The sequence below is a fragment of the Hypanus sabinus genome, chromosome 1 (assembly GCF_030144855.1).
Source record: "Hypanus sabinus isolate sHypSab1 chromosome 1, sHypSab1.hap1, whole genome shotgun sequence".
NCBI classification, from domain to species: domain Eukaryota; kingdom Metazoa; phylum Chordata; class Chondrichthyes; order Myliobatiformes; family Dasyatidae; genus Hypanus; species Hypanus sabinus.
In genome coordinates, this window is record NC_082706.1 from 182,061,856 (window position 1) to 182,638,571 (window position 576,716).

The window sequence follows — 576,716 nt, forward strand, 5'->3', positions numbered from 1 at the left end:
CATGGACACACTTAACAAACTCTGCCTCATCTAAACCCTTGGAACTAATCAAGTGCCAATCAATATTAGGGAAGTTAAAGTCACCCATGATAACAACCCTGTTATTTTTGCACCTTTCCAAAATCCAAGATCATTTAATGTCATTTCTTTTACACAATGGTAAGAACAACAAAATAATTGTTACACCAGATCAGATGCAGTACACAAAACAAAGGTAATAATAATAATAATAATAATGCAAGTAATTGTTCAACTTTTTTCTAAATATAAAAACATAAACTTTGGACTAGATAAGTGCAGAACATTAAACATGAAGAAAGTTGCAATAGAACTAGTAGAATTTAAAACAGAGCAGCAGGGTATAACACAATCGATGCACGAATGTGAAATGCTTTCATATCTGGGATGCCAACAAGCCAAATAAAAGAAAACTTTTGAAAGAATTTACTTCAAGGCTTAAGAAAATTTGCCAAACAAAGCTCAATTATAAAGATATAACAAAGCAATAAGTACTTTCTCTATACTCATGTTAAAATATTCTTTTGGCACAATATTTTGGTCGGGAACCGAACTAGAAAATTTACAAGAAAGGTAAGAACTGAAATGACAAATTTTAAAAACACTATGTACACTTGAACACACTTAGATTAACACTACCTGTCACAGAAGGATGAAAAAGAATAATAGACATAAGAATATTGTCAAATAAAACTTCTGAGGATATATTTTCGTTAGCCAAAACAGAATTCAGCACTCCATGTGAGTATATGCAATTCTGATAAAGGAGTAAACACCACTAAACTTAATTGTAAGCACAACCTGGAAAAATGAAAAAATATAACTACAGAAGAAAAAGTTAACCAATAGAAGAGCATGACCCTCCTTGGAAGACACCCCCATATATGAGCAGGCTGGATGACAAGGAAGCACCCTGCCTGGCTCACAGCAGGAAATCTCTTCCCAGAGACAGAAGGGTTCGTGGTGGTAAGACTGGACCAGGTGATTAACACAAAAAGTATATAATAAAAAACAAATTCAAGATGAGCAATCAGAAACAATCCAACACACAAGAACCTGCAGCACTTTAATTCAATCTGATCACTTACACAGGCACAATCAAGTGGCAAACGTCATTCACCAAAATCTTGCTTTAAAGTACAAATTCATAAGGAAAGCATTCTTTACTATAAATACAAGCCTGATCCAGTTTTAGAGACAGAGTCTTACAAATAATATTACAACCAATCCATTATTGCAGATAAGACAGTCCATAATAACCATCCAGATGCACTATTATAGAATAAACAAGCAAGTAACTTACTTACTAGACATAGCCATTTCAAGCACACAACATGCAGGAAACAATAAGTGAAAAACATCAGAAATATGCTGAATGAAAAGAGGAAATTGAAAGACAATGGCACATGAACAGGGTATACATTGCCCGAATGGTAATATCTACAACTGGTATCACCCAAAGGCACTACATAGCACTATTTGTGTAAATACCAATTAGGCCTACACAGCAATATTTATGTAAATCTCAGAAGGCCACAATATTAAACACCACTGGAGTAGGGCGACAGTTCCTAGCAATTGATAAAGGAGTGTGCTTGGCTTTGCTCATACCTCAGGTTTTATCAGCTTGAGATGACAAAAAATATAATACTGATAAATATAAGCACATAATAAATATAAATAGCTTATGTACTGTACACTGATTGTACGTCCATAAAATAATGCTATGCTGTACATAAGGTGACTTATGAGAAATAATAAAGTAGTGGTGGAGTTGGTGGGTGGAGGTGTCGATCAGCCTTACCGCTTGGAGAAAGCACACAACTGTTTTTGATTCTGGTGGTCCTCATGTGGATGCTAATGAGAGTGAGACAAACAGTTCATGAGCAGAGTGTGTTTGATCTTTCATTATGTTACTGGCCCTTTTACAACACCTTTCTGTATACGTCCTTGATGGGGGGGGGGGTGGGAGGGTGACCAGTGTTGTATTGGACAGTTTTGACTACCTATTGTAGGGCCTTCCTGTCCACTGCAGTACAGCTTTTGTTCCAAGCAGTGATGCAGCTTATCCTGATGCTCTCTACTGCGCATCTGTAGAATGACGTGAGTATGGATGTGCGAAGTCCACCTCTCTTCAATCTCCTCAGAATGAAGAGGCATTGCTGAGCCTTTTTGAGTGTGTAGGATATGTTCTGGGGCCAAGAGAGGCTGTGTGTGATGAGCACTCCCAGGAGTTGAAACTGTTTGGAATTTTCCACGGCTGTGACGCCGATGTAAAAAACCGGGGGGGGGGGGGGGGGTGAGCGTGAGTTCTCCTGAAATTAACAACTATATCCTTTGTCTTGTTGACATTAAACAAGAGGTTAATTGCTGGCACCAGGCCTCAAGCTCTTCAACCTCCTCTCTGAAAGCCAGCTCATCTTTGCTGGTGATGAGCACCACCTCTGTCGTGTCATCGGCGAATTTGACGATGTGATTGCTCAGATGTTTGGTCGTGCAGTCATGTGTGAGCAGACTGTACAGCCATAAGCTCAGGCCCAGCTGCCTTACAGGGACTGATTCTCTGCAGAGTGCTGCTGTAACAGACAGTAGCTACTCACCTGGGAGGTTGTGTGGCTGGCGTCGTGTCGCATGCCTTGCAATGTGCATAAAAGTTGTACACTACAATCTTAAACAGTCTTATAAACCAGCTCAGGCCAGCTTCCACCCTACAACCCCGCCCCATTCCCACCCCCCAAAAAGAGAAATGAAAGGCTGATTGAAAAACCCAGACTCGCTCAGACTTACTTCAGGAAAAGACACAAATGAGCAGTGGATTTTGAAAGAAGTTTTCATAGAAAACACATAGAATCACTTCTTCAAGTACAATGTCACTGTTGAACCATTCACATTTGAAATTAATGCCTTTATTTTTCAAGTGATTTATGGAGGTCACATTGTGATCCAGCATTTACAAGCTATAATAAGGAAAGCTATTTGTGATGCTGGTGACTACTATGAAAAGCAATAGCAGGTGTTAACAATTTTATTATTTCAAAGCTTTAAATCTGGATCAATACCAGAAGCAACAATGAACACATGCGTCGTCAGAAATAGCTCCCAGAGAAATTGTAAACCAACCTAACAGCTGTGCACTTTAAGATTATTTTCCCCTCATTTTAATTTAATAAATGTACAACAAAATCTCTCTATTAATTATACTACACAACATTTATTAACTTAAAGGCCATGAACATATCTATATGCTTATGTCAGAAACTTGTGAATTCCAACCCTCACTTTGGAACTACACACGTGATCCAGACTAATATTCAATGCAGAACCGGGCAGTGCATTGTTTAATACCTTGTACTTTAAAGAAGATACTTATTGAGGCCCCAATCACCTTAATAAATATTGCAATCCCTTGCTTAGAATTACAGTTTACAGTGGAATCCAAGTTAAAACATGGTAAATCAGAACTAAGGTCATATGAATCAGAAGAAAATAAAAATGCCTATTTATAACAGCAGTTCATCACAACAGGAAGTTCCAAAGTACTTGCGGCACATTTGCAATCTAATCATTGTTTTAATGTGGGGAAAGCAGCTGCCAATTCGTGCACAATAAAGTCAATAGGTTGATAATGACCAGTTAAACCTCTTCTCCGGTGTTCATCAAAGTCTATCCTCTGGCCAGGAACTTTCAGGAAGTGCACTGTGAAATGAACTGTCAAAAAAAATTAATTTCTCAAAATATATTTTAATAGTTTTGCCAATTTTGTCTATTGCTTAATTTGCAAAACAAAATTCAAGTTCAAAAGATTAATCATATACCAATACAATATCTAAATTTACTAAACTGTCTTTTGTAATGTTCTAGTCTGCAGAGAACCTGCAGTGAATAGCAGAACACTTGTCAACACATCCTACACTTCTATGCCTGCATGGCACAATGGTTAAGCCAAAAACTCTCCTGGTAGCTACCCATTTCAGATTGACTTCCATTCACGTTATAAATGTGTGGCCTTCTCCACTGCCATGCTGAGGCCAACACCTCATATTCTGTTAAAGTAGCCTCTGACCTGATGGCATGAACATTGATTCCTCTGCTTTCTGGTAATTCTGACCAATCTCCCCGTCACTGTTTTTTCATTCCCTATTCTGGTTCCCCTCTCAGATCCCTTTTCTGTTCAGCTGACCATAACCTCCATCATGTCACATTCCATCCCTTGCTCCCATGGCCCACTGCCCTTTCTTATCAGACTCCTTCTTCTCCAAAAGAACAATTCGCAGATGCTGGAAATCCAAGCAACACACACAAAATGCTAAGGGACCTCAGCAGGCAAGGCAGCATCTATGGAAAAGAGTAAACAATCAACATTTCAGGCCAAGACCCTTCATCAGGACTGGAAAAAAAGATAAAAAGTTAGACCAAGAAGGTGGGGGGGGGGTAGTGGCAAGGAGAGATGATAGGGGGTAGGACTCACAGGTGAAGTGTCACCTCACCTACAAGGACTGTTTGAGGCCCTGAATGGTAGGGAGGAGGTGCAGAGATAGGGATGTTCCCCTTGCAAGGATAAGTACCAGGAGGGAGATCAGTGGGGAAGGATGAATGGACAAGGGAGTCATGTAGGGAGCAATCCCTGTGGAAAGGGGAAAGGGTGGGGGGAGTGGAAGATATGCTTGGTGGTAGGATCCCTTTGGAGATGGCAGGAGTTACAAAGAATTATGTGCTGGATATGGAGGCTGGTAGGGTAGCAGGTGAGGACAAGAGAAGCCCTATCCCTGGTGAGGTGGGGGGAGGATGGGGTGAGAGCAGTTGTGCATGAAATGGAGAAGCTCCTTTCTTTGAAGAAGGAGGACATCTCATTAGTTCTGGAATGAAGCGCCTCATCCTGAGAGTAGATGTGGCTGAGAAAGAGGAACTGAGAGAAAGGGATGGCATTTTTACAAGTGACAGGGTGGGAAGGTGTGTAGACCACGTAGCTGTGAGAATCAGTGGGTTTAGAAAAGAGATCAGTAGATAAACTGTCTCCAAATATAGAGACAGAGTTTGAGAAAGGCGAGGGAGGTATCAGAAATGAACCAGGCAAATTTGAGGGCAGGGTGGAAGGAGGTATCGTCAATGTAGTCATTGATGTGGCTTGGGAAAAGTTTGGGAGTGATACTGGTGCAGGCTTGGAACATAGACTGTTTTTTAGCCTTTTACACCTTCCACCTATACCTTCACAGCTTTTTATTTTAACCATCCTCTTCCACCTACTTGGTTTCATTTATCATATGTCAGCTTGTCCTGCTTCCCCTCCTCCCACCTTCTTATTCCACCTTCTGCTCCCTTTTTTTCCAGTCTTGATGAAGCATCTCAGTCCAAAATGCTAATTCCCTCCATAGATGCTGCCTGACTTGCTGAATTCTTCTAGCAGAGTCAGAGTAGGAGAGCTTTGGCACAACGGGACTTAGGCAATAACAGGTCGAGGTGAAGTAGGTTGCCTGTCTAGCATAGAGACAGGAATACGTGCGTGAGGCCAGTGTTCTGTACTGGGTGTCAGATGTGGGAAGTGCCAGAGACTCCCAGCCTCCCAGATGGCCACATCTGCGCCAGGTGTGTCAAGCAGCAGCTCCTTAGGGACTAGGTTAGGGAACTGGAGATGCAGCTCGATGACCTTCATCTGGTCAGGGAGAGCGAGGAGGTGATAGAGAGAAGCTATAGGCAAGTAGTCACACTAGGGCCTCAGGAAACAGTCAGGAGAGGGTAGGGCAAGAGTCAAATACAAGAGAGTACCGCTGTGGCTGTCCCCTTTAACAATAAGTACCCTTGTTTAAGTATTGTTGGAGGAGAAACAACCTAACTGGGGGAAGTAACACTGGTCGTGCCTCTGGCATAGAGTCCTGCCCTGTGGCTCAGAAAGGTAGGGAAAGAAAGAGGATGGCAGCAGTGATAGCGGATTCTATAGTTAGGAGTTCAGACAGGCAATTCTGTGGATGCAGGAAAGGTGGATGGTAGTTTGCCTCCCAGGTGTCAGAGTCCAGGATGTTTCTGATCGTGTCCACAATATCCTGAAGTGGGAAGGAGAACAGCCAGAGGTCATGGTACATATTGGTACCAATAACATAGGTAGGAAAAGGGAGGAGGTCCTGAAAGCAGACTACCGGGAGTGAGTTAGGAAGGAAGTTGAGAACCAGGACCTCAAAGGTAATAATCTCCGGATTACTGCCTGTGCCATGTGACAGTGAGTATAGGAATAGAATGAGGTGGAGGATAAATGTGTGGCTGAGGGAATGGAGCACGGGGCAGGGATTCAGATTTCTGGATCATTGGGACCTCTTTTGGGGCAGGTGTGACCTCTACAAAAAGGACAGGTTGCACTTGAATCCCAGGGGGACCAATATCCTGGCTGGGGAGGGGGGGGTTGCTATGACTATTGGGGAGAGTTTAAACTAGAATTGTTGTGGGGTGGGAACCAAACTGAAGAGACAGTGGAAGGGGCGGTTGGCTCACAAATAGAGAAAGCTTGGAGACAGTGCGAGAGGGAGGATAGGCAGGTGATAGAGAAGGGATGCACTCAGACCGATGGTTTGAGATGTGTCTATTTTAATGCAAGGAGTACGATGAACAAAGCAGATGAGCTTAGAGTGTGGATCAGTACTTGGAGCTATGATGTTGTGGCCATTACAGAGACTTGGATGGCTCAGGGGCAGGAATGGTTACTTAGAGTGCCAGGCTTTAGATGTTTCAGAAAGGACAGGGAGGGAGGCAAAAGAAGTGAAGGCATGGCACTGCTGATCAGAGATAGTGTAATGGTTGCAGAAAAAGAGGAAGTCAGTCATGGGAATTGACTACTGTGGGCGGAAGGTAGAAACAGGAAGGGGTCAATAACTCTACTGGGTGTTTTTTATAGACCACCCAATAGTAACAGGGACATTGAGGATCAGATAGGGAGACAGATTCTGGAAAGGTGTAATAATAACAGTGTTGTCGTGGTGGGAGATTTCAATTTCCCAAATATTAATTGGCATCTCCCTAGAGCAAGGGGTTTAGATGGGGTGGAGTTTGTTAGATATGTTCAGGAAGGTTTCCTGACACAATATGCAGATAAGCCTACAAGTGGAGAGGGTGTACTTGATCTGGTATTGGGAAATTAACCTGGTCAGGTGTCAGATCTCTCAGTGGGAAAGCATTTTGGAAATAGTGATCACAATTCTATCTCCTTTACCATAACATTGGAGGGGGATGGGAACAGACAAGTTAGGGAAGTGTTTAATTGGAGTAAGAGGGAATATGAGGCTATCAAGCAGGAACTTGGAAGCATAAATTGGGAACAAATGTTCTCAGGGAAATGTACGGCAGAAATGTGGCAAATGTTCAGGGGATATTTGCATGATGTTCTGTATAGGTACGTTCCAATGAGACAAGGAAAGGATGGTAAGGTACAGGAACCATAGTGTACAAAGGCTGTTGTAAATCTAGTCAAGAAGAAAAGAAAAGCTTACAAAAAGTTTTTAAAAAACTAGGTAATGATAGAGATCTAGAAGACTATAAAGCTAGCAGGAAGGAGCTTAAGAATGAAGTTCTGAGAGCCAGAAGGGGCCATGAGAAGGCCTTGGGGGACAGGAATAAGGAAAACTCCAAGGCTCTCTACAAGTATGTGAAGAGCAAGAGGATAAGACATGAGAGAATAGGACCAATCAAGTGCGACAGTGGAAAAGTGTGTATGGAACCAGAGGAGATTGCAGAAGTACTTAATCAATACTTTACTTCAGTATTCACTGTGGAAAAGGATCTTGGTGATTGTAGGGATGACTTGCAGTGGCCTGAAAAGCTTCAGCATGTAGATATTAAGGAAGAGGATGAGCTGGAGCTTTTGGAAAGCATCAAGTTTGATAAGTCACCGGGTCCAGACCAGGCTACTGTGGGAGGCAAGGGAGTAGATTGCTGAGCCCAAGGTAATGGATCTTTGCATCATCAATGTGGATGGGAGAGGTTCCAGAGGATTGGAGGGTTGCCAATGTTATGTCCTTATTCAAGAAAGGGAGTAGAGATAGCCCAAGTAATTATAGACCAGTGAGTCTTACTTCAGTGGTTTGTAAGTTGAAGGAAAAGATCCTGAGAGGCAGGATTTATGAACATTTAGAGAGGCATAATATGATTAGGAATAGTCAGCACGGCTTTGTCAAAGGCAGGTCGTGCCTTACAAGCCTGATTGAATTTTTTGAGGATGTGAAGGTAGAGCAGTAGATGTAGTATATATGGATTTCAGCAAGGCATTTAATAAGGTAACCCATGCAAGGCTTATTGAGAAAGTAAAGAGGCATGGGATCCAAGAGGACATTGCTTTATGGATCCAGAACTGGCTTCCCACAGAAGGCAAAGAGTGGTTGTGGACGGGTCATATTCTGCATGGAGGCCGGTGACCAGTGGAGTGCCTCAGGGATCTGTTCTGGGACCCCATCTCTTTGTTATTTTTATAAATGACCTGGATGAGGAAATGGAGGGATGCATTAGTAAATTTGCTGATGACACAAGGTTTAGAGTGTTGTGGATAGTGTGGAGGGCTGTCAGAGGTTACAGCTAGACATCGTTAGAATGCAAAACTGGGCTGAGAAGTGGCATATGGAGTTCAACCCAGATAAGTGTGAAGTGGTTCATTTTGGTAGGTCAAATATGATGGCAGAATATAGTATTAATGGCAAGACTCTTGAAGTGTGGGGGATCAGAAGGATCTTGTGATCCAATTCCATAGGACATTCAAAGCACGTTGACTGTGTGGTTAAGAAGGCATACAGTGTATTGGCTTTCATCCGCCGTGGGATTGAGTTCAAGAAACAAGAGGTAATGTTACAGCTATATAGGACCCTGGTCAGACCCCACTTGGAGTACTGTGCTCTGTTCTGGTAGCCTCACTACAGGAAGGATGTGGAAACCATAGAAAGGGTGCAGAGGAGATTTACAAGGAGGTTGCTTGGATTGGGGAGCATGCCTTACAAGAATAGGTTGAGTGAACTCAGCCTTTTCTACTTGGAGCGACAGAGGATGAGAGGTGACTTGATAGAGTTGTACAAGATGATGAGACGCATTGATTACGTGGCTAGTCAGAGTCTTTTTCCCAGGGATGAAATGGCTAACACAAGAAGGCACAGTTTTAAGGTGCTTGGAAGCAGGTACAGAGGAGATGTCAAGGGTACGATTTTAACTCAGAGTGTGGTGAGTGCTTGGAATGGGCTGCCGGGATGGTGGTGGAGGTGGATCTGATAGGGCCTTTTAAGAGACTCCTGGATAGGTACATGGAGCTTAGAAAAATAGAGGGCTGTGGGTAACCCTATGTAATTTCTAAAGTAAGGATATGTTTGGCACAGCATTGTGGGCTGAAGGGCCTGTATTGTGCTGTAGGTTTATGTTTCTATGTCTATTTCATGTCAGTTGTGACAAATATGTAGGCTCAGATTTTGCATTTGGACATATAAATCTAGCGACCCCAAACTTTGCACAGAAAATTGACCTGCAGATCAATATAATGTGGTACAACAATCGGCCACAATCTTTTAGCAGCAGGTCTTCTACCAAATCTTTGCCAAGTGCAGCACTCTACTGAGATTAGGAATCAATACAGGCACTGGATTCAAAATTCATCTCAGTCAACTTTGCTGAGTTCTCCTTAGCTTGAGTTGTATTTGCACGGGGAGGCAATTCTACAGATGAGCAAAACAAAAGGTCTGTCATAATCATACTCATTAAGTCATATTCCCAGACTCATCTATCACAGTTATGGAGTCATAGAGCACAGCAGTACAGAAAAAGTGCCTGCAGCCATTTAGTCCATGCCAACCTGTTATTCTTCCTAGTCCCATTAATCCACACCTGGACCATAGCCCTCCATATCTGTGTGTGAAGAAGATCCTCCTCACGTTCCACTGAAATATTTCGTCTTTCACCCTTAACCTATGACCTCTACTTCTAGTCACACCCAACCTCAGTGGAAAGTAGCCTGCTTGAATTCACCCTGTCTATAACCAACATAATTTTTTACCCCTCTGATGAAACTCCTCTCATTCTCCTATGCTCCAGGGAACAAAGTTCTAACCTATTCAAACTTTTCCTTAACTCAGGTCCTCAAGTCCCGACAACATCCTTGTAGATTTCCTTTGTAGTTCTTGGGTAAGTCCCACCAAAATGACATAAGTGCTAGTGATTTATGATTGAAAGGGTGTAGCACTAGTAATCTTCCCATTTTGGTGCTGGACCTTATGAAGCTTTAAAGCATTATTGAGGAAGATACAAAGATAGGTGAATGGGCAGATAGTGTTGAGGAAGCTGCAAGTCTGCAGAATGATTTAGACATATTTGGAGAATAGACAAAGAAGTGACAGATAGAATATAGTGTAGGGAAGTGTATGGTGATGCAATTCTGTAGAAGGAATAAATGTGTAAACTACTTTCTAAATGGGAGCATATTCAGACAGTAGAGATGCAGAATTCTCTAAAGCTTAAACTTGCAGGTTAAGTCAATGATATGGAAAGCAAATGCAATGTTGGAATCCATTTTAAGAGAGCTTGAACATAAAAGCAAGGGTGTAATGTTGAGGCATTGGTCAGACAGCACTTGGAGTATAGTGAGCACCTCTGAACACATTATCTAAGAAAGGATGTGCTGGCATTCGATAGGGTCCAGAGGAGGTTCATGAGAAAGATCCCAGGAATGAAACATTAACATATGAGTATTTGATGGCTCCGGGCCTGTACTAACTAGAATTTAAAAATATGGTGGGGGGGTGGTATCTCATTGAAATCTATCAAATATTGAAAGCTCTTGTTAAAGTGGACGTGGAGAGGTTGTTTCCTACAGTTGTGGGGGGGGCGGGGTGGGTCTAAGATCAGAGGCCACAGCCTCAGAATAAAAGTATGTCCCTTTAGAACAGAGGTGAAGAGAAATTTCTTTTGCCAGATGGTGGTGTATCTGTAGAATTCAATGCCAAATCATTGGGTGTATTTAAAGCAAAGTTGATAGGTTCTGGATTAGTAAGAGTGACAAAGGTTAAGGGGAGAAGGCAGGAGAATGGATTTAAGAGGGATAATAAATCAGTCATGATGGAAAGCCAGAGCAGCCAGAGGTTGAACGACATAATTCTGCCACCATATCTATGGTCTTGATGGTCATTATGCTGATGGTCATTAAGTATATCAGCAGCTGTATCACACTTTAAGCAAAAGTGCTTTGAGTGTCATCATGACCACAGAATATACTCTGAGTGAGCTCCATTAGAACAATGCAACAATGTATACCATGTCAAGGAAGATTCAGAAGTGTCATCAATGACAAAGTCAAAGAATCTCCAGACTGATCCTGCACAATATAGTAAGAGAATAATAGAACATTACAGCACAGCATAGCACAGGCCCTTCAGCCCATGATGTTGTGCTGCACTTTTACCTACTCTAAGATCAATCTAATCCTTGTCTCCTTCATAGCCCTCCTTTTTTCTATTATTCATGGACCTATCTAAGAGTTCTTTAAATGACCCTAACGCTTCCACCTCTATCAGCACTTTTGCAGCACGTTCCATACACCCACCATTCTCTATGTGAAAAGGTCTTTTCTACCTCCCTATACTTTCCTCCAATCACCTTAAAATTAAGCCCCCTCCTATTAGCCATTTCCACCCTGGGAAAAAAATCTCTGGCTATCCACTGATCAATGCCTCTTATCATCTTGTTCACCTTTATAAGGTTATCCCTCATCCTTCTTCTCTCCAGAGGGATGAGAGAAATACTAGAGAAATTCAGCTGGTCAGGCAACAGCAATGGTGAGAAATAAACTGTCAAGGTTTTGAGCCAACACCCTTCTTCAATTCTGATGCTACCTGATGGGGTGAATTCTATTAGTATTTTGTGTGTCTTGCTCAAGACTTCTGGCATCTCCTGTGTCACCTGGAACTAGGACCCAAAACTTCATAGCGCCTACCACCCTGGTAATGATACAGTGCAGGATTAAATACAGTAGAGTGCTAAACAATGAAAACAAGTACAATTAAGTGACCGGTCAATGGATTGACTTAAAATTGTGCAGCCTTATTACATTCAACTGAGTCTCAGAGTCATGAAACATGGAAACACGTCCTTTGGCCTGCAAGGTCTGCACTGATCAATGGGCGTCCATTTCCATTAATCCCATTTTATTCCCCTTGCTTTCTCATCAACGGCCCCTGATTTCCACAAGATACCTACACAACAGAAGAATATACAGTGGCCAATTAATCACTAATCCCACATACCTTTGGATGATTCAGACCAAACCTGCATGGCCATAGGAACAATGTGCAAACTCATAGCTCAGTAAGTCTTAGTTGAAGAAGGGTGGCTGGAACTGTGAGGCAACAGCTATACTACTATATAATTACTAATTGTGGGGCAAACTTAACAAAGCAGGGATGGAGGCAGAGGCCAGAGCAAGACTGAAGATTAAGCTAGAGTATGTGCAGAAAAGGTTCAGGAAGATGTTGTGACTTCTGTACCTATTGTCTATTGTCTATTGACCTCTCAGAACTTGAGTTATAAGGAAAGACTAGGTAGTAGGGATTCAATTTCCTGGAGCAAAGTTGGCTGATGGATGACCTTACAGTGGTTTATAAAATCATGAAAGGAATAAATAAGATGGATTGGCACAATGTTTCCCTCCATGACAGGGAAATCTAAAACTAGTGAGCATAAGTTGAAAGCGAAAGAAGAAAGATTTGAAGGGGAGCCCAGAGACAGGCTAGCCCATGCAGCTGGTGGTAAATATATGCAATGAGCTACAAGGGAAAGTGTTGGAGGTGTGTAAAATTACAATACTCAGAAGATATTCAGACAGGTAATGGATAGGAAAGATTTACAGGTATATAATCTTGAAGTCCCTCCAGACAACTCTGTATAGCTACAACATTGGCCTCTATTCAGGGATATAGAAAATTGCCCAAGTAACATTTCTCCAATCTGGCTAACTATTACCCTGTTAAACTAAGAACACCCAGCAACTCTCTTCCTTTTTGAGGATAAAAGAAAAAAAATTAACTGATTTCTTAAAATTTCTCAAGTAGACAAAGTGTAATTAAAATCATAGATTGGATTAATTAGAATCACAAGTGTGTTGTGTGTTTTAAAAAGTCAGAAGGCAAATACAGTTGCCGAGGTGAGAAACTCCATGGAATAGAAGCAATGGTGGGCAATAATGGCTGATAGCACATTACTGGGAAAAGAAGGATGAATCTCTGCCACCTGTCTAATTCGAACAGGCATCTATTTTCAATATAGAATTCTCCTCTAAATCACAGTCTTTACTTTATGTATTGTGGTGACAACATAATTAATTAACTCACTAAGCTCAAGAAAAGCCAGCTTCTGCAGCAACCAGCAATTTAAAAAATTACAGCAGTAAGAGCAAATGCCAAGCAAATATAGAAACAGTTCTCAAACTCCTGAATGCCAAGAATGAATAATGGGATAATGAATCATGAGGAATCTGAATTAAGAAAGAACAAGAAACATATCTGCTGTTATAGAAAGCACAGTTACAAGTGGCGACTAACATAATCGTTCATTTTAACCTAAAGCTAGAAATAACAAGAATAAATTTAGGCTTCAGGCAACCATGTAAGGGTTTAATTTTAATTGCATTACTGCTCCTCCCAAGTATAGTGGGTGCAGGAAGAATACAGAGGCGGCATATCAGAGATATTACTGAACCAGTAATGTTGGTGTCTCACTTAACCATACAGGCACCTAGGTTCAAAATCAATTATGATACATGTACGTAATTTAAATTCAGTTAATAAATTGACAAAACAACCAGATTCTTATACACCAGACTTCCAACTTTCATTGCATTTTGATCCTTCTCCCCCTTTCTGCTGACCTGTTTCTCTCTTTACTGTTTTTATTTTCCAGAATCGGGTTTTGAACAATATTTACTAAGTGCCCAAGATTTCCATTGCCACTTCAACTACGTTGCCTCCCAATCCACTTCCTATAAGGATTTTCCTCTATTCATTCTTTTTAAATCTTTCAAAATTGTTCCTTCTATAACTGCACCTTACATATGTCTTCCATTTTCCTCAGCTGAAGACTCCCCTCAAATCTGATTGGCTGCTTTTTTGATCATTCATACCAATTGCCATCTTTCTATTCTCAACCCTTCCCTTCAGGGCTTTGTGTCATTCCTCAGTATGCACTGTTCAGAATTCCTGCCACTTCCTGAGTAATGCAACTACTAAATTTACCTTCCCCACTCTGAACAGACAGTCCAACTCAGCATCAAGTTCCATGTCTTAACCAACATTTTCCTGCCCCAGTATCTGGCTAAAAGCTGGTTCATCAACATAGAACACAGAAACATAGAAAACCTACAGCACAATACAGACCTTTCGGCCCACAAAGTTGTACTGAACATGTCCCTACCTCAGAAATTACTAGGCTTACCTTTAGCCCTCTGTTTTACTAAGCTCCATGTACCTATCTAAAAGTCTCTTAAAAGACCCTACCATATCCACCTCCACCACCATTGTCAGCAGCCCATTCCACACACTCACCACTCTCTGAGTAAAAAACTTAGCACTGACATCACCTCTGTACTTATTCCCCAGCACCTTAAACCTGGGTCCTCCTGTGGCAACCATTTCAGCCCTAGGAAAAAGCCTCTGACTATCCACACGATCAATGCCTCTCATCATCTTATACACCTCTATCAGGCTACCTCTCATCCTCCGTCGCTCGAAGGAGAAAAGGCCAAGTTCACTCAGCCTGTTCTCATAAGGCATGCTCCCCAATCCAGGCAACATCCTTGTAAATTTCCTCTGCACCCTTTCTATGGCTTCCTCATCCTTCCTGTAGTGAGGGGACCAGAATTGAGCACAGTACTCCAAGTGGGATCTGACCAGGGTCCTATATAGCTGTAACATTACCTCTCGGATCCTAAATTCAATTCCATGATTGATGAAGGCCAATATACCGTATGCCTTCTTATCCACAGAGTCAACCTGCACAGCTGCTTTGAGCGTCCTATGGACTCGGACCCCAAGATCCCCCGATCCTCCACACTGCCAAGAGTCTTACAATTAATACTATATTCCGCCATTGTATTTGACCTACCAAAATGAACCACTTCACATTTATCTGAGTTGAACTCCATCTGCCACTTCTCAGCCCAGTTTTGCATCCTATCAATGTCCCACTGACAGCCCTCCACACTATCCACAACACCTCCAACCTTTGTGTCATCAGCAAACTTACTAACCCGTCCCTCCACTTCCTCATCCAGGTCATTTATAAAAATCACCAAGAGTAAGGATCCCAGAACAGATCCCTTAGGCACCCCACTGGTGACCGACCTCCATGCAGAATATGACCCATCCACAACCACTTTTTGCCTTCTGTGGGCAACCCAGTTCTGGATCCACAAAGCAATGTCCTCTTGGATCCCATGCCTCTTTACTTTCTCAATAAGCCTTGCATGGGGTACCTTATCAAATTCCTTAGTGATATCACAACATCTACTACTCTTCCTTCATCAATGTGTTTAGTCATATCCTCAAAATATTCGATCAGGCTCATAAGGCATGACCTGCCCTTGACAAAGCCATGCTGCCTACTCCTAATCGTATTACGCCTCTCCAAATGTTCATAAATCCTGCCTCTCAGGATCTTCTCCATCAACTTACCAACCACTGAGGTAAGGCTCACTGGTCTATAATTTCCTGGGCTATCTCTACTCCCTTTCTTGAATAAAGGAACACCATCTGCAACCCTCCAATCCTCTGAAACCTCTCCTGTCACCATTCATGATGTAAAGATCATCGCCAGAGGCTCAGCAATTTCCTCTCACAGTAGCCTGGGGTACATCTCAGCCGGTCCTGGCGACATATCTAATTTGATGCTTTCCAAAAGCTGCAGCATATCCTCTTTCTTAACATCTACATGCTCAAACTTTTCAGTCTGCTGCAAGTCATCACTACATTCGCCAAGATCCTTTTCCATTGTGAATACTGAAATAAAACATTCATTAAGTACCTCTGCTACTTCCTCCGGTTCCGTACACACTTCCCCACTGTCACACTTGATAGGTCCTATTCTTTCATGCCTTATCCTCTTTCTCTTCACACACTTGTAGAATACCTTGGGGTTTTCCTTTAATCTTGCCCAGCAAGGCCTTCTCATGGCCCCCTCTGGCTCTCCTAATTTCCTTCTTAAGCTCCTTCCTATTAGCCTTATAATCTTCTAGATCTTTAACATTACCTAGCTTTCTGAACCTTTTGTAAGCTTTTCTTTTCTCCTTAACTAGATTTATTACAGCCTTCATACACCATAGTTCCTGTACTGTGTAACTTTTCACTTTGATAAAAAAAAATCACAAGAAATATTTGTCTTGTCTCACTGCGCAGATGTGGAAAAGCAATTAAATTCACTTTTATTCATTGCCCCAATTTTCTCTACCTTACCATCTCTCAGCTTCTAATGCTGATTGAAGGGCAATATAAACTCAATTAACCACTCTCCATTATTTGCGGAAATGCATTCCAAGCTAAATATTGAGTTTAAACATCTTAAATAATGGTTGTTATCTCCATTTACACCTCCTCTTTACATGTCCTATCACCATTTGTCCTTGCTTTGCAACACAGTCCCTTGACCATTTAAGGTATACCTATTATGAATCTCCTTACTGTATATACTGACAATGCAATAGTATGCTAAATTGGAGATAAATAAGTAATTGCCCTGTCAATAAAAATTCAGTGATCACAGTGACATAGTGGTTATATTCAGGTATTCATGTACTGTAATTTACATGCAACTATATTGCATCCAAAGCATTTTTCTGTAGCAGTAATCCTGCCTTTTTAAAAAAGGTAATCCCTCTCTGCTTTAAGTAGACTTTGTCAAGCCAAGTACATGCTTTTCCCCACCTCTAACTTATAGATTGACACAATTATACCATTACCACATGCCTGATATCTCCAGTGATCCCAGTTCAATTCTACCTTCAATGTTACCCCTGCAGAGTTTGCACATGCTCCCTATGATACATAGGTTTTCTCCAGGCTCTCCAGCTTCCTCCCACATGCAGGGTGGGCTGCTTGGTAGATTAATTGGCTAACATAAAAGATAACAAAGTCTGTATTTGTTGTAGGATTGGAGAAGTTATGGGCCAATGAGACTGAGGGAGAATAGCTGCAAGGAAATAAGTAAGGGAAGGAGGTTGGTGGGGTTGCTTTAACAGCACAGACTCAAGGGGTCATATGGCCTCCAACACTATAAGAAAATACAAGGAATTTTTTTTTAAAGAGTCTGTCATAGAACACTACAGCACAGAAACAGGCCCCTCAGTCCATCTAGTCTATGCCAAATCATTAATCTGCCCATACCCATCAACCTGCACCTGGACCATAGCCCTCCATTCCTCTTGCATCCACATATCTATCCAAGATTCTCCTAAATTTCAAAATCGTGCCGGCATCCACAACTTGCACTGTCAGCTCATTCCACACTCTCACCACTCCCTGAGTGAAGTTCCTCCTCATGCTCCCCTTAAACATTTCACCTTTCATCCTAACCCATGACCTCTAGTTGTAGTCTCATCCAACCTCAGTGGAAAAAGCCTTGTTGTATTTATCCTATCTGTACCCCTCATAAATTTTTATATCCCCATCAAATCTCCTGTCAATCTTCTGTATTCTAAGGATTAAAGTCCTAAATTATTCAATCTTTTCCTACAACTCAGGTCCTCAGGTCTTCAAGTCCTGGCAACACACTTGTAAATTTTCTCTGCACTCTTTCAATCTTATTTAGATCTTTCCTGTAGGTAAGTGGACAAAACTGCACACAATATTCCAAACAAGGCCTTAGAATGTTTCATACAATTTCAACCTAACATCCAAAGTCTTGTACCCAACACATTGATTTATAAAGGCCAATGTGCCAAAAGCTTTCTTTGCGAGCCTATCTATCTGTGGCTTCAAGGAATTATGGATCTGTACTTCAGATCCCTCTGTTCTACTGCACTCATCAATGCCCTATCATTCATCGTGGTCCTCCCAAAGTGCAACACCTCATACTTGTCTGCATTAATTTCTATCTGCCATTTCTCAGCCCATTTTTCCAGCTGGTCTGAGGGAACACATTGTCACCCCCTGGGATTTATCCATACTAATTTGACTGAAGACAGCAAACACATCTTCCTCTGTAATCTGTTCAGGCTCTATGACCTAATTGCTGCTTTGCCTCACTTCTATAGGTGCTGTGTCTTCTCCCGAGTAAACACAGATGTCAAAAATTTTGCAACAGTCTGAGATCACTCTACAAATTTGCTCCTCTAAATCCTGCAGACTGTTGGCTGGTCTATAATATAACCCCATCAACAAAGTCATATCTTTCTTATTCCTCAGTTTTACCAATAAAGCCTCCAGTGAGCTCTCCAGTCTGTCCTGACTGAGGACTTCCATGGCATTTTCCTGACTTCTAATGATGCCCCCCCCTTTTAAACCCTGCTGCTCTAATTTGTCTAAAATAATGGAACATTGAGCTGCCAGTTCTGCAACCAAGAGTCACTAAAGTATCATAATTCCACGTGCTGATCTATGCCCTAAGCTCATTCAACTTTCCTACAATACTCATTGCATTGAAGTATATGCAGCTCTGAACATTAGCTCCTCCATGCTCGACCTTTTGATTCCTGACTTTATACGTAGGCTTAACAATATCTTTCTCCACAACCACTCCACTATCTGTTCTGGCACTCTGGTTCAAACTCCCCTGTACAGCACAAGCAAACCTTACCACTAGGATAATAGTCCCCCTCCAGTTCAGATGTAAACCATCCCATCCATACACATCCCACCTTCCCTGGAAGAGATCCCAATAATTCAAAATCTGAAGCACTCCTGCATGCCAGGCTCAGGGACATTTTGGACTGAGTCCACAGAATTGGTATCAGTAGCAATCTTGAGATCACAACCCTGTCCTTTAATTTGGCACCCAACTCCCATGAACTCATTTTGCAGAACTTCCTCCTACCTGTATCATTTGCACCGACATAGACCTCAACTTCTAGCTATTCACCCTCCCACTTAAGAATGGAAATGTGGGATTGAGTTTAGGAGTCGAGAGGTAATGTTGCAGCTATATAGGACCCTAGTCAAATCCCATTTGGAGTATCGTGCTCAGTTCTGGTTGCCTCACTACAGGAAGGCTGTGGAAACCATAGAAAGGGTGCAGAGGAAATTTACAAGAATTTTGCTTGGATTGGAGAGCATGTCTTATGAGAATAGGTTGAATGAACTCAGCCTTTTCTCCTTGAACCGACAGAGGATGAGAGGTGACCTGATAAAGGTGTATAAGATGATAAGAGGCATTGATCGTGTGGATAGTCAGAGGCTTTTTCCCAGGGCTGAAATGGCTAACACGAGAGGGCACAGTTTTAAGATGCTTGGAAGTAGGTATAGAGGAGATGTTAGGGATAAGTAGTGAGTGCATGCTGGCGACAGTGGTGCAGGCGGATATGATAGAGTCTTTTAAGAGACTCCTGGATAGGTACATGGAGCTTAGAAACACAGAGGGCTGTGGGTAACCCTAAGTAATTCCTAAAGTAAGAACATGTTCGGCACAGCTCTGTGGGCTGAAGGGCCTGTAGTGTGCTATAGGCTTTCTATGTTTCTCATGCTGTAGACACAATCTGAAATGTCCCTGAACCTGGCATGTAGGAAGCAACACACCATCCTGGAATCTTGTTCCCATCAAAAGAACCTTCTTTTGTTCCCCTAACCAACGGATCCCCTATTACTACAGCTCACCTCTTTTTTCACCTTCCCTACGAGCCACAGAGCCAGACTCAGTATCAGAGACAGAGACCTGACCGCTGTGGCTTTCCTTTGCTAGGTCATCCTAAACATTATCCAAATTGGTATACCTTTTGTTGAGGGGAATGGACACAGTGGTATCTGCAGTAGCTACCTATTGCCTTTTCCCCTCCTGATAGTCACTCATTTACCTGTGTCCTGCACCTTGGATGTAACTATCTCCTTGTATGTCCTGTCAATCAACCCTTCAGCTTCCCAAATGAGCCAAAGTTCATCCATACTGTCTCCAGCTCCTTACCACAGTCTCTTAGAAGCTGCAAGTGGATGTAGGTGTAGGGATCAGGGACACTGGAGGTCTCCCTGCCTTCCCATGTCTTGCAAGAGAAGCATTCCACTATCCTGCCGGGCATTTCCACTGCTCTAAATGTGTAATAAGAAAGAAAGGGAGAATAAATAATGAAAGACAAACCTACTAGAGACCTACACCTCTCCATGATGATCACATCCTCAACACCCCACTCTAACACTGGCCCATTCACACAATGGCTGCTCAGCTTAAACCTAACTTCTCTTAATTGGACATTGCCAAATGTCTAATTATACGCAATCCAATGTCTCCGTGGAAACTGTGGCATGCAAAATGTGCAGAGTGCACCCATTCACTTCTTTTAAACTCTCTCTCAGTCTACACGATCCATGTCTCCTCAGGAACTCTGGGATGCAAGATGAAATTTAGATCTCTGATTTGTCCATTTATGGTGAAAGTTGTTGTCCTTAAAAACTTACTTTTTCTATTCATTGTGGATTTCAGGAAGGGTAAGACAAAGGAACATATACCAATCCTCAGAGGGATCAGAAGTGGAGAGAGTGAACAGTTTCAAGTTCCTGGGTGTCAAGATCTCTGAGCACCTAACCTTGTCCCAACATACCAATGCAACTATAAAGAAGGCAAGACAGCAACTGTACTTCATTAGGAGTTTGAAGAGATTTGCAATGTCAACAAAAACACTCAAAAACTTCTACAGATGTACCATGGAGAGCATTCTGACAAGCTGCATCACCGTCTGGTATGGCGGGGTTGCTACAGCACAGGATTGAAAGAAGCTGCAGAGGGTTGTAAATTTAGGTGGCTCCATCTGGATACTAGGCTAGAAAGTATCTGGGACATTGGTATGCCCTTTTCTCACTGTTACCATCAGGTAGGAGGTACAGAAGCCTGAAGGCACCCATTCAGCAATTCAGGAACAGTTTCTTCCCCTCTGCCATCTGATTCTTGTGAACATATTAAACCTATGAACTCTACCTCACTTTTTTAATATATATTATTTGTTTTTGCACAGTTTTTTATCTATTCAATATATGTATACTGTAATTAATTTACTTATTATTTTTATTATGCATTACATTGAACTGCTGCTGCTAAGTTAACCAATTTCATAACACATGCTGCTAATAATAAACCTGATTCTGATTTTGACTCACTGACCTGAGTACTTGAAATATTTTTGTACCTATTTCACCATTTCGCCAGTCAAGGGATATGGGAGAAGGCAGGAACGGGGTACTGATTGTGGATGATCAGCCATGATCACATTGAATGGCGGTGCTGGCTCGAATGGCCGAATGGCCTACTCCTGCACCTATTGTCTTTTGCCATTTCTGTCTATCATTTGTATTCCATTTGATCCCCATTCGAGCACCACAGCAAACTTAAAAATTAACCATCAAATCCAGCACATTCCATTGTTCTAATACATATCACATTTATTGTTTCCTTTTGTCTTTACAGTCTCAGTTCTAACTTCCTCTATGAAAATTCTTTAATAAAATCACTATTTCTTATTTCAAATTTAAATCACTTTTCCAGGTCAAATACCTTCTGCTTTGATTTATTTCACTTCTCACAGAATATAATTATATTTGATTATTTTGCAACTGTTGTAAAACTAATTATTAGTACCTAATGGTTTTGAAAGATTATTTGCAAATCAAATATATTTTACTCAAATAGTTAATTCCACTCATATGAAGGTTCTATAAATTGCAGGGTAACATGTTCACTCATTTACATTCTGCTTTCCCTAAACAGGTATCCAAGAGCAGAATCTTGATTTTAACTCCATCTCAGACATTAATGAATGGCTAGCAGCATTACAATCTCAAGCTTTACCTCAGAGATAATTTCGAAACAGGCCTCATGTTAACACAGCTGTAAGGCCAACATTGCTGATCAGGTGGCGCTAATGCTTTCAAGAAGTCTCACGATGCAGCAGATGAGAAAACAGCTTTCATTCTGGGAATTGCATGAATAATACTACTTTTCACATGGTCTTTTGGAAAAACTGAATGAAATTGATTGGGTTTCTTATGGTCTTGGACCTCTGCCTTAGTCTTCACTTGCCAGGAAAATCACTGTGACAACACAAGCTTGGCCTACATATGCAAAAAAGGATTCTAGAATTTTCAACTTGGTCATCAGCTATGCAAATCAACTTATAATTGTTGCCTTCCAGAGGGTCCAGAAGTAAAAGTCTGAATAGAAACAAGAAGGCACAATGTAAAGTTTCTTTTTCAAGAACCAGAATTTCTTTGCACCATTATTTCTTGAGCATAAATAGTGGTGCAAAGTGGAGTGGATTAGGTTTCCATGATAAATACGGTCAGAAGCTTATTTAATGTGCAAATGACCACATTGTTTGACGACAGTTTTTTTTACTTTCAGACAGACATCAGGGAATGCAAGTGCCCAAGAAGAACATGATGAACTGCCTCAGTAACTATCGTTCAGGAGCATTTACGTCCACAGTGGTGAAGTGTTTTAAGAGGTTGGTGATGAATCATATCAACTCCAGTCTGAGAAACAAATTAAATCTGCTCCAATCTGCCATGCGGAGCAACAGGTTCATAACAGATGCCATCTCATTGGCTCTTCACTGACCCTGGAATATCTGGACAGCAAAGGTGCATACATCAGATGTTCTTTATTGACTCAGCATTCCATACCATCACTCCCTCAAAACTAATCAATAAACATCTTGACTTTACCATCAGGGCCTGACGTCTTGCAACACAACAAAACAACAACCTTTTAGTCACTTCAAAACCACAGAGCAGACTATTGACTTCAAGAGAAGGAAATCAGAAGTCCATGAGCCAGTCATCATCGGAAGATCAGAGGTGGAGAGGATCAGCAATTTTAAAATCCTATGGCATCAAAGGTTTGAAGATTACAGGGAGTGAGGTCGAAGAGGGGAGAAAAGGATCAGCTATGATTGAATGGTGGAACAGACTCATTGGGCCAAATGGCTCAATTCTGCTTCTATGACTTATGGTTTTATGGCCAAGAATGAAAAGTTAATAGCTGGCTACTAAAGGCTCATGACTTTCAATCAATAATACATGAAGAGTTAAAATTGAATTAAGATAGATGAAACAGTTCTCTCAAGACAATATCTTCATTTTCTTACATCGTGCACAAAGTGCTAAGGAACCACAAGGATAAGAAGACTTTGACGGGAATTATATACAGACCCCCAAACAATAGTAAGGATGTGGTTTACAAGTTACAACAGGAGATAGAAAATGCATGCCAAAAGGGCAATGTTACAATTGTCAAGGGCAGGATTTCAATATGCAGGTAGTGTGGGAAAATCAGGTTTGTGCAGAATTCCAAGTGAGGTAATTTATAGAATGCCTATGACATAGCCTTTTAAAGCAGCTCGTGGTTGAGCCCAGCAGGCATGAGCTATTCTGGATTGGGTGTTGTGTAATGAACCGGAATTGATTAGAGAGCTTAAGGTAACATAACCATCAGGGACAAGTGACCATAATATGATCAAATTCACCCTGAAATTTGAGAAGGAGAAGCTAAAGTCAGATGTATCAGTATTACAGTGGAGTAAAGGAAATTACAGAGGCATGCGAGAAGACTTGGCCAGAATTGATTGGAAAAGAGCACTGACAGGAATGACGGCAGAAGAGCAATGGCTGGAATTTTTGGAAGCAATTCAAAAGGCACAGGATATATACATCCCAAAGAGGAAGAAATATTCTAAAGGCAAAATGACACAACCGTGGCTAATAAGGGAAGTCGAAGCCAACATAAAAGTCAAGGAGAGGGCATATAATAGAGCAAAGATTAGAGGGAAATAAGGGGATTGGGAAGCTTTTAACTACTAACAGAAGACAACTAAAAAAGTCATTATGAAGGTAAAGGTGGAATACTAAAGTAATCTAGCCAGTCAATAATATTAAAAGAAGATACCAAAAGTTTCTTCAGGGACATAAACTGTAAAAAGAAGCACGAGTGAATATTGGACCACTGGAAATCGATGCTGGAGAGATAATAACGGGGGATAAGGAAAAGGCGGATAAATGGAAGAAGTATTTTGAACCTGTTTTCACTGTGGAAAACACTAGCAGGATGGTGGAACTTCCAGATGTCAAGGACCATTAAGTGTGTGAAGATACAATTACTAGCGAGAAGGTTCTTGGGAAACTGAAAGGTCTGAAGGTAGATAAGTCATTTTGATCAGATGGTGTACACCTCAGAGTTCTGAAAAAGGTGGCTGAAGAGATTGTGGAGGCATTAGTAATGACAATCACTAACAATCACTAGATTCTGGAATGATTCCAGAAGACTGGAAAATCTCAAATGTCACTCCACTCTTCAAGAAGGGATAGAGGCAGAAGGAAGGAAACTATATGCCAGTTAGTCTGAACTCAATGGTTGGAAAGATGTTGGAGTTGATTATTAAGGATGATGTCTCAGGGTATGTGGTAGTTCATGATCTTAGCCTGACCTCAATTGCTGGGAAGTTGTTAGAGTCAATTGTTAAGGATGAGGTGATGGATTACTTGGTGACACAGGACTGATAGGACAGCATCAGCATGGTTTCCTTCAGGGAAAATCCTGCCTGACGAACCTGTTGGAATTCTTTGAAGAGATTACAAGTAGGATAGATAAAGGGGAGGCAGTGGATGTTGTATATTTGGACTTTCAGAAGCCCGTTGACAAGGTGCCACACATGAGGCTGCTTACTAAGTTAAGAGCCCGTGGTATTACAGAGAAGTTACGAGGATTGTTAGAGCAATGGCTGATTGGAAGAAGGCAGCGAGTGGGAATAAAAGGATCTTTGTCTGGTTGGCTGCCAGTGACTAGTGGTGTTCCACAGGGGTTGGTGTTGGGACCACTTCTTTTTATACTATATATAAATAATTTAAATGATGAAATAAGATTATTTTGTTGCCAAGTTTGCAGATGATACAGAGATTGGTGAAGGGGCAGGTAGTGTTGAGAAAGCAGGTAGGATGCAGAAGGACTTAGACAGATTAGGAGAATGGGCAAGAAAGTGGCAAATAAATACAATGTTGGAAAATGCATGGTCATGGACTTTGGCAGTAGAAATAAATGTGTGGACTATTTTCTAAATGGGGAGAAAATCCAGGAATCTGAGATGCAGAGGAACTTGTGAGTCCTTGTGCAGAACACCCAAAGGTTAACTTGCAGGTTGAGTCAGTGGTGAGGAAGGCAAAAGCAATGTTAACATTCATTTCAGGACATCTAGAATACAAGAGCAGGGATGTGATGCTGAGGCTTTATAAGGCACTGGTGTGGCCTCACCTTGATTATTGTGTATAGTTTTGGGCTATTCATCTTAGAAGGGATGTGCTTTGGAGAGAGTCCAGAGGAGGTTCACAAGGATGATTCCAGGAATGAAAGGGTTATCATACATTTGATGGCTCTGGGTCTGTACTTGCTGGAATTTAGAAGGATTTGGGGAAATCTCATTGAAACCCTTTGAAAGGCCTAAACAGAGTGGATGTGGAAAGGATATTTCCCATGGTGGGATAATCTAGGACAAGAGGGCACAGCCTCGGGGGGGGGGGGAGGGGGGGGCATTCAGAACAGAGAAGTGAAGAAATTTCTTCTGCCAGAGGGTGGTGAATTTGTGGAATTTATTGTCACATGCAGCTGTGGAGGCCAGGTTGTTGGGTCTATCTAAGGCAGAGATTGATAGGTTTTTGATTGGACATAGCATCAAAGAGGACAGGAAATGGGGTTGAGAAGGAGAAAAAATAGGGATCAGACATGATTGAATGGCGGAGCAGAATCGATTGGCCAAATGGTCGAATTCTGCTCCGATGTCTATTGGTTTTATATTCTTATGACAAAATAGGCCACAGTCAGCATGGTTTACTCAAGGGAAAATCTTGCCTGACAAATCTGTTGGAAGTTTTTGAAGAAATAACAAGCAGAGCAGACAAAGGAGAATCAGTTGGTGTTGTATACTTGGATTTTCAGAAGGCCTTTGACAAACTGTCACATGTGAGGCTGCTTAAGAAACTATAAGCCAATGGTATTACAGAAAAGTTTCTAGCATGCATAAAGCAGTGGCTGATTGGCAGGAGGCAGAGTGACGATAATGGGAGCCATTTCTGGTTGGCTGCCAGAGACCAGTGGTGTTCCACGGGCGTCCGCGCTAGGACCAGTGGCGCTCCACGGGGTCCGCGTTGGGACCAGTGGTGTTCCACGGGCGTCTGTGTTGGGACCAGTGGTGTTCCACGGGCGTCTGTGTTGGGACCAGTGGTGTTCCACAGGGGTCTGTGTTGGGACCAGTGGTGTTCCACAGGGGTCTGTGTTGGGACCAGTGGTGTTCCACAGGCGTCTGTGTTGGGACCAGTGGTGTTCCATAGGGGTCTGTGTTGGGACCAGTGGTGTTCCACAGGCATCTGTGTTGGGACCAGTGGTGTTCCACAGGCGTCTGTGTTGGGACCAGTGGTGTTCCACAGGCATCTGTGTTGGGACCAGTGGTGTTCCACAGGCATCTGTGTTGGGACCAGTGATGTTCCACGGGGGTCTGGGTTGGGACCAGTGGTGTTCCACGGGCGTCTGTGTTGGGACCAGTGGTGTTCCACAGGGGTCTGTGTTGGGACCAGTGGTGTTCCACGGGGGTCTGCGTTGGGACCGGTGGCGCTCCACAGGGGTCTGCATTGGGACCGGTGTTGCTCCAAGGGGGTCTGCGTTGCGACAGGTGTTGCTCCATGGGCATCTGTATTGGGACCAGTGGTGTTCCAGAGGGGTCTGTATTGGGACCAGTGGTGTTCCAGAGGGGTCTGTATTGGGACCAGTGGTGTTCCACGGGGGTCTGGGTTGGGACCAGTGGTGTTCCATAGACGTCTGTATTGGGACCAGTGGTGTTCCACAGGGGTCTGGGTTGGGACCAGTGGTGTTCCACAGGCGTCTGTGTTGGGACCAGTGGTGTTCCATAGGGGTCTGGGTTGGGACCAGTGGTGTTCCACAGGCATCTGTATTGGGACCAGTGGTGTTCCACAGGGGTCTGGGTTGGGACCAGTGGTGTTCCACAGGCGTCTGTGTTGGGACCAGTGGTGTTCCACAGGCGTCTGTGTTGGGACCAGTGGTGTTACACTGGGGTCTGCGTTGGGACCAGTGGTGCTCCACGGGCATCTGTGTTGGGACCGGTGGTGTTCCACAGGCGTCTGTGTTGGGACCAGTGGTGTTCCACAGGCGTCTGTGTTGGGACTAGTGGTGTTCCACAGGCGTCTGTGTTGGGACCAGTGGTGTTACACTGGGGTCTGCGTTGGGACCAGTGGTGCTCCACGGGCATCTGTGTTGGGACCGGTGGTGTTCCACGGGTGTCTGTGTTGGGACCGGTGGTGTTCCATAGGGGTCTGTGTTGGGACCAGTGGTGTTCCACAGGCGTCTGTGTTGGGACCAGTGGTGTTACACAGGGGTCTGCGTTGGGACCAGTGGTGCTCCATAGGGGTCTGTGTTGGGACGAGTGGTGTTCCATAGGGGTCTGTGTTGGGACCAGTGGTGCTCCATGGGGGTCTGCGTTGGGACCAGTGGCGCTCCACGGGGGTCTGCGTTGGGACCGGTGGCACTCCACGGGGGTCTGCGTTGGGACCGGTGGCGCTCCACAGGGGTCTGCATTGGGACCGGTGTTGCTCCATGGGCATCTGTATTGGGACCTGTGGTGTTCCACAGGGGTCTGCATTGGGACCGGTGTTGCTCCATGGGCATCTGTATTGGGACCTGTGGTGTTCCAGAGGGGTCTGTATTGGGACCGGTGTTGCTCCATGGGCATCTGTATTGGGACCTGTGGTGTTCCACAGGGGTCTGCATTGGGACCGGTGTTGCTCCATGGGCATCTGTATTGGGACAAGTGGTGTTCCACGGGGGTCTGGGTTGGGACCAGTGGTGTTCCATAGACGTCTGTGTTGGGACCAGTGGTGTTCCACTGGGGTCTAGGTTGGGACCAGTGGTGTTCCATAGACGTCTGTGTTGGGACCAGTGGTGTTCCACGGGGGTCTGTGTTGGGACCAGTGGTGTTCCACAGGCGTCTGTGTTGGGACCAGTGGTGTTCCACAGGCATCTGTGTTGGGACCAGTGGTGTTCCACAGGCATCTGTGTTGGGACCAGTGGTGTTCCACAGGCGTCTGTGTTGGGACCAGTGGTGTTCCACAGGCGTCTGTGTTGGGACCAGTGGTGTTCCACAGGCATCTGTGTTGGGACCAGTGGTGTTCCACAGGCATCTGTGTTGGGACTAGTGGTGTTCCACAGGGGTCTGTGTTGGGACCAGTGGTGTTCCACAGGGGTCTGTGTTGGGACCAGTGGTGTTCCACAGGCGTCTGTGTTGGGACCAGTGGTGTTCCACAGGCATCTGTGTTGGGACCAGTGGTGTTCCACAGGCGTCTGTGTTGGGACCAGTGGTGTTCCACAGCCGTCTGTGTTGGGACCAGTGGTGTTCCATAGGAGTCTGTGTTGGGACTAGTGGTGTTCCACAGGCGTCTGTGTTGGGACCAGTGGTGTTCCACAGGCGTCTGTGTTGGGACCAGTGGTGTTCCACAGGCATCTGTGTTGGGACCAGTGGTGTTCTACAGGGGTCTGTGTTGGGACCAGTGGTGTTCCACAGGCGTCTGTGTTGGGACCAGTGGTGTTCCATAGGAGTCTGTGTTGGGACTAGTGGTGTTCCACAGGCGTCTGTGTTGGGACTAGTGGTGTTCCACAGGCGTCTGTGTTGGGACCAGTGGTGTTCCACAGCCATCTGTGTTGGGACCAGTGGTGTTCCACAGGGATCTGTGTTGGGTCCAGTGGTGTTCCATAGGAGTCTGTGTTGGGACTGGTGGTGTTCCACGGGGGTCTGGGTTGGGACCAGTGGTGTTCCATAGACGTCTGTGTTGGGACCAGTGGTGTTCCACAGGCATCTGTGTTGGGACCAGTGGTGTTCCATAGACGTCTGTGTTGGGACCAGTGGTGTTCCACGGGGGTCTGTGTTGGGACCAGTGGTGTTCCACGGGGGTCTGTGTTGGGACCAGTGGTGTTCCATAGACGTCTGTGTTGGGACCAGTGGTGTTCCACGGGGGTCTGTGTTGGGACCAGTGGTGTTCCACAGGCATCTGTGTTGGGACTAGTGGTGTTCCACAGGCGTCTGTGTTGGGACCAGTGGTGTTCCACAGGGGTCTGTGTTGGGACCAGTGGTGTTCCACAGGCGTCTGTGTTGGGACCAGTGGTGTTCCACAGGCATCTGTGTTGGGACCAGTGGTGTTCCACAGGCATCTGTGTTGGAACCAGTGGTGTTCCACAGGCGTCTGTGTTGGGACCAGTGGTGTTCCACAGGCGTCTGTGTTGGGACCAGTGGTGTTCCACAGGCATCTGTGTTGGGACCAGTGGTGTTCCACAGGCATCTGTGTTGGGACTAGTGGTGTTCCACAGGGGTCTGTGTTGGGACCATGGTGTTCTACAGGGGTCTGTGTTGGGACCAGTGGTGTTCCACAGGCGTCTGTGTTGGGACCAGTGGTGTTCCACAGGCATCTGTGTTGGGACCAGTGGTGTTCCACAGGCGTCTGTGTTGGGACCAGTGGTGTTCCACAGCCGTCTGTGTTGGGACCAGTGGTGTTCCACAGGCATCTGTGTTGGGACCAGTGGTGTTCCACAGGCGTCTGTGTTGGGACCAGTGGTGTTCCACAGCCGTCTGTGTTGGGACCAGTGGTGTTCCACAGGCATCTGTGTTGGGACTAGTGGTGTTCCACAGGGGTCTGTGTTGGGACCAGTGGTGTTCCACAGGCGTCTGTGTTGGGACTAGTGGTGTTCCACAGGCGTCTGTGTTGGGACCAGTGGTGTTCCATAGGAGTCTGTTTTGGGACTAGTGGTGTTCCACAGGCGTCTGTGTTGGGACTAGTGGTGTTCCACAGGCGTCTGTGTTGGGACCAGTGGTGTTCCACAGGCATCTGTGTTGGGACTAGTGGTGTTCCACAGGCGTCTGTGTTGGGACCAGTGTTGTTCCACAGGCGTCTGTGTTGGGACCAGTGGTGTTCCACAGGCGTCTGTGTTGGGACTAGTGGTGTTCCACAGGCGTCTGTGTTGGGACTAGTGGTGTTACACTGGGGTCTGCGTTGGGACCAGTGGTGCTCCACGGGCCTCTGTGTTGGGACCGGTGGTGTTCCATAGGGGTCTGTGTTGGGACTAGTGGTGTTCCACAGGCGTCTGTGTTGGGACCAGTGTTGTTCCACAGGCGTCTGTGTTGGGACCAGTGGTGTTCCACAGGCGTCTGTGTTGGGACTAGTGGTGTTCCACAGGCGTCTGTGTTGGGACTAGTGGTGTTACACTGGGGTCTGCGTTGGGACCAGTGGTGCTCCACGGGCATCTGTGTTGGGACCGGTGGTGTTCCATAGGGGTCTGTGTTGGGACTAGTGGTGTTCCATAGGGGTCTGTATTGTGACCAGTTTTGTTTCATAGGGGTCTGTGTTGGGACCAGTGGTGTTCCACAGGGGTCTGTGTTGGGACCAGTGGTGTTCCACAGGGGTCTGTGTTGGGACCAGTGGTGTTCCACAGGGGTCTGTGTTGGGACCAGTGGTGTTCCAGAGGGGTCTGTGTTGGGACCAGTGGTGCTCCATGGGGGTCTGCATTGGGACCAGTGGTGCTCCACAGGGGTCTGCGTTGGGACCGGTGGCGCTCCATGGGCATCTGTATTGGGACCTGTGGTGTTCCAGAGGGGTCTGTATTGGGACAAGTGGTGTTCCACAGGGGTCTGTATTGTGACCAGTGGTGTTTCATAGGGGTCTGTGTTGGGACCAGTGGTGTTCCACAGGGGTCTGTGTTGGGACCAGTGGTGTTCCAGAGGGGTCTGTGTTGGGACCAGTGGTGTTCCAGAGGGGTCTGTATTGGGACAAGTGGTGTTCCACAGGGGTCTGTATTGTGACCAGTGGTGTTTCATAGGGGTCTGTGTTGGGACCAGTGGTGTTCCACAGGGGTCTGTGTTGCACCAGTGATATTCCACGGGGGTCTGTGGTAGGACCAGTGGTGTTCCAGAGGGGTCTGTGTTGGGACCAGTGGTGTTCCACAGGGGTCTGTGTTGGGACCAGTGGTGTTCCATGGGCATCTGTGTTGGGACCAGTGGTGTTCCACAGGGGTCTGTGTTGGGACCAGTGGTGTTCCACAGGGGTCTGTGTTGGGACCAGTGGTGTTCCACAGGGGTCTGTGTTGGGACCAGTGGTGTTCCACGTGTGTCTGTGTAGGGACCAGTGGTGTTCCATAGGGGTCTGTGTTGGGACCAGTGGTGTTCCACAGGGGTCTGTGTTGGGACCAGTGGTGTTCCACAGGGGTCTGTGTGCACCAGTGATATTCCACGGGGGTCTGTGGTGGGACCAGTGGTGTTCCAGAGGGGTCTGTGGTGGGACCAGTGGTGTTCCAGAGGGGTCTGTGTTGGGACCAGTGGTGTTCCAGAGGGGTCTGCGTTGGGACCAGTGGCGCTCCATGGGCGTCTGTGTTGGGACCAGTGGTGTTCCACGGGTGTCTGTGTTGGGACCAGTGGTGTTCCACAGGGGTCTGTGTTGGGACCAGTGGTGTTCCACGGGTGTCTGTGTTGGGACCAGTGGTGTTCCACGGGGGTCTGTGTTGGGACCAGTGGTGTTCCATAGGAGTCTGTGTTGGGACTAGTGGTGTTCCATAGGGGTCTGTGTTGGGACTAGTGGTGTTCCATAGGGGTCTGTGTTGGGACCAGTGGTGTTCCATAGGGGTCTGTGTTGGGACCAGTGGTGTTCCAGAGGGGTCTGTGTTGGGACCAGTGGTGTTCCACGGGGGTCTGTGTTGGGACCAGTGGTGTTCCACAGGGGTCTGTGTTGGGACTAGTGGTGTTACACTGGGGTCTGCGTTGGGACCAGTGGTGCTCCACGGGCATCTGTGTTGGGACCGGTGGTGTTCCATAGGGGTCTGTGTTGGGACTAGTGGTGTTCCACAGGCGTCTGTGTTGGGACCAGTGTTGTTCCACAGGCGTCTGTGTTGGGACTAGTGGTGTTCCATAGGGGTCTGTATTGTGACCAGTTTTGTTTCATAGGGGTCTGTGTTGGGACCAGTGGTGTTCCACAGGGGTCTGTGTTGGGACCAGTGGTGTTCCACAGGGGTCTGTGTTGGGACCAGTGGTGTTCCACAGGGGTCTGTGTTGGGACCAGTGGTGTTCCAGAGGGGTCTGTGTTGGGACTAGTGGTGTTCCATAGGGGTCTGTGTTGGGACCAGTGGTGCTCCATGGGGGTCTGCATTGGGACCAGTGGTGCTCCACAGGGGTCTGCGTTGGGACCGGTGGCGCTCCACGGGGGTCTGCGTTGGGACCGGTGGCGCTCCATGGGCATCTGTATTGGGACCTGTGGTGTTCCAGAGGGGTCTGTATTGGGACAAGTGGTGTTCCACAGGGGTCTGTATTGTGACCAGTGGTGTTTCATAGGGGTCTGTGTTGGGACCAGTGGTGTTCCACAGGGGTCTGTGTTGGGACCAGTGGTGTTCCAGAGGGGTCTGTGTTGGGACCAGTGGTGTTCCAGAGGGGTCTGTATTGGGACAAGTGGTGTTCCACAGGGGTCTGTATTGTGACCAGTGGTGTTTCATAGGGGTCTGTGTTGGGACCAGTGGTGTTCCACAGGGGTCTGTGTTGCACCAGTGATATTCCACGGGGGTCTGTGGTAGGACCAGTGGTGTTCCAGAGGGGTCTGTGTTGGGACCAGTGGTGTTCCACAGGGGTCTGTGTTGGGACCAGTGGTGTTCCATGGGCATCTGTGTTGGGACCAGTGGTGTTCCACAGGGGTCTGTGTTGGGACCAGTGGTGTTCCACAGGGGTCTGTGTTGGGACCAGTGGTGTTCCACAGGGGTCTGTGTTGGGACCAGTGGTGTTCCACGTGTGTCTGTGTAGGGACCAGTGGTTTTCCATAGGGGTCTGTGTTGGGACCAGTGGTGTTCCACAGGGGTCTGTGTTGGGACCAGTGGTGTTCCACAGGGGTCTGTGTGCACCAGTGATATTCCACGGGGGTCTGTGGTGGGACCAGTGGTGTTCCAGAGGGGTCTGTGGTGGGACCAGTGGTGTTCCAGAGGGGTCTGTGTTGGGACCAGTGGTGTTCCAGAGGGGTCTGCGTTGGGACCAGTGGCGCTCCATGGGCGTCTGTGTTGGGACCAGTGGTGTTCCACGGGTGTCTGTGTTGGGACCAGTGGTGTTCCACAGGGGTCTGTGTTGGGACCAGTGGTGTTCCACGGGTGTCTGTGTTGGGACCAGTGGTGTTCCACGGGGGTCTGTGTTGGGACCAGTGGTGTTCCATAGGAGTCTGTGTTGGGACTAGTGGTGTTCCATAGGGGTCTGTGTTGGGACTAGTGGTGTTCCATAGGGGTCTGTGTTGGGACCAGTGGTGTTCCATAGGGGTCTGTGTTGGGACCAGTGGTGTTCCAGAGGGGTCTGTGTTGGGACCAGTGGTGTTCCACGGGGGTCTGTGTTGGGACCAGTGGTGTTCCATAGGGGTCTGTGTTGGGACCAGTGGTGTTCCACGGGGGTCTGGGTTGGGACCAGTGGTGTTCCACGGGCATCTGTGTTGGGACCAGTGTTGTTCCACGGGGGTCTGTGTTGGGACCAGTGGTGTTCCATAGGGGTCTGTGTTGGGATTAGTGGTGTTCCATAGGAGTCTGTGTTGGGACCAGTGGTGTTCCAGAGGGGTCTGTGTTGGGACCAGTGGTGTTCCATAGGGGTCTGTGTTGGGACCAGTGGTGTTCCATAGGAGTCTGTGTTGGGACTAGTGGTGTTCCATAGGGGTCTGTGTTGGGACCAGTGGTGTTCAATGGGTGTCTGTGTTGGGACCAGTGGTGTTCCACAGGGGTCTGTGTTGAGACCAGTGGTGTTCCACGGGGGTCTGTGTTGGGACCAGTGTTGTTCCACAGGCGTCTGTGTTGGGACCAGTGGTGTTCCACGGGGGTCTGTGTTGGGACCAGTGGTGTTCCATAGGGGTCTGTGTTGGGATTAGTGGTGTTCCATAGGAGTCTGTGTTGGGACCAGTGGTGTTCCACGGGGGTCTGTGTTGGGACCAGTGGTGTTCCATAGGGGTCTGTGTTGGGATTAGTGGTGTTCCATAGGAGTCTGTGTTGGGACCAGTGGTGTTCCATAGGGGTCTGTGTTGGGACCAGTGGTGTTCCACGGGCGTCTGTGTTGGGACCAGTGGTGTTCCACGGGGGTCTGTGTTGGGACCAGTGGTGTTCCATAGGGGTCTGTGTTGGGATTTGTGGTGTTCCATAGGAGTCTGTGTTGGGACCAGTGGTGTTCCACGGGGGTCTGTGTTGGGACCAGTGGTGTTCCACGGGGGTCTGTGTTGGGACCAGTGGTGTTCCATAGGGGTCTGTGTTGGGATTAGTGGTGTTCCACGGGGGTCTGTGTTGGGACCAGTGGTGTTCCATAGGGGTCTGTGTTGGGATTAGTGGTGTTCCATAGGAGTCTGTGTTGGGACCAGTGGTGTTCCATAGGGGTCTGTGTTGGGACCAGTGGTGTTCCACGGGCGTCTGTGTTGGGACCAGTGGTGTTCCACGGGGGTCTGTGTTAGGACCAGTGGTGTTCCATAGGGGTCTGTGTTGGGATTTGTGGTGATCCATAGGAGTCTGTGTTGGGACCAGTGGTGTTCCACGGGGGTCTGTGTTGGGACCAGTGGTGTTCCATAGTGGTCTGGGTTGGGACCAGTGGTGTTCCACGGGCGTCTGTGTTGGGACCAGTGGTGTTCCACGGGGGTCTGTGTTGGGACCAGTGGTGTTCCATAGGGGTCTGTGTTGGGACCAGTGGTGTTCCATAGGAGTCTGTGTTGGGACCAGTGGTGTTCCACGGGGGTCTGGGTTGGGACCAGTGGTGTTCCACGGGGGTCTGTGTTGGGACCAGTGGTGTTCCACGGGGGTCTGTGTTGGGACCAGTGGTGTTCCATAGGGGTCTGTGTTGGGACCAGTGGTGTTCCATAGGGGTCTGTGTTGGGATTAGTGGTGTTCCATAGGAGTCTGTGTTGGGACCAGTGGTGTTCCAGAGGGGTCTGTGTTGGGACCAGTGGTGTTCCATAGGGGTCTGTGTTGGGACTAGTGGTGTTCCATAGGAGTCTGTGTTGGGACCAGTGGTGTTCGATAGGCTCTGTGTTGGGACTAGTGGTGTTCCATAGGGGTCTGTGTTGGGACTGGTGGTGTTCCATAGGGGTCTGTGTTGGGACCAGTGGTGTTCGATAGGCTCTGTGTTGGAACTAGTGGTGTTCCATAGGGGTCTGTGTTGGTGCTAGTGATCTGCCTCCGAGGTCTGTGTTGGGACCGATTCTTTTTACATTATATGTCAGTGATACTGACGACTGACTTGGTGGCTCCATGCCAGGTTTGCAGACAATACAAAGATAAATGGAGGAGCAGGTTGTTCTGAGGAAATAGGGAGGCTATAGAAATACAGGCAGATTAGGAGACTGGTCAAAGAATTGGCACATAGAATAGTGTCAGGAGTTGTATGGTCATGCACTATGGTAGAAGAATTGAAAGGGTTGACTATTTTCTAAACAGAGAGAAAATACAAAAGCCTGAGATGCAAATGAATTAAGGAGTCCTCGTGCAGGATTCCCTAAAGGTTAATTTGCAAAGTCTTTATGTATAAACAAGGCAGAGGTTCATAGATTCTTCATTGGTCAGGGCATGAAGGGATATGAGGGGAAGGCAGGAGACTGCGACAAGAGGAAAAATTGATCAGCCTTGATGAAAGGGCATAGTTGATGGGCCAAATGGCCTAATTCTTCTCCTGTATCTTATGGCTTATGGCCAAAAGTTATACACTACCAAGTAGCAACTGCTTTATTTAATTTTAATCTTTAATATTAGCTTCTGTTGCTGTTCAAAAAAAACCAAATTCCAAAACATTTTTTTTGTTGTAGTTCCTTCAACTCCTTCTCAGTGCTCCATTAGAAAAATACTCATTACCTCCTATTGGGGTTTTCTAGTTAAAATAAGAACAAGATCAAAAAATCTACAGATTAATCCACATATTTTTCATTAATGTCAAAAAGAAAAAATATTCATAGTTTGTTTTAATGGCTTTTTCCAAAAATCACAATGTTTTGGATCATAAGACAACTCAGCAATCCTTTTATGGAATGCTGGTGAGGCTAATAAACCTTACATAGAAAGGCATGTGCTGCATTCACTGATGGATCAAAGGACCCTCTGAGAGGAAAAAAAAACATTTTGCACTCAAACTGCAATTATCCTTGTGAACTCCAAATGGTTAAATAGAGAAATAAAATTCAAAGTAAAAAATGCAGCTATGGAAAATTACTACAACAGACTTTGGACCTATTCTGTTCTCTGTTATATTAAGATTGCTAAATTGACCTCAGTGGTAACTTCCATCAAATGAAGAATAATTCACATTTCACATCAGAAAAGTACAATGATAAACCTATTCAGCTAAGACATATTTTTCACACCAAAATCTATCAGCAGAGACTTGTGTGACAAAATAACAGTGAAGAAACATGGGTACAGACAGCTAGTCGGTAAGCAATAGCTGACTAATCAGAAATTGATCTTGTTCTGACAATTCATCTGTACTAGTGCACAAAGGAGATAATGGATGGGAGTATGAACTTGGGAGCCACAGTCATTAGGAGATGTTGACCTAATCAACTGATTTCTCTTTGAGCAAGGTATTTTTTGTGTAAAGATGTAATATACAGCCTGAATAAAGTTAACTGATTCCATCAATCTGTCTTATTGGCAATCAAAATGCAAAAATCAGAAATGTAAAAAGAAAATCTTTCTATAGATTGCGGTGATTATGAAAGGACAATGAATAATCATTTGAAATGCTCTTAAATGGTATAAAATCATATCTGGGCAGATAAAATTGTATGGTGTAAAGAAAATAAATGCAGATGAACATGTAGATTCATAAACCCAGCCCAATAAAATCAGAAGGCTCTATAAGGTGGGAGAAAGATGAAAAAATGTTGTTTTTGGGGCTGAATCAGGAGACAGCAATTAATGGTGCATTAATTATGGAGGTAAAAGAAAACATTGGAAAAGGATATGGCATCAATCAATTCCTGAAGGAATTAGAAGAAAGATGAGAGGGAGCAGTGATTAAATAAAAACACAAAAATACAACTGCAGTTGCTGTGGATCAAAGAATACGTACACAACGCTGGAAGAACTCAGCAGGTCAGGCAGCATCTGTGAGAAAAGAGTAGCCAATGGGTCTCAGCTGCCTGACCTGCTGAGTTCTTCCAGCGTCGTGTACATATTCAGTGATTAAATAAAAGTTTGAAATTATTGTTCAGAATTTGCTATATTCAAGTTTATTGTCATTTCAATGGTGTACATGTATACCACCAAACAAAAGAACATTCCCCCAGACCAAAGGGAGCAACACGGTATGTCTAACTCACACACAACAGTAGGCAGAAAAAGAAAGAACTGCAGAGAAAGAAATAACGTAATGGTTGCTTTCAGGGTTTTATGAAACAAAATGTGTGATCGTGGGGAAAAGGAAAAAAAATTACAAGCAGATAAATAGCAAGTTGTTGTACTGAAATGTGGGTCTGTCAGCATAAGAAAATGCTACATTCTACTTCTTGCGAAGAAGTACATGAATTTTGAGGGCCCCGAATGCTGATCCATCAGATGTCAAGGCCCATCAATCAGATGAAGGAATGGCATAGGGGCTCCAAAACCCCAAGCAAGTCAAAGGGAAGCTAATCTGAGCAGTTTTATTAATCCATATCCTTACAGGCAAATTTTTGAAAGTAGGATTACATTGTGGTTTCCACAAGTACAACGAAGAGGTGCTAAAGAACTACATTTGTGGAAGAGTCTGAGATTTATGGAGCTTGTTTGCAGCTACAGGTAGGTGAGTGAAATTTCTGGATTGCTGCCTGTACCACATGCCGGTGAGGATAGAAACAGGATGATTTAGCAGATAAATGCATGGCAGAGAAGTGGGTGCAGGGGGCAGGGCTTCAGGTTCTTGAATCATTGGGATCTCTTCTGGGGGAGGTATAACCTGTTCAAAAGTGATGGGTTTCACCAGAACCCGAGGAGGACCAAAGTTCTGGTGGGGAGGTTTGTTAGAGCTATTGGGGAGGGTTTAAATCAACTTGGCAGAGGGGTGGGAAGCAGAATGAAGAGACTCAGGATAGGACAGAAAGTGAAAAAGTAAATATAGCGTGCAGTCGGATTGTCAGGAAAGGCAGGCAGGTGATGGGACTTAGTTGCAGCCAACAGGCTGAGGATCAAAACATTGGGGATGCAGAATCAGAAAAGATTGCAAATACGGTACTCAATGTGTTGTATCTAAATGCGTGTAGTATAAGAAATAAGGTGGATGATCTAGTTGCAATATTACAGATTGCCAGGTGTGATGTTGTGGCCATCAATGAATCATGGCTGAAGGGTGGCTGTAGTTAGGAGCTGAATGTCCAAGGTTTAAAACTATCTCAAGAGGATAGGAAGGTAGGCAGAGGGGGTGGTGTAGTTCTACTGATAAGGAATGGCATGAAATTAGTGGAAAGATGTGACGTAGGATCAGAAGATGTGAATGCTTGTGCATTGAGTTCAAAAACTGCAAGGGTAAAAGGACGCAGATGGCAGTTATAAACAGGTCTCCCAACAGTGGCTGAGAGGTGGACCACAGGTTACAATATAAATAGAAAAGGTGAATCTAAAGGGCAATGTTACGGTAGCCATGGGAGATTTTAACAGGAAGGTTGATTGGGAAAATCAGGTTGGTAATGGATTTCAAGACAGTGAGTTTGTTGAATGCCTAAGAGATAGCTTTTTAGAGCAGTTTGTCATTGAGCCTATTAGGGGATCAGCTATACTGGATTGGTTGTTACGTGATGAAGCGGAGGTGATTAGGGAGATTAAGGTAAAACATAGAAACATAGAAAATAGGTGCAGGAGTAAGCTATTCGGCGCTTCGAGCCTGCACCACCATTCAGTATGATCATGGCTGATCATCCAACTCAGAACCCTGTACCTGCTTTCTCTCCATACCCCCGATCCCTTTAGCCACAAGGGCCATATCTAACTCCCTCTTAAATATAGCCAATGAACTGGCCTCAACTGTTTCCTGTGGCAGAGAATTCCACAGATTCACTACCCTCCGTGTGAAGAAGTTTTTCCTCATCTCAGTCCTTCCTTAAACTGAGACCCCTCATTCTGGATTTCCCCAACATCGGAAACAATCTTCCTGCATCTAGCCTGTCCAATCCCTTTAGAATTTTATATATTTCAATAAAATCCCCCCTCAATCTTCTAAATTCCAGTGAGTATAAGCCTAGTCGATCCAGTCTGTCTTCATATGAAAGACCTGCCATCACAGGAATCAATCATAAGAACCCTTATGAACCAGTGATCACAATATGATGTGTTCAACTTGAAATTTGATAGGGAGAAAGTAAAGTCTGATTTGATAGGGAGAGAGTAAAGCAGTATTTCAGTGGAGTAAGGGAAATTACAGTGGTATGAGAGAGGAGTTGGCCAAAGTAAATTGGAAGGAGATGCTGGTAGGGATGACAGCAGAGCAGCAATGGCTTGCATTTCTGGGGAAAATGAGGAAGGTGCAGGACATGTGTATTCCAAAAATGAAAAAATACTCGAATGGTAAAATAGTGCACCCATGGCTGACAAAGGAAGTCGCAGCTATGGTAAAAGCAAATGAAAGGGCATACAACAAAGCAAAAATTAGTGGGAAGATAGAGGATTGGGAAGTTTTTAAAAAATCTACAGAGAGCAACTAAAAAAATCATTAGAAGGGAAAAGATGAAATATGAAAACAAGCTAGCAAATAATATTAAAGTGTATAGTAAAAGTTTTTTCAAGTATGTTAAAAATTAAAAGAGGCGTGAGAGTGGATATAGAACCACTAGAAAATGAGGCAGGAGAAATTATAATGGGGGACAAGGAGATGGCTGATTGACTAAATGAGTACCTTGCTTCAGTCTTCACTGTGGAAGACACGAACAGTATACCTGATGTTGTAGAGTGCGAAGGAAGGGAATTAGGTGCAGTTACTGTTACAAGAGAAAAGGTGCTCAAAAAGCTGAAAGACCTAAAGGTACTTAAGTCACCCGGACCAGAGGAACTGCACCCTAGGGTTCTGAAAGAAGTAGCATTGGAGATTGCAGTGGCACTAGAAATTATCTTTCAAAGATCATTGGACTCAGGCACAGGGCCAGAGGACTTGAAAATTGTAAATGTTACTCCATTCTTTAAGAAAGCAGGTCAGCAGCAGAAAGGAAATTATAGACCAGTTAGCCTTACCTCAGTGAGTGGAAAGATGTTAAGAGTCAATTGTTAAATATGAGGTGATGGAGCATTGGTGACACAGGACAAGATAGGACAAAGTCAGTATGGTTTCCTTCAGGGAAAATCCTGCCTTAATAACCTGTTGGAATTCTTTGAGGAGATTACAAGTTAAATAGATAAAGGGGATGCAATGGATGTTGTATATTTGGACTTTCAGAAGCCCTTTGACAAGGTGTCACACGTGAGGCTGCTTACCAAGTTAAGAGCCCGTGGTATTACAGGGAAGTTACTAGCATCGTTGAAGAATTGGCTGACTGGAAGAAGGCAGTGAATGAGAATAAAAGTATCTTTGTCTAGTTGGCTGCCAGTGACTAGTAGTGTTCCACAGGGGTCAGTAATCTGACCACTTCTTTTTATGCTATATATAAATGATTTAGATGATGGAATAGATGGCTTTGTTGCTAAGTTTGCAGATGAGACGAAGATTTGTGGAGGGGCAGGTAGTGTTGAGGAAGCAGGTAGGATGCAGAAGGACTTCGACAAATTAGGAGAATGGGCAAGAAAGTGGCAAATAAATACAATGTTGGAAAATGCATGGTCATGCACTTTGGCAGTAGAAATAAGTGTGTGGACTATTTTCTAAATGTGGAGAAAATCCAGGAATCTAAGATGCAGAGGGACTTGGGAGTCCTGGTGCAGAACATCCTGAAGGTTAACTTACAGGTTGAGTCGGTGGTGAGGAAGGCAAATGCCATGTTAACATGCATTTCAAGAGGTCTATAACATAAGAGCAAGGGTGTGATACCGAGGCTTTATAAGGCACTGGTGAGGCCTCCACCTTGAGAACTGTGAACAGTTTTGGGCCCCTCATCTTAGAAAAGATGTGCTGGCATTGGAGAGGGTCCAGAGGAGGTTCACAAGGATGATTCCAGGAATGAAAGGGTTATCATACAAGGAACATTTGTTGGCTCTGGGTCTGTACCTGCTGACATTCAGGAGGATAAGGGGGAGATCTTATTGAAACATTTTGAATGTTGAAAGGCCTAGACAGAGTAGATGTGGAAAGGATGTTTCCCATCGTGGGATAGTCTAGGACAAGAGGGCACAGCCTCAGGACAGGGGGGCACCCTTTCAAAACAGAGATGCGGAGAAATTTCTTTAGCCAAACGGTGGTGAATTTATGGAATTTGTTGCCACATGCAGTTGTGGAGGCCAGGTTATTGGGCAGAGATTGATAGGTTTTTGATTGGACATGGCATCAGAGGTTACAGGAAGAAGGCATGTAACTGGGTTTGAGGAGGAGCTAAAAGGATCGCCCATGATTGAATGGCAGAGCAGTCTCAATGGGCCAGGTGGCCTAATTCTGCTCCTATGTTTTATAGAAACGTAGAAAACCTACAGCACGATAAGGCTGTGCCAAACATGTACTTACTTTAGAAATTACCTAGGGTTGCCCATAGCTCACTATTTCTCTAAGTTCCATGAACCTATCCAAGATTTTCTTAAAAGACCCTATCATATCTGCCTCCACCACCGTTGTCGATGGCACATTCCACACACTCACCACTCTGTGTAAGAAACTTACCCCTGACATCTCCTCTGTACCTACTTCTGAGCACCTTAAAACTGTGCTCTCACGTGTTAGCCATTTCAGCCCTGGTAAAAAGCCTCTGACTATCCACACAATCAATGCCTCTCATCAATTTACGTACCTCTATCAGGTCACTTCTCATCCTCCACAGTTCGAAGGAGAAGAGGCCGAGTTCACTCAACCCATTCTCATAAGGCATGCTCCCCAATCCAGGCAACATCCTTGTAAATCTCCTCTGGACCCTTTCTATGGTTTCCATGTCCTTCCTGTAGCAATGTGACCAGAACTGAGCACAGCACTCCAAGTGGGGTCTGACCAGGATCCTATATAGCTGTAACATTAATTCTTGGCTCTTAAACTCAATCCCACAGTTGATAAAGGCTAATGCACCATATGTCTTCTTAACCGCAGAGTCAACCTGTGCAGCAACTTTGAGTTTCCTATGGACTTGGACCCCAGGATCCCTCTGATCCTCCACAATGCTAAGAGTCTTACCATTAATACTACATTCTGCCATCATATTTGACCTACCAAAATGAACCACCTCCCACTTATCTGGGTTGAACTCCATCTGCCACTTCTCAGCCCAGTTTTGCATTCGATCAATGTCCCGCTGTAACCTCTGACAACCCTCCACACTACCCACAACACCCCCAACCTTTGTGTCATCAGCAAACTTACTAACCCACCCCTCCACTTCCTCATCCAGGTCTTTTATAAAAATCGTGAAAAGGGGTCACAAAACAGATCCGAGGCACAGCACTGGTCACTGAACTCCATTCAGAATATGACCCGTCTACAAGCACTCTTTGCCTTCTGTGAGCAGGCCAATTCTGGATCCACAAAGCAAGGTCCCTTTGGATCCCATGCCTCCTTACTTTCTCAATACTTTCTCATGGGGTACTTTATCAAATGCCTTACTGGAATCCATATACACTACATCTACCGTTTTACCTTCATCAATGTCTTTAGTCACATCCTCAGGCTCATAAGGCACAACCTGCCTTTGACAAAGCCATGCTGACTATTTCTAACCATATTATGCCAAATGTTCATAAATCCTGCTTCTCAGGATCTTCTCCATCAACTTACCAACCACTGAAGTAATACTCACTGGTCTATAATTTCCTGGGCTATCTCTACTTCTTTTCTTAAATAAGGGAACAACATCTGCAACCCTCCAATCCTCCGGAACCTTCCTGTCCCCATTGACGATGCAAAGATCATTGCCAGAGGCTCAGCAATCTCCTCCCTCATCTCCGACAACAGCCAGGGGAACATCTCATATGGCCCTGGAGACTTATCCAACTTGATGCTTTTCAAAAGACTAAAGCACATCCTTTTTCTTAATGTCTATATTCTCAAGCTTTTCACTGTGCTGTAAGTCATCCCTACAATCACCCAAGATTCTTTTCTGTAGTGAATACTAAAGCAAAGTATTCATTAAGTATCTCTGCTATTTCCTCTGGTTCCATACACACTTTTCCACTGTCACACTTGATTGGTCCTATTCTCTCATGTCTTATCCTCGTGGTCTTATGAAATTCCTTAAGGAGTTTAAAGAGGCAGATAATCCAAGCAATATGGTTAAGTATTTTAAGTGTGCATTTTACATATGCCATTGTGTTACAAGATTTGCAGAGGTTGGAGTAAAACATCACCTTGCACTTCACACAACAAACTGGAAGAAGTCCATATTCATATTTGCATTAAGTATAGGGCCGTGCAGTCCAACCGCGCAGCCCTAATTTCTTGAGAGTAAGCAAAAGGAAATATTAATACTGTCATTTAATAAAGCAGGCTTAGATTCTATTTCAAAATGTTAATTGTTTGAGAAACTGCAGCAGAAAATTAGAATACAGTTCAGAACATATGATAAGGTTACAGGGAAAAGAAATTAAAGCAGATTAAGGAGCAAAGATGGCTGTTAAGTAGATCTGTTAAAAATAGCATTAGAGATCTAATTTACAGAAAGTAATTCTGCTATATAAAAAGATTTATAAGGTAGAAATAATCTAGGAGGTTATTAGACTAGGTAAATTATAAGAAATAGAAGCAACTGTAAAAAAAAACAACCACAAAACAAAAATATGCAAAACATTTTGCTGAAAACATCTGATCAATAAAGAATTTCTCAAATATTTTTTCACATTTAAAATGGGTGAAATGAAAAATATCTGGTAGACTATCTACACTTTAACTTCTAGTCTACATTTTGTATGAAAATAGATGTTTCTGTGAAAAAAAGCCACAATTCTGCTCAGCTGCAAGAAAATAAGTTAAATAATTTTTTAGGATGCAAGTATTCCTAAAATAGACAAAAATGCCTAGTTGCACCCTCAAACATAAAATAAAATAAATTTAAAATCCAATATGTCTTAGACTAAACTCAACAAAACTTGCTGATCTGAATTTGATAATGTTCACTTTGTATTATTTCAGTAAAGAAAAGTCCAATACAAACAGCTTTACTTAATCTATTGTTTAATGCATTGCTGACCTGGTGCTTCAAAAATGAGCACCTCTTTATTTAGATTTTTAGAACAGATTTAACAAAGCTCAAGATCAATAACTGTCATATGGAATAGTTCGGCTGAATCTTTGTTTCAAATTAGGATGAAAAGAGAACATTTTTTAACTGGATAGAAAGTATACGAGCTTGGGATTATTGTTGATCTTAGTATCAATACGAACAAACCTTAAGATCAAGTGTTCTCTATTGTACCGCCATTGACCCATATTCAACTTTTAGAGGCATCCAGCATCAGCCTTCAAGAGCATCATTCTTCTGAGAGTTGAAAAAAACTGAGCTTCTGCCTGCAAATTCTAACCTATTCCAGGTAATGTCACACATTTAAGTACTGAATTTAATTAATAAACATTCCAGCCTGCATTTTGTTAATCACTTCCCCATTTTCCTGTTGCCTCATTAGACATCTGACCTGTGCTGTCCTCTATAAAATATCTTAAATTTGACTTCAGTAGACTTGCTTTGTAATTCTCAGACAGCAGCAAATCATCACTCACAGCTCACAATCCATCTATATCCTATTGCACAATCCTTAACACCACTCCTTAATTTTGTATCTTGCTAATAATAACTGTACAACTAAATGGCATATGATCACTGTACCCTATAGAATCTTTAAATGGGAGATTCCTTATTAATTCTTTCTCACAAAACCAAATCTAAAATAGCCCATTCTGGGATAGGCATATTACTCTAAAAAACAATCCCTGATGCAATCCACAGATTCTGTTTCTACAATACCCTTGTTGGTTTACTTCTGAAATTTAAAATCTCCCATGAAAATTGCATTTCTCTTCAAAGATGCCTTTCACTTTTCCCCAGTTATGCTTTGACCCATTTGGGCATCTACGTATATACTACTACCACCAGGGTCTTCCTTATTGTGCTATTCATAATTTCAACCCAAAGTGATTCCAAATCACTACCCACTATCATGACTCGGAATCAATCTGGTTCCTTCCTTCATTAATGCTGCCCCACATCTCTTCCCCTCACATTTGCTCCCCCTGAATGATCGACTTGGAACATTGATCACCCAGTCTTGGTCACTAGGCCACCACATTTCTGTTAGATCATACTCAAGTGTTGGTATCTGTGCTTTCAACTCTGCTGTTTTGCTGAAGAGAGCTACATGCACTCAAATAAACATTAAGCCTTGATATTTTATAGTTATTTTAAACTCTAGATTTGTTCCATTCTGCATGCTTTCATTTATATCGTCTACACTAGCCAGTCACAATATGGCTGTTAGATTCCTCCTTACAATCCTGTGACACTACTCTCTTACTTACTTCTGATTTGTAAACCTGTCATTCTTGGAGCCCTCTCCCACCTACCCCTTCACCCTCACCCCCTCCCCACTGAATCAGTCCTTTCATTTCCTTCTGACTTATTAAATGTCCTGTTCTTGGAGTCCCTCCCCCTCCAACTGTATCAGTCTTTACCTGACCAGCCCATTTGTGACTACAGTCCACAACAATACTGCCCTCTGAAGTGACTAAGCAAGCCACCCATTCTAAAAAAACCATTACAAATTTCAATTAAAAGAAACTGGAGTATTAACCATGTGTCAACAACCTTGGAAACCAGATTGGCACACCAAGCCCTGTTGACCCTGCAGTTTTCATTAGCAGTTCGGGATGTATGGAAAAGTTGAAGCCAGTGTGCCAGATGCTTCCATGAACAACCCTAATAGGTAAATAAGACCATGACAATGGGAGCAAAATTAGGCCTTTTGGCCCATTGAGTTTGCTCTGCCATTCAATCATGGTTGATCCATTTTTCCCCTTCGTAAACCCACTCCCAGCCTTCTCCCTGTAACCTTTGATTCCATATCCAATCAAGAACCTTTCGAACTCTGCCTTAAATACACCCAATGACCTGGCCTCCACAGCTGCCTGTGGAAAGAAATTCCACAAATTCACCACCCTCTGGTTAAAGAAATTACTCTGCATCATTTTTTTAAAAAGAAAGGCAGAGAACCTATTGAAATGGGCGCCCCTCTATCCTGAGTCTGTGCCCTTTTCTCCTAGACTCCCCCACCATGAGAAATATCCTTTCCACATCTATTCTATCTAGGCCTTACAAGATTCAAAACGTTTCAATGAGATCACCCTTACAGACCCAAAAATATCAAACATTCCTCATATGATAGCCCTTTCATTCCCAAAATCATCCTTGTGAACCTCCTCTGAACCTTCTCCAATGCAAGTACAACTTTTCTGAGATGGGGAACCCAAAACTGTTCACAATACAAGGTGAGGCCTCACCAGTGCCTTATAAAGCCTCAGCATCACATCCCTGCTCTTGTACTCTAAATCTCTTGAAATGAATGCTAACATTGCATTTGCCTTCCTCACAACCGACTCAACCTGCAAGTTTTTGCACAAAAACACCCAAGTCCCTCTGCATCTCAGAATTTTAGATTTTCTCCCCATTTAGAAAAAGTCTACACATTTATTTCTACTACCAAAGTGCATAACAACGAATCTTCCAACATTGTATTTAATTTGCCACTTCCTTGCCCATTCTCCTAATCTGTCTAAGTCCTTCTAAGCCTAGCTGTTTCCTCAACACTACCTGCCCCTCCACCAAACTTCATATCATCTGCATAGCTGGCTTTGTTGCCATCATCTGGCAACAAAGCCATCTATTCCATCATCTAAATCATTGATATACAGCATAAAAAGAAGCGGTCCTAACACTGACCCTCCGGAACACCACTAGTCACTGCAACAATCAGAAAAAGAATCTTTTATTCCCACTCATTGCCTCCTACCTATCAGCCAATGCTCTAACCATGCCAATAATTTCCCTGTTATACCATGGGCTACAATAATCACGGTTTTATTATTTCATACATTATTATTAAAAATTGCACATTATTGCACATTGGTAAATTATTGTGTACATTGCCATTCTGTACTTTATTAGTTATTATATTTATTATTATTGCTAAGTATGTTTTTAAATGTTGCTGCTGTAACAAAATAATTTCTCACTCAGGATCAAAAAGTAATTATCATTATTATTATTGCTAACTTGGTAAGCAGCCTCATGGGTGGCACCTTGTCAAAGGCCTTCTGAAAGTCCAAATATACAACATCCACTGCATTCCCTTTATCTATCCTACTTGTAATCTCCTCAAAGAATTCCAACAGGTTCATCAGGCAAGATTTTACCTTAAGGAAACCATGCTGACTTTGTCCTATCTTGTCCTGTGTCACAATTACTCCATAACTTAACAATTGACTCTAACATCTTCCCAGCCACTGAGGTCAGGCTATGTGATTGATAATTTCCTTTCTGTTGCCTACCTCATTTCTTAAAGAGTGGAGTGACATTTGCGATTTTCCAGTCCTCTGGCACCATGACATAGTCCAATGATTATTACTAATCATTACTAATGACTCCACGATCTCTAGTTGCCTCTTTCAGAACCCTGGGGTGCAGTTCATCTGGTCCAAGTGACTTATGTACCCTTAGGTCTTTCAGCTTTTTGAGCACCTTCTCCCTTGAATTAGTAACTGCCATCACTTCTCTTCCTTTACACCCTTCAACATCTGGCACACCGCTAGTGTCTTCCACTGTGAAGAGTGATGCAAAATAGTCATTTAGTTCATCTGCCAACTCCTTGCCCATTTTCTAGCAGTCTTATACAAACTCCATTCTCTCTTTTATGTTTTTATATACTTGAAAAAGCTTTTACTCTTCACTCTGATATTGTTTGCTAGCTTGCTTTCATATTTCATCTTTTCCCCCAATGATTCTTTTAGTTGCTCTCTGTAGGTTTTAAAAAAATTCCCAATCCTCTATCTTACTGCTAGTTTTTGCTTTGTTGTATGCCCTCTCCTTTGCTTTTACATTAGCTTTGACTTCCCTTGTCAGCCACGATTGTACTATTTTGCCATTTGAGTATTTCTTTGATTTTGGAATATATCTATCTTGCACCTTCCTCATTTTTCCCAGAAACTCGCACCATCATCTCTGCCAGCAGCTCCTTCCAATTTACTTGGTCAATTCTTCTCTCATAATCCATAAAGCCATAAGTGGTAAGTCCAAAGTAAAATCCATAAGTGGTATGGAGTTGGAGAAGGTAAACCAGGAGTACTTAAAACAAACCTACAAGCCTTATAAAATATCTAAGCATATTCAAGAGAGCTTGTAAATTATGGCCCACCATTCACCCCTCAACTGATGAATAGCTAGGATTGAAGGTACTCTGGATTGGATATTTAATGGCTTGCAAGCAATACTACTGACTAAATAGCCTAAATCCTGAAAGGCACTGCTGCCATATTAAGCTTTCTTCTGTTAAAACAACTAACAAAAGAGGTAATTCCATTTTGTCTAAAGATTGTCTATCAATTACAGATGCCTCCTAAAATAATATTGTCAGGATTTCTCATCATGCATTCATAGATTGCATAATGTTCCTCCTCCTCAATGAAAATTGTTCAACTGTGTCAGAAGTAAATGGAATAAATTCAGCACTAGACTGAACATCTTAGAATTAATCAGCCTTGATGTGATGAGGACCATCAGCAGCAGAAATATATGGAATTATGATCCTAAAGCTTATAGATTGCCACACTTTACCATAATTATCAAATCTGGAAAATAGAACTTGTTCCATCAAGACAGTAGAAGAGTACGATTGAGGTAACACATGGCCTCTATAAAATGAAGCTATCTTATGAAGCTACAATACGTCTACATAAATGCTAAATGTGGAGTCTGCACGCTGCAGAACGCTAAGTGAAGATGGTCAAATTTTTACAATCCCACAACATGCAGTCATGAATTGTGATCCCTCAGTTAAAAAGAAAATAATGCCAGAGCCTAGCAAGCAAGTACACAAGACTGAAGACAAGTAATATAATCTTGCTGGGTTTTCTCTTGAGGTCTGCCTTCTGGTAGAAACCACTTTTCAGTTAATTCAATTCACTTCACTTGACATCAAGAAATAATTGACTGTGCTCAAAACAGTGAAATCTATGAGCTTCAATAATAATTCAGCAATAATACTGTTTGGCATTTGTGCTTGAGTTTCAGAACTAACCATATTCTTAACAAGTTTCTGTAGTCAAACTAGAAATTATCTGCATGCTGAGAAATATACTGAACTTACTCAGGTAGAGAGCAACAGTCCTCACTAAGTTTCCCTATTGTGCTGCTGTGATTGTTGCACATGCAATGCCTTAAGGAATCCAAATGGAAAAGCCTCTCAGAATCTGTAACACCCAGAATTCACAAAAAACAAACTCAACTAAATCATCATTCGACATCACATTTAGGTACATCTTCAATCAAAACTGAAATATAATAATTAATTACCCTTGTGCATATTCTAGTGCTCATTTTATCCTTGATTGTTCTATTGCACATATGATGTGTTCGTCTAGCACCCATGATCAAATAAACAGAAAGTTGCCACCTTGAAGTGATTGATGTTATTAATGCCTCTGAAGGTTAACCCTGAGTGGCTGTGTCAAGATGAATAGACTCAATACACTTCATCCAGCAAGATGAATAGGCCTTGAATTATACAATCTTACAATAAGCAGCACCTGCAGTTTGGAATATTTCCACCTTACAGGCATTTAGAAAGACACTAACCCAAGTGAGAAAGGTGGCAGAGAAAGACTGATGATTAGTGTACAATGGAAATAAAGATTCAGCTAATGAAAGCTGTTTGATAGTTAGGTCTGCAGGTGTAAGAATGGAGCAGGCTGTCACTTGCATACTTAGCCTCCATACAGAATCTTGAGCAACCAAGCAGTTTCAATCTTCCCCACCATGTATCTTGGCAATTCAAAGTAGATTTTCAGATAGACTTAGCAGTGCCCTGGAACTTGGCTAAATGTTAAGGCAATAAACATCATAAGACCGTAAGATATAGGAGCAGAATTAGGTCATTTCGGCCCATCAAGTCTGCTCTGCTATTTCATCATGGCTGATCCAATTTTCCTCTCAGCCCTAATCTCCTGCCTTCTCCCATATCCCTTCACGCCCAGACTAATCAAGAATCTATCAACCTTTGCCTTAAAAATACATGAAGATTTGGCCCCCACAGGTGCCTGTGACAAAAAATTCCACAGATTCACCACTCTCTGGCTAAAGAAATAGCCCCTCATCTCTGTTTAGAAAGGGCGCCTCTCTACTCTGAGGCTGTGCCCTCTGGTCTTAGACTCTCCCACCATAGGAAACACTCTCTCCACATCCACTCTATCAAGGCATATCATTCAATAGGTTTCCCTGAGATTGCCCCTTATTCTTCTGAATTCTAGTGAATACTTACCCAGAGCCATCAGGCACTCTTTAAATGACAAGCCATTCAATCCTGGAATCATTTTCGTAAACCTCCTTTGAACCCTCTCCAGTTTCAGCACACCCTTTCTAAGCTAAGGGGCCAAAAACTGCTCACAATACTCTGAGTGAGGCCTCACCAGTGCTTTATAGTTTCAACATTACATCCTTGCTTATATATTCTAGTCCTCTTGAAATGAATGCTAACAATGCTTTTGCCTTCCTCACCACAGAATCAACCAGCAAATAAATCTTTAGGGAATCCTGCACAAGGATTCCCAAGTCCCTTTGCACCTCAGTTTTTTGTATTTCCTCTCCATTTAGAGAAAATGAATTAATTTCTTCTTCCAAAGTGCATGACCATACACTTCCCAACACTGTATTCCATCTACAATTTCTTTACCCTTTCTCCTATCCAAGTCCTTCTGTAGATTACTTCCTCAAACTACCTGCCCCTCCACCTATCTTCACATCGTCTGCAAACTTAGCAACAAAGCCATCAATTCCATCATCCAAATCATTGACATATAACGTAAAATGTATCAATCCCAACACAGACCCCTGTGGAACACTAATGACTGGCAGCCAGTCAGAACAGGCTCCCTTTATTGGCACTCTTTGCCTCCTGCCAATCAGCCACTGCTTTATCCATGCTAAAATCTTTTCTGTAATACCATAGGCCCGTAGCTTGTTAAGCAGCCATATGCATGGCACTTTATTAAAGGCCTTCTGAAAATCCAAGTACACATCAACCGATTCTCCTCTGTCTATCCTGCTTGTTACGTCTTCAAAGAATTCCAACAGATTTGTCAGGGAAGATTTTCCCTTGATGAAACCATGCTGACTATAGCCTACTTTATCATATGCCTCCAAGTACTCTGAGACTGCGTCACTAATAATTGACTCCAACACCTTTCCAACCACTGAGGTCAGACTAACTGGCCTGTAGTTTCCTTTCTTCTGCCTCTCCCTTCTTGAAGAGTGAAGTGACATTTGCAATTTTCCAGTTTAGTGATTCTTGAAAGATCATTATTAATGCCTCCACTATCTCTTCAGACACCTCTTTCATAACTCGGGTGTACACCATCTGGTCCAGGTGACTTATTTTCCTTCAGACCTTTCAGTTTCCCCAGGATCTTCTCTGTAGTCATGGTAACTTCAAACACTTTATGCCCCTGACATCTGGAACTTCCACCATTCTGCCAGTGTCTTCAACAGTGAAGGCTGATGCAAAGTACTTATTCAGGTCATCCGCAAATTCGTTGTTCCCCATTACCTTTCCAGCAACATCTTCCAGCAGTCCGATATCCATTCTCGCCTATTTTCTTTACACTTTATGTATCTGAAAAAACTCACAATAAGCATTGTTCCTCCTGCTGCTCTTCCCCTGTCCATTGTAAAGACTGTGGTCCAATGTGAAACAATTATAAACCATGCAACTAATGATTATAAGCACCATCTTAAGCTGTCCAGGATATGAGGCACTATCTTAGAATGCTACTTGCATCCTATTACATTTCTATGGCAGCATGGTAGATATGGGCCAGCTCTTCTGCCTTTAGTTTGCTGACAGGGTCATGAGCTAATTCTGAATTCTATAGCTTTGTCAGATACTAGTCAGCCAGCTACCTGATAGTAAAAGACAAACAGCAGATAATAAAACGGTCTTAACTGCCAGTCAGAAACCAGCATACACCTGGAAAATCTATTTCCTATGGTTAAAAGAGAAAGCAACTCTGAAAGAGTAGAATTTTTCTATTTGCAATAATTCCAGGTTGCTGATGAGAAACGCAGTCACTGAGACGAATGGAGATTATGTCATTTTGAACCTTAAAACAGGTTGCCATGTGTACAACTCCTTGTGCTCCCTCAGCTTGCTTTCTACTGTTAATGGGCTATGATGTTTATAGCCTCGGTTAATATTTGATACAAGAGTAGATGACACAGTGGAAGATAAAAACTCTTGCAGCCTGTAGCATAAAATTTAGGGAATACTACCAATCAGACAAATTGGCACAAAATATAGCTTATCATTTTATTGCATTACTGCCGCTTGGTTTCTCTTGAAGTTACTGCTAAAAACTCTGTTAAGACCTTGTGCAATGCTAGTTGAATCCATACAGATTTTTTCTTTTTGTTTTCCAGAGCTCATAAATAAACTGTATCTCAAACTGAAGACCAAGGAGAGACACCCGAGGTTGCAAGTCTGGATGGGCAGAAAGGTGAAAAGATTGTTGTTCAACAAAAATTATGCATGGATATTTAGAAGCCCAGTACTTAAGGGTGTTAACTAGGGTGATCATGAATTTGGTACATCAGAAAAGCAGGTTAGATGTGGGTACCACAGGGTAAGGCTTAGTGAGATCCCACAGTCCAATTAAAACATTGTTGTTAGACCATAAGATGCAGGAGCACCATTAGGCCAATTGGCCCATTGAATAGGTCAAATATGATGGCAGAATATGGTATTAATGGTAAGACACTTGGCAGTGTGGAGGATCAGAGGGATCTTGGGGTTGTAGTCCATAAGACGCTCAAAGCAGCTGTGCAGGTTGACTCTGTGGTTAAGAAGGCGTATGGTGTATTGGCCTTCATCAATCGTGGAATTGAATTTAGGAGCCGGGAGGTAATGTTGCAGTTGGTCAGACCTAACTTGGTTGCCTCAATACAGGAAGGATGTGGAAGCCATAGAAAGGGTGCTGAGGAGATTTACAAGCATGTTGCCTGGATTGGGGAGCATGCCTTATCAGAATAGGTTGAGTGAACTCCTTGGAGCGATGGAATATGAGAGGTGACCTGATAGAGGTGTATAAGATGAAGAGAGGCATTGATCATGTGGATAGTCAGAGGCTTTTTTCCCAGGGCTGAAATGGTTGCCACAAGAGGACACAGGTTTAAGGTGCTGAGGAGTAGGTACAGAGAAAATGTCAGGGGTAAGGTTTTTTACTCAGGGAGTGGTGAGTGAATGGAATGGGCTGCCGGCAACGGTGATGGAGGTGGATACGATAGGGTCTTTTAAGAGACTTTTGGACAGGTACATGGAACTTAGAAAAATAGACAGCTATAGGTAAGCCTAGTAATTTCTGAGGGACATGTTCAGCACAACTTTCTGGGGTGAAGGGTCTGTATTGTGCTGTAGGTTTTCTATGTTTCTAAGAATCTGTTTCACAACTTCATCATGGCTGATGCATTTCCTTCTCAGCCCCAGTCTCCTGCCTTCTCCCAGTAACCCTTCATGTCCTGATTAATCAAGAAACTATCAACCTCTGCCTTAAATATACCCAATGACTTGGCCTCCACAGCCGCCGTGGCAATCCATTCCACTGATTCACCACTCTCTGGCAGGGAAATTCGTTATTCAAAACGGACGTCCCTCTATTCTGAGGTTGTGTCCTCTGGTCCTGGACTCCCCCACTACAGAAAACTACTCTATCGTGGTATTTCAACATTCAATAGGTTTCAATGAGGTTACTGTTCGTTCTTCTGAATTCCAGTGAGTTGAAGCCTGGAGCCATCAAACTCTCCTCATAGGACACGCCTTTTAATCCTGGAATCATTTTTGTGAACCCTCTCCAATGTCAGCACATCCTTTCTTAGATAAGGGGCCCAAAACTGCTCACAATACTCCAAGTGAGACCTCAGCAATGCCTTATAAAGCCTCAACATCCTTGCCTTTATATTCTAGCCCTCCCAAAATGAATGATAACATTGCATTTACCTTCCTGACCATCAACCTGCAAAGTAACCTTCAGGGGAAACTTGCACAAGGAGCCCCTTCACACCTCAGACTTTTTAATCTTCTCTCCATTTACAACAGGGGTTCCCAACCTAGGTTCACAGACCCCTCGGTTAATGGTAGGGGGTCCATGGCAATAATAAAAGTTATGAACCCCTGAATTCAAAAATAATCTATGTTTTAAATTCTTCTACCAATTTGCATGACTGTACATCTTCCAACACTATTCCACCCGCCACTTCTTTGTTCATTCTCCTAATCTGTTTAAGTCCTTTTACAGCTTCTCTGCCCCTCTACCTATCTTCATATTGTTTGCAAACTTGGTCACAAAGCTATAAATTCCATCATCCAAATCACTGGCAAATAATTTAACAAGAAGTGGTCCCAACACAGACCCTGTGGAACACCACTAGGTTCCCAGCAGCCACCAGAAAGGCTCCCCCTATTCTCACTCTTTTTCTCCTGTAAATCAACCGATGGTCTCTCCATGCTAGTATCTTTCCTCTAAGAAAAGTTGTCAGGAAGATACTCCCACAAGAGCAGTCTAATTATCTCTGTAATTTTCTAAATGGCATGGTGAAGATACTGAAATCACTTTATAGATAACTCTGAAAGAAACTGCATAGGATGTTTAAGTCTGAGTCACACTAGGAAGTGCCGAATCAAATTAGTATGTCATAAAATGATCCAGAAATAGTCACCATCTCATACTTTAGTGAGATGTTCTTCATCTCTTAAGCCACCCATGAATGCAGTACAGGTGTAACACTTTTCAAATGCAGGCAAAACTGAGCAAAACCACATCAATTGAAAGAGAATAAAATTTAACAAAGGTTCATCTAAATTGAAGAAAAAAACGTGCAAAGATAATAAAAGGGAAGATCTGGGACAGAAAAGGTAAAAGCAAACTTAAAACAACAAACCAACAACCTGTAAGAATGAGGCAGAATGACCCGGCCTGATTACTCTGCAAATGTCGTATGATGCAAACCACAGCTGGGGTATACCAGTATATGATAAAAGACATTATAACATAAACACCATGCTAATTTAAATAGTTTATAATTTATCCACCCTGCTCGGCGACCGTGCGACGCGGCCGATCGTGCAGGGTCAGCTCAGAACCAGCGCGTCCGCCACCGCCGACGCCCGCTGAGAGCGCTCGCTGCCTCGACGCTCTCGGTCCTGTGCCACGCGAGCCACATGGTCTCGCTTCGCCGCCGCACGGGACCGGGAGCCAGCCAGCGTGCCGGCCGGCCGCGGGAGCAGGAGGAAAGGCGGCGCATGTGCGTCCCCCGGGGCAGCAGAGCGAGCGAGCGAGCGAGCGGCGGTTTACCGACACCCGGCTCGTGCGGAGACCGAGAGCCACGGCGGGGCGCCAGCCCGCCAGCCCGTCTGTCAAGAGGCGGCGCCGCCCTGACGTTGTTCTGCCAGCCGAACGGATAATGCTGAATGAAAGTGACTGGCCAGCGTCGGAGATTAATGCACACCCGCTACTCGCATGTTGTTTTCTGTGGAGGTTCGATAATGGAAGGACCTGTGTGAGAAGACCTGTACGGGTTTATTTTGTTCTGTGTATTTATTTATTGTTTTGGATTTATTCTAGCTGGAAACTCCTTTAATTGACTGATTTAGTATTTGTTATTTTTTAAATCGCTCTCTTTTTTTTTGCTAATAGTCGAGTTGCCATGGCAGAAAAGATCCCAACGGCATCCCGATCCACATCTTCCCTTCCCCCGGAGCCCATGGAGATAATCAGGAGAAAGACTTGTTCCAGAAGGGTTAAAATCAACGTTGGTGGACTTAACCACGAAGTCTTATGGAGGACATTGGAAAGGTTACCCCGGACTCGTCTGGGGAAACTGAGGGATTGCAACACCCACGAATCCCTGTTGGAGACCTGCGATGATTATAACCTCGATGAAAACGAGTACTTTTTTGATCGTCACCCTGGGGCTTTCACGTCGATTTTGAATTTCTACCGAACTGGGAAACTGCACATGATGGAAGAGATGTGCGCCCTGTCCTTCGGCCAGGAACTCGACTACTGGGGTATTGACGAGATCTACTTGGAGTCCTGCTGCCAAGCCAGGTACCACCAGAAAAAGGAGCAGATGAACGAGGAGCTGAGGCGGGAGGCTGAAACCATGAGGGAACGGGAAGGCGAGGAGTTTGACAACTCGTGCTGTCCCAACAAAAGGAAGAAGTTGTGGGATCTGCTGGAAAAGCCCGGTTCCTCTGTGGCCGCGAAGGTAAGATGCTGATGGGATTCCCCAGGAAGACGCGGTCACCAGCAGGTTTGCAGGCAGATTACAGATAAGTCTAGAATGAACTAAAGCACAGTTTACTTCACTCTTTTTAATCGAGAAGTATTTTTTCTTTGCTCATTTTAAAGGTTATAAACTTCTCAGCCGTTTTCCATTTCGTACCAGCAAAAGTGATGGTACAAGCGAACGGTAGGAACAGCGGGGAAGTCTGTTGTCATGGTGATTTGAAGGCTTGTAAATACTACTTGAGCTGTTGCAATATTTAATATTTTAAATGGAAACTACGCAGTTTTTTAGTGGAAGGTGAGAAAAGTTAAAGTATGCCGAAATGATTCGTGTGATTATTTTGATTACTGCACGAAACATGATATGTTTATATAATTGTGTGGTTTACAATTCAACTCATCCGTCTGTATCTTTCATTAACATTGCGCTAGAACTTCAGTACACTTGTAAGTACGTTGCAGTGCTAATTTCAGAACCTGATGTAATTACGAACCGGATTGATAGAATGAAGACGAGAAGATTAAACGTTTGTTTTACCGTGGAGTTTGTCATCCTTGCTTAAGGACGAAATCGGGAGAATTATGAATTGCCCCTCGTCCTCAGAAAGCCGTTTTATTATCTGTTTTCATTCTGTAATTCCATATGTCTGTTTATTTTGTTTCTTATACCGTGGTCTATTCCCTGTGTAAAAGCAAACAACAATTTTCTTAGCTGATCATTCGTATTAACACACTGTATGTACACAGCGTCTGAATAATCAGTTGTTTGGCGATCTTGGTACAATTCAACATTCATTATATGCTCGCTAAAATGGGCAGATACACCTTTCCTTATTGAACAAAGAAAGAATTGGATGGCTAATGAAAGTTAGCCATTCAACTAACTTGAGTTGTTTAATTCTGGAAATAAAGAGCACTGACTAATTTGCTGCTGTGGTTAGGTGTACTTTCTTCGCTTGATTTAAAAGCTGGCAATGGAGTGAAGGGTGGGTGGTTTGAAAGTAGCGAGGGATGAAATCACAGGGGAAACCACTGATAACATTTTATATAATGATGATATAACTTTGCCTTAATTTCTCTATATAAAGTTTGCCAGTGGTTTCTCACATTTGCACTGTTAAGTTATCCTTACCCCCGTTCTGTCGTTGATATTGCATTCTTCCTTCTCTACAATACTGTACATTACACTAGTGTCTGCCAGCAGTGGGTTCAAGATGTGATTTACATTTGATAATTCTCATATCATGTTACTTGCTTGATAATATGTCATGGCCAACAGAAGGTGGCTAAGAGCAATTTGCCGGCAGTTTTTTTTTTCATGTTTTGGCAGCACAGATGGTGAATTCTGCTTTGACAAAACACACATGCAAAAACTGGCTAATTTTGTAAGGTACCAAGAAGGCCCACCTTACTGCCTGAAAACATGTATTGCTACCCCCATTGGATTTATAATCCATATAGTTCTGGCTCAAGTGGAAAGTCCCACTCAATGATTCAAAAATACAGGTTGGCAGTCTACAACTACGGTTATTTTGCAGCTAATATTTCTAACCAATTGTTTTTGAAAGGGGTTTCCCTTGTTTATGTCATGGACTCATACCACTAACCAAGTGATCCTTGGACCCCAGGTGGGGAGCCCCTGATTGTATTGCACATTTTCTACCCAGGTTATGTTGTCAATTGCTCATTCATGCAGATCGCAATAATGTTGATCAATAAGATAGTGTGGAACATAAGAAATAATAAGAGGAATATGTCATATAATCTATGAGCTCCATAATTTGGACGCATTAACGTTGATCATGTGCCTCCAATAATTTTTCCAATTATTCCTCATATCCTCTGATTTCCATTAGTGTCAAAACTCATACTAACTTTTGAAATAGGCTCAATTAGTTTGCATTGCCTGTTAAGGCAGAGAATTCCATATATTTTTTCTGCATATAGTAATTTCTTCTTTTCTCAGTTCTAAATGATAAAGCCTTTTATCCTGATATTTTATCCTCTTGTTCTGCAGGCAGAAGAAACAACAGTCTCTCCTAAAATTTTGTATGCCAGAATAATTCTCATTTCTCTAACCTCCAACAAATATAAGCCAGTTGTAAATATATGCCACACTGACACCAGAACAAATGCTGTCTTTCTCAAATACGAAGATCAAAAGTATATATTATTCAAGTATGGTCTTACCAATATTCTGCACACTTTCTACTGTGGTCCAATTGTCTTGAAAAAAGAGCCATATTCAATTTTTAATTTAATTTTCAATTAATGCCTGTTGTACCTGCATGTTTACTTTGTGTTTTATGAACCATCATGTCAAAATCTCTATGTTACTGTATTTACTAATTTTTTCCACCATTTCAGATCATCGTTTTTCTTTTCTTTTTCATGCATTAGCTTCCAGAGGAAACCACATAGCCACAGGGAGAACATACAAACACCTCAAATATAGTACATGATCATGATCAAACCCAGACAGGAGCAGTTAGGCAGCTGTGCAGTAGTAGCATTATCTAAAATAATCTTAAACATATTAATAATATCTTATGAGCCTCAGCTTCCCCATATTAAATAATATTCCATTCCTCAATTAAACGGGTATTCATCTTTTCATTTTGCTGTCTTTTTGTGGCACTGCTTTGTAATATTTCAGGTCCTCGATGTTGAACAAAGTACTCAGTGCATTCCAGAATTAAAGTAGCTTTATCTAATCACCACACAGTTGATTTTTGAAATATCTAATAATATCTCCAAGTCCCCTGTGATAATTTTATTATTCTTATGCTATTTAGTTTATTTCTCTAATATCATGGCATTATATGTGGTATTAGTATTTGTCATTCAGCTGTCCTCCTTCCTCTCCAACCTAGACACCGTTGTTTGTTCTACAAATGCCCTTCCCTGATTTGTTGCTGCATCTACAAACTTATCAGGTCAGCTCCATCTTCAAATTACTTAAATACTTTGACAGGACAAAAAATATGAAAACTAGTAAGGCTAACTGTTTATCGAGCTTGCTCTGCCATTCAGTAAAATTGTGCCTGATTTTGAATTTTGCCTGCTTTTCCCCCTATTTCCTTGTCATTTGATTCCCTTCAATGTAGAAAAAGAATGATGTCAACCTTTAAATTTTTACTCACTGAAACCTGCAGCCGAAGAAATTTCTGTCCATCTGTGTCATAAATGGTTGAACCCTTTTCCTGAGAAAAATCCATGATGCTAGATTCTTCAGCTTGAAGAAACAATTTTTGAGCATTTATCTTAACAATTCCCTTAGAATAGTATGCGTTGTAATGAAATTACTTTCTAAACTCTGGTGAATATAGGCTAGTGTTACTCAATCTCTTCTACAATTCCTTCACCTCAGGAATTAATCTACACCATTTGCAAGACATGTATACCCTCTTTTGGGTATGGAGACCAAAATTTGCCAATTAATGTGATACAACAGGTCTACAGCGGATGAAATCTCACTGGCTCCCCATGAAGCCTTTGACTACCTGGACAGCAATACCTAAGTCAGGCTGCTGTTTATTGTTTACAGCACAGCATTCATCACTATCATCCCAGCAGTACTAATCAAAAAGCACCAAAGCCTGAGCCTCTGTAGCTCTGTTGATTTCCTCATCAGGAGATCACAGTCAGTGTGGATCAAAAATAACATCTCCTTGCTGACGTTCAAAACTGGAGCACCTCAAGGCTGTGTGCTTAGGCCATTGCTCTACATCCATGGCTGTGTGGTTAGGCACAGCTGAAACGCTGTCTATAAATTTACTGATGACACAACTGTTATTGGCAGAATCTCAGCTGGTGACAAGGAGGTGTACGGGAGAGAGAGAGAGATCGGCTGGTGAGCGTGTCCCAACAACAACCTTGCACTCAGTGTTAATAAGACCAAGAAATTTGTTGTGGACTTTAGGAAGGGGAAGTCAAAGGAGCACACCAGTTCTCATTAAGGGATCAGCAGTGGAAAGGACGAGCTGTTTCAGGTTCCTGGGTGTCAATCAACATCTTTGAAGATCTATCCTAAGCCTAACATATTGATGCAATTGTAAGATGGCACATCAGTGGTTATACTTCATTAGGAGTTTGAGGAGATTTGGTGTGTCACCAAAGACTCTAATAAATTTGTACAGATGTGCCGTGGAGAGCATTCTAACTGGTTACATTACTGTCTGGTATGAAGGAACACTGTACAAGATTGAAAAAAACTGCTGAAGGTTACAAACTTAGCCAACTCCATGAAGGGCACTAACCTGAGCATCAAGAACATCTTTAAAAGGTGATGCCTCTGAAAGGTAGCATCAGTCATGAAGGACCCCCGTTACCCAGGACATGGTCTTTTTTTATTACCACCATCAGAGAGGAGGTACAGGAGCCTAAAAGCTCACAACTGAACATTTTCTGAATGGACAATGAACATGAAGATTATCTCGTTCTTTTTGCTCTCTTTTTCTGCTAATTATTTAATTTAATTTGTAGATAGATAGAGGGCCTAAGACTTTTGCACATGGAATGGAGAGCAAGTTCGTAAATCTGACGGGAGCGAAGAATGTTTGGATTGACGAAGGTAGAGCATCGAGGGAGTGGTGTGGGACAGATGGCAGAGCAGGAGTGAGGGGCTGACATTGGTGTAGACACTCCCAGCCCTGAGACACCAGATAGGGTCACTTAATTCCAAACAATTGGTTTATTGATCATTACAGAATATCTCCCTGGTGTTTCCCAATCCCTCCCCTCTGACTTCTCCTTTTTCCAATCACGATTCCCCTTTCCCTGCCCACTTTCCATTCTCCCTCCACAGCAGAGACCCATATTAGAATCAGGTTTATCATCACACACATATGTCATTAAATTTGTTTTTTTTTGCAGCAGCAGTGCAATGCAATACATAAAATTACAACAGTTCTATGCAAAAGTCCCAGCTATATATGTATGCATGCATGCATGTTTGTGTGTGTGTGTGTGTGTATACACACACAATGTATATACGTAATTAGTAGTTTTTTATGTATTGCACTGTACTGCAGCCACAGATCAAATTACATGACATATGTCAGTGATATTAAACCTGATTCTTATTCTCATTCTGATTCTAATCCATGTTTGATCTAATGAAAGCAAAGTAAGATTGAATTTCACGCCTCTTGCAGTGAAGTCAAATATGGCTTTCAAATTATATTGTGTACCTGCATGTTCACTTTCTGCGCTTCATGAAACAGTGAATCCAACATTTCTAGCTTCTCATAATCTGAGGGAATGAGTTCAATCATTTCTTTTTCTCAACAAATTGTGTACTTTTTTTTACCCACTGTATATCCTTTTGTGACAGCTTTCATCTCTCCTAACTAGCTCTGTATCATGAGCAAATCTAAATAATTTTTTAAGGTCTGAAACATTGAGGGCTGTTATTTATCTTCATGTTTTATTTTGTTCATTAACTTGTGTATTTGTGGTAATACATTATTCTCTACCCTCTGAGAATTTACTTGTGCAAGAACTTTTTGTGTAGAATATTATAAAATAACTTCTGAAAATCCAAATATTTAAAATCAATAGATTGCTTATCAACCATACAAGCTAAGGTCCTATTACACTGTTATATTTATCACATGTGAATTCCTTTTCATAAAATATATTGACATATATCGAGGTGATGGAAGAGATTGCTGAGCCTCTGGCTAGGATCTTTATGTCCTCCTTGTCCACCGGAATGGTACCAGAGGATTGGAGGGAGGCAAATGTTGTCTCCTTGTTCAAAAAAGGTAGTTGGGATAGTCTGGGTAATTATAGACCAGTGAGCCTTACATCTGTGGTGGGAACGCTGTTTGAAAAGATTCTTAGAGATAGGATCTGTGGGCATTTAGAGAATCATGGTCTGATCAGGGACAGTCAGCATGGCTTTGTGAAGGGAAGATTGTCTAACAAATCTGATAGAGTTCTTTGAGGAGGTGATCAGGCATATAGATGAGGGTAGTGCAGTGGATGTGATCTATATGGATTTTAGTAAGGCATTTGACACGGTTCCACATGGTAGGCTTATTCAGAAAGTCAGAAGGCATGGGATCCAGGGAAGTTTGGCCAGTTGGATTCAGAATTGACTTGCCTGCAGTAGGCAAAGGGTTGTGGTGGAGGGAGTACATTCAGATTGGAGGGTTGTGACTAGTGGTGTCCCACAAGGATCTGTTCTGGGACCTCTACTTTTTGTGATTTTTGTTAACAACCTGGATGTGGGGGTAGAAGGGTGGGTTGGCAAGTTTGCAGACAACACAAAGGTTGGTGGTATTGTAGCTAGTGTAAAGGATTGTCGAAGATTGCAGAGGGACATTGGTAGGATGCAGAAGTGGGCTGAGAAGTAGCAGATGGCGTTCAACCCGCAGAAGTGTGAGGTGGTACGCTTTGGAAGGACAAACTCCAAGGCAGAGTACAAAGTAAATGGCAGGATATTTGGTAGTGTGGAGGAGCAGAGGGATCTGGGGGTACATGTCCACAGATCCCTGAAAGTTGCCTCACAGGTAGATAGGGTAGTTAAGAAAGCTTATGGGGTGTTAGCTTTCATAAGTCGAGGGATAGAGTTTAAGAGTCGCGATGTAATGATGCAGCTCTATAAAACTCTGGTTAGGCCACACTTGGAGTATTGTGTCCAGTTCTGGTCACCTCAGTATAGGAAGGATGTGGAAGCATTGGAAAGGGTACAGAGGAGATTTACCAGGATGCTGCCAGGTTTAGAGAGTATGGATTATGATCAGAGATTAAGAGAGCTAGGGCTTTACTCTTTGGAGAGAAGGAGGATGAGAGGAGACATGATAGAGGTGTACAAGATATTAAGAGGAAAAGATTGAGTTGATAGCCAGCGCCTCTTCCCCAGGACACCACTGCTCAGTACAAGAGGACATGGCTTTAAGGTAAGGGGAGGGAAGTTCAAGGGGGCTATTAGAGGAAGGTTTTTCACTCAGAGAGTGGTTGGTGCATGGAATGTACTGCCTGAGTCAGTGGTAGAGGCAGATACACTAGTGAAGTTTAAGAGACTACTAGACAGGTATATGGAGGAATTTAAGGTGGGGGTTTATATGGGAGGCAGGGTTTGAGGGTTGGCACAACATTGTGGGCCAAAGGGTCTGTAATGTGCTGTACTATTCTATGTTCTGTGTTCTATGTTTATTATCTAAATATATTGGACTGCATTGTGCTGAAACCAATCTTTTTAGACCATAAGACCATAAGATATAGGAGCAGAATTAGCCTATCTGGCCCATCGAGTCTGCTCTGTCATTTCATCATGGCTGATCCAATCTTCCTTTCAGCCGCAAACTCCTGCCATCTCCCCATATCACCTCATGCCCTGACCAATCAAGAATCGGTCAACCTCTGCCTTAAATCTACATCAAGACTTGGCCTCCACAGCTGCCTGTGGCAAAGAATTCCACAAATTCACCACTCTGGTGAAATAAATTCCTCCTATATCTGTTTTAAAAGGATGCCCATCTTTTCTGAGGCTATGTCCTCTGGTCTTCGACTCTACAACCATAGAAAACATCCTCTCCACATCCATTCTATCAAGGCCTTTCACCATTTGATAGGTTTCCATGAGGTCACCATTCATTCTTCTGAATTCCAGCAAATACAGGCCCAGCACCATCAAATGCTCTTCAAATGACAAGCCATTCAATCCTGGAATCATTTTCATGAACCTCCTTTGAACCCTCTCCTGATTCAGCACATCCTTTCCAAGAAAAGGGGCCAAAAACTGTTCATAATGCTCCAAGTGAGATATCACCAGTGCTTTATAAAGTCTGAACATTACATCCTTGCTTTTGTATTCTAGTCCTCTTAAAATGAATGCTAACATTGCATTTGCCTTCCTCAACACAAACTCAACCTGCAAATTAACCTTTGGGGAATCCTGCACAAAGACTCTCCAGTCCCTTTCACCTCAGTTTTTTGTATTTTGTCTCCATTTAGAAAATATTCACCCTTTTCAATTTTTCTACCAAAGTGCACAACCACACACTTCCCAACACAGTATTCCATCTGCCATTTCTTTGCCCATTCTCCTAATCTGTCTAAGTCCTTCTGGAGCCACTCTACTTCTTCAAAATACCTGCCACTCCACCTATCTCTTCATATCATTTGCAAACTCTCCAACAAAGCTATCAATTCCATCACCCAAATCATTGACACATAACAAAATTAATCAGTCCCAACTCAGACCCCTGTGGAACACTACTAGTCACTGGCAGCCAGCGAGAATAGGCTCCCTTTATTGGCACTCCTTGCCTCCTGCCAATCAGCCACTGCTTTATCCATGTTAGAATCTTTTCTATAATACCATTGGCTCATTAAGCAGCCTCATATGTGGCTTCTTATCAAAGGCCTTCCGAAAATCCAAGTACACAACATCAATTGATTCTTCTTTGTCTATCCTGTTTCTCTGCACTTGTCTACCATTGCAATCTTACAGTTGCAGTTATCACCTATGGTGCCTGTGTAATTTATTTTACTGAAGGCCCTCAATCCTTGGATATATCACAAGACATCCATGGCAACCAGGTGGCAGAACCTAATGAACTGTTTGTACAATCAAACTAATTGACTTTTGCAACTAAATACTATCAAAAGTTTATTATGTTTGAAATATTATTTACAGGAGCTGGTCATCAGCTTCAATTACCTTTCCCTGATCTAATTACCCTTGACAAGTGATGATGAGCTGTTGCCTTGAACCAATGGGCAAAGACATGCTTACAAGGCTGCTGAGTGAAGAGCTCCAGCATCTGCACCAATGAGAATATATTTCCAATAGTGTGGTATGTGGCCAAGTAAGTTGTGTTGTTCCCATGTGCTTGTTCCTATCTATCTTGATGGTCGAGCTTGCACGTTTTGGCAGTGCAATAAAGGTAGCCTAGATAAGTAACTGTAATGTATTTCATGTGTGATAATCTCTTAAACCACTCTGTATTTGTTTTGACAGCATCGTCGTTTTACAGAATCTTTTTACATATGTCTAAGACTTTTGCACAGCACTGTACATGGCTGGTTCAGATGAGTTTCTGTTTAATTGAGTTAGAGATAAACCATTGAATAACAAGGGAAGATGATAGGATTGATATTGGTGATAATTGTTACTGACATTTTCATGGTATGAATGTTACTTGCCAAATTTCAGCCCATGCCTGAATGTTGTCCAGGTCTTGCTGAATACAGGCAGTTTCATTTGCTGAGGAATAGAACATGGAATTGAAAATAGCACAATCATCAGCAAATAGCCCCACTTCTGACATTCTGGAAAAAAAAGAAGGTACTGTAATCAAGTTAAGTTGGGAGAGGTGTGACTCCAAACCAATGGAGTTATTTACTCTTCTTATCTATAGATTTTTGTCTCATCTCATAACTGCATTTAGTTTTGTGGTCCATATTTGGAGCCACTGTAATTGGTCCCATCAAAATCCGAACTGGTGATTAGCGAGTAGTTTATAGGAGAGAGAATAAATGCTATCAAATAGCGTTGTCTATAACAGCTTCCATCACTGTGGTTGAGAGCAGACTGGACAATAAGTATCTGGATTAGATTTGCCCTGCTTTTTGTGAACAAGACAAAGCCAGACAATTTTCTGTTCAGCTAGGTAGTTGCCAAGTTTTTAACCACATAGCTAGACATGTGGTTAGTTCTGGAGGGCAGTTGTTCACTACTATAGATGGGATGCTGTCTGTTACCTAGCCTTGCTGCATCCAATGTTTTGGGCTGAAGATGGTCACCTGTGATGCTGGAGAATTTAGGAGGAACATGATTGTAAATGCTTCACACTCACATGATGGCCCTGGATTTGTTGAAGATCCAAATGAATCTGGAATTTCCTCCTCCCATTGTCTATTTAAAGGCCACCACCATTTTAGAATGTGTGATAGAATAACAGAGCTTTGATCTTGTCCATTGATGTGAGGTTGTTCAATTCTGTTTATTACAAACTAATTTTGTTTTTTTTACATTCACTTACTGAAATATGCCTTTTGACTATGTGTTTTACATCCTGTGTTTTTGCTCATTTTTTGTTGGTGTTTACACATACTTTTTGCATATGGTGGTGGGATGGGATGTTGATTTTTTTTCTTTAAACGAGTTCCATGGTTCTTTTTTTTTGTGACTGTCTATGGAGAAGATGAATCTCAGAGTTGTATATTGTAAACTACATAAATTGATATAAATATATCCTGAATCCTTTGAATTTAAGCTTCATTAGGCTTTCACATCAAAATTTTTAGGTATGAATAGTATTACTTCTGACACAGATGTATTGAATATCAGAGACAGAGCAGAGGATGTGATGCATTGAATTGCCATTATGTACGTTGAAGTTTGATCTAGCCCATTATGAATTTCTCAGTGTTAAATTCCACATTCTTGATCATGGATTCCAGTGCCATGTTGACAGTTGATTTAGTTAATTGGTCTATACCTCTCTAATTTCTCTCCCATGTACAAACAAAGTTAGGCTATTTAGCACCTTATTTGCATCAACTTTCAATGTTAGTGCCACCTTCTTGCACTACCATATAATCCTTGATTCCTTTAATGTGTATAGGTGTGTTGATATTTTAATGATTACAGGCTCAGCCTACTTAATCTTCCTCTATTATACATATTCTTTCTTAAGTAGGAAGTCCGGTCTGGGGTACAATATTGTTGCTGCCACGCAAGGACTCTATTTACCTTTGGAAGACTTTGGCATAAGTCTTTCAGAACAGGAGCCTTCAACCCTCCACAAAGGTCGCTGTATACCAAGCAGTCTGTGTCACCATCCTCCTTTATGGCTGTGAAGCTTGGGTAACCTACAGCCGTCACATCAAGTCCTTGGAGCACTTCCACATAAGCTGCCTTCAGTGCATCCTGGAATCACCTGGCATGAGTGGGTGCTTCACACTGAAATACATGTAAAGACCAGCTGCAGAAGTTCTGAGGCCATGACCACCCAGTGTCAGCTGCAGTGGCTGGGGCACGTGATAAGGATGCCCCCATGTTGGCTACCCCACAGAGTGTTATACGGCCAGCTTCATAATGGTCGACGCTCAGCTGGAGGGCCGAAGAAGCACTATAAGGATCAGATGAAGAATGCTTTAAGGAAGTGCAAGATCAGACCCGAGGACACGAAGGGTGTTGCTACTGACCGTAACACTTGACGGCAGCTATTCATATTCTGGAGGTGGAAAGAACAACCAGAAGACAGCAGAAGAGTGCCAGAAGAAATGCAGCCATGGTTGCCATCACTACCACCACCACTACCACATACAGTATACATGTCCCACCTGCAATAGAACTTGTGGGTTCAGGATAGGACTGTATAGTCATCAAAGATCTCACCATTAAAGAAGTGGATGTCGTCATCGGATTCCGATGGACAACCGAAGCAGAAGATTTAATCAGAACAAGATGTCTTTACCCTCATGCTCAGATCATCATGGAATAAAGGCCAATATACTGTTTGCCTTCCTAGTTGCTTACTTCATCTGCATGCTAACGTTCAATGATTTATGTACAAGGAACATTGAGGTCTCTCCCTATACAGGTTTCCACCACTATCCAAAGGTAGAGTGTTCCTCTGAAATGGTTCGTAAGTCAGAATGTCGTAAAATGAAGAAGCAGTTACCATTTATTTATATGGGAAAAATTCATGAGCATTTGCAGACCCAAAAAATAACCTACCAACCATGCCAAATAACACACAAAACCTAAAATAACAGTAACATATAATAAAAGCTGGAATGATCTGATAAATACATGGCTTGTATATAGTAGGAATACTTTTCTGCAATCATTGCAGCCCTGTCCACCGTAGCGAAAATCTCATGCAAGCACTCTTGGCGGAAACACCCGGCGTAAGCGCTCTCGGCAGAAGCACTCTTTCCAGTAACCCTTAAGCTATGAAGCTGCCAAATCATATCAAATAACACATAAAAATACACAGCCTATATAAAGTAGAAATAATGTATGTACAATGTAGTTTCACTTACCGGAATCGGGAAGACAGCGAAAACACTGATGATGGTGTATTAGGCTGAGTCATCGGAGGTTGGGATGGTGGGAGGCAGGGGTGTCATCTCAGTGTCATCTGTTTTCATCAGGGCAGGCAGGTCACCTTCTATGTCTGCCTGCCTTGATGTCGAAGGTCAAGGTTCGTCATCTGCTGTGGCTGATGTGGAAGGCTTGAAAAACAACAGTATGCTTGACTGCTTAGCCTCATGCATTTTTCTATCATACAGTGCTTTGTAAGCACTCAAAACATCCTGTAAATATGCCCTAAACCTCCATTCCCTTTAAAAATTAAAGTCATACTTTCCTGCAATCATTGCAGCGTTGTCAATTGCAGCGAAAATATCATGCAATTGCTTCACGTTCAGTTCCTGGACACCTTCCCTTTCGGGCAGTTCACCACTGCGTTTGGCTTCAATATTATCCTTTCCCCTTGCAATTGCATCAGCTCTTCATCTGTCATTTCTTGGTCATGGGATGCCAAAACCTCTTCAACATCATCTTGTCAACTTCCACAAACCCAGCCTCCTTAGCCAAACTCACTATTTCTTTACTTTGTTCACCATGATTGAAACACTTAATTATATCTAGTTTTATGCTAAGTGTAACACCCTTACGAGCTCTTTTAGGCTTTTCTGATACCCTAGAACTCATCTTGCTAACAGATGTACAAAATAAATTGACATAAATCACAGATGCTCACAGGCACTTGTTAAGCAATGCCAACTAGAATGCAGTTCTGGGGAGGAGCTTGGCTGCTCGGCGCACGCGCTGCCTTTTTTCACACGCTGCCTTTTATCGTGCGCTCCCTATTTTCGTAACAGTGAAAACACTTTCTGTTAGTGAAAACAGGTAACTAATGTAGGTCTTTTGTAACAGCGAGGTGTCATAAAATGAATGTTCGAAAAACGGGGGACACCTGAATTTGAAAAATACATTGTCTTCTTATTTGCCGAAGTGGATGACCTCTTATTTTCCCATATAATATTCCGTCTTCCATGCCCTTCATATACTCAACAAACTAACATCCTCCATCCTCCAGTCTTTCTCCACGTTTATGAAAAATGTTTCTATTATTTACAAGTATTTAATATTCTAATTTTATTTTATATTTTAATCACTGGCCAACTTCTTGACCGCCACTCCTGTACACATAGGTAATGGTAAAAGACACGGTCTATTGTCTGGTAATTTTGACATCATAAAGGGTGATTACAGGACTACAGGTGTTGTATTTTAGTACGTGCAGTATATGGAATAAGATAGATGAACTTGCAGCACAGTTGCAGATTGGCAGGTGTGATGTTGCAGGCATCATTGAATCATGGCTGAAAGATTATAGCTGGGACCTTAATATCCAGGGATACACACTGTATCAAAAGGTTAGGCAGGAAGGCAAAGGAGTGGCATTGTTCTGTTGGTAAAAAAATGAAATCAAATCTTTAGAAAGAAGTGACATAAGCTCAGAAGGTGTTGGATCATTGTGGATAGAGGTAAAGAACTGCAAGGGTAAAAAGACCCTAATGGGAGTTGTTCACAGACCCCCAAAGAGTAGTAAAGATGGGGCCTACAAATTACAAGGGAAGATAGAAGATGCATGCCAAAAGGTTACAATAGTCATGATGAAATTCACCTTTAAATTTGAGAAGGAGAAGCTAAAATCAGATGTACCAGTATTACAGTGGAGTAAAGGGAATTACAGAGACATGAGAGAGGAATTGGCCAGAATTGATTGGAAAAGAACATTGGCAAAGATAACGGCAGAGCAACAATGGCTGGAATTTCTGGAAGCAATTCGGAAGGCACAAAATATATACATCGCAAAGAGAAAGAAGTATTCTAATGGAAAGATGATACAACCCGTGGTTAACAAGGGAAGTCAAAGCCAACATAAAAACAAAAGAGAGGGCATATAATAGAGTAGAAATTAGTATGAAGTTAGAAGATTGGGAAGCATTTAAAAAAACAACAGAAGGCTACTAAAAAGCCATTAAGAATGTAAAGATGGAATATAAAAGTAAGCTAGCCTATAATGTTAAAGATGATGCCAAAAGTTTCTTCAGATGTATAAAGTGTAAAAGGGAGGTAAGTGTTGATATTGGACCATTGGAAAATGATGCTGGATATGGACAACAAAATGGCAGACAAACAAATATTTTGCATCAGACTTCACTGTGGAAAACACTAGCAATTTGGTGGAAGTTCCAGGTGTCAGAGGTCATAATGTGTGAAGTTTCCATAAATAGAGAGAAGATCCTTGAGAAACTGAAAGGTTTGAGGGTAGATAAATCACTTTGATCTGATGGTGTACACCCCAGAGTTCTGAAAGAGGTGGCTGAAGAGATCGTGGAAGCATTAGTAATGATCTTTCAAGAATCACTAGATTCTCGAATGGTTTCAGGAGACTGGAAAATTACAAATGTCACTCCAAGAAGGGAGAGAGGCAGAAGAAAGGAAACTATAGGCCAGTTAGTCTGACTTCAATGGTTGGGTAGATATTGGAGTCAATTATTAAAGATGAGGTCTCAGGGTACTTGGAGGCACGTAATAAATTAGGCCATAGTCAGCACGGATTCCTCAAGGGAATATCTTGCTGACAAATCTGTTGGATTTCTTTGAAGAAGTAACAAGCAGGATAGACAAAGGAGATTCAGTTGGTGTTCGTACTTGGATTTTAAGAAGACCATTGACAAGGTGCCACACATGAGTCTGGTTAACAAGCTATGAACCCGTGGTTTTACTCAAGAGATTCTAGCATGGATAAAGCAGTGGCTGATAGGCAGGAAGCAAAGAGTGGGAATAAAGTGACCAGGCTGCCAGCGACTAGTGATTTTTCAAAAGCGTCTGTGTTGGGTCCGATTTTTTTTACATTATATGTCAATGGTTTAGATGATGTAATTGATGGCTTTATTGCAAAGTTTGAGAATGATATGAAGGTGGGTGGAGGAGCAGGTAATTTTGAGGAAGTAGGGAGGTTACAGAAGGACTTAGACAGTTTAGGAGAATAAGCAAAGAAATTGCAGATGGAATACAGTGTTAAGTATATGGTCATTCACTTTGGTAGATGAAATGAAAGGGTTGACTATTTTCTAAATGGAGAGAAAATACAAAAAACAGAGGTATAAAGGGACTTGGAAACCCTTGTGTAAGATTCCCTAAAGGTTAGTTTGCAGTTGAGTCTGTGATGAGGAAGGCAAATGCAATATTAGCATTCATTTCAAGAGGACTAGAATATAAAAGCAAGTATGTATTGTTGAGACTTTATAAAGCACTGGTAAGGTCTAACTTAGAGTACTGTGTGCAGTATTTGCCTCCTTATTTTAGAAAGGATGTGCTGAAACTGGAGAATCATAAAAATGATTCCAGGATTGAAATGGCTTGTCATTTGAAGAGCACTGGATGGCTCTGGGTCTGTATTCGCTAGAATTCGGAAGAATGAGTGGTGGCTTCATTGAAACCTATCGAATGGTGAAAGGACTTGATAGAGTGGATGTGGAGAGGATGTTTCTTATGGTTGGAGTATCTTAAGACCAGAGGACACAGCCTCAGAATAGAGGGGTGTCCTATTAGAGTGGAGATGAGAAGTAATTGCTTTAGCCAGAGAGTGGTGAATCTGTTGAATTCTTTGCCACAGTCAGCTGTCGAGGCCAAGCCTTTATGTATATTTAAGGCAGAGGTTGACAGATTCTTGATTGGTCAGGGCATGAAGGGATACGGGGAGAAGGCAGGAGATATGGGCTGAGAGGAAAATTGGATCAGGCATGATGAAATAGCAGAGCAGACTTGATGGGCCAACAGGCCTGATTCTGTTCCTATATCTTATGTCTAATTTTGCTGCTTTGCCATTAGATGCAACTTTTTTATGGTTTTGCTATGACTGTCACTCCTTTTCCATGTCTTTTTTTTAACCTTTTGATCTGTATTCAGTGTATTATGAACTTATGTAGTTTGATTATTACATATTTGCCTCCTCGAAGAATTTGGAGTGAAAATACAGCAGAAAATTGACTGCATAAGAATCCATTCAGATAATCTAATACAAAATGGATGACTAGTGTTGTGGTTACAGGATGTAAAAGTTCCAAGATAAGTTGCATCAGGTGTAGTTTTTCCTAATTTCATGTCCACCTTACTGTATGATCTTTTTGTATGTTATAACAGTTCACAATTGTTTGCCGTCTTGTGTTCAAAGATATTCTTGTAGCAATTATTATCAAATAATATGGTAATTTAAGCTGAAATAAAAGAACCTTTCTCCATTCACTTTGAAGCACACCTATTCTTTCATTTGGTGACTATAACTTGTCAGATGTCTCACACTAGCACACCTCTACATTACTGGTACTGTATTATTGATTTTGTAAATTATATTTAAAGCAATAAAGACGCAAAACAAAAATCTAAAGCTGAAAAGCTGCTTTAAAGAATCTAAGTAAAGAAGATAGGAAAATAGGGAAATAAACTTCAGATGAGAATAACTAAATTAATGTGGGGTAAAATGAAAACAAAAGATAGTAGATTGCATAGAAAGAGTACTTATGTTTGGTATCTGACTTTTGAGAATGTAATAAAGTTAATGGTCCAGTAATATTCAATTGTATACCGTGGACAGAAGGAATCTGCTGTTGGAAAAAAAACATGATAGAGTTTGTCTTTAAGGTGTATTTTCTGGTACAAGAATGTTTGTATTAAATACGTACAAAAGTAACCTTAAGAATCTGAAGCAAAATTCACATGTCAGCCTTTCAGTTTCAATGCACTAAAACAAAATGGAGTAGGCAGGGTATAACATTGCCACACTTCAAGAACTATGTAATCTGCCTGTATGAAAATTTTTGTAGGAGATTTACATCACCGGTTCTCACAGATTAAAGTACGGTTCCATTCCTAAGAACTGTTCCTATTCATAATGCAGAAACAGCAATTTCCCGCATGGCTGAGGATGCTCAGCAGCAACCAGCAAATAGAAACATAGAAACATAGAAAATAGTTGCAGGGTAGGCCATTCGGCCCTTCGAGCCTGCACCGACATTCAGTATGATCATGGCTGATCATCCAACTCAGAACCCTGTACCTGCTTTCTCTCCATACCCCCGATCCCTTTAGCCACAAAGGCCATATCTAACTTCCTTTTAAATATAGCCAGTGAACCGGCCTCAACTGTTTCCTGTGGCAGAGATCTATTCTGCTCTTCTCTCAAATGCTTGTTTTTATGTACAGGCTATACATACGTCTAACATTGTAAGCAGGAGAGGACCTGTATTCAGAAAGCATGAATTCATTATTATAAACAATTGTCTGACATTAACTGACTTATTAAATAAAATCTGATGGTATCCACATTTATTTGGAACATAAATGTATACAAAATATGTATAACATATATATTTTCTGTGTGCTGACATTGGTGATTGAAAAACTAATTGATGATGGTGATTTTATGTATTGATCAAAATTTCAACACACAATATATCTTCCTCTTAGTTGCCATTTTTAAAGGAAAATACATTATGTGCAATTAATAACATCATACTAATAGAAACAAATCTTGAAATATGTAACCAGTAGAGAATTAGAAAGTATTCTGAAGTGGAAAATGTGGTCTTGGAAAGGAAGATGGCTAATAAACTAGTTTCTCCTGGGCATTCATTGTGATGGTTTCTTAAGGTTCCTGATGAAATTATTAAGCATTTTTCAACTAAATGGGTTTCATGCTCAAAAGTCAATCAGATTGATGAGTGTAACTTCTATTTGACTGGATAACTCTCTGACAGAGACTGAGAGGCATGGAAGTCAGAATCCTTATCCTAATTCAAGTCCAGAGGGGATTTTTGTATGATGTAATGAGGTGATATCTGATGATAGGAAGATTGTAGGTGTCATGATTCTCCTGGCTCACAAGTGGGGATATTAAGACACTAATGCTATTGTCACATCATTCATCTCTCAGGTTGTCCAATGCCTGGGAAATGCAGCCACTCATGCTGAAATATGCAAGATCAAGGTCGTTCATGGTAAGCTATCCAAATATTTAAGATGCATAGGATTCATAGTTGTTTGGATTCAGAATTGGCTTGCCCATTAGTAGACAGGGATACTAGTGGAAGGATGTTATTCCGGCTGGAGGCCAGTGGTATTCTGCAGTGATCAGAGTTGGGGCCTTTGTTGGATATGATATGATATGATATATAGAAATAACGGAAATGAAAATGTAGGTAGGTAGCTTAGTGAATTTGCAGATGTTGGTGGAAATACGGACAGTGTAGATGTATCTCAAAGAACACAGGAGTTTAGTTCAAGCAAGTGTGAGGAGTGGCACTTTGCAAGGTCAAATGTAAGGAAAGGTATACAGATGGTGGCAAGATCCCTATCACCATTGATGTACAGAAGAATCTTGGGGTCTAAGGCCATAGCTCTCTGAAAGCAGCCACACCAATCGATTGGATAGTAAAGAAAGCATACAGAATGCTTACTTTCAACGAATGGGGCACTGAGTATCAGACTAAGGAAGTCTTGTTGAAGTTCTGTAAATTGTTGTTTTGGCTGCTCTTGGAGTATTGTGTGCAATCCTTGCCAGCCCATTACAGGAAGGATGTGGAAGTTTTGGAAAGGGTCCAAGAGAAGCTGCTTAGAGGCTATGAGTTGTAAGCGAAGATTAGACAAACTAAGGTTGTTTCCTCTGGAGTGTCCGAGGCTGGGGTTTATGAATAGGTGATAGAAGTTTGTGAAATTATGAGAGTCATCAATAGTGCCACCATCATTATGTGCCGTGTCTTATGATGTGGGCAATCATGGTCATTTGACCATGATAGTTCTTGGCAAACTTTTCTACAGAAGTGGTTTGCCATTGTTTTCTTCTGTACAGTATCTTTACAAGGCATGTTTAAAAGGCCAAGGAATAGAATTATGTTCTGTAACTCCAAAAAAGTGGAGGCCATGAGTGAGCAAAGTGACAGGAGCCAGGAAATGCATATCTTCTTCGATTTACTTTAGTGAGACATGCACGTAGTGGTGTAATGATGTATGCAATTCATGTACTTTTACATATAATCCATAATTAATTATGTAAAAATCAAGTATGTTTAATGAAATGATGTATTTACAGTATTATTCAAGTATTACTGAAATATTAAATGCACTATATTCCTCCCTGCTAAGCTATAAACTCCAACTCAATATAGAATGCATCTTAACTCAAATATGTAAGGTATTGCTCACTAGTCATCTTATATACAGAGTATACTATATAATATAACTACTATATAGACATCCACAGCATAGTAAATTTTAAATTGTCCCATTCATCCCTAAAGATGTAATCAGTGTGGAGGATTCTTACTCTTGTGGGATTATGTCTTTCCTGACAAAGGGTTCACTCTGCTTGGCAGCTGAGACTTGAAGCTGTGAAAAAAAATCTCAGGTTCTAGGGCCTCATCTGTGGTCATTGTAGGAGTTGACTCTGGGACTGCAGGAAGTAGTTCTGACAGCATTGGGCACCTTTCTTCTGGAAGTGTTGGCATCCAAACAGTACATGACAAGCTGCTCAATTTGCTGATCTATCTCAAACCACAAGACAAAGCTTCAAGCCACCACTTTAATTTTGACCATGCCTGGATGACCGGCATTTAGGTCCTCCAACACTTTAGCTCTCAGCTTGGATGGTACAACAACTCTCAATCCCCACATAAAACAACCTCTGCCAGGGGTAAGTTCATCCTGGCATGGGTAAAAATGGGGGGGGGGGGGTGGAACTGGAATTTCTGCTCCACATTGAGGCCATTTTGGGTTGCCATGTAGACCTGACAGAGTGTGGGATCTTTTCTGCTTTCCCTTTGGATGATCTCTGACAATTATAGGGAGACTTTTGATTTGCATTAGGGAGAAAATGTCTTTTGTAAGTTTTTCTAGGTATTTCCTTTTCCAAGGGTAAATGGAACAATCCACAAGTAGTCATCCAGTTGAATTCAGTCCTGTAATTGTGCCCTCCAAGAAACAGGGCTCATCTCTGCATTAGTGCTGCTGCTGTTAGCAAAACGCCGTTCTGTAGATTGAAAATGGACACCAGTAGTTGATGATCAATAATGAAGGTAAACTGTCTCCCATTCAAGTACTGGTTGAAACGTTTTACACTCTAAACCAGACTCAAGGCCTTTCTGGCCATAAATTTTTCTACAGCAGAAAGGAACGTGAAGCAAATGCTATGGGGTGTTCACTTCCGTGACTCATAACTTGTGAAATGATTTCACCTATACCATAAGGCAAGGTGTCACAGGCAAGCTTCACTGGACGCTGTGGATCATAACGTGTGAGTATAGTGTCTGATGTCATAATTTCCTTTGCCACCTCACACTGCTTGGTCCATTGCCATTTCTTCCTGATCTGTACAAGTGAGTTCAAAGATGGAGCACAGTAGCCAGCAATTTGTTATAGTAACTGACAAATCATAAAAAAAACCACAACTGTGACATGTCCTTTGCCCTTGGGGCATCCACCACTGCTTGAAGTTTCTCAGCACATTTGTGTAATCTTGTGCATCAATGGTGTGGCCACAGTAAGTGATGTTTGATTGAAAGAGTTCACAATTGCTGTGACGTACTCCGAGCCCATAATCTTCTAATCTTTTTAACACTGTCTTGAAATTTTTGGAGATGATCCTTGTTATCCTTACTGATGTCATCCAGGTAACACTGAGTGCCTGGGCAGCCTTGCAGCACCTGTCCATAGCTTTCTGCCAGAGAGCAGATGCTATTCCAAAAAATAAGCCTATTATACTGATAAAGCCCCTTGTGAGTGTTTATATTGGGAAGCACTTTAGACTCTACTTCCAACTCCATCTGTAGGTAGGCCTCAGTTAAGTCCACTTTGCTGAAATATTTCCCTCTAGATATCCTTTATCCTGGGCAGAGGATATGGATCTACTTTCAGTATTGTGTTGATGGTGACTTTAAAATCACCACAGATCCTGACAGGACTGTAGGGTAATGTAAAGGGTGGAAACATATGCATAATTCACAACCACCGACATTGAATTGATAATCCCTTTAAGAGGTTGGTCTGATGTGATGATGTAATGATGTTTTTTTTTAATCATACTTTATGTTTTGTGGTTGGTTGACGCTGAAGTGAGTTGTTACAGTTACCCTGAAACTTAAAAGTCCTCTGTCGTTTTACTTACGAAAACCTGCATTGGTGACCCTGATCCTCTGGGACAATTCCAGAGTTATTCAACCTGTCGACCTATGCAGTCACTTTGAAACTGCTGGAGTTTTGGGAGCAAAATGGTTTGTACAAGCCGAGGCCCAATTCACATCGTGAGAAATCTCCACGGACGACACCAAATATTGTTACGTAGTAATGTTGCTTACAAGTTCCACGGCGACCACAGTAGTGAGTCTGATTAAACACCTGCCTGAACGTGATAAGCATGGCAAACTGAAGACTCGCCTATTACAGATTTTTGGACTATCGTAGTCTGTGCATGTCAAACAGTTGCTCTCCTTGCTCAGCCTGGGGAATGCTAGGCCATTAGAACTAATGGACCACATGCTGTTTCTCCTGGGAAATCACCATCTTTGTTTTATTTTTAAAGAACTCTTCATGTAGCAACTGTCTGATCAAGTCTGCATAGCCCTTGCTAACACACCGGTAAATTACTATAGGGAACTTGCTAAAATAACTGCTAGTCTACACTCAGCCAGGCAGAGGTGCATATGTACTCCCCTTTCCCTGCCTCGATAAACCCAGGCAGCAGGGCCTTCAACACACACATGCCCACAGTTGTGAAACAGACAGTTCCATGCTTTTACCATGCTCGTTTTGGTATGAACTCCAGGAAGTGCCAACTGCTTTTAGCTGTTGAGGTCATACACATTGGTGCTGACTATGCTGGTATGGTAGCGGAACAGGCTACTGATCCAAGGGGCCAGGCTTACCAAACAACAGTCACAGGCCTGTGGTTGGCTGACATTAAGTTCAGTGAAGCTGGGGTTTCTATCCTGTGTGATGTTTCAACCGATTGCCCTCACCTCAGACTGCACGCATATTGGAGGCATACTCTTTTTAACTCCATTAATGGCTTCTTGCATCCAGGCCAGAAGGCCTTACAGAAACTGGTTGCACTAAAGTTTGTGTGGCACAGCCTTTAGAAAAGACATGTGTGATTAGAGTGTAGCTTGTGTTCAGTGTCAGTAGGCAAAATTTAACCATGTTCAGGAACTATTGACATTTTTGAGATCCCTGAGCAATGGTTTGGCCATGTCAAAGTGGACTTGGTTGGTCCTCTTCTCCCCTTCTGCAGTTTCAGGTACTTCCTTACCATGGTGGACTGTACCAACAGGTGCCAGAGGATGCCCTCCAGCATTGACAATGGCCACAGGTGTGGTTCAAGCGTTCATCAGCACCTGAATTGCTTGGTTTGACACCTTATCTGATATTTCCTCCTGACTCTGGTCCCCAATTCAGATGGCCTAGAACCTTGCCATTAGACTACCTCACACCAAGGCGTATCACCAATGGCCTATGCGAGCTGTTTCATCGCTCCTTAAAGGCTGCTCAGAGGGATTCTTGATGGATAAGTGTTGATGTAATTGTCCCTTTTGGGACCTGCTGGGGTTCAGAATGGCTCCAAAGGAGAACTTGCAATGGTCCATGGCTGAGTTGGTATATGGGCAGTTGTTATAAGTGCCAAGTGATTTTATTCCTGATGCCCCAACCACCTGGTCAGCCTCTCAGCTGCATTCTGCCCTCCTCAGTAAACTCAATTCCTTTGCACCTATTTGTATCTCCCATCATGGCTTACAGCACTCTTAGGTTCCAGTGGACAGTGCTGATGAAGGGCCTCGGTCCAAAACATCGACTGTTTATTCTTTTCCATAGATGCTGCCTGACCTGCTGAGTTCCTCCAGCATTTTGTGTGTGTTGCTTGAACTTCCAGCATCTATGGATTTTCTCATGTCTTAGTTAATTTGCTATTCACTTCCAGTGTAAACCATTTTGCTTGTCGCTTGTTACTTATCACGTTATAAATCTCAGGCTACCCAGTCCTGTGTCACTCTCATCATTATCAGATTTTCATCAACAAAGATTCAAAGCATACACATTCAAGGCACACCTCTGCCATCAAATTTCTGAGTGCTCCATGGATCAATAAACACCACCTTATTATTCCTTTGCATTATTTGCACTATTTATTTATATAGTAACATTATATCTTTGCACTGTATTGCTGCCATAAAATAACACATTTCATGTCATATAAGAGTATGATAATAAACCTGATTCTGATGCTAATTCTGAGAGAAGTAAATGCACACAATGCTTTTCCCAACGAGTGTGGATCAAAGCTAGAAGGAATAGGAGGAGAAAGATTTAAAAGGGACCTGAAGGGCAAATTCGTCTTACAGAAGAAGGTGCTGCTGGAGGAAGTAGTTGAGGCAGGCACAATAACATTTATAAGACATTTGGACAGAAAAGTAGAGAACTACGTGGGCCAAAGGTGGGCAAATAGAATTGGCTTAGATGGGCATCTAGGTCAACATGGGTCAAAAGGTTTGTTTCCATGGTGTGTTACCTTATAACTATAACTTTGCTGTAAATCTAAAGAAAATGGATCATGCTAATTTTGCATATAAGACCAATGAAGTGAGTATGCTTTGTTCAGTTCTATGGTTGATTTATCTATTTATATTTAATTTATAGAATTATTTACAGCTGGAATAATGCAGAGTACCATTATATAATGGATAAAACCAAGCACATAACAGGCATCAGCAACTCTCCTTAAAATATAGCAGTTTCAACCCATTTTACTACCATACAATATTGGCTTTGAAATGATGGGCATTTATTGGATTTAAGATCACCCAGCAATGGATTACAAATTGAATCATATATTCTGATGGTTCAGATTTGTTATTATTATTTCTGTAATCCTTTTGTATCAGATGGGGAAAAGCATATAATAAGCATTGTTTTCTGACAAAATACATATTTCTTCAAGTTTCTAAAATCCAGGCTAGCTCTGCATTTAAAGTGCATAAACACTCAGCTGTGCTGCAAAATCCTTGCTGCCACCATGTCCTGAGTAGAATTTGATTAGTGTGATACTGACACAGTTGCAATTTCAAATTAGGTATCGCTTGTTGGCAGTACAGGGGAAACAAATCTTATTTGAAGCACCTGTCAGCTGTCCAATTTGTGAGCATTTTGCATTTAAATTATGATAATGATTCATTGCAAAAGCTGTACTACATCTGATTTATCACATTTTTGTTATAGGAAGCAACATTTTGAAATATAGATTTTTTTCAGCAACCAAAGTTTGCTGGAGGGGGCAATATTTGATGCTCCTTTAAGACTTTTTCTTTTATCCTGCAGGTTAACACATTTTTGCACTTTGAATGGCAGAAAGTTTATGCTAATTAGCAACCACTGAAGTCAGTGAGCATCTGTGACCTTTGTGAAATAGAGGACCAGATGTCTACCTCATTAAGATTAAGAAAGAAACAAGAACAGTAGAATTAAGTAAGGTAAATTAGTGACAATTCACATACAAAAATATATATAATAAGGCCAAGAAGAATTAGTGTTTGAATTTATGAATATCTATGCACAGTTTATCATTGTTACCATACACAGAGGCCTATTATTTCAGTTAACACACTCAAAATGCTGGAGGAACTCAGCAGGTTAGGTCTCTTTTCCATAGATGATCATGATCAGTATGATCATGCAGCCATATCATACTGAATGGGGGTGCTGGCTCGAAGGGCCGAATGGCCTACTCCTGCACCTATTTTCTATGTTTCTATGTTTGTTTTCTCTTGTTTGTGTGTTTGTATTCTGGGGTGTCAAGGTTGAATGTTATTACCAGAGCATAAAGAGAATGTTTGTGCTGCCTGCAATGTTACAGAATACAACTTTTTGTATGCACAAGAATTTCTATGTCCATTTTAATTTTTTTAATCATCTGGTAGTAAAATTATTCATTATTTTGCGTTGGCCTTTTGTAAAAGACACACAAAAACCAATAGTAGATCATGGATGGGTTTTAGGGAGGGAGGAAATTAAAATAACTTTTCACAGACAAAATATTAGGGAAATGAATGTGGCTAAAACAAATAGATCCCTTGGATTATTTAAGTTTTTAAAATGAAAAGCTGTAAATGTAGTGGTTGCAATCTGCCAAAGTTCCTGATATTTTGGAAATACCCAGAGGATTGGACAAATGAAAATATAAAACCAGGTGGAGAAAGGAAGGGGATGCAGAACAGAAAACTCAAGCCCAACATCCATCAATCATTAAGAAAATTTTCAAATTCATGATGAGCACTGCTTTCTTTGTTTGCATCAGTGGTAAAGATAGAAATGACAGTATATTCTGTTTTCTGTTCAGACATGTCAATGTAAGATGAATTTAAAACATCTGATGGACATTTCATAAAAATCAAGCAAAGCCCCAAGAATGTTAAGGCCTTTTAAAAAATATTCTAGTAGTCAAGCTGTATTAGTACTGTTTTATAAAAGAGAAATCCTATTTGACAGATTTGTTAGGGTTTTTTAGGTATAACAAACACACGAGCTAAAGGAAAACAGAAAATGTATTGCATTTTCAAAAGACATTTGATAAAGAGCATCATAAAGGCTACTATACAAGAAAAGAGTGCATGGAGTGAGGGTAATATCCTGACGTGGGTAAATAAACAGCATCTTCATAAATCTCCTCTGCATTCTTTCCAGCTTAATGACATCTTCACTGCCTCTTGTAGAAAAGAGGAAGTGAAGATAACTGAGCTATTCCCTGATTTGCAATTGGTAACTAGTGGGGTGCCAAAAGATTTTGAACTGGCTTTCAGCATTGGCTAATAATACAAAGGTAGGTGGGTTAGCAAGTTGTAAGGAGACAAAGAGTCTGCAAATTATTATTTAAAAAGCAAGAAATGGAAATATGTTTCTTTGCAGAAGGATCTATGGGTCCCATTAAATGAAACAGTAAAAGTTAGTGTGGATATACAGAAAATAATTTGGGTAAAAGAATATCTTTGATGCAAGGGGTATAGAATATAAAAGTAGGCACGTTTTAGTGAAGTTTTACTGAGTATTAATGGGACTGCACTTGGTAATTCTGTGTAAGCTTTGGTCTCCTTCTTTGAGAAACAATGTGCTTGCCTAGAGACAGTGCAGGGAAGATGAATTCAGGGATGAAGGGGTTGACATAGGAGCAAATGTCAAGTTGAAAGCATTAAAGATAATGATTGACAACATTTTAACAAGCTTTGAAGAATATCCAAACCAGAAAAAAAGATGCTGGATTTGCAGATACTCTGTAATTAATGTGATTTATGGTTTTAAACTGAGATTGCCAAGCTGATCAACTCATTCCATTCATGCTGTCAAAATTGTGGCAGATAAAACCTATTAAAGATATGGCAGATATAGTTTACATCCAACATCACATATTTATACTCATTCAAAGCTTCCTAATGCAAGGGCTATAACGATATTGGACCTGGATCCTGCCTTGTTGAGTTTTCACCATATTTGTCTGCTCCAATGGCATCTTTCCTACTGCAGAATGACTGAACCTGACCACAATTCCAAATGTATGTTGTATAACTTCAGTAGAACATTCAAAATATCTATGATCAATGTCTTGGCTGATGAAGGTGAGCAAACCTACAACATTGTTCACCCCCCTGTAAACCTGTGATGCTACCTTCAGGTAACATGTAACTGTACTCCCAGATCCCTGTGTTCAACACTCCTCAAAGTGTGACTCTTTACTCTAATGGTCCTACTCAAAATGCAACATCACACATTTATCCCAATTAAAGTCCATTTGCTATTCCCTAGTTCTCTTACCCTACTGATCCCTCAGTAATTCATTATAACAATCTGGTAAAGAGACAACTGACAACATGCTGTCCTCTTCACAAATGCCAATATATATACAGAATTTTGAAAATCTGATGAATATTTCAGAAAATCTAACAAAACCCCCAAAGTCTAATATAACATAAAATGACACATGACAGCCACAGTTTAAATAAAATGACTAAAGCTATTCTTCTGAGGAAAATAACTGTTATTACTTCAAAACTTGTGTTGGCACGTGGCCTAGTGAGCAAGGTATCAGACTAGTAACCTGAAGGTCACTGGTTCGAGCCTCAGCTGAGGCAGCGTGTTTGTGTCCTTGAGCAAGGCACTTAACAACACATTGCTCTGCGACGTCACCGGTGCCAAGCTGCATGGGTCCTAGTGCCCTTCCCTTGGACAACATCGGTGGCGTGGAGAGGGGAAGGCCTGCAGCTTGGGCAACTACTGGTCTCCCATACAACCCTGCCTAGGCCTGCGCCCTGGAAACTCCAGGTGCAGATCCATGGTCTCTTGAGACCGACGTATGCCACCACCACCACTTCAAAACTACAAAATGATTGTCTTCTAAAAGAACTGGTAAATAGATATCTTCAAAAATGTTAACTATTTTCAGGTATCTGTGGCCACTGTAGCTGACCTCTATACAAAGTTGATAATTATGAATATACTCCACTACCCACCCGTTTTCTGTAACTGCCCCAGATTTATGTGTTTGGTATATCTCAAAGCACTCTACACTGGCTGCTTGAAATTTTGACTTGCCAGTGATAGACAAAAAAAATCTTGCTAATATTTCTACACTTTTTAAAAATCTTATACATAGTTTAAAGTTTCAATAAAAGCAAAATTCTTATCCTTGACAAGTATATAGAGTCCCCCCCCCCCAAGAAGTTTTCATGTTTTATTGTTTTACAACATTGAATCCCTGAAGCAGGGACCCAATTGCAAACCAAGTACTGTGCGCAAATCCAGAGAGGCAACAAAGTCAGCATCAATGTTCAGGCAGAGATCAAAAATTCCAGAGAAATCTAAAAACCAGAATCGGGAAACAGGCAGAGTCGACAACAAAGATATTGCCTCCTGAATACCTTTAGGTGTATCTTATGTATCTTGGGCTACTGATCATGAAAATCACAATGAAATTTCCCTTTCACATGCCATTTTTTAATAAACTTAAGTTTATTATTTCAATTCTTAATCCAAGTCAATTAAAATATTGCCTACAATGTAAGCTGTAAAATTTCCTATCTTGTCTAGGCATGCTTGGGCATGCTTAGGTGACGCACTGCTGCAAGGCAGGACAGGTTTTAGCAATAATTATTGGGTTGAGGACTGTAAGGATGGAATTTGCTATCACCAGGCACAACAGTTTCTATGAAGGATTTTGATATTTGAGACAGATGCTTCCCAGACAGACAGACCGACAGACATACTTTATTGATCCCGAGGGGAAATTGGGTAAGTGATGCCAAGATTAAGGAAAACAGTTTTGTTGGTCCACAAATCAAACAGGTCATCAATGACAGGCAATTTGAAGAATCCCTAGTGGGACCAGAGAAAATCATATGGAAGGCATTCAAGGAAGTTGTTGAAATTTTTCTCGGCAGCTACAGAGCACCAAACTACATGCAGCTAGTTGAAAGCATGCTTCAAGCATATAAAAACATGAAATGCAACATGTCACTAAAGATTCATTTTCTGCATTCCCATTTAGACTTCTTTCCTGCAAATCTTGGTGCTGTTAGTGATGAGTATGGTGAAAGGTTTCACCAGGACATTGCAGTCATGGAGAAATGATACCAAGGCAACTGGAATCCATCAATGCTGGCAAATTATTGTTGGATACTTAAGCAAGAAGCCTCAGACACTGAGTACAAATGAAAATCATTAACAAACTATTTTTAACTTAGTTGAACTGTTGCAAAGCATCAGCACCATTATGCAATTAAACACATTATATTCAATAAAAAGTTAATTTGTTGTTTCTCCAAATTCCTATGTGATACAAGTAATCTGAAATTATATTTGTGTTTATCTTCAAGCAGTCTATCATAAACACTCACTGGTGCAATCTGGCAACAAACAGGTGAAAACACAGGACTAAAATACACTGAGCAATAAACAGAGAGGCAGATGATAGGTGGAACACAATGAGACACAAGTGGCAGCAAAACAGGTAATAATGAGAAATGGGAGAAAGGTGGAATACTCAGAAATACAGGGGCCTGAGTAGAGCAGAAGCAGGGACAGAAACACGTGGGGCATGAAAATAAACAAGAAAACATGGCAGTACAAAACCACATAATGAAGGCTAGGGGGAAACACACAAAAAGACAGAGTTCAACTGGAGATACTGACAGAATCACAGTGGATTTAAGGATTTAGTTTGTTTTTTTGACACTGATCAACAGAAAAGACTTCCCTGTCCCAGTGAAAACAAATTTCTATAAATTGGTCTAAATTTATTACAATTATTAAACATTAAATAATTGATTGAATAATTGCTCACCTCCTTCATGTCAGTATTTAGTAGATGCAACTTTGGCAGCAGTTATAACTTTGAGTTTGTGTAAGTAGGTCTCCATCAACTTTACACATCAGGACACTACAATTTTTCCCTATTCTTCTTTACTAAACTGCTCAAGCTCTGTCAAATTACATGGGGATCATGAGTTAACAGACTTTTTCAAGTCCAGCCACAAATTCTGAATTGGATTGAGATCTGGACTCTGAGTTGGCCACTCCAGGACATTAACTTTGTTATTTTTAAGACATTCCAGTGTAGCTTTGACTTTATCCTTGGGGTCATTGTCTTGCTGGAAAAGAAATCTCCCACATCGCTGTTCTCTTGCAGATTGTATCAGGTTTTCCTCCCTGTATTATGCTGCATTCGTTTTACCTTCTACCTTCACAAGCCTTCCAGTACCAGCAGCAGTGAGACATCCCCACAGCATGAAGCAGCCCCCATCATGCTTCACGGTAGGGATGTGTTTTTGAAAGTGTGCGGTGTTCGGCGTAAGCTAAACATAGCGTTTAGTCTGATGGCCAAAATACTCAATTTTGTTTTCATCAGACTATAGAACCGTCTTCCAGCTGACTTCAGAGTCTCCCACATGCCTTCTGGCAAACTCTAGCTGAGATTTCATGTGTTTTTTTCCAACAGTGGCTTTCTCTTTGCTACTGTCAAAGAACACTGAGGCTGCCTATAAGAAGGGGCAGAGCCGTCTCTATTTCCTGAGGAGACTGAGGTCCTTTAACACCTGCCGGACAATGCTGAGGATGTTCTATAAGTCTGTGGTGGCCAGTGCCGTCATGTTTGCTGTTGTGTGCTGGGGCAGCAGGCTGAGGGTAGCAGACACCAACAGAATCAACAAACTCATTCGTAAGGCCAGTGATGTCGTGGGGGTGGAACTGGATGCTCTGACAGTGGTGTCTGAAAAGAGGATGCAGTCCAAGTTGCATGCCATCTTGGACAATGACTCCCATCCACTCCATAATGTACTGGTTAGGCACAGGAGTACATTCAGCCAGAGACTCATGCCACCGAGATGTAACACTGAGCGGCATAGGAAGTCATTCCTACCTGTGGCCATCAAACTTTACAACTCCTCCCTCAGAGTGTCAGACACCCTGAGCCAATAGGCTGGTCCTGGACTTATTTCCACTTGGCATGATTAACTTATTATTATTTAATTATTTATGGGTTTATATTGCTATATCTCTTCACTATTCTTGGTGCGGCTGTAATAAAATCCAATTTCCCTCAGGATCAATAAAGTATGTCTGTCTGTCTGTCCCATAAAGCTGCAACTGGTAAAGCACCCAAGCAACAGTTGTTGTATGCACAGTTTCTCCCATCTCAGCCACTGAAGCTTGTAGCTCCTCCAGAGCTGACATAGGTCCATTGATGGCCTCCTTCACTAATCCCCTTCTTGCACAGTCACTCAGTTTTTGAGGACAGCCTGCTCTAGGCAGATTTTCAGCTGTGCCATATTCTTTCCATTTCTTGATTATTGACTTAACTATACTCCAAGGGATATTCAGCAACTTGGAAATTTTCTTCTTTTCATCTCCTGACTTGTACATTACAATAACCTTTTCTTTTTTCTTGGAATTTTCTTTTGTCTTCAAGGTGTAGTTTTTGCCAGGATACTGACTCACCAGCAATTGGACCTTCCAGATACAGGAGTATTTTTACTACAATAAATTGAAATACCTTGCAAACCATTATTTTGTGTTTTATATTTCTAATTAATTTAGATCACTTTGTAGTGATCTGTTTTCATTTGACACGAAAGAGTTTTTCTGTTCATCAATGTCAAAAAAAGCAAATTAAATCCACTGTGATTCAATGCTGTAAAACAATAAAACATGAAAACTTCCAAAAGGAGTGAATACTTTTTATAGACACTGTATTTGGGTGTTGCAGTGCCACTTTGGTTCCAAAGTTTTTTGTACTGTGTCATGTAACACCATGGTCCTGAAAAACGCTGTCTCATTTTTACTATGTACTGTACCAGCAGTTATGGTGGAAATGACAAAAAAGTGACTTGACGACTTGAAAATGACATGTGATGTGCACCTACATATTTGTGGGGTAGGTTATGCGAGATAGAAGACTGACAAATTTATTTGCATGTGCTTAATTCATTTTGGCAAAAATATGCAAAGAAAGTAGATCATAGTATCAGCCTATTTACAATATTGATTTTTTACCCGCATTGCATTATGGATCTCACACTGGATCTAATATCATCTTTTAAACTTCACACAACTGAACATATTCTCAGTGGCCACTTTATTAGTACACCTGCTTGTTAATGCAAATATCTAGTCAGCCAATCATGTGGCAGCAACTCAATCCATAAAAGCACACAACATGATGAAGTAGTCTATTTGTTGGTCAGACCAAACATCAGAATGCAAAAAAAAATGTGATCTCAGTGATTTTGACCATGCAATTGTAACACTTACCCAACAGGCTGGTATATGTCTAGGGGAAAAGGAGATCCAGCCACACACCAATCTCACCGCCCATACATGCAGGTGCTGTGAAAATCGAGTTTATGCCTCGCGCCCGCCCACAGTATCAAACCTACAACAAATACCGTTATGAAAAACACTTTAAAGAGTTTACTAAAATTAAAAGAGTATTAGGCAATACAATATATATGCAAGGGAAAAAAAACAAAAAGGCGCCAACTTATAAAAGTTCAGTCAGTTTAGTGCACATCGTTGGAGCTCAAACTTCAAACCATTCAACCCCTTGTCGCTTGCCTCCGACCTCCACGTCTTCGCACCTAAGACCACGCCCAGTGGTCTTCCGAGCAGTGCAGCACACGTCCACCTTCCTCGATGTCTTCCTCCCGCATGCTACCAAAAGCCCGCGAGAAACCCCTCCCCCAAGTTCCCACCCTCACAAGACAAAATAACATTCCCCATTGGTTAACAAATGAATACAATTACCATATCAACAAGTATAAAGCAAAACAACTGCGAGAGAAACACTTATCAAAGAAGCATTCCTACTCTTAACAAACCAAAAAACCCATTTTGAGTAACATACACAGGACCTTGTACATTCTCTCCCCACCAGCAAATGTCATGCCTTCATGGCATTACCAGAGTTCCCCAATGCTTCTTGCAACACACAAAACCCAACCCAGGTGCAGAAAACAGTGACATAACTACCCAAAACAGTAGAAATCACACTCGGTTCTCCTGACACCACATATGTCAACCGCTCCGGGGGTCGCCTAATTTTCTGAGATCTCCATACTCCTTGTGCCCCACTGGGCTCCCTCTTCACCTGCAAACCCCCTGTCTCGGACTCCCCAGGTCTACCTGACAGACCCTCACCCCCTTCTTCATGGGGGTCCTCCCTCACCTGAAATCTCTCCAGCTCACTCTCGGGTTCCACCCTCTCTCCCCCCATTGTTGGCTGCCTCTCCATCTGACCCTCAAGACCTTCTCTCCTCTCACCCAACTCAGTATGGGAAGGGCCAGGAGCCTCCTCTTCTGGTACTGGAGCGCCAGCGAATGGGAACAGGGCCCACTCATCTGAGTCGTCCTCGTCTGAATCGGTAGCCATTCCCGGGTGAGGGACCCGTCCCCGCTCTTCAGCAGTGGGCTCTTCCCTTTCTCCGCGCCCTCACAGAGTCCTTGTACTAGGCGCAACCTCCCTCTCGGGCTCCTTATGCACCTGCATCACTTGACCCAAGGGCAGCAGGTGATTCCGATGGAGTACCTTGATAGTCCCTTTCCCATCCTCAGGTTTCACCCGGTAAACTGGCAGGTTCGGCATTTGGCTCTCTATTACATAGGGGCTGGCCACCATCGATCGGCCAGCTTGTGCTTACCAAGGAGTCCCAAATTCTGTAAAAGGACCCGGTTGCCCGGCAATAATTGGACAAACTTCACCTTTCGCTCATACCGCATCTTATTTCTCTGGTTTTGTTTGGTAGCCGCCGCCTTGGCCAACTCGTACACCCGCTGTAACTCCCTCTTCATGTCGGACACATACTTTAGATAGGACTTCCCGGGTAATTCACCCACTTCACCCCCAAAACACAAGTCAATTGGCAACCTCGCTTCCTGCCCGAACGTCAGATAATAGGGCGAGTACCCTGTAGCATCATTGCGAGTACAATTGTAACAGTGAACCAATTGTCCAATATGACGAATCCACCTGCTTTTCTGCCCAATCTCCAGCGTCCCAAGCATATCCAACAGGGTCCTGTTGAACCTCTCTGGCTGAGGATCTCCCTGTGTGTGATAAGGGGTAGTCCTGGATTTCTCAACCCCAAGCATAGTCAGTAATTCATGGATAAGGTGGCTCTCAAAGTCCCACCCCTGATCACTATGGATTCACCTGGGAAGGCCGTAATGAACAAAATACACCTTCGCCACCTTCGCCACTGTCGTCGCCTTCTGATCCTTAGTGGGAAATGCCTGAGCATAGCAAGTGTAATGATCGGTGATGACCAAGACATTCGCGGTGTTGCTGGTGTCAGGCTCAATCAACAGGAAATCCATACATACCAGGTCCAGAGGTCCCACACTCTGCAAGTGCGACAGTGGAGCCGCCGACGCTGGCAGGGTCTTCCTCTGGATGCAACGACTGCATCCCCTACAGTATTCTTCGACATCCCCCCTCATCCGGGGCCAGTAGAACCGGTCTTTGAGTAATCCATAGGTCTTTTCCACCCCAAGTGTCCAGAATCATCATGTAAGGCTTGGAGTACAGCCTGTCGATACTCCTCCGGCAAGACCAGTTGCCAACCGCGGGGTTGGTCCGGAGGCGCCATTACCCGGTACAAGATTTGGTTCTTTAACTTTAACTGAGACCACTCCTTCAATAACAAAGGCACGAATGGGTGTTTCGCCTTCTCAGCCAACGCCACATCCCCCTTCTCGACACTGTGCCAATGCCCGGGTCATTTTGCTGAGCAGCTGCCACTTCCCCTGGACTCAGTTCCGGCAACTGTTTAGTCCGCAGTACGGTCAGGTCACAGTAAGCTAGGGGTATGGCATCGTCAAAAACCCCCAAGTGGTCCACAGCTCTTTCCATCCTCCCTCTCCCCTCGGCCTTCATGGTGATAGCAAACTGACACATCGCCTTCACTCCAGGGGCAGGGACACTCTCCCACTCCTCGTCCTTCTCCTGTCCCCCCGGCTCCCGACGTGACAAAGCATTCGCATCGACTTTCTTGCTTCTGGGGCAGTACCTCAGGCTGAAATCATATACAGACAAGGCCGCCAGCCACTGATGTCCTGTGGCATCCAGCTTCGCCGAAGTCAAAATATAAGTGAGGGGATTGTTATCCGTTCTCACCTCAAACTTGGCTCCGTACAGGTAATCGCCCAGCTTGTTCACCACCGCCCACTTCAGCGCCAGGAACTCCAACTTGTGACTGGGATAGTTTCTCTCAGATGGCGTCAAGCTTCGGCTGACAAAGGCTACCAGCCGCAATGCTTTGCCATACTCCTGGTACAGAACAGCCCCTAGACCCTCTCGGCTGGCATCCGTGTGCAGCACATAGGGCTTCTGGGGATTGGCAAAAGCCAACACCGGGGCCTGGGTCAGTGCCCTTTTCAAAGATCGGAACACCTCTTCACATCGATCATCCCATCTTGAGCCAAAAGGTTCCGCCAGGTTCCAGTATCCTCCAGTATCCTGTCTCTGGTCCCCTTTCCTTTTCTTTCCCACCGGGGGATAGCCACACAACAGCTGAGTCAACGGATGACACACTTTTGTGGATCCTTTCACAAATCGGCGGTAATACCCACAGAACCCCAAAAATGAGCACAGAGCGCCCACTTTCTGGGGTCTCGGCCAGGTGGTCACGGCCTCTATCTTGGTTGGATCAGTAGCCACTCCCTCTTGCGAAATGATATGGCCACCATAGCTAACCGACGGCCTGCAGAACTGGCATTTGTCTAGGGAAAGCTTCAACCCTTCTTCATTAAGCGGCCCAACACCTTCAACAGCCTCTCCTCATGTTCCTCCAAAGTCAATCCGAACACTATCAAATCATCCAGGTACACCAGCACCTCTAACAGATTCATATCCCCCACAGTTCTCTCCATGGGCCTCTGGAAGGCGGCTGGGGCTCCCGATATGCCTTGGGGCATTCGTTCGAACTGAAAGAACCCCAGCGGGCAGATAAAAGCGGTCTTCTCTTTATCGGCCGCACTCATCGGGATCTGGAATACCCACTTCTTAAATCCAGCACACTGAACCACTTCGCACAGCTCAGGCAGGACAACGCATCCTCGACTCTTGGGACAGTATATTGATCAGGGACAGTTCGCCGATTCAAAGTCCTATAATCAACACACATGTGCACTCGCCCATTCTTCTTCCGTGCCACCACTATTGGGGACGCATAAGGACTTCGAGACTCAGCTATGATTCCGGCCTCCTTCAACTTGCACAAGTGCTGCCGCACGTCCTCAACATCTGCCGGAGCCAGCTGCCGGGATCTCTCTCGGAACGGGGTGTCTTCCGTCACCTGGATGGTGTGGTGAGTGCTTTTGGAGCAGCCAACATCAAACTCGCCCCGAGAAAAAACAGCTTCCATCTTCAGCATCTTCTCCACTAGCCTGCGTTTCCACTCCGGCGACACTGGGGAATCCCCAAAGTTAAAGGCTTCAGCGGTCAGCTCCCTTCGATGCTCCGATCCCTCCCCGTTAGGGGTCCTCACTGGTGCGCTAGACACAGATGTGCCAGCGGCATTCCCCTCTTAAAGGTGATTTCTCTTGCCGTGGTGTTCCTGACGCTTATAGCTATACGCCTCGCATGTACCACCCCTGGTCTCTGCACTTAGGGCCTCACCAGCGCCCCCGCCGGAAATCGTGTCTCCCCTTCAAGATCGTCCGGGGCGTCTACTAGCAGGGCTTCGCCCTTCGGCACTCCTGGGTATCTGGGGGTCCCCATCACTAGTGCTACCTCCCCTGGTCGGATCACCTTGGGCCTCGCCTGCGTACACCACACAGTCCCTCGTTTACACTCCAGGTCCAGCCCTTGGGAGGCAACCCCTTCTTCGAACACCGCTCGAAACACTGGATGCACCGAGAGGTTCTCCAGAAAGTCTTCCCCCCCTTTCTCCTTACAAGCTCCCAGGAGCCGTCGCACAACGGGGGAGTTAGTCCCCACCAGGAGGGCAGCACCACCGGTTTCCACCGGGTCAGGACACACCAACACCAACGTCTCAATAGCTTCAGACACTCCCACATGGCCCTCTGAGAACTCCAATCTCACCGATAGGTACCCATCGTTCGGGTAGTCACCCTCGCTCACACCCCAAATCTGCAGGGCGTCAAATGGGGTTACGGGCAAATGCTTTAGATATTGATTGTAGAAAGACCGGTACAATAAGGTCACCTGCGATCCCGTATCATGGACGGCTTTTGCGTAAACTCCCTCTATCCATAGATCCACACTGGCACGGGGTCCTATCAGCCCATCCAGAATAGAGGCATGAGCACCCGGTGGTCTTCCAGCTGATCTCTGGGAACGTGTTCCTCCAGAGGCTTCAGTCCGTTCCCTCACTGAGCCTCTCCTAAGTTTCCCTGACACCTCTCCCTTCTTAGTCGCAGGGGGGCTTGTCCTCCGTGGGACTCCTTGTCTCTCACAATCCCACATAAAGTGTCCCTCCTCTCCACAGCTATAGCACACCCTCGGCCTTCCACAGTCCTGCCTGAAATGCCCCTCTTTCCCACAGTTAAAGCACACACTGCCTGCTGCCCCTCCTCTCCCAGGACGGCTCCCGCTCCCAACCCACTGCACTGATCGCCCCCAGGAGTGGGTTCCTCCCCTGTCCCTCCCCTCCGGAGGGGGTTCCCTACTCCCCGGGGGGTTGTCAATCCTCCAGCCAGCCACCACTTCCTGTATCGCTGAAGATCGCTCCCGTAGGCCCGTGCCCCCTTTCCGCCCCAACGCTCTCTCTTCCTCCCGCACCTCTCTAATCAGTTGCCCGAACGATGGAGGGGGGCCTTTCCTATAAGCCTGCCAGATAATCCACGCCATCTTGTCCTCCTCCAGAGAGCCACTGAATATCTGACTCATCCTCACACTAGCCACGTCAGGCGCCTTCACTACCCCCCGGCGCCGCAACCCCATAAGCATCCCTTCCATCCAAAATATGTACTTGGAGAGCTTTTCCCCTCTCCGTTGTTCCAGGCGTTGGAACTCTGCTAAAAGCAGCCAGGGTTCCCATGACAACCCAAACGTTCCCTCCAAAACTTCTAGGCATTCCTCCACTGAGGCCCCAGACTTCTCAGCTTTCAACTCCAGGACTATTTTGGCTGCTAAACCCCTCAAACTTCCCACCAATCGCTGCCTCTTCTCCTCCTCCGAGCCTGGCCACTCCTCTAACATCAAAGATGTATGCTCGATCCAGGTCTCATAGTCCACCTCCCCGTCCGGAGTAGGCTTAGCTCCGGAGAACACCCCCAGCTTCACCCATGGCCTCTCAGCCACTCCCACCAGGGAATTAAGTGCAGCTGCCAGCTCCGAGGCTTCTACCCTACCTTTACTAGTGCCAGGCACCTCTCTGGGGTCCACCTCTAGCTCTAGCTCTAGCTCCTCAGCCTCATCCTTGGAGAGGGTGTGGAGCCCCCACGGCCCCGCATCCCCTGGAACACTGACCGTCGCCGGCAGTTCCAACGTCCTGACATCAGCACTCGTACGAACCAACACCCAGCTAGACTCTACCTCTTTACTACACCGTCTAGCTACCAATTCTACCTGCCCAATACCCTTCACCGAACTTAAGCCCCGCACTATTGCGTCTCCTGAAACTTGAAAATTCAATCCGCTCACTGCACAGGCATACTGCGCCGGTACACCTTCAAATTTGCACCAGCTAACAATCTTATCTCTGTCCACCTCCACTCTGCTGCCTGCGCGATTCCACAGCCCCTGACAATCCAATCCGGGACGAGCACCCCACAAATGTAACACTTACCCAACAGGCTGGTATATGTCTAGGGGAAAAGGAGATCCAGCCACACACCAATCCCACCACCCGTACACGCAGGTGCTGTGAGAATCGAGTTTATGCCTCGCGCCCGCCCACAGTATCAAACCCACAACGAATACCATTATGAAATACACTTTCAAGAGTTTACTAAAATTAAGAGTGTTAGGCAATACAATATATATGCAAAGTAAACAAACAAAAAGGTGCCAACTTATCAAAGTTCAGTCAGTTTAGTGCACATCGTTGGAGCTCAAACATCGAACCATTCGACCCCTCGTCGCTTGCCTCCGACCTCCACGTCTTCGCACCTGGGACCATGCCTGGTGGTCTTCCGAGCAGTGCAGCGCACGTCCACCTTCCTCAACGTCTTCCTCCCGCACTCTCCCAAAAAGCCCGCGAAAACCCCTCCCCCAAGTTCCCAGCCTCACAAGACAAAATAACATTCCCCATTGGTTAACAAATGAATATAATTACCATATCAACAAGTATAAAGCAAAACAACTGTGAGAGAAACACTTATCAAAGAAGCATTCCTACTCTTAACAAACCAAAAAACCCATTTTGAGTAACATACACAGGACATTGTACACAATGATTGTTGGTGCCAGATGGGGTTGTTTGAGTATCTCAGAAACTGTGATTCTCCTGGTATTTTCATGTACCACAGTCTCTAGAGTTTACAGGAAATGGTGTGAAAAACAAAGAAAAAAAAATCCAGTGAAACACACACAACATGCTGGGGGAACTCAATAGGTCAGGCAGCATCTATGAAAATGAATTAACAGTAAATGTTTCACACCCAGACCCTTCCTCAGGACTAAAAAGGAAGGGGAGGATACCAGAATAAAAAAGTGGGGGAAGGGGAAGACGGCTAGCTATAAGGTAATAGGTGAATCCAGGTGGGTGGGAATGGTAAAAGGCTGGGGAAAAAGGAATCTGATAAGAGAAGAGAGTGGACCATAGGAGAAAGGGAAGGAGAAGGGGACATGGGGAAGTAATAGGCAGGTGAGAAGAGGTATAAGGCCAGAGTGGGGAATAGAAGATGAGGAGAGGGGGAAGGACATTTTTTTTTACCGGAAATAGAAATCGATATTCATACCATCAGGTAACATCTAGTGAGCAGGAATTCTGAGGGCGAAAATGCTTTGTTAATGAGAGAGGTCAGAGGAGAATAGCCAGACTGGTTCAAGCTGACAGGAAGGTGACAATAACTCAAATAACCACATGTTGCAACAGTAGTGTGCAGAAGTACATCTCTGAATGCACACATGTTGAACTTTGAAGTGTATGAGTTTAAGCAGCAGAAAACAATGACATACACTCAGAGGCCATTTTATTAGATACAGAAGGTACCTGAAATGGCTATGGAGTGAATTTTCCAGAGCATGAAAGACAACTTATCAGAAATATTTAAATGAATAATCTCTACTTTTAAGTCAGTAGTTGTTGATTTTCCCTTGAATAATATTACAAGTTCTTGGTGATTTTCAGAGTTCTGTAAGATTTCAAAAGTCATAACACCAAGATGAGGATGAACATGAGGACCCAGATGAAGAAGGGTGATAAGGGTGACAATCTAAACTCTCATTTGGTGGAAACATTATGTAAAGCTGGTGCGAGGAAAGGCAATTTCTGAACTTATGTCATAAATTTAGCATCCTTTTTAGGCTAATAAGCGTAGGGTTTTGCAGTATACTTGTTCTCACTCATAAACTTGGAGACTCATTTGAAAGCTTGTAGCATCTCAGAAACATTCATAAATAGAATAGCTTTCAGTCATGTACAGGAACATTTATTGTATACTGGAGCAATGCATGATTTATTAATGATTTCAAGGAAATGGCCTTTTGGCAAGTAGGTCTTTCCATTTACAATCTTTCCAGATAGTCATCAAAAGGTCCACTTAAGGGTATTTGCAGTTAAATATATGATTAGTTTGTTTTATCTTCATCTTTAAGAGGTGCACTCTGAATTACTGTATAATATACTGTAAAAAAGGTAAATAAATTTGGAATTGTTAAATTTGATTATTTACTTGACTAACTGATAGCTAAAATTCTGAATTTACAATTGGAAAATTGATGACTAATTAACTAAACTAAATCAAAGATTCAAAAAAAGATACAAAGGTCCATTTATTATCAAAGCAGGTATCCATACACAACTACAAAGAATAAGAATAGAAAGAAAGAATAAGAAAATTTAGGAAGGACAACAAAATTCAAGGGGCGTATAGCCCGATGGGAGTTCAGGGAGCTGGGTTAAGCACAATAGGCAGTGATTTAAACAGAGAGAGGAGAAATGGGCTAAAAATTCTATACCTGAATGCACGAGGTGTCAGAAATAAGGCAGATGAGCTGAAGCTCAGGTGCGAATGGGTAACTATGATGTTGTTGGGATAATGGAGACATGGCTGCAGGGAGATCAGACCTGGGAAATGAATGTACAAGGGTATACGTGCTATCGTAGGGACAGAAATGTGGGCAGAGGGGGTGGGGTGGCCTTTGCAAGGGGGGATATAGGATCAGGAGAAGTAGAGTCTGTGTGGATAGAACTGAGGAACAGTAAGGGCAAAAAGACCCTAATGGGTGTTGTCTACAGGCCACCAAACAGTAGCATGGATATTGGTTGCAAGTTGAATAGGGAGTTAACATCGGCATGTGGCAAAGGTAATGTCGCAGTAGTTATGGGGGATTTCAACATGCAGGTGAATTGGGAGAATCAGGTTGGTGCTGGACCCCAGGATAAGGAGTTTGTAGCGTGCCTACGGGATGCATTCTTGGAACAGCTTGTACGAGAGCCGACCCGGGACAATGCTATTCTGGATTTAGTCTTGTGTAATGAACAGGATTTGATAAGCGATCTGAAGTAAAGGAGCCATTAGGAGGTAGTGACCACAATATAAGTTTTTGTCTGCGATTTGAGAAGGATAAGGGCAGATCGGAGGTGTCAGTGTTGCAGTTGAACAGGGGAGACTATGGAGCCATGAGGGAAGAGCTGGCCAAAGTTAACTGGATGGATATCCTAGCACGGGGGTCGGCAACCCGCGGCTCCGGAGCCACATGTGGGTCTTTTACGTCTGTGCTGCGGCTCCCTGTTGCTTTGGGAAATAATTGGTTGTGGCGACCCTTTTCCTGGCACATCCGAACCGACTCACAATGAGATAGCCTACGGGGGTTTGCGAGCACCGAGCTTTGGAGCCTCTGCGCCATGGGGGGGGGGGGGCAGGTTGAGGGAGGCTTAAAAGTGAGGCTGAAGATTTTGAATAAAGTTTTTTCCTTCGACTGCAGTTACCGACTCCGTGTCGTAATTTTAGCGCTGCGTGTAGCACACTGCTACATGGTCAGTATTTAATTAAAATGTATTTTATGTTAGTTTGTTAGTTTTTGAAATGTAAATCTAAATTTGAAGATTATGGTGATCTTGTACAACCTAGTTAAGACGTTGTGGCGACCCATTTCCTGACACATCCGAACCGGCTCACAATTAGCCAGCGTTCAGGCTAAGGGAGATAGCCTACGGGGGTTTGTGAGTACGTGTCTTTTGCAGCATCCGCGCCCATGGGGGGCGGGTTGAGGGAGGCTTAAAAGCAAGGCTGTTTAGTTCGAATAAAGCTATCTTTGACTGCAGTTTACTGACTGCGTGTAGCACACCGCTACAACGTGTTTTTATCGCTGGCTGTCCAGAGGGGAGGTGCTGAAACGCTTTGTCGCGTGTCTGGAAGAAGTGAAAACTTTCCTGGGCAGCAAAGGGCTCAACTTTCCTGAGCTGGAACAGCCAGAGTGGCTGGAAAAGCTACACTTCATGGTAGACATGACAGCGCACCTGAACACGCTAAACACAGCTCTTCAACGGGGTAAGGACGTACAGCCCTGCACATGTTGGAGGATGTTTTGGCATTCGAGCGCAAGTTGACAGTGCTTGCCAGAGATTTACAGAAAGGCACATTGTCTCACTTCCCCAATTTGAGAGAGTTCAAACAAGGTCACGACATGATAAATTCGGGGTATTTACATTCTGCAATCATCGCAATGCAAACATCGTTTGGGAAATGCTTCTGTGAGTTCAGAGAGGAAAAAAACACATTATCCTTCCCGGTCACTCCCCTAAGCATCGATCCATCCCTACTGAATACGACTGCATTGTCAGGTGTGAGTCAACCTGAACAAGTATGATAAATATTTTAATTGCCTATTATTTTACGTATATTCATATGTTTTCATTGTTCAGTGAAATAGTCCTTTTATTTTTCAGGTTGACAGCTGGCTGACGTTATTTTTGGTTTGCTGCTGGCGGCAAATTTAAGTTTGGCATTTTTCATAAATACAAGAAGGACTCAAATAGACGTTGAGTATTTTACTTAAAAGTAACCTTCTACCCAACGTCTTTTTTTCGGAGTTCAAAATGTTTTTGTTGCATGCAGAAATGTAATTTCGTTTTCTCTGCAGGAGTTCATCAATTTCATAAATGCAACACATTATAGTTTGTTTATACATAGCATAAAGGCAAAACAAAACGTTGTATGCAGTGTTATTTCATTTTAAATGTCAAACGGGTTTTGCGGCTCCCAGTGTTTTCTTTTCTGTGGGAAACGGGTCCAAGTGGCTCTTTCAGTGGTAAAGGTTGCTGACCCCTGTCCTAGCAGAAAAGACAGTGGAACAGCAATGGCAGGTATTCTTGGGAATAATGCACAAGGTGCAAAATCAGTTCATCAACCGGTGAAGGAAGGATTCAAAGGGGGGAAAGGGGCCACAGTGGTTGACAAAGGAAGTCAGAGATTGCATAGCATTAAAAAAAAGGAAGTATGACAGAGCTAAGGTGATGGGAGGGCAGATGATTGTGAAAATTTTAAGGAACAACAGAACTTAACTAAAAAGGCAATATGGGGAGAAAAAATGAGGTACGAACCCAAGGTAGCCAGGAATATAAAGGAGGATAGCAAAAGCTTTTTTAAGTATGTGAAGAGAAAGAAGATAGTTAAGAACAATGTTGGACCCTTGAAGAATGAATTGGGTGAAATTGTTATGGGAAACAGAGAAATGGCAGAAGAATTTAATAAGTACTTTAGATCTGTCTTTGCTAGGGAAGACACAAGCAATCTCCCAGATGTATGGATGGGCCAAGGTCATAGGGTAACAGAGGAAATGAAACAGATTGACATTAGGAAGGAAATGGTGATGAGTAGACTGATGGAACTGAAGGCTGACAAATCCCCAGATCCAGATGGTCTGCATCCTAGGCTACTAAAGGAGGTGGCCCTGGAAATTGCGGATGCATTAGTAATCATTTTCCAATGTTCCTTAGATTCAGCATCAGTTCCTGAGGAATGTAGAATGGCTAATGTTATCCCACTTTTTAAGAAAGGAGGGAGGAAGAAAACAGAGAACTATCGTCCTGTCAGCCTAACATCAGTAGTGGGGAAGATGCTAGAGTCCATTATTAAAGATGAAATACTGGGATATCTAGATAGCAGTGATAGGATTGGGCTGAGCCAGCATGGATTTACCAAGGGCAAATCATGCTTGACTAATCTATTAGAGTTTTTCGAGGATGTAACCAGGAAGTTAGACAAGAGAGATCCAGTGGATGTAGTGTACCTTGATTTTCAAAGGCATTTGATAAGGTACCACATAGGATATTGGTGGGTAACATCAGAGCTCATGGCACTGGGGGGAAGATATTGACATGGATAGAAAACTGGTTGGCAGATAGAAAGCAATGGGTAACAGTGAATGGGTGTTTCTCGGAATGGCAGGTGGTGACTAGTGGGGTGCCACAGGGCTCGGTATTGGGACCACAGCTGTTTAAGATTTACATAAATGATTTGGATGAAGGCATTGAGAATAACATCAAGTTTGCTGATGATACTAAGCTGGGTGGCAGTGTAACATGTGATGAGGATGTTAGGAGAATTCAGGGTGACTTGGATAGGCTGAGTGAGTGGGCAGATACTTGGTAGATGACGTTTAATGTGAATAAGTGTGAGGTTATCCACTTTGGGAGTAAGAACAGGAAGGCAGATTATTATCTGAACAGTGTAGAGTTAGGTAAGGGAGAAATACAAAGAGATCTAGGAGTACTTGTTCATCAGTCACTGAAGGTGAATGAGCAAGTGCAGCAGGCAGTGAAGAAGGCTAATGGAATGTTGGCCTTTATTACAAAGGGAATTGAGTACAAGAGCAAGGAAATCCTCTTGCATTTGTACAGGGCCCTGGTGAGACCACACCTGGAGTATTGTGTACAGTTTTGGTCTCCAGGGTTAAGGAAGGACATCCTGGCTATAGAGGAAGTGCAGCATTGATTCACGAGGTTAATTCCTGGGATGTCTGGACTGTCTTACTCAGAGAGGTTAGAGAGACTGGGCTTTTACACGCTGGAATTAAGGAGATTGAGAGGGGATCTGATTGCAACATATATGATTATTAAGGGTTTGGACAAGATAGAGGCAGGAAATATGCTTCAGATGCTGGGAGAGTCCAGTACCAGAGGGCATGGTTTGAGAATAAGGGGTAGGTCATTTAGGACAGAGTTAAGGAAAAGCTTCTTCACCCAGGGAGTTGTGGGGATCTGGATTGCACTGCCTCGGAAGGCAGTGGAGGCCAATTCTCTGGATGCATTCAAGAAGGAGCTAGATAGATATCTTATGGATAGAGGAATCAAGAGATATGGGGACAGGGCAGGAACCGGGTATTGATAGTAGATGATCAGCCATAATCTCAGAATGGCGCTGCAGGCTTGAAGGGCCGAATGGTCTACTTCTGCACCTACTGTCTATTGTCTACAAGGGATGTAAAAGACCTTAGAAGGCATCCAGAAAAATTTGATGAGAGACTATATTTACAAGGACAGATCAGAGACTCTGAGGCTGTTTTCTTTTGAGGAGAGAAGGATAAGAGGAGAGTTGATAGAGGTATATAAAATCATAACTGGTCTGAACAGAGAGATCATGGGAGCCTGTTCCCTTTCACGAAGAAGTAGACGCCACCAATATAAAATGAAGAGGAAGAGAATAAAGAGTGATATGATGATTTTCTTTTTTTTATGGTTTATGGATGGAACCTGGAATGCTCTGCATGTACATCTCAGGTTCCAATGTCTTCCTGAAGAAGGAATTAGATAAATATATGATGAAGAAAAATGTGCAAGACAGCAAAGAATGGGCCAGAATTACAACTACAAGATTGGCCTAATAGAGAGATATAAAAGCATAATGGTCCAAGTGGCCTGCTTTTGTAATGTAGCCATTCTGTGATTCAACAAGGCTGAGCAGGTGATGCTTACAGTTGTATTATATAGTTCCAACAGAGATCACTATGGTCCATAGATGTATATCTATATTGAGTGTCTGTAGCTCAATAAACACAGTTCAGTGTTGGTAAGTAGTCGTCCAAGCTTTGCTCATTTTATTACATTGCTAAAGAGAGCACTTTGCTACTTACACTTCTCGGGTCTAGTACTACTGACCTTAGTCCAATAGTTCAGTAGTTTAATTTAGTTCCATTTAATATCAGAGAATATATACAATATACAACCTGAAATTCTTGTTCTTCGCGAATGTCCATGAAAACAAGAGAGTCCCAAAGAATGAGTGAAGTAAAAACAATGGAACCCAAAAGCCCCCTCTGCTCCCCCCTTCCACACACAAGCAGTAGCAAAGCTTCGACTCTACCGCTCTCCCACTTGCTTCAGCAAAAAAAAAGCATCAACACCCTCCACCCCCCCCAAGCAAGCAATAGCAATCGTATTGTATCATTCCTTCAATAAAAATATATTTTTTAAAAACTGTTCACCTGACAATTTGACATACCACAGACTCTCTCCCTAATAAAAGGACAGAAAGGTGTCCTCATTTGACAGTAAGAGGGGAGACATAAACAAAACAACTGGCTGATTTATGGTGTCAAAGCCTGCCGTGTCGCTTTTTTTCCTGAATTCTCTGACTTTAGAATTGGCAACAAACTCTCTCCCACCAATGAGAAAAAGAGAGAGCACACGATTTGCTGAGTACTGAGTCCCCGACAGTGGATTTGCTGTTCCCAATGTACTATTTTCTCCCGCAATACTTCATTCAGTGGCACCAGCATAGAACTAGTTCATCCCCAGGGCTGCAAAGCCTTGGAACCCAAATATGCACTCATCTTCTTTGCTGTATCCTTTGGATATCAAAAAAGTGGCCACAAAGTACCAATATTTGAGTGTAGTTTTAGGTCAGGGTCTTTAACTGAAACTCATCCATCTTGAAAAGGAAAAAAAGAGAAATATTGAAGATAGAACTTAAGATGTTTCTGCAGATGAGCTTGAAGAAGTCGATATTGTTACACCTGTGGCCCACTCCTTTTTGAGAATTGCAGGATCGCTATTGATTCGGGTCAGGAGACCCAGGAAATGAAAGAGAGACAGGCAGATTCCGCAATGTTTGGAATGTGTCCTGGGCCTCCGAGAGACAAAGCCACGGTTAACGGCCATTATCGCTTGGAGACGGAATTGTGTATTGAGTACTGTATGATTCATCGAAGCCCCCAGGCAATGAACCGAGGGGGGTTGGTGGAGGGATTGCATCATCCCAACCTGATTGACATCTGAGACCCTGTGAGTCAGGATAAAAGAAGGTCTGGGGAACAGCCCCTAAAAACGCACCAGAAGAAATGTTAGAACTCCTGTAACAGCGTAACAGTGAAAGCCAGTGGAAAAGCCCACATGCGTCCTTTTCTATTTGCCTCAGAATTGATGGGCCTTTACCACGGAAGCATGGCTTTAGCTAACAACGAAGGGGAAATCAGCCCCCAACGACTCTCAAAGGATTGACATCATAAAAGGAATGGGCAAGTTAAACCTCCGTCTTTCTCTCCAACCAAAAGCTGCAGCTTAAATGAACTTGAGTGACTTTTATATTTCCATTGGACAATACATTATCCCCTAGACAACAATAGAGCTATTTCTTATTGATTATTATTATACCCATACTTTTAGATTTGGTATTGACGAAGTATATTATCTGTATGTTTGCATCGATGTTATTTTTGTGTATTTTTATCAATAAACACTGTTAAAAATAGTACCATCAGACTTCAACAGACCTCTATATCTTTGCTGGTAAGTGACCCAGTTACGGGGTACCTAACAATATTGATTGCCTTTATTGATTGATAGGGATAGTAGAGTGGAACATGTATGGGGAATGGATCTAGAAAGTAACTCTGAAGAGCCCTTAAACCATCTCCTCATTCAATTAGTTGAAATATTTGCAGTCTTTGTGAATGAGAGTAGAGACAGCAGGGAGTATGATGAAACTATCCAAGGTGCTATGATAGTAGGAGTGTTCAAATTAGTGAGAAAGAAGAAATAATAGTGATAGAAGTTTGTTTATATTTGGGGACAGTGTGCTGCAGCTATGCTAGTGTCACGGTTAAGGGCATTCCTTGAGAATTGGAGAGAAATACTCAAAGTTAAGAAAGAGGGGATCAGTTGTGGTTCTTGTCGGTGGTGTAGGTGGCAACAATGTTGATAGAACTAAGTAAGTTCTGCCAAAGGAATATGAGCAGTTAATGTCTAAATTAAAAAGTAGAAATATAAATGCAATAATCTCTGGTTTGCTATCTGAGGCACATGCAAAAAAGCAGAAGGTCAACAAGGTTAGAAAGTTAAATATGTAGATCGAAGAAGAAAGGAGTTTCAAATCATGGGGCTTGGTACCAGCACTGGAAAATGGTGGGTGGGGGGGTAAGAACTGTGGTCTTGAGAGAAAGACCACAATCAGTTGGTGTTGGCAGCAACATCTCCAGCTCCATCACACATAGCTCGAGTGCCCCTTGGGCTATGTGCTCAGCCCACTGTTGTTCATGCTGCTGACACATGACTGTATTGTTAAATACAGTTGAAATAGAATCCTCAAGTTCACTGACAACAGAACAGTGGATGGCCTTATCAACAATGACTACGAGATAATGTGCAGATAGGAGGTAGCTGATAGATAGGTGTGTGCATAACAACTTGAGTCTCAATGTGGACAAGATTAACGAGATGTATGTGGACTTTATGAAAATGCAGTCTGACCACTCCACACTGCACATAAACAGCTCCTCTATGGAGAGAATTAGGAGCACCAAGTTTCTGGCAGTGCACATCATGGATGATCTCACCTGGTTCCTCAAATCCACATCTTTAGTCAATTATGCACAGCTGTGTCTCTACTTCCTAAGGAGATAGAGATAAGTAAGACCCCCCCCCCCCCAAGTCTAATGAAATGAGAGTGCCCATACCAACTGCATCACCATCTCATATGGGATTTGCAAGGCATCTGAGCACAAGACCCTACAAAGGATTGTGAGGGCTGCTGAGAAGATAATCAGGGTCTGTCTTCTGTCCATTCGAGATGTTTATCAGGAGCACTGCATGTACATGTAACTTAGTATTGATAATGATCTCTCCTATCCATCTAACAATCACTCTGACTGTTGACCATCAGGCAGGAGGTACTGTAGCTTTAGGTCAAGGACTGTTAGGGTAGGAAACAGCATGTTCCCCCAGGCTGTGAGACTACTGAACTCCTTACCACCACCCAGGTCTCACCACATATAAAGTGTAGCATGTACTGTATGTTTTTTAACATGTGTCATAAATGCACCTTATTATTTGTTAACTTATTTGTGGTAATATTATATGTAGTGTGTGAGTCATATGTATTGTGCTATGAACCTTAGTCCATTGTTTCATTTGGCGACATACATACTGGAATTGGAATCAAGTTTAATATTACTGGCATATGTACGGTTGAATGACAATAAAATTGAACTTAAACTTGCAATGGAACAGTTATTCCTTGGATCATGTAAGACTGATGTCCTAGTAAGTTGAATAATCTGGTCCGTGAATGTCTTTGAACTAGATAATTGTGGTTAGTGATTGGAGATGGTGGAGGTGAAGATTTGAGTGAAAGGAAGTTTTTACAAATCAATGTTTGGTGTGTTCTAGGAAGGAGTAAGGACAAAGATGGTAAGTTAAGGGAACCTTGCATGAACTAAGAGGTCCCAAATTTTGATAGAAAGAAAAGGCAGCATATGTAAGTCAGACCGGGCCCTTGTAGAATATAAACTTTGCAAGAAAGTTAAGAAGGCCAAAAGGAGCCATAAAATGTCCTTGATAAGCAGGATCAAGGAAAATCCTGAGGTATTTTATACCTACATTAAGAGAAAGAGGATAACTAAAGGGACAGTAGGTCCACTCAAGAATAAAGGAGGAAACTTATATTGGGTGTCAGAGCAGGTGGTTGAGGACAGTCCCTGCTTAGGTACAGTCAGCATGGTTTTATGTGGAGCAGGGCTTCCCTTATAAATTTAATTGTTTTTTTTTGAGCAGGTGACAAAGGTGCAAGTTGAGGGTACAGAATAGACATTATATGCATGGACTTTAGTAAAGCCTCTGGTAATTGGTTCAGAAGATGATGACATATGAGATCAAGGGTGAATTGCAAATTTTGCTTTGGAGCTAGCTTGCCTGTAGAAGTATAAGGCTGTTATTCTGGCTGGAGGACTCCAGCAATCTGTACTGGAACCTCTGTTGTTTGTGATATATGTCAATGATTTGGATGAAAATGTAGGCAGGTGGATTAGGAAATTCACTTATGACACTAAGATTAATGGAGTTGTGGGTACCGTAAAGGACTGTCAAAAAGTACAAACACGAGGAAATCTGCAGATGCTGGAAATTCAAACAACACAAACAAAATGCTGGTGGAACACAGCAGGCGAGGCAGCATCTATAAGGAGAAGCACTGTTGACGTTTTGGGCCGAGACCCTTCGTCAGGACTAGCTGAAGAGAAAGATACTAAGAGATTTGAAAGTAGTGGGGAGAGGGGGAAATGCAAAATGATAGGAGAAGACCGGAGGGGGTGGGATAAAGCTAAGAGCTGGAAAGGTGATTGGTGAAAGTGATACAGAGCTGGAGAAGGGAAAGGATCATGGGTTGGGAGACACCTGTGAGTCAGTTGGTGTGGTATACTGCGTCCGGTGCTCCCAGTGTGGTCTTTTATATATTGGTGAGATCGAACATAGACTGGGAGACCGTTTCGCTAAACACCTACGCTCGGTCCGCCAAAGAAAGCAGGATCCAGTGGCCACACATTTTAATTCCACATCCCATTCCCATTCTGATATGTCTATCCATGGCCTCCTCTACTATCAAGATGAAGCCACACTCAGGTTAGAGGAACAACACCTTATATACCGGCAGGGTAGCCTCCAACCTGATGGCATGACATTGACTTCTCTAACTTCCGTTAATGCCGTTCCTCCCCTTCTTACTCCATCCCTGACATATTTCGTTGTTTGTTTTTTTTCTCTCTTTCTCTGCTCATCGCTCTGCCTGTTCTGCATCTCCCTCTGTTGCTCCCCCTCCCCCTTTCTTTCTCCCTAGGTCTCCCATCCCATGATCCTTTCCCTTCTCCAGCTCTGTATCACTTTCGCCAATCACCTTTCCAGCTCTTAGCTTCATCCCACCCCCTCCGGTCTTCTCCTATCATTTTGCTTTTCCCCCTCCCCCCTACTACTTTCAAATCTCTTAGTACCTTTCCCTTCAGTTAGTCCTACTGAAGGGTCTCGGCCCGAAACGTCAACAGTGCTTCTCCTTATAGATGCTGCCTGGCCTGCTGTGTTCCACCAGTAAAAGTACAGCAGGATATAGATCAGTTACAGATATAATCAGAGAAGTGGCAGATGAACTTCTCTGGGTTGCTGCTGGCAGTGGTGGAGGCGAAAATGATAGGGTCTTTTAAGAGACTCCTGGATAGATACATGGAGCTTAGAAACATAGAGATATATGGCTAAGCCTAAGTTGTTCTAAGGTAAGGATATGTTTGGCACAGCTTTGTGGGCTGAAGGGCCTGTACTGTGCTGTAGGCTTTCTATGTTTCTATAGAGTTTAATCCGGGCAAGTGCAAGGTGTTGCCCTCTGGGGAGTCAAATGAAAGGCCCATTAATAGCATTGGAGTACAAAATGATTTTGGGGCCCAAGTTTATTGAAAGTTGGTCAGCCAGTAGACAAGGTGGTAAAGAAGGAGTAGTTAACTGCAAATGGAATCCATCCATACCCTCAACTTCTGCTCACAATTAAGGATCCTCAACAACTTAATGGTTTGGTGGTCATTGTCAGGCAAGAGAGTTAGCAATGCAAAATTTCTAGTATTTGAGTTTGAATAACATTGCAGTTCAGAAGAGAATAGTCTGAATATGCATCTAAAGTTTAGCATAAATTGATTTTCCTCAGAAATGGGGACACGGGTGTCTGTTTCTTTGGGTTTTAGCTGAATAACCAGGTTGTTCATATAGTAGAATGGTAAAATGAAGGAAAAGGAAGTGGAGAGGAAGGGCTCAGTAGGTTACACTACCCACCAATAATTATAATAATTTTATTTATATAGCACCTTTCATACATTAAAATGCAGACTCAAAGTACTTTATAAAGATTATAAAGATAAATCAATATAGTCATCAAAATACGAGACAAAATAAAAGATCATATAAAGATGTTATATAGAATAAAATGTAATCAAATATACCAAATTATATAAATGTAATAAACATAACAGACATTAAGTAATCCTATAAGTAGGCCAAATTAAAAAAAAAGATTTTTAGAAGTGATTTGAAATATATCTCAATTGGCAGAGAATTCCAGATTTTTGGTGCATAATAACAAAAGGCTACATCACCAGTTCTTATATGCTTGGCTCTAGGATCACTAGGCAAATGAGTATTTGCGGATCTAAGATTATGATTAGGGATGTAAGGGGATAGAGACTACAAAATATACAGAGGAGCTAGATTATTCCAAGCCTTATATACAATTAAGAGTATTTTAAAATTGATCCTAAGGACACAGGCAGCTGGTGTAGTGATGCCAAAACCAGTGAAGTGTGCTCAGATTTTATATTTTTGTTTTAAGATTCTTCCTGCCTCATTTTGAACAAGGTGCAGCCAATTTACATCTTTCTTAGGCAGTCCTGCAAAGAGTGCATTACAGTAGCCTAATCGGCTAAAACAAAAACCTGTATCAATTTTTCTACATCTTGAGATGCTATAAGAAATCAAACTCAAACAATGCTCCTTAAATGCACTAATGCTGTCTTAATGGTTAGTATGTGATTTGAAAATCAGCTCAGAGTAAATAATTAATGCCTAAATTCTTTACTTTTACCTTGATTTGTAAGGCCAAAGTTATTTCTATGATACACTCTTCTTTTATTGCTACCAATAACTAAACTTCCTGTATTTTTCCTTACTTCGTTTGAGGAAATTCGAATTCATCCGTTCTGTAATGCTAGTAAGACACCAAACCAGAGGTTTTAGAGCCTCAGGGTCACCTGGCATAATAGACAAATATAGTCTGCATAGCTGTGGTGACTCACTTTGTGCTGTGAAATAGTCTGACCTAATGCAACTAAGGATTTTTAGGGAGCATTATACTACACCCTCTTCTGTGAAGGTTGATGTGTAAGGAAACAGCTTCCTGACACAGCTGCTCAAAGACATCCGTTCACACCATCTTTATGTCATACCCTTCTTGTGATTGTGCATTTGTGCTAATTATCAGTATATGTCCTTGGCATTACCCAATTCCAACTCTATTTCAGGTCATCTGCTGCCAAATTCAACATCTATGACTTGGTTTCCTCTACTTTTAACTATTTCAAAACACCGTGGCCAATCTGCTTCATTCTATCCTCCACTGGAAGCATTAAAATACATATCCTATCTTGCATTAATTTCCCTTCAGCCCTCACTCATTTGTTTGTAGACCTGAATTGGACTTTGTTAACCTGTGCTTCAGTTTTAAAATTTCCAAGTGTGTTCACTTCCCTACACAGTGACCTTCACCGAAAGAAGTCACATTAATGAATTCAGCATATGTAAGTGTTCCTTATGTCCTACTTCAGACAAGATAGATATATTGTGTATTGAAATTCCAGCTTGTTCTCCTCTGCTAATACCCTCCAGTACTTGTTTACCTCATCCTTAAAGAAATAGGTAAAATGTTACAGGGCTTTTTTCCAGACAACTTTAATAAATATACAAAAAATAAGGTATCTTAAATGTTGGTTAAGTTCTGATTATATAACAATAGTTTAAAACCTTTTTTGCATTTTGGATTTTTTATTTTTTTTGTAAATAATGTAGCTATTGAGGTAAGGTTTTAAGTATGCTTGGAAATTGTGTTACATTAATGTGTTTTGTGATATCCTCACTGGCTGTACTATTTCATAATTCAGTTATATTGTTATATTAGGATGACTTGGTAAATTTATGTTGTTATATAACTGGCTTACAAAAGTACTAGTATTATTCATTCTGAATTGATGACATTTCCAAGCTTTACTGGATCATTAAATGGAGAATTGAAATAACAAAAGGAAATTTGTTCCACAGAAATAGAGCTTCATCTCCTTGAGGTACACATCAGCCTTTTGGCATTGCTCATCTCCAATTCCAAAGCCTAAATGCATTGTAAACAAATAAATCTCCTGTGCATTATATAGAATAATATTATGAATCACTCATTTTCTGGCTAAACTGCTCTCATTTCTGTAACATATCATTGCAATTGAAATAAAACATTTTCTTTGGCAGTTATCATATAAATAATGTTTGAAATATAAAAATCAATCAGGGCTAAACTGGCCTTTGTAGCACAATGCTTTTCAGGTTCCTAATTCCAACCTTATTTTTATTTCTAAGAACACATTTGTTGTTATAACTGATATAAATGGGCAAATTGGATATGTTTACAAACTAGATGAGTTAAATCCCCCATCAGTGGTGATTGGACACACAACCAAATTTTACCAAGACAATTTGGTTTCTTCTTATGTCTATCGAACTTTCCATTGAAGGATACAACTTAAAGCTTGCAAGTTACCCTCAACCAGCATCTGAGCTATGCATGGTCTATATTGAAAAGCAGATAAATTATAAGTATTTCCGTGATCTGCCCTTTGCCATAAACCACACTTCTGGGATTTTGTAGTACAACACCACTTCACCTTGTTAGCTTTGGGCTAGATAATTTTGGTACAGTGTCAATTTATGGCTTCCACATTATCCATTTCTCCTCTGCCTCCACAAGAAACCGCTTAGACTCTCTAAAGCCTATGCTGTATCCACAGTCATAGTTTGCAAGTCCTTAAGTGTGGTAGCAGCAACAGTGCTGGATGTCATTATTGACAAGAAAAAAAGTTCTGCTTGACTTTTGCATTAGTTTGTAGTGGTGTGACAATGTACAAAGTGTCTGGCATCGTCTGCCTTTTCTTTCTTCTTATTTAGCCATATTTCTCTAGATATCTGAAGACCCTATTCCAGCAAGGATATGCAAATTGTTCAAGCTGTTTACATTATTGGGATTAAAGCAAGCAATGATGATTCTACATCTATCATTCACCACAAGGTTTATGTCATTTTTTTCTTCAACAAATCATTCCTATATTGTGCAGATGAATTCAACATTGAAATATCGTGGAAGAGGACAGAGGTTCGAAATGTGAACTGGCGTGCCCCCATTTAGAATTTTCAAACTTCTGGGTGTTATTGTTTCAGCTACTACTTTATGTTTCATCTTTCCAGTTTGACTCTTGTAACTTTGAGTTACGCTAAGTAAATTATTATTTATGTATGTGATTTCCCAGGTGGATGGGCTGCCTCGTGGCTTAAGTTGTTTTAAGTTGATAAGCTGCATAGTTTTCAGGGAATCTTGATAAAATGGAGGGGGAAGGTGCAGAGCCCCTGATTTTAAACACTATATGTCAATGTGGATAAAGCTACATGTAACTGGATGGGTTCATTAATTATTTGTATTAATATTTAAGAGCAAAGATAATAATTCTGCCTGGATTAGAGGACATGTGCTATAACGAGAGGTTGGACAGACTTGGGTTGTGTTCTCTGGATGGGTGGAGGCTGAGGGGAGATCTGATAGAGGTTTATAAGATTATGAGGCATACCTGTAGATAGAGCAGACAGACAATATTCTTGAAGTGTTTCATTCCAGAGAGCATGCATTTAAGGTGAGAGAAGGGATCATTTTAAAGAACATCAAGAAAGATACAAAAGGTCCAGGTATGATCTCCAGAAATCCACCTCATGGGAGAAGTGGCAATTCCAGACTAAACTTGAATTAATGAATGATGCTCAACAACTGTGACAAGGCTTGAATGATGTCACCTTTTACAAAGTGAAATCAAGCGATATAGATGACAATGGAACTTCACTTCCAGGTGAACTCAATGCCTCCTGTGCTTGCTTTGACTGTTAAAACATGGAGGAACCATCATAACCTCCCATAGCTCCTGATGACCCTGTGATTTGTCTCTGAAGCCGACATGAGAGCATCATTCAGGAGGGTGAATCCACGGAAAGCATCCAGTCCAGATGGAGTAGCTAGCCAAATGCTAAAGACCTGTGTTGATCAACTGGCTGGAATGTTCATAGAGATTTGTAACCTCACACTTCAGCAGTCTGAGGTACCCACCTGTTTTAAGAAGGTTCAGTTATACCAGTGCTTAACAAGAATATGGTAACCTGCCTCAGTGACTATCATCCAGTGGTACTTACTGTCCATCCACAGGGTGATGAAGTGTTTTGAAAAGTTGGTAATGAAGCAACTCCTGCCTGAGAAGTGACTTGGATCCGCTCCAATTTACGTACTGGCACAACAGGTCTACAGCAGATATCATTTCATTGGCTTTCACTCAACTCTGCAATGCTTTGACAGCAAACGTGCATACATCAGGATGCTGTTTATTGACTACAATTCAACATTCAATACTATCATCCCCACAAAACTAATCAATAAGCTTCAAGACTTGGCTTCAATACATCCTTGTGTAATTGAATCCTCAATTTCCTCACTTGCATGCCCCAGTCATTTCAGATTAGCAACATCTCCACAATTTCACCAATGCAGGTGCACCACAGGTTGTATGCTTAGACCCCTGCTCTACTCGCACAGTCCCAATGCCATCTTTAAGTTTGCTGACAACACCACTATGAGAGTTTGAATCAAAGGTGGTGACGAATCAGCATATAGGAGAAAGATTAAAAATCTGGCTGAATGATGCCACAACAACAACATTTTACTCAATTGTCAGTAAGACCAAGGAGTTTATTATTGACTTTAGGAGGAGGAAACCAGAGCCAGTCTTTATCAGTAGATCAGAAATGGAGTGGGTCAGCAACTTTAAATTTCTCGGTGTTATCATTTCAGAGGACCTGTCCTGGGCCCAACACGTAAGTGCAATTATGAAGAAAGACCGGCAGCGCCTCTACTTCTGTGGAAGGTTGTAAAGGTTTGGCATGACATCTAGAAATTTGACTAACTTCTTTAGATGTGTGGTGGAGAGTGTGTTGACTGGCTGTATCACAGTCTGATATGGATAGAGCCTAGACTATTATGGGTAAAGCCCTCCTCACCATTGAGCACATCTACGTGGAGCACTGTTGTAGGAAAGCAGCATCCATTATCAGAGTCCCCCACCATCCAGGTCATGCATTCTTCTTGCTACAGCCATCCAGAAGAAGGTGCAGAAGCCTGAGGACTTACACCACCAGGTTCAGGAACAGTTATTACCCCTCAACCATCAGGCTTCTGAACCACAATGGATAATTTCACTCAATTTCACTTGCCCCATCATTGAACTGTTCTCACAGCCTGTGAATTCACTTTCAAGGACTCTTCATTTCATGCTCTCGAAAAGTATTGCTTGCTTATTTATTTGTTTGTTTGTACGTTTATTTATTATTTCTATTTTTCCTATTTTCGTAGTTTGTTGTCTTTTGCATACTGACTGTCCGCTCTGTTGGTGTGCTCTTTCATTGATGCTATTATGCTTATTGGAGTTATTGAGTATGCCCCTAGAAAATGAATCTTAGGGTTGTATATGGTGACATAAATGTACTTTGATAATACATGTGTTTTAAACTTTGAACTTTGAGAATTGAGAGACATGTTTTATATACACAGAGGGTTGTGAGGGCCTGAAATACATTATCCAGGGTGGTGGCAAAAATTCTTTTTTCCTCAAGTCTCATTTTTAATTTGGTTACCATTCTATTGAACATTAACAATTTGGGGAGAAGAAGCCCTCAAAATTTGGGCAGCTATGGAAAAAGCAGGAGAGGGCAGTTATAAAGTAGGCATATTCTGTTGAAGACTTTGGCAGGGGCACACCTCATATGCATACCCGTCAGTGCACAATGCTGCATGGACTTACGTTCTCTCAGGAAGTGATGACAAAGATTGTGTTCAGAAACGCAGACATTGATCTGTGTCTGGATTCTGTCCCTATGATAGTCAAGGTAAGAGTGGCTGTATTGAATTTTTAGAAATCTGGCTTGTTTCTGATTGAAAGTGTAAAAATTAGCTATGTCCTATGGTTATGAAAGCTCTTTTCTTGAGAAAAGAATATTTTGCTTCTTGGGTATGGACCAGCCAATGGCACATGGGAGAACTTGCTGACATTGTAGACATGTCTGTTCCACAAAAAGGTACATATCTATGATATGTTGGAAGCTCCAGCATACAATATGCTATTCTATTCTAATTGTATATTACTGCTAGAATATTTAAGTGCATCAGTAACCAAATGTTTCTTACAATGAAAGAATGACACCTGGGAAGCTCGTATTCTTGTGACAAATAGTGTTTAATTCCAAACACCACATCAAACAAACAGCCATGCAGCCACCTGGAATATTGATGAATTCTAAACCAAATGTTTCAAGAGTAATACTGTTCTCGTGGTTTTCTGATTATTCAGAAAGGTTCCTGCACTGCAAGGTGCCTTGCTGCATTCCTTAAAACTTGATTACCATGTGGAACTTGTCCAGAGTTGCAGTGCATAAGAGATGGATGAGAAGAAGTAGAAGAGAATAAGGAAAAGGAGGAAATTCACCAGCTTTAAGTTTCCAAGATGAACTTGAGCAAGATCATTAGAGTGCTGGTTATAATTTACATCAAAACTTGGATTATAGTCAAATAGGCTTTAAGACAACCTTAGTCCCACACAGTGTTAGCAATAATTATTTCAATCAAGAGAGAGTTTTACTAACCACCTCCCCTTGAATTCACCAGCATTATCACAGCCAAATTTTCCACCATCTGTATTCCAGGGATCATGCATTGTTCAGAACCTAAACCAGCAAATACTTACAGTGACAAAACAACATAAAAGAAGCTTGGTATTCTTCAGTGAGGGCACAACTCTTGATTCCACAAATCTTTGTCATCATCTAGAAGAGAAAATACAGGAGAGCAATATAAAATTGGATACAGCTGTTTGGATACCAACAAATCTCAAAAAGTTTAACATATTAAAGACAAAACATCACAACATTCAACAACATGAATATTTATTTCCTCCACTTTCCTCCCCACTCCTCCAATGCATTGTAGCTCCATCAACTAACAATATAGCATCAGCTCACCAAAGCTTTTTTTTGACAGCATCTCCCAAATTCTTGGTCTTTGCCACCTTTAGGGATAAGGGCAACAATTAGCTCAATACTGGCTTAGTATTTTACCCTGTTGATATTGTTAAATCCTTACTTAATATTGGTGTGGGAGTACTTCACTAGAAGCATCGGTTCAAAATAGCAGCTCTTCAGTACTAATTGAGGGTGATCATTAAATATTGACTGCCTGCAGTAGCCATGTGTTAATTGGTGAATTTTTAAAATCTCAATTCTGCTGTTGTATCAACTTTGCCTTCCCACTGTTGATAATTATCTCAGAATCTGCTGCACCATAATTGATAAATGCAACCAACCCAAATCATTAAAAAATAATATCTATTTATTCAGTCAAGATCAGAATCATACAATTACATATGCAGAACATCCTCCTAATGTGTAGATTTCAAGATTGTCTAATGCCATTTCCTGTACACAATATAAAAGGAGAACACAGTAATTGGTAATCCAGGTCTGATGCAGCACAAAAAGACACAAAAGGTAAGACCATAACAATACTTTTTTAAAAAACAATAAATATAAATACATAAGATAGGTCATATACACAGATTGATTGTATGTCCATAAAGTGATGCCATGTACAGGAGTGTTTGTACATAAGTTGACTGACAGGAGGGTGGGTTAGTGGGTGGAGGTGTTAATTAGCCTTACCGCTTGGGGAAGGTAACTGATTTTGAATCTGGTGGATGCTGCGTAGCCTCCTCACATACAGAATTGGGACAAACAGTCCATGAACAGGATGGGTGGGATCCTTCAAGATGAAATCCAATGAACATTTTCCTGCCTTTTGGTCAAAACAGGGTTTTCCTAAAGGCTGTGATTAGGCTGGTGTAGGGTTGCTCAACTACAGAAGAGGAATGGACTCGAAAAACACTGAAATGAAGACCATTCCAAATAGCTTACAAAAAAACGGCAAAGCTTGGGTTATTCAAGTTCAGTTTTTATCTGGATTGGTGTTGATGGAGTTGTTTTTAAGCTGAGAATGAGTTCAGCCAAGGTGAATAAGTATGTTGATAACAGGGTAACTGGCTGGCTTCAATTCAGTGAAGAAGTGGAGTAGCCTTAATCAAGCCTGAACCAGGATGAGCACATAGAAGGATTGTACGTCCAAGGTAAAGACAAACTATCTGGTGCCAGGCAATTGGAAACTAGAAATAGTGGAGGGTCATGGGTGACAATAGAAAAAGACTGGCCCAGGGCAAATGGATGCAGTGAAGAGATATGTTTGTGGGCCAAGGTAGGCCAAAATAATGGTTTCTCTGGTTGGATCTGTATGTAAGTCCTGAGCAGAAGGTAAAATCAGACTGTGTGAGGCTGGGGTACTATGAGGTGAAAACATTCTACTGTTCCCTTATCATCAATGGATTGAAATGCTGGATAATCTGTCAACACATTGAGAATATCATTATAGAGAAGATTGCAGTTGCTCAATAAGATTGCACTCCACCATCTTTTCATGGCCAAATGGGGATGGGCGATAAACAATGGTACAGCCAGTGATATCTGCACCCTGTAACATGAAGCATATGAACATTAGGTGGTTGGTGGAGATTGATTGCAGATGAAGAATGGGATTGTATTATATAGAACTGAGCGAGGGGGTTGAGATGTGGTTTTTGACAAAGAACCGGATCTCTTCACTCAGAATATCTCCACCCAGTGTGCCTACATCTCTGTGGTTAAGAGTCTTCTTGTAGGGCTGCAAGCATTTCCTTTATGCTTCATTCCTGATGTTCACTGGGAGTTGTAATAAAAATAGAAACAGCAATAATCTCTCAATGTTACAAAAAAAAAGGAGCTGGGTGTTGATTAAAGAAGGAATGGAGACAGGCTAACCCCTATTTGATATCAGTGGATTTGGGGTTGAGAAGGTGAACAGCTTTAAGTTCCTCGGCATCCACATCACCGAGGACCTCATGTGGTCTGTACATACCAGCTGTGTTGTGAAAAAGGCACAACAACACCTCTTTCACCTCAGATGGTTGAGGAAGTTTGGTATGTGCCCCCAAATTCTAAGAATTTTGTACAGGGGCACAATTGAGGGCATCCTGACAAGCTGCATCTCTGCTTGGTATGGGAACTGCACCTCCCTTAATCGCAGGATTCTGCAGAGAGTGGTGCGGACAGCCCAGTGCATCTGTAGTTGTGAACTTCCTATGATTCAGGACATTTACAAGGACAGGTGTGTAAAAAGGGCCCAAAGGATCATTGGGGACCCAAGCCATCCCATTCGCAATCTATTCCAGCTACTACCATCTGGGAAATGGTACTGTAGCATAAAAGCCATGACCAACAGGCTCTGGGATAGCTTCTTCCACCAGGCCATAAGACTGATTAACTCACACTAATTTGCCTGTTATGTTGACTGTTTTATTTATTATAAATTATTATAAATTACTATGATCGTACATTGCATATTTAGACGGAGACGTAACTTAAAGATTCTTACTCCTCATATATGTGAAGGATGTAAGAAATAAAGTCAATTCAATTCAATTCCATTCCATTCAATTCAATACTGCATTATTAGAAACCTAGAGGATATCCTGGTTGCTGTCAGTAGAAAAACGTCCTATCTTATCTGCCATTAAATCTAGAATCACATAAAAAAGGCAGCATTCAGGCTCTCAGCTTGGCCAGTTCATTAATTATTTCAAACCCGTTGAATGACTTTCACCAGCAATGGTAGAAAAAACCACCCCTTCAAGGTATCCAAGCATGCTCTCATTTAGTATTAGTTAGCTTTAACTGGTGGTACTACTCAAAAGCATGCTGATATATGAGTAGACTGGTTAATGATAGCAGAATGTTAAATTGTGATAATGAGGCATGAAAATTAGATGCAATGGACCAATTGGGTGAGTATAAATCATGTATTAAGATGACAATATAAATTTCCTAACATTTTTCAAGTTAACCCCTTTGGAGAGACCAGAAAGTCTGCATAAGCACAGGTGCACAGAAGACATTGTATATTTGTAAAAATATTAAGAATTAATTAAAAGTAAAGCCTGTTCACTCTGTTACCTGTTTTTAACTCTGTGCCAGACTTTAAGGATCTGTACACCTCACTGATGGATTGAATAGGGGTACATATGCAGATTTTGTGGGTAAAAACAGTAAATGCTGACAAAGGTCAAGTACCATAAGACCATAATATATAGGAGCAGAATTAGGCCATTCAAGCCATCAAAGTCTGCTCTGCCAATCCATTTTGGCTGATTTATTCTCTCCCAGCTCCATTTTCTTGCTTCTTCCCATAGCCTTTGACACCTTTGGTGCCATGGTAGCATCAAGCTAACAGCTCGGGGTATCTCAGTTCAGAGTTCAATCCCAGTATCCTCTTTAAAGGGACTCTGTACGTCCTCCTTGTGGTATATGTGGGTTTTCTCCAGGTCTTCCAGTTTCCTCCCACAGTCCAAACATGTACCAGGTAGATCAATTGGTCATTGTAAATTGTTCCTTGATCAGGTTAGGGTTAAATCAGGGTTGTTGGGGGGTTGCTAGGTGGTGCATCTGGAAGGGCCTACTCCACGCTGTATCTCTAAGTACAGTAAATAAAATATTTTTTAAAAAAGGAGCAATCTACCTCCACTTTAAAAACACCTGATGACTTTTCATCCACAGCTGTCCGTAGCAAAGAATTCCACAGATTTGCCACCCTCTGGCTAATGAAATTCCTCCTCATCTGTGTTCTAAAGAAAGGTCCTTCTATTCTGAGGCTGTACCCTCTGGCCCTAGACTCCCCAACTAGAGGAATCATCCTCTCTACACCCACTCTACCTATATTCAGAAAAAGAAACAGTGCTAATGCTTCACCTTAATATCCTGTCATCATTCTGATTCTAGTAGTTCTCTTTTTTTATGTCATACTTTCAATATCTACTTATTTTACATTTTACCTTTCATGGACAGATATACAGAACAAATTCATTAGTCTTCAGCATTTCTTAAACCAGGAGCATTAAAAATAAATTGGTAATATCACTTCCAGTTACCATCAAATGGACATTTGGAGCTCATTTTCAATACAGATTTTAGCTAGCTGCCACTGTTTCTATTTTTTGTAACTTCCAAGCATTGAGTCATATGTGAGGTCATTACTGAATCAGTGTTATGCTGGATGACTATGATTAATTTTAACACTTGCAATTATCATATTGTTATTTTGTTGAAGCTAAATATTTGATTTTTTATTCTGTTTCTGCTCTAGTATTACTTGGTATTATAATATAATTGTGTAGAATTACTTAGAATCTCCTACTGAAACAGATCCTCACCCCAGTTGGTCTGTACTGGCACTTATGTTTCACACAAACCTCCTCTCACCCTTCCGCACCCAATTTTATCAGCATATGCTTCCATTCCATTCTGTTGCATATGATTTCCCATTAAGTACATCATTGCTATTCATCTTTTTAACTCTGTGATAGCAATCCAGTGGATTTTGCCAAGCTTTGATGCAGAGGTGGAGTTATCTTATTGTAAGTGTCTGTGTGTGTGTGTGTGTGTGTGTGTGTGTGTGTGTGTGTGTGTGTGTGTGTGTGTGTGTGTAGTAGTGCAATAGTTCTTCTGTTTCATTAGAGAAAATTACTATATACAGTAGTGTAATGAACTAGAAATTTTACAGTTGTCTTAATCATTAAGGTCTGTTTTAAACACAAGCAAGGTGATGTGGGTTTAGGTTGGGCTTGAATGTTACTCGGCCAAAAAATCTGTTTCCATGCAGTATCATTCCATGAATGTAAGACTATAAAAATTTATTTCAGAATGGAAATGCTTATTGAATCAGAAATTATACATGTGACATTAATGTTAATTAGGATGTTGCAAGAGCAAGATCTACAAAGATCTATAAAGGAGAAATATCAGGATACTTTAGATAATTTTTACTGGACTACAATTTAATTAATTCATAGGGTTATAGATTAATACTGCTTGGAGATAGACTCTTTAACCTAAATTGCCTATGTTGACCAATATGCCCATCTAAGCCAGTCGCATTTGCCCACATTTGGCTGATATCCCCTATCCATGTGCATATTCAAATATCTTTATAGTGTTGTTATAGTACGCACCTCTGGCAGTTCAATGCATGTATACATCTCCCTTTGTGAAGCACAGTAGTTGCCACTCAGGTTCCTGTTAAATGTTTTCCCCTCTCACCTTAAACTTATACCCTCTAATTTCTTGGCTTCCTTTTCCTGGGAAAAGTATTGCATTCAACCTATCTATGACTCTCATAATTTTATACACTTCAGTAAGATCCCCCCTCAGTTTCCTATGATCCAGGAAATAAAATGCTAGCCAACACAACCAACTTCTCCCTATAACTCAGACCCTTGAGAGTAGCAACATTCTGGTAAGTCTTCTTTGTAATCTTTCCAACTTAATAACTGACAATTCACCTAAATAAAAAAAAAACATGTCTTTGTTAATGGTCTTAGAAGGTTCATAAATTTATAGGAAAAATCAGCTAAGAATAAATAATTTCAAAATTATTCAGATTCAGAACTGGCTTGCCCATGGAAGATAGAGCATAGTGGTCAAAGAGACTTGTGCTGAAGGTTTGTATTAGTGGTATTCTTCAGAGTTCTGTACTGGGACCTCTGCTGTTTGTGATCTCTGTAAATGACCTGGATGAAAATGTTAATGGGTGGTTTAGTAAATGTGTGGATAATATAAATATTAGTACAGATGACTGGCAAAGGATACAGCGGAATACAGATCAATTGTACAAAGTAGATATGTGCAGAGAAATGGCAGCTGGAGTTTAACCCAGCCAATGTGAAGTGTTGCAACTTGGTACATAGGTCAAATCAAGTCAAGTTAAGTCAAGTTTATTGTCATTTCAACTATAAGCTGCTGGTACAGTACACAGTAAAAACAAAACAACTTTCCTCCAGGACCCTGGTTTAGAGACAGCAAAGATAAGCAGTGGGATCTTGGGTCCACGTTCCTGATTCTCTGAAAGTGACTACACAGTTTCATAGGGTGCTTAAGAGGGCATAAGACCGTAAGATATAGGAGTGGAATTAGGACATTTGGCCCATCAAGTCTGCTCTGCCATTTCATCATGGTTGTTCCATTTTCCCTCTCAGCCCCAGTCTCCTGCCTTCTTCACATATCTTTTCATGCTCTGCCTAATTGAGAATCTATGAACCTCTGCCTTAAATATACCCAATGACTTGATCTTCCCAGCCACCTGTGGCAAAGAATTCCACAGATTCACCACTCTCTGGCTAGAGAAATTCCTCCTCATTTCCATTCTAAAAGGGCACCCCTCTATTTTGAGGCTGTGTCCTCTGGTCTTAGATTCTCCCAACATAGGAAACATCCTCTGTACGTCAATTTTGTTGAGGATTTTCAGCATTCGATATGTTTCAATTAGGTCATCCCCTCATTCTCCTAAATCCCAGTGAGTAGAGGCCTAGAACCATCAAACACTCTTCCTATGACAAGCCTTTCAATCGCAGAACTACTTCTGTGAACCTCTTTTGAATCTTCTCCAATGTCAGCACATCCTTTTATAGATCCTTTCATAGGACCTAAACTGCTCAGTATACTTCAAGTAAGGCCTCACCAGTGCCTTAACATTATAAAGCCTCAACATTATACTCTTGCTTTTACAGTATATTCTAGTCCTCTCAAAATTAATACTAACATTGCCTTTGCCTTCCTCACCTCTGACAACCTGCAATTTGATCTTTAGGGAAGATTTAACTTTTAACCAATTGTAACTTTTAGGCACAAGGACTTCCAAGATCCTTTGCACCTCAGATTTTTGAATTTTCACACCATTTATAAAGTAGTCGACACTTTCATTTCTTCTACCAAAATACATAACCGTACACTTCCTGACACTGTATTCCATCTGCCACCTCTTTACCCATTCTCCTAATCTAAGTCCTTCTGTAGTCTCTCTTCTTCCTCAAAACTATCTGCTCCTCCACTTATCTTTGTATCATCCTCAAACTTAGCCACAAAGCCATCAATTCTGTCATCTCAAGTCATTGACATGTAACTTTAAAAAAGCAGACCCAACACAGACACCTGTGGAACACCACTAGTCATTGGCAGCCTATCAGAAAAGGCTCTCTTTATTCCCATTCTTTGCCTCCTGCCTATCACCCATTGCTTTATCTATGCTAGTATTTTCCTTGTAGTACTTGTTAAGCAGTTTCATGCACAGCCTCTTGCAAAGGGTTTCTGAAAATCCAAGTACCCAACATCTACCAATTCTCCTTTGTCTGTCCTACTTGTTATTTCTTCAAAGGATTCCAACAGATTTGTCAAGCAAAATTTTCCATTAAGGAAACTAGACTGACTACAACCTATTTTATCATATGTCTCCAAATACTACAAAACCACATCCTTAACAATCCAATACCTTCCCAACCACAGGTCAGACTAAACTGGTCTTTAGTTTCCTTCTTTCCCTCCTTGAAGAGTGGAGTGACATTTTCAACTTTTCATTCCTCTGTAACCATGCCAAAATCAATTGGTTCTTGAAAGATCACTATTAATGCCTCCACAATCTCTTAAGCCATCTCTTTCAGAACTCTGAGGTGTATACCATCTGGTCTAGGTGACTTGTCTATCTTCAGACTTTTACATTTCCCAAGAACATTCTCTCTAGTAATGGCAACATCACACACTTCTTCCCCCTGACACACTCAAACTTCCAGCATACTGCTAGTGTCTTCCACAGTGAAGACGGATGCAAAATACTTTTTCAATATGTCCACCATTTCTTTGACCCCCATGAATACCCCTCCAGCAACAATTTTCAGTCATCCAATGTCTACTCTCACCTACATTTTATGTATCTGAAGAATTTTTTGGTATCCTTTTTAATATTATTGGCTAACTTATCTTCGTATTCCATTTTTTTCCTTCTTTATGACTTTTTAGTTGCCTTATGTTGGTTTATAAAAGCTTTAAAATCCTCTAACTTCCCACTAACATTTGCTGTATTGTATCCCCTCTCTTTGGCTTTTGTGTTGGCTTTGACATCTCTTGTCAGCCACAGTTGTGTCATCCAGCCTTTAGAATACTTCTTTCTTTTGGGATGTATATATCTGGTGCCTTTCAAATTGCTTCCAGAAATTTCAGAAATTACTACTCTGCCAATATCCGTGTCAGTGCTCTTTTCCAATCAATTTTGGCCAGCTTCTCTCTCATGCCTCTGCTATTCTCTTTACTACATTCTAATACTGATATATCTGGCTTTGGCTTCTCCTCAGATTGCAGGGTGAATATCATATTATGATCACTTGTCCCTAAGACTTCCTTTACCTAAACTGTGTAATCAATTCCAGTTTATTGCACAGCACCCATTCCAGAATAGCTGATTCCTAGTGGGCTCAATAAGCTGCTCTAAAAGGGCACCTCTAGGGCATTCTGCAAATTCCCCCTCTTAGGATCCAACCCCAACCTGATTTTTCCAATGTACCTGCATATTGAAATCTCCATTACTATCGTAAACATTGCCCTTTTGGCGTGCATTTTCTATCTCCCATTGTAATTTGTACACCACATCTTTACTACTATTCAGGGGTCTATAGGTAACTCCAATCAAGATTGTTTTACCCATGCAATTCCTTAGCTCTATCCACAATGAATCAACACCTTCCAATCCAATGTCACCTTTTTCATTTTGAAATCAAGATCATTTTGAATTTAAATGATTTGATTTCATTTTTTTACCAACAGAGCCATGCCACCCCCTCTGCCCACCTACTTGTCCTTTCGATACAATATGTATCCTTAGACGTTAAGCTCCCCGCTATAATCTTCTTTCAGCCACAATTCAGTGATGCTCCCAGTGCCTTGCATGCCAATCTGTAACTGTGCTACTATGTGAGCCAGTGAGTCTGACATCAGTAGTGAGAAAGTTATTGGAAGTTATTCTAAGAGACTGGATATATAAGCATTTGGATAGACAGGGACTAATTAGGGATAGTCAGCATGGCTTTGTGCATAGTAAGTCATGTCTAAACAATCTTATTGGAGTTATTTGAGGAAATTACCAGGAAAGTTGTTGAAGTCAAAGCAGTGGCTGTTGCCTAAATGGACTTTAGAAAGGCCTTGACAAGGTCCCACATGGGAAGCTGGTCTAGAAGGTTCATTTGCATGACATTTGAAATGAGGTAGTAAATTGGATTAGACATTGACTTTGTGGAAAAAGCATGAGTATGATTGTAGATGGTTGCCTCTCTTACTGGAGGCCTTTGACTAGTGGTGTGCCGCAAGGATCAGTGCTGGGTTTGTTGTTGTTCATCATCTGTATGAATAATCCAGATGATAATGTGGTTAAATGGATCAGCAAATTTATAGATGACACCAAGATCAATGTAATGGACAGCGAAGAGGACTGCCAAAGCAGTTTATGGACCAACTGGAAAATTAGGCTGGAAAATGGGAGATGAATTTAAAGCTGGCAAATATGTAGTGTTGCACTTTGGATGGATCAACCAGGATGGGTCTTATACAGTGAGCAGAAGGGCACTGAGGTGTGCAGAAGAACAGAGGAATCTGGGAATACATGTCCATAATTCACTAAAAGTGGCGTCACAGATCAGATCATAAAGAAACCTCTTGGCACATTGACCTTCATAAATCAATGTTACTGTATTGAGTTTAGGAGTTGAGATGTTATGGTGAAATTGTTTAGGGTGCTGCTAAGGCATAATTTGGAGTATTGCGTTCAGTTTTGGTCATTATTCCCTAGAATGTAGAAGATTGTGGGGAGATTTGACAGTGGTATACAAAATTATGCGGGGATAGATAGGCTTTATCCTCTGAGGTTAGTCTCAGAACTAGAACTGGAGCTCATGGGTTAAGGGTGAAAGGTGAAATGTTTAAAGGAAACTTGAGGGGGAACTTCACTGAGAAGATGGTGAGAATGTGGAACGAACAAGTGGTGGATGCAGGGTCGATTTCAAAATTTAAGAGAAATTTTGATAGGAGGATGGGAGGGATATGGAAGGAAGATGAAGGGCTATGGACCATGCAGTTCGATGGGTCCTGGCCGATGAATGTTTGGCACAGACTAGATGGGCTGTAGAGTCTGTTTTTGGGCTATAATGTTCTATGTCTCTAAGGCTTTTACATAAGCACATGAATGTGAGGGAAATGGAAGGATATAGGCATTGTGGAGGTATAAGGGATTAGTTTAGTTGGCCATTTAATCATTAATTTTCTCATGTTTATGATTACTAATTTATTTGGATCAGCCAGCATTGTGGGCCAAAGCTCCTGCTCTTGTGCTATGCTGTTCTGTATTTTCGTCTACATCTCTGTCTATTGGTGATCTCTGTAAAAGTAACAAATTGTGTTGAGGATACTTATAATTACACAAAAATATTGCTATTTCTCAAAGTTGCAAAGAATTATGCAACACAGAAAGAGGATCTATGAGACAATCATTAAGCACCAAATTACACTAAAACCTACTAATAATACCATTTTTACTCTCCACACTTTCTCATCAATTCCCCTGAGATTCTACCAGTCATCTAAATAACAGAGGCAAAATACCATGGCCAGTTAAATACAAACTATCACCTCTTTGGAATGTGTAAGGCAATGAGAGCGTCTGGTCTCAAGGAGAATGTGCAAACCCACATATACCACACCAGAGGTTAGGAGTGAACCAGGATCACTGGAGCTGTGAGAAAGTAGCTCTACCAGATGTGTTACTGTGCCACATATCCAGTTATTTCAAAGATGAATTTATTTTAAATTTATAATGATGGAAACAACAGTAGAGCAAAAATTAACTCTAACTAACATTTATTTTTAACTGCAAAACTGAGCTCATGAATTCTGATACTACTAACAGTGGAAAGAGTAAATGTTAACAAAAATATCAAGCTTAGCTTGTAAATTATAGATAGAAAGATACCAGGGGAGCATCAATTTCCAGTTTTGTTGGCTTAGAATAAGTAACATTGCCATCTTCACTTCAGAGAGACATAAGAGTCTACAGGTCACAATGTAGGGATTTGACACAAAGTATCAACAAGTTCTTTCCCCCCCCCCCCCACTGTTGAGGCTGTCTCCATTGGTCAGGGCCAACCATGGATGTTGCATCTTAATTGTCTACGTGCCATCAGTCAGTACACCAGCCAGTGCAAGCCAGGACAGTACGATATGGAGAGCAAGTGGTTGCCCTTGCAGCAGGCTCCCCCTCCCCACTCAGCTGATGAATCCAAAAGACAGTAAAACTGATAGAGTTTGGCATCAGTTACATTGCAGGAGTTGCCAGTCAGTGTTGAACTCAATGTAGGGCTGCCTTAGGGACTCCAGCTCCATATTTTTTCCTCAGGGCTTACTCACAAAGATTTCCCCAAGAGTGGGAATAGCCACAAGGCAGTGGAAGTTAGAGATCAGAGTTCTCCTTCTTCTAGATGAGCTGCCAAACATGACTGATGAGCCCCATCTGCCCCGTTTTCCCCACAGATACTGCTGTTCATGTGGCTGATCCATGTGTGCTTCTGGTCAGTGGTGTTTTCCAAGATATTGATGATATTGGGAATTCAGCAATGTCACTGCTGCTTAATGAATATTTAAACTCCTAATAGGGGTAGTCATTACTTTTTCTTTGACCTCTGAAAAGCTTTTCATGCTGTGTGCAGTATGACTCCAGCCAGTGGTGAATTTTCTATCTGAATGCAATTGACTTTAGTTTTTAATCAGGCTGCCTGGATGACACATTTAGTCAAGTTTTGCCTTGATGCCAAGGGCAATTGCTCATACCATCCATCTAGAATCATCTCTTTTGGGCATAGATTTGGAAATCTTACAAGATGAAATCAGGCCATTTGTGCCAACTCGTCCACACTGGCCAGTGGTCATCCATATTAACCCCATCACCCGGTACTTGTTCTACAGCCCTAAATGCTTAAGCAATTCAACTGTTCATCTGGTCACTTTTTAAAGGCTCACAGCAGTCCATTTTCAGTGACTGTCTCAGATGTTTGGACTAAGGCTGTATGAGGTGAGAGCTGAATGACCCTGGTGAAACACAAGCCAAACATCTCCAGGTGCCACTTGAATGCTATGTCAATGGCACCTTCCATTACATTACTGATAATTGGCAGTAGGTTAATAGGTTGATAGTTGCCTGGGTTGGTTATATCCTGCTTTTTAGGACAGGATGTTCGAGGACATTTTTTTTTATTGGTGTGTATCAATGTTGCAATTATTCTACAATGGTTTGCTTAGATGTGCTACTGGTTCAGTCGTGTTAATTCTTGAACACCATAGCTGGAATATTGTCTACTCTCATAGCTTCTGCATAATCCATAGCTTCCCAGCTCTTTCTTGATTTCATGTGGATTGAAGCAGATTAGCTGGGGATAGTTTTTCAGATCACAGGAGGAGCTCAATATGGATTACTCATTCAGTGTTTCATGCTGAAAATTATTTTACTCTTGTCTTTGTCATAAGTTTTACTATCAGTGAAGAATAGTCTTATAAGTCTTGCATTTATTCATTCATAGGATATGAATCTTGCTGATAATGTCTATTGTCTTTATTGCCTATTCCTGGACTGAGGAAGCAGAAGTGGACAGTAGGTTTCCTTCTCTAAAGAATATTAGTAAGCCAGTAAGATTTTAATATAATACAGTAGTTTCGTGGTCACTGTAATATAATTAGTTGAATTTGAATTCCCCACTTGCTGTGGCAAGATTTGAATGTATGCTTATTTTCACCATTCATGGACAGGACTCAGTTCTGTTTTGATTCTCCTCATAGTCAGACAGCTTGTACAAAAGGGATTGTTAATATGCATTCTTTTATTTGATATCGCATATTATAAATGTAAGTGTGTCTCCATGATGACTGAAATGGTTTGAGATGTTGGGGAAACATAAGTATTTCATGAATTGTTGAGGTTTTCTGTGAACTTTTACTTGATTGTTTTGAGTATGTTAATATTGTCTTATAGAAAGGAATTTTCTGAAATAGCTGCTATTTTGAAATTAAAAACCTACTTTGTCAAACCTTAAATTAAGTCATTCACAAATGCTATAAACAGGTGGATTTGGGGAGATTAAAGGCAAGGGAAATTAAAGATTATCTTTGATGTAACAGATCACATGATACATGTAATCTCTTCTTCTACTCATTTTACCTAATCTTATAAGACATTGTGTCAGGTAAATAAGAATTATGCAATGTCCAGCAGGAAATCTTCATATCTTGTTTACTGTAAGGACAGAGTTTTCTGTGTCTGTGGCAATGTAGAAAACATAGCACTCAATATTTTACACACCAGTATTCTGTAAACACCAACATAGTTGCAACCAGATATGTTCTTGTTCTATTCACGGATGAATAAAACTAATGAACAGACAAAAAGCTTCATATCAATTCATTCACAATTATTATAATAATCTGTGTCTCTTTGCACAGTATATTTCAGGATTAATGAAATTTATTGATATCCCAAATGTATATATTCACTCATTCTCGAGATGCTATATTTTTTTGCAGTTAGTACCTACAAAAGGATTATGAAGTTGACCAAAAAGAGGTTTGTAGTTGGTCAATGGTGACTTACATAGCAGAAGCTGTGTTGTACATTTTTCTTAGTGCAAGCTGTAAAAATTCATCCCATTTGCAGCAACTTTGCTGAGCTGTGCACAGGGCAGGTCAACATAACATGAAGAACCTATCCCAACTGCAGTAAAGGCTGCCATGGAGATGAGGTAATATGGGTGAATGGTGGATCGAGGGGGGATACATACTAATCGTTAGTTCTTGAGGCCACCCTACATGATCCACTCTCCAATGCATTCCTGAGCCACAAGTGACCCCATGCCACAGCATAATGCAGGATGTTCAGAGATGCAGATATTGCAGAATTAGGCTCTGATGTATAAATTGAAAAACTTAAAGAACAATGGGTACCAGGAAAAATGATTGAGAAAAAAATTAACAACTGACATATGCTCCTAGCAGATACTTGAATCAATACAGCAGTGGGATGCTAGAGAGCTTTAACTTAGGTTTCTCCAACCCTAAATGTGCTCCCTCTTTTGAGTTTAGCAAAGCTGGCAGGTTGCACCTTTGAGCTGTAGTTTATCTCAGTAAAGATGGAAAGTACTTTGCATGTAAATAGTGGTGTTTTACACACAACTGATGCCAGGAAAATGGCAGGTCCACTAATGTGGATAATGTAAGGAAAAGACCAGTCTAACTTCTTAATGAATGAAATGTCACCCAGAAGTTATTGCAAAGTGATGTAATCCAGGCTAAGTTAATCTAATGTCATTTCTCTATAAAAAGTAGTGATAATTGATCCAATTTTTAAATATTGAAAATATCCCTTATTCTGGTCTAATCCTTTAAGGAAATTGTTTGACTGTTTAGTATTGTCTACTAGATTTCTAACATCTATTTAATGAGTTATAAAGGAAATGATGTGATATTGTCCAACTAAATTAATATAAAAGCTCTCCAGAAGCCCAAAATTACAAATAGAATGTGATGTTATCACAGAATCATAGCGAGTTTGAGCACCAAAACAGGCCCTTTGGCCCAACATGGTCATGCTGATTCAGAAGCCTGTCTACACTCATCTGATTTTGCTACATTTGTCACATATCTCTTGTTTTCTTTCCTTTCAAAGTCCAGCACTGCGATTGCACCTGAATCTGCTACTTCCCCTGACAGTTTGTTCTACATAGTCAGTATCTTCTGTGTGAACATTTGCTCCTCAGATCAGGTTCAAAGTTCAAAGTAAATTTATTATCGAAGTACATACATGTCACCATATTACAACCATGACATTCATTTTTTGTGGGCATTCACAGTAAATACAAATAAACACAATGGAATCAATGAAAGACCACACACAAGATGAACAAACAATCCATGTGCAAAAGACAACAAACTGTGCAAATGCAAAAAGGAAAATAAATAAATAAATAAATAGATAGATAGATAGATAAATAAATAAATGGTAAATCTTGAGAACATGAGATGAAGAGTTCTTGAAAGTGATTCCATAGAGTGTGGGAACAATTCAGTGTTGGGGTAAGTGAAATTGCATGATATTATCACCTCTGGTTGAAAAGTCTGATAGTTGAGGGGTAATAACTTTCTAAACCTGCTAGTGTGGGTCCTGAGGCTCCTAAACCTCCTACTTGATGGCAGCAGTGAGAAGAGAGCATGGCATGGATGGTGGGCGGTACATGATGATGGATGTGCTCAAGAAATGGAGAGGATCAGCAACTTTAAATTTCTCAGTGTTATGATTTGAAACAATCTGTCCTATATCCAGCACATAACTGTCATTGCAAAGAAAGCACAGCAGCACCTTTTCATAGATTTGGAATGTCACTTACAACCTTGACAAATTTCTATAGATGTGCAGTGAAAAGTATATTAAGTAGTTGCATCATGGCCTTCAATGGAAAAAACAATATACATGCTAAGACTTTTGCACAGTACTGTATGAACTTGCACCCCAAAGCTCTTCTGTGTATGAGCACTTCTAAGGACCCCTTTGTTTTGTATCTGGTTAGTACTGTATTAGACAAACTAAAATGGATTACCATACACATGACTGGATTAAATTCCATTTGCAATGGACTGCCTAATTTTCCTGCTGATATATGTCCCTCTCTTGTTCTTAGGCAATTTACTTATCAAACTACTTACTAAACTTCTCATCCATAACAGTGCCTATAAAAAGTATTCAAACCTCATGTTTTATTATTGTTTTACAACATCGAATCACAGTAGATTCAATTTGGCTTTTTTGATACTGATCAACAGAAAATGACTCTTTTGTGTCAAAGTGAAAACAGATCTCTACAAAGTGATCTAAATTAATTACACATATAAAACACAAAGTAATTAATTTCATAAGTATTCATTAATATGATACACCAACTCATTACTGTTGCAGCCAATTGGTTTTAAAGTCACATAATTAGTTCAATGGAGATCACTCTGTGCAGTTAAGGTGTTTCAATTGATTGTAGTAACAATACACCTGTATCTGGAAGCTCCAACTGCTGGTGAGTCAGTATCCTAGCAAAAACCACACCATGAAGACAAATGAACACTGTAAACAACTCTGTGAAAAAGTTAATTGAAAAGCACAAGTCAGGGGATGGATACAAGAACATTTCCAAGTCACTGGATATCCCTTGGAGTACAGTTAAGTCCATCATCAAGAAATGGAAAGAATATGGCTGATGCACCATCAATAACTCTGAGACGTGGGTTAAGGTAGGCTTTTATTGGCTGGAAGAAATCACAAGCAGCAAGTGACCACCACACAACATCCTGGAGACTGAGGAAGGGTCTGTGCCTCCAATCGCCTTTATACTGGTGTCTGTGGGAGGAGCCACAGGAGCAGTCAGTGGGGGCGGGGGGGGGGGGGCATGTCCAGACAGGTATATGTAGTTCACCACAATGGCACAGCTATAAATTTGTTCAGAGCAGGTCATCCTCAAAAACTGAGTGACCATGCAAGAGGGGAACTAGTGAGGGAGGCCACCAAGAGACCTATGACAACTCTGGAGGAGATACAATCTTTGGTTGCTGAGATGGGAAAGACTGTGCATACAGCAACTGTTGCTCAAGTGCTTCACCAGCCACAGCTTTATGGGAAAGTGGCAAAGAAAAAGCCACTGTTGAAAAAAACTCATATGAAATCTTGGCCAGAGTTTGCCAGAAGGCATGTGGAAGACTGAAGTCAGCTGGAAGAAGGTTCAAAGGTTCTTTGGAAGGTTCTATTGAGCATTTTGGCCATCAGACTAAATACTATGTTTGGGCTTAAGCCAAACACCACACATCATCAAAAACACGCCATCCCTACATGGTGTTGACTGCAAATGCTGTGGGGATACTTCACTGCAGTAGGTCCTGGAAGGCCTGTGAAGGTAGAAGGTGAAATGAATGCAACAAAATACAGGGGAATCCTTGAGGAAAACCTGATGCAGTCTGCAAAAATACCACGACTTGGGGGAATATTTTTTTTTCCAGCAAGACAATGATCCCAAGCATAAAGCCAAAGCTGCACAGGAATGGCTTAAAAATGGCAAAGATAATGTCCTGGAGAGCTCAAATCAGAGTCCAGACCTCAATCCAATTGAGAATTTGTGGCTGGACTGGAAAAGGGTTGTTCACTCATGATCCCCAAACAATCTGACAGAGCTTGAACAGTTTTGTAAAGAAGAATGGGGAAAATTGCAGTGTCCAGATGTGCAAAGCTGATACAGAGACCTATCCACACAGACATAAGGCTGTAATTGCTGCCAAAAGCACATTTACTAAATACAAACTTGAAGGGGGTAAATACTTATGTAATCAATTATTTTGTGTTTTACATTTGTAATTAATTTAGATCACTTTGTAGAGAGCTGTTTTTGCTTTAACATGAGTCTTTTTCTGATGGATCACTGTCAATAAAAAAAGCCAAATTAAATCCACTTTGATTCAATGTGGTAAAACAATAAAACATGGAAACTTCTAAGGGGGTTGAATACTTTTTATAGGCCCTATATATGACAAACAACAATGATCCCAGCACTGATTCCCAACAGTACACCATCGGTTATAGAATTCTATTTGAAAAAACAATCCTCCACCATTACCCACTGCCTTCTACTGCCAAGGAATTTTTCATCCAATTTGCTAAAATATTATATGCTTTAACTTTCAGAACTAGCCCACTACTGTTCAGGTACTTGAGGAAATCCTGACATGCGTCCTCCCTGAGTTATGACAGGTATCTGTTCTTGAGAACTGTTCATAACCTGAACAGTTACCAAGTCATAAGTGCATCCAACTTGACAATACATTTAAATAAAAACATAGGCCAACCAAAGGCCACGAGTACTTAAACCTGTTTATATCCTCTTGTGCAGGTTCATTTGAAATCCCAGCATTTAAAGAAAGATGCAGAACACCTGCAGACTCACTGAGAAAATATGTGCTTAGGCAAAGTGAATCTGATCAGAAATTATGCTGTAGGTGGGTGCTCAGAATATTTCTGAATAAACCTGAAACTAAAATGAGGAAATTCTCTGTAAGCATCTTGACGGTAGAGCTCCCTTTCACTGCTCTGAAGACCAATTGGAGCATGACTCCACCCTCTGGAACAAATGTCCTCAATGAATTTGGTCATTTACCTATTTAAACTGAAGGGCTCAGAAATGTGGCTGCAATGTGAAAGCATGTGTGTGGTGGCCAGAACTCCCATCCTGACAGAGCTGTACTTCAATCAGGAAATCTAGGCCAGAATATATTTAAGCAGGCACTGCTGGCTAATACTGTTGAGAAGCTTGACGTCAACACTAATATATTCGAGTTGATGTCAGTTTTATTATAGGTCCTACAGTAGTAACCAAATATGTTGAAAAGATGTGTGTACATTTTCAAGGAGTGGTCATTCAGAATCAAAACCAATTCTCAGTTTTCAAGAACTGTCTCTTATAGAAAATGTTTTATGCTTAAAGCAGAGTGCGTGTATTATCAAAACTTTATCATACATAATTGGCATACTTCCAGAATATTATTACCAAATCAAAACCTTTTATGTAGAAGTAAAATACAAGTCTTTTTTAATGTTAAATTTGAGGAACCTTGCTGACTTCCAAGTATTTAAAAAGACCAAATTACCAAATTACTCATTTTAAAAATAGGAACACTTCCAGGATCTTACCTACAGGAATGCAGTTTCTATCAAATGCTGTCAGTTACAAATAGCTTAAATATGGAATAAACAGAGAGACCAAATGATTTTTAGTGACTTATAGCAACTGCGCAAATTATGTTTTTCCATGTTTTAAAGCTATTTACAAAATACATAGCTTTATAAATTTATATAAGTTTGAGTTTGATTCCCCATTCAAGTTCTGGCTACTCTTGGTTCTCTTACTTCATTCCTTCAGGTCTTTACTTCATCCAGCACTAACTTTATAGATGTTGTTAGGGCACCATTAGTGGGTGTTCAGAAGGATGCTGGAGTCTAGTACTGTATATTTCATCCATAAGGAAGAGAATCACAATCACAATCAGAAACAGGTTTATTATCACCAGCATGTGATGTAAAATTTGTTAACTTAGCAGCAGCAGTTCAATGCAATACATAATCTAGCAGAGAAAAAAAAGTAATAAATAAAAATAATACTAATAATAAATAAACAGGTAAATGAATTACGTATTTGGAATAGATAAAAAAATGTAATAAAAGCAGAAATACTGTGTATTTAAAAAAAAAGTAGTGTCCAAAGATTCAATGTCCATTTAGGAATCAGATGGCAGAGGGGAAGAAGCTGTCCCTGAATCACTGAGTGTGTGCCTTCAGGCTTCTGTACCTCCTACCTGATGATAACAGTGAGAAAAGGTGCTGTAATGCCATGCAAGTCCTTAATAATGGACGATGCTTTTCTAAGGCACTTCTCCCTGCAGATGTCCAGGGTACTTTGTAGGCTAAGATGGAGCTGACTAGATCAACAACCTTCTGCCGCTTCTTTCGGTCCTGTGCAATAGCCCCTCCATACCAGACAGTGATGCAGCCTGTCAGAATGCTCTCCAAAGTACAACTATAGAAGTTTTCGAGTATACTTGTTGATGTGCCAAATCTCTTCAAACTCCTAATAAAGTATAGCGGCTGTCTTGCCTTCTTTATAACTACATCAAAACGTTGGGACCAGGTTAGATCCTCAGATATCTTGACTCTGAGGAACTTGAAGCTGCACACTCTCTCCAATTCTGATCCCTCTATGAGGATTAGTATGTATTCTTTCATCTTACCCTTCCTGAAGTCCACAGTCAGCTCTTTCGTCTTACTGACATTGAGTGCCAGCTTGTTGCTGCAGCACCACTCCACTGGTTGGCATATCTCACTCCTGTACACCCTCTCATCACCACCTGAGATTCTACCAACAATGGTTGTATTGTCAGCAAATTTATAGATGGTATTTGAGCTATGCCTAGCCACACAGTAATATGTATATAGAGAGTAGAGCAGTGGGCTAAGCACACAGCCCTGAGGTGCGCCAGTGTTGATCATCAACGAGGAGGATATGTTATCACCAGTCCGCACAGGTTGTGGTCTTCTGGATAAGGAATCAAGGATCCAATTGCAGAGGGAGGTACAGAGGCCCAGACTCTGCAACTTCTCAATCAGGATTGTGGGAATGATGGAACTAAATGCTGAGCTATAGTTGATGAGTACACAAATAAGTCATAAAGTTGCCCCATCCCTTGAAAATTAACACGTTCTTCTTCCTGTACAGCCTATTAGAAATTACAGTACTGTATAGTACACTATAGAGGACATTTTAAACAATTCCACACATTTTTTACATTGACTTACCTGTATACATAATTGAGTACTTCAGATCAATAAAACAAAATGAGATGCTGTATGTCTAACTCACAACAAAGTATGCGATTCAATTAATTATTAGCTTTTATAACATTTTTTAAAGTTTTTTATGGTTGCTGAACTTTTGTTTCTTTATTTGCTTTATAGAATTGATTTTATTATGGAAGATATTGTGTGAGCACCAGGTTGATTAGCTCATAATGACCAATTAACTGCTTACTGATTCCAATAAATATCCCACTTTTTGTAATTAAAGGAGGTGTACCATGCACTTTGATTTCTGCATAAGTTACAAGATGAGTGCTGTTCCTGTAGTTACCTATGCCAATAAAGCTAATAAAAGTACTTGGTTGCCATGCGATTATGCATAGAAATTAATGGACATTATGAAATTGCTGAATTTATGACATTAATATTTCCATTACACTTACAGAATGTTCATAATTAATGTAGTTGAAAAATTCTGAGTTAATGATGTATGTTCTGATATAGTACTTGGAATTCAGAAAAGAAACAATATCTGCCATCTCTATCCAGTAGTAAGTGAATTTACCTTGAGGATTCCAAACCCATTAATGTTTTGGAAGTATCTGTGTGCCAGGATGACTTCCCCTGACATCTCCTCTGTACCTACTTGCAAGCACCTTAAAACTGTGCCCTCACGTGCTAGCCATTTCAACCTGGGGAAAAGCCTCTGACTATCCACATGATCAATGCCTTTCATTACCTTATACACCTCTATCAGGTCACCTCTCATCCTCCACCACTCCAAGCATAAAAGATCGAGTTTACTCAACCTATTCTCATAAGGCATGCTCCCCAATCCAGGCACCATCCTTGCAAACCTCTTCTGCACCCTTTCTATATTTTCCACGTCCTTCCTGTAATGACGTGACTAGTTGAGTATAGTACTCCAAGTGGGGTTTGACCAGAGTCCATTATAGCTGCAACATTAACTCTCGGCTCTTAAACTCAATCCCACAGTTGATGAAGGCCAATGCACCATATGCCTTCTTAACCACAGAGTCAACTTGCACAGCAGCTTTGAGTGTCCTATGGGCTCAGACCCCAAGATCCCTCTGATCCTCCACACTGCCAAGAGTCTTACCATTAATACTATATTCTGCCATCATATTTGACCTATTTGTGTTGGCGCATGGCCTAGTGGGCAAGGCACCAGACTAGTAACCTGAAGGTCACTGGTTCGAGCCTCAGCTGAGGCAGCGTGTTTGTGTCCTTGAGCAAGGCACTTAACAGCACATTGCTCTGCGACGTCACCGGTGCCAAGCTGCATGGGTCCTAGTGCCCTTCCCTTGGACAACATTGGTGGCACGGAGAGGGGAAGGCCTGCAGTTTGGGGAACTGCCGGTCTCCCATACAACCCTGCCCAAGCCTGCGCCCTGGAAACTCCAGGCGCAGATCCATGGTCTCTCGAGACCGACGGATGCCATCACCATTTGACCTACCAAAATGAACCACTTCACACTTCTCTGGGTTGAACTCCATCTGCCACTTCTCAGCCCAGTTTTGCATCCTATCGATGTCCCGCTGTAACCTCTGACAGCCCTCCACACTATCCACAATGCCCCCAACCTTTGTGTCATCAGCAAATTTACTAGCCCATCCCTCCACTTCCTCATCCAGGTCATTTATAAATATCATGAAGAGAAGGGGTCTCAGAACAGATCCCTGATGCGCAGCACTGGTCACTGACCTCCATGCAGAATATGACCCATCTACAACCACTCTTTGCCTTTGAGGGCAAGCCATTTCTGGATCCACAAAGCAAAGTCCCCTTGGATCCCATGCCTCCATACTTTCTTAATAAGCCTCACATGGTGTACCTTGTCAAATGCCTTGCTGAGATCCATATACACTACATCTACTGGTCTACCTTTATCAACTTGTTTAGTCACATCCTTAAAAAATTCAACCAGGCTCATAAGGTCAGCCTGCCTTTGACAAAGCCATGCTGACTATTCCTAATCATATCATGCCTCTCCAAATGTTCATAAATCTGGCCTCTCAGGATCTTTTCCATCAACTTACCAACTACTATATATTATACATAATTTGAAACATGACATGGCTACAGTTGCATTGTAGATTTAAGGTATAGCAAATAGGATGGGCAAATGGGAATGAGTAGATGTACTTCATGCAGATTTTCAGAAAGATTTCACTAAGATATCACATTAAATGTTAGGCCATAAGTTAACTCCATAAGTGGTTGGGCATATTATGTTTTCAAGGAAACTGGAATAGCTAACTTGCAGAAAACAAAAATTCAGGAAAAATGAGTAATTTTTGGATTTGCAAATGGTTATGGTTGGGTGCTGCAGGAATCAGTACTGAACCCAACCTGTTTAAAATGTGTTTTAATGACTTGGTGCCATTCTCAAAGTCACTTCATTTTCTAGATCATGACATCCTGTCAACTTTTAAGCAGTTTGCAGAACAAATACAATGTTGTATGAATGAGAATTTATCTTGTTCAATAAAAGTAGTTTTCTTCAGGATCCATTGTTCTGCAACTGCATTTGGTTCATTGTCTTTGACCTCCTTGATCACAATTAAATCTTAAGTATGCAGAATAGTACCTAGGTACTACATCTATGGATCCTTAGCATCTATATTAGACAAGCTTATGCCAAAAAGCATTTCTATATATGTATATAAATGTTAGGAGAATAATTTTAGATTTCCTTATTGAAGTATATTTTGGCTGGTTAATTTAATGTATTAGTAACTATGTATTTTTCCTAGGGATCTGCTTAATAGAATTTTGCATTAAAAATGATATACAGATTTCTTTAAACCTTTCAAATGATTACAATTTAATTTTCTTTCTACTAATAATGATACAAATATTATTTTCTCTGAGTGTGTCTGCATGTGTGTTTATGTGTGTGTATATACTTAGCTCTGTGCCTCACTCTGTCAAGACAATGCAGTAGCTGGTGTGTAACTGCCTCCCCACTTATTCAAGCAATTGAAGTGTAGGTCCAGTAACTTGGAACAGATGTAGAAGCAAGACATTTTTGACCCTGACAAACTAACGAAGAGAAAGAAGAGCATGTAAGCTCATCCTTTCTGGGCATGCGTCTATGCAGCTTGAACATTATTCTATCCTCCAGAGATACCCATACACACCCAATAATGCAGTTATAAATACATCAAGTTGGAGATTGTGACCAGAAGACCTCAGCTTCGCAGAACTCATTCGTAACTAAGTATAAATCATGATTTCAAAGTATAAGACATGATCATTCACTTCAGCCTGTCTCCAGGGTCTAAATGACAAGATTTTCCTTCTGACCTGATATGGTTTTTTGATGCTAAATGCAAATATCTCATTCATTGTGGATTCTGAAATTTATACAATTTGTTTGTAATTGCTTTTAAGAGAATGTCTTTTCTTGCCATCAAATTTTAGCCTATTTCTTAAGTAGAAATCAAAACATGAAAATGTTGGATATACTTTGATAGATAGATAGATAGATAGATAGATAGATAGATACTTTATTCATCCCCAAGGGGAAATTCAACATTTTTCCAGTGTCCCATACACTTATTGTAGCAAAACTAATTACATACAGTATTTAACTCAGTATAAATATGATAAATATATTTAAAAAAATCACCCTCCCAAAAAGCATTAATAAATAGCTTTTAAAAAGTTCTTAAATAGTTTACTAAAGTGCATTGAGTGGTAACTTAAGCTCAGTCCTAACCCCGGCACTTTAACATGTCTTGCCCCTGGTGGTTGAATTGTAGAGCCGAATGGCGTTGGGGAGTAATGATCTCTTCATCCTGTCTGAGGAGCATTGCATTGACAGCAATCTGCCACTGAAGCTGCTTCTCCATCTCTGGATGGTGCTGTGCAGAGGATGTTCAGGGTTTTCCATGATTGACCGTAGTCTACTCAGAGAAGACTGTCACCAATGTCATACTCTCCAGTTCTGTGCCCACGACAGAGCCCGCCTTCCTTACCAGCTTATTAAGACGTGAGGCGGCCCTCTTCTTAATGCTGCCTCCCCAGCATGCCACCACAAAGAAGAGGGTGATAGCTGATAGCTTTGATAGCTGATAACCATCAATTAATTGAACATACTTTGTTACTTACATCCTTCATATACATGAGGAGTAAAAACCTTTACATCTCCATCTAAATGTGCAATGTGCAATTTATAGTAATTTATGATAAATAGTATGTACAACAGGATAGTCAATATAACAGAAATATAGTTGTGTCAGCATGAGTTCAGCAGTCTAATAGCCTGGTGGAAGAAGCTGTCCCAGAACCTGTTGGTGCTGGCTTTTATGCTGTGGTACCGTTTCCCAGATGGTAGCAGCTGCAACAGTTTGTGGTTGGGGTGACTGGGTCCCCACTGATCCTTCGGGCCCTTTTTACACACCTGTCTTTGTAAATGTCCTGAACAGTGAAAAGTTCACATCTATGGATGCGCGGGGCTGTCGGCACCATACTCTGCAGAGTCCTGCAATTGAGGGAAGTCAAGTTCCTGGACCAGGGCAGTGATGCAGCCAGTCAGAGTGCTCTCAATTATGCTCCTATGGAAGATTCTTAGGATTTGGGGGACCACAACAAAGCTCTTCAACCGTCTGAGCTGAAAGAGGTGCTGTTGTGCCTTTTTCACCACACGGCCTGTATGTACAGACCATGTGAGATCCTCAGTGATATTTATGCTGAGGAACTTAAAGCTGTTCACCCTCTCAATCCCAGATACATTGATGTCAATGGGAGCTAGCCTATCTCCATTCCTCCTGTTGTCCACAACTAGCTCCTTTGCCTTTGTGACATTGAGGGAGAGGTTGTTTTCTTGACGCCACTATGTCAGGGTGATGACTTCTTCTCTGTAGGCTGTCTCATTATTATTTGAGATTAGGCCAATCAGTGTGGTGTTGTCAGAAAATTTAATTAGCAGATTGGAACTTCAGATGACAACCCAGTCATGGGTATACAGAGAGTAAATGAGGGGGCTTAGGACACAGCACTGAGGGGCACCTGTGTTGAGGGTCAGAGGGACAGGGGTGAGTAAGTCCACTCTTACCACCTGCCGGCGATCTGACAGGAAGTCCAGGATCCAGTTACACTAGGCAGGGTGAAGGCCGAGGTCTCTGAGCTTCTTGTCAAGCCTGGAGGGAATGTAATGGATTGTAATATACTGGGTTAAGAGAAAAAAAGGTTTTCTATTTTCTATTTTAGCATTCTCATTTCTGAAGCAGCTGGGGCCTTCATTACCCATTAGGGGAAGTCCCACTTTGGCCGAATTTTCCATAATAGGCGATTTTAAGTACAGTTTTTGAAACTTACTTTCTCCTGAAGTTTCTGCTTTTATTTGTATACTACCAATAAAAAATCTACCATGAACCAATACAACAAGGTAATTTTGTCTTCTCTAAGTCTCTCACAAGGCTATTCCTCAGTCTGCAGTGTTTTAGTTTTCAGTGTCATGTTCCCTGTACCTTGATACGTTCCATATCAAATCATGCTACCATTTGGAAAGTCTTTTTACCTTCAGAGCATCAAACTTAAAATTTGCTTGACACATTCATATTTCTCAGTGACAATAGACAATAGGTGCAGAAGTAGACCATACGGCCCTTCGAGCCTGCGCCGCCATTTTGAGATCATGGCTGATCATCTACTATCAATACCCACTTCCTGCCGTCCCCATATCCCTTGATCCCCCTATCCATAAGATACCTATCTAGCTCCTTCTTGAAAGCATCCAGAGAATTGGCCTCCACTACCTTCCGAGGCAGTGCATTCCAGACCCCCACAACTCTCTGGGAGAAGTTTTTCCCTAACTCTGTTTCTTATTCAGTTCTACAGGCCCCATGCACACAAATTCCTTGCTGCTACTTTTGTGAATTTCTGTCATTCACATCATGGTTTCAAAGACTTCATCCTTCTGCTACCCCCTTTCTAAACTCCTCTGCTTACCTTTTATTGCATCTTGAAATACTTATTAAAGTGTATTTATTTGTTTATTCTTTTTGACCATTCTTCTAATCTTCAGACCTAATACAAATTTTATTAATTATCTTCCATTTTAATACAATTTTATGGCAATAATCTATTGATGCAGGTTGTTGTTAGCGCCTCTTTATATTTTTTAAGCATTTTTAAGCATTTTTTATCAGAAATAAAATGTAGTTTTTCAGTTAATTTGTCCTGCATCTTTAGCAGTGAGCGTATGATCTTCCAGTGAAATTTAGAAACTTTGACCTAGTTAAAATACGTAAGCACTTAATTTCAATTGACACTTAAACTCTGTTTACCCAAGAATTAATCTTGTACAAATGATATTGAAGTAAATCCTGGGATTTCAAGTTTGAGAATTAATTGTGTTTCATTTTTGCTTTTGCATTAAATTCTACTATGGTGTTTCAAACCACTTCTTTATGTTACTGATAATCCAGTTTCTTAATTTAATCTGCTCAGTTTATGCCTAATCCATCAACTGGAATTATCCAAGACTCTCAGCAGCTGTGCATCCTTGTGAATTGGAATGAAATAGACAATAGACAGTAGGTTCAGGATTAGGCCATTCGGCCCTTCTAGCCAGCACCTCTATTCACTGTGATCATGGCTGATCATACACAATCAGTAACCCGTTCCTGCCCTCTTCCCATATCCCTTGACCCCACTATCTATAAGAGCTCTATCTAACTCTCTCTTGAATGCATCCAGAGACTTGGCCTCCACTGCCTTCTGGGGCAGAGCATTCCACATGTCCACCACTCTCTGGGTGAAAAAGTTTTTCCTCATCTCTGTTCTAAATGGCCTACCCCTTATTCTTAAACTGTGGCCTCTAGTTCTGGACTTACCCATCAGCGGGAACATGCTTCCTGCCTCTGGTGTGTCCAATCCCTTAATAATCTTATATGTTTCAATCAGATCCCCTCTCATCCTTCTAAATTCCAGTGTATACAAGCCCAGTCGCTCCAATCTTTCAACATATGACAGTCCCGCCTTTCTGGGAATTAACCTTATGAACCTATGCTGCATTCCCTCAATAGCAAGAACGTCCTTCCTCAAATTTGGAGAACAAAACTGCACACAATACTCCAGGTGGGGTCTCACCAGGGCCCTGTACAGCTGCAGAAGGACCTCTTTACACCTATATTCAATTCCTCTTGTTATAAAAGCCAGCATGCCATTAGCTTTCTTCACTGCCTGCTGTACCTACATGCTTGCTTTCTTTGACTGATGTACAAGAACACCTAGATCTCGTTGTACTTCCCCTTTTCCTAACTTGATTCCATTTAGATAGTAATCTGCCTTCCTGTTAATAAGAATGATTGGTTTCAAATTTTGTCCTGTGCAGAAGATAACCATATCAAAATACTATGGCTATAAACAGAAATTATGAGGTATAAAATTCAGAAGAAAAGTATATATAGGATGTGGAAACCATAGAAAGGGTGCAGAGGAGATTTACAAGCATGTTGCCTGGATTAGGGAGCATGGCTTATGAAAACAGGTTGAGTGAACTCAGTTTTTTCTCCTTGGAGCGACGGAGGATGAGAGGTGACCTGATAGAGGTGTATAAGATGATGAGAGGCATTGATTATGTGGATAGTCAGAGGCTTTTTCCCAGGGCTGAAATGATTGCCTCAAGAGGACATAGGTTTAAGGTGCTGGGGAGTAGGTACAGAGGAGATATCAGGGGTAAGTTTTTTATTGTGTGGGGAAACTAGCGCACCTGGAGAAAACCCACTCATTCCACAGGCTCCTTGCAGAAGATGCCGGAAGTGAACTCCAAACCCCCTCTCCCCAAGCTGTAATGCCATGCTTATCACGACGCTACCATGGTGAATTGTCATTTTTAAGATCAATGAAAGTAGAAATCTTGGTGATTTCATACTTTAAACATTGTACCTGCTTTTATCATTTGAGAAAAAAATATATGGTTGAAGACCAATAGAACATGAAAATATCCCTCAAAAATGAGCATTCAATTATGGAGAATGGTGTTAAGACACTTTGCACAGTGATTTCTTTCCATTGTGTAGCTAAATTTCAAGCCCAGTGCCTTCACCAAGCCTCTGATAATGATAATCCTCTCATTGAATGCAATCTCATGCTATTAAATACTGTCTGTTCTTTAACCTTGTTCAAAGTTATTTCCCTAATTAACTTAATAGAAGAAGTCTTTACTTTTATGTATTCTATGTCTCACAAGACTGTAGTAAAATTATTCCTTGCTGTAAACAGGGAAAACTTTTTGCAAAATTGTGGTAGCTAATTTTTTAGTTATTGTTTTCAAAATCTGGGTCAAATGTCTAGGCCAGCCATATTAACTATTCTTAAATGCCTCTGTGAATTTATTGATGGGCTGGAATCTTGAACTATTAGACTTCTTTTGATAAGGAACTCCCTCAAAACCATTAAGAAAGGGATTCTACAATTTTGACCCAAGAACTATGAAAGAACAGGAAGTAATGAAGGGAATGTGCTGATGGTGGTTAACTATTTACCTGATGCCATTAGATTCTTTGCTATTATAGTTCACAGGTTTGGGAGAAGATGTCTTAGTAGCCAAGTTTAGAATGACATTACATTTTATAAATAGTATTTATTTAGCCACCATGTATCAGTGGCAGTTGAATGAATGTTTAGGGTGCAGACTGTGTGACACTCAAGCAGGCTGGTTACTCCCATTACCATTAAGCTGCAAATATCCAAATATGAAGAGTAATCTATCACGTCCCTGATTTACACCTTGTAGAGGCAGAAAAGGTTTCAAATGTCAACAGGTGAGTCACCTGCTGAACTATTCCCAGCCTCTGGCTTGCTGTTCTAGCTAAAGTATCACGTGGCAAGTCAAAAACAAGAGAAAATCTGCTGTTGCAGGCTGAGTTCGTAGTCGGTAATGACCCTCCAGGGTGTTGACTGAGGACTCAGTGGTGGCAGCTGCTTTCACACCCTCTTGTTGTCATTGGTCATTGCCTGGCAACTTTATTGTGCAGAAGATTCTTTCTATTTGCTAAGTGGTTGTAAATGGAATTGAAGGGAATTGATCAGCAGACATCTCCATTTTGTCCTGATGAAGCAGACATATTTCAGCTCAGGCAATGCCTTGAAAAATTCCTGCAATGGTAACCTCAAAAGAACATAATCTTTTTTTTATGCAAGGTATGACTTCACCCATTAGAGTTTTTTTTTCCTTTTAAAATGCATTCCAGTTTACCAAGGCTCAGTCGAATGTTGTATTGGCGTTAAAATCAGTCAGTTCAGTGTTACATCACACCTGGAATTAACTGCTTTGGTTAGTGTTTAAACCAAGATTGTGATGACATCTGTATCCTTGCGGTCATGGCAAAATCTAAACCAGACATCTGTGAACAGGTTATCAGTGAGTAAGCTGCTTCATAGTGCTGTCAGTACTTTGCTGAAGACTGGTCGTACACTGTGTGATAATAAGTTTGGTAAGATTTGTCCTACTTTTGTGATAATTTACTTTATTCACGACCCAGCTTCTCAGGTCACCCTCCACCCACCCACCTTCCTGCTCACCTGCTTTTATTTCCTTTTTTTTAATTTAGAGATATAGCATGGAATTAGGTCCTTTTGGGCCAACAAGCCTGCACCATCCATGTGACCCATTAACCTACTAATTTGTATGTCTTTAGAATATGGCAGGATACCAGACCACCCATTAATCTTCTAATTTGTACGTCTTTAAAATATGGGAGGATACCTAGCACCAACACAGGTCACTGGGGGAATGTACAGATTTCTTACAGATAGTGGACAGAATTGAACCCAAGTCACAGGAGCTGAAGTAGTTTACACTAGCTATTATGCAACCATGCCACACTTGCCACACTTGCCGTTTCACCTATCAACTAACAGCTTGTACAACTCCCCACCAACATTTTATTCTGGTTTCCTACCGCTTCTTTTCCAGTCTTTTCCAGCCCAAATGATCAACTGTTTATTTCCTTCCATAGGTGCTACCTGACCTGCTGATTTCCTCTAGTATTGTGTGTGTGTTGCTCTGGATTTCCAATATCTGCAGAATTTCTGTGTTTATGATATCCAGGTATTGGTGGAGTCTGGCACATTAGATATTGTTTGCTGAATACAACTACAGTATGTCATAATATCAGAATTAGAATCAGGTTTATTAACGCTCACATAAAGTGTTTAGTGATCTTCTTGTTTTGCAGTAGCAAAATCAGTAAAAGACCACACCAACTTGGGCATTCAACCAGTGTGCAAAAGACAAAATCTGTGCAAATACAGAAAGAATAATAATAATGATGATAATAAATAAATAATGTATATCGAGAACATAAGATGAAGAGCCCTTGAAAGTGAGTCCAAAGGTTGTGGGAATGTTTCAATTATGAAGTGAAGCTGAGTAAAGTTATCTCCTCTGATTCTAGAGCCTGATGGTTGAGGGGTAATAACTATTCCTGAACCTAGTGGTATGACTCCTGAGGCTTCTGTACCTTCACTCATATGTCAGCAGTGAGAACAGAAAATGTCCTAGGTGGTGGGCGAAGGTGGGGGTGGGGGTTCATGATGATGGATGCCGCTTTCTGTGACAACTTTTCATGTAGATGTGCTCAGTGGTGTGGAGGACTTTACCTGTGATGAAATGAGCTGCATCCACTACTTTTTGTAGGATTTTTTGTTTAATAACATTGAAGAATTTAAAGTTGCTGACCCTCTCCATCTCTTATCCTCTGATGAAGACTGACTCATGAACCTATAGCTTCTGCCTCCTGAAACCAAGCTGCTTGATCTTGCTGGCATTGAGTAAGAGGTTGTTGTTATGGCACCACTGTCAAATTATCAGTCTCCTTCCTATATGCTGATTCATCACCAGCTTTGATTTGCTCTTTTATGCATTTTCTTTGAGGAATAGAGAGCATGCCAGTAGGGCTAGTACTTTGCTGTGGGTGTCAGATGTGAGAATTCTGTGAATATTCCAGTATCTCAGATGGCCACGTCTAGGCCAGGTGCACCAAGATGCAGCTCCTGAGAGACCATGTTAGTGATCTGGAGCTGTGACTTGATAACCTACAGCTCATTAGGGAAAGTGAACAAGAGATAGATAGGAGCTACATTAGATATTAGATATTAGCCTCAGGTCACCCTGAGGCTGCAGGAGTTAGATAAGTGGGTGACTGTCAGGGAAGGGAAGAGAAGAGCTCAGATGGTAGAGAGCACCCCTGTGGCCATCCCCCTCAGTAATTGTCTCATTTTGGATGTTGTTGGGAGGGGGGAGTGACCTGACAGACGATGACCACAGCGATCGGTTCTCTGGCATTGAACCTGGTTCCGTGGTGCAGACGGGAAAGAGGAAGATGAAGAATGCAGCAGACATAGAGAATTCCATAGTGAGGGGAACAGACAGGAGGTTCTGTCATCCTGATAGGGATACCCGCATGGTGTGTTGCCTTCCAGGTGCCAGGGTACAGGATGTCTCGGATCGCGTGCGTATTCTGATGGGACAGGGTGTACAGCCAGAAGTCTTGGTACATGTTGGTAGAAAAAGGGAGGAAGTCCTGAAGAGAGAATTCAGGGAGTTAGGTAGGAAGCTGAAAAGCAGGACCCCCAGGTAGTAATCTCAGGAATGCTGCCTGTGCCATGTGCTAATGAATGCAAGAATAGTATGATCAGGAATATTAAAGCATGGCTGAGAGTCTGGTGTAGGGTGCAGGACTTCAGATTCCTGGATCATTGGGACCTCTTCTGGGGGGAGGTACGACCTGTACAAAAAGGAGGGGTTACACCTGAACTCAAATGATTCCAATATCCTAGCAAGCAGGTTTAATAGAACTGTTCGGGAGAGTTTAATCTAATTTGGCAAGGGGTTGGGAACCAGAGTGATAGGGTTGAGGAAGGGGAAAGCAGAAATAAATCGAAGATAGTGTGCAGCAGAGATGATAGAAAGGACAGGCAGGAGATGAGGTATAATCTCAGCCAGTGGGTTGAGTTACAGAGCAATAGAGGTGTGGTACAATTAAAACAGAAAGCAGCAAATACTGGACTGAAAGTGTTATATTTGAATGCATGCAGCATAAGAAACAAAAAGGACAATCTTGAAATTCAGTTACAGATTGACAAGTACAACGTTGTGGCCATCTCTGAAACTTGGCTAAAAGATTGCTGCCATTGGGAGCTGAACGTCCAAGGATATATGGTGTATCAGAAAGATAGATTAGTAGGCAGAGGGGGTGGTGGGGCTCTGTGTATAAGAAAGATATGAAATCATTAGAAAGAGTTGAGATAGGACTGGAAGGTATAGGGTCTCTATGGGTTAACTTAAGAAATGGCAAGGGTAAAAGGACCCTAATGGCAGTTGTATACAGGCCTCCAAACAGCAGCCAGGATGTGGATTACAAATTACAGCAGGAGATAGAAAAGGCATGTCAGAAGGGCAATGCCATTATAATCGTTGGGGATTTTAACATGAAAGTGGATTGGGAAAACCAGGTCAGTACTGGACCTGAAGAGAGAATTTGTAGAATGTCTAAGGGATGGCTTTTTAGAACAGCCTGTTGTTGAGCCCACTAGGGGATCAGCTGTGCTGGATTGGGTGTTGTGCAATGATCCAGAGGTGATAAGAGAGCTTAAGGTTAAGGAACCCTTAGGGAACTGTGATTACAATATGATCCAGTTCAGTTTGAAATTTGAGAAGGAAAAACTAAAATCCAATGTGCCGGTTTTTCAGTGGAATAAAGGAAACTACAATGGCATGAAAGGGGAACTAGCCAAAATTGACTGGAAAGGGATACTAGCAGGAAGGACAGCAGAGCAGCAAATGGCTAGAGTTTTTGAGAAATAAGAAGAAATTTTCGAGTGCAAGAAGGACATTACTGTGGCTGACAAGTGAAGTCAGAGCCAAAGTAAAAGCAGAAGAGAGGGCATACAAGGAAGCCACAGCTAGTGGGAAGATGGAGGATTGGGAAACTTTTAAAAACTTGCAGAAGGAAACTAAGAAGGTAAAGATGAATTAAGAAAGGAAGCAGGTGACTAATATCAAAGAAGATACCAAAAGCTTTTTTCAATATATAAAGGGTAAAAGAGAGTTGAGGGTAGATGTAGGAACAATAGAAAATGATGCTAGAGATATTGTAATGAGAGATACAGAGATGGCAAAGAAACTGAATGTGTATTTTGCATCAGTCTTCACAGTGGAAGACATCTGCAGTACAGGCAGTCCCCAGGTTACGAACGAGTTCTGTTCCTGAGTCCGTCTTTAAATCGGATTTGTACATAAATCGGAACAGGTACATCTGGTATTATTTAGTGTCAGTTAGTCAAGCTTTTTTCTTAGTATATAGTATATATTTTACCTTTCTATGCATATAAAACACTTAAGAAATGTATGTATTTCAATAACTAAACCACTGCATTGCTTAGTAATGTAGCTTTCATTGGGGCAGGGCCTTTCACATGCTCCATTATTCTCACTTTATTCTTTACCTGTATCCTTTAAAATTGTTCCAATAGTTGACCGACTGGAGCCTAATGCTTTTCCAATGACTGATGGCATTTTACCTCTTTCCGATCGCTTTATTATTTCCACTTCATTTTCAATCATGATTGTTTTCCATCAACGGAACAAAAAACTGCAAATTAAGCAGCAGCCACGGGTCCTCTGCTCCCCTGGGTCCTAAAGTCTACCCACAATGAGACAGGTTAAATGGGACAAGTGGGGGGCGGTGCTGACTGGAAAAGGGCGGGTCAGGGTGAATCTTGCTAAGAAATATTTAAGTCAAATACAAAGTTACACACTCAACACAGTGTTAACAGCAACGACTTAAAATGGCGGATGGCGTCATGATCCGACTTAAAATTGCAGACAGTGTTCTCCTCCCTCCATTCGTAAGTACAAGATGTTTGTAAGTCGGACATTCGTAACTCAGGGACTGCCTGTATACTGGACATTCAAGAGTGTCAGGGAAGTGAAGTATGTGCAGTGAAAATTACAACTGAGAAGGTGCTCAGGAAGTTTAATGGTGTGAGGGCGGATAAATCTCCTGGACCTGATGGAATGCACCTTTGGGTTCTGAAGGAAGTCGCTGGAGATGTTGCAGAGTCACTGACAATGATCTTTGAAGAATCGATAGATTCTGGCATTGTACCCAATGAATAGAAAATTGCAAATGTTACTCTGCTATTTAAGAAGGGTGGGAGGCAGCAGAAAGGAAACTATAGACCTCTTAGCCTGACATCAGTGCTTGGGAAGTTGTTGGAATAGATTGTTAAGGATGAGATTACGGAGTACCTGGAGGCACATATCAAGATAGGCCAAAGCCGGCATGGTTTCCTGAAAGGAAAATCCTGCCCGACTAACCTACTGCAATTTTTTGAGGAAATTACAAGCAGGGTACACAAAGGAAATGCAGTAGATGTGGTGTACCTGGATTTTCAGAAGGCCTTTGACAAGGTGCTGCACATGAGGCTGCTTAAGAGGCCATGGAATTACAGCGAAGTTACTAGAGTGGGTGGAGCATTGGCTGGTCAGCAGAAAACAGGAATAAAAGGATCGTATTCTGGCTGCCCGTCAGTTACCAGTGGAGTTCCATAGGGGTCCGTGTCAGGACTGCTGCTTTTTACGATGTATGTCAATGATTTGGACTATAGTATTAATGGATTTGTGGCTAAATTTGCCGAAGATGCAAAGGTATGTGGAGGAGTGGGTGGTGGTGGCATCCATCGGTCTCGAGAGACCATGGATCTGCGACTGGAGTTTCCAGGGCGCAGGCCTAGGCAGGGTTGTATGGGAGACCGGCAGTTGCCCAAGCTGCAGGCCTTCCCCTCTCCATGCCACTGATGTTGTCCAAGGGAAGGGCACTAGGACCCATGCAGCTTGGCACCGGTGACGTCGCAGAGCAATGTGTTGTTAAGTGCCTCAGCTGAGGCTCGAACCAGTGACCTTCAGGTTACTAGTCTGATGCCTTGCCCACTAGGCCACGTTCCAACACTAGAGGAGCGGGTAGTGTTGAGGAAACAGAGAGCCTGCAGAGGGAGTTTGATAGTTTAAGAGAATGGGCAAAGAAGTGGCAAATAAAATACAATATTGGAAAGCGTATGGTCATGCACTTTGGTGGAAGAAATAAATGGGCAGACTATTATTTAGATGGGGAAAGAATTCAAAATGCAAAGGACTTGGGAGTCCTTGTGCAAGATACCCTGAAGGTTGACCTCCAGGTTGAGTCGGTGATGAAGAAGGCAAATGCAATGTTTGCATTAATTTCTAGAGGTATAGAATAGAAGAGCAGGGATGTGATGTTGAGGCTCTATAAGGCACTCATGAGGCCACACTTGGAGTATTGTGTGCAGTTTTGGGCTCCTTGTTTTAGAAAGGATATACTGACTTTGGGAAGGATTCAGAGAAGATTCACAAGAATAATTCCAAGAATGAAATGGTTACCATATGAGGAAAGTCTGGCGGCTCTTGGACTGTATTCCCTGGAGTTCAAGAGAATGAGGGAGTCTCATAGAAGCATTCTGAATGTTAAAAGGCCTGAACAGATTAGAAATGGCAAACACGAGGAAATCTGCAGATGCTGGAAATTCAAACAACACACACAAAATGCAAAAAATGGCAAAGTTGTTTCCATGGTAGGGGAGTCTAGGATAAGAGGGCATGGCTTAAGGTTTGAAGGACGCCCATGTACAACAGAGATGCGGAGAAATTACTTTCGTCAGAAGGTGGTAAATCTGTGGAATTTGTTGCCACAAGAGGTTGTGGAGGCCAAGTCATTGGGTATATTTCACACAGAGATAAATAGGATTAGCCAGGCTATCAACGGGTATGGGGAGAAGGCCGGGGAGTGGGAATGACTGGAAGAATTTGATCAGCTTATGATTGAATGGTGGAGCAGACTCAATGGGCTGAATGGCCTACTTCTGCTCCTATATCTTATGGTCTTATGGCCCTACAACAGTGGTGTCAACATCAAACTAGAATATGGCATTGCAGCTGTGCCTCACCACACAGTCATAAGTGTAGAGTGAATAGAGCTAAGCATTCAGCCTTGTGATGCACCTGTGTTGATGTTGATCATGGAGGAGATGGTTTTGCCAGTCAGAATTGACTATGGTCTGTAAGTGAGGTAATTACGAATCCAATTGCACAAGGAGCTATTAAGGCCAAGCTCTTGAAACTTATTGATTAGTTTTGAAGGGATGATTGTATTGAATGCTGAGCGAGAGCTGATAAAGAGCTTCCTAACATAAACATCTTTGCCGTCCAGATGTTGTAGGGTTGAGTGAAGAGCTAGTGAGATAGCTGTGTATCCAGGAGGCAAATTGGAGTGGATCCAAGTCACTTCTCAAGCAGAAGTTAATATGTTTGATCATCAATCTTTCAAAATACTTTATCACTGTGGATGTAAGTGCTACTGGATGGTAGTCATCGAGGCAGGGTACCATATTCTTTTTAGACACCAGTGTAATTGAAGCCTGCTTGAAACTGGTAGGTACCTCAAACTGCCAAAACAAGAAATTAAAAATTTCAGTGAAAACTCCAGCCGGTTGATTAGCACAGGTTTTTAGTTCTTGGCCAAGTACCCCTTCTGGGCTAGATGCTTTTCATGAGTTCACCCTCCTGAAGGCTGCTTGGACGTCATTTTCAGAGTCTGAAATCTCAGGACCATCGGGGCTGTGGGAAATCGTGTAGTTCCTCCAAGTTTTGATGGTCAAAGTGAGCATAGAAGGCATCGAGCTCATCTGGAAGCAAGGGCCTGTTGTTGCCTATGATGCTTGAATCAACTTTATAAGGGGTAGTATTACTCAAACCCAGCCACAATTGTCAACCACACTTTGGTGATTAAAGCTTAGACCAGAATTGCCACTTCACCTGTGTGATGGCTTTCTAGAGATCATGCCTGGACTGTCTGTAACTTTCTTGGTCATCAGAATTGAATGCCTCTGATCTGGTCCTCAGATCAGAAACTGAATGATTTTGTGGGGACACATTCATCTACAGCTGTTTTAATAAAGTCTACTTTTGTCCACTTAAGTGTGCCATACCTGATTGGTCCGCCAAGTTCTTCAGGCATTAATGAAATCTGTAGATCATTAAGTTGATTTAAAAGTACATTGCCTAGAGGGAAACAACATGCTGCAGATTGCAGTAAGAGTAATTCAAAAAAGGTATATTGTACACATCCCTCAGAATGTCACCACAACATCTCCATCTTCTGATTCATTGATTACACATTGTCTGTGTATTCAATGAATCATCTATCCCAATTTGGCCGCAGTCCTCAAATATTTGAGAGGGGTAACTTTATCTATTCCTCAGTTAGCAGCACACATAGGCGAGATGGCTACAGTCTAGACTCTTGAACCACAGATTTGTTGGGTGACTTCCGTCTTTGTTGGAATTACAGTTGAAATCATTGCCTTTTCCTGTTGACATATACTGGCATGCAGCTGCCATCCAGTAGTCCCTTGGTGAAGGTGGATTCTTGCCTCCACAAAGGAATCTTTCATCCTCCTGTTTAATCTTTTCCAATTGTTCTGTATAGTTGATCAATATGACCAACATCACAGCAACTTCCAATGCGTACTCTACATAGTCTTATAAAGTCCTTGGAAAACAGGTTTTGGTTATGTGATTTTGTAATATTTATGTGAAATTGTACATGAGTTACCATTTACTCCAACCAGTTCACAGGATCACTCATACCTCACCGATAAAATTCATGCCTCAATTTCATCTGTGCACTTTGAAAGGTTCCAGCATTTGAGCTGGTAAATGGGAATGATCAGCATATAGATCACACTGTTATTACTTTAGTACCTAAAATAAAATCAGTCAATCCATGGTAGGACATGACCACGTAATCTACATATCAACAATAACAAAATCTACCTTAAGCAATATATGCTATCATCATTTACAAATCAATAGAATTCTATTGACTATTATTAATCTATGTTTTGTGATAGTATAGATATTCCACATGGGACACTAATTTTGCTCAGTTAAAATACAAATTAGTAATTAATCAAATAAAGAGTTATAAGCAAACTAAAGTTATGAGGAAGAACAGTTAATTTGTTAATAGGCTTAATGAGTGTGAAGGGCACAGCAGCTGGAAATTATTCAAACCAAATAGTTCACTGTAGATCAGATCAATGAGATTAAAGGTTGTATTAAACACAGGAGATTCATCAGATGCTGGAAATTAGGAGTAACGCACAAAATGCTGGAAGAACTCAGCAGGTCAGGCAGCATCTATGGAAAGGGATAAACAGTCACTGTTTTGGGTTGAGACCCTTCATCAGGACTGGAAAGAAAGGGGGAAGAAGTAAGAATAAGAAAGTGGGGGGAGTGGAGTGACTACAAGCTGATGATAGATGAAGCTGGATAAGGGGAAGATAGGTTGATGGAGAAGAAGGGGAAATGAAATGACAAGATGGGAGGTGATAGGTGGAAAAGATGAAGAATAAGGAATCTGATTAGAGAGGTGGGTGTACCATGGGACACCTATCACCTTCCAGTTTGTGCTTCTTCTCCATCCCTCACCTTCTTATTGTGTCTTCTTGTCCCTTCCTTTCTAGTCTCCCTTAATCCAAAATTTCAACTGTTTAATCCTTTCCGTAGATGCTGTCTGAATTTCTGAACTCCTCCAACATTTTGTGTGTGATAAAGGTTTGTTTTACTGCTGTCACTGAGGACAACCACCTACTGCTCAGAAGACAAGGAAATAAAGGGGAACAAGATAGTGAGTAGAAGAGAAAGAACAACAATATTATCTAAACAAACATGAACATTTTGCAGAACATACAAAAAAACACAGTACTTTCATTACCCATTGTTTCTCATTTTCAGTTAATATAATTTGAGTCAGCTTATTAATGCACCAAATGCAGTGGAAAACAAAATAATAAAATACATTACTGCTTATCAGAATTCATAAAGAATGTGCTGTCCATAAGTGTGCCAGCTAATGAGTAACAAAAAAAGATCTTTCACTTTACTAGTATCTAGTTTCCAAACTAATAACAGTTGAGCTGCAGGATTTACATGGTTAGAGGGAATGATAGATTTTACACTCATTCATAGATTTTGTACATCTATTAGTCCAGTGTTCACCATTCATATTACTTATTGCTAAACACATTTATTTTCTGGAATTTTGCTTGAAAGCACATCTCCCTTGTTACAACTCATAAAGAAGCTCGATTGTGCATATGAACAGGTAAAGAAATACTGAGACTCTTTAACTAATTTGTCTGAAGAATCCTTACTGAAACATATAGGAGTAAAAATTAATTTTGTTGTTTAATCTAGGAAATATAATGCAGGAAGTATATATTAAATTTAAATCATGCACAGAAAATAAAATAAACATTAGGAAAAGCAGGATTGAAAGAGATCAAGGTAATGGATGCCAATCTGTCCATAAAATATTTTCTAACAGCAGATGCAATGAGTCTCCACATCTGTAAAATTAGAATTTCAAGGCTACAGAGATTGTTTGATAGTAGTTCAAGTTCAATTTTTTTTTCCTGAATGTAACAGTCCTAGCATTTAGCTTTTGTTTTGAAACACTAATAGAAAGTCCCTCAAGTTTATGCATTATTGCATTTTTAATGCCATGTCTAGCGGTGAGAATTTTGATAGTGGACCTGTGAAGTACAAAGGTATATGTGACAGTTGCTTCAGATATTTTAACTATACTGCATTGAATTGTAAGGTTTCCCTGTTCCATCAATGAGTGTTAGCTTCACTGTTACTAACTATCCAAACGCCAAGCAATTACATACCTCATGTCTATTTATCCCTTAAAACTAAATTTATATTTATCCACAAGGTCAGTTATAATTCTGTTTTATATTTTACTGCAAGACAATGCGTAAATTATATGTTCCAATTTCTTCCAGAGACCTTCATACAGAAATGTTGCCTTTAAACAGCTTATAATCTTTAACATGAGTAAGTCTCAAGATGCTGGAAAACCAAAAAAACACACACAAAATGCTGGAGGAACTCAGGAGGTCATGCAGCATCTATGGAAATGAATCATTTATGGAAATTAATAAACAGTTGACATTACTGGCTGAGATCCTACTTCAGGATTGAAGAACAAAGACAAAGGTCTCGCTCTAAGTAAGAACTGGAATTAGATTATAAATAAGGTTGAACAATGGAAACCCGATTGGATGAGAACTAGCCAATTAGGAAGGACAGGCAATGGGGGTATAAATACCATCGGACTAGATATGCACAGGCATCATCCCTGATGAAGATGGCAGTTTGTTATCAAGCGTCAGTTAAAATTGATACCTATATCTGGCTAGAAGCCCAAGAAGAGTTTATTTAATAACATACATATTACATTACATTAGAGCTTTTTTATTTTAAGATGTTATCTTGAATCTTGGCATAATTAAAATATTGGGAACTAGTGACGTGGTATATTTGGTTATCAGTTTGTTTGTGTACCATATATATAGAAATAGTTTAAAAGGTCTTCTAAATTTTGTATTGTTGCATGTGTGCTGCTTAAATATGCAACATCATAGTTACAGGTTTCTTCATGCAGTTCCCATCATTTGAAGAACTTCAGAAATCTAATTGTCATCATCAGATTTGATGGACAACTTAGCAATTATCCACAGTTAGTTCACAAACATGAGAAAATCTGCAAATACTGGAAATCCAAGCAACCCATACAGAATGCTGGAGGAACTCAGCAGGCTAGGCAGCACCGAAATGTCGACTGTACTTTTTTCCATAGATGATGCCTGGCCTGCTGAGTTCCTCCAGCATTTTGTGTGTATTGATTTACAGTTAGTTTCTAGTGCACCTGCCTATTAACATTACACACACTGCATGTTCGCTCTGCATTTGCATGTTTTCACTATCCAACCAACACTAACTGTGTTGTTCATTAGTTGGATATATAAGCAGGGAGGCCAGCGTCATGAGGAGATAGCTCCTGCTAAAGTATTCGTATAGTTCTGGGAGTTGTATAGCATGGCAATAGGTCACCCACCATGTTATTTAGTAATCCATAAAATAAACAACTCCCTGTCCTACTGTCAAGACCTTAGTAGTGGCAGGATATTCATTAGTCTCACAACCTGAAGAAAGAAACTTGTTACCCAGTGTGACAGACCTAGTACTGAAGCTCCTGGTACCTCCTTTCTGATGTAGTGGATCAGAAATTATGGGATAGGTGGTAGAGATCCTCATCAATGTTTCAGTCCCACTGTATTAAAAGGTCCCGGTAAATGTCAGAATAGGGGAGAGGGTGATCCTCTTGGCATGTTTCACTATCCTCTGTAGGATCTTGTGGTCTGATTCCTTGCAGCTTCTATACCATGATGCAGCCAGACAGGACATTCAATAGTACTCCCTTAGAAATTTGTTAGAATGGGGGTGGAGAACTTTGAATGCTGCAGTATCCTGTGAAACACACAGCCCTTTGGGGCACCAGTGCTCAGGATGATGAGATGTTGCTGCCAACTCAGACTGACTGGGGCCTTTCCATCAAGAAGTTACAGAAAGACATGTTGAGTCCCAATGGGGACAGTTTACTCACCAGTCTCAGGGGGTGATTGTGTTAAATGCCAAACTGAAGTCAATGAATAACATCCTGGTGTATGAAGCATCATTTTCTAAGTGGAACAGGATGGAGTGAATGGCCAAGGCTATGGCATCATCAGTGGACCGGTTTGAGCAATAGCCGGACTTGAAAAGGTTCAATGTAGCTGAAAGGTGAGATTGTACATGATTCATTACCAGCTACTCAAATCACTACATGATTGTTGAGGTCAATGCCTCAACAATGGTAATCGTTCAGGCCAGTTATTGTCGCTCTCTTGGGCACTAGAATGATTGTGGCTTCCTTGAAGCTTGCAGGGGCAATAGACTGGTGTAAAGAGATGATAAGATGTCCATTAAGACTTTTGCTAGCTGGGCCACAACTGTATATAATATGCTTATTTGACTTACCATAATGCATTGTTTTGCACTGGATTGAACTTCATCTGCCATTGCTCTGCTCAGCTTTCCAGCAGTGACATTAAAAAAAATGTTTTCATGGTGTCTTCAAAACCACAAATTTTCACTTCATCTGCCAAATGATTTGATCTTCCACATTCATATCCAAGTTATTAATATTACCATTCCACCACTGCCTTTCTACCAGTATGCTTACTCTGAATTTGAGTTGCTCCAGGAACTGCAAGTTCAATTACATTTGCCCTCAACAGAAAATTGGGCCAGCACAGTGTTCCAAAAGCTAATTAACTAGGCATTAATGGAATCCACAGACGTAATTAGTTCCCTTTTGTATGCCTTTATGGATTAGATTATTTTTTTATATACCAGCTTTTGTTTGTTTCATTTTGGCTGAGCAGCTGTTGTGGTGATCAGTGGGAGGCGAGGTCATGTGTGAGACTGAATGAGGAAATGTGCCTACAGTTCTAGTATAACACTTGATTTAATTTTTCACTGACAGTGCAGATGGAAAGGACCTGTCTAATTTGTCTTGTCTTTTCTTCCTCCTCTATCTCCCACTATTTAAGGAGGGGAAGAGAAAACTACTGAATTGTTAGCCTTGAGTAAGGGATTGTTAGGATCTGTTATAAAGGAAGTAATATCCAAGCATTATAAATTTAAAAGAGACATGAAAGGTAAGCTTTTTGCACAAGAGGTGGTTGATGCATGAAATGAGTTGTGACATTTGGATGGATTCAAGGATAGAAAAGATATTTAGAAAGATATGGGTCAGATGCAGGAAAATGGGACTAGCTCAGGAGGCACCTTGATCAGCATGGACAAGTTAGGCTGAAGAGCTATGATTCAAAGAGTATTGAGTACAAGAGTAGAGACGTCTTTTGCATAAATTCTTTGATTATTATGTGCAAGCTTGGTTTATTTGCCTGATAAAGGATTCATGCTTTTAAACAAATTGTAATGAAAGTTCACTAGGCAGGTCCTTGGGATGGTTGATCTGTCATATGAGAGTTGGAGTAGGCTTGGTCGCAGGTCTTTAGAGTTTAGAAAAGTAAGAGGTAACCTCACTGATTCAAAAAAGTTTTAGGGACCTCAACAGTGTAAATGCAGAAGGATAGTTTCCTGACTAAGATGGTAAAACAAGGAGTCACAATCTTAAGCTAAGCAGTAAAATAACCAGATTTTTCCCCCTTCAGAGGGCTTTGCAAACCTCTGACATGGGGAATGCAGAGGCTTAGTTAATGATTACTATCAAGTTGAGATTGACATATTCCAGAAAATCCATGAACTCAAACAATGAGAAGATATTTCAGAAGGAATGTTGTTGAGGAACAAGATCAGTCATAATATTGAATGGCAGAGCAGGCTTCCGAATCTAAGTGGCCTACTCCTGCTCCTTTTCCTTATGTTCTTATGTTTCCCCAACTCTACATGCTACTGTTCTATTATTCAGCTGGTGGCAAGGCCAACCTTTACTCTCCCAACCCCATCATTGTATGACAGTATTGTATCTTATGCAATGCAGAGTTAACACAAGTAATACTTGACTTACTGTGGGTTTCACAACCCCTATAGACTGGTCCAAACTGTTGAAGCATTCATTCAGTTGTCTGTACTATTACATTTCCTGTGGGTGTCTTGCTGTCACTCATTGTACACATGGGCTTAGGAACAGATAACCCTTGGCACTAAGTAATCAACTGTTGTGAAGTGGTCATCTCTCAAGTGTAAGTGGCAGAGTAGACTGCCACAGAATGAGGGCATCATCCTGGCCATTAACCAGCATGATTCATTATTTGTGGTCATGTGCACAATGGGATGATGAAGAAATAGGATCTCTTTCAGTTGTGGTACGGGGAGAATTGTCAAACAGTGTCCATGAAGTGTTCCGTATGTGTAGTCAGTGATGTTCTGGGGAAGTCCGCAATCCTGGCAAAGCTGCAGGCTCACTCTGTCTTCTGATCTTTAGCAAGGGAGGATAAAGCATTGTTGTTTAATCAAAAGCCTCAGTGACCTTGCCGACACATCAGTGGATGACAAGCTGCAAGATACTTTAAATATTTCAAGCTCCAACACAGAACTTGCCAATACATAAAAATTAATTGACAGTCATGGGAAAAGTGGTTTTTGTTCTGCTCAGATTACCAGTCTGGGCACAGCAGGTGGTAGATTTCACCTTATCCTATCTGAAGGTATGGTTCACATTATTTAGTTGCCAGAATTGACTAATAAAAAGGTAAAAGTATTAAGTTCCCTGAGCCTGCTCCACTATTTGATAGGTCATAGTAGATCATTTACCCCAAATCTTGTTTTTATCACTTCATTCCCTTATTGTTGATTATTGTAATATCTAGAAATTGATGAGTGCAATCATTGACTGAACCACTACATCCCTCCAGGACAGGCCAAGATTTCCAAAGATTCATCATCCTCCAATTGAAGAAATTTCTGCACGTTTCAGTCCAAAATAGCCTAGTCTTTCATTTCAGTCTGTGACTGAGAAAAGTTATCTTGTATATATCCTGTGGAGCCTTTTAAGAATTTAGTACGTCATAATGAGGTCATCTGTCACATGTATAAACTCTGAAGAATAAAAGCCTAGCCTAATCATTCTCTCCTCACATGACAGACCATCATCCCAGTAATCATGGCACAGTGGCACAGCTAGCAGAGCCATTGTCTCCCTGCCAAATACCAAAATTATAACCTCATATTTAGAACATAGAACAAAATAGTATAGAACAGGAACAGGATCTTCAACCCACCATGTCCACAGCAGTCATGATGCTAATCGAACTAATCCCAGCAATGAAAGAATATCCCTTTATTCCTTGGCTGTTCTTGTGTCCATCTAAAAACCTCTTAACTGTTCCGATTGTATCTGCTGCTACCAACTCTCCAGCAGTGTGTTCCAGGCATCTGCCACTTATTGCTAACTTCCCTCACATTTTTTTCCTTTAGACTTCACCCTCTTACTAAACTATGCTCTCAAGTATTTGACATTTCCACCATGGGGCAGTAACTTTCTATCCTGTCTGTGCGTCTTATATATATTTCTATATATGCTCCTTGGCCTCTGACATATCAGTGAAAACAGTCCTAGTTTATCCAACCTGAACTTGTAGCTTAAACACTCCAATCAAGTCAATATCCTAATTGATATCTTCAGCACCCTCTCCAAAGCTTCCATGTCATTTTATAGTATGGCAATCAGAAATACATATAGTACTCTAAATGTGGCCTAAACTAAAGTTTTATACAGCTGCAACATGACTTGCCAACATTTATATTCATCACCCTGACTGATGGAGGTAAGCATGTCATAAGCCACCTTTATTCTCCTGTCCACTTGTGGTGATATCTTAAAGGTGTTCTTGCACCTCAACATCTCTCGCTACATCAATACTCATAAAAAATTCTTAATTTATTCAATGTTTTTCTCCTGTATTTGACCTCACAAAATGCATCACTTCACACTCCATGTACCATTTCTCTGCCCAATTTTCCACTGATCCACATCCTGCTATATTCGTTGACAAACTTTCTCACTATCCATCTCTCTACCAATTTTCATGCTCTCTGCAAACTTACTAATCAGACCACCTATATATTCATCCAAATAATTTAAAGATATTCCAAACAACGGAAGGCCCAGCATTGATCCTTGCAGCACTATACAGACTACAAGTCAGTAAAATACCCCTCTACTACTACTCTCTGTATCTATGTCCAAGCCATTTTTGCATCCAACTTACCAACATACTGTGGATTCCATATAACTTAATTTTCTGGACCAACACTCCGTGACAATGCATGTCACATGGACAACATCTACAGTCTACCATCTTCAATCATCTTCATCACCTCCTCAAAAATCTGAATTAAATTTGTGAGATCTTCCCCATCCAGCCATTCCCTAAAAAGTCCATGCCTTCCCAAATGCAAAAGAGGCCTACACCTAATTTCTTTTCCAGTAATTCCCCTGCATCTGATGTAAGTTCACCAGCCTAAAATTTGCTGGATAATCCCTTGCCTTTCTTTAACAAAGGAACAACATTGTTATTCTCTGGTCTCATGGGACCTCACAAGTGACAAAGAAGAGTATCAAGATCTCTGTCAAGTCCCTTCCTTCAGTATCATGGGATAGATTCCATCAAGTTCTGGAGACTTATTCACCTTAATGCTTCTCAGGACATCCAACACCTGCTGTATTCTCACAAATTTTGACATAGCCTTCCCTTACATCATCCATTTCCTTTTTGGTAAATACCAATCCAAAGTATCCATTTCAGACCTCACTGACTTTCTCTAACTCCATGCATCAATCCCCTCATCCTTCTGAAACCTTTCTGCATCCTCAGCACTACTGATGTTTCAATTTAATTTCATGTGACTAACATACTAGTTTTGCGCCCTTAGCCAAACTGTTGTAATAAGTCATGAATAGTGAGTAGTGATTCAAGAACTGAATCTCCACAACTTGTAGTTTTCTAGCTCAGGAACTGTTTATTCATAATTCTTTTGTTTTCTGTCTGTTAGCCAATTCACAGTCCATACAAGCTATAACCTCTGTCCTTTAATCATTCTGAAAATCCATTGGTTTCCACCCAACTTCTCTGGTACATACATCATCAAAGAAGTCTACTTGATTTGACCATTGTGATTTCCCTTTCATCAGGTGCTTATTGATTCTGCTCATTAATATCTCTATTTTCTTAGTGCTTTAAATCACATCACTTTCTATCATCAATTTCTTCAGATTTATCAGTTAATAGATTCATGAATTTCACTAATAATACTAATCTTTATTTCTTTACTAATATTACTTTGATTTCCCTTTTTGTACAACACCATTGAATCACCAGCAGTTATGGAAAATGTTTTTATGACTTCTTCCATGAAGATAGATACAAAATATTTGTTTCATTATTTTTCTATTTAAATATAATATTTACAGTTTTTTTGCCCCTTCCCTAATCCCTATGATGAAATTCTCTAGTTATACTTTATTTTTGAACCCATCGAAAACCCTAATTTCTTTTTGAGTTTCTTGTCAGTTTATTCTCTTATTCTGTTTCTTTACCAAATTTTTGATTATGTTTTATTAATTTATAAACCAGACTCTGTCTTGCTGCATTATCTGGAAACCTCATAAACCATTTTTTTCATTGTAGCTGCACCTCACTGTACTTGAATACATGATGATAAACTCATCTTGACTTTTCCTTAGAATTAATTGGCCTCTAATTCCTCCTGTAATCAATGTTCAAAAATTCAAAGTAAGTTTAATATCAAACTACTTACAGCGTCACCATAAGATTCAGTTTCTTGCTGGCATTCACAGTAAATACAGAAACACATACCAAATCAATGAAAAAAACGCACACAAGACGGATAGACAACTAATGTGCAAAAAGCAACAAACTCTGCAAATGCAAAAAGACAAAATAAACAAACAAAATAATAACAATAATAAATAAGCAATAAATATAAAGAACATGAGATAAAAAGTTCTTGAATGCGAGGCCCTAGATTGTGGGAACAGTTCAGTGTTCGGTTGAGTGAAGTTAACCCCTCTGGTTCAGGAGCCTGATGTTTGAAGGATAATAACTGCTCCTGAACTGGGTGGTGAGGGTACTGAGGCTCCTATACTTCCTTCTGATGGCAGCAGTGAGAAGAGAGCGTGACCTGAACAGTGGAGATTGTTCATCATGGATGTTGCTTTTCTGTGAGAGCAGTCCTTGCAGACATCCTTAATGATGGGGAGGGCTTTACCCATGAGGGACTGGGCTCTGTCCACTATTTTTTGTAGGCTTTTCCGTTCAAGAATATTGGTGTTTCTGTACCTGATCATGATGCAACTGCCGAGCATCTATAGGAGTTTGTCAGAGTTTTAGGTGGCATGCTGAATTTCACTATCAATTCTTTAACTGCGAGACATAATCTATTCATTGTCATGCCTTTATGTATTTTACCATTCTATCATCGCAAACCTCCTGCTTACATTTGTATAGTTTCCTTTTTTTTGGGATTGAAAACCCTAGTTTCAGACAGATCTACATGTTTTTCTCAAATAGTTTCATTTTGTAATATATTAATAATATATTTCCTCTACATCTCTTTCCATTACGGTTGTTAATAACCTCTTTTCTCTCTGTATAATACCAGATTTAAAATGGCCTGTTCCCTAGTTAGTTTTTCAATATACTGATCCTCAAATTGATCTTGTAAAAATTCATCCTATGCATTACTCTATGATTACTGAATTATTCTTGTTATGGACATCTGTATGTTAATTCATTATATCATGCCCCACATCACAAATAGTAATCATAGATATAAACTACTCCCACCAGGGGTGCAGAGTGAGGCAAGAATTGGAAAATAGAGATTGCTGTGCAGCAGAGCTAGGTCTAAAGAAAGTGGATTGGACATGCAGCTAGAGCCAGATACTAGGAATGTGAACCCTAGTCTGTGCATGGGGTTAGATGTCAAGAACATGGGTCAGGTATGTAGCCATAACTTGCAGTTGGTACATTGCAGCCAGAATCAAGAAACAGAGTGTGGCCAAGCTCAGTTAGAGGTGGCCAGATGAAAAGTGAGGAGGGAGGCAGTTGATTCCTCTGTCAGAGCCTACACATGAGTCCATGCCCATGAGAATGCTGAATGCCAGCTATTTATGTCCCTATCTTTACGAGCATTAATACTCTGTTCTTCAGACATCTCAGAACTCAGTGATTAAAGCTGTGATCAATTTACACTGCTTATTACTTTTGCAGGACGTTTTGAGTAGAAAAGCTGGCACCCTCACCCCTATGTGGCATTGAAAACCAATCGGTGCTTAGAATATGTGTACACTACATCTGTTGGTTTAATGGCAGTTATAATGACCACACTGGATAATGACACCAACTCATAGAAGCTCCAGTGTGTTCCCTCCTATCAAAATGGAAATGTTCAAAGTTTTGTATGGAAAAACTTTGTGTCTTATCGGGGAGAAACATAGAAAACATACAGCACGATACAGGCCCTTTGGCCCACAAAGCTGTGCCGAACATGTCCTTACCTTGGAACTACCATAGTCCCTCTATTTTTCTAAGCTTCATGTAGCCATCCAGGAGTCTCTTAAAAGACCCTATCATTTCCACCTCCACCACTGCTGCCGGCAGCCCATTCCATGCACTTATCACTCTCTGCATTAAAAAAACTTACCCACTTCAGCCCTGGGGAAAAGCCTCTGACCATCCACACAATCAATGCCTCATTATATTGTAAACCTTTATCAGGTCATCTCTCATCCTCTGTTGCTCCAAGGAGAAAAGGACGAGTGCATTCAACCTACTCTCATAAGGCATGCTCCCCAATCCAGGCAACATCCTTGTAAATCTCCTCTGCCAGGCCAGGGAGTGGGGCAGAGGAGGGAAACAAAGGATTAACCATGATTAACTGGTGAATCAGACTCGGTGGGCTAAATGGCATAATTCTACTCCTATGTCTTATGGTCTTTAGAGTATTCAGTAATATTCAGCTGAATTGAAAAAATAGACCAAAGGTGAATCCTTCCCCAAAACTCTCAGTCCAGAGAATTAATATGGCCATAACTGCACATGCACCTGTTTTAAAACATTCATAATGATTAAAGGAAGATTTTACCAACTGAATTTTTAAGGTATCAAGGATATCAAGGATTCTTCATCTGGCTGGAAGCTTGCTTGAAGAGAAGTGAGAAGTAATACATATTTTAAAAAGATGAAGCAACTTAAGAAGCAAAGTATTTTGTTGCCAAAATTGCTTAAATTCAGCTGCATGGCTAGTTCTCAAATTTAGCTGTGTAGATGCCCTTGCTGAGAACAGAAAACTCTGAGAAGTGGCTGCACTATTAGTTCTCTAGTTGCCATCACTGTAAAAGTGTAACAGACTTAGTATTTTAAGGAAGGTAAGGGTTTAATAAATTAATTAGGTTGGCCATTTATAATGACCCTTCAAGTAGGTATTGGTGGGAATAAGTTATAAATTCATTTGCAATGTTTCTAACTTCTAATGAAATTATCAGTTGTAATTTAGATTAAGTGACCAGTAATAGTTGTATTTCCTTTCAGGACACCATCTTAGCCAATCACAGTCTTAAAATTCTAGAACTACATAAAAATTGACTGATCAACTTCATTCCATAGTACCTTTGCTATATAAACTAATTAAGGCTTTAGTGGAGATAATTGCCTATACGTTAATAAGATCTTACAAATTAAGCTAATATCACACAACATGGGTATCCCTGACCATTTGCCTTAGTACAGTTAATGCATGACTTTCATGCAACCATGTGGGGGCACAATTATGATGTTTTGCTCATCCAGGTAAGGTAAGATGAGTAATTTTACAAATCTGACCATCTGTTGAAACTAATGGGGGCTCACTAATATCACACCTGGAGTTATTAAAAAGGTGACTGCTGAATCTAACCACCACAATAATTTCTTAGGGAAGCACTAATGGTAACATTGAAATCTCAAGCCTAGTAGTAAACAGCTTTTTTCACAGATGGCAAGGTATTAATGGAAGAGGCTTGGGAAATGTTCTGCATGCTAGGTAGCACTAGAAACCACTAAGGAAAGGAATGAAGCATCAGTGGGAAGTGGTGGTCATAGCAATGAACGTTTTAAGTGATGCTGCCAAAAATCCAGTTCCACAAGATCTGTAATAACACTGTATGCATGGTCAAGGTCAATGGAAAACGCAATACATCCCACCTGTCAACAGATTACTTTTGTACTTCAAAGTTCAAAGTAAATTTATTATCAGTGTACATATATATCACCATATACAACCCTGATATCCCTATTCTTGCTGGCAATCACAGGAAATACAAGAAACGTAATAGAATTAATGAAAGACTAAACCCAACAGGTGACCAACAACCAATGTGCAAAAAAAAACCGAACTATTCAAATACAAAAAGAGAGAGAAAATATAATAGATAAGCAATAAATATTGAGAGCACAAATAGTGAGTAGGGTTCAGTGATGAGGCAAGTGAAGTTATCCCCTCTGGATCAAGAGCTTGATGGTTGAGGAGTAATAACTGTTCTTGAACCTGGTGGTATGGTTCCTGATGGCAGCAGTGAAAAGAGTGCATGGTATGGATGGTGGAGGTCCTTGATGGATGCTGCTTTCCTGGGACAGTGCTTCATGTAGATGTGCTCAATGGTGGGGAGGGCTTTACCTGTGACGAACAGGGCCACGTCCACTACTTTTTGCAGGCTTTTCCATACAAAGGCATTGGTATTTCCCTACCAGACCATGATGCAACCAGTCAATATATTCTTCACCATGCATTTATAGATGTATGTCAGAGTTTTAGATGACATGCTGAATTTTCACAAACTTCAAAAAAAGTAGAGGCACTGCTGTATTTTCTTCATAATGGCCCTTCCATGCTGGACCCAGCATAGATCCTATGAAATAATAACACTGAGGAATTTAAAGTTGCTAACCCTCTCCATCTCTGATTCCCCCAATGAGGACTGGCTCATGGATCTCTGGTTTCCACCTCTGAAGTCAATAATCAGCCCCTTGCTGACATTGAGGGAGAAGTTGTTGCTGTGGCACCACTCAGCCAAATTTTCATTCTCCCGCCTATGTGTGGATTCGTCACTACCCTTGATTCAGCCCACAGCAGTGATTTTGTCAGCGAAATTAAATATGGAATTGGAACTGTGCTTAGCCTTATAGTCATAAATATAAAGTGAGTAGATCAGTGGGCTAGCCTTCTGGTGCACCTGTGCTGAGGAAATCGAAGGTCCAGTTGCACAAGTAGATATTCAGTCCTAGGACTTGAAGCTTATCGAATACTTTTGAGGGGATATAGTATTGAACACTTCTACACCTGAAGTATACTTCTACATCAATCATGCATTTCTCTGACCGTCATTCCTAAACAGCCATTCAAACATGCAGTCAGTAATACTCTGGCCATTCTCTTCCAAGAGAAGGTAATTCTTAAATTCTTGGGCATTTGAAATAGAGATCATAGAGATGATGGTATTCTCATCCCTTCCTTCAGCCTTCTGCCTACACTATTTGCCCTTATATCAAAATTGACCTTGCCTTATATCATTCACGTGATTTAAATGTGGTTCTTTTCTACCATCCCCCTCCCCTCACCATGACCATACCCTTGTGTCTTTCTCATTCCAGATAATTGTACCACCTAGGCAGACCCTGGCAGTGAAGCCACTTCAGTCAGAGGAGAAACAAGACATCATGTCACTGCATCTTTCACTCCATCTACCACTTCAAATCCTAGCACTACATGCATCGTAAAGGGTAGTTCAGAAGTGGAACCTGCACTTGGTGAGTCAACAGGCATGTGTGGACAGAAGAAAAGGGTAGCTTATGAGTCAACATTCAAAAGTTGTGATTGCATATCGGATCTAACCTGGAAGTCACAGAATGAGGATTATGATGGAAAACATGACTGATGAAGGTTGATGACCATGCACATCAAAACGCCTAGGGTACTTGTCTGACTTGCATAAAATCTGCATCAAACATCCATGGCTTTGTGGGAGTCAACTTCAACTTCACACATGTACTTTTTGGACACTGAACTCCATCTTTTTCAGCATGGATGATGTCAGGAACTCCAATTCAATATGACAGTGGTGCAGGTCACAGCCTCCACTGTAGTAGAAGGGAAGCCACTCAGTATTTTGGGTTTGTAATGCTGCTGGAGATGGAAGGATGTTGGGGAAGGTGGAGATTGACTGGTGGTAGTGGTGGTGGGGAGAAATTGGTATGTGAACACTTTGGAACAAATTGGAGACCAGCAGTCTGGATGAAGGGGGGATTTTTAAAAATGTGTTTTAAGGCAGGAGGGTATTAGGAGACTAATAGATTAGAGGATAAAATGTGGAGTGCAGGTATAAATTGGGAGACCAGAAATCTGAATGGTAGTGAAGATAGAAGTCTGACAATTTGAACAATGAATCGGGATGAATGGCTAGAGGTGAGGGATGAGGGAAGTTCAGGATGGTGAAGATTGGATTCAGAGGAGGCTGGAGATTAGGAGACCAGCAGTTTGAATGCTAGGGATTAGAAATAAAATAGCATGGTAATTTGGTAATAATATGGTGGCCAGGCTGGTGGGTTGTGGCAGGGAAGTTAGGAAACTAACTATTTGAGTGGTAGATACAATAGAGAGAGGGACAAAAGGGAAAAGGCAATTCATTTGGAGGAGATCATCAATCCTTGTTTAAATTAGAGGTGGAAGACTTAGTATTTTGGCTTCAAACTCAGATGATAGAGAAGTTGAGGCAATAAGTCAGGAGATTCAGACTCTGGAACGGGCAATCTAAGGGTCATAGGATAGCGCTTAGGGCTTGTAACTGCAGGTAATTGAGGACCTTGGGAGGGAGATTGGTGGAGGAGCTAGGGATCCATACAACATTTAGTGAACTACAGGGATTGTGGATTCAGTGGTGAAATAGATTCGATAAGCAGTTAACGTACTTAGTAGGTGCCCCAGGTGAAAGGTTGTTGTCCCTGGAATCACAAACAATAGTTTCTCCCAAGACAGTATAGTCAAAATCCCTTCAGCATGTTTTTTTTTCTCAGAAATATATTAATTATTCAATTGTATAACACTATAAAACTTGAGCAACACAAAAAATGCTGGAGGAACTCTGCAAGTCAGGCAGCATCTATGAATGAACACATAACATTTTGGGCTGAAACTCTTCTAGGATCTCAGCTTGAAATGCTTACTGTTTATTCCCCGCATAGATGTTGCCTGACTTGCTGAGTTCATCCAACATTTTGTGTGTATTGCTCAAGAGTTCCAGAATCTGCCGAATATTTTGAGTCACTGTAAAACATGCTATGCAATTGAATTTCTAAGAAAAAGAGTATTGTATATTTTTGTCAGCATTCAATTATGGAAGTAAATTGAAAGGTTTCTAGTATGTATTTGATTCTGCTTTCAGAGAAAAGTATGGAGCATTATCTAATGTCTTCGGAAGAGCTTGATTAACTTACCCAAGCCAATGAGATTTGTTTGTCCGTTGGATGCAGGTCATTGATATATTTACTGCTTTAAAAAAGTAAGTTTAGGTCAGGTTGGAACATATCTTCTCAATTTGGGTCAGCATGATTCACTTAGTATTATTACATGGCCTCAGTTCTTGTTCAATATTTTGTGCCTCAGAAGAAACAATTTGTTAGTATGTTGGAGGTTCATATATTTGTTGCAGTAGTTGGGTTGGTGCTTTAAAAAAATACATTTTAGTCAATTTTGGGTTGTTTTGCAATTTTATACCCAACCTGACCTCTGCTTTTTGTTGGTGTACAGAACTCTGTACCCTGATTTTGGGAGTCTCATACATCATTGCAACACCCACAGTCTCCACATGAATTATTAGCTGATTATGGTTATTTTCTTCACATTGGCAATCTTTGAAGATGTTTAAGAACACTTGGAAAATGATAGCTAGTGAGGTACTCCCAAAAGTTGTCATCATGCATTTTCTTCTGAACCGGAAGACGTTCATGGAGATTATGATGGCCGTACCTGGGGCATTGCCTGATTTGTATAAAATCTGCATCGATTGTTCATGGGAATGGTGGTAATCTAATCCAAATTTGTATTTGACCTTTGTAGATCCTGTCTAGCATGGAAACAACACATCATTGCCAAATGCACAGATCATTGTTTTCACTGAAGTACAGGAGAGAGCCACTTTCATGATGTAAAGGATTATTGACAGGCACTCGTATGGTGCAGTATTAACTTAGCACTTCGGAACAGATTGTCTCCTTTTTTATTCCCTTGTGAGTGGAGTGGTGTTGATCTCATGACTTTATGAGGTATAAGACAGAATCAGACTCAAGTTTATTATCATTGATGTATGTTGTGAAATCTGTTGTTTCATGGCAGCAGCACAGTACAAGACATTAAAATTACTACAAGTTATAAATAACTAAATAGTGTGATAGAAGAATAACAAGGTAGTGTTCGTAGGTTCATGGATCATTCAGAAATCTGATGGCAAAGGCTAAGTTGTCCCTAAGATGCTACATCAGGCTCCTAAACCTTCACCACAATGGTAGTAATAAAAAGAGGGCATATCCCAAAATGTGAGAGTCCTAGAAGTCCTTCTTGGGGAACTCCTTTTGAAGATAACCTCAGTGGTGGAGAGGGTTGTGTCCACAGTGGAGCTGGTTGAGTCCATAATCCTTTGCAGCCTCTTGCAACCATGCATATTGGAGCCTCCACACTGGATGGTTATGCAACCAGTCAGAATGCTTTTCACTGATAGACATTTACTAGGATCTTTAGCAATATACCAAGTTTCCTTAAACTCTTGAGGAAATATAGCCACTGGTGTACCTTCTTTGTGATGCCAAAATATTCCTTCCTCTCTTTATTGCCATTGACTTCCCTTTTCCTTCTGTTCACTCCTTTCTTTTGTTATTGTACAGCAAACAAGAGCAGGACCCCCTTGACAGCAACATTGTAGAGGATCAAATAGTCAACAACAACGTATGACAATAGACAATAGACAGTAGGTGCAGGAGTAGGCCATTCGGCCCTTCTAGCCAGCACCACCATTCACTGTGATCATGGCTGATCATACACAATCAGTTCTGGACTCACCCTTCCTGCCTCCAGTGTGTCCAATTCCTTAATAATCTTATATGTTTCAATCAGATCCCCTTTCATCCTTCTAAATTCCAGTGTATACAAGCCCAGTCGCTCCAATCTTTCAACATATGACAGTCCCACCATTCCGAGAATTAACCTTGTGAACCTACGCTGCACTTCCTCAATAGCAAGAATGTCCTTCCTCAACTTTGGAGACCAAAACTGCACACAATACTCCAGGTGGGGTCTCACCAGGGCCCTGTACAGCTGCAGAAGGACCTCTTTACTCCTATACTCAATTCCTCTTGTTATAAAAGCCAGCATGCCATTAGCTTTCTTCACTGCCTGCTGTACCTGCATGTTTGCTTTCATTGACTGATGTACAAGAACACCTAGATCTTGTTGTACTTCCCCTTTTCCTAATTTGACTCCATTTATATAGTAATCTGCCTTCCTGTTCTTGCCACCAAAGTGGATAACCTCACATTTATCCACATTAAACTGCATCTGCCATACATTTGCCCACTCACCCAACCTGTTCAAGTCACCCTGCATTCTCATGTCTGGATGCATTCTCATGTCATGATGCCATGAATGGACAACACTGAAACACATCACTGAGTTCTCTAGATAATGAAATCTCATTCTGACGAACCCTCTGACACCTGTGCTGATCTCCATGTGGCTCAGACAGGAATGAGGAACCAAAGATAGAAGGGTTAATCTTTTTTCCCCAAGAGCGTTCCACACCCAAATGATGCCATGGATGAAATATAGACTAGACTACCTGAGAAAGAGTGAGATTCCTAGATAAATGCCAAGAGCCAGGAGAATTTTTTTCCTAACTCTGGAAACCTGTACAACAATATTGCCTGCTGTTTGATACTCAAAGAAATACATTCCCTTTTCTGCGCATAGAGAACATTAGCAAATAGACTTTAAAATGTAGCATAGCTACTTATGAACTTGACTTATTCAGATACTGAGTTCAGAGTGACTATTTTCAAAGTGAACGTCATCTCCAAATGGAGAGCAATTTAGGTAGAGGTGGAGATTATTGCAAATGCAGGTAGATGGCTAGAGCTCTGCTTATTGAAAGTGACAAGTTTGCCTCTACTCCCTTGTAATTCCCTGGACTCTGGATGCATTGTTCCTTGGACAGCAAGAAGTAGGAAAGAGGCTCACAAAAGACTCCTGTACTCCTAACTAGAACCCTCCTACTTCTGCCTCCGATGGGCAGTTCAGCCTTATGATTCTTGTACTCCAGTTAAGATGGAGCACAATGCTATCGTGACTGAAGCTCTCATAATATACAATGATAACAGAGAGCCTTAACCTCAGCACTTACTTATGCTCACTCCAAGATTTGTAATTGCAAGCCTATTGAATGAAAGTCAATCTCTGATAAGCTAGCCATTAATTGGTGAATGGTTTATGTTGTGGAAGTGTTTGTGGTTCTGAAGAAGGGTCTCAGCCTGTAACGTTGACTGTTCATTTCCATGGATGCTGCCAGACCTGCTGAGCTCCTCCAGCATTTTGTGTGTTGCTTTGGATTTCCAACATCTGCTGCATTTCTTGTGTTTATGTTTTACTGTTCAGACTTGCATTGTGTGCATGGTCCACAAAACAACTCGACAAGGGAGATGTCATTTGAATGCTGCAAGCAGACTGACAATAGCAGAATATTTTGTATGTGCTTTGTATGTGTATGTATAATTGGAAGTCTCATTATATGCTATGTATATTGCAAAGCCAAAATCACAATTCACAATCAATTATTTAGTAGATTAATAAATGTGCTACCCAATTGAAATTCTGTCAATGTTTCTGTAACCTTCATTATCACTCTTCCACCTGTGTTGCAACATCTGTTATGATGTTTAACAGTTAGTTATTCCCTGACCAGCTTTTTAATTTCCTGTTTAATGTCCTGTTTCTTATGTCTGTATTATTCCCATAACAAATTACTTTTCATTTTACCATGCACATTGTCAGTTCTACAATATAAGTGCTACATTAGAACAAAATGATGCTTAGTTGTCTTCATCTGCTTTATTTTCACTCTATTCTTATCTGTTACTAAATCTTAGTCCAAATAGAGTGGACAGTGAACATAAACACTGTGGAATAGTACTTCTAAATTTATAGCAACTCTTCCGATAGGTTAAAAAAAAAGTGGTCCTATAATTTTGTGTTGGAGTTTTACCCTCTATTACAAGGTAAATTCATTGAATGCACCCATTGCACAACAATTGAATTTTAATTTAAAGGCCTTCCCTATGGCCTCTTGAACTTGGGTTGATTCCATGAAAGGAGTTGAAGGCTAGACATACCTTTCTCAGATATTAATTACAAGTGTTTTCACCTGATTATTCTTTTTTTTCCTGAGGATTTTACTTTGTGCACAATTAATACAGATTCTGGACGATAGAAGAAATCTTTATTTGCCAAAGTAGGGATCAATTTAAGTGCATATTTATATGATCGGTTTGTAAAAAGAGGCTGAATAATCCAGGCTCATAAGGATTACAACATAAATTTTAAAACATACTTTGTTGAACAGTGCATAGTTCGTATTGTTTATTGAAGGTCGGCATTGAGTAAGCCCTTCTGGCCCTTCAAGCCATGCTGCCCAGCAATCCCCTGAGTTAATCCTAGCCTATTCATGGGACAATTTACGATGACCAGTTAACCTATTCATGTCTTTGGACTGTAGGAGAAAATGCACGCTGTCACATTGAGAACGAACGAGCTCCTTACAGGCAGTGACGGGAATAGAACCCATTCTACTGGTACTGTAAAGCATTATGTTAACCACCACACTATTGTGCTGCCCCACTCTCATGTTCTCATGAAATCTACTCTAGGCCGTGGCATTCTCCAAATCCAACTGAGATTGGTATATCAGGACAGGCTGAATATTTTAAGAGCAGCCATGGGCAGATATCCATATACAGGCAGTCCCTGAGTTAATCTAGTCCCAGAGACTAGATTATATGGAAGTTCATGAGAATGATTCCAGGATTGAATGGCTTGTCATATGAACAGCGTTTGATGGCTCTGGCCCTGTATTCACTAGATTTCAGAAGAATGTGAGGTGACCTCGTTAAAACCTATCAAATGGTGGAAAGCCTTGGTAGAGTGGATATGGTGAGGATGTTTGCTGTGGTGGGAGAGTCTAAGACAAGAAGACATTGTCTCAGAATAGAGGGCATCCTTTTAGACCTGAATGAGGTGGAATTTCCTTCACCATAGAATGATGAATCTGTGGAATTCTTTGCTACAGACAGCTGTAGAGGCCAAGTCTTTATGTATATTCAGGGCAGAGATTGATAGATACTTGATTGGTCAGGGCATGACAGGATATGGGGAGAAGGCAAAAGATTGGGGCCAAGAGGAAAACTGGATCAGCCATTATTAAAATCCAGAGCAGACTCAATGGGCCAACTGGCTTAATTTTGCTCCTATATCTTATGATCTTCCTTTCCTGAGAACTGTCCATTAGCCTCTTTCTCCATAAGTCAGAAATTTCTGTTGCTATAGTAACCCACATAACATCATTCTGCACACACATTTTATAATTCTCTCATTTGGTAAATGGTAAATTGGTTTATTATTGTCACGTGTACAATGAGTACTAAGGTACAGTGAAAAAAATTGTCTTGATGTCATCTACACAGATCATTTCATTACAACAGTGTATTGAGATAGTACAAGGGAAAATAATAACAGAATGCAGAATAGAGTGTTTCATTAAATAATCATCTTAACAGTACACATAATTAAACTAACAATATCCAGCCATTAGTGAACGCAAGGTTCCTTAAGGTTGTCATATCCAGAACAAGTACTGAGGTTCAGCTCCCACTAATTAATAAATGCTCCCAATGGCGTGCATTTCAAATAACCTCTGACAACATGTGTCCTTCATGTATGACTTAGTTGCTAAGCCCAGTGGAACCATTTCTACTGACTGAAGAAGGGGCAAGGGCGGGTGACTATAACCTTAAAACCGGTTGCTTCGGTCAGATAGAGCTCATCAGCCTGGTTGGCAGCTCATCTAGGGGAAGAAAAGCTCTGATTCAACCTCCATTGCCTTGCAGCTATACCCATAGCTGCATACCCTAACTCTGTGGAAAAATCCAGAACTGGAGTCCTTAAGGTAGTCCTACATTCAGTCCAATACTGACTATTAATTCCTGCGACGCTGCTGGTGTCAAACTGTATTAGTTTCAGCCATTCCTTTGACATCATGAGCTGAGTTGAGAGGGGGTGGCTGCTGCATTGGCAACAGCTTGCTCTCCATATCGTGCTGCCCTTGCTTGCATACTAGCTTAGGTAGACAGCTAGGACGCTACATCCGTGGTCAATAACTTGAAAAATGTTTTTAAATGAATGGGAGTATTAATGTTGAGTTCGCTTTATGTCAGGACATTCATAACCCAGGGAGCCCCTGTATCACATTGGCCTAATCTGAATAGGTATAGAGAATAATGTCTCAGATGGAATATAAGGTGTTCCTCCTAAAATCTGAGTGTGGCCTCATTGCAACAGTAGGGGAGGCCATGAATTGACATGTCGGCATGGGAATGGGAAGTGAATTAAAATGGGTGGCTACTGGGAGATCCCACATATTCCGGCAGACGCAGTGTAGGTGCTTGGTGAAGTGGTCTCGTTGGATCTCACCAATATATGAGAGGCTATACTGGGAGCACCAGATACAGTAGATGACACCAATAGACTCACAGGTGAAGTGTTACCTCACCTGCAAGGACTGTTTGGAGCCTTGAATGGTAGTGAGGGAGGAAGTGCTTGCAAGGATAAGTGCCAGGAGGGAGATCTCTGGGGAGGAGCAAACGGACGAGGGAGTCACATAGGGAGTGATCCCTACGGAAAGTGGGGGGGAGGGAAAGTTGTGCTTGGTGGGGGGATGCCATTGGAGATGGCAGAATTGTGCGCTGGACACGAAGGCTGGTGGGCTGGTAGGTGAGGACAAGAGGAACCCTATCCCTGGTAGAGTGGCGGGAGGATGGGGTGAGGGCAGACATGCGTGAAATGGAAGAAATGGTTCCACTGGGCTTAGCAACTAAGTCATACATGAAGGACACATGTTGTGATGGTGGAGGAAGGGAAGCATTTTTCTTTGAGAAGGAAGACATCTCCTTCATTCTGGAATGAAAAGCCTCATCCTGAGACCAGATGCAGCGGAGGAGTAACTGAAAGAGGGGGATGGCATTTTTACAAGTAACAAGATGGTGTAGTGGTGTAGGTGTAGTCCAGGTAGCTGTGAGAGTCAGTAGACTTCAATAAGTAAGCTGGCTCCAGAGACAGACACTGAGAAATCGTGAAAGTGGACATAGTTGTCATAAATAGATCAGGTAGATTTGAGGGCAGGGTGGAAATTGGAGGGAAAGTTGATGAGCTCGACATGGGTGCAGGAAGCAGCACCAATGCAGTTGTCAATGTAGCTTAAGAAAAGAGGGGAGTGACACTAGTGCAGACTTGGAACATTGACTGTTCAACTTAGCTGACAAAAAGGCAGGCATGGCTGGGACCCATGCAAATACCCATAGCTACACCTTTTGTTTGAAGGAAGTGGGAAGTCCCAAAGGAGAAATTATTGAGAGCCAGGACAAGTTCTGCCAGTTGGGGGAGACTGGTGGTGGAGGGGAACTGGTTGGGTCTGGTCCAGAAAGAAATGAAGAGCTTTGGGGCCTTCCTGATGGGGGATGGAGGTGTATAGGGACTGAGCATACACAGTGAAAGTAAGATACTCGGGGCCAAGGAAATCATTTGAAAAGAACCTGTGAAGTGTTACAGATGACGGTAAGAAGGGACTGAACTGGGAGGATATAACTGAATCAAAGTAGGCAGATATAGGTTCAGTGGGGCAAGAACAAGCTGAAACAGTGGGTCTACCTGGACAGGCAGGTTTGTGGATCTTGGGTAGGAGGTAGAAACGAGAGGAGCTATTTTAACTTTTTGCATTATTTCATTAGCTTTCTTTAATTTTCCACAGTATTTTAACTTTCCCACATCAGGGAATGCTGATTATAATGCAAATGAAAAATAGGTATTCTTTTTACAAAAACAATATTTTGGAATTTGGTTAATAGTCCAACATTAAATATGGTAAGTGCAGTATATTAGAGAATTTAGTCAGACAGTAACCAGATAAACAGCTTGTTTATTAAAAGCGAATTCCATGCATGCTTACCATTTCCTAATTTTTGTAGCATGTAACTTGTGAGATAATAGACACAGATGAGATGAACTTAGATTTTTTCCATCAGTAATACCTTTGTTTCTATAGCATGCTCTCCATATTTTTGTAATTTATTATTACTGTATATCAGAAATTTGATAGTTATTTTTCCCCTGGCTGTAAAGGGCTTTGAACCTCAGGCTAAAATTCTTCATAATGCAGGAATTTGGAGTGTTTAGATTTGATATAAGAAGTTTATTGAAAAATAGTGAATGCATCCTTAAAACATAATCAAATTTTCTCATGGTTCATTTTCACACCAGCTGCACGATAAATTCTTCAAAATATCCCTTTGAAGTTAACAAATTGTTTTGGTATGGTTGATGGAAATTGCTCAGCAGTTTGGTCTTTAGCAATTGGCTCCAATCCAATATTGTACTGAATTGCACAATGGTGATTGGATTGACACATCTGTAAAATTTCTGTTCATGAAATATACATTTAGTTTGCCCTCTTTCTTTTTGAAATTGAAATACCTATTTAAATTTAAAAATATTTTCTGACTTTCTGTTGTGGGAGTGATTAAATACTGTACTACAAGCTGTATAGATTTCTTTTTAGTCAAGAACAGATTATTTAATAAATTGCTATCTTTGTAAACCCAGCAATCGAAAGTAATGAAATTACATTTTACAGACATTCCTGGGCTTTTTTCCACTGAGGTTTGGTGAGACCAGAACTAGAAGTCATGAGTTAAGGATGAAAGACCATAACACAATAAGACACAGGAGCAGAAATAGGTCATTCGGCCCATCAAGTCTGCTCCGCATTCCAGCATGAATGATTTATTATCCCTCTCAATCCCATTCTCCTGTCTTCTTCCTGTAACCCTTGATGCCCTGATTAGTCAAAAACCCATCAACCTCCATTTTAATTACACTCAATGCCTTGGCTTCCACAGCCAACCATGGCAATGAATTCCATGGATTCACCTCCCTCTGGCTAAAGAAATTCTTCCTTATCTCCGTTCTTAAGCATTCTGCTGCTGTGCCTTGGGTTATAGACTCATCTACTATAAGAAACATCCTCTCCACATCCACTCTATCTAGGCCGTTCAATATTCAATAGGCTTCAATAAGATCCCCCCCCCCATCGTTCTTGTAAACTCTAGCAAGTACAGACCCTGAGCAAAGAGACAGTCCTCATATGTAACACTTTCATTCCTGAAATTATTTTCATATACCTCCTCTGGATCCTTTCCAATGTCAGCATATCTTTTCTAAGATAAGAGGCCCAAAACTGCTCACAATTTCCAAGCATGGTCTGAGCAATGCCAGAGAAAACTTCAGCATTACATCCTTGCTTTTATATTCTAGTCTAGTGGTCGCCAACCAGTCAATCGCGATCGACCTGTTGATCTTTGAGACTTTCCCAGTAGATCCCAAAAATAAATGAAAAATAAATACACAAATACTGTTGTAATGTGAGCATTATAAAAATAAGTAATACTAATTAGGATAATGGTAATATAGCAATACTCCCGCTATGGAAAGCTGTTTGTTAAGAAAGGTTGTTTCTGGGGTTACTTCCATTCTTTCTGCTCGGTGCACATGTGTGTACAGCCCCTTTGCCATGCACCTCGGTTCAGTGAAAACCTCTGTGTTAAATATTGGTTTTGCCATCCCAGATAAAGTTGTTCTTTTGGGCATGAAGTTGTCGAGTAGTCCTTTTTCAAAGTAAAGTTACTACAAATATATTATGCCTGATAAACCTTTTGATGCAGAAGCAAATTTTACCCCTAGAGTGCATATGTGAGTTGTTTTTAACCCAGATTTAGTTGCTTTCCCTGATTATTGTGTTTCTCTTTATCCATGGTCCAGCATCGTGCATCACATGTGTGCTGTCATCATGTGACTGTTGTGTTTTTTCCAGCGTAGCTTGTGCTGCATCAAAGTGACCAATTAGATTAGATAAGATACTGTTGCAAACATCAACATATGGCACTCACTGGTGATATCCTGCAAGGTAGCTAGCTAGCATGACGGAGGCTCCACAAAAGAAGGCGAGAACGTACAAATTCCATCCAGAATGGTACCTTAGTGAAAGACAAGTGTGTATGTATGTTGCACCACCAAACACAAGCACTGACTAAAAGAGGAAATCTGGAGCAGCACCGCCACACCAACCACCAGAAATTTAAAGACACTTTCCCCCCAGAGAGCGCAATCTGTGCCAGGAAAGTTGAGCTGAAATCGGGGTTGAAGACCCAGCAATTGTTTTTCACAAAACATGTTGCTCAAAATAAGGCTGCTATTGAAGTATCATTTCATGTAAGTCACCTTTTGGCTTAACACAAGAAGCCTTTTACAGATGGCAATTTATTCAAGGAAGCAATGGCCATTACCATAGAGACTGTTTTTAATGACTTTAAAAACAAAAATGACATCAGAACTGCAATATGTAATATACCGCTTGGCCCTGCAACAGTGACAAGGAGGGTAGGGTCACTGTCAGAAGACATGGATTGACAAGTGTTAAAGGACTTGTCACTCTGTTAATATTTTTCACTACAGTTCGATGAATCCCTGGATGTAATGCAAACAGCTCAGCTTGTTGTATTTGTCAGAATGGCTTTCCAGGATTTTACAACAAAGGAGGACTTCCTCACTCTTTTGCACTTAAAGGAGAGAATGAGAGGTGAGGATATTTACAATGAGTTTAAAAAGTAAGTTGACATCCCCATTCATAAACTGGTGGCGATTACTACTGAAGGGGCCCCAGTAATGTGCGGTGTACGCATTGGTTTTATAGCACTGTGCCACAATGACCCTGATTTTCCTGACTTCCTGGATTATCACTGTGTGATTCATCAGCAGGCCTTGGCTGGGAAGGTCGTGGACTTCTGTCATGTAATGACACTGGTGGTCAAACTGATAAACTTGATTCGAACAAAAGCACTTCAGCACCGCTTATTCAAGGTTTTATTGGATGAGCTATTGAAAGACAGCTATGGCCTGTTTGATATGCCAGTTACAGTGTTTTCTTGGTTGAATTAATTTGAAAGTTTGGCAAAAGCATTTTATGTAATTCAAGTACAATTAGCCCAAATAAAAGGCCTCAAGTTGGAAGTACAATCTGAGCTGTTTTTTCTCTAAACGATTGAGTAGGTAGATCTTGCCTTTTACTAAGGCCGAGGTAGGGGATCTTGGGCTTAAAAAGGTTGGTGACCACTATTCTAATCCTATCGAAATGAATGTGAACATTCCATTTGGGAAGTCAAATAGGGGTAGGATTGGATGCAAAGAAATGTTGATAAATAGAGAGTTGATGGGTTCCCTGAAAGTGGCAACAGCGATAGATAGACTGGGAAAGAAGATACATGACATGGTTTCCTTCCTAGGTTGGAACATAGAATTAGAAGTTAGGATGTTATGTTGCCACTTTACAAAACACTGGAGAATTGTGTGAAGTTATGGTCACTGCTGTAGGAAGAATATGGTTGCACAGGAGACAATACAAATGAGATTCATCAAGATGTTGCCTGCATTGGACTTACATGAAAGATTGGATAGACTAGATTTGTTTTCCCTAGATTGAAGGAGAACTGGGGAGTAAACTGATTGAGATTTTGAGAGATGCGGATAGGGCAGATAGAATATTTATTTCATGATAGGCATATAAAATATAAGACAGCACGGATGTGTGATGAGAGGAAAGAATTTTAAAGGAGATTTAAGATAAAGACTTTTTTTGATAGAGATCTGTTGATATCTGGAACTTGCTGCCAAAGGAAGTGTTAGAGTCAGATACAATCACTATGTTTAAGAGACATTTAGACAAGCAACTAAATAGGTAGGGCATAGAAGGATACGGACATAATGTGAAAAGATGGGATAAATATAGGTGGGAGAAAGGTTGGCTTGGATATGGTGGGTTGAAGGGTCCATTTCTGTACTGTACCACTCCATGGATCTAATGCTAATACATACAATGACATGCAGGTAAAATAAGCAGAAACCAATGTAGAGCACAAATATAGGCATTCTGCCCTTCTGGCGTCTGGTGGGAAATTTGACTCCAGACTTTCTACTCTGATTCTCAATAGTAGAATGATTCCAGCATAAAAACCTTTTGAAAGATAACAATAGTTGAACACCTAATTTTCATCTTTTCTGTAATTTTCAGCCTTACTGGTGTGAGATTTACTCATGTTTCCTTGTAGGACATAAGCTTTTATCAGTGCTATTTACCCAGAAACCACATTATTTTAGGAGTCAAACTGCATTGTTTGCCAGGCTGCACTATAGCACTCACTGCAGGCATACTTTAGGAGTTAAAACTGAGTCATTTCATCGTCTTTTTCGGTTATTAAAACCTACTTCCAATGGGTATTTGTCTGCATCTAATATTTCTCTAGCTGGATGGTATGTTGAGACACCATAGTGGAGCCTCACAAAGAACAGAGAAATAAAAGAGTTCATTTCCAATTGCCTTATATAATCAAAGGTTTGCCATGTTATGCGCTCCGACATGCTCTTCTACATACCACTGTTGTAATGCATGGTTATTTCAGTCACCGTCACCTTCCTGTCAGCTTGAACCAATCTGACCATTTTCCTCTGACCTCTGTCATTAACAAGCCACTTATTCCCTCAGAACTGGTGTTTACTGGATGTTTTTATTGGTTTTCATGCCATTCTCTGTAAACTCTAGAGAAAGTTGTGTGTAAAACTAAGCAGTTTCTGAGATACTCAAACCACACCATCTGACACCAACAATCATTTCAAGGTCAAAGTCACTTAGATCACATTTCTTCCCCACTCTGATGTTCAACGCAGCTCAGGGCATTATGGAGTTTATATTTCAATCCCAGTGTCATCTGTAAGTAGTTTGTATGCTCTCCCCATGAATGTTTTGTTTTCCTCCCTCAGTCCAAAGGTGTACTGGCTGGTAGGTGAGTGTAAGCTGTCCTGTGATTAGTGTTAAATAGGTGGTGTGGCTTGCTGGGCTGGAAGGGCCTATTTCATGCTGTATCTCTGCACAAATAAGTAAAATAAACAACTGAACTTCTTGACCATGCTTGCATGCTTTTATGCATTGAATTAATTCCAGATGATTGGATGATTAGATATTTGCATTAATGAGCAGGTAAACAAGTGTACCTGTTAAAGTGGTCTCAAATGTAAGTGACCCCAAGGAGTAATGTTTGTGTGGCTATGCTTCACCCTAACATTTTTATTGAATTCCATGGCTTCTTATATCCTCACAGTACAACTTCGCATATGTGACCTGTTTATTCTCACGTCACAGTTGAGGCCACTGTCAATTTCAGCTTTCTAGTCCCATAATCATTCTATTGTTGCAGATCTATGCCACACCACAATGTTTGCTACTAATACCTATGTGATTGAGGATTCTCCATCTCATTCTCAAGGGGTAAAGAATTTCCTTACTTATCATTCAGCTCACAGGAGAAGGCAAGTCAGGCACATTAAGTTGTTGCAGTGCTGGCTTCTCCAATGTTCAGAATTTAGTAGATAACATTTATGCTTTATTACTTCTACTGAGGACACCTATCTGTATCCCAAAGGGAGGGCTTGTTCTCCTTGGGCTCCCAGCATCATGAATGTGCCTCACGTGAGTAATGCTACCCACCAACCAGACCTTGACAGCACTCTTCCTCCCCCTTCATCATTGCAACTGTGACGAGAACACAAAAAATCCTACCTGCTCCGCCATTCAATAAGATCCATTGGTGTGATGTATTACACATTATCTGAGGCTGATAGCTCAGTTATGGGACTAGGACTTTTAAGAGGGGTTTCAATCATCTTTGACCATTCTTATAAGGCTTTGCAGTGCTCAATATCCTCAAGGTCCACGACCTTCTTTTCTCTAGCATTGACTGTTATGTTTTGTACCTCCAAAGCATTAAACTATTTTAAAGGAAAGCAAGAGATGCAAGTCTTAGTTTGGTTTATTTTTAAGCAAGGCGCATACATATCACGTGGTAGCATCATTGTGGTGAACTACATATACCTGTCTGGACACGCCCCCCCCCCCCCCCCCCCGCTGACTGCTCCTGTGGCTCCTCCCTCAGTCTCCAGGATGTTGTGTGGTGGTCACTTGCTGCTTGTGCTTTCTTCTAGCCAATAAAAGCCTACCTTGACTCACGTCTCCGAGAGTTATTGATGGTGCATCAATCATGACGGATGTATTTCATGTATTTTTACATATAACCCATATTGAATTACTTAAACAAACAAAGAATGCTTAATGAACAACATATTTACAAGATTACTCAAATATTACTGATGTATTAAATACACAACATTGACTAGCAGGATATTTGCTACCTCTGCATTTTATAGTATGAATCTTAGCCTCCCATAGACTCAAGTTATCTCTCCAACTTTCTAGCTTCTCCAACATGGGCTGGAAAATGTCATGAATAGTGGTAACAATTAAAGGCAGCCATATCTCTTAAATAGATAGGATAGGATGAGGAAAGGTGTTGCATTGCAGCTGCAGTAGGTGTGGAACACACACTGATCTAAAAACTTTTAAACAATTGCACAGCATGGCAAAGAATGGAGAAACCAATAAACAGCACAGTTACCATTAGCTACACAAAGCAATCATCAATCATACAAAATTGAGGTGCTGTCTGTTTTGCACTCCACCAGAGCAATATTGCTGCCCATTTTGAAAGATAATTTAGTCCTTGTACAATTTTCAAATGGTTACTTAGTAGATAAAAATATATTGGAAAACAGTGTTTAACACATGGTGTTTTCAGATCATATTGCATGCAGGACTCCCATGGCAACGAATAATCACAGCAAACCAGAAGCTTGTTAGCCCAAAATAAACTGTGCATGAATCATCAGCATTATATTCTTTTTCATTACACTGTACTTTCTTGGTCTTTGACCATTTTGGGCTGAAGATGTTCAGATATTTCATAAGTAATCTGTGTTTTTTCATAGGAAACAAGAGAAAATCAGCAGATGCTGAAAATCCGAGCAAAACACACAAAACCAAGGTTTCAGCCCGAAATGGCGACTGTTCTCCTTTCCTAGATGCTACCTGGCTTGCTGAATTCCTCCAGTATTTTGTGTGTGTTTCTTCATCAGAAATTTGTAATGATATTAGAAGGATCCTCAAAAGAGTAAATTTCATGTATTTGCATTCCCAGTGCATATTAATGTGATATATTCAGCAATTTCAACATGCATAATTGTCAGAAGTAGTCTCTATCCATTACCCAAGTGGTGCTGACAGAATTATTCAGCTTCACTTCTGGTATTTCTTGAGTTTTGCTTCACAATGCATCAAGACTCTAAGTGCTAGAAAGGAGTTTTTGTGCACAATAATGATAACTCTTTAGTTGTTGCAGCTTACATCAAATTGATTTGCTCTCACCGTGAGATAGCCACGATCATTCAAGATCGACCATTGAAACTGGTACTGCTTTGATTTGCTCATTAGCTTTCTCAAGAAAATTATCTGCTATCATTCAAGAACTGGCTTTATGTAACTTCTGACACAAAACTGCTGCAAAACCACCTGCTTAATTTTCATGGAGACATATGAATAGTACACATAAAAGTTCACAACCATATCTGCAATTATACCCAGACTTTCACATTTCACAGGTAGTGAAAAGAATCACTTCCTCTGACTTCACAAGGTCCTCTATGATTATCTGAACAACATAAGTGACATCAGCTTTATTTTAGACTTGAACTCACTTGTGATCATGTGCAGTATCTTTCAGCAAAATCTCTTAGGCAATGCAGCTGTTTAATTTCTTCTTACAGAAACATCTGCATGATGCTAAGCTAAGGCACATCATTAGTGATGTTACATGGAGTCATCAGGTATTTTGGGTCTTTCAACATCATACACCCTTGCCCAGGTGACTCGACTGGGGTCGATCAGACCCACGGATCTGCCCTCTTTATCCAGAGCCATCTTGACGCTTTCTCTGCTGCATCTGTGGTGGTAGAAATGGCTCTCCTTATACTTTGCAGAGCGACTGGCCTGCAAAGCCACAACACCCAACCTCCACAGGCCAACACTTTGCTCTCCAGCTTCTTTGGCAGTTGTTTTTCAGATCTTCATACTTGGCTCTTTTCCACTCGTAGGCCTCCTCCATACGTTCTTCCATGGCACAGTAAGCTCAAGCATAAGAACATGCTTCGATGAGTTGGACCACAACACAGTTTTAGGCTGCAGTGTAGTCTCTATGATGTGGGGAGGAAACTGCAGCTGCTTTCCCAGGTCTGCTTTTAGCTTCTAGTCCTGCGCAGTGAAGAGCAACCTGGTTGCTTTCTGGTGTTGTGTTGTCTGATATGTTGCCATTGATAGTATTATTTAAATTTTGGATTTCTAATATGTATAATTGACCAAATTTTACTGGAGCGTGTTTAGACTTGAAGTTGTAAGCTGAAAATGTTCCACAATGTGAAACAGGACTAGTGAGAAATGCAATGCTGTTTCTTCTCAATCAGATAGGTTGAAGTAAATGAAGAACTAAGAAATAAGGAGTTATGGAATTATGCAACAAGGGAAATTACTTAGGCCAACTCATCTAAGCTGATCATGTTTCCACCAGCTTAATCCCATTTGCCTATGTTTGGCCGATATCCCTCTAAGTTTTTCTTTTCCTAAAGTGGAGAAAGAATAGATTAGTAAAAAGAGAGAAATGGAAGTAAAGAAAAATTGCAGCAAAGAATAAAACCTAAATAAATGAAATAATCACATTTGTAGTAGTGATTTTCCTACTCAATATATGATGAACTTTATTTATAATTTCTGCTTCAATATGCACACTTAGTTCATTTCCGTTCTGAGACAGAAAGCAAATATTCTTTCTCCAATATTAACACTGGAACAACTCAATCTTCAGCCTTCAAGTAATCGAGTTCAACTGTGAGGCAGCACCTCTCATGAAGTAAGATTTGACAATAAATACCATCATGTAGATTTAGGCTCAGTATTGTTTTGACTGGAAAATCTGGGGCAATGTACTTTAATTTATTGATTATCAAGTTCAAACTGAAGCTCTATCCCACATTCAAGAGCAACTAACTTTCATAGACATCTTTTAATGATTGTAGTTTAAAAATAAACTGTGTACTCACTTTCACAATCGTTCTAGGATGGAACCTTAAATTACTCAGCCTGATGGTTAAAAATTGGCAGGTAAAGTATTTTCATTAAGAAATTGTAATCACCAGTACTTTTCCTACTGAAGCGCAAAACTAAATATACACATATATTTTGATTATTAAAAAAGTATTATTTTTATGCTTCATGACATTGTTATGTTCAGTGCTACAGTTGGAATCACATTTTGAATAACTTCATTTGTCAAGGGGCTGTACTGCATCATGTCAGAAATTGATTACAGTACTGAAAAGGAATCAAGGCTGATTGCATTTTATTTAATTGCTATTCCAAAAATGCTTGCAATTGTGTGTTATTAATTAGATCAAAAAGTAATAAAGGGAATGGAAAAACAAATTTTTCATTAATTATGTTTATTTTACCACTGATTATGTTTATTTTAACCACTGATTAATCTATAGAAATCTGCAAGTGCAATAAGTTGCAGCCATTGGAGTATGAAGTGCAGTACTGTATTAGCTCAGAAATTACCAGGTTTAGTGGACCCAAATTATTGTTCACAGTAATGCGATTTGTTGCGCAAATACGCGGAAATCTGCAGATGCTGGAAATTCAAGCAACACACACAAAATGCTGGTGGAACGCAGCAGGCCAAAATGTCGACTGTACTTCTTCCTATAGATGCTGCCTTGAGTGCTGCATTCCACCAACATTTTGAATGCAATTTGTTAGATTTGTTAGAAAAGGCTGGTTTAATTGCTTATTTTAAAAAATCCCTACAATTCATTCAAGTCCTTTTTCAGTGTCAACAACTTATTGGTGGTGCATTGTGGCAATTCTCACAATTTGATACTTTTGGTAGAGACAAGTAAAGTCTGCCATAAAGCTGCAAATCAGTGCCTCTATCCACAGTTGCTTCCTGACCTGCAGAATGTTTCCAGCATTTTCTGTTTTTATTTTATATTTCCATCTCCAGTTTCATTTTTAATTTTAAGTGAATGTACTTCTCCCCACAATTTCCCCTTCCTCAGTGTCTGCATTTAAATTAGGATATTAAATTACTGTCTGTGGGATGAGTTGAAGTGTAACATAGGGGCAAAATCAAAAAGAGTGATGAATATTGGACAGAAGGTTTTATATTTGAATGCACACAGTATACAGAAAAAGGTGGATGATCTTGTAGCACAGTTAGAGATTGGTAGGTAAGATGTTGTGGGCATTGCTGACACATGGTTGAAAGAAGATCATAGTTAGGAGCTTAACATCCAAGGATATGCATTGTATCAAAAGGACGGGGAGATAGGCAACTGGGGTGGGATGGCTCTGTTGGTAAAAAAAAAATGAAATCAAGAAAGAGGAGATGTAGAATCTGAAGAATGCTTGTGGGTAGAGTTAAGAAACTGCAAGGTAAAACACCTTGATACCCTGATGGGAGTTATATACAGGTCCCCAGAACGGGAGCCAAGTTGTGGGATATAAATTACAACAGGAGATAGAAAAGGAATGTAATGAAGCAATGTTATGATAGTCATGAGGGAATTTCAATATGCAAATAGATTGGGAAAATCAGGTGAATCCCAAGAGAGAGAATTTGTGGAATGCCTATGAGATGGCTTTTAGAGCAGCTTGTGTTCAAGGTCAATCAGAGAAAGGCAGTTCTGGATTGGATGTTGTAATATGAATGAGATTTGATTGGGGAGTTTAGGAGGCATTGGCCATAATATGATAGAATTCACTCTGCAGTTTAAGAAGGAAAAGGTAAAGTCAAATGGATCAGTATAACAGTGGAGTAAAAAGAATTACAGAGGCATGAATGAGGAGCTGGCCAGAGTTTATTGGAAGGAGACACTATCAAGGATGATGATGGAACAGCACAGTTGAAGCAAAAAGAAGGATTTCCTGGTAGTCAACCATTTTAATTTCAATCTCCATTCCCATTTTATCATGTTAGTCTATGGCCTCCTCTACTGCCACAATGAGGCCATCCTCAGGTCAGAGGAGCAATACCTCATCTGGTAGCAAATTTATGGCATGAAAACCAATTCTGCTAACTTCCAGTATTTTATCCCCCATCCTCTTCACTCTTCTTCTATTCCACACTCTGGCTCGCCACTTACCTCCAAATTTCTCGCCACCTGGCTATCACGTCCCACTCCTCCTTCCCTTTCTCCCATTCTCCTCTCCTTTCAGATTCCTGCCAGATAATGAAATTCTTCAATCTATTTAACATTAGACCGATAACTCATTGGTCTAATATTACATAGATTGAAGAATGTGATATCTGAAATATTTAAAATAATATTTGCTGAGACAGAATCTGTAAATGAAGGGAACATATTGGAAATGGGTGGTACTGTAATAAATAAAACTTTTGAGATGAAATTATTATCCTTGTGATAGCATAAAATTCTCAATAGAAAATCTCTATCCCTATCATGTAGGGCAGTTTTTGAATTTTATTTCTTATGTTTATTTTTACCATTTGTGACTAATATCGCGGAAGCTTTCATTAATTTAATAATTTAATTTTTATTTTAATAATTTAATTTAATTTATAATTCTATTATAGCTAGGTATGACAGGTAACATTTCACAAATAAATATTAATCTGTTGCATGGTAAGTTCACCTTATTTTGCTAATATTTGAATGAGACAAGACATAGAAGCTTCTGATTGTATTCTCAAGTGGATAGAAAAAACATCTCATGGCATGGTTTTGAAGAACGGGATATTTTCCAGTTCTACATGGCAACCAGAATTGAACAGAATACTTAAAGTGTATCCTAACCAATCATTTGTACAAATGTAAAAATATATCCCAACTACCGGATTCATTGTGTTAGCTAATGAGGGGAAGTATATCATGCACCTTCACCATGAGAGGAGAGGGCAAGAATCAGACTGTGGCAGGATGGCATTCAGGTAACTTGTGACAGGTTGGTTAGTGTCCGGTAGTGGTAATTAAGCCTGAGCTTGTAAATAGTGTGAAAATTGGGTCTTACCTTGAGAAGCCTACAGTTCCTTTCACTTCCAACCTTCCAAATTAATAGAAATCCCACACAGCCACATTAAATTTTGAATCAGATTTTAAGTTAGATTACAGGAGATGTAATGCATTAATCTCCCTGTTCATTTTTCTTGTTCCTATTTTCTCCAATACTTCAACTTCCATCATGTGGATATTAGTAAGAAGGACAATGTTCCTAGCACAACAATGTCATTAAATTGATTTTATTTACCTCTGTTTTAAAACTTATTAAGCTTATTAACTTCTATTCAGATATTTTATTTCTATCAGCTTCACTTGAGAGATGCAGAGTTGTTTACTGATTCCCTTTTATCAATGTTATAGTAGAGCTCCATATTGGATCTATATGACTGGTCACCAGTTTAGATAGTTGTGTTGCCTTTTTGGTTGCCTTCCTGGCAGGAAATTGGTGTTTGGTCTGCAGGTCCTGAAACGCAATCATATAAGGCCATAAGACATAGGAGCAGAATTAGACCACTAGGTACATCATGTCTACTCTGCTATTCCATCATGGTTGATTTATTATCCTTTTCAACTCCATTCTTCTACTTTATTCATGTAACCATTGACACCCTGACTAATTAAGAACCTATCAACCTCTGCTTTAAATATACTCAATGACTTGGCCTCCACAGCCATCCATGGTAATGAGTTCCAGAGTCTCATGGCTAAAGAATCTCATTCTTATCTCTGTTCTAAATGGATGTCCCTCTATTCTGAGGCTGTGCCTTCTGGTCCGAGAGTCACCCACTTAAGGAAACATCCTCTCCACATCCACTGTATATGGGCTTTTAAATATTCAATTGGTTTCCACAAGAATTCCCTTCTATCTTCTAAACTCGAGCGAGTACGTCCACAGCCATTAAACATTCATCATATGTTAAGCCTTTTATTCCCAAAATCATTCTTGAGAACCTCCTCTTGAATCCTCTCCAATGCCCCCTAATATTTTCTTAGATAAAGGGCCCAAAACTGTTCACAATACTCCCAAATGCAGTCTAATCAATCCCATATAAAACTTCAGTATTATATGGCATAAGTATTTTAGTAAGTATTTTTCATCACTCTTCATTGTAGAAGACACTAGTAATATGCTAGAAATTTGAGAGTGTCAGGGAAGAAGTGAGTGTAGTTGCTATTACTAAGGAGAAGGTGCAGCCCTTGACACAGCATTATAATCTTGCTCCATATATTCTAGTCCCCTTAAAATGAATTTGCCTTCCTTGCCACCAACTCAACCTGCAAGTTAACCTGTAGGGAATCCTGCACAAGGATTCCCAAGTCCCTTTGCACCTTTCATAAGATATAGGAGAAGAATTAAAGTATGAACATCAAGTATGTTTGCCATTTCATCATGGCTGATCCATTTTTCCTCAACCCCAATCCTGCCTTCTCCCCCTATCCCTTCGTGCCCTGACCAATCAAGAATCTAAAAAACCTCTTAAATATACATAAAGACTTGACCTTCAGAGCTGCCTGTGGCAACGAATTCCATAGATTCACCACTCTCTGGCTAAAGAAATTCCACTTCATCTCTGTTCTAAAAGGACGCCCCTCTATTCTGAGGCTGTGTCCTCAGGTCTTAGACTCTTCAACCATAGGAAACATCCTTTCCATATCCACTCTATCAAGACCTTTCACCGTTTCATAGTTTTCAATTATATCAACCCTCATTCTTCGAAATTCCTGTGAATACAAGCCCAGAGCTATCAAACATTCTTCCACCAGTTTCTTCTGCCTCCCTTCCTTCATAAACAGTGGAATGACATTTGCAATTTCCAGTCCTCCGCAGCCATTCCAGAAGCTAGTGATTCTCAAAAGATCATTACTTATGCCTCCATAATCATTTCAGCTACCTCTTTCAAAACCCTGGGTTGTATTCCATCTGGCTCAGGTGACATCTACCCTCAGAACTTTCAGCTTCTCAAGCACCTTCTCCTTAGTAATGGTAACTACACTGACTTTTTTCCCTGAGGCTCTCAAATTTCTGGTATACTACTAGTGTCTTCTACAGTGAAGACTGATGCAAACTACTTATTAAGTCTATCTGCCATTTCTTTGTCGTCTTAATTAGGAGAGTGGGCAAAGAAGTGGCAGATGGAATGTACTGTCAGGAAGTGTGTTGTCATGCACTTTGGTAGAAGAAATGAAAGAATTGACTGTTTTCTAAATGGAGAGAAACTACAAAAATCTGAGGCACAAAGGGATTTGGGAGTCCTTCTGCAGGTTTCCCTAAATGTTAATTTGTGGGTTGATTCAGTGGTGAACAAGGCAAATGCAACGTTAGCTTCCATTTCAAAAGGACTAGAATATAAAAGCAAGGATGCAGTGTTGAGACTGTATAAAACACTGGTGGGGCCTCAAAGAGTATTGTGAGCCGTTTTGGGCCCCTTATCTTAGAAAGGATGTGCTGAAACGAGAGGGTTCACAGGAGGTTCACAAAAATAAATACTAGGATTGAATGGCTTGTCATATGAAGACTGTTTGCTGGCTCTGGGCCTGTATTCACTGGAATTTGACCAAATTGAAACCTATCGAATGGTGAAAAGCATTGATAGAGTGGATGTGGAGAGGAGGTTTCTTACAGTGGAAATGCCTGAGTCCTGAGGACACTGAATCAGGATAGAAAGATGTCCTTTTGGGATGGAGATGAGGAGGAATTTTTTAGCCAGAGAGTGGTAAATCTGTGGAATTCATTGCCACATGCAGTTGTGGAGTGGCCAAGTCTTTATGTATAGTTAAGACAGAGGTTGATAGGTTTTTAATTGGTCAGGGTGTGAATGGATACGGGGGGAAAGAAGGAGGTAGGGGCTGAGAGGGAAAATGGATCAGCCATGATGAAATGGTGGAGCAGACACAATGGGCTAAGTAACCTAATTCTGCTCCTTTATCTTATGATCTTATCTTCTGGTCTTATATTTAATTGTTTCCCTCTTATGGCTTTTTTAGCTGCCCTCTGTTGGTTTTTAAAAGCTTTCCAATCCAGTAGTTTCCCATTAATTTTTGCTATATTGTATGCCCTCTCTTTTGCTTTTATGCTGTCCTTGACTTTACTGGTCACCATGGTTGCCTCATCCTCCCTTTAGAATACTTTAGAATTGCCCCAGAGCTCCAGCCATTGTTGTTCTGAGATCATCCTTGCTATTGTCTCCTTCCAGTTAACTTTGTCCAGCTCCTCTCTCATGCTTCTGTAATTCCTTTTATTCCACTGTTATTTGACTTTATCTTCTCCCTCTCAAACTACAGGGTGAATTCTATCATATTAAGATGACTGACTCCTAAGAGTTCCTTTGCCTTAGGCTCCCTAATCAAATCTGGTTCATTACACAACACCGAATCCAGAATTGCCTTTCCCCTAGTGGACTCAACTACAAGCTGCTCTAAAAAGACATCTTGTAGACATTCTACAAATTCCCTGTCTTGTGATCCAATGCCAATCTGATTTTATTAACCTGCCTGCATATTGAAATCCCCCATGATTATTGTAACATCGCCCTTTTTACATGGCTTTTCTATCTTCTTTTTACATCTTCTGATCCTATGTAGCCTCTTTCTAGGGATTTGATTTCATTTCTTACTGACTGAGCTACCCCAACCCCCCCTGCCTACCTGCCTGCCCTTTCAATATAAGTTGTATAATATGTTAAGCACCCATCAATGATCTTCTTTCATCCATGTCTCAGTGAATAGTGGAGAAGAGTTACCGGGCTGAATGGCCTAGTTCTGTACCTATGCCTGATGGTCTTATTGAGCCATGCCTGCACTGAGCTCAGTTGATCCTTGCTACAGAGGAATTTAATATGGGAATGGAAACTTCAGCTGATAAATTAAGGGGTTTCGCTACTATCTTGTTTAATTTCTGTGGAAAGTTAATGAACTATTTGAAGTATAATATCCAAGATAAATCATCCTTTTGCATACATGTGTCTTGTAGCCTTCCTATCCTTTTCATTCAAGTGTCTTGGTTTCTGTCATAACCCATTTGTAATAAGCAATCCCACAGAAAAAAAAATTAAAAAGCTAGAAAGCACACTTTTGCCACTCATGCCCTAATGCATTTTGATGACATGGACAGCTGTGTTAACCTTTGCCTAAAGTCAAATAGTCTTCTGTAAAACTGCAGAAAGATAGTTTTCTGCTGAAAAAATCTCTCATTTAGTCATTCCACTCATTTTCCATGCTGTATAAGCTATCTTAATAATAATGCAGTTTCCTTCAGCAACAGGAATGTTTCCTATTCCCTGAACAAATCTCAAGCACACATTTTTAGTGCAACTTAAAGCATGCACCAAATTTAGTGTGCATTAGGCGGTGCATCAAACACAGGCTTTAAATATGTGGACTGTATGGGGGATGGGGGCGTAGGCAGTTGGTAACATTCATCTTCATGCAAAACTTGTATACTAGTTCAAGCAGATTCAGTGAAGTTCAGCAGCAGGCAATCATCTACTGCCTCTGCCCAAGGTGTCATCAATGACGTGCAAGTTTGCTTTGGAGCAATTGAGGTTAATTTATTGAAGGAGATATTCATCCTGGTGAGTGAAATGTTAATAAAGTTTTGACTGGAGCCTTACCTATATATTATAGGCAGCACTGGTGAGGCTGATGAGAGAATCCTTCAAGCAGAACACCTGGTATATGAAGGAGGAAATGGAAAAGATTTCTCAACTAAGAGCTCTACCTACTGCATTTTTAGGAAGCAATTCTTCTTTGTGCACCTAAGTAGGGAGCAATAATTGAATGAATGTACTTCATAGAGAATCTACTTCTTGCTACGTTGCTACTAGCTACATGTAGGACCACAATTGCTTATTGATTGTATCACCAACAAATCATCCTTCACAATTACAGCTACTTTTGTCAATATTCTACCACCAAACATTCTTCCCCTCTCCTTCAGCATTCCAAAAAGACTGTTCCTTTTGCAAATCACAGGTTTACACTCCATCTACTAGCCAATCCTCTTCTCGTTGGTCTTTGCTATGCAGCTGCAGGCAATCAGTGAGATAAGTTCTCTTTTATCTCATCTTTCCCCACCATTCAGACACCACGACAGGACCATCACCTTCAGTGCACCAGCACATTCTTTGGTTATGTAAAGGAAAGCATGTTTGAATTCCAAGACTTCAGATCTAGTGCAAGATTCCAGGTCTGAGTCATGGACCACCAACAGCAGACACCTCTGAGCATTGTAGTAACATTGTTTTTCTGAAAGCAATTCAACACCAGCTTCAGGAAAATATCCCCATACTGGCATCCCAATCACTCTTAGTCACCTCTGCTCCTATATTTTATGGACTTATTATCTGACAGGCAGGATATTTGTGCTCAACACTGGCCTCCCAAAGTAAATATTCCAGGTGTTGCCAGGACAAGAGATTATAAGGCAAACTGAGGAAATTATTCTAAGTTGTCGAAGTCTTCTTGAAATTTATAGCACCATCACTGAATAGTGGAGATCCTTGGCTGATGACTTGGTCAAAAAAGGAAAAAAATGTTCAGGTAGGCACCTAAAACCTCAAGTCTTTGCTTCAAGAATGCATGTGGGCTCAGGATAAATGGTGGAATGAGTGCATCACCGTCTTCACCATCTGAACCATCAGGCACCTCCCACCCACCTGTAGCAGAATCCACAGCTCATATATTTGCCTCATTAACTACCTCATAACAGGAGTGAAAGCAAGATATATTCACCCCAGGGGACTGTCTGGAGAATATTCAGTCAAAGAGAGACAATTAAGTACTTAAGGTGGACCTTCCTTTAGGTGGATACTCAGCCAAGTCCTCCAGAGGCCGGAGCAGGTCTTGCATGTTTGATGAACATCTACTTCTGCATGTATATGCATGGGCAAAATTGTAGGCTTTGGATGCCACTGTGAATAGACACGCTTCTCCAGGAAGGGAATAAAGAAAGAAAAAGAAGGATTTTTTTATCCAGCTTTAATTCCAGATGGTCTAATTGAAATCAAATAATGTATCAACAGTTTCCAAATAAATCTTTTATATTGCAAGAATCTAGTTTACTAGACTATCTTAGAGGAAGTAAAATTTCTTTTCTAGCATCGTTGTCTGATTTCCATGTTTAGAAAAGTGTTGACGCTCTTTTTAGAAAAGTACTTAGACCTGAATTTTCCATCAACCAGCTTGGAAAATGGTGCATAGATATGAACAAAGTGAAAAAAATGAAATATTGTCAATGCAAAAGCAATTGGATAAAAACTTAAAAGCTTGAACAAATAGATTCAGTAATTTCAAATATTCTCTTCCCACAAGATTTTTTAAAAATTCCTTATCAGATTAGACATTTTAAGCTAAATTGCTATAATCCGGTATATTTTACACGGCAAAGAATTACAGAGACAAAAATCCTTTGCAGAATCCCGAACCACCTCCTCTGTTTCTAAAAAATGTGATGTTCTTTCGAGAGCATATTACCTAAATTAGATAAATAAAAGAGTAGAGCCACTGTCAGAAAGCATCTCCATTTATTTATTAGTAACAAAAAGAGCCCTTATAACTTCTTTAACAGCAGAAGGATTATCATACAGTGCCATTAGCTGGAAATTAAAATACCAAACTGAATTAAACTAAAGCTAATGCATTTGTGGCTTTACATAATGTCTTAATCCATGGGAAGGATGTGTTATATATTATAATAAATATCTATCATTATAGCCTTTGGTTTTATTAGTCTATGCATGAAATTAATATACAATTTTCAGAGAAAATGTTTTACTAATGTTTAGATTCTTTAACACAAGAGAATGTGCAGATGCTGGGAATCCAAAGTAACACACACAAAACACTGGAGGAACTCAACAGATCAGGCAGCATCAATAGAGAGGAATAGGGAGTCAACATTTTGGGTCAGGACACTTCAGATTCTATATTTTGTTGTGTAGTATGGAAGGAAAAAGAAAAGTGGTTGTCATCGCTTGAGGTCAATCATCCGGAACAGTTGACATTCGTACAGGAGTTCCTCAGGGCAATGTCATGGATCCAGTCATTTTCAAGTGTTTCACCTTCCTTCTACCATGTTATTTGCTGATGATTGAATGATATTCAATTTCTTAACAACCGAAGCCATCCACATCCGCATGCATCAAGACCCAGAGAACATTCTGACGTAATCTCTTATGTAGCATTTAATGTTCACATCGCAGAAGTGCCTGTAAGTGACAATATCCAACAGGAGAGAGTCAAACTACCAATCCTTGATACTCAATAACATTTTCAGTGTTGAGTTCACCACCATCCTCATCCTTGGCGTTTTTGCCTTTGAGCTATTTTTGAAGTGTCGTCACAGTGTCGGCTAATTTATTCACTGTGAGATAGTTATTTTCCAGAACATTGGGCATAGTTCCCCTTTCCTTAAGATAGTACTTTTATTCCAGTTGAGAGAGCAGATAGGACTTCATCCAAAGAGTCTCATCCAAAGAACAATAGCTTCAAATTTTAAAATAACCCTTTATTAATTTTATCCCCATATCTAAGAAAGGATGTGCTGACATTGGAGAGGGTTCAAAAGAGGTTCGCAAAATGATACCAGGATTGAAAGGCTTGTCATATGAAGAGTGTTCAATGACCCTGGGCCTGTACTATCTGCAATTCAGGAGAATGGGGGTGACCTCATTGAAACCTATTGAATGATGAAGGGCCTCAATAGAGTGGATGTGGAGAAGATGTTTCCTGTGGTGGGGGAATCTAAGACCAGAGGTGTTTTTTGGTTGGCTGCCAATGACTAGTGGTGCTCCATTAGTGGTGAAATCTGTGGAATGCATTGCTGCAGGTCATTGGGTATACGTATTTAAGGCAGAGGTTGCTAGTTTTTTGATTAGTCAGGATGTGAGAGGTTACAGGGAGATGGCAGAAGAAAGGTGCTGGGAGGGAAAATGGATCAGCCATGATAATATGGCAGAGCAGACTTGATGGGCTGAATGGCATAATTCTGCTCCTATATCTTATGGTCTTATGTGGTCTTTACTGCTGCATTGGAGTGACAGCCCAAATGTCCTTGGATGAGTTTCTGGAATCAAATTTAAAATAACGTCTGATGTTGTATATTTTACCCTATTTTCACAAAGGGATGAGAGATATAATGAATGTTACACTCAACTTATCCTAGAATGCTGTACTGTAATCTTGCATATTGAATGATTGTCATATTGGGACACTAGTTATTTAGTGACACTGTCAGTAGAGGGAAGGGAAAATGTCAAATAGTGGAGAGCACCCCTGTGGCTGTTCCCCTTAACAATGAGTATTCTATTTTGTTTACTGTTTGGGGGAGGGATTGACCTTCCTGGGGAAAGCAACAGTGGCCGTGCCTCTGGCACTGAGTCTGTCCCTGTGGCTCAGAAGGGCAGGGGACTGAAAAGAATGGCAGCTGTAACAGAGGATTCTATAGTCAGGTAGAGAGATAGGCATTCCATGGATGCAAAAATGAAACACAGATGGTAGCTTGCCTCCCAGGTGCCAGGGTTCATAATGTTTCTGATCGCGTCTGCAATATCCTGAAAAGAGAGCGTGAGCAGCCAGAAGTCATGGTACATAATGGCACCAACAACATTGGTAGAAAAAAGGAGGAGGTCCTGAAAACAGAATACAAGGGGTTAGGAAGGAAGTCAAGAAGCAGGACCTCAAAGATGCAATCTCGAGAGTGCTGCCTTGCCATTCAACAGTGAGGAAAGGAATAGAATAAGGTGGTGGATAAATGCATGGCTGAAGAATTAGAGCAGGGGGTAAGGATTCAGATTTCTGGATTATTGGGACCTCTTCTGGGGTGTGTGTGTGAACTGTACAAAAAGGACGGGTTTCACTTGAGTTGGAAAGGGACCAGTAGCCTTGCAGACAGGTTTACTAGAGCTGTTGGGAGTGGTTTAAACTAAAATGGCGGGGGGGGGGAGGGAGCGGGAACCAGTATGATAGAGGTGATAGAGCTGAGGATGAGCCAGCAGGTTTACAAGTAGACAATGGGTGTAATATGAATGTAAGGAAGGACAAGACAATGATTGGGTACAAATGCAGACAGAGCAAAGTGTTAAATTGTACCACAGAGACAAAATTCAAAAGGGCAAAGAATGTAGGACTGAAGGTGCTGTATTTAAAGATGTGTAGCATTCAGAATAAGGTGAATGAACTTGTGGCACAATTAGAGATCAGTCAGTATGATGTTGTGTGCATCACTGAGTCATGGCTGAAAGAAGGCCATAGTTGGGAGTTTAACATCAAAGGATATACTTGGTATCGAAAGGACAGGCAGAAAGGCAAAGGTGGTGGTGTCGCTCTGTTGGTAAGAAATGGAATTACATCTTTAGATAGAGGTGGCATAGGGTCAGAGAATGTGATGGAGTTAAGAAATTGCAAGGGTAAATAAAATCCTTTATGGGAATCATATATAGGCCTCCAAATAGTAGCCAAGATGTGGGGTTGAGATTGCAAAGGGAGCTGGAAAAGGTGTGTAATAAGGGTAATGTCACAATTGTAATGGGAGACTTCAATATGCAAGGGGATTGGGAAAATCAGGTTGGTGTCAAATCGCAAGATAGGGAATTTGTTGAATACCTACAAGATCACTTTTTAGAACAGCTTGTGCTTGAGTCTACTCAGGGAAAGATAGGGTGTTGTGTAATAACCTAGATCTTATCAGAGAGCTTAATGTAAAGGAACTCTTAGGAGGGAATGATCACAATATGGTTGAATTCATACTGCAATTTGAGAGAAAGAAGCACAAATCACATGTATCGGTATCGCAATGGAATAAAAGGAATTATAGACGCATTAGAGAGGAGCTTGCCCAGGTGGATTGGAGGATGATACCAAAGGGGATGACAGCAGAGCAGAGGTGGGTTAAGTTCCTGGGAATAATTCACAAGGTGCAGGATAGATACGTTCCATAGAAGTTGTTCTCAAATGGCAGGGGTAGACAACAGAGGCTGACAAGGGAAGATGAGGCTGCATAAAAGCCAAGAAAAGGGCATGTAAGGTAGCAAAAGTGAATGGGAAGTTGGATGATTGGGAAGCTTTTAAAATCCAACAAAAGAGAACTAAAAAAGCTATTAGTCAAGCCAAGTCAACTTTTATTGTCATTTCGACCATAACTGTTGGTACGGTGCATAGTAAAAATTAGACAACATTTTTCAGGACCATGGTTTACATGATACAGTACAAAAAACTAGATTGAACTACATAATAAACACAGAGAAAGCTATACTAGACTACAGACCTACACTGGACTGCATAAAGTGCACAAAAACAGTGCAGGCATTACAATAAATAATAAACAGGACAGTAGGGCAAGGTGTCAGTCCAGGCTTCGGGTATTGAGGAGTCTGACAGCTTGGGGGAATAAACTGTTATATAGTCTGGTCGTGAGAGCCCGAATGCTTCGGAGCCTTTTCCCAGATGACAGGAGGGAGAAGAGATTGTATGAGGGGTGCATGGGGTCCTTCATAATGCTGTTTCCTTTGCGGATGCAGCATGTAGTGTAAATGTCCATGATGGCGGGAAGAGAGACCCCGATGATCTTCTCAGCTGACCTCACTATCCACTGCAGGGTCTTATGATCCAAGATGGTGCAATTTCCGAACCAGGCAGTGATGCAGCTGCTCAGGATGCTCTCAATACAACCCCTGTAGAATGTGATGAGGATGGGAGGTTGGGAGATGGACTTTCCTCAGCCTTTGCAAAAAGTAGAGACGCTGCTGGGCTTTCTTTGCTCTGCTGGTGTTGAGGGACCAGGTGAGATTCTCCGTCAGGTGAACACCAAGAAACTTGGTGCTTTTTACGATCTCTACCGAGGAGCCGTCAATGTTCAGCGGGGAGTGGTCGCTCCATGCCCTGCTGAGGTTAACAACCATCTGTTTTGTTTAGTTCGCATTCAGAGACAGGTTGTTGACTCTGCACCAGTCAGTTAGCCGCTTCACCTCCTCTCTGTAAGCTGACTCGTTGTTCTTGCTGATGAGACCCACCATGGTCATGTCATCAGCAAACATGATGATGTGGTTCGAGCTGTGTGTTGCAGCACAGTCGTGGGTCAGCAGAGTGAACAGCAGTGGACTGAGCACACAGCCCTGGGGAGCCCCCGTGCTCAGTGTGATGGTGTTGGAGATGCTGCTCCCGATCTGGACTGACTGAGGTCTCCCAGTCAGGAAGTCTAGGATCCAGTTGCAGAGGGAGGTGTTCAGGCCCAGTAGGCTCAGCTTTCTAATCAGTTTCTGAGGGATGATTGTGTTGAATGCTGAACTGAAGTCTATGAACAGCATCCGAACGTATCCAGGTGGGTTAGGGCCAGGTGGAGGGTGGTGGCAATGGTGTCATCTGTTGAGCAGTTGGGATGGTATGCAAACTGCAGGGGGTCCAGTGAGGGGGTCAGCAGGGTCTTGACATGCCTCATGACGAGCCTCTCGAAACACTTCATGATGATGGATGATGATGATTAGAAGGAAAATGATGAAATATGCAGGCAAACTAGCCAATAAGATAAAGCAGGATATTAAAAATATTTTCAGTTATATAAAATTGAGTGGTGACCAATTTTATCTTTTGTGTTTCTGGAAAGCAGAAATTAAGTACCATTCACTCAACATTGCATTCAGACCCTGTTATGTTAAATTTAGTTTGGTGTGGTTACCTGCTTGTTTGGGGAATACTTCCTTCGGCTATTCCTAAACTGATACAATTTATATACAAGGAAACAGATCCAATCTTTTATAAAGGAAAATAAGGAGGCTACAAATACTCTATAAACAGGTCCACTGAGTGGACAAGCTATGGCAAATGGAATGAAATTGTCCATTCTGAAAGGAAACCTAAACACAAATAGTAAATAGTGAAACTTTGTGGAGTTCTGAGGTGCAGAGGAATGGATGTGTCCTTGTATATGATTTGCCAAAGGCTAAAATGCAGGTACTGCATTAATTAGGAAAGCTAACAGATGTTTCACTTATTGCTGGGAGAACTGAATACATAAGTATGTTTCAGTTAGATAGGGTATTGAGTACATCACACAAGGAGCACTGTGTCTTATTTAAAAAAGGATACATTGGAAGTGGTTCAGACAGGGTTTACTAGACTAATATGTGGGTAGGCTGTCTGTGTGAAAAGGCCTGATGTGGACAGGCTTAGATCTGCTGGGTTTTGAAGAAATAGCAACACACATGCAAAATGCTGCAGGAACCCAACAGGCCAGGCAGCATCTATGGAAAAAAGTACAGTCAACGTTTTGGGCCTAAACCCTTTGGCATGGCTGGAGAGAAAAAGCTGAGGAGTTGATTTAAAAGGTAGGGGGAGGAGAGAGAGAACCACCAGGTGACTAGTGAAACCTGGAGGGGGGGGGTGAAGTAAAGAGCTGGGAAGTTGATTGGTGAAGGAGACTGAAGACCATGGGAGAAAGGTAAAGGAAGAAGGAACACCAGAGGAGGCCATGCATGGGCAAGGAGATAAGGTGAGAGAGAGAGAAAAGGGGATGGGAAATGGAAGGGGGCATTACCCGAAGTTTGAGAAATCAATGTTCAAGCCATCAGGATGGAGGCTACCCAAGCAGAATATAAGGTGCCGTTCCTCCAACGTAAGTGTAGCTTCATCATGACAGTGGAGGAGGCCGTGGATCGGCATATTGGATTGGGAAGTGGAATTAAAATGGGTGGCCACTGGGAGGTCCCGCTTGTTCTGGTGAACAGAGCGTGGCTGCTTGGCGAAGCAGTTTCCCAATCGATGTTGGGTCTCACCAATGTACAGGAGGCCACGCTGGGGTTAGCAAACGCAGTAAATGACCCCAACAGACAAACGGGGAAGTATCGCCTCGCCTGGAAGGAATGTTTAGGATGTTGGATGGTAGTGAGGGAGGAGGTGTAGGGGCAGGTGTAGCACTTATTCTGCTTGCAAGGATAAGTGCCAGGAGGGAGATCAGTGGAGAGGGACAAATGGACAAGGGAGTTGCGTAAGGAGCAATCCCTGTGGAAAGCAGAAAGTGGGGAAGAAAGAAAGATGTGCTTGATGGTGGGATCCCGTTGGAGGTGGCAGACATTTCAGAGAATTATGTGCTGGACGCAGAGGCTGGTGGCGTGGTAGGTGAGGACAAGAGGAACCCTGTCCCTGGTAGGGTGTCGGGACGATGGGGTAAAACCAGACATGTGAAATGGAAGAGATGTGGTTGGGGGCAGCATTGATGGTGAAGGAAGGGAAGCCCCTTTCTTTGAAAAAGGAGGACATCTCCTTCGTTCTTGAATGAAAAGCCTCATGCTGAGAGCATATGGGGTGGAGACAGAGGAATTGAGTAAAGGGGATGGCATTTTTACAAGTAGTAGTGTGGAACAAGGTGTAGTCCAGGTAGCTGTGAGAGTCATGGGTTAGTAACAGATCTAAGCTGTCTCCAGAGATAGAGACAATGAAATCGAGAAAGGGAAGGGAAATGTCAAAAATGGACCAGGCGAATTTGAGGGTAGGGTCAAAGTTGGGAGGCAAAGTGTATGAAGTCAACGAGTTCAGCACAGGTGCAGGAAGCAACACCAATACAGTCATCGATAAGCATAGGAGAAGTGTGAGAACATCATCATTGTAGGCTTGGAACATAGACTGCTCCTTGTAGCTTACAAACAGGCAGACATAGCTGGGACCCATGCAAGTGCTCATGGCTACCCCTTTTGTTTGAAGGAAGTGGAAGGAGCCAAAAGAGAAATTATTGAGAGTGAGGACAAGTTCTGCTAGGCGGAGAATTGTGGTGGCAGCAGGGAACTGATTAGTTCTGGTGTCAAGAAAAAACTGAGAGTTTTGAGGTCTTCCTGGTGGGGGATGGGGGTGTATAGAGACTGGTCATCCATAGTAAAAATAAGATGATGGGGGCCAGGGAACTTAAAATCCTTGAAAAGATCAAGATCATGTGAGGTGTCACGGATGTAGGTAGGTAGGAAAGGATTGGATTGGGGGGATAAAACAGAGTCAATGTATACCGATATGAATTCAGTAGGGCAGGAACAAGCTGAAACAATGGGTCTGATAGGCAACTTGAGTATCAGAAGTTCGAGGACAGATCAGCTATAGCCTCATTGAATGCTGGAGAAAAGTGTGAGAGACTAAATGGACAATTACTGAAGTTATGTTTCCAATACTTAGATGATTAGAGTTATATTTTGATTTAAAAATGTTTCAAATCCTTATAGTATTGAATAATATTGTTTAACTAAATTGAACTGAAATCACTTGAGAAGAGGATTAAATCACAAATATGTAAACAGGGAAGTGAAATAAATTTAGAGAAAAATAGTTAATAGAAGGATTATCATTCCGATCTTGTCTGATTATTACAGGTTTGTATGTTAGGTTACTGTTATGGAAAAGAAATAATGCTGCAGACTCATTGCTGACTTTAGAGTTGAGTATAAACATTATTCCCTTTCAATTTTATGTAATTGTTTTTGGGGGACATTACTAACCGGCTGGACATCAACTAATTTTATTCTGCATGTTGAGAAATGTCCAATTTTCCTACCACAAACACATTTCACAGACCTAGTTCAATTTCTCACAGCAAGTATTCAGTCATTGTTGATAAACTAACATGACATTTCCGAGAAATGTTTAAAACAGTGCTGAAAAAGTGAACCCGTAGGAGTGAAAGAAAGAGAATAAGGAAGAGCATAATGTTATTAGTCATGTAAGTAAAAATAAAAGTGTTTAAAGGCAGTGCCACAGTAATTAAAGTGACAGGCTTCATAATTTTCAAACTTGGGAGCTTTATCCACCACATTCACAGGGTAAAGTTAATTTTTTTAAAGTAGCTCTGGATAATGCTAAGACAACAGAAAGAGTGGTTGAAGTCAACACAGTTTGTGGTGTATATTTGAACTTTCAAAGAGCATATAGTAAAGTAACATGCATTAAACATTAGCAACATGAATGAATGCATATCACTTCAGATTTGAGAAAGACAGACTGTGACACTTCTCACTAGCATATGCTGCTTTGATGTACAATAATGAATTGCACTTGAAGACGTTGGATAATAATAGTCTCCAAGAAGATGCAGGGAAATAACTGGACTAGGCAGATGAAATCCATCAGGGTGTTATGATTTATCTACTTTGACAAATGCTAAACCACTAATACTTTCTATCTAAGTATGATTATCTTACACAATATTTCACACTCTTCTTCCTTGACTTAGCTGGATAGTCTGCACTGGTGGTGTAGAGGCATCTGCACCTGAATTTGGAACAAGAGGTCCTGGGTTCAAATTCAGCCAGCTCCTTGCACAAGTTCCACCTTTCCTGGGTTGAGCATCAAGCTAGCAACTTGACCTCATCAAACAGACAAATACTAAAGAAGTGGCAAGGTTGCCACCCGATGTGCCAAATAGGCGTAGGGAGGAACTTTTACCTGGATGTGCTCTTGCACTTTTATATAAATATCAAACATATTTGGATTGTCTATGTATTAAGCAGACATTTCTCATGAAGGACCTGCCTACAATGACATCAAAGAACCTGGCATGCTGGAATTGAGTCAGATATATTTAGACCATAAGATATAGGAACAGAATTAGGCCCATTGGGTCTGCCCCACCATTCAATCATGGCTGATCCTTTTTTTCTATCTCCTCCTCAACCCCAGTTCTCGGCCTTCTCCCCGTAACTTTAGATGCTGTGTCCAATCAAGAACCTATCCATCTCTGCCTTAAGTATACCCAATGAGCTGGCCTCCACAGCTGCATGTGGCAACAAATTCCACAAATTCAACACCCTTTGGCTAAAGAAATTTCTCTGCATCTCTGTTTTGAAAGGACACCCCTCTATCCTGAGGCTGTCCCATGATGGGAAATATCTTTTCCACATCTACTCTGTCTAGGCCTTTCAACATTCAAAAGGTTTCAATGTGATCCCCCCCTCATCCTTCTGAATTCCAGAGAGTACAGACCCAGGGCCATCAAACATTCCTCATATGATAATCCTTTCATTCCTGGAATCATCCTTGTGAACCCTTTCTGGACCCTTTCCAATGCTAGCATATCTTTTCTAAGATGAGCGGCCTAAGATGAACTGTTCACATTACTCAAGGTGAGGCCTCACCAGTGCCTTATAAAACCTCAGCATCACATCCTTGTTCTTGTTTTCTAGACCTCTTAAAATGAATGTTAATGTGACATTTGCCTTCCTCACCACCACGCAACCTGCAAGTTAACCTTCAGGGTGTTCTGCGCAAGGACTCCCGAGTCCCTTTGCATCTCAGCGTCCTGGATTTTCTCCCCATTTAGAAAATAGTCCCCACATTTATTTCTACTACCAAAGTGCAAAACCATGCATTTTCTAACATTGTATTTCATTTGCCACTTCCTTGCCCATCCTCCTAATCTGTCTAAGTCCTTCTGCAACCTACCTGTTTCCTCAACACTACCTGCCCCTCCACCAATCTTCGTATCATCTGGAAACTTGGCAACAAAGCCACCTATTCCATCATCTACATCATTTATGTATGGCATAAGAAGAAGTGGTCCCAACACCAACCCCTGTGGAACAGCACTAGTCATTGGCAGCCAACCAGAAAAGGATCCTTTTGTTCCCACTTGCTGCCGCCTACCAATCAGCCAATGCTCTAACCATATTAGTAACTTTCCTGTAATACCATGGGCACTTAACACGTTAGACAAGCCTCATCTTGTCAAAGGCCCGCTGAAAGACGAAATGTACAACATTCACTGCATCCCCTTTATCTATCCTACTTGTAATCGCCTCAAAGAATTCCAACAGGTTCATCAAGTAGGATTTTCCCTGAAGGAAACCATGCTGACTTTGTACTATCTTGTCCTGTGTCACCAAGTACTCCATCACCAATCTTCCCAACCACTGAGATCTGGCTAACTGGTCTATAATTTCCTTTCTGCTACCTTCCTGCTTTCTTAAAGAGTGGAGTAACATTTGCAATTTTCCAGTCCTCTGGCACCATGCCAGAGTCCAGTGAATTTTGAAAGATCAGTTTTAATACCACCACACTCTCTAATGCTACCTCTTTCAGAACCTAGGGTGCAGTTCCTCTGGTCTGAGTGACTTATATAGCTTTAAGTCTTTCAGCTTTTTTTAAGCACCTTCTCTCTTGTAGCAGTAACTGCAGCCACTTCTCTTCCATCACACACTACAACTTTAGGCATACTGCTAGTGTCTTCCACAGTGAAAACTGACACAAAATACTCATTTAGTTCATCATTACTATTTTTCCTGCCTCATTTTCTAGCAGTCCAATAACCATTCTCATTCCTCTTTTATTCTTAACATACTTGAAAAAACTTTTACCATCCACTTTAATATTATTTGCTTGCTTGCTTTCATATTTCATCTTTCCCCTTCTAATGATTTTATTAGTTGCTCACTGTAGGTTTTTAAAAAATTCCCAATCCTCTGTCTTCCCACTTAACAACCCACAAGGATTCAACATTTTCTGATCCTATGTCACATCTTTTGTGCATTTTTGGGCAAAGGGAAATAGAAGTACTGTTTGTTATCAATAACCTTGCATCATAATTGAGAAAGTAATCAATAAGACAAGTTTGAGGTGACATAAGAAGTTAGGGGAAGAAGAAAGAATGAAATGAAAGGTCTGGGGATCTGGAGAGATTGTGCAATACTCATGAGAGAGGTACTTGCTGAAAGATGGTGGTAAAAGCAAGCAAATAGCAAAAGATTTGTAGGGTAGAAATAAAGATAGGATGGGAAGAATCAAATCTGGAGTTACAGGAGGAGAGATAGAAAAGCAAAATCAATGCTAGAAACAAAACATAAGAATGAAAAAGTTAATTATCTGAAACTGTTGAATTTAGTGTAGAGTGGAGAACATTAATCAGATTAATTAATTTTTCTTAATCAGAAGATTAGCTTATACTAATCTTTATTGGAATATGGTAAGAGACCAATGGAAAGGAAAACTGTATGGAAGTTTGATAGGGAATTAAAGGAACTTTTATTTGGAAGGTCAGGGTCATTCTTTTGTACTTAATGGAAGTATTCTCCATTTCGCAGAAGAAACCACAGAGTTAGTATTGAATACAGTGTACTGAATTGGAAGATGTACAAGTAAATTGCTGCCTCACCTTCGAAGAGTGATGGGGTCTAGGCTGATAGAAGTAATGCAGTTTGCAAGAGCAGACTTTATATCTCAGAACAGGAAGGTGCTGTGAAAATTGAAAACAATTTCTTGCCAGGCTGTTGCCTGAAACATATTCAGTTTCTGTACCCATTGTTGTCCAAGGCCTATGTGTCATGTTTTGTAACTACAAATTATAAAACAAATTGAAAATAAAATACAAGGAAACCAGGAAAACATGTTCTTTTCATTTTTACTTTTAGAAGGACATGCATATATGTCATGGTGGTGTGATGACATATGCCATTCATGTACAGTAGTTTTACATTTAACCCATAATGATTTATGTAAAAAAGATGGCACCAGCAAACAATGACTCCTTGGGCGACATCTTTCAAATAGTCAATCTCTTTAATTATTTCACTTTCTCCACATCTTTTGCTTGTTCTTATTGTCTTGATTGTGCTACGGAATCTCTTGGAGCCTGTGACATGCGGTGTCTGGAGAGCTGCCTCATGAAGAAGACCGGAGACAGGAACTCGAAGAGGACTGCGGACATGAGCTGACTCATGGAAAAGATCAGAAGCAATGCACTGGCTCATGAATAACTCCATTTCAAAGCGTCTACAAAGGCTTAAACATCGAGAAAAATGTGGAGGGGGTCAGCAATCACTCTCCTCGAGGGTGATGATGGTGGCGGCATTTGGACCCAGTGTGGCAGTTGCTCTTCTCAGAAGGACTGATTTTGTATGGCTGCTCTTCTCAAATGCTGGCAGGAAGATGTTTTCAATATTCTGAGATTTATGTGATTATTGGACTATGCTCTTTATGGTCTCTTTCAGTTTCTCAGTGTTTTCCTTCTTGTGCCCACTTTGCGATTATGTTAGATTTTGTGAAAGGGAGGAGATGGGGATTTAGGTCTGATCTTCTTGTTGGTGTTTTTCTGTGTGGGCGATCTGTTAGTTTTTGTGTGAGAGAGAAGGGGGGTTGGAGATTTGAAGCTGTTGTCACTGTTCTTTTCTCGAGGGAAAGGGGTGTTTTTGGGTTTCGCAAGTTTTGTTTCTTTCTCTTTTTCATGCCAGCAGGGGGTAGTTGATGTCCTTTCTTTCAACAACACCCATGCTTTTTCCTGTATTTCATGGTTATGTAATACAACTAATATTACCTACAGTATAGTAAAGTTTAAATTGCCCCATTCAAATCTATAAAGATTACTTAATCTTCTGGAATAATGTCTTTCCTGATCAGGGAGGTCTCTCTGCTTGGCAGGTGAGACTTATGGCTGTGAAAACAATCTCAGGTTCTGGGGCCTCCTCCTTGGTTGTTGTAGGAGTTGATTCTGGGACTGCTGGAAGTGGTTCTGACAGCTCTGGAGTCCTTTCTTCTGGACATGTTGGCATTTCAAACAGTTATTGGCAAGCTGCTCAATCTGCTGATCTATCCCAGGCCACCAGACAAAGTTTTCAGCCAATGCTTTCATTTCAGCTATGCCTAGATGACCGGCCTGTAGCTCCTGCAACACTTTAGCTCTCAGCTTAGATAGTACAACAACTCTCAATCCCCACAAAAGGCAACCTCCATCAAAGGCAAGTTTATTCCAGCACTGGTAAAAATGGGGAAACGGAATTCCGCTGCACATTATAGCCATTTCTAGTTGCATTGCAGACCTGCAAAAGTGTGGAGTCTTTTCTAGTTTCCCTTTGGATGACCTCTTCCATAATTGGAAGACTTCCATTTTGCACTGGGGAGAATATGGCAAGGAGTGTGCACTTTTATACATTTTTCAAGTGCTTCCTTTTCCAATGGTAAACAGGACAATCTGTTAGCTTTTCCAAGATTAGTTCTCCTCATTTAATTTTGTACTTGTGTCCTCTGAGAAGCAGAGTCCATCACTGAATTCATATGGCTTTTGTTAGTGGAACACCCATCTGTGGTTTGAAAATGGACACTCGTGGTTGATGATCAGTGATGAGGGTAAACTCTCTCCCATTAAAGTACTGGTTAAAACACTTTATACTCCAAACCAGACTCAAGGTCTTTCTGTCAATCCGTGTGTAATTTTTCTCTGCAGCGGTAAGGAACCGTAATGGAAAGACCATGGGGTGTTCACTTCCATCACTCTTGGCATGTGACATGACTGTACCTATAATTTTAGGGGAGGTGTCACAGGAAAGCTTCACTGGATGATCTGGATCATAATGTGTCGCCTTTTCTCTTTTAGAAAGCCACTCCACACTGCTTTGTCCATTGCCATTTCCTCCAAATATAGAGTAATGAACTCAAGGGGTGGACACAGTAGCCAGGTTGGCAGGAAACTGTTATAATAGTCCTAAAAGGGACTACAACAGTGAGATATGCTTTGGCTTTGGGGCATCCACCACTGCTTAAATTTTCTGAGCACACTTGTGTAATTTCTATGCATCAGTGGTGTAACCACAGTAAGTGTTACTAGGTTTAAAGAATTCACACTTGTTGTATCATGCTCTGAGCCCACATTCTTCTAATCTTTTTAACACCATCTTGAGTTATTCTAGATGTTCAGTGTCATCGTTACTGGTAATAATGATGTCATCTTGGTAACACTGAGCACCTGGGCAGCCTTGCAGCACCTGGTCCAAAGCTTTCTGTCAGAGTGCAGGTACAGATGTTATTCCAAGGATAAGCATATTATGGCAATAAAGCCCTTTGTGAGTGTTTATGGTAAGAAGCACTTTGGATTCTTTCTCCCATCTCCATCTGCAAGTAGGCCTCAGCTAAGTCCACTTTGCAGAAGTGTTTTCCTCCAGAAAGGTTTACAGAGGTATCTTGGATCCTGCGTAGAGGATATTTATCTAACTTCAGTACCCAGATGATGGTGATCTTAAAATCACCACATGTTCCAACAGACCCATTTTTGTTAGCTACTGGGACCACTAGCATTGCCCAAGAGCTCCACTCAACCTTAGAAAGAATTCCTTTGCCTCTACGTGATCTAGTTCACTAGCTACTTTATCACAAATGGTATAAAGAACCAGATGGCCTTTGTAAAACTTGGGTGTGGCATTTTCATTTAACTCTATTTTACCCTTAATATGTTTTTGAGTGCTATCTGTGGACACAGCTGTGACATCATCCAGTGCCTTTCCTAAGTTTGCTTTCAGTTTACTCTATTGCAGGGGACGTGGCATGCAAATGGTGGATGGATCGCTCATCAAGTTGTGTACTTTTCATTTTTCCTTTTAGAGAAGTGCGTGCAAAGGACATGGTGGCATGATGACATATGCCATTCATGTACCCTTACATATAACCCATAATTATGCAAGCAACGAAGAATGCTTAATCAAACAAAATATTTACAATATTACTCAAATATTTCTGAAATATTAAATGTACAACACTATGTACTGCTAGTAATCTTCTCCAACAGTATACCAGGTTGCTATCAATGCACACTCCTTCTCTTCCATCTCTCGTTCAGCCATTTTCCACATAACATCACCTCTGCAGCAATATTATAGAACCCAAAATCACAGCGGCACAGCCAAATGTTGTTGATAGCACAACATTTATTTGGATTTCTCAACTTGCATATAGTGACTGACATATAAATCTTTTTTTAAGAAAAAAAAAGAAAACTAGACCTACATTATTGCATTGTGATTCTCTAGCAATCTTTAAAAAAAAAGCATGGTCACACACGATCTCTTCATCCAATCCTTTTACCAAGACTTCAGTGAACACCTTTAATAACATTGCCCCATTAATAACAGATATTGTCCATTTCAGGAATGAGGTCCATGTGGCTGTTCGTAATATTAGGTGGAGTTTACAGTACTTCACCCATGCTAGTTTAGGGGAGAGATTGTGTCAGGGAGACTAAACTAGCATCAAAGCTTGGATGAAAGCTGAGCAATCATAAAGGAGCAGAGTGAAAGAGATACGTCAGTGCAGTAGGGCAAGAGAGCAGCGTTGTCCAGGACTGGCTAGATGACAATGGAAAATATTTAACCACTTAGTAACAGAGAGATATCAGCAAAGTGGAAGGCATGATCGGGCTCAAAGATAGGGAAGAGATCAGTCACAGTGGAATCTATGATCAGCCATCTCTGTGGAAGCTGATCAATGCTGCCAGTTAGTCTGACCTCGGTGGTTATGAAGATGTCGGATTCGATGGGGTGTCAGGGTACTTGAGGCACATGATAGAATAAGCAGTAATCAGCACGGTTGTCTGACAAACCTGGTGAAATTCTTTGAAGAAATAACAAGCAGGATAGACAAAGGAGAAGTGGTTGATGTTACGTACTTGGATTTTCAGAAGACCTTTGACACGATGCCACACATGAGGCTGCTTAACAAGCTATGAGCCCATGATGTTACAGGAAAGATTCTAACACGGATAAAGCAGTGGCTGATTGGCAGGAGGAAAAGAGAGAGACTAGAGGGAGCATTTTCTGGTTGGCTGCTAGTGACTAGTGGTGTTCCACAAGGGTCTCTGACAGGCCCGATTATTTTTACACTACATTTCAATGATTTGGATGATGGAATTGATGGCTTTGTTACAAAGTTTGCAGATAACATGAAGATAGGTGGAGGGGTAGGTAATTTTGAGAAAGTAGAGAGGCTACAGAAGAATTTAGACATTAGGAGAATGGGCAAAGAAGTGGCAGATGGAAGACAATGTCAAGAAGTGTATGGTCATGCACTTTAGTAAAAGAAATGAAAGTGTTAGCTATTTTATAAATGGAGAGAGAATGCAAAAAGCTGAGGCACAAATGGACTTGGAAGTCCTTGTGCAGGACTCCCTAAAGGTTAGTTTGCAGGTTAACTCAGTGGTGAGGAATGGAAATGCAATGTTAACATTTATTTCAAGAGAAATAGAATTTTAAAAAAAACAAAGAGACTTTATAAAGCAACACACACAAAATGCTGGTGGAACGCAGCAGGCCAGGCAGCATCTATAAGGAGAAGTGCTGTCGATGTTTCGGGCCAAGACCCTTCGTCAGGACTAACTGAAAAGAAAGATAATAAGAGATTTGAAAGTAGGAGGGGGAGGGGGAAATGCGAAATGATAGGAGAAGAAGGGGGTGGGGTGAAGCTGAGAGCTGGAAAGGTGATTGGTGAAAGTGATACAGAGCTGGAGAAGGGAAAGGATCATGGGACGGGAGGCCTAGGGAGAAAGAAAGGGAGAGGGGAGCACCAGAGGGAGATGGCAGAGTGATGGGCAGAGAGAGAAAGAAAAAAAGGGGGAGGAGGGAAAAAACAAAAAGAAACTAAATATATCAGGGATGAGGTAATAAGGGGAGGAGGGGCATTAACGGAAGTTAGAGAAGTCAATGTTCATGCCATCAGGTTGGAAGCTACCCAGCTGGTATATAATGTATTGTTCCTCCAACCTGAGTGTGACTTCATCTTGACAGTAGAGGAGGCCATGTATAGACATATCAGAATGGGAACAGGACATGGAATTAAAATGTGTGGCCACTGGAAGATCCTGCTTTCTCTGGTGGACAGAGCGTAAGTGTTCAGTGAAACGGTCTCCCAGTCTGCGTCGGGTCTCTCCAATATATAAAAGGCCACACCGGGAGCACCAGACGCAGTATACCACACCAGCCGACTCACAGGTGAAGTGTCGCCTCACCTGGAAGGACTGTCTGGGGCCCTGAATGGTGGTGAGGGGGGAAGAGTAAGGGCAGGTGTAGCACTTGTTCCGTTTACAAGGATAAGTGCCAGGAGGGAGATCGGTGGGAAGGGATGGGGGGGATTGAATGGACAAGGGAGTCGCGTAGGGAGCGACCCCTGCAGAAAGTAGAAAGAGGGGCGGAGGGAAAGGTGTGCTTGGTAAAGCACTTTTGAGGCCTCATTTGGAGTATTGTGTGCAATTTTGGGCCCCTTATCTTAGAAAGGATGTGCTGAAACTGGAGAGGGTTTAAAGTATTTACACGAAAATGATTCCAGGATTGTATGGTTTATCCTATGAAGAGCATTTGATGCTCGAGGCCTGTATTCACTGGAATTCAGAAGAATGAGGGGAGACCTCATTGAAACCTATTGAATGGTGAATGGCCTTGATATAGTGGATGTGGAGAGGGTGTTTCCTATGCTGGGAGTAAGAGAAGAGGATACAATGTCAGAATATGGGGGTGTCCTTTTAGAATGGAGATGAGGATTAATTTCTTTAGCCAGAGTGTAGTGAATCTGTGGAGGCCAAGTTTTTATGTGTATTTAAGGCAGAGATTGGTAGATTCTTGATTGGTTAGGGTATAAAGGGATATGGGGAGAAGGTAGGAAACTGGGGCTGAGAGGGAAATTGAATCAGCCTTTATGAAAAGGTGGAACAGACTCGATGGGCCAAATGGCCTAATTCTGCTCTTGTACCTTATGGTCTTAGTCTCTTACAATGGCTGATCCTTCTTCAAAGGTAATGTTTGATCTCACTGCACTGCTGCAGAAATCAATTTCTGTCCAAGCACTGTGCCTTTACACCAGAGGATAGGGGGATAGGAGTACCATAGTTTTAGAAAAAAAACCATCATCAGCAGCTAAGGTATTGACCACCAAGGTAAATTGTGGAGAAATGATCCATTGCCACTGAGAAAGTGAGTGGTTGTTGATCAAATATCAACCGAGGTAAACAATGTAGCTCCATTTTGTAATTATTACTAAAGCCTAATTTCTCTTTTCATTATGAATCAATTTGTGTGTTAGGTGGTAGTTTTCATTGAATTCTTCTTGAACTGGAACATATATTGCTTAAAAGCACCTAAATCCTTAGCATAATGAGATTTTGTTTCTCTTTCAGATGTCCAAGTAGGCTAGATTAACTGTTTTAGATGTTTAAAAAATGCCTCTGTGGGTTTCTAGCTGAACCCAGTTACCTTGCAGCAACTTATCATGCCTTTTATTTTGTCATAATTGCTTTTATTTTTCTTCTTGTTCCTTGAAGTATTCATATTTGTTTTGAGTTTTCATACCCATGGAAACCCATTTGTATTTGGAAGCAATTCACTTAGGCATATCATAAGCTGATATGCTTTTGGACTAACAGTTCTATTCACTATCAGTAACCATGTTTCTAACTGGACCAGAGGTCATTATGAAAGTATCAGAGCAGGCAAGGTTTGATCCTCTCTTTTACTCATGTTGCCTGATTCATGAGTCTGATCTGAGCCAGCTGTTTCAATCTCTATTAAGAGCTGTCCTGACATACACTTAAATTTGAATTGCTGTTACATATATACCGATGATTCTGTCCTTTAACTTTTTATCATCCTTCAATGTGAGATATTTTTTTGCTATCTATTTACTAACCTTGAACTAGAGACTTTCTGAGAAACTACACATTAAAATAACAAAAACATATCCATTTGTTGATGTGAGAATCACAGGATAATTATACATATGAATGATTTAACCTTTCAGATTAATTTATCCAATAAATTATTATAGCATACAGCTGTTTATTAAGTGATCTAGGCTTTTATCTTTGCTTATTAATTTAGAGTTTTAAAAGCTTGCATTTATATAGTACCGTTCCTAACTTTGAACATCCCTAAGCACAATACAACAAATCAAGTACTTTGGTGTTGTTATAGTGTGGTGAGCAACATGCAAGGTCTAATAATCAGCAATATAACATTGTTTGCATAATCTGTTTTTAGATATTGGTTGAGATGGAATATTGTTTCGCAACTGGAGTTTTGGTTAACACATCACCAAGAAAAGTCTGTATCACCCAAAGGCATAGAACTTTTTTCAGTACCGTATTGAATTGTCAATCTGGATTTTCCACAGGAGTTAGAATTGAACCCACATGTTTGTGATTCAGAACATCCAGGGGCCCCCATCCCATATGTTTATTGATGAATTTGCAAATTAACTATTATAATTTTAAACAGAACTCATTTGTCCAAGCTTTTTGGATCTGATTGATGAGACTGGTGGGCATAAGCTGTCTTGAATAGTGAAGTAAGGACTAATATTCTGGTTTTGTCATCAATCTAGTTGAGAATTAACAGGGATATTAAAACTACTGTACTTTTCATATTGATTTCCTTTGAACATTTCCACTTATTAGTTAGATATTCAACATGAGAAAAATATCAGATCGGGGGCATCTCTTCTTCTTCCCAAATGTTAGTCAGGGTGCTATGGAAAGCCTCAAGTGATTCCTTGCTGAGTGCCTTGTACAGTTCAGCGGGTAATCCATCCTTGCTGGGCTCTTGCCACTGCTCATCTGCGTGATAGCCTTCTTGACTTCATCTATCACGGGAGGGTCATCGAGTTCCTCGTGAATAGGCAGTTGGAGGATTTGGTCTAGAGCAGACTGGTCAACCAGTGAAAGGCGGTTCAGGAGCTGGCTGAATTGCTCTTTCCATCTGTGTTAGATGCTCTCTTTGTCCTTTAGCAGTGTGTTTCCATCAGCGGACAATAGTGGAGATGAGCCAGATTGAGGAGCCGAAGAGCAGCTTCGAGTTGTTGATGTCGGCAAAGCATTGCACCTATCCTTCAGCTCTCCTATCCCACCACAGGTTGTGCATCTTGTGAATTTCCCGTTGGGCGTGGACCTGAAGGGACTTGAACTGCTCTTTTTTGGGAACAACACCCTGACTAGCATTTAGGAAGAAGAAGAGATGCCCCCGTCCTCAGAGATACAATGATAATCACCCTCTACAAAAATAAAGGTTCAAGGACCAACTGCGGGAACTACAGAGGCATCTCACTACTTTCCATTGCCAGAAAAATCCTCACCCACATTATCCTCAACAGACTGATTCCAACAGTGTCAGAAGAGAACTTTCCCGAGTCGCGATGCTGCTTTCATCCCGAACCCAGCACTGTCGACATGATCTTCGCAGTGAGACAGATACAGGAGAAGTGCCTGGAACAGGACATGATATTATACTCTGCCTTCATTGATCTGACAAAGGCATTTGATACAGTCAATAGAAACGTGCTGTGGATCATCCTTAGAAAGCTTGGCTGCCCGCAGAAATTCACTACACTCATCCGCCTGCTCCACAATGGCATGACAGGACAAGTGTTCTCAATGGTTCCCCATCTGACACTTTCAACATCTCAAATGGTGTGAAGCAAGGGTGCGTTCTAGCACCAACCTCTTCTTCACCCAAATGCTGAAGCATGCTGTTCAGGTCCGAGACCTGGGTATTTACATAAGATATCGCCTAGACGGATTGATGTTTGACCTGAGACGCCTTGCTGCAAAGACCAAAACAATGAGGAGGCTCATCACCGAAGCCCTGTTTGCTGATGACTGTGCCCTCATGGCCCACCAGGAGAACCACCTACAGACGATTGTTGACCAGTTCTCCGCAGCCTCAAAGCTGTTCGGCTTGACAATCAGCCTCGGTAAGACAGAAGTTCTCCTACAACCTGCACCAAACAATCACCCTCCTCAGCCATGCATCACCATTGACAGCACTGTCCTGAAGAATGTGGAGAGCTTCAAGTATCTAGGAAGTACCAACTCCAGTGATGGATCCCTTGACAAAGAGATCATAGCAAGGATCCAGAAAGCCAGCCAGGCACTCAGGAAACTCTGTGTCAAAGTTCTGGAGAACAAGGACATTCAACTTTCAACCAAGCTCAAGGTGTACAAAGCTGTGGTCCTCACCTCTCTCCTGTACGGCTACGAAACTTGGACCCTGTACCACAGGCACATCAAACAGCAGAGGATTCGTTGGCAGGACCAAATCACCAATCAGGAAGTCCTTGACAGTGCCAACAGCACAAGCATTGAGGCAAGGATCCTCCAGGCCCAGCTACGCTGGACTGGCCATGTAATCCGCATGGGTGGAACAAGAATCCCCAGGCAGCTGCTCTACGGTGAACTTGAGCATGGCAGTGGCAATCAGGACTGCCCCAAAAAAAGATTCCAAGACAACTTGAAATTGTACATCAAATGGGCAGACCTCCAGCCTTAGCAACTTGAGGAGTCCGCAGCGACAGGGCTGCATGGCGCGCCCTGACCAGAAAAGCTGCATCTGACTTTGAGGATAACCAAAATCAGCGCCTTGCAGCAGCACGAGTCCAACGCCACAAGGCTGTGTATGCACCTGTTCCAACAACCGCCATTCCATGTCTAACCTGCAACCGCACGTGTGCTTTGGCCTTCAGCCTCCGAAGCCAAATGCGTATCCACAGATGACTGCACAATGTTTAGTCTTCCTCGGACCTCAAGAGACAACCACCACCACCACCATAAGAAAAATATGGAATAAAGACAGACCTCTGGGAATCCATCCAATCAGAGTTACAGCAATTACTATATTTGGATATCATAGATATGTGAAGTCAATGTTGTTTTATTTAACCTAATTTTTATAATAAGTCAAAACATATTCATAGCAATAGTACCCTTTAATTTCTTATCAGCGTGTTGATGATTTCATATTCTCTAAGAGTTGCATGCAATGCCATACATAGCAGTGAGTTAGTTGTATTTGACAGCAATTCTGTTGTCAGGAAAATGAGATCATGCTGCAGTGTTCCTCAATTTACCAAATGTGTTTTCCTTCAAAAGATTAAACTATTAGTCTTAGCTGGAATACAAGATATACATAGTATCTTTCTCTGTTTTGTTTTTACCAATGATAAATAATCTATTGGTATATTTAAGGTAAAGGTTGATAATTCCCTGATCGGTCAGGGCATCAAAGGATATGGTGAGAAGGCAGGTGTATGGGGTTAAGTGGAATCCAGAATCAGCCATGATGGAATGGCAGAGCAGACTCGATGGGCTGAATGGCCTAATTCTTCTCCTATGTCTTATGGTCTTAATGACAATCACGTAATTGCAACAAAAATGATGGCTCTTGAATCATGAAAGCACAATTGAGACAACTGGAATATGGTAATTTTAACTATATCTTTCATTTTTCAGTTTTATGCTTAACTTACCCTTTTCCCATTGTTGCTATTTCCAGCAATGGCTATCAAAGTGTATTCTTTTTTGTGGTCAGTTTCAGAGAAAGCACAAAATGTGTTCTTTCCTGACTAATGAATATCAATAGTCACCTGAATCACTTCCCTGTTTCATTTTAGACTCCCTTGAACTTTTAGAATTGATTTTAAAGTTCTCTTGCTTGTTTTTAAAGCTCTTAATGGTCTCGGACTGGAGTACATCACAGAATCGTATTCTTTTTATAATCCTGTTCAAGCTCGCAGATCCTCTTCCACCAGTCTTTAAATTTAATCTATCTCCCTCAAAAGGTAATTGGCAGGTCAGCATTTTTGAACTATGCTCCTAAACTGTGGAATTCAATGCCTAAAATTACAAGGGATGCAGACACATTTGGTATTTTTTAAACACCAGTTCAAAACATATTTATTTAACCTTGCTTTTAATTAACCTCGTTTTTTCTTTTATTTTCATGTTTAATTTATTTTTAATTTTATTTAAAGGTTTCAGTAGGTTCAATATATACATTTGATGTCAGAGAAATGTATACGATATACATTCTGAAATTATTTTTCTTTGCAAACATCCACGAAAACAGAGGAGTGCCCCAAAGAATGAATGACAGTTGTTAGATCCCCAAAACCCAGCTCCCCAGCTCCCCCCTCCCACACACAAGCAGTAACAAAAATGCATCGGTGCCCTCCATCAAGCACTCAAGCGTCCAACAAGGCACACTTCGTACTTTTATCCCATTGTAAAGCATTTTGAAAAGTGTGCTATAAACAAACTTGTTGTTATTGCTTTTTCAAGAAGGCTAGAACTTTTTTTTGGTTCATATTTAAATATTTGTATCCTGTGGATCTCATTTTACAGAAAACAAATTGATGTCATGTTATTCTCGTGTTTTACAGATTGGTCATAGCTTTTTAAGTGTTGGCACGTGGCCAAGTGGTTAAGATGTTCGCCTAGTGATCTGAAGGTCGTTAGTTCAAGCCTTGGCTGAGGCTGTGTGTGTGTCCTTGAGCAAGGCACTTAACCACACATTGCTCTGCGACAACACTGGTGCCAAGCTGTATGGGTCCTAATGCCCTTCCCTTGGACAACATTGGTGGTGTGGAGAGTGGAGAACTTGCAGCTTGGGCAACTGCCGGTCTTCCAGAAAAAAAACCTTGCCCAGGCTTGCGCCCTGGAAACTTTCCAAGGTGCAAATCCATGGTCTATCAAGACTAATGGATGCCTACACATAGCTTTTTATAAACCTTTGGTATTTGGTATATAAAATTAATATGTATTATAAATATTATCTGCAGTGGTCATAATTTATACCAAATATTAGCAAAGTTTTAGCATCTACAAAGCAAGGAACTTTCACATATCAGAATAATGAATTGCACGGTCAATACTTTGGGAAATAGGTTAATGTAAGACAAGATCCAATCCATTTGTCCGATTTGTTGCCAGGAACTTGTCTAAGATATTGAAGACCGATTATACTCATTTCTAGTTTCATTCAATAGACTCTCCTTTGATAAGTTGTTACAGAACCAATTCTTTATCAGATGTCAATTGCTAGTGACCAGGAAGAACTTAACAAGATCAAGTCACCGTTCATCTAACATTATACTCTGTTCTAGTTTTCATTGGTGTTTATGGAAAGTGAAATTCAGGAGGGGTATTAAACAAATTCCCAGCAAAAATCATCATATTGGAAGAAATACAGATTGAATACGGCACAATTTACACTACTGCAACTGGTTATACAGTAGGGTTGTTGGAATTGCCTTAAACATTAAAAGCATAGAAAGATCAGTAAGCAATGAACTAAATGTAGGATACTGAATATTTTATTGACAGGAACTTAAGGGATCGAATCTGAACAGAACTGACTGTATAGTGTTCAAAACTTCAGAAAGCCTCAGATTTCGGTGAGTACACTGCCAATCACAGAAGTTCAAGTTTAACTCACGGATTTGGTAAACTGGATCTCAACACTTCTACATTTCTAGATTACAGATCAGACCCGGTACATGATCCAAGACCATGATTTTAATATAAATTGTAGGGCAGGGAATAAGGAAGAAAATGGAAATTTGCATTTTTATTTTACTAACTTTTTAAGAAGGAGAAAGTTCATGAAAGATTCACGAGATTTGTGGCCTAGATTAAAATCCTTGGAATATAAAGAGAAATTGGATAGGTTGCGACAGCTTTTCCTGAGGTGAACAAAGCTGAGGGGTGACTTTACGGAGGTTTTTAAAATTATGAGAGCCATTGTTAGGCTGGATAGTTGCAACCTTTCTCCTGGGATGGCCAAGTATAAAACTAAAGGCCATAGTTCAATGTAAACAGGGAGAGACAAGATTTGGTGCATTTATGGAATGAGTTGCCTGAGGCATTGGTAGCGACAGGTACAATTACAATGTTTAAAAATCATTTCAACAGATACATGAATAGGGAAGGAGAAATATAGCCAAATGCAGGCATACAGGGTTAGCGAATTGGGCTGAAGGGCCTGTTTTCATACTTAATGCCTCTATGACTCTGAATGTTTTTATTGTATTTTGGACAGGTTTAATACAGTTTGTCTTAACTTTTAATTTTGTTACTTCACTTTTAATTGTATTTATATTTCAGAATGACAGAGGCTTTTAAAACTGTCTGCAGCTTTTAAAGCTAGCAAACTTCAGCCTTGGAGCTGTGTCAGGGCAAATCCTTGATACATATCAAAGGCCCTGTTGCCATTCCAATAGAGTTCATGGTTCACGGATCTAGTGAGATAGGCTCTCCAGACAAGGTAAGTGGGAACCCTGGAGGAACACGGTACATTAGGGAGAGGGGTAATGCAAAATTCTACATAATGTTTATCCAGTGCTACTTTTAATTGCACTTCCTTTCTACTACAGTTTCTTAAAATGGCTGATACCGTTCTGAACAATTTTTTAGAAGTAGCACTGCTTGCTTTAAACATGTACCTTTTACCCCAATTCTGTTTACTAGCTTTCACCAATTCCTATGCATATAACTAAATTAGTTATAATTAATAGAAATCTTGTGCAGAACCTGTCAAATGCATCTGACATTTCATGAAGATGATACTGTGCATCACTCGCGATGGCATCAAAGTACAAAAGAATATTAAACAACCTGTCATAGCTTCAACAGTGCAATGCTGGGGCTATTGACTCAAAATCTGTTTCCTATCCACATCATTTTAGATTCTAAGTTAGGTCTTTTATAAATCATAAATCTGAAGAAATAATTTTGAATGGCAAAATTGGAAACAGTGGAAACATAAAATTGGAAACATAAAAGCTCAAAGCTCCTTTTAAAAAAATAAACCACATACTTTGGATTATGGGCATCCATGATCTTTGCCACTCAAAATGCACTACCGCATGAACTAACCTTCCTGTATACTCCATCAAATATCTCCTGCTCCGTGTATGGAAGAGTCTGCAATTTCTACTTTATTGATCATCCCAGGAACTACAAAACAGGGGAGAAAGCAAGATAGTTAGAAATTCAGAATTTCTAGCAAGATCACTATTGCCTTGTAAGACAGCAGAGGAAAAGTTGTTACAGGAATGAGTTGAGAGTAAGCAAGTAGGCATGGATGAAGGAAAAGCATGAATAAAGGATAGAAAATATGAATAAATGGGTGCTTTTCAGGTAAACAGAATGTTACTGGTGGATTACTGCAGTTGGCCCATCGATTATTTACCATCATTAATGGCAAATAGAAAAGCAGTATGTCATCTCCAAGATAGTTGTTGCAAAGACACTTGGCTAATTAAGATACATGTTACACGGGGGTGATGGAGGAGAACCCAAGTGCAGGACACTAGCACGTTGACTCAATTGGGGAGGCTGGCGTAGACCTGAATGTAGAGCAGGAAACCAGAGGAATCTTGACAAGGAGGCAGGATTCACCAGGACTCTCTAGAAACTAGAGCAGAACTTAGAACTACCGGTTCTAATCAGAACAGGGAATGAAGTATCACACGAGAACTAACCAATGAACTGGCAACCTGTGATAGAGTCACTATCATATTTATTTCCTAGTCTCTGATGAATGCCAGATGTACGATAATTGGGTAACTAGCAGCAATTGACTGAAATTGGGGCATGACCAGGGAGAAAGAAGTGTTAAAGGGGGACGGCCAATCGGAACCATGACAATACAGACAGGTTAAGAAAAGGGAAGACGGTAAAAATGTAGGGAAATGAATTTTGGTGGGCAAACATTGTTTTAAGTAGTGTGAAACTAGTAAAAGGTGATGTGCAAAGGAATATTAGTTTTCTGGTTCTTGGAACATGGAATGTAAACATTCAGGGACAGCTGGAATCTGGGATGTAAATTCCCCTTTGCCCTTTACTGCGAGGGGGTTGGAGTACAAGAATAAAGTCCTGCTCTAACTAAACAGGATGAAGGTGCAACGTTATTGGGAGCATTATGTTTGCAATTTTGGTCTCAATACATTAGAAGAAATTTGTTTGGCAAAGGCTCTACACTATAGGTTAATTGATTTCTGCAGTGAAAAGTTTATTCTGGGAGGAGAGATTGATTAAGACTGACCAGTACTGATGAAGTTGAAACAATATATGCTAAGAAGCTTGTTTTTCAGGCTAGTGAATCTGAGACTAGGAGTTAGCCCCAGGATAAGGGAGTCAACTATTTAGAATTGAGGTGAAGATTTCTATACTCTAAATATTTTAAATCTTTGGAGTTTCTCTTCCTTCAAGATCTGTCAATGAATGCACTTAAAGCTGAGATCTTAATATTATGAGATATTAAGGGAATCAGAGGTAGGAGCTGAGGTGAGAATCTCAAAGTAAGCTAAGGTGGTTGTATGGCCTTGTCTTGCTTGCATTTTTGATATTCCTGGGTTATAGACCACTTTGTAAGCTTTTCATTTACATTGAGGGTTCTACTTCACAGTTTCAATTCATTTATATAATAAATCCTCCAGCAATAGCAATTATGGATTTAGATGCCAAGGCCATAATTTCTAGCCTTTCCACTTTTGCCTCCTCTCTTTTAAGACTTAATTAAACCTTCCTCTGTTTAAGTTTTAGCTATCATCCTAATATTTTCAATATTTTTAATTCTGTGCCTATTTAGATACATAAGACTCATGGAAAGTTCACTCAAATGGTTTATCACAACATACAAAATAGGAGCAGGAGAAGACCAAGATAGCTTTTGTCACAGTTCCACCATTCAACAAGATCATGGCTGAGCTAGATTCTTGGTCTCAATAATTAACTGTCATTTCCCAATGCATTATCCCTCCTACATCCCTGCCTACCCTCCATTGTACCTCATAAATGTATTTTAACCTTAAATATATTCAACTAATCCAGTATCCTTAGCTCTCAATAGAGAATTTCAAAGATCCGTAGCTTGTATGAGTAGAAATTACTAATTTTTAAGTTAGATAAGCAACTGTTTATTGTGAAACCATCCCTGCACTTCTAGGTTCCTCCACAAATGAGTAAATTATCCCTGTTTTTAAGCCTGTGAGTTCTTTTGATGTTTTTATAAACTCACTTTTCATTCTCCATTAAGTATAATCTTAACCCATGCAATCTTTCCACATCAGACATTCTTTCCATCTCAGAAACTTTCTCTGATCTTCATCCCTCCTCAAATAAGACCAAAACCATATACAGGTTATAGCTTGAACAAAACTATTCTAGTTTTATGCTCTATTCCTCTTGCATGAGGGCCGGCATTTGGCTTTCTGCTTGCTGTATCTGCATGCCAACTTCACTTTTCATTTGTGAAGAGACCCATACTCTTCAGTACGTCAGCATCCTATAGTCTCTCTCTAAATAAACAATATTCTACATTTCTATTCTTCCTACCAAAGTGGATAACATCATATTTCCCCATAATGTAATCCATTCAGCAAAAAAAATGAAAAGAAGAATTAAAGTTATTGTTTTAAAAAACCACATTTAATTTTTGGAATTGTTCCATGTATGATTTGGAGCATTCAATAAATTAAATCTGTAACCTTTTACTAATTGTTGAAAATACTAAAGCTAAAGAGATGCAGCTGAGCATTAACTTATGCTGCAGTTGAAGCCCAGCTCCTTGTCTACTTGTGTCAATATTTTGAAATTAAGTATAGATTTCACTTTATAATTTCAAGATAGGTTGTTGTCCCTTGGCCCAAACATAGCTGGTCACTTGACTTTGATTAATTCTGATCATTTCTCAGAAACGTTTGCTGCTTCTCTCTCTTATAACACTGCAGAACTGTCAATGTAGAACTATTAATTGTAAGAAGTAATTAAATCATGTCACTCCATTTACATAATCATCATAAGCCAGGCTGCAAGCCTCTCTTTCTCAATGGGGTGGAAATATTTCTATATTCCAGCTCTACAGTTTTCAATTAATTAAAATTTCTGTAATTTGATGATAATGTTGTAGATAAACAACAAGGTAACATATACCTCTCAGTAACTTCATGGAGCTATTAAGAGAGGAATTTGTCTTGCTTGATCTCATTTCCCACCATTCAATTCTATTAACTTCAGTAGAACTAAATATTTAGTTAAGTGCTCCTGTAGCTGTTAAATGACCAAGGGTGAAAATCTGTCCCAAATCCTGAAAAACTGAAAAACAGCTGTGCCTGTTAGAGTAGGAAGCAAACTGATGGGAGTTGCTTTGCTAGTAAAGATCCAAAAGGAGGTAATATGTTGAGTTTCATTGACACCAACATGAAGGATGCATCTCTCTAGGACTCTGAGAGAGAAAAAAAACATAAACACCAATGTTAAATTGGATGACCGAACAGCAAATAAGAAATAGTTCAAGATTTGGCCTGTTCAATTGGACTCAATAATGTACTGTGTTTTTCTCTCCCCAGCCCTTTGCATGCTAATTTGCTTATATCTTGCTGCATGAATCATGTGTCAGATTGTTAATGTGATTTACAACATCTGGCAAATTATGTGGTAGGATTAAATATAGATCATTTGTGCAGATTAGTAGTATATTTTGGATAGTTCTGTCATAGTTGACAACATGACTGCAGTACCAAACTGAATGACAATAATCCAGTTAGTGACATGGTATTTGATGCATGGTGAAGCTCATGTTTAGCTGCAGTAGAAATGCCCAGCCAACCACTGAAAATATTCAAACAAATCCTCAATATTTGCAGATTCATTGATATTTGAGAGAACAATTGTTTGGAGAGAAGTGCATCGATTGCTGTGGTGGAAGAGACTGTCTTCAAGGAATGTTAAGGCTGGTTTATAGACTCATAGAGAGAGGTAGAGAGAGAGACTTGCGTACAGTGACACTGGGTGCATCTACATTGTTGGAAGTGATTGCCCTCAAACTGCGAAGAAGTAAGCAAATACAAAGTGTTTCATTCCCTCCATTTAAAGCTGGTCTCAGATCTCATAAAGTAGTTTCTCTAGCTCAGAAGGTGCAATGGAGTACAGACTAGAGAGGTCTCCCAATTTGTGATGGCTTCCTTGTATATTCCATACTCTTGATATCCCGACCCCCTTTATGGCAACATCCTGATTTCAATTAAGGGGATTCTCAGCCTATTTGCTACTGTTCAAGTGGAAGTAGAAAAGTGTTTACAGGAAGATCTCAATGACTCTGGGGCTCATAATTACAAAGACCAACTCCAATGCAAGAGCCTAACTGCCTTGCCAGAGCACATGCAATTGGATTAAGACTGCTTGCTTAATCGCTAATATTCAAGTTTTGGATTTATTCTTAGTCAGAAACTTAACTGGACCACCAGCATATTTGCTGTGGCTTTAAGCAGGCATCAGAGGCTGACACTCTCCCCTCTGTGACCCCCGTTCCTGACTCACCACAATGTTTTCTTCACCCATGAGTCACAAGTATGTGAAAATCACATCAACCTTCAGGAAGGGGACACACATCACCTTTTGATGTTGGCGCACCACCAATACAGATATCCAACACGCAGATAACTACACAGAAAATAATTTCACTGTGACTTCTTGACCACCTATTATAATCTTAACCCCATACCAAATATATGTAGCAAGCCATATTAACGTATCCATCATAACAAAGTCATAATAAAACCATTTTTATAGCCACAATTTGTGCTCTTTGGTCCTGTCTTCCATATGTCTTTAGCTGTTCCAATATCCCTATACAGTGCTTTCCAGCAGATGTAACATAACTGGTGGAATGATGTTCTTTTAAAGTAGTGGAAACATTAGATAGCCTTACAAGGTAACTGCACAGTTAAGCTTGCCTGACAGTTTGGAGTTTTCACTTTCATGTTAGATACTGGGTGACTTTACTTTCATGCTTCAAAGAAATATAAGATATCATTGCTGTAGTGATGTTGTTTTGAAAGTGATGGGGTGAAAATTCCTGTTTGACATATTTATTAGAATTCTTTGAGGATATAACAAACAAGATTGATAAAGGGGAACCAAACGATGCAGTGACTTTGCATTGAAAAGATGCCATTTAAAGGATGCTGTGTAAGAAAGAGCTCTTTATGTTGAGAGGACTATATAAGAGTTATAGAGGATTGACTTACTACCAAAAAACAGAGATACAGGATAAATTGGCTATTTCCAGGTTAATAGATTCTAATTATTGATGCCTCAAGAATCAATGCAAAGGTCTCAACTACTTACAATTTCTTTAAATGATATGAATGACGAGACCAGGTGTATTGTGGCCATGCTTGCTAACGTTAGATGGAAGTTGTTAGCATGCAACAAATCTGTAAAGAGATGAAGATAGATGACACACGCAAAGTGCTGGTGGAACACAGCAGGCCAGTTAGCATCTATAAGGAGAAGCACTGTCGACGTTTCGGGCCGAGACCCTTCGTCTCGAGACCATGCATTTCATGGGGAGGATGTACAGACTCCTTACAGATGATGTCGGAATTCAACTCTGAACTCTGGCTGAGCTGTAATTACATAGTGCTAACCTCTATGCTACCGTGGTGCCCATAGAAAAGGATAATATTGTCTGAATAGAAGAAAATTGTGTAATGTTGAGGAGAATGGTGAGAAGACACAGAAAGAGAGTTAAGGGCAGTATAGATCAATCATTTTCATATGGAATGGTAGGGGCAGGTTTGAGAGGCTTACATGCCAACTCCTGCTCCTATTTTCATGTTTTGGTTCTTATGATGCAGAGTGATTGGACATAGAAAGACAGAAAGTACTAGGGTATGGCAAGTTTTAGGAAGGCAAATGGGTCAAGTGTTTATTGCAATGGAGGATGCAATATAAAGGTTGATAGGCTTGCTGCACAGCACTCCAGCTAAGCTCGAGCTAACAACCGGTATTTCTGTATACACTGTTGTCAAGAACACATCTGCAGTACTGTATATCATTTTCACTTCTTTATTTAAAAAGAGATATGTATATTGTATTATTGGTGATCCAGGCAAAATATGGTAGGTTACGACATCAAAGGTTTAAAGAATCCAGTGAGGAAAGAAAAGTTTGGGTCTTCATTCATCAGAGTTTCGAAGAACTTACTGAATCATAAGAGACTCTGAGGAACTTGATAAGTAGGTTCTGGTGAGATATTTATCCTCGAGGGAGGATGTAAACTTAGGATGTATAGTATCAGAAAGGACGTTGGGCCCTTTAAAATAAATGAAATTTTTTCTGAGGACTGTGTGCCTTTAGAAATTTTTAATTGTTAGATCTGTAGAGGCTATTGAATATATTCAAATTCAAGGCAGTCATTACATAATAGAGAAGTCAAGTGAATAGGCAGGGAAGTAGTGTCAAGAGTAAAGTTGAACAGTCAGGTAAATGAATTTGAGGCAATGGTCTAATCCACTAACACATGGTATTATTGAATAGGAGAGCAGCTCATGAACCTGTATGGCTTAACACAGTATTTCTTTCTGGTAGTAGAAGCTTCAGGTTTTGGGAGGTGCAAATGAAGAACTCAAGCTAGTAACAGTGCATTTGGTAAGTGATGCACACTGTATCTACTGTTCACCATTGATTGAGGGATTGGTATCTTGGTTTGCACGTAGAAAATAGGACAGTACAGCACAATACAGCCGTTTCGGCACATGATGTTGTCTCAACACTTTAACCTACTCTAATATCAGTCTAACCCTTCACTCCCATGTTGTCCTCAATTTTTATTTCATCTATCTAAGAGTCACTTAAATGTCCCTAATGTATCTGGCTCTACCACCATCCTTGGCAGCGCATTCCACCCACCCACCATTCTCTGTGTAAAAATTTTACCCCTGATGTTCCTTTTATATTTTTCACTAACGATCTTAAAATTATGCAGCCCTGTATGAAGCATTTCTGATCTGGGAAAAGGTCTCTGGAGTTAGATAGAGTCTATTCTATCGATGTGTCTTCTCATCACGCCTCTATCAAATCTCCTCTCATCCTTTGTTCCCAAGAGAAAAGCCCATTTTTTCTCAGTCTATCCTCATAAAACTTGCTCACTAATCCAAACGGCATCCTGGTAAATCTCCTCTGCACCCTCTCTGAAGCTTCCACATCCTTCCTGGAATGAGGAGACCAGAACTGAACACAATCCTCCAAGTGTGGTCTAACCAGAGTTTTATAGAGTTGCAACATTGCCCTGAAGCTCTTGAATTCAATCCTGTAACTAATGCAGGCCAACACATCATATACCTTTTGAACCTCCCTATAAACTTACATTTCTTGGATGTGAACCACAAGATCCCTCTATTCCTCCACACTGTTAAGAATCCTGCCATTACCCTTTATTTTGCCTTTAAATTTGATCTCCTAAAGTGGATTACTTTATGCATTTCCAAACTGAACTCCATCTTCCACTTCTCAGCCCAGCTCTATATCCTGTCACTGTTCTGTTGTAACCTAAAGCAACCTTCTGCACTATCCACAACAGCACCAACCTTTGTGTCATTGACAAAATTACCAATCTACCTTTCCATTTCCTCATCTAAGTGATTTATAAACATCGCTAAGAGCAGGAGTCCCAGAACAGATCCCTACAGAACACCACTGGTCACTGACAGCCAGGCAGAATACCCTCCATCTACTACCACCTTCTGCCTTTTGTGGGAAATCAAATTCTGAATCCACACAGCCAATTTTCTCTGGATCCCAGGTCTCCTGAATTTAAATGTGCCTACCATGCGGTACCTTATCAAATGCTTTACTAAAGTAGTAGATGAGGTATTGATCAAACGGACTGCATTTTACTGTATGATGTCTACCTTCTTGACTTTTGGAGCTGCATTCAGCCAGACAAATAATGAGAATTTCCTCAGACTCCTCATTTGTGGCTTGTAGATGATGGAAGTACTTTGGGTGTCAGATAATTCTCTCACCACAGAAGACCCAGTCTTGCTCTTGTAGCCACAGTTTCTAATATGTGTCTAAACCAATTGAAAATCCAGCGCTAAAATGTAACTTATGTTTTTTTTTCTCATTTCGATAAACATTTCTTCCTCAACTTAAATGGTAGCACTTTTTCTGCAATAAAACCATCAAATAAATGATATATTGTGAATCATGCAGCAATAAATTTTAAACATTTTTTCACTTGAACATACATTCAGCACTCCACAAGATGCACTTAGTTTTCTCTGAATTTATTGCTCAATTAATGGGGCACTGGCATAATGACAGAAGTGCTCAACAGTTCTATTTGTTTCAACACTATGAGCCTAAGAATTGTATAAGTCAATTTCATCAATGCAGTGCACATATTTATTATGTCTGCAAAGAAACAATAACAAATATCAAACACTTTTATAGAGAGTGTTTCATTGTGTATTTTTTACATCCATACACAAAACTCAAAGTGCACTAAACTGAACTGAAATCAAATGTAGCAGACATATTTGATTTGTTTGAAATCAGCTTATATTTCTGCAGCATTGGCTGCAAGATCAAGGTAACTCGCTAAAGTTGTTTGTATTTGAGGCATAGCTTTCACAGTAGCATACAGTAGTTCACAGGCAACAGAAAGGGAAAAACTGAAAATTGGAAATCAATAATCCTGAAAACTATTCTCATTTTTTTTACATAACTGCCAACCTCCCACTTCAGTTTGACAGATGTTGCACATTTAGTGGCTAAATCACTCATTTTAGTAAACACATTAAAGTGCCAGTTTGCTGAAGCAGGGACCCAATTGCAGACTGAGAACTGTGCGCACTGTGATATTTACTGAGTAGCAAATCCGGGGTGGGGGGGGGGGGGGGGCAACAAAGTCGGTGTCAAAGTTCAGACAGAGAAATCCAAAAACCAGAATCAGGAAACAGGCAGAGTCAATATTTAGACAGATAGTGTACAGACAGGAATACTGGAAAGTCTCAGGAAAATTCACTGGCACAACCTGGCAACAGGTGAAAACGCAGGACTAGAATACACTGAGCAATAAACAGAGAGGCAGATAATAAATGACAATGAGACAGAAGTGACAGCAATACAGGTATTAATGAGAAACAGGTGAGAGACGGAATACTCAGTAATACAGGGGCTGGAGTAGAGCAGGAGCGGGGACAGGAGCACATGGGACATGAAAACAAACAAGAGCACATGGCTGAAATCACAGACTGACGGCTAGGGGGAAACACACAGCTGGAGGTACTGACATAAAGTTCCCTTTCAAATAATGTGTGAACACTTTGCCTTCTGTCACTGGGGTGTTACTGGTACCTAAAAAGAAAATCATGTTTTGCTATTTTTCTGCATTTGCTTTTTACATAAGTGTCCTCTTTATATTTACTGTCTAGTAAGTGCTTTATTATTTTCCCATTTTAAATACCCACAGCCAAAACACTCTCTTTTTCGAACTTTTATCTTCTGTTAATTTCCCAGTCCTGCATATGAGATAGCTGACTGCCTGTTTCCAGGCCAAAATGACACTTGGCAGGAAATGGAAACAGTGGATTGTAATCATTGTACCTTTGTAATAAGATCATAAAAATCTATAATTCCGCAGCTGGCAAATAAATGTGAAAGTAAAACCCTTTCTCTCAGAGCACACACAAAATGCAGGAGGAACTCGGCAGTCTGTAAGACCATAACACTAGGAGCAGAATTAGGCCATTTGGCCCATCGAGACTGCTCCGTCATTTCATCATGGCTGATCCAATATTCCTCTCAGCCCCAATCCCCTTATCCCTTCATACCAGTCAGTCAGGCAGCATCTATGGGAACCAATTAAGAGTCGATGTTTCAGGCTGAGAACATTCATCAGGACAGATCTTTATTGCTTTCCGTAGACGCTACCTGACTGCTGAGTTCCTCCAACATTTTGTGTGGGTTCACAAAGGAAAATTTTGTTTTACATCTGACTATAATTTATTGTCTAGGTTTTATGTTAAACATGAATTCCAAATAAAAGAAAAAGTGTTTCCTATTCTCCGGAATCTGTATAAGAAAACTGTAAAAGAAGGTTTGATTAAGTAAAATACAAGTGTTTGGAATGAGACTTTGATTGAGAATGATGCTCAGTATGGTTGTTACATGCAAAGCGATTTGCCAAAGAACTGTGCAGTGCACTGAATAGCTATAGACAAAGAAGACAATGGAAAAATGGGTTGGAAAAGAGGACAAACAGAACTGATCTTAAAGAACATTCAAGAGATTTTAAAAGCAAAGTGGTGCAGCTCCTAAAGTGTAGATGTCCAGATGAGAGTGATGGCTGCTGCTCTAGAGGAGACAAAAGAGAATGTGAATTATGTCGTCATCAACAGAGTTGAAAATGTATGAAGGAATATATAAATGGAAGGAAGCAGGGTAGGACCAAGTGGTAAGGATAAAGTTCTTGAAGTTAGTTTTCTGGTGGCCTAATCCCCACACTCAACAATAATTGCCTAATACCAACTCTAAAGAATCGTACTCATACATTTCTGAATCATAAAAACCCCTTTGTCCTCCTCTAACACACAATATGACAAGGCACAGAAGTCATGGTCAACCACTGCAAGCAAGGAAGACCTCAGTTTGGGATGACTACTCGTACCACTGAACCAGACTTCTGAGGTCGCGAGCGTTGAACTGCCCCAATGTCACAGTTGTGTCCACTTTAAAAACTCTTCCATACAGGTCTCCTGTCACGGATACAACCGACAACCAGTGATTATTAAAATAGCCCGACATACTAGCGTGCTGGAAGATGGGGGTTTGGATTCAAATAAAAATGTACCACATTTATCTAATTTTATATGTTTGGATTACTTGCTACAGCTGCAGATGAAAATGGAATGTTGGAAAGGAAAAAACACCACAGAGTTGTGGGTTAGTGACATTATAAGGTTAAATTAATTACTAAAAATCTTGGAAAAATATTGGAAAGGATTTTAACCTACTATCCTGGACTTAAATCAGAGTAAATATAAAACTGGAAAATTTGACAAAATTTATTTTTTTGTATTTGCACAGTTTATTGTCTTTGCCCACTGATTGAACACCCAAGTTGGTACAGTCTTTCATTGATTCTATTATGGTTATTGGATTTAATGAGTATGCCTGCAAGATGAATGTATTTGGATAGTAAATTTACTTTAAACTTTGAAGTGCTGAATCTCACCACTGGGTTTACCACTGAGCAAAATCTTAACTGGGCTGGCTGGATAATCACCATGGCCAATAGAGTGGATCAGAAGCAGGGCATTCTGTTACAGTTAACTTACTTCAAACCCTTTGTAGTATTTGTAAGGCACCCATCAGGAGTCTAATGCAATAGTTTCCATTTGCATTCAGCTCCAATAATATCCAGAAACCATGGCACTATCAAGGAGAAAGCAAGCCATTTACTGACATCCTATCAACCTTAAATAATCACTCTCTCCACGCCAGGTTCAGTATGGCTGCATTGTTCACTATCTTGCAATCCAGGGCAGATTCCTCACTTAACAACAACTTTGTATTTATATAGTGCCTTCAGTATAGTTTCCAAGAACTTATTCTTATGTTTTCCTTTGATGCTCTCCAATGATCCATCATTAATTGCTTCCCAATCAAAATCTGTCCAGACAGGGGCATGTTGCTATTACTCAGATGTATTTGCCTGCCTCAACTTCATGGAAAAACTGTCTGCCAGAATAATAAATTGCTTTTGTATAATGTATTTAACATTGGAAAACATCCCAAAGCACTTCATAGAATTGCTATCAAAAGCCGGATGGCCAGCCAAGAAAGCTAAAAACTTGATTAAGAGATAGGGGTAGAACTAGATTGTGTCTGAAAAGCATGTTAAAGTGGTTCATTGCAGAGATTCCACAGTGGTTTTGTATGAAGCCCAATGGTACTGTAGGTTTAGAGTGTGCCGTGCTCACAGGTTTTACCCTCTTTATACTGTAGACACGAGAATGTCTGCAAATGCTGGAAATCCAACAATCAATTAAAAACTACATACTGGCAAACAACCAATATAGAAAAGAAGACAAACTGCAAATACAAAAAAAAACAAAGAACAATAGAAAAAAATAATAATTCTGAGAACATGAGTTGTAGAGTCTGTGAAAGTGAGTTCATAGGATGTGTTCAGTGATCAGTTGGGAGCTGAGGTGAATGAAGTTATTCACATTGGTTCAGCAGCCTGATGGTTGAAGGGTAACCTGAACCTGAACCTGTTCCTGAACCTGATGGTGTGGGATCCAAGGCTCCTGTACCTCCTTCCCAATGACAGTAGCAAGAAGAGAGCATGGCCATGATAGTGGTGTTCCTTGATGATTGATCTTGCTGAGAAAGAGGGGGAGAGTGATTAAATTGGTTGAAAGGGATAGACTAGGTTTGGAGTTAGGGTTGCAGAGCATTGCAGCACAGCCTTCCTGGCTGTTGGATGTCACTATTGATCTCAGTCCACCAGTCCCTTGGTGTTGACTTCACACGATAGGACAGGCATGTCCCTATCTCACCGAGATATGAGGCCCACCGGCTACATTCACATGGTTTATCCCACTTATCAAAATGGTGTACCGGGGTGTGGCTGCTGTCACATGCTGACAGCTACTTGGAGGACCCAAAATTGAGTGAGCTGCCCCAAAATGGACACAACAAGCTCTTTCACCAGAGGTGCTTCCCCCTCCCTGGACACCCCATATACCACACTTTAATAATTAATCAATGGAAGTGAACAGTGTTTTATGAGTGGAAATTCAACAGGTAAATTTTTGCACCAACTTCCAATTTTCCCCTGCAATAGAAATAATCATGAGTAATTTAAAACTTATTCACTTTGCAAAATACTTTACTATTTGTTATTTTGTCTTATTTAAACATTTTAAAATCTTAATTCTAACTTTGGCTCACTAATATGTGCATTTAGTACACAATCAACTCTTGAAACAAAAATATAAAGTTATTACTGCAAACCAGGGTTGTTCTTACAGTTGTAATTTCTTGTGTAATCCAATAACTGTTTTATTATAGAATGTTTCAAAAATAGCTGAAGAATAATCTAGTGGCTGCCACCTGTTTCCTTGGTTACAGTTATCCTTATCAAAATACCCTACAATTCTGCATTGATTCTTTAAAAAAATCTTTAATTTTAAGGATTTTTATAGAGGTCAATCTATTATGATTCCATTTACTATGGTTTCAAAATGATTGTCCAAAATCCACCTGCCATCTTAGGTCATTTGTCAGTAAAGTTTGCAATAATATTCTATATATTTTTAGCAACAGTTAATGATTTTTGCTTGATACAGCAAGAACTGGATATTCTGCATCAAACTGCAGAATAAATTTGTTTCATACCAATATCTCATTCAAACATAAATTATCATTTAGTTGTGAGTCACTGGAAGTAATAACCAGTCTTCTCCGCTGTTAATAATACTAAGGATGTTGCTAACTCACACCCTGTCTCATCAATTCCCACACATTATTGACCTCATCAACCAAGAGCCTTTCTTACAAAAACAAGAAGTAAATGCAAAACATTCTTTTCAGAATTCCAATATAGCTTTCTACTGACCAAAATCTTCAGAATCAGAATTGGGTTTAGTATCATCGGCATATGTCATAAAATTTATTAACTTTGCGGCAGCAGTACAATGCAAATCATAATAACAGAGACAAAAAGAACTGTCAATTACATTATATATATAATAGTTAAATGAAATAAGTAGTGCAACAAAAGCACTAAAAAAGTAGCGAGGTAGTATTCATGGGTTCAATGTCCATTAAAAAGTAAGATGGCAGAGGAGAAAAGCTGTTCCTGAATTGTTAAGTGTGTGTCTTCAGGCTTCCGTAACTCTTTCCTGATGGTAGCAATGAGAAGAGGGCATGTCATGGGTCCTGAGGGTCCTTAATGATGCTGCCTTTTTGAGGCACTGCTCATTGAAGATTACTTCTCGGTTACTATGGCGGCGAGTGCCCATGATGGAGCTGACTAATTTTACAGCTCTTGGCAGCTTACTTTGATCCTGTGCAGTGGTCCCCCACCCCGCCCGCATACTGGACAGTGATGCAGCCTGTTAAAATGCTCTTGCAGTATATTTCATTATTGTTCTTCATTCAGGCTCAGTAAGTTTCATGCAGGATAATATAAAGTTAATTTTGAACTGGTATGCTCATACAGATGCTCACGAGTGTGTAAGGGCAAATGGTTATATAATACACATCTGTTTGTAATGTTTTAATGAAAATATTTTAGAAGTACACAATGTGGTGACCTCCACCCTACCTGCTTCTCTATGCCCTTGTTGTAGGAGATATCTGTTATCCAGTCCATGAATACAAAATATTATCTTAGATATAAAACATCAATGGATCATAATGCCTTAAAAATATAATCACCTTAAATTATGTAAATAAGCAATTGTAATTAAATAAAATTTGGGTTTCTGTGAAGATAACCTAAAACAGTCAGCAAAAATAAGTAATTAATGACCAAAAGACATAGGAGCAGAAGTAGGCCATTTGGCTCATCAAGTCTGCTCCGCCATTCAATCATGGGCTAATCCAAACTTCACCCCATACCCGTTGATGCCCTGGCTAATCAAGAACCTATCTATCTCTGCCTCCACAGCTGCTCATGCCTACAAATTCCACAGATTTACTACCCTCTGACTAAAGTAATTTCTCCGGATCTAAATGGATGTCCTTCAATTCTGAAGTCATGCTCTCCTGTCCTAGAATCCCCTACTATGGGAAATAACTTTGCCATTTCTAATCTGTTCAAGACTTTTAGCATTCAATGATATCCCACCCATTTTCCTGAACTCCAGGGAACACAGCCCAAGAGCTGCCAGATGTTCCTCATACAGTAACCCTTTCATTCCTAGAATCATTCTTGTGAATCTTCTCTGAACCTTCTCCAATGTCAGTATATCCTTTCTAAAACAAGGAGCCCAAAACTGCACACAATACTCCAAGTGTGGTTTCACGAGTGCCTTATAGAGCCTCAACATCACATCCCTGCTCTTATATTCTATACTTCAAGACATGAATGCTAACATTGCATTCACCTTCTTCACAACCGACTCAACCTGGAGGTTAACCTTTAGGGTATCCTGCATAAGGGCTCCCCATTTGAATTTTGAATTCTCTCCCCATCTAAATAATAGTCTGCCCTTGTATTTCTTCCACCAAAGAGCATGACCATACACTTTCCAGCATTGTATTTCATTTGCCACTTCTTTGCCCATTCCCCTAAACTATCTACGGCTCTCTGTTTCCTCAACACTACTCACTCTTCCACCAATCTTTGACATACAATGTAAAAAGCAATGGTCCCAATACCGACCTCTGTGGAACTCCACTGGTAACCAGCAACCAACCAGAATAAGATCCCTTTATTACCACTCTCTATTTTCTGCTGATCAGCAAATGTTCTACCCATGCAAGTAACTTCCCTGTAACTCCATGGGCTCTTATCTTGCTATGCAGCCTCATATGCAACATCTTGTCAAAGCCCTTCTGAAAATCCAAGTACACCGTGTCTACTGCATCTCCTTTGTCTACCCTGCTTCTAATGTCCTCAAAGATTGCAGAAGGTTGTTAGACGGAATTTTCCTTTCAGAAAACCATGCTGGCTTTGGCCTATCTTGTCATGTGCCTCCTGGTACTCTGTAATCTCATCCCTAACAATCAATTCCAACAACTTCCCAACCACTGATGTCAGGCTAACAGGTCTATAGTTTCCTTTCTGCTGCATTCCACCCTTCTTAAATAGCAGAGTAACATTTGCAATTTTCCAGTCATCCAGTACAATGCCAAAATCTATTGATTCTTGAAAGGTCATCATGAATGCCGAATTGAAGTGGTGGGCCCAAGAGGCAGGTTCTGGGTCCAGAGCAAGGTCTGGACAATATATGCATCAGGCCAGAATGAAAAGGACTGGATGTCAGGGCAAGAGGCAAGGCACAAGCTGGTTTACTCATCTCCGCACTGAATTTAAACTCATTATTCTGCGAGGTTTACTAATCTCTACACCATATTTTCGGTGTTGGAACTGCTTCCTTTCAAGTTATATGTAAATGATCAAGATGATAGAATTCATGGCTTTGTAGCTATGTTGGTGGACAATATAAAGATAGGTATAGTGGCAGGTAGTGTTGAGGAAGCAGGGAGTCTGCAGAAGCACTTGGACAGATTGAGAGAATGGGCAAAAGAAGTGGCTGATGGAATATAGTGTCAGGAAGTGTATGGGCATGTGCCTTGATAGAAGGGATAAAGATATAAACTATTTTCTAGGAAAAAATTCAAAAATCGGAGGTGCAAAAGGAATTGGGAGTCCTTGAGCAAGATTCCCTAAAGGTTAACTTGCAGGTTGTGTCAGTACTAAGGCTGGCGAGTGCACCGTTAACCTTCATTTTGAGAGGTCTGAAATATAAAAGTAAGAATACAAAGCATTGGTCAGATCTTGGAATACACTTGGAATATAGTAGTTTTGGGCCCATTATCTAAGAAAGGATGTGTTGGCATTGGAAAGGGTCCAGAGATGATTTACGAGAATGATTCTGGGAATGGAAGGATTAACGTATGTTTGATGGCTCTGGGCTTGTACTCGCTGAAGTTTAGAAGATTGAGGGGGGACCTCATTGAAATATATTGAATATTTAAAGGCCTGGATAGAGTGGACATGGAGAAGATGTTTCCAGAGGACACAGCCTCTAAATAGAAAGAAGGACATCAATTCAGAACAGAAATGAAGAAGAATTTCTTGAGCCAGATGGTGGTGAATCTATGGAATTCATTGCCATGGATAGCTGCGGAGGTCAAGTTATTGGGTACATTTAAGGCAGAGGTTGATAGTTTCTTGATAGGAAAGAGTGTCAGTGGTTACAAGGAGAAGACAGAAAAATAAAGTTGACAGAGATAGTAAATCTGCCATGATGGAATGGTAGAGTAGATTCGATGGACAGTGTGGCCTAATTCTGCTCCTATGTCTTATGGTCTTATAAGTCACTTTTTTATCTTGATTACTGCCCTACATCTAGTGGCTGGGAATACTTAGGGCAGTTCTTAAGGAACTAGGTAGAGTATCTAGGGAGTTAGGTAGAAAGCTGAAAAGCAGTATCTCCAGGTAGTGATCTCTAGTTTGTAACCTGTGCCACGCGCCAGTGAGAGTAAGAAAAGGATGATTTAGCAGATGAATGCATGGCTGAGGAACTGGTGCAGGGTTTCAGATCTCAGGATTATAGGGATCTCTTCTGGGGAAGGTATGATCTGTACAAAAGGAACAGTTTACACCTGAATGCAAGGGGTCCAATATCCTTGTGGACAGGTTTGCTAGAGTTGTTGGGGAGGGTTTAAACTAAGTTGGCAGTGAATTGGGAACCAGAGTAATAGCACAGTTGATATGCAACTAGATACCTTGTGCAGTGAATTTATGAGGAGGGACAGGCAGATGATAGGGCAGACTTGCAGTCAGTAGGATGAGTTCAAGTGTAATGGGTGCAAAATCAAAATGAGTGATCATACAAGACTGAAGCTGTTATATTGGAATGCACACAGTATACAGAATAAGGTAGATGATCTTGTAGCTCGGTTAGAAATTGGCAAGTATGATGTTATGGGCATCACTGTGTCGTGGCTGAAAGAAGTTTGTAGTTGGGAACTTAACATACAAGCATACACATTGTATCAAAAGGACAGGCAGGGAGGCAGATGGAGTGGGCAGCTACATTGGTAAAAAAATTAAATCAAATCCTTAGAAAGAGAGGATATAGGATCGGAAGATGTAGAAGTTGGATAAGTCACCTGGACCAGATGAACTATACTCCAGGGTTCTGAATGAGGTGCTTGGGGAGGCTTTGGTAATGATCTTTCAAAACTCACTAGATTCTGGCATGGTTTTGGAGGACTGGAAAACTGCAAATGTCACTCATTCTTCAAGAAGGGAGGGAAGCAAAAGAAATGAAATTATAGGCCATTTAGCCTGACCTCTGTGGTTGGGACGATGTTGGAGTCGAGTGTTAAGGATGAGGTCTACTTAGAAGCACATGATAAAATAGCCATAGTCAGCATGGCTGACTATGGCTGACTAAGGGAAAATCTTGCCTGACAAATCTGTTGAAATTATTTGAGGTCATAACCAGCATAATACACGAAGGAGAATCGGTGGATGTTGTGTTCTTAGATTTTCAGAAGACTTTTCACAAGGTGACACACATGAGATGGCTTAACAAGATAAGAGCCCATGGTATTACAGGAAGAATACTAGCATGGATAAAGAATTGGCTGATTGGCAGAAGGCAAAGATTGGGAATAAGGGAGCCTTTTCTGGTTGGCTGCTGGTGACTAATGGTGCTCCAAAGGGGACAGAGTAAGTTATTACTATCAATCATTTTAATAATGGAATTGATGGCTTTGTGACCAAGTTTGCCAACAATACAAAGATAAATGGAGGGGCATATTGAGAAAGCAGAGAGGCTGCAGAAGGACGTAGACATAATAGAAGAATGGGTGAAGAAGTGTCAGGAAGTGTATAGTTATGCAATTTGGTAGAAGGAACAAAAGTGTATTTTCTAAATGGATGGAAAATTGAAAAAGCTGAGTTTCAAAGGGATTTGGGACTCTTCTTGTAGGACTCCCTAAAGGTTAACTTACAGGTTGAGTCAGTGGTGAGGAAGCTAAATGCAATGTAGCATTTATTTTGAGAGGACTGGAATATAAAAGCGAGGATGTAATGCATTAAAAGCCACTGGTGAGTCCTTACTTTGGAGTGTTGTGAGCAGTTTTGGATTCCTTATCTAAGAAAGGATGTGCTGGATTTGGAGAGAGTTCAGAGAAGGTTCATGAGAATGATTCTGGGAATGAAATAGTTTTTGTATGAGGAGCGTTTGGTGGCTGTGAGCCTGTAGTCGCTGGAATTCCAAAGAATGAGGGAGTTTGTCATTGAAACATGGAATGCTGAAAGGCCTAGATAGAGTGGATATGGAGAAAATGTTTCCTATAGTATAGGAGTCTTGGACTAGGGGGCACAGACTCAGAATAGAGGGATTTCCATTTTAAATGGAGATAAGGAGGAATTTCTTTAGCCAGAAAGTAGTGAAACTATGGAATTTGTTGCTACAGGTGGCTGTGGAGGTCAGGTCATTGGGTGTATGTACTTAAGCCAGAGGTTGATAGATTCATGATTAGTCAGGATGTGAAAGATTATGGGGAGAAGGCAGGAGAATGGGGCTGAGAAGAAAAATGGGTTAAACATGATGAAATGGCAGAGCAGACTCGATGGGCTGAATAATCAAAATTCTGCTCCTGTCTCTTATGGTCTTATGGTCCTTTTCAGGGGAAATGAGAAAATGGGGAAAATCTGTGTATGTGGCTAAGCAACATTCCTGACGAAGGGTCTCGGCCTGAAACATCGACTGTACTTCTTCCTATAGATGCTGCCTGGCCTGCTGCGTTCCACCAGCATTTTGTGTGTGTTGCTTGAATTTCCAGCATCTGCAGATTTCCTCGTGTTTTGTGCTCTTTTCAGGTCACATGACAAATAATAGATGGCCCATTAATTCATCATAACAGACACTTTAGTGTAGCATAAGTGAGAAAAAACACAGCTAACAGTTTTTTTTAATGTATAAAATTGATTAATGAAGGATGGTTACTAAGAATTGCCAGTTGCATTTAGGTTTTTGTTTACAAGTAACGCCATTGTTGTAAAATTCCTAGCAATTTCACTATCAACTTAAAGATAACCTGCTCATGAAAAGCAACAGCTGTACACCAGCTCTGTAAGTCAGTTAGACAACTGCTAAGCCAGTGCTAGATATAACAAAATAAGGCAACACAAGTGAATCTGCAGGTGCTGGAAATAAATAAAAACACAAAATGCTGGCAGAACTCAGCAGGCCAGACAGCATCAATGGGAGGAGGTAGTGACGACGTTTCGGGCCAAAACCCAGCATCTGCAGTTGTATTTTTGTGGTTTGAAAAGATAGTTGCCCCGAAATGTAGTAGCAGTGAGGTTACTTAAGTTGTGTATAAAGCACTACCAGGCGGTTATTCCCTAAATGAAGAATGTCTGTGCATGACTTTGTTCAACATGGGAGATGATGCATAGGCAGCTACCACACAGTTCTTGGCACATCGGGTGTCAGGATCCAGTGCATGAAGTGCAGGATGACTGGGGACCTCTCTCTGCCCCATCACTGCCATTGGGATGTGTCATCATCTTCCACTAGCTCCACTGCTGAGGTCTTGGTTGGATCGCTCTTTGTCTGGAAACTCCCCCTTGACCTTACTGCTGTGGGATGACCCTACCAGGAGCTAAGCTCCAGGCGGCATTTCTCTCGGGATCTCAGGAACTCTCAGGCCTCTCCAATACAACAAGATGACGATCCTTGGAGAAGAGGGTCTCATCCAAGAAAAGTATTCCTGCTGACAAGCACCACTTAGTAATGACTATACATTCTAGTGTGCTTCCAAATTTCATGAGTAGAATAGAGGCCTGTGTATATTTAGTGTCACTGACTACGTATGCATTTCTAGGCACATTTGAGGAACAAATAAAGCCATTAGGGCGACATGGTAGTGTAGTGGTTAGCACAATGCTTTACAGTACATATGACCCGAGTTCAGTTCCCACCACTGCTTGTCAGGAGCTTATACGCTCTCCCCAGGACTGCATGAGTTTCCTCCAGGTGCTCCGGTTTCCTCCAAAGATGTACCAGTTTATAGATTAATTTGTCATTGTAAATTGTCCCATGATTAGGCTAGGGTTAAATTGGAGGATTTCTGGACAGTGTGACTCAAAGGGCTGAAAGTGCTGTATCTCAATAAAATAAAATAAAATAATGAAAATTAAAGCAAAGATAAATGCTTAAAAAGAAGCAGTGGCATCTTCTATCATTATCTGCTGAGCCAGAAGCTGAATTTTCAAATGGTTTATTAGTGGATTGTCAGAATTTTACTGTAAGATATATCTGGATTGTGGATATGAAAAACGCAAATTTATGTTTGCTGTACAAACTTGCTCTTTACGTTTTGTTTTTTTACCTGATAGTAACAATGAAGAATAATATGTGAGAAACAGAAACATAGATCTTGTTGGATCTACCTATTGCCTATGCTCCCAGACCTAACGGGGCTGGATTCATGGATACTGTAAATTTAACTGAACCCACATACCCTTGAGTTGAAAGCAAATCTTGCTCCAACATGTTGTGCAAAGCTATTAGAAACTTGCCCAAAAAGCCTATTGGCTGTAATAGCTGCAAGAGGTGGTTCAAATGCATACTGAGATAAGGCAGATGAATACTTTTGAAGTGCTGACATTTCAGTTTTTGAAATTTTTAATGTTTTACAATTTCCCTGTGTTGAGCCTTTACTGTGAAAAAAAAAGAAGCATGTGGTTCACAAAGAAAAATTCTCAGTTAAATTAATTAAAATCCCTGTTCGTAAATACTCATTTATATGAACAAAGGGTTGGGGACTCAACACTTTTACAAGGCACTGTAACAACAAGCTATGCGATGTTGATTCAGATTTTTATGTTGCTTGAAGGATTCACTCAGAAACACATACTGTTCATTTTCTTGGAAAAAAACATTTATTATCATATGATACCTCAAAATCCAAAGTCAACCATCCAATCTTAGGGCTTCCATTCATTGTGTTTCTGCGTTTGATGATGTTACAATAAATAAACCACTGCAATGAAGGTTCAATAAGGATAAAGATTCTTGGTATTGAGCTCAATGGTTGGAATGCTGCTGAATAATAGGAAATAGAATTGCAATGTTCAGAGTGGGTTCTTTTCAAAAACTTGTTTTACTTCTAGTGCTGCATTAAATTTATCAGTGCCAAGTCTGAATATTCAGTGCAGAGATTAAACATTTTGTGGATCAGATATTGCCTATTATGTTTACAATATAGTTGGCAGTAACTCAAACAATTACTTTAAAGTAAACTTGCCATCAACATTAGCAAAATGTTTTAATGGTACTTTGTTCCTACACATATATCCATCAAAAAGGTGCCTGCCCAAAGAACGGATTATTCAATGCTTTGATATGGTAACAATTTAATTGTGTGAGGAAATGTTCCTTCCTTGAAGCTTGGCACCAATAGGAATTGTTGGGTGGATTTATGATAACTCTATGACATCTACCTTGGAACAAGGGAAATTACTCATTGGAGAGGTCAAAGTTGGGACATGGACCCCCCTCTCCATCAGCTATAGGGTCTATGAATCTAAGCATTTCTGTACTTCCTTCCTCCAGTGAAGTTGCCACTGAGCGTTAGCAATCTGACTGAGGGGTTTCCACTGAAACATTTGATCTAAATAGTACCCGAGAGCAGAAATGTAGAGTTCCCTGTGCTCATTTGAACCAGCCTCTAGGTTGCTTTGCCGCAGACTGCTGACATTAAAATATATGAGGTAAAAGATCTTTTAAATGACACAACTACAGAGAAGACAGTATTATAAAAATTTAGGTTAGGTTGTGATTACCAAATGACAGTCACATTTTGGATCAACAAACAGCCTTGCACAACGATAGAAGTAATTCTGTGCGCATTCACCACAAAAAAAACGTATTATTGACACAAGCACATAATGTAACCAAAAGCGCTTGGTTGAATTTCCTGGTGAGTATGATTCAAAACCTACAGTTATGTTCCATTCTGGAAATATTAAATTTTGTTTAGTGTGGCTCTGAAAGAACCAGTGCTGTACATTCAAATCTCCAAACAATGATGTTCACTCCTACCACGAAATCATCAAATAGAAACACAATGTAAGTCTACAGGCCCCATTCTCTTCTCCCTCATGAAAATGGATGCATAGTGCAGAGATCAAACAGAATATTTTTGCAAAAAAAGGTAGATATTCAGATAATAATGTTCCTAAGTGTGAACATCACCAATAGCCTGCCCTGCTGTAATCACATTGATGTTACTGTCAAGAAAGCTCACTAGCACCTTTATTTCCTCAGTAGCCTAACATCATGACCCTCTTATAAGACACCAGTCAGGCTGCACTTAGAGCAGTTTTGGGACCCATATCTCAGAAAGGATGTATTGTCATTGGAGAGAGTCCACAAGAGATTCACGAGGATGATTTCAGGAATGAACGGGTTAACATATGAGGAACATTTAGCAGCTTTGGGCCTGTACTCACTGGAATTTAGTAGAATGCATGGGGATCTCATTGAAACCTACCAAATGTTAAAAGGACTAGATAGGGTGGACGTGGAGAGTATGTTTCCTATTGTAGGGGTATTTAGAACTAGAGGGCATTCCCTCCAAATTGAACGGTAACCCTTTAGAACAGAGGTAAGGAGAGTAGTAAATCTGTAGAATTCTCTGCCATGGACTTCGGTGGAGGCCAGGCCGTGCATATATTTAAGGCTGAAATTGATTGTTTCCTGTTTGGTCAGGGCATCAAAGGATACAGTGAGAAGGCAGGTGTTTGGGGTTGAGTGGGATCCGGGATCAGCCATGATGGAATGGCGGAGCAGACTCAAATGGCCTAATCCTGCTCCTGTATCTTATGGTCTTATGGAGCCTTACTAATTTTTATTGACGCACCATAGAAAGCATTCTGTCTTGATGCATAACGGTTTTGTATGGCATCGACTCTGCATGTGACTGCAAGAAGCTGCACAGAGTTATGGTTGCAGCTCAGCACAAGTTCTAATTCTACTAGATCTAAGTGCTGCCTTCGACACAATTGGCCACAGCTTTCTCCAAGATCGCCTTGAGAACTGGGTTGGCCTCTCTGGTAGTGCTGTTAATTGATTTCATCCATATGTCTTAGAGAGAAATTTTTTGTCTGTCATGGAGACTGATTTTCTAATAGATGCAATGTACCTTTTGATGTTGGCTCAGGGAAGCTGTCTTGGTCCCCTACTCTTCTCCTATACAATATTTCCTCAGGAGACATCATTAGAGAACATAACTTGATTTCCCCGGTTATGAGAATGACACACAATTGTACATCTCGGTTGAGCCTGATAATGATAACACCCTATCTTTGACATCTGGTATGGCTGCAATAAACAAATAAATGAGCAATAATTTCCTGAAACTAAGTGAAGATAACACTAAAATACATTTGATTGGTCTCAAAACTGAAACAGATAAATTTTGTGATAAATTTGGGAACTTAGCTCCCATTACAAAATCAGAAGAAACAAGCTTGGGTGTTATCCTTAAATTCAGAACTGAATTTTAAATCCCACATAATGAAAATGACCAGAGCACTTAAGAAATAATACACTTAAGAAATAATGCAAAGGTACATTAATTTCTCTCACGTAATGATGCTGCAGAACTAATTTACACCTTTACACCAAATAGACCAGGTTACCAGACTGCATTTTTTACCAGCCTTACAAAGCAATTTACATATTGACAAACTTCAACTCATTCAGAATTGTGCTGCATGACTTATAAAGTTCAAAGTATATTTGTTATCAAAGTGCATATATAAGGGCCTGTTGTCTGCTGTAGTGTTCTTTGACTCTTTGTCTCTATTCCATTAACATAATTCTGTAATGGTCAAGTGAATGTTCACAAAAAGTACTGACAGTTTGTGGTTTGGGTAGTTTTCTGACGTACTTGAAGATATTTGTTCTTGGATTTTCAGAAGGCCTTTGACAAGGTGTCACACATGAAGCTGGTTAACAAGCAACGTGGTATTGCAGGAAGGATTGTAGCGTGGATAAAGCAGTGGCTGATTGGCAAGAGGCACAAAGTGGCAATAAACAGAGCCTTTTCTGGCTGGCTGCCAGTCATTAATGATGTTCCACAGGGTTCTGTGTTGGGACCGATTCTTTTTACATTATACGTCAATGATCTGGAAGATAGAATTGATTATTTTATTGCAAAGTTTGGAGACAAATGAAGGTAGGTGGAGGGACAGGTAATTATAAGAAAGTAGAGATGCTGCAAAAGGACTTAGACAGATTAGGATAAGGGACAAGGAAATGGTAGATGATATACAGTGTCAGTATGTGTATGGTAATGCACTTTGGTAGAAGAAATGAAATGGTTGACTATTTTCTGAATGGAGAGAAAATACAAAAAAATGAGGCGCAAAGGGGCTTGGCAGCCCTTGTGCAGGATTCCCAAAAGGTTAATTTGCAGATTGGGTCTATGGTGAAGAAGGCAAATGCAATGTTAGCATTCATTTCAAGAGCACTAGAATATAAAACCAAGGAGGTAATGTTGAGACTTTATAAAGCACTGGTGAGAACTCACTTGGAGTATTGTGAGCAGTTTTGGGCCCCTTATCTTAGAAAGGATGCACTGACACTGGAGAAGGTTCAAAGGAGGTTTACAAAAATGATTCCAAGATGGAATGGCTTGTCATATGAAGAGCATTTGATGGCTCTGGGCCTATCTTGACTGGAATTCAGAAGAATGAGGAGTAACCTCATTCAAAGCTATCAAATCATGACAGAGTGGATGTGGAGAGGATATTTCCTATATTGGGAAAGTCTGAGACCAGAGGGCACAGCCTTAGAATAGAGAGATGAGAAGGAATTTCTTCAGCCAGAGAGTGATGAATCTGTCAAATTCTTTGTCACATCTTTACGTACATTTAAGGCAAATGTAGATAGATTCCTGATTGGTCAGGGCATGAAGGTATGGGGGGGGGGTCGTCAGGAGTTTGGGGCTGAAGGTAAAAATGGATCAGCCATGATGAAATGGTGGAGCAGATTCAATGGGCCAGTTGGCCTAATTCAGCTCCTGTAACTTATGGTCTTATGGCCTTATGATATTTTAAAATATTTTCAAGTTTAAAACCATCATAGGGGTGTTTTAATCTACAGCGGTTTGGCAGCATAGGTCAAAGTGTCACAAGGGCATGAGAACACAAAATAGTTCAAAGTAAATGTATTATCAAAATATGTAAATGTCACCATATACAACTCAGATTTATTTTCTTGTGGGCATACTCAGTAAATCCATACTAGAATAATAACCATAATAGAATCAATGAAAGACCACAGCATCCTGGGTGTTCAGCCAGTGCGCAAAAGACAATAACCTGTGAAAACACAAAAAGAAAGAAATAATAATAAATAAATTAGCAATAAGTATCAAGAACATGAGATGAAAAGTCCTTGAAAGTGAGTTTAGATGTTAAGGGAATATTTCAGTGATGGGCAAGTGGAGTAAGGTTATCCCGTTTGGTTCAAGAACCTGATGATTGAGGGATAATAATTGTTCTTGAACCTGGAAAAGTCAGGATAAACACAAACCAGGGAGAAGAACATTGGCTCTGCGTCTTTTAGATTGTTTTTAAATTCTCGTGCTTGCTTTTAAAGCTCTTAGTGGTTTAACTGAAGTACATTACAGAATCGTTTTCATTTTATAATCCTGCTCAAGCTCTCAGATCTTCTTCTGCCAGTCTCTCAAATTTAAACAATCTCCCTCAAAAGATAATTAGCAGGTCAGCTTTTTTGAATTACAGTCCTAAGCTGTGGAATTCAAAACATAAAACTATAAGAGATGCAGACTCATTTGATATTTTAAACACTAGCTCAAATCCTATATATTTAACCTTGCTTTTAAATAACATCTTTTTGTCTTTTATTTTCATATTTAATTTTATTTTTATTCTTATTTTTGTTTCATTTTCATGTTTGTACTTTTATCCCATTATAATGCAGTTTAAACTATATTATCTGTATGAAAGTATAAAAAAGATATTATTATCACAGGAATCAGTCTACCCACTATTGTCTCTATATATCTCACTGCCTCAGTAAAGCAGCCAGCATAATTAAAGACCCTACCCATCCAGACATTCTTTCTTCTCCCCTCTCCACAGTCAATCTTGTATGATAAGAACTCTTGGCCTCACAATCTACCTTGTTATGGTCTTACATTTCATTATTTACCAGGACTGCACTCTTTCGGTAGCTTTTACACTTAATTTTGTATTGTTATTGTTTTACCTTGTTCTAGCTCAATGCTTAATGACTTGGTCTGTATTATCAGTATGCCAGACAAACTTTTCAATGTATCTTGGTACATGTGACAATAACAAACTAATACTAATACCAATAATGAAATGTAGTTTAATGCATTGTCATTAACTTAGCAATGCAATATACTGTTAATACATCTTTAGTGATACCATGAGCATATTGACACAAAGCCACCATCAGTGCTATATGTAAATGAGGGAGATGAAATAGAAATTGCTACAATGAGAATTGACAGCAGGGTCATGATTTGTGGTCATTTATTGGGAAAAGAGTTAAAAACACTGGTCATTTGCTGACATTTTAATCACCTTTTTTGATGTACTAATAAGTTGCTGTTTGGTTGAAGCTAGACATGTTGTATATGTAGCAGTGGCAAACCGTTTGAGGGAAGACAGACATGTTAATCTAGAACCTGTGAAACAATCCTGCAGTGTAACGCAAGGAAGATTTGTCAGTGTTTGCAAATATGGCTGGCAGCATAATAATGGTGGATGCAAACAACAGATAAATCCCTTTTTATCTTAATGCTACATTTTATTTATTTCGCCTTTATCACAATGCATTGTTTTTGTGGTACTTGAAAAACAGCACTCAAAAATTGTAAAGCGACACACACAAAATGCTGGAGGAACTCAGCAGGTCAGACAGCATCTATGAAAGTAAATATGCAGTAAAGATGAGGGGAGTGGAAGGAGACTAGTTATAAAGTGATAGGTGAATCCAGGTAGATGGGAAAGGCAAAGGGCTGGAGAGGAGGAAGTCTGATAGGAGAGGATAGTGGACCAGAGAAAAAAAGGAAGGAGGAGGGACACGGGGGAGGTGATAGGTAGGTGAGAAGAGGCAAGAGGCCAGAGTGGGGATTAGAAGAAGAGAGAAGAAAGTTTTTTTAACTGGAAGGAGAAATCAATATTCATGCCATCAGGTTGGAGGCTACCCAGACGGAATATAAGATGTTACTCCTCCATCCTGAGCATGGCTTCATCATGGCACAAGAGGAAACGATTAACAGGCATATCAGAATGGGAAGGGAAATAGAATTAAAATGTTTGGCTGACAGGATGTTCTACTTTTGGTGGATGGAATAGCAGTGCTCTTTGAAGCGGTCCTCCAATATACGATGGATTTTATCCATGTAGAGAGGGCTGCACTAGGAGCACTGGAAAAAGCATACAACCCCAGCAGATGAGCAGGTGAAGTGTTGCCTCACCTGGAAGGACTGCTTGCGGCCCTGAATAGAGCTGAGGGAGCAGGTAAATGGGCAGGTGTCGCGCTTTGGCACCTTGCAGGGGTAGGTGACAAGTGGGAGGTTAGTGGGAAGAGTTATGGAAGGAGGGAGGCAGGTAGGATCCTTTTGGAGATGGCAGAAGTGGCAGAGAATGATGTGTTGGATGCAGAGGAAATCTGTGTAAGCCATTAAAAAAATTAACTTGATAACATAGGCTTACATAGAGTTTTTGCTCAGATGCTTTGAGTCCCTGGGGTCCTGTAATTGAGAAACTCCTTCACATTGTCTGTCATTTTCCAGTGCTTTATGTTCTGTTGAAATCTTCACATCCGGTTTTATGATGAATGAGCAGGCAGCTTTAAGTCGCTTTATGTTACATAAGACAATTAGATATAGGAGCGGAATTAAGCCATTTAGCCAATCAAGTCTGCTCTGTCATTTCATCATGGCTGATCCAATTTTCCCTCTCAGCCCCATTTTCCTGCCTTCTCCCGTATCCCTTCAGGCCCTGACTAGCCAAGAATCTATCAACCTCTGCCTTAAATAGAGTTTCAGTAGGTTTCAATGTGTCAACTTAATATCAGAGAAGTGTATATAATATACATCCTGAAATTCTTTCTCTTTGCAAACATCCATGAAAATAGAAGAGTGCCCCAAAGAGTGAATAACAGTTTAACGTTAGAGCCCCAAAGCCCTCCACCTCCTCCCTCCAAAGCACAAGTAGCAGCAAAGCAATGACCCCCACCTCCTCCACCAGCAAAAAAGCATCAGCACGCCCCATCAAGCACTCAGGCGTGCTGCAAAGCATCAATAAAGACACAGACTTGCAGTATCCCAGAGACTACTTGGTCACCCGATAATTCAACAAACCACAGGCTCTCTCTCTCTCCCTAATAAGGGAAAAAAAGATGTCCACATTTCACAGCGAGAGGGGAGAGATAACAATCAACTCACTGATTTATGATGTTAGAAATCTGTTGCGTCACTTTTTCTGTGCTCTTCGCTCAGAGAGTCGGCCCCAGAAAGGCTCAGGTCTCCGGACACACATCCCGCAGCAGCTAACCCACTGCTCCCGATGTTCTGTGTTCTCCTGTGATACCTCAGTCAGGGGTACTGGCCTAGAATCAACTCATCTCCAGAGCCAAAAAAATCTGGCACTCTGAAGGTATGCTTGTCTTCCAAACCGTGTCCTTGGGATATCAAAGTGTAGCCGGTCGTGAGGTCCTGAGAGTGGGTTCCATTCCTGCAAATAACCAAAGTCAGAGTGTAACTCCAGGTCAGGGTCTTCAAAAGAACCTTGAAAAGGAAAAAAAAAGATAGCAAATATCAAAGACAGAAACAGAGCTGTTCCGAAGATGCAAGCAACAAAGTCAACATTTAGCATCATCATAAATTTGCTCTGCCCCTCTGAACCAATAACATGACCACCATGGTCACCTATGGCACCAAATTCCACAGATTTCCCACTCTCCGGCTAAAGATATTCCTTCTTACCTCCATTCTAAAATGACATCCCTCTATTCTGAGGCTGTGTCCTCTGGTCTTAGACTCCGCTATCATAGGAAACATCCTCTCCACATCCATTCTGTTGAGACTTGACAACATTCGGTAGGTTTCAATGAGATCCTCCCCCTCGAATTCTAGAGGGAAATGGCACAGAGTCAACAATCGCTCCTCGTATGACAAGCCTTTTAATTCCGAAATCATTTTCATGAAGCTTCCTCGAACCCTCTCCAATGTTTGCACGTCCTCTCTAAGATAAGGAGCAAAACTGCTCACAATGCTCCAAGTGAGGTCTCACCTGTGCTTTATATAGAATCAACATTACATTCTTGCTTTTATATTCTAGTCCTCTCAAAATGAATCCTAACATTGCATTTATCTTCCACACCACCAATTCAACATGCAACTTAACCTTTAAGGAATCTAGCACGAGGACTCCCAAGCCCCTTTGCACCTTAGATTCTTGAATTTTCTCTCCGATTAGAAAATAGTCTACACTTTTATTTTTTCCTCCAAAATGCATGACCATACACTTTGCAACACTATATTCCATCTGCCACTTATTTGCCCATTCTCCTAATCTGTCTAAGTCCTTCGGTAGCCTCTCTGCTTCCTCAAAATTACCTGTCTCTCCACCTATTTTTGTATTGTCCACAACTCTGGCCAGAAGGACAGCAATTTGTTACCCAAATCATTGACATATAATGTAAAACAAAGCGGTCCCAACATAGATCCCCATGGAATACCACCAGTCAACAGCGGCCAACCAGAAAAGGCTTCCTTTATTCCCACTCATTCCCTCCTGTCAATGCTCTATCCATGCTAATATCTTTCCAGTAATACCAGGGGCTCCTAACTTGTTAAGCAGCCTCGTGTGGCAATTTCAAAGATCTTCTGAAGTTCCAAGTGCACAACATCAACTGATTATCCTTTGTCTATCCTGCTTGTTACTTCTTCAAAGAATTCCAACAGATTTATCAGGCAAGATTTTCCCTTGAGGAAACCATGCTGACTATAGTTTATTTTATCATGTGCCTCCACATCTGTAACAATCGACTTCAACATCTTCTCAGCCACTCAGGTCAGACTAACTGGCCTATAATTTATTTTCTTCTGCCTCTCTCCTTTCTTGAAGAGAGGAGTGACATTTGTAAATTTCCATTCCTTTGGGACCAGGCCAGAATATAATGTTTCTTCAAAGGTCATTACTAATGCCTTCAAAATCTCTTCAGCCCCCTCTTTCAGAACCCTGTGTTGTCTACTATCTTGTCCAGTTAACTTAACTAACATACGACTTTTCAGTTTCCTAAGAACCATCATCCTAGTAAAGTCACCTTGATACACTTCTACCACTCTCAAACATCTGACACACTGCTAGTATTTTCCACAGTGAAGACTGAAGCAAAATACAGACTTATTGGTGGTGTAGTGGCATCAGCACTGGACTTCGAGGCAGATGGGCCTGAGTACGAATCCAGCCAGATTCCAACCTGAGCAGCAGCAGTATCTGTGCAGAAGAAAGGCCTGGCAATCTACCTCTGTATCTTGCTTCAAAAATCCTATGGACAACAAAACTATCCATAGGGTAGCCATAAGTTGGTGATGACTCAACAGCATTCAACCATATCAATCAGCTTGTCTGCCATTACTACCTTTCCAGCAGGCTGATATCTACTCTTGCCTCTCTTTTACACTTTATATATCTGAAGTAAGGGGCAAAGGGACAAAGTCTGCAAAATTTGTTTTAAAATATTGGCATTTATCTTTGAAAAATGCTATTGAGGAGAATTAAGGAATTAGAAAATGAAGTTTCATTTCATTTATTCTAGGTGGTCAAGGGAACACTCAGCTCAATTCTATCACAGTGATTATTCTTGGAAAATCATGTAGTCTATCTAAATGGATAAAATAAATCACAGTTGTACACAGTCAATTTCTCAAGGTGCACATCCTAAATCTGCTACTGCAATGTGTCTGAATTGTCCTTTCTATTTTCATAGGCTTTGTAGCTCTATGAGTAAATATTGTTTCAGAATTTAGAGCCAGTTCAGTAGATAATTCTATATTCTGTATTATCTATTTTCAACACTGAAACTTGCATTTGTTGGGGTGACTGTGAATTAGAGAATATTATGATTAGCTGCTTACTTTGCTGTAGCAACACACTCAAAGTGCTGGAGGAATTCAGCAGGTCAGGCAACATCGGCCACAATAGAAGACCCCAGTAGATTTGCAGGAAACATGTTGCCTCACCTGGGTGGACTGTTTGGGGCCTTGAACAGAGGTGAGGGAGGAGCTGAATGCATTTAGACCACTTGCAGGTATATGTGCTGGTAGGGAGATTAGTGGGGAGGGACGAATGGACAAAGGAATTACGGAGGGAGTGAACCCTGTGGAAAAGTGGGAGGGAGGTATCAGGAATGGGCCAAATATATTTAAGGGCAGAGTGGAAGTTAGAGGCAAAGTTGATAACATTGATGAGCTCAGCTTGAGTGCATGAAGCAGCACCAATGCAGTCATTAATGTAGCGGAGGAAGAGTTGAAGAGTGAACATCGACTGTTTATTCATTTCCATAGAAAATGCCTGACCTACTGATTCCTCCAGCATCTGTATAATCTCTTGCATTTACTTTGATGTATGTTGGCTGGCAGATTTTATCCTATTCCATAATAAAATAAACACTATATTAGACTCCATGAGTGTACAATTTTTAGTTTTCTTCAAAAATCACAGATTAACCTGAGTTTCAAACTGATAAACCCTTCCCTGAGGTTCCACTGAGGATCTATCCTGGGCCCAGCATATCAATGCAATTATAAAGGCACAACAGTGGCTATATTTCATTAGGATTTTGAGGAGATGTGGTATGTCACCAAAGATACTTGCAAATTTCTACTGATGTACTGTGGGGAGCATTCTAACTGGCTGTATCATTGCCTGGTATTGGGGGGGGGGGGTGGGGTTGGTGTGCACTGCACAGGATCAAAATAATCTGCAGAAAGTTGTAAACTCAGCCAGCACTGTCATGGGCACCAGCCTCCCCAGCATCAAGGGCATCTTCAAGGAGTGATACCTCAAAAAGGCAGCATCCATCATTAAGGACACCCATCACCCAGGGCATGTGCTCTTCTCATTGCTACCAGGAAGGACATACAGGGGCCTGTAAAAGCAACCTCTAATGATTCAGGAGCAGCTTCTTCCCCTCTGCATTAGATTTCTGGACGGACATTGAACCCATGAACACCACCTCGCTGCTTTTTTTGTACGACAAACTTAATTTAACTATTTAACGCATATATATACACTGTAATTCACGGGTTTTTTTTATCATGCATTGCAATGTACTGCTGCTGTAGAACAACAAATTTCACAACATATGCCAGTGATATTAAACCTGATTCTGATATGAATCCTCCCCCACCCCCCCAGCACCCCATCTTCCCTCTGAAGCTTTATAGCAAAAACCCATATTTGACCTCTTGTTGCAAGGCTTACAGCAATGTCCTATAGTATCATCAAAAATATTCAGCAATAATCACCTTGGTTTTCATCTTCTACTTATCATTTAGTGTCTCAAACCAGTTAACATTATAGACCCATACAAGATAATCCTAGCATTAGTTCCAGCTCAAGGAACTGTTCTAAATATTTTTGGATATCAAGTGAAATAAGATTATTGCAAGAAAATGGTGCAGGAAAAGGTCAACCATGATCCTATTAAAAATGATTGCAGAGGAAATGTGAGGAGCCAAATTGTCTACTACTGCTTTCACAGCCTAGTTTTTTGTTACCCTTCACGTAACTTCAACAGTTTCCAAATCTATGTGACATTTGTCTTTTCTCATGATGCCTGTTCAAATAATTTTATTTGAAATTTATTTATCCTTCAATCAACATCATAGTGTGTCCAGAAATTACTTCATGACCATTTGGCCACTCTGTTTCCCACAGAGATTACATGTCAAATGTTTATCACTGGCTGAAAAATACTTTGAGATGTCATGAGTTTCTGAAACTCCCCGTATAATGTAAGCCTTATAATGTAAACCTTTTTTTTTGTTCTTTCTTTCCTCTTTCTGTAAGTAGAGGTATCCTTTTTCAAATAAGGCTTTCAGCCAAGTCCATGATTATCAGTAAGCATGAAAAGCTATCCAGCACTTTTGTCCTATTCTGTATATATCTCTGTCAATGATGCTGCCAAAAACAATTAGCCAACATAAAAACATGGAAATCTAAAGCACATTACAGGCCCTTCGGCCCACAATGTTGTGCCGACCAGGTAACCTACCCTAGAAACTGCCTAGAATTTCCCTACCACATTGGCCTCTATTTTACTAAACTCCATGTTCTTATCTAAGAGTCTCTTAAAAGACTATATTGCGTCAGCCTTTACCACCTTTGCTGGCAGGGCATTCCATGCACCCACCACTCTCTGTTTGAAAAACTTACCTCTGACCTGCCCTTTGACCTACTTCCAAGCACCTTAAAACTATGCCTCCTCATTTTAGCCATTTCAGCCCTGGGAAAATGCCTCTGGCTATCCATACAATCAATGCCTCTTATCATCTTATACACCTCTATCAGGTCACCTCTCATCCTCTGTCGCTCCAAGGAGAAAAGGCCAAGTTCACTCAACCTACTCAGCCAGCTATCAGAATGCCACAAATTTGAATCCTGTATTCCTACACCAAGACACCAATGTTATTTCATGTTCATGTAGAGCAAGAGAGAGCATTTTCAGATAGGAAATTTTTCCTTTGTGAAATTTTTCCTGAATCCTGCCAAAATCTAATACATTTACATTTACTTGCCAGCCAACCTGATAAATACAAAGAAGCTGTGGAACAGGTACCAGCTAAGCAGAAGTTGATGTGCTGAGAATGTTGGAGATCCAAATACATGTGGGGATTCAAAGACCACTAGGATTTGAAGAACAATTCGCTCCAGAGTTCCATGAGTGTGAGAACATAGCATTACATAAGAACATAAGAAATAGGAGAGGCAGCAGGCCATCTGGCCCATCAAGCCTGCTCTGCCATTCAGTAAGATCATGATGGATCTGACCATGGAGTAATCTCTACCTACCTGCCCTTTCCCCATAACCCTTATTTCCCCTACTAAGCAAAAATCTATCCAATCTTGTCTTAAATATATTTACTGCTTCATTGGGCAGAGAATTCCACAGATACGCCACTCCCTGGTAAAAGCAGTTCAGAAATCTACTACGTCCTAAATCTACTCTGCCAAATCTTGAGGCTATGACCCCTAGTTCTAGTCTCACCTCTTCGAGGGGAGTCAAACTGCAGGAGACAAGAAAATCAAGGATTCATAGTGTATGGAGAAAGTGAACATTTTTTCAAAACAATATTCTCAGATATGTGGCATTTAAAAAGAATCAGGGCATGATCTAGACAGGGATTGTTTTGAACACCTTAATTAAATCTCTCTGTTTGCTCATCCTAAAGTGAGAGAAGTCATCATTCTAGTCTCTGTACATGCAGGAAGATAAAGATTTAACTTTACAATACAATACACAATACACAATACACAAACACTTACGTCAGGATGTTGTTCATCGACTATAGCTCAGCACTTAATACCATCATTCCCACAATCCAGATTGAGAAGTTGCAGAACCTGGGCCTCTGTATCTCCCTCTGTAATTGGATCCTTGACTTCCTAACTAGAAGACTACTGTCTATGCGGATTTGTGATAACATATCCTCCTCGTTGACGATCAACACTGGCACACCTCAGGGGTGTGTGCTTAGCCCACTGCTCTGCTGTCTGTATACACATGACAATGTGGCTAGGCATAGCTCAAATACCATCTACAAATGTGCTGATGATACAGCCATTGTTGGTAGAATCTCAGGTGGTGAGAAGAGGGCATACAGGAGTGAGATATGCCAACTAGTGGAATGGTGCCACAGCAACAACCTGGCACTCAACGCCAGTAAGATGAAAGAGCTGATTGTGGACTTCAGGAAGGGTAAGACAAAGGAACACATACCAATCCTCATAGAGTGATCAGAACTGGAGAGAGTGAGCAGTTTCAAGTTCCTCAATGTCAAGATCTCTGAGGATCTAACCTGGTCCCAACATATCGATGTAGTCATAAAGAATGCAAGAGAGCGGCTATACTTTATTAGGAGTTTGAAGAGATTTGGCATATCAACAAATACACTCAAAAACTTCTGTAGTTGTACCGTGGAGAGCATTCTGACAGGCTGCATCACTGTCTGGTATGGAGGGGCTACTGCACAGGACCGAAAGAAGCTGCAGAAGGTTGTAAGTCTAGTCAGCTCCATCTTGGGTACTAGCCTACAAAATACCCAGGACATCTTTAGGGAGCGGTGTCTCAGAAAGGCAGCATCCATTATTAAGGACTTGCAGCACCCAGGGCATGCCCTTTTCTTACTGTTACCATCAGGTAGGAGATACAGAAGCCTGAAGGCACACAGTCAGCGATTCAGGAACAGCTTCTTCCCCTTTGCCATCTGATTCCTAAATGGACATTGAAGCTTTGGACACTACCTCACTTTTTTTTAAAATACAGTATTTTTGTTTTTGCACATTTTAAAATATCTATTCAATATACATAATTGGTTTACTTGTTTATTTATGATTATGTTTTCTCTCTCTCTCTCTCTCTCTCTCTCTCTCTCTCTCTCTCTCTCTCTCTCTCCCCCCCTCCCTCCCCCCCCCCCCCCCTAGATTAGGTATTGCATTGAGCTGCTGCTGCTAAGTTAACAAACTTCATGTCACATGCCGGTGATGATAAACCTGATTCTGATTCTGATTCTGTTCATCAAAACATAGAGTGAAATGCACAGTTTATGTCAAATCCAATCAATGAACGGTGCTGTGGGCAGCCCACAGGTTGCCATGCTTTTGGAGCCAACATAGCAGACCACAACTCACTAACTGGTACATTTTTACAATGTGGAAGGAAACCGGAGCATCCAGAGGAAACCCATATGATCACAGGGAGATTATACAAGCTCCTTACAGACAACAGCGGGAATCAGAATCCAATCAGTGATTGCTGTAAAGTGATTTTGCTAACCACTAATTCACTGTGGCACACTAGTACCTCTTCCCTGAAACCATTATAATAATTCTTCTTTACGTCTGTTTAAGGCCATGAGATTATTCTTTTAAATATGGCTCCAGAAATTGAACACAATTAGAAGAGACACAATTAGTCATGTACAGTAGATTAGCATAATTTATTTAATTTTGTATACTGTACCATTTCTAAAACCATCCCGTATATTGTTTCCTAATCTTGTAAATCAAATGCAAAAGTAACTTGATAATTTCTGTTTGCTCTTCATTATAATTAAGTAGCAACTTAATTTGTCCTGAAGAGGTAAGTGGCATATCTTACTGTACTAAGTACATTTTACCTAGAACTACATCACATTTTCAGTGAACAAACAGACCATTTAGTTCAATTGAGCTATACTGGTGATTATGCTCCATAAAAACAACTTCCTGTTCTGCATCATTTAATCCTATGTTCTTTCTTGATGAAATTCTGTCTATTATTGTTGAATATTTAAGGAACATAAAATTGTGCACAGTCCTCTGTGGATCAGATGTAGGATGTACAGTATGGGTAAAGCAGGAGACATGTTTCCATAATTCTCTTGTCACCAGTAACTTAACAATTATATTTTCTGTGAGATCTTTAAGACTATAGATTCCAGCTTTCCTATGTGCTGCACCTTACCCTCAGTAATAACATTTGCCTCTGACAGCTCTATTTTCAGCTTTCCCTTCCTTTCCAACCTTATGTCCATGTGGAGTTTAGGGAGGGACTCATAATACTGAGAGTTCAGGTAGGAGTGCAGAATATGGCAAAGTTATAGCTCATCTTATGGATACTCATAGTCAGCATTCACATATATACTAGCTTATAACACATATTAAAATGAAGGATAGTCAGTCCTCAAAGTATTAATCTCTAACTATTTAATGTATTTTACACTTTAAAATAGAAGGCATTGTATCTTTCCTGAAATTATAAAACACAAAACTCAATGACCACTTTTTCGGTACATCTGTACAGCTGCTCGTTAATGAAAATATCTAATCAGCCAATCACGTGGCAGCAACTCAATGCATAAAAGCATGCAGATGCCGTCAAGAAGTTCGGATTGATGGTGCCAGACAGGGTGGTTTGCGCATCTCAGAAAATGCTGATCTCCTGGGATTCTCATGCACAACAGTATCTAGTTTAGAAAGAATGGTGTGAAAAACAAAAAATAAAACCTAGAGAGCAACAGTTCTCTATGCAAAAATGCCTTATTAATGAGAAAAGTCAGAAGAAAATGGTCCGACTGGTTCAAGCTGAAAGGAAGATGATGGTAACTCAGATAACCATGTGCTACAACAAAGGTGTGTAGAAGAGCATCTCTGAAAGCACAATGTGTCGAACCTTGAAGTAGATAGGCTACAGCAGCAGAAGACCACATTGTACACTCAGTGGCCAGTATATACGTATATGAGGTACCTAATAAACTGGGCAGTGAGTGTATAACTGAAATGATATCTGACTATACCTATAACTTGCTGTTTTTATATTTGAGGTCTCACATGTCAAAATATAACAACCCAACTGTCTTATGTTCATCTTCAGATTGTGTAGTAAACCCTATAATGACATATCTCCATTTCTAAATAGGATGCCTTTGTTTGCTTACCCTCAGCACTCCTCACGAACAATCCCATTTACTGTCTGCTGTTGTATTTCTCATTTTCAACTCTGTTGTTCAGCTGCTTCATCAAACCTCACTTCCCAAATATACATTAGCATTAATTATGCAGAATGTCTCTTGGTCTTTCAATGCTTAAGTTTGTCTGTATGCAAAAATAAGGTAGAAATACATTTTAAACACAAAATAACAATGTGACTCTCTATTCTGCTGCCAAGCAAGCAATAAATTTGTATTTATATGGCATTTTCAAGATATTCCAATACAATTCATTATAAATTACTATTCATTCACAAGTAAATCCTATCCAATTCATACACATGCTTCAGATAAAATAAATAACACACAAATCTATTTCTGATGGTGGTATTTAAGTAAGGAGCATTGCTTGCAACAAGAAAAGAATTCTTTACCCTTTATGTAGTTGCATTGTGATTATACGAATGCACTTGACAACAGAAAATAACACTATCTAAAAAGAAAAAGCTACTGACTGATTTGCCATCATGTAAATAGTAAATTGTTGTGAAAGAACTGCAATGGAAGAATCTGGATCAGTTTTATCTGAGGGCAACTGTTCAACTATTCTTGATATTTGTGAGCTTTTAAGAAAACTGTCATTTCCTAGCATGCAATAAAGGAAAAAGTGTTTTAGCAACATATCAGTGGACCTTTCCTGTATTACAGGAAAGTTCCAGATTTAAACTGAAAATGAAAATATTTTATTTACTAAATTTTAAAGTTATTGATATATATATATATACAATATATAATAAAATATATATAAGTACTTCTTCTCTCCCTTAAAAATAAGCTCAAAGTAGGTGACTTTATAGCAGAGAGGTGCAGCTAGCAGAGGCACTACTCCCTCAAAGCACCGAAGATTCTGGTCTCAGGTTCTGTCTGTCTCAAGTTTGTACATTCACCCTGTGACCGCATGGATTTCCTCTGGGTGATCTAAGTTACTTGCACATCTTAAAGAAGTACAGATTGATAACTTAATTCATCATCCTCATCATCATCATCATTATATGCGATGCAGTACGACATTCCAATTATGGTCTTTATAAGACCATGTAAAAACCATGCGAATGTTTTTTGCAGAAGTGGTTTGCCATTGCCTTCTTCTGGGCAGTATCTTTACAACACTGGTGACCTCAGCCACCACCAATGCCCTTCAGAAATTGTCTGCCTGAAGTCAGTGGTCACATAACCAAAATTTAGGATATGCACTAGCTACTCATACGACCAACCACCACCTACTTCACGTACCCCTGATCAGGTGGCTAAGCAGGTGCTACACCTTGCCCAAGGGTGACCTCCAGGCTAGCAGAGGGAAGGAGTGCCTTACACCTCTTTTGGTGGAGATGTATCTCTACTTTACACCCCAATAATTTAATTGGCCACTGCAAATTTCCCTTATTGTGGACATGAGAGGTAGAATCTGGCAAGAGTTCATAACAATGTAGGAAGAATAAAAAATGAAATCAGTGTGAAAAGGTGGTTGTTGGTGCAGACTTAGTGGACAACAGTCCTGTTTTCATGCTGTTTCTATCTTTCTGCAGTTCTATTTTCTGAGAAATGCTGTTTTTCAATGTAGTATTATCATAGAGGAATTGATTATGTTTCTGTAATTTTAATGGAAGGATTTGTTTTAGGGAAAATTACGACAGTTTAATCTAATTTTTATGACTTTATCAAGTTGTGCCTGTTACGTGATAAAAGACATCAGCTTGGTAGACATCAGCTTGCTTCAGATAGGTAGCAACAAGAAGCATTCAATAGCATTTGAGATCTCATAGTCAGACTGGCTGACAGACAGTTCTTTTACTATTGAGGTGAGAACATTCAGCAGGGAAATAGGAAAAGTCAAACAAACTGCTCCACATTGGAAGCAGGTAAATATTCTGCAGTACAGTAGTGTTTAAGGCCCCAGGAAGGAAGCTGAAAAGCAGAGCCTTAAACATTTGTGCCATGAAGGAGTAAATGTTGAGTGCCAGGTAATAGTGAGATATGGAAACAAAGTACACAGAGGTCTGGGTGAGAAAGTAAGAAATAGTAGAGAATTAAGTAGGTTCTCTATAGTAAGTATAGTAAGGTCTAGGTTAGGTTTAGAGTACATATGTATAAATACACCAGGTATGATTGATAAGCTTGGTGTAAATAAACAAGCTAAACTTCAATTTCAAATTTATTGCCATGAGCATACATACCCAGAGTATCAATGCCATGAAATTTACATTTCTGCAGCAGCAGAGCACATTGCTAATGTTAGTCATTTAAACTCAAATTAACATAAATTGTACATAACTTACATAACAAAATGAACAAAAATAAACATAAAGACATAGAGCAAGCATAATATTTTATTCTTTCTTACTTCTCTTCTGATATTTGTAATTTTGTGCACTTGTAATGCTACTGTGACACCGTAATTTCCTTTGGGGTCAATCAAGTATCTATCTATCTACAATCGTTTGTATTTATCTATCTATCTATACCTTGGTTACAACTGAAATCTCATTTTAAAAAGAGGGAGGACGGAATTTAATGCTGGGTGCCAAGTTTTCAAGAAAGATAGAGATGGAAATAGGGGGAGAAAAAAATTCCTTCAGGAGACAATTGACAAGTAAAGAAAATGGCGAATGTAGCAAAAGCTTGGAGACATGGTACCTCATCAAGGGCTGTGACCAATTCCCCATGGATTCGCCAGTGATTTTGGAAAGGGTTTAAATTGACATGCCATGAAGATCAGAATCTGAGAAGTATGTCAACAGGAAGGGAAATAAATCTGGGAGGAGTAGTTAGCAGTATGGTAACCAAAACAAAAAATACAAAAGAAACAAAGACAAGCAGCTAATAGAGTCAGCATTCAAAAATGGTAACAGCACAATTTTTTAAAAAATACATTATATTTCAATGCATACTGCATCTGCAAAATAGTGGATGAATTAATGGTACAAATGACCATTAATGGGCATGACCTAACTGCCTTTACAGAAAAATGGCTGCAGGGTGACCAGAGATAAGAACTAGTCCCGTGATCTTATTTTGACAATTAGGGAGTCCAGGCAAAAAGGAAGAGGAGATACCATTAATAAAGGCTGACAGTAATGCCGTAGTTGGAAAGGATCTTGGCTTGGCAGATCATGATACAGAGTTAGAATCAATTTGGGTGGAGCAAAGACACAACAGAGAGAGGAAAACATTGGTATAAACTGCTTATATGCATCTAAATTTAATTATTGGCTGAAGTCTCTTGAACCAGAAGAGATGACTGCACTTAACTTTACTCACCCCATCACTGCACTCTTCCCACAACCTATGGAATCACTCTGCAACTCATTTTCTCAGTATTTATTACTTAATTATTTATTATTATTTTTATCATTTTGTATTGCACAATTTATACTGTTTTGTACATTGATTGTTGTCTGTCCTATTGAGGGTGGTCTTTCATTGATTCCATTGTGTTTCTTTTATTTACTGTGAATACTCGCAGGAAACTGAATCGCAGGGTTGTATATGGTGACATATATATATTTTGAACTTGAAATGGTCATTGTGGTGCAGAGAATAGTATAATTAAGGAAATTAGGGATGCATTTGATAAGGATCACACAGTAAACCTGGGTTTTATAAATAGACGAATAGAGTACCAAAGCCAGGAACCTACATTGAACCTCAGTAAAATGATATTTAGAATATTATATCAAATGCTAGGCAGCACATAGAAACATAGAAAAGCTACAACACAATACAGGCCTTTCAGCCCACAATGCTGCACCAAATATGTACTTCCTTTAGAAATTGCCTAGGGTTACCCAGGGCCCTTAAAAGACCCTAGCATAACAGCCTGCACCACCATCACCTGCAGCCCATTCCACACACTCTCCACTTTCTGCATAAAAAATGTACACACAATCAATGCCCCTCATCATCTTATACTCCTCTATCAGGTCACCTCTCATCCTCCATCACTCCAAGGAGAAAAGTCCAAGTTCACTCAACCTATTCTCATAAGGCATGCTCCCCAATCTAGGCAACGTCCTTGTAAATCTCCTCTGCACCTTTTCTATAGTTTCCACATCCTTCCTGTAGTGGAGCACAGTCCTCCAAGTGGGGTCTGACCAGGGTCCTATATAGTTGTAACATAACCTCTCAGCTCTTAAACTCAATCCCATTGTTGATGAAGGCCAATGCAGCTATTTGTCCTATGTCCTATTAAGACGAATAGAGTGGACAAGGGGGATATTAGAGGAAGGTTTTTTACTCAGAGAGTGGTTGGTGTGTAGAATGCACTGCCTGAGTCAGTGGTGGAGGCAGATACACTAGTGAAATTTAAGAGACTACTAGACAGGTATATGGAGGAGTTTAAGGTGGGGGTTATATGAAAGGCAGGGTTTAAGGATCAGCACAACATGTGGACCGAAGGGCCTGTACTGTGCTGTACTATTCTATGTTCTATATGCTATGACTCAGATCCCAAGATCCCTCTGATCCTCCACACTTCCAAGAGTCTTGCCATTAATACTATATTCTGCTATCATATTTGACCTACCAAAATGAACCACTTCACCCTTACCTGGGTTGAACTTCTCAGCCCAGTTTTGCGTCCTATCAATGTCCCGCTGTAACCTCTGACGGCCCTCCACACTCTCCACAACACTCTCAACCTTTGTGTCATCAGCAAATTTACTAACCCATCCCTCCACTTCCTCATCCAAGTTATTTCTAAAAATCACGAAAAGGGGTCCCAGAACAGATCACTGAGGCACACCACTGGTCACCGACCTCCATGCAAAATATGACCCATCTACAACCACACTTTGCCTTGTGTGGGCAACCAATTCTGGATCCACAAAGCAAGGTCCCCTTGGATCCCATGCCTCTTTACTTTCTCAATAAGCCTTGCATGGGGTGCCTTACCTAATGCCTTGCTGAAATCCATATACACTACATCTACTGCTTTACCTTCATCAACATGGCTGGTAAGGCGTAACCTGTCTTTGACAAGGCCATGCTGATTATTTTCCAAATGTTCATAAATCCTACCTCTCAGGATCTTCTCCATCAACTTACCAACCACTGAAGTAAGACTCACTGGTCTATAATTTCCTGGGCTATCTCTACTCCTTTCTTGAATAAAGGAACAACATCCACAACCCTACAATCCTCCAGAGCCTCTCCCGTCCCCATTGATGATGCAAAGATCATTACCGAGGCTCAGCAGTTTCCTCCCTTGCCTCTCACGGTAGCTTGGGGTACATCTCGTTCAGTCCCAGAGACTTATCCAACTTGATGTTTTCCAAAACCTCCAGCACATCCTCTTTCTTAATGTCTATATACTCAAGCTTTTCAATCCGCTGTCAGTCATCCTTACAATCCCCAAGGTCCTTTTCCGTAGTGAATACTTAAACATTGGGTAGATGGAGCTCATCAGCCTGGGAAGGCAGTCCATCTAAGAGAGGGAAATCTCTGATTTCAAACCTCTGCTGCCTTGTGGCCATACCCACACATGGGAAAGGCTTCAGGAGTAAACCCTGAGGACAAATCCAGAGCTGGAGTCCCTAAGACAGTCCGACTTTGCCTTCAACCTCGCTCTGGCAACTCCGGCGACGACACTGGTGCCAAGTTGTATTGGCCCTTGCCCTTCCCTTGGACAACATTGGTGGTGTGGAGAGGGGAGACTTGCTGCATGGGCAACTGCCGATCTTCCATACAACCTTGCCCAGGCCTGCATCCTGGAAACCTTCCGGGGGCAGGTCCATGGTCTCGCGAGACTAACGAATGTCACCACTTAAACAAAGTATTCATAAGGTACCTCAACTATCTCCTTTGGTTCCAAACATACTTTTTCACTGTCACACTTGATAGGTCCTATTCTCACACGTCTTATCCTCTTGCTCTTCACATACTTGTAGAATGCCTTGGGGTTTTCTTTAATCCTGCTCGCCAAGGCCTTCTTATGGCCTCTTTTGGTTCTCCTAATTTCATTCTTAAGCTTCTTCCTGCTAGCATTATAATCTTCTAAATCTCTATCATTACCTAGTTTTTTGAACCTTTCATAACCTCTTCCTTTCTTCTTGACTAGATTTACAACAACCTTTGTATACCACAGTTCCTGTACCCTACCATCCTTTCCCTGTCTCATTAGATTGTACCTATGCAGAACACCACGCAAATATCCCCTGAACATTTGCCACATTTCTGCCATACATTTCTCTGAGAGCCTCTGTTCCCAATTTATGCTTCCAAGTTCCTGACTAATAGCTTCATATTTTCCCTTACTCTAATTCAACGTTTTCCTAACTTGTCTGTTCCTATCCCTCTCCAATACTATGGTAAAAGAGATAGAATTGTGATCACTGACTCCAAAATGCTCTCCTACTGAGAGACCGAACACCTGACTAGGTTAATTTCCCAATACAAGATCAAGTACAACCTCTCCTCTTGTAGGCTTATCTACATATATGTCAAGAAACCTTCCTGGACACACCTAACAAACTCCACCCTATCTAAACCCCTCGCTCTAGGGAGAGGCCAATCAATATTTGGGAAATTAAAATTTCCCACCACGACAACCCTGTTATTATTACACTTTTCAGAATCTGTCTCCCTATCTGCTCCTCAATGTCCCTGTTACTATAGGGTGGTCTATAAAAAACACCCAGAAGAGATATTGACCCCTTCCTGTTTCTAACTTCCACCCACAGAGACTCAGTAAATAATCCCTCGATGACTTCCTCCTTTTCTGCAGCCTTGACACTACCTCTGATCAGCCTTGACCCTTTTGCCTCCCTCCCTGTCCTTTCTCAAACATCTAAAGCTTGGTACTCTAAATAACCATTCCTGCCCCTGAGCCATCCAAGTCTCTGTAGTGGCCACAACATCATAGCTCCAAGTACTGATCCAAGCTCTGAGCTCATCCACTTTGTTCATAATACTCCTTGCATTAAAATAGACACATCTCAACCATCAGTCTGAGCGTATCCCTTCTCTATCACCCACCTATCCTCCCTCACACTGTCTCCAAGCTTTCTGGATATATCAGCCAACCCCCCCTTCCACCATCTCTTCAGTTTGGTTCCCACCCCCCCAGCAATTCTAGTTCTCCCCTATAGTCTTAGCAAACCTCCCTGCAAGGATATTGGACCCCCTCAGATTCAAGTGCAACCCGTCCTTTTTGTACAGGTCACACCTGTCCCAAAAGAGGTCCCAATGATCCAGAAATCTGAATCCCTGCCTCCTGCTCCAATCCCTCAGCCACACATTTATCCTCCACCTCATTCTATTCCTATACTCACTGTTGCGTGACACAGTTGCTTCTCAACTTCCTTCCTAACTCCCTGTAGTCTGTTTTCAGGACCTCCTCCCTTTTCCTACCTATGTCATTTGTGCCAATATGTACCATGACCTCCAGCTGTTAGAATTCCCACTTCAGGATATTGTGAACGCAATCAGAAACATCATGGATCCTGGAACCTGGGAGGCAAACTACTATCTGTGTTTCTTTCCTGTATCCACAGAATTGCCTGTCTGACCCCCTAACTACAGAGTCCCCTATTACTGCTGCCTTCTTCCTTCCCCTACTCTTCTGAGCCAGACTCTGTGCCAGACTGTTGCTTCCCCCAGGTAGGCCGCCCCCCCCCCCCAACAATACTCAAACAGGAGTACTTATTGCTAAGCGGAACAGCCTCAGAGGTACTCTCTAATATCTAACTCCTGCCCTTCCCTCTCCTGACTGTTACCCACTTACCTGTCTCCCAAGACCCCTGTGTGACTACTTGCCTATAGCTCCTCTCTATCACACTTCTGGATGTGAAAGCTTTGGACATAGTTCAGGAGAGATTTACTAGAATAGTTCTGGCTACAAGGGATTTCAGGATATATACAAATTAGAAGGTTGTGCAGATCTGAGAGAGGTACTTGAAATCATGAACGTTTTGGTCATGAAGGAGGGTGAAACCTCAGGAAAGGGAAAGTGTAAAGATATGATGGCCAACAAATGAATCAGGGGATTCATGTGGAAGCACGTTTTAAGATTCGGAATTCACAGCCTGATGGAATTGTGGAAAGTGTTTCTGTGGCATTCCTTGAGGGGGCTTGGAAAAGAAATAATTACAGGGATACGAAGAAAATGAAGGAGAGTAAGATTTTAATTTCCCTTTAAAAGAGCCGGGGTAGAGTGGATGCTGTATTGTTCCTTTTCATATTTATTGTTAATGATTTGAAGGCCCTTGGGGAGAATGAAACTACTTGGCAGCTCTTTCAAAATGTCAGCTGGGTTGATTGGTCCTGTGTAAGATGTGATTCTACCACATAAACGTCACTATGAGTCCTCAGTTAATCCCATAATTCACACCAGGGGAGTCTGTTAAAAAATTTTCCTACCTGAAGTACAGCTTGTTTGTACATTAAATTCTGACTTGTTGCCAAGTGTTCATTTAACCTGCCTTTCATAGCATTGGGGTTACTGGAATAATAAACATAGGCTCTGCAAGAGCAGAGGGAAAGACACTGTTGAAGATACATCATCTTAGTGTCAGAGCAATGGCTCAAATCCAGTCTACCTGTTAGTCAATTATGTGCAATCTGCAGCTTCATCTCATCCCAATCTTTTGCACGTTCATGGTCACATGTGGACGTCCAGAATAAGGTGGGCTCTCTCCTCCGCTCCAACACAAGAATTACTATTGAGTACTACATTAGAGAACTGATGTGCATAGTGCTTAGATGCACTTCACTGCCATCTGCTTTGTTCCATGTTGTGCATTGCTGCAACCCCCTTTGTTTTCAAGCTGAAGTTCAAGTTCATGTTTAGTTATCACTCAACCTATATAGCCAAACAGTGTTCCTCCAAGGTGCAAAACATATTAGCAACAACACACAGCATAGCACATGATGGCAGAAAACATACATTCACACAAAAAAATTAATAATATATACCAAGTCCTTGAATGGCATGTCATACAGAATGATGGTGCATGTGATGTTGTCCTGATCCAGCTGAACACCGGAGGGCAGCACCGAGTGAACACTGGAGGCAGTACCAATCGGAGGGGCCAGTCCCAGCACGCAACCACAGAGGCCTCTGCTCTATCATGCACTACTTTGGTGTCTCCCCTCCTGGGAATCTGTGATCTAAGATCCTAATTCTCGTCACAACCGAGACAACACAGCTCCCCTGCTATCGGTCTTGCCAATGGACCAGTGAATTGAACATGCAGTATTCCACATTACCAGTGTCCAACAGGATTTTGCAATCATCAAAAAAAAACACCCACACCTTGTTTTGGACCCTGCACAGCCTCGGCATGACAACAGTAGCAACAAAGCCAAGTGACAACTTAACACCGGTATGTAATATGTCCAACTCCATCACTATTGAGCAACTTGTTGAAACGGTAGACCTGGAGTACTTGATGTTCTTGATAACCAGTGGTGCCTTGCAATCATAAAAAAGACATAAAGGACAAACAACTGCACTTTGGTTGGACCTGTTGCCATTGCATCTGAGCTGCTGCCATCTTACCATCATCCTATTATAACATGACCATAAGACATCAGAGCACAATTAGGCTATTTGGCCCATTCAGTCATGACTGCTTTTCCACTCTTCAGCCCCACTCCCTGGCCTTCTCCCTGTAACCATAGCTGCCGCGTCCAGTCAAAAACCTGTCAACCTCTGCTTTAAATACACCCTCCCACCTGGTCTCCACAGCTGCCTGTGGTAATGAATTCCACAAATTCACCACCCTCTGACCAAAGAAATTTGTATCATTATTTGTTTGACATTAAGGTGTTTTTAAATAAGTGTAATAATTTTATTTACAAATCTGATAACTTTTTATATGTTTTAATTACTCATATCTGAGCAAATTTCAAACATCTCTGATTATTAGAGACTTTTAACAATAGTATTGAAAGCCATTCACAAGGCAGTGAGCTGTCAAAAGCCCTCAGGCCGCTCCAAGGATAGAAGCTGTAGATCTGATTCTTGTCTGCCTTGTGAAACCCGCTCAGGTCTGTAAGGTCAGTGTGGCTTACCCTCTATGTACAGACCAGGTTAGTGTGAGCCATTTTGGTAGGCACTGTGATCAAGCAGCACAACAGATCCTGGCCTGTTGAGGCGTGTGTTCCTCTGGGCTCTTTCCTAGGCCTAGCTATCTTCAAATGCTATATCAATGAGCCTTCAGAAACTGAAGTAAGGATGATTGTCCTTGACTCCATGATGTTCAAACAATTGTCAACTCTTTAGATAATGAAGTAGATCCAGACAATGTTCAAGCATGGGTCGACAAGTGTGATGTAGCATTTTGCAGGATGGACTTTCAGCTCCCCGCTATGACCATCATTTAGCCATAATTCAGTAATGGCCAAAACATCAGACCTAATAATCTATAAAAGTCCAATGAGATCATCTACCTTATTTCTTATACTCCATGCATTAAGATAGAATACTTTGCATACTCTATTTGCTATCCTTTTTGATTCTGCATCCCTAATGCACTGATACTCATCCTGCTGGCTGCAATTTTGTCCTGTCATCTGCCTGATCTTCCTAACAGTCTGGCTGTGTGTTATCTCTGCTTTTTTTTACCATCTGTCCTATCCTGAGTCTCTAAAGGTCCCTACACATCCATAGAATTTTGTCAAAGTTTTAAGTGACATGCTAAACCTACTTAAACGTATAAGAAAGTAGAGGTGCTGTTATGCCTTCTTTGTGATGGCACTTACATGCTAGTCCCAGGACAGATGCTATGAAATGAAGAATTGCATGGCAGATTAATTTAAAATGGATCTGGCTAATATTTTTCTCTCGTAGAAACCAAGAACAAAAGCGTTTTGCCATCAATTTTGTTCTTAGTTTTAACTTCTTCAACAGCTCAAGACAAATACATCACCTTTGCTGCCTAGAAGGACAGGGGCCAAAGGTGTTCAGTGTCACCATGACCCACAAGTTCCACTTAAACCCACACACATTCTGATTTGAAAATATATTAATTTGTCTTTAAGTTGGATGTAACTACTGAAACTTGCTCCGTAACAACATTTTGACAGAATCTTCATGATGGCAACTATAATGAATCAAATAGCTAGCTCTTATACACCAACTCAGTAGAAATTAAGAATAGTAAATTCTGATTTTACCAGCAGTAGGTACATATAGATGAAACTATGGAGTGCATAGAGGGGGTAATTGGGGCTTAACCTCTCTACCTTGCCAGTAAACTGACTTTGACATCTTCAATCTCTAACCATTCAGCCTTTGAAATTATTTGAAAATAATTTCAATTTTCTAAACAAAAAATTCAATTTGGACTTTCAATGCTGCCATATTAAAATTTAAACCTTCAAGACTGCAGAAGTCCTTAAGAAATACGCACAGCATGAGGTTGATATCAGGAAGGGGAAATGATTCAGAACAACAAACAATGCCTCAAACATACAGTGCAGGTCACCAATTTTCCATGAACTCGCAATTCAGTCCTATTAAAATCAGGTAAAAAGTAGGAACTATATAAAGACCTAATTAATACTTCATAACAAAGATACATTATGAAGTTTGAGGATTCTTATTTAATACACAATATCCGATATAATAGGAAGCTAACCAAATCACATATATCATGGGATGTTTACATGTGGTTAAAGACCATAACTGAAGTGTCTTCTCACATATATGAAAGCTATATGAGCTATTTCAGTATGGAAGGCAGATTTCTAATTTTATTTGAATATATGAACTTTTGCTTTCAAGCTCAAGCTGCAGCTATCCAAGTTAATTGGCATTTGACTTACATTGGTAATTCTGCTGAGACATTAACTGTGTGCAATTACATAAAAACAAGACACAAGAAAGCCTGTAGGAAAGGCCATTCATTCAGTTAAGCACACTCCATCTGGAGGCAAGGTATCATTACTCCATCACAAATTAATTTACCCTAAACCACTTGTTGCCTTATGCTTTGAGAAGCAAAGTCTGTTTTTTCCTGTCTCCTGATGGTGCAAAATACCATCAGGAAGGGGAAATGATTCAAAACAACAAACAACACCACAAACATACAGTGCATAAATAATAATCTCCCTTCTGAACTAATACTGAGCCAATTTTTTGTTAATACTTCCAATTGGTCTTAAATTGACGAAGAATTGGAGAATGCAAAGCCCAGCTGAGTGTAATATCAAGGGTTTCCATAAGGGCATTTAATACAAAACTGCAACAAAGGGAACTCTACTCAAACTTAAAAGTGTCAGTGTGAGATTTACAATTAGATAAGAGACAAGCTAAAATTGATCATGATTTCTTGCAGTTCAAAGGAAAATATGAGTATTTCAGAATCTGACATGATTTCAGCAAGAAATAAAGCTTTACATCCTGTCCACAGCTTATTGTCCAGTTTTGATTGCAACTTCAGCAATAGGTGAGAAATGAATGCACTTCTGGTAGTGTAATGAAGAAAATCTCCTGCTATTCTCTTTACTCAGATAAAAGTAATTTCTCCCAATGCCTCTGCTTGCTGACATACATTGACACCCAGTCTAACCACCCTTTGAATTTATAATTTTCAGCCTCATATAAAATTCCTTATTGGCTCATTATTTGCTACTGTCAGTAACATACTTAATCCTTAAAAAATATTTCTGTTTGCTCAGGGACTGAGAAGGTAGCACAGAACAATTTTTAAAATTAAAATCTGAAAATAGGACATAAAACACATGTTCGATCTATTCCAAACAGTATAAGAGGGTTTTTCATAAATGTCAGGGAATAGAATGGCTTAAAAGTAAAACAATGGAAGGAAACCTTTACAATAGAAGTGCAGATGTAGAAATGGGGCTCACTATTGTCTCTGCAGATGGATGGAATTTGATTGGCCAAATTGCCTTCCTCACCCATAATTATCTTGTGCTCATTCTTCTGCATTTAAATTACTTCATTACACATTTAACTCAATCGGCTTTTGTAAATATGAACAAGGAAAATCAGTCGTGAAATCTGCACGAAGAAAGCCTGCAATTAGGTCTGAAATTAAAACAAGAATTGCTGGCCAAGTACTGTAGCTCCCTGTTGCAAAAAGAGAAAAATATAGGCCAACACCATTTTAGTTTAATGAGTGTCATTAGTGTCTATAACGGATTGGTTATTTAACTGCTTATAGTGATTATACTGTATATTTTTTTTTAAAAATGCAGGATGTGTTATACAATGATACTCATTAGACTAAAATGTATGAGTGCTTGTATTATTAGAAATATAGAAAGAAAGTGTGTTCTGACACCACTGTACTTTTGGTGCTACACAACTTCCGCTGAAATTCCATTGTTCCGTTGAAACAGCTACACAGTTGAAATAGTGTCCAAGATCCTTATACATATCTGATAGGCCACACACCAGCCAGAAGATTTCTCTATGGTAACAAGTATGACACTCAACAAGTATTGTTGATCTTATTACCATAGAGAAATCTCTGGACTGGGAAAAGTTGAGCAGCCAAATAAACAGGAAAGGGAGCAGCCTCCATCATACCCTACAGGAGGTTATGACAGAGACTGTAGCATCCATGTCATTCATCAACACATGAAACAGATGACAGTCTGTCTGTCTGTCAGTCTACGGCAATGCCCCACCTTCACAGTGCTGGCCAGAGGTGTATATCGGAGTCCCATAACTCAGTGGTGAGCAATCATAAAGTTGTCCTTGGCTGATGCAATACCAACCCTCACAAGCAACCTCTGAGCACCATCCTCTGAGTGATTCTTTACTGCTGGAGCTCCAGCACAAGGATAAAAGAGCTGGCAGTATCTGTTCAGGGGTTACCAGCAATACAATGAAAAAGCATAGGCTAATTATATCTCATGATTCCCTCTCTGTTTGGGGGTTTAATGATTTTCTCCAGCAGAATACCTTGCATTTAAAATTAGTCGGTTCACTTCACTTCCAGTAGGACTGAAGTGTGCAGCACAGATAGCCAGCACATCCCCAGACTCAAGACCCGTGTATTTTCCCAGCACAAACCAATCCCAGCTCTCTGCGACAGTAATAATGACATCAACAAGCTGAAATTTCAGAAAGTGCCTGCAATTGATTCAGAACAGAAACTGATGGATAATCAACAGTTCCCCAGAGCTTCTTCATCCTTCACAATGACACACTGCATGCGATATGCTTCTTCTGATGGTAATGCAACCTTTATAGCAAGTTGTCTTAAAGCACTAATTATACGAATCATTGATTTCATGAAATTCTAGTCAAACCTGGATGGATTGACAATCCTGACATAAAAAACAAAATACTGAAAATATTCACTGTGTCAGGCAGCATGAACAGATACCAGGAATTCATTTCCCCGGCCTTTCATCAGAACCTGAAAACAAAAATAAAACATTCTGGGTTCTCAGAATTTGAAGTTAAAAGAGACTTAGCGAACGTAGAACAGGTTAGCACAGTGCAGGCCACTCAGCCCACCTTTTAACCTACTCTAAGATTAATCTAATCTTTCCCTCACATTTTAATTTTTCTATCACCCATGTACCCTTCTAAAAGTCCCTTTAATGTCCTTAATATATCTGCCTCTACCACTATCCCTGGCAATGCCTACAACATCCACCACTCTCTGTGTACAAAACCTATCTCAGACATTTCCCCCTATACGTTCCTCCAATTAATCACCTTGAAATTATGCCCCCTTGTGGAACCATTTCCACCTTGCCTGTCCATTCTATCTATGCCTCTTATCATTTTGTACACATCTATCAAGTTATCTCTCATCCTCCTTGGCTCCAAGGAGAAAAGCCCTAGCTTGTTCAAACTATCCTCATAAGACATGCTTTTCAATCCAGTTAGTATCCTGGTAAACCCCCTTTGAACCTTCTCTGAAGCTTCTACATCCTTCCTGTTATAAGGGGATCAGAATAGAACACAATTCGCCAAGTTTGGTCTAACCTGAGTGTTATAATGGTGCAACATTTCCTCATGCTCATTGAACTCAATCTCCTGACTAATAAGTGCCAACACACCATATGCCTTCTTAACCACCACATCAACTTGTGTGGCAACTTTGTGGGAAATGTAAGTGTGGGCCCATAGATCTTTCTGTTCATCCACACTATCAAGAATCCTGTGTTCTGCCTTCCAGTTCAGCCTTCCAAAGTGTATCACTCCACACTTTTCCAGACTGATCTCCATCTGCCACTTCCAAGCTTAGCTCTTCATTGTATAAATGTTCCATTATAACCTCCAAAAGCCTTCTACACAATCATACTCTGCATACTTAATAACCCACCCTTCCACTTTCTCATCTAAGTCATTTCTAAAAATTACAAAGTGCAGGGGTCCCAGAACAGATTACTGCAGAACACCACTGGGCAGAATACGCTCCATATTCTACCACACTTTGCCTTCTGTGGAAAAGCCAATTCTGAATCTACACTGCCAAGTTTTCCTGGATCGCGTGCATCCTGGCTTTCTGAAAGCGCTTACCATGGGAAACCTTGTTAAAGGCCTCACTAAAATCCCTATACACCATATCCACTGCTCTACCTTCACAAATAAGAGTGATCCAGAGCAATTTGAGCTCCTTAAAAAAAGTAAGACTGAAAATACTGTAAATGAAAGTAAGGAAACAGCATACCTGTTCAATGTTTGCTTTGCACTTATATTGGAGAAAACAAATAGCAATTCAGTAATCCCAATCTGTGCTTAAAAAATTACTAAAATGAACCAAAGCAAATGAAACTTATGTAAAAGGAAGTGTAATGAATCACTGAGACCAAAAGGTTCTTAACATTTTCAAGGTTGTAAAAATGCTCAGTTATTTTTCCAAGTTCTCTAAATTCAGAAACCAGTCCTTTAGACTTGACATTTACATATCATTCTGCCATTTAAGAAAGGTCAGAATATTACATATTTTCAGTGAATTGGAGAAAACTAGCTTGATTTATCACAGTGACCACCATGCTTTATATACAAGGAACTACACAAGCTTGAAGGACCTAGTCACATTTTTCAATCCTGTTTTAAATTCCATTAATATATGTACAAATCGTTGTAATATGCAAGTGAAGAGTCCTCACAGAGGGATCAGAAGTGAAAAGAGTGAGCAATTTCAAGTTCTTGGGTGCCAATATCTCTGAGGATCTATCCTGAACCCAACATATTGATGCAGCTACAAAGAAGGCACAACGGTAGCTATATTTCATGAGGAATTTGAGCTTTGGTGTGTCACCAAAGAATCTCGCAAATCTCTATACATATGCAATGGAAAGCATACTAACTGGCTGCATCACCATCTGGTGGGGCTGGGGGTGGGGTGGGTGGGAGCACAGGATTGAAACAAGCTGCAGAGAGTTGTAAACTTAGTCAGCTCCATCATGGGCAATAGACTCTATAGTATCCAGGTCACCTTCAAGGAGCGATGCCTCAACCAGGAGGCATCCATCATTAAGGACCCCAATCACCCAGGTCATGCCATTCTAATTGCTACCATCAGAAGGAGATACAGACGCCTGAAGGAACACACTCAGTGATTCAAGAACAGCTTCTTACCTTCTGATTGAACGTTAAACCCTTGGACTGCCTCACTACTTTTTTATTTTTATTTTTGCACTATTTATTTCATTTAATTATTTACTGTAATTCAAATTTTTCTATTATTATATATTGCAATGCACTGCTGCTACAAAGAACAACTTTCCCAACATATGCTGGTGAAATTAAACCTGTTTCTGATTCTGATTCTGATTCTGAATTTCTGGTGTAGTATTTGTTCTATATAGACCTTGCTAGTATTTTATTTCTGCAAAATTTATTATGTCAATCACAGAAGAATTGCCAGTTTTCAATTTCTTCCCCCATTGATGCTGCAGTTACTAATTACAATTGAAAGGCCCCCAGTAACCTGAAAACTGGCTGAATTATACCACTGTCTAAATTGAACCACTGCCCAGGTACTGCACATAACTAGCGAAATAACTGCAGGATTCAATGATTGCAGGAAGATTGTGAGTAAACATCACAACCCTGCAGATAGCTTTTGTTCATGGAAGGATATCAAGATTAGTCATTATGACGACTGAAAAAAGGCAATTTTATTTCTCTATAATATTCTTCATTCATAATTCACTCAATGGCCACTTTTTTAGGTATGGGGTGTATCTAATAAAGTGGCCACAGGAATGGAACCTGGTGTGGTTTTCTGCTGCTGTAGGCTATCTGCCTGAGGGTTCATCGTGTTGTTTATTCAGAGATGCTCTTCTACTTGCCAGTGTTGTAAAACATGGTTATTTGACTTACTGTCACCTTCTTGTCAGTTTAAACCAGTCTGACCGTTCTCCTCTGACCTCTCTCATTAACAAGGTATTTTCGCCCACAAAACTGCGCTCACTAGATGTTTTTATGTTCCTTGCACCATTCTCCGTCAACTCTAGAGACTGTCATATGTGATTATCCCAGGAGATCAGTTTCTGAGATATTCAAAACACTCCATCCATCACCAACAATCATTCCACAGTCAAAGTCACTTAGAACACATTTCTTCCCCATTCTGATCTTTGGTCTGAACAACAACTGAATCTTTTGACCATGTCTGCATATCTTTATACATTGAGTTGCTGTCACATGATTGGCTGATTAGGTATTTACATTAACAAGCTCATGTGCATGTGTACCTAATAAAGTGGCCACTGAGTGTATGTGCAATAAATATAACTAAGATCTTTGTCTCTGTCCCTTGTGGCAGCAATTCAATATTTTCTTTCACAATGTATCAACACCACTCACATTTCTTTCTTAACCAAAACAATAATATGAAAGGAGTAACACAGGGTCATAGCTGTGGTCCTTTCCCACAAAGCCTGCATGTTCTTGACGCAGACTCCTATATCTTGGAATGTGCAGGTCAGAATCATTTCTGTGTAGCTATCTCCTGACAATGTTTAAGCAAACTTAAATGGGTCTTTCACTGAATTGATAATCTTCCAGAAGCAGTTGACGTTTGTATTCCTGGGAACAGCCGTCAAAAGGAATATAGGGCCCTGTAATACGCAGTTGCTCAGGATGAAGCCAAGCAAGGACTACCATCTTTTTTCAGACCTTCTTAGCAACCACATAATCTAGAAAGTGTACAATTATCCCATTTTCACTGTCACCATCTCAAAGATTCTGCCTGTATGTGAAGATATCTTCTCTCTCCTCTTCTTGGAGTTTTGCTTGGGAGTTCTGGTGATAACATATTCTACAAGATAACCTTCAGGGAATCCTGCACGAGGACCACCAAGCCCCTCTGCACCTCTGAATCTGTAATATCTCCCATTTAGAAAATAACCTGTCCTTTATTCCTTCTGCGAAAGTGCATGAGCATACACTTCCCTACACTCTATTCCATCTGCCACTTCTGCCCTTCTGCTGACACCCTGCTTCCTCATCATTACCTGCCCCTCCACCTATCTTCGTATCATTCACAAATTCCTTCATCCAAATCATTGACATACAATGTGAAAAAAATGGTCCCAACTCAAATCCCTGTGGCACACTACTAGTCATAGGCAGCCAACCAGAAAAGATTCCCTTTATTCTCAGTTTTTTTCACCTACCAGTCAGCCAGTCTTCTACAGATGTAATACCATGTGCGGCATCTGTCAAAAGCCTTCTGAAAATCCAAATAAACAACATCCACTGACTCTCCTTTGTTTTATCCTGCCTGTTATTTCCACAAAGAATCAGATTTGTCAGGCAAGACTTCCCCTTGAGAAAGCCATGCTGACTTCAGCCTATTTTATTATGTGGTTCTAAGTACCCAAATCCTCATCCTTAATAATAGACTCCAACATCTTTTCAGCCACTGAAGTCAGAATAGTTGGCCTATAACTTCCTTTCTTCTACCTCCCTCCCTTCTTAAAGACTGGAGTGAATTTTCCTCAGGAACATTCCAGAATTGAATCATTCTTGAAAGATTATTACTAATGCCTCCACAATCTCTATTGCTACCTCTTTCAGAATTCTGAGGTGTGCTCTAACTAGTCCAGGTAACTTATCTACTTTCAGGCTCTTAAGCTTCCCAAGTACCTACTCCATAGTGATAGCAATGCCACTCACTCCTACCCCTGACACTCTTGTATTTCTGCCATTGTGCTAGAGTTTGCTACAGTGAAGAATGAAGCAAAGTGCTTATTAAGTTTCTTTGTCCCCCATAACTACCTCTCCCGCATCACTTTCCAGTGGTCCAATATCCATCTTCACTGTTCGTATATCTAATAAAATGTTGAGTATTCTCTTTTATATTATTTGCTAGCTTACCTTCATATTTTGCGTTTCCTCCCTTTATGACTTTTTTAGTCTCTTTTTTAGTTTCCTTTATGTCTCTTGCAACATTAGGGATAGGTAAAACCTTAGTTCATAGTGGCACTTTTATTGTGTTCTGTCAGGATTCACACAGCACTTAATGCAGCCACACAAGAAGATTTCTTTCCCCCCCCCCCCACCCCCACTGGAGATCTGCACATCATGTCCCAGCAGAGGTGATCCAGTTTGTCCAGTTTGGATCAGCATGTGAAATGGTAGATGGTTCGCCTAACTGATATAATGTGGGAGCAGGGTATGGGCCACACCTTTGAATGGTATAATAACATCAAGAACACATCATATCTGGTGACCAGTTTTTGCATGCCACCAAGGGGAACACTGCTTCTATATTCCTAATTTCTACTTTAGCTTGGCTTTCCATCCCTTGATGCATTCTGCAGTACCTTCAAACCAGCTTCCCAGCATCTTTGGGTAATTAACTCACGTGAGACCTGCAAGAATCATCATCAGCATGTACCATGTTATATGACATAGGTGATCATAGCTGAGGATGTTCTACGAGTCTGTAGTGGCCAGTGCTATCATGTTTGCTGTTGTGTGCTGGGGCAGCAGGCTGAGGGTAGCGGACACCAACAGAATCAACAAACTCATTGGTAAGGCCATTGATGTTGTGGGGGTGGAAATGAACTCTCTGACGGTGGTGTCTGAAAAGAGGATGCTGTCCAAGTTGCATGCCAATATGGACAATGTCTCCCATCCACTCCATAATGTACTGGTTAGGCACAGGAGTACTTTCAGCCAGAGACTCATTCCACTGAGATGCAACACTAGGCATCATAGGAAGTCATTCCTGCCTGTGGCCATCAAACTTTACAACTCCTCCCTCAGAGTGTCAAACATCCTGAGCCAATAGGCTGGTCCTGGACTCATTTCCACTTGGAATAATTTTCTTATTATATTATTTAATTATTTATCTTTTTAAAATATTGCTATATTTCTACAATATTCTTGGTTGGTGCGACTGTAATGAAACCCAATTTCCCTCGGGATCAATAAAGTATTTCTGTCTGTCTGTCTGTCATGTCTGTGTGTCATAGCCATGATTGTTTTTGACAAATTTTTCTACAGAAATAGTTTGTCATCTTTGCCGCCTTCTGGGCAGTGTCTTTACAAGGCAGGTGACACTAGCCATTATCTTCAAAGATTGTCTGCTTGGCATCAGTGGTCGCATAACCTGCACTTGTGATTTACACCAGCTGATCATATGACAATCTCCCACCTGCTTCCATGGCTTCATGTGACCCTGAGTGGGAGGGCTAAACAGGTACTACACCATACCCAAGGGTGAACTGCAGGCTAGTGGAGGGAGGGATTGTTTTTTACCTCCTTTGGTAGAGACACATCTCCACCCCACCACCCGTCAATGACAATGCCAATGGCAATAGAGAAACCACAGCCAATTCTTGATTCCCTCGTCAATGCCAATTTTGGAGAGTACGGCCATCATAGAATGTGTGCAATATTAAGATTTAATAGAAAAGACAATTAAATGATATAGAATAAGTGAAGCTCTGGTTACCTTTCATGCATCACACAAAAAGAACACCTCAGTTGTGGCTTACAGTTGTCAGAATCAGAATCAGGTTTATTATCACCGGCATGTGACATGAAATTTGTTAACTTAGCAGCAGCAGTTCAATACAATATCCTAGCAGAGAGAGAGAAAATAATAATAAGTAAAATAAAACATTATAATAAATAAACAAGTAAATCAATTATGTATATTAAATAGATTTTAAAAACAGCAAAAACAGAAAGACTGTATATTTAAAAAAATGAGGTAGTGTCTAAAGATTCAATGTCTGTTTAGGAATCGGGTGGCAGAGGGGAAGAAGCTGTTCCTGAACTGCTGAGTGTGTGCCTTCAGGCTTCTGTATCTCCTACCTGATGGTAACAGTAAGAAAAGGGCATGCCCTGGGTGCTGGAGGTCCTTAATATTGGATTAAATTAAATTAAGTTGGATTAAATTAATACTGCCTTACTGAGACACCGCTCCCTAAAGATGCCCTGGGTACTTTGTAGGCTAGTACCCAAGATGGAGCTGACTAGATTTACAACCTTCTGTAGCTTCTTTCGGTCCTGTGCAGTAGCCCCTCCATACCAGGTAGTGATGCAGCCTGTCAGAATGCTCTCCACAGTACAACTATAGAAGTTTTTGAGTGTATTTGTTGACGTGCCAAATCTCTTCAAACTCCTAATAAAGTATAGCCGCTCTCTTGCCTTCTTATATAACTACATCAATATGTTGGGACCAGGTTAGATCCTCAGAGATCTTGAGACCCAGGAACTTGAAGCTGCTCACTCTCTCCACTTCTGATCCTCTGTGAGGATTGGTATGTGTTCTTTCTTCTTACCCTTCCTGAAGACCACAGTCAGCTCTTTCGTTTTCTGACGTTGAGTGCCAGGTTGTTGCTGCGACACCACTCCACCAGTTGGCATATCTCGCTCCCATATGCACTCTCGTCAACATCTGAGATTTTACCAATAATGGTTGTATTGTCAACAAATTTATAGATGGCATTTGAGCTATGCCTAGCTACAAAATCATGTGTATATAGAGAGGAAAGCAATGGGCTGAGCACACACTCCTGAGGTGTGCCAGTGTTGATTGTCAGTGATCGTCATGTTATCACCAATCCACACAGATTGTGGTCTTCCAGTTAGGAAGTCAAGGATCCAATTGCAGAGGAAGGTAAAGAGGCCCAGAATCTGCAACTTCTCAATCAGGATTGTGGGAATGATGGTATTAAATGCTGAGCTATAGTCAATGAACAGCATCCTGACGTAGGTGTATGTGTTGTCCAGGTGGTCTAAAGATGTGTGAAGAGCCATTGACATTGGATTTGCCGTTGACCTGTTGCAGCAATAGGCAAATTGCAATGGGTCCAGGTCCTTGCTGAGGAAAGAGTTCAGTCTAGTCATGACCAACCTCTCAAATTATTTCATCACTGACAACCTATTACACATTGTTTATAAGGACAGCTAAATCCCATATATCTTGAGTATCATCATACATCCAAATTATATATATTATGTTTGTGTTGATATTTTAAAAAAATAGGCTCTGTGTCCATTATTAACATACCAGAGAGAATGATTTAGGACTTTGTATTTAATGTTATCGCAATATCTAATCCGATATGGCATCGGATATGCCATATTGTGCTTTCTAGGCATGGGACTTTGATCCACTAAACTGGTCTAATTTTCTAAAGAAAAATCTTTGCAGATAAATACCTTGGTGATTATATTTAATCTATACCCCATATTTCAAAAAGAATGAAAAAAAGTCAATACTTTGTTCTTGACATAAAGTTGCTGATGACTGAAAGGTCTAGAAAGCTGGCTGCCTCATCTGTGTGTGAAATAATTAAGTGTACTGAATATTAACAGATAGAATCTAATTATACAAAATGACTTACATATAAAAGCAATTTTTTTGCATTCTCTTTAATATTTGCACATGGGAGTTATTTCTGAAGATGTGTTTTTCGATTATGAATTCAGCAGTTCATAAGCTGTTTAGGTGAAGAGCAATCCAACGCTTTGAATTAATCTTCTTACAGCTGTACATCCAGATGTTCTGAGCGCTGTCGGAAAGTGCAGGTCAGTGCACTTCAAATAGATACATACACGCAACCTGTGAAACTCCAAAAAGGTGATATTAATCCTTCTTCAAGAAAGTAGACAATTCAATTGTAAAACGGCCCTGACTAAAGCATAATGAAAGTTACTGCTTCAATGCAATTACATGAAATTCGAATTTTTTGTTAATAGATTTATGGACTATAAGCAAATTCTAATTTCAAAAGATAATTTGTCTTTGAAAATGGTTCTTCATTACTTACAGCCTTTGAATACCAGCAAAATCTCCTTTACAACATTAATTTTATGAAACTATTCATTTACAAACAGAGGTGGCTTTGATGGGAAAACATTTTAGTACTTAAGGGTGGAAAAGAAATAGTATGCTTAATGGGCAAGATGCAGGAGCATGATTCTTTACGATCATTAAGACTGGCATTGGCTTCCTGGGCTAAACTTAGGATATAATGGGATATGCTATACCTCAGAACAACAAATGGGAAAGCATGAAAAAATTAAGTCCTTAAGCACATTTTCTGCTCACTATCCAGTGAGATAGACATTCTTTCTTGGCAGTCACACTAGTCAAAACAAATTCAAACACCATGCTGAAATAATGAGAGAACTGACATAGCAAAGATTATAGGAGTGAATAGATCATCTCGCGGAAGGTGAGAGTGATTCAGGTGGGAGTAAAGCTTGATGGCTAGGGGTATGGTGGTGGTATTTGAAGTCCCTTCGGTAAAATAAAAGTGGAAAGAAACAGGTCAGCAAGTCAAGCAGCATCTATGGAAATGAATGAACAGTCGACGCTTCGGGCTGAGACCCTTCTTCAGCACTAGAAAGGAAGGAAGAAGATGCCAGGAAAAAAAATTAGGGTGAGGGGAAAGAGGATAGCTAGAAAGTGATAGGTGAAGTCAGGGGGGTGGGTAGGAAAGCTAAGTAAGAGTATGGAATCTGATAGGCAAAGAGAGTAGGACCGTAGGAGAAAGGGGAGGAGGTGATCGACAGTTGAGAAGAAGAGGCCAGTGTGGGGAATAGAAGAGGGGGGAGGGGTAGGGAAAAATATTTTATCGGAAGGAGAAATCAATACTCATGCCATTATGTTGGAAGCCATCCAAATGGAATATAAGGTGTTACTCTTCCATCCTGAGGGCGGCCTCATCTTGGCACAAGAGGAGGCCATGGCCAACATATCAGAACAGGAATAGCAATTGGAATTAAAATGCTTGGCCACCAGGAAATTCAGCATTTGGAGAATGGAGCAGAGGTGCTCAATGAAGCAGCCCCCAATTTACAATGGGTCTCACGGATATACTGTTGTGTACTTACCAAATGCAAAGTTTTATTTATTATACTCTCTTAGAACATTATAAAGAAGAGCTGGGTAAAACCTTTAATCCTGATTTAAAGTTTCAGCATGAGTAATCCTCCAATGAGCCACTTCTCAGTATAAATCTGGAGCATTTTCTTTAAATAGGCATTGGAATACAGCCATACATATAAGCACCAAAGATGCAAAGAGCACGTGTCATGTCACCAAGTTGCCCAGAAATAAATGGCACAATGAAAATTACTGACTGAGATCATTCTACATCCATTTCACATTCTCATTGCATTGGAATGCTATCTTAAGCAGAAAGTGAGAATGCAAATGCAGTTTAGAAATCTTCAATGAGCAGAAGAACCCTGTATAAAAGTGACTCAAAGTAATTCATTAGATAAAAAATAGTGCTTATGAAATACATATCTATTTATGTAATATATGGGGGATAGAAAATGACCAGTCAATTATGGACTGATCAGCTTAATGTTGCTGTTAGAGCCATATTCAAATAACTTTTAGAACATAGAATACTACAACACAGTACAGGCCCATGATGTAGTGCTGACCTTTTAACTTACTCTAAGATCAATCTAACCCTTCCTATCTACATACCCCTCTATTTTATAGGAAAATATTTTATATTCCAAAACATATAATGAAAAAAATTGGGAGGATTGATTACAAAAGGGGAAAATCTTGACAATTTTACTGTAGTTTTGAAGAGTTAATAGAAAGAGTAGGCAAAGCTGCAATTTATCTAGATAGCCAAAAGACTTTTGATCATTACCCTATAACAGACTAGTGAACAAGATCAGGGGACAAACAGCATAATTAATTGCAAGATGAGCCATGCTGGTGTATCGCAAAGCCAAAACAAAATGGGGTTGTAGCCAGAGTTTGTATCGCCGTCGCTGTTGGAGTGAATGATCTGGAGAAGAATCAATGCTGAAAAGTTTCGATGCCCGTCCACCTAACCTGGGTGTGAGGTTGAATCAGTCCAAGTGCCGAGGCGATTAGGTGAGATTGAGAACGGCTTCAGGCTGTGCGGCCTTGGTGTGTCACTGTGCCAGGGTCTAGGTCCGAGAGCGAGGCACTGTCTGGTGCTTGAACAATGAAAACACTAGCCCAGATAAATTGGAAAGCCCAAGTGTCAGGACTGGAGGCGAGGATCAGGCTGATTTTCCTTGCTCTCCCACGATATTCATTCTTCTCTCCGGTGGCTGTTGTCTCTGCAGGTTTCGCAGTGTTTTTGCCCCACTGGTATCAATCCGAGTCACTTTTTATTGTCATTTCGACCATAACTGCTGGTACAGTACACAGTGAAAACAAGACAATGTTTTTCAGGAGCATGGTGCTACATGTACAGTACAAAAACAACACTGAACTATGTGAAAACAACACAGAAAAAAAAACTACACTAGACTACAGACCTACCCAGGACTGCATAAAGGGCACAAAACAGTGCAGGCATTACAATAAATAATAAACAAGACAATAGGCACAGTAGAGGGCAGTAAGTCGGTGTCAGTCCAGTCTCTGGGTATTGAGGAGTCTGATAACTTGGAGGAAGAAACTGTTACATAGTATGATGAACCGAGATTGAGTCTTGGGCCTACCCTGGCTGCTCCAGTGGGCGGATCTATGGAGCCAGTCTGGTTCGGAATGTTGTCGTTTGCATATGTTGTTTGCGTGACGTGGGTTTTTTTTTCCGCTTTCTCTGCACAGTGGTTATAGTCTTTTTTAATTGGGTTCTTCAGGCTTTTTGCTTTGTGGCTGCCTGAACACAAACAAATCTCAAGGTGTATTATTTATACATTATTTGATATAAAATGCTCTTTGAAGTTAACTGCAAAACAGAAAGCAGAACAATTGCTGTGGGAAACTATTCACGGTATGGTATTCCACAAGGACCAAGCTACAATAACTTATGGTCACAAATTATAATAACTATTTAGAGTGAAGAACTAAAAACTACCATTTCCAAATTTGTAGATAATACCATATTAGGATGCAGAGTTAGCGCTGAGACAGACTGCAAAAATTACAGAAGGACATTAATAAACTTGCAGAATGAACAAAGAATTAAAATGGAATGAAATTATTTTTGATAAATTTCTTTCTGATAAATTTTGATTAGGAAGAATAAGAGCCTTTTATTTCAGAAGTGTAAGTCTAGGTAAGGTGGAGAATAAAAGAGATTGCAAATAGAAATGCACCAATTAGGAAGGATACCCAGTTAAGCACTGAACTGATTCCACAAGCTACAGACTAACTTTCAAGGACTCTACAACTCATGTTCTCAGTATTATTTTGTTATTATTTGCATGATTTGGGTACTTTTGCACATTTGTTGTTTTTAAATCTTTATGTATAGTTTTTCATCAGCTCTATTGTATTTCTTTATTTTCCTGGAAATGCCTGCAAGGCAATAAAGATCACAGCAGTAATAATGACATAAACATACGATAATAAATTTCTTTTGAATTTTGGGCTTTCAATATAAAATAAAGTAAACCATAGCACTTTAAGGTTTTTTTCCGAGAGGGATAGAATTTGAAATTGGAGGAGGGAAATGTACCTGAGAGATTGACAGGATGTGGGAGATAGAGAGAAAGGTGCATAGGGATTGTGGGCTACATAAACTTGGAAAAGTCTGTATTCATACCATTAGGTTGTATACTGCCCAGGTGGAAAATGAGCTGATGTTCTTCAAGTTTGCATTTGGTTCACACGTTGGCAATTGAATGACAGGTCAGTGTTGAAATGGGAAGGGGAGTTGAAATGTCATGCAACTGGGGGAAAAGTTGCTCCTTGCTTAGTATTGCCCAGGGATCTGTTCTGGGACCCTTTCTCTGCGTGATCTTTATAAATGACCTGGATGAGGAATTGGAGGGATGGGTTAGTAAGTTTGCTGATGACACAAGGGTTGGAGGTGTCGTGGATAGTGTGGAGGGCTGTCAGAGGTTACAGTGGGACATTGATAGGATGCAAAACTGGGCTGAGAAGTCGCAAATGGAGTTCAACCCAGGTAAGTGTGAGGTGGTTCATTTTGTTAGGTCAAATATGATGGCAGAATATAGTATTAATGGTAAGACTCTTTGGCAGTGTGGAGGATCAGAGGGATCTTGGGGTCCGAGTCCATCGGACACTCAAAATAGCAGCGCAGGTTGACTCTGTGGTTATGAAGGCATCTGGTGTATTGGCTTTCATTCCAATCGTGGAATTAAATTTAGGAGCCGAGAGGTAATGTTGCAGCTATATAGGACCCTAGTCAGACCCCACGGAGCACTGTGCTCAGTTCTGGTCGCCTCACCACAGGAAGGATGTGGAAGCCATAGAAAGGGTGCAGAGGAGATTTACAAGGATGTTGCCTGGATTGGGGAGCATGCCTTATGAGAATAGGTTGAGTGAACTCGGCCTTTTCTCCTTGGAGGATGAGAGGTGACCTGATAGAGGTGTATAAGATGATGAGAGGCATTGATCTTGTGGATAGGCACAGGTTTTTTCCCAGGGCTGAAATGGTTGCCACAAGAGGACACAGATTTAAGGTGCTGGGGAATAGGTACAGACGAGATGTCCGGGGTAAGTTTTTAACACAGAGACTGGTGAGTGCATGGAATGGACTGCTGGCAACAGTGGTGGAGGCAGATATGATAGGGTCTTTTAAAAGACTTTTGGATAGGTACATGGAGCTTAGAAAAATGGGTAAGCCTAGTAATTTCTAAGGTTGGGGCATGTTCGGCTCAACTTTGTGGGCCAGAAGGGCCTGTATTGTGCTGTAGGTTTTCTATGTTCTATGTTCTAAGATACTAAAAGCTTTTTAAGTAGATAGAGGGTAAAAGAGAGTTGACGGTAAATATAGGACCAATAGGAAATGACGCTGGAAATATTGTAATGAGAGATGCAGAGATGGCAGAGGAACCGAATGCGTATTTTGCATCGGTCTTCACAGTGGAAGACATCTGAAGTACAACGGACATTCAAGAGTGTCAGGGAAGTAAAGTGAAAACTATGACTGAGAAGGTGCTCAGGAAGCTTAATGGTCTGAGGGTGGATAAATCTCCTGGACCTGATAGAATGCACCCTCGGGTTCTGATGGAAGTGGCTGGAGAGATTGCGGAGGCATTAACAATGATCTTTCGAGAATCAGTAAGTGCTGGTATTGTACCCGATGACTGGAAAATTGCAAATGTTACTCCACTACTTAAGAAGGGTGGGAGGCAGCAGAAAGGAAACTATAGACCTGTTAGCCTGACATCAGTGGTTAGGAAGATGTTGGAATCGATTGTTGGGGATGAAATTATGGACTACCTGGAGGTGTGTGACAAGATAGGCCAAAGCCAGCATGGTTTCCTGAAAGGAAAATCCTGCCTGACTAACCTGCTACAATTTTTTGAGGAAAATGCAAGCAAGGTTAGACAGAGGAGATGCAGTTGATCAGGTGTACTTGGATTTTCAGAAGGCCTTGAACAAGGTGCCGCACATAAGCCTGCTTAGCAAGATAAGAGCCCATGGAATTACAGGGAAGTTACTAGCATGGGTGGAGCATTGGCTGATTGGCAGAAAACAGAGAGTGGAATAAAGGGATCCTATTCTGGCTGGCTGCCATTTACCAGCAGCGTTACACAGGGGTCGGTGTTGGGACCACTGCTTTTTATGATGTATGTCAATGATTTGAACAATGGGATTAATGGATTTATGGCTAAATTTGCTGATGATGCAAAGGTAGGTGGAAGAGTGGATAATGTTGAGGAAACAGAGAGCCTGCCGAAAGACTTAGATAGTTTAGGGGAATGGGCAAAGAAGTGGCAAAAAAAATATAATGTTGGAAAGTGTATGGTCATGGACTTTGGTAGAAGAAATAAATGTGCAGACCATTATTTAGATGGGGAGAAAATTCAAAATGCAGAGATGCAAAGAGACTTGGGAGTCCTTATGCAAGATACCCTAAAGGTTAACCTCCAGGTTGAGTCGGTTGTGAAGAAGATGAATGCAATGTTGGCATTCATTTCTAGAGGTATAGAATATAAGAGCAGGAATTTTTTTTTGAGGCTGTATAAGGAACTCGTGAGACCACACTTGGAGTATTGTGTGCAGTTTTGAGCTCCTTGTTTCAGAAAGGATATACTGTACTGACATTGAAGAGGGTTCAGAGAAGATTCATGAGAATGATTCCAGGAATGAAAGGGTTACTATATGAGGAACGTCTGGCAGCTCTTAGGCTGTATTCCCTTGAGTTCAGGAGAATGAGAGGGGAATCTCATTGAAACATTCCAAATGTTAAAAGGCCTGAACAAATTAAATATGGCAAGTTATTTCCCATGGTAGGGGAGTCTCAGACAAGAAGGCATGACTTCTGGATTGAAGGACATCCATTTAGAACACAGATGCAGAGAAATTACTTTAGTGAGAGGGTGGTAAATCTGTGGAATTTGTTGTCACGAGCGGCTGTGGAGGCCAAGTCATTGGGTGCATTTAAGGCAGAGAAAGATAGGTTCTTGATTAGCCAGGGTATGGGTAGAAAGCGGGGAGTGGGGTTGACTGGAAGAATTGGATCAGCCGATGATTGATTGGCGGAGCAGACTCAATGGGCCGAATGGCCTACGTCTGTTCCTATATCTTATGGTCTTATGGATTGAAGGTGCTGTTTTTAAATGCACATAGCATTCGGAATAAGATGGACAAACATATGAAGCAATTACAGATTGGTTGGTATCATGTTGTGGGCATCACTGAGTCGTTCCTGAAATAAGGCCATAATGGGTGCTTAAAATCAAAGGATATACTTTGTATCGAAAAGACAGGTAGGAAGTCATAGGCTGCAGTGTGATTCTGTTGGTAAGAGATGGAATTACATCTTTAGAAAGAGCTAACATAGGGTTAGAGAATGTTGAATCTATGTGCATGAAGTTAAGAAGCTGTAAAGGAGAAAAAAAAATTATGGGAATCATGCATAGGCCTCCAAATAGAAGTTAAGATGTATGGTTGGGATTGCATAGGGAGCTGGAAAAGGCGTGTAATAAGGGTAAGGATACAACTGTAATGTGCGGCTTCAATGTACAGGGGGATTGGGAAAATCAAATTGGTGTTAGATACAAGAGATGGAATTTGTTGAATGCCTTCAAGATGGCTTTTTAGTGCAGCTTGTGCTTGAGCCTACTCAGGGAAAGGATATCTTAGATTGGGTGTTGTGTAATAATCCAGATTTTATTAGGGAGCTTAATATAAAGGAACATTTAGGAGGCAGTGATCATGGTATAATTGAATTCATACAGCACTTTGAGAGGGAGAAGTGTAACTCACATGTATCAGTATCACAATGGAAAAAGGAATTACAGAGGCATGAGAGAGGTGCTTGCCCAAGGGGGATTGGAGGAGGATATTGGCAGGGATGACAGCAGAGCAGAGATGGCTGAAGTTTTTGGGAATAGTTCACAAAGCACAGGATAGTTATATCGCATAGAAGAAGTTGTTCTCAAATGGCAGGGGTAAGCTGTGACTGACAAGAGTAATTAAGGACTGTATAAAAACCAAGGAAAGGGCATAAAAGGTAACAAAAGTGAGTGGGAAGTTGGATGTTTGGGAAGCTTTTAAAATCCAACTAAAGGAAACTAAAAGAGCTATAAGAAGGGAAAAGATTAAATATGAGAGCAAACTAGCCAATAATATAAAGCAGGATACCATAGACCATAAGACAAAGGAGCAGAAGTCAGCCATTCAGCCCATCGAGTCTGCTCCGCCATTTCATCATGAGCTGATCCAATTTCCCTTTTAGTCCCATTCCCCCGCCTTCTCAGCATGACCTTTGATGCCCTGACTACTCAGATACCTATTAATCTCTGCCTTAAATACACCCAATGACTTGGCCTCCACTGCCACCCGTGGCAACAAATTCCACAGATTCACTATCCTCTGGCTAAAAAAAAACTTCGCATCTTTGTTCTGAACGGGCGCCCCGCAATCCTCAAGTCATGTCCTCTTGTACTAGTCTTCCCCACCATGGGAAACAACTTTGCCACATCCAATCTGTCCATGCCATTCAACATTCGAAATGTTTCTATGAGGTCCCCCCTCATTCTTCTAAACTCCAAGGAGTACAGTCCAAGAGCGGTCAAACATTCCTCATATGTTAATCCTCTCATTCCCGGAATTATTCTAGTGAATCTTCTCTGAACCCTCTCCAATGTCAGCGCATCCTTTCTTAAATAAGAAGCCCAAAACTGCACACAGTATTCCAAGGGAGGTCTTACCAGTGCCTTATAGAGCCTTAACATCACATCCCTGCTCCTGTACTCTATTCCTCTAGAAATGAATGCCAACATTGCATTTGCCTTCTTCACCACCGACTCAACCTGGAGGTTAACCTTAAGGGTATCCCGTACGAGGACACCCAAGTCCTGTTGCATCTCAGTACTTTGAATTCTCTCCCCATTTAAATAATAGTCTGCCCATTTATTTTTTTCTACCAAAGTGCATGACCGTACACTTTCCAACATTGTAATTCATTTGCCCCTTCTTTGCTCATTCCTCCAATCTATTCAAGTCTCTCTGCAGATTCTCTGTTTCCTCAGCACTACCAGCCCCTCCACCTATCTTTGTATCATCAGCAAACTTAGCCACAAAGCCATCTATTCCATTATCCAAATTGTTGATATATAACATAAAAAGAAGCGGCCCCAACACAGACCCCTGTGAAACACCACTGGTAACCGGCAGCCAACCAGAATGGGATCCCTTTATTCCCACTCTCTGTTCCCTGCCAATCAACCAACACTCTATCCATGTGTGTAACTTTCCCGTAATTCCATGGGCTCTTACCTCATTTAGCAGCCTCATGTGCGGCACCTTATCAAAGGCCTTCTGGAAATCCAAATACACAACATCTCCCTTGTCTAGCCTACTTGTTAGTTCCTCAAAGAATTGCACTAGGTTTGTCAGGCAGGATTTTCCTTTAAGGAAACCATGCTGAGTTCTGCCTATCTTGTCATATGCCTCCAGGTACCAAATGTTTTTTTCAGTTACAGAAAGAGTAAAAGGGAGGTGAGCACATCTGGAAAATGATGCTGATGAGGTAGTAATGGGGGACAAAGAAATGACAGATGAACTTAATGGGTACTTTGTATCTGTCTTCAGTGCTGAAGGCACTAACAGTGTGCCAGAGGTCCATGAGTGTCAAGGAGCTGGAGCATTCCTTTGCTATTACAAAGGAAAATGTGCGGGGCAAACTCAAAGGTCTTTAAGGTGGATTAGTCAGATGGACTACATCCCAGAGTCCTGAGAGAAGTGTGCTGAAAAGACAATGGATGCATTGGTCGTGATCTTTCAAGAATCACTTGATTCTGGCCTGTTCCTGAGGGCTGGAAGATTGCAATTGTCATTCCATTCTTTAAGAAAGGAGGAAGCAAAAGAAAGGAAATTATAGCCCAAATACTCTAACCTCAGTCATTGGGAAATCGTTGGAGTCTATTATTGATGTGGCTTTGGGATACTTGGAGACTAATGATAAAATAAGTCAGTCAGCATGGTTTCCATAAAAGAAAATCTTGCCTGACAAATCTGTTTAATTCTTCAAGGATTTAATAAGCAGGGTGGACATATGTAGATGAGGCAGTGGATGTCATTTACTTGGATGTTCAGAAGGCATTTAGTGCTACACATGAGGCTGCTTAAAAAGATAAAATGCTATGGTGTTACAGGAAAGATACTGGCAAGAATAGAGGAAGGGCTGACAGACAGGAGGCAAGAAGTGGAAATAAAAGGGGCATTTTCTGGTTGGCTGCCAGCAACTAGTCGTGTTCCTTATGGGTCAGTATTGAGACTGCTACTTTTCACATTGTTTGTCAGTGATTTGGATAATGGAATTGATGGCTTTGTGGCCAAGTTTTCAGATGATACCAAGATAGGTGGAGGGGCAAGTAGTGCTGAAGAAGCAATACAATATCAGCAGGACTTAGACAAATTGGAAGAAAGGGCAATGAAGTGGCAGATGGAATACAGTGCTGGGAACTGGTAAAAGGAACAATAGTGCAGACTATTAGCTCAATTTGGAGAAGGTTCAAACATCAGAGGTGCAGAGGGACTTGGGAGTCCTCGTGCAAGACTCCCAGAAGGTTAATTTACAGGTTGAGCATGTGGTAAAGAAGCCAAGTACGTCGTTGGCATTTATTTCAAGGGGAATAGAATATAAAAGCAAGGAGCTAATTCTGAGCCTTTATAAAACATTAGTCAGACCACACTTGGAATATTGTAAACAGTTTTGGGCCCTATATCTCAGAGAGGATGTATTCTCATTGAAGAGAGTCCACAGGAGGTTCACAAATATGATTCTGGAAGTGAAGGGGTTATATGAGAAGCGTTGGACCTGTACTCACTGGAATTTAGAAGAGTCTGTTGGCATATCATGGAAACCTACCGAATGTTGATAGGACTAGATAGGGTGAATGTGGAGAGGATGTTTCCTATGGTGGGGATATCCAGAACTAGAGGGCACAGCCTCAAAATTGAGGGCAACCTTTTAGAACAGAGGTAAGGAGGAACGTCCTGCCACAGACAGCAGTGGCCCAAGTCCGTGGGTATATTTAAGGTGGAAGTCGGTCAGGGCATAAAAAGGATATGGTGAGAAGACAGGAAAATGGGATTGAGTGGGATCTGGGATCGGCCATGATGGAATGGCAGAGCAGGCTGAATGGGCAGAATGGCCTAATTCTGCTCCTATGTCTTATGGTCTTATGTTCAGTGTTCAGTGTTGGGAGAATAGGTAAATTGCCTTAATGCTCATTGGAGTAACAAAGACAAAACAGAGTAATATGCAAATTAATCTTTTTTTTAGTCATCATCCCTGATAAATTCCAATTAAATGCTGAAGTTTAATGTTTGTGTACAATATGATTTTAGCATGTGAATGTAGAATTCCTTGTGCAGCAGTTATGTTAGCATTTTTTCTCATTGGCATTGCTGGTGCTGTGATATCACTGGAATTATTAGTCATTGAGTCATTTTGACACTAATTATTACCTTAGAGGACACCACACAGCAAAGCAATGAGAGGTTGCCATTTGTTCTTATCATAACCGCACATAATTTGAGCTATAGGCACAAACTAACAATTCCTTGCAAGCTGGAGCACTAAGTGAAGGCAATCGTAGCTCAGCTGCTCTTTACAGGTGATGGCTGATGTGTCAGTATGACCATGACTGAGATTTTAAAAACTAGAATTGTTTCAGGCTACACTTAAGTAGAATTCTAAACAGAAATGCACACAAAAAAGTAGCTCTACAGAATATATATGTATACAAGTGTATCTTCTTATGCTTCATATTCAATCATGTGCTGCAACACCAAGATACTGATTAATTATTTTATGCTTTGTTACTTATTGCAAAATACTCATTCTACCAAGGTGCATTTATCATTTACATTACTTTAGCCCTTGGTTCTCAATGACATTACCAAAATTTAATTACGTTTTGTAAAAAAAAATGTTGGTATGTGTTTCAGGATTATATGTAATTTAAATTCCTACCAAGCAATGGACCAAAGTACAAAAATTGTAAAATTTTCATTTCCTTTGAAAAGAGCTATTAACTTTATAATTCTTCTGTTATTGCTTGGAAAGAGAAAGCAAGGCTTATAATAGACTACAGTATATAATACCAGTTTTTATTTGCATTTGGCATGGCCACATGAGGTTTGAAATTGGCAGACTGCATGACCAGATGGTCAACAGTCCTGAGACTGTGAAAGCTCTGTATAAGTGCAAGTATTTCTAACTCAGTTACAGTATAAGGGTCAGCATTGGATATTTAGTTCAACTTAGGACTTTGCTAATATATGGGGCTTAGCTGCTTAATAGATAAATTCAAAGAGTGTTAATAGAGCTTTAATTATTAAAAGTATTAGACAGATCCAAGGGAAGAAAAGATTTGCCACCATTATTGTTCAAAGAAGGAGAAATCCACCAAGAGCTGGCTTGATAATGGATATTCTGTAAGATCATCTTCACAGTATATTCTGTTGAAAATAGGGAGGTTCGTATACTAGAGAGCTCAGTCAATTATGCTCGAGTACTGTCAAAGTCAAAATTACCACTAATGTTCTTTAACATTAAAATCTGTTGTAAAATACTACAAAAATGGCTAATATTTGAGGCACCTAAAATTTAAAGACTTTTTGAAAATAGCTATATATTAGAAAAATATTATTATAAAGAGAATAATTAAAGAACACTTAACTACATAACATCAGCAGGTACAACCATGTGATTATAACAGAAGCAAGTTATACTTTACAAATTTATGATTTATTGATAAAATGATTAAATGAATATCTTAAAGTCCTTCAAAATTAGCAATGCCATATAAAGACCTCGGAATGAAGTAAGATATTGGCCCTGATATTTACAAGGAGGTGAGGGGAGCAGGACAGTCTGGCAGCTGACAGGGAACAGAAATACCCTTAACAGCAAGATCTAATTAAAATTTTCTTCCTCCATTTCCTACTTGGCATGAGTCAGATTGGAATGTCAGCTCCCTGCCAGCTAGGAAAGCCCACAGAACCAGGTAGTAGCCATAGACTTCCAGGGATAACAGTGATAAAGTTAGGCTTTGAGAGTGCAGAAAGACACAGGGCAAAAGGATCAATGTGTAATAATAGTATGAGATCACTCGAGTCGAATATCATGTTCTCCTAAGGGATTGCCTAATAGTAGATACTCAGGTGGCTGGAGGAGACTGATTCAGGATCCACATATCCGGGATGTTGAGGTGAATTCCCTGTGGAGAATGCCTGTGCGTATCTTTGTTTAGTGTAAGGAGGCAATCCCTACACAGTCCTTGACAGATCGGGTTCAGCATCCAGTGCCATGGAATTTAAGATGCCTGGAGATCAATGTGCATAAGATTATGAGATGCATAAAGTGCACAGCCAGCACCTTTTTCCCAAAGCGGCAATGGTCAATGCCAGAGGACATCTACTTAAGGAAGGTGGAGGATAGTTTCATAGAGATGTTAGAGGTAGGGCTTTTTTTTACACAGAGTGGTAAGTGATGGCAGAGGCTGATACAATAGGCAGAATTAAAGGACTGTTAGATAGGCACATTGATGGCTATGTAGGATGGAAGGGAGAAGGTTTATGTAGTTTGGTATTACACAGTGGGCCAACGGCCCATACTGTTTAATATTGTTCTATGTCCTGTGTTCCAGTGGATGTGCTCCCAAATTATTGCTGGGCTAAGATTTCCATGACTTGAGTTCAGCAAACAGGAAGGATCAGAGTATGACTTGCGAGAAGAGTTACAGTATACCCATGAGCATTGTCCTTTCTGCCACAAGATGTTGTGGCATTAGAAATACTGTCAGAGTGCATTGTGAATCGCTGCAGTGCATTGTATAGATTGTACACTCTGCAGGCATTGAGCACTGTTGATGGTCAGGATGGTTGATATGGTGCAAATCAAGCAAGCTACTTTGTCATGAATAGAATGGAACTTCTTGAGTACCGTTGGAGCTGGACTCATCCACGTACGTAAGTGGAGAGTAATCTACAACACTCTTGGCTCAGACCTTGTAAATGCTAGAAATATTTTGAAGTGCCAAGAAGTGACCTGTCATCACAGGATATCTGTCCACTCCCAGATGATGATGGTAGAGAATCGAAAATGGTAACATCAGTCAATACCATAGCTAGGTGGTTTGTTATCTAGTTCTTGTTTAACTGTCTTGCTGCAAGCAGATGTGGACATTAGCTGGAGTCAAACTTTGTTGTCCTGTTTTACCAGAACTACTGCAAGCCATACTAGTTTAGGCCAGTCATTCTCATTAGTCAATTTGGTGATAAAGTCTCAGGCCTTGTGATCCAGGTGAAATGCAAACCGAGCACTAGGGAGCAGGTCACTGTAGAGTTTCTGTTACTCAATAACACTGTAAACTTGAATAAATATCAGAAAGAATTTATAAAAATTGCACTGGCAGTAGCCAAAAAGGCTATTGCAGTTACTTGGAAATCGGATGCATACTTAAGTATAGATCATTGGAAGAATGAAATTTCCAGCTGTATTCCACTTGAAAAAATTACTTAAAATTTAAGAGATAAATATGAAACATTTGTGAAAATTTGGCGCCCTTATTTACAAAAGACAGGATTAAATATATATGTGCTCCAAAGATAAAATAATTGGTTATTTGGGGAAATAAATAAATATATATACTAAAGTTATTACGAACTCCATGGAGCATGTGGGGATCTTCCGATATCCAGGCACTCTTTCTTTCTTTCTTTCTTTCTTTTCTATAGGGATGTTAGGGGGAGAGGCTAAGCGGAGGGGGGAAGGGTATATATTTTTTTCTTTCTGTAATTATTTGAAAACTCAATAAAAAAAAGTTTAAAAAAATAAAAAATAACACTGTAAACATCATTCTTCACTTTGTTGATGATTGACAGTAAACTGATGAACCAGTACTCAGCTGGATTGGTTTTGTCCTTTTCTTTGTGAACAAAACATATATTTCCAATTTGTTACAGTTGTGTAACTGTGCTGGAAAAAGAAAATCAGCAGAGATATTCAACCTGCAATAAGACCATATATGCCATTTTATTAATGCTACTCATAGTAATCCTACTTTAAAATTCTGTTACAAGATTTAATTTGAAGTAAGGTTGTCAAACTGATATATTCAATGTGATTAAGAATGAAAGACATGTTGAGATCAAATATTTTCTGCAATGGAGAAACAAAATGTGACTCATGTTTACTTTTATTTCATGCTCCATTTTCACTTGTAGAACATGGAGCCTGGCTACTAAACTAGTATTCCAAAAATGACTTTAGATTCACAATTCTCCAGTGGCTAGAACACTAACTGGAACAAATAGCACTTTCTCAACTTGACAACAAAAATTAATTATGAATACCTTTAACTTTTCCACACAGCAGTCTTTCGGCATTATAAATATTTATATTGTAACTACAGCAATTCTTATAATTGAACATGCCATACTCTGGGTTCACAGGTAACTTTTCTAGTGATGGGAGGTTAACCACTATGAATCACGAAATAATTTGTTCTGAACTCCCCACTTTAGGGATAACAGCTTTAATGTCAGATTTTGTGCAGTGTTGTATGTTCAGTCTGACCACTAGGATCTTGGCCACTGGATTCAAAACTAATACAAACTCCTCTCATGAGAAAAATCAAAAGGACATATTGGTACCAATGATATAGGTAGGAAAATGGATGAGATGAGTACAGGGAGTTATGTAGAAGTTTGAAAAGTAGGATCTCAAGGGGAGTAATCTCAGTTTGCTATCTGTGTCACACAGCTGTGAAGATAAGAATACAATGAATTGGCAGATGATTGCATGGCTGAGGAATTTGAGCAGGGGGCAGGACTTCAGATTTCAGGATCGTTAGGATCTCTTCTGGGGAAGATATGACCTGTACCAAAAGGATGGGTTATACCTGAACTCGGGGACAATTTTCCTTGCAGGCAGGTTTGCTGGAGTCGTAGGGAGAGTTTAAACTAATTTGGCCAGGTGATAGGAACCGGAGTGATAGGGCTGAGGATGGGGCAATTGGTGTATAAGTAGATGTAGTAGTGGGGTAGTAGTGGAGTAGGGCAATGAGGAAGGACAGACAGATGATACGGCAACATTGCAATCAGTGGGATTAGTTAAAGTGTAATGAGGCCAAAGCCAGCATGGTTTTCCAAAGGGTAAATCTTGCCTGACAAATCTGTTAGAATTCCTTAAAGAAATAACAGGTAGGGTAGACAAAGGAGAGCCTGTAGATGTTGTTTACTTGGATGGTTAAAAAGCTTTCGATAAGTTATAGGGAGGAGGCAGAAGAATGGGTTTGAGAGAGATAATAAATCAGCTATGAACAGACTCAATGAACTGTGTGGCATATTTTGCTCCTATGTCTTATAGTCTTATGGACATTGGTCAAGTGGCTAAGTAACAGACAACAGAGGCCATGGTGAATGAAGACTGGAGGAAGGTGAATAGTGGTGTTCCCCATCTATGAGTGTGATCGCAATTGCTGTTTATGGTGAAAATAAATAACCTAAAGTTAGGGATGAAAGCCAAAGTTTCTACTTTTGTTGATGACTCAAAACAAAACATATTGTGAATTGTGAAGAGGTTAGTAATAAATTGCAGCAGGATTTAAACAAGGCTAGTGGAATGGCCAGACACATGGCAGATGAAGTTAAATGCAGAGAAGTGAGTTTTATTTCAGCAGGAAGAATGGGGAGAGACCATCTGTTTTAAAAGACAGACAGACAGACATACTTTATTGATCCCGAGGGAAATTGGGTTTCGTTACAGCCGCACCAACCAAGAATAGTGAAGAAATATAGCAACATAAAACCATAAATAATTAAATAATAATAAGTTATCATGCCAAGTGGAAATAAGTCCAGGACCAGCCTCAGGGTGTCTGACACTCCTAGGGAGGAGTTGTAAAGTTTGATGGCCACAGGTAGGAATGACTTCCTATGACACTCAGTGTTGCATCTCGGTGGAATGAGTCTCTGGCTGAATGTACTCCTGTGCCTAACCAGTACATTATGGAGTGGATGGGAGTCATTGCCCAAGATGGCATGCAGCTTGGACAGCATCCTCTTTTCAGACACCACCGTCAGAGAGTCCAGTTCCTCTTACAAAGGGGTGCAGGAGCAAAAGTAGCTGAAGGTTTCTGTGCACAGATCATCATTAATGCAAGGTGGATTGAGAACCGTTGTTCAGCTCAGTAATCGGCGAGGGTTACTCACCTCAGTGCTGATCCGACTCTGCACTGTGGCCTCCAGCCATCAGCACTTGCCTAAGTGCTGACCCTGGCTCTGTGGCTGTGGACTCACTTTTTGGGACACTGCAGTTCATGCTCTGTGTTTTATTTGTTGACTTTTTTTAATCGTTTGCACAATTTGTTCTTTTAACTTTGAATCTGGTTAATAAGGCAAACGCATTTCTGTTTATTGAAGCATTGGGTATAGAAGCAGGAATATAGGCCGTATCTGGAGAATTGCATTCAGTTCTGATTGCTCCATTATGGGAAGGATGTTGTGGTTTTGAAGAGGGTGTTGAAGAGATTTACCAGGATACTGCCTAGATTAGAGGGGTATTCTGTCTTCTGACCCTTTCCTTTCTAGTCTTGATCAAAAATGTTGGCCCAAGACATTGACAGTTTATTTCCACCCTGCGCCTCCCCCCTTAATGCTGCCTAACTTGCTGAGTTCCTCCAGAATTTTCTGTGCGCTGCTCAAGATTTCCATTATCTGCAGAATCTCTAGCGTTTATGCTTTAAAGAGAGGTTGAGGGGAGTCCTGATAGAAGTTTGTAAGATTAAGGGAGACACAGAGTAGATGCCAGTATCTTTTTCCCAGAGGGCATGCATTTACCATGAGAGGGAGTATCTTCAAAGGAGATGTGTAGGGCAAGTATTTTACAGAGTGGCGAGTGCCTGAAATGTACTGCCTGGGATGGTGGTGGAAGCAAATATGATGGCAATGTTCAAGAAGCTCTTAGGTAAGTACATAAATGTGCAGGAAATGGGCATTAACTAGACAGAAAGGATTAGTAAACATGAGAAAATCTGCCGATACTGGAAATCCAAAGCAACACACACAAAATACTGAAGGAACTCAGCCGGTCAGGCAGCATCTGCGGAGAGGAACAGTCGAAGTTTTGGGCTAAGACCCTTCTTCAGGACTGGAGTGCAATAGTGTAATTGGACATTCGATTACTGACTTGATTCATTCAGCACAGCAAGGTGGGCCTAAGGTCCTGTTTTCTATTCTGTGTTCTATGTATGTTATGAGCACTTAAAAAATGCTGGCCTGGCCTCAGCTTGAAGAATTGTGTTGAACTGCGTTTGCCAATTAAAAGAAGGATGTGAAGGTCCTTAAGAAGGTCCAGAAAGAATTCTTAACTTGTTCTTGGACTACAGGACTACTGCTCCAAGGACAAGTTAGAGAGTGGACACTGTTGCCTTTGAAGAAGACAAAGCTTAGACAAGATTTCAGAATTAGAAACATAACAGAGTTTATTATCATTAACATATGTTGAAATTTGTTGTTTTGCGGCAGCAGTACAGTGCAATGTATAAAACGTATGAGGAGTATTGATAAGTTTGTGGCCTAAGGTAGAAGGAGTCAATTTTAGAAAACCTAGCACATTTATTTTTCACCCTCCCCTAGTGTTGCCACCATGTCCTCGTGGACCTCCTCGGGTGATAAGGTAACGGTTGACAGCACGAAGGCCGATGTTGTCCATTTTCTCAGGCAGCGCTTACTTACAATTTTCAATTATCTGAAACAGAAATACCGCAAAAGTTATTAACTTCAGACTTTCTGCATAATCACTCAAAGAGTTGAACTGCACATCCATGTAACAAGAGCTGTATAACTCATCTCGAAGGAGATGAACTACCTTAGGCCACGAACTTATAAATCATACCCGCTGTGGACCACTTTCTGGAGGTCCAAGACGCCAACTTCTACAAAGAAGGGATCTGTATGCTCCAAGACTGCTGGACTAAGTGTGTAAATGTAGGAAGGGACTATGTTGAAAAATAAATGTGCTAGGTTTTCTAAAATTGACTCCTACCTTAGGCCATGAACTTATCAATCACCCCTCATACTATAAGTTGCCATAATAAAAATACTAAAAAAATAATTAAGTAGTGCAATAAGAGCACTACTGCCTTGACCTTTTTGGTATGGATATAAAAGGACTTGATATGTGCATAAAATGATGCTAAGGGAAGCCTGGGGGAGGGGTGGTCTGCACAGACTGTGATGCTGTCCTTTTGGTGGAGTACTTATAAGAGATCACAAGTATAGAATAAAAGTGAAAAGTAACATAAGGATAAACTTTGATATGCAGGATGCTGCTGGAATCTGGAATGCACTGTCTCACGGTGTAATGGGAATTGTTCCCTATAACAGAACAGCACAGGCCCTTTCAGCTTGCAGTGTTGTGCCAACCGTAAGGATCTTTACTCCAATATCAATCTGATGCTTCCATCCAGCTTTGCTCTCCATTTTTCTTTCATTAAGACCTTCATGAAGAAATTAGTTAAGTACATGGTGGAGAAATGTTTCCAAGGCCACAAAGGAAGGATCAGAGGCTGGAACTAGAGAACTGCTCTTTTAAAGAGACAGTGCAGGTATGACTCCAGCTAAAAAAGGAGAATCATGATTACACATTTTAATCTCCAGTGTCAACTCTTAAGATGATATAAGCATTGAAAACAGTGAATTACAACCCACACTGATTTCTGTGGAGCAATATGAATGCTATATTTCCTCTTACCGTTTTTACATGATTCTTCTTTCCCCTTTTACATTTTCATGATTATTGGATTTACAATTACTTTACAATTATTTGATTAGAAATTCCACTCCCTTTGCAATGAAAGAAAAAGGAAGACTCTTATGAAAGTAGGTGTAGGCCATCAGCCCAAGTGACAGACTATAATGCTGATGGCTGATCTGGATGGCTGAGAGTTTCCCTTAAAATATTTAATTGAGGGATCACCAGTTGCATGCGGTCTACCATAAATTATTCATTCATCTTTACTTAAGTAACATGCATTTCAACAGCTGCTGTACTCTATTGATAAATGAGCAGACCAATGCCTGGAAGTGGATTGTATATCACTGCATTTTAGTGAAATATGTGATTCAGTTTGAAAGGGAGAGTCATAGACTTACTGCAAGTTTCACAAAGTCTATGGTATTCCTACCCAGCTCTTCATGCAGTTGATGTGCCGATGCACAATGGAAGCAGAGCATCAAAGACAGTAACCATGTTACTTAAAGGACAAGACAAAACTTGTGATTGAAATGCAGGTAAACTGCGGATGGCAAAGCAAGGGGCTTTGAGCTGACCTATAGTTTATGTTGGATAAATAATTATGCTTAAAATACTGGTCATAGATAGTTTCCATTTATTCAATAAAGGTTAATCTTTTGAGGAAGATCAAATGACATGTATTTTTTTGCTGTATTTTGGGCTAACTTTAGACAGCCATCTAAGTTTGCTCACTGCACTTTCTCTGTAGCTGATACACTTTATTCTGCATTGTTATTGTTTTACTTTGTTCTACCTCAATGCAGAGTGCAATGACTTGATCTGTAAGGACAGTATGCAAGACAAACTTTTTACTGCATCTCAGTACAAGTGACAATCCGATACCAACAGCAATACCCTGGATTCCTTCCAATAGATGTGTTGATGTGGCTGATGTGCCACTGGGCTATTTCTGAAATTGTAGACAGAAAATATGCTTGAAATAAATGTGAATATGTACTGTTATAAAAATGACAAGAGCAAAGGAGAAGATTTTAGTAAGCATTTTTGCATGAAAACAATACAATAAATCAACAATAATCCAACACACTCAGGACCTTGGAGGTTTTCCAAGGAAACTAGATGGTTTTCCAGAATGTTTATAACATTTCTAAATCTTTTTCTTTTCTGTTGGATGGTATTGGATATAACTATAGTGCTCCACAATAAAATAACCCAGAAAATATAGTAAATGGAGCAGTGTTTTATATGTTGTTTCTATTTAAACCATAACACACTTTTAATACACTTGTTTGAGATATTACAAGACATTATATTCACCTTACAGGTAAGGTTAAAGGCAGGAACTGGGACCTTAATGAATAGAAGGTGAAGGAATGCGAGTGCAGTGAATGAAAGCTGAGCACAAGAATTGGGGCTCCTGTGTGTGAGAAAAGTAGCTTAAGAACTGAGGGCCTGCTGAGTGGAAGGGATGCAAAGGAACTAGGGTTCCTGTGAATGCTAAAATTGGGACCCCTATGAGCAAAGAAGAAAGGCAAACATTACCTGAGGAGCCAAATGCCAAACCAGACAGATTTCTGAACAGATGGATATAGGGTTATCAGAGAATTACTGTAGTATTAATTTCAATACATTATTGTGATATTTATCATTAACAATATCACCCCAAAGTTGACAATTTGATCCACATTTATATTATTAACACATCAAGAATTAAGTATATGATTACCCAACTAATTTTTATGTGCTATGCAAATCTGAATGCAATAGGACTTTGCACTACATTGAATTCTGTGGTTGATGTGACACCAATGAATGTGCGGAAGGAATGTAAATTTCTGTGCAGTGCATGTTTGACATTTCTGCTACAGCATTCAAGTCTGCAAACACACTTCATAAACCAAGAAAAGATCAAAAAGCCTTGTTGAAAAATGAAGTGGTCATGCTCTCCACAGTGGAGAAATAACTAGACCAGATTTCTCCACTGTGGAAGGCCTGACCTCTTCAATATCCCAAACATCCATCAAAAATGAGTGGCAACTGCTTCTGTCTCAAATAAAGTTAACCCATATCCACCACAATACATGGTGTTGCCTTTCACTACCATTGATATATGTCTGTCATATTCTGAGTTTGCATGTTTTGCACTACTTTGAAAATAATTTACAGCAAATGTACAAACTGCAATGAAAGGTTGGGATTCACTTTTCTTGCTACCATGGTTCCTTGCACATCATGTCAATAGGAAAAGCAGTCCTCTATAGCTGCAGAAGAAATTTAGTTCTTATCATCATGTAATAACAGTTCAGAGTTCTCAAAACAAGAACACTACAGATAAAATGAAAGTACTTGGAAAAAGAACGTTTTCCATTGACATGTAAATTACAACTTTTTTTTATTAATCACATAAAAAGTCTAACTAAAGTCCCTTTTCCTTCTATGAACTTGGAACATAAAACAATGAGCATAAGCAGCAAGTTTATGTTTAATATGTTAAACTCTTGATATGTTAACTTGCAGGTGGAGATGGTGGTGAGGGAGCTAAATGCAATGTTAGCATTCATTTCAAGAGGTCGAGAATGCAAGAGCAGGGATGTGATGCTGTGACTTTATAAGGCACTGGTGATGCCTCACTTTGAGTAGTGTGAACAACTGTGGACTTCTCATCTAAGAAAAGATGTGCTAGCATTGGAGAGGGTCCAAAGGAGGTTCAAAGAAACATAGAAAATAGGTGCAGGGGTAGGCCATTCGGCCCTTCGAGCCTGCTCCACCATTCAGTATGATCATGGCTGATCATCCAACTCAGAACCCTGTACCTGCTTTCTCTCCATACCCCCTGATCCCTTTAGCCACAAGGGCCATATCTAACTTCCTCTTAAATATAGCCAATGAACCGGCCTCAACTGTTAACTGTGGCAGAGAATTCCACAGATTCACCACTGTCTGTGTGAAGAAGTTTTTCCTCATCTCGGTCCTAAAAGGCTTCCCCTTTATCCGTAAACTGTGACCCCTCGTTCTGGACTTCCCCAACATCGGAAACAATCTTCCTGCATCTAGCCTGTCCAATCCCTTTAGAATTTTATACGTTTCAATAAGATCCCCCCTCAATCTTCTAAATTCCAGTGAGTATAAGCCTAGTCGATCCAGTCTTTCTTCATATGAATGTCCTGCCGTCCCAGGAATCAATCTGGTGAACCTTCTCTGTACTCCCTCTATGGCAAGAATGTCTTTCCTCAGATTAGGGGACCAAAACTGCACACAATATTCTAAGTGCGGTCTCACCAAGGCCTTGTACAACTGCAGTAGAACCTCCCTGCTCCTGTACTCAAATCCTTTTGCTATGAATGCCAACATACCATTTGCCTTTTTCACCGCCTGCTGTACCTGCATGCCCACCTTCAATGACTGGTGTACAATGACACCCAGGTCTCATTGCATCTCCCCTTTTCCTAATCGGCCACCTTTTAGATAATAATCTGTTTTCCTGTTCTTGCAACCAAAGTGGATAACCTCACATTTATCCACATTAAAATGCATCTGCCATGAATTTGCCTACTCACCTAACCTATCCAAGTTACCCTGCATCCTCTTAGCATCCTCCTCACAGCTAACACCGCCGCCCAGCTTCGTATCATCTGCAAAGTTGGAGATGCTGCATTTAATTCCCTCGTCTAAATCATTAATATATATTGTAAACAACTGGGGTCCCAGCACTGAGCCTTGCTGTACCCCACTAGTCACTGCTTGCCATTCTGAAAAGGTCCCGTTTACTCCCACTCTTTGCTTCCCGTCTGCCAACCAATTCTCTATCCACATCAACCCCAATACCGTGTGCTTTAAGTTTGCACAATAATCTCCTGTGTGGGACCTTGTCAAAAGCCTTTTGAAAATCTAAATATACCACATCCACTGGCTCTCCCCTATCCACTCTACTAGTTACATCTTCAAAAAATTCTATAAGATTCGTCAGACATGATTTTCCTTTCACAAATCCATGCTGACTTTGTCCGATAATTTCACCTCTTTCCAAATGTGCTGTTATCACATCTTTGATAACCGACTCTAGCACATCTTTGATAACAGACCCCACCATTGATGTCAGACTAACCAGTCTATAATTCCCCGGTTTCTCTCTCCCTCCTTTTTTAAAAAGTGGGGTTACATTAGCCACCCTCCAATCCTCAGGAACTAATCCAGAATCTCAGGAGTTTTGTAAAATTACCACTAATGCATCCACTATTTCTTGAGCTACTTCCTTAAGCACTCTGGGATGCAGACCATCTGGCCCTGGGGATTTATCTGCCTTTAATCCCTTCAATTTACCTAACACCACTTCCCTACTAACATGTATTTCCCTCAGTTCCTCTATCTCACTAGACCCTCGGTTCCTTACTATTTCTGGAAGATTATTTATGTCCTCCTTAGTGAAGACAGAACCAAAGTAGTTATTCAATTGATCTGCCATGTCTTTGTTCCCTATGATCAATTCACCTGTTTCTGACTGTAAAGGACCTACATTTGTCTTGACCAATCTTTTTTCTTTTCACGTATCTATAAAAGTTTTTACGGTCAGTTTTTATGTTCCCTGCCAGCTTTCTCTCATAATCTTTTTTCCCTTTCCTAATTAAGCCCTTTGTCCTCCTCTGCTGGTCTCTGAATTTCTCCCAGTCCTCAGGTGTGCCACTTTCTTTTTTGCTAATTTATATGTTTCTTCTTTGGACTTGATACTATTCACAGGGATGATTCCAGGAATGAAAGGGTTATCAGACAAGGAACTGGGTCTGTACTCGTTGAAATTTAGAAGGATGAGTGAGATCTCTTTGAAGGGTGAAAGGCCTAGACAGAGTAAGTGTTTCCCATGGTGGGGGTGGGGGAGGGGGGATTTCTAGGACAAGAGGGCACAGCCTCAGTATAGAGGGACATTCATTTAAAAGAAAGATGCGTAGAAATTTCTTCAGCTAGAGTGTGGTGGATTTCTGGAATTTGTTACCACAGGTAGTGTGGAGGCCATGTTGTTGGGTGTATTTAAGGCAAAGATTGATAGATTCTTGATTGGACACGGTATCAAAGGTTATGGGAAGAAAGCCATGGAGTGGGGCTGAGGAGGGAAAAAAGGATCAGCCATGATTGAATGGCAGAGCAGACTCGATGAACCAAATGGCCTAATTCTGCTCTTATGTCTTATGGTCTTACGTTTTAACAAAAGAAGTCACTCCAGTGAAATGTTCAGCATTTAATTTATTACAATATTGCTTTCAAAGATGTAATCCTCAGCTTTAGGTACTATACCTGAGATGCTTTGACCTTCACTCTTGTAGTTTACCTTTCAAACTTTTTGTTTTGTTGCTGAATTTCTTCTTTGACCAGCAACATTCAAGTTCAAATTCAGCTCACTATCATTCAGCTACACACATGTATACCACCAAACGAAACAATGTTCTTGGTGCCAAGGTGCACAACACAGTATATATAACTCACACACATAACACATATAAATCAACCAATAATAAGATGTAAATATGGTGTAAGTTGCCAGCCTTGGGTGTAGTGGCATCCACACCGCAATTCAAGGCAAGTGGTCCCAAGTTCTAATCTTACCGGCTCATTGCATGCTTTCCATCCATGTTGGGTTGAGCATTGAGCGAGTGACTCAGCCTCAAACAAAATAAGACAAATGCTAAAGAAGCGGCAAGGTTGCCACCCGATGTGCCACAAGGTGCAGAGAGGAACAGCAACAATTATATACGTTAAAAAGTAAACAGTACAGTTGGCCCTCCTTGTCCGCGAGGGATTGGTTCCAGGACCCCTCGTGGATACCAAAAAACACAGATGCTCAAGTCCCTTATTTAACCTGTTTCAGTGTGCTGGACTTTAGGACCCAGTGGAACCCCTGACCTTATTTAACCTGTCTCAGAGCAGTGGTCTTTAGGACCTGGCGGAGCTCTGAATCCACAGTGTTTTTGTTCACGAAAATAATCGCGATCACAATTGAAAATAAAATGGAAATAATAAAGTGATCGGGAAAAGGTGAAACGCCATCGGTCATTTGAAAAACGTTAGGCTACAGTCAGTCAACGATCGGAACAATTTTAAAGGATAAAGTGAGAAAGGCCCTGCCCCAATGAAGGCTACAATTATTACTAAGCAATGCAGTCGTTTAATTATTGAAATACATACGTTTCTTAAGTGTTTTATATGCATAGAAAGGTAAAATATATACTATTTTCTAAGACAAACGTTTGACTAACTGATGCTAAGTAATATTGGATGTAGCTGTTCTGACTTACTTAGTAAGAAAACTTATGATTTTTTTCGATCCCAATCCACGAAAACCTACGCATATCCTCCCGTATACTTTAAATCATCTCTACATTACTTATAATACCTAATAGAATGTAAATGCTGTGTAAATAGTTGTTATACTGCATTGTTTAGGGAATAATGACAAGAAAAAAAGTCTGTACATGCTCGAACAACAGGTGCTGGAAGAGCACCTCCGGCTTTTCTCGATTCGCGGTTGGTTGAATTCGCGCATGCGGAACTCGCGGATAAGGAGGGAGGACTGTATAATACTACTGGCATTTCACATGTGATAAGGCCTAGGTGGTGGCAGGAAGTTCAGTAGTCTTCTGCTGTGGGAGAAGAAGCTATTTCCCTTCCTAGCAGTTCTTGCCCTAATGCTATGGTACCTCCTTCCTAATGTTAGGGGGTCAAAGAGGTTGCTGGATGGATGGAAGGGATCATTGACAACGCTAAGGACTCTACATAAACAGCACTCCTGATCTATACCACTCTGGGCAAGCCAAAATGAACATCCACTTGCTACCAACCAAGACTATTCCATTAAATGAGGAAGCTTTCATTAGTACCTTTGGCAACAACAAAAACATATTGCCAAATGAACTCTTCAAAAATAAGATGAGCGAGTCAGCTTGGCATAATGCCATTTGAAGCTGTTTAATACTGCAAGTACTTTCCCAGCCGTTAAAGATAATATGGCCTTCAGCTGCACAGTGCTTTTGTGAAATTTGTCATGAGTTATAAATGAAGTGCACACAGCTAAAGTCCTGACACCAGGCAACAGCATGGTGCTGTCTATTCCAAACAGATTTTTTCAACTGAAGCCAAGTGTTGCACTTCTGCTGAAATGCAGCTTCCAGTATTTATTGTTTCAAAAGGCAAAGAAATGCAGATGCTGGAAATCCAAAATAAAAACAGAAACTGCTGGAGATACTCAACAAGTCAGATACTGGATGGCCTGCAGAATATTTCCAGCATGCTCTGATTTTATTTTTAACTTTACTCATCAGTACTAAACAGCAACCTTATATTAGTGTTTTAAAAGTGGAACTGGCATTTCATGTTATGCAGTAATGTTCTTTATGATGAAAATATCGAACAAGTTTTCTGTGCAAATAGCTTTTTTTAATTTATTTCATTTGTTTAGTGTTACAGCCTGGAACAGGCTCTTCCGACCCAACAAGCTATACTGACCAGCAACCCACCTATTAACTGAGCCTAATCGCAGGACGATTTATAATGACCAATTAACCTACTAACCAATATGTATGTCTCTAGAATGTGGGAGGAAACCAGAGCACCCAGAGGAAAGCCACATGCTCACGGGTTTCCCAGCCATTAACAATGATCATCAAAATGCTCATGAGTATAGAGAGGGTGTAGGTTTCAGGGAGGGGTGGGAGAGTCAGCCAATCTTCTGTATCAACATAAATTTGCAGGAAGAATAACCATGACCATTCTCGCCATAAGCAGGGAAGTAAAAACACATCCCTTGTGGAAACATCACTTCTGCCATACTTCCATCCATTATGATTCCCACTATCCATGTGTTAAAAATAAAAAAGTTATCTTTCTAAAATAATAGATTCAGTTACTAAAATATTTTCATTAAATTATATCTCTCTGAAGTGGTATAACCTCACAAAATATTTTAGTAACTGACTCCACACCTGAGAGCAAGTTCCTTTGCCATCACTCTGAATCACTTCTGTTATAAGTGGTTTGTTAGGAAAAGATTTCAGAATTTAAACTGCTCACCTCACACCCTCCCCAACCAACCTATTCTTTGATAAACTCCCCTTTGGTGATAGTCCTTGGCGGTTGTACTTGGTTTCATTTTGTGACATTCAAGCCAGAAGTAGTAAGCTCACTGAGAATCTATTCATTATAGTTCACTTTTCACTGTTATAGTGAAGGCTCAGATGTTCTAAGAACCTTTCACTAGTCTGCAATTTACCCATAAATAGCACACCAATTGATTTCTAGGTTATAATACCATATGTGCTATTTTTCTCCTCTGGTTATCACATTAAATAATTTACATTATTACTAATTGTATTAAATGGCTGGATCTACCAGAGTGTTATGAACTATTATGAAAATTTCAGTTACGTAGTTCAATGTAATTTTAAAAAACATGAGCGCTGCTTTAGAACATAGAACATGTCAACACAGGAGCAGGCCCTGTGTCCCACAATATTGAGTCAAACCAAATAAATTAATAATTGAATGGTCAACTAAACTAATCCCTTATGCCTACAAAATCCTCATATCCCTCCATTTTCCTCACATTCATGTGCCTATCTAAACATTTCTTATAAGTTCCTCTACTACCACCCCAAGCAGTGCATTCCAAGCACCCACCATTCTTTTTTTAAAAACCCACACATCATATCCCCTTTAAAATTACCCCCTATCATCTTAACATACATGCCCTCTGATATTAAACATTTCAACCCTGGGAAAATGATACTGCCTGTCTTGCCCTTAATAGTGTACTGTCTCTTTACATTTGACCTAGCAAGGTGCAACACTTCACACTCCATCTGCCATTTCTCTGCCTGTTCTGTAACTGATCTATGTCCTGCTGTATTGTTTACCTTCCATCTACATGATCAACCACACCACCAATCTTCATGTCCTTACTAAACCCACCTATCTACGTACATCAGCAAGCAGCAGAAGTCTGAGCACAGATCCCTGCAGAACACCACTAAGTACACACCTCCAGCCAGAGTAAGTCCCTTTGTCCATCACCCCCTGTCTTGCATGAGCAAACCAGTTCTGAATCCAAATAGTCAATTCACCATGGATCCCATGCATCTTAATCTTCTGGATGAACCTCCCATGAGAGAACTTGTGAAATGCCTTATAAAAATTCATGTAGCCAACACTCACAGCTCTATCTTCACAACCCACCCTTGTTACCCTATCAAAAAACTCACTCAAATTTGTAAGACACAACTCACCCCACACAAAACCTTTTTCCAAATGTTTATAAATCCTATCACAAAGAATTCCCTCCGATAACTTCCCTACCACTGACGTGAGACTCGGTAATCTGTAGATTCCAGGATTATCCCTGTTTCCCTTCTTGAATAATGGAACAACATTAACCACTCGCCAGTCCTCTGGGACATCGCCTGTGGCTAGGAAGGATACAAAGATATTGGTCAAGGCTCCAGCAGTTTCTTCATTCACCTCCCTCAATAACCTTTGGTATATTCCTTCAGGCCCAGGGGACATATCCATCTTAATGCTCTTTTAAGAAACCCAATAGTACCTCCTCCTTTACTTCAAAATGCTCTAGCATATGAACACTCTTGGCAGTGATCTCCGTATCCTCCACCGATGCAAAGTGACGTTTCACAAACAGCTTCAAAACTACTAGATTCACAAGTGAATACATTTTTTCTTCCAAACTGCAATCGCTGTAGTGTGGAGTCTGTAATTTTGCTTTGAAAGAGGTACTTTTGAATCAACTAAATGATCTGACATGCTTGCATCTCTTGAGGGATTCAGCCAAAACTAGACATTCAAACATGCAGATACAACCACAGCAACTATCACTGAGGATGGATGCTGTGTCAAGGCCTGATAGCAAGAGATGAACATATGATCAGCTCCATTACTCTATGCAGATGGAGGTGCTGAGCATGATTAAAATCATCGAGGACAAGAGAAAAAAAACAAACAGGTATTCAGTGATGTCTACCTGCATTTGACTGGTGTTGCTCTGTTCTCTCTACTACCATTGGGTGGGAAATGCAGGAGTCTGGTTCCACACTGCCAGAATTGCTTCCTTACAGCCATCGGGCTCCCGGACAGGCTTCATTCACCTCAGCACTGAACGGGCTCCGCGACTGTGGACTCACTATCAGAGACTCTGCAGTTCATCTTCCATGTGTGTTTTTTTTTTACTTTTCTTTAAACCACTTGCACAATTCGTCCTCTTTTGCAAATTGGATGTGGTGCGATCTTGTTGAGAGTGCCTTTTGTTTTGCGGATGCCTGCAAGGAGATGAATCTCAAGGTTGTATGTGATATACATACTTTGATAATAAGTTTGAACTTTGAATGTCCTCCTTAGGATATACTGATGTAAAGTACCCATTAAGGACCTCACCCGCGTCCGTTGCATCCAAGGATATGTTCCCCCTTTATCCTTGGGTGGTCCCAATCTCTCCCTAGTTATCCTCTTGCTTCTGATGTATGTACAGAATGCCTTGGGATTCTCTTTAATCCTTCTTGCTGAGGGCATTTCATGGCTCCTCCTGGCTTTCTTAATTACCTTCTGAGTTCTTTTCTGGCTTCTTTATAATTCTCAAGGGATTTGTTTCCTAAGCTTTACATATTTTTGCTTCTTCTTCTTGACTAAATTCATCACCTCTGTCGACATTCAAGTTTCTCTTACCTTGCCATCCTTGTCTTTCCTTCTGAATGGAACATACCTATCCTGCACTCTGTGCAATTGGTCTTTAAACAACCTGCACTTGCCAGATGTGGACTTGCCCAAAAACAGCTGTTCACTAGTTCCTGCCTAATGCTCTCATAATTTCCCTGCTCCAGTTTAATACTCTCCTGCAAGGTCCATACTTATCCTTATTCATAGCTATCTTAAAAGTTAAGGAGTTATGGTCACTCTTCCCTAATGGTTCAGCTGCTGAGCAATCGGTCACCTGGCCAGGCTCATTACCCTACACCACATCCAGTACAGCCCCTCTTCTTGCTGGACTTTCTACACATTAATTTAAGAAGTCCCCTTGACGCACCTATCAGATTCTGCCCCACCTTAACCTCTTACACTAAGGGCAAAGTTTATCTTAGGGAAGTTGAAGTCCCCCATGACAACAACCCTATTACTTTTATATCTTTCCTTAATCTGCTTGCATATCTGTTCCTTAATGTCCCAGTGGCTATAAAAGGTCTATAGTACAATCCCATCAAAGTTATTCCACCCTTCCTGATTCTTGGGTAATCTTCCTGATTAATTGCCCTGGATTAGTAGTATAACTCCCCTCCCTTTTACCTCCACCTCTATCTTTTCTAAAACATCAAAACCCTGGGACATTAGGAAGTTGACATAGAATATAGAACAGTAAAATGCAGCAACAGGCTTTTCAGCCCACAGTGTTGTGCTGAACCAATCAGTAATCAAAAGGCTAACTAAGGTAATCACTTCTGTGTATGCATTATCCATATCTTTCCATATTCCTCACAACCATGTGTCTGTCTAAACATCTCTTAAAAGTCCCTAATGTTTCTACCACTTTCACCACATTAGGCAGCAAATTTCAGGCATCCACCACTCTCTGTGTAAAAAACTGTGCCTCCTTTGAAATTGCCCCCTCTTACCTTAAGTGCATGCACTTTGGTATTCGATGTTTCTAGCCTTGGAAAAAGATATTCTCTGTCTATTCTATCCATGGCTCTCATAATCTTATAAACCTCAATCAGATCTCCCCAAAGCTCACACCGCTCCAGAGAAAACAACCACATTTGTCCAAATTCTTGTTATAGCACGTACCCTCTAATCCAGGCAACATGCTGGTAAACCTTTTCTGCACCTTCCCCAAAGCCTCGACATCCTTCCTATAATGGAGTAACCAGAAACATATACAACACTCCAGGTGTGACCCAACTAGAGTTTTATATAACTACAGCATAACTTCTTGGCTTTTGAAGTCGACTATAAAAGACAAGCATGCTGTATGTCTTCTTAACCACTGTATCAACCTGTGTAGCCACTGTGAGGCCAAACTTTGAACTTGGAGCCCAAGATCCTCTGCTCTAGCCCTTAACATTTGACATATCAAGGTACAACATGTTCACATTTGGCCTGATTAATCCATCTCCCATTTCTCCCTCTTATCCATGACTGATCTATATCCCACTGTATTCTTTGCCTGTCACCTACGCTAACAACACCACCAATCTTTGTATCATCTGCAAACTTACTAACCCATCCACCTATATTTTGAACCAGGTCATTTATTTACAGAGTTCCCAGTACAGATCCCTGTGGAACACCACTAATGACAGACTTCCAGCTAGAATAAGTCCCTACAATTACTATCCTCTGTCTTCTCTAGACAAGCCAGTTCTGAATGCAAATGGCCAATTCAGCATGGATCTCATGCCCCTTAGTCTTCTGGATGAGGGACGTTGTAAAACATCTTGCTAAAATCCATGTAGAAAACATCCACAACTCTACCTTCATTAATCACCCTTGTCACCTCATCAAAAAAAAACTCACTGTAATGGCCACAACATCATGGTTCCATGTACTGATCCATGCTCTAAGTTCATCACCTTTACATATCCATCATGCTCCTAGTTTAAAATACACACACTTCAAACTCTATTCATCCCATTGTATCTATTACATTGTTCCTACCTATTTTTACTGGCCCTGACATCTACCTTCACTCTTATCCCTCCACTTTCTCATGTGGAGATCTGGTTTCCAACCCCCTGCCAAACTAGTTTAAACCCTCCTTAGTAGCATTAGTGAACCTCCTGGCCAGGATATTGGTCACCCTCCAGTTTAGGTGCAATCCATCGCTCATAAGGAGTTCCAGTGATCCAAGAGCCTCAAACCCTGCCTCCTGAACCAGTTCCTCAGCCACTCATTCATCTGTACTATCATCCTCTTCCTGCGCTTACTTGTACATGGCACCAGGAGTAATCCAGAGACTACTGCCTTGGAGGTCCTTGTCTTCAACCTGTTTCCTACTATGTACTCATTACATAGGACCCCTCTCCCCCACACACTTCTACCTATATCTTTGGTGCCAATGTGCACCACAACTTCTGGCTGCACTCCCTCCCTCTTGAGAATTTTCTGCATCTGCTCCAAGACATCCAGGACCCTAGCACCTGGGAGGCAACACACCATCCTGGTGTATCTTTCGCAGCCACAGAATCTCCTGTCTGTATCCCAAACTATCGTGTCCCCTATCACTATTGCTTTACCCTTCCCTGCTGAGCCTCAGAGTCAGCCACAGTGCCACTGGCCTGGCTGGTGCTGCTGTTCCCTAATGGGTTACCTCCCCAGCGGTATCCGAAAGGCTGTACTTGTTGCTGAGGGAAATGGCCACAGGCCACACTGACTACTGACTCCCCTTACTTCTCCTGGTGGACACTCGTCAATCTGAAGCCTGCACTTTAGGCATGACCACTCCAATAAAAGTTTCATCGATAAGGTTTTTAGCACCCCTGATGGTCCTGAGTACATCCAGTTCCAGCTCCAGTTCCTTGACCCTCTCAGTCAGGAGCTGAAGTTGGATGCACTTTCTGCAGATATAGTCATCAAGGAGACAATTAGGTACTACATTGTACACAGTTCTCTATTATGGTAACAATTGTAACTTCAAACTTTCTGTTATAATGTTGATAAGAAGACTTTCTCCACTCCAGGACACCCTTTACATTTACAAATGCTCCTTTTCTTAACCCCAAAGTTAACCTTTTTTATTTTGGTTCTTAATCTATTTTCCTGTTTCTATCTTTAAACTTAATCTCCCTAAGTGAAGATTTCCTCTGTAGGCTATTTATAACAAAAACATTAATGCTTCTTTATATATGAACTCTTTTCCACCATCTGTAGTCTTTTCAGTTGTCCATTCTGCTTTCATGATACTTGTAGAGTGCCTCTAAAATCTGAGACTGGTGCTACACCAGAGAAGATTAAGATCTAATAAACATTTCTCATCTCCCTGGAGATTATGTGGATTACCATCAAGAATTTTTTACGTGCATGTCAGTGTGAAACAAGGAAACAACGATCAGAAAACATTAATCATCCAAAATTGGTGATTGTGTTTCAATTCCAAGAACCCTGTTGTCTTTCATGTGTAAATCAATAAACTGTTCTGTGATTAAAAATAACAAGTATCCCATTGAATGTGAGGATCAACATATTTCAGTGGAAGGAAATTTAGCCAAATTTGGTTATATTTATAGTGGATGTCACTATATTATAAATTACCTAATAGTTGAGCAATAATTTGAAGAAAGCCTGCTCTGTTGAGTCATAAACCTGACGTGGGAAATTTGAGCAATAAGGTTCAAAAGTGGAGACAAAAATCAGGCAATTGATCATTAATAAACGTGCATTGCTTTTCTATTCCTCCTACTACCGAGGACTATGCCAAGAGCAATAATTGGGTGCATTGCATAGAACTTGAAGTTTAGAATGTAGAACAGTATAGCACAGTACTGGTCCTTCGGCCCACAGTGTTGTGCCGACTCTTTAATCTACCCCAAGATCAATCTAATTCTTCCCTCCCACATAGTCCTTCATTTTTCTTTCATCATGTGTCTATCTAAGAGTTTCTTAAGTGTGACAAATGTATCTGCCTCAACCTCCAGCCCTGGCAGCAGCTATCACTTTCTGTGTAAAAAGACCTGCTTCTGACATCCCCTCTATACTTTCCTCCCAACACCTTAAACTTATGCCCCTCTTCATTATCATCATTAAATACCATGTCATGTGATGTGGGCCATCATTGTCTCCATGATCATGATTTTTCCTGACAAATTTTTCTACAGAAATGGTTTTCCATTGCCTTCTTCTCGGCAGTGTCTTTACAAGACAGGTGACTCCGGCCATTGTCAATACTCTTCAGAGATTGTCTGCCTGGTGTCAGTGCTTGCATAACCAGGACTTGTGATATGCACCAGCTGCTCATACAACCATCCACCATCTATTATCATGGTTTCATTCCCATGACTCTTCCGGTCAAGATGGAACATGCGTACAATACTCCTTCGGTCAACATCTTCTGGATAGATCATGAAACCATCTTTTTCACTTCTTTTATGTTTTTACATTTGTTTCTTGTCTTGGATGTGATTCTGGAACTGTTGGAGCAACGTGTTTTTTTCTGTTTGGAGATCGTCTGGCAGCTTCAGCATTCTGCAGTCTCCAAGAGGAGCCCGGGTGGCAGAGGCAGCGTGAGCGAACCTCGGGGTGAAAAGGCTGCAGGATGGTATGCAAGTCGATGTTTGACTCCATTTTGCTAATTAAAGCAACAAAGGCGATTCAAGTATTAATGCCGAGTGCAGAAGTTTGAAGATAATTTGGATGTTCCAGAGCTCTGGAGTCTCCATTCCAATCAGGAATCTACCAACTTACACTTTAAATATACCCACGGACTTGGCCTCCACCGCAGTCTGTGGCAGAGCATTCCATTGATTCACCATTCTTTGGCTTAAAAAATATCCTCTTTACTTCTGTTCTATAAGGTTGCCCCTCAGTTTTGAGGCTGTATTCTCTAGTTCTGGACAGATGAAACATCCTTTCCACATTCACCTTATCTAGTCCTTTCAACATTCGGTAGGTTTCAAAGAGACCCCCATATACTCTCCTAAATTCTAGTGAGTGCAGACCCAAAGTTGCTAAGCACACCTCATACGTTAACCCCTTCATTCCTGGAATAATCCTTGAGAACCTCCTCTAGACTCTCTCCAATGACAATACATCCTTTCTGAAATAGGGGGCCCAAAACTGCAGATAATACTCCCAAGTGTAGCCTTAGTGTTTTATAATGCTTCAGCATTATCTCCTTGTTTTTATATTCTATTTCCCTTGAAATAAATGCCAACATTGCATTTGCCTTCCTCACCACAGACTCGAACCTGTAAATTAACCTTCTGGGAGCCTTGCACAAGGACTCCTAAGTCCCTTTGCACCTCTGATGTTGGAATTTTCTCTGTGTTTACATAATGGTCTGCACTATTATTCCTTTTACCAGAATGCATTATTATACATTTCCCAACATTGTACTCCATCTGTCACTTTTTTGCCTGCTCTTTCAACTTGTCTAAGTCCTACTGCAATCACACTGCTTCCTCAGCACTCCCTACCTTTCCGCTTATCTTCATATCATCTGCAAACTTTGCCACAAAGCCATCACTTCCACTATCCACGAGGAAATCTGTAGATGCTGGAAATTCAAACAACACACACAAAATGCTGGTGGAACACAGCAGGCCAGGCAGCATCTATAAGGAGAAGCACCGTCGACGTTTTGGGCTGAGACCTTTCATGAGGACTAACTGAAAGGAAAGATTGTAAGAGATTTGAAAGTAGTGGGGGGAGGGGGAAATGCGAAATGATAGGAGAAGACCGGAGGGGGTGGAATGAAGCTAAGAGCTGGAAAGGTGATTGGCGAAAGTGATACAAAGCCAATATACTTCTTGCAATGCCTTAGGATTTTATCTTGTTAAACAGCTTCATGTGAGGCACCTTATCAAATGCCTTTTGAAAATCTATGTAACTGACATCGACTGCCTCCCCTTTGTCCACCCTGCTTGTTGCTTCTTCGAAGGATTCTAAAAGGTTTGTCAGGCAGGATTTTCCTTTACAGAAATCATGCTGACTTTGACCTATTTTATCATTAGTCTCCAAGTACCCCAAAACCTTGTCCTTAATAATGGAATCCAACACTTCTCCAACCACTGAGGTTAGGCTAACTGGCCTATAATTTCCTCTTTTTTGTCTTCCTCCCTTCTTAATAAGTAGTGCAACATTTGCAATTTTCCAGTTCTCTGGGACCATGGCAGAATCAAATGATTCTTGAAAGATAATTACCAATGCATCCATTATCTCTTCAGCAACCTCTCTCAGGACTCTGGAAAAGTAGTCCAGAGTCCAGCTGGCATCCACCTTAAGACTTTTCAGTCTGCCTTTCACATTTTCCTTTGTAATAGCAATGGCACTCACTCCTGCTCCCTGACACGCACGGACCCATGACAAGCAGTTAGTGTCTTTCACAGTAAAGACTGAAGCAAAGTACTTATTATGTTCATCTGCCATTTCTTTGTCCCCTATTACTACCACACCAACGTCATTTTCCAGTGGTCCAATGTTAACTCTCACCTCCCATTTATTCTTTATATAACTGAAAAAAACCTTTAGTATCCTGCTTTATATTATCGGCTAGTTTGCCCTCATATTTCATCTTTTCCCTTCTTATGGCTTTTTTAGTTGCCTTTTGTTGGTTTTACAAACTTCTCAATTATCCAACTTCCCACTCACGTTTGCTACATTAAATGGGTTGATGTGTCTGTTCCATTTTCGTTCATTTTATTTTGCAGGGAGGTGGGATTTGGGTGTTGATGATCATGCTGCCTTTCTTTTCTATCTTGGTTTCTTGGCCACCCAGAGAACTGATGAATTTCAAAGTTGTTTACTTCAAACCTTCATGTGACCCTGATGGGGGAGGGGGTGTTGGGACGGGTGGGTTAAGCAAGGGCTACACCTTGGCCAAGGGTGACCTCCAGTCTAGTGGAGGAAAGAAGCACCTCACACCCTCTTTGGTAGAGATGTATCTCCACCCCACCCTCTTATGTTAGCTATTTCTGCCCTGAGAAAAAGTCCGGAGCTGTCACTCAATCTATGTCATCTACATCATCTTTTACACCTCTATCAAGTCACCTCTTATCTTCCTTCTCTCCATAGAGAAAAGCGCTAGCTTGCTCAACTTATCTTCATAAGACATGTTTTCTAATACTGGCATCATTCTCATAAATCTCCTTTGTACCCTCTCTAAGGCTTCCACATCCTTTCTATAATGATGTAATGAGTACTGAACACAATATTCCAAGTGTGGTCTAATCAGAGTATTATAGAGCTGCAACATTACCTCACAGCTCTTGAACTCAGTCCCATGACTAATGAAGCCAATATACCATGTGCCTCCTTAACTACTTTGTCAACTTGCACTGCAACTTTGAGGGATCTATCGATGTGAACCCCAAGATCCCTCTGTATCTCCACACTGTTAAGAATCCTGCCATTAACTCTCCCTTCAGGTTCAACCTACTGAAGTGAATCATTTCACACTTTCCTGGGTTGAACAACATCTGGAATTGTACATTATGCAACTTCAGCAAATATCCTTGTTTGTAAACTTATGATGGAGGAAAGTCATGGATAAGGCAGCTGATATTGATTTGGCCCAGAATTCTGCTCCAAAAAAATACCTACACTGATTGCCTGGCAATAGCTGATTAACATTCAAGAACCACAACGATCGTATTTCTTTCTGCTTTAGTAAAGCCGCCAGTATAATCAGAGACCCCACCCATTCTCTCTTCTCTTTTCCATCGGGAAGATACTAAAGCCTACAAGCACTTACCACCAGGCTCAAGCACAGCTTCTACCCTGATGTCATAAGGCTATTAAATAGATCCCTCGTATAATAAATTGGACTCCTGATTTCATAATTCACCTCATTATCATCTTGCACCTTATTGTTTACCTGCACCATACTTTCTCTGTAGGTTACACTTTACGTACATTTTTATTGTTTTACTTTATCCTACTCTATTTCAATGCAATGTGTAATGATCTGATCTATATGAACAGTATGCAAGAAAAGCTTTTCACTATATCTTGTTAAGTCTGACAATAGCAAACTAATCCAATTCCAATTTTGTAATGTACGACTTAGCCACTGGAGTATTTAACATTTAATGCCCGTGGACTTCTATTTCACCAAGGCTCCTTGAGGCCACACTCTATCAAGTGCTGCTTTGATGTCAAAGACAATCTTCTTGGAATTAAGCTCTTAACTGAAGGCTAAGACTAAGACTGAGATGAGATCTGAAGATGACTGGTCTGGTTGAACCCCAAGGCATCAGGGAGTGGGTTATTTGGGAGTAAGTACCATTTGATAACACTGTACTATTAATTGAGAGCAGTCAGATTGGGACGTAATTGGCCAGATTGAATTTGACCTTTTTTTTGTGTACAAGGCATAACTGGACAATTTTCCACATTGCTCACATAGATGCTGGTGTTACATTTATGCTGGAATATCTTGGCTAAAAGCTTATCTGGTTCAGGAACACAGGTGTCCAATACCACAGCAGGAATGTTGTCTGGTCCCATAATCTTAGCAATATCCTATACTCACAGCTATTTCCTCTTATTATAAGGAATATCAAGTTGACTAGAAACAAATTTCTCTCATGGTGGGGATCTCAGGAGAAAACTATTTCTTTATCTCTGGCTGAATACAGTTGAAAATGCTTCAGCCATTTCTTTAGCAATCCCTCCATGCTGGCTCCTGCCATAGCTCACTACAGAGATGTTGTTGAATCCTGCTGCTCCTGTTAGTGTTTAATTTTCCACTTGTCTTTGAAAGCTAGATACAGTAGGATCGCAACCCTTTGATCTTATCCATTTGCCACATCTATTCCATAATGTGATTTATTCTTCAAGATCCATGCCCCATCATTTCAATATGCCTGTTTCTACTCCCAGCAAGCTCTTCTGCATTCTGATTGATTCAGTGGCTTTATAGGAACAGTAGATTGAAGGGTATGGTCTACACATTGTGGTAGTGTACATTTCTACTGCTGCTGATAGCCCAGTAGTACCTTAGTGCCTTAGATGCATCTAGTGCCTTAGGTGCTCTGTGTGAAGCTGCAGATCTGTTTTAAGTTTATACCATTGAACAAGACTGTAACACCAGAGAAGTCTCTGGAGGGTATCTTCATCTACATACTTGTCACGGTGTGCACTGACACACGGCTGAACCCAGTTGCAGAGGAACAACAAACTCCCTTGTTCAGACAGAAATAAGAGTTTATTCACCAGAATGCCAACTGAGCTTTGGTAGCTTGACCAAGCAACACCATGAGACAAATCATTCTCAAATCACTCACACACACAAGGACCCCACGAAAAGTGACAATGAAAGTCTGCTTTAAATAATCACAATAGGCTGAAAACCTATACCAGTCAAAATAAACTTGACAAGATTAAACACGAAGCACAATTGTTTAGTGTCTCTAGAAATGATGGCTATTAACAAATACAGGTGCAAGGCCAGCAGAACTTATGACAGTACCTCCCTCCCTAAGGCTGGCACCTGACGGCCCAAGAAGTCCTGGGGTGCTCAAGACAGGGCTGGTAAGTTCGAAGCAGACCTGATGCCTTCAAGACAGGGCTGGTAAATTCAAAACAGACCTGATGCTTCTGAAACAGGGCTGGTAAATTTGGGAACATTGCTAATAACTCAGGAACATAGCATATATAGGTTCCCCCTTTCTCGGGATAAACACGTATAAAGCGGGAGACTTTTTTCGTAAAAGCGAAAATCCTCTGGTTAGCGAAAACAGGTACAAATGGAGGTCTTTTGTAACAGCGAGCTGTTGTAAAGTGAACATTCGAAAAACAGGGCCACCTGTAACTTGGAAGTATTGTATATAACTCAGGAACATTGCATATAACTCAAGAACATAGCATACAACTAGGGAACATTGCATATAACTCAGGAACATAGAATCAAACTCGGGAACATAGCATCAAACTCGGAAACCTGGAATAGTTTTCAGAAACCTAGAGGGTCATGGGAGATTCAGGAAACCTTGACAAACTTCAATGTAGACAAGAGATGCTCGGAATATGGACCCGAGAAACTCGAAACATAGCTTTCAGAAACTTGGAACATATCCACCGGATAATTACTGAGAATAGAAGGCACTCTCACCTTCAGCCAACCAGTGTCCACACCGCTGTTGAACATCTAGGTCTATTTATGGTGCGGAGTTCTCTGTCACTGTGGCTGACGCACGACTGAACCCAGTTGTAGAGGAACAACAAACTCCCTAGTTCAGAGAGAAATAAGAGTTTATTCATCAGCTGTCCAACTGAGCATCAGTAGCTTGACTGAGAAGACAACGATTAACAAATATAGTTGCAAGGCTGGTAGAGCTCATGACAATACTGTCATCGTCATGTTCACCAATCTTTTATATCCTGATATACAATCATTTTCTTTTAAACTCAGCTCGCTTACTTTCAGCCCAGACCAGGATAGCAAAACAATTGATATAATGGTATGTTAGTAGTGGCAATAATGCTCAAAATAGCAGGACCACAAAAAGACAATGGAAAAGAGGAAATGACATTGCCTATTTTTAAAAAAATCACACGAGCAGTTTCCAATTAGATTTAGAATGAAAAGCAACTGTTTTAGTTTTTATTTAGAACAGGCTCTGTTGGCCCACCAGGCATCGCAGCAATTTAACCCTACCCTAAACACAGGACAATTTACAATGACCAATTAAGCTACTAACCAGTATATCTTTGGAATGTAGGAGGAAACCCACACCACACGGGAAGGAACATACAAACTTGCTGACAGAAAACAGTGGAATTGAACTCTGAATTCTGATGCCCCAAGCTGTAATAGTATCGTGCTAACCGCTACACTACCATCTATTTATAATTTATTTATCATAAATCAAGAATGAAATGAACTGTTACTGGAGTTTTACCAAATTGCTAGCAGCATTCACATATCTATTCCACAAGGTTTGCATAAGTACATGGATGGGAAGGTTATAGAGGGCTGTTGTCCAGGTGCAGGTCAATGGGTCTAGGCAGAAATATAGGCAGCTATTCTGGATCGGGTGTTGTGTAATAAACCAGATTTGATTAAGGAGCTTAAGGTAAAGGAATCCTTAGGAAGCAGTGATCATAATATGATAGAATTCACCCCCCAATTTGAGAAGGAAAAGCTGAAGTCAGATGTATCACTATTTCATTGGAGTAAAGGGAATTACAGAGGCATGAGAGAGAAGTTGGCCGAAGTTGATTGGAAGGGGACACTAACAGAGATGAAGGCAAAGCTGCAATGGCTGAGGTTTCTGGAAGCAGTTTGGAAGGTTCAGGATAGATGCATCCCAAAGAAGAAGACGTATTCTTAAGGCAGGGTGACGCAACGTAGCTAAAGAGGGACGTCAAAGCCAATATAAAAGCAAAAGAAAAGGCATATCATAGAGGAAAAGTTAGTGGAATTTAGAGGATTGGGAAACTTTTAAAAATCAATAGGAGGCAACTAAAAAACCATAGGAAGCAAAAAGATGAAATATGAAGGTAAACTAGCCAATAATATCAGAGGATACAAAAAAAAATTCCAGATATATATATATAGGGAGTAAAAGAGAAGTAAGAGTAGATAATAGAATGCTGGAAAATGATTCTAGAGAGGAAGTAATGAGGGACGAGGAAATGCGGATGAACTGACTAAATATTTTGCATCAGTCATCACTGTAGGAAACTAGCAGTATGGCGGCAGTTCAAGAGTGTCAGAGGGAAGAAGTGTCTGAAGTTGCCATTATTAGGGAGAAAATGCTTGGGAACCTGAAAGGTCTGAAGGTAGATAAGTCACCTGCACCTGAGCTCTACATCCCCAGGGTTATGAAGGAGGTGCTGAAGAGATTGTGGGGGCATTAGTAATGATCTTTCAAGAATCAATGTATTCTGGCATGGTTCCAGGGGACTGGAAAATTGCAAATGGGGAGAGAAAGAAAATTATAGGCCAGTTAGTCTGACCAAAGTGGTTGGGAAGATGCTGGAGTCAATTGTTAAGGATGTGGTTTTGGGGTATTTGAAGACACCTGATAAAAATGGGCCAAAGTCAGCATGTTTTCCTTGACGGAAAATCTTGCCTGACAAATCTGTTGGAATTCTTTGAGGAAGTAACAAGCAGGATGGGCAAAAGAGAATTGATGAATATTGTGTACTTGGATTTTCAAAAGGCAGTTGACAAGGTGCTACACATGAGGCTGCTTAGCAAGATAAGAGCCCATAGTATTACAGGAAAGATACTAGCATGAATACAGCATTGGCTCACTGGCAGCAGGCAAATAATGGGAATAAAGCAATTTTTTTCTGATTGGCTGCCAGTGACTAGTCGTTTTCTGCAGCGGTTGGTGTTGGGATGACGGAGGATTTGGATGAGTGGATTGATGGCTTTGTAGCCAGGTCTATGGATGATGCAAAGATAGGTGGAGGGGCTGGTAGTGATGAGAAGCAGGGAAGCTGAAGAAGGACTTGGACAGATTAGAAGAATGCGCAAAAAAATGGCAAATGGAATACAGTGTCAGGAAGTGTTTGGTAGAAGAAATAAAGGCATAGACAGTTTTCTAAACAAGGAGAAAATTCAAAAATCTGAGTGCAAAGGAACTTGGGAGACCTCATGCAGGATTCCCTAAAGGTTCATTTTCAGGTTGAGTTGGTGATGATCTAGGCCAGGGGTCGGCAACCCGTGGCTCCGGAGCCGCATGCGTCTCTTTCAACTCTGTGCTGTGGCTCCCTGTGGCTTTGGAAAATAAATGATGAGTATTTAATTAAAATGTATTTTATGTTAGTTTGTTAGTTTTTGAAATGTAATTCTAAATTTGAAGATTATGGTGATCTTGTACAATCTAAATAAAACGTTGTGGCGACCCATTTCCTGGCACATCTGAACTGGCTCACAATTTGCCAGCGTTCCGGCTAAAGGTGATAGCCTACGGGGGTTTGTGAGTACGTGTCTTTTGGAGCATCCGCGCCCATGGGGGGGGGGGGGGCAGGTTGAGAGAGGCTTAAAAGCAAGGCTGTGTAGTTCGAATAAAGTTATCTTTGACTGCAGTTTACCCACTCCGTGTCATTATTTTAGCGCTGCGTGTAGCACACTGCTACAACGTGTTTTTATCACTATTAATATACGTCACCACTGCCAATGCCTGACACCCGCCAGTGCGTGATTTCTTTTAATTTTTCGATCCAAGGTAGACTAACTTCAACCCAACGTCTTTTTTTCGGAGTTCAAAATGTTTTTGTTGCATGCAGAAATGTAATTTCGTTTGCTCTGCAGGAGTTCATCGATTTCATAAATGCAAAACATTATAGTTTGTTTATACATAGCATAAAGGCAAAAAAAAATGTTGTATGCAGTGTTATTTCATTTTAAATGTCAAACGGGTTTTGTGGCTCCCAGTGTTTTCTTTTCTGTGGGAAGCAGGTCTATATGGCTCTTTCAGTGGTAAAGGTTGCTGACCCATGATCTAGGCAAATGCAATGATAACATTCGTTTCGAGAGGACTAGAATACAAAAGCAAGGATGTAGTGCTGAAATTTTATAAGGCACTGGTGAGGCCTCGCTTAGAGTAATGTGAGAAGTTTTCTGTCCCTTATTTAAGAAAGCATGTGCTGACATTGGAGAGAGTTCAGAGGATGTTTACAAGAATGATTCCAGGAATAAAACGCTTATCATATGAGGAGTGATTGATGGCTCTGGGCCTGTACTCAAAGAAATTTAGAAGAATGAGGGGAGATCTCATTGAGCCCTTTTGAACATTGAAAGGCCTAGATAGAGAGAATGTTTTGTATGGTAGGTTAGTCCAGGACCAGAGGGCACAGCCTCAGAATAGAGGGTCATCCATTTAGTACAGAGATAAGGAAGAATTTCTTTACCCAGAAGGTGAATCTGTGGAAATTGTTGCCATAGGCAGCTGTGGAGGCCAGGCTATTGGGTATATTTAAGGCAGAGACTGATAGGTTCTTGATTAGTCAGGCCTTGAAAGGTTACAGGGACAAGGCAGGAGAATGAAGTTAAGAGGAAATTGGATCAGCTGTAATGAAATGGCGGAGCAGACTCAGTGGGTCGAATGGCCTAATATTGCTCCTATGGCTTATGGTGGTATAGTGCAATTATAGTTTGGCACAGACCATATGTGTTGAAGGGCCTTTTTCTGAGCTGGAGTGCTTCACGACTATAAGTCTATTCTGTTAACCTGTTAACGTAATGATCATGGTAATGTTTACAGTTTTCAAAAACATTTCTGTAAAAGTACTGATAGTTTGTGGTTCAGGTAGTTTTGTTAAGTATTTGAAGATATTTAAAAATATTTTCAAATTTGAAACCATCACAGAAGCTGGTTTAATCTACAGTAGTTCAGTAGCATAGGTCAGAGTATCACCAAAGGTTCCAAGTTTAAAAATTTATTTTATTATCAAAGTAGGTATGCAGAATACAACTTTGAGACTTGACCTCCAGATGGCCATAAAATGCAGAAAACCATAGTAGCTGAAAGGAAGACATCAATCCCCTGCCACACAGAAAGAAAAGTAAGCAAAAACTCGCAAACCTCAATCCCTCCCTCACACAAAAATTAGCAGAACACCCAAACCCCCAGCTCACCAACCGGCAACAAGAAAGAATGGGCAAGAACATGAAAGGAACATAGATCTGAAAGACACTGATATGAACTAGAGGTCCAATACATAAATCGTGGAATTGTGATAACATCTCCGAGAGCATTTGGACCCAGCAGCGACTCAAACCAGCGGCCCCTCCAAGGGCAGTGACTTGAATTAGTGGCCCCTCGAGGAGCAGCGACTCAAACCAGTGGCCTCTCCTGGGAGAGGGTATGGGAATAGAGAAGGAGTGGGAAAGGAGCCATTACCAGAAGCTTGAGAAATCAATGTTCTTGCCATCAAGTTGGAAGCTAACCCCCATCCTTTTTTCCCTCTCTCACTGTATCTCCTTGCCTACCCATCACCTCCATCTGGTGCTCCACCCCCTTTTATTTCTACCATGGCCTTCTGTCCTCTCCGATCAGATTCCCCCTTCTCTAGCCCGGTATCTCTTTCACCAATCAACTTCGCAGTTCTTTACTTCACCTCTCTACACCCCCCCCAGTTTCATCAATCACCTTGTGTTTCTTCCTCCCCTCTCCCACTTTCTAACTTTGACTCCTCATCTTTTTTTCTCCAGTCCTGCTGAAGGGGCTCTGTCCAAAATGTCAACTGTACTTTTTTCCATAGATGCTGCCTACTCTGCTGAGTTCCTCTGGCATTTTGTGTGTGTTGCTTGAACTTTCAGCAGCTGCAGATTTTCTCTCATTTGTGATCAGACGGGTACATGTTTAGAGCAATATGGGCCAAATCTGGACTAATGGGACAAGCTTAGATAGGAATCTTTGTTGGCAAGGACCAGTTGGGCCAAAGGACCTTTTTCTGTGTTGATGGCTATGAGCCTTCCCTTTTCATGTCAACCTCAAAAATTCATAGAAAAGTACAGCACAGAAACAGGCACTTCACCTCATCCAGTCCATGCCAAACCATTTAAACTGCCTTCCCCTATTGACCTGCACTGGAGCCATAGTTCTGTCATCCATGTATCCAAACTTCTCTTAAATGTTGAAAATCGAGCTCACGCACACCATTAGCTCTAGCAGCTCGTTCCACACTCTCATGATCCTCTGAGTAAAGAAATTTCTCCTCATGTTCCCCTTAAACTTTTCACCTTTCACCCTTAACTTATGACCCATAGCTGTAGTCCCACCCAACTTCAGTGCTGGTGGATATAAGCCATACCTTTTCATGTCGACCTCCTCCAACAACACTTCCGGAGCAGCATCTAATAGCCAGTAGGTTCTTCTGTGCTCATATTATGTAGAATATTCAGTGAAATTTGGCTGCTGCCAATACACATTTCTCTTTTCAGAGATGCAGGCTGTCTCTACATGTTGTGAGCAATGCGTGAAATTAAGCAAGCTGACATTGAATAGCAAGTGTAATGTTGGCGGCCTGCCTATTGAAATTCATGAGGGTGGCAAGTTTCACACCTTCTTTACAGGTACACACTCCAAGAATTTACAGCCAATTTCTACTTTTACATTTATCAGTAATGACTTTCTTCTACCATCAATCTGCTCACTTAATAATCTGTCCAATAAGTTTTTCTATTAAATGCATAATTGCATTTTTAAATAAGATTATAACTATAATTTAAAATGAATGTAACCATTTTGCCAGAAAACCAATGTGACCATACTTTGGACAGAGCTTCTACTGTTATCACTCCTTCTTTAGAACATAGAAGATAAAACTTCCCAGCACAGGACAGGCCCTTCAGCCATCGATGTTGTGTTGACCTTTTAACTTACTCTAAAATCAATCTAACCCTTTCCTCCTCCATTTTCCTACCACCGGTGTACTGATCTAAGAGTTTATTAAATGCCCAAATGTATCTAGGATGGTGGTGAATAGTGGTAGCTCGGGTTAAGGCATTTGATTTTACGGTGATTGCTGAGCTTGGCAATTAGTTTGCAGATGTTTCATCACCTCCATTGGCCAACTCAGTGAACACCGCAATATCAAACAGTATCTGACCCTACCACCACCCCTGGCAGAGTGTTCAATGCAGCCACCACTCTCTGTGAAATGAACTTATATCCCCCTCCCCCATGCCTTCCTCTAATCACCTTAAAATTATGCCCCCACATATTAGCCATCTCTGCCCTGGGAAAACTATCTCTGGCTATCCACTCAATCTTTGCTTCTTACTATCTTGTGCGCCTCTATGAAGTCACCTCTCATCCTCCTTTGCTCTAGCTCGCTTAACCTATTCTACTTATTCTCATAATCCAGGCCTTTCCTATAATGAGGTGACTAGCGCTGATCATAATACTCCAAGTGTGCTCTAACCAGGGTTTTATAGAGCTGCAACAGTACTTCGCAGCTCTTACCTCAAACCCCTGACTAATGAAAGCCAACACACCATATGCCTTCAACTTCAACAATCCTACAATTTGAGTGGCAGCTTTGAGAAATCTATGGGCATAGACCCCAAGACCACTCTGTTCCTTCACACTGCTAAGAACCCTGCCATTAGCCCTGCATTCTGCCTTCAAATTCGAACCTCCAAAGTGAATCACTTCACACTTTTCCAGGATGAACGCATCTGCCACTTCTCCACCCAGCTCTGCATCCTGTCAATGTCTTACTGTAGCCTATGACCACTCTCTGCACTCTCTTCAATTTCACCAAACTTTGTGTCAACTGCAAATTTACCAATCCATCTTTCCACTTCCTTTTCCAAATCATTTATTAAAAGAACAAAGAGCAGCAGTCCCAGAACAAATCCCTGTGGAATAGCATTGGTCTATTGACATACAGGTGCCGACGTTTCTACTAAAGGATGAACTGTCTACAGATAAACTGCAGTACTGATTTGAACAAGAAGTTATCAGAAAACTTACTAGAAAACACTGTTTATTCTCAGCAGGACACACAGTATCTGTGGTGAGATGACAGTGAATATCACAAGACAAAATCTGCAGATGCTGGAAATCCAAGCAACACACACAAAATGGTGGAGGAACTCAGCAGGCCTGGCAATATCTATAGAAATGAACACAGTTAACATTTTGGGCTGAGACCCTTCAATCAGAACTCACAACCTGAAAAGTTAATATTTCAGATTGATCTTTCATATTATTATTGGTCATCTGCCTGCCTTGTCATTTAATTCTATTACTCTCTCCATAAATACTGACTGAGTAGTTGAGTACTTCAAGCATTTTCTGGTTTTAGTTCTGATTTTCAGCATCTATGGTAATTTACTTTAGTATTGAAGAAAATGCTTCAGAATAATGTTCTGCTTTCTAGATTTAGAATAGAGGTGATGAAGTTTTTTGCAGTAATTTATTCTTTTGTTGAAGAGTTGAAAACTAATCAGGTTCTTCTAAAGCAGGGATTCCCAAACTGGGTGCGCACAGACCCCTTGCTTAATGATATTGGCCCATGGCATTAAAAGGTTGGGAACCCCTAATCTAAAGGAACCATTCTGGGGATATAAAAATAGTTTCCATGCAGATTAATATAATCATTAGTTTAATTTGATCAAATAACTAAATAAGACTTTTATCAGAGGCTAATTGCCATTGTGGATTATGTTTATAATTGGTCTGTGGATTGTTATTGAAAATGATTAACTTAACCTGTAAATTAGCCAAAGATGCTTACACCCCAATATGGCCACAGAGGATTGCGATATATCAGAACCATTTTATCAGCATTGAGCAAATTATAGCAAACAAATTAAAATTCACTTCAAATACTGGAGCTAATTGAGTTTTTTTTAAATGAGCCCTTCCCACTTTTTATCTCCTACCTCAGGGGTTCCCAACCTGGGGTCCATAGAACCCCTGCTTAATGGTATTGGTCCATGGTATAATAAAGGTTCCATTAATGACAGAGGATGATGCGCATCTGAAATAAGCAGTCAAAAAAGGCGGTAGAGGCAGAAACAACTACAGTGTTTAAAAGCATTTGGACAGGAAAGGAGAAGAGGGATGCGAGCCTAATGACAAGCAAGTGGGATTAGCATAGGTAGACACCATGGTCAAGATGGACAAACTGGGCTCGAGGCCTGTTTCTGTTCTCCTTTACTGCTCTATGGCTCTATGTTATGAGTAGTAGATTTCTCCACTGCTAGCTGGAAATAATTGAGCTTAAGTAGGAAAGAAATTATATTTTGTTGTCTGTGGTTTTTCCTTATAATTTTATTATTATTTCTCTATTAACACAAGTAAAGAGTGATAGGGAATATTATATAAAACATTACCATAATCATTTAAAAAGGTTGCAATTGGAGATTTGCTGTTTCAGGGCTCCCCAGGTTACAAATGACCTGATTTAAGGAAACCAACTTTACACAGAGTATCCCATATATTTTCAGTCATTTTTCAAGATAATCATAAAACTTATAAAATCACTTGAGGAGTTAACTAATGACTGGATACAGTATATATTCCATAATCTAATTATGGGCAGTGTTAGGATGAGTATTTGATGAAATAGAATTATAGTAAGGGTATATAGAGCCATATGATTTGGGTTACTATAGAAAACAAAAGTCTCTGCCTTATGGTAAATGGATGGTTTTTCCAAATAGAATCCACACTGCCTGTATATGGAAATAAAGTACCTTTTTGATGATGTTGGTATGGCCTTCTTTGAGCAGAAGTGTTTGAGATACAAGGCTCAGTGGCCACTTCTTTAGGTACAGTAGTGTACCTAATAATGTGGCCACAAGACCGGAAGCTGGTGTGGTCTTCTGCTGCTGTAGCCCATTCCCTTCAAGGTTTGCTGCAATATGCATTCAGTAATTCTCTTCTGCACACCAGTGTTATAACGCATGGTTGTTTGAGTCATTGTCACCTTCCTGTCAGCTTGAACCAGTCTGGCCGTTCTCTTCTGACCTCACTCATTAACAAGGTGTTTTCACCCATAGAAATGCTGCTCACTGGATTTGTTTTTTTGTTTTTCACACCATTTGTTGTAAGCTTTAGAGACTGTTGTGCATGAAAGTCCCAGGAGATCAGTAGTTCCTGAGATACTCAAACTATGTTCATTCACTCAAGCAATCATTCCACGCTCAAAGTCACTTAGATCATATTTCTTCCCCATTCTGATGATTGGTCTAAACAACGGCTGAGCACCTTGACCATGTCTGCATGCTTTTGTGCATTGAGTTGCTGCTACACGATAGGTTAATTAGATATATACATTAATGAGCAGGTATACAGCTGTACCTGATGAGTGTATATGTGATGGAGATGTTCATGATCATGAAGATCATAAAATGAATGAAGAGAGATCATATCTTTGGTAGAAGTATTGAAAACTAGAGAATATAGATTTATGGTATTTAACAACAAAATCAAAGGTGATATAAACTTCTCATTGCAAGTAATTCTGAAATTAGATTCCTAATATAATTTTAGCATATTCAATTATATTTAAAATAGGAAGATTAGTTTCATTAATATTCCATTAAAACAAATAACCTATCTGAGAAAGATGTTTTGAAGCCTGGATATCTGAAAGATAATTAGATATTTTTAGTCTTTTTTTATAATTTTTTTTCATTGACATGTAGTAAATACTATGTTCATTGTACTTTTTGGAAATGTGCTGAACTTAAACTTAATGAGGTTTTCAGTTCTGGTACACATTGTAGAGTGAACGGAAGGGAAAAACTCAAAGAAGCTAATCTAATGAGCTCATTTATATGATATTTTACTGCAATAAAATAAAAGAATTACTTCTGAATTAAATTGCACTGGCCATACTGAACACATCCATCTTTCTTTTTAATTGCTTCAATGTCAAAATGGCAATGTGCACTTAATATCAAGGATTCTGCTTTGAAAACTGATAGAGGAAGCCATTTAACAGCTAACAATTCTAACTGTTTTGGATTATGTAGCAACAGATGAAGATAAAAATCAAGCCCTGAGCACTTTTTGGCATTTCTTCATATCAGTGGACCACACCTGTGAATGTGTTTTCAAAATTTAAGTCCGAACAGTTGTGCAACTCAGACATTGGTCAGTTAACTACACTTCCTTCATTTACGCACAAATAATCTTTAAGAACCTTAAACCCAACTTTCATATGCTTCACTTTACCTTCACACACCATTGCTCTGAACCTGTTACTCACATTTCATAGCTTGCACACAATGCCAGTTATTCAACCAGACAACCATTTCGTCCAAATCGTAGTTGCACGCATGCACACTCACAATTCTGTTTTGATTGCAGGGAAAACTAAGAGCTACCTAGTAGAAAACAGGTCTGCATGCCATGGATGAAAGAATGCCAACTCTTCAAGATGGTTGTTGCTGAGTGCATAGCAATTGAACCACTAAATCTATCAATGAAAATGCGATCTTCAAATCTAATCTCTCCACCTCCAATCTCACCCTCATTCCATGCTGTCTTCTGTTGTATAAGCTGCAAATGGTGTAGGCATACACCTTATAGGTACTTTACTCCAACCTCAGGAATACGAAAAAAAGGTTCATTCATCCGATACTCCGGGTAAGCACTAGATCCTTTTTTGTATTCCTGGGCTTCCAACCACGTACGGGAATCGATTTTAATCGTCATTTTGGAAACAAACTCTGCCACCTTCATCAGGGATGATGCCTGGGCATATCTAGTCCAGTGGTATTTATATTCCCATCATCCGTCCTTCCTGATAGGTTAGTCCTTATCCGATCAGACTTCCGCTGACACACCTTGTTTACAATCAAATTCATAGTGTGGCTTCATGGACTCCAGGCACTCCAACAGTTCCACAACCATCTAAACAGCATACATCCAAACATTCAATTTATGATGGAGATGGATAAAAATGGTTGTCTCCTATTCCTAGACATTCTAAACAATGGGCATGGGACAGTAGCCTCAGGCATGGTGTCTATTGGAAACTCACTCACATGGACTTACACCTCAACAATAACAGCCAGCTTCACACCTCCCAATGTAGAGCAGTTCTTTCTACTTTCATTAGCTGTGGGAAAACTATTTCGGACCCAGGGAGACTCCCCAAGGAAATAAGATGATAACACACAACATCCCTACAGAATGGCTACAAGGTGAAGGTAATCAATTGGGGCCTTAAAAGGGCCAATAGAAAAACCAGGAAACTTAACAACAAGGAGGAACCCATCGCAACCACCTGTCTTCCTTATATTTTTGGAAGGATTGCCAGGATCCTGAAGAAATACCGGATTAATACCAACTACAAACCTATAAGGAAGTTCAAATCACAGCTTATGTAGGTCAAAGATGACCTGGGACTGGATGGCTGGCATCTATAGGATTCCTTATGGATGCAGAGCAATGTATATTGGCCAGACGGGACGCACAGTGGAAACCTGCATCACGGTGGAACACAGGAGGTGTATCTGTTTAGGTTATCCAGGAAATCTGCGGTAGCAGAACATTGCCTTTGTAGAGACCATAGAATCGACTTTGACGGCAAAAGACTACTGTGCCGCACCAATGGCTTTTGGAAGCCTAGCGAAGGAAGCCTTTGAAATAAAACTAGAGGAAAAGAATGTTAACAAAGACGAAAGCCTCGTTCTAATTAAGAACTAGAATTCAATTGTAAGCAAAGTGGGAGAGCAGAAACCTGATTGGATGAGGACTAACCAATCAGGAGGATGGACTGCAAAGTTATAAATACCACTGGACGAGACATGCCTAGGCTTCATCCCTGATCAAGTTAACAGAGTTTGTCATCGAAACGTCAGTTAAAATTGATACCTGTACCTGGTCAGAAGCCTGAGAAGAGTTTATTCCTCAGTAATGCAGCCTCTCTCATGACTCTCTTTTATTTCTGATGTACATACTGAAGGTGTAGATTGGTCATGCAGTGCAGGAAGTTCAAGTTCAAGTTTAATTGTCATCTACCCATTTATATGGGCAAATTATACAGTGTTACTCTGGGGCCAAGGTGCAAAACATAGTACTAACAGTCACTCACAACACAAGGCATGTATAGTACAAAAAAAATTGTCCAAGACTCTTTGAATGTTGCAGAAATCTGCAGTGGACCACAGCTTGTCTTCTGCCAAGTGAACACAGGGGGCAGCACTGAATCCAGCTTGAATGCTGCACCACACCATGCGCCCGCAACCCCCCCACCCCCCGCCCCTGTGGAGCGCACTAACTCTGATGCCCCTCTCCTGGGTGGCTGCAAACAGGCAACACTGCGGCTTGAGGCCTAGGCCTCGTTACAACCAAGGCCACGCAGCTCCCCTGCCTTCCACCAATAAATCAGTGAATCAGACTTGCGACATTCCACATTAACTATGTCCAACAGTATCTTCCAATCTCAAGAAAAGGGACTAAAATGTTCACTCCCTGTTAGACTGCTCACCTCCTTCATGTACCGACTCCTCCGACACTTCTCTGATGCAGGCAGAAGCTTGATCTGCGTCAGATCTTTCACTTTCTCCACCAATGAGCAACTCTCTGATGGGGTAGACCTGCAGTACGTTAAGTTCTTAATGTCCTGCAGGGTCTTTTGATCATAAAAAAAATGCTTAAAAAGGGCAATAACACCTTTGGCTGACCCCATAGAACCGGCTGCATTCAAACACACCACCATCTTACTGGAAGACCACATGCAGGGAGAGAAAGAAGTTAATGATAATGAAAACAGCCAAAAATTATTCAACATCTGTTGCACTTCTCAATCTATATAGATATTTACAAAACCTCTTGACCATTCTGAATCTTACCTGCTGCACTATTGGTAGCCATTCCTTTGGTTGTCAAAGCATATGCTCTTGAATCCCTTTCAAAACCTCTCTGGTTGAAGAATATTCTCCTTCATACTTAGCTGTTTGTCTGATCTATCTTAATACCTATTCATGTCATCTGGAGTCCTGTGAAGCAGCTTGGGCACATTAGTACTCTAAAGGGTCTTTATAAGTTTGAGTTTTTGTTAAGACACTATACTTGTAGGATTGTACCACCAGCTAAAACCCGAAGGTAAGAAAGATAAGTTACATTGCATCTTTTATAACCACGGTCATTCCAAAATACTTCATAGGCACGCAATAAATACACATTTCTGTGGTTAATGCGAGCAGAAACTCGGTTTCTGAAACAAATAACATCATCCAACTGCTCAAAATTAAAAGTAAAATTTATTACCAGATTACGCACGTCACCAAATACAACACTGAGCAACTGTTAACTGTAAATAGACTATACAAATGCAGATATAAATAAATAGCAATAAATTATGAGCATGAAATAATTATATAACAGAGTCCTTCAGTATGTGTAGCTATCCCCTTTTGTTCAAGAGCCTGATGGTTGAACAGGCTCTGTACAACCACTGATTGAATCGCTAAAAGTTATGAATGCTTCACTAAATATTATTTGTGGCAGTTATTAAGAGGTATTTTTAATTGGCAACCATGTGATGAAATTAGTAAGATCAATAGGCCAGGGTAGTCTCAGTGACCACACCACCAAAGTTTACTGGAGCATCTGGTGGCCATTGTCCCTATTCCAGGGTTGGATGCAATATGGAACTGGAACAGTATCAGATACAGCACATTGCCTGCAACTAACAAGAAATACGAGGTCTGGCGCCGGTTACTGACAAGGCCAACTGGTTTTGAAACTTGATAGCACATTTTCTTAAGAGACACAAGAGAATGCAGATGCCTGAATCTGATGAATTAAAAAACAAATTGCAGGGGGATCTCAATGAGTCAGGCAGCATTTGTGGAGAGAAAGGAATTGTCAGTGTTTAAGATTGAGACCCTAGATCAGAGCTGAAAGTGGCGAAAGAAGCCAATTGGTATAAAGATGAGGGGAAGAGCCAGAAGGTGATACATGGTCCATGGAGCGGTGGCAGAGGGGGTCAAGTGTGAGAGAACAGAGGTAGATTTGGAAAATGGAGGCATACAGATGATAGGTGGAAGAAGACAAGTGAAAAAAAGACAGATGGATCCAGATTGGAGAAGGTAGAGACAGGGACTGGAAGGTGACAAGCGGGATCAGTAAGGCTACAAGTGCTGTAATCTTTTAAGAAGGAAGCTGATAATGTGATAATAGGAGACTTGAAGAGCAGATGGAAGCTTATGAAGGAGAGAATCAAGTGGGCAGAGTGGGTTGTATGTGGATGGGACCAGAAGCGGGAAATGGAGGGGGAGATAAAAATATATGATGATGGTTGGAGGGAAGGGGTATGTAAAAGGGAACAATAAATGGAGATCTAGATATGGATGAGAAGGAGGGAGAAGGGGCAAATCACAGGTGTAAAGGGTTACTTAAAACTGGAATGTACAATGTTAAAACCTTTGACAGAATGTGAGCTATTGTTCTTCTAGTTTGTGTTGGGCCTTACCTCAGCAGTGGAGAACACCAAGCCAGCATGGGAATGGGATGCAACTGGCATGCAACCTTGAATTTGGGATGGCCATCACAGGTAGAGTGCAGGTACCATGCAAACTAGCCTGTGCTTGGTCTCACTAAGGCAGAGGAGGCTACATCAAGAGGAGAACCAAAAACAAAGTAAGTGAATTTTTACCTCAGCTGGAAGGGCTATTTAGGTCTCTAGATGGTGGTGAGGAAGGAAGTGTAAGCAGTGCACTCAACACCAACCACCCCCACCCCCATCCATCCTGCCCTCCTAATGACACTTTCCCTTCAACCATAGAAGGCAACACTAATCTCAATCCCTACTAAAACCTTAACTGGTTCATTTGAATTATACTTACATTCAACACCAATGTACTATAATATATAATAATTTAAATGAAAAACTGCAAATAAACTGATTTCATATCCTCAGCACTAATTTACCTGAATTGCAACCATTTTACTGCCACAGGGCCAGCTTGCATAATACTGCAGCAATCTGTAACCTCCTTTTTACTGATGCTTTATTTGTCACTACAGAAAGCAATTAAAGACATTTGTTACAAAAACAAAGCAGGGTATTGAAGCATCATTCACAGAAAATAAAGGAAAAATTGGCTGCTATTGTAAATCTTGTAGCAATTAATTATGAAGTAACAGTTGCAAAGATATAGAAACGGTTAATTTAATAAATTGTTCATTGTGCCAAAAATGAAGCTTTGTACAAATGGACCTTAAAGAAAGCAGCATAGTACAAATAAAAGAGTTGCTGTGATTGTTGAGCAATGTTGTCCTTTTCCTCATTCTAAGAGTTGAAATCTGAATACCTTTGAAAATTTAGTTCTATGATAATTGGGCTTAATTTTACTGCACTGAATTTCATTCCAAATATATTTGCCTAGAAACCTGAGTATGTGTATGTGCTAGATGAATGTTGTAAGGTAAGTCAAGGTCTATTTTTCCCTTAAGCCCATGTCTGCAGATTCCAATAAGTGTCCAAGACTCAAGCCCTCAGGCATTCCTGAGTGGTTGTTGGGAAATGAAGTAAAACATATTAACCAACATAGAGGTACATGAAGGGTGTTGGGTGACATGGTTAGACAGGAGAGGGGCCTGATGGATATAAGTCCGATTGAGGCCTGAGGATAGTCCAGTGAACAAGTAAGCAACCAGGGAGCTTGGATTAATCACCGGTTTGGTGACTGGAAGATAAGAGGTGTGGGCAGAAGAAGGGTGGACAGAAATGCATCAGGTTTAAAGTGATCAAGGAATCTGAAGGTAAGATGAAGGGAGGCTTTGGGCCCTGGATAAACTAGAAGGTCCAGTCCTGCCCGTACCTTTCAGGATATCACAGGGAACGATCAAGAAGTCAAAGGTCATTAACATAGATGGGAATTTGAATGATAAAAGGCAAGCATAGGGCTTACCTATCGGGGTCCGAGTCCAGATCTGAACTACAAATTGTGACACGATGCCCAGAGATGCGGGTTGTTCCCAGAACAATGTCATTTAAATTCACCTGCAAAACTCCAAGAGAGTTGAAGGCTGGTGGTAGTGGAACTGAAAATCTTATGTGAATGTTGTGAAAGCTCATCAGCTTGACATAAACGACGGAATACTCAATTGCTACATAACCCCCAAGTCATTGTGCTTCTGTCCCTAGTAAGTATATTTACATTCATTAATATTGAAATAAATAGATCTATGAAAACTAATTTCCAGACTATGGCACTGTCCAGACAGTGCCTGAAACAGAAATACTCTTGTGCAACTTCCATCTTCACGAGAAAACTGAGGACAATGTTTCTGATATGAGGAGATCGTGATCCTGAAGCCAGCCATCACTTTTCCATTATGTTTTTGACAATATTAACAATGCCCCATCCCTAAAGAAATGAGAAGATTGCTTAAATTTGGATATCTGTACTCCACCCTATTCCACATACTGTTGGGTGCTGATAAAGTGTCACTTATAATATGACTGATAAATACATAAACAATTCCTTAAGATCAATCAAATAATTGCTCTCAAAATAACTAATTTGCAATAAATTGTGCCAGGAATTGAATTGTACCTGATCAAATAAAAATATGCCAAAAATGGATAATTACTCTTTCTCTGGGAAATAAAATTGAGAGCATTATCTAATCACCAATGCACCAGAGAGGAAATAGAGAGTAGGAATTACTTTACCTTAGCATGTCAAACAGTAACTAGTGAGATACCAAAGGGAATAATGTTTGGCCTATTGAGAACATCATCATCATCATCATTATATGCTGTGTCTATCCATGACCATGATTGCTCTTGTCAAATGTTTCTACAGAAGTGGTTTGGCATTGCCTTCTTCTGGGCAGTGCTTTACAAAATGGGTGACCCCAGTCTTTATTAATACTCTTCAGAGATTGTATGTCTGGTGTCAGTGTTTGCATAACCAGTGGTGCATAACCATATGCACCAGCTGCTCATATGAGCATGCACCACTTGCTGCGTGGTGTCATGTAACCCTGATCAGCCAGCAAAGTAACAAGGATGTAACAAGGATGTTAGACGAGGGTAAGCCAGTGGATGTAGTGTACCTAGAATTTCAGAAGGCATTCGATAAGGTGCCACATAGGAGATTGGTGAGTAAAATCAGAGCTCATGGCATTGGGGGCAGGGTTTCAACATGGATAGAAAACTGGTTGGCAGATAGAAAGCAAAGGGTAGCAGTGAGTGGGTGTTTCTCAGACTGGCTGGAGGTGACTAGTGGGGTACCACAGGGCTCTGTATTGGGACCACAGCTCTTTACGATTTATGTCAATGATTTAGATGAGGGCATTGAAAACTATATCAGCAAGTTTGCTGACGATACTAAACTAGGTGGCAGTGTGACATGCGAAGAGGACGTTAGGAGAATACAGGGAGACTTGGATAGGCTGGGTGAGTGGGCAGATACTTGGCAGATGTCATTCAATGTGAATAAATGTGAAGTTATCCACTTTGGAAGCAGGAACAAGAGGGCAGAGTATTGTCTGAACGGTGTAGAGTTAGGTAAGGGAGAAATGCAAAGTGACCTAGGAGTCCTAGTTCATCAGTCAATGAAGATGAATGAGCAAGTGCAACAGGCAGTGAAGAGGGCAAATAGAATGTTGGCCTTTATTACAAGGGGAATTGAGTACAAGAGCAAGGATGACCTTTTGCATTTGTACAGAGCCCTGGTGAGACCACACCTGGAATATTGTGTACAGTTTTGGTCTCCAGGTTTAAGGAAGGACATTCTGGCAATTGAGAAAGTGCAGCGTAGATTCACTAGGTTGATTCCTGGGATGGCAGGGCTGTCTTGCGCAGAGAGATTGGAGAGATTGGGCTTGTACACACTGGAATTGAGGAGATTGAGAGGGGATCTGATTGAAACGTTTAAGATAATTAAAGGATTTGATAGGATTGAGGCAGGAAATATGTTCCAGATGTTGGGAGAGTCCAGTACCAGAGGGCATGGATTGAGAATAAGAGGTCAGTTATTTAAAACTTCTTCTCCCAGAGAGTTGTGGAGGTGTGGAATGCACTGCCTCGGAAGATGGTGGAGGCCAATTCTCTGGATGCTTTCAAGAAGGAGCTAGATAGATATCTGATGGATAGGGGAATCAAGGGATATGGGGACAAGACAGGGACTGGGTATTGATAGTGAATGATCAGCCATGATCTCAGAATGGCGGTGCAGACTCGAGGGGCCGAATGGTCTACTTCTGCACCTACTGTCTACTGTCTATTGTCTATAAAGCAGATACTACACCTTGCCCAAGGGTGACCTGCAGGCTAGTGGAGGGATGGAGCACCTTACACCGCCCCCCCTTGATAGAGACATATCCCCACCTCACCACACCATTAAGAATATGATTTGGATGAAGGAACAAAATTGTAAATTGTAAAATTTGTTAGTCCTGACAAAGGGTCTTGGCCCAAAACGTTGAAACATCGAAACTCCTTATAGATGCTGCCTGGCCTGCTGCGTTCCACCAGCATTTTGTGTGTGTTGTTTGAATTTCCAGCATCTGCAGATTTCCTCGTGTTGAAACTAAATTGTATTTCAGTTTTTGCTGACAACAATAAATACACTTCACCTGTGAGTCAGCTGGTGTGGTATACTGCGTCCGGTGCTCCCGGTGTGGCCTTTTGTATATTGGTGAGATCCGACGCAGACTGGGAGACCGTTTCACTGAGCACCTACGCTTGGTCCTCCAGAAAAAGCAAGATCTCCCAGTGGCCACACATTTTAATTCCACGTCCCATTCCCATTCTGATATGTCTATCCATGGCCTCCTCTATTGTCAAAATGAATCCAAACTCAGGTTGGAGGAACAACACCTTATATACCGGCTGGGTAGCCTCCAACCTGATGGCATGAACATTGACTTCTCTAACTTCCGTTAATGCCCCTCCTCCCCTTTTTTACCCCATCCCTGACATAATTAGTTGTCTGCCTGATCTCCATCTCCCTCTGGTGCTCCCCCCCCTTTCTTTCTCCTGAAGCCTTTGGTCCCATGATCCTTTCCCTTCTCCAGCTCTGTATCACTTTCGCCAATCACATTTCCAGCTCTTAGCTTCATCCCAACCCCTTCAGTCTTCTCCTATCATTTCACATTTCCCCCTCCCCCCACTACTTTCACATCTCTTACTATCTTTCCTTTCCGTTAGTCCTGACGAAGGGTCTCGGCCCGAAACGTCAGCAGCGCTTCTCCCTATAGATGCTGCCTGGCCTGCTGTGTTCTACCAGCATTTTGTGTGTGTTGTTATATAAATTGGCTGGGATTGTGAATTATGAAGTGGTGAAAAAAAGTTTCAAGATTACTTAGATTGAGCAATTGTACAAAAGCTTGGCAGTTGTAATGTGGATGGTTATAAAGTTATTAACTTCAGTAAGAGAAAAGGCAGTATATCATTTAACTGTTGTTAGAGCAGGAAGTGGTAATGCATACCAGTCACTAAAATCAAATCACTAAAAAATGCAGCGAAAAACTGAATTAGCCCTTGTAGCAAAACAATTTGAATACAAGAGCAAAAGATAACCTCACACCTATCAGCGTTAAACTCCATCAGCCATTTCCTTACACATGTCGTCAGACGACCTTCCTCACTATCCACAACTCTGCTAATTTTTGTATCATCTGCAAGTTTACTAATCAGCTCACCTACATTGTCATCCGTCATTTATACAGACTTTATCATAAGCACCAGAACTGATCCCTGCAAAACACCACTGGTCACAGACCTCCAGTCAGAATAACATCCCTCCATCAATATTCTTTGTCTTCTATGGCCAGAACATTTTTGAATGCAATCTACGATACGCTTCAGTATATCAAAACCCTCATGGCAAGCCAATTGAAAAGATATAGATCCCAATTTGAATTAGCCTACTATGAAGGACCTTGTTGAATGCTTTACTAAAGTCCATGCATACAATATCCACAGCCCTTCCCTCACCAATCACTTTTATTGACATCCCCTCAAAAAACGCAATCAAGTTTTGGGAAGTTCGGAAACTCAAATTGTTTGTATGCATGAGAAATGAACTTACATAAAGAACTATATAAAAGGAAGTCAATTATCAAAGTCCAGAAACAGTGGATATTGTTATAGCAAAAAAGACAGGGTTACCACCATACTCATTATTTTCTTACATTCACATCAATGTTTGAGCATGGCAAACTGACAAGACACTACTCAAGGTAACTTGGTCCCTTTAAAGACCAGGTTCAGTATCACTATGATCAATTGTTATAAATGTCCATTTCTATAAATTGAGCAGAGACTAATATTACCAAGGAGCTAAATTCTCATGAAATTTGAAACAAAAATTTAAAAGAAGTATTTTGGTTGGCATGGCAGATGTGTAGTTAATGAGCATTCCTGCTGGAGTTCGCTGTTGTTTACTGTTATATTCATGCAGTTACATACATAAATAATTTCCATTGGAGAAAGCAAATATATAGTTTCCACTGGTCTTATGAGTCACTATCCACTTGTTTGTGCACTCTTGCTGCAGGGATACTGCTGTGCAGCACCAAAGGCCCTTGACCAAAAACAAACAAAATGGAAGATTGTTAATGTGATGGTATTGTAAACTGGGTTTGGTTGCTAATATTCATGAAATATTTATGTGGACTGATGTGAACAATTTATTTATACTTGAATTGCATGGTAATAAAGAATCCTGCTGTATCTGATGTAATTAAAGCTTTTGATTTATTTGTATATGTTAATGATTCCAAGCTCATTACAATACCAAAGTAAAACCCAACAAACTGAAATGTTGTTACTAGCCTTAGTAGTGGGTTTAAAACAAATATTAAATTAGATTAGCTTTACTAAGCCGAGTATCCTGAGGAAACGCATGCGGTCATGGGAAGTACTTACAGCAACCATGGTTATTATTATAGACCTTTCACCTTCCATTTTTGACCACTAGGTTGATATTACTTTGCAAGGCAATAGCAGGTAATCATTATCTGTAAGGAGCCTTTCTTTTTCTTACTGCAATTGCTGAGGTGTTGTTGAGAAATTGGACTGAAAGAAAATTAATACATCATAGCTACTCTCAGTGTGCTGTCTTCATTCAATGCAGGTCCTCTGCATTCTATTATGGTGGTGAGTGAAATGCTTCACAGATTCTGCTGTGAAATATTTGGGCCCATTGGGTCTATTTGCATTCTGTTTTTTTGAAGTAGAGAAGATTGTAATTTTCCTCCAGCTTTGTAAACTTTCTCATGCTTGAGATTGCTCTGTGTATTGGGTATATGACCAACAAGACTCCATTTAGTTGTTTGGTTCACCTCACTCTGTAAATTGCAATGAGATTTAATAACTTACACAAAATGCTGGTGGAACACAGCAGGCCAGGCAGCATCTATAGGGCTATAGCACTGTCGACGGTTCGGGCCGAGACATCGACAGTGCTTCTTCCTATAGATGCTGCCTGGTCTGCTGTGTTCCACCAGCATTTTGTGTGTTTTGTTTGAGTTTCCAGCATCTGCAGATTTCCTCGTGTTTGCTCATGATATTTAATGTGCTTTACAGCAGTTCCTGTATTAGAACAACTAATGGGTCATCAATAAATAATACTTGAGCATAACGTTTTATATATATATACACTCAGTGGCCATTTTATGAGGTACACCTGTATGTCATTAATACAAATATCTAACCAGCCAATCATATGGCAGCAACCCACTGCATTGAGCGTGCAGAAGTGGTTAAGAGGTTCAGTAGTTTTTCAGACCAAACATCAGAATGGGGAAGATATGTGGTCTAAGTGAATTCGACTGTGGAATAATTGTTGGTGCCAGGTGGGATGGTTTGAATATCTCCGAAACTGCTGATCTCCTGGGATCTTCATGCACAACAATCTCTTGAGTTTACAGAGAATGTTACTAAAAGCAAACATTTCTGTGGATGAAAATATCTTGTTAATGGGAGAGGTCAGAGGAGAATGGCCAGACTGATTCAAGCTGATAGGAAGGCAACAGTAACTCAAATAACCAGGTGTTACAACAGTTTTATGTGGAAGAGCATCACTGAACCCACAACATGTCGAACCTTGAAGTGTTTAGGCCACAACAGCAGAAGACCACGCTGGGTTCTACTCCATTCAGCTAATGAAGTGGCCACTGAGTGTATGTCTATATATCTTTGCTTTCATCTGTTCTTTCTGTGTATGTCAAAAATATTTTCAATTCTCCTTTAATGGCAATTTGTTCATAGTGGAAATCGTTGGTAACCAGAAATCTATAAAGAGCAATTAGCTTGGGTAAGAAGACAACACCCAGACCTGCAGGATATAAACATACCTCATTGATTACCAATACAATGAAAGGAGGAAATATGGTCTGTTTCACCATCTTCAGTAAGAACTGGCTTCTGAAGATGTTATCAAATGTCTACAGACAGAATGGACATATATAACCTTGATTTTCCTTTGTTGGTATAGTGTGTAGGATTCTTTTAATCCTTTCATTTATATTTTTATCTTTATTTTCTTCTTTTTTAAAGAAACAGCCTTTCTTTGATTGTTCTTGACATCCCTTTTTAGTGATCTCCCTCCACAAAGTTTGTACTTACACTTTAACTAGAGTATACAGAGTTCTTTACACAGAGAGTGGTGAGTGTGTGGAATGGACTGTAGGTGACAGTGGTGGAAGCGGATATCATAGGATCTTTTAAGAGACCCCTGGAGAGGTACATGAAGCTTAGAAAAATAGAGGGCTAATGGTAACCCTAGGTAATTTCTAAAGTAAGTATGTGTTCGGCACAGCATTGTGGGCCAAATGGCCTGTATTATGCTGTAGGTTTTCTGTGTTTCTAAAGGGTGCCATTTAGCCTAAGCAGAGATCCTCACTATCTCTTTTAGTGTACTTCTTGTAGTAAGAGCAACTGCTACCAATAATAACAAAAAATCACAATTTTCATTACAGTTTATTTTTCACTGAAATAACTTGGGACAATACACACTTTCTAGGCAAAGGAAAATTGCATCTACCTTAGAAGAATGCAGGGGGATCTCATTGAAACCTACTGAATGTTGAAAGGACTAGCGAAAGTGGATGTGGAGAGGATGTTTCCTATGGTGGGGGTATCCAAAACTAGAGGTGTACAGCAGGATCAGTTTCTTTAACCCAATTCTAAAATTTGCTCAAAACCTCTCTATGGTTACAAGGATATTTTGAGTGTTGTAAAACTGTGAGCTGGCAGTCACAAAGTCATACTCACAAGCTTAAGTGGATTTCTTTGAAATAAGAATTGATGTCAATTGTTGTTTTTCTGTTAGATCTTTCCTCATGTATTCTGATCACTTGAAGTGCATTTTAAATTGTATTCCCCTGAACCTATTCTCTGCTCACAACTCTGTGTGGTAGGATTGCAGAGCTTTGATCAGATTCATTGGTTGGGGAATTGTTTAGCTTTATCAATTACATTTTCAATTATGTTTTCTTTCACTGTCTAAACTTACATGTAGTCCTATGTTGTGGCTTTATCCATTTCCATTTTAATGTTTCTCTGTTACAACACAGCTGTGTAGATTCCCAGACCATTGAGAAGGGAATTAAGCATCAATCATGTTACTAAAGGTCAGGATGGCTTCTCTGCTTTTTAAGTCTAACTAGTGCTATTCCTTTTAAGCATGAGAAAAATGTAGATTATAGGGGACAATGTCAAGTAAGTTTATTTCTCCTTTTACTTCACTCTCATCCTCAGGACTTGCCCACTGTGGCAATTGAGATTGCTTTGATATACCCTGGAGAAGGACTAAATTCCACACCCAGAAGATTCTTCCTTTGAGGGATGATAGAGGCTTTCCTGCCCATTTTTAGCCTAATGTTATAAGATTTCATGAGGGTCAGAGCCAATGTTCAAGACAATCTAAGCTATGTTCTCTCATTCAATAGTTGCATGGTCAACCAAGCCTATTAGTGTCAACTTCCGCCTTCTTCAACTGATTTAAATACCTGTCTGCCGTGGTGGGATTTGAATATGTATATCTGGATTCTTCAACAAGCCTTCCAGATTATTGCTTTCATCATTCATCCACTGAACAGCCCCAACCCGGCCCAGGGCCTGTCACCCAGCCCATCCTAACCCTTCAAATATTTGTTCCATACCCAGCTTGGCAAACACCAAAAGTCCAAATGGGTGGTGCATTTGGCCCTTCTCTATGATACTTAGTTACTCCACTGCTGAGCTCGTGAGTCCAGCAGCAGAACAGAAAGTCAAATGTGGTGTCAGGAAGCCCAATTTGGCCCAGTAGGAACTGTGGTGGTCCCGAATGAGGAGCAGGAATCATAATCTTGCAATGCAGATGTAACTCCTAATGCCTGTTAGTTCAGCATTACAGGCAGTTGTCATTGAATCTTCAGGTTATCACAAGCTGATTGCAGTTATAATTTTTAGATAAAGTTGTTAATGATTTCACTCATATTATCTGTTACAAAGTCTACACAAAATGGGACAAGAAATTTGCTATGTACACTTTGCCTTCATGAGCTTCAAGATAATCTCTACGATAACTATGGTCTTTTGAATTTGATTAAATTTATTATTACATATGATTGAAAATTTCAAGATATAGATAGCTCAATCATTTATTGAGTAAAAGTTTAATCAACTACATTATCTGAAAGATTTCAATTACTTGAATTTATATAGCATATTTAATGTTGAAAAGTGTCCTGATCTGCTCAAAGCTGCATAATTGCACAAGAATTGACACTGAGCCAATATATGAGTCAGGAGCCACAAAGCCTGGTCAAACAGGTGAGCTTTCAGAAGGATTATAGAAGAGAAGAGAAAAAAGTGCAGGAAATGTAAGAATTTGGGCTACTCAGCTAAAGAGGCTGTTGCCAGTGCTGTGGATGAATAATGGGGAGTTAGACATGACCAAATAAAATATGTTACCTCTATATTCAAGACGAATTTGCCTGTGTTAATGTTGGTCGTGCTAAATATGCTATACGGCAAATGCCTTGTGTTCAACTGTGGCAGATCTTGGATGCTATCACCTCCTACAAAATAAAATTAAGTGACATATGTGACAAAAGGGTTGTGCTCCCAGACGACTAACAAAACACGGAGGCACTGTCATGAACTCCCACAGCCTGCAGTGATACTGTTATTTCAGTTTTTGATGCTGATATGAGAGCATCCTTCAGGAGGGGAAACCCACAGCTAAAATCTGGCCCAGATGGGGTACCTGGCCAAGTACTGAAGACCTGTGCTGATCAACTGGCTGAATGTTTATGGATATATTTAACCTCTCATTTTGGCAGTCTGAAGTAGCCATCTGCTTCTCACAGACTTCAATTATACAAGTGCCCAAGAAGAACATGGTAACCTGCCTTAATGACTATCATACAGTAGCACTTACATCCACTATAATGAAGTGCTTTGGGAGGTTAGTGATGAAAAATATAGACTCCTGCCTGAGGAGGAACTTGGATCCACTCTAATTTGTCTACTGTCACAACAGGTCAACAGCAGATGCCACTTCACTGGCTTTTCACACAACCCTGGAACATCTGGACAGAGAAGGTGCATGCATCAGGAAGTTATTCATGGACTACAGCTCAGCATTCAATACCATCATCCCCTCAAAACTAATCAAAAGCTCCAAGACTTTGGCATCAATACCACCTTGATCCTGGATCCTAGGTTTCCTCACTTGCAGACCCCAGCCAGTTCAGATTGGCAAAGACATCTGCTCCATGATCTCCCTCAGCACAGGTGCACCACGAGGCTATGTGCTTAGCCCCTGCTCTAGTCTTCTTATGCTTACGCTGGCAATGGTCACTTTGCTGATGATACCACTGTCATAGGTCGAATCAAAGATGGTGACGATTCAGCATATAGGAGGGAGAGTGAATATCTGGCTGAGTGGCACCACACCAATTATCTCTCATTCAATGTCAGCAAATCAAAGAGCTGATTATTGACGACAGGAGGTCCATGAGCCAATCCTCATCAAGGGATCAGAGGTGGAGAGGATCAACAATGTTAAATCCCTTGGTGTTATCATTCAGAGGATCTGTCCTGGATCCAAGACCTAAATGCCGATATAAAGAAAGCATAGCAGCACTTCTACTTTCTTAGAAGTTTGTGAAGATTCAGCATATCAAGTAAAACTTTGACAAACTTCTGTAGGTATGCAGTGGGGAGTATACTGATTTATTGCATCACAGCCTGGTATGGAAACATCAATGCCCGAGAATGGAAAAGCATGCAAATAGTAGTGGATATGGCCCAGTCTATCTCAGGTAAAGCCCTCTCTAGTACTGAGCACATCTACATGGAATGCTGTCGCAGGAACACAGCATCCATCATCAAGGACCCCCACCATCCAGGCTGTGCTCTCATCTCACTGCTGCCATCAGGAAGGAGGTACAGGTACCTCCGGACCCACACCACCAGGCTCAGGAATAGTTGTTCCTCCTCAACTTTGAACTAGAGGGGATAACCACTCAACTTCACTCACCCCAACACCGAACTGTTCCCACAACCAATGGACTCGAGTTCAAGGACTCTTCATTTCTTTGCTTATTTCTTTATAGTTATTATTTTTGTAATTGTTTATTTATTTTTAAATTATCATTATTGTTTTTATTGTTACAATAATTAATGTTTTTGTTTCATTTTGTGTTTGCACATTTTGTTGTCTTTTGTACATTGGTTGTTTGTCCATCTTGTGTGTGGTTTTTCATTGATTCTGCTATGTTCCTTTGTATTTACTGTGGATGCCCACAAGCAAATGAATCTCAGGGTTGCATATGGTGACATATATACACTTATATAATAAATTGACTTTGAATTTTGCTTCTGAAATTCAATTCCATTGATTTTTGACATAATTTTGATGAGGGAAAATATCCATGGACAGATTCTGGGGCAGGGGCTTAAGATATAATAATGTAGGAACGGGCACAATTGAATAGATACAGTAAGAATAGACCTATGTGGTGCACCAAAGAAGTGATGTTGCTGGACTAAATTCTAATCAGCTGTGAAATACTGCAGACTTTCTAGACAGGGATGGTTTGTATAATAGTTCACCACAGTCACAATCCTGCCATATAAAATGCCACAAGCATGAGAAAGTCTGCAGGTGCCAGAAATCCAAAGCAAAACACACAAAATGCTGGAGGAACTCAGCAGGTCAGGCAGCATCTACAGAAGTGAATAGATAATCAATGTTACAGGCCGAGATCCTTCTTCAGGACCACTTTGGAGCTTGAGCAAAGCTACTTAAGAACTTTGCTAGGGAATGAGACACTTTTGGAGTGATTCAAAGTTGTAGGCAAAATGAAGACAGATTTGGAAAGTGACAACACATACAAAGGTTCTGAAGAGGAAAGGCCTGTTGAAGGGGTTGGTCTGGAAAGCAGGGACAAAAGAGTCTAGCTTGAGTTGTTTGAAGCTAACTAAAGGCTGTTGTGCTCTCATTGTTCTGAGAACAATAGCAGACCTTGTAGACAGGGATCGATTTTAATACACACCAAACTGATAGAAGGATGGGGCATGCAAGGCTACCTCTTCCTGGATGACAAAGAAAACGTGTAAAAATAAAACATAAATGAGAGGTTTACAACAAATATCAAGTATAGAATATAATAAGAAACATGGCTTAACACAAAGGGGGTGGGGAAAATTGAAGATGTGTAAAGAAATCTCGCAAGTAACATCAAATGAAACACAGAAATCCAACATAAAAAGAGGAAACATAGTAGATAGGTGTACAGCTGTTTTGGCCAAATATAGAACATTTCCTTTTGGAACCAGAAGCCATGACTGAGGTACTGAATTAGTACTTTGAGTATGTTTTCACAAAAGACAAGAATAATGTTCTTGTCAGAGGAGGGGGGGAAGTGGGTGGTTGTGGGGGGGAGAGGTGCTAGAGATTCTTGAGTGAATAAAAATAGATAGAAAGTTGATATTAAGTGGGTTGGCATCATTTAAATTTAACCAATGACACAAGCCAATACAGCCAAGGTTCCTGATGGAAACTGACATGGTGAGAGCAGAATAATGGTAATTGTCCAATAAATCTTCTTTTGAGCACCGCTAGACTGACTGAGGATTGGAAAATCAAGTATCTAAATCTTGTTATAACACTTTGATCTGTGTACAAAACTGGATGAAATGTCTGGATTGTCAACATTGTCAAGGACAAAAGTAATTCTAACTCAAAGAAGCATGGACTAATAATAGACAGCCGGAATGGATTTGTTCAAGGCAAGTCATGTGTGACTAATCTCATAGAGTTCTTGCTCAAAGTAATAGAGAAGATTCATGGCATGTTGTATATGCCAGCTTTCATAATTCATTTGGTAAACTATCTGCTAAAGGATATTCAGTACATGATATTAAAGTTCAAAGTATAATGTATTATCAGAGTGCGTGCATGTCACCACATACAACCCTGAGATTCTTTTCCTGTGGGCATACTTAGCAAATCAAAAGAACAGTAACTAAAAAATAAACATCAGGAACTATAAACTCCAAGTGTAGATATAAATAAATAGCAATAAATAACAAGTATAAAATAACAATATAAGAGTCCTTAAATGAGTGTAACTATCCCCTTTTGTTTAAGAGCCTCATGGTTGAGAGGTAATAACTGTCCCTGAACCCGATGGGAGCAGCAAGAAAGTAGCATAGCCTGGGTGGTAAATTGGCACAGACTAGATGGGCCAAAGTGCCTGTTTCTGTGCTGTACTTTCTTGTGACTCCATGACTCTATACGTTGGCCAAACCATAGGAAGAAGAGAGTAGCAGGAAAACAAAAGCTTTTTGAACTGAAGAGATGTGTGCAGTAAGGTTGCCCAAGCGTTGCCATACTGGAGCCTACTCAAACTACATTTGAACCTTGAATCCTTGTCCTGTCATTTATAAAAGACTTTTGACTTAGGTAGCAGCACAAATACACCGAAATGCTTGTGAATTCCTGAAGCCTCCCATCATTCTGCTATATACCGTGTCTTGCATCACAGGAATCTTTAAAAAACAATTACTGTCTGGGGGAAAAGATGTGAAAGTGTGGTTTGCAAGATTATGAAGTTCTATCATTTCAAATGTATTTTTAATTTCATAAAGTGACAGATACTCTCAGAACTATTATTTATTGATATTTTATTTAAAATTCTACATTTAACTTACAATTCAATTGCTTCTGTTCTCAAGCTCCTGTTTTTTTTACTCTCTGCTAGATTATGTATTGCATTGAACTGCTGCTGCTAAGTTAACAAATTTCACGTCACATGATGGTGATAATAAACATGATTCTGATTTTACAGAAGTATTTAATAATTTCTATGTATTTATAAGAAATTTATTTTGTAAGTTCTAATTTAATGTACCAAAAGAATCTATTTGTTATTCACTTAATAATGATAGCTCATTACTTAGATCAGCAGGTGATTTTAGGCCCTTCTTCTGAAGCCATAGCGGGAGTACATTGGAAGAACTGTTGGTTTTCTGCTTTAATTTATATGTTTATTTGATAATCAGGAAGCGTACTTAATCTTTCTGGCAGAATTCTTGCTTCCAAGTCAGTAGGTTAATGTTTCAGGGCCTGTTCCAGTCAGCTCCAGAGGGTGGAGATACAAGTTGTTCAGTCTCAAGTTACTAGATTGAGCTCCAATGGTACCTGTGTCCAATGGAACCAGAATAGCTGCCTCCTCTCACGTATAGCTTGTCTTCCTTTAAGAAAGATGACAATCTGTCCATTTAATATTACATGTACAAAAATGAAAATACCGATAAACCCTTGAGGACCATACCATGAGTCACAGAAGTGAGAAAATGTCATATTCATTCAGTGTTTAGGAAATATGTGATGCTGAAATGGTAGGCAATCATTTAAATACTAATTTTAATCCATGTTGGGTGACAGCTGAAGCTGAATTTCTTCATGTTGTGCTTAATATCTGGGAGTGATATAACCATCTGGAAATGGAGCACTGTAGAAAATTTTCTGTTCATCTGTGAATAGTTTAACCTTTTCCTGGCATATTCTCTGTTAGATACTTACTACTACATACCCCACCAGTCTTTCGAACTCTGTTGCAGCTGGCAGGTTATTATAGGTCGTGACAAATGACAATTGTTCATGACTTATGTTGAAAAAAATACTGGTATTGGTTTTGTTTTATTATTGTGTAATGCACAAAGATACAGTGAAAGGTTTGTCATGCGTACTGCTTATAAAAGTCAAATCATTACCCAGTGCATTGAGAATAAATTAAAATAAAAATGCAAAGAAAAGTGCAAAAGCTACCAATAACAGTGCATTGCATGTCAATGATAAAGGACAAGATCATAGCAAGGTAAAGTAGATTGTGAGGCCAAGAGTCCATGTTATCATACAAGAGGTGAGTTTGAGAGTTTGATAATAGTAGAATAGAAACTGTTCATGAGCCTGGTGGTAAATGCTTTCAGGCTTTTGTATCTTCTGCCCTATGTGAGAGAGGGAAGAAATAATGTCTGATGTATGAGGTCTTTGATTACTGAGGCAGCAAGAAGTATAGACGGAGTCCATAGTTGGTTACTGTGATGTGCTGAGCTGTATCCACAGCTCTCTGTAATTTCATGCAGTCATGTACAGAGCAGTGGCCATACCAAGCTGATATGCATCCAGGCATAATGCTTTCTATGGAGCATCAATAAAAATTGTTAAGAGTCAACAGGGATATGCGGAATTTCTTTTGCCTCCAGAGGAAGTAGAGGCTTTGCTGAGTTTTCCTGGCCATGACATCAGTGTGGTTAGACCAGGATAGGCTATTGGTGATGTTTTAACCTAGAAACTTGAAACTCTCAAGATTCAGAGACAGGAGCATGTGTGCTGTATCCCCCACCCCTTTCTCTGACACCAATAACCAGCAATTTTGTTTCTTTGACATTGAGGGAAACTTCTCATGCCACCATATCACAAAGTTGTCTATCTCCCACTCATTGTTCTTTGAGGTGTGGCCCACTGCAATAATACCATCTGCAAACTTGTAGATGGAGTTAGAGCAAAATATGGCCTCACACCCTGAGTGTACCGGGAGGAGAGCAGGTGACTAAGGATGTAACCTTGTGAAGTACCAGTGGTCAGAGTAATCTTGGTGGAGGTGTTGTTGCCTATCCTTACTGACTGAGGTCTGTTGGTCAGAAAGTCAAGGTCCAGTTGCAGAGGGAGACATTAACACCAGGGTCAGGAATTTGGTGATGAGTTTGCTTAGAATGAAAGTATTGAATGCAGAATTATAGTCAGTAAACAATAGACAATAAGCAGTAAGGCATGAATTTTTGTTTGAAGTATTTTCATTGCCACTGGGTTACATTCTACCACCATAGCTGCCTATTAATTCCTTACTCTTCCCAATGGAAAAATTACTGAGGGCCCTAGTCATTGGGGCTTTGGTGAGATAAAGATAACTGCAGAAAAGAGGAAACAAGAGGGTGGAATGGAAAGAAGCAAAAGAAAAAAAAGGAAACATTAACTCCAAATACCCTCCCATGTGTCCTTTACAACAGATTCCTCTTTCTACTTTTAAACTGTTTATGTTTTTCATGTCAGTCAATGCCTCAGGTATGCACTGGAAATTATACACCTGGGATGTGTTTGGTGTTGATCCCTCAGTATATATTAACAAACTCAAAGAATCATCTTAACCTCTGTTCCAGCTTCCCATCCAGCTGCTTATCCAGGATGAAAATGACAGTGCACGATTTAGGTCTCCTCTCCAATGCTGAATTAAACTTCAGATTTTATACCTGATTCATCAGAAATATTGTACACTTTCAACTGCGTAATATTCCTTGCTGCGTATCCTACATGGTGAAAGATTCATCATCAAAACAATCTCTTTCGTACTTTCTAGCTAGCCTCTGATGTTCTGCTATTCATAAACTCTAGCTAAAGTAGTAATTTCATAAATATAGTCACTTAATCATTTTTAAATTCAAAAATAGGATCAGATATCAGTGTAACAATAACAGAATTATTATGTCCATAATAATTGTTTTCATCTTCCTGAAGCTTTTAATACAATTGACCACACCACCTCTCACCTGTTGCTCGGCTAGATGCGACAATACCCATCCAGTCCTGATCTTATTTACCCAGTTGCAACCTGAGATTCGTCTCTTTCTACTTCTGCTCTATGGTGTCACAAGTTTCTACCCACTCCAGGATCCTATATTTGCCTCATCCTACACTTATTCACACTCAGGAAAATTATTTGAGATGACAACTGTAGTTTCTGTGTGAATGGTGCAACATTTGGTGCAACAAACTTATCTTCAAACTCTGTCAAATATTCACATACAGTAGAACAAATATCCACCAAGCAGCTATTACGATGTGTGAAGTAGACAAAGGAATGGCAGATAAAATTCAACTCAGGCAAATGCAAAGTGACACATTTTGGGAAGTTAAAGCAGGGCAGGACTTGCACAGTCAATAGCAGGGCCATGGGGAGCATTGTAGAACAGAGAAACCAATGAGTGTTCCCTGAAAATAGCAACACCAGTAGACAAGGTGGTCAAGAAGGTGTATGGTATGCTTGTCTTTATCGGATGAGGCATTGAGTAAAAGAGGTAGATGTCATGTGGGATGGATGTGAGTAAAACAGTTGGACACTACATTGATGAGACCACACTAGGAATATTGTGTGCAGTTCAGGTCACCAGAGAAGAATGTGATTAAGCTAGAGAGGGTGCTGAAAAGATACATAGTGATATATTCTGGACTGGAGGGCTTGGAGTTACAAAAAGAGGCTGGATAGGTTGTCACATTTTTCCTTGGAGCAAAGGAAGCTCAGGAGTGACCTTATAATGAGGGGAATAAATAAGGTGGATGTTTACAGTCCTTTTCCCAGATCAGAGGAGGTTAAAATTAGAGGACATAGGTTTAAGGTGAGAAGGGGAAAATTAAAGGGGCCTGAGCAGCAAGCTTTTCATACAGAGGTTGGTGGGCATATGGAATGAGGTGCCAGAGGAAATAGCAGAAGCAAGTACAATTAAAAATGTTAAAAGACATTTGGACAGATACATGAATAGGAAAAGTTGAGAAGGATATGGGCCAAACACAGGCACATGAGACTAGTTTAGAAGGGATCTTGGTCAGGATGAACTATTTAGGTCAAAAGGCCTTTTGCCATGCTGTATAACTATGACTCTATGATATTGTTCAATTCCTCAATTTCAGCTCCCTAGCTGCCAGTTCCATCACTGAGCCTGAGACTAAACCAAAATACTCGCAAACATGGACCATGAAGACTTTCAGAGTATTACTATGATCATCTTTTTCCAGTTCCAGACATCTCCCAACTCTCAATTCATGAAGTCTCAATATCCTGATGCAGTGTCTAGGCCAGAAATGTCAACTGTTTATTCCTTTCCGTAGATACTGCCTGATCTACTGAGTTCCTCCAGCATTTTGCGTGTGTTACTCTATATTTCCAGCATTGGCAGAATCTCTTGTGTTCTCAATTCATCTACCACTGAAATCCCAAAATATGATTTTCTTAGAAATCATGGCATGAAAAGAATGAGGAAGTGGGAGGAAATTGATGTGTTAGGCCAGTTAACACTTTGACCGCATTCCTGTGGTTCACACTTCGCTTCTTCCCATTAGGAAACCCTAGGAATCCAGGATCAATCTAAAGATGAGGGACAGGTGAGAGTCATCAATATCCCTTACTCTGAATTTTTAAACCTTATAAATTAATTTTCCAGAGTTAAAGCACAGGAAAAATAGTTTATTTTTGTTTATCTTTGAATTATAAATTTTAGTCATTGAGTTCAGTTTCGTAGCTGAGTGTTTTTTCCTGCTGACATGCATTTAGTTTGAAATTGGAGATCTTTGTCCTACTGAACAAAGCCACTTTTATAATCAATTAACTATAATTGTGGTGAAACCTTTGTACCATTGGCTATTGAACCTAATAATTTAATAACAGGCTTATTCTTATGTATCCCAACAGGTTATTCTAATATACTGTATAAGTGAAAACACTGCTTATGAAAAGCCTCCTCATCATAACCTTTGATTAGATCCTGGTCAATCTGAGGCTACCCAAAGATGTTCTCCCTCAGAAGGCCTCTTGTTTATCACAATAGCATGTCATTATTGTATAATGAATGGAACCTTGCTAAGTCAGAGTCTTAGCATGATTGATATACATGACATTTAAGATTACATTGAACAGAGCTTGTAGAAGATAGACATTTCTCTCCAGACTCTGTTACTATAAGAGGTCTGCCACATTTTTGCTGGCCTTGACAATTTTCATGGGTTAGGCACAATCCTCATTAATCGTAGCCCTGCTCCTGTGCAATGAATAGAGTAAGGGAAGAGGAGAAGAGAGGACAAGCAAATTAGGATAGAATCAGAATCATTTCTATTATCACTGACTTAGATGACTTGAAATTTATTGTTTTGCAACAGCCGTACAGTGCAAAGGGGAAGAAACAGTAGGTTGTTCCAAAGAGCATTGCAGAGGAGAGATAGAATGGGCAGAATAGTGATAAAGAAAAGGAATGCAGAATAAAACTGAGTCAGAGAAGGAGCTACAAAGGGGAGAAAGGGAGAGGACGGTAAATAGGATGAGATGTGATAGGAAGAAATCAGTATAGTGCAGAGAGAAAAGAGATGCAGAAAAGCAGAGTAGAGCTGAATAAACGGGAAGGATAGACAAATGTCTAAAGAGGCAGACAAAGGAGAGAAAGCAGGAGACGGGGAAGGTGAGAGAAGGTAGAGGGGAGGTAACAGCAGGAGAAGAGAATGAACCAGAGAAACAGGTGAAGAGGTGGTGCAGTGAAGGAAGGGAAGTTAAAAAACAACGAGATGAATAAGTAGAAAAGCTCAAGAGATGAGAGAAGGGAGCAGAAGAATGGTATTAGGAAATGTTCTGAGTGGATTCAGAGGATAGGGAGTGTTGATGGGAAGATGAGTAAAAGGGAAAGGGCAAGAGACAATGGGTAAGAGATGAAGGAGATGGCTGATGGGGATCAGGTAAGCCATATTTTAAATTATTACTGTTATCATCATGCTCAATCATGGGCTACCAGTGAAATGTGACTGTGGTTAAAAAAGGTCAGTTACAAAATTCAGCTCACTCTGTTTTGAGTATCTCTTTTCTTGCTACACTACACTCATTTCTTTCTGTCCATCACATGGTTTAGCATTGCTTTCTTCTGGGCAGTGCTTTACAAGATGGGCGACCCCAGTCATTATCTCATTATATTGACTGTCCTCCCCTGGCAAACCACTTTAGGGGGTTACAGATTACAGGTGGTAAACTATGTCATTGAGAGGGTGTTAACAGAAGCTGCAGCATGGACTATATAGTTTTCTCAATCAAGTACCTGTTCAGCAATCACAAAGCCCTGGAGAATTTCACTCAACCAAAGTGATCTACTGTAAAGAGAGCAAGCAAGATCATGGAGAAGTACATGAAAAAGCGACTAACCTGAAGATTCGTATTGTCAGGTTTGGGAACAGCTTCTTTCCAACTGTGATAAGACTGCTGAATGGATCCTGACCCAGATCTGGGCCGTACCTTCCAAATATCCAGACCTAACTTGCACTACCTTACTTTCCCTTTTCTATTTTCTAATTATGATTTATAATTTAATTTTTTATTATATTTACTTCAATTTGTACTTCAGGGAGTGCGAAGCACAGAATCAAATATCGCTGTGATGATTGTACGCTCTAGTATCAATTGTTTGGTGACAATAAGAGTAAAGTAGCTTGGTATCTGCACCAAAATCTAAGTACTAACCTGAAAGAGCCAGGACCAAAGCCAAGCAGTGCAGTGGGAAAACACTGATTATGCTTTGTTGAAATATGATACATTAATGGATGAAGGGCAAAACAACTTCTCAGAATAGCCTGCAGTAATATGTTAGTGGGCTAGATTATGAATCTAGGATAAGAAGCTAAATTGAAAATTAAATGAGGAATTGAAAATTGCTCTCATCAGGGATGGTCCTCATAAATAATTAAAAAATAATCTTGCTCTCTGTACAGAGTGGTCGGTTTGTGGAGGTTCAGTAGCGTTCAAAAATTTCCTGTAATCTTGAACGTTAAAATGTATCGATTTAGCGTGAACAGATACTTGCTTAGGTTAATAAACTCTGGGGATTGAGTGGCAGCATTTCTGTACCAGTTCAGCAATAGAAACATAAAGTAATTCTTACAGACAGTTATGTGATTTTTAAAAAATATATAACCTTACAGCCAAAATAAACTTATCACTTCACTATCTATCTGTATAATTGCAGATTTGCAAGAAACATTTAGACTTATTCAGCTGATTAGAAAAGAAAACTTTTCTTGTCCTCCAGAAGTGCTTTGGCCCAAAATATCGACTGAACTCTTTTCCATAGATGCTGCCTAGCCTGCTGAGTTTCTCCAGCATTTTGTGTGAGTTTTTCTTACTGAAAACTCCTTTATGTTTTTATGCAGTAATTTTTCATTGTATCTTTCTCGTTACAAACAAATATCCCTCTCCCATTTCTAAGACTTGAGTATGTGTTTTTGTATGATGGAAAAGTAGAGAATATTACACCAGGTTCTCTATCTCCAAAACTTACAACCACCATCCATGTTCCTCTAACATGTGCACGCACACACATCTTTTATAAAAAGAGCACAAAGGACTTTAAGCTACACACACAAGGTTGTCACTCTCTACCTTATTTGCATGTTACATTTATTTCACAATCGCGCACAATCACGTTTCCTTTCCCAGTTTCTGATATGGACAGTGTTGACACCATGGTGTTTGCGATGATTTGTCTGCAGATTTTAGAACTGGTTTATTTATACTGTTTTATTGAAGAAATTATTGATTCACTACATTGAAATCCAAAGAAGCAAAGGGCATGAAGCGCCAAAGAACTGCTAGTTCATTTAAAGCGGAATGGCTTAATGAAACAGTAGAAACTGCTGCACCGAGAGTTCATGAGGTCAGAAATGTGCAGCTACGAGAAATATTTATGTACAGTACAGAAAATGTATGTATTTTCACAATGCAGAAGTTGCCAGAAAATTTGCAACTGGGAAGAGTGGAAATTTGACTTTTTAAAGGGTCATTTAGCAAGTAAATCATATAGGGACGGTGTGCAAAAGCTCTAGCAGGAAAATTGTGTGGAAAATGTTCTGATTTTCTTGCTGAAAATACTGTCATAATTAAGCAGTACAATGACTTCAAATTTGTTGTAGAAGAAAAAAAATCCAAACTGATTAGCAGCTTTTCTGAAATAATAAGATTTGCACTTCAAAATGAAGAGTTTTGTGACCTTGCGAAGTTGATGGACATTGGTGGAACTTTTCTTGCATCTAGTGCTGCCTGTGATAGAGGTTTTAGCCTAATGAATCAAATCAAAATCAAACTGAGAAACCATTGAGTGTCATTTGGATATGCTGATGAGAATTCAAAGCTATCTGTTGGAAGGAGGATTTATTAGCCTTGACAAAGTTTACAAAGAGTGGGTAAATGCCAAAGAAAGGAGGGAGAAAAAATGAGTATAGTGTAGCGGTGTGCTACAAACAGCGCTAGAATTACGACACGGAGTCGGTAACTGCAGTCGAAGGAAAAACTTTATTCGAAAACTTCAGCCTCACTTTTAAGCCTCTGTCAACCGGCCCCCCATGGCGAAGAGGCTCCAAAGCTCTGTGCTCGCAAACCCCCGTAGGCTATCTAATTGTGAGTCGGTTCGGATACGCTAGGAAATGAGGCGCTACAATAGTTCCATTTGCTGTGGGGTTCCTTTTTATTTTTGCCTCTCACTGTAAATGTGGGGAGACTGTGCAGTGCAGAGATATCATGACAAAAATAATGCTACTATCAGCCAATGCATGCATGCATATTGATAATCAGATTCAGGTTCGGCCAACCTGACTGACTTTACATTGCCCAAGGCTACTGAGAAGAACTGAGCTGATCCAGAATTTCCCAGTCTGTATGGTTTAGCATTGGAAAGGTAATGGCTTTTCCCAACTCATTTACACAGCCCATTATTTAAAGAGTAAGTGAGAGATTACAGTTTAATCTTACATTTAAATCTAATTGTAAACAGTTTAAAATCAAATAATTTGCTTTATTGGTTAAACAATTGCAGAATTTAATAAATTAATTATTGAGATACACTTTAGAGTAGGCCCTTCTGGCCCTTCAAGCCACTCCACCCAGCAATTCCCCCGATTTAACCCTGGCCTAATCATAGGACAATTTACAATGACCAATTACCCTACCAACTGGTATGAACCCAGGTTGCCTGTACTGTAAAGCGTTGTGCTAATCACTATGCTACCATGCTGTCCCAATATTAAATTACAATTAAACTTAATAATTTGAGTTTTATTTCTGCAAATGTTATGACTCATTCAAAAATATATTCACCTCAAAGAGTTAATGTTGCCATCAACTTTCACTGCAATTAACATGCAGATACAGTGTAATGACAAAAGTATTGAAAATGATACAAAGAGTAAGGCTATGGTATATATAAACTGAACTAAAGCAAAAATATTTTGATCAACAAATATTTAAGTAGATGAACTAATGATCTAGATACAATCCTTCCATAATTCCTCCTTCACAAGGGCTCAAAATCTGAATGCAGCTATCCCATTCAGATGAGCAGAGATTCATATTAGATTTGGTGGTGCAATGATTTAACATTCCAGAGTTTTGTGAATTGATATCACATCCAAATTTGCTCAATAATGTGACTATTTCTTTGCTCTGCCTGCTATTGTGAAGTTAGCTGAATATCAGTAGTCTGAAGTTGCTAAATGAGAATTTCAGTTGTAGATGACTGTTGTGATGAAGGGAAATTTCCAGAAAGTGCAGGAGTGCTTGCTCTACAAAGGCACGAAAGATGTGGATTGAACGAGAGCAGACAGCACAACTTGGGCCAGAACATCACACATTCACAGCTTTCTAACCGAGTAACGATCAATGCTTAGCAAACCCCTAAAATCCAGATTTTTCATCCGTCTTGGCCTTCTCAAAAATGAGATCACCTGAATGGACACACTTGATCAAAAAAGTAGTGGGGACTTTCTGCCGTCGTTATTTATAACCTGTGAGGCCCATGATTTCCCTAATGAAAGGCAGAATATGCCCAGGTTATAGACAATAGACAATAGGTGCAGAAGTAGACCATTCGGCCCCTCGAGTCTGCACCGCCATTCTGAGATCATGGCCGATCATTCACTATCAATACCCAGTCCCTGCCTTGTCCCCATATCCCTTGATTCCCCTATCCATCAGATATCTATCCAGCTCCTTCTTGAAAGCATCCAGAGAATTGGCCTCCACCGTCTTCCGAGGCAGTGCATTCCACACCTCCACAACTCTCTGGGAGAAGAAGCTCTTCCTCAACTCTGTTTTAAATAACTGACCTCTTATTCTCAATCCATGCCCTCTGGTACTGGACTCTCCCAACATCTGGAACATATTTCCTGCCTCAATCCTATCAAATCCTTTAATTATCTTAAACGTTTCAATCAGATCCCCTCTCAATCTCCTCAATTCCAGCGTGTACAAGCCCAATCTCTCCAATCTCTCTGCGTAAGACAGCCCTGCCATCCCAGGAATCAACCTAGTGAATCTACACTGCACTTCCTCAATTGCCAGAATGTCCTTCCTTAAACCTGGAGACCAAAACTGTACACAATATTCCAGGTGTGGTCTCACCAGGGCCCTGTACAAATGCAAAAGAACATCCTTGCTCTTGTATTCAATTCCCCTTATAACAAAGGCCAACATTCCATTTGCCCTCTTCACTGCCTGTTGCACTTGCTCATTCACCTTCATTGACTGGTGAACTAGGACTCCTAGGTCTCTTTGCATTTCTCCCTTACCTAACTCGACACCGTTCAGACAATACTCTGCCCTCTTGTTCCAGCTTCCAAAGTGGATAACTTCACATTTATTCACATTGAATGACATCTGCCAAGTATCTGCCCACTCACTCAGCCTATCCAAGTCTCCCTGTATTCTCCTAACGTCCTCTTCGCAGGTCACACTGCCACCCAGTTTAGTATCGTCAGCAAACTTGCTGATATAGTTTTCAATGCCCTCATCTAAATCATTGACATAAATTGTAAAGAGCTGTGGTCCCAATACAGAGCCCTGTGGTACCCCACTAGTCACCTCCAGCCAGTCTGAGAAACACCCATTCACTGCTACCCTTTGCTTTCTATCTGCCAACCAGTTTTCTATCCATGTTGAAACCCTGCCCCCAATGCCATGAGCTCTGATTTTACTCACCAATCTCCTATGTGGCACCTTATCGAATGCCTTCTGAAAATCTAGGTACACAACATCTACTGGCTTACCCTCGTCTAACATCCTTGTTACACCCTCAAAAAACTCCCAACAGATTAGTCAAGCATGATTTGCCCTTGGTAAATCCATGCTGGCTCGGCCTAATCCTATTTCTGCCATCTAGATGTGCCACTATTTCGTCCTTAATAATGGACTCAAGCATCTTCCCCACGACTGACGTTAGGCTAACAGGGCGATAGTTCTCCGTTTTCTCCTTCCCTCCCTTCTTGAAAAGTGGGACAACATTAGCCACTCTCCAATCTTCAGGAACTGATCCTGAATCTAAGGAACATTGGAAAATGATTACCAATGCATCCGCAATTTCCTGAGCCACCTCTTTTAGAACCCTCAGATGCAGACCATCTGGACCCGGGGATTTATTAGCCTTCAGTCCTACCAGTCTACTCATCACAGTTTCTTTCCTAATGTCAATCTGTCTCAATTCCTCTGATATCTTATGACCCTGGCCCATCCATACATCTGGGAGATTGCTTGTGTCCTCCCTGGTGAAGACAGATCTAAAGTATGCATTAAATTCTGTTGCCATTTCCCTGTTTCCCATAACAATTTCTCCCAATTCATTCTTCAAGGGGCCAACATTGTTCTTAACTATCTTCTTTCTCTTCACATAGCTAAAAAAGCTTTTGCTAACCCTTTTATATTCCTGGCTAGACTGAGCTCATACCTGATTTTTTCTCTCCGTATTGCTTTTTTAGTTAAGATCTGCTGTTCCTTAAAACTTTCCCAATCATCTGTATTCCCATTCATCTTCGCCCTGTCATACTTCTTTTTCTTTAATGCTATACAATCTCTGACTTCCTTTGTCAACCACTGTGGCCCCTTCCCCCTCTTTGAATCCTTCCTTCTCATTGGAATGAACTGCATTTGCATCTTTTGTATTATGCCCAAGAATATCTGCCACTGCTGATCCACTGTCTTTCCTGCCAGGGCATCCGCCCATTTAACTTTGGCCAGCTCTTCCCTCATGGCTCCGTAGTCTCCTTTATTTAATTGCAACACTGACACCTCTGATCTGCCCTTATCCCTCGCAAATTGTAGATAAAAACTTATCATGTTATGATCACTACTTCCTAATGGCTCCTTTACTTCAAGATCACTTATCAATTCCTGTGCATTACACATCACCAAGTCCAAAATAGCCTCGTTCCTGGTTGGCTCAAGCACAAGCTGTTCCAAAAATACATCCCTTAGACACGCCACAAACTCCCTATCCTGGGGTCCAGCACCTACCTGATTCTCCCAGTCCACCTGCATGTTGAAATCTCCCATAACGACTGCATTACCTTTAGCACATGCCATTGTTAACTCCCTAATCAACTTGTACCCCAATATCCACGCTACTGTTTGGGGGCCTGTACACAACACCCATTAGGGTCTTTTTACCCTTACTGTTCCTCAGCTCAATCCACACAGACTCTACTTCCCCTGTTCCCAAGTCACCTCTTGCTAAGGACTGAATCTCATTCCTCACCAACAGGGCCACCCCACCCCCTCTTCCCATATTTCTGTCTCTACGATAGCACGTATACCCTGGTACACTTAATTCCCAGGCCTGATCCCCTTGCAGCCATGTCTCCGTTATCCCAACAATATCGTAGTTCCCCATTTTCATCTGAGCTTCAAGCTCATCTGTCTTATTTCTGACACTACGCGCATTCAAGTATAGAATTCTTAGCCCACTCCTCCTCTCTTTGCTTAAAACACTGTCTACTGTACCTAACCCAGCTCCTTGAACTTCCATCGGGCAAATTGCACCCTGAATTTTGATGACCTTCTCAAGATCACCCAAACCTTGTACACATTTAACCCCATGCACCTTCTGACCAACCCTCTGGATCTGGATCCCTGCCCCCTGCACATCTAGTTTAAACCCCCCCGAGCAGCACTGGCAAATACTCCTGCAAGAATGTTAGTACCCCTCCGGTTCAGATGTAGACCATCCCTTCGAAACAGATCCCAATGTCCCTGGAACAAAGACCAATTATCCAAAAACCTGAACCCTTCCTTCCTGCACCATGCTCTCAGCCTCGTATTAATGTGCATAATCATTCTATTCTTCGCCTTACTCGCATGTGGCACAGGTAGCAATCCCGAGATTGTCACCCTGGAGGTCCTGCCTTTCAGCTTCACTCCTAACTCCCTGAACTCTCTAAGCAGGACCCCCTCACTCACCTTACCTACATCATTGGTCCCTACATGGACCACTACATCTGGGTTCATGCCCTCACTCTCAAGAATAGCCTGCACCCGATCTGAGATGTCCCGGACCCTGGCACCAGGGTGGCAACATACCATCCGAGACTCCCGATCTGCCCCACAAAATCTCCTATCTGCCCCCCTAACTATAGAGTCCCCTAAAACTATCGCTCTCTTCTCTTCCCTCCTCCCCTTTCTAGTTGAGGGTTCAACCTCTGTGCCAGAGGCAGGACCACTACAACTCATTCCTGGTAGGTCATCCCCATCAACAGTATCCAGTACGGTATACTTATTGTTAATGGGAATGGCCGCAGGGGTGCTCTGCTCTCTCTGCCTGCTCCCCCTGCCTCTCTGGACCGTCACCTATCTGCCTACTTCTTGGTTTTTTTGGTTTTTGGTTATGCTAGGGATTTCATGAGTGTGGGCTTGTGTGATGTAAATTTCCCAGTCTGATCAGATGTAAATACAAGAGGCTGGGTTGATGTTCTTTTGATTTATTATTGACATTTAAAAGTTCTGTACCTAGGAATAGAGTGAACAATATAAAATACTGCACTGGTAAATGATAAAATACATAAACTCAGACTGTGGGCAAGAGAATGGATGGTTCAGTGGAAGATAAACAAATCTCAGGAGCTGAGATAAATAATCAGGTATAATGCATTGTTTCCCACCATTGCAACAATCCAGTCTCACCCCGCTCCTTCCCATCATTTAATTCAGCCACCACTTAGCAGGGAGATATGCCGAAAAATCTCAGTCAATTCTCAATTCAATTCTGTCTGAATTTGTCTCCTGAGACAAAGACCTGGAGATACCTCACTCCTAGCAGCCCAACAAGCTTCACTGGTGAGCAGAAGGTCAGCAGCTCAGAGAGTGACTCCACTAGTCAAGCCATTAGTAAGAGATTGACCATAACTGCCAGTTGGAAGGTCAGATGCTCTGGCCCATGAGGAATACCCTAACTTGGGAGCCCTGAATGTTAACAGCAAAATAATTTCCAGATCCATCCCCATCCAGCAGTGCATTGAAGATTCCTGGGAGATAGACACTGAAATGGGAATAGCCCACTCAGGTCTTTGGGAATGTTACACTATTCAATTAGATCTTTGCTCTATACCTAAAATCCATTTACCTATCTTTGCGTCATTTCCAATGATATCTTTAACCAACAAAAAAAATCCTATAGTGTGTGGAAACCCAGATGCAAACAGTAACAAGTTAGGTCTAATGACATCTAAATTGGAGAAAAATTTCTCAAGCTGGCAGGACAATTCGAAGATGGATCTTCCCTTTAAAAGTGTTTTTTTTTCTGCTTCTGATATTGATCAATGCACTGTGCAATTCCAACTTTCTTTTACTTGCAGACCAGAATAGATAAAGGCAAACAAAACAATGATTGTTGGCATTTATTCTCCATTTTCTTTTCCTGAAGGATTAAAATCAGGGAAGAGTTACCGTTTTCTGCCCTATTTCATTTTTGCATTATCATTGCAAATCCAAAGTGCCAATATAACTAACGATAAAGCTTTGTGGTAACAATCTTCTTGGAGAAGGATTAGTAAACCTACTTAAGTTAAAATTTTCAGTCATAGTATTTGTAGAAGTTAACCTTTTCATATGTTAGGTGTGAGCTGAGACATTTTGGAAGGTCTAATATGGACGGAGATAAAACATGAATGGTAGGTCCCTAGTATTGATAACAAAATGACCTGCCTAAAGATCCTTAAAAGTAGCAGCATAAATAGATAGGCTGGTGAAAAGGGCAGTCTGGATGTTTGGCTTCCTAGCAGGGGGATAGAATGTAAATGACGGGATGTCTTGGTAAAATTTCATATTTGTGTCATTGATTAGGACATAGCTAGAATAATGTGTGCACCACTGTTTGCCTCAAATTATGAAGGATATGATTGCACTGAAGAGGGAGCAGAAACATTTCACCAGGAATTTTCCTGGAATGGAGTGATTCAGTTATGAGGAGAGAATAAATAGGGTGGCCATGTTTTCCTTGGAGCAGAGGAGGCTGAGGGGGCACCTGATAGAAGCATTCAAAATTATGAGGCTCAGAAAGGGTACATAATAAGAAAGACACTCAAGGACATCTTCTACCTCGCTGTTATAAAACTATTAAATAGTTCCATGGCGCAATAAATTGGACTCTTGACCTCACAATTTGACTCATTATGACCATGCACCTTATTGTTTACCTGCTTTGCACACTCTCTGCAGCTGTCACACTGTATTCTGCATTTCTACATTATTATTTTACCATGCTTCTATTTTTTATTTACTTAGTGGTACAGCATGTTAATGGGTCCGGCTGGCCCAAAGAACCCGCACTGCTCAATTAACCTACCAGCTCATACATCTTTGTAGTGTAGGATAATACCACAGCACCCGGAGGAAACCCATGCAGACATGGGAGATCTTACAAACTTCCTACAGATAGTGGATAATTAAACTCAGATCACTAGCACTGTAATAATGTACGCTAACTACTACCCTATTGTGCTGCCCTTAAATCCTTTAAGATATTTACTATTACACTTACGTTACATTATTACATTATTACTAATGTAACTTCCATTTACTCAATAAAGGTTAATCTTTCTGGGAAGATTAAATTAAATTTGTTTTTCTGCCTTCTAAGATTTTTGACTGCATTTTCTCTGTAGCTGTTCCACTTTATTTTGCATTGTTATTGCTTTATCTTGTTCTACCTCAATGCACTGTGTAAGGATTTGATCTGTATGAACTGTATGCATGACAAACTCTTCTGTATCTTAGCAATAAATCAATTCCACTTCCAATACCAAGTCCCCACTAGAGTACCTCCTGGAAAATGTTCTGCATGTTGAGAAGAGTGTGTACCATTGATTTGAACACCGCTCTACAGATTTTGATGTGGCAGCTGGAAAATAAGAGTAATGTTCTGTGTCTGGAGAGAGCCAGGAGGCACTCGATGCAGATGCTCAGCAAGCAAATGAAATGGAAAGTTGAGAATGTTAGTCTCAAGAGTCAAACTTGCAAAACCTGGGGGCAATGCTGTAAAATCTGATGAATGGTCTAGTTTGATGAAATTCCATAAGCAGATTTAATCCACTCTACCCTTTCACACACTTATTGGTATTCTATCATTCAGGATATTCACTCGGAAGCTTACCACATTTTTGTACTGCTGCAAGACTCTCAGTACATCTCATGGTTCTATTCAATGTGACATCCTCATTACCTGGAAAAGGCACTCATACATTTGTTTCTACAGTTCGATCGAAAAGTATTTAAATTGGGGGTACTTTCTGCTGAAGTATGTAAGCTTCACTCTGGTTCTCTGTACATAGGTGCTGCCTAACCTGCTGAGTATCCTAGCGTTTTCTCTTTTTGTTTCAGAGTTGCAGATTTTGCAGTTATATTTTCATCTATATCTTCATTGTGAAGGTCATGTGACCATTATCATACCTGTCACATGGTGCGTGGCCAAGTGGTTAAGGCGTTCATCCAGTGATCTGAAGGTCTCGAGTTCAAGCCTTGGCTGAGGCTTGCATGTGTGTCCTTAACCACACATTGCTCTGCGATGACACTGGTGCCAAGCTGTATGGGTCCTAATGCCCTTCCCTTGGACAACATTGGTGGTGTGGAGAGGGGAGAACTTGCAGCTTGGGCAACTGCCAGTCTTCCATTAAAAAAAATCCTCGCCCAGGCTTGCGCTCTGGAAACTTTCCAGGGTTCAAATCCATGGTCTATCGAGACTAACGAAGGCCTACACACTACACCTGTCATAGCTGAGGACAGTGCAAGGATGAAATAATTGAATCCTTCTTCACAGTCTAATCAGCTCACCCCCACCACAGCCTTACACTTTTGCATTTGATCATCAGTTATGTAAGAGCTGTGACTTTGTCATCGTCATTATGTGCCATGTCATATAAAGTGGGCGATCATGGTTTTTCCATGACCATGATTGTTCTAGGCAACTTTTCTTGTCTTCTTCTGGGTAGTGTCTTTACAAGTCGAGTAATCCCAGCCATTATCAATACTCTTCAGAGATTGTCTGCCTGGTGTCAATGGTCACATAGCCAGGACTTGTGATATGTACCAGCTGCTCATATGACCATCCATCACCTGCTCTTTTGGTTTCATGTGATTCTGATCACCTGATCCGGGTGGGGGGTGGGGGAATGCTAAGCAGGTGCTACACCTTGTCCAAGGGTGACCCGCAGGCTAGCAGAGGGAAGGAGCGCCTTACACCTCCTTTGGTAGAGACATATCTCCACCCCACCAGCCTGCTCTGACTTAGAAGATGGACTAAAGCTGAAATCTGTAATGAGATGTAATTAAGGGAAAGTGGAAAGCAGGAAGAGCGCAAGGCCAGCTTGCTGGACAGTAATATCACACTAACTCAGGTAACACAGACGAGAAAGGCTGTAGAAGAAGCTTTTTACAGGAATGTACAGGAAGATAATTGATACATTGGAAAATCCCTCAGAAAGGCAGCATTTGGTATCAAGGAGATGGCTGGAGTCTGACACTGAACAGCAAACTTTGCAGAATTTGCAGCGATTCAGACAGATGGATTTACTATACAACATCAGGATAGATCTATTGTCTCACAAAAGCAGAGGTGGAGGAGTATGCCTCATGATCAACTCCTCTTGGTGCACAAATAATATCAGTGCTGTCCCAATTCTGCTCACCAGACCTGGAAAATCTCTTAGTTAAGTACCGTCCATTTTACCTACCACAGGAGATTTCCGTGATCATTTTGGTAGCGGTATATATTCCACCTCAGGCCAACGTCAGTCAGGCTTTAGATTTTCTGAGCAATGGTATCAGCATGCATGAAACAGCGCACCCGAACACCTTCACCATCATTTTGGGGGATTTTAACCAGGCCAGTCTGAAAAACTTACGAAGCAATTATTATCAACAGACCACTTGCAGTGGCAGAGGAAATGATACACTTGGACCATTGCTACACCACCATCAAGAAATCCTACCGTGCTATTCCATGCCTTCCGGAAGTCTGATCACCTGGCTGTACTTCTACTCCCTGAGCATAGGCAGAGACTGCAGCACCAGTGGTGAGGGTGGACAAGGGAAGCACCAGAACACCTACAGGACTGCTTTGAATCGGTGCACTGGACTGTATTTAGGGATCCATCTTCAAATCTGGGTGAGAATGCAGCAGTTGTTACCAACTTCATTAAAACTTGTGTGGATGAGTGTGTGCCTACAAAGACTTACTGTACATTCCCAAACCAACAGCCATGGATGAATCAGGAGGTACCTTGTCTGCTGAAGGCTAGATCTGTCGCAGTCAAGACTGGCAACCCAGGTCACAGTTTGGCAAAAGAATAAACCAGGGAAGGTAGTGCACCCGTGGCTGATAAGGGAAATTAGGGATAGTATCAAGTCCAAAAAGAAACATATAAATTAGCAAAAAAAAGCGACACACCTGAGAACTGGGAGAAATTCAGAGACCAGCAGAGGAGGACAAAGGGCTTAATTAGGAAAGGGAAAAAAGATTATGAGAGAAAGCTGGCAGGGAACATAAAAACTGACTGTAAAACCTTTTATAGATAAATGAAAAGCAAAAGATTGGTCAAGACAAATGTAGGTCCTTTACAGTCAGAAACAGGTGAATTGATCATAGGGAACAAAGACATGGCAGACCAATTGAATAACTACTTTGGTTCTGTCTTCACTAAGGAGGACATAAATAATCTTCCAGAAATAGTAAGGGACCGAGGGTCTAGTGAGATGGAGGAACTGAGGGAAATACATGTTAGTAGGGAAGTGGTGTTAGGTAAATTGAAGGGATTAAAGGCAGATAAATCCCCAGGGCCAGATGGTCTGCATCCCAGAGTGCTTAAGGAAGTAGCCCAAGAAATAGTGGATGCATTAGTGATAATTTTACAAAACTCCTTAGATTCTGGATTAGTTCCTGAGGATTGGAGGGTGGCTAATGTAACCCCACTTTTTAAAAAAGGAGGGAGAGAGAAACCAGGGAATTATAGACTGGTTAGTCTGACATCGGCAGTGGGGTCAGTTATCAAAGATGTGCTAGAGTCGGTTATCAAAGATGTGATAACAGCACATTTGGAAAGAGGTGAAATCATCGGACAAAGTCAGCATGGATTTGTGAAGGGAAAATCATGTCTGACGAATCTTATAGAATTTTTTGAAGATATAACTAGTAGAGTGGATAGCGGAGAGCCAGTGGATGTGGTATATTTAGATATTCAAAAGGCTTTTGACAAGGTCCCAGACAGGAGACTAGTGTGCAAACTTAAAGCATACGGTATTGAGGGTATGGTATTGATGTGGATAGAGAATTGGTTGGCAGACAGGAAACAAAGAGTGGGAGTAAACAGGACCTTTTCAGAATGGCAGGCAGTGACTAGTGGAGTACTGCAAGGCTCAGTGCTGGGACCCCAGTTGTTTACAATATATATTAATGATTTAGACGAGGAAATTAAATGCAGCATCTCCAAGTTTGCGGATGACACAAAGCTGGGCGGCAGTGTTAGCTGTGAGGAGGATGCTAAGAGGATGCAGGGTGACTTGGATAGGTTAGGTGAGTGGGCAAATTCATGGCAGATGCAATTTAATGTGGAAAAATGTGAGGTTATCCACTTTGGTTGCAAGAACAGGAAAACAGATTATTATCTGAACGGTGGCCGATTAGGAAAAAGGGAGATGCAACGAGACCTGGGTGTCATTGTACACCAGTCATTGAAGGTGGGCATGCAGGTACAGCAGGCGGTGAAAAAGGCAAATGGTATGTTGGCATTCATAGCAAAAGGATTTGAGTACAGGAGCAGAGAGGTTCTACTGCAGTTGTACAAGGCCTTGGTGAGACCACACCTAGAATATTGTGTGCAGTTTTGGTCCCCTAATCTGAGGAAAGACATTCTTGCCATAGAGGGAGTACAGAGAAGGTTCACCAGATTGATTCCTGGGATGGCAGGACTTTCACATGAAGAAAGACTGGATCGACTAGGCTTATACTCACTGGAATTTAGAAGATTGAGGGGGGGGATCTTATTGAAATGTATAAAATTCTAAAGGGATTGGACAGGCTAGATGCAGGAAGATTGTTTCCGATGTTGGGGAAGTCCAGAACAAGGGGTCACAGTTTAAGGATAAAGGGGAAGGCTTTTAGGACCAAGATGAGGAAAAAGTTCTTCACACAGAGAGTGGTGAATCTGTGGAATGGAATTCTCTGCCACAGGAAACAGTTGAGGCCAGATAATTGGCTATACTTAAGAGGAAGTTAGATATGGCCCTTGTGGCTAAAGGGATCAGGGGGTATGGAGAGAAAGCAGGTACAGGGTTCTGAGTTGGATGATCAGCCATGATCATACTGAATGGCGGTGCAGGCTCGAAGGGCCGAATGGCCTACTCCTGCACCTATTTTCTATGTTTCTATGTCTGTATCAGAAAACCAGGTATGATTTGCGGAGGGCTATTTCAAGGGCGAAGAGACAATTTCGAACGAGGTTAGAGGCGACATTGGATGCACAGCAACTCTGGCAAAGTTTGCAAGACATTACTTCCTACAAAGTGAAATCCAACAGCATGAATGGCAGCGATGCTTCACTACAGATGAACTCAATGCTTTCTACGCCCGCTTTGAAAGGGAGATCACAACTACAGCTGTGAAGATCCCTGCTGCACCTGATGACCCTGTGATCTCTGTCTCAGAGGCCGATGTTAGGCTGTCTTTAAAGAGGGTGAACCCTTGCAAGGTGGAAAGTCCCAATGGAGTACCTGGTAAGGCTCTGAAAACCTGTGCTAACCAACTGCCGGGTGTATTCAAGGATATTTTCAACCTCTCACTGCTATGGGCGGAAGTTACCACTTGCTTCAAAAAGGAAACAATTATACCAGTGCCTAAGAAGAATAATGTGAGCTGCCTTAATGGCTATCATCCAGTAGCGCTCATATCTACATTGATGAAATGCTTGGAGAGGTTGGTCATGACTAGATTGAACTCCTGCCTCAGCAAGGACCTCAACCCATTGCAATTTGCCTATCGCCGCAATAGGTCAACAGCAGACACAATCTTCACATGGCCTTAAACCACCTGGATAATACAAACACCTACGTCAGGATGCTGTTCATCAACTATAGCTCAGCATTTAATACCATTATTCCACAATCCTGATTGAGAAGTTGCAGAACCTGAGCCTCTGTACCTCCCTCTACAATTGTATCCTCAACTTCCTAACCGGAAGACCACAATCTGTGCGGATTGGTGATAACATCTCCTCCTCGCTGACAATCAACACTGGTGCACCTCAGGGGTGTGTGCTTAGCCCACTGCTCTACTCTCTATATACACAAGACTGTGGCTGGGCATAGCTGAAATACCATCTATAAATTTGCTGATGAAACCATTGTTGATAAAATCTCAGATGGAGATGAGAGGGCGTACATGAGTGAGATATGCCAACTAGTGAAGTGGTGTCGCAGAAACAATCTTGAGCTCAATATCAGTAAAATGAAAGTCTGATCGTGGACTTCAGGAAAGGTAAGATGAAGGATCACATACCAATCCTCACAGGGGTCAGAAGTGGAGAGAGTGAGCAGTTTCAAGTTCCTGGGTGTCAAGATATCTGAGCATGTAACCTGGTCCCAACATATCAATGCAGCTATAAAGAAGGCAAGACAGCGACACTCGGAGTTTGAAGAGATTTAGCATGTCAACAAAAACACTCAAAAACTTCTATAGATGTACCATGGAGAGCATTCTGACAGGCTGCATCACTGTCTGGTATGGAGGGGCTACTGCACAGGACCGAAAGAAGCTGCAGAGGGTTGTAATTTTAGTCAGCTCCATTTTGGGTCCTAGCCGACAAAGCACCCAGGACATCTTCAAGGAGCAGTGTCTCAGAAAGGCAGTGTCCATTATTAAGGACCCCTAGCACCCAGGGCATGCCGTTTTCTCACTGTTACCATCAGGTGGGAGATATAGAAGCCTGAAGGCACACACTCAGTGATTCAGGAACGGCTTCTTCCCCTCTGCCATCCGATTCCTAAATGGACATTAAACCCATGAACACTACTTCACTTTTTTAATACGTATTATTTCTGTTTTTGCACGATTTTTAATCTATTTAATATCTGTCAAGGGTCGTATATTGGAAAGCATCAAGTTGGATAAGTCACTGGGACTGGATGAGATGTACCCCAGGCTACCATGGGAGGCAAGGGAGGAGACTGTTGAGCCTCTGGCGATGATCTTTGCTTCATCAATGGGGTCAGGAGAGGTTCCGGGGGATTGGAGAGTTGCGAATGTTGTTCCCTTATTCAAGAAAGGGAGTAGAGAAAGCCCAGGAAATGATAGTCCAGTGAGTCTTACTTCAGTGGTTGGTAAGTTGATAGAGAAGATCCTGAGAGGCAGGATTTATGAACACTTGGGAGGCATAATATGATTAGGAATTGTCAGCATGGCTTTGTGAAAGGCAGGTCATGCTTTACGAGCCTGATTAAATTTTTGAGGATGTGACTAAACACATTGATGAAGGCAGAACAGTAGATGTAGTGTATATGGATTTCTGCAAAGCATTTGATAAGGTTCCCCTTGCAAGGCTTATTGAGAAAATAAGGAGGCATGGGATCCAAGGGGACATTGCTTTGTGGATCCAGAACTGGCTTGCCCACAGAAGTCAAAGTGTAGTTGTAGATGGGTCATATTATGCATGGAGGTTGGTGACCAGTGGTGTGCCTCAGGGATCTGTTCTGGGACCCCTACTCTTCATGATTTTATAAATGACCTGGATGTCAAGTGGAGGGATGGGTTAGTAAATTTGTTGATGACACTGAGGTTGGGGGTGTTGTGGATAGTGTGGAGGGCTGTCAGAGGTTACAGTGGAACATTGATGGATGCAAAACTGGGCTGAGAAGTGACAGATGGAGTTCAGTCCAGATAAGTGTGAGGTGGTTCATTTTGGTAGGTCAAATATGATAGCAGAATATAGTATTAATAGTAAAACTCTTAGCAGCGTGAAGGATCAGAGGGATCTTGGGGACTGAGTCCATAGGACACTCAAAGCTGATGCTCAGGTTGACTCTGTGGTTAAGAAGGCATACAGTGCATTAGCCTTCATCAATCATGGGATTGAGTTTAGGAACCGAGAGGTAATGTTGCAGCTATGTAGAACCCTGGTCAGACCCCACTTGGAGTACTGTGCTCAGTTCTCACTACAGGAAGGATGTGGAAACCACAGAAAGGGTGCAGAGGAGATTTACAAGGAAGTTGCCTGGATTGGGGAGCATACCTTATAGGTTGAGTGAACTCGGCCTTTTTTCCTTGGAGCAACAGAAGATGAGAGGTGACCTGATAGAGGTGTATAAGGTAATGAGAGGCATTGGTCATGTGGATAGTCGGAGGCTTTTTCCCAGGGCTGAAATGGCTAGCACGAGAGAGCACAGTTTTAAGGTGCTTGGAAGTAGGTACAGAGGAGAAGTCAGGGCTAAGTTTTTTTACACTTGAGAGTGGTGAGAGTGTGGAATGGGCTGCCAGCGAAGGTGGTGGAGGTGGATACGATAGGGTCTTTAAGAGACTCCTGGAAAGGTATCTGGAGTTCAGAAAAATAGAGGGCTATTGGAAACCCTAGGTAATTTCTAAAGTAAGGACATGTTTGGCATAGCTTTGTGGGCCGAAGGGCCTGTATGGTGCTATAGGTTCTTTATGTTTCTACATATATTTATTTATTTATTGTTACTTATTTCTTCTTCTTCTACTACAGTATATTATGTATTGCATTGAAATGCTGCTGCTAAGTTAACAAATTTCATGACAGATACCAGTGATAATAAACCTGATTCTGATTGTTCTTTTTTTGTATGCAACCATTAGCCAGTACTGCTTGCATCTTTTTAGATATACAGTCTGTTAGTTGATATTAGAAGAATGAAGGATGACCTCATTGAAACCTATCGAATGGTGAAAAGCTTTGGTAGAGTGGATGTGGAGAGGATGTTCCCTGTGGAAGGAGAGTTTAAGACCAAATGACACAGCCTCAGAATAGAGGGATGTCCTTTTAGAACAGAGATGAAGTGAAATTTCTCTAGCCAGAGGGTGGTGAATCTGTGGAATTCAGGCAGCAGTGGAGGCCAAGTCTCTATGTATATTTAGAGCAGAGGTTGACAGATTCTTGATTGGTCAGGGCATGAAGGGATACAGGGAGAAGGCGGGAGATTGAGGCTGAGAGGAAAAATGGATCAGCCGTGATGTAATGGTGGCGCAGACTTCATAGGCCAAATCGCCTAATATCTTATGGTCTTAACTTAGACCGTCTATTGCTGTGAAGGTAGCAGTGACTGACTAACTGGTGCAGTGCCCACTCAGAGTGTGGACTAAAGGAGCTTGCAGGCTGTCATTGCAGTCCAGCGTCTCACTTGTAACAGATTACCAGTATTGCTGAGGCATCATTCCAGATGACTAACAATGTTTCCCTGAAGCAGGGACCTACTGAACTTTTTCAGGACTCTTCCTCCCAATTCTACCAGTCCCCTAATTACTTCTTATTACTCAAGCAATCCAAACTATAGCCATGGTAAAATGGTACAGTCAAGGGTTAGATTTTCTAGACCTGGCACTATCATCTGCCAAGACCCTCAAAGTTAAAAAACTTCAAAATAAATTAATTATGTCCCAGAGATCTATTTTCTTGAAGACATTCACAGTAGAACAAAGAAATACAACAGGATCAATGAAAAACTACACACAAAGTCCAATAATCAATGTGCAAAAGAAGATAACCTGCAAATACAAAATATCGTAATAATAACAAATAAGTAAGTACAAATTACTGAGAAAATGAGTTGTAATATCCTTTAAAGTGAATCCATGGGTTGTGGAATATGTTCAGTGTTGATGTGAGTGAAGTTTTCCAGGCTGGTTCAGGAGCCACCCCTTCACCTTTAATCCCTCGCACTCTTATCATGTGTAAAACAATGAAACCCTGGAACATTGAGCTCCAGTCCTGCTCTTCCTGCAACCAACTCTCACTGATGGCTATAACATCATAATTCCATATGTTGATCCATCCACCTTTCCTACAATACTCCTTGCATTGAAATAAACACAGCTCAGAACATTAGTCCCACTGTGCTCAATTTTATGATTCCTAACCTTGTATGTAGGCTTAACAGCATCTTTCTTCACAACCACTCAGTTTTCTGTTCTGACACTCTGGTTACAAATCCCCTGCAACTCTTAATTTAAACCATCCATGCACCCCCCCCCCCCCCACCTCTTGAAACACTAGCAAACCTTTCTACTTGGATATTAGCCCCCTCCAGTTCAGGTGCAAACTGTTCCTTCTATAAAGATCCCACCTTCCCTGGAAGAGACCCGAAAATCTAAAGCCCCCTCTCCTGCACCAACTCCTTAGCCAAATGCTAAAGTGTATGACCTTCCAATTTCTGGCCTTATTAGCATGTGGCATGTGTAGCAATCCTGAGATCACAGTTCTGGAAGTCCTGTCCTTTAATTCAGCACCTAACTTCCTGAACTCACTTTACAGGACCTTGTCACCCATCCTACCGTTGTCATTGTTACTGATGTCTGGCTGCTTACCTTCCCACTTAAGAATGCTGGGGACTTATCCAAGATGTCCCTGACCCTGATACCCAAGAGGCAACATACCATCCGGAAATATCACTCTCCTCCTCAGAAGCTCCTTTCTGTTACCCTAACCAACAAATCTCTTACCACTCCAGCTCTTGCCCCCCTTCCCTGAGGCACCAAGCTTGAGCCTGCCAGGGACCTGACCACTGTGGCTTTCCTATGCTAGGTCAATCCCCCCCACCCCCAACCCCTCCCCAAACAGTATCCAAAGCCGAAAACCTGTTATTGAGGGGAATGGCCACAGGAGTGCTCTGCTTATCCCATTTCCCCCTCCTGGTGGTCACCCAGTTACCCATGCCTACATCTTGGATATAACTACCTCTCTGTATATATGCCTGTCATCCCTCAGCCTCTCAAATGATCCGGAGTTCATCTAGTTCCAGCTCCAACTCCTTAACGTGGTCTGTTAGAAGCTACAGCTGGATGCACTTTTTGCAGGTGTAGGCATCAGGGACACTGGAGGTCTCCTTGTCTTCCAACATCCCGCAAGAAGATCATTTCATTATTTCATCTGGCATCCCCTCTGCTCTAAATGTGTAACAAAATGAAAGAAAGAATAAATACTGAAAAAAACTTTAACCATGGTCTATGCCTCTTCTTGCTGAAGCCTTGATGAGCCAAAGCCTCAACTCCTCACTCCAATACTGCCATCACATAATGGCAACTCCCACAAAGGCCACATCACTTCACCCCAACTCCTTTGTGTTTATCCTTGCCAAGTGCCTAATTATGCACAATCAAATGTTTCCTCAGAAACTGTATCGCAAAATGTACTGACTGCCCTGATCGCTCTTTTAAACTTTCTCTTCCTCTACACAAACTGATGTCTCCATGAGACTATGGCATACAAAATAAAGATACGTGATGTGGGACCTAAAGCTCCAGTACCTCCTTCCCAATAGCAGCAGCAAGAACAGAGAATTTCCTGGATGATGGATGCTGCTTTCATTCCTTGTAGATGTGCTCAAAGATGGGGAGGAAAGTTCCTGTTGGCTTTTCCATTTCTGGACACTGGTGTCTCCATACCAGGCCATGATGCAACCAGTCAGGATACTCACCACTCTGTATCTATGGATGTTTGCCAGGGTTTTAGATGACATGCCAGATCTGCAAAAACTTCTAAGAAAGTAGAGGCTCTATAATTCTCCTTCTCTAAAAATCAGTCGCTTTTCCACAACCCACACGATACCTACAGCAATAGCAATTGCATTAGAGTAATATGCATTTTAGCTTTCCATTGTGTGACCAAGTGGACCCTGAGACGCTCAGGTATAGGACTGGAGTATATGGGGAATTAGGGCTGTGGTTACTGGCAACAAGTTAGATGCAGCATTCATGGACAGCTTAAGTAGGAACTCATTAAAAAGTTCATTCTGCATATAGAACCCATACTTGTAAGTATCTGTTGCCTGTAACATCTCTAGAAAACTCTGTTGCTAAACATGTGAGATTTGAAGAGATTGTGGTCTGAAATTTTTATACTTAGAATGACAGGCCTGGTGACAAGTCAGTGGTGCACCTGATGGACATTGCAATCTGCCTTGTCCTGTGTTCTTCCAGCAGAGGTTCAGTGGGTGAGCCACAAATATGAGCATGTTTTGTGGACACCACTTGGAGCAGTAAAAGTACAGGTAATGCTCAATACAACAGGCATAACTGAGATCCAGTTCGTACTAAACTTCATTAAATAGTTTATTTTGTTGGAAATTTGTCACCTAATTGAATGTATTCTCTCATTTTTCATAATGGCATTGATATTTTTATTGTTAATCACAAAATAATTATTTGAATAATCCCAGTGAAATTTTGTTTTAATGGCATTAATGGTATTGATGTATCTCATTAGTGTCTAGCCATTACGTGGAGTATTGTGTGAAAATTGAAGTCATTTTTTTTAATTTTCAAAACAATGGAAGCCTTAATATCAATGTACTCAATATGAATATGCTTATGCATTACACACGACACTTCAACGTTTACTTATGCAGTATGCAAATGAAAATGCACCCTATTTGCTTCATTGGAACTGTCATCCATCATCATGTTCTCCATTAACTCATGTCACTTAAGATTTTATTTTCATAAGAATCAAAATAAGGCAATTGTATTCTTCCATTAAATTATCATTTGTTTATTATTTTTTCAGTGTAGTGCTGTTGAAGTATCGAATGTAGCAGTGCTGAAAAATACTGTGAGATGTTATAATAGGCACTTCTTATCATTCCTTTCAGGAGTGTTCCTTTGGGTATTCCATTCATTAGTGGAGCCTGCTCAATAATGCAGCCTTATTCATTAAATTTTTGACTCTCCGCGCAGAGTCAACCCATGTAAGGCAGCCAGGCCAGACAACATCCCAGGCCAAGTACTCAGGGAGTGTGCACGCCAGCTCACTGACATCTTCACTCTTCCATGCTGCTGTCCCCTCATGCTTCAAATCAGTCACCATTATTCCTGTACCAAAGAACTCTATACCTTCAGAACTAAACAACTACCGCCCAGTAGCATGACACTAATCATCAGGAAGCACTTTGAACGGCTGGTAATGGGATATATCAAACTTCTACTCCTGTCACTTTGGACACTCACCAATATGCTTACTGACAGAACCGCTCTACAAGAAATGCCATATCATATGTCTTGCACCTGGCCCTGACACACCTAGAAAACAAGGATATGTATGTCAGAATGTTGTTTCTGGATTTCAGTTTGGTATTCAACACTATTGCCCCAAAGACCTTGGTGAACAAACTCCTTCCCCTTTGTCTAAATGCACCACTGTGCAACTGGGTGTTGGACTTCCTAACCAACAAACCTCAGATAGTCAGGATGCTCAACTCCTCCCTTCCCACCAACATCAGCAGGGGTGACCCCCGGGCTGTGTGTGGAGCCCTTTGCTGTACACTGTTCACACATGACTGCATGACCAAACACCCAAGTAATGATAGTGTCAAGTTCGCCGATTACACAACAGTGTTGGGCACAATGATGAGATGGCCTACAGAAAGGAAGTGGAAGAGCTGAAGGCCTGGTGCCAGGCAAACAACCTATTCCTCAATGTCAATAATACAAAGGAGATGGTTATCAACTTCAGGAGAACCCATACCACTCATATTCCCCTTTACATCAGCGGCATAGCAGTGGAAACGCACAACCTCTCATGCTACCAGAACACAATCAGGAAAGCTCAACAACTCCTCTACTTTCTGAGGAGGCCAAAGAGAGCTGGAATATGCTCACATCATTCTATAGATGCATAGTAGAGAGCATTCTTACAAGCTGCATCTCTGCATGGTACAGAAACACCACGGTGGAGGGAAGGCTCTACAGTGGGTAGTCAAAACTGCCCACCGCCTCACCAGCATCAGCCTATCTCCCATCAAGGACATATATACAGAAAGATGCTGATATAGGGCCAGTAACATCATAAAGGATCCCACCCACCCTGCTCATGGACTGTTCGTCCCACTCCCATCACGGGGGAAGCTGCATAGCATCCACCGCAGGACCACCAGACTCAGAAACAGTTACTTTCCCCAAGTACTCAGGCTGATCAACACCTCCACCCACTAACCCACCCCTCTGCGCCCCCAACTACCACTACTTTATCATCTCCTGTCGGTCATCTTGTGTGCAGACATTCCTGTGCCTAGCAACGCCTTATGGACATATAACCAATTTACTGTACTTATGTAAGCGATGTTACCTATTTACGTTTATTCTTTTTTTTTATTATTGTGTTCTTTATCTTTTTGTGTTGTGTTGGATCCAGAGTAACTATTATTTCATTCTCCTTTACACTTGTGTACTGGAAATGAAATTAAATAATGTTAAATTTTGAATCTTTGAGTATTGAATCAATATGTGCTGTGAAACTGAGACATTCAATTTCTAAGTTCACTCTGTTACATATTAATAAATAACACTTTGTCACTCTTGTCAATGTCAAAATTTAAAGCCAAAATATTAAAACTAATGTTTTTCAGTTGTTGGAAAACCGAGTTCTCTCTCTCCAACTCTCCAGCTGTTAGAAGCTTCCATGTGTAATGCTGCAAAACCAGCAGCACATCCTGATGGTTATTTTATTTTAGATACAGCTTGGATACAGGTCTTTCTGGCCCAATGAGCACATGCCACCCAATTACATACATATGATTAATTTATCGACTAACCCGTACATCTTTGGATGTGGGAGGAAACCTGAGCACCTGGAGGAAACCCATAAGGTCACTTAAAGCCATTAGCTTCCAAATAAATAAAGTGAAATTTTCTGAATAATTCTTTATGTTCTGTTGTATCTTGCAGATTTTGGCCATCGTATCCATCTTGTTCATTGTGTTGTCAACAATCGCTTTGTCTCTCAACACACTTCCTGAACTTCAGGACATGGATGAGTTTGGACAAGCCAACGACAACCCACAACTTGCCCACGTTGAAGCAGTATGCATCGCATGGTTCACAATGGAGTACCTTTTACGTTTCTTATCATCACCAAATAAGTGGAAATTTTTTAAAGGCCCATTGAATGTAATTGATCTTCTGGCCGTCCTGCCATATTATATTACAATTTTTCTCACAGAGTCGAACAAGAGCGTGCTCCAATTCCAAAATGTTAGGCGAGTTGTTCAAATATTCCGTATCATGAGGATATTGAGAATTCTTAAACTAGCCCGACATTCAACGGGACTCCAATCACTAGGTTTTACTCTCAGGCGAAGCTATAATGAATTAGGTTTGCTAATATTGTTTTTGGCTATGGGCATTATGATATTTTCAAGCTTGGTATTTTTTGCTGAAAAGGATGAAGATGCAACCAAATTTACAAGTATTCCTGCATCTTTCTGGTGGGCAACTATCACTATGACAACAGTGGGATATGGAGACATCTATCCCAAAACACTATTAGGCAAAATAGTTGGAGGACTTTGCTGCATTGCAGGAGTGTTGGTGATAGCTCTGCCTATACCAATCATTGTGAACAACTTCTCAGAGTTTTACAAAGAGCAAAAAAGACAAGAGAAAGCAATCAAGAGAAGAGAAGCCCTCGAAAGAGCCAAAAGAAATGGGAGTATTGTTTCCATGAACTTGAAAGATGCATTTGCTCGCAGTATGGAACTAATGGATGTTGTAGTTGACAAAGGGGTTGATAATGTGATTAAACATGAAAAACACACAGGCAATCATCTTTCACCAAGTAACTGGAAATGGGCAATTTCTGAAACAAACTTCAATAAGTCTTTGGAGTCCAAGTATCAGGAACTAGGACAGCATTACTCAAGCAAGCAGTTAAATAACCCCTCCCCCAGCCCACAGCATCTAAATGCTCAGAAGCTGGAAGAAATGTACAATCAAATGACAAAGACACAATCTCAGCCAAATCTTAATAGTGACAAGCCAGAAGTATCTATTAAATCTCCTGTTCATGAAGAAGAACTTGAAATGGACGTGATTCCTCGCTCAACTGACCCATTGCTCTCTGCTCCTGTAGAACCAATCCTGGACATGAGGAGCATATCTAGTATTGACAGCTTTGCTAGTTGTACCGCTGACTTTACTGAATCTGATAGGTTTCCACACCCTTCAAGAATACCTGATCAAGCTCATCGGAGATGGATTGCTGGCACTGGTCCTCTCAATGAGTATCAGACTGGAGATAACATTATGTTCAAAGATAGTTCTGGTGAAGTTAATAAAGGCTTCTGCTTTGGGCAGCCAGTGTCCTCCAATTTAAACAGCACAGTGGAAAGTCCAAAGAGCTCAATGAAGGGTAAGAACCCTTTGAAATCTAGATCACTTAAGGTAAATTTTATGGAAAATAAAAGTGGTATTCCTCAAACACCACCAAGTACTAGCAGACCATTGCCCGTGATAGTGACAGATTTATCATTATCTACACCTAAACATACCAGCAGCATCCTGCTGGAGGAAAGTTCAACTCAGAGTGAGACTCCCACTGCAATTACCGACGAACCAGCTTTCCACCAGATTTCCAGTAAAGGATCACCACAACTATTGGCTAAACAAAAACTATTCGCTTTCCAAACAAAAGGGAGAAAGGGTTGCATTGACATAGACAGTGGTGAAGATGAAGAGTTGCTGCTGGAAGTAAAGACGCAGCTCAATAGCCAGCAGGAATCCAGGCAGAACTGCTGTTCTGAAAGTCATGATAAGCATAGCCACAATGGAAACCACATTGAAGATGTGTCTGTAGTGGGTGCTGTTTCTCCAAAACACGCTGGTAAAAACTGCACGTCTAGTGCAGCAGGAGATAGCAAAATGGACAGTTTTGAAGCTGGGTACAAGATGGAAAATCATATGTTTACACCAGAAATTCATGTTAAACCTGGGGAAGGAGGTTATTCACCCTCTTGTGAAACCAGCATGTGACTAAGGAGAAAGTAATAATAATTTTTTTCTGATTCTTTAGAATTCTAATAAGAAAATGAAATGGCATAATTTATGCCTACAGTATTTTTGCATGGCATGGTGAATCTTTTAATCCAGCTGCTGTTTGACTTAAACTGTGAGAGACTGCATCTCTGCAGATAAGGAATTGGAGAATAGCATTAAAAACTAAGGCTTCCAAGTGGAGCCCATGTATTGTAAAGTTTTCAACTTTTCTCTAATAAGACTAGAATCATTTTATGCTACCACAGATTCATTACACTAGAATATTTTAGGATTTGCACAAAGGAAGGGCAGGATGTACATGCATGCATTAGGAACCGATGTGAAACAGAGGTGCTTAGAGCCTGTAAAATATAATTCTTTGTAAATAGTTGGGAATATGCCAAGAACTCATAAAATCAAGCAATCGCAGAAAACAATTATTCTGATGCACACTTTTTTTCCTTCACAGTGCACTGCCTGGAGGAGGTTTATAAAGTCTTGTTGCAAAGTTGCAACAATTACATCAGCCTGGAGTTTCCTCCTGATTAGTCACCAGATACATATACAATCTGGGTACAAATAAATGGAAATGCATAAAAGATCCCATTTTTTAACAAATGGCTTATGCTTGTAAATGCAATACATCAAAAATACTGTAATCCTTAAAGAATACATTGATTCTTGGGTATCCCTGTACAAGTTCTGCTCTATAAAGGCATAAGAAACTGTAGAAGCTGGAATCTGGATCCAAAATGACCTGTCATCAATAATTCCTTTCCACCCACAGTTGCCACTTGACCTGCTGAGTTCTTTAAGCAACTTTTTTTTCAGCCCTGTAAATCTGCTCACCAAACAAACAAGTTTCAATCCATTACATTTGTTCAGAGGTGTGGTGATTCATGACATTATGGCCAGATTTGAAAACATGCACACATCAATGACTTCATGAATCTTTCAAAAACTTGCTGATTAACAGCGATCTGTGGTAAAGTAAATTCTTGGACATGCCCAACTGCTCCAGATTTAATTCACCTTTATAAAAATTTGAAGAGTGATTCATTTTCTGGCTATTCCTCTGCAAGGAAGGAAATGTTAAAATACTTCATACTTTTTGCAAAACAATTTATTTACCATGACCGAGAGATCACTGCTGCTCAAACCTCACTTTGAGGGGAATATCTTTTTTTTTTGTCACAAGGCCGCATTGATTCAAATGGAATCATGAATCAATTAGACTAGTTGACTATGCAGAATTTCTTGGAAATTTACATTTTAGCTTAGTTTCAATCAAAATTTGAGGTCATTTTCACCTGGTGCCTAATAGTTGGAGCTCTGGGAGCATTTTGGACACAGATATCCTTTTGTGCTCATTGGAGGAAATTCCAGGACATCCATTTCATTCTACCCTGATTGTGTAAATGTTCATTAAAAATGGGACAGAAACTATTTTCCTTAGGCTATATTTATTTGTAATAAAAATATTAAGTTAAGATTTGCACAAATCTGTTATTTATTATATTTTTGTTAAACCTTGTTTTTGAAAGAATGGGGAGGATTTAATGACCAGGAATCAGAATGTGCAGCATTGAACTCTCACTGATTTATCTTATATTGATACTTGCCAAATAGACATTACAAATGGATAAACTGTATTTTTCTTGTCAGAATTCTATTTTTATGGTTATTTGAATAATATATTTGTGTATTTTGGAGAGCCCTAGACGACAACAAAGGCTTCAAGGGTTTGAGGGGAATAATCATACTCAGTTGCCCTTCTAAACATTTTAATGACTCCCAAGTTAATGTTGTATCTGTTTGTGTGAATCTTGTCCAATACTAGAAAAATAATCCAAAATAATTCTCACTTCCATGAAAATTGATGATTGATTAGAATTGAAACAATCTCCTGTACATTAGGAAATTTTCCAGAGGAGCCATCTGAAAATTTATTCTAGAGATTCCCGGTGTATGGTCATTAATTCTCATTATAGGGAGACATTTCCTCTCTGCAATTTGTGTAATAAAGCTGTAAAACTGTTCATAATACACAGGTTTACTATTTGTTTTTACACATAATGTGCACAGTAAATTTCCCCACAGATTGTTTACTTGTTGGTGTACACATACTTTAACTGCTAATATGTAAAATTTCACCTATTTCATTTGCACTTTAGTTAATGTCATTGTTTCAGTGGTGTACTGTGAATAATTCCTGTACTACTAATTCATTAACAAGTAACTATTGAAAGTAAACATTTCAGTTAGTTTTAATTGGTCAGTTTTATTTATAGCATTGATAAGATAGACAATTTTCTGGTTAACTAAACTAATCCCTGTCAGACATTGTACACATAAATTGTTTTCTGTACATATCAGTAAGTTTTAACATATTGGGACCATAATGGAATGCCTTTAACCTGGACTTTGATCTGTAGTTTGATACCTTAATTATGATGGTAATATGTTTCTTCACCAAGTAAATTATATTATTTTGCTTCATTATTATTAAGTTACACAGTAGAATATTTTTAAAGTAATGAAAATAAATCTTTATGTTTGATAGCATCTTAATAATGGCTAAGCTAAATAGATTGCTGCAAAGGAGTGAGCAATATGTGAAAATCAAATGCATGTCTTGAAAATGAGGGGATTTTATGCAATTTATTGACAAAATAGCTTAATATTAAATGGAAATAGCTTTGTACTCCAAATACAACGGGCAGGTAAGGAAAGGAAAAGTGACTGAGAAGGAAGTTAATGACTCACATATGACACCCCCCAGGGAAGAAAGATTTTGAATGAAAATGGTTGAAATTTTATCTGCCCAAATTATCCTGAAGGCAGGTAAATGCTAGCATCTATTTCAGAAGGAAATACTGAGAGCAATGGAAAATGTTAAAAAGGAAAACTTATAATAAGATCAGAAAAAAGGCAGATCAGTAAATAAAAATGAAAATGCACTTTCAAACACTAAAATCACATGTGTAACCTTTAGCAAATAATTCATTTAATCTAGGAGAAAATCATGCTGTAATTTTCTACAATTATTTGTCTATATATGAATCAATATTATCAGAGCCATCATACCTGTGTAACACACTAAGGACTTGCTTCAAAATAAAGCAAAATAACCCACACATTGTGAAAGATAAACCCTGACTTTGTCTCCTGCTGGGAATTCTTCAAAAGCATGTCATGGCCATCTGCAAACAGTCCATTCCTTAACAATAAATCTCTTGAGAGATATTATTGAATCATTTGTGGGTCATGCAAATCAGACTTAGAGGTAATAACTCCCAGGGCAATGTAGACTCAAGGGCTGAATCCTCACTTATAGAAAAAAATGGACAACATTGTTGTAGCCCAAGAGAAGCAGGAGCTTTCCTCAGACCAATAAACCAACAAGTAAACCTCCACCACTACCCTGCACCATCAATCTCTAAGACTTCCTTTGTCCTTAACCATCAGTACCTCCAACTATTCCTACTTAGCCACTCAAAACCATCTCTTCCCATTTCCCCTAGGATTCCCAATCCTTGACTACCACCTCCACCAATTAGGACCTGCAAAGCTCCCTGCCCCCTCCCTCTTCCAAGCGGTAACTTTGTGTTGGGTGAGGCAAAAAAAAACAAAATAAATTAAACTGCCTTTCAGTCAAGAACGAGATGAAACAAAGTGTCATGCCAGATGATACTGGATCGACACAAGCCATTTTGATCCAGTGCAGATGTCAGAAGAAATTCATACTGCCTGCTCACACAGATGCAACCAGTGTTAACTGTGTCAATTGTTGCCTTAACAAAAGCACCAGAGGTCAAAGAATCGATAGTAACTCACATAAGTTCAAGATAGACAGTGCTGATTCAAGGTTGCTTGTACCAGTAGAATGGCTGGAACTGTTCATGGAAGTCATTCCTGGGGTCTTAGCAGTTAGATGGGATCCACAGCCAACACAGGAAAAAGTAGGCTCTGGATGCCATGGCAAACAAGGTAAACCTCCAGTTAAATTCCTCTCGTTAAAGGTACGGTGTGAAGAGACCTTGAATGAGGTCAATAAAGGGGGATTGAGGTGTGAAAAGCTAAGGTGCTTAAAAAAATCCATGAGCATCCACACAGGCCTACATCTGAAGTTAGAACATTTAAGGACTACGGTCAGTGACTACATTTTTAGATCCAATTTCTCATCAACTACATCATTGCCTCTTAAATATCTCAATGAACTGAATCCCCCTCTTTAACTTCCACACACTTACACAATAACGTTGCTCTATGACTCACACTCACAGCCACAAGTCACAACTTGCACACCACTATTTATTCTACCATGAAAAGCAAACCATTGGTCAGGGAAGGGATACAGGAAGAAGACGGGAGATTGGGACTGAGAGGGAAAATGGGTGAGCCATGATGAAATGGCAGAACAGACTCAATGGGCCAAAAGGACTAATTTGGCTCATGTATCTTATTAAACTGGTTGTGCAGCGCTCATTAACAAAACTATCCCTTGCAGGAGAAATTAGCACCTAATCAACATCCAATTAGCACCCATGAGCATGTTACACCTCTACCATGGAGAAGAGGGTAGTGATAGCACTGGAATGCCTGTTGTAGAGACGTGGTTCAATAACAAGAGAGTGATGAAAAAGCAGCAGGTCACCAATCCAACTCTCACAGCCACCAGCTCAGGTACTGGCATTTTGAATCAATAAAGAACATTGGACTTGAACATTACAAGCCTTTCAGCCCACAGTATTATGAGAACCTACTCTATCATCAATCTAACTCTTCCCTTATACAGCCTTCCATTTTTCTTTCATCTATGTGCCTATTTAAGAGTTTCTTAAATACCCCTAATGAATCTGCCTCTACCACCAGCCCTGGCAGGTTGTTCTACGCACCTGCCTCTTTCTGTATATAAAAAAACTACCTCTGTCATCCCACCCTATTCCTCCAATCACCTTAAAAGTATGCTCTTTGAATTAGCCATTTCTGCCCTGAATAACAGTCTTAGCTATCTGAGCAATCTATGTCACCTATCTATCCATATCATATTTCCTCTGACATTCATGATTTCAACTCATGATTTAAAATTAATGTCCCCCTGATATTTGCCATTTTCACCCTGGGGAAAAGTCTCTGTCTATCTACGGCTCTTATCATCTTGTATACCTCTCTCAAGTCACCTCTCATCCTCCTTCGTTCCAGAGAGAAAAGCCCTAGCTCGCTCAACCTATAGGATATCCGAGAGATAGAATGTTATGTGACATGATGAAAGTGTAATTCAGGGAACAGTTCCCCAGAGACCAAGATTACACCGGAGATCCGCTCCAGGCAACTCGGTTTAAGTCTTCCATAGCAACTGGTAGAAGAATGATGATTGGTGAGTGCAGAACATTACTTAATGTATTGACAGGCCTCCAGGGAAGTTTGCATCAGTGTCAAGGAACATGACACAAGTCTTTGCAGAGAACTTGGATCCTTGGAACTGGTGGCCAGCTCTGTTAAAACGCAATCGTATTACAGCTTCCATTGCCACTAAAGCTCATCATTATCAGAATGCTCAGTGAAATCTTCCTTTTCTCTCATGCAGGCTCAGACCACCACTGACTTCAGGTACCAAAGTGATTTTGGAGATTTCAAGGCCCTTCAACTATCATTCAAAAAATTGATACTTGAGGCAATATCTGAGGAAATAAAAATACCTGTATTTTTACAATACAGGGAAAAATCAGCCATTGCCTCTCAAAATTATAGGGTTCACATTAGCCAACAAGCCCAGAATGCCATTTACCACCATACTGCAGTCTACAGCCATGCCACCGAGACCCACAGCTGCTTGCATTTGTCTCCAACGCTAGCTGAAGCCTCCTACATTGCACTTTACACCAGCCATCCTGTAGTTGCTGGGATAATGCTTGAGTAGGAGCCTGGAGATAAGGAAATGCACACAGCAGGCACTCCTAGTTGATGGGCATTTTTATGAGTTTCTTTTATCTTGAACAGGCATAAATATAAATTAGAATGATAGTGGCTGTTGGTTTTTATTCTCGCTTTCTGGCCAAGTTGATGCTGCAACGTCATCTGCAAAGAAGTGGTATGATGAAAACCATGTTGAAATGGAGTTGATCATTAACAGCACAGTTTAATCAGCTGCTTACAGACAAAAACAAACTCCTAAGGTTTCCTCCCCTCCTTTTCTTCCTCTGCCTCCAGCTACTCGATTGCCCATTCTACAGCTCCTAGCAACAGCTGAGCTGGCATAACTCCCGATGTGGAGCATATCGAAGGAGAAAACAGACCTTAAGATCCGCTGGAATGTATACAGCAAAATTTCACTAATCTATCTGTTGCAGATGCATTCATCCATGAAACCACTGATAGAAGTAAGTACCAGAAAGTCTCCATGGAGACAAAGGCCCATTTTCACAACAAGGTCACCCTGTGTTATGTCATGTACATTTCTATGGGAGAGATTCAAAACAGATCTTGTAACTTAAAAAAGTGAGTGTTCCTGTGACATGAACAACAGAAGAAACCTACACAATCTGCATCCTCAAGGTCTGCCTTTTCCTTCACTCTATTATGACTGTTTAGCCAAAGGATTAATCCTGGTTCAATGTAGAAGGACATGCTGGAAGCACCATTTGGTCTACCTAAAGATGAGATGTCAACCTTGGTGAAGCTGCCGCATGATACTATGCTTGTGATGAACAGCTAAAGCAGCATGCAATAGACAGACCCAGTCAATGGATCACATCAAAGAATTACAATGCTGCTGCACCTACTTGGTGGAGAATTAAACAGCTAATATATTGGAGGTGGTTTGTAGAACATCCCCATCTTTACTGATCGTGGGACACAGAATGCAAATGCTAAAGGCAAGGCTGAAAATTTTTCACCTATTATTCAATCGGACACAAGAGGCTGATCCATCTCAGTTCCCTCCTGAGATCCCAAACATCTCAAAAAGGGTAATCTTCCACCAATTCAGCCTTCATCTTTACATGTGTCTTCAAGATGTGGCTGTAGATCCACATAATACCTAATCTGCAGTGCTGTAGAACTCTGGTTGTCAGAACTACATGTATTCCTAGACCATTTGTTTCCACTACAGTTATTATTCTGGTGTCTCTACACAGCAGGAATATTCCCCACGTACATTCTCCTCGTGAAAAGCAGTACAAATCCAAAGTGGATAATTCCCACTATCAGTCTGTTCCCAATCGTCAGCAAGATGATAGAAGGTATCCTTGACATTGCCAAGAAGTGGCCCACTCTCCAGCATATCATTGCCAGTTGGGTTTCACTAGGACTGCTTGTCTCCAGACCTCATTAGTGACTAGTCCAAATGTGGACCAAGCCCAGAATGTTGAACTTGAAGTGAAAATGGCTGCCTAGAAATCAAGGCAACATTTGAGCATACTTAAACCAAAGAGCCCTAGTAAAGTTGAAGCCAGTAGATATCATGGAGAAAACACTTCAATGGCTGGAGTCATACCTTGCACAAAGGAAGATAGCCATGGATATTTGAGGTTAGTCCCAGGAAATTGCAGGAGTTCCTTAGGGCCGTATCCAATCCTCAGACGTTTCTGACTGCTTCTTCAGAAGGTCAGATTGTAGATGTTCTATGATGATTGCAAAATGTTCAATGTCACTTGCAACTTCTAAGCACATAAGGAGGTCCATGCAGGAAGATCTAGCCAACATTGAGGTATTGACTAATAAGTTATGTAACATATGTGGCACTAAGAAACCAGACAATGACTGATTCTAACAAAAGAATCAGTCATGCATTACCCACCATTGTAAACTCACCCTCCATAAAGGTCCTAGGAATTACTACTGACCAGAGAGCTAACTGAACCACCTACTTAAAAACAGTGACTACAAGAGCAGGTTATAGCCAGTGTACACTGTGCAGAATGACTCAACTCCTGACACAATAAAGCCTCTCCACCATCTACAAGGCAACTCACAGGAGCATGATGGAATACTCTCTCCTTGTCAAGTTTGACACCACCTAGAGCCAGAGACATACAAGATTTGCTGCAAATGCTGGAAAGCTTGAGCAGCACACACAAAATGTGACACCGACTGTTTATTTTCCATTATGGATGCTGCATGAACTACTGAATTCCTCCAGCATTTTGTGTGTGTTGCTCACCATCAAGAAACAAGCTATTCATTTGATTGATACGCATCCTTTAATCTAAACATTAATTCTCTCAACCACTAGCACACCAGGACATCACAATTTACAAAATGCACTGCAGTGACTCACTCTGACTCCTCTGGCAGCTCCTCCCAAGCTCACAACTTCTGCCACCAAGAAGGACAATGGCAACAGGTGCATAACATCCTTCATGTTCCCTTCCAAATCACACACATTCCAATTTGTAAATATGTCAGTTCCTCGATCATTTTCCAGTTGTTTACACTTCTGCATGTGACCTCTCTCCATCACCCTTACCAATCTGCACATCTAATGGAATTGTCACCTGAAAACACATGATTGGTGATCAAGAACATTCTGTTGAAGATCAAATTGAATTGTCACCACTTACTAACAAAATAAAATCTGCAGATGATGAAAATTCTGGCAACACACACAAAATGCTGGAGGAATTCAGTAGGCAGCGACTATGGAAGAGAGTACAGTCGGTGTTTCAAGCTGAGATCCTCACTCACAGACTCAAAACTTCAGTAAAGGTCTTTAAAAAATGTAATCCATAACTGATATTTAATGAAAGGTCTCAGCCCAGAATTTTTTCACTTTATTCCTCTCAATAGATGCTCCCTGATCTTCTGCGTTCCTCCTGCATTTTATGTGTGCAACCCATAACTTGCTCCAAGTAGCAACTCCCAAATAAGTCACAGACTAACATACAGAGACACAAGGGACTTTGGAGCAACAAACAAAATACTAGAGGTACTCTGTGGGTCAGGCAGCATCTGTGGACAGAAATGGACAGCTGAAGTTGTGGGGTTGAGAAGGTTAAAATGTCCATTCCCCTCCACAGGCTTTCTGAGTTCCTCCAGCATTTTAAGTTGATGAGCCCTTTGGATAATGTAGATGAAGGGTAGAGGCAGGAGTCTCATCTTACTGAATGCTGATCCCCCTACCATTAGAACACACGGCAGCGTGGTGAGATTCCAACATATGACAAGTGATTTGAACTTATGGGGGCAGTGCTGTAATGGTAGGGGAAATGCTGAGTAACGTGACAGCATCGCAGCTAGTGTAATGCTTCACAGGCCAATCAGAGATCAATTTCCACTGGATTCTGTGAGGCGTTTGCACATTCTCCCCATCACTGTGTGGGTTTCCTCAGGAATTCCAGTTTCCTCCCACATTCCCAAGTCGTACAAGTTAGTAAGGATTAGTAACTAGTGGGCATGCTATATTGGCATCTGAGGGCATGGCAATATTTGCAGGCTGTGGCCATCTCATCCACAGACTGTGTTGGTTTTTGACACAAACGATGCACTTCACTGTATGTTTTGGTGTACATGTGATAAAGTTAATCTTTGGCTACGTCTCTGTGGTCCAATGCATGTTCAAAATGTGAGATGGCTAGCCTCCTTTCCAGTAGGTCAAATTGTCTACAAGCACACCACATAGATGCAAATAAGAATCCATAGTTCCCAAATGAGTAAGATTGTAAGCCAAAATTTCACAGATGTCTTTAAGGAAACATTGTATTTCTTAAGTACAAAGTAACACTTTCCTACCATTTCTAAAGTCCAGGTTAATGTCTCAGTGCTGGTATCAGAGCAATACTTCAGAGCAATTTGGGCCACAAAGAATCCAAATAAAATTAAAAGATTTGCTTACCTACAATTCCTCAGTCCACACTCATGTCTGTAATGTCGGGTCTGCTATGAAAGTTTACATCAGCACACCCGTTCCCCCCCCTCCCCCACCGTTTTCTGCAAATTCACTGACTGAAGAGACCAGGTAAAATGTTTGCTTTAACCAGGGAAGGTAGAGAACCATATTAGCGGATGGCGTTATGGTAACCATATTAGCCTTTGGCTATTTTAACTAGTTGTTTTGCCAATTTGTCCAGGTAAGTAAGGTTAAGATCATAAGACCTTAAGATATCGGAGCTGAATTATGCCATTCACCCCATTAATCATGGCTGATTTATCAACCCCATTCTCCTGCCTTCTCCCATTAACCTTTGTTGCCCTTACTAATCAAGAATCTAACAACCTCCATTTTAAATCCACCCAATGACTTGGCTTCCACAGTCGTCTGTGATAATGAATTCCACAGATTTACCACCTTCTAGCGAAACAAGTTCCTCCTCAACTTTGTTCAGAGTTCCATAGTTTCAGGGCTATTAATTAAACTATTTATCTCTCTGTGCAATAAAGTTAGAATTTATTTTGCACTTTGCCACTTTCAAAATACTTTTTAAGAAGCCAGCTAACACACGTCTGAAGGCACTGCTGATATATTTTATCTAGCTTTTATGACCCCCTCCCAGTTTACCAGCACTTTGTCTTCATATGGGGCTTGAGTAATTAAATATTTTTTTCTGGGGTATCAGTATAAAATAATACCAACTATTAAAATGTTTTCTTACCAATTCCAAGCCAATAAATAATAAGTTTTTAATACCAGCATGACATCATCATTTCAGAACAGTCAGATTCAGTTGTCAGACATACAAGTTGCTGTTATGAAGAGTTTTCTGTTGAGTAAAATTAAGTTACATTGTTTTGCCTTAGAGATAACATTGTACATATTAGCCATGATATTACATTTTTATTCCATAACTTGTTAATTGATTGTGTGTTGGGAATAATAATGTTCATCTGCAAGACAATATACTTTTTCTTTAATGATGATTTTTAGCAATTTAGTTTATTTTTTCAATCAATTGCAATTTCTAATATGGAGCTAAATAACTTCATTATTTCAAAGTATGATGATAATCTGACCTAATTCTTGTCATTTTTTGAATTATTAATATTTAGTGAACAAAGTGTGCAAGAACAAAAGTGGAAAGTTATTCAGTTCATGTTCAAAAGGAAAGTCAGTAGGCTTGAAAAAGTCAGTACCAACTGTCATTAGTAATGTGTATATTGATATTTGGCATTAACTCATGTTAAGTTTTGAATAAAATTTGTTATGATTCCCATAAATCTTTTTACATAATTGTCTATATTACAATAATTACATTTGTTCAGTGATTCTGATGTTACAACTGATTGGTATTCTATCAATGAAATGCATAATTAATACACAATTGGAGAAAAGTTTCTCAACCATTTACACTAATGGTGTTTATATTTCAGTTTGTTTTTTAATGCAGTTGATCAGTAAAGAGAAACTATAATATCCATCTTATTTTTAACAGGCATTTATTTTCTATAATTTATATATTAAACAGTATCATCTTTCTGGTTAAAAATCCTAAAAGCTTAACTGAATACATTTGCAATAACATGTGGAGTACCTAACATTACAAGAAAGCGAAGTCCTTGATTGCTTCAACAATAGAAATATTTATTTAACAGTAAAGTGGAGCATATTTATTCATCTTTGGTTGCTCATACTAGCTATGGCTATTAGTTGAATTCACCTCTGCATTAGTGCTTCCATATGGAACCAAATGTTGTAAAGTGAGAGAACACGTGGCCAATAATTCTACAGATTTAGTACCACTGACCAAAGGGAAATTTTCAGCCTATCTATTTAAGAAAACTGTTTTCTCCAAGGATTTGAGATCACATAAGACCGTAAGACAGAAGACAAGAATTAGGCCATTCAGCCCATCAAGTCCACTCTGCCATTTCATCAAGGTTGATCCAGGATCTGATTCAACCCCATACAGCTGTCCTCTCACCATATGCCTTGATGCCCCAACCAATCAGGAATCTATCAATTTCTGCTCTGAGTATACCCACGGACTTGGCCTCCACCACAGTCTGTTGCACAGCATTCCATTGATTCACCACTCTTTAGCTAAAAGAAATCCTCCTTACTTCTGTACTATAAGGTCACCCCTTAGTTTTGAGGCTGTGCCCTCTAGTTCTGAATACCCCTACTAGAGGAAACATCCTCTCCAACTCCACCCTATCTAGGCCTTTCAACATACAGTAGGTTTCCATGAGATCCCCACGCATTCTTCTAAGCTCCAGTGAGTACAGGCACAAAGCTGCCAAAAGCTCCACGGGTGTTAACCCCTTCATTCCCAGAATCATCTTTGTGTAACTCCTCTGGACTCGCTCCAATGACAATACATTCTTTCTGAGATACGGGGCCCAAAACTTTTGACAGTACTCCAAGTGTGGCCTGACTTGTGTCTTAAAAAGCTTCAGCATTATCTCTTTGCTTTTATATTCTATTACACCTGAAATAAATGTCAGCATTGCATTTGCCTTCTTTACTGTAGATTCAATCTGTGAATTAGCCTTCTGGGAGTCTTGCACGAAGACTCCCAAGTCCCATTGCACGTCTGAAGTATGGATTTTCTCCGTATTTAGATAATAGTCTGCACTGTTTTCCTTTCACCAAAATGAATTATCATACATTTCCCAACACTGTATTCCATCTAAAACAAGAGGAACTCTGCAGATGCTGGAAATCCGGCTGCAATCGCATTGCTTCCTCTGCATTGCTTACCCCTTCACCTATTTTCATATCATCTACAAACTTTGCTACAAAGCCATCAATCACACTACCTAAATCATTGACAAACCATATGAAAAGTAGCAGTACCAATACTGACACCTGAGGAACATCGCTAGTCACTGGCAGTCAACCAGAAAAGGCCCCTTTTACTCCCACTCATTGCCTCCTGTCTGTCAGCCATTCTGCTATCCATGCCAGTATCTTTCCTGTAACACCATAGGATCTCATCTCAAGCAACCTCATGTCAGGCAACTTACCAAACGTCTTCAGAAAATCAAAGTAAATTACATCCATTGCCTCTCCTTTTTGCACCCTGCTGTTACTTCTTTGAAGATTCTTAACAGATTTGTCAGGCAAAATTTTCCTTTACAGAAACCATGCTGACTTTGACTTATTTTATCATTAGTCTCCAAGTACCCCAAAATCTCGTCCTTAATACTGTTATTGACTCAAACACTTTCTCAACCACTGAGGTTAAGTTCATTGTCCTATAATTTCCACCCTTCTTAAAGAGTGGAGTGACATGTGCAATCTTGCAGTCCTTTGGGACCATTCCAGAATGAAGTGATTCTTGAAAGAAATTTTTCTCTTCAGCAACCTCTCTGGGACTCTGAGATGTAGTCCATCTATTCCAGGTGACTTATCCACCTTAAGACCTTTAGTTTGTCAGCATGGTTTCCTTTGTAAAAGCAATGGCACTCACTTCTGCTCCCTGACGTTCACGGACCTCTGGCACACTGCTAGTGTCTTCCGCAGTGAAGACTGAAGCAAGTACTTAATAAATTCATCCTTTTCTTTGTCCCCCATTACTAACACACCAGCATCAATTTCCAGTGAACCAATATCAGCTCTCACCTCCCTATTGTTCTTCATATAAATGAAAAAACTTTTAGTATCCTTCTTTATATTATCCACTAGTTTTCATCATATTTCATGTTTTCCCTTCTTTTAGCATTTTAGTTGCCTTTTGTTGGATTTTAAAAGCTTCCCAATCATCCAACTTTGTACTTACTTTTGCTACCTTATATGCCTTTTCATTGGCTTTTATGCAGTACTTATCTTCCCTCATCATCCACGGTTGCCTACCTCTGCCATTTGAGAACTTCTTCTGTGGGACATACCTAACCTGCACATTGTGAACTCATCATCCCTGCCAGTATCCTCCTCCAATCCACCTGGGCAAGCTCCTCTCTCATGCCCCTGTAATTCCCTTTATTCCATTGCAATACTGATACATGTGACTTGTGCTTTTTCTTCTCAAATTGCAATATGGATTCTATCATATTATGATCACTGCCTCCTAAAGGTTCCTTTATGTTAAGCTGACTAATAAAATCTGGGTTATTACACAACTCCCAATCTAAGACAGCCTTTCCCCGTGTAGGTTCAAGCACAAGCTGCTCTAAAAAGCCATCTCATAGGCACTCAACAAATTCTCTCTCTTGTGATCCAACATCAACCTGATTTTCTCAATCCTCTTGCATATTGAAGTCCCCCATTACAATTATGATATTACCCCCCTTACTACACACCCTTTCCAGCTCCCTTTGCAATCTCAGTCCCACATCTTGGCTACTATTTGGAGGCCTATATATGATTCCCATAAAGGATTTTATTTACCTTTGCAATTTGTTAACTCCACCCACAAAGATTCAACATTTTCTGACCGTGTCACCTCTTTCTAAAGATGTAATTCCACCTCTTACCAACAGAGCCACACCACTGCCTCTGCCTTCTTGCCTGTCCTTTCGATACAAAGTGTATCCTTTGATGTTAAGCTCCTGACTATGGCCTTCTTTTAGACACGACTCAGTGATGCCCTCAACATCATACTGACCAATCTCTAATTGCGCCATGAGTTCATCCACCTTATTCTGAACGCTACACACATTTAAATACATCTCCTTCAGTCCAGCATTCTTCACCCTTATTAATTTTGCCTCTGTGGTATAACTTAATTCTTTGCTCTGTCTGCAGTTGTACCCAAACATTGGCTTGTCCTTCCTTACATTCATATTACATATTACATCATCTACTTGTAAAACTGCTGGCTCATCCTTGTTCCCATCCCACCTGCCATTTTATCACATTATCACATCTATTATATAACCATATAACAATTACAGCACAGAAATAGGCCATGTCAGCCCTTCTAGTCCGTGCCAAACACTAACTCTCACCTAGTCCCACCAACCTGCACTCAGCCCATAACCCTCCATTCCTTTCCTGTCTATATACCGATCCAATTTTTTTTTAAATGACAATATCAAGCCTGCCTCTACCACTACCACTATCTATTGGTGAAGACTTTACTTATGAAGATCCAAGATGCAAGATGATAAAGTAGAATTAGGTGTAAACACTTGACCACAAAAGAGTTTTTTGTCCTTAAAATAAACAGTATAAGAGTTTTTATTTTGTTTGGTGGGAAAGATTAGTCTATAGCTGAGTGTGTTAGTACCATTGAGACTGACTCCGTTTAGTTCCATTTAAGATAGATTCTTACTAATGTAGCATATAAAGGTTTGATTCACCAGGAGGATTTGAGTTCATAGGGATTTTTCTAATTGTTATACTCAGAAGCTTGTTACAGGATTCTGTGATTTTATGAGCTTATTTTGCTTTTACTGGCATTCTATCATCATCATAAATCAGACTCCTCTCCCCATTCAGTTCACATGGATGTCTTCAATAATCTTTTATTTTACCTTATTAAAAATTCTACTGTGTACTTTAGTATTACTAGATGTTGCTGAACTACAATGTGTTTCTGTACAAATCAGCATATTTATGTGCATGTAGCTGTCTATAATACTTACCTGACATCAGAATACTTGTTTAATTTAAGTCAAAATGTATGTAAAGATTAACAGTATTGTTCTCCATTACAGTCTAGCAACAAGATTTCAAATAAATGTATATGGAGATTAGCTACATACTGTCTATCTTTTGTATACAACTCAAACATATTCATTTCTAATCCGTAGCTGTGATGCAGAAGTTCTATTATAAAAGACTTCTATTATAAATTTACTCAAAATAACAATATGCTGCTCTATCATGACATAGGAAACAATCAAATGTTGAATGACTAATACATCAGCCTCTATATTTATAAAACCATATTCTTGGAACTACTGAAGTTCTAGCAGCAGACACACTGGGGAATTTCATTCTCCCAATAAAATTTTAGCTTCAAAGTGATGCGAGTCAGAAAGTCAGATTTATATCTGATCCATGCTCAAGTGGAATTGGCCCATTTGAGCCAGTGTAGAGCTCAGAAATAGGCCGTTTGGTTCAATGTGCCCATGCTGACCATCATCCCTATCAAATCACAAACGAGAAAATCTGCAGATGCTGGAAATCCAAAGCAACACCCACAAAATGCTGGCGGGACTCAGCAGGCCAGGCAGCATCCATGGAAAAAAGTACAGTTGATGTTTTGGACCGAGACCCTTCAGCAGGGCTGGGTTGGTAAAAAAGCAGAGGAGAAGATTTTAAAAGGTGGGGGGGGGAGGGGAGAGAGAAACACAAGGTAATAGGTGAAACCGGGAGGAGGAGGGATGAAGTAAAGAGGTGGAAAGCTGATTGGTGAAGGAGATCCAGGGCTCGAGAAGGAGGAATCTAATAAGAGAGGACAGAAATCCATGGAGGAAAGAAAAGGGAGGAAGAGCATCAGAGGGAGGCGATGTGCAGACAAGGAGATAAGGTAAGAGAGGGAAACAGGGATGGGGACTGGTGAAGGAGGGGGTGGGGGGATTACCGGAAGTTTGAGAAACCGATGTTGGAGGCTACCCAGACAGCATATGAGGTGGTGTTCCTCCAAGCAGAGTACGGCCTCATCACAACAGTGGACGAATCCATGGATTGGCGTATCAGAATGGGAATGGGAATGGGAAGTGGAATTAAAGTGGGCAGCCACTGGGAGATTCCACTTTTTCTGGCAGATGGAGCTTAGGTGCTTGGCAAAGCAGTCTCCCAGACAACATCGGGTCTCACCGATATACAAGAGGCTACACCGGAAGCACCAAACACAGTATGTGACCCCAACAGACCCACAAGTGAAGTGTCATCTCACCTGGAAGGACTGTTTGGGGCCCTGAATGGAAGTGAGAGAGGAGGTGTAGGGGCAGGTGTAGCACTTGTTCCGCTTGCTATGATAAGTGCCAGGAGGGAGATCAGTGGGGAGGGACAAATGGACAAGGGAGTCGCATAGGGAGCGATCCCTGCAGAAAGCAGAAAGTGGGGAGAGTGGAAGATGTACTTGGTGGTGGGATCCCATTGGAAGTGATGGAAGTTTCGGAGGATTATGTGCTGGATGCAGAGGCTAGTGGGGTGGCAGGTGAGGACAAGAGGAACCCTATCCCTGGTAGGGTGGCAGGAGGATGGGGTGAGAGCAGACGTGCATGAAATGGAAGAGGTGCATTGAGGGTAGCATTGATGGTGGAGGAAGGGAAGACCTTTTCTTTGACGAAGGAGGACATCTTCATTCTGGAATGAAAAGCCTCATCCTGAGAGCAGATGCGGCAGAGACAGAGGAATTGAGAGAAGCATTTTTACAAGTAACAGGGTGGGAAGAGGAATAGTCCAGGCAGCTGTGAGAGTCCATGTCTTTATAATTGACATCTTTAGGTAAGCCGTCTCCAGAGACAGAGACAGAGAAATCAGGAAAGAGGAGGGTGGTATCAGAAATAGTCCAGGTAAATTTGAGGGCAAGATGAAAGTTGGAGGCAAAGTGGATGAAGACTATGAGTTCAGCATGGGTGCGGGAAGCAGCACCAATGCAGTCGTTGATGTAGCATAGGAAACATGCAGGACAGTCACCAGTATAGGCTTGGAACATAGGCTTGTTCCATGTAGCCGACAAACAGGCAGGCATAGCTGGGACCCATACGACTGCCCATGGCTACACCTTTTGTTTGAAGGAAGTGGGAGGAGCCAAAGGAGAAATTATTGCGAGTGAAGACAAGTTCCGCTAGGCAGAGGAGAGTGGTGGTGGAGGAGAACTGGTTGGCTCTGGTGTCCAGAAAAAAAACTGAGAGCTTTGAGGCCTTCCTGATGGGGGGTGGAGGTTTATAAGGACTGTACATCCATGGTAAAGAGATGATGGGTGGTGCAGGGTGTCGGAACTATGAAGTTGGTGGCAGTGGATGGGAGATCCCCAGAGTTTATAAGGTTGGTGATGGTGTGGGTGACGACGGCCTGGTGCTCCTTGGTGGGGTCCTGTTCGAGAGGTAAGTAAGAGGAGGTGTCTGAGAGTTGTCACTGGGCATCAGCAAGTCAGACTACTACAGCACCCCCTCTTATCTGCGGCTTTGATGGTGAGGTTAGGATTGGTGCAGACAGAGCAGAGAGCAGAGCATTCAGAAAGAATTAGGCAATTTGGCCCATCCAGTTTGCCTCACCATTCCACCATGGCTGATTTTTCCCTCTCAACCCCAATCTCTTGTTGAGCAGCCTTATGTGTGACATCTTGTCAAAGACCTTTTGAAATTCCAATTAAGAGCCCATGAAATTACAGAAAGGATACTAGTAGACAGAAGACTGGCTGAGCAGCAGGACGCAGAGTAATGCGAATAAAGGGAGCCTTTTTGATGTCTGGTGGCGTTCTGCAGGTTCGGTGTCGGGATTGCTGCTTTTCACATTACATGTCAGCAATTTGGATGAAGGAATCGATGGTTTTTCAGTGAAGTTTGCAGATGATATGAAGATAGGTGGAGGGGCAGATAGTATTGAGGAAGCAGGGTGTCTGCAGAAGGACTTACACAGATTGGGAGAATGGGTAAAGAAGTGGCAGATTGAAAAGTGTAGGGAAATATATGGTCATGGTTTAACAGAAGGAATAAAAGCAATGACTATTTTCTAAACAGGGAGCAAATTCAGAAATCAGTGGTGCAAAGGGACATAGGAGCCCTCATGCAGGATTCCATAAAGATTAGCTTGCAGGTTGAGTTGGTGTTAAGGAAGGCAAATGCAACATTAGTATTCATTTCAAGAGGAGTAGTATATGAAAGCGAGGATGTAATGCTGAGTCTTTATAAGGCATTAGTCAGACTGGGAGTGTAAGTGTTAACGTATGAAGAGCAGTTAATTGCTCTGGGTCTGTACTCACTGCAGTTTAGATGATTGAGAGGTCTCTTGTTGAAATTCATCAAATACTGAAAGGCCTAAATGGAATGGAAGTGGAGAGATGTGTCTTATAGAGAGGAAATCTAGGATGAGAGTGCACTGCCTCAGAATATAAGGACATCCCTTTAGAAAGCTGAGGGTTTCTTTAGCCAGGGAGTGGTGAATCTGCGGAATTCATTGCCACAGTTGGCTACGAAAGCCAAGTCATTGGGTACATTTAGAGCAGAGGTCCATAGGTTCTTGATTAGTAAGATTGACAAGGATTACTGGGAGAAGTCATGAGAGTGGGTTGAGAAGAATGATAAGTGAGCTATGGTGGAATAGCAGACCAGATTCGATGGGTAAAATGGTCTAATTCTGCTCCTATGTCTTATGTTCCTGAATGCCTTTCAGTTGTCAATGCTTTCCAACTCAGATTGAAAATCCACTAAAATTTCCTAATAAATGGCTTGTCCAAATGGCCTCTGTTTATTCCCATGGGCATTATGATCTCATCTTGTTCCAGATATTCCATTTGTTCTATCCACCCTCCCTGACCCTCCAAACAGTTTTAAACCAACTTGCTACCTTTCTTTCCTAGTTCTGACGAGGTGGTCACCTGCATGCAAAGTGGACTCTGCTCTTCTTTTCACCTGTTGCATGATTTTGGCATGTTCTTGTGTTTCTTATTTAGTATGTTTAGAGGGCTCATTTACTGTGTGATTAATGTGTGGTAGAATATCATAATTTCTTTCATTCTCTTATTTTATACAGACAGCTAGGCAACTGGCCATGGAAGATTTCTGCTCAACATTTGGTTAGAATTTATTAACTTGAAAAGCATCAAGCATACCATTAAGCTTTTGTCCAATAATTGAAATATATTGCAGGGAACTAAGAGGTCTGGTGGGATTGTACTGAGAGACAAGATAGATTTGCTGAGCCAATTAGTTTACTTCCATCTCCTAAGCAAATATGAATGAAAGAATTACTAAAATCTGTTACGTGGATACAATGCATTTTGTTACCAAAGTTAACTCTGGTGAACAAGTTACAAGCATAGCAGAGTCCAGTCTGGCAGCTGGTTGAACTTGTATGTACAGCACACTCTGGTCTCAATCCACCCACTTGTTTTTTTTTACAAGTAGTTCTCTGTCCATAAAGCAGCTCAAGTTATTGGCCTCAATTTCACAGAAGAATCTTGCTTTGTTGTAAGAGCACTTCACATGAAATTTCACTGTCCCGTTTGCTGAAGGGAGTTATTCAAATCGAGAAATTGACATTTTTGTACCTATCCATTGAGGAGTTGCAATACACAAAGAGAAAAAGTGTAGAGGGGATTTTTTTGACTCCAGTACCCCAATGAAATCAAATGGACACAGGAAAAGGATATTGAAACGGTCTTCATCCACATCAGAGCTACTGTTTTGATACAAAGTGTCTTTCTGAATCATTCAGCATAGAAACAGGCCTGTCAGGTCACTGAGTCCCTGCTGACAATCATGCATCCAATTACATTAATCCTACCTTAATCCCAATTGTATTCTCCCCATATTCTCATCAGCTCTCACCTTTGTTGAAATTTCCTCTTGCGTTCACGACATTTTGCAGAGTGCAGTCCAGAAGCTATCTGTCAGTCCAAGATATCATTAATTATTTTTTTTAAACCGCTTCACGCCTTTGGATCTCTCCAGAGTCAGTGCCGATGTTGGATGGCTGCATTTGTGTTGTCCACCAGATTATATCCCACGTCAGCCACTAGGATTCCTTTCCTGCAAACTTCCAAGTTCAGAGTAAAGTTTATTATCAGAGTACATACACGTCATCACATACAACTCCAAGGTTCTTTCCCTGCGGGCATACTCAGCAAATCTATAGAACAGTAACTGTAAATAGGATCTGTAAACTGTAAACATCAGGAATTGTAAACTGTAAACAAATTATGCAAATGCAGATATATGTAATTAAATAGCAATAAATAACGAGCAGGAAATAACAAAATAACAGAGTCCTTAAATGAGTGCAGCAATCCCTTTTTTGTTCAAAAGCCTGATGTTTGAGGGGTAGTAACAATTCTTGAACCTGGTGGTGCGAATTCTGAGACATTCGTACCTTCTACCTGATGGCAGCAGTGAGTAAAGAGCCTGGCCTGGGTAATGAGGATCTTTGATGATGGATGCTGCTTTTCTACGGCAATGTTTCATGTAGGTGTGCTCAACAGTTGGGAGGGTTTTACCCGCGATGTACTGGGCCAAATCCACTACCTTCAGTAGGATTTTCCACTCATCGGCATTGGTGTTCCCATTCCATGCCGTAATGCAGCCAGTCAGCACACTTTCCACCACACATTGATAGAAGTTTGCCAATGTTTTTGAAGACATGCCGAACCTCCAAATACATCTGAGGAAGATGAGGTGCTGTCGTGCTTTCTTCACAATAATATTAATATGATGGGTCCAGGACAGGTCCTCTGAGATAGTGACACCCAGGAGTTTAAAGTTACTGACCCTGTCCACTTCTAATTCTCCGATGATTACCGGTTCATGAGCGTCTCGTTTCCCTCTCCTGAAGTCTACAATCAGTTCCTTGGTCTTATTGACATTGAGTGAGAAGTTGTTGTCATTACACCACTCAGCCAACTTTTCAATCTCCCGCCTGTGTGCTGATTCATCACCCCCTTTGATACAGCCCACAACAGTGGTGTCTTGTAGATGGTGTCGGAGCTCTACTTAGCCAACGGTCATAGGCGTGAAGCAAGTAGAGCAGGGGGCTAAGTACACAATTCTGCGGTGCTCCTGTGCTGATGGAGATTGTGGAGATCTTTTTGCCAACCTGAACTGACTAGGGTCTATAAGTAAGGAAATTTGGATCCATTTGCTCAAGGGGGTATTGAGGCTCATATTTTGAAGTTTTGAGGGGTGCGATGGTGTTAAGTGCCAAGATGTAATCAAAAGAGAGCATCCTGATGTATGCATCTTTGCTGTCCAGGGGTTCCAGAATTGTGCAAAGAGCCAATGAGATAGCATCTGCTGTAGACCTGTTGCTTCGGTAGACCAATTGAAGTGGATCCAGGTCGCCATTCAGACAGGAACTGATGTGCTTCAACACCAGACTCTCAAAACACTTCACCACTATGGAAGTAAGTGCCACTGGGCAGTTTTCATTTAGACGGGTTACCACGCTTTTCTTGGGTATCGATACTGTTGTGGATTCGGCAAAAACAAATATATAACTGAGGCAGGTTTTTTATAACAAATAAAACATTTACTAAACACTGGAAAAAAAACCAAAAGTAAACAAAGCTAACCTAACCAGAAGTCAGCTGCTCTGCGGCAGCTCGAAGAGTTCTTAAAGCGATAATGCAAAAAGAGTTCTTTGAAGTAGTAATGCAAAAGTCCAAAGTTTTACCAAGTCTGTTAACAAGAGTCTTTCCTTTATAACTTAAGTTCTCTTTCGTGACGTTAATGTTGATTCCTGTCGAAGGATCTTTTTGTCCCGGAGAATTTACGAAGCGAACAATGAAATGACTTAAAGGCACTGACCTTTCCTTTGCGAAACTTTACCCGACCCTCTGTTCTTCTGGCAGAACAGGAGTCATCAGGGCAAATGAATTTCTTTCGAATGAAGATTAAACAAGGTCGAGCCTGCTTTACCCGTCGAAATCGACTTTCCCCGATTCTTCGGGGTCTCCGAATGTCGGTGAATTTTACTCTCCACGGCTGAACTGGCAGTATTAATGGCAAAACTGCCGGCAATAACCTTTTAAAACTTAAGACAGAAAATAAAACTCCATTTTTAAACGAAACTGCGTCATAATATCAGAATACGCAGCAGCATGGCGTCACTGGTGACGTCAACCCCGCGTCACAGGGAGGGGTTCTCCTTTTATACACTGTTGAGAAAAACCTATCACATGACCTCTCACTGGCGGGAAAATGACATCACTCCACCATCACAAGACCATTACCTCACCTCCAGCAGCTCAACACCACAGTCACGTGACAAGTACATGATACCCATGAGTACGTAACAATACAATTGAATACTGCTTGAAGCAGATGGATAACACACTGCCGGAGAGAGAGGTTGAAGATATCTATGAATACACCGGCCAGCTGGGTGGCACAGGTCTTCAGTACTCAGCCCCGTACTTCGTCCGGACCGAATGCTTCCCTTGGATTCACTGTCTCAAAGGCAAGCACGTCATCTTCAAATACTGAGACCAAAAGAACATCAGGAGACATGGGGTGTGAGTGATTGTTCTTCCCTCTGCTGGTGGAGGAACTTCTGTGTCCAACCATCAAATTTTTAAAAAAAACATGAGATCTTCTATCTCATTATAATCTGCACCAAATCCTGAATGTGAATCAAAATATATTTACTTATTTCATAAAATAGTAATTACAGAAACAAAGCAACATACACACAATGCAGGAGGATTTCAGAAGGTCAGGCAGCAAGTATGGAAATAAATTAACAGTTGATGTTTTGGGCCAAGACCCTTCTTCCGGACTCCTGAAACCGTTTCATAACTCCTGAAAATCATAGAAATGGTCAATTCTTGTATATAATTGAGATCCTTTAATAACTGAACTTCTGCTGAAAATAAACTCAGCCAAGATGAAATTCCACGTTTCTCTCATCTTTCAGGTTATAAGGACATTGGTCAAGTGTAATTGCTTCCTGTTAAAGGAAGCACTGGTGTCAATTGTTATGATCCCAGCCCCCTCCTTTGTGAGAATCACAAGAGCACCCGTCGAAGGGGGGCGGGGGGGGGGGTCAGTAGACCCAGTCGGAGAGAGAGAGAGAGAAATGTGCCAAATTGCACGTCCCACCCAGGATGCAGAATAAGACAACAGCGACTATTGTCTCATGGAGACCACGTGAAAAGCCCTCGGGCAAGGTGGGCTGGTTGAGAGAGAGATTGCATCATCCCAACCTGATTGACACCTGCGACCCCGTGAGGAAGTATAAAGGAGAGTCTCAGGGGGACAGCCCCCTTAGACACACCAAGAAGACACAAGAGAGTGTTCCTGCTGCAGCAGGATGCCATTCTGAAGGAAGCCACGTGCGTTAGATTCCGGGATTGGAATTTGTGGCTGGAATCACAGAAAACCGCTTTTAACTAACATCGGGGAGAGGAAACCAACGCTTCCCCCCCCCCCCCCGATTTCACGGAAGCCTCATCAAGACTCGGCAAGTTCTTTCTCTTCTCCCCAATCTCGCTCTCTCTCTCGGTCGCCCCACGTGAAACCCAGCGATTTTCAAAGGGCTGAGGCCTGCAGACTTCTGAGTGACTTTTATATTTCCAACAGACAATCTATTAACCCCTAGACAACAGCAGAGCTCACTTCTTAATGATGATTATTACTATACCCGCGCTTTAGATTGAGTGTTGACGATGTGCACTATCTGAATGTATGTATTAACCTTACTTTTGTGTCCCTTTATAAATAAAAACGTTTGAAAATAGTGACATCAGACTTCAACGGATCTCTCTATCTTTGCTGGTAAGTTCTCCAGTTACGGGATTTCGTAACACAATGCATTGGCTTTTTCCACACTAAGTGTAGCACTCAGCATGCTTAGGAGCCCTGCTCATGATCTACTGAGTGCAAAAGTGCACCATGTCCATTTCATAACAAGCCTCTTTTCTAAGTAAAGCCTGTTGACCTGAAACACAAGGAATCAATCAGACAGCTGATTGCCAAAAACTGACACATCTATCTGAAGCTGCTGATATAGAAGTATCTTATACTTTTAATGTCAAAACAATTTTATCTGGCATGAAGAGGGCTTTCCCAACCTTCAAGGTTGCTTGTAGGGGACTGCAGTGCAAATTGCTTGGATTGATAATGATGCATTAAGTGATGAAAAGCAATGAGGTTATGTCTTGGCTGTAATTTATGTATAAGCTCCTTGGATATTAATGAGCCCTAATGACTGAAGTTATAGCTTCCTAATTAAACTGCTGTTGTTTAATTAATGAAGCATGATTGAGACATCGAGGAAGGATTTCCATTCTAAAAAAATTTAATAGCAAAATGAACCTGCTCTAACAGTGATACAATGGCTATGCAAGGATAATAGATCCTTTTTATGTTAAATCGATGAAATTCCTATCTGAATTTCAAAGTAACTCCATTTTCAAAGCACCTACATTTACAATAGATGTTATTTATACTTGTCAAAACTTTCTGCAAATCCATAATGGTAGCTTTTGAATCATACCATTTAAATTATTGGTCTTTTGAGAAAGTAGAAGTGTTTTGTATCAATACCCTGGTTGCCTTTTTCATGACAAAATAGGAAGCTGACATCTACGTAGGTACTAAAAATAGTTTCAAACTAACCATTGAATGGAAATAATTTAGTCACTGAATAAATGGGCTTCCTTAACATCAAAGGTAATCGGGTCCTTAAGGATATTGAGATCCTATAGGATGCAGGCCTCTGCAAAACCAACAAAATCAAAAACTGTTTTCATTCTCAAGCTTTTTAGTAGCATTAATCAAGTTCAAAATATCCTAGGCACAAGGCCCTAGAAATTGGAGTGAAAATCCATCCTTGAGTGGTATAGCTGAAGAAATATAGGAATATTGACAGCTGACTTCTCTCTCATCCAATGCCTTCATTTCCACTGATTTCAGTGGAGCCAAATGTTCAGGAGAGAGTACAACTGGTGGCCAGTGTTTCCACAATCATATAGCATGGGCAATCGGACAGTGTTTTCTTAACTACTGGAGCTTGGACTATTGTTCCCCTCAACTAAAGCACATCGAGGGAGGAAGTAATACCAGATCAACTCATTAGACACACCCACAAACACACACATCCTCTGGACTCCCGAACGCCTTTCACATCAACTCCCATTCTTAGCCATCAGGCAGGGGTCAATCCTTGAATGGAGCAAATACAAACAGGTAACTCAGCAACATTCATCTCCTCATTTCAAGATAGAATTGCCAGCATCAGAAGAGAAGTCACACCCAGAAATTGTGGAATGCCTTATTAGACTATAAGAAATTACCGTGTAATGGATAGGAAAAGAGATCCCCGTGCCGGACAACCTTCTGAGCAGCTCCAAGGTGGAATCCTCCTGGTGTAACATTTAAGAATGTTTCTTCGTAATGACCACCTCCCCTGTAGCTTTGCCAATGAGAAGAATCCATCATTACTATCTTCACTGTTGCATCACCATGAAGATGTTTTGGCTTCAATTTACAAAGCCTTTGCAGGGTTTGTGGGGAGGCTGTTTGCTCAGCCCACCATTTGATGCAATAATTCAGAGCAGAAGGAGCTGGAGAAGGGAGCAGGAGCAGCAGATTTAGAAAAGGAGGAGGAAACAATCACGATGAACTGCACAGTACTAACTTCGAGGCTGCACCACAAGCGAAGAGCACATTACGTCAGAGGGGTGATTGTCACGGAGTCAGCCACACACATCACTAGTCAGCTAGCTTAGGCAACCTGCAGGTCTGTGTACCTGTACCACTCCAGAGAACAGACTGAATCTATACTGCTCCAGATTGATGCATATGGGGAGGATTGAAGACAACAGACAGAAACACCTGTAGATCAAGGGCTATCATCTGGGTATGTTCTCATTCTGAAGATAGAAACAAAGACAATGCAGTTGGTGTTTCAGCAGATTGTCTACCCAATCACTGAGAGGTCATCTAATATTAATGATCCCCTTTACAAATCAGCTTCAGCTATGGCCTCAGTGGACAAATGGCCAGCTCATCCCAAAGCCGAGAATCCCAGAGTGCACTTTCAGTTGGCTTGGATAGCACATCTGGGGCATGAACTTTCCATCTATCATTGAGAAGATCTCTGTGAGTGGGAAACAGAACAGCCTTTCAGTAACTAGACAGTGGGTGCCATAGCGTAGTGTTGGGACAGCTAGGATCTTACAAGGAAAGGTATAAAGAAGTATTTTTTTGCAATTAAATAATGATTTTTTTGATTGATTTTCAATGGTAATTAAATATTCTCAATATATTCACATTGTTGAAATGTGCTCTCATTTACTGTGAATGACATGATTAATAGCGCATAGTTAGCTCACACACGTGTGGTGGCTATTACATCTTGCCATCCCTCATCTCGAAAGGTTGCTACATTGCAATATATACTCAGTAGCCATTTTATTAGGTACACATATACACCTGCTCATTAATGGAAATATCTAATCAGCCAATCAAGTGGCAGCAATTCAATAGATAAACGCATGCAGATGTGGTCAAGAGGTTCATTTGGTGTTTAGAATGGGGAAGCAATGTGATCTAAGTGAATTTGAATGTGGAATGATTGTTGGTACCAGATGGGGTGGATTGAGTATCTCAGACATTGCTGAACTCCTAGGATTTTCATGCACAAAAATCTCTTGAGTTTACAGAGAATGGTGCAAGAAACAAAAAAAAAAATCAGTGAGCGATTGTTCAGTGCATGAAAATGTATCATTAATGAGAGAGGTCAGAGAATAGGCAGACTGGTTCAAGCCGGCAGAAAAGTGACAGTAACTCAAATAACCGTGCATTAGGAGGTACCTAATAAAATGGCCACTGAGTGTATGTAAACGCGCTCAAGCTAAGCCTTGACTATGTCTACACAGTGGGAGACACTTTTCTAATGAAAATCCCACAACCACAGAGGGGAACAAAAGATGTCAAGATCAATATGGCAAGGGGATGGGAACCAGTATGACAGAGCTGAGGATGAGCCAGCAGGTTTACAAGCAGATGATGTAATATGTAATACGAATGAATGTAAGGAAGGACAAGCCAATGGTTGGATACAACTGCAGACAGAGCAAAGAGTTAAGTTGTACCACAGAGGCAAAATTCGTAAGGGCAAAGAATGCAGGACTGAAGGAGATGTATTTAAATGCATTTAGCATTTGGAATAAGGTGGATGAACCCATGCCGTAATTAGAGATTGTTCAGTATGACATTGTGGGCATCACTGAGTCATGGTTGAAAAAAGGCCGTAGTTAGGAGCTTAACATCAAAGGATATATTTTGTATGGAAAGGACGGGCAGGAAGGCATAGGCAGTGGTGTGGCTCTGTTGGTAAGAGGCGGAATTACATCATTAGAAAGAGGTGACATAGGGTCAGAAAATGTTGAATCTTTGTGGGTGGAGTTAACAAATTGCAAGTGTAAAAAACATATAATGGGAATCATATATAGGCCTCCAAATAGTAGCCACGATGTGGGGTTGAGATTGCAAAGGGAGCTGGAAAAGACATGTAATAAGGGCAATGACAGAATTGTAATGAGGGACATCAACATGCAAGGGGATTGAGAAGATCAGGTTGATGTTGGATCACAAGAGAGAGAAGAAACTTGTTGAATGCCTACGAGATAGCTTTTTAGAGCAGCTTGCGCTTGAGCCTACCAGGGGAAAAGCTATCTTAGATTGAGTGTTGTGTGATAACCCAGATTTTTATTAGTCAGCTTAATGTAAAGGAACCTTCAGGAGGCAGTGAACATAATATGTTAGAATTCATATTGCAATTGGAGAGGGAGAAGCACAAGTCAAATGTAATAGTATCACAATGGAATAAAGGGAATTACAAGGCATGAGAGAGGAGCTTGCCCAAGTGGATTAGAGGGGAATACAGGTGGGGATGACGGCAGAATAGGGGTGGCTGAAGTTTCTGGGAATAGTTCACAAGGCTCAGTATAGATACTGTATGTCCCACAGAGGAAGAGGTTCTCAAATGGTAGGGGAAGGCAACCATGGCAGATGAGGGAAGTTAAGCACTGCATAAAAGCCAAGGAAAGGAAATATATAGTAGCAAAAATGAGTGGGAACAAAAAGCAACTAGAAAAGATATAAGAAGGGAAAAGATTAAATATGAGGGCAAAGCAGCCGATAATATAAAACAAGATACTAACAGATTTTTCAGTTATATAAAGAGTAAAAGGGAAGTGAGAGTTAATATTGGACCACTGGAAAATTATGCTGGTGAGGTTGTAATGGGGGACAAAGAAATGGCAGATGAACTTAATGAGTACTTTGCTTCAATCTCTACTGCAGAAGACACTAGCTGTATACCAAAGGTCCGTGAGTATCAGGGAGCAGGAGTGAGAGCCATTGCTATTACAAAGGAAAAAGTGTTAGACAAACTCAAAGGTCTTAAGGTGGATAAGTCACCTGGACCAGATGGACTACATCCCAGAGTCCTGAGAGAGGTTGCTGAAGAGATAACAGATGCATTGGTCATTTTCTTTCAAGAATCATTTGATTCTGGCACGATCCTGGAGGAATGAAAAATTGCAAATGTCACTCCACTCTTTAAGAAGGTAGGAAGAAAAAAAGAGGAGAAATTATAGGCCAGTTAATTAACAAGCAGAGTGGACTAAAGGAGAGCATGGATGTCATTTACTTAGATTTTCAGAAGGCATTTGGTAAAGTGCCTCACATGAGGCTGCTTAACAAGATAAAATCCTATGGTGTTACAGGAAAGATACTAGCATGGAAAAAGGAATGGATGACAGGCAGGAGGCAGTGAGTGGGAATAAATGGGGCCTTTGCTGTTTGGCTGCTAGTGACTAGTGGTGTTCCTCAGGGGTCAGTATTGGGACCACTTCTTTTCTCATTGTTTGTCAATGATTTAGGTAGTGGAATTGATGGCTTTGTGGCGAAGTTTGCAGATGATACAAAAATAGGTGGAGAGGTAGGTCGTGCTGAGGAAGCAATGAGATTGCAACAGGACTTCAAATTGGAAGAAAGGAATACAGTGTTGGGAAATGTGTGCTACTATATTTTGGTAAAAGGGACAATAGTGCAAACTATTACCTAAATGGGGAGAAAATTCAAACATCAGAAGTGCAGAGGGACTTGGGAGTCCTTGTGCAAGACTCCCAGAGGTTAATTCACAGGTTGAGTCTGTGGTAAAGAAGGCAAATGCAATGTTGGCATTTATTTCAAGGGGAATAGAATATAAAAACAAGGAGATAATGATAAACGTTTTTAAGACACTAGTCAGGCTGCAGTTGGAGTAGTATCAACAGCTTGGGGCCTCATATTTCACAAAAGATGTGTTGTCATTGGAGAGAGTCCAGAGGAGGCTCACAAGGATGATTCCAGGAAAGAAGGGGTTAACATATGTGGAGCACTTGACAGTTTTGGGCCTGTACTCATTGGAACTTAAAAGAATATGTGGAGATCTCATTGAAAGCTATTGAATATTGAAAGGACCAGATAAGGTGGATGTGGAGAGGATGTTTCCTGTGGTGGGGGTATCCAGAACTAGAGGGCACAGCCTCAAAATTGACGGACAACCATTTAGAACAGAGGTATGGAGGACTTTTTTTAACCAAAGAATGGTGAATCTATGGAATTCTCTGCCACAGACTGCAGTGGAGGCCAAGTTTGTGGGTATATTTAAAGCAGAAATTGATAGATTCCTGATTGGTCAGGACATCAAAGGATATGGGGAGAAGGCAGGTGTATGGGGTTGAGTGGGATCCAGGATCAGCAATGATGAAATAGCGGAGTGGACTCGATAGCTGAGGGGCCTAATTCTCCTTCTTGTCTTATGCTCTTATGTTGACATATGTAAACTCAGTGCAACTCTCACATTGTTTAGGTAGTATCTGGATACAGTAGCTGTTATGAATGACATTATACACTGATACAACACCTACTCCTCATTGCTCAGTATTTAAAATATATCATGATGTAGGGAGCAAAAGGGGCCATGATTATTTGGGAGATCATTCATGACAAATGCATTCAATGGCCATTTTATTAGGTACACCTGTATACCTCCTCGTCAATATTTCTTCTCGTCTGTGTTCTTGACTGCAGTTTACACACCATCATCAGCCGACTGTAATCAGGCACTTGAGATACTGCATGCTGCCATCTCCTAACAAGAAACAGTCCACTTCGATGCATGTTATATCGTAGTTGACAAATTCATTCAGGTTTGTTTGAAGAAATCTCTGCTTAATTACCATCAGCATATAACCTGTAGCACCTGAGGTCTTGGCACACTGGACCACTGCTATACTATGATAAGGAATGCCGACTGTTCCACGCCCAGACTATATTTTGGGAAATCGGGTCACTTGGCTGTCCTTCTCCTTCCTGCATACAGGCAAGGCTCCAGAGATAAGAACAGCAAAGAGGAGGCTGAGGAGCAGCTATGGGATTGCTTCGAGTTGGCACACTGGACGGTTTTCAGGGGTTCATCAGCAGGTCTGAACCAATACACCACAATTGTTATGAACTTCTTCAAAACAGTCGTAGTCAAGTGTGTCCCCACAAATTCATTCGGATTCTTCCCAAACCAGCAGCCCTGGAAAAACTACGAGAACCAACATCTGCTAGATCGGAGGCGTCCAGGTCTGATGACCAAGTAAGATACAATAAACCCAGGTACAATCTCCAAATAGTCATCTCACGGGTGAAGGGGCAATTCCAGACTGAGTTTGAATCAATGAAGGATGCTCGACAGCTGTGACAGGACTTGAAAGCTATTACCCCTTACAAAGTAAAATCAAGTGTCATTGGTGACAACAAGGCTTCGCTTCCAGATAAACTCTATGCTGACTTTGACTGTCAAAACATGGAGGAAACTTCACGAACTTCCATAGCCCCTGATGATCCTGTGCTTTCAGTCTCTGAGAGTATCCTTCAGGAGGGTGAACCCATGGAAAGCATCCGGCCCATATGAGGTACCCGGCCAAGTACTAAAGACCCGTGCTGATCGACTGGCTGGACTGTTTACCAATATCATTAACTTCTCACTTCAGCAGTCTGAGGTGCCCAACTGCTTCAAGCAGGCTTCAATTATACCAGTGCCCAAGAAGAATAGGGTGACCTGCATCAATGACTGTGGTCCAGTAGCATTTACATCCAGAGTGATGAAGTGCTTTGAGAGGTGGTGATGAAACACATCAACTCCTGCCTGAGCAGTGACTTGGATCCACTCCAATTTGCCTACCAGCACAACAGGTCCACAGCAGATGGCATCTCTTTGGCTCTTGACTCAACCCTGGAATATTTGGACAGCAAAGATGCATAAATCAAGAAGTTCATTATCAACTACAGCTCAGCATTCGATACCATCTTTCCCTCAAACTAATCAGTAAGCTCCTAGACCTTGGCCTCAATGTATTGTTGTGCAATTGGATCCCACTCAGTCTGGATTGGCAACAGCATCTGCTCCATCAGCACAGGTGCACCACAAGGTTGCATGCTGAGCCCCCTGCTCTACTCGCTTTACACCTATGATTGTGTGGCAAAGCAGAGCTCCAATGCCATATGCAAGTGTGCTGATGACACCACTATTGTAGATTGAATCAAAGGTAGTGACGAATCAGCATGTAGGAGGGAAATTGAAAATCTGCCTGAGTGGTGCCACAATCTCATACTCACTGTCAGCAAGAACCAAGGAGCTGATTATTCACTTCAGGAGAAGGAAACTAAAGGTCCATGAGCCAGTCCTCATCAGAGGTGGGAAGGGTCAGCAACTTTAAACTACTCAGTGTTATTATCTCAGAGGACCTGTCCTGGGCCCAGCACACAAGTTCAATTACAAAGAAAGCACAGCAACACCTCTACTTCCCTAGGAGTTTGCGAGGATCTGGCATGGTATCTACAACTTTGACAAAGTTTTATATAGATTTGTGTGAGGACTCGAGGGGCCGAATGGTCTACTTCTGCACCTATTGTCTATTGTCTATTGACCACAGTGACCTGCTGCATCGCAGCATTGTACAGAAACACCAATGCCTTTGAATGGAAAATCCTACAAAAAAAAAGTGCCAGTCCATTATGAGTAAAGCCTCCCCACCATTGTGCACATCTACACGAAGTACTATTGCAGGAAAGCAACATCCATCGTCAAGGACTCTCAGCACCCAGATCATGCTTTCTTCTTGCTGCTTCCATCAGGAAGAACGTACAGGAGTCTCAGGACTCAGACTACCAGGTTCAGGAACAGGTATTACCCCTCATCCATCAGGCTCCTGAACCAAAAGGGAGAACTTTACTCAATTTCACTTGCCCCATCATTGAATGTTACCACAACCTATAGACTCACTTTCAAAGATTCTTCATCTCATGGTCTCTATATTTATTGCTTATTTATTTCTTATTTCTTATTTTTATATTTGCACAGTCTTTTGCACACTAGTTGAATCCCCATGTTGGTGCTGTTTTTCAATGATTACGTTAGGGTTATTATTCTATAGATTTATTGAGTATGCCTACAAGAAAATGAACTGCAGTGCTGTATATGGTAACTTTTATGTACTGGATAAGAAATTTACTTTGAGCTTTGAACTTTGAAGCTGAAATGGACTCTCCTTCCTTTTGATTCTGCTTATGAAACCTAAAGTTACTGTTTTGAATGTTCCTGCATTATGTTCTCGATATTGGCTGGTTAGGTTATAGCAGTTAAACTTCTAAACAAACTGTATGCTTTTCCACCCATTGCACTCAGCAGCACCAGCACTCGTTTTTCTTTGGCTCTTTCATTTTCTTCAGAATGCTGCTCAGTTTGTTTGCTAAACATCATCCAGTTATCTTTGGTGCAATCAAATGTATCTATCTTTCTGAAGTGACCAGCTTTATTTCTTTATTATTTATTATTAATATTATCACCCACTCTGTATGAACCCATCACTGAACACATCGCTTGTTAATTTCATCTGTTTTCTGCCTTTTATTTCTACTCGAACATCTCTCTCCCACGCCAAAGAAAAATGTGCTGTGCTTCAGCAGGTAGATAGTTGTCTTGGGTTCATTTTAAAACATCTGCATCAGGACTGTTATGTTTTGTAACTCCAGAAACTGATTGAAAGAAGAACATAAGAGCTGGGAACTTCTCTACTTAGTATTTCTTTTCTTTTTCTTTTAGTGAGGCACTTAAACATGATGTGGTGGCATAATGACATATGCCATTCATGTATTTCTTACATATAACCCTTAACAAGTTATGTAAACAAAGAATGCTTAACCAAAAATACGTTTACACTCTAACTCAAATATTACAGAAATATTACAGACACCACAGTTTCCAAAATGGCAGACTGGAAGGTGGAAGGGTGCAGCGACTTCATCCAGCCACGATGAAAAACCTGTAATATCTCACCACTGGCCATGGAAAGCTGATCCAGCAACCTTCAGGGAACTGTGTGCTATTGACTAGATGAGGATACTACATGTGCCCCTTCTGTGAACTGAAGACAACTCTCCCAGGGTTCAATATCGTGCACCCTTGCTCAAGGAAAGATTCAGAACTGACACTTTGGAAACGCTTGTCATCTGTATCCAAGGCAGCTGTGAAGTCTATCGCGATGATGGGCACAATGGCTTTGAGCAAAGGCTTAACCCAAACTGAGCAAGGACTCCTTCGTTCTGTAAAATATTGCAGACTATCTCCCTGCCCAGAGCACAGGACACATCCAGGTATCTGACCAACTATGTGTTGGAGTGACACTGCATATAAGACTTATTTTTGTATTGGCAGAAATTTACTCCCATCTTCAGCATTGACTGTGTTTAGAGTAGTAAGAGAGGAAGGGTGGAAATGAGAGTAAACACAATAAAGAATGCAGTAAGGAATGGTTCATGTGGATTGCACTGGATTTAGCAGCTGAAGATTACAAGGAAAAGTGTTTGAAAGAGACTGAGCTTCTCAGTGTGTACCTTAACCATTCCTAACTGAATTTCCTGACCAGAAAGGTGTTTCTAAATTGATAGAATCTTGAGAGAGGCCTGAACATTTCCTAATGATGAATCTTTTCTGGAGTCCACATCTAGAAGAAGTCAAAGTCAAGTTTATTGCTGAGTTATTTGTCATATGCTCAACTACATGTGTACCTACATGCACATAGCATTATATACACATTGTTCACAAGAAAAACATACACTAAACATAAATTATACATGATTTTTACAAGAAATGACAAAACTAGATTTTAAAAAGTCCATTTTAGTACAAACTGTTACGAACCCTGTAACTGGGTCACTTACCAGCAAAGATAGAGAGGTCCGTTGAAGTCTGATGGTACTATTTTTAACAGTATTTATTAGTAAAAATACACAAAAATAATATCAATGCAAACATACAGATAATATACGCCGTCAATACTAAATCTAAAAGTGCAGGTATAATAATAATCAATAAGAAATAGCTCTATCGTTGTCTAGGGGATAATGTATTGTCCGATGGAAATATAAAAGTCACTCAGTTCATTCAGGCTGCAGCCTTTTGTTGGAAAGAGAGAGAGATTTTTAGAAACTTGCCGGCTTTCCTTTTTATGATTTCGATCCTTCGGAATTTCGTTGGGGTGGCCGTTCACGCGTGGCCTCTTCTTTAGCTAAGCCGGTCTTCCGTGGTAAGGCCGCCAATTCCCAGGCAAGGGAAAAGGACGCACGCGAGCCCTCCACCGGCTGTCGCTATTAAACGCTGTCATGAGATTTCTAGCATTTCTCCTGGTGCGTCTAAAGGGGTTGTTCCCCAGACCCTCTTTTATCCTTACTCACGGGGTCTCAGATGTCAGTTAGGTTGGGATGATGCAATCCCTCAACCAGCCCACTCTTGTCATCCCCTGAGGGGTTTCAATGAATAATACAGTACTCAATACACAATTCCGTCTCCAAGAGACAATGGCCGTTATCCGTGGCTTTGTATAGCTGAGGCCAGGACACATTCCAAACCCTTGTGGATTCTGCATGTCTCTCTTTCATTTCCTGGGTCCCAGACCTGAATTAATAGCGATCTTACAATTCTCAAAAAGGAGGGGGCTACTTTGTACCCTTCGGCCCCTCAGAGTTGTGGCACATTCGTAACAAAACAATGCAGTTTTGTCCTGCATCATTAAAGTTGAGTTTACTATCAGAGACACAAGTATATGTGTGCCTAGTGCAAAGAAAAAATTTATTACAATAGCATCCCAGGCACATAACATTATGTAAGCAGCATTCACCAGGGAAAAAAAGCATAGCTTAAGCATAAATTAAGCTAAGTCTCTCATTCTTTAACTTTCACATTCTGGGATGCATTATAAAATCTGCTTCTTTGGCGAAATATTTAGTCACTTGGCCTGATCTATCTTATGTACAGGAGCTGGACATGAGGTTGTATGCAACACACCACATCACTGTGGTGAAGTATCTTCTTTTATGATATTGAAAATGCTATACATGTACGTGTTGTCGCAGCTTTAAGTTACACTGGGAATTCCAATGTCGCACTGAAGTAGCTGATAGGATTTTTTCTTCAAACCTTTTCTGAGAATCAGCTGGGATGTTCCAAAGACGAGTGCATATCATAAATGACACTGCAAATCAGTATGTCATTTATGAACAGCCCTAGAAACTGTCTTGGGGGATGCTGCTGTATGATTAACTTGTGACTGTTCTAGTGCTGCAAGCTAATAATAGTGATTTCTGTATGCAGCTGACACCACCCACACTGCTCATGGCTACATGCATCTGCAATGATCCACTTCATTCCGGACCCACACATAACAGTCATGTATTTCACCTCTCTCCCTCATGCATTTAACTCCATTGTAAGCCTCGCACCCACATCTCACAACTTGCACACAATGCAACACCTGATTAGCTTGGACAAGATCACTGGTACACTTCCTTCTAAGCAGCTGCCCAGATCGTGAAGCAACGGGGATCTAGCATGGTTCCCAATCCCACGGAGGAGATAATGGTAACCATTTCAGAAAGATCACCCCTTGTTTTGTCTGCAACCATTACAACTGGCAGAACTCAGATAATTGAATGGAACAGTGTCAGTGTATCCAATCCTCTTTCTTACATCATGCATTCTCTTCAGATTCACAAACTGGAATAGTCTTGTGCACACTTCTCAAACCACAAACCACCTTCATCCCTTTTCCATCACAGTTACTCAACAATTTCAAATACATCCAGGTAGTCTAAGGAATGACCAAAGAGGCAATGAAAATAAAAGGCTACTCAAATTAACCTTCTCAGCCACCAGCAGAAATACTTGCTTTGCATGCAGGAGCAAACAACATGTAATGAGAAGCTGGGCAAATATGACCTGCAGGGAAAAGTGAGTGTAGACACCAGCTTTTAAGAGTGCAAGTTCTGCAGAAGAAGACTCAAATGAAGATTGTAAAAGACTGAAGGTTTCACTTCCCAATATGTGTCATTGGTATAGGAAGTATTCCGTAAGTTCAAAATGGTATTCTGTTCAAATTACTACATGAAGTGGTACCCTCACCATTTTCCTTCACTAATACACCTTTCTTAAATTTTCACGTGGAATAACTCCCTAATTTTCTCTTCAGTTGATTCCTCTTCAAATTCCCAAATTTAGTTGGAGGGGTTAGAAGGGGGAGGGGGGTGGGGAGAGGGGGCAAGGGGGTGGTGAGATTGGGGGGGGGGGGATACAGTGAGGAGTGGCTACCAGAAATCAGAGAAATCAATGTCTATCCCATTAGTTTGGAGACTAGCCAAACTGAATATGCGGTATGTCGCTCCTCCAACCTGAGTTTGGCCTCGTTGAGGCAACAGAGCAGGCCGTAGACAGGCAGGTTGCTGTGGGAATGGAAGCCTGTTCCTGTGCTGTGCTGTTCTACATTCTACGGTGTGTTTTATGTTCTTAACAATGAGTTCTAATGTCGTCAATTCCAAAGATTAAAACTTGTGCAGATTTTAAGAGGTGAAGGTTTGGAATGGGAAAGCAGAAAAAAAAATTGACTAACATTTGCAGAAGCTCTTTAAAGTTAAGTCACTTATCGCAATTACAGTTGATAATAACATTAAATCATCCAAAGATGCTGACCTTCTCCAGTGACATTAACTTCCCTGCCCATTGTGTACTGCTGAATATGAAAACTAATTGAGTACTAATACATTTTAAATTACTAAATTGGCAGGAAAAATGGGACAGATTAACTAACTCCATTCCTGAAAAACAGTCTGAATGGCTTCTGTGTTTCTTTGAATACATGTAGACAAATGACTTCTCTGCAAAAAAAATTCCTCCTTATCTGACTTCCACAGCCCTTTTCACCGATGAAGCAAACATAATGCTCTGCTCATTTCATTTCCTTCCGCTCACTGGCTAGTGGTGGCTAGCGGTGTTCCACAGGGGTCGGTGTTGGGACCAATTCTTTTTAAGTTATATGTCAATGATTTGAGCGATGGAATTGATGGCTTTGTTGCAAAGTTTGTAGACTATATGAAGACGGGTGGAAGGGCAGGTAGCTTTGAGGAAGTAGAGAGACTACAGGAGTAGGGGAGAGACCGCTCCCCGTTGAACATCGACGGCACCTCGGTAGAGATCGTTAACAGCACCAAATTTCTTGGTGTTCACCTGGCGGAGAATCTCACGTGGTCCCTCAACACCAGCTCCATAGCAAAGAAAGCCCAGCAGTGTCTCTACTTTCTGTGAAGGCTGAGGAAAGTCCATCTCCCACCCCCCAACCTCATCACATTCTACAGGGGTTGTATTGAGAGCATCCTGAGCAGCTGCATCACTGGCTGATTCAGAAATTACACCATCTCGGATCGCAAGACCCTGCAGCGGATAAGTGAGGTCAGCTGAGAAGATCATCGGGGTCTCTCTTCCTGCCATCACGGACATTAACACTACACACTGGATCCGCAAAGCAAACAGTATTATGAAGGACCCCATGCAACCTCATACAAACTCTTCTCCCTCCTGCCATCTGGGAAAAGGCACGGAAGCATTCGGGCTCTCAAGACCAGACTATGTAGCTGTTTCTTCCCCCAAACTATCAGACTCCTCAATACCCAAAGCCTGGACTGACACCTTACTGCCCTATTGTCCTGTTTATTATTTATTGTATTGCCTGCACTGTTTTGTGCACTTTATGCAGAGGTAAGTCTGTAGTCTAGTGTAGTTGGTTTTTTTTTACATAGTTCAGTCTAGTTTTTGTACTGTGTCATGTAACACCATGGTCCTGAAAAATGTTGCCTCATTTTTACTATGTACAGTACCAGCAGTTATGGTCAAAATGACAATAAAAGTGACTTGACTTGACTCGAGAAGAATGTAGTCAGATTAGGAGAATGGTAAAGAAATTGCAGATGGAATACGGTGTCGGGAATTGTATGGTCATGCACTTTGGTAGAAGAAATGAAAGGGTTGATTATTTCCTAAATGGAGAGAAAATACAAAAAAAAAACTGGGGTGCAAAGAGACTTGGGAGTCCTTGTGCAGGATTCCCTAAAGGTACAGTTGCAGGTTGAATCTGTGGTGAGGAAGGCAAATGTAATGTTAGCATTCATTTCAAGAGGACTAGAATATAAAAGCGAGGATGTAATATTGAAACTTTATAAAGCACTGGTGAGGCCTCACTTTGAGTATTGTGAGCAGGTTTGGACCCTTTATCTTAGAAAGGATGTGCTGAAACTGGAGAGGGTTCAAAGGAGGTTCACAAAAATGATTCCAGAATTGAATGGCTTGTCATATGAAGATGTTTGACGGCTCTGGGCCTCTACTCACCGGAACTCATTAGAATGAGGGGCGATCTCATTGAAACCAATCAAATGGTGAAAGGCCTTGACAGAGTGAATGTGGAGAGGATGTTTCCTGTGGTGGGAGAGGCTAAGACCAAAGGACACAGCCTCAGAATAGAGGAGTGTCCCTTTAGAATGGAGATGAAGAGGAATTTCTTTAGCCAGAAAGTGGTGAATCTGTGGAATTCTTTGCCAGAGGCAGCTGTGGGGGTTAGTTCTTTATGTATTTTAAGGCAGAGGTTGATAGGTTCTTGATTCATCAGGGCATGAAGGAACACAGGGAGAAGGCAGGAGATTGGGGCTGAAAGCAAAATCGGATCAGCCATGATGAAATGGTGGAGCAGACTGGATGGGCCAAATGGCCTAATTCTGCTCCTGTTATCTTATGGTCTCATGGTCAAGAGGTTCAGTTGTTGTTAGACCGAACAACAGAATGGGGAACATCCAGCCACTGTTGAATCCATTTTAATATTTCAATATTAATACCTAATGATTGAACCTTCCTAACTAACCTTCCGTGTGGAACCTTGTCAAAGTCCATATAGACTACATCCACTGCTTTACCCTCATCAACTTTCCTAGTCACCTCTTCAAAAAATTCAATAAGACTTGTCAAACATGACCTTCCACACAATTTTTTTCCTAAAGGACAGAATAGAAAACCATACCAGGACTTCTTGTATAGTTCTGTATCATTGGTTTTGAATGCCACAGATCTATCCCTCAGCAGGCTACAGGTCTCCTGGCTCACCCACAGCTTTTGGTTTAGGTATGTTGAGTATTTCCTCGAAGACACACACTCATCCGCACGTCTTGGATGAAGTCTTAGATGACGACTTTGGGCATATTCAAGATTCAGAAACTTTATTGTCATTCTAACCGTACATCAGCTCTGCAGGGCAGAATGAGACAGCATTTCCCAGAAACAGTGCAATCATAACATAACAAGCACAACACTAAATAATAAACATAACAATAATAGTAAGACACAACAGTCACATGTCAGTTAAAAACAAGTTATAAGTGTCCAAAGCAGAGTCAGGTAGAGCAGTTATTTAGCAGTCTGACTGCCTGTGGGAGGAAGCTGTTTAGTAGCCTTGTGGTTTTAGTTTTGATGCTCCTGTAATGTTTACCTGATGGCAGAAGAACAAACAGTTCATGGAGAGGGTGTGAGGGGTCTTTAATGATGTACCGTGTTTTCTGGAGGCATTGACTCTGAAAGAGGTCTTGGACAGAAGGTAGGGTGACCCCAATAACCTTCTCTGCTCCCCTAACCACCATCTGCAAGGCTTTTTTGTCGGCAGCACTGCAGCTGGAGTACCAGGTTGTGATGCAAAAGGTCAGCACACTCTCAACCACGCCTCTGTAGAATGTAGTTAAGATGTTAGTGGGGAGTGATGCTTGTTTAAGCTTCCTCAAAAAGTGCAATCTCTGCTGGGCTCATTTCACAATCCCAGTGGTGTTCCTGGACCAGGTGAGATTGTCCGAGATCTGCACCCCAAGGAACTTGAGGTTTTCCACTCTCTCCACTGTGGAGCCGCTGATGCTCAGGCTGAGACCGTCTGAAATTGACAATCATCTCCTTGGTTTTGGTGACATTAGGCATCAAGTTGTTGTCACTGCACCAGCTCTCTAGGTGTTTGACCTTCTCCCTGTACATTGTTTCTTCATTTTTGCTGATGAGCCCCACCACTGTGGTATCATCAGCAAATTTAATGATCAGGTTCCCCTTGAATCTGGCTGCACAGTCATGTGTCAGCAGTGTAAACAGCAATGGGCTGAGCACACAGCCTTGTGGGGATCCAATGCTCAGTGTCGTTCAGACTTAAAGATGAATATTGTCCAGTCCTTTGTCCAGTCCATAGACTCAAAACAGTCCTGTAAGTGCTCCCGCAGTTCCCTTCTTGGTCCTCACCACTGATGTAACACTCTTTAGTTTCTGTCGATATGCTGGGAGTGGAAGTACAGCCAGTTTGGGCATGGGATGGCACGCTAAGTATTAACAGTGGTCAAGTGTTGTTGGCTCCCCTGGTTTATGTTGATGGTAGCGGTTTAGAATTTCAAGCTGGCCTGGTAGAAATCTCCTACAATGATAGAGTGTGCCGTTTAGCGTCTGCTGATGAAGTTTCTCTGCTCTTCCAGTGCTTGCTGTTCGAGCAATTTTTGAGTTCAGCACATTTGTTGTTGTAGCTGAGTGCCATCGAGTCATTGTCGACTCATGGCCACCCTATGGGTAGTGTAGGTGTCCATAGGGTTTACATAGCAAGACATAGAAGTAGACTGTCAGGCCTTTCTTCTGTGCAGATACTGTTGCTGCCCAGATTCGAGCCATCTGCCTCAATATCCAGTGCTGGTGCCACCACACCAGCAGCTGCCCCTTCAGCAAATGACTTCTCAGTCGCTAATCTTCAAATCTGAGTGTAAATTGTAGATTTAATTCAAATGAACAATAGGTTCCTAAAAGTTGTGAATCACAGACCAGACAATGCTGATTAAAATTCATTCATTGGTATGGGTGCAAATCAGGAGGTGTGAAGCTTGTGTGTAGTTTCAAAGAAAGCATTGTAAATATGGAATTGTCCTTTGATGTTTAGCACATAGAATGTGTGTCGTGCTGGCATAGGCAGACCTTTCAACTGAAAGCATCTCCATTCAATGCCTACACAAGGAAATCTGCATTTGCTGGAAATTCAAGCAACACACACAAAATGCTGGTGGAACACAGCAGGCCAGGCAGCATCTATAGGGAGAAGCGCTGTCGATGATCGGGCCAGGACCCTTTGTCAGGACTAACTGAAAGGAAAGATAGTAAGAGATTTGAAAGTAGGAGAGGGAGGGGGAAATCCGAAATGATAGGAGAAGACTGGAGGGGGTGGGGTGAAGCTAAGAGCTGGAAATGTGATCGGCAAAAGGGATACAGAGCTGGAGAAGGGAAAGGATCATGGGACGGGAGGCCTCGGGAGAAAGAAAGGGAGAGGGGAGCACCAGAGGGAGATGGAGAACAGGCAAGGAGTGATTGTAAAAGGGCAGAGAGAAAACAAAAAGAGGAGGGGGAAAAAATAAATAAATCAGGGATGGGGTAAGAAGGGGAGCAGGGGCATTAACGGAAGTTAGAGAAGTCAATGTTCATGCCATCAGGTTGGAGGCTACCCAGACAGAATATAAGGTGTTGTTCCTCCAACCTGAGTGTGGCTTCATCTTGACAGTAGAGGAGGCCATGCATAGACATATCAGAATGGGAATGGGACGTGGAATTAAAATGTGTGTCCACTGGGAGATCCTGCTTTCTCAAGTGGACCGAGTGTAGGTGTTCAGTGAAACGGTCTCCCAGTCTGCGTCGGGTCTCACCAATATGTAAAAGGCTGCAACGGGACACCGGACGCAGTATACCACACCAGCTGACTCACAGGTGAAGTGTCGCCTCACCTGGAAGGACTGTCTGGGGCCCTGAATGGTGGTGAGGGAGGAAGTGTAAGGGCAGGTGTAGCACTTGTTCTGCTTACAAGGATAAGTGCCAGGAGGGAGATCGGTGGGAAGGGATGGGGGGGACGAATGGACAAGGGAGTCGCGTAGGGAGCGATCCCTGCGGAAAGCAGAAAGGGGGTGGGGAGGGAAAGATGTTCTTGGTAGTGGGATCCCGTTGAAGGTGGCCGAAGTTACGGAGAATTATACGTTAGACCTGGAGGCTGGTGGGGTGGTGGGTGAGGACAAGGGGAACCCTATCCCAAGTGGGGTGGCAGGAAGATGGGGTGAGGGCAGAAGTGCGGGAAATGGGAGAGATGCGTTTGAGAGCAGAGTTGATGGTGGAAGACGGGAAGCCCCTTTGTTTAAAAAAGACTGACATCTCCTTCATCCTGGAATGAAAAGCCACATCTTGAGAGCAGATGTGGCGGAGACGGAGGAATAAGACCTCCATCCCCCACCAGGAAGGTCTCAAAGCTCTCCGCTTCTTTTTGGATTCCAGGCAGCTTAGCTACTGATATCTCCTATAAGCCCGCTGACCCTCTCAGCTACCTGGACTATTCCTCTTCCTATCCTGTCTCTTGCAAAAAGACTATCCCCTGCTTGCAATTCCTCCGTCTCTGCCGCATCTGCTCTCAGAATGAGGCTTTTCTCAGCAAAAACCATACAGGATCTGGAATATATGACTACATGCTTCACATTGTGACTTGTCAATGGCCACAATGCCCAATGAAACATAACACCCAGCCCATTTAGACCTGTGGTTCAGAAATAACTCTCAAAGTGCTTCAAAGACCCACTTCCTTAAAGCTGGCAATTATCTTTTCTCTCTAACTTGGATGTTATTTTATTAATAATGTAGTATAAAAATGGCCTTAGAGTAAAAGCACAGACAATTTTCTATCAGCTTTTGTTATTCCCATGTAACACACTGATATGCCCTACAGTGCCATCTACTGTCCACAGGAGAATGTATCGGAGAGGTCTGTGTGATTCGTACCAGCGGAGGGCGCTAGAAGAGTTAAAAAAAACTGTAGAGAGTGACTCTTTTTAAACAGGTAGAATTCTTGAATCAGAATCAGGTTTAATATCACCAGCATATGTCGCGACATTTGTTGACTTTGCAATAGCAGCAGAGTGCATTACATAATAATAGAGGAAAAAACTGTGAATTACAGTAAGTATAAACAGGTATAAGTGTTCATTTTATTATCAAAGTATGTCTGCAGAATACAACTCCCTGAGGTTTGTCTTCTCCAGATGGCCGTAAAACACAGAGAAAAAATAGAAGCAGGTGAAAGACAATACATCAATCCCCCGCATGAAAATAAACAAAAAACATGCAAACCCCAAACTCGAACCAGCAGACCCTCCGAGAAGAGCAACCTCAAACCCAGCTGCCCCTCTGAGGAGAGAAACTGCTCACTCTCCTCCGCATTTCCTCGATGTTTCAATCTTCCTCGATGCTTTAAATGGCGACAAGTGTAGTTGATCATGGGCCTTCGCTCGTCTCTGAGTTTCTCCGCACGCTAACTTGTGCTCGCACTGCTATATATTATATTAAATGCATGGTGTGTGTGTGTGTGTGTGTGTGTGTGTGTGTGTGTGTGTGTGTGTGTGTGTGTGTGTGTGTGTGTGTGTGTATACCTGTGTGTTTTTATAATAGTATATATTGTATGTACAGTATAAATGTACAGTATAAATAAATGCAAAAATAGAAATAAAAAAGGAGTGAGGTACTGTTCAAGGGTTCAATGCCCATTCAGAAATTGGATGGCAGAGGGGAAGAAGCTGTTCTGGAATCACTGAGTGTGTGCCTTCGTGCTTCTGTACCTCCTTCCTGATGGCAGCAATGAGAATAAGACATGACCTGGGTGATGGGTAACCTTATCAATGGATGCCACTTTTTTGAGTCATTGTTCCTTGAAGATGTCTTGGATACTATGGGGGCCAGCGCTCATGGTGGAACTGACTTGTTTTACAACTCTCTCCAGCTTACTTCAACACCCCCACCCCCGCATACAAAACAATGATGCAGCCAGTTAGAGTGCTCTCCACAGTACATCTGTAGAAATTTTTGAGTGTTTTTGGAGCATAGTAAATCTTCTCAAACTCCTAATGAGATGTAACCGCTTGTGCCTTCTTTGTAGCTGCAGCAATAGTCAGATGTTCCTAGGCTCCTAGTTAGATGTTCAGATATATTGAGACCCAGGCATTTGAAATAGCTCACTGTCTCCACTTCTGTTATTTCTATGAGGACTGGTCCCCTCGTCTTCCCCTTTTTGAAGTCCACAATCAGTTCTTTGGTCTTACTGAAATTGAGTGCAAGGTTGAATTGAAAATATTCCACCTAAATTTACCTCCCCTAACTAATTCTACAGTTCAGGTTGTAACAGGTGCCTGCAATACAATATAGACAAAAATTATTTTTATTAAAACAAGTCTACAAGCTCAACCTTGGCATTAAAAGTCTTGCTCGTCCCAAAACAGAAAAATCAGAGCTTTTGTCCACGCAGCGCCCAGCAATTGTCTATGTCTATTTATCAAAACTTTAATAATAGTTTAGAATAACTTTACAAAATCTGCGTACTGATCTCTGTGACAGATTGCACCTCTTGCAATGTCAGTTATTGTCAGGCAACAAGCCCAACAGGATTCCTGATGTCCAGAATCCGTGATATTATCCAAGTGACTGAGCAGTCAATTATATTAAAGAGTTTCTGCGTAAAACAGACAAGCTTGAACAAAGCTCACTAGTTCAGGCAGTGGAGGTGGCTCTGATGAGAATAGCTTTCGAAAAATGGAAGCACAAAGCAGTAGTGCAACGAAAAGTGGAATATTAAACACTTGCTCTGTGCAATTAGCATTTATAAGGAGGGAGTTGAATTAAAGCCACAAAGAAAAATCTAATAAACATTATAGACAGATCGTTGCAAAGTGATCAAACTTACATGACACACACAAAATTCTGGAGGAATTCAGCAGGCCAGGCAGCATCTATGGAAAAGGCCATTGTTTTGGGCCGAGACCTTTCTGAGATACATCTCTTTTAGCAGAGAAAGGCACAATGCAAAGAAGGCGGAAGGGACACTATTAATAAAGGGTAGGATAAAGTGCCTTCTATGCCTGCTTTGAAAGGGAGAACACAACTACAGCTGTGAAGATCCCTGCTGCAGCTGGTGACCCTGTGATCTCCGTCTCAGAGGCCAATGTTAGGCTGTCTTTAAAGAGAGTGAACCCTCACAAGGCGAAAAGTCCTGATGGAGTACTTGGTAAGGCTTTGAAAACCTGTGCCAACCAACAGGCGGGAGTATTCAAGGACATTTTCAACCTCTCACCACTACGGGCAGAAGTTCCCACTTGCTTCAAAAAGGCAACAATTATACCAGTGCCTAAGAAGAATAATGTGGGCTGCCTTAATGACTATCACCCGGTAGCACTCACATCTACAGTGGTGAAATGCAACAGCTTCTTCCCCTCTGCCAGCCTACAAAGTACCCAGGACATCTTTAGAGAGCAGTGTCTCAGAAAGGCAGAGTCCATTATTAAGGACCCCCAGCACCCAGGGCATGCCCTTTTCTCACTGTTACCATCAGGTAGGAGGTACAGAAGCCTGAAGGCAGACACTCAGTGATTCAGGAACAGCTTCTTCCCCTCTGCCATCCGATTCCTAAATGGACATTGAACCCTTGGACACTACTTCACTATTTTTTTAACATACAGTATTTCAGTTTTTTTGCATGATTTTTAATCTATTCAATGTATGTATACTGTATAAAGTATACTAAATAAGATTTACTTATTTGTTTATTATTATTATTACTTTTTTTTCTCTGCTAGATTATGTATTGCATTGAACTGCTGCCGCTAAGCTAACAAATTTCACATCACATGCCGGTGATAATAAACCTGATTCTGATTCTGATAATCGATGAGAAGGAAACAAAAGAAATAGTAAGGGGTGGAAAATGGCAGTGTGACTTACATATATAGACCACCAAGCCTTATTGGTAATGTAAGGCATTGCATAAATCAGGAGAATAGAGGTCTATATTCATACAATAATCATGGGGATTTCAATCAATCTAAAGATTAGGACTAGCAACTAGCAGTAATAGTTGAAACCCATTTTTTACTGGGTATTTCTAGAAATGGCTCGCTAGCCCCTCGTTAACAGCCACTGGACTCCATGTGGACTCCATCTTTCTCAGGCTCCATATGTCCAGGGTGTAAACGACTTTTGTCCCACCAAACCTGTGAGACTGGGCTGTCTCGCCCACCCAAACCCCAGTTCGTGTGACGACTGTATGATTCGCTGCCCCACGCGATCACACATTGGCGTGATCGCACACTCCAAACAATTATAAAGGGAGTATATTTATGAACGTTAATTTAACCAAAGAGTTAGTAAAGAAAAGAAAGAAAAACAAACGAGAAGAGTCCATCATAATTAAACAGTCAAGTGCGCGCAGGTTGAAGCTCAAATCTTCCAAAATCCATATTCAGCGATCCTCGGCAGACCTTCATGCCTTGCACTCCATCGAATCACACATTCCCACCAGATCAAATCCCACAGCCAGCTCTCTCCTACTTCTTCTCTCCTCATCTCCTGCCGAACAAAGACCTCAACCAACCTGAATGTCCCTCACAAAAACCCCTCCCCCATCATTCTCTAGAACCTTCTCCCAGTTCCACCATCTTGATTGGATGACACACATTCCTAATGTCCCTCATCTTTAACGGTAGCCCAAACAGGCTGAACGCAGGACAGACTGCTCTTACGGAACTCCTAAAATGAAATACCTACAGCATCACAGCAAAAACGAGGGCTTTACAGTCTCCACCCCCCACCAAAAGTAGTCATGTCCTCATGACTTTGAAATTTTATCAACCCCTCATAAACAACACAGTCTTTTCAAGGAATTTCGTGATGTCAGGACATCAAATCCATATGTAAATGGTAGTGACATATCTCACTAGGGTGATAGGCTCAACACTCTGTTCCCCCAGTGCAACATAGACCAGCCTATATGGGGGCTTCCTGACTCTTTGAGATTTCCTTACCCCATCTTCTACTTCTTCAGTCTCGGACATTTCTTGTCCTCTTAAAGAAGCTCCATTCCTCCCCCCACCCCCCCCCACCAAACAGTACTCGTGCCTTCTGGCAACTCAAGTGCCCCAGTCACTTGATTGATCTCAGCTTCATCCACCAATATCTTGGGGCCCAGTTTCCCTCCAATGTCCAACCACAAGCCTGCCTGCCCACCGCTAGTCCCACCCCCGTTACATCTGCAACAACATAGGGAGGTTTGGGAATCTCTTTGTCAATTACTGGGGAGTTTGCATAGGGTAACATGTAGCATTCCCCCATTTCCTCATCCTCTGTCCATACAACATTCAGTGGTTAAGTCCTTTCCGGTTCTCTCCACTGTTCTCCCATGTCACCGCAGAGTCCTCTTACTAAGTGTAGGCTCCATGTCAGGCTCTGGGTCAACATGTACCTTTTGTCCCAGAGGTAGAAGGTGGTTCCGATGGAGAATCTTGAGAGGTCCATTCCCATCTTCTGGTTTCACCCAGAAAACTGGCGTATTTTGCGTCTGACTCTCCATTACATAAGGCATAGCCACACAGTGGTTAGCCAACTGTGAAAGATTTGAGAGTTACGGTGTCTCCGTTGATATCAACTGGTGCTGCCACCAAGCAGAACAAAGCAGATAGAGTGCAGAAACCACTGGTGGGACGAACGAAGCAGAGGGCTGCTACTGAAGAGGGTCCTTTGAAAAGGGGAGCAACCGGTATTGTTTATTTCAACTGTGCTGAGGAAGGACACTTCAGGCAGGAGTGTGCAGATCAAGAAAACCTCTGAAAAGTGAACCAACGGTTACTTAAACAACAAAGGATGTTGGGAAAGCTCAGAGATACCCAGTGAGGGAAGGGTCTGGCATCTTGGGGGGGGGGGGGGAACACTTTCCAATCAATATATCAAGGAAAACACTGAAGTGCAAAACCTTATTCCTGAAGGCTTAGTGGGGCCAAGCTCCAGTGTAAAACTTTGGATTGAGGATATTTATACCAGAGCTACACTTGACACAGGTTACTCTGCTATACAGATCCTTCTACAACCGGTATTTGACACATCCACCATTGACGCCACTCAATACCCTAGTGCTCTGGGAGCTTGGTACTGATGACTACCCATATGACGGCTACTTGTCATTGAAGCTGGAGTTTTTGCAGGCAGATGTGGGAGTAGCTGAGGTCTTTGGTACATTAGTGTTGGTTTATCCGGACCTGGTTGAGAAGGGTGAAGCTTCAATTCTTGTGGGGACAGATCCTCCTATTGTGAGGAGACTAGTGGGAGCCTGTAAGGAGAGAGTTGGATAGAGCTTTCTGAAAACCTTGTCCATTTACCCAGTGTTCAGAGATGCTTTTGAAGAAGTGCAAGCCCATCCTAGGCCGGATGATGAGCGCAAGCAGAGAACTGTGTGGTACACCCGGTCCAACCCCATCGTGTTACGGCCCGGGGAAGAAGCGAAGGTGACAGGAAACCTCAAATTTCTCAGAAGACCTGATGTGTAGCTATTCCATCCCTTGAGACTATGTCCAACTTACTTGACAGGCATCTTGTAGAACTGGCACTAGTCTAGGGAAAATTTTAATCCTTCAACTTTCAGGCAGCCTAACACCTTCAGTCGCCTCACCTCATGTTTTTCGAGGGTGGGCCTGAACATTGTGAGATCATCCAGGTTCGCCAGCACCTCACTCAAGTTCATATACTCAACGGTTTTCTCCGTGACAGGCTGGAAAGTAGCCAGGGCTCCTGATATGCCCTGGGGCATCCTTCAAACTGAAAGAACCCAAATGGACATAAGAACACCATCTTCTCCTTGTCAGCCTCACTCATGGGTATCTAATAATACCCTCTCCTTACATCCAGCACTGAGCCATTTCACTCCACTCAGGCAGGCCAGTGTGTCCTCAATCCTCGGGATAGTATACTGGCAGAGAATTGTACCAATAGGTTTAGGGTCCAATAGTCAACACACATTCATACCTTCCCATTCTTCTTCCTCACCATCACTATGGGTGACGCATTGGGGCTCCTGAACTCAGTGATAATCCCAATTTCCTTCCGCTTCCGCAGATGCTGCAAACATCCTCCACCTCAGTGGGTGCCAATCACTGAGACCTTTCTCTGAAAGGGGTGTCCTCTGCCACTCGGATGGTATTCTGCCACTCTTAGAACAACTGTCAGTAGAAAAGACATCTTCGAACTTCAACATCTTCTCTGTCAATCTCCTTTTCCAAACTCCTGGTACAGGGGAGCCACCACAGTTGAATGACTTGGCTGTCAACTTTCCCTTTCCCTTTCCTGCTTTTCTTACAGGAAAACTAGACATCACAGCAGCCAGAAAAAGGTGTGCCATTGGCATTCCCTGCCTGAGGGTGACCTGCCTCTCCAAGGTGTTCCTGACGATCACTGTCATCTGTTTACCTGTAAAACCGACGGCTTCTGCAGTTCAAGCGTCACCAATACCCCAGCAGGTAACCGTGACTTCTCTTCATGGTTTTCCAGAGCAGCCACCAGGAGGGCCTCGGCAAGAGGAATTCTGAGAAATTTCGCTTCTTCCCCGGGCCGTAACACGATGGGGTTGGACCGGGTGTACCACACAGTTCTCTGCTTGCGCTCATCATCCGGCCTAGGATGGGCTTGCACTTCTTCAAAAGCATCTCTGAACACTGGGTAAATGGACAAGGTTTTCAGAAAGCTCTATCCAACTCTCTCCTTACAGACTCCCACTAGTCTCCTCACAATAGGAGGATCTGTCCCCACAAGAATTGAAGCTTCACCCTTCTCAACCAGGTCCGGATAAACCAACACTAATGTACCAAAGACCTCAGCTACTCCCACATCTGCCTGCAAAAACTCCAGCTTCAATGACAAGTAGCCGTCATATGGGTAGTCATCAGTACCAAGCTCCCAGAGCACTAGGGTATTGAGTGGCGTCAATGGTGGATGTGTCAAATACCAGTTGTAGAAGGATCTGTATAGCAGAGTAACCTGTGTCAAGTGTAGCTCTGGTATAAATATCCTCAATCCAAAGTTTTACACTGGAACTTGGCCCCACTAAGCCTTCAGGAATAGGGTTTTGCACTTCAGTGTTTTCCTTGATATATTGATTGGAAAGTGTTCCCCCCCCCCCCCCAAGATGCCAGACCCTTCCCTCACTGGGTATCTCTGAGCTTTCCCAACGTCCTTTGTTGTTTAAGTAACCGTTGGTTCACTTTTCAAAGGTTTTCTCGATCTGCACACTCCTGCCTGAAGTGTCCTTCCTCAGCACAGTTGAAATAAACAATACCGGTTGCTCCCCTTTTCAAAGGACCCTCTTCAGTAGCAGCCCTCTGCTTCGTTCGTCCCACCAGTGGTTTCTGCCTTATTCTGCTTAGTGGCAACACCAGCTGATATCAACGGAGACACCGTAGCTCTCAAATCTTTCACGAAATCCTGTAAAACCCCCACTTGTGGGACATTAAGGGTCACTTCAGCAACAGAAGCCACTACCGAGGACTGTGCCCTGTTGAACTGAAGCCACTTTGCTGATTAAGCAGCTCCCCTGTCCAGGCCACATGTCTCACATGGACAACTCCAAGTTACCGAAAACAGTACTCGACAGAGTACTCTCAGGGCGAGAGGGATCATGGTGCCTGCACAAGAGGAACAAAGACCAACTTAAGCAGCATCTCTCTCAGGCAAATATCATGGTCAACAAGTGACAGACACCTCTGGAGAAAAGCTGAACCATGGAACCTCAGAGGAATCCAGAAGAGCGACTGCTGAAGGGAAGAGGGGACACCGGAAGGATCCCACTACCCAAGCGCCCACATCCCAGCTGTTCATGCATCTCTACTGCTCCAGAGTCTGTGGATCCAGAAATGGCCTCTGCAGTGACCAGTGATTGTGCTGTCGCTCCTGAGGGCTCTTCTTACCTTCTGATCTACACAAGCGAAGAACCAGCCATCATTGTCACCGAAACATTAAGTGCACAACACTCCTCCCTTCTTGGCTATAAACTCCAAATCAATATAGAATGCATCTCATCTATATGAACAGTATACTATATAATACAGACATCCACAGCATAGTCAGTTTTAAATTGTCCCATTCAGGCCTGAGGATTTAATTGTTGTGGAGGGATTTTTTACTCCTATGGGATAACGTCTTTCCTGACAACCACAGGTTCTGGGGCTCCTCTGTGGTGTTTGTAGGAAGTGGCTCTGACAGCTCGACATATTTCTTCTTTCCTTTTCTTCTGGCTTGTGTACCTTGATCTTGAGAAAGTCCATTTAGTTCACTTATTAATCCTTCCATTGCTCCCTTTCTAATTTCATACCTCCATTGACTCTTTTCTTTCTGGCGCTCCATTCATCCAGCTTGGCTTTGGTCTTTGCTTCAACTTTTACAAGCACTTGAAGTTCATGCAAGAACCTTAACGCGCGCAGAGAAGATTCCAGTTCTTTATGCTCACAAAAGCCACATGGTGCTTGCAACTTTCCTGAAGCTCTTTGAACACTCTTCTAGCCTAAAACCAAGCCACATTTTGCAAATAACTCCCTAATTAACATATCAGAAGCACTTTCAGATTTGTTATCTACAAAAACTGTTGTAGTCGGACCACAGCTTTCATCACCTTCATACTTCCTCTGAGCAGTATGGTCCTTCCTTGGTCCAATATGCTTTCCAAGCAGAGGCACAGAGGTTGGCACCAGCAACAGTTCATGGTGTACAGCATGGAGACAGCTGTGGCATTATCCAGTACCTCTGTTGATTCACCTTTAGCTGACTCTGTCAGAGCAGTTGTGGCACATAGATGTGGATGGATCTCCAATCAAGTTGTAGTTGTCACAGCCACTCACATCCCCTCAATGCTGGCCCTCCTGTTTTTACCAAGCCAATGTGGCTTGTCGGTTATTGTATTCACAGTTACAAATGTCATTCCACAGGAGTTAACTTTTCTCCAGTTTAAGTTCTTAGTTGGATATCTGCAGGCTTCAGTTTGATACCTTTAAAGTGCCACTCAAAACTCATTTTGTGGAATAGTTGAAACAGTCAAGTCAGTGTCCAATTGCATTTTAATTAATTTGTTGTTCTATTCTGGTGTAAACCATGTTGCTACTTTTCACATTGTAAATCTCCTGTGTCACCCGTACCAGAGCTGGTTTTTTCTTCACCAGCATGCAATTCAGAGCTCTTTCTGAAACTGCAACTTCACTTCTTATCTTTTTCTCTTCCCTGAGCAGTCCATTTATTTTTGTCTGCATAACCTGTGTTCTACTTTGTTGCATTTTCTGCAAGTTTTGCCCTTAATTAAGTCTAGTGTATGTGAGCTCCTGCCACAATGGTAATGCAATTCTTTTTCGGCCAGGCGGGTTTCTGATTAGATGTTGCAATTTTGTTCATGCTCACTTCCATTCCTGACTTCAACTCATTTGCATCTGTTTCCTGTCTGCATTGATACAGCAATTTCAACTGCAATTTCAATGTGTGTTGTGCTCCTGTTAAAAGCCAATTTTGAATGTGTTCTTCTAGGACTCCACAAACTAAATAATCCCTCAGTGCATCATTAGGCCTCTCACTATATTGACAATGCTCAGATAAATTTCTTCAGTTCAGCTATGTATGCTGAAATGGAATCCCCTTCTTTTTTGATTTGCTTATGAAACCTTATGTATTCAATAACCAAAAATGGTGTGGTTTGTAAGTGTTCCTGCATTACTTTCACAGTATCAGAAAACTTTATTTCAGCTGGTTTAGTTGCAGCAGTAAACCTTCTAAGCCAACTGTTTGTATTTTCCAGTCAATGCACTCAGGAAAACTGGCATACACTTCTCATTGGCTATTTCATTCACTTCAAAATACTGCTCAATTTGCTCAGTATACAGTACCTGAGCCAGTTGTCCGTGGTGCAATTGAACACATCTATTTGTCCCACGTAGCCAGCCATTTCAGCTTTTCTATAATGATTTTTTAATAATTATTCCTCCTGAGGCTGTGCTACCTGTTCTGCCCACCCATCAGCACCTCACTTTGGATGCCTTTTGGATCTCTGACTGGAATGACTGCTCACTACTCTGTGAGGCTACCCGCATTTTCCCAAGCTCTGTGTCTTGATGTTCTATCAATTGAATTTTTCCTCTTCCCAGACTATAGTCAACCATCCCCCTTTGAGACGATGATACATGAGCTCCTCGCCTTGCCCTACAGTAACAGAAGAAAGATAGCTTTGCACATTTTTCATGAAAAGTCAATTCTGTTTTGACCAATACCTTGGGCCCTTTGGAGCATGAGGCAATTGTGCACGCTATAAGATTCTGAATGGCTTTAAAAGTCAACTTGCACATTTAAGATATCAGCATTATTGTATTTTACAACAGAAAGAAGGCATTCCAGTCACTATACTTCATTAGGAGTTCAGGGGCATTTGGTATGTCACCAATGATTCCAGCAAATTTCTGCAGGTTATTGTGGAGAGCATCCCTACTGGTTGGGTCATCGCCTAGAATGGAGGCTTCAGTAACAGGGTCAAAAGAGGCCATAGAAGGTTGTAGACTCAACCAGATTCATCTCGGTTTAGGCAGCCTGCTCCTGCTTGCTTTTTATGTTGCTATGTTACTTCCATGTCAACGTCAAAGGTAGCAAAGAAGCCCACATTGGGAAGGCCTACTACTTCCTGACAACTTCATAAGTTCCACATCGACTAATATAGTCCCAAAGTTTCAGGCATTGCTGCCAGATAAAAAAGTGTAATCGGGACAGGTTTTGATTGTATTAACCTTCACTGTAAAATATCCTCAGATGAGAATGTTTTGGTGAAGGGACGAAGAAAGCAGCATCCTTCAAAGCAAAGGTGGTGGAAATCAGAGAAACTTCTAGCCTAACAGGATCAAATACTGGATCTGTCCCAGTATGCTATTTGTCCTATTCACTTGGTGAGACTTGAAGGACCCAGGTTAATGGTGACTGCTAATAGCTCACCATCAATCTCTTTGAAACTTACTTTGGAGTGAGAAACCCAGGGAATTTGCAGCAGACTGGGTAAATCAGTGTCATTATTTCAATTTTACTTAACACTACAGACAGCTTACATTATGAACAGGCCAGGTACACAAACATGAGAAAATCTGCAGATTTTGCAAAGCATCACACACAAAATACTGGAGGAGCTCAGCAGGCCAGGCAGCATTTATGGAAAAAAATGTAGTCAATGCTTCAGGCCGAGACCCTTCATCAGGACTGGAAAGGAAGGGGAAAAGTAAGAATTAAGAATGTGGGTGAAGAGGACGAAGAAGTACAAAGTGGCAGGTGATAGGTGAAACTGGAAGAGGGGGAGGGATGAAGTATAGAGCTGGGACGTGATTGGTGAAAGAGATAAAGGGCTCGAGAAGAAGGAATCTGATAGGAGAGGAAGACCATGGAAGAAAGAAAAGGGGGAGGTGATGTACAGGTAACGAGATAAGGTGAGAGAAGGAGATGTGAATGGGGAATGGGGAAGGTGGGGGGGGGGGGGCATTACCGGGAGTTCAAGAAATCAAGCTTCATGCTATCAGGTTGGAGGTTACCCAGACGGAACATGAGGTGTTACTCTTCCAATCTGAGTGTGGCCACGTTGTGGCAGAAGAGGAGGGCATGGACTGACATGTCAGAATCAAAATGGGAAATGAAGTTGAAATGGGTGGCCACCGGGAGATACCGCTTTTTGTGGCGGACGGAGTGAGGGTGCTCAATGGAATGGTGTTAGCATCCCGTCTCACCATTATACAGGAGGCCACTCTGGGAGCACCGTAGACAGTATTTGACCCCGACAGATTTGCAGATGAAGTGTCACCTCACCTGGAAGGTCTGTTCGGGGCCCTGAGTGATAGTGAGGGAGGAGGTGTGAGGCAAGTGTGGCACTTGTTCTGCTTGCAAGGTTAACTATCGGAGGAAAGTGGAGAGTTCGGTCTGGTGGGGGGGAGAAATGTGTGCTTGGTGGAGAGATCCTATTGGAGATGTCTAGGTACAACCCTATTAAAAAATAGTGCTTGTTGCTGCATTAAGCAAAAAGAATCTGTTGCCTTAGGATATGAATTTAAAATACATGCCCCAGAATTTAACTAGAGACAATGTTTTGTGTTTGTAGAGACACAACAGACAACAGACTATCTGGTCATTATTGCACATTACCCTAGCAGATAGCCATATTTTCACGGAAGAGAAAAGCAGGCTGGGGAGCTGAACAACCTTCTGGATCCTGATCCAGTATGGGGATGTTGGCCTGAAGCTGTGGAAGAACTGTCTTTAAAACTGTTTCTTCAATGGCAGTTCAGTCACACCTCAGAAGCAAACTTTTGAGACCACAAGATATAGGAGCTGAATTCGACTGTCGAGCCGATACTGCCTTTCGCTGCTTATGTCAGCAACTTGGAAAAGTGACTGAATTAAAACTGAGATAATCAGCAGATGCTGGATTTCTGAGCAACACACACAAAGTGCTAGAGGAACTCAGCAGGCCAGGCAGCATCTATGGAAAAGAGTACAGTCAATGTTTCGGGCTGAAAACCTTCATCAGGACTGGGAAGAAAAAAAATGAGGAGTGAGAGTACATTGGGGGGGGGGGGGAGGAAGTACCAGAAGGTGAAAGGTGAAACCGGAAGGGGAGGGAGAGGGGTGAAGTAAAGAGCTGGGAAGTTGAATGGTGAAAGAAATACAGGGCTGGAGAAGGGGGAGTCTGATAGGAGAGGAGAGAAGGCCCTGGAAAAAAGGAAAAGCGGGCAAAGCACCAGAAACAGGTGATAAGCAGGTGAGAGCTGGAGATAGGAAATGGGGAGTGGTGAAGGAGAGGGGTATTACTGAAAATTTGAGAAATCGATGTTCATGCCATCAGGTTGGAGGCTACCCAGATGGAATATAAGGTGTTGCTCCTCCAAACTGAGTGTGTCCTCATCGCGACAGTAGAGGAGGCTGTGGATTGACTTGTCAGAATGGTAATGGGAAGTAAAGCTGAAATGGGTGGCCACAGGGAGATCCTGCTTTTTGTGGTGGACGGAGTGTTGGTGCTCGGCGAAGTGATCTCCCAGTCTGTGTCGGGTCTCACTGATACGAATGAGGCAACACCGGGAGCACACTGGATGTAGTAGGTAACCCCAAAAGACCTACAGGTGAAGTATCGCCTTACCTGGAAGGTTTGGGGCCCTGAATGGTAGTGAGGGAGCAGGTGTAGCACTTATTCAACCTGCAAGGTTAAGTGCCAGGAGGGAGATCAGTGTGAAGGGACAAGTTTTGGAGAATAATCTGTTGGATGTGGAGGCTGGTGGGGTGGTAGGTGAGGACAAGAGGAACCCTGTCCCTAATAGGGTGGCGGGAAGATGGGGTGATGACAGACATGTGCAAAATGGAAGAGACGTGGTTCGATTTGAATTGACTTTATTTCTTACATCCTTCACATATGTGAGGAGTAAAAATCTTTACGTTACATCTGTGTGTACAGATTACATAGTAATCTGTAATAAATAGTATGTACTGTAAGGTATAGAACAGAATGTTCAATATCGCTTAGAAATACAATTGTGTCAGTGTGAATCGATCAGTCTGATGGCCTGATGGAAAAAGCTGTCCTGGAGCCTGTTGGTCCTGGCTTTTATGCTGTGGTACTGTTTCCCTTTCTTATTATTAGCACTTATTATTGAGGTGAGTGCGATAGGACGCCAGTCGTTCTGACACATTACCTTGGTCTTTTTTGGTACAGGGACAATGGTGGATAACTTGAAGCAGGAGAGCACTACACTGGGAGAGGAAGAGATTAAAAATGTCTGTAAACACACCAGCCTGTTGTGCTGTGCACACTCTGATTACCCGCTCTGGGATGCTGTCTGGACCTGCAGCCATGGGCTGTTCACTCGTTAGAAACACCAGCGTACTTCAGCCTCAGAGATGAGCAAGGTGCAGGTCGCGTCAGCAACTCTCCTCAGGGGCTCGCTCAGTGTTGGCGATATCAAACCGAGTGTAAAAAAGATTTACCTCATCTGGGAGAGAGGCAGTGATGTTGGAAGCACCAATATGCTTAGCTTTGAATACTGCGATGGTGTGCGTGTGTGTTGTTGGTGGGGAGTTGTGTCTGGATCTTGTCTCTGTATTGTCATTTCGCTGCCTTGATGACTTTGCGTAGATTGTACAGTAACTGCATTTTTTTGAGCTCCTGGTGGTTACCGGTGATGAAAGCTCTGTCTCGTGCAGTGAGTGCAGCTCACACGGAACTGTTGACACCGGGTTTCTGGTTTGGATATACCCTGACCAATTTTTGGGGAACAACATCCTCAACGCACTTCCAGATGAAACTTGTATCCCTTTCTATGAACTTAGAGACATCCTCATCATAAAAGACATTCCAGTTGACGTCATCAAAGTAGTGGAGACTGATTGATCAGACCAATAGTGGGCGGTTTTAACTATGGCTGTCTCTTGTTTCAGTTTCTGCCTGTACACGGGCAGAAGCAGGATGGAGAAGTGGTCAGACTTCCCAAACGGTGGACAGGAGAGTGCTTTATAAGTGTTGTGGAAGAGAAAGTTGCAGTGGTCTTTGTCCTGGTATGAAAAGCATCATCTTGAGAGCAGACATGGTGGAGACGGAGGAATTGAGAGAAGGGGATGGCATTTTTACAATTAACAGGGTCCAAGTAGCTGTGAGAGTCAGTGGGTTTATAATAGACATCAGTAGATAAACTGTCTCTAGAGAGAGAAACAGAGTGATCAAGAAAGGAGAGGGAGGTGTCAGAAATGGAGCAGGTAAATTTGAGGGAAGTTGGAGGCAAAGTTGATGAAGTTGACGAGCTCCACATGGGTGCAGGAAGCAGCACCAATGAAGTCGTCAATGTAGCGTAGGAAAAGTTTAGGAGTGGTACCAGTTGAGGCTTGGAACATAGACACATAGACTGTTGCACGCAGCCAACAAACAGGCAGGCAAGGCTGCGACCCATGTGAGTACCTATGGCTACACAAAGAAGCGAAATTTGCAGATGCTGAAAATCAAAGCAACACACACAAATGCTGGAGGAACTCAGCAGGCCAGGCAGCATCCATGAGTACAGTCAATGTTTTGGGCCGAGACCTTTCAGCAGGACCATGGCTATGCCTTTTGTTTGAAGGAAGTGGGAGGAACCTAAAGAGTAATTATTAAGAGTGAAGACAAATTCTGACAAGTAGGTGAGAGTGGTGGTGGAGGCGAACTGGTTGGGTCTGGTGTCCAGAAAGAAATGGAGAACTTTGAGACCTTCCAGGTAGGGGATGGAGGTGTATAGGGCCTTGACACCTTAGTGAAAATAAGGGAACTTGAAATCATTGAAAAGATTAAGTGTGTGAAGTGTCGGGGATGTAGGTAGAAAGGGATTGAACCAGGAGGGATAAAACTGAATAGAGGTATGCAGATTTAAGTTCAGTGGGGCAGGAACAAGTAGAAACAATGAGTCTACCTGGACAGGTAGGTCTGTGGATCTTGGGTATGAGGTAAAAATGGGAGGTGCGGGGTGCAGGAACTATGAGGTTGGTGGCAGGGGATGGGAGATCCCCAATGTTAATGTCAGTGTGGGAGACAATGGCCTGGTGCTCCTTAGTGGGGACCTGTTCAAGGGGTAAGCAAGAGGACAGTTGTCGCTAGACAACAGCAAGGTAGAGGTCAGCCCACCAGATTACTACAGCACCCCCCCTTAGCTGTGGGGTTGATGGTGAGGTTAGGATTAGTGCGGAGAGAGTGGAGAGCAGTGCATTCAGAAGGAGTGAGATTGGAATTGGAGAGAGGAGTGCTGAAGTCGAGACAGTTGATGTCTTGTCAACTGTTAGCAATGGAAAGATGTAGAGCATGTAGAAGACCAGGCGGGGTATCCAGGAAGAGGCGGAGGGTTGAAAATGGGAGAAGGGGTCATCGGTTTGGGGATGGAGAGTCCTTGCCAAAGAAGTAGGCCTGGAGTTGGAGGCGGAGGAAGAAGAGCTCAGCATCATGGCTGGTGTGAAATTCACTGAGGTGTGGGCGCAGGGGGACAAAGGTGAAGCCCTTACTGAGGGAAGAATGTTCTGCCTCAGAGAGGGGATGGTGAAGGCCGGGCAAGGATGAGAGCTGGGATCAGAGGCGGGAATTAGACTGGCAGTGTCAAATGTGAGTGGAGGGTTGTGTGTTCAGGGAAAGTGCAATGAGAGGAAGAGTAAATTTATCAGGGGTTCCCAACATGGGGTTATTGATAGAGTCCATGCACAAAAAAGGCCTAGCTCCCCAATACAAAAATTTATACATCCATTCGTCGACCTCCAACAAGAGGGGCATCGTACCCATTTTGGTGGAGGACGTCGAATGGCGGAACTATTCTGGTCGGGATTCGGCGGACGGCGGAACTATTCTGGTCGGGATTCGGCGGACGGCGGAATTATTTTGGCCGGGGCACGCCGTCCCTGCTTTGCATACAACCGAGGGTGAAGATGGCGGCGTGCAAAGGGGGCAAGGCACGGAATTCGGTGCAGAACAGTTTGCCTCTCAGTCGTGACTTTTTTCAGATGATGGAGGTGGCAAGCAGCTGGATCGTAGATTTCATGTGTTACAGTCTGTACCGCTATTTCGGGGCAGGAATGTTCGAGGAGTTTCGAATGATAAGGGACACCATGAACGGTCAGTAAACACGACTCTCGATGATTATTTACATTTCATTGAATTTAAAACACATAACTTATCATTTCCTCCGTCCCAATGGAGAGTCTCAATCGGAAACGCCAACATCTCCTTCCCCCTCAATAGATAGATATCTGATGGATAGGGGAATCAAGGGATATGGGGACAAGGCAGGGACTGGGTATTGATAGTGAATGATCAGCCATGATCTCAGAATGGCGGTGCAGACTCGAGGGGCCGAATGGTCTACTTATGCACCTATTGTCTATTGTTCTTCCGGCATTTCTCCGCCAGATTCAATACTGTTATCACCCCAAAACTAATCAATAAGCTTCCAGACTCGCGCAGTTGAATCCCCGGTTTCCTCACTTGTAGCCTGAATTCAGTTCGGATTGGCAACTCCATTTCTTCCACAATCTCGGTAATCACAGGTGCACCCTGCACTTCTCGCTTTGTACTTATGGCTGTGAGGCTAAACACAGTTCCATTGCCATCTTTAAGTTTATTGACGACACCACTGTCATCAGTATTTAGGAGGAAGATTTAAAATCTAGCCTCTCTCATTCAATATCGTCGAGACCATTCTCTAGCATTGACTTCAGGGGAGGGAAACAAAAGCTCCCTGTGCCAGTCTTCATCAAGGGATCAGGTGTAGAAAGGTTCAGCAAATTTAAATTCCTTGGTATTATCAATTCAGAGGACCTGTCCTGGGCCCAGCACGTAAATGCAATTAGGAAGAAAGCACAGTGTTGCCTCTATTTCCTTAGAAGTTAGCAGGTATCTAAACTTTTGACAGACTTTGTTTGATGTGTGGTGATTGGTTGCATCGTGGCCTGCATATGGAAAATTGTACAAAAAGTAGTGAATACACCTCTGTCCATCATGGGTAAAGCCTTCCCGGCACATCTACGTGGACCACTGTCACAGGAAAGCAGCATCCATCATCAAGAACCCTCATCATGCAGCCCATGCTCTGTTCTAACTGCTGCCATCAGGACAAAGGTACTAAAGCCTCTGGATCCACACCACCAGGTTCAGGGTTGTAATTATCACTCAGTCATCTGACTCTTGAACCAGAGGGGTAATTTTACTCACCCCATCACTGAATTGTTCCCGTAAGACCATAAGACAAAGGAGCAGAAGTCGGCCATTCGGCCCATCGAGTCTGCTCCGCTGTTTCATCATGAGCTGATCCAATCTCCCTTTTAAGTCCCATTCCCCCGCCTTCCCACCATAAACTTTGATGCCCTGACTACTCAGATACCTATCAATCTCTGCGTTAAATACACCCAATGACTTGGCCTCCACTGCCGCCCGTGGCAACAAATTCCATAGATTTACCACCCCCTGGCTGAAAAAATATTTTTGCTTCTCTGTTCTGAATTGGCGCGCTGCAATCCTCAAGTCATGTACTCTCGTACTTGACTCCACCACTATGGGAAACAACTTTGCCACGTCCACTCTGTCCATGTCTTTTAACATTCAAAATGTTTCTATGAGGTCCCCTCTCATTCTTCTAAACTCCAAGGAGTACAGTCCAAGAGCAGTCAAACGTTCCTCATATGTTAACCCTCTCATTCCCGGAATCATTTTAGTGAATCTTCTCTGAACCCTCTCCAATGTCAGCACATCCTTTCTTAAACAAGGAGCCCAAAACTGCACACAGTATTCCAAGTGAGGTCTTATCAGTGCCTTATAGAGCCTCAAAATCACATCCTTGCTCCTCTACTCTATTCTTCTAGAAATGAATGCCAACATTGCATTCGCCTTCTTCACCACCGACTCAACCTGGAGGTTAACCTTTAGGGTATCCTGCATGAGAACTCCCAAGTCCCGTTGCATCTCAGAACTTTGAATTCTCTCCCCATTTAAATAGTAGTCTGCCCGTTTATTTCTTCTACCATGACCATACACTTTCCGACATTGTATTTCATTTGCCACTTCTTTGCCCATTCCCCCAATCTATCCAAGTCTCTCTGCAGACTCTCTATTTCCTCAGCACTACCGGCCCCTCCACCTATCTTTGTATCATCAGCAAACTTAGCCACAAAACCATCTATTCCATAATCCAAGTTGTTGATATACAATGTAAATAGAAGCGGCCCCAACACAGACCCCTGTGGAACACCATTGGTAACCGGCAACCAACCAGAATCCCTTTATTCCCACTCTCTGTTTCATGTCAATCAACCAACATTCTATGCACATTTGTAACTTTCCCGTAATTTCATGGGCTCTTGTTTAGCAGCCTCATGTGCGGCACCTTGTCAAAGGCCTTCTGAAAATCCAAACACACAACATCCACTGCATCTCCCTTGTCTAGCCTACTTGTAATTTCCTCAAAAAATTGCACTAGGTTTGTCAGGCAGGATTTTCCTTTAAGGAAACCATGCTGAGTTCTGCCTATCTTGTCATGTGCCTCCAGGTACTCAGTAACCTCATCCTTGACAATCAACTCCAACAACTTCCCAATCACCGATGTCAAGCTAACAGGTCTATAATTTCCTTTTTGCTTCCTTGCCCCCTTCATAAATAGCGGAGTGACATTTGCAAATTTCCAGTCCTCCGGAACCAGGCCAGAATCTATCGACTTTTGAAAGCTCATTGCTAATGCCTCTGCAATCTCCACTGCTACTTCCTTCAGAACATGAGGGTGCACAGGAGATTTATCTACCCTTAGACTATTCGGCTTCCTGAGTACTTTCTCTGTCGTAATTGTGACTACACGTATTTCTCTTCCCTGACACCCTTGAATGTCCGGTATATTGCTGATGTCTTCCTCAGTGAAGACTGATGCAAAATACTCGTTCGGTTCCTCCACCATCTCCTTATCTCCCATTACAGTTTCTCCAGCATCATTTTCTATCAGTCCTATATCCACTCTCAACTGTCTTTTACTCTTTATATACTTGAAAAAGCTTTTAGTATCCTCTTTGATATTATTTGCTAGCTTCCTTTCATAGTTCATCTTTTCCCTCTTAATTTCCCTCTTAATGACTTTTTTAGTTTACTTTTGTAAGCTTTTAAAAACTTCCCAATCCTCTGTCTTCCCACTAATTTTTGCTTCCTTGTATACCCTCTGCTTTGCTTTTACTTTGGCTTTGACTTCTCTTGTCAGCCACGGTTGCATCCTTTTTCCATTCAAAAATTTCTTTTTCTTTGGAATATATCTGTCTTGCATTGTCCTCACTTCTCGCATAAACTCCAGCCACTGCTGCTCTACCGTCCTTCCTGCTAGTGTCAACCTTGGCCAGTTCCTCTCTCATGCCACTGTAATTTCCTTTACTCCACTGAAATACCGACACATCGGATTTCGGCTTCTCTTTCTCAAATTTCACAGTGAAGTCAGGCATGTTGTGATCACTGCCTCCTAAGGGTTCCTTCACTTCCGTCTCTCTAATCACCTCTGGTTCATTACACAATACCAAATCCAGTACAGCCGATCCCCTAGTGGGCTCAACAGCAAGCTGTTCTAAAAAGCCATCTCGTGGACATTCTACAAATTCTCTCCCTTGAGATCCAGTGCCGACCTGATTTTCCCAATGCACTTGCATGTTAAAATCCCCTACAATTATCCTAACACTGCCCTTCTGGCAAATCTTTTCTATTTCCTGTTGTAATTTGTAGTCCACATCACTGCAGCTGTTTGGACGCCTGTAGATAACTGCCATCAGGGTCCTTTTAACCCTGCGATTTCTTAGCTCAACCCATAAAGATTCTGTACCTTCTGATCCTACGTCAACTCTTTCTAATGATTTAATATCATTTCTTACCATTGAAGCCACGCTACCCCGTCCACCTACCTGCCGATCCTTCCGATACACTGTGTATCCTTGGACGTTCGGCTCCCAGAGGCATGCATCCTTTAGCCACGTCTCAGTGATGGCCACAATATCATACCTGCCAATCTGGAACTGTACAACAAGATCATCCATCTTATTCCTTATGCTGTGTGCATTTAAGTATAACACCTTAAGTCCAGTATTTGGTACTTTTTGCATTGATTTCACTGCAACTTTATTGCACTGCAACTCATCCCAATGGCTGTAAATTTGCTCTATCACCTGCCTGTCCTTCATGACATCCTTACTGCTCACTACCTTAGATCTATTTCTGTTTTCCCGCTCCTCCGCTCCATCATTCCGGATCCCATCCCCCTGCCAAATTAGTTTAAACCCTCCCTAACAGCTCTATTAAACCTTCCTGCCAGGATATTGGTCCCCCTAGGATTCAAGTGTAACCCGTCTTTTTTGTACAGGTCACACCTGACCAAGAAGAGGTCCCAATGACCCAGAAACTTGAATCCATGCCCCCTGCTCCAATCCCTCAGCCGCGCATTTATCCTCCACCTCATTCCATTCCTACTCCCACTGTCGCGTGGCACAGGCAGTAATCCCGAGATTACTACCTTTGCAGTCCTTCTTCTCAACTCCCTTCCTAACTCCCTATAATCTCCTTTCAGGACCTCTTCCCTTTTCCTACCTATGTCATTGGTACCTATATGTACCACGACCTCTGGCTCCTCACCCTCCCACTTCAGGATATCTTGGACATGATCAGAAACATCCTGGACCCTGGCACCAGGGAGGCAAAGTACCATCCAGGTCTCCTGACTACGTCCACAGAATAGCCTATCTGACCCCCTAACTATCGAGTCCCCTATTACTACTGCCTTCCTCTTCCTTTCCCTACCCTTCTGAGCTACGGGGTCGGACTCCAGAGGCACGTCCACTGTTGCTTCCCCCAGGTAGGCTGTCCCCCCCCCAACAGTACTCAAATAGGAATACTTATTGTCAAGGGGTACAGCCACTGGGGTGCTCTCATACCTGACTCTCCCCCTTCCCCCTCCTAACCGTGACCCACCTGTCTGCCTCCTGTGGCCCCGGTGTGACTACCTGCCTGTAACTCCTCTCTATCAATTTCTCTCTCTCCCTGACCATACGAAGGTCATTGAGCTGCAGCTCCAGTTCCCTAACTCGGTCCCTTAGGAGCTGCAGCTCAGCACACCTGGCGCAGATGTGGACGTCCGGGTGGCTAGGAGACTCCAGGACCTCCCACATCCGACACTGAGAACAACAAGCTGCCCTCACACTCATACTTCCCCTTTCCTCAAATAACAGGAAAAACTGAAACCTCAAACTACCTTGCCTGCTTCTGCCTAAGCCTGTTGAGTCAAAGCCTTTAAGCCTACACTCTGCTGCCTGCTGTTTAAGGCTGTGACCTTTTAATATCTTCCCCGCTTCACTGCACGACATTACATGCCTGCGCAGTCCCGCCTCTCGTATCTCCGATGAGAATAAGAAAAAAATCAAAATGGCTCCTGCCGCACTCCCGTTCTGCTCATCTGACTTCCTTCTCCAAACTTTGAAAGTAAGCTATGGACTCACTTTCAAAGGCTCACCTCATGTTCTCAATATTTATTATCTTTATTATTTCTGTGCTTTTCTTTTATATTTGTACAGTTTGCTGTCTTTTGCGCACATCGATTGTTTGCCCTTCATGTTGGTTGATTTTTCGTTGATTGCATTGTGTTTCTTGGATGCCATGAATACCTGCAAGTAAATGAATCTCAGGGTTGTATAAGTAAGGGGACATACGTACTTTGAGAGTAAATTTCCTATGAAGATTCTAGTGTCTACAGTCTCCTCTGCCTGCACATCCTTTTCCCCTCTACACGACATTCCGGATGACGGGTCTTGACTCAAAACATCAACAGTCTTATTTCCCTCAGATGCTGCCTGAACTGCTGAATTCCTCCAGCAACTCTTTTTTTTCTCTCTCTGGATTCCAGCATCTTCAGTGTTTTGTATCTCTAAGCAAATTTTAAGGTAGTGCTGTGCAGGCCTTGCACCCTAACTCAAGTTTGTGGAGCAGAGTGCTATATCAGTACCGGAGGGTTTCAGTCCTGTTTCCTTTAATTATCGCTGGAACACGTGAAGCTAATAAGTTATGCTGTGGTTTAGATTGTTTCATAGTATGTGTGGAATTATAGCAAAAATGGAATTAGAATCCCATTTGGACCCTAATGCATACCAATAAATACTGAAGCATGTAGTGATTAGGAGCATCAAGTTATTCTAATGATCATGTTGTATTTTGTGGTGAGCCGAACTCCTCCTATAGAGGAAGAGTATTAGAGTTCATCAAAATATTGGCCAAGATCTGTTTGGCAAGGTCAAAAAGAAGAGTAAGGAAAAGGCCAGATTCATCAATAATTGTTTTCCTTTATGCAACTTACGCTCTGGGCTTCCATCTTTAATTGTCTTTATATTCTCTGGTGCAACTGTTAAGGCATCTGTTCTCATGCCTCCTGGACTGGTAACCAGGAGAATCTCTTTCTCCTTTAGGGTAACGTCTTTAACCATGCATGTTGCCATTGTTTCCATCCCTTCTACCTCATTCCTGACCCTTTCACTTTTTGTGTAAATTGTTCGACTGCTCTTGGAGCTGCTTAATTTCAAATAGCTTCTTTGCCTGAAAAATCTCTTCAATGCTATATGACCATTTTGTGATTTTTGGCCTGTTTACTATTTCTTCTCAGAGGACCTGGCAAAGCATGACAACGCATTTTCAATTTCATTGTTTCAAATGTGTTATTTGGGGGGGGAGAAAAGAAGTTTTTACAATTCATAGGATATTTTTATGAACTTAGTAAACAGTAATACTGACAATTTCTTTTCTTTTAGGTTTTATTCAGCAACCTTCCATTATAAAGTCCAAACAGGCAAAGAAGCTGCATATCTGCCAAGTCCTATCTCGAATTGTGGAAGGAAACAATCTTGGTAACTTTTTTTTTATTGTTGGTTTATTTTCCACCTCAGTTCAAGATTTAAATAGATGAGAGAATTATTTGCATATTCTTTTCAGCAACTCCTCTGTGTGTAACCAGATCATGCAGATCCCCTCATTTCTCCTTACTGTGCCATCCCACCGATTGTGCAGATCAGAAATAACATCTTCACCTCGCTAATAATCAACACTGGTGCACCTCAAGGGTGTGTGCAGTACTCTCTACACCCATGATTGTGAGGCTAGGCACAGTTCAAATGCCAATTATAAATTTGCTGATGACACAACTATTCTTGGCAGAATTTCAGATGTTGTCAAGGTGTACAGAAGCGAGAGAGATCAGCTAGTTGAGTACTGTCGCAGCAACAACCTTGGATTCAATATTAGTGACGCCAAAGAATTGATGATGGACTCAGAAGGGGTAAGATGAGGGAACACACACACCAGTACTCATTGAGTGGTCAGAAATTTGGCTGAGTGGTATAATAACAACAGCCTCTCACTCAATCTCAGCAAAACTAAGGAGGCAATTGTAAACTTTAGGAGAGGAAAATCAGAGGTCCATGAGCCAGTATTCATTGGAGGATCAGAGATGGAGAGAGTCAGCAACTTTAAGATCCTGGGTGTCACTATCTCAGAGGATCTGTCATGGACACATCATATAAATGTAACTGCAAAGAAAGTATGGCGGTGCCTCTACTTCCTCAGGAGTCTGTGGAGATTTGGCACATCATCAAAAACCTTGGTAAACTTCTATAGATGTGTGGTGGAAAGTGTACTGACTGGCTGCGTTACAGCCTGCTATGGGAACAATAATGCCTTTGAGCCTCCTACAAAAGGTCAGCCCAGTACATCACGGGTAAAGCCCTCCTAACCATTGAGCACATCTACATGAAACAGTGCCCTAGAAAAGCAGCATCCATCATCAAAGATCCTCACTGCCCAGGCCGTGCTCTTTTCTTGCTGCTGCCATCAGGTAGAAGGTACAGGAGCCTCAGGACTTGCACCACCAGGTTCAAGAACAGTAACTACCCTCAACCATTAGGCTCTTGAACAAAAGGGGATAACTACACTAATTCTTTTTCTGGTGTTCCCACAGCTGAAAGTCTCACTTTAAGGATTCTTGTTTTTCTTGTTATTTCATGCTCACGTTATTTATCGCTGTTTATTTATATTTACATTTTTGCAGTCTGTTGTTCATTGATCCTGCTTAAAGTTACTCTTCCATAGATTTGCTAAGTATGCCCGCAGAAAAGGAATCTCAGGGTTGTATGTGGTGATGCTCTGATAATAAATTTTACTTAGAACTTTTTGCATTTTGATCTATCCTGGGCCCAAAATGTTGATGCAACTACAAAGAAGGCAAAGCAGCGGCTATATTTCATTAGGAGTTTGAGGAGATTTGGTATGTCACCAAAGAGACTCTCAGGTTTCTACAGATCTACCATGGAGAACATTCTAACTGGTTGCTTCACCATCTGGTATGGGGTGGGGCACTGCACAGGATCGAAACAAGCTGCAGAAATTTGCAAACTCAGTCAGCTGTGTCATTGGCACTAGCCTCCCCAGCATCCAAGGCACCTTCAAAGAGTGATGCCTCAAAAAAAAAGTCATCTTCATTAAGGAGCCCCATCAGCGCCAGAACATGACCTTTTCTTATTGTTACCATCAGGAAGGAGATACAGGACCCTGAAGGTACACACTCAGGAATAGCTTCTCTCCACCCCCCCCCGCCCCCCCCAGCATCTGATTTCTGAATGGACATTGAACCCTTGAACACTACCTCGCTACTTTTTCTCCTTTTTCACTCCTTATTTAATTTAATTTTAATTCAATTACTTACTGCAATTTACTGCATAACAACAATTTCATGACGTGTGCCAGTGATGTTAAACCCGATTCTGATTCCTGTTGGTTATGATAGAAGTTCCTCTCCGGCCATGCAGCTTTCCCTGACCTGTGCTAACAGGTTGAGTGGAGTTCACTGTCACTGAGATTACCACAGGACAGGAGTTCCCAGCCTGGGGTTCACAGATCCCTTGCTTAATGGTATTGGTCTATGGCATAAAAAAGAGTAGGGACCCCTGCCATAGGGGAATCTCCAGGCAGGGGGAAGCTGTGGAGCCATACAAAGAAAATGTCTTCTATGGTCTCCAGTAGGAGATGGGGAAAGACTACAGTATCCAGGCCATCTCCAGGTTCATGGAGCAGCCACTGGTGGTCGGTGGCTACCTTCTGCAAATCACCATGCTGGTCCCAGGCTGTCTCCTAAAACCAGTGTTCGCATGTAGCTTCTTATGTCCAAGCCTGGGCTTGATCGAGAAGGACAGGAATTCACACATTGTTCCTGGCACAGAAATGTGCAGTGGCAGCCAGCTGCCAGTGTACCATTAAATGTAAATTAGAGTACTGTGCGGGTTGAAATGTTGGTGATGTAATAAGGTGTGTAAACTTGAATCGATGTAACTCAAAATTGTGTAATTTCGGATCTGTCTTTATTTGCCTCCATCTGCCCACTTGTGTATGTGGCGACAAAAGTTGTGCATAAGAATACTTAATGTATATTTTTAACTTCTGGCGTGCAGTCTGTGTGAGTTCATTGCAATTAGCTGTTCAGTCAGTTTGGTGACATCTTTGCCCCATTGCACAACATTACACTAGAACTAACACCAGACAGCATATCAACAAAGGTAGTTAGGAAACAAGCTATAGATATTGCCAGATTTTTTTTCAGGAAACAAACTTTGAGGTCAATGATAAAACTTCAGATTGAAGTTCAAAGTAAGTTTATTATCGAAGTACATGTATGTCACCATATACAACACTGAGATTAGTTTTCTTGTGGGTATACTCAATAAATCCAATAACTGTAATAAATCAATGGAAGTCCACATCAAAAGAGTGAACAACCAGTGTGCAGAAAAAGCAACAGTCTGCAGATACAAAAAGAAAGAATAGTTCAGAGCAAGTGTATTATCAAAGTATACCTAAGTCACCATATACAACTCATGAGATTCATTGTCTAGTGGGCATATTCAATAAATCCATAGAATTATAACCGTAATAGAATCACTGAAAGACCATACCAACTTGTGTGTTCAACCAGTGTGCAAATGCAAAAAGAAAGAAATAATTTAAGTATTTAGACCAGCGGCCACTCAGTAATCGGAAGCATGAGAAGACGTAGCTCACTCAGGTTCACCAATTGAGTACATAAGGCATTGTTTTGCGGCAGTTTGGTGTTTTGAGCAGTGGGCAATCAGGTTTGATTGGCAAGAACAAATTAAATAAGGTAGGGGCAAGCAGAACGGCCTTTGTTGGAGTGGACAGTGTTAGAGTGGTTATTCGAAGGGTAAGCTCTTTCAGGCTTCAGCAAGGAGAGGCTTGCATGGGAGAAGGTAAAAAAGCTGTAAGTAGACTTTTTTCCCAGTTTATTTATTGTTTTCCTCCTTTATATTTGCATAGTTAGAACATTAGGAATGCCAGGCAGGAAAGTGTACTGCTCCTCTTGCAGAATGTGGGAAAGCAGGGAGACCTCCAGTGTCCCTGACGACTACACCTGCAAGAAGTGGACCCAGCTGCAGCTTCTAACACTCAGCATTAACGTGTCGGAACTGGAACTAGATGGACTCAGGATCATTTGGGAGGCTGATAGGCAATAGTTACACCCAAAGTGCAGGACACAGGAGACTGGGTGACAGCAAGAAGGGGAAACCAGTTAAGTGCAGAGTACCTGTGGCCATCCGCTTCAACAGCAGGTATACCACTATGGATACTGTTGGGTGCAGGTGACCTAGCAGAGGAAAGTCGCAACAGTCACGTCTCTGGCATTGAGCCTGGCTCTGTGGCTCAGAAGGGGAAGGGAGAAGGAGGTGAGCTATGGTGATAGGGAATTCGTAGTTGGCAGGACAGAAAGGAGGTTCTGTGGACGAGAGCAAGGTTTCCGAAGGTATGTTGCTTCCCGGTTGTCAGGTTTCAGGACGTTCGGGTCACGTCCTCAGCATTCCTGGGTGGACGGTGAGCAGCTAAATTTGCTCTATCACCTGCCTGTCCTTCATGACATCCTTACTGCTCACTACCTTAGATCTATTTCTGTTTTCCCTCTCCTCCGCTCCATCATTCCGGTTCCCATCCCCCTGCCAAATTAGTTTAAACCCTCCCTAACAGCTCTATTAAACCTTCCTGCCAGGATATTGGTCCCCCTAGGATTCAAGTGTAACCTGTCTTTTTTGTACAGGTCACACCAATGATCCAGAAACTTGAATCCCTGCCCCCTGCTCCAATCCCTCAGCCACGCATTTATCCTCCACCTCATTCCATTCCTACTCCCACTGTCGCGTGGCACAGGCAGTAATCCCGAGATTACTACCTTTGCAGTCCTTCTTCTCAACTGCCTTCCTAACTCCCTATAATCTCCTTTCAGGACCTCTTCCCTTTTCCTACCTATGTCATTGGTACCTATATGTACCATTGCAGTGGAAGAGCAACGAGGTCTGCAAAGTGAGTTCAGGGTGCTAGATACTAAGTTAAAGGACAGGGTTGTGATCTCAGGATTGCTACCTGTGCCCCGTGCTGGTGAGGCTAGAAACAGGAAGATCATACAGTTTAACACGTGGCTAAGAAGTTGTAGTAGGAGGGAGGGCATTAGATTTTTAGAACAACGGCTTCTCTTCTAGGGAAGGTGGGACCTATACAGAAGAGAAAGTTTGCACCTGAACTGAAGGGGGACTGATATCCTAGTGAGAAGTGAGAAGGTTTGCTAGTGTTGCATGTTTGGGGTGGGTGGAGGAGTTTAAACTAGAGTTGCCAGGGGCTGGGAAATGGTGTGCCAAAAAGGATAGTGGAGAAGTTGTGGAGACAGATGTTAAGCCGCAGACAAAGTCGGGAATCAGAAGGCTGAGTCTAGTGTGTCTAATGTCCTGAGCTATGTATATTTTAGTGCAAGAAATATTGTAGAAAAGGCAGATGAGCTCAGGGCATGGATCAACATGTTAAATCATGATAGGATAGCCATTAGTGAGACTTGGTTGCAGGAAGGGCAGGACTGACAGCTCAGTATTCCAGGGTTCCATTGTTTTGGGCATGACAGACCAGGAGGCATTAAAGGGAGAGGGGTGGCATTACCAGTCAGGGAAAATGTCACAGCAGCGCTCAGTCAGGACAAACTGGAGAATTCATCTAGTGAGGCTTTATGGGTAAACCTGAGGAATAAGAAAGGTACAAACAGGATATTGGGGCTATATTATAGATCACACAACAGTCTGAGGAATTTAGAGGAACAAGTTTGTAGAGAGATCGCAGACTGTTATAAGAAACATAAAGTTGTTGTAGTAGGTGATTTTAACTTTCCACATACTGACTGGGAATCCAATACTGTAAAAGGACGAGATGGGATAGAGCTTGTCAAACGTGTTTAAGAAATTTTCTTAAACGGTACATAGAAGCCCCAATTGGGGAATGTGCGATGCTTGATCTGTTATTAGGGAATGAAACCAGGCAGGTGACAGAAGTTTGTGTAGGGGAACACTTTGTATCTAGTGATCATAGTGCCATTAGTTTTAAGTAAATATGGTAAAGGATAGATCTGGTCTGTGGGTTGAGATTCTAAATTGGAGGAAGGCCAATTTTGATGGTTTCAGAAAAGATCTGGTAAGCTGTGGATTGAGACAGTCTGTTTTCTGGTAAAGGTGGGCTTAGTCTTCAAAAGTGAAATCTCGAGAGTAACAAGCTTATATATGCCTATCAGAACAAAAGGTAAAGAGAACATGTGTAGGGAACCTTGATTTTCAAGAGATATTGAGGCTCTAGTTACAAAAAAAAAGGAGGTGCATAGCAGGTAATGTGAGGTACCTGAGGAATATTAGAAATGCAAGAGAGCGCTTAAAGAAATCGGGAGGGCTAAAAGAAAGTAGGAGGTTGCCCTAGTAGACAAGGTGAAGGAGAATCCTAAGGGATTCTATAGATATGTTAAGAGCAAAAGGATTGCAATGGACCTCTAGAAGAGTGGTAATCTATGCATGGAGCCAATAGAGATAGGAGAGACCTTAAGTAGACTCTTTTTATCTGTATTTACTCAGGTTATGGGCACAATGTCTGTAGAGATGAGGCAAAGCAGCAATGAGGTTATGAACGATGCAGATTAGAGGAAGAGGTGTTTGCTTTCTTAAGGTAAATTAGTGTTGATAAATCCCTAGGGCCTGACGAGGTGTTCTCTCTGACCCTGTGAGAGGCGAGTGCAGAAATTGCAGGGGCCCAGCAGAGATATTTAAATCATCCCTGGAGACAGGTAGAGTACCAGAGGATTGGAGGAGAGCTAATGTTGTTCTGCTTGTAGCCCCCTGGCACACCTTAGGTTCGCTCAGCTCGCTTCCGTTTAGGGGAAGCCTGCCAGTCTGAATAATCAGCTTGTGTGGATGCTGTGTGATGTCCCCACCCCGCCAAATAACAGACAGTACACTATATGCGATTAAATGATTACACTTTATAGATCTTACTAGAACTAAGTGATTAATAACGATACAGTATAAATGAAGGAAAAGAAAATAAAGAAAAGGCGCCAAAACTTATCAAAGTCCAAAACCACTTCATGCACAACCATTAGAGCTCAATTAACGAAGTCTTCTGGCCCCCATTTGATCCCCTCCGATCTCCTGGACGTAGCTCAGGATCACCCGAAGTGATCAACCAAGCACATCTGTCCTCGTCTCCTCTCCTCGCTGAACCTCCTCGCCTGGGACCCCTGCTCGGGGTCCGTTCCGTTACCCGGCTTACAGCATCGCGTTTTCTCTCTCTCACTCCTTCATGCCGACTCTCCAAAAGCCTGCCAACATTAGCTTACAGACTCACAAGGGAGAGAAAAACATTAATCCCAATTGGTTAACAAATGAATACAATTCTTGTTATCAGTAATTCAAAACCCAAACAAACTGCGAGAGAAAGCACTTATCACAACAAAGAAGCATTCCTACTTTTAACAAAACGAAGAAGCCATTTTGGTTAACATACATAGTAACAAAGAAAAAGAAGAAACCCCCTTAACATGCTGTTTAAGAAAGGCTCTAAAAGTAAACCAGGAAAACACTTAACAGGTGATCCTGATATTAGTAGTTCGAAATTTATTGGAAGATATTCTAAGGCACCAGATACAGGAGTATTTGGATAGCCATGGACTGAATAAGGATAGTCAGAATGGCTTTGTGTGTGGTAGGTCATGTCTAACCAATCTTAGAGTTTTTCGAGGAAGTTACCAGGAAAGTTGATGGCAGTGGATGTTGTTCACGTGGACTTTAGCAAGGCATTTGACAAGGTCCCGCATGGGAGGTTGGTCATGAAGGTTCAGTTGCTTGGCTTTCAAGGTGAGGTAGTAAATTGGATTAGACTTTGGCGTCGTGGGAGAAGAAACAGAGATGTAGTAGTTAGTTGTCCCTCTGAGTGGAGGCCTGTGAGTAGTGGAGTGCCACAAGGATCGGTGCTGCCTCTGTTGTTATCATCTATATCAATAATCTGAATGATAAAGTGGTAAACTGGATCAGTAAATTTGTGAATAGCACCAGAATTGGGAGTGTAGTGGACAGCGAGTAGGACTATCAGAGCCATACAGTGGGTTCTGGATCAGCTGGAAAAATGGGCTGAATATTACAACCAGGAATTTAGTCAATTTAACTGAGCATTTTTATTTATGAATCATGCTCCTTTTTTTCACAGTTAACCCAAAAAAACAGCTTTTCACAACTTATTGAAGCAAGATTTACATATTCCTCCTTAGTTAATTAGGGAGCAGCGGTGGACAGCAACCTTGAGGTCTTGCCAAAGGTGTTCGGTCAAGTTAAGGTCAGGACTGTGACTGGGTTAGAAAATTATATCAATTTTCTTCATTTGAAACTACCACATAGTTGTTCTGGCAGTGTGTTTTGTTTGGTTCATTATCTTGCTGAAAGACACAGTTTAAGCAAGTTACTTACTCGCCAGTTTAAGCTTTCTGGCAAAGGCTAACAGGATCTCTCCATATTTAGCAGCATTCATCTTCCCATCAATCCTGACCAGATTTCCAGTCCCTGCTGCTGAAAAGCATTCCCATAGTGCCATGCAACCTCCACCATACTTTACAGTAGGGATGGTGTTACCTGGCTGATGTGCAGTATTAGATTTACACCACAAGTATGGCTTAGTATTGAGGCCAAAAAGTTCCACTTTACTCTCATTCAACCACAAGACCTCCTTCCACATCTTTACAGTATCTTCTCAGTGACGCTTTGCAAAGTCTCTATGGGTATGGATATGCCTTTTTTTAAGCCAAGGCTGCTTCCTTGCCACTTTTCCATAAATACCCTTTATGTATAAGGTCTTAGAGATTGTGGAGCCATGAACTTCATCTCTAATTGCATCCATTAACTTCTGCAGCTCACTCAGAGTAACTGTTGGCATCACAGTAGTCTCTCTAACAAATGCCATTCTTCTCCAGTGACTAAGTTTAGAGGGGCAGCTGACCTAGGCAGTGTGGCTGTTATTTCATATTTTTTCCACTTTTTCCCAGTGGATTATATTGATCTTCATCTTCAGTGCTTTTGAGATGAGTTAAATTTGAGGTGGACTTGTATCCTTCCCTAGATTTTTCTCTACTAACATTTCCCTGACTTGTCTTGAATGTTGTTTTGTCTTCATTTTGGTTTGGTGTGTTGAAAATCTACCAAACTGTTGGACCTCACAGAGAAAGGGTATTTATTCTTATGAGTTCATTGAAAACAGGTGATCCTCCAATTTTCTACATCAACAAATTGAGGAAAGTTACTGTAGTAATTATAAAGGAGATAAATACTTGTTCAGCCTTAACAATTTTGGTTTTTAATTTTTAGTAAATTATTGACAGATTTTGGAATTGCTCTTTAGATTTGACATGGTGCACAGGATTTTGTAAATTAGCTCAAAAATCCTAATTCAATACATTTTAAACTTAGAAGATGAGACAGTAAAATGTGAAAATAGTTGAGAGGCTGAATATTTTTTCCAACACTGTAGGACCTTGAGTCTTGCTTCCAGTATAAATGGCCATTTATCCAGGTCTCCATAAAAGTTGACGATATTGTCCTTGAATACGTAGACCATTTCCGTACCTTGGCAGAATTCTCTTTTCAAAAGCGGACACCAACTCAGAAGGCAACCACTGCCTGAGTAGTGCTAGTGGAGCCTGCTCAAGATTAAGGAAAGGAACCTTTGAAGATGACAACCTGCGGATCCAAACAAAATCTTTTGACCTATAGAGCAGTCATCCTTCCTAAATTCAAAACAAGAGAAAATCTGCAGATGCTGGAAACCCGAGCAACACACACAAAATGCTTTCAGGCTGAAACCCTTCGGCAGAACTGGAGAAAAAAGCTGAGGGGTGGATTTAAAAGGTGGGGGAGGGGAGTGAGAAACACAAGGTGATAGGTGAAGCCTGGAGGGGAAGGGATGAAGTAAAGAGCTGGGAAGTTTCTATGGTGAAAGAGAAGGCTATGGAAGAAAGAAAAAAAGGGGAGGAGCATCAGAGGGAGGTGATTGAAGGGCAAGGAGATGAGGTGAGAGAGGGGAAAAGGGAATGGGAAATGGTGAAGTAGTGGCGTAGGGGGCATTATCAGAAGTTTGAAAAATCGACGTTCATGCCATCAGCTTGGAGGCTACCCCAGCAAGGAAAACTTAAGTGTGGTAACGTCACAACAGTGGAGGAGGCTAAGGATGGACATATCGGAATGGGCAGTGAATTTAAAATGGGTGGTCACTGAGAGATCCCGCTTTTCTGGCAGATGGAGTGTAGGTGCTCAGTGAAGCCGTTTCCCAGTCTACGTTGGGTCTCAGCAATATTCAGGAGGCCACACTGGGAGCACAGTATATGACCCCAGCAGAATCACGGGTGAAGTGTCGCTTCTCCTTGAAAGACTGCTTAGGGCCCTGAATGGTAGTGAGGGAAAGGTGTAGCGGCAGGTGTAGCATTTGTTCTGCTTGAAAGGGTAAGTACTAGGAAGGAGATCAGTGGGGAGGGAATGAATGAACAAGGGAGTGATTCCTGCAGAAGGCAGAAGGAGGGGGGAGATGTGCTTGGTGGGATCCTATTGGAGGTGTCGGAAGTTTCAGAGGATCATGTGCTGGATGTGAAGGCTGGTGGGGTTGTAGGTGAGTACAAGAGGAACTCTATCCCTCATAGTGTGGCGGGAGGATGGGGTAAGAGCAGACGTGCATGAGATGGAAGAGATGCTGTTGAGGGCAGTATTGATGGTGGAGGAAGAGGAGCCCCCTTTTTTTTTGAAAAAGAAGGACCTCTCCTACATTCTAGAATGAAAAGCCTCACCTGAGGAGCAGATGCGGTGGAAACGGAGGAATTGAGAGAAGGGAATGGTGACTTTACAAGTAATAGGGTGGGAAGAGGTATAGTCCAGGTATCTGAGAGTCCGTGGGTCTATGATAAACATTGGTGGATAAGCTGTTTCCAGAGATAGACAGTGAGATTGAGAAAGGGGAGGGAGGTGTTGAAAATGGACCAGGTAAATTTGAGTCAGGGTGGAAGTTGGAGTAAAAGTGGATGAAGTTGATGAGTTCAGCATGGGTACAGGTAGTAGCACCAATGCAGTCATCGATGTAGTGTAGGAAAAGTACAGGACAGTCACCAGTGTAGGCTTGGAACATAGACTGTTTCATGTAGCTGGCAAACAGGCAGGCATAGCTGGAACCCATGCGTGTGCCCATGGTTATCCGTTTTGTTTGAAGGAAGTAGGAGGAAGGAAGAAGAAATTATTTAGAGTGAGGACAAGTTCTGCTAGTCCGATGAGAGCGGTGGTGGAAGGGCAGTGGTTGGGTCTGGTGTCCAGAGAAAAACAGCTTTGAGACCTTCCTGGTGGGTGATGGAGGTGTACCATAGACATCCATAGTAAAGATAAGATAATGGGGGCCAGGGAACCTGGAATCATTGAGAAGGTCCAGAGCCTGTGAAGTGTCACGGATGTAGGTAGGAAGGGACTGAACTGGGATGATAAAACAGAGCCAAGATATGCCAATATGAGTTCAGTAGGGAGGGGTACAAGTTGAAACAATGAGTCTACCTGAACAAGCAGGTTTGTAGACCTTGGGTAGGAGTTCAAACAGGAGGTGTAGGGGGCGGGAACTATGAGGTTGGCAGTAGGTGAGAGATCCCCAGAGCCAATAATGTTGGTGATGGTGTGGGCGACAATGGCCTAGTGTTCCTTAGTGGGGTCTAGTTTTAGGGGTAAGTCAGAGGTGTCTGAGCTTCAGCAAGGTAGAGGTCAGTACACCAAACTAAGACAGCACCTCCTTTATATGCGGGTTTGATGTTAAAATTAGGATTGCTATGGAGGTAGCGGAGAGCAGAGCCATTTGGGAGGAGTGAGGTTAAAATAGGAGAGAGGAGTGTTGAAGTCTAAACGATTAATGTCCCATCAGCAATTAGCAATGAGCAATGAAATAGTCCAGAGCAGGCAGAAGACCAGGACAGTGTCCAGGTAAAATCTTTGTGCATAACTATTGATAAACACGCCAATGTTACTACCGGTAATTGATTAGCATATTTTAATTGACTTTTTAAAATTTTACACTTCAGATGTCCAGTTTGATAAAGATGAAAGTATAACCCCATTGGAATCTGCGTTAATGATTTTGATTGAAATGATGGACAATAATGAGATACAGAAAGATGCGCTTTATGCAGATTTGAAAGTACTACTTCAAATACAGGTTAGTACCTTACTAAATGATATTATGAAAGGTGTTCCTTAAGAAACTTGACTGATAATCTTATTATGCTGTTGAAATGTAACTTTATTGTTATTAACACATAAAGAGTAACACTTTCAGTGGTGATGTCCATAGAATGTACAGTCAAAAGGCCAAGTTTAAAAACATTAAACTCAAATATTGAATTAAAGGAGTCTGTTGTTATTGTGGTTTTTTGTGCATGCACAGATGCCCACCTTGAGTTTCTTTGCTATATAGGAAAATGTTGTATGATAATTATTCAGATTCAGATTCAGTTTATTGTCATTTAGAAACCACAAATGCAATGCAGTTAAAAAATGAGACAACGTTCCTCCAGACTGATATCACAAAAGCATATGACAAAACAGACTACTCGAGAAAATCCACATAACGTTTGGCAATCCCCAATCCAGAGTCCAGAGAGGCTGCTGCATATTAATATCACGCTACTGTCTCAGCGCGTTCCCCGGAAAGGAGCTCCAAAACCACCAAACAAGACCAAAAACTAAAGCTACAAGACCTGCACAAAACCACATAGTTACAACAGTGCAAACAATAGCATAATTGATAAAAAGCAGACCATGGGCACAGTAAAAATAGTCCAAAGATGTTAAAGGACTATTAAGTTCAAAAGAAATCACCACACAGTTTCCACAAGTCCCCAGGTTCCTGACAGACTCGCCATCCCACACCGGTGGCAGAAGGGAATACCCCCGCTATGGACTTCCACGGCGCCGCCCGACTCAACCTCGCAGACGCAGCACACAACAAAAGCTCCGTCGAACCCAGCCTCGCAGACACAGCATGCACCGAAAGCAACCTGACCACAGCGGACTCCAAGTCCGTCAAACCTCCGAGCCGAAGACCATCCCCTCCGGCACAGCTTCTCCGAGCACCATCCTCTGCCGAGTGTATTAAGACGGCCCCGCCAACAGCATTCGGCAATGCAACCCCGAGGACTGAGGGCCTGTTCTTCCCAGCAGAGTCCCGGACCTCACAGCAGCAGCAGCAAAGCAGAAGGTCTTCCTGGAGATTTCCTGATGTTCCTCCGTGCTCCCACGTCTGTTTTCAATCGATTATGATTGTGCACGGCACCCCACTTCACAAATAACAGATAATCAGTTCCGGAGTGGCCGCTGCAAGCTGCGTCATACCACCATCTTGGAAGATAATTATGATACATATTAAGCAGCTGTTTGTGATGTTTTGTGAAGTTGCTTAAGCTCATTAGCTGTATTAAATAGTTCTAATAACTTGCACACAATCATGTACAGAGCTTCATTCTCATAAACTTGCATTATTTTCTAATTATCTCTCAATTCATAAGTTAACCCCTTGTTTCCTCAGTTGATTCGTTTTCCATTTGCTGTATATCTAGCACATTTCTCCCACCAGCTCTCTTACTTGTTAACGTAACCTTTTGTTTTTCAGTGTGTGGCAGTCTGCATGGAGAATGGAGACTTCAAGAAAGCTACTGAAGTTCTAGAACGGCAGTTTCCAGAAAATATCACCAATGAATTAGATCCGGTGATTTGTGTTTCTGATACCTTGTGTTTAAAAAATGCCATGACACAAGCCACATTTTTAATAGCAGATTTGCTGACAATTATTTTGTGTAGCTTTACTGATTGTTTTGCTTTCTTGTATCTTATTCTGTTTTCCAGGCCTTGAAAAGGAAGCTTTCCGTTATTATCACCAAAAAAGATCCATATCATAAATTCCTTAGTAATTTTAGCAACAAACGCTTGTTTGAGTGTGCTGAATCTCTTGCAGGTAGAATGCTAAGTGAGAAAAACTCGAACTTCCTTTATCAAGTAAGTGTAATCACATCATTCAGTTACTTGTTTCCTCCTTTTGTCACGCTAATTCGAGATAATTGATTTTATACTATCAAAGGTCATCTTGGCATAAGTCTAGATTGTATTAAAGTCTTAATTACATGTCTATGACCTCCAAATCTTTCTACTTTAATTAATAATTTAGAGAAGGACTTGGCCAGTCAGTGGGAATATTTATTTGTGCACTTGGTCATATCTTCTCCAAAGTTATGTAGAAGAAATATTCATAACGTACTAATTGCAGGAAACTTTGATAATCCTCAACAGGTTTTGCAGACTGTTGGATTATATTCCTATTATTACTCCAAGATGCTTGACTCGTAGATTTTCAGATGTTATAGTATAATATACTTCCCAGTAAACACAGCAAGTCAGAAGGGGATGTTGGAAGGAGTGTATGAACCATCATCCTCCTGAGCTAGGTGCTAAACCATCAGGATGTCTAAATGGTTGCATAGCAACTTATCAAAGTTTTAGTGTATTCTGTGTTCCTTCTCAGTTTTGACCCCATTACACATGCTTAACCAACTCGTATCCTTTCGTAAGCCAAGATAAAAGCTGATGCACAAATTATTTGCTGGTTGGTACTGCACTTAAAATTTTACTAAAGTTCCACCAATGCTGAGAACTTGTAGGCCTTGACTTAGTCTTATGTAGCCAGTGACTACAAAGTCACTACTTCTCCATTAGTAAGTCATGGTTCAGCTCTCACAATATTTCTTTGTGTTCCTGTTGATATTTCTAATATTTTAGCCCAGATCCAACATTGATGATTAATGTAACAATTGTAATATAATGATATAAACATCATCAAGTCATAGATTTAATACATTCTCAACAATTAGAAATGACTTCACTCAATATCCTTAATGGATGGCATGATAAAATATATTGACTAAAAATTTTCTTACTCTTTAGAAAGAAGGCACCTTGGGTGTCTTTAAAAAACTCAAATATTTATCAATAACATTTAAGTTGACTGTTAGACAATAGGCGCAGGAGTAGGCCATTTGGCCCTTCAAGCCAGCACTGCCATTCAGTGTGATCATGGCTGATACCTTTTAGCATGCAGTAAAAGACCATACATGTCACATGCCACTAATTGTAAAACATAGCAGATGTTTGTGTGGTCATTTAAAAGTAAATATTTGAAAGTAGAAAATGGGGAAAAGATGTTTTTTAGCAGACGATGATAATGGACTTTGGTTATTATCGATTTACAGGCAGCACATAAAGTAGTGGAGTCCAAAAAAAATGGAGATGTAAACATGAACAGTTCTGGAGATGAAGGTAGTCATGATCATCAGGATGACAAACGGTAACTTTGTTTAAGAAAAATAGAGAATTAAATTGGCTTTATTCTATGATAACTAAGTAGTTTATTATTGCATTTGGTGTGTTTCTCTTCGACTTTTTTTTCCCCCAATGCCTTTTCCAAATTCATCTGTACCACGCAGTATTGTTTCCTAAATTCTAAATGCTTAATTGGCCTTCCTAGCTGTTAATATACCTGAACTATATTTGGGTATTTTTTTAAAAATCTTTTCTTGATGCTGTATTGTTTTCCCTTAGAAAGAACTGCCCCATGCCCTCACTCTTTTCAAGCTACTACTTAATCTGCGACATTAACTTCTTCACTGATCTTTTTGTCACTTCCCTCACCATATTATCTTTCCAACCTGGTTTCCATCCTTCCTCACTGAAACAGATCTTACTGAAACAAGAATATTCTCTCTAATTGTGATTGTGTTGCATTTATCTATCTGTTATATTTGCCCAAACTTTCTCTTCCACCAATTCCCTCCTGCCTATTCAGTGGAGCTTCCTTTGATTTTGTATTTAGCTAAGATCTACAATCAGATCATTTGTAGATGGCTTCTCTTTCCAGTGTTGGATCATCACCTTGAGAATAAGTATCCAGCCTTGGCTGCCTTCCCTTCATTCAGTACGTTGCTCTCTGGCAACTCACCTACAGGCATTGCAGTCTTATTTCCCAAGACAAGCAGAAGTAATCACACCTATCTTCAAGTGGCAGATCCAATTGTGTTAACTGCCAAAGGGAAAGTCATCACCAAACAACTTCCCGCAAATTACTGTGCATCAAAAAGCACACAGAATTTGCGTGAAGTGAAATTCAAGAGTAATGCAGGGAATAGCATCAACCATATGATCTTCCCTGTGATGTAAGGTCCTTGAAAGACCCTACTGTCAATGCAGACTCGTCTCAAGCCATGCTGCACAATTACCCCAACACCATTTTCAATCTTTCTCACTGTACTGATCCCTCTCAACTCCAAGATGATCTGTGCTGTAGTAAAGCTGAACTTCAGAACAAATATTAAACAAACTGCCATTTGTAATAGAAACATAGAAAATCTACAGCATGATACAGGTCTTTCAGCCCACAAAGCTGTGCCAAACATGGCCTTATCTTAAAAATATCCTAGGGTTATCCATACCCTCTATTTTTCTGAGCTCCATGTACCTGTCCAGTACTCCCTTAAAAGACCCTATCATATCCGCCTCCACCACCGTCACTGGCAGCCCATTCCACACACTCACCACTCTCTGTGTTTTTTAAAAAAACTTAGCCCTGACATCTCCTCTGTACCTACTTCCAAGCACCTTAAAACTGTGCCCTCTCGTGCTAGCCATTTCAGCCCTGGGAAAAAGCCTCTGACTATCCACGTGATCAATGCCGCTCATATCTTATACACCTCTATCAGGTCACCTCTCATCCTCTGTCGCTGTAAGGGAAAAAGGCTGAGTTCATTCAACCTATTCTCATAAGGCATACTCCCCAATCCAGGCAACATCCTTGTAAATCTCCCCTGCACCCTTTCTATGGTTTCCGCATCCTTCCTGTAGTGAGGCAACCAGAACTGAGCACAGTACTCCAAGTGGGTTCTGACTAGGATCCTATATAGCTGCAACTTTACCTCTCAGTTCTTAAACACAATCCCGTGGTTGATGAAGACCGATGCACCGGTATGCTTTCTTAACCACAGAGTCAACCTGCGTAGCAGCTTTAAGTGTCCTATGGACTCAGACCCCAAGATCTGTCTGAACCTCCACACTGCCAAGTGTTTTACCGTTAATAAAATATTCTGCCATCATATTTGACGTATTAAAACGAACAACCTCACACTTACATCGGTTGAACTCCCATCTGCCACTTCTCAGCTCAGCTTTGCATCCTATCGAGGTCCCACTGTAACCTCTGACAGCCCTCCACACTATCCACAACACTTCCAACCTTTGTGTATCAGCAAATTTACTAACCCATTCCTTCACTTCTTCATCCAGGTCATTTATAAAAATCACGAAGAGTTGGGGTCCCAGAACAGATCCCTGAGTCACACCACTGGTGAATGACCTCCATGCAGGATATGACCCATCTACAACCACTCTTTGCCTCCTGTGGGCAAGCCAGTTCTGGGTCCACAAAGCAATGTCCCCTTGGATCCCATGCCTCCTTTCTTTTTCAATAGGCTTTGCATGGGGTACTTTGTCAAATACCTTGCTGAAATCCATATACATTACATCTACTCCTCTACCTACATCAACGTGTTTAGTCACATCCTCAAAAAATTCAATCAGGCTCGTAAGACACGACCTGCCTTTGACAAAGCCATGCTAACTATTCTTAATCATATTATGCCTCCCAAGTGTTCATAAATCCTGCCTCTGAGGATCTTCTCCATCAACTTACCAACCACTGAAGTAAGACTCACTGGTCTATCATTTCCTGGGCTATCTCTATTCCCTTTCTTGAATAAGGGAATAATATCTGCAACCCTCCAATCCTCCAGAATCTCTCCTGTCCCCATTGATGAAGCAAAGATCATCGCCAGAGGTTCAGCAATCTGTTTCCTTGTCTCCCACAGTAACTTGGGGTACATTTCATTCAGTCCCAGTGACTTATCCAACTTGATGCTTTCCAATATACAACCCTTGACGTATATTGAATAGAGTTGCATCAGTGTTAAGCATCAGCGAGGAAGAGATATTATCACCAATCCACACAGATTGTGGTCTTCCAGTTAGGAAGTCGAGGATCCAATTGCAGAGGAAGGTGCAGAGACCCAGGTTCTGCAACTTTTCAATCAGGATTGTGCTCGCCATCTCCCTCTGGTGCTCCCCTCCCCCTTTCTTTCTCCCTAGGTCTCCCATCCCATGATCCTGTCCCTTCTCCAGCTGTGTATCCCTTTTGCCAATCACCTTTCCAGCTCTTAGCTTCATCCCTCCCCCTCCTGTCTTCTCCTATCATTACGGATCTCCCCCTCCCCCTCCCACTTTAAAATCTCTTACTATCTTTTCTTTCAGTTAGTCCTGACAAAGAGTCTCGGCCCGAAACAGCAACTGTACTTCTTCCTATAGATGCTGCCTGGCCTGCTGCATTCCACCAGCATTTTGTGTGTGCATTATGAAATGTTTGTATTTTTTGTAGTTTTCTTGTTTAGTTATTTACTATGCCACTTTTAAAATATATTTTATTAACCCCTATTCCATTGTGCCTAGTCTGTGGCAAACAATTTACAAATGCAGCAATAGCTCCAGCAAAATTGAAGACACTTAACTGCAAATTACAGCCATATGACACATAAAAGTGCTGATTATTTTAAATGGCTGATGGAATCTGAAAACAAACAGTAAAGCTTTTAACTAAAATCAATTTACAACTTTTATTTCAATCTACCAAGCCTACTTTTTAGAAAAATTAAATCCAATTTGGCTTAAGCCAGTTATTTAAAAGAAATTTATTATGTTTGCCTTATGAGTGTTTTTTTTAATTTATGAAAGAGAAAGAAAGAGATTAATTTCAAGAAAGGTATGCCAAGTTTAACTACCTGGTTTTGTTTTTGAAGAAAGTTTGGATAAAAATTCATCCTCTACTCAAAAGAGCATTGACAATCATATTTAGATTATTACATCTGCAGCTTACTGATCACACAAACGTACCATGAGCTGCAGATATAATAATTTTTATACAGGGTTCCCTGAGACCTACACATTATTTCAAGGGCTCCTCCAGGACAAAGAGGTTGAGAAAGGCTGGTGTAGAGGGTTGTTGTAGGTTACAGTGGAGCATTGACAGGATGCAGAGCTGGGCTGAAACTTAGCAAATGGAATTCAGTCTGGAAAAGTGTGAAGTGATTCACTTTGGAATGTCAAACTTGAAGGCAGAATACATAGCTAATGGCAGAATTCTTAGCTGTGTGCAACAACAGAAGGATCTTGGATTCCAAGTCCTTAGATCACTTGAGGTTGTCATGCAGGCTGGTTAAGAAGTGTGTTGGCCTTTGCTGGTAAGGGGATTAAGTTCAAAGGCTGGGAGGTAATGTCACAGCCCTATAAAACTCTATTTAGACCGCACTTGGAATTTTGTTTTCAGTTCTGGTTGCCTCATTACAGGAAAGATGTGGAAGCATTAGAGGGTGGAGAGGAGATTTACCAGCCTCCTTTAAAAGACTTTGAGGAAAGGTTGAGCGAGCTAGGGCCTATTGAAGGAGGATGAGAAGTGTATAAGATTATTAGAGGCATAGAGTGTACAGTCACTGCCTTTTCCCCAGGCTGACAATTGCTAAATACCAGTGGACATCCTTTTAAGGTGAGTAGAGAAAAGTTTAAGGGAGGTGTCAGAGGTAAGATTTTTTTTTACACAGAGGGTAATAAGTACTTAAAATGCACTGCTGGGGATGGTGGTAGATACTAATACATTAGGGACATATTAAAGCCTTTTTAGATAGGCTCATTGATGAAAGAAAATAAAGAGTTGTGGGTTTTTTAGGAGGGAAGTATTAGATTACATTTGATTAGGTTAGAAAGATGGCAGAACATTGTGGACCAAAAGATCCATGCAGTGCTGTGCCATTCTTGTATTCTAAGTTAAGCATACTGATGGCTGTAATCTTACGATACTCCTTAAATACTGGGGTTGTTCCACAGCAGTGCAAAAGCTGCATCTTTGTTAAAGGGTAAAAATGAAATAAGATATGAAAATGTGGAATTTTCTGACAAATCAGTGACTAATGCATTTTGCTAGTAAAAATCCTGTGATGGGTGTTTTTTAAAAGTTGAGTAGGAATGAAGAAATATGTATATGTATAGAAGTCTTTGACTGTGACAGCTTGGATTGACAATGTATTTGTTGCTAGTCTGCCCTATCCAACCACATGTCTAAATGCCCTATCTTCATTGCTTTATCACATTCGCAAGATCTGTCTCATCTGAGTATTTTCAAATTATTCTCCACAATTCATTAACAAGTAAATCATTGATCTTCATAACTGTTGTTATAATGTCACTGTTGTTGACTTCACAAAGGTTAATAACTTGGAGACAAAAGTACAAATGTAAGGTGGTTATGTAGAAAGCTAAAGGAATGATAGGGTAGTAGATATGGTAGGGTAGTAAAGAGAGCTCTTGGTACATTGGCCTTTATAAATCAAAGTATTATTAAGAGTTGCAATGTTATGGTGAGGTTGTATAAGGCTGAATTTGGTGTATTGTGTGTAGTTTTGGTCACTGAATTACAGGAAGGATATTAATAAGGTTGAAAGAGTGCAGAGAAGGTTTACAAGGATGTTGCCAGGACTTGAGAAACAGTTACAGAGAAAGGTTGAATAGGTTAGGACTTTATTCCCTGGAGCGTAGAAGAATGAGGGGAGACTTGATAGAGGTACATAAAATTATGATGGGTGTAGATAGATAAGCAGGTTTTTTCCACTGACGCTAGGAGAGAAAAAAACCCAGAGGTCATGGGTTAAGGGTGAAGAGGGAAAAGTTTAAAGGGAACATTAGGAGGGGCTTCTTCACACTGAGAGTGTGTCGTGAGCTGCCAGATGAAGTGGTAAATGGGGGCTCACTTTTAACATTTAAGAGAAACTTGAACAGGTACATGGATGAGGTGTATGGAGGGATATGGTGCAGGTGCAGGTCAGTGGGACCAGGCAGAAAAGTGATTCGGCACAACCAAGAAGGGACAAAAGGCCTGTTTCTGTGCTGTAATGTTCTGTGGTTCTAATGTGTTTAGTTTAGGTCACCGAATCCTAGGCTGGAACAATTATTATGCCTAAACCATCAAGATCTTGAATCAGAGGGAATAACTTTACTCAACTTCACCCGCCCCATCACTGAACAGTTCCCACTGAGCTTGACTCATTTTCAAGGAGTCTTCAATGTTCAAGTAAATCTTATAGTAGGCTATAAAACAAAGAACCCATTGAAAAAGACCATCAAACCTCGATTGCACAGAGAGGTGGGGGTGGGGTGAACACAAATTGTGCAAACAATAAATTAAACAATTAGCATTCAGAGCTGAAATTTTATGAAAGACATGAAGCCAGGCAGCTCTGTAGCTGGAGCCTCAGTTCATCACCAAACCGAGCAAATGTCATGAGACCACAGACTTGAAGCTAGGAATCACTGCAGCCAGAGCAGGCCACAACCTCGGTTCAGCTGGGTGAATGTCATGGAGCAGGGCCTGGACCCTGCTGCCACCACTCGGCCATACCCAACCTTTCTAATTCAGCCTGGCATTTAAATCAATCAAACATCAGGACTTCCCTTGCTCCTGCCATCTCTGCCTCCACTTGCCTCAAGCATGCCTCACCTGAGCCTCTGCCAGCACTCGCCTCACAATTGCTGGCGGTGATCGTTATTAGTGAGATGCTTAATAGTTTTCATTGTTTTGTATTTTGCCGCCAGTAAGTAGTCACTGGGCATCACCAGCACCATCATAAGACTCCTCATCTTGTGTTCTTTATTTATTGCTTATGTATTTATCATTAATATTTTTTCTCTTTTTATATCTGTATAGTTTGTTATTTTTTTGGAACATTGGTTGTTCACCCTGTTGGATGTAGTCTTCCATTGATTCTGTTGTTTCTTGTTTTTATTATGATTGTCTACAAGAAAATGAATTTCAGAGTTGCATGTGGTGACGTGTGTACTTTAATAAATCCAGTTTCAACTGTGATAAAATGCACTATTTTCACAGGATCACAAGACAAAGGAGCAGGAATAGGCCATTTGGCCCACCGAGTCTGCTCCGCCACTCCACCATGAGCTAAAGTATTCTCCCGTCTAGTTCCAATTATCAGCTTTTTTTCCATGTCCCTTGATACCCTGACTAATTAGGTACCTGTTAATCTCCTCCTTAAAAACCCTCAGTGATTGGGCCTCCACAGCTGTATGTGGCAACAAATTCCATAAATCCACGACCCTCTGGCTAAAAAAATTTCTCCTCATCTCTGTTTTAAATGGGTACCCTCTAATTATAAGGCTGTGACCTCTTGTCCTGGACTCACCCACCAAGGGAAACAGCCTTTCCAGATCTACTCTGTCCATTTTGTACCATGGTGTTAGAGATGCTTGTAACAAGTTACAGTAAGTAATGTAGAGTTAGGACATTTTAGTTGTACATATCTGCACTGACCACTGAGCACCCACCCATTTTAATCTCATCTCTTGGCATTTGGCAATAGCTTTTTATTCTTCGGCAGTTCAACTGCTTGTCCAGACTTAAATGTCAGTAACTCTGTTTCGACCACCCCTCTTAGACAGTGTATTTGAGTTACTAGCACTCTCTTCGTGATAAAGGAATAAGGATAAATGTTTCCCGCAATCTATCCTTTGTATACCCTTCATGATTCTATTCCTCAATTATATACCCTTTTAATATCTCTGCTCTAGGGAAAGCAAACCTTATCTTTACAGTCTGGAAAAGTTCCGTCCCATGCAGTATTCTGGTGAATGCCATCTGCAACCTCTCCAGTAATATCACATCCTTCTTATAGCATGGTGATCAGAACTGCACACAATGTTCAAGCTGAGATCTTATCAATGTCTCATAAATTTGGAGTATAAATCTCCCTGCCTTTCTATTCACTGCCCAATAACCAGTTGACCACCTTAAGCATTTTATTTTCCAGCACTGCAACCCTTAAGGAAGTTTAAACATCCTTCGGTTCTGCAGTGCTCCCTAGCACTTCACGGTGCATATGTTAGCCGCCTTAATCCTTCCAGAATACTGAATCATCTCGCATCTGCCATTTTCCAGTCTGTTTCGTATCAACAGCCTAAGACTGCAAACCACACGTCAACAACTCCATCAATCTTCATGTCATCAGTGAATTTACTGATCATCTAAATCATTATAAATAGCAAGAGTACCAAGTTCCAGTTCCTGTGGAGCACCACTAGTCATAGCCATCCAATCACAAAAATAACCCTTCATCATTACCCTTGGTCCCAAATTGGCTTGGCAATTTTTGTTAAAATTTAGATAGATGGGAAAATTGAAATTCTTAAGAATCCAGCTAAAGATTTTATTTTGTTCCCATTGGCAGAAGGGCTGAAACATTATCAGCTTGTCATCAAAATTGAAATTGCTGACATAAGTTTTAAATTTATTATCATAACTTCTGCCCTTTTGAAACAAATAACTAGATGGAGACAAGATTATGAAATACAGCTTTCTGCTACAATCATGTCATTTTCTAGTTGTGCATTGCATAAATACTGGGGCTGTAATAAAACATGTGGATGAGGGCAAGAGTCCTGTACTGTGACAATAAATATAGTTTGGCCGGGAAAAAAACCCTTTTTCATTGAATGTTTTTCAAGTTATTTGAGAGTTTCTATGTAACCCACTCTCTTTGTTTGCTGCAGTGGGGATTTATTACAAGACATTGATGAAGAGTTGAATAACACAGAATCTAATATAAAAAGGTTTGTTATGATTGTATGATTTTTTTTGTATTGTATTTTCTATTCGGACATGTTAAATGGATTTGAGAATTGTGCATTCTCACTGAAACACTGGGACCAAAAAAAATTAATGTGACAAACATAAGAGTTTTAAATTTTAATCTGGGCATTTTTAAGGTTTACTGATTTTAGAATGCTCCTTTAAAAAAAACATGAGGTTAAAGTGGCACTTATCCATTTCACTTTCCCATTACTGTAATACATGAGAAATTCACATATTATTTGTTCTTTAGTTGGCTTGCTTTTTGCTTTGTATTCTTGATAGTATAAAAATTTTCTTACATTAATAATCATTTTTAAAACAGTTGTTTTTGATAACAGTTACTAAATTAATCCAAATTAATTTATGGTTTTATAATCTGTCCCTGGCTAGGTTTTGTTTTTACCATTGATGTGTTTTTCTGCTTTGGCCTTCTTTCCACAAACTTAGTAAAGCTAACTGTTACTTTACACTAAAGTTATAATATGAAGGACATTTTATTGCAGATCCAAAAAACGACTGTACAATTTATCTCATCACAATGAGATGAAACCATTAAAATTTGAAGCAACTGAAGATTTCTTGAGGAAAAGAAAATCATCTGGGAGGGGTATGTTAACCGACGTGCCTAGATCAATTTTGATATTTATTAATCTTATTACCCCAATAATTGCTGCTACATTTATTTCTAACTGTACCTTCCTGGTGTAGATCTGCAATAACTTCTGACAGAGAGGAATAAACTTCCAAAATAAGTATCACATGTTATGAACAGTTGGTATTCTGCATATCATGGCTATTAAGTGGACTTATTGAATGATGTACCACAGGGTATACTTTGTGATCTGTTCTGGACATTATTGACTAGCTTCATATCATTGTGTTCCATTTTCATTTGTTCTCTTAGGAAAATAGCTTGGGTCAGTAGGCCTTTTATCCAAGCTTCCAAAATCCATGTCCAAAACCTTGTTAAACTAGAACTACTATCCTGAAGTTACATTCTTTTTCTTGCTTACCCTGTAGAAAGTAATTGGGTCACTTGGCAACTGTTCAGTCAAATGATGGAAATCAGGAGTTTTACTGTAAATGCTCTAAGTTGAGCCTGTGGCCCAGAAGGTTTAAATACTCTGTAAAAGAGGAAAAATTAAGGATGTTGCCTTAATGTTCTACTTCTGTGATTGCAGGGTGCTGTAAAGAGCGATAAAATAAGGGATTAGTTGTTCTGTTTTGTGGTGTTGATTGACAACAGGCAAATGACAGGCTAGCTGTCGAGTGAACTTTTTAAAAACAGCTTTGAGGGGCTTTTGCATTGTCATATGAAGGTAGACAAAGACCGCGATTTAATATATCTTTTCAAAGCTGGCAAATCAAAATGTACAAGACTGAGGTCACTTTGACTTAAGGAATGTGACACTCAGTTTCTTGCAAAAATGAAGTAGGGTTTCAGTTTCACAGATCTGTACTGTGTAGGATTGACACCAGGCACACTCAATTTTCCATTCAGGGCTTTCCTGATTTCTACCTTGCAACTGAAAGGAAAACGAAGCAGAGGTTAATCATCTCTTAGCAGAGGATGTGCGAGAGTCTATTCATTCTATTTGAGACAGTAGTACTGATACTGGTCACCTCACCATGGAAATGATGAAGATTGCTGAAACACTGAGAAAATGAACAGTTGAGCTAAGCTTAAAATGCATAAAATACACAGGTGGCCAAACCACAACACTGTTAAAGCATCTTAGCATACAGAAACTACGGTGTTTGTGTTAGAATTGGCATTGCAAATATCCACTGAAATCGTGTGGGGAAAAGTAAAGTCCTTTCAAACTATTCAGACACTAATTGTTCTATCTTTTACAGGGAAGAGAATCACGAGTACTGGTCATCAGGCAAAAATTAAAAAGAAAAGTATGTCAATTAATTCGGATGTTCCAAGGAAGAGAAGAGTAAGTAACTTTAAAGATATCTATGCTGTATGAAGCTAAATTTGTATAATTAAAACTATTAAAGCAAACACTGTCCCTCTTAAGAGCAGTATTGGAGTTGTGTTGAAGGAGAGAAAAATGATTGTTTAAGTAAAGTAAATTTATTATCAAAGTACACATATGCAAGCCTGAGATTCGTTTTCTTGCAGGCCTACTCAGCAAGTCCAAGAAACATAATAGTCAATGAAATACCGTACCAAACAACTAATGTGCAAAAGATAAGCTGTGCAAATACAAACAAAAAAAATCATAAATAAATATCGAGAACATCTGATGGAAGAGTCCATAGGTTCAGGGAACAGTTCTGTGATGGGCAAGTGGAGTTATCCCCAATGATTCAAGAACCTGATAGTTAAGGAGTAATAACTTTTTCTGGACGTGGTGCTGTGGATCCTGAGGCTTCTGTACCTTTTTCCTGATGGCCGCAGCAAGAAGGGAGCATGGCCTGGGTGGTGGAGATCCCTGATGATGGATGCTACTTCGCAGCTTCAAGTTCTTCGGCATCCACATCACCGAGGACCTCGCGTGTTCTGTAGACACCAGTGTGTGGTGAAAAAGGCACAACAGTGCCTCTTTCACCTCAAACGGTTGAGGAAGTTTGATACGGGCTCCCAAATCCTTTCTACAGAGGCACAGTTGGGAGCATACTGACTGGCTGCATCACTGCCTGGTATGGGGACTGTACCTCACTTAATTGCAGGACTCTGCAGAGAGTGATACGGACAGCCCAGCGCATCTGTAGTTGTGAACTTCCCATGATTCAGGGCATTTACAAGGACAGGTGTGTAAAAAGAGCCTGTAGGGTCATTGGAGACTCAAGCCTTCCCAACCACAATCTATTCCAGCTGCTACCATCCAGGAAGCAGTACCTCAGCATAAAAGCCAGGACAGGCTCCAGGACAGCTTCTTCCACCAGACCATCAGACTGATGAATTCACACTGACTTGAGTGTACTTTATATTACATTGACTTGTATTTATTATGAATGATTATAAATTATAATGATTGCACATTTAGATGGAGACGTAACGTAAAGATTTTTATCCCTCATATGTGAAGGATGTAAGAAATAAAGTCAATTCAATTCAATTTCATATACATGTGCTCAATGGTGGAGATAGTTTACCTGTGATGGACTGGGCTGTATCCACCACTTTTTGTAGGATTTTCTTCAGGGGCATTAGTGTTTCCATACCCAGCCATGATGCAACCAGTCACCACACATTTATAGAAGTTTATCAAAATTTTAGATGTCATACCGAATCTTTGCAAACGTGTCAGGAAGTAGAGCTGCCGTGCTTTCTTCGTTATTGCACTTGCATGCTGAGCTCAGGACAGATCCAGTCTGAAATGATAACAGTGAGAAATTTACTGACCCTCTCCACCTCTGATCTCCTGATGAGGACTGGCTCATGGACCTCTAGTTTTGTCCTCCTAAAGTTAATAATCAGCTCCTTGATCTTGCTGACATTGAGTAAGAGGTTGTAGTTGTGGCACCACTGAACCAGATTTTCAGTCTGCTTCCCATATGCTGATTCATCACCACCTTTAGTTCAGCCAATGACAGTGGTGGTGTCAGCAAACTTGAATATGGTGTTGGAGCTGTGCTTAGCCTCACTATCATAGTATAAAGCAAGTAGAGCAGGGGCCCAAGCACTCAGCCGTGTGGTACACCTGTGCTAATGGAGATTGTCTAGGAGATGTTGTATTCAATCTGAACTGACTGGAGTGTACAAGTGAGAAAATCAAGGATTCAATTGCACGAGGAAGTATTGAGGGGGTGATAGCGTTGAAGCTGCATTTGATAAAGAGCTTCTTGATCTGTGCATTTTTGTTGTCCGGATGTTGCAGGGATGAGTGAACAGCCAGTGAAATAGCATTTGCTGAGACCTATTATTATGACAGTAGGCAAATTAGAGCGGATCCAATTTGCTTCTCAGTCAGGAGTTGAAGTGCTTCATCACCAACCTCACAAAGCATTGCATCACAGTGAAGCTAATGATGATAGTCAATAAGGCAAGTTACCATGTTTTTCTTGGGCACCAGTATAATTAAAGCATGCTCGAAGCAGGTAGGCACCTTAAATTGCAGTAGTGAGAGGTTAAAGATATCGGCAAATACTTCAGCCAGTTGTCCGGCACAGGTCTTTAGTAATCAGCCAGGTACCCCATCTGGGCCAGATGCTTTCCTTCTGTCATGTTGGCCTCAGAGACTGAAATCACAGGGTCATAGTGGGCATGGGAGTTCCTTCATGCTTTGATGATGAAACTGAGCATAGAAGGCATTGAGCTCATCTGGGAGCGAAGCTTTGTTGTCACCTATGTCATTACTGTCTTTATAAGTTGCAGTTGTAATATTCAATTATCCAAATGGCTTTTTAGTTTTGGAGGTAAAATTAAGAAGAGGTTTATATCTGAAATGTGCTGAATATTTAAATATGCATAGCTTTAGGAGATTATTTATAGTAAATCTGTCATAATCAGTAAAATCTGCTGACTGGGATTAAACACAGTATGCACATGAAATTTTAGAAGTCTATGGCATGAAGTGTGGTATTTGTCCTATGTTAGTTTAATGTTGGATTTTTTCCATAATAGTCTGTGATTAAATGTCTCATTGTCTTCATCCAATGCATGTATAATTTAGTGTTAATTATGTTTAAATTTATTCCAGTTGAATTATTAGGAAAAGTTGTGATTTCAAATGTAACTTGTTATTTTTCCAACTAAAATCCTTTATCTATGCTCAAGTGCTTTTTTCGTTTGAATAGCTTGTGAATTATAATACAATTCATTAATATTCAAAGATGATTTCTGTTCCTGGTATATAATATTGCAGTTTTTTATTTCACTAGATGTTTTTAAGTACAAAAGCAAATTTTATTGACCCAAAACTGCATGTGATGTCCTGCCCAAAGCTTACACAGTAAGGTGTTTGTTCTCAGAGCAATATTTTACTAGACCATGCCTTGCGAATTACTAGTTGAGTGTTATATTTCTGACATTAATTTATGGAGCTCAGCTTAACTCCTTTGTTAGTAGAAAGATGAATAAACAAGCAATATGAAAATGGCCTAATCCTACTGATGCTTGTTGTTGAATTCACACTTCATACTTAGTCTTTTAAAGGTGAAATGTGACTCGGCTTGCTGAAATAAATAGCTTTCTCTGTTCTTGATATGCCCTGTCAGTACATGGATGAAAGCCCTCGTTTGCTCCCTCAACCCTATTCTCACCATCTACAGTTTCCACTCCTCAAGAATTCATAACTTTCCCTTCAGATCTACTGTCACCCATTCCAAGAAAAAATTCTTTCCACTTTGCTCAATTATCACCCATTCCTCTCAGCCTGGAACCGCCATTCCTCCTATACATTTCACTTTCTCTAATTGGGCCCCTATTCTGCCATAATTAAAGCCTTTGTTAAGACTCATCTGTTAATCTAATTTTCCCTGAGTGCAGAAGAATAAATAAAACATTTAAAATTCTGAAGGGGTTGATTAAATGGTTGCTGTGTGGGTATGCATGTACCTGCAGAGAATAAAACTTGATGTTTCAGAATTTCTTCAAATGATCCTGAATCTCTGGAGTTTTCTCCTGTAAGTATTGTGGATGCTCCCTTATTAACTAATCAAATAGATCTCTGCATATTAATGGATGAGAACAATGCAAAAAGATTAGCTTGAGAGAGATTATAGGAAGGCTCACTATAGGAAGGATGTGGAAGCATTGGAAAGGGTACAGAGGAGATTTACCAAGATGCTGCCTGGTTTAGAGAGTATGGATTATGATCAGAGATTAAGGGAGCTGGGGCTTTACTCTTTGGAGAGAAGGAGGATGAGCGCAGACATGATAGAGGTATACAAGATATTAAGAGGAATAGACAGAGTGGACAGCCAGCGCCTCTTCCCCAGGGCACCACTGTTCACTACAGGAGGACGTGGCTTTAAGTTAAGGGGAGGGAAGTTCAAGGGGGATATTAGAGGAAGGTTTTTCACTCAGAGAGTGGTTGGTGTGTGGAATGCACTGCCTGAGTCAGTGGTGGAGGCAGATACACTAGTGAAGTTTAAGAGACTATTAGACGGGTATATGGAGGAACTTAAGGTGGGGGGGTATATAGGAGTCAGGGTTTGAGGGTCGGCACAACATTGTGCTGTACTATTATATGTTCTGTGTTCTGAGGGATAGAAATGTCTCCTTGCTTCAATTCTTGTTTCCTCTTTTTTTTGACACGCTTAACTGCACAAGCTACTTCCAATATATCCCCTCTTCGTTAAGCTAACTGAGACTGCTCTTGCTTAGTTTAGTATCAGCCTAGACTGTTGTGGCTAGAGAATTGTCTGTACCAGCATCTTCTCCTGCACTTGCACCACTACTCCATTTCCCTCGTGCAGCTAACCTGATCTTCTGTATTTCTTATTTGAGAATATCTTCTGAAGCCTCAGTGTCAGGTTCTGCCAATACTCTGGTACCAACAATGGTTGCATCCCTATGCTACCACCTTTCATGACTCCATCCAATGCTGTTAATTTCTCAAATTATTTGCCTGTCTCTAAAACCTGCCAGGCAGAAGTTACCTCCAAGTCTTTTACGTTTAACCAGCTGAATTTGATAACAATTAGCAGCAATACTTCAGAGAAAATCATTATCCTCTCTGCATCAGGACCAATTCACTTAATGCCTGTCCCTTTAATAATAATTTTTTAAATTTTTCTTTGCAGCATTTTTTCTGACTTGAGAATTGACATATTCTTCCCTTTCTTTATACTATTTCAGCTATATACTTTTATTTCTCCCTCTTATTAATGCAGAATAAATATATCTTCACTACTCTTTGGGATTGACATGTAGTTGTGCTTTGATCACCAACTCACAGGCCAGAGGAAATTTATTTTTAATTTGTATTATTCGTAGCTGTGGATATCTTTATTAGATTACTCTTTAATTTCTCCTCTGCAGGTAGATTCTCTTTTTCTTATGTAAAGCTTCGTCCCTGGTTTTACCTTAATGATTTTCTTCTTCCTTGATCTAGGCCTGGTTATTCATGCCAAGTACCAAAGGCCAGGCATTACAACCTAACTGGGGGGAGGGGGTAATCATTATAATTTTTTTTAATATATTTTATGCCCCTTTTACAAAACCCTAGGATTTTTGTGCATCTTTATCAATTAGTCAGCCTACCTTTTGAAGACATTTGTAAATTTGAATCCCATTTCCTTGCTACTGTAAATTTATCCTTGTATTTCTGTTTATATTATGTTTATTAATTCCTCAGTTATTGCTGTGTATTTTCATGTTATTTATCTGCCCAAACTTTAAACACTTCTACACTTACCTGAAGTTTTGTTATCTCCACGTTCCATTTTTATTTGATATCATATTCACTACATTCACTCACTCACTCACTCCATGTATGAAATGAGCAAAGATCCTTGAATTGAGCTCTGAAGAGAAACATCTCTAATCACCTTACTCCCTTGGAGAAAAAAAAAATCAATAGCCACTAACCTATGGTCCCTCTTTCCTTTGCACAAAAAAATTCTGACATGATACTGGAAGACTCATGGCAAAGGTGTGTTTTAGTCATTATAAATTATTGATTCCTACAACATTAATAATATTTTACAGCACCAATGGTACAGTGTTCTAGGAGGGTAATTGCAATAGAAATAGAATTGTAAATTAATAAACATTTCTAGTAAATTTTTCTGAAAAAAATTGATGCTAAGGCCTTATGAGGTACAAAGAGCCAAACTTGATAGAAATTATCTTAAATATTCCTATCTAATTCTCTTCAGCTAAGTAAGAATCTTTGAGGATCATCCTTTGGTAACTCTGTGATTCACTGCAAAAGTTCTGCAAAGTGCTGCTCAAATTTTCCAATTTTAATTTGTCCTCGTATTTCCAATTTTCACAGCAGAAAACAATGCTTGCTTTTGTTTTGCATGATCTCTTTATCTTAGTATTGCAGCTTGTTATCTCAGAACCTTTACAGTGTCTTGTAGAAGTTTTCAGGCGCCAACCCTTTGTTCACATTAATGGGTATTATAATGGGGATTTTGATGAATTTAACTGGGAATTTTTATTTATGAACCACATGCTATTTTTTTTCACACTAAGAAATCAAAAACTGAAACGTCAGCAGTTCAAAGGTATTCATCCATCTTTGCTCAGTACTTGGTTTAACCACCTCTTGCACTTATTACAGACAGTAGTATTTTTGGATAAGTATCTATTTCACACAATGTAATGGAAGAAGATTTGACCATTCCTCCTCACAAAATTGCTCAAGATGAGCCTAGTTAGTTGTAGAGTAGTAGTAGACAGCAATCTTGTGGTCTTGCCAGAGATGTTTGATTGGGTTAAGGTCAAGTCTTTGCCTGGGCTACTCAAGGACATCAACTATCTTCATTTGAAACTACCATATAGTTGCTTTGGGGTTGTTGTCCTGCTGAAAGATGAATTTCCTCCCCAGTTTGTTTTCTGGCAGAGGTTAGCTGGTTTTTTATCCAAGATCTCTCTGTATATAGCAGCATTTATTCTCCCATCCGTCCTTTCCAGACTTCCAGTCCCTGCAGCTGAAAAGCATCCCCATAGCATGATGCTGACTCCACCATACTTTACAGTAGGGATGGTGTTGCCTGGCTGATGCATAAATCTAATACTGTGCCATATGTACCCCTTAATGTTGAGGCCAGAAAGTTCCACTTTAGTCTCATCCAACTACAGGACCTTCCATATCTTTACTGTATCTTCTAAGTGATGCTTTGAAAATTCTGTCTGGGCAAGGATATCCTTTTTTTTTAAAGCCAGGACTACTTCCTTGCCACTTCCATAAGTACCATTTTTGTGCAAGGCCTTAGAGTCTGTGCAACCATGAACTTCATCTCCAGTTGCATCCATGGTTTTCTGCAGCTCGCTCAGCCTCTCTCTGGCATTGTGACTGTGGTTTTATATTTTTTCCACAAGTTCAAGATAGACTGCACTGAGCTCCGAGTTATGTTCAATGCCTTTGAGATGGTTTGTGCATCTCTATTATAATTTCACTGTCTTGCCTTGACTGCTCCTTTGTCTTCATTTTGGTTTGGTCTTTTGAAAATTTACCCTACTGTTGAACCTTGCAGAGAGAGTATTTATTCAGATGATCCACATCAACAAATTTGGTGAACTGGTACTTACCAGTTATATACAGTACTGTACCTGAGGAAAGTTAGCTTAGTAATTACAAAAGGGTTGAATATTTTTTTCAGCCTCATCATTTTGGTTTTTAATTCGTAGTAAATTGTTGACAGGTTTTGAAACTTTTATTTTGATTTGACATGATGCGCAGTGTTTTGTCAATCAGGTCAAAATATATTTTCAGTTAGAAAATGAGACAGTAAAATGTGAAAATAATTGTGGGGGCTGAATACTTCTTGAAGGCACTATATTTCTAATAAGCAAACCTCATACTTGTTTTAAAGCTGGAAGAAAGAGGTGAAGTGCAAAATGCAAACTTGTAATATTTTGTTGGCGCTTTCTCTCTGTGACTCTGTGGATTTTCCCCTGATGCTCTGGTTTCCTCCTAAATCCCAAAAGATGTGCAGCTTGATCAGTTAGTTGACTACTGAAATTGCCCCAAGTACAACAAATGGCTGAATCTGGGAAGTGGGAAAGAAGATTAGTATAAAATGTGTGCTTAATGGTCTGTAATCCTGCCATGGCTAAAGGGCTGTTTCCATCCTATCTGACTCTATATTAAGTATCTAGGCACTGTTTTAATGTTCCTCATTGGGATTTGGGGTTTTTAATTTATAAAATGTTTTGAAAAACTAATAAAAAAAAATTTTTTTTTAAGTAGGGTAAGTTTTGTATAGGGCCTCTGTAGGTTTGGCAGCTAATATATGGGGTATGTCAAAATTAAAGCTACTGGTCACATGCGCTTATTTTTTAACTCTTCTCTTCATTATTTTATTTCCTTGTGCCTAATCTCTTCCCAGTTGATGTAACATATTTTTTAAGGTTGAATTTTGTCTGTAAAGAACTACATTTCAAAATTGTATTTAAAGACACCTTTATTTTAAAGCCTTGGCTATGGGAAGAAGATGTGAAACTAAAAGAAGGAGTAAGAAAATTTGGACTTGGAAATTGGACCAAAATTTTGGAGCACTACGAGTTCAACAGTCGTACTAGTGTGATGCTGAAGGACAGATGGAGAACAATGAAAAAGCTTCATATGGTCCACTCTGATGAAGAAAGCTGAGAACTATAGCATCAAAAATTCCATATTCGGTACCCACCATCACAGTGAGGGGTTGAATTGGTGATCTTTATTGCGTTTTTTTTTACATGTCAGGTGGGGACCAACCCATTTTGCCTCTGCATCCATAAGTTTGAAGAAGTCCATCTTCTTGCAGTAAACCTTGACAACTTTAATATATTTGTCAGATCACTAAAATTTACCATCTATTTGAGCACATAATTCTGTCTGTGTAGACATAAATCACTTTGCATTTTGTGGTGAGATGCTTTCCTTGTGAAGTATGAAGGCTGCAGATAACTGCACACTTGACAATGCATTCTGTTGTGTATGGTAGGTTATGTGGGAAGCTTTGCTACATTTTGAGCATTCCAGGTCTGCCAGGTGTCAACATTAACATCTCTATGTTACTGAGAACAATCAAAGCAGAACAAATATGGAAGTTGAGTAAGCGGCAAGTAAATGGGGAGTAACTTGTACACAGTTTGAACTTGGAGCATTCAGACCTTTACATGAGTGTCAGTCGGCCAACTTTGTGAACTGCATTTCCTATTTGATCTTGTAAAGTAAGAGTTAAAATGTAAAATCCATACCTATTACAATTAAGTGTTATTGTATTACCAGCATGTGTACACACTGGGGAAATTCAATAATATATTAAAAATATATTGTGTGTGATTAAATTTATAAAGATGATCATTATGTCATTTTAACTGATTTGCTGTTCTCAGCCATGTACTTTCATTCAATTGCATTTGTTCTACGATCACAATTTAAATCCTAGTCTCAATTTTTTTGGGGGGGGGGGGTGCAGACTTGCCTTTGCTTGTTGGGCAGGTTTTACAGCTTTTCAAATCTGCTTTGGAGGAACTTGTAGTCTAGGCAGTAGTCTCTGGCTGTGTGTAACCAGCTCAGATTAAACCGGGCGTGGTGGCTCTAGGAGGGCCTTTTCTGCACTGCATCAAATAAATAAATACATTTCCTAATTGGAAGAAAAACTATGCCCACATTTACAAAAAAAAAGAGACATTCGCAATGGCTGAAAGATGAAAACTTGGAGTTTGCTAATACTTGGGAACTAAATCCAGGGTGATTTTCAACATTAAGCATATCCCATATTGGGATTTAGATGTTATTTGTTGTATTGTCTATATATTGTTAAGTTCCCTACATTTACAAGATCAGTGCGTATCCTGCAGTTATTTTGTCCATGTATTAAGATAGTTATGTCCCTTCAGATGGTGAAACCTCAGATGCTGACAGCCATTACATGAATTAGCTGATAGCTTAAAGGGGGAAAATTTTCTTCGTTAAAATTTTGATTTTATAAAAATACTCTAGTTCTTATGTGTACATTATTTCCAATGTGTAAAGTATGTGAATAAAGTTTATTTGTCAATGATATCAAAATGCAGTGTTTGTCTCTTATTACAGCACATTTCAATGTTTATATTTACATCTGAAATTTGAAATGCTTGCTTAAAGTAGGGATGAAGCCAGAGAATACTGAATGAGAGGTAGGAACAGCAGCAATGGGAAAAGGACAATTTAACTTACAAAAATGAATAGAATTTGAAGTTAACAGTGAGAAATGTCAATGAATAAACTTCTTGATATTTTTTGTAAGCAATGGAAGAATCATATATAAAATCAAGCATGTTGTGCTAAATGTTTACAAGTTATTTATTAGGCCTGAATGGAGTAATTTGTGAGTACTTGGGCACAGCACTTCAATAATATCTATTATAGAAAATTTAGGAAATGATTTTAAATTTGTCCAGCCACCTAATAGGGTGAAAATGGGATACCATATAACTTTGGGTGTCACAGAAACAACAGTATTACTTATCAAGTACCCAGATTATATATTTACAAAAGAACAAGGGCAGAGAGAATTGACGACCTTGTTAATCATAGAAAGTACCAGAGTACTAAATTGTGATATAAAGGCAATGGATAGGGTTGAAATTATGAACGGCAGGGGAAAGAAGATATGGATGGATGAGTGGTATGGATTGCAGGGATAGCCAGGAACTTACTCAGGGCAGGAACGGCTAATCCAAGCAGCGTAATTTTAAGGTGATTGGTGGAATGTATGGGGGGGGGGGGTGATATCAAAGGTAAGTTTTTACATGAAGTGGCAAGTGCATGGAGTAATCTGCCTCAGATGGTGGTGGAGGCAGATTCATTAGGGGCATTTAAGAAATTCCTAGGGTTATAGATGACAGAAAAAAAAAAGTTAGGGTTATTTAGGAGGGAAGGTTAAGATTGATCTTTAGAATAAGTTAAATGGTCGGCATAACATCAAGGGACAAAGGGCCTTTTCTGTGCTGTCATCTTTAATATTCTATGCAGTCAGTATCCTCCAAAGTGTGATGCCTCAGCAGCTCAGCATAAATGAAGAATCATGTTTGAAGACAACTTAAATTATTGTGAGAGATAGGTTACACAAAGAGCCAAGGCCAGAGGATTGGGAATTTTTAGAATCTACCAGTAAAAGATTTAAGAAGTTTATAAGAAGGATGAAAATTAATTTTGGGAGAAAACTTGCACAGAAGTACAAGTTATTAGATATATAAATTGGGAGAGGGCTAGTGAGATAAATGTTGGGCCTCTATACATCAATGTTGGTGAAATAAAAGCTGCAAACAAAGAAATGGCAGAAATGTCCAATATGTTGCATAAGTGTTCATGGTGAAAGTCACAGAGCAATACAGCATGGATATAGGCCTGGTGGCTCAATGCATCCACACTGACCACATTGTCCAGGAGCTAGTCCCATTTTCCTGTGTCCATCCCATATATCCCTCCAGGCTCCTCTCCTCCATGTATCTAGTCAAGTGCTTCTTAAATGATAATATTGTACTTGCCTCAACCACTCCCTCTGATAGCTCATTCTATAGTGGAAACAGTTGCCCCCTCACCCAAATGAATAGGGCATTAGCTTTATTCTGGTCATAACTCAATATTTTGATTTGTAATAACTACTGCAGCTCCAGTTCTCAATCGATCCAACAGATAAATCAGGTAAATAAAATGAGTCCATATCTCACCATGCAACAATGTTTTTAACATTTATTTGCAAAGTTTAACTGATATATTTCCATGATGACAAATGTAATTTATATTTTGTGCAATGCCAAACTGAAAAAGATGTCATTCCAGTGTCAAAAACATACTCATGCATGAAGCTTGTGAGTTTCTACTGTAAAAGTTATTAGCAGTACTAGATGCATTCTCTCATTATACACTTTTCCAACAGCTGTAAACTGCACAGTATTCTGTAGTTGGTTATTACTAATGTCCATATTTTAATAATAAGAAACAAGAAAAACATTCTGGTTTTCTTCCATCATTAGAATGCCTCTTTCTGACTTTTCCTAAATTTTAATAATCTTTTGTTGCATATGTAAACTTCACCATAAGCAATTCTTAAAATGAACTTCACTTTAAATTTGCCATAAGACATACACACACTTACTAGCTGACATCCTTCTGAGTTGATGTGCACTTTTCAAATTTTGGTGAGGTCACACCACACACTGGATTTCTGCTTCCATAGAGTCAGTCATAAGTGCTACAAATTAAAATGCCATTGGCTGATGCTGCGTGATGATCTAGAGCTCTCTGGCACGTTGTATGAGCCTGATGTCTAATATGAAAATACTGAAACCATGGATGGCCAAGATGGCTTATGTCACCAACTACTGGTTCTCAGTGGCCATCATCATTGTGGAAGACCCAATGTAAGAGTGTCCTTTTACTAGCACTCTTAAATGCAGTTATGAATTGATACTGGGCTAAAACCTCAAAACACACATTTGGTTTTGCCCTTATAAAAATGCACTGACTTGCCTGAAGAACTAGCACAATTGTTTTTTTATTTATTTGTACCTTGGCCAAATAAATCCAGTCCAGATGCAATGCAGAATTCTCAATAAGAAATCCACAGAATTTGCTTGGGAGCTGCTTCCCATCATTTCTGCAATCTGCACTCTGATGTTATGACATCCTAAGTAAGATTTTTAAGCCACTGTCAAAGTATTGCACATGTGTTTAAGATACACTTCTATCTAATCTGAGCTTTTTTAAAAATCTAAATGACCGGGATATGATTTAATCCTGAGAAAGGATAAATGGTTAATGTGTTCATAGTGATTAGAATTAATACTAAATTGGAGAAAATCATGCTACTAATTTTCAAATAAGCCCTTAAAAATACAACCATATTGTGGAAGATGGTCAGAAGGAATTTCAAGTTTTGAATCTAAGTATGTATGTTAAACTTCACAAATGATCACCAACCGTGTTTTCAGAACATTAACAATTCAAACTAATATTTTAAGACCTTAATTCACATTCAGACTTATGCAATTCTGTTTGGCAATAATATTTGTGAAATGTGATCCTCAAAGTAAAATGATGTTTTTTCCAATGTACAGTAAACATAATCATAAATTGGTAACTGTGCAGAATGTTTCTAAGATAATGAATAATTACTCAAGTAAAAATAAAACTGTGGACACTAGGGCATGAGCACTGCAGTCCCCCATTCACTCTTTTCCACGTTCCTCTGCACCGAGAATTACCCACTGCTTGCCACTGTGATATACGAGTCCTGCCAGAAATACAAATACAACAGACAAAAATCTTACAAATGTATGTAGAAAACTGTAGCAATAGAAATACAGATGTAGTATGGCTGCCTTTTATGCTAATGAAGTCCAACAAAGCATCCCTAATGTTAAATGTCACACCCTCACTTGTTATGGGTGTGGTCTCACTGTCCTGGATACTAAGCATGCTTTCTAAAAACACAGAAGCTATACTTGTAAGATCAAAAACAGATGTAAGTAAACTTATAAGAATACTGCAGGAAGTCAGTCTTCAGTTCTTAAAATGTAAACGGAAAGCAGTAATCAGATTTAAGTTAAAACAAAGATTTTCTAAAGAACAGCTTTGCAAACAAGCTCTGTATTTGGAAGGCATTCTGCCGATGGTGCAGATTGCTATCCCACAACACCTATTTTATTGCTGCTCAAACTGTCGTATAAAACTCGTCAAAAAGCTCAAAGACCTCAGCCTGCACACCACCTTGTGTAGCTAGATCATGCACTTCTTGTCAGATCACCAGAAGGTGATATGGATGGGCTCCATCAACTCTGCCCCTCTGATCCTCAACACAGGAGCACCCTAAGGCTGTGTCCTGAGCCCCCTCATCTACTCCCTATACACCCGACTGTGTTGCTACGCACAGCTCTGATCTGCTGATCAAATTTGCAGATGACACGATATTGATAGCCCTTATTTCCGACAATAATAAGACAGCCTCCGAAGGAGAAGTCAACGCCCTGACACAGTGGTTCCAAGAAAACAATCTCTCCCTCAATGTCGAAAGACAAAGGGGTTGATCGTGGATTAAAGAAAGAACGGAGACAGGCTAGCCCCTATTGAAATCAATGGGACCATAGATGAGAGGGTGAACAGCCTCAATTTCTTCAGTATACAGTATACATCTCTGAAGATCTCACCAGGTCTATACATACCAGCTGTGTGGTGAAAAAAGCACAACACCACTGTCTTGCCTTCTTTATAACCACATCGATATGCTGGGACCAGGTTGGATCCTCAGAGATCTTGACACCCAGGAATTTGAAGCTGCTCTCTCTCTCTCTCCACTTCTCATTCCTCTATGAGGATTGGTATGTGTTCCTTCGTCTTACGCTTCCTGAAGTCCACAATCAGCTCTTTCATCTTACTGACATTGAGTGCCAGGTTGTTGCTGTAGCACCATTCCACTAGTTGGCAAATCTCACTCCTGTACGCCCTCTCATCTACCAAAAATGGTTTTATCATCAGCAAATTTATAGATGGTTTTTGAGCTAAGCCTAGCCACACAGTCATGTGTATATAGAGAGTAAAGCAATGAACTAAGCACACACCCCTGAGGTGCACCAATGTTGATCGTCAGCAAGGAGGATATGTTATCGCCAATCCACACAGATTGTGGTCTTCCGGTTAGGAAGTCGAGGATCCAATTACAGAGGGAGGTACAGGGGCCCAGATTCTGTAACTTCTCAATCAGGATTGTGGGAATGATGGCATTAAATGCTCAGCTATAGTCGATGAACAGCATTCTGACATAGATGGTTGTGTTGTCCAGCTGGTCTAAAGCCGTGTGGAGAGCCATTGAGATTGCGTTTGCCTATTAGGACAATAGGCAAATTGCAATGGGACCAGGTCCTTGCTGAGGCAGGAGTTCAGTCTAGTCATAACCAACCTCTCAAAGCATTTCATGATTGTCGATCTGAGTGCTACCGGGTGATAGTCATTAAGGCAGCCCACATTATTCTTCTTAGGCATTGGTATAATAGTTCTTCCACCCGGCCATCAGATTTATCAATTCATTCATCTGATTGCATATCTGACTGTAATATATATACAAAATAATTATATATACAATTTTAGTGTTTGGGCAACATCCTCCCATATTTCCCTTCTTTATTGCTTGTACATTATTATAGAGATGCAACATAAGAAGTTTTACTCCCTGATAAACTAAGGGGAGGCAGCCTCCGGCCCAGCCAAACTTGAGAAATCTTGTTTGCATGGATGCTGCATGATGTGTTCCCCTGTTACAAATCAGTACCACGAAATAACAAACAATACACTATATGCAATTAAATGATTAAGCTTTATAATTCTTAATTTGACTATAGGGCTGGTAAAGAAAACAAAAAGAAAAAGGGTCCATTTTATGGAAACAGTCTAATGGGTAGATAGAGCTCGTCAGCCTGGAAAGGCAGTCCATCTAAGAGAGGAAAGCTCTGATTTCAAACCTCTGCTGCCTTGCGGCCATACCCACTCATGGGAAAGGCTTCGGGAGTAAACCCTGAGGACACATCCGGAGCTGAGGTCCCTAAGACAGTCCGACGTTGCCTTCAATCTCAATCTGGAAACTCCTGCGACTACACTGTATTGGCCTTTGCCCTTCCCCTGGACAACATCAGTGTCGTGGAGAGGGGAGACTTGCAGCATGGGCAACTGCTGGTCTTCCATACAACCTTGCCCAGGCCTGCGCCCTGGAGAGGACACTCCAGCAGACTTTCCAGGCACAGATCCATGGTCTCGCGAGACTAACGGATTCCACCACCTCTAATGCACATGTTGGAACTCATTGATTTCCCGTCTGTCATTGTTCATCAATTTCCCCTGGACGTCATTGACTCCCGACCTCACTCAAAGTCCGCTCAGTCCTGCAGTCTATGACTTCCCCATTCTGGCATCTTCTCTCTTCATCTTCTCCCGAACCCAAAAGCACCCCATGAATTCCTTTCTCTCGGGCACATAGGAAAGAAAAACACCTGCTGTCACTGGCCAGTGCATGTTCCAAAGCCCCCATTATCTCTAGTCATAACCCAAACACTGCAGCTACAGAGAAACCATTACATTAGCAGTGAACCCTTTCCCAGGGTGTTACATAAATACAAAGGTCTTTTTTTTATTTGGGTTGTTTCAAACAGACAAGCTGATTCTTAAGTTGCTTAGTTCGAAGAAGCTTGCAGAACAGATGGATAGTGTCATTTAGTATATCAATAACTGATGTCATAGTTGAGGGGTATATGTACTCATGGAAGTTGGTTTGACAGTATTTATAATCTTAGTTGAGGTCTATGTCTCCAAAAGATGCTTTTAGACCATTTGTGTTTAAACAATATCTGAGGATATATATGTGTGTGAAGTCACTGAAGTGGTAGAAAAAAGATATAAATATAAAAAGTAGTTCTGGCTTATTAGGAATGAGGTAAACAACATCAAGAAGATGAGAGAAACATGGTTGAATTAAAATCCATATTCAAGCTTCAGTTTCTGTGACAAATTATTTGTTTGCATCATGGTATATCTTTTTAGTTTATAGGAATTTTATATGTGTTTTCGAAATTGTTTATTCTTTGTCATTTATGTTTAGGAAATGCATTGTGTTTTTCAAATGTGTTGTGTTTTAGAAACGGTTTGTGATTTGGGAACGTTTAAGGTGGAAATCTTCTGAGTTTTAAATGTGTTTTAAGAGTGGTGTTTGGATTTAAATATGTGTACAATGTACTGTGTATGTAATCAAAATGGCTTCTTTGGTTTGCTAGAGCAGGAATGCTTTTATGTCTGATTTGTTTTTTTCTTGCAGTTGTTTAGCTTTGGACTTGCTGATGTGGGGATTGTATTCATTTGTTAACCAATGGGGAATGTTATTTTGTCTTGTGGGGCTGGGAGCTTGGAAGGTTTCGTGGTCTTTTGGGGGGAGGCAGGAAGGAGACGCGGAGGAAGGTGGACGTGTGCTGCACTGTTCTGTTGACCACCGGGGTGGTCCCAGGTGCGAGGACGTGGAGGTCGGAAGCAAGTGACGAGGGGTCGAATGGTTCAATGGCTGAGCTCCAACGATGTGCACTAAACTGACTGAACTTTGTTAAGTTGGCGCCTTTTGCTTTATTTTCTTTTCCTTCATATATACTGTATTGCATAGTACTCTTTTAGTTTTAGTAAAATCTTTAAAGTGTATTCTGTAACGGTATCCGGTGTGAGTTTGATATTGTGTGTACGCGCGACATAAACTTGATTCTCACAGCACCTGCGTGTACAGGAGGTGGGGTTGGTGAGTGGCTGGATCTCCTTTTCCCCTAGACATATACCAGCCTGTTGGGTAAGTGTTACATTTGCTCCTGCCTCCCCCCAAAAGACCGCGGAACCTCCCAAGCTCCCAGCCCCACAAGACAAAATAACATTCCCCATTGGTTAACAAATGAATACAATCCCCATATCAGCAAGTCCAAGGCTAAACAACTGCGAGAAAAAAACACATAAGACATAAAAGCATTCCTACTCTAGCAAACCAAAGAAGCCATTTTGATTACATACACAGTACATTGTACATATGTATCACTGAAAATAAATGAACTGTGTTTAGCTGCTTTGGTAGCTGGAAGTATCTTCTCCTTGGTTGGGAGAAGGGACCCACTGCTCTAATTGTGGGTATTGGCAACTAAACTTGCCATGGAGAATATAAGATAAGGTAGTTACAGTATAATCTGCACTAGTGAGAATACTTGTGGCTATTTATCTCTGATAGGGCTGAAGGTCTTTGTTTGAGTTTAGAACTTCATGGTCAGCGAACCCAATACCATTGCACACTCAACTGAAAATAAACAGGAAATTTTGGAAACAACGGGTTAGGCAGCATCTGCAGAAAGAAACAAGGTGCGTTGCTCAGATGAAAGATCTCCAACCTAAAGCAATAACTCTGTTTCTATTTCCACAGAGGCTGCTTTACCTGCTGAGTGTTTGCAACATTTTCTGTTTTTTTTTTAATTTTAGTTTTCCAACATCTGCAGTTTTTAAAATTTTCATTAAAGAGGAAATATCGGATATGTACATCGTGCTTTGTTAGCATCTGTAAAGAATAGGGTTTAAGTAACGTTTACTGAAACATTCATAGGGTTTAAGTAACGTTTGCATAATATACCAACACAGATCAGATCGTTTAAATATTTTACAACTTACTACGCAATTGATTTGCTGTCTAAAGTAAATTTAACTAAATAATCATTGAGCTTAAATTGATTAGGATTTAGCTAATGAGATCATTGAATTACGATGAATACTTCTAAAGGACAATACTCTCAAGTATTCATGGTAAATCAATGATCTAACTAGTTAAATCCAAATAAATTTAAGCTTCTGAAGTCATTTGAAACTGAAATCAATTTACTGGTGACAAAACCCATTATGTAGCAAATAATTCCATTTTGCAAGATTGACCTGCATTTCCAGCAGAATATAGCACGTTGAGTTGTGCTGAAGAAAGGTCTCAGCCTAAAACACAACTATTTCTTCCTCTCTATACGGGCTGTTTGACCTACTCAGTTTCTCCAGCATTTTCTGTGTATTGCATTGGATGTCCAGTCTTCTCATGATTGTAGCATATTGAATTGTGCTATTTTATACTGCAATGGTAAACAACTTTCTTGTGGTACAGTTAAGAAATTACAAGTGTAAAATGACCCTATTGGGAGTTATATAAAGGTTTCCAAATAGCCGCCAGGATATGGAGTGCAAATTATAACGGGAGAAAGAAAAAGCATGTAAAAAGGGCAGTGTTGTCATTGTCATAGGGGATTTCATTATGCACGTAGATTGGGAAGATCAGGTTGCTGCTGGATTCCAAGAAAAGAAACTTGAAGAATCCCTACAAAATAGATTTTTAGAGCAGGTGGTGGTTGTGTGCACTAGAGGAAAAGCAATTTTTGATTGGGTGTTGTGTAATGAACCAGATTTGATTAGGGAGTTTAAGGTACAACCCATAGGAAGTGGTGATCATAAAATGATGGAATACACTCGGCAGTTTGAGAGGGAGAAAGGGAATTACAGAGGCACGAGCGAGAAGCTGGCCAAAGTTGATTGGAAATGGAAATTAGCAGGGATGACTGCAGAGCAGCAATGACTGGAGCTTCTGGGAACAATTTGGAAGGCATTGGATAGATACAGGGCAAAGAAGAAAATGTATTCTAAAGGGTAGAGGACACAACCGTGGCTGACAAGAGAAGTCAAAGACAGCATAAAAGAGAGGACAGGAAGCTTTTTTTAAAAAAAAAAGGCAACTAAATAAGCCATAAAGAGAGAAAAGATGAAATATGAAAGTAAGAGAGCCAATAATATAAGAGATACAAATGTTTTTTTTTCAGATATATAAAAGTTATATAAAGTGAAAGTGGGTATCAGACCACTAGGAAATTACACTGTAAAGATAGTGATGCGGAACAAACTTAGTAAGAATTTTGTGTTAGTTTTAACTGTGGATGATACAAGCAATAAGTGTTGGGGGTAGAGGTCAGTGTCATTGCTATTACAAAGGAGAAGGCACTTGGGAAGCTGTAAGTCACCTGGACTAGATGGACTACACACCAGGGTTCTGAAAGAGGTAGCTGAAGAGATTGTGGAGGCATTATTAATGATCTTTCAAGAATCACTAGATTCTGGAATGGTTCCTGAGGACTGGAAAATTGCAAACGTCACTCCAGCCTTTTAGAAAGCAGCAGAAAGGAAATTATAGGCCAATTAGCCTAACCTCACTGATTAGGAAGAGGTTGGAGTCCATTATTAAACATGACATTTCAGAGTGCTTGGAGGCACATGACAAAACAAGCCAATGTCAGCATGGTTTCCGTAAGGAGAAGACTTGCTTGATAAATCTGTTTGAATTCTGTGAGGAAATAACAGGCATGATCAATAAAGGAGAGTCAGTAGATGTTGTTTACTTGGATTTTCAGAAGGCTTTTAACAAGGTGTCATACATGAGGCTGCTTAACCAGATAAGAGCCCATGGTATTACAGGAAAAGTACTAGCGTGGATAAAATCACCAACAAAAGAAAATGTGCAGATGCTGGAAATCAAAGCAACACACACAAAATGCTGGAGGAACTCAGCAGGCCAAGCAGCATTCATGGAAAAAAGTACAGTTGACGTTTCAGGCCAGGAATGGAAAAAGAAATGAGAAGTCAAGAGTAACAAGGTGGGGGAGGGGAGGAAAAAGTACAAGGTAGTAGGTGATAGGTGAAACCAGGAGACAGGGAGGGGTGAAGTAAGAAACTGGAAATTCAATTGGTGAAAGAGATAAAAGGGAGTATCTGATAGGAGAGTACGGGGAGGAGTGAGGGAATTACTGGATGTTCGAGAAATCTCATACCATCCGGGCAAATCTTGCTTCATCACAAAATACAAAGCTAATAGAGACTTATCCAAAAAGACTACTGGATGTAATAGCTGCAAGAGGTGGGTCAACTACCTCTGAGCAAAGGGGGATGAATACTTTTCAACTGCTAACATAGAAATTTTAGTTTTCATGCTTTACAATTTTCCCTATTTTTGGACTCTACTGTGACATATAGAGCATGTGATTCACAAATAAAATTTTTCAGTTAAATTGATCTAAATCCCTGGTTTAATATTTATGTGAACAAAGGCTTATGGACTGAATAATTTTACAAGGCACTGTATGTTACTTTAAATAAATTCAATAGTTTCAATTATTTCATATTTAAGTGATTTTTAAAAAGTTTTAAAATTTTAATGTTTTAATTTTCAAACTCATAAGTCATCCTATTACTTTTTCAAAGTTTACTAATTTCAGAGATATCCACAGAAAAGAAAAAAATATGTTTAACAGGATGCAAACATGGAAGATATGGTATTCAAAGCCTTTCTGAATTTTTCTACAGGAAACTATGAAGAGGCTTACCAATCAAGTAATTTCACAGATAGGTACAGTGAGGAAAGTGGTGTGTGTGGCGCATACCATGCATAAGGTATGATCTTAAAAAAAGTCTATATTATATAGCAAATGTCCTAACTTATCCACTGTTTCTGATATGCCTTTTGTAATTATGTCCAACAAACCTAATCAATTCAAAATTGGTAATGAGTGATTATGTTCAATAATGGAAAAGTGTCATGAACTGCAAAACAGTAAATATTATTTTTAAAATTAATTTGCTATACTTAATGTTCATATATCAAATTTGAATGAGTTTATAATTACCCATTAATATTGGCCCCATCACCATGACAACGGTGGTTGTGTGCATTCAGGGCTGGTGGCTGACATGTTACACAAACAGTGTAACCTTCTCGGAGGTACTGCATCCACCTGGCGAATGGACGGTTCTCCACAGTGCAGTGGAAGGACAGCGACTCAATCACAAACTCCGCACAATATCTGATTGATAACATAAGAAATAGCAAATTACAAACACAGATAAATTTAGCTCGGAGCCTATCCAGTATTCATTGAGATGGTGGCGGATCTACATCCAAACTCCACGCACTCAGCCCTACACCATATCCCTTCACGTTCTCGACTATATCCAAAAAGCTGGTTCTCAGGTAGAAGATTACTGATTGATCTGATATTTACTGTATACTTTGGAAGAGTGTTGTATGGTTGTCGATTTCTATTAAGAAGACTTTTCTAACCTTTTCCCTGAATGGTCTGAATCTGAGTTTGTTTCCAGCCTCTCACTGATTAGGTTATAATCAAAGTATTCCTAATGCACTCTAGCAATTCCTCCCAAAGCACTAAAAAAAATCTAAATAGATTACCTCTTAGCTTTCTACAATGCATTGAAGCCTAGGTTACGTGTGCTCATAATCTAACATTTAAAGACTTGCTAAAATTCTTGTAGATCTGTAGTGAAGTTGTTCCATGGCCAATATATCTCAAGCAACACATGTAATATCATCGTAGTACATGGCAACAGCTTGTCAATATGTTTTCAATAGTTCCTCCCAGTTCCCAGATCTCTGCTTTTATCAAAAGCAGAAGCATAAGGTATATGAGACAACCAACTTCAGGTTTCTCTCCAAATTCTATACCATCCCAGTTTGAAAGTACATTCAATGGCCATTTTATTAACTTATTAACATAAGGACCTAAACAGTCAATCATGTGGCTGCAACTCAAATCATTAAAGCATGTAGACGTGGTACAGAGGGTCACTTGTTGTTCTGAGTAAATGTCAGAATGGGGAAGAAATATGTTCTAAGTGATTTTAACCATAGAACGATTGCTAGTGTCAGATGGGGAGGAGGGGGGTTTGAATATCTCAGCAACTGCTAACCTTCTGGGATTTTCATGCACAGCAGTCTCCAGGATTTACAGAGAAACAAAAAGAAATCCAATGAGTGACAGTTCTGAGGGCAAAAATGTCTTGTTAATCAGGGAGATCAGAAGGGAATGGCCAGACTGGTTCAAGCTGACAGGAAGGTGACCATAACTCAAATAGCCTCCACGGTACAACAGTGGTGTGCAGAAGAATTCAAGTCCAAGTTCACAATCAGTTTTTTGTCATTCAACCATACGGATGTATACCGCCAAGCGAAAGAGTGTTCCTCTGGAAATCATGTTGCTGCTTTAGGAAATTCTAGATAGACTGCATCTGCAGTGCTGTATTCAGTTCTGGTAGGCTATTGTAGGAAGGATGCCAAGGCTTCAGAGAGGGTACAGAAGAGGCTCACCAGGATGCTGCCCAGATTCAAGGGCATGTGCCAAAATGAGAGATTTGTCAAACTTGGGTTGTTTTCTCTGGAGTGGCAGAGGCTGAGGGGAGATCTGATAGAAGTTTATAAGATTAAGAGGCATGGACAGACAGTCAGTATCTTTTCCTCAGGATCAAAATGCCTAAAACTAGAGGGCATGCATTTAAGAAGAGAGAGTAACGTTCCAGGAGATGTGCCGGGCAAGTTTTTTTTTTCAGAGAGGTGGCTGTCTGGAATACACTCTTAGCGGGGATAGTGGATACAAATACAACAGAGATTCTTAACAGGCTCTCAGATAGGCATATGAATGTGCACAGAATTTCAAAATGTGGACATCGTGTAGGCAGGGTGGTTGCAGAGGGATTTATTTGAGTCCTTACATTAAAAGCTTGCTCCAGATTGGAACACCAATGCACTACCCCACAGAAGTGTAGTCAACACTCCTGCTCCCTCCATCCAATCCCCCAACTTAAGGTGTCATCTGAGACCACTCCAGATTCCGTACTGTTTATTTTCTGTAACTGTCCCCATTAACTCCTCTCCAGACCTTTTCACCACGTCCGTAACTATTCTAATCTAGGGATGCCCCATCATCAAACTTGCTCGCAGTGTCCTTGTCCACTACCTCTTCACAGAAGTCCATAGGACTTCGCCAATAATGTTTCCTTCTGCTGTGTCTGTACAAAAATCTTCAATGTCTCACAACCATACACAGCCACTCGCTTACACTATCCAGAGGTATAACAGCAACCATGTATGTAGGAATATGCACACAATTTACCTATATTAAAGCAACAAGCAAACTTCAAAAAATATTTCATCGACTGCAGACCTCTAAACTAAGACCCAAAACTGTAAAAGGGAATGCTCAAATGCATGGTCCTTTTCTTCTTCCTCTTAAGTGCCACTCAGTAGAATGTTACTATTTAGCAACAATTCAAATAGAGTCAATTTACCACCACTATTGACTCCATTAACAGAAATGCTTGCTCCTGCCTCTAGGGCTCTCCCTGCTCAATTTCATCGCCGACTGTTTCATATACTCTGCCAGTCAGAGAGAACTGCAATGTACTGTATATATCAGCTTTCATCCTTGACAGGAGCTCATTTAGCGCAGATATCTTTGGAACTCCATTCACAGATTCATTCAGCACAGAAACAACTTCCACAGTTTCGGATATTTCATCAGTTAGAAAGTACTTAGGTCCAAAATGAAAGCCTCTTACTTCTTATTTACTGATATCCATAACATTTTCTTCGAGGTGACTTTATCAATTATCTTCTATGAATCAATGTAATTAACACCCAAAGATGTTTCCCTGTCCACTACTTTGTGAACCTTTTCTAAAATTTCTAACAGGTTCTTTAGGCTTGACCCTCTCTTTACAAACCCAATGAATCACCCAAGTTAAAATCACTTATTTTCCTTTCCACTAGATTCAGAGAGAAACTCTGTGGGTTGTTTGTGACACTGTTCCTGACAAAGTGACATGTTTTCCATAAGTAGGGCTTATGTTGGAATTTGATAAAAAGGAAAATGGAAATGGAGAATAGCAATCAATAAACTGGTAGCCCACAAGTTAGCCAGCTTAACTGAAAGATCTTCCGATTGTGTCTCGTCAGATCACTATGCTTCCAAAGAGCATTTGCTAATCACCTTAAAAAAGTTTGCTAATATTTACTGGTTCCCATGTTGTCCATGCCCTCTTTACCATAAGTTGCTCAGAACAGGATGATACAGCAGCAGGGGCCCCCACTGGCACAATGCCATAAGTTGACTGTTGCCGGGAGGCAGACCTGACTTGATGAAAAATGTATCCCCTGGTCCATCTTCACTGTTTACTTTCACTGTCATGGTCAAAGCTGACAAAATCCCGAGGAAAACAACATATTAAAAACCTGAATTTGCACTTTTCAAAGTTTAATACAAGCCTTTTTTTTTATTTACAAGAGTCTGGCTATATTACTGGCAAATTCCAGTCACTCTAATGATAAAGGAATTTCTTCATACAGAGCCATAAATGAATCTTGCTTTTTCTGTGTCACTCCCTGACATTTTTTAACTCAGTTGCTATGCATTTATTATATTAGCAAGCCTTCTGCTGCTCTATACTTGCATTAATCCCTGCTCCTTGTATGTATTTGTTATTTTTTATTAAAAATAATGGTTTAAAGTTAAAAAAAATGCTGAAAATCCACGGCAACTGAAATTGCTAACAAAAAAGAGAAATGTTAAAGTTTCAAGAAGAAACTTCTGGTCAAAAAAGCACTAATTATTCACAGTCCAAATTACAAATATTGCTTCTAATTTTAACCCATTTAGTGCAGACTTTAACAACTATTCAGATTAAGAACACGAAGACATACTGTATATTACATAGTTTGCTTCTGATATACAGTCACGTCTGTTCAGAGGATCAACCTGGTATTAATTGTTACTCACCCAGGCATCTTTTCATCCCCAAACGAAGTGTGCTGTCTTCTCTCATTATTGTATTCTGCAGTGCTTATAAAAGCAGGTTCTAGGGCAGTAAAACAAAATATTGAGTAGGATAAGATAATGCCAAATATAGACCGATAGGGTTATCAGCTGATCACAGATAAGTTTTTCTCGCTTATTATTATAGCTGCTTCAGTTTCCTACATTATCATGTTTCAAAATTAATTCCCTGATCGAGAAGATTATCGGATGTAAAAGGCATCATAAAATGGAAACAGTTTATTCATCATGAATAACTTAATACTAGCATTCAGTCATAGCTCTAATAAAACCTATGTTATCATCACGGTGGCTAATTCTGCATTCTGGAGTAGAATAGCATTGAAGAAGACGGTTATCTTTTGTGACTATCATCAGAGTTCTCTGAATATTAATATCTATCGTCAAGTATTCAAATGAATATCTGTTCACCAAACATTATTCATGGTAATGTTACAGCTTCATGCTCATTTATGCAAAGTTATAATAGAAAGAGTCTATGCAGTAATAATTGTTCTCAGGATTAGATGTGACAATCACATTTCAAAGAAAATAATTATGTTGCATCACACTGAGTTAAACCACTATCCTTTCACAGTGGAGATCCAAATACAAATCCAACCCTGACTAATGGAACAATGCTGTCTTGTCTCTGCCAACTCTAAGCATCCCATGTGATGAGGTCATGCATTCTACATGCAGGGGACAGAGTTTAGCATCAATTGCCAGATGACTGGAAGACATAGAATAATTGGTGTAAAAATGAAAAAAAAGATTGTTACAATTTAGCATGTTTTAAAATAAATTATGAGGCTCATTATACACTGAACATATTTCTATAATTAAAATATGAATGAACAAATTTAAGAGTGACAGATCATAACACAGGGAGGACAGGAAAGATTGTTTTCTTACCCTAATACTGCTATGCTTCAATTTGGCAAGCAAAAAAAAGATAACATGAAGAGTTCAAAAAGAATTCCTCACTAAGAGGAGATGAATTCAAGTAAGGGTTGTAAATATCAATAGGAACACTTTCAGATCAGTACCATGAGAATGCCCACAGTGGGTGCCCTGGTAATCCGTGTACTCCAGGCAGCCTGCTTGTTCTTCCAGAGGAGGACAGGGGTCTCCATTATTCTGAGGTTCCTGTTCGACGTGGCGCCGCCGAATCCGGACACTCGGCACGCATTGCTCAGCGCAGCCACTCCACTGGCTCCATTCACTCACAACACACGGACTAGCTGGAATCAAGGGAGCAAAGTTCCACATGTTATCCCAGATTGTTGTTACTCTTCTGCAGTAAGGACTTTAGAGTGTAGTGTGAAACTGTTTATAACGAGACTGATTTCAACACTGGAGCGTCTCCCTCTGTTAAATTTCATATTACCACACTCCAGGTGATGTCAACTTAAACCTTCAGCAGCGGCACTCTTACTTTGAGAGCAACTTCAGTCTTTCAGCTGAATGGTCATTTGTAAGGAATAATTACACTTTACTCATTGGCATCACAGATGTCTTATTTCTATAATTACTCAGAAGCAGATGTGTGGGTGGTTAAATATCACAGTGGGTTATCTTCAACATGTATGTTTCTTACTCTTGAAAACAGAAAAAGCTGGAAACACTCAGCAAGTTAGGCAGCCTCCATGGAAAGAGAGAGATACATCTGGCATTTTTTGACATTTCAGGTCAAAGGCCCTTCCTCAGAATCATCTTAATTGGAGAATCTTCATCCTGAAATATTAAGTATGTTTTAAGATATAAATCTGGTTTCATGTGGATTTCAGAGGGAATTAGGAAGGGATCCAGTGCTGGTTAGCAGCAGTTTGAAAATTTAATAATGTGCAATAAATAAACTTGCCAAACTTCTCCAGGGACAGAATTATTTTCTCACTTTGCAAGTTTAAAGAAAAATGGTCAGTAAATTTTCCACCATGATTACTAGAAAATAAAAGTCATCGAAATGCAACACTTATTACTGCTATCAAATCTATTACACTATGAAAGAAAATTGTAAATAACATATCATTGGTAATTTAGAATTCCACAGTCAATTTTACAACTATGAACTACCCAGTAGCTGAAGGTCACAATACATTCATTGAATTGCTGTACTCCTTTATAAGTCTTTATAAAACATCTGCTATATACTGACATCAGTAGCTGGTAGGTTTGCTTTATGCACAAACTCCTATGGATTTTCCTTAATTAAAGTTTGTTGCTGTCATGTAATATCACACTTGGGTATTTTATTTCATTGATCTTTATGGAAAAAATACAATTATTTATACAGACAGTGAAACTATTGATCAGAATAAATAATGGAAAGTGTAGGAAATGAACCAAGTGTCATGAAAAAGAAATTTGAAATTTTTATTAACTATAATTACAATCGTTCATGTCTAATTTTCCTAGGAAGTGTTTTCACCAATCTTCATATTAAGGTCTTAAACAAAGAATATTCTATCCAAACGTTGAGGGTTTGAATCTTAAATACGAGAAAATCTACAGCTGCAGGAAATCCAAATCCACACACACAAAGTGCTGGAGGAACTCAGCAGGTCAGGCAACATCTTTGGAAGCGAATAAACAGTTGATGTTTCAGGACAAGACACTGCTTCAGGACTGGAAAAGGAGCAGGAAGATACCGGAACAAAAAAGATGGTGGGAGGGCAAGGAGGATATATAGGAGGTGATAAGTGAAGCCAGGTGGATAAGAAAGCTACAGGACTGGTGAGCAGACTGGACCATAGGAGAAAGGAATGAGGAGGGGACACAGGGGGAGCTGATAGGCAGATGAGAAGGGGTAAGAGGACAAAGTAGGGAATAGAAGAAGAGGGGAAGGGGAGAAATTTTATAACCAGAAGGAGTAATATCTGATATGTCTTTCGAATTTCTATGGTAAGCTATTCATGGTCTAAAGGCAAGGAAACTGTATTTGAGAATCAACCCAAAGGCTCTAATGTCTCTGAACAGTTGCACGGGAGGGTGAGCAGCCAGAGGTCGTGGTTCATGTTGGTATCAATGACATTGGTAGGAGAGGGGTAGAGGTCCTGCGCAGTTAGTTTAGGGAGTTAGCAAGGAGGCTGAAGAGCAGGACCTCCAAGGTGGTAATCTCCGGATTACTCCTGCTGCCACGAGTTAGAGAAGGTCAGAACAGGAAGAAAGTGCAGATGAATGAGTAGCTGAGTGGTGCAGGGGGCAGGGTTTCAAGTTCTTGGATCATTGAAACCATTTCTGCACAAGTGGGACAGGTTGCCCTTGAACTGGAGAGGAACCAATATCCTGAGAGGGAGGTTTGCTAATGCTGTTGGGGAGGATATAAGCTAGATTTGCAGTGTGGAGGGTTTAAACTAGATTTGCAGGGGGGTGGGAGCCAAAGTGAAGAGGCAGAGGATGGGGCAGTTGGTGCACAAGTAGTGACAGCTTGTAGGGAGTTTATGAGGAAGGATAGGCAGGTGATAGAGCAAAGAAACACTCAGCCTGATGGTTTGAGGTGTGTCTATTTTAATGCAAGGAGTATCATTAACAAGGCCGATAAACTTAGAGCATGGATCAATATGTGGAACTATGATGTTGTTGCTCTTACAGAGTCTTGGATATCTCAGGGGCAGGAATGGCTGGTGAGTGTGCCAAGCTTTAGATGTTTCAAAAAGGACAGGGAGGGAAGCAAAAGAGGTGGGGCCGTGCATTGCTAATCAGGGATAGTGTCACGGCTGCAGAAAAGGAGGAAGCCATGGAGGGATGGTCTGCTGAGTCAGTGTGGGTGGAAGTCAGAAACAGGAAGGGGGCATTAACTCTACTGGGTGTTTTTTATAGACCTACCAATAGCAACAGAGACATCAAGGGGCAGATAGGGAGGCAGATTCTGGAACGGTGCAATAATAATAGGGTTGTTGTGTGGGTAATTTTAACTTTCCTAACATTGACTGGCATCTCAATGGTGCAAGGGGTTTAGATGGGATGAAGTTTGTTAGGTGTGTTCAGGAAGGTTTGCCTGCGCAATATATGTAGATTAGCCAACAAGAGGAGAGGCTGCACTTGATCTGGTATTGGGAAATGAATCTGGTCAGGTGACAGATCGCTAGGTAGGAGAGTATTTTGTAGGTAGTGATCACAACTCTGTCTCCTTTACCATGGTGCTGGAGAGGGATAGGTGCAGGCAATTTGGGAAAACATTTAATAGGGTAGGGGGGAAATATGATGCTATTAGGCAGGGACTTGGGAACATAAATTGGGAGCAGATGTTTTCGGAGAAATGCACAGCAAAAGTATGGCAAATGTTCAGGAAAGACTTGCATGGAATTCTGCATTGGTATGTTCCATTGAGGCAAGGAAAGGATGGTAGGGTAAAAGAACCAAGATTACAAAAGGTTCAAGAAACTAGGTACTGTTAGAGCTCTAGAAAATTACAAGGGTGCCAGGAAGGAGCTCAAGAATGAAATTAGGTGAGCTAGAAGGGGCCCTGAGAAGGCCTTGGTGAGCAGGATAAAGGAAATCCCCAAGGCATCCTACAAGTATGTGAAGAGCAGGAGGATGAGCCGAGTGAGAATAGGACCCAATCAGGAGTGAGAGTGGAAACATGTACATGAAGTTGGAGGAGATAGCAGAGGTACTTAATGAATACTTTGCTTCAGAATTCATTAGTGAAAAGGACCTTGACAATTGTGGGGATGACTTACAGCGGACTGAAACGCTTGAGTGTATAGACATTAAGAACGAGGCTGTGCTGGAGCTTTTGAAAGGTATAAAGTTAGATAAATCACTGGGTCTGGACACGATATACCCCAGACTACAGTGGGAAGTGAGGGAGGAAATTGCTGAGCCTCTGGTGATGATCTTTGCATAATCAATAGGGACGGGAGAAGTACCAGAGGATTGGAAGGTTGCAAACATTGTTCCCTTGGTCAAGAAAGGGAGTAGAGGTAATCCAGTAAATTATGGACCAGCAAGTCTTACTTCAGTAGTGGGAAAGTTGTTGGAGAAGATCCTGAGAGGCAGGATTTATGAGCATTTGGAGAGACATAATCTGATTAGGGATAGTCTGCATGGCTTTGTCAAGGGCAGGTCATGCCTTACGAACCTGATTGAATTCTTTGAGGATGTAACAAAACACACTGATGAAGGTAGACCAGTGGATGTAGTGTATATGGATTTCAGTAAGGCATTCAATAAGGTTCCTCATGTGAGGCTCATTCAGAAAGTAATGAGGCATCTAAAAAAGAGGGTGGCATGGCTTTACCTAACTTTCGTTTATATTATTGGGCAGCTAATATATGTTGTGCTCCCTTCTGGTCTTTCTTCCATGGCCAACCCGAGTGCCCTAACTGGGTGGCGATGGAGCTGAGCTCCGCCAAAGAATTATCCATCTCTGCACTTCTTGGCTCTGCACTGCCTAGTAGTCTGCCCAGATCAATAGCTAATTCTCTTGTTAGACACACTTTGCGTATATGGGCTCAGATCAGGAAATGCTATGGTTTCCAGGGGTTTTCCGTTACCAGCCCTATTGCTCATAATCACCTTTTTTTACCTACTACATACGATTCAGCATTCCAGGTTTGGTATAGGAAGGGCATTAGACATTTTGAAGATCTTTTCATTGATAATCGCTTCGCTTCTTTTCAGCAGCTCTCTGTTAAGTTCAATCTGCCCAATGCTCATTTTTTCAGATATCTCCAAATCCGACACTTTATTGCTCCTTTAATTCCTAACTTCCCTGAAATGCCTGCGAAAAATGCTATGGACCTATTTCTTTCCATGAATCCACTAGGTAAAGGCTTAATATCAATCATCCGAGATAAACTAGAGGCCTTACGATGGGCCCCCATGGATAAAATCAAAATGGCCTGGGAGCAGGATTTAAATATCTCCTTATCTGAGGAGAGCTGGGATTCAGTTCTCAAATCGGTTAACTCAACCTCTCTTTGTGCTCGCCACTGCCTTTTACAGCTTAAGATTGTTCATAGAGCCCATATGTCTAAATCTAAACTATCTCGATTCTACCCTAGCGTTAGTCCGCTCTGTGATAAATGCAAGAGGGGCGTGGCCTCTCTCATCCATATGTACTGGTTCTATCCTAGCTTGGAGAAATTCTGGAAAGATGGCTTCACTACGTTATCGTGTATTCTGAATCAGCACCTAGAACCAAACCCCTTAATTGCTCTGTTCGGTTTTTGGGGCGAGACAGATTTATGTCTGGGTCCGACCAAATGCCGAATATTATCCTTTGCCTCTCTTCTGGCTAGACGCTTGATCCTCCTCAGATGGAGAGATGCTGCCCCGCCCACTCAAGCTCAATGGCTTAACGACATCATGGCCTGTCTGGACCTCGAAAAAATTCGTTATTCAGTTCTCAATTCAGATCTAAAGTTCCATAAGGTCTGGGGACCTTTTATCGAGTACTTTCATAACCTTCCTCTTGACTACGGTTTTTTTTTTCTCTGCGGTCCCTTGCTTTCAGCTCCTTTTTTTTCTGGTAGAAGGCATTATTATCCTCTGTTGCTGAGTGTATTCACAGTCTGGGAGCTTGGCTGTCCTGACTTATACTCTCTATATTGTGTTGTGGTTGGTCTGGAGTTGCTGTTGTTTTTTTCTTGTGTTGTGGGGCTTGGGGAGGACACTAAGCTTACTTGTCTTCAATTTAGGTGCTTTTTTTTTGCTAAATTCTCTTCCTTTGTAACATATTGTTATTGTATGCATAATTTTGCACTGTTTTAATGTTCCTCATTGGGATTTGGGGTTTTTAATTTGTAAAATGTTTTGAAAAACTAATAAAAAAAATTTTTTTTAAAAAGAAAGTAATGAGGCATGGGATCCAAGGAGACCTTGCTTTGTGGATCCAGAATTGGCTGACCCACAGAAGATTGTTTCGCATTCTGCATTCAGCATAGAGGACAGTGACCAGTGATGTTCAGCAGGGAGCTGTCCTGGTACACCTCCTCGTTGTGATTTTTATAAATGACCTGGATGAGAAAGTAGAAGTGTGGGTTAGTAAGTTTGCTGATCACACAAAGATTGGGGGTGTGTGGATAGTCTGGAGGGTTGTCAGAGGTTACAACTCGACATCGATAGGATGCAGAATTGGGCAGAGAAATGGCAGATGGAGTTCAACCCAGATAAGTGTTAATTTTGGTATGTCAAATTTAAAGACAAAATATAATATTAACGGTAAGACTCTTGCCAGTGTGGAGGATCAGAGAGATCTTGGGATCCATGTCCATAGGACACTCAAAGGTGCTGCACAGGTTGACAGTGTTGTTGAGGTGTATAATGTGTTGTCCTTCATCAACCATGTGATTGAGTTCAAGAGCCATGAGGTAATTTTACAGCTATCTGAGACCTTAGTTCAGACCCCACTTGGAGTACCATGTTCAGTTCTGGTCACATCACTACACAAAGGATATGGATACTGTAGAAAGAGTGCAGAGGAGATTTACAAGGATGTTGCCTGGATTGGAGAGTGTACCTTATAAGAATAGGTTGAGTGAAATTTGTCTTTTCTCCTTGGAGTGACGGAGGATGAGAGGTGACCTGATAAAGGTGTATAAGATGATGAGAGGCATTGATCGTGTGGATAGCCAGAGGCTTTTTCCCAGGGCTGAATGGCTAGCATGAGAGGGCATAGTTTTAAGGTGCTTGGAAGTAGTTGCAAACGGTAAGTTTTTCACACAGAGAGTGGTGGGTGTGTGGAATGCACTGCCAGAGAAGGTGGTAGAGGTGGCTACAATAGGGTCTTTTAAGAGACTCTTAGATAGGTACATGGAGCTTAGAAAAATAAAGCTATGTGCTAGGGAAATTCTAGGCAGTTTCTAGAGTAGGTTACATGACTGGTACAACATTGTGGGCTGAAGGGCCTGTAATGTGCTGTAGATTTCTATGTTCTGTGTTACTGGATTCTTTGAGTGAAGTGATTAAATCATATTAGAAAGAAAAAAAATGAGCTTCTGAGTACCAGTGAAGGTGGGGCTATGGAAATACCAATGCATCAAGTGAAGGGTTGATAGGACAGTGGTGTGGAGAAAGCAGAAATGAAGAGTTGATAGAACAGTGGTGTGAGAATGTATCAGTGAAGAGTTGATAGGACAGTGGTGTGGAGAAAGCAGACATGAAGAGTTGATAGGACAGTGGTGTGAGAATGTATCAGTGAAGAGTTGATAGGACAGTGGTGTGAGAATGTATCAGTGAAGAGTTGATAGGACAGTGGTTTGAGAATGCTGCAATGAAGAGTTAATAGGACAGTGGTGTGAGAATGTATCAATGAAGAGTTGATAGGACAGTGGTGTGAGAATGCAGCAATGAAGAGTCAGCATTCTAACTTGGTGTCAAGTCAATATCTAATGTACATGAATAAATTGTATTTAGATTTCCATTGTCTATTTGAATTATAGAATTATGAACTAAATTAATCAATGCAATGTTGAGCTGTGTTAGTTAAATATTGTGGATTTTTTCTCCGTTTCCATCTGTTTTTGGTTGTGATATCCTTCTCATAGAATATTAAAATATTTCTATGATGTATCACTGACTGGATTTGCTTGAAATTTAAAATAAATCTGAAAATGCTGGGAACATTCTGCAGATCAGGAATTATCTGTGGAAAGAGAAACATGGATAACATTTCATATCTGTGAAAGAGAAAATATTAATTTCAAATTGCTGACACAGTGAAGGAGGGCTGGATAAAATATAAGAAACATAACTGATAGAATGAGGAAAGGTTTATGATTATGATAAACTATTGATGAAATTATCTGTTGACAAATGAAACTTATCTGGAAGATGTTCTCGTTTGCTTGTTTTTTTCTTTGCAGAGATGTTGCCAGACCTGCTGAGTGTTTGTTTTAAGAATTGTTCCCCTACTACATGTTTGCAGTTGACTTTCATGAGTTACATCAAGGGATGGACAGACAAAAGTTTTGAAGGACTTCTCAGATTAAAGACAGATGGAAGACCATGATCACCCACATCATATGACATAGCCCATAATGATCATCTTTCTTTATATTTCTATCAGAAAAAAATATATTTTTCTGAAATTGAAGTCTTCAGTTAAGGATCATAACGCAAAAAGATTCCTTACTCTTAAAATAGAAAAATTGTGTTCTTCATCAATTCTATAGTATTTCTTTTATTTCATGTAATGCTCACAGGAAACTGAATCTCTGGGTAGTACATAATAAAATAAATGTGTTTTGCTAATAAATTTATTGCGAAACTTGGAACTTTTAGAAACAACACAAAGTTTAAGATGCATTTTAATTGTCATAAAACACTTCCAAAATGTTTAAGATCATGCAGGCCATTCTTGGAGACTGCAAGCAACATACATTCTGAAGTCAAAGAACTGTTATTCAAATTGGTTGCTCCAATACAAGAAACAAAAAGTTCTCTATGAAATGATCTTGGCTTCAATTCAGCAGAATCTGCATAGGCCATGGTGGACATGACCAACCGCTTCACAAATGATTTTTGCTAAGTGATCCAAAAATGCAATACTCACAATCTGCCCATTAAAATCTGTTGGAAAAGACACATAATTCTTCACCTGGGTTCACGAGGCCATATCTTTAAGATTTTTTAAATTGGGAGATTTTAGAGATTGGAATTCATATATTTGAAAACTCAAAATCTATACATGCAAGTTATAATTTAATAAATGTATCTATCATAGTAGCAAAGGTCTTTGAAATCATCTTACAAACAAAAGAAAATCTGTAGGTGCTGGAAATCCAAGCAACACAAACAAAATGCTGGAGGAATTCCGCAGGCCAGGCAGCATCTATGGAAAAGAGTATGTTTGACGTTTTGGGCCGAAATCCATACTTTGCTTTTTTTCCCCATAAATGCTGCCTGGCCTGCTGAGTTCCTCCAGCATTTTGTATGTGTTGCTTGAAATCATCTTGATCGTTTCTGGTAAAATACAACTTGTTAACCAACAAATAAAATCAATTCTGGAAAATTTGGTTAGGCTGAATGAAAATCAAAGCAGAAAATGTTACAAATAATGAGCAGGACAAACAGAATGTGGGTATCCAGAAAAAGAATTACCATATCAATTTAAGCTTCTCCAGAAGATAGTTTGGTTAAGGTTTGGGAGACACATTATCAGGGGTCAGGTAGTCAGAAGGATATCGGAGTTCCTCCAGCATTTTGTTGGTGTTTCTTAGTATGATACCTGATCAGTTTTCAGGAATCTTAGCTGAACATGGGAATTACAATTATGAGGACATAGGGAATTGTGAGGGAAATGAGAAGTATTAGGATTAAATCATAAACACAAGAAAGTCTGCATATGCAGGAAACCAAAGCAACACACATAAAATGCTGGGCCAGGCAGCGTCTATAGAAATGAATAAACATTTGACGTTCCGGGCCGAGATGTCAACTATTTATTCATTTCCATGGTGTTGTCTGACATGCTGTGCTCCCCCAGCATTTTGTAAGTATTAGCAGCAAACTACAAAGAAATTATTTATAAGAGCCTGGAAGATGATAGCAACATATTTTGAAGGGTGCAGTCTCTATTAACTAAAGTTGAAACAGGCTCCTGTTCTGCAGTGAAAGTCTGGTTCAGAATGTAAATGCATGGGAATATTACATACAGTATGATAACAACATGTGCTTTATGTGCTGTTTGCTCCACTGCACATACATGGAACCCAGAGTCGTCTGCATGGAAGACCCAGGCCAAATTTGTGAAGTGTACTACATGCGTACTAAGTACCCAGTCTGGTTTAGCAGTCCAATTTAAGGTAAAAATCTCTCATGTTACCAGTGAATCAAATAAGGTGGTATATAAAGTATTAATGGATTGCAATTATTTTTTATTTGGAATGTTCTAAGACTCAAGTGCCAATGTGTAACTGAACATAAATAAAAATTAAAACTTAGAAAATAACAAGCACTGGGCAGACTGTGCCCAGAGGAAACTACGGTATAAATGAATTTCTGTGTTCAGTCCTATCAGAGAAAAATGAGAGGTTTAGAAAAAGGGATGGTTAAAGGAGGTTGATGCCAAATTTGAGTCACATTTTCATTTTTTTCAACATATTTTCTGTTAATTTGTAATAGATTTATGAGAGGAATTCCTAATTCACTATTCCTAATTCCCCTTGAAAAAATGATAGTCAACTTTTAAAAAACTACAATTCATGGAGTGATGATACTCACATAATGTTTGTCAATTTCAGGATTCAAAACAGTAAATAGTTATTTATATGAATGGTTTGAAACTTGGAAGGGAACTTTCAGCTGGTGACCTTCTCATATACCTGCAGTGCTTGTCCTTCTGGGTTGCTGTTCAGAAGGTACTGTGTAAGAAGCCAAGGCAAAGATCTGCACAGTCAGTGTTCCTACACTACAACCTTGCCAGTAGAGAGACATGGAGTGATTCCAGTGAAACACACCACATTATCCCAATTTGGTGTTGATCTTCCTGGGTCTTGTTGGAGCTACACAAATCCAAACGTAGAATGTTTTCCATTGCAAACACAAGAGATTCTACCGATGCTGGAAATCCAGAGTAGTACACACAAAATGCTTGAGGAACTCAGCAGGTCATGAATAAACAGTCGATGAACAGGGAATGAATAAACAGTCGATGTTTCAGGTCGAGACCCTTCATTGGGACTGGAAAGGATGGGGGAAGACACCAGAATAGAAAGGTGGAGGGAGGGGAAGGAGGAAAGCTAGAAGGTGATAGGTGAAGCCAGGTGGGTGGGAAAGGTAAAGGGCTGAAGAAGAAAGATTCTGATAAGAGAGGGGAGTGGACCATCGAAGAAGGGGGAGAAGGTGATAGGCAGGTGAGGAGAAGAGGTAAGAGGCCAGTGTGGGGAATAGAAGAAGAGGGAAGGAGGAGGGGAAAAAAAAGGGAAAGAAGTTACCATAAGCTGAAAATCAACGGTATTGCCATCATGTTAGAGGCTACCTAGATGGAATAATTAGCATTGCTCCTCCACCTTACAGTGTCTGCATCATAAGATCGTAAGATACAGAAATATAATTAGGCCATTTGACCCATTGTTCCACCATTTCATCATGGCTGAACCATTATTCCTCTCAGCCCCGGTCTCCCGCCTTCTCCCCATATCCCTTCATGCCCTGACCAATCAAGAATTTGTCAACCTCTGCCTTAAATATTCATAAAGACTTGGCCTCCACAGCAACCTGTGGCAACGAATTCCACAGTTTCACCACTCTCTGGCTAAAGAAATTCTTCCTCACCTCCATTCTAAAAGGATGCACCTCTCTTTTGAGGCTGTGTCCTCTGGTCCTAGACTCTCCAATCACAGGAAGCATCCTCTATCAAGGCCTTTCACCATTCAAAAGGTTTCAATTAGGTCATTCTTCATTCTTCTTAATTCTAGTGAATACAGGCCCAGAGCCATCAAACATTCCTCATATGACAAGCCATTCAATCCTGAAATTATTTTCATGAACCTCTTTTGAACCCTGTCCAATGACAGCACATCTTTTCTAAGATAAGGGGTCCAAAACTGCTCACAATACTCAAAGTGAGGCTTCACCAGTGCTTTATAAAGCCTCAACATTACATCCTTGCTTATATATTCTAGTCCTCTTGAAATGAATGCTAACATTGCATTTGCGCTCCTTGCCACTGACTAAAAACTTGCAAATTAACCTTGAGGGATCCTGCACAAGGACTCTCAACCCCCTTTGCACCTCAGATTTTTTAAATTTATCTCCATTAAGAAAATAGTCTATCCTTTTGTTTCTTCTACTAAAACGCATGACCATACACTTCTCGACACTATATTCCATCTACCACTTTTTTGCCCATTCCCCTAATCTGACTAAGTCCTTCTGTAGCCTCTCTAATTCCTTAAAAATACCTGCCCCTCCTCTATCATCTGCAAGCTTTGCAACAAAGCTATCAGTTCCATCATCCAAATCATTGTCATATAACGTAAAAAGCAGTCCCAACACAAACCACTGTGGAACACCACAAGACACTGGCAGCCAGCCAGAAAAGTCTCCCTTTATTTCCATCTCTTTGCCTCCTGCCAAGCAGTCACTACTGCATTCATGCTGGAAACTTTCTTGTAGTATCATGACCTCAAGGCTTGTTAAGCAGCCTCATGTGTGACACTTCATCAAAGGCCTTCTGAAAATCCAAATACACAACATCAACAATTCTCTCATCTATCTTGCTTGTTTTTTCTTCAAAGAATTCCAACAGATTTGTCAGGCAAGGTTTTCCCTTGAGGAAGCCATGCTGACTATGGCTTAGTGGGCTCAACCATGAGCTGCTTTAAAATGCCATCGCATAAGCATTCTAAAGTTTCCCCCTCTAGGGATCCAGCACCAATCTGATTTTCCAAATCTACCTGCATATTGAAATCCCTCATGACTATTGTAACATTGCCCTTTTGGCATGAACTTTCAATTTCACGTTATAATTTGTAGACCACATCATATGGTAGAAAAGGAGGCTACAGACCGACATGTCAGAAAGGGAATGGGGACAGGAATTAAAATGGTTGACCACCAGGAAATTCTACTTTTGGCGAATAGAAATAGAGGTTTTTAACAAAGCAGTCCCCTAATTTATGTCGGGTCTCACCAACGTAGAGGAGGTCACATGAAGCAGCACAGATACAGTTATCAAGGCTTGGAACATGGACTCTTCAATGTAGCCAACAAAAAGGCAGGCATGCAGGTGCCCATGGCTACCACTTGGGTTTGCAAAACATGGGAAGAGCCAAAGGAGAAACTGTTGAGGGTGAGGACCAGTTCTGCCAGATGGAGGAGGGTGGTGGCAGAGGGGAACTGGTTGGATCTTTTGTTGAGAAGGAAGCAGAGAGCTTTAAGGCCTTCTTGATGGGGGATAGATGTTTATAGGGACTAGACATCCATGGTGAAAATGACGTGGTAAGGGCCAGGGAATTGGAAGTTGTTGAGGAGATTGAGGTATGTGAAGTACTGTGGATGTAGGTGGGAGGAGACTGAAGCAAGAATAGAGTCGAGGTATGTAGACATGAGTTCAATGGGACAGGAGTAGGCAGAAATAACGGGCTTCTCCGGACAGTCTGGTTTGTAGTTCTTGGGTAGGAGGTAGAAACAAGCAGAGCGTGGCAAGTGGATGGGAGAACTACAGACTGATGAGGTTAGTAATGGTGCAGCAGACAATGTCCTAATGTTCTGGAGTAGGATCCCCTTCAAGGGGCAAGTAATAGGAGGTGTCTGAGAGTGGCTGGAAAATAGAGGTCAGTCTGCCACAATACTTCTTCAAGTATTCCATTATGCTTCTCATAAGTTTCATAGATGATGATAACGCTTTAAAGTGTCAACTGATGAGTCACTCCCCACAGTGTACCCAGCCACTGGCCTCCTCTTGCATCTACAATATTTATGGTCTCCTTCAGTTGAACTTCTAGTGAATGGTAATTCCCATCCACAGATGCGAGAAGGAATGGGCTCTACAATAACCCTGAGGCTGGCTGCTCACAATAAACTTTGGTTGCTGTCTCTACATTGGAGACTGTCTTTCCTCCACACATGGGTTCTGACATTGCTAGCGCACATCATGAGAGCTCTTCACCATACACTTGGAGGAAGGTGCAAGAATCTTCGGTGACGTTCCAAAGATACTTGCAACTTGCACCAATATGGGTGCACAGCATCCAATTCCTGGGTGTCAACATCTCTGAAGATCCATCCTGGGCGCGACATATCGATGCAATCATGAAGAAGGCACACTGGCAGCTAAGCTTCATTAGGCACTTGACGAGATTTGGTATGCCACCAAAGACTGGCAGATTTTTACAGATGTACAGTGCAGAGCACTCTGACTGCAAAAACACCTGGTTTGGAGGCTCCAATACATAGGAACGAAAGAGGCGGTAGAGAGCTGTAAACTCAGCCAGCTCCATCATGCACACAAGCCTCCCCTCCGTCAAGAACATCTTCAAAAGACAGTGTCTCAAGGAAAAGGTATCTATCATTACCGATCCCTACCATCTGGAACATGCCCTCTTCTCATTACTAACATCACTGAGGAGGTACAGGACCCTAAAGGCACACACTCAGCATTTTAGGAACAGCTTCTTCCCCTCTGCCATCAGATTTTTGAAAGGTTCATAAACACTACCTCACTTTTCCTCATGCGCACTATTTATTTATTTATTTATTTATTTGTTTTTATTGTGGCTTATAGTAATTTTTAACATCTTGCACAGTGCTGCTGTGAGAAATTAACAAATCTCTGACCTGTGTCAGTGATAATGAACCTGATCCTCTGATGTTGAGCCCAAGATGGATCCTCTGCTATGTTGACAACCATAAACCTGAATCTGTTGAGGTCCCAGGTTCAATCCTGGGTACCTCCAGGCTTAAACATTAAACTTGAAATTGAACTAAAGAGGTCACTATAGATGAATGGTTGTCTAGACTGTTGCAAAACTATAACTTTGGATTTTACTTTTAAATTGAATCCTGAATCAATCTTGGATAATAACTGACCCCAACCAATAGTGGTGTGCTAAAGGCACAACGATAAAACAAACCTTGAGGTAGATGGAGGGGCTACAGCAAATGAAGAAACATACACCTCAGTAGCCACTTCATTAGGTACAGGAGGTACATAATAAAGAGTTACAGTCATTTAAATAGAAGTTTAATAAACAATTTTTAAAAATCAAGATAATAATTCCTCAAGTAAGTTCATGGATTATAAATTATTTCCACATAGGTACGGATTTGTAGTCGTTTTATTGTTAGTATGAGATTAGAAAAGTGGTTATGTGCACAAATAAATGGGTTAGTGGAGCTGGACTCACAATCTGGTGACGAATGCAGCAGACAAGTGGCAAAACTCCATATTCTCCGGAAGAAGTTTACTTAAACTCCTTTTGCACGGAATGAATTGCAATGTGGAAATTGCATTTCAACGTTACATTAAAACTGAATATGCGTTCCTCCTCGCCTAAAAGAAAACTGCACAAATCTTTTCTGATTCACTCAAACTGAGCATCTGCTTTAAATTGCAATGAACAGACATTGTCACACTTCGAAAATAAGTTATGTGCAAACATCAGAAGCAGAGAAGTATATTAAGTTTAAGTAATTTCAAAAACCCTGCATTTCTCTTCCTATTTTTTTTTCCAGTATCTTTACTCTTTCCTACTAAACGAACGAACCAACATTATTCACATACCTAAATCTAAACCAGGAAACAATGATCCCTTTCAGATAAAGGATCACAAAACGCGATTCACAGTTTGTGGAACGCCCAGCCCTGCTGAATTCCCTTTTACCTGGACAGGTCAGGATGTAATCATAACAGCAATCGCCAGTGCTCTTACACGCTTCGTCGCAGTAGCAAGTCCCGTAAACTCGATCCATTCTCCAACCTGAGCTGCTGCACCCGTGGTCCCTGCCTTTGCAGCACTTTTGAGATTCCGAGCACCCTGCTTTAGTAACATCCAAAAGCCACACCAGTTCGACCAGAAGTAGAAAAATGAGTTGTTTACTCCACATTGTAATAGTGTTGCTCCCGCAGAAAGTGGGACAGACAATTGGCGTCCACAGTGAAAGACTGCCCAGCGTGTCAACTCTTGTATTACTGACGAGTCAAAAGGAAAACAGTTCCATCAAAGATAATAAACTTTTTTTTAAATCCAAGTGAGCCCTTATCTTTTTAAAGGTGCTTTCAGATTAATGCTACCAAAGTTGTTCCTTTCTCTTTGCAAATGTGACTTCGGGAAAACCGCGTAAGAAATTAAATTCTAAATATGAGAAAAGTTGAACTTTTCTAATTTTACAAGACAAAAGGTAGCCCCACCGAGTACGATAACCCTTGGTCGGAGGCTGAAATTGGAAGAATATTGTATGGTGATTTGTTGTGACTTGTTTTCAAAGATGCCAGCAAGAACGATCACTCACAATGTGCAGTCGACTGACGCTGAGCAGCCAACCCGAGTGCGTTTCGAGTGCCATTTGAAACAGCCGAAGGAATGTAACAGTTGGCTCCAATCCATGTTAAAGAGCCAAAGAGTACGGGGGTTGGCTCCGCTATCTCTAGTTAAATAATTTCTTCTTTCCAGTGGGATCTTTTAAAGACAACACAGGAATATATTCTTACTCGCCTATCTCATACAAAAACTGGTAACTATTTGTTGGCAGAACTAATTACCAGCTACATCTATAAATGAACATTAATATTAAACTGACATTATTATTCATGCACTGTTTTGTACAGTTAGCAAAAAGCTGCATGTCAACTTTGCTTCCAGCCATACCCGTTGCATTCGACTGCGTATAAGAGTCGGAAAAGCATTAAATGTGCTTTTCAGAAAAGTATTAAGGTCCGCCGACTGCACATGGTGGAAATCAGAAATACAAACGGAAATGTTGCAAACATTCAGAACATTAAAGTGCACCTTAGGAAGAGACAGAGATGGTATTTTAAAAGTTCAAAAAGAGACCAGACGCCAAAAAAAATGATATTGTAATGTGAAAGACGTTGGTAATAAATAAATAAGGAAATAAGGGGCCAGGCTAGAGGCAAAACAGTCCTGCAGGTGAACAGAGATGAGCAGGTGGATAGAAGGAGAATACATTTCCCTTTCATGGGACCCTTAAGTAATACACCAGGTGCAGGGCACATAGGCAATGGCAGCATAACACCAACAACCTGCTATTGAACTTAACTATCAAAGGCACTACAACTGACTGAAGGTAATTAGAATTTTTTTGTAAAATGGATTTAAACATCATGGATGACAATCTTGTGATTGAAAATACATTTATATTAAAGAAATGAGATTCTTTCTCATTCAATTATCCTACAATATTGCTGCAAAGCCGTTGGTATCTCAGACCTCATTCTGTGAGCTCTTGAACCAAACAATTATTCCGTGCTGTATCCCATTAATATCTCCGTTGCATTATGAATTGCGCTGAACCTTTTGCTTTCTGGGGAAATAAACAGCTGTTCATGACTAGCAGGTGCCTGGAAGGATGTGGCTGTATGAAAACTAATTGCTGCAATACTTGACAACAGGAAGTCAGGTTCTGGTGGGCAACCATCACTGATAACACATTGGGGAAGAGGTGTCAAAGAAGAAAGCAAGAAGACATACACCCCTATCACAACCACAGAACATCCAGAAGCACTTTTCAGCAAAGTACCTTTTTAAATGGCATACCTTATAATGCAAGAAACATGCTGTTTGTAAATAGCAATGTGACCACATATTCTGAATCAATCAAGTTTTTGATCAACTCTCTCGAAAAAAAGATGAGCTTCCAACTTAACATACACAGAAAGACTATCATCTGAACCATACATTTAATGCACACACAAGACCTGCAAAGGAACTACAGATTGTTAACAAAGCCTTTAATGGTGCAAATAATACACAAAGAAATTATTTTCCATTTTATTACAAGCAGTACAAGAGTTGATAAAAAGAATGCCCTCTTCTTTTTAGGTACTAGTTAAGATATTTATTATTTTGCAATCAATAAACTGTGTTACAAATAGAACAATTATCTGAAGGGATTAAAAAACAGAAATCAAAGTAAATCATCTTGAAATTCTTCTGAGAAACTAAAAGATAAATGCAGTTTTAACTATAGCAATCAGCTATAAAATAATGCATTAAGGAGTTCTTTGTAATCGGTGGTAACTTGTAGGCAGAACTTAGCTTGAACTTGACAAGTGCAAAACGAGATGAATTTCCTTATTTAGTGAAACTTACTCATGCCAGAAAGCTGCATCAAAACCCCAATGTGAAATCAGGTACATTGAGAATCAACTGCAAAAAGTTATACAAGAGATTTTATAATCTTCATTCTGCAAAGCCAGACATTGTTGGCAGTAAATTATAAAGTAGGGAGTTTGTATAAATGCTCTAATCCAATATTTATGCACTGATGACTAGCTGTTTAGTCTCATCGGATATGGAGTTCCAATTTATGTGCAACATGACAGCTAGTAATTTTACTTATGATTATGGCATATTACTTCTCTTCAATCATGTTCTTCATTCTCCTCTAGTCCCCACCTTCAACTACATCATCCTTGTTATGTTCTAGTCCAAGCTGTCATGACAAAGCCAGTACCTGTGTAAGATTACTCCTCAACCTTCTTCTGTCAAAAAAAAGACCAGTCTCTTCAATTTTCTGATATGATCTTTATAAGTCTTCTCTGCACACTCTCTTGTGCCTCTATAACCATTTATTAAACCAGTGACCAAATGTAAGACTGCTTACTGGTAGCACATAAATTCAGCGATGGAAACGATAGTGATCCAAACTATCTTATTATATCATCCAAGCACTTTGGACAAGGGGCACTCAATCTGTACTAGATAACTACTCTCGTCTTTGACAATTTGTTCCCTCTGGTCCTTTATGTTATGAGATGCCAATGTGTCCAGTACAGAATCCACAGATAGTGCCTCAGATGAGACATTGGCTGAAAGAAAAGGCACAGTTTTTGGATTGCAGAATACTCTGTTGGTATTCATGTGGCCTCCCTTAGAGATCATACAATGGGTGATTGATAAGTTCATGGCCTAAGGTAGAGGGAGTCAATTTTAGAAAACCTAGCATATTTATTTTTCAACATAGTCCCCTCCTACATTTACACACAGTCCAGCGGTCGTGGAGCATACGGGTCTTGGACCTGAAGTGTCCACAGCAGGAGTGATTGATAAGTTTGTGGCCTACGGTAGAAGGAGATGAGTTATACAGCTCTCGTTACGTGAACATGCAGTTCAACTCTTTGAGTGATTGTGCAGAATGTTTGAAGTTAATAACTCATCAGAGGTGACTGATAAATTCGTGGCCTAAGGTGGAAGGAGATGAGTTATTAACTTCAAACTTTCTGCATAATCACTTAAAGAGTTCATGTAACGAGAGCTGTATAACTCATCTCGTTGTACTTTAGGCCACGAATTTATCAATCACACATGCTGTGGACACTTTCTGGAGGGGACTATGTCGAAAAATAAATGTGCTAGGTTTTCTAGAATTGGCTCCTTCTACCTTAGGCCGTGAACTTATCTATCACCCCTCTTACAGTGGAAGGAGTTGAGAGTCTGTTGTCAGACAGACAATGTGGAAAGGACATCAGAACCTATTGAAGGTAATGAGAGCATCAATATGGAAAAAGTAGTTTTTTGAGGGGTGGTGACATCGGTTCATCCACTGTCTCAGTGCATTTGGAAGATTTTACAGAGGCAACATTGCTAGGAGCTCCCCAGTACTTTGAGCTACCTTTGTAAGTTGTCCATGTCAGTAAAGCACACAAGAAATTACTGCTTCTTTGTAAAGCATGTGCTAGGGGTGGGGTCATAGAGCGCAGTTTTACGCATGCATCCAAAAGTTGAGCGTGGGCTGTAAGATCAGGTATGGTTCTTACTGCTGTCTAGAAGAGTTTGTATGTTCTCCCCAAGACCACATGAGTTTCCTCTGGGTGCTCCAGTTTTATCATCGTCGTTAGGTCGCATCTGGAATTTCCGGTTGGCGGATGATTTCCCTCCACACTGCTCTGACATATTGGGAAATCATGTACTCGGCAGATTACAGCAGTGGTTTGCCTTTACCTTCTGTCGGACGAGTTTAAAGAGATCACCACCTCCAGTTTTATAGTGAGAATTAATAAGCTGTGGGCAGGCTATGTTGGCACAGGAAGCATGGCAACACTCGCACACTGCCAGCACAACCCTCGTTAATTTTATTTGATGTAAAACAGCACATTTCACTGCATGTTTCAATGTACATGTGGCAAATACAGCTAGCGTTACGGATACAGTGGTGAATTTCATCACCAATCTTGTCATGTTCCAGTCCGTGAAATCCGCATTCCGATTCACCATCGGCTTCATGTTCCTTATTCCAGGTTTTCCGGGTTTCCCCAGTTTCTGTTGAGGCAGCTGATTCTTAATTTGGGCTGACCTCATAAATAGCTTCAGGATTCAGCCTCTGGCTGCTGGATTGTTCCTGTCCAAATCCCTTCACCTTCCTGCCTGGAGCCCTGCCCGGAATGGTCTGTCTGTGTTCATGTCTTTGCTAGGTAGGTCTGGCTGTTTTGCTGCTACCTAGTGTTGGGAACTGTCTTGTTGTGCTCAGCATTCTGTGTAATGAGTCCTGGCCCTATGTCCTGTACCCAAGGAGGGGTCCTGGCTCGGTGTTCTGTGTAATGAGTCCTGGCCCTATGTCCTGTACCCAAGGAGGGGTCCTGGCTCGGTGTTCTGTGTAATGAGTCCTGGCCCTACGTCCTGTACCCAAGGAGGGGTCCTGGCTCGGTGTTCTGTGTAATGAGTCCTGGCCCTATGTCCTGTACCCAAGGAGGGGTCCTGGCTCGGTGTTCTGTGTACTGAGTCCTGGCCCTACGTCCTGTACCCAAGGAGGGGTCCTGGCTCGGTGTTCTGTGTAATGAGTCCTGGCCCTATGTCCTGTACCCAAGGAGGGGTCCTGGCTCAGTGTTCCATGTTCCTGTCTCTTCCTTGACTCTGGGCTCTGTGTTCCTGTCCTTCCTTGAACCAGGTTCTGTGTTCCTGTTCTCTCTTGACCAAGGCTCTGGGTTCTTGTTGTGTCCATGTGCCTCACCCAGCACAGGAGTACCTTGCCCAGCCTGGTGCTGGGATTCCCTCGTCCTGTGCTGAGGTTCCCTTGTCCTGTCCAAGAATCTCTTGACCCATCCTGTGCCTCTCCTCGTCCTGTAGCCTTGTCTTGTCCTTGCCCGGTTCTGGAGCCCGAGCCTGAGTCAAGACTCGGGTTCTGGATCCTTGTCCAGTCTCTGGCTCGGAGTCCAAGCCCAGGCTCCTAGTTCCCAGTTCCATGTCCTGGTTCCCTATCCTAGTCAGGTGCTAGCCCAAGCCTGGAATCGTTGTCTTGTCCAGGGCTGGTGTTATGTCCGCTGTCCTTTCTTCCCCATTTTCCTTGCTTCCTTCTCATACCTAGTCCTGTTCCTGGTACTTCAGTGTCTTGCTTTTGGGTCCACTCCAATGCCTCCCATTATGACAAATCTCTATTCTCACTCAGAGATGACTCTCGAGATATGTGAGGTGATATTGTCATGCATCTTGACTGTCAAGGGGTAGTGCAGCAAGAACAAGTTAGTGAATATTTATCTTCCTGGTGTTCAGGACCAGCCTCTGCCATACACAGAAGATATTCCAAAGAAATAAGTAGGTGAATGGATTGAGAGATTTGCTGAGAACCAACATAAGAGTCCAAGAGCTAAAAGGCATCCTTCAATGTTGTACAGAAATATGGGAAATAAATTACAAAAATATACAAGATACTTCAGTGAAGGAATCTAGAACGATTTGGAGGTTGGCCTCTATATGTGCACAAACACACACACACACACCAACTGTAACTCAGTGCTGGGGGGGGGGCGCGATTTTGTTTCTGGAGAAGAAGATGGAGCAGTTACTTGTCATCCTCTTAACAACTCCATTCCAAGTGGATTCTTGCTGTAGGTGAGCTGAAGCAATGCACTTGGGAAGATTAAGAAAAGATTTAGTGCAATAACTTAGCTTTGCCACCGATAGAATTGGGATTATGGTGGATTGGTGAGCGGACGTGAAGATAATTGCAATCTTTTGGGGGACTGCCAAATTTAGAAGGATCCTTTATAGTTCCTGGTGTCTACAAAAATTGAAGGCTTTTGAGGTCAAGAAAGTTCAGCTACAGTGATCGATGTTGTTTCCTGCAAATTTAAGAGATTTACTGTGCCTTTGGCAAGGTGCCTCACATGAGGCTGCTTACCAAGTTAAGAGCCCATAGTATTACAGGATAACTACTAACATGGTTGAAGCACTGGCTAATTGGTAGGAGGCAGCGAGTGGGAATAAAATGATCCTTTTCTGGTTGGCTGCCACTGACTAGTGGTGTTCTGCAGGGTTTGGTGTTGGGACCACTTCTTTTTATGCCGTACGTAAATGTTGTAGATGATGGAATAGATGGCTTTGTTGCCAAATTTGCAGATGATATGAAGACTGGTGGAGGGGCAGGTCGTGTTGAGGAAACAGGTAGGATGCAGAAGGGCAGACAGATTAGGAAAACGGGCAAGAAAGTGACAAATGAAATACAATGTTGGAAAAAGCATGGTCATGCACTTTAGTAGTAGAAATAAATGTGCGGACTATTTTCGAAACAGGGAGAAAATCCAGGAATCTGAGATGCAGACGGACTTGAGAGTCCTTGTGCAGAACACCCTGAAGGTTATCTTTCAGTTTAATTCAGTGGCGAGGAAAGTGAATGCCATGTTAGCATTCATTTCAAAAGGTCCAGAATACAAGAGCATGGATATAAGGCACTAGTGAGGCCTCACCTCAAGTATTATGAACAGTTTTGGGCCCCTCATCTTAGAAAAGATGTGCTGGCATTGGAGAGGATCCAGAGGAGGTTCACAAGGATGATTCCAGGAATGAAAGGGTTATCATATAAGGGACACTTGATGGCTCTGGGTCTGTACTCACTGGAATTCAGAAGGATGAGGGTGATCTCATTGAAACCTTTCAAAAGTTGAAAGGCCTAGACAGAGTAGATGTGGAAAGGATATTTCCCATGGTGGGAGTGTCTAGGACAAGAGGGCACAGCCTAAGGATAAAGGGGCACTGTTTCAAAACAGAGATGCAGAAAAATTTCTTTAGCCAAAGGGTGGGGAATCTGTTGCCACCTGCAACTGTGGAGATTAGGTTGTTCGGAGTATTTGAGGCAGAGATTGATAAGTTCTTGATTGGACACTGCATTAAAGGTTATGGAGAGAAGGCTGAGAACTGGGTTGAGGAGGATATAGGAAAAAGGATCTATCAATCATGACTGAATGGCGGAGCAGACTCAATGGGCCAGGTGGCCTAATTCTGCTCCTATGTCTTATGGTCCTTGTATTACCTGCTACAGGAATGATTCCTGCTTGAGAGAGGATGTCAGTAAGCTGGAGGCTGCAAAAAGAACAGGTTGGTCAGGCTAGGACTTTGTTTCCTAGAGCACAGGAAGCTGAAAGGTAACCATATAGAGGTTATAAAATCATGAGGAGCTTAAGTCTTTTCTCAGGGTAAGGAGGTCCAAAACTAGAGGCCATAGGTTTCAAGGGAAGGAAGAAAACTTTAAAAGGGACTTGAGGGGTAATATTTCACACAGCGTAAAGTACATGGAGTGAGCTGCCAGAGAACGTGGTGGAGGCAGGTTCAATTATGAACTTTAAAAGACATTTGGGAAATTACAAGGATTGGAAAGTTTAGAGCAGGGGTAGGCGACCTTAAGCACAAATGATGTTCAAGCATGTGTTATTCATTAATTTAAGGCAAAACATAACGATGTATTTAAATGGATAATTCCCATATTTCAAGTTTTTTTATGGCATTTATCTGGCCCACCGTCTTTTCATTAATATGCGATCCAGCCCACAGAGACAAAAAGGTTGCCGACCCCTGGTTTAGAGACATATGGGCAAACACAGAAAAATGGGGCTAGCTCAATTAGGCAACTTCTCTGGTGTGGGTGAACTGCACTTTTTTTGTAGTGCATGACTCTAATACCTTTCCCAGTGGTAGACACCAGGGCAACTCTTTCATATTGAGCCACAGAATCAGAAAAGTACAGCGCAGAGACAAGCTATTCTAGTCTGTGCTGAACCATTTAAGCTGCCTACTCCCACGACCTGCACAGGGACCAGAGCCCTCCCTACCCCTACCATCATGAACCTATCCAAACAAACATTGAAATTGAGTTCACATGCACCACTTGTACTGGCAGCTCTTTCTACACTCTCATGACCCTCTGAGAAGAAGATTCCTCCTCATGTACCCCATAATCTTTTTACCTTTCACCATTAACCTATGACCTCTAGTTGCAGTCCCACCCAACCTCAGTGGAAAGAGCCTATCCACACCCCTCATGATTTTGTATATCTCTATTACATGTCCTCTAAAACTTCTACTTTCCAATGAATAAAGTCCTAATCTTTCCTTATAACTTAAGTCTTCAACATATCTCCTTTTTTGAAAATATTTGCGATTACCTGATTGCATGAGAAACAAAGACACTAGATTTTGGAAATCTGAAATAAAGAGAAAATGCTGGAAATACCCAGCATCTTTCTCCTTCCACAGATGTATCCTGACATGCTGGATATTTCTAGGTTTTTCTGGTTTTTATTCATGGTGACTAGGTCTCTGAGATTTTCTCTCCTCTCATCCCTTCCCAAATGGGGGAAATAATTCCTGCCAGAAATACTACTTTGCCATGGTTTGATTATACAGTAGGCATTTTATCTGTCTTGTTGCGTTTCAGCTGTTGGATAGCCTTTTCAACCCCTCATCGAACTCAGTGACATCTATTTATTTTATGGGGCTGTGGATCTTCAGTCCTGGTTGAAGAAATTTACAAAGTACTTCTCCTAGCAATTGCTGTCTGCCTCACTCAACTCAATGTGTTTGCTTCCATTCATGGCTCCTAGCAGTGTGAGAACTTGGGTGGTTGGGCTGCTCCTAATCTTTGACAGATGTAAATAATCTATGTATGTTCTATATATCAGTGAATCTCTGAGCTCTTTCCACCCACCATTTGAACCTCAGTTTTGAGTTGGACTTCAGTCTTCAGATCCCTTCAGATTTAGTTTTCCCTTTCTCATACAATATATGAAAGTTGTCATTCATCCTGATTATTATCTAGGTTAAGTTACAAGTGGGCATTAACTAGTTCATTATCTGAGGGGTTGTGATGATAAAATAACATTTACGAACTAGCTATATTAAATTATTCATAAAAGCACGTGTTTACAAATGTATTTGAAGGACACTTTAAGATAGTTTTGAATAATCAATGCTGTCTTCTAAGCTCAGTACATGAAGTGTTAGATCAGCTAAATATATTGCTTCATAATGATCATGAAGCTGGCTAAACATTACCAGTTACAGAGCTTCCCTTAGCTCCCCCGCTTTCATCTGATCAGCTATTTGGAGACATTAGTATATTGGAAATTATTTATCTTCTTTTATATAAAAATGAAAATGTGGGAAAAAAGCCTAACATGGACTTCATGAAGTTCACTCTTCTCCAAAGCATATGCTCCCAAAAAAATGTTTAGAATAAGTTACAAAGAATAAAAGTATAATTGTCCAGATGGATAATCTGGAAGATTTTTGTTAATAGTAACATGATTTTAGAAATGAATATCTTTTACGCTACAGTTTATCATTGCTTCTTTTATAAATACAACAGTGCTTCACTTATCAACTTATTGAATACTTAAGCACTGAAAATCAGTTCAGAAAAGTCTGATGCTAGCACAATTAACGAAATATCTGATTTGCAGTTAGGTTTGTTAATCCTTAACCAGGCGGTTGCTTGAACGTGGCTTAACGTTTTCATCAATTCTCACCTCTTTGTTTGAAACAGATGAAAGCCCCATATTAATTTCCAAACCCTCCTTTCAAACATCTTCTCTTCAATTGCCAAATGCACTGAAATATAATATACACTACTCTGTGAATTTATTGTTTATTTGACATACGATTCAGAGCTTGGTTACCAGGGAATGGATTCAGGCTCTTTCTCAAACTGGTTGTGTAACTTCCATTGCAGTTTCAGGGCAGTATTCCAGTTTGTATTTCAAAATGAAACCGGGGTCTACAACATTGATTTAAACAGGCTGAAAGAATTGCTCTCCAGCAGAAATATGACTGATACACAGATTTTGTAACATATATTGGAGCTTATCAACACTTAGAAATAATTGCCATGTAAGCTGCAGAATGCTGTATCTTCTCTCTTAGATATACAAACTCAAAATGCAAACAGATAAAGGCCACTCAGCTATAGTTGCTTAATCGATCTCTCTCACACACGGACAACACACTCCTTAGTATGTTGAAAAATATATAGAGAAGCAAAATGAATTGCTTAAATAAGCAATTGCAGAAACACTATATAAAATGGCAAATTTCTTCTATACAAAAAACCTTTGACTCACTTTAAATGTTGCACTGCAGTATTTTAGAGATTCAAAGCATATATTTGTCACTTTAACTTAGATTTCTAATATGCGTACACTGATAGATCTGCCACTGTCATTTTGCAATGTGATTTCAAACTATAAGCCCTTACTCCAAAAATGTCTGTTTTTTACATCTGGTATTTTCTACCATTCCACTTTCAGAACGTGTACTTTAAAATGCCAGTGCTTTGAGAGTGCAATTATAAATTAGCCACAAAAGGTTACATATCAACATGATATGTAATATCCTTCTGAATACCCTTAATTGGTTAGATAAATCTTGTCTGTTCTTATCTCCCCAAATGCAACTTCCTGCTTAGTCAGAAATTATACTGGGTATAAAAAGGATAAGAAAATGTGAATTACAGGTCAATGTCACAGTGCTCAAGCTGGTTTACTGACAACTATCCTCTACACTGTATATAACAGAGTTGTAATGAGCTATAATTTATAGAGCCCATGGTGTGGTGTGTGGGGCTGAGGCAAAATTTTCATTCCTGCCATTGAGTTAGCAATCTAAGAAGCAAAACAGTAATATAAGAAACCATACGTTCTTATGCTTTTGGTGGAAGATGGAGATAGAGAATTGAGTGGCATGGCATCAAGAGAACAATCTTTCCCTTAATGTCAGAAAAATGAATACTTAATATTTTAGCAATATTTGAGTAATATTGTTTGATTAAGCATTCTTTGTTGGTTACATAATGTATTGTGGGTTATATGTAAAAGTACATAAATGGCATACACCATTACACCATCACATCATGCGCGCATGCCTTGGTTAAAGTATAAACAAAGTTAAACCCACATTCCCGGCTCACTTGTTTTCCTTTCAATTAGATGTTATTTTTAGAAGTTACAAAGCATACAGTGGCAATGAGGAATTTTTAAATGAACTCAAGATGACTACTTACCTGTTGAAGTACAGTGAGACATTCAGGATTTTAAAAAAGCATAGCAAAATGTTCGGGTTAAAAAATACACAGACGTTAAGAGTTTTAAAAAAAAAGACAGAAAACAGAAAAAATTGCAGGTCTATAAACAGTGAGTACCTGATAATAATCCAAAAATTAAAGAGCAGAGCTAGCTGGCTGGCTACATCAGGAGGATAGACATGTTCAATTGCACAAATGATAACAGGTTGCTGTATACAAAATGAAGTGAGCAGTATTTTGAAGAAAATGAAACAGCCAATGAGAAGTGAGTGTCAATTTTGCTGAGTGCATTGGATTTAAATGCATTCAGTTTGCTTAGAAGTCTGAACGCTCCAAACTAACCAGCTAAAATGAGATTTGTTCACAAAGTAATGCAGTAACATTTATATCTGAAACCATTGTCGAACTCTTTAGGTTTCATAAACTGAATCAAAAGGAAGGAAAGTCCATTCGGCACATGTGGCTGAATTGAGAAAGTTGTCCGAGCATTATCAGTTCAGAAATGAGCTTTATGATGCATTGAGCGATTGTTTAGCTTGTGGAATCTTATAAGAAAGCATTAAAAAATGGCTCCTAACTGAAGCACAACTTACATTTAAAAGAATAGTTGAAATCTCTGTATCAATGGGAACAGCTGAGACACACAATTGAGTTGCAGTCAGGGATGAAAGTGAGCATGAACAAAATTGCAGCATTTAAACAGAAACTAGCCTGGTTGAACAAATGGTGTCATTATTGTGGTAGGGACTCACATAGAACAGACCAATGAAGATTTAAAGGTGAAACTTGCAGAAAATACAACAAAGTAGGACACATACCAAAAGCATGTTGAGCAGACAAAAATAAATTACCTGCACAGGTAAGAGAAATAGATAAAATGTCATGTTGCGGTTTCAAAAAGAGCTCTAATCTATGTGCTGTTGATGAAAAATCCGATAACGATGAGAGTGACAGTGGACTAGGTAGCTTTGAGATTTGAAGTGTGAAAACTAACAACAGACAAGCAATATGGCTTACACCAGAAGTGAATGGCAAATATATTAAAATGGAATTGGGCATTGGCTCATTCCACAAAATGAGTTTGAATAGCATTTCAAAGATGCTGAACTAAAGCCTTCAACTATCCAACTAAGGACTTGTACTATAGAAAAGATCATTCCTGTGGGAATAACATTCGTAACAGTGAAATACAACTATCGGTGGGCTTGTATGTGGTAAAAACAGGAGGGCCAACATTGTGGGTATGTGATTGACTGAAACAAGTACAACTTAATTGGAGACCCAACCAGCAGCTGCATCCCTTACAATAGAGTCAAATGAAAGCGAATTAAGAAAGATTCTAGTTGGTGCCACTGTAGTGTTCAAGGATGGCATGAGAAGACTTACACATATCAAGGATAAAATAGTGGTTAACTGAAAATGCCACATCTCAGTTTTGCAAAGCCCATCCGGTTCCTTAAGCCATCCATGATAAAACAGCCAGTGAGCTAGATTGCACGGAGATGCTTTCCAAGATTAAGTGAAGCAACACCAGTAGTCCCAGTGGCCAAGAAGAATGAGTCTGTCAGGATCTGTGGTAATTTTGTGGTCACCGTCAACCCAGTACAGAAAGTAGATCAATACTCTCTGCCCAGGACAGAGGATATCTTTACAAATCCTTCTGGAGAGAAACACTTCAGCAAAGTGGACTTAGTTGAGCCCTTCCACAGATGATGATGGAAGAAGAGTCCAAAGTGTTTCTCACTATAAACACTCACAAAGGGCTTTATTGCTATAATAGGCTAAGTTTTGGAGTAGTATCTGCACTCTGACAGAAATTTATGGACCAGGTGCTGCAAAGTTGCCCAGGCACTCAGTGTTACCGGGATGACATCATCATGACTGGCAAGGATGACAAGGAACATCTCCAAAATCTCAAGACAGTGTTTTAAAGATTAGAAGATTAGGGGCTGAAAGCATGATGCAAAGCAGTGAGAAGCGGCTTTCAAAAAAGTAAAGGAAATGGTGATGTCTAACACTGTACTTACACATTATGATCCACATCATCCGCTGAAGCTTGCTGTGATGCCTCGCCTTATGCTACAGGTGAAGTTATGTCACGTGTTACAAGCGATGAAAGTGAATGCCTTTACATCATGTTCCCCTACTGCTACAAACAAAAATTAACACCCAGATTCACAGACAAGCCTTTGTCTGGTTTAGGGTGTAAAATGCTTCGACCAGTACTGGTATAGGAGAGAACTGACCCTCATTACTGTTCATCAACCACTAGTGTCCATTTTCAATTGAGAGAAGTGCGTTCCACTAACAACAACAGCAAGTGCTGAGATGGGCTGTTTCTTGGACAACAAGGTCGATTCAAGAGGACAACTGATTATGGAAATGCTAATAGATTATCCTGCTTACCTTTGGGAAAGGAGATTCCTGAAAAATTTACAAAAGAGAACATTCCTCTTGATGTACTCTCCCTAATGTAAATCAAAAGTCTTCCTATTACTGCAGAGATCATTCAAAGAAAGATCAGGAAGGATGCTACACTGTCCCAGGTCTGCATGGCAACCCAAAATGGCTGAACTGTGCAGCAGAAATCCCAGTTCCCCCATATTTACCAGTGCTGGGATGAACTTGCCCTCAACTGAAGTTGCCTTATGTGGGGTTTGAGAGCTGCTCTAGCATTCAAGATGACAGCTAAAGTGTTGGTGAAGCCACGTGCCAATCATTAAGGCATATTCAAAATGAAAGCATTAGCACAAAGCTTTGTCTAATGGCCTGGGATAGATTAGCAGATGAAGAAGCTTGCCATGCACTGTTCAGGAAGCCAACACATCCACAGGATGCTAAAGAACAGCCCTGCTCCATTCCTGGGAGTGGCCTGCATTGCCCAGGCAGAGCCACCACCCCCCACCCCGCCCATCAGGAAAGAAATCCTCCATGGTGATTAAATCTTTAGACCTGAATGGGACAATTAAAAATTTAATATACTAGGGATACCAATATAGTAGTTGTATTATATAGGATTTCTTCTTTGGTAATAGGTGGGCCAGAATTAGGGTGTTTCATATCTGGGGGTTCCCCTCTATTACCTTCAAGAAGCTGCTCTATATACTGAACCCACCTCTCACATACTTTATCTGGATCTGTTAGTATGGATCCGTCTGCTGATCTTATACATCCTGTAGAGGGGGTTTTCTTCATTCCAGTAATTTCCTTAATTTTCTTGTGCATTTCTTTGCTGTTATTAATATGGCCTTCTACTTCATTGCATTTTTGATTCAGCCATTCCTCCTTTGCAAAATTGCACAATTGTCTGGTCTGTCTGTCTAGCTCTCTGTATTGCACGTTATTGCACTTTGTTACACTAACCTTCTTTGTTCCATCAGATCTAAAATTTCTTGGGCTATCCACCCCTTGTTGGCGTGTTGGATTACTTGTACTGGGATTATCTCCTCTGCTGATTGCTGTATAGCATATTTAAATCTGTCCCAAATAGGTGTTGTTTTCATTGAGGTGTTCTTCTACAGCTGTTTTGAATTGTTGCTTAAGTATGCTATCATTTTTAAGTTCTCCCAACATATACTTCTTTCCTTTCCTCCACCAAAGCTTGGAATCCACCTACCTGCTGCTGAAGACTTTAGTGATTTTAGGTGACACCACCACCTGGTTATTTTTCTGGTGCCGAACACTAGCCATAGACAGAGCTCCTTCAGCGAGACAGTGTGCACCTGGACCTAAATCCTACATGAAGGCAGAATTGTCTTGGGTGGGAAAGCTATATAATTGTTATTGGCATTTCCTGATATTTAGTCAGGACCTAACCATCCCATACACCCCTAACCACCCCATACACATCCAGATATTAAACACCTTAATTCTGGCCTATCTATTACCAAAAAAAAACTAACTAAAGCAATGAAAAGCATGAAACATGGTAAAGTCACTGGACCTAATGAAATTTCAGTGGAAATCATACAAGCCCTAGAAGATCTGGGCATAGATATTCTTCTTGAACTGTTTAATGCCTGATGATCTCTTGAAATCAGTATTTATCCCTCTGCGAAAAATTCCTGGAACTATTAACTGAGAAAATTATAGGACAGTTAGTCTTATGAATCACATAAAAAAAAATGTTGTTGAGAATTGTTCTGTGTTTAATTAAAAACAAGTTAAAGCCAGAAACTTCTAAACTGCAATATGGGTTTATTAAGGATAGAGGAACTAGGAATGCAATTTTCATGCTATGAATTCTTTCAGAAAGGGCAATTGAATATCAAAATGATGCCTTTTTAGGTTTTATTGATTTCACTAAAGCATTCGACAAAGTGCAACATGAAAAATTATTTCAAATTCTCACTAAACTAAATATAGATGGAGGGAACAATTGCTTCAAAATTTTTATTGGAACCAAATGGTGGCGGTAAAAATTGATGATAATATAAGCAGTTGGACTAAAATTCAAAGAGCTATATATATGTCCCGAAAACCTTTGCACAGTACTGTACATGTGCATATACTGTATATGATGGGTACTTATGGTATATTTGGGTACTGTATACCCAATTTCCCTTGGGATCAATAAAGTCTGTCTGTCTGTCAAAGATGACTAAACAGCAATATTTTACATATTTGTTTTTGGATATCCATAATATGCCATATTAGTGGATGCGGTTACAAAGTGCCAGAAGTGTTCCCAATTGCCTCCACATCACCCTTGTATACCTCTGATCTGCTGAGAAGCCTCTTCTCAAGGACTGGTGTCCCAGAACACGTAGTGACAATGGACCACAGTTCATTGCGGAACAGTTTCAGACACTCTTGTAAATGATGGAATAAGACATATTACAACTGTACAGTACCACTCAGCTACGACTGGCTTGGCCAAAGTTGGAAAGCTCTGTCCGGATTCTAAATAACATACTTCGAGCAATGTCAGCAGAACATGCTACACTGACACTGAGTCAGAAGCTCGCCAATGTTCTCCCTTGTTTTACTTTCAATTAGTTCTAATGTTTGGAGTTACAAAACATAACATTGGTCTGTGACTTCAAGAAGTGGGATGGAGATGTGCCTTTTTTATCAATACTGGAGATGGTTAAGAGTTTCAAGATCCTAGATGTAAATATCACCAACAATTTGTCCTGGTCTAACCTCCTGGTTGCTACAGCCAAGAATACACACCGATGTCTCTGATTCATAAACTAATGAAATTCAGCATGGGCCTGATGACCCTTACCGATTGTTATAGATGCAGCGTATGCTCTCCAGACGCATTGCAGCTTGGTACGGCAACTGCTCAGCTCAAGACCATAACAAATTTGCAGAAAATTTTGAATGTAGCACAGCCCCTGAAAACCAGTCTCCCTCCACGCACCATCGACTCCATCTGCAATATTTCCCATTGCCTCAGGAAAGAAGCCAACATAATCAAAGGCCCATCTCATCCTGTCACACTGTCAGGCAGAAGATATGAAAGTGTAAGAGCACGTACTACCAGCATCAAGGACAACTTTTATATGTTAGAACATAGTAGTACAGCACTACAGGCCCTTCGGCCCACAATGTTGTGCTGACCCTCAAAATCTGCCTCCCATATACCCCCCCCCAACTTAAATTCCTCCATATATCTGTCTCGTCATCTCTTAAACTTCACTAGTGTATCTGCCTCCACCACTGACTCAGGCTGTGTATTCCACGCACCAACCACTCTCTGAGTGAAAAACCTTCCTCTAATATCCCCCTTGAACTTCCCTCCCCTTAACTTAAAGCCATGTCCTCTTGTACTGAGCAGTGGTGTCCTGGGGAAGAGGCGCTGGCTGTCCACCCTGTCTATTCTTCGTAATATCTTGTACACATCTATCATGTCTCCTCTCATCCTCCTTCTCTCCAAAGAGTAAAGCCCGAGCTCCCTTAATCTCTGATCATAATCCATACTCTCTAAACCAGGCAGCATCCTGGTAAATCTCCTCTGTACCCTTTCCAATGCTTCCACATCCTTCCTATAGTGAGGCGACCAGAACTGGACAAAGTACTCCAAGTGTGGTCTAACTAGAGTTTTATAGAGCTGCATCATTACATCACGTCTCTTAAACTCTATCCCCCAACTTATGAAAGCTAACACCCCATAAGCTTTCTTAACTACCCTATCTACCTGTGAGGCAACTTTCAGGGATCTGTGGACGTGTACCCCCAGATCCCTCTGCTCCTCCACACTACCAAGTATCCTGCCATTTACTTTGTACACTGCATTGGAGTTTGTCCTTCCAAAGTGTACCACCTCACACTTCTCCGGGTTGAACTCCATCTGCCACTTCTCAGCCCACTTCTGCATTCTATCAATGTCTCTCTGCAATCTTCTACAATCCTCTACGCTATCTACAATGCCACCAACCTTTGTGTCATCTGCAGACTTGCCAACCCACCCTTCTAACCCCACATCCAGGTAGGTAATAAAAATCACAAAAAGTAGATGTCCCAGAACAGATCCTTGTGGGACACCACTAGTTACAACCCTCCAATCTGAATGTAATCCCTCCACCACGACCCTCTGCCTTCTGCAGGCAAGCCAATTCTAAACCCACCTGGCCAAACTTCCCTGGATCCCATGCCTTCTGACTTTCTGAATAAGCCTACCGTGTGGAACCTTGTCAAATGCCTTACTAAAATCCATGTAGATCACATCCACTGCACTACCCTAATCTATATGCCTGGTCACCTCCTCAAAGAACTCTATCAGACTTGTGAGCCACGATCTGCCCTTCACAAAGCCATGCTGACTGTTCCTGATCAGACCATGATTCTCTAAATGCCCATAGATCCTATCTCTAAGAATCTTTTCCAACAGCTTTCCCACCACAGGCGTAAGGCTCACTGGTCTATCCCTATTACCTTTTTTGAACAAGGGGACAACATTCACCTCCCTCCAATCCTCTGGTACCATTCCTGTGGACAACGAGGACATAAAGATCCTAGCCAGAGGTTCAGCAATCTCTTCCCTTGCCTCGTGGAGCAGCCTGGGGAAAATTTCGTCAGGCCCCGGGGACTTATCTGTCCTAATATATTTTAACAACTCTAACACCTCCTCTCCCTTAATATCAACATGCTCCAGAACATCAACCTCACTCATATTGTCCTCACCATCATCAAGTTCCCTCTCATTGGTGAATACTGAAGAGAAGTATTCATTGAGGACCTCGCTCACTTCCACAGCCTCCAGGCACATCTTCCCACCTTTATCTCTAATCGGTCCTACCTTCACTCCTGTCATCCTTTTGTTCTTCACATAATTGAAGAATGCCTTGGGGTTTTCCTTTACCCTACTCACCAAGGCCTTATGCCCCCTCCTTGCTCTTCTCACCCTCTTCTTAAGCTCCTTTCTTGCTACCCTATATTCCTCAATGGACCCATCTGATCCTTGTTTCCTAAACCTCTTGTACGCTGCCTTCTTCCACCTGACTAGTTTTTCCACTTTACTTGTCACCCATGGTTCCTTCACCCTACCATTCTTTATCTTCCTCACCGGGACAAATTTATCCCTAACATCCTGCAAGAGATCCTTAAACATCGACCATATGTCCATAGTACATTTCCCTGCAAAAATATCATCCCAATTCACACCCGCAAGTTCTAGCCTTATGGCCTCATAATTTGCCCTTCCTCAATTAAAATTTTTCCTGTCCTCTCTGATTCTATCCTTTTCCATGATAATGCTAAAGGTCAGGGAGTGGTGATCACTGTCCCCCAGATGCTCACCCACTGACAGATCTGTGACCTGACATGGTTCATTACCTAATACTAGATCTAATATGGCATTACCCCTAGTTGGCCTGTCACCATACTGTGACAGGAATCCATCCTGGGCACACTTAACAAACTCTGCCCCATCTAAACCCTTGGAACTAATCGAGTGCCAATCAATATTAGGGAAATTAAAGTCACCCATGATAACAACCCTGGTGTTATCAGATTCATGAATGGACCTTTCATATACTATAAGATAACTTTAGAACTCTTAAAATTTTTATTTATCACATGATCTAGCATAATGTATGACGTGCTAAGCAAAAACTTTTCACTGCAGCTCAATAATAAAGCAATTCAATCCATCATAATGCTGATGAAACAGACTTTTGCTCCAAAAGAGGGAAAACTTGTGGTTCTTCTGAACTACCTTTTAACTACTGGCTGAATGACCCAGACCTCATTGTTATTTCAATGAATGATGGGGGTCTTGAATGTCCTTTGGTGACAAGTGTAACACTTGTGATGTTACAACAGCAAATGCCTGCTATAAAACAAACAAACATGACTTGTGAGTCTGAGTTGGTAGGCTGTGGGTTGTGCAGCTTAAAAATATCAAGACTGACACTCAAATGCAGGACTGAGGGAGTAGTGTATTGACATTAATGTCATCTTCTAGATAAACCATCAAAGCTTGTGCCCTAACTGGATTTAAAGATTCTGTGCATTCCATGAAAGTGGTCCTCATATTCTGGTCAATATTTTCATCCCAATCAATCTCATTGGGGAAAAAGATGATGCCATCATTAAGATGCTACGTTAGTCATACCACTAATATTTGAGTGCAGTAGAACTCAAACTGAAAATGTAGATCTGGGGATCTTCAGGTATTCAACTTTGTATTGCAAGGACTAGGCTGGGGACGAACCCAAATGCAGGACACAGGCGCGGAGACAGAGTCAGGAGGTGTTAGCACCGTAGTGAGCATGGAATAGGTATCCAGGGGAGTCTTTATGCAGAGACAAGGTTCATGTAGAGAATCCAGGAAACGATGCAGAACTTAGAACTGACAGTCCTAAAGAACCATGAAACAAGGTTATTCATACAACACTCGGCCAACGAACTGGCAGCTCCTTCTGTGATTCCAGGGTTTTGATCCTGCACTGGCTGATGGAAGGCAGGTGTGTGTAGCTAGTGGAACTGGGAATGATTGGAAATTAGACGAGGGGATCGAGGCCCAATTACTGAGATAATAACAAGGTGGGGAACTGCCAGATGGGACCATGACACTTTGCACTCTAATGTGAATGAAAAAGATCCAATGCACCCCTTTGAGACAGATGTTGAGTCATCCTTTACATCCTGCTGTCATATACTTATTGTGATCACTCAGTTAAAGATATATTCTGAATAAAGGGTTTAGCTGTTGCTGTTTGTAGGAACTTGTTGTATACAGATTTGTTGTGTGTGTCCCGCACTACAATAATATGAAAGGTTTCTTATTCGTTGTATAGTGGTTTGGAATGTCCTGTAAACCTTGTTGAAAATGAGCATAAAATTATAACAGTATAACTAAAAGTAATTTACATTCCAGTGTACCAAGTGCAAATAAAAAGACACATTGCAACAACGGTAGAGAAAGAAATTGAAAATTTAAAAGCCAGTTATTCATTCAGAGAAAGAAGGATGTCTGGCATCTTGACAGTTTTCTGTTCAACTGGATCAGCAAGTATTGGACTTCACGTTCTTACTGAAAGAACCTACCAAAAACTAGCTGTCAAATCAAAGGTTCCAAATTCACACAAAGAAGTCAACATTACTATCATGAAACACACACAAATCACTGGAGGGACTCAGCAGGTCAGGCAGCATCTATGGAAATGAACTGACAGTCTACATTTCAGGCTGAAACCCTTTGTCAGGACTGAAAATGAAGCAGAAGACAGCAGAATAAAAAGATGAGGGGAAGGGAAAGGAGGGTAGTTAGAAGGTGAAGGCCGGTAGGTAGGAAAGGTAAAGGGCTGGAGAGGAAGGAATCTGATCAGAGAGAAGAGTGAACTCCTAGAGAAAGGGAAGGAGGAGGAGACCTAGGGAAGGTAATAGGCAGGTGAGAAGAGGCAAGAGGCTAGGGAGGGGAATAGAAGAAAGGAGTTGGGGAAGTTCAAGGAGAAATCGATATTTATGCAATCAGGTTGGAGGCTACCAGAAGGAATACAAGTTGTTGCTTCTCCACCCTGAGGGTGGTCACATTGTGGCACTAAGAGGTGGCCATGGACTGACATGTTGGAACGGAAATGGGAAATGAGAATTAAAATGTTTGGCCACTGAGAAGTTCTTATTTTGGCAAATGGAGTGGAGGTGCTCGACAATGTGGTCCCCCAGTTTATGATGGGTCTCACCATTGTAGCGGAGATGGCATCGGGAGCACCTGACACAACAGATGACCCCAGCAGATGTGTTCGTGTAGTGCTACCTCACCTGGAAAGACAGTGTAGGGTCTTGAACAGAGGTGATGGAGGAAGTGAATGGGCAGGTGTGTCATTTTGGCTGCTTGCAGGGATAAGTGCTGGAGAGTGGGGGGGGGGGGGTGGTCAGATTAGTGGGGATGGACAAATGACCAAGAGAATCATGGAGGGAGTGATCCTTGCAGAAAGCAGGGGGAGATTAAGATATGCTTGGTGGTAGGATCCCTTTGGAGATGGTGGAGCTAGAGAAGAATGATGTGTTGGATCTGGAGGCTCATGGGGTGGTAGGTAAGGACATGAGGAGCTCTATCACTGGTAAGACACTGGGAAGATGGGGTGAGCACACACACTTAGGAAATGGAGGAGATGCGGGTGAGAGCAGCTTCAATGATGGAGGAAGGGAAATCACCTTCTTTGAAGAAGGTGATTTCTGATGTCCTGGAAAGGAAAGCCTTGACCTGAGAACAAATGTGGTAAAGACAAAGGAACTTAGAAAAGGGAATAGCATTTTTACAAAAGACAGGGCAGGAAGACATATAGTCAAGATAATCATGGGAATGGGTAAGTTTATAAAAGATGTCAGTTGACAACTTGTCTCCAGAGATGGAGACACAGAGATCAAGAAAGGGGAGGGAGGGAGGTGTCAGAAATTAAACCAAGTGAATTTAGGGGCATGTGGAAGGTAGAGGCAAAGTTGATGAAATTAACAAGCTCAGCATGGGTTCATGAATCATTGTCAATGTAGTGGAGGAAGAGTTGGGGAGCCTTAATGGAGAAGGCTTGGACATGGACTGTTCTACATAGCCAACGAAAAGGCACCCATGGCTACTCCTCGAGTCTAGAGAAAGTGGGAGGGACTGAAGGAAAAATTGTTGAGGGTGAGGACCAATTCTGCCAAATGGAGGAGGGTGGTGGTGGAAGGGGACTAGTTGAGAAAGAATTGGAGAGCTTTTCAGCCTCTTAATGGAGGATAGAAGTGTATAGGATGAAAATGAGGCTGTTAGGGCCAGAGAATTGAAAGTTAGTGAGGAGATTGAGAGCATGAGAAGTGTTGCGGATGAGGTGGTAGGGGAGTGAGCCAAGGGTGGTAGAATGGAGTTGAGGTATGAGGACACAAAGTCAATGGGGCAGGAGTAGGCAGAGATATAATGGGCCTACCTGGACAAGGTTTGTGGAACTTGGAAAGGAGGTAGAAGCGAGCAGTGAGGGGTAAGGGAAAAATGAGTTTGGTGGCAGTAGCTGGGTGCTCTCCAGAGTGGATGAGGTCAGGGATGGTGTCAGAGGCAGTTTCCTGATGGTGTGGAGTGGGGTCCTCCTTGAGGGGTAGATACCAACAGCGGTCAGATAACTCGCAGGAGGTGTCTGAGTTGTTGCCTGGCCTCAGCAAGGTGGAGGCCAGTCTGTCAAATAAAAGTCTGTGGATTTGATGGTAAAATTAGGATTTGTGCAGCCAGAGTGGAGGGCAGTGCATAAAGAGGGGGTAAGGCTCAAGGAGGGGAGAGGAGTGCTGAAGTTGAGATGGTTGATGACTCGTAGGCAATTTGAGATGAGAAGATCCAGAGCAGGCAGAGGACCCAATTGGGTGTCCTAGAAAAGGTGAAGGTTTGGAGATGGGAGAAGGAATCATCAGTGCGGGGTGTGGAATCCTTGACAGAGAAGTGGGCTCGGAGTTGGAGGTGACGGAAGAGGAGCTCGGCGTCATGGCGAGTTTGGAACTCACGGAGGTCTGGGTGAAGGGGGACAAAGGCAAGTTCCTTGCAGAGGACAGAACATTCCGCTTAAGAGAAGGGAAGGTCGGAGGCAAGGATTAGAGCTGGGATCAGAACGGGGAAGAGAATAGGTGGCACCAGCAGAGAGGGAAGGTTTGAAGTGTCTGGGAAAGTGGGTTGGGAGGAAGATGCAAGCTCTGAGGACACAAGAGGTGACGGTGGAGACTGAGAGATGTGGAGTTGGAGAGTAGAAGTAGGGGAAGAGTTGCCCAGAGACCCAGCTGCAGCAAGGAAAGTCTCAGCTTGGATGTGCTCCTGATCTAGGTCCAGGCTGCAGCCAGGAATAGAGGTCATGCAATTATCTTAAAATACTGTTTCAAACCACTAGAAGGTGCTACAGCATGGCATTTAGCCAAAGTACCACAAATACTGTATCATTAGACCCTCCTTAGATTTGCAGAACAACCTTCAAAAAACAACATGCTGCTACACTATATACAAAACAAATGAAATTGTGGAAAAGCATTATTGATCTTTCCTTAATAGCACTAATTTGCAGAATAAAAGGCACATTTATTTTTTGGAGAAGTTAACAAATGACATAAACATAGAAAAATAGAAAACCTACAGCACAATACAGGCCCTTTGGCCCACAATGCTGTGCCTAACATGCACTTTAGAAATTACCTAGGGTTACCCATAGCCCTCTATTTTTCTAAGCTCCATGTACCCACCGGGAGTCTCTTAAAAGACCCTATTGTATCTGTCTCCACCACAGTTGCCGGAAGCCCATTCCATGCACTCACCACTCTCTGTAAAAAGTGTTTAAAAAAAAACTTACTCCTGTCATCTCCTCTGTACCTTCTTCCAAGCACCTTAAAACTGTGCCCTCCCATATTAGCCATTTCAGCCCTGGGAAAAAGCCTCTAACTATCCACACGATTTATGCCTCTCTTCATCTTATACACCTCTATCAGGTCACCTCTCATCCTCTGTCACTCCAAGGAGAAAAGGCCGAGTTCACTCAACCTGTTCTCATATTCTGTAGTAGTTCTTCAGATCACTGCAAAATGTACAGAACAGCAGGATGCTGTCAAAGGTCATTGTGTCTGTCAAAGAGAATCCTTTGTTTTAATCCCAATTGGCCTTGCAGTATTAATTAGATTTATTCATTTAGCATTTGTAGTCCTTTCCTTTTTACTGTTGGCGAGGCTGGTATTTATTGCCTGTCTTAACTGCTCTGAAATCATGAGATTAATGGAGGTGGGTACAATTACAATATTGAAAGGGCACGTGGATAGATATGTGGATAGGAAGGGGGAAATGGGCCAAGTGCAGGAAAGTAGGACTAGCTCAGAAAGATCAGAATAGTTGGTTTCAGTGCGTTTTAACTCTGACCATCTGCCATAAGCAGGACTTCCCGGTGGCCAATCACTTTAATTCCAATTCCCATTCTTGGTCAACACTTGTAATGAGCAGTTAACATCAACTAATGACACATTCAAAATGCGTAGGAGGTAGGTGGGTGGGTGGGGGGGAAGAGATGAGAGGCAGGCAGACGATAGGTGGGAAAGGTAAAGGGCTGATAAAGAAGGAATATTATAGGAGAGGAAAGGGAACCATGGGGGAAAAGGGAAGGAGGAGGGGCACCAGAGGGAGGTGATAGGCAAGGGAGGAGAAGAGAAGAGGTAAGACAAGGGCCAGAATGGGAAATGGAATGAGGGAAGGGGGTAAATGACTGGAAGTCAGATAAACTGATGTTCATGTCTTCACGTTGGAGGCTATCCATTTTGAGGTTCCACTTGAGAACCAGTTGCTGTTCTACCTTGACTTCTATCATTATTCTGCAGTGATTACTGTAGAATGATAGGTGGGTTGATTGTATGAGTGGAGGTGAGGTGAATGCTCTCTCTCTCACACCTGGATTTGTGATTATCTCCCTCAGTATCTGGACTGATCCAGCCCATGAGCCTGACCCACCATCCCACACTGCTCCTTGTCTTTGAAAGTTTGTAGACTCACGCCACCAGTTCTTTGTACTTGCCGCCTTTAAAATTCCACCACATAGCTTGCATTGTCCCTCTTCATTCTTTTTAAATGAAATGTACCTCACTCAGTTCCATCCATTATGTTTCTGTCATTCCACTGGGTGTGTATGTTACTTTAAGGTCTATTATTGTACATCTGACTGTTTATGATGCTTCAAGATGTCATCCACAGATTTCAATATTCTGCTTTGCATCCTCAAGTCCAAAGAGCAGTAATTTTTGGAGTGCACTGCTATATACAATTCGCCAGTTTAAAGGACATAAGCCATGCCCTCCTTTTTTAATATTCTTAAGCCATTTGTTGGTTCATTGTCTCAGCTGTTTTATTATCAATTTTACTAACAAGTTTATTATAACACACTCTTTTAAAATCCATTTGTAGACATCAACTGACTGATGTCATCCAACCTCTCTTTTGGTCAAGTATGATTTTCCCTTCACAAATTTTGCTAGCTCTGCTTTATTTATTCACGCTGGTCGAATTCATTGTTAATTTCTCCTGAATTGTTTTTCTAAAAGCTTCCACATTACGTTCAGTTGACTGGCCTAAAAATATCCAGTGTTATTCCTCTCACACTTTCTAAGCAAGCATGTAAACATGTTTCCTTGGAGTTTTCTGGTACCATTCCTGGACCTAAAGAAGACATAACAATTAGGTTTAACCATTTCTATTCTTATATCCCGTAATAACTTGGAAATAACTCAAGCTAGACTAGATAATTTAACCTCTTTAAGTACACTTTTTTAAATTCCTCTTACATATATTTAATCCTTCCAATATTCTAAAATTGTCCTTGTTTGCTGTTGCTTTTGTAATGTCATCATAATCACTGTGTAAAATATTTGCTTATTAATAGCTTTCAATAAACTGCCAATCCAGCAGGTTAGCTGGATGTTACAACAGGCACCTCGAAGCATTAGAAAAGTACCACATACAGTGTCTCCACAAAATCCTCTCAATCACTGGAAGGATAAACAAAGTTAAATCTGGAAGGCTAGGTGAACCAATGTCAGCATCCTCACCCAGGTGCACATCCCCTCTACTGGGGATACGTATAAGGCACCACTTCTTTTGTGTGCCTGAGACCAGTCTTCCTTAAAAGGACACCTTATTCTGAAGTAATCATAGGGCAAGATTACCAGAATGGCAAATGAGAAGGTTCAAGGATCTTTTCAAAGTATCAATGAAAGAAGAGCAGCATTCCCACTGGTCCATGACTGTTCCAAAGAAGGAACATTTGGGATTGTATTGAGAATTGGAAGCTCATACATAGGCAGCCTGGCATTAATGATGAAATAATGATATTTTCTCTCAAATTGCCTATGTCAGCATGGGAGTCTGTATATTGGCTTCATCAATCATCTTAAAACACACAAAACTGGAAAGGACACAAGCCATGCTTAAGCCCATGGTATAACTTAAGAAACAAGAAGAACTGCCAATCAGTTCTGGTTTTTGATTTGCTTTCTCAGATCTATTTTGTAATTTTCTATTCAGTTTGATTCCACCTTGAATATCATCGAACAAAGATGTGAAATTCAGTTTGTTGGAGAAACTAAAATTTGTTCAGGCAGTACAGTGGACCTGATGAGTACGAGTCTTCAATAATAACATCAAACCGCTGTTTATTGATTACAGCTCAGTGTTCTACCCTCCATTCTAATCAAAACGCTTCAAAACCTGGCCTCTATATCTCCCTCTGCAACCAGATCCTTGACTTAGTCACTGGGAAACCACAGACTCTGAGGATTGGAAATACCACATCTTTCTCTCTGATAATCGACATTGGCACACCTGAAGGATGCAAGCTTACTCTCTGTGCACTGTTACCATGAGACCAGGCATGGCTCAAATGCCAACTATAAATTTGCTGATGGTGATGAGGAGGTGTACAGGAGCAAGAAAGAACAGCTAGTTGAGTGGTGTTGCAGTAACAATCTTGCACTCAACATCAGTAAGACCAAGGAATTGCTTGTGGACTTCAGGAAGGGGAAGTTGAGGGAACACACAAGTCCTTATCGAGAAATCAAAAGTGGAAAGGGTGAGCAGATTCTAGCCCCTGGGTGTGAAAATCTGAGGATCTACTCTGAGCTCAACATATTGATGTAATAACAAACAGCCACAGCAGAGGCCATATTTCATTATGAATTTCAGGGGAATTGGTATGTCATCAAAGACACTCAGAACTTCCTATAGATGTACTGTGGAGAGCATCACCATCTGGATTGCACAGGACTTTTACAAAAAAAGCTGTAAACTCACTAGCTCCACCATGGGCATTAGCCTCCCCAACATCCAGGACACCTTCAAAATGTGATGTCTCAAAAAGGCAGTATCCATTATTAAGGATTCCCATCACTCTGGATATCCCTCTTCTCATTGCTACCATCAAGGAGGAGGTACAGGAGCCTAAAGACACTCACTCAATGTTTCAGGAACAGCTTCTTCCCCTCAGCCATCAGGTTCCTGAAAGGACAATGAACCCATGAACACTACCTCTCTATTTTCCCTCTCTTTTTGTACTAATTTTCTACAGTGGCATTCAAAAGTTTGAGCACCCTTGGTCAAAAGTTCTGTTACAGTGAATAGTTAAGTGAGTGGAAGATGAACTGATCTCAAAGTCATAAAGTTAAAGATGAAACATTTTTTCAACATTTTAAGCAAGATTATTGTATTACTTTTGTTTTCTACAATTTTAGAGAGAAAAAAAGGAAAGGAGCACCATGCAAAAGTTTGGGCACCCCAAGAGATTTGAGCTCTCAGGTAACTTTTACCAAGGACTCAGACTTTAAATAGCTTGATAGGGCTATGGCTTGTTCACAATCATTGTTAGGAAAGGCCAGGTGATGCAAATTTCAAAGCTTTATAAATACCCTGACTCCTCAAACCTTGTCCCAACAAGCTTCCTAGCACTCTGAAAGTTAAAATAAATGATGCCCACAAAGCAGGAGAAGGCTATAAGAAGATAGCAAAGTGTTTTCAGGTAGCCGTTTCCTCAGTTCATAATGTAATTAAGAAATGGCAGTTAACAGAAATGGTGGTCAAGTTGAGGTCAGGAAGACTAAGAAAACTTCCCGAGAGAACTGCTCATAGGATAGCTAGAAAGGCAAATCAAAACCCCCACTTGACTGCAAAACACCTTCAGGAAGATTTAGCAGACTCTGGAGTGGTGGTGCACTGTTCTACTGTGCAACGACACCTGCACAAATATGACCTCCATGGAAGAGTCATCAGAAGAAAACCTTTACTGCGTCCTCACCACAAAATTCAGCATCAGAAGTTTGCAAAGCAACATTTAAACAAGCCTGATGCATTTTGGAAACAAATCCTGTGGACTGATGAAGTTAAAATAGAACTTTTTGGCCGCAATAAGCAAAGGTATGTTTGGAGAAAAAAGAGTGCAGAATTTCATGAAAAGAAAAGAACACCTTTCCAACTGTTAAGCACGGGGGTGGATCGATCATGCTTTGGGCTTGTGTTGCAGCCAGTGGCATGGGGAGCGTTTCACTGGTAGAGGGAGGAATGAATTCAATTAAATACCTGCAAATTCTGGAAGCAAACTTCACACTATCTGTTTAAAAAAAAAAGCTGAAGATGACCTCAAAATCCACAATGGACTATCTCAAGAGGTGCAAGCTGAAGGTTTTGCCATATCCCTCACAGTCCCCAACCTAAATATCATCGAAAATCTGCGGATAGACCTCAAAAGAGCAGTGCATGCAAGATGGCCCAAGAATCTCACAGAACTAGAAGAGAAGCCTTTTTCAAAGACGAATGGGCAAAAATCCCCCAAGCAAGAATTGAAAGACTCTTTGCTGGCTACAGAAAGCGTCTACAAGCTGTGATACTTGCCAAAGGGAGTGTTACTAAGTACTGACCATGCAGGATGCCCAAACTTTTGCTTCAGGCCCTTTTCCTTTTTTGTTATTTTGAAACTGTAAAAGATGGAAATAAAAAAGTAATCTTGTTTAAAATATTAAAGAAATGGGTCATCTTTAACTTTATGCCTTTTGGAAATCAGGTCATCTTTTACTCGCTTAGCTATTCACAGTAACAGACCAGGGGTGCCCAAACTTCTGCATGCCACTGTATATATTCCTTATTGTAATATATAGTTTTTATTACTATGTATTGCAATATACTAATGCTGCAAAACAACAAATTTCATGTCATATGCTGGTGATATTGAACTTGATTCTGATTCAGAATATGCAAAGCATGATATTTATGGAGTAAATTTGACTTGCATATTATGAGTCATGGAGGTGGAGAATTTACGAACAAAGTTAAATCTGGATGTAATTAAGGTAGTTATAGAGGAAAAAGTAGCTGCTGAGAATGGAAATGTGGAACTTGAAAAGCTAACCATGACAGAAATGTGGTTTTAAAGCTCAGCCAACTAATAACACACTAAAGTTCAATTCAGATGTAGCGATCTGGTAGTGCTGTCATTATTGGCAAGGTTTGCAGTGGGAATTTGAGATGGGTTCAATTTCCCACATTCAGTTGAATGATTTTGTAATTTATCCAAGCTTAAATCTCTTGTGGTAGAAAGATTAAAGTTCAAACTTCAAAGTAAATCAAAGTACATATATGTCACCATATACAACCCTGAAATTCATTTTCTTGTGGCAAATCATAGTAAATACAAGAAACACAATAGACTCAATGAAAGGCTACACCCAAAAGGACAAACAACCAATGTGCAAAAAAAAAATAAACAAACTGTGCAAATACTGTACAAAAAATGAAAAGAAAAAGAAAGAAATAATATTGAAAACATGAGATGAAAAATCCTTGAAAGTGAGTCTAGTTCAGTGGGAGCAGTTCAGCAATGGGCAAGTGAAGTTGAGTGAAATTATCCCCTCTGGTTCAAAAGCCTGATGGTTGAGGGGTAATAACTGTTCCTGAACCTGGCGGTACGGGTTCTAAGGCTCCTGTACCTTGTACAGAAAAGCTAGACGAAGACTGATAGAGGTTATAATTGTGTATCGTATGGATAGTCAGAGGCTTTTCCCCAGGGCTGAAATGGCGAGCACAAGAGGGCACGGTTTTAAGGTGCTTGCAAGTAGGTATAGAGGAGACGTCAGGAGTAAGTTATTTTTACGCAGAGAGTGATAAGTGCATGGAATAGGCTGCCGGTGGCAGTGGTGGAGGTGGAAGCGATAGGGTCTTTTAAGAGACTCCTGAATGGCTACATGGACCTTGGAAAAATAGAGGGCTATGGGTAAAGCCTAGGTAGTTCTAAGGTAGGGACATGGTTCGGCACAGCTTTGTGGGTCCAAGGGCCTGTATTCTGCTGTATGTTTTCTGTGTTTCTACGTTCCTAATTGTCAGTGACCATGTGCTTGAAAAAAGCAGTATCGCAATAAAAAGGCACTAAATCCTTCTGAAATTTTGTGATAACATTACAAAGGATAGAGAAGCTTCATTGTTTGAAATGTCTACAAATGAAAATCCTGGAGTCTGTTCTATTCTTTGCCACAAAGAACAAAAGAGAACATAGGCCCATCTTCCTTTTTACAAGACAGGAATAAAAACTATAATTTAATTATGATTTCAATGTTAAAGGTATTTTACTACTTCAATAACCTGCAACAATCAAGAAGACAATGGTTAAGACAATGGGTCTCGGTTCAAAGTGTCAACTGTACTCTTATCCATAGATGCTGCCTGGCCTGCTGAGTTCCTCCAACATTTTGTGTGTGTTGCAATGGTTAATATGCAACTTTATTAAATAAGACACAGGACTGCAGGTTCTACTATTTGTGTATATACTGCTACTTGTAACAACTGTTCAGTTCATTGGTTATTCTCACCCAGTTACAGAATCATAGAACACTACAGCACAAACACACCTTTTGGCTCATTTAGTCTATGCCAAGCTATTAATCTGCCTGGTTGCAATGATCTCCAACCCTCCAATCTATGTGCCTATCCAAAATTTCTCTTAAATGTTGAAATCAAACCTGCATTCTCCACTTCCACACCCGCACCATCACCATCATCTGAGTGAAAAATATTCCCCTTAAACATTTCACCCTTAACCCATGATCTCTAGTTCTAGTCTCACCCAACCTCAGTGGAAAAAGCCTGCTTGCATTTACCTCTCATAATTTTGTACACCTCTATAAAATCTCCTCTCATTCTTTTACACTCTAGGAAATATAGTCCTAACCTACTCAATCTTTCCCTATAACTCATGTTCTCAAGTCCTGACAACATTCTTTTAAATTTTCTCTATGCTCTTTCAATCTTATTTACATCTTTCCTGTAGGTAGCTGACCAAAATTGCACACGATACTCCAAATTAGGCCTCCCCAACATCTTATACTATGTCAACAGAACATCCTAACTCCTATACTCAATATATTGATTTATGAAGGCCAATGTGTCAAAATCTTTCTTTATGAACCTATCTACCCTTGATGCCGCTTTCAAGGAATTATGGATATATGTATATTCCTAGATGCCTCTGTTCTTCAACACTCCTCAGTGCCCTAACACTCACTGCATGAAACCTACATACCCTGGTTCGTCCTCCTAAAGTGCAACAGCTCACACTTGCCTGCATTAAATCCCATCTACCATTTTTAGCCCATTTTTCCAGATTGTCCAGATCTTGCTGCAAGCCTTGATAGTCTTCCTTGCTGTCCACTACACCCGAATTTTAGTGTCACCCGCAAATTTACTGATCCAGTTAACCACATTATTATTCAGACCATTGATATAGATGACAACATCGAACCCAGCACCAATGCTTGTGGCACCCCCCCCCCCAGTCACAGGCATCCAGAGAGGCAACCATCCACTACCACTCTGACTTCTCCCTTAAAGCCAACACCAAATCCCGTTTACTACCTCTTCTTGAATGCCAAGTGGCTGAGCCCTCATGGCCAACATCCCATGCAGGACCTTTGCAAGAACCTGCTAAACCTGCTAAAGTCCATGCAGACAACATCCACTTGCCTTGCCTTCACAAAAAAAACTCTAAGATTGGTTGGACATAATCTACCACAAAGTCATGTTGACAATCTCTAATTATTTCCTGCATATCTTACAGATCTAATCCCTTAGAATACCTTTCAATAACTTACCCACTACTGATGTCAGGCTTACTGATCTATACCTTCCTGGCTTATTCTTGGAGCCTTTCTTAACCAACAGAACAACAAAAGCTATCCTCCAATCCTCTGGCAACTTCTGTACCTGCATCTCTACTGGAATTGGAGAGACTTCAGTGATGGTTCACAAAAATGATTCTGGGAATGAAAGGGTTAAAGTATGAGGAGGGCTCGATGGCTCTGGGCCTGCACTTGCTGGAGTTTATAAGAATGAGTGATGTTCTCACTGAAACCTATTGAACGTCAAAAGGCCTCAATACACTTGAGTGGATGTTTCCTGTAGTAGGCTATAGAGGTGTCCAGAGGGCACAGCCTCAGAATAGAGGAACATCCATTTTGAACAGAGAAGAGGAGGAAATTCTTTTGCTAGTGAAACTGACTAATTCATTGCCACAGATGGCTGCACGGGCCAAGTCATTGGGTATATTCAAGGTGAAGTTTAAGAGGCTTTTGATTAGTCAGGGTGTCAAATGTTATGGGGAGAACGAGTTTGAGAGGGGTAATAAATCAACCATAATGCAATGGCAGGGCATTTGATGGGCCAAATGGCCTAATTCTGCTATGTCTTATCATCTTTATTGTCTTATACCTCACTTATGCTAAGGACATTTTAAGTATCTCTGGTAGGGTTGCTGTAACACGCAGGAACACATTGTCAGGCCCTAGGGATTTATCCACCCTAAGTGACCTGCCTTGGGTGTAACTGCCTTCCTGTACCGTCCATCAATCAACCCCTCAGCCTCGAGAATGATCCAGAGTTCATCCAGCTCCAATTCCTTAACAGGCTCCGAAAGAAGCTGCTAGTGGATGCACTTTGTGTCAGGAACACTAGAGGCCTCCCTGCTTTCCCTCAGCCAGTAAGAGGAGCGTTCCACTAACCTGCCTAACATCTCCACGGCTCCCACTGTGTAATAAGAAAGAAAGAAAAATTAAATGAAAACAAATCTACCCCTCCTCTCCTTGCCGAAGCCTCTATGGGCCAAAGGCTGAACTCTCCACTCTCCACACTAGCCTACTCACTTAAGGCCGCTCCACTTAAACCTAACTTCTTTTCATTGGACTTTACCAAGAGCCTACTTATATTGTACACTGTCCAAAGTCTCCCCGAACACTGTGGTGTGCAGAATGTCCCAACTGCCTCCTCCCCACTAACCCCCAAGCTTCTTTATTTAATTCTTTTATGGTAACTAATGATACTAATTTTATTGAAAACAAATGTTTTCTGTTTGTGATAAATGAAACAAATTGTTAAAGCATGGCTTTAACAATTGTGGTGCCTTCGACTGTCTGCATAAACTCTAATCCAGTCTATGTTTTAGTATTAAGCCGATTTAAGTAACAGTGACTTCGAACCTTTCGAACTCCAGTTTATAAATTATTTGCTTCTTGTTTTCTTCTAGTTAGGCGTGAATATAATCCACAATAAGATTTTTCCTGTAAACATTATATTTTAAAAGAACGAACTGTGAACAAAATATGAAATCATGAGATCTCAAGTTCATGTCAAAGGAAAATGCTTTCGAAAAAATAATGACATCCCATTTCTAGAGTTGAATTTAATAAACATAACAAAATATCTATGCTGTTGTAAACTGCTGCAAGTTCTACTGATCATCAGACTGTAAACGTGAATATAATTTTGTTCCATTTTTAAAAATAAACACTATTCCCTAAAACAAATAACGGGGGACGGTTATCATCCAGCACCGATGAATAGGAGCAGGTGAATTACTGTAAAACTGATTTTTCTCTACGAGAAAAACCCCTGCGGTATTCACAGCCAAGCCCACTGCGTGTGTGTAAAAAATATACCCGTGTTTAACAGGAGCGGATGCGGTATGCTTGTCCGCCCAGAGGGGTGACCGACCTGGGCGACGGGGATCGTCATTAACTAACTCTTGCCCAGGGGAGGTTTATTTGGTGCTCGCCCTGACCATAACTGCTGAGCCCTTGCTCGATTAGCGGGTTGTGGCCAGGTAAAGCGTTTCGTGCTGAGGGGCGAGCAGCTGTCCCTCCGCGGCAAGTCCGAGGACTACTGGGCCTACTGCCAAATAAGGAGTGGGCTCTGCAGAAGGTAAGTGCGACCACCAGATTCTTTGAAGTATGCTAGCAATTTTTTTTTTATTTTTAGTGAATTTCCCCTGCCCGTGGCTTTAAAAATAGCACAAATGTCACATTTCGCAGACTGGGCGGACCCTGCCAGTGTTGTTGAGAATGTTGTTTATCCAGCAGAGTAAAACCCTGCAAAGTAAAAGACAGGCTCGTGGGTTTGTGAATTCATTCTGAGATCTTCACGTAAATGTACTACTGCAATACCTCACTGCACGGCGTCAGTGTTTAGGCAGAAATTGGCTGGGTGTTCTCCAAATATGTTTAATGCCGCTTATGTACTCCAGCTGATCAGGAAAGAGATGGGACCAGACGCAAAGCCGCTGCGGTACAATACATTTTTTTAACCGTTTACTGATAAGTAAAAAAATTAGCCTTTGGAAATGGTAAGTATGAACAGATGAAGATGAATTGACAGGTCATATTTTGGCAAAATGACAAAATCTGCTTTCATTAAATTCCATTAAAAAACTCATTAGTCGCAAGATAATTAAATGAGCTTCGCGACCCATGATGCGCTTTTCCAAACTGGGTTTGGTCCATCGTCATTTTAATCATCAATGTAGCCTGTGGTAGAACTGTTGCCCCAGGAGATAACTAAACAGAACATTAACGTGTACTATTTCAAATACTTTCTATGTAGATATTAAAATATGCAGCTTTTTCGTACTTTGCTTTCGATTGACTGCAGTACACAAATATCCTATTTAATTTTTTTAAATAAAAGAAAGAAAGAGTGGAGTGGAATTTTGCAGTCTGTGGATTTGTGGCAATTGTTTTGGCATACATGGCAAACTGAACCCTCCAGCTGACATCCATTGAAGAATACTAATGTACAGATTCCTCTGGTGTGATATGACTGGCGAGGAGAAACCACAAGAGAGGAAGAGGATTAGGGTATTTGGCCCATCGAAACCTCTCTGCCATTTCTTTATTGCTGGTCCATTTCCCTCTCAGCACAATCTTCTACCTTCTCCCCATAACCCTTTATGTCCTGACTAACCAAGAATCTATCAACTTCAGCCTTAAATATACCCAACTCCACTGCCACCTCTGGTAATGAATTCCAGATTCACCACTCTCTGTCTGTTCTAAATGCCCGTCTCTCTATTCTGAGGCTGTGTCCTCTGGTCCAAGACTTCCCCCACCATAGGAATGATTCTCTCCATATCCACTCTATCAAGGCCATAAGACCAAAAGATATAGGAGCAGAATTAGGCCATTTAGACCATCGAGCCTGCTCCACCATTTTATCTTGGCTGATCCACTTTTCCTCTCAGTCTCAATCTCCTGTCTTCTTCCAATATCTCGTCAATGCTGACCTATTAAGAATCTATCAACCTCTGTCTTAAATATACATAAATACTTGGCCTCCACAGCAGCCTGTGGTAATGAATTCCACAGATTCACCACTCTCTGGCTAAAGAAATTTCTCCTCATCTCTATTGTAAAAAGTTGCCCTTCTCTGCTGAGGCTGTCTTCTCTGGTCTTGGACTCCCACCATAGCAGACATTGTTTCCACATTCACTCTATGGAGGCCTTTCACTATTCAATATGTTTCAATGAGGTCATCCCTCATTCTTCTGAATTCTAGTGAATACAGGAACAGAGACATCAAATGCTGTTGATATGACAAGCCATTCAATCCTGGAATCATTTTCATGAACTTTCTTTGAATTCTCTCCAGTTTCAGCACATCCTTTCTAAGATAAGGGGTCCAAAACAGCTCACAATATTCCAAGTGAGACCTCACCAGTGCTTTATAAAGTCTCAACATTACATCCTTGCTTTTATATTCTTGAAATGAATGTTAACATCGCATTTGCCTTCCTCACCACAGACTCAACCTGCAAATTAACCTTTAGGGAATCCTTCACAAGACCCTTTATACCTCAGTTTTGTATTTTATCTTCATTTAGAAAATAGTCAACCCTTTCGCTTCTTCCACCAAAGTGCATGATCATACACTTCCTAACACTGTATTCCATCTGCCACTTTTTTGCCCATTCTCCTAATCTGTTTAAGTCCTTCTATAGCCACTCTACTTCAAAACTATCTGCCTCTTCACCTATCTCCATATCATCTGCAAACTTTGCAATAAAGCCATCAATTCCATCATCCAAATCATTGACATATAACATAAAAAGAACTGGTCCTAACACAGACTCCTGTGGAACACCACTAGTCATCAGCAGTCAACCAGAACAGACTCCTTTAATTCCCAGTCTATGCCTCATGCCAGTCACCCACTGCTTTATCCTGTAATCTTTCCTGTAATTCTGTGGGCTATAACTTGTTAAGCAGCCTAATGTGTGGTACATTGTGAAAGGCCTTTTGAAAATCAAAGTACATAACATCATTTGGTTCTCCTTTATTTATCCTGCTCATTAATTCTTCAAAGATTTCCCCTTGAGGAAACCATGCTGACTATGGCCTATATTTTCATGTGCATCTGAGTACCTGAAACCACATCCTTAACAATCAATTCCAAAATTTTGACTGAGGTCAGATTAACTGGCCTGTAATTTCCTTCCTTTTGTCTCTCTCCCTTAAAGAGCAAAGTGACATTTGCAATTTTCCAGTCTTCCAGAAGCTTTCCAGAGTCTAGTAATTCTTAAAAGATCATTATTAATGCCCCCACAATCTCTTCAGCACCTCTTTCAGAAACCTGGGGTGTACACCATCTGGTCAGGAAACTTATTTACCTTCAAACGTTTCAGTTTCCCAAGAACCTACTCCCAAGTGTAGCTTCACACACTTTATAACCCCTGACACCTGGAACTTCCACCATACTGCTAGTGTTGTCCACAGTGAAGACTGATGCAGAATAGGTTGTCTGCTATTTCCTTTTCCCCCATTACTACCACTCCAGCATTGTTATCCAGTGGTCTGATATTCACTGTTACCTCTCTTTTACAGTTTATGTATTTGAAGAAAGTTTTGGTATCCTCTTTAATATTATTGGCTAGCTTACTTACTTTTGTATTCCATCTTCACTTCGGGACTTTTCAGTTTCGCAAGCACCTTTTCACTAGTAATGGCAACTTCACTCAATTCTGTCCACTGACGCTCTTGAACTTCCATCATTCTGCATCTTCCACATTGAAGACTGATGCAAAATACTTGCTCAGTTCATCCTTCATTTCCTTGTAACCATTACCACCGTTTTCCAGCAGTCCGATATCTACTCTTGCTTCTCTTTCACTCTTTAATGTCTTTAATTCTCTTTAATATTATTGGTTAGTTTACCTTTGTATTTCATCTTTTCACTCTTTGACTATTTAGTTACCTTCTTTTGGTTTTTAAAATCTTCCTAATTCTCTAACTTCACATTAATAGTATGTATCCTGCACCTTCCAAATTGTTCCCAGAAACACCAGCCATTGCTCCTCTGCCGTCATCCCTGCTAGTGTTTCCTTTCAATCAACTTTGGCCAACTCCGCTTTCAGGCCTCTGTAATTACCTTTACTCCACGTTAATACTGATACATCTGACTTTAGCTTCTCCCTCTCAGATTGCAGGGTGAATTCTATCATTATGATCATCCCCTAAAGGTTCTTTTACCTTCAGCTCTCTAATCAATTCCAGTTTATTACACAACACCCAATCCAGAATAACTGATCCCCTAGTGGGCTGAACCATGAGCTGTTCTAAAAAGCCATCTTGAAAGTATTCTACAAGTTCCCCCTGTGGGAAAATCAGGTTGGTACTGGATCCCAAATCTACCTATATATCGAAATCCCCATGACTATGGTAACATTGCCCTTTTGGCACGCATTTTCTTTCTCCTATTGTAATGCTGTCCCCCTCAACAGTGTCCAAAATGTTATACTTACTATTGAGGGGAGAGAGTAAGGAAAGCTGACTCTAATGGAGTCCAGACCTTAACAAAGTGCTTGGGAAACTGTTTTGGAGTTGTAGGGTTATCCATGCTGATCAAATTGCCACCTGAGTTAGTCCCATTTGGCCCACAGCCCTCTAAACCTTTCCTGTCTAAATTTCTTTTAAACATATAATTATACCCACATCCACCATTTCCTAGGGCAGATTGTGTTTTATATTTTTCCCCCTCTGCCCTCCATGTGGAATGAAATTACGACTCCAGTTTCCTTTACATTTCTCTCCTTAAATCTGTTTTTGATTCCTCTTCCCTTGGAAATAAACTGTGACTGATCATCTTTTCTATGCCCCTCTTCCTTTAGAACAAAGCTGCAGAGCAAGATACAGGCTGCTACTTCATGAGTAAATTGGAATATCTCTGTGTAATATAGTTCTGAAGTTTGTTTGTGCCAAGTAATATAGGTTTAAATGCTGTTTATATATTTCTATGAAGATGTAACTGCTCTCTGGGGAAGAAATGACCCAGCCCAACCAGTCTCTCCTTATAATTCAAGCCTCTCAGTCCTGGTGACACCCTCAGGGATTGTTTCTGCACCTGATGACATAATTCCTGTAACTAGACAACCAGTCAGCCAGTAGCGGGGGTAGCACAGTAGCCTAGCGGTTGGCATAACGCTTTACAGTCCCAGTTATTCATGTTCATTTCTCATCACTGTCTGTAAGGAATTGGTACGTTCTCCCCTTAACTGTGTGGGTTTCCTCCAGGTGCTCCAGTTTCCTCCCACATTTCAAAAATGTATGGATTAATTGGTCACAGGGATTTAATTGGTCACTGGCTTGTTGGGCCAGAAGGGCCTGCTTCCACACTTTACCTCTAAATAAAATTAAATTTAAAATAAAATAAAATAAACCTGCATACAACATCCTAAGTGCAATCTCATCAGTGCTTGTACAGCTGTAATGTGACATCCCAGCTCTTCTACTCAATGCCTTGACCAATGAAGTTAAGAGTGGCAAATGCCTTCTTTACCAACCTGTCCGTCTGTATCCTGACTCTCATGCAGCTATGTACTTGTACCCCTGGGTCCTTCTATCTTACAACATTCTCCAAGACCTACCATTTAGAGTGCAAGTGCGGTCCTGGTGTAACTTCACAAAATGCAACTCTCTCTACTTGCCTGTGTTAAGCCATTTGCCGTTCAAAGGTTCAATTTAATGTCAGAGCAATGTATACAATATACATCCTGAAATGCTTTTTCTTTGCAACCATCCATGAAAACAGAGGAGTGCCCCAAAGAATGAATGACAGTTAAATGTTAGAACCTCAAAGGCCCCCCCCCCCCCAGCTCCCCTCTCTCCCATGCGGCAGCAAGCAATGATCCCCCCTTCCCCCACCAGCAAAAAAAAGCGTCGGCACCCGCCACAGAGCACTCAAGCGTGAGCAAAGCAACAGCAAAGACCCAGACTTGCAGTTACCCCAAAGACTTCGCGTTTCACCCGGCATTTGACATACCACAGGCTCTCTCTCTCCCTAATAAGGGAGAAGGAGATGTCTCCATTTTCCCAGTGAGCAGGGAGGCATAACAAACAACTCGCTGGTTTCTGATGTTAAAAGTCCATTATGTTGCTTTTTTCAAGCTCTGTACCTGAATATCTCAAAGACTTTGGGGCTCCAGGTACACAGCCGTAGATGCTTCGACTGCCCTGATGACACACGGGTCTCCTGCCATGACATCGACTCTTGATCCACCTGTCTCCAGAGCCCCGAGATCCTAGGCTTCCAAATCCGAGCCGGACTCTTAGGCCGAGCCCTTGGTATGCTGAACAACGGCCATCTATGAAACCCCAAGAGCAGGTCCTATTCCTGCAAAGAATCGAAGTCGGTGTGTAACTCCAGGTCAGGGTCTTCAAAAGAACCCTGAAAAGCAAAAAATAAAGATATTAAAGATGGAAATAGAGCTATTTCAGAAGATGCAAGCAAAGGAGTCGCCGTTTACTGCCATCATTAATCCACTCCGCCACCACAAGTATGGCCAGTTGATCTAAGTCCTTTTGTAATCTTAGAAAATCTTCACTTCACCTTTAGAATGGAAGGCTGTGTGGGAGGGAAGGGTTAAATTGGTCAGTGTATGTTAAAGGAACAGCAGAATATTGTGGGCTGAAGGGCCTATACTGAGCTGTATCATTCTGTGTTCTATGATGCCACCAATTTTGATGACGTCCTTAAATAATAACCATTTCTACTACAAACTCATTGGAATACTTAATATAGATGACAGACAAAGATGGCCCCAGCACTGATTCCCACAGACACCACTGTTCACGAGTCTGCAGTGTGAAAAACAACCTTCAAATGATTGTAGCCTAATCCACTTTTTTTTTATCTCTAGGGGCCAACAATGACAACAAAAAAGTTGCTTGAAGGAAATCACTGTTGTACAGTGACTCATAGCCAATCTAATAACTGCTTTATTACAGGAGTGATAGGGACTTGGCCGGAATGAGCCAAGGACAGTGGAAGAAGACAAACCAAAGCTTTTGCCACATCATGAAAGGAACTGAAAGTGGCAAATGTGAGACTGTTTTTGCAGCCACCATTTTGTGAACTATTGTGAACTGGTTCTTGCTCAGAGATAGCTTAATCAGAGCACCTGAAAGTGGACATGATGAGGTCCTAGCCAATAATAAGACCATAAGATATAGGAGCAGAAATGGGCCATTTGTCCCATTGAGTCTGCTCTGCCATTCAGTGATCCAATTCTTCCAGTCATCCCACTCCACCCCAAACCCTTTGATGCCCTGGCTAATCAACTACCTATCTATTTCTGCCTTAAAGACACCCAATGACTTGGCCTTCACAGCCACACATGACAACAGATTCCACAGATTTACCACCCTCTGACTGAAGTAATTTCTCTGCATCTCAGTTCTAAATGGATGTCCTTCAATCCTGAAGTTGTGCCCCCTTCTCCTAGAATCCCCTACCATGGGAAATAACTTTGCCATATCGAAACTTTTCAGGCCTTTTAACATTTGGAATGTTTCTGTGAGATCCCCCCTCATTCTCTTGAACTCCAGGGAATACAGCCCAAGAGCTGCCAGATGTTCCTCATATGGTAACCCTTCCATTCCTGAAAGCATTCTTGTGAATCTTCTCTGAACCCTCTCCAATGTCAGTATATCCTTTCTAAAATAACGAGCCCAAAACTGCACACAATACTCCATGTGGTCTCACGAGTGCCTTATAGAGCCTCAACATCACATCCCTGCTCTTATATTCTATACCTCTAGAAATGATTGCCAACATTGCATTCTCTTTCTTCACAACTGACTCAACCTGGAGGTTAACCTTTAGAGTATTGTGTACAAGGACTCCCAAGTCCCTTTGCATCTCTGCATTTTGAAATTTCTCCCCATCAAAATAATAGTCTGCCTATTTATTTATTCCACCCAAGTGCATGACCATACACTTTCCAACATTGTATTTCATTTGCCACTTCTTTGCCCATTCCCCTAAACTGTCTAAGACTTTCGGCAGGCTCTCTGTTCCCTCAACACCATCTGCTCCTCCACCTATCTTTTTATCATTGGCAAATTTAGCCTCAAATCCATTAATCCTGTAGTCCAAATCATTGACATACATTGTAGAAAGCAGCGGTCCCAACACTGACCCCTGTGGAACTCCACTGATAACTGGCAGCCAGCCAGAATAGGATCCCTTTATTCCCATTATCTGTTTTCTGCCGAGCAGCCAATGCTCCACCCACACTATTAACTTCCCTGTAATTCCGTGGGCTCTTATCTTGCTAAGCAGCCTCATGTGTGACACCTAAAAATCTAAGTATACCACGTCTACTGCATCTCCTTTGTCTTTCCCGCTTGTAATTTCCCCGAAGAATTACAGTAGGTTTGTCAGGCAGGATTTTCCTTTCAGGAAGCCATGCTGGCTTTGGCCTATCTTGTCATGTGCCTCCAGGTACTCTGTAATCTCATCTCTAACAATCGATTCCAACAACTTCCCAACCACTGATGTCAGGCTAACAGGTCTATAGTTTCCTTTCTACTGCCTTCAACCCTTCTTAAATAGCGGAGTAACATTTGTAATTTTCCAGTCATCCAGTACAATGCCAAAATCTATTGATTCTTGAAAGATCATCGTTAATGCCTCCACAATCTGTCCAGCTACTATCTTCCGAACCCGAGGGTGCATTCCATCAGGTCCTGGGGATTTATCCACCCCCAGACCATTAAGTTTCCTGAGCCCCTTCTCAGCTGTAATTTTCACTGCACAAACTTCATTTCCCTGATAGTCCTCAAATGCTCAGTGTACTAGAGACATCTTCCACTGTGAAGACTGATGCAAAATATGGATACAGTTCCTCTGCCATCTCTGCATCTCTCATTACAATATCTCTATTGGTCCTATAATCTACCCTTGACTCTCTTTTACCCTTTATATTTAAAAACACGTTTAGTATCTTCTTTGCTATTAGTCGCCAGCTTCCTTTCATAATTCATCTTTCTTTTCTAATCCTAATTCCTTAGTTTCCTTCTGCAATTTTTTAAAAGCTTCCCAATCCTCTATCTTCCTACTAGCTTTGGCTTCCTTGAATATCCTGACTTTTGCTCTGACTTCACTTGTCAGCCACAGTAGTGTCCTTCTTCCCTTTGAAAAATTTCTTCTTATTTGGAAATTTCAAGATAGTCCATTTTATTCCTTATGCTGCGTGCATTCAAATACAACACTCTCAGTCCAATAATTGTTGCTCTCTGTTTTAACTGCACCACGCCTTTATTACTCTTTAACCCATATGATTAAGTCTCATCTCCTGCCTGCTCTTTCTACAATCTCTGTTGCTTGCTACCTTTGATTTATTTCTCTTTTTCCCTTCCTCAGCGCGATCACTCCAGTTCTCATCCCCCTGCCAAATTAGTTTAAACCCTCCCAAACAACTATTAAATGTGCCCGATAGGATATTGGATCCCTTTGGTTCAGGTATAACCTGTCCTTTTTGTACAGGTTGTACCTTCCCCAGAAGAGGCCCCAATGATCCTGGAACCTGAAGCCCTGCCACCTACACCAGTCTCTCAGCCACACTTTAATATGCCTGACCATGCTATTCTTGCACTCGCTAGCACGTGGCACAGGCAGCAATCCTGATATTACTACCCTAGAGGACCTGCTTTTCAGCTTCCTACCCAACTCCCTGAATTCTCTCCTCAGGACTTCCTCCCTTTTTCTACCTATGTCATTGGTACCACATATGCCAAGACTTCTGGCTGTTCATTCTCTCCCTTCAGAATACTCTGCACCCAATCCGAGACATCCTGTACCCTGGCACCTGGGAGGCAACACACCATGTGGGTATCTCTATCAGGCTGACAGAACCTCCTGTTTGTTCTCCTCAGTATGGAATCCCCTATGACTACTGCATTCCTCATCTCCTACTCTCCCTTCTGCACCACAGAACCAGGCTCAGTGCCAGAGACCCGATCGCCATGGTCGTCCTCTGTCAGGTCATCATTTCAACCACATCAAAAACCAGATAATGATACCTGAAGGGAATGGACACAGGGGTGCTCTCTCCTATCTGAGCTCTTCCCTTCACTTCCCGGACAGTCACCCACTTACCTAACTCCAGCAGCCTTGGGGTGACTAACTCCCTGTAGCTTCTCTCTATCTCCTGTTCACTCTCCCTAGTAGGCTGTAGGTCATCGAGCCGCAGCTCCAGATCCCTAATGGTGCTCCTGGCACAGATGTGGCCAGCTGGGAGATTGGAAGATTCCCAGGATTCCCACATCTGACACCCAGAACAAAATACTAACCCTACTGACATGCTCTCTATTCCTCAGAAAAAACGCAAAGAAAAACCAAAAACAAAGTCCACCTAATCTGCTAAACCTGGAGATCATTTCCAAACAACAGGCTGCTTTTTTTTTTGGTAAAGTAAAAATGACAGTCTTTTGAAAAGAACTGCCAGTGACCTGAGGTAAACTTAGTCCAGTATTTGTTGATCTGGTTAAACTGGTTTGAACTGGCTTCGCTCGGGGAGAACAAAGAAAGTGACATTTGGCATAATTCTGGTGGGAGAACAATAAAGTGGGCCAGATCTAATGAGAAGGTGACATAGGCTCTGGCCCATCTGACTAGCCTGTGAAATTGAAACACAACAGTTCTATGATTTTAAAAGGGATGAGAATTTCAGGTTGGGAATAGCAAAAACTCTGAAAATCAACCATCACAGAGGTTGTACGTGGTCTATTATTGCAATTTGAATGTGCAGGAATGTAAGAACCTGCTGAGAGTGGTGGACTCTGCCCAATGCATCATTGGCATATCCCTCTCCACTATTGGTAGTATCTACAGGAGATGTTGGCAACAAGCAGGCAACATCTATCATCAAAGATCCCCACCACCTTGCCATCTTCTTGTAGCTACTGTTGGGCAAGAGATACAGAAGTCTGAAATCCCACACCACCAGGTTCAAGAACGGCTACTTCCCTTCAGCCGTTCAGTTATTGAAATGGCAAAATTCTAATCACTAAAGTTTAGCATCACTATGACCATGACCACTTTGCATTAAAGTGGACTTCTTTTTTAGCAACACACGCAGAATCCTGGGGGATCTGAGCAGGTCAGGCAGCATATATGGAGTGAATTGAGTAGTGGATATTTCAGGCCAAGACCCTTCTAACTGTGTTTTCTTTTAAAGAAAATATAAATTTAATTTATATTTTTCCTGCGATTACAACTTAGATGATGCTGTGTGCGTGTGATGCTGCTGCAATTGTGCATATGACTTTAAATAAACTCGAAGTCAGAAACGTAAAGATTGTGTCAGGATCAGGAGGAACTGGCCAGCATAAACTCCTATTCCTGGGCTTTATCTTTTCTATTCTTTAACCGTTCAGGGAGAGTCAGAGAGATCTAGGGAATGTGTGCACAGATATTTGGTCTTGTATGAATTGCATGCTTGCTGTTAATTTAACCAATAAAGGGATTTCTTAATTAATAAAGATTCTCTTTGCCTAAACAATTAATTATTGTAGTTGACGGTGAATACCTGCGACACTGGTCTAGCTTCAGTGCTGGTTTTGACTAATTAAAAAATTGTAAGGTTTAGATTTCAATTGATAAGCAAACCAGTCTACATTGACATGGAAGGAGGCCTGTCAGTTGTGAGAATGTTTCCATTACCCCATTAATTTCCCAGTAAAATATACCAATATCCTTATCAACTCTGTCACACCCACACACCCTTCCTTAAACATTCACCTAGACATTAGAGGCTATTTAAAATGGACGCTTCCCCTGCCCAGTAGTATAGTAGTGGGCGGAAACTTGCATTGTGCCATGAAAACTTTGCATTGAGAGTACCTACAGTCAGGGTCAAAGCTGGTCAATTGTGCTCTGCTAGCTCTGCCACTGTCCTCTCAGGGAAGCAGGTGGATGCCATTTGTGCTGAAGTCCAAAGAATTGGTAGAGAAGGAAACCTTGGAGACATCATAATGATTACCTCCCGGAGAAAGAATTTTTATTTTCCAGCTATTTCCCACAGGAAATGTCATCCCTAGTATCCTCCTCAACTGCATCCATCCCAGTTACCACAAACTGTGGTGTAGATTCTTTCATCAGAGGAACAATGGATAAGGACCCCACTGTTTCATAAACTCCAAGAGAAATAACTCCAGCATCAACCATTGTGAATGATTTTTTTTTCAAATGTCATCTCTAGTGTCCTCCTCAACCACATCTGCCTCAGTGACCAGAAAGGGTGGTGTGGTTTCCTTCATCTGGAGGTGCCGTAGTTCAAATAATTCCAGCCATGATTATAACCAAATGGTCTGCCACTCATCTAAGCTTGGTGCAGACTTCTGTCAAGCAAGGTTATGTCAGTACCCCTGTACATTTCTCAAGCTTTCTCAAGGTATTGTTGTATGTCACCTCCAATGAACTTCCCTCCTGTGATGTAATGGAAATGATCTACATCACTAGTGAGAAAACATTTATCCTTCATTCTAGAAGTTGATCAGGCTATAGCATGGCAAATGATGCCTGCATGTGCACACATTTGGAGGATAACTCCAAGCCATAAATTAATCTACTGAGGCATACACTGGGATGGGATTTCTACTAGTTTGCCCCTGCTTCACCTTATAGTCCTGAAATAAAGGAATTGTCAATATTTTGAATTAATACCTGATTCAGGGTTTCAATCATAAATGTCAATAATTCCTTCCCCTCGTCCCGTCCACCACCTTTCCCCAGTAGATGCTGATTGACTTGCTGCGGAACGTTTATTGCTGACAGTGAAGTATCTTGCCAAATGGCTTTGACAGTCTACTCTGGTAATTGCTCTGCAACTCTAGAAGTTTCTCCAAGTTTTAGCTGACGTACTGATTCTATGAAAACTTTTAAGAAGGTAGAGGTGTTGCGGTGCCTTCTGTATAATGGCACTTGCTTGCTTATCCCAGGACAGATCTGCTGAATGGAAACACCAAGGAAGTTAAAGATTTTGCTTCCTGAATACTTTTGGGTGTATTTTATGGATTTTTGTCTGCTGATCATTTTCAGATCATGCACCATTTATAATCGCCTATATATTTATTATTTCAATTCATAATTCAAGTCATTTAAAATGTTCTCCACAATGTAAGCTGAAATGTTTTCCATCTTGTCCAGTTATGCCTGGCCATGCTTAGGCAGGGCAGATGCTTCATAGCAGGACAGGTTTTAGGAAAACAGGACATGGAGTCTGAAGGAGGCAGGTGAAGATGCCATGATGCCCGAGCCAGGAGTGGAAAACAATGCTGATAGAGATTTTTAACCTTCTATGGCATATGAGCCTCATCTGAGTTAAATAACTTGGTCAAAGACTTGCGTTTGTCAAAAGCAAAAAGCAGAATTACTAGGTTCAAGACTGCAAGGATGGAATCTGCTGTCAGCAGGCACAAAATTATCTGTGAAGGATTTTGATATTTGAGACAGATGTTTCCCAGAATGACTGATACCAAGATTAAAGATGGCATTTTTGTTGGTCCACAAGTCAAACAGGTCACCAATAACAGGCAATTTGAAGAACATCGAGTGGGATCAGAGAAAATTGCATGGAAGGTATTCAAGGATGTTGTTAAAGATGTCCTTTGCATCTACAGAGCACTAAACTACATGCACCTGGTTGACAGCATGCTTCAAGCATACAAACCCAAGACCTTTCCCACTCAGCTGCCTATTACTGGGTCCCCTCTTTCCTTTTCTCCTATTGTCTACTCTCAATCTCCTGTCAGATTCTTTCCCTTCTCCAGCCCTTGACCTTGTTCACACACATGGCTTCACCAATCACCTTCCATCTAGCCTTTTCTCCTCCCCGCCTCCATGTTATTATTCTGGCATTTTCCGCCTTCCTGCGCTCAGTACCGAAGGAGGGTCTTGGTCCAAAACATCAACTGTTTACCCTTTTCCATAGATGCTGCCTGACCTGTCGACTTCCTCCAGTGTTTTATGGGTGTTACTTTACTTACTATACAGTATTTCAACACTACAGACTTAAATGTAGGAAGCCTAATGAAGACGTTTTTAGATGATAAAAAAGTTAATTTGTTTTGTGGAAAAAGTTTAGTTTGCAGAAGGTCTGGTTAATTGAGCGAAAAGTGCAAGTGGGGTTTAATCTAGAGCAGTGTAAAGTAATGCATTTGGGGCGTTACAAAGAAATTCAGCAGAAGTAGTTATAGATATTTCTGAGGTGATATCTTTTATTAGCCAAGGCATGGGATTGCAGAAAAGAGAAGTTTGCCAGAGGGCATACAACATTAGTTTGACCACAGCTCAAGTTTTGCTCACAGTTCCAGTTATTGCATTGTAGGAAATACATGATTGCACTAGATAAAATTCAGAGGAAATTTTCAATAACTTGTCAAGACTGGAAAACTATAATTCTGAGAAATAATTGGAGAAGGTCCCATGAGCTTTTGTAACAATTTTATTGATCTGAACTTCTAGCTTTAAGGATCTCTGAATGTACATGCCAAAGTCATTTTCTATACGCTGCTTAATATTCTGCCGTTTTGCTTTGTGTTCCCTTGTATTTTGGAACAGAGGAAGCTGAGGACAGACTTAGCTGAGGTACATAAACTATGAGAGACCTAGACAAGAAATGTTAGAAGGACCTATTTCCCCCAGCAATGGTATCAAAATCAGGGGGGCATAGGTATAAAGTAATCAGTTAATGGATCAAGAGGCGATCTCAGGCAAGATTTTTTTCACCATATCTGCACTCATGTTGTCAATTGTACAACAAAGTGGAAATTTCAGCTGTGTGTCAATAGGTGCTGTAAATCTATGTTGTTATTATTATTATTAGTAGTAGTAGTATAAGCAGCCTTGGACATTCTGCCTTTATTAACTCCCAAGTACACCAGTAGATTTAAAGTCTTGTAGACCACTTATTGACACTGAAAAACACTGTATGGGCAATTGTAAACACAAGAGACTCTGCAGATGCTGGAAATCTTGAGCAACACAGGCAAAATGCTGGAGGAACTCAGCAAGTCAGGTGGCATCTGTGGAGGGGAATAAGCATTCGATGTTGGGAGCTTTGAAGGGCATCATCCCTAATATTGACTGCTTTGGTTGCTGTCTGACTTATTGAGTGTCTCCAGGATTTTGTGTGTATTGCACAAACAATTGCACCATCTTCAATGTCAGGTCTAAACATGATCTAGAGGAATCCGAAGCATCTAGTTTAATTAGGAGTAAGTGTGACAGGAATATCTTTATTCAAATTGCCTTAGGACTTAGACCTTGCCAGTATGATTTGTTTTGTGTTTTAAGTGCATATATATCATTTAGTCCACCACCATAATTTGATTTTAAGATGGCCCTCAGTAGTGAAACGGTGTCTAAGGAGCTTACTTTGAGAAGATGCTTTGAGGATTCAGAAGTGGGCGCTTTGGAAGAAACTCAGCACGCTGGCTATTTTGATTTTAGTCCTGTACAATGAAAAGATTTTGTTTCTTTGGGGCCACTCAGCCATTTAAAGGAATTTGCTAGCTGTGATTTCTGTGAGTATGAACTCTCAGCCCTGGTGAACTGAAACATGAGCAACTCCAAACTTATTTGAAAAATAAAACTAACAACAAATAAAATCAGAGTTACCTGTCAGCTGCTCTTTCTCACAGTAGTCAGTTAATGAATTACCTCTTAACAACATATGCATGTATTGCTCATTTTGTGATTTGTTCGTTATTGTACAAGGTAGAACAATCGTGTTTCCCTTGGGTAAACAAGTATGCTGTCTCCTTTTTTTATCGTTTGGTATTATAAGAATTTATCTTGAAGACTCTTGATAACCATCCAGGCACAATTTATGTGATCGTCATCTATTTGTTTTAGCATTCACATTTTGCCTGCCTGAACAGGGAATCAGATTCCCTATCTCTGGCTTTCCTGAAGCTTATGAACACTTGTTGATGTGGGTTTTCTTCCCCCTTTTCACCCTAGGCCGCTGAGAACAAATGTAATACCACATTGGTTACCATGTTAGAAATAGATAGACTCTGTCTGTGAGGAGTTTGTACATTCTCTCTGTGACCCTGTGGGTTTCCTCCGGGTTCTCTGGTTTCCTCCCACAGTCCAAAGGCGTATCGTTTAGTAGGTTAATTGGTCATTGTAAATTGTCCTGTGAATAGGCTAGGGATTAATGGATCGATTACTGGACAGTGCAACTTGTTGGGTTGGAAGGGCCTGTTCCATTCTGTATCTCTAAATAAAAAAATAAATTATCAATTTGCTGATTACGCTGTTCTGGGGGAATGGAGCATTGCAAATGGCACTCCAATTTTCAGGAAGGGAGGGAGGCAGAAGAAAAGAAATTATAAGTCAATTAGCCTGACTTCAGTGGTTGGGAAGATGTTGGGGTCAGTTGCTAAGGATGTGGTTTCGGGGTACTTGCAGGCATATGATAAGATAGGCTGTAGTCAGCATGGTTTCCTCAAGGGAAAATCTTCCCTGACAAATCTGTTGGAATTCTTTGAAGAAATAACAAGTAGGATAGGCAAAGGAGAATCAGTGGATTTGTGTATTTGGATTTTCTGAAGGCCTTTGACAAGGTGACATGAGGCCTAGGGTATTGCAGGAAAGATATTAGCATAGATAGAGCATTGGCTGAATAGCAGCAAGCAAAGAATGGGAATAAAGGGGGCCTTTTCTGTTTGTCTGTCAGTGTCCACAGGAATCTGTGTTGGATGACTTTATGGCCAAGTTTGTGAATAATATGAAGATAGGTAGAAGGGCAGGTAATGTTGAGGAAGCAGAGAGACTGCAGAGGGGCTTGGATGATGACAGTGGGTAAAGAAGTGACAGATGGAATATAGTGACGGGAAGTGTATGGTTGTGCACTTGGGTAGAAAGAATAAAACCACAGACTGTTTTTTATATGGGGAGAAAATTTAGAAATCCAAGGTACAAAGGGATTTAGGAGCCTTCTTGCGGGATTCCCTAAAGGATTTTCTGCAGTTCGAATCATTGGTGAAGAAGACGAATGCAATGTTAGCATTCATTTCAAGAGGGCTTGAATATAAAAGCAAGGATGCAATGCGAAGGTTTTATAAGGCACTGGTGAGGCCTCACTTGGAGTACTCTGAGCAGTTTTGGGTCCTTTGTTTATGAAAAGATATCCTGACATTGGAGAAGGGTCAGAGAGGTTCATGGGAATGAAACGGTTATCGTATGAGCAGCGATCGAAGGCCTTGGGCCTGTACTCACTGAAATTTAGAAGAATAAGGTGAGGGGGGGGTCGCATTGAAACCTGTCAAATGTTGAAAGACCTAGATAAGTGGATGTAAAAAGGGTGTTTCCTTTGTTGGGGGAGTCTAGGACCAGAGGGCATAGCCTCAAAATAGAGGGCATCCATTTAGAACAGAGTTGCGGAGGAATTTCTTTAGCTAGAGGGTGCTGCAGGTTACTGTGGAAGTCAGGTCACTGGGTGCATTTAAGGTGGAAATTCATAGGTTCTTGATTAGTCAGGGCTTGAAAGATTATAGGTAGAAGGCAAGAGAATGGTGTAGAGAGGAAAATGGATCAGCCATGATGAAATGGCAGAGAGGACTCGATGGGCCAAATGGCCTATTTCTTCCCCTATGTCAAACTTGGGATATGAATGAATATATTTAAGTTAAAGGTCATTTATGAGATTATCTTGAAGTATAAATCTTTTAAACTGCAAAACAAGAGAATGTGTTTTGTGCAGATATATAAAGCTTTTGCAATAGGTTGTGAACTTGAAAGTGTTTTCAATTTGGTCTTGCTTAATACAGTGTAATAGGATAAAATTCTAGGATAGTTTTGCAATATTTATCTATTAGACTACGAGAACTGTGAATTTAATGATTTACAAGGCTTGAATTTGGATATTTCATGTAACTTGTGAGTCTTACCAGTAACAGGCAGGATTGTTTTGTGTAGGAAGTGTTTCTGATCTTGCCTATCAGCCACAGCTATAGGGGAAGGAGAATATAAATCATAATAATTAAATGTCTAAGAAAATAAAACATAGAATAGTACAGCACAGTACAGGCCCTTCAGCCCACAATGTTGTGCCAACCCTTAAACCTTGCCTCCCATATATCCCTACACCTTAAATTCCAAAGAACTATGTAGAATTAGCCCATAAAAACTAAAGGGCTTGGCATCTAAAAGTAACATTGTAGCCAAGCAAACTCTTCTGCTTTAATGACAAAATGTCTTACAAATGTTTTCTGAAAGTTGTAGTGATAGGTCTTCAGGATCTGTCAACTGTTTTAATTCTGCCTTGCCGCAAAGTAATCCAGAAATTCCCTACCAATACCCCGCTGCCCCGCCCACCCCCTGCTGCGGGTCATTATATTATCCAGAACATTAAAACTGCACTGAACTCCACTCCAGAGGAGGAATAGACAGCCACTGGTAACGGAGTGCCATGCTCTTGAATATACCATCTTTCAGATGAGGCACCTGCACTCATAGCTACCGGTATTTTAAATTCCAGGTGTTATGGCCGAATTGTATCCTTCAATCAGCATTGCTAAAGCGAATTTTTGGTTTGTAGTAAAATTATGTGCTTCGGGGATATCAAACCTGAAAGTTTGGTAAACTGGTCACGTGCTGAGTTACTGGAAAACTTGTTTCGAATACCATTGATACAGATGCTTGTCATGTTCGGGCTGAATCCTTTAGGATGTGGTGAGAGGGTGGGGGAGAGAACAAAATGGGGAAATTGCCATAGTGCAGAATGTAAAAGAAATTAATTAGCAGAAAGGATAGTGTAAGTTTAAAGAAAGTAATATTGTTTAGAGGAGGTGTAAATGTAAGGAGTGCAGTTTTTACTTGAAATTATTGAGCTGTGTTGATTTCTAGAAATCATAATGTGTTCAGTTGAAAGATGAGTCACCATTCTTCAAGTATGTGTCATACTTCATTGCAACAGCCATGGTGGGCCAATTTGTGAATGGCAGACAATTGGAAGCAAAGAGCGGAAATGTTTTGCAAGACAGTTATCCTTTCTATATTTGACCTCTCCTCTGTAGACAAGACTGCATTTGTGAGCAGATAGTACAGTACGAGTCTGAAATAGTAATGTACTGGGTGGGAAATTAAGGCCTAATAATGTTGGCTAGTTGCAAATAAAACACTGCTGAATTTCTAGATGAAAGCTCTTCAGCCTGGAATGTTAATTCTGGACCATTTTTAAATAGATGCTGCCTGACTCAGAGTGTTTGATTGCATTTTCTGCTCTTTCTTCAGATTTCCATTATTGGTGTTTGATGTTTGATTTATAGTTTCTGGAGATGATTCATAGGTGGGGCAAAAGAAAGAAAAGGAATAATGATTGGGTCCCCTGTGGATGCATTTCTAAGAACTGAGTCCAGGATAAATCTGAGGAATGAATGGTAATTAGAATATATCTAACAATGCATTGAAAAAAAATGGAGAGGTGCTCTATGTACCGAAGCAGGGTATCACCATATTCACCTATTCCCAAGTAAGAACATAACATGAAATAGTTTATTTGACCCCTCGTGTTCTTTACATCATTCATTAAGGGCATAGCTGGTGTTTTACCTCACATCACTTTCTGTACTAGCCCCAAATCCTTTGATCACCTTAATGTTCAAAATTCTGTCCAAGAGTCAAGATTGTTTACTGCCATTCTTCAAGTGTAAAGGAGAAGAAAATGATTGTTATTCTGGATTTGTTGGCATAAATTAATCATGGAATACATTCATTTGGACTTTTTGACATGTATGGTACACTCAAAAACAAATACTTTTTGTAAAACATGGCAACCTTTTCTGCAGTATGTTGATGTAAATCTGTCTGCTCTACTAATAAGGGCTTTTGTATAGGATGTTGTGGTGATGTCTGTATTTTGATGGAAGTGTTCTGATAGCTGATATCTGTGAGGGGAAGAAATGTATCTGAAAATTGAAAGTTTTGTTATGCTGAGCAAAAAAAAAACAAAGACGCGATAAGCATAAAGAACACAATAAAATAAAGCAATCCTATAAAACACAATGTGCAAGTAATCATTATTTTATATATTGTAAGTACATAAAGTGACACTAAGTGATGTGTATGTAGTGGTGGTAGGAATGGGAATGGTGGGATGGGTTAATGGGTAGAGGTGTCATTCAGTCTGACGGCTCGGGGGGAGTAATTGTTTTCAAGTCTACTGCTCCTGAAATGGATGCTGCATAACTTCTTCCCTGATTGGGGTGGGACAAACAGTTGATAAGCAAGGTGGATGGGACCCTTCATAATATTGTTAACCTATTTCTGGCACCATTCAGTGTATATTTCCAATTGTTGTTTCGAATATACTCAATGACTGCGCCTACACTATCCTCATCAGCAAAGAATTCCAAATGATCTCTTCCCCTCTGGTTGTATTAGGAGCAGAAATAGGCTATTCTATTCCTCATTCAATAAGATAATGGCTAATCTGATTATGACCTCGTCTGTATCTACCTTTAGTAATCTTTCCATCTATTGTTTGTCAGAAAACTGTTTATCAGGTCCTTAAAAATACAGGTCCGAAATTCTGAAATCCAAAAAGCTCCGAAAACCAAAGTTTTCTTCGCCAGCAGCTGAAGTCACTCAGGTGTGATGTGGCAGCACTAGCAGAGGCAGCCAGTCGTCAGTTGGGGCTCAGCGCTCGAGCTGGTTACACGTGCATTTGCTGTTGGCTGATATCTTGTGTTCACTGTTGACTTTGTGTTTAATTTCACTGTGAAAATGTCAAAAAGAGCTGCAGATACCCCTACAGGTAACAATGAGAAAAAGAGAAGGAAGCATCTATCATTATCAATAACGCAGAAAGTGGAGTTATTGCAGAAGCTTGATCGTGGTGTGTCTGTGCAGCGTCTTACTGAAGAATATGGTGTCGGAACTACCACTGTACATGATTTAAAGACAGAAAGACAAGTTACTGAAGTTTTATAGTGACAGTGACTTTCTACATTTATTCCAATAAGTCATTTACCATGTGTTTAATTCGGTTCATTTGAAGCTGAATATTTTTATGTTTTGTTGATGTTTTTGTTGGAAATTATTTTTGTCATTATTCCCTAAAGAATTACGGTGTACCAACTATTTACATAGCATTTACATTGCATTAGGTATTACAAGAAATCTAGAGATCATTTAAAGTATACGGGAGGATGTGCGTAGGCCTGGAGCTCCACCAGGTCCTAAAGTCCACCTGCACTGAGACAGATTAAATAAGGGACTTGAGCATGCGTGTTTTTTCGTATCCGCGGGGGATCCCAGAACCAATAAGGGGGGATTCTGAAGTCCAAACAATTCTGCAATCCAAAATGCAACTGGCCCCAAGGATTTCGGATAAGGGATTGTGGACCTGTATTGTGAATGTAACAAGCAGACTCAATACAGGGGAAACTACAGATGTAGTGTACCCAACTTTTGAATATATTGTATTCTTAATGTCTCCGCCTATGAAGGCAATCGTATCCTACCCTATTCTCCAGTGCCAACACTTCAAACAACTATGGAATTGCCAGATTGATTACCATCTCTCCTTCTATTGCCATTGAGCAGCTGCAGAGTCTGCTCTTCGTAAGCATGCATTTCATCTGTTTCCCTAAGACCTCTCTTTTCTATTACACTTCAGCTCCCTAAACAACACAACTCCATTTATCAAGCATGTGCTGTCTGTTACCAGCATCATTCGAAGATGTGGCATCAGTTCCTTCATGTGTGCACCATCTCTGAATCGCCATACTGAAATTCCAATGCACAAGCTTCATTACTGGATGAGCAGTAATTTCTTCCATTTTGAAAGACCAAGACTTTCATTGTTTGATTCCCACCACAGACCCCCGCTCCCTGGAGAACTGAACTTGTCTACACACAAGCTTATTGCCATATTTCACCCCAAATTAATGTTTAAATCTCATGTCCACATTTTGAAGACAACCTTTTTTTTCCTGAATTCTGACTCCATAAGATATAGGAGCAGAATTAGGCCATCTGGCCCATCAAGTCTGCTCCGCCATTCCATCATGGCTGATCCTTTTTTTTTCCTCCTCCTCAACCCCAAGTCCCAGCCTTCTCCCTGTAACCGTTGATGCCATATCCAATCAGGAACCTATCAATCTGTGACTTAAATACACCCAACGATCTGGCCTCCACAACTGCACGTGGCAACAAATTCACCACCCTTTGGCTAAAGAAATTTCTCCGCATCTCTGTTTTGAAAGGACGCCCCTCTATCCTGAGATGTGTCCTCTTCTCCTAGACTCTCCCACCATGGGAAACATCCTTTCCACAACAACTCTGTCTACGCCTTTGAACATTTGAAAGGTTTCAATGAGATCCCTCCTCTGAATTCCAGCGAGTTCAGACCCAAAGCCATCAAATGTTCTGCGTATGATAACCCTTATATTCCTGGAATCATCCTTGTGAACCTCCTCTGGACCCTCTCCAATGCCTACACATCTCTTCGAAGTTGAGGGGCCCAGAAGTGTTCACAATACTCAAGGTGAGGCCTCACCAGTGCCTTATAAAGCCTCAGCATCACATCCTTGTATTCTAGACCTCTTGAAATGAATGTTAACATGGCATTTGCCTTCCTCACCACCACTCAGCCTGCAAATTAACCTTTTAGGGTGTTCCATACAAGAACTCCCAAGTCCCTTTGCATCTCAGATTTTTGGATTTTCTCCCTGTTTATAAAATAGACTGCACATTTATTTCTACTATTAAAGTGCATGACT

General features: G+C 41.0%; 3 protein-coding genes across 4 annotated transcripts; 2 read left to right on the forward strand and 1 right to left on the reverse strand.

Annotated features, from left to right (window-relative positions):
• Positions 1–56,001: 56,001 nt before the first annotated feature.
• On the forward strand, positions 56,002–388,657 carry LOC132401043 (potassium voltage-gated channel subfamily B member 2-like). Its single transcript, XM_059982810.1, has 3 exons — positions 56,002–56,114; positions 56,240–56,813; positions 384,102–388,657. The coding sequence occupies exons 2-3, from the start codon at positions 56,250–56,252 to the stop codon at positions 386,181–386,183; spliced, it is 2,646 nt and encodes an 881-aa protein (XP_059838793.1). The 5' UTR covers positions 56,002–56,114; positions 56,240–56,249; the 3' UTR covers positions 386,184–388,657.
• A 57,624-nt stretch (positions 388,658–446,281) lies between these two features.
• On the forward strand, positions 446,282–488,338 carry terf1 (telomeric repeat binding factor (NIMA-interacting) 1). The gene is made up of 10 exons (XM_059982824.1): positions 446,282–446,593; positions 453,280–453,375; positions 464,967–465,100; positions 466,553–466,648; positions 466,786–466,935; positions 468,183–468,277; positions 476,635–476,694; positions 477,220–477,323; positions 478,574–478,659; positions 486,763–488,338. The coding sequence occupies exons 1-10, from the start codon at positions 446,407–446,409 to the stop codon at positions 486,937–486,939; spliced, it is 1,185 nt and encodes a 394-aa protein (XP_059838807.1). The 5' UTR covers positions 446,282–446,406; the 3' UTR covers positions 486,940–488,338.
• Positions 488,339–490,044: 1,706 nt separating this feature from the next.
• On the reverse strand, positions 490,045–520,421 carry LOC132401058 (somatomedin-B and thrombospondin type-1 domain-containing protein). 2 transcript variants are annotated; one of them, XM_059982845.1, is made up of 5 exons: positions 519,824–520,421; positions 504,548–504,742; positions 503,463–503,541; positions 499,524–499,700; positions 490,045–491,554 (listed from the first exon to the last, which is right to left on the reverse strand). In XM_059982845.1, the coding sequence occupies exons 1-5, from the start codon at positions 519,996–519,998 to the stop codon at positions 491,437–491,439; spliced, it is 744 nt and encodes a 247-aa protein (XP_059838828.1). In that variant the 5' UTR covers positions 519,999–520,421; the 3' UTR covers positions 490,045–491,436. The 2 variants fall into 2 exon arrangements, with proteins under 2 accessions (XP_059838828.1, XP_059838816.1); XM_059982833.1 differs by having other exon boundaries at positions 519,776–520,419.
• Between the last annotated feature and the right edge of the window lie 56,295 nt (positions 520,422–576,716).

Excerpts from the sequence above, each read along its gene's own strand:
- LOC132401043 (XM_059982810.1), top strand. The coding sequence starts at position 56,250 with ATGGCAGAAAAGATCCCAACGGCATCCCGATCCACATCTTCCCTTCCC. Across the intron at positions 56,814-384,101 it reads GTTCCTCTGTGGCCGCGAAG|ATTTTGGCCATCGTATCCAT; the intron begins GTAAGATGCTGA and ends TGTATCTTGCAG.
- terf1 (XM_059982824.1), top strand. The coding sequence starts at position 446,407 with ATGGCGGCGTGCAAAGGGGGCAAGGCACGGAATTCGGTGCAGAACAGT. Across the intron at positions 476,695-477,219 it reads ACAGAATCTAATATAAAAAG|ATCCAAAAAACGACTGTACA; the intron begins GTTTGTTATGAT and ends ATTTTATTGCAG. Across the intron at positions 477,324-478,573 it reads AAGAAAATCATCTGGGAGGG|GGAAGAGAATCACGAGTACT; the intron begins GTATGTTAACCG and ends TATCTTTTACAG.
- LOC132401058 (XM_059982833.1), bottom strand. The coding sequence starts at position 519,998 with ATGTGGAGTAAACAACTCATTTTTCTACTTCTGGTCGAACTGGTGTGG. Across the intron at positions 504,743-519,775 it reads TTACATCCTGACCTGTCCAG|CTAGTCCGTGTGTTGTGAGT; the intron begins GTAAAAGGGAAT and ends CCTTGATTCCAG. Across the intron at positions 499,701-503,462 it reads GGGGATGAAAAGATGCCTGG|ATATTGTGCGGAGTTTGTGA; the intron begins GTGAGTAACAAT and ends GTTATCAATCAG.